Below are 576,716 nucleotides of genomic sequence, written 5' to 3' on the forward strand. Positions count from 1 at the left end.
TATATTTATACTAATATTTTTGTTTGATATGCTATATTAATTCTAAATTTTCGTGGCTGAACGAATGAAAAATATGTTTTTAAAGACGGTTTAACTAGGGATTAATTGCTTGCCCTCTAGAAAGATGTGTGCTTTGGTTACGACTGACAGGTTCATCTATATGAGTCGCGTGGAAATTCATAAACGTGGTTTGAGTTTTTCATCGCTCGACGTTTTTCTATACACAACATTTATTTAATAATACAGTGGTGGTACGATACTGTTTGTACGAGCTACGAAAACAGAGATATTGCTCGTAAGACGGCAAAGGAAGCGATTTACAATAAATAACTTTAATATTAGAGTTACTCCCCCATATTGATACCGATAGTAAGACGAACCCTACACGCCGCCGGCGAAAACAGACGTTGTGAACATTCGGATTTTCGTATGAAGATTCGTTGACAAAATCTTTGACATTTGTCATGTCAGCTGAGATGTATAATAGATAAACGCACCATAATTTCAATGTTTGTTATGACAAATCAGAAAACACATTAATACTTTACCCGGTACTGACATCAGATTGCGATAAACATTCAACATTCTCTACTAAAACACAATATTAATTAACAGATAAAGATAAATCCAGATAAAAAGAAATGCTCAACAAATCTTTGTTTTCACAGACAACAAATGGCAACAAAATTGTCTATAAAAAACAAAACAAATTGTTCTAATAGTGCACTCTTGGAGATGTTAAATAGCAAACAAAAAAAGCGTTCAGAAAGCAATCACGGAAGTAAGGCTATAGGTAATAAAAACTCTTCGAGTTCGAACCAACGGTTTGTGAGCCCTGATTTAGCGTAAAAACGGTAAAATAGTCGTAACACAGCAAACGAGCAACTATTAGTTTTCTTTACAACTTTTATTGACAATATAACACTAATATCTATTTGCAGTTATTCATATATGACATAATATGTAGACGTTCCGTGATTTGAATGCTGTATCTTACATTTTTGGCGTAACTTTTTATAGCCTTTGTTTGTTATAAGTCATACTCATAACGTTCATACCTATACTACTACATTGTCATACTTTTTCTGCACTCGTTGCAAATGCTGCAATAGGGTAGATGACTAATGTTTGTTTTACAGTCCGTCTGGTAGATTATTTTAAAATGTTAGGTACGTATTTTTTATTTTCTTACGGAAACAAGGACTTACGGCGATATATTGATTTGAATTTGAAATATCGCGCGTGTACGTTTTATTCTCAAAAGTGACGTAGTTAGCTCACACTCCAAAACTTTAATTCATTTTATGTAAGCATTGTTTTCATTTACGCCAAAATAAAGAAATACGTGCCTAATATTTTCGTTACGTAATTAACGGGCTAAACACATATTTAATTTTCATACCCCGTCATCATCCCTATAAATATCGATAATATTTCTAGAAATCATCGTCTAATTTATAGCTTCTTATTAATAATCTTCTTCTTAGTAGGTACATATTAAGAGTTGATAATACTCGTGCGCAAAACGTACCGTAATACAACACAATAAACAAAGTGTGATAAATGATACATGACAGATTTTAGAAAACATCAACCGTTTAATCATGAACAATATTTAATCCTTATCAACAAATCATTACATATTATATTATCTAAAAACCATCACTTCACACGACATAACCTACATCAAAACTTGTCCCACAAAGGGTAATAAATAAATAAAACAAAAAACAAAATCCTATGACACAAACCCAATAAAGGCTAATTCGATGTAACTTTTTATTATTCTTAATGTATCCTTTACGACAGGAAATACTAAATACTTATCTAGAATATTATTACCTCTAATATATTAGCGATATACCATAAGATACCAGGTGAATCCACAACAATCCAACAAAATTGAATTATCGAATGTATTTCTAAAGAATTATGAGTATAATATAAAAACCGCCTTCAACGGAATGTCGGTATTGAGGACAATTAAGATATAAATCATCGAGAGAGCGTCATTGTGTGTCGAGGACGTTATGACTGCACGGGTTCGATTCCGGGTCGAATCACTCATTGCCCAGCGCCATTAGAAATGGTCACCAATTTATCATTAGAGCAATTTTTGCAATAATTGTTTGCTTTTGTACCGCCGTGTTATGGTATGAAGTGTACTCTACTTCGTGAAAACCGATGTCTGTAGATTAGTGAAACGAATTTACTTGTAACACGAAATTAATTTTCTAAGTATATTGGCATCGAGAACTAAATAAAATTAGACCAACCAAGTTTTTGATAAAGAAACTAGATACTAATTCATATTAATTAAGTAAGACGTTTAATTAGTTTTACAATTAGTTAAAAACAATTGGTTTTTTGCTGTTTACATTAAACGAATGCAAATTGTAGACACAGGGATATAAAACAGCTATTGTATTGGTGTTACTATGTATGTAAACTATGTACATAGTTCACTATTTCAATGCTGCATATGCTAATCTAAAATGCAAATTTATTGCAATATCTAAGCAATTAATTACTTTGGCAGTACTAAATATTTGTAAATAGTTATAAAATTGTCTGTGTAAATACATTATCTACGTATATACTATATAATGCTACAAGTATTACCGAGAATCATGAAGATTGAAAACATAAGAACCATAAATGTAAATGTTGTCCGACCGAGGAATCGAACCCTTCCTTTTAATCCTTTATCCATTGGTCGCTTAAATACCAGTCAAACATGATAAGTAAATAAAGACAGAAAACGTAAAGAAATAGCCATTTTAGTAGCTCAACACTTAACTAGAACAAAATTAAAAAATGCAAAAACACGTACAAAAATTTTACTACAACAAAATGCAAAAATTCAAGTAGAGCCACTTCCATGTCATGCACGCACCGGTCATCGGTCCACCCACGCGCACAAAAGACGCGTGGGTGCAAAGATTATTCTCATTCAATTGAACCGCATTGTGCGCCGGCGCATGCCACTTCCAGCCACCTCTTAATTACCGCGCAGCTGCTGACCCGCGTCCATCTGGATCATCACCACCTACACCATTGACAGGGTACAGGCTGATCGGATATTGACCGGCGATAAATAGATCAAGGACACGGAATTAAAGAAAACTTTCGATTATTGAAAAAGAAAATTAAAAAAGGGTAAACTATATAAAATGTGCTTAAGATTGTGATTAAATAAATTGTAATTTGAATTTAATTTTCGATTTTAATAAAAAAATTCTTAAGTACTCACGTTCAGCTACCCAGCTTGACGTACTGTTTATTTTAACGATGTAAAAAATAAGAATGGTCAACGTCTTCAAACTTTGGAAGGTGAGTAGGTAGATCTTAGTTAGGAAGTTACCTATGGAAATTATAAACATGTCATATAAATCGAATTAGCATATGAAAATGGAAATGATTTACTACCAACATACTGTTTACGATCCCTAATAAACTTCATTAATAATTCAAATTGAGCACTTAATTTGTTGACGCAAAAAATAAATCATAGCATATCAGTGTCCCAAAAGGCAACATCCTGTATAGGCGAATGAACACGCCATATTTAGTGGATCTGTGTAATATAAGGTGAGAGTGTCCTGTAACAATAGCGCGACAGTTTAGAGTGGCCAGCGTCCGGCAAATCTCATTTGTGGATTTATCATTAACCGTATTTCATCCACCCTTCCCTCCGAAGCCTATTAAGGGTTATAAATTTTATATCCGTCCGACATGTCCAAAACTTTCCGTTGTTTATTCAACGTAATTTTATTTGTACACATTTATATTAGACAGACGAAGGAAAACTTCCAACAGACATTATAAATTTCATAAGTACGACTTTACGCGAAACGTACGAGCGAAGCAATCTCGTACTGAAGTCGTAAAAGTGGAAAAATATTGGCTGTATCAGTGCCGCATTCGTCAGAACAATGAGGCGTGCCCTAATCGTGCGCCTTATCGCCACTAGCTTTTGTCTTAATTCGATGAAGGGTAATTTATGGCAGACCACACTTGCCATAAATAATAGTATTTTAGTGTGAGCCTGCTGCCCTTAGAGTGGTGTTCTGTCAAAATTCACATAAATAATGACGACCCGACGAGACAGATCTTATCTCCGAATAGCGACAAGTCTACGACGCGGTTATAAACAAAAGACGCGCTCTAATGACTGAATGAGCCATCGTAAACCCTTAATATTTACGCACGAATCTTTCAGTTCACCTTTTGAGAGGTTTTATAACTCGGCGGGGAGATGTTCCCGCTCCGCACTCCGGGCAGGCGCCTACGCCAGTCTCGCTATATCTGATTTATTCATACCACCCGAAACACATGATCGGTTTTTCGGATATCCAGTTATTCTTTTTTTACAGTTGAGCTTTTAGTTAGGTTAAGGCCTATCTAACTTGTGTCATGTTGAAGAATTTATTTGAAATTGATTGACATTTCAGATTTGTTTTTCTCCTCTATGAGTTTGTGCGAGTCACATGATAGTACAGTTTCTCATTAGTGTCGCGATTGCCCGCTCTAATAGCAAATCTTTCCACTGTTTGCAATGACATAAAAGTGCAGATATCGGGTTGCAATTAAAACTATTCGACGACGCTCGTTAACTGCAGCGCGGCGCGTGGGTGGACAAACACGGCAGATGTGCGCGACCCTTACTGACCTCTGCACTCACCCCAATACTTGCAATTAGCCATCTAATGCCGTCACCCAGTTTCGTTACTGCGATACTTCGCTCAGCTACTTACGATACTGAAATCTGAAACATTTGTTGAACAAAACTACGGGATCCCACAGTTTGGGGGGTCTATTTTAGGATTTAAACCCAAGTGACGCAACCTCGGATAGGTGAGCGATAACGATTCAATATTTATTGTCACCCGACGTCCGTCATTAAGATAGTGTCAAAACTGACTGGCGCGCACACTGGCATTACCGGCCGGCCGGAGCACTCATAATTATTACTAATGCCTTAAATATGTCAAAACAGGAATCCAGGTAAAAAGGCGTAATTTACGCGCGTCCGATAGAGATTTGGCAGTTGGCGCCGTGGTGCGCACGCGCAGCCGGGCTGCTTCGCGAGGAGGCGCCCGCTTTTTGTTAACCATTGTCTTTTAATATAAATTTTAAATAGGAAATGTCCCTTTTTATGGAGATCTAGTTTACGGCCCTGACAATGAAGGCATAAATCTAACGAGTGCGTCACTCTGGTTCGTCGATGATCGATCGATAAACATTATTTATGTACTTCCGTTGGGTAACACACGATTGGAGCCGTGGACGTGAACAAATTCGTAGAAATACGCTTCGAATATGTTAGTAGCCATGTTGTAGGAACATGACTGCACCCTCTGATTTACGTTTCTAAATAATTTAACAATATAACGATTGTTTCCTACGTAATGCAGTCAAATATCAGATTCCTAGTAAAAGGTTTACACGTATCATATTCAATAATAAATAGTATCGCACTATTGTTAGCTTTAGTTTTGTTTTTAATTGTCATCAGGAATATAATACAAAATAATAGAAGGTTGAGCTTGAGACCATTTCAGACTATAACACTTGCGATCAAGTTCGGAACTGAAGTGATAAATATTTGAAGGGACAAAAGGTGCAAAGCGGCGCGTAAGTACAAAGAATGCCTCTATATGATCGGTATAATTAAGGCAAATGTTAATAAAGAGAACAATGCCGCTCATCCATACGCGCCGAACTGGGCTCCAATCAACATGCCTTCAGAAGAGGGGCTGATTAACGACAATAACTCAGCGACAACACCAACTTGACCACGTTTATTTTTATTTTAGGCCCTTTCCAGTCGATCTCTAATGAATACGGTTTATCTTCAAGTTTATATAAAAAATAAATCGCTTTTAACTGAAGAATCACGCCTTAAAAAAGAAACGCTTATTAAAATTTATTTCTTTCTCTCCTCTCGGCACTGTCGTGTACTTCGCTTCGAATAAAATTAAAAAGTCAAGAATTCTTATTTATTTTAATACAATAAACCGCAATCGCTGAATAAAGATAAATAAAAAGCAATAAAAAATAAAATCGCATTAGCAATAAACAAAATACTTCAGCGGATGTGGGCAGAGCGGAGAGCACGCACTCCGAGATGCGTAGAGTGGATGCTGTGCGGTGACTAACGTGTCAAGTAGCAGTTAGTGCAATTACGTGGCCAAATTTTCGAGACAAATACTCGACAAGTTCACGAACTGATAAAAAGAGTTCAAAAACAATTTCCTCGTTAACCAGAATGTAACTCAAAATTAAACTATAACATAGTATTAGAAATAGATTATGTATCTTAATCACACCAGACAATATAGAATATATTAAAAAAAAATCAAAGTAACGCTAAGATCAAATAAATCGAGATACAAAGGAGGCTCCACGGCACATTGTTAGTCGATTGTCACGAGTGCTACCCTCGTCGGCGTTTTCTTAATTGTGCCGAAATATTTATTTGATTGCGAACTTTGCAGCACAAGCGTGCAACCGAAATGGTCATCGGCATCCTGACCGCCGCCACAATAGCACCGCCACCTCACCTCGCCACATTAAGACTATGTTACCAATTCAAATCTATTTTTGCCAACTTTACCAGACCATACCCCAAGTTTCGCTTAAAACCAATATTGCCAAGAAGCAATACCTTGTCCAACGTGAATGTTGGTCGCTGCTCACATCTCTTTCCGCTAATGTATGCATTTTAAATCAATGAACAATTGGATAATGGGACAATTTGTTCCGTGCAATTGGAATAATTTCTTTCAACAAACTGCACTGACATTTAGTACTTACTCTTAAGTGCCCTTTCAAGTGAGGCATTTGGTCGGTTTAAGGTTTTCCGGAGTCAGATGTAAAAAAGAAAGATTCAGCTGCCAAGCAAAAACAGTTTCCAAAGTTGGGCGTGCGTGATAGAATTGAATAATGTTGAAACACAATCAATTTAGGACAATCAGCTGAGCGATCACGTTCAGTGCTCAAGACATTCCTGTCTTCAAGTTGGAGCGGGCAACGCGCGACTCCTGTCCGTCAGCAAATTGTAGTATCGTAGATCTAAATGGGCCACCGAGTCGATACTGGGTACATTCGGAGCAGTGCAGCCACGCATCGTGCACTGATCATGCGCCGTGAACAAGAGATGAAATAAAGTATGAAACTGGTCGCGCGTTCCGAACGCACAGACACAACTGTATGGTCCCAGAGCCAACAATCGAGATCTGAAGCGGCGATAACGATGTCAACTAGTGCAGCCTGTCCTCGCCGTTCCCATGATTTGCGATGCCGTTCTAATCGTAATAATTACGGCCTATCCATCAAACGGACGTATGATAAACATGCGTCTCGGGAATCTGACCAAGAAATGGTAATAGTTATCAATCTCCGCGTGCCGACTGTTCACAGTTTGAGAAATAGCAGAGATCATTTTTTGCGCGAGTGACGTGTTTATGAACGCTCCGTTATAAATTCTCTTTGATCTCATCTACCATGTCACATCGGTGTCTCGACGTAGTTTTCCTCGTACATTGGAACCGCAGATGGCGCTCGTATACATATTTTTATTGCTCTAATTTCTCTACGTAGCGTTGGTATCGGACATAACATTCGTCAACGGTCCTAACAAAGCTGACTAATTATCGTGGCGCGGCATGTCGTAAAACAGTGCATATTGACGGAATATAGAGAGGCCGGCACACAGTGCTTAATGACATTAATCACATTGATTTATTGTGGTTCCGAGTTATTACAGGCCGGCCGGCGCGTGTAGTGTGCGTGCATGCGTTAGTACCAACACGGAGCGCGCACCATGTGTGCGTGTGCTTCTTGTGTAAATGTAATACGCACACCATACAGGGTGATACAGTACACCTGTGCTTTTGCCAGTTCATATTGTTCAGTTTTTGAAATGTATCTATGTTTACCGTATTAAATGCCAACGGAAAATAAGTTACTCTAATAACAGTTGAAACTCATAAATCTCTTGTTAAACAGTGAAATAGGTGAACTAAATACGTCATACGTCTGAGTAGAGACACGCACATTATGAAATGGAAAATGTATTTTCCGAGTGCGTTTGGAAAGTGAGCACCCTGGCTAGTGTAGGCACTAGTTCACGGACGGGTCGTGTGTATGTGTGCGGGTATGGCATTAGGCAACAATTTACGCTGTTTGCGGCGTGTTAATATTGATTGGCTCGCTTTATTTCGACTCGCGCGAATCTATCCACGAAACTACGTCAATGTATGTGTAAGTAGATCATACACTTCTTCGTAACGTTCTAAATATACTTTATAATCGAAACTTTTCTTACATTTGTTGTGACTCTTCGACCTGATTATTCGACAGGGTGATACAATTCGTTAGTGTTTGACTGTTCATTACTCGTAAGTAGGTTAATATATTAGATTACATGTTTTTCTATCGATCGGTGTGAGTGCAGGTGTAAAAATATGCGGGTGTTTAGTAACCTGTCTGTTCACGGATGCAGTTGTGTTTGATGTGTGACGTAGTTTGGACTCGCAGGAATGTAAATATGGTTTATTTATGTGTAAATATGATTATAAAGCGATGGTATTTGGAGCGAGAGAATAATAAAGTTGGCAGTTATCTGAGGCCGGCGCTAGTGTCCATCGCTCAAGTATTTAGTACAATAAGGTACGTGTGGACATGGGCTCACACGTCCCACTGTCGCGGCCGAGCGCGTTCCCGCATATCAATCGCGGCATTATAATTTCATAATGCACGTTTGTCAACGTAAATAATACGCAAAATTTATGTTACGAGGTTCTCACCGTTCCATGGAGGCACAGCGAATACTTAATAAGTCGTCATTAAGTATAGAAAACATTGCGGGTAGAGTACTCATATTCATTTGAGGACGTGCCTATAAATTCAATTAAGTAAGTCGTATATAGACACACGTATGTAGATAGGTACGTAGGGCGCTCGGTGTAAACCGTGTTATGAACGCGAATATAAATTCATTTTGTTATTTGCATAAATTGTTATTTAAACTGTTTTATAGTTTGTTTGTTTCGCGCATGAGTTATGACAGTCACATATTTGAGTAAGCGTGGGATGGTAGCTTAATTGTATTCGCGGATTAAATGTTATAGCTATGATGTTATGACCATACTGATATACATTTTGCTGTATAATTAGTGATCTAATTAAGGCTCTGTATAGGTTTGGGTCGATTTTCAGGACGAATATATAGCAATGTTAGTAGATGGAATTTTCTTTTGTATTTAAGTTTCCCTTTAAAAGTACGTGACATAAAAGTGCCCTATGACCAGTTATGACGCAACTAAGTAGTAGTAGGAGTAGAGTTAATTATAATTCTACCGGTTCTTTCACTGAACAAATTATGACCAAAAATGTATTATTTAAGTTAAAGATATGTTTGACTGTTTTCAATTACAAGACAATATTTTTAAAAGTTAACGTCATATCAATGTCGCAAAATACGAATCATCATAAATTTAAGTCAAAGTCAACATTATTTATTTCAAATAGACCAGTAAGGAACTTTTGAATGTCAAAGTAAAAGTTCATAAGCTGAAATTAAAAATATTACTTCCCCAACACATCGTTAGCTACGTTACAGCCTATCCCAAAAGTTTATAGCAATCTCATGATAAGATCTGTAGGACTGTTATTTGAAGAAAACTGGTTTGTTTGGTAGTAAACGACGAGCGAGACAAACTATCTTTATGTTTATGTTACAATTTGTTAACACTTTTCATTCCATTTTATATGCACATACGTAATCGTAACGTCACGCCTTTTATCCCCGAAAGGGTACGCAGAGGTGCACATTACGGCACGTAATGCTGTTGTACAATGTACACCCACTTTTTACAATTTGTGTTATAAGTCCCATGTAATAGGGGGTGAGCCTATTGCCATATACTGGGCACAATTCCAAACTCCGTGCTACTACTGAGCAATTTTCGAAAATCCGAAAAAAACCCAGCAATACTTATATTCAATACTAATATTTACATTAAACACTAGAAACACTCCGATTACTATTGAGAGGTATTAAAAACTTTACGAGTATATGCTTTCATGTCAGGTCTTTTAATATATAATGTATTTCAGACTCACATAATTGTCGCGTCAATTCGTGTTAAAATAAGCATTAAGTACAAAGAACGTTGTTAAGTACAACATAAAAAAAACATCTTTTTCATGAAAAATAATCACAGATTTACTTAAATTCAGTATTTATAAATATTGGATTAAAGTAATCTAAACATTACATATACGAGAATAACAACTAACTGTCGATTCCAATAATCGATCTCAACCCAAAATCTTTAAATTAAGATCGACTTTTGACATTAGTTCTACTTATAGAGTTTCTATAACAAATGAAGATCGCTTCATAAATTTTGAATTAAGATCGGTTATAGAAATCAGCACTAACAGAACCGAGGAGAAAACAGTTAAAACAAAATTTTTATTTCAGTTCATCCGTGATCATGGCGCTTGCAACAGTGCCGAAATATCGGAAACTCATAGACATTAATAAACATGGTAAATATCCCGTCTTAAGTTCTAATGTTAGTTAAAACAAAAGACACCTACATAGGTATCAAGATGGAATATCTTCTAAACATTTCATAGAAAGTAGTATTGTGAGAATTAGTTGCATTGATAGACTCGCTCCACGTAAATCTCTGTCAGACTTTTATCAGCATTCATTCCCCGTATAATGTTGTCATGTTAAATAGGGAGAGGCCGTAATAAAGCAACCGTTTGCACTGTCCGTCACCATTAGCCGTGTTATCCGGCTATTTTTGCACTCGCGTTTATGTTCACAAAAATAACTCGCAACACTAATGAATTACACTTTATTCGATTGTTTATGCTTAAAATATCTAGCCAGTACTCCAGTCAGTTAAACAGATGGAAATATCGCACTCAGACTTATACTAGTAAAGAAATACTCCATTTGAATACGGTAACGTAGTCGTGCAATCCCTGAAAAATGTCTAAGTAAAACAGGCAAATATATCTTGTAGCACATTGAAATTAATGTTGATAAATATACAAAAGGAACGGCGGAAGTGCGGACGTCGCGGCCGGAAGTAGGTCCATCCATCATCCGCCCGCCCTGGATAAAAACGGTCGTTAGTGCCGCCCCCCGGCTCTACCTGCCTCTCTATTAATGTTACACTCAACCGCCTCTATTACTCCTGTCATTTGTTATATCCATTTTGGCAAATTGGCTGATCTCGCATAACGCTATCCTCTGCTCCTAATTAAGGGGCTTTTTGCACCCCTAATATCGGTAATACGATAAATGATACTTCAGATATTACAGCTAATATTTATTATTCGTAATTTTCTCACTACTTTACCTGTCTGTCGATATTCGGTACAATGTTAAACATTTAAATAGACCGTAAGCATCCCCCGAACGAAATAAAAATTACAGTAAATGTCACAAGAGAAATCTAATAAAGAGCATCTATTTAACAAATTAAATCTGTCTGTACAAACAACGTAAACAAGCCAAAACGTGGCAATAAACGTCAAAAGAAAAGTAAAAAGAATCCCGCGGGTGTATTCAGCGGCAGCTCGCGAGGTGGAGATTGAAGGCATGCACGCGAGGGTGACACCCGGCTCTTCGGGGAACCAAAACCGCTTATAAAAGTATGCGCCGGAAATCCGCGGGTTCCCGCCCGGAGTATTAAAATTATTATGAAACCGCCGCGCCGCGATAAGGCGGGATGATACCGGCTTAACACCACCTCCCCTCCACTCCCCCCTAGCCCGGGACCACCCACCCCCAGCACCCTCGGCGCACTATCGCACCATGCTCGAATGCCTTTTCACCGTACATCTATGCGAAAAGTTATACGACACTCTAGTTATGCATAAATGTTTATGTGAAGTTAACCAGGCAACACCTACTTGACACCGCACACTATGTGACCCCTGCTACACTATAAATCGACGCGAGTTTTAGCACTTTTTAACAGTTGAGTAACTGCACGTCTGTAATCGTTAGAAACATGAAAGTAAAGTCAAAATGGTAAACTAATAACGCTTCAATAAGCACCGTTAATCTAGCCGAGAGTTTGGAGTAAATCAAAGTGAGTAAACTTAAAACATTAACCAGATAAAGTTATTTGAACAATGTAAACGTCGCTGGGCAACTTTATGCAGAAGCTGCACTGGTATGTCGAACTACAATTATAACTTTGGCCCCGGACGCGACAGAACGTTGTGTTGCAACAAATAAAATATGTCCACGAAAACGCGCGAGGGGGACGGCGCAGCGAAATTTCGTACACGAGACAAAGATAAGCTTAACCAGCACGAAATTATGAGCGTTTAACTGTTTCTAGCTGTAGAATCTGGCACGGGTGCTTCGCCGGCTCGCCAGCGCGCGTTATTTACGAGGGGGTGGCCACCTCCCTGCTGCACCCGAGATAGTGCCTTCCCCGGAAGAGCGACGCCGCCGCCGCGCAGCGCCGTGCCGAGCGTCTCGTGCCGCGCCGAACGAGCCCTTGCGGCCGCGGCGCAGGGTGCACTATGCCGCGCCGCCGCGCGCCTCCACGGCACCTCGCTTACACCTCGCTGCTGCTTGTGCAGATTGCTGCCAACCCGCACTTGCTGCGAATATCACCTCTACGACAAACGCCATACGGTCACCGCTCGAGGACGCCTGCCCGCTTTCTGTTCACACGGCGCCCACCGCTTTCCTACATTACATTATACTGAAGATGTCTGTATTTCTTGTTTATGATAGCATAAAACTATGGTAGGTAAATTGACGGCGCTATGTCGGTGTAGCACGTTACCCGTCTACAGCAAGTTAGGCGGCACACCAGCACACCACCACGCCGCTCGATACACTTTGTTAACATTAATGTGTGCTTATACACCAATAAATCACACCGTGCTTTGTACATTGTATTTTTGAGACGGCACCTAAGGACTGAAACTATGTAAGTGAAGGTAATTAAATAAAATTATGTACGTATACAATGTATTAGGTGTTACCTAGCTGTGCCTTTATAAGGTGATTATCGCTCATGATCCTTTACGTGATAGGGAAGCAATAGCAGTGTTAATTCCAAGGGGTAAGTTTAACAAATTGAGCTGGTACTGCCGAGGCCACTACGAACACGTTAAATTATTTTAACATTATCAGTAAACGAAAACATTCTCTTGGCATTCCTGGAACCCTAGTAACTTATCAGTTTCCCGTTCCCATTAATAAAGTAAGCTGTCCTAATGAGCAATTGCTACTAAATTATGTAATTTTATTAAGCTCCCCATACATTAGGGTCGTTACATAAAGCACGTTACAAGCGAACAGCGGCGACGGTCACGTACCTACGTCATTTAAGTGAAAATATACGACACACAGAAAAGAGAAAAATGCGCAAAAACCATCTAGAGCATTATGGCTCGCGGCGAACCATTACTTTTAATATAAATAAAATAACAAAATATGAGCGTCCGGCCGCTGAGTGCCCCCGAACACTTTTATATTTCAGCAGAGACACCACCCGCGACCAACACCCCTACGCAAGATTTATATTTCAACTTGTGCACTACTTATCCCTTTAAACCGACGGACACATCCGACGCTGTGACTCGGGATGACTGATCCACTGCCACATATAGGTACATACATCATGCTACCCGCGCGTATATTTTGTGTTGATTTACTATTCAATAACAGACAAGTGGCGCTGCCGTATCAGCAGATCATACGACATTACGTATGTACTGTGTGTACATATTTACATAAGTAAACAATAAAGATTAATGTTTGTTGTGCGAGATCAATATCAGGACGACTAATACTTCCCATTAGAATATCATTAATTTCCGACAGCTAGGTAACAAGTTAATACAAAGAGAACAGAATGTACTAACATTGACACCATAATTCAGACATAATAAACGACCATGTAATCGTTGAGAACCGGTTTCCATGTACTTAGTCACCACACATACATACATACATATATCTGCATAAACAATAAACTACAATAATTAAATTCCTAGTTTTATAAGTTGGTTTAATTTTCGCATATTTGAAGGTTAACGTGTATTAAAATAAACTGATAAAGATGGAACTCGCGTTTACTAAAGCAACCATAATTACGGTGTTCAGGTAAATATGCCAAAGAGCATTTGAGGCAGCGAGCTGTTCTCATACAGCCATCATTTTGACAAGTTAAGTGTTGTTTGTAAACGAGCTACGTCGACAATATTTTTCTGTATAATTTAAGGTATTAAAATTTCATCTCAATGTCTGAGGGAGGGCATAATAATGACTTAACACGCACGTCGGTCTGCAACTTCTCAAACATATTGAAACAAGAAAATATTGAACTAAGCTGGTTATCTTCTGCGCAACATGCTCATAATTTCTTACTATATTACCCTCGCGTTCTGACTCACTTTATGTTTCAGTTGCGATTGCGAAATAACAAAAATAGAAATTATCTACAAACAAGATATAACCAAATTGAAATACGAGTTTTAGTTAATTAAAATGAAAATACCAAAACAGCAATTGAGAAGTAGTGTGTTTCAGGATTACATTAGGATTATGATATTGAAATAGAACAATTAACTAAATCACCGGCAGGTTTGAATAAAGGCGAGGGGTGCTGCAAAGCTCTTCATCCCCAGCCACTACAGATTGCTATCTCATTCACGCGTTTAGATGATTATCTGTGTAAAAGGAAATATGAGTTACGCTTCACTGGAGTGTAAACAAGTGAATGAACAAACTCAAGTGTTTCGACACAAGAGTTGCGTGCGTTTCCGCGATGCGTGCCCTTTGCACAAGCTCCAATCAATCAATGTCCACTTTAATGACTTAATACTGACATACCCGACTCGGTATTCCTCCAGAAATTTGCTTCATAAACGAGGAAATTTACATGATTACAGTACACTCTTATTATCGCCTCAATGAACGTTCCGACCGGTGCTAATTACACTCGATGCTCCCTCGAAACCTTACGAGGTTTCATCGACCGATATTGTCCATCGCAGCCGATCGTAAAGCGACCTAACAAAACAAAGAGCATAACACGACTATAGAGTTCGCAATAAAACCGCGTGAAAATGGCAATAGCTATTCAGAGGGAGATATTAAAATGCATGGAAATAAATTCGGCGTCGCATTCGGGCGTACGGCTCGGGGGGTGCAGTAAAAATAAACAGCGACACCATTAGAACTCACTTCCATATTCAAATTTATGAACGCGTCCGAACCGCGTCCCTAACTGGCGTCGCTCGTCCACCGTCACTCCACAACCAGTGGATAGTGCTACGCCACCGCCACACCATTGCTACATGTTAGCAACGCCACTGCTACATCATTGCTAAACCTTGCTACGCCGCCACTACGCCATTGCTACGTGTAAGCTACGCTACTGCTACATCTTACTACGCCACCGCTACGCCATAACTACGCTACCGCTACGCCACTGCTACGTATCAGCTACGCCACGGCTACGTGTCTGCTACAGTTTGCTACGCCATAATTACACGACGCAACTCACTCTCGCTGCTCATTCATACCGCCATTATTTTGACGGTCAATTTAAAAATTTCACCCCTGTTTTACCTAACATAAACCTACATTATACCGGTCTAACTAACATTTCTACACCCTCGACACCTGTTTGCTGTAAAAAGCTGGCTTAACGATAATGAACAGGTAGTGTGTGTTTGAACGTTATTTTTATGAATTTATAGTAATGTGTAACATGTTGTAACACTAACAGACCAAATAAACGTAAGACAAGAGCGGGCGGGAGGCGGGCGGCGGGCGGCGAGCGACGCGTGCTTTAGTTTAAATAAACAGACGGTTTTCAAAAATTTGTGTATTTAAATCGTATGTGACTTGTGTTACTGGTGCTATTTCTGTTTAACTGCCGCACTGATGGATCTGAAATAACACCTCCATAGTGCCGTTCAGGGAACTCACATTAAATTCATAAGGGATTAGGTGTCATCATAAACAGGAATTATTTAGTCGGCTGAGGTTAAAAACAACAACATAGCTCCCGGCTAATTATTTCTAATGGCAATTATAGTGCGGTTAATGTGCTCCTGAAATATCTATTTGTGCCCTTTATTATAACTTGGGATTTAGTAAGTCAAAAGGGGAGATGCCAAGTCGCTAATTTAATGCGGCTTCGAACAATCGCCGATTAATGGAACGAAATGCTTCTGTAACTTAACATTATTTTGAAAGCATTCTTTCATAAAACTGTGTGTATTTCAGATAAGTAACTTGTTTAAGTAAGTATGGTTATTTTAGATATTAAATATCTTTTGTCAATATACTTTAAAGGATTAAAAGGGATCTATTATCAAAAACTTAGTACATTATATAGGACAATAGTTAAAAAATGTATAAGGTCACTCAAGTTGGTCTTGTATGTTTTGTTAATGTTACTTCTTTGTTATTATTTAAACACATAAGTACCTAAGAGATACTATTACGATTTAAAACTAAGGTGTATGTGATACAACATTAATACAAAACTCAGAAACAGTGAATACTATTCCACTACTAACTACAATGTGTATCTCACAAAAAATGTCGATCACAACAATCAACTGAATCAAAGAGCAAATCAAATCAATGTAACAAACAAAAACCCAGTAGCATACCGGCAGCAAAATATCCGAACCCTAACAACATAGTTTCGTTAATTAAAAAAAAATATCCACCCCATCCAAGGCAAATGACATGAAGGAAATAGTATCGAGAATCGGCTTAGTCGATTCCGATCCGATGACTGGCAGAATCGACTAAATTGCTTCTATCACATTAATATCGGACGGTGGAGTTACAGTCACACGTTCGTTATATTTAATTTAAAGCACACAATGCGATTGACATGGCTCCCGGCATTCGCTTTTTCATAACAACTCCTCGTAAATTTGTTTCAGATATTAAAATGGAGCTCTGAATGGATCTTGTTATGTCGGTAGCAAGGATTTTACACGGTACCCAGTGTAAAGGTTTCTGTGCCTTCGATGTCCTGCTGCGATGCTCTTTAATTATAAACTATTTTTTACTAAGTATGTTTGTAAAGGAAGTAGGCTCCGATCCGATAATTTGGATCATGACGTTACAATAATTTCAACGTGATACTTGAAGTGAAGAATGCGTACTGGCTGATACAAAACTGACCTCGATTTGATATAATACAAACACTACCTACTTATACGTGCAGCTAATGTATGCACTAGTGCGTACTCACTTTTTGTAGGCACTTCATTCTTACCAAGGACTGTTATGTTTACTTATACAACTGTGTGCACTTATTGTTTTATGAGTTATTAATTAGATACCTAGGTAGATACTTTGCTAACACGTGTAACCTAACCAGTCAAAGTTGAATTGTTTTATTATTCATGAACATTTAATTATTCTTTAATCCCTGTGTAATTTATTGAAAATGCAAAAAAACGTAAATGCTAAAATACAAAATTGCAAACTTCATTAAAACAACAATAGCGAAATAAATATTTTATAAATGCAAATCGATTAGTAAGTTATTAACAAAGTTACACAACAAGTTTTCATGTTCGTAAATTACCGAGAACTTATCTCTGAGCAATTAAAAAAGCCATTTAATAATTATTGAATACAAACAAAAAGTTATGACGTGCAAGTTCAATTAGTGTGTGCGGTGTGGGAGGCTTCGCGGGGCGACGGCGGCCGCCATCTAGCGGGCGTCAGCGCCGCCCACCGCCGCCTCGCGCGCCTCCAACCTCCTCGCGGCCACATGTCGCTTATGAATATGAGGCGTTATGATTATGAAAATATGCCCCGCCCCGAATATGGAATATGGAGGAGGGGGGCCCGTGTAGCGCGTGCGAATGGGCGAAGTTTGATTTATGAGCCGGGCGCGGCCCCGCCTCCCTGTCATAACCGTATACCTGGTGCGCGCGCGCGCTGCCGCCCGCCGCCCGCCGCCGCCTCGCGCTCAGTCCCGCTTCAGATGGCGAGTGGTGCGCCCGGTCACACGCCGCGTCCGCTCCGCACCGAGTACTTCGTCCGAGCCGAGTAGCGGCGCCGCGAGTGCCCACAGTGCCAGCGAGCAGTGCCCCGCCTGCGCCTGCCATGCGCGCGCTCTGAGCTGCAGCGCCAGCGCTCACCATGCCGCGCGTCAAGCCCTCCTGCGTCCGCCGCGTCTCCATCGGTACTTAACCCTCCACTCCGACATCTCACCACATCACACACGCCGTCTGTGCCACATCTCACTCTGCCGGTTGTGACCCTCCCGAGGAATTATTGTGTTTTTGTCGATACGTTACTGTTGAATCCACGATTTGATATTCGTACCGATAAAATGATTCAGTTAGCGACGATAAAATTTGGCATACACCAGAAAGTGAGCACTAAAATCCGTCACCAACGGGGTGAGTAAACAGTGCAGTGAATTACACTTTACAGTAATGTTGTAGTTAGTTGAAGGAACCACTGTAGGGAGGTATGTAGCGCTTATATTTTTATTAAACTCCAAGTCTCGGTAAAACTTAAAAGCTTACAAGTGTTAAAGTTACATTTTATAAAAGTGCATCAAAAAATCCGGTTGTAAAGAAAATTTTATAAAATAATCTAAGTTGTAAATTGTGAAAACTTTAATTTAATTGAAAGCTTTAGCTGGAAATTATTACAATTTGCTCCCAGAAAGCTGTAGAAAAAGTTGTTAATTAGTGGAAAATATTTATCAGACCGGAACAGTTGACATTTTCCAGGAAGAGAAAGATGTAAAAATAAAATAGTTTGCGAGCTGTGTACGTGTAGCTACGTACAGCTACAGTGTAGCGAACTTGGCTATCGCAGTGGTGCGCGCTAAATATCTTAAATGGTCCAATTAAAAAACGGTTACGAGCAACCAATAGGTCGAATTTCAAAATGTTTATTACCACGGGTATAAATAGAAAGCTTATTGTGGCTTAGCATTTGTTCGTAGGCTATTCTGTTGCATTCAAACTATTAGCCACAGTGTCCGGCTTTATAGCCACAACTATTAATAATCCGGACAGATATCATTGAAGCGATATTTATAATTTAATTTATGATGTCATTTTTAGTGTTTCTTTACAAAATACTTTAGTTATGTTTATTGAAGGACCATTTTATGGGGCTCTACCGTGGTGTTTACTTATGTTTTATGACAGTTATGGATGTTTTACTAAGAGACTGGAGTTTAATAATTTAATAGATAGTTATTCGGTGATACACGTATAAATGAAAGTGCTATATTGTATAAATAATATTTAAAACAAATAGAACGCATGAATCACTCGTTGCGACGGCCCATGCAGGTCATATATCAGGACCCTTTCTATTGTTTACACAAAACACAGATTTATTAAATAATAAAATAGCATTGTTTTATTAATCAGCCATATTTTAAACATTATTATATGTATAAAATATTTCGTCTAATAAAAATCTGACGCAGATGGACACAAACAGTTATATATATTAGCTTATCATATACAGAAATATTCATAATTATAATAACGGCCATCTGTATATACTTATTAGGAAAAGATCTCTAAAATATGTGCCGTTTTATGGACAAAATTTAATTTCCTTTTAATGGGTATTCTGAATGTATCAAGGCTTTATTTTAAGATTGCGTAGGAGAGAGTTTTGGCTAGTCGAAACATCGGTAGTAAAACTTTATTTAAATCAGTCTAGATCATAATTTAGCTCATTTATGATAAACACACAAACTCGCTTACGCAGCTAACCGAACAGATGAAAAAAAATATATAATTTGTGTATCATAAACGTCGTATATTAGTCTAATATAGACACAACATATATTTGCATGTCTAATTCAAACTTTATAGCACATTATCGTGACGCCCCGCGGCGCTGCCCGTATATTAAATAATTTCACAGTTCATCATTCACTTTACCGCGATAATCTTAATATAACAACCTTGTAAATACTATTTATAGATCACCGTATAGTTTATAACTTATTTATAATACCAAACGTAGCATAGGGTCAATATAGCGATCATTTGAAATTTTTATGAGGTCTATTGATAATCAATTTATTCTAGTAGCGTTATCTTCAAAATAATATCACGTTCCTAGGGACGTGAATACACATGTAAATATTGCCAACGTAGGCCACGACTGAATTCTAATTCATTTTCTCAAACGCATTTCTTTTAACCGTGAGAAATTTATTATTTAACCGTTTTCTTAATTTTCCCCCTTTCTCCTCCCAACTTCCGGTGTGACTTCCTGATTTTACGAAATCTTTAATGGAGCCTTTGATTCTGCGGTTCAATTTAAAAGGTTTAACATTAATAATATAGATAACGATTATTTTTATTTAATGGCTACATTCATAATAAATAAAAAACAGTATCTAAACTTGTTCCATTTCAAACATAGGTACATTTGCTAAGAAATTGCACAATCATTTTCATTTGCTTGAAATTAATGAATTAATTCTATATTTGGATACTGTGCAAAGCAAACAGAGTCTTTTATATATTTTTTATCTTCCGAGGGTGTTTGAATGTCGGTCCTCACATTCCTTGCTTCCCCATTTTCATTCCTCGAATAGAACGCTTTTCATTTATCATTGCTTCTAATTTTTCTTGGCTCTGATTAGCATGAAATTAAATGGACTCTAAATGAAATGTCTGCAAGCTCCAAATTAGCAATATTTCGCTTTAACATCTATTTAATACGTAATATTAGTAGTTAATCGGCCATAACTGATTAAAAACAAATGTCTTCATAGAACAGAATGACACGTTGTCAGAGTTTATTGTAGCGGGCGGCAGTCCCCCGGTCGGTTATCTCAGTGCTGGTTTTACGATTGCTCTATAAAATATTTATTATACACATTCTATCTGCTAACGATTGAAATAACCAATTCATATTCTTATGAAATACTTATATTCTCTATTTGTTTGATCGGCTAATAAATTAAAAAACAAAACTCGTTAAATATCTAAGCCGGTTCTAATTCGGACTAAAATGAAAGATCACTATGCATAACGCCGTTCATTTACCTTGAATGATGAATAATAATTACTGTTGATGTATAAATTATAGACTTTCTGTCACTTGATTAATTAGCATCGACATATTTTAATGGCGATTGTAATAACATTAATGGCACCTATCTACTGGTCCATAAACGTTTAGGATGGGTGTAGAGCTGCGGCCAGAAGTGTTGTTGGTTGGATTGCTCTCAAAATAATTGTAAACATATTTGTTGGACATGAAAAGGGACGTTGATAGATAAGTTTGCTTTGTCACCGGCTCGGACAATGTCGGCCAATGAAAGCCAACGGCGTACCAAAGCCTTTTCGGATTTGTGCGTAGCGCGGCGGCACTTACAGTAAACGATAACACATTGCCGCAAAAAAATAAATAAATAAACAGTTTTTTTGGATGGAATTTCGCTTTAATGACGGAATGAATAGAAATGCAAAACATTTCTTCGTTATCAAAACTTACAACTTATATTCATAGGTATAGAAGTAATTTCCGTATTTAGAAATTTAGTTCAATAGGTACCTATCTATTTCTCTAAGGGAAAAAAACTATGGTTCAGTTTTCAGGTGAAAATATTATTTACTGAAATATCTACTATTGTGGTAGGTTGTAGCATGCATGTTGATGTTGCTTTCTTATTATTATTTTCTATTTAAAGATTTGGATAACTATTTTTAGATGGAGATTTCAATAGCTTTTTCAAAGCAGAGTTCGGCGAGTCCTAACCATAGAATTTAATTATCTTGAAAATTAATAATAAGGCAAGAATATCATGTTTAGGTAAGACTTACACCCGTACTCAGAGTCATTTAATAGTTACTTAACCCAGTCCTTAGCCATTGTTTTCGGAACAAAATTGTTACTAGGAATAGTGAAGTAATCATTAAATGTCTCTAAGTACGGCTGTTTAAGTAACAATCTTTCAACTATCTACAATATTTCAACCGTAGTATCTAATGTAAAATACCTGAAAAACGCTTTTGGTTAACTTGCGACATAAAAAAAAAACTGCATCAACTGAGCAACTCAATATAATTGATAACTGTGCCATCTTTTGAGCAACAGAGGAAGTATCATAAAGGATTTAACCGTAGATATTGGACAATTGTCGGCGTACACAAGATTTGTATGACAAAGATGAGAGAGCGGCGGCGCGCGTCGCAAGCCTTTGCAAGGTGCCGTTCTAACTAAACCGCACTGTCAAATACTACAAATAGCACAAATAGATACCACTAATCCTTCTCCTTCCAAACAAGTATTAAATACACCGGCATCTCGCTACAAATGAGTTATTTAAGCCCCCGCAACATTATCCCGGATTATATCATGTTTTGTCCCAATGCTCACTTATCCGGCAGCTTTTCAAAACATCACAAAAAATCCGCATTATGAACGAATATTGAAAAGTACACTTTATAACGCCCGACAACCAGGTAGTGTCTATAAAAAACTATATATTTATTTAAAATGGTGAAAGTTTTTGGTGATAAGCGTATTTGTGCACCAAATATGTATGTTTGTTTGGAAATCTTTAATTTAATAATAATTTTGGTAGGGCCGGTAAGTGGTAGGGCTGGTTAAGTTTACTTTGGAATTCCGATAAATTAATATAAGTACCTATATAGGTACTTAATTTTTATTGGTTTGTCTTGTAATTGCGTATTGACTGCACCTGTGTGCGTAGATGTTTGTTTAATGAAAATCTTGAACTGGATTTTGCTTCCGTACCTACAAAGAAGGTTCTACTGACCGCTTCTTGGTCGTTTACGATTTTAGAAGAAGACAGAACGATTGTTGAAGCTGTATGGTCGATTTCAATTCTTAATCAGAAATAGATTACCTATTTTTTTTTTAATTTAAGTTTAAAAGAATAATAAATAAGGACTAAGACAAGACGGAGTCTCATATCGGGTTTGATTCTTGGGATAAGACACATTGAATTAGTCATGAAAATATAACTAACTTTTGTTATGACGGAAGTTTATCTAATATTTCAAATCGATATATCTTCGAAAGTATTTGTTTCCGTAAGAAAATAAAAAATACATACGTGTCCTAATATTTTAAAACAATCTACAAGACGGACATTAAAATACAAATTAGTCATGTACGGTATTGATGAAAACATCTTCGTCCATAGAATCATCCTTGACCCGGCTCTGTAAAATGATGTTACTACAAATAGGTACTACAGAGGAATCTGTTTGTTGACTCGCCAGTTTAACTCTCAAGGGTCACTAGAACTCGAATTCTTTAAATACAGCGGATTTAAAGGTATTTTATTTAAACTAAATCGCTTTGAAACTCACTCAGTCAATTTTGAAAACTTTCTCGAATATTGTTTATTTGAATTTTGACTTAGAGTTTTAAATTATTATGTATAAATTTATAATATTCAAACATTATTCCATTATAATTAATTTATCAATTTCTTTTTTTTACTATTTACGTATAAGGGAAATAATTTATTATTCTTTTAAATATTTAACTGGCAGGTCTAAACTAACTAAATTAATGCGTTAATTATAAATTAATTAACAAAAATTATAAACTATTTTTTTTGAAATGACAGTAAATATTTAACTGGTAGGTTTAAACAATTAATGCGTTAATTATAAATTAATTAACAAAAATTATATACTATTTTTTTTAACTTAAATTATTTATTTTATTTAGGAATAACTAAAACTTATTTTATTTAACTTACTTTAGTTACTTATTCATGCACAAACATAAGTAGGTAGGTACCTACTTAGGCGAACTTAATGTCTTAGGCATTCTCTCCCAGTTTTCCTTAGGATTAATTAGATTTAGAATTGGGAAAATAGTACCTATCCAATTTCCATCTCTACTTATGAATATTTTATTTTCTACACTAATATATAAAGCTGAAGAGTTTATTTGTTTGTTTGAACGCGCTAATCTCTGGAACTACTGGTTCGAATTGAATAATTCTTTTTGCGTTGAGTACTCCATTATTCGAGGAAGGCTATATAACATCAAGCTGAGCACAGCGGGTGAAACTGCGTGGAAGTAGCTAGTATTTTATAAAACAAAATTGTTTTAAATACTTCTTCTCTATGCCATTTATAACGTGATAGTTTCATAAGCTCTACTTGTTTTTATCTTGGCACCATTTTCATAATATAATTAAAAGATATCAAGGAGCGTTCCGTTTACTCCACAATATATCCGTGAGGTTCTTCCAAAATCGAATAATAAAGAGAAAATAAAATAATAAAGATTAATAAGTGTTCAAGCAATAATAAATGGCTAGAATAGCCGTATCACAACTCATTATAATTATGTACGTAATATAATTATGTATGAAACTTAAATTTAAATGATTAAGTGTAACTTACCTGGGTCTGCCGTTAATCGCGTAGTTCAAATTTTATTATTATACTATTGTATAAAACTGAGAAGAGAAGAGTTTGTTTGAACGCGCTAATCTCCGTAACTACTGGACCGCTTTGCAAAAAAACTGTTTACATCACGCTACGGTCAAAAGGAGCCGAGCAGAGCGAGTGAAACTACGTGGAAATAATTAAATTATACTAGTTAGGTACTAGTCAAATTATATTATTTAAAATCCCATATACATACAATACAATAAAACCTAAACGCATAATAAAAAAGTATTGATTAAATTCACATATAATTGAAAAACTAATTAAAACTACTTTTTATTTCTCTTTTTAATTCAGTTACAGGCATAAATTACCTACTTTCATCGAAATACTAGTGTTAGGAACTAAAATCATTTATAAACCTATTCTATTGTATTCAATGCTACTTACATACTTATTAATATATAAACAGCTATGTTATTTAGAATATATTAACGGAACAACTGTAAATGTATGGAAGTCTCTAGTTTTGATTCCGGGTTCAAAGTTTCTACTGAAAAATAGAGGAACTGATCCCGTTACGGATTTCTATATTCAATTCAGTGTTTTAGCCAAAATATGGATTATGGCGGGGTATGAACATTAAAAATCTATTTAGTCCGTCAGTCATATAAGCTAACAATTCTTAGATACAAACAAATCAAAATTTAGGCATTTCTACGTACAAAATGTACCAAGAAGTGACGTCACGCGATATTTCAAATCAATATATCGTTAAAAGTATTTGTTTCCGTAAGAAAATAAAAAATACGTGTCTAATGTTTTAAAATAATCTACAAGACGGACATTACCTACAATAGAAATTAGTCATCTAAGCTATTATATGGTACTTAAAAACAAATTAAATGTTTAACTGAGAAATGTTAAAGGATAAATTGTTTACTAACACACCGGTCACTTTTGTCCCTCACAGCGCTTCAAGTGTTAAAGCGCACAGGTACCTACTTAGGACCGAACTTCAGACGTTTTTTCAAATATAAAATCATTCAATGCCTTCTCCCGCCTTGGGTGAGGCGAGCCGAAACCACCGAAACCACCGTTTGGGACTTTCCTCTCGAGGGAGGAGTATCATACTCTTACTGACTAAAATCTTCCCCTTAATACTTTGGTCTTCAGCCCTGATTTCCTCATGATATTGTGTGTCTAAATAATCTTACAAAGCTAACTCATGAATGAGAAGTCTCGTGTCTTAAGCTTACGGGCTACAACGACGTTCGACGACGATGACTTATCTAAATATATCTTCACGGCTATGTACCTATGTAGGTATTTCAAGAATAGATAAAACATAAATTGCCTACTTCACAAAAATCAATATCAAAAACTTTTCTAAAGTTCAAAACTAATAGAGACAAGACCAAACCTTTTTGCTCACAGTCCTGAGTCACACGAATTCTTTTTGGTCCACTCCAGACCTATTGTTGTTTCCGAGAAAAAAATAGCTTGTTATAAAAGAATGTCACCATCAACGCAGCTATATTGACAATAAAAAAAATAGAAGGTTAATTAATTTCATCTTTGTTCTGTTAGCTAGTGACGGGATATTAGTACATTCTTTGAAATAATTAATTCGTTCATAAATAGTAACATTTCCATGTCTGTGTATTTCATTTCACAATGGATATCGACTAGTATATAGCGATGTTAATAAAGAAACTAAATGAATCATGCATATTATAATACATACCTGTAATTAAAACTTTTAATAACGTTATTTGTATCCATGTAACTACGAAATTGAATTTAAATTCCAACGGAATACTTTGTTAATTAACTGTACGCATATTCCCGTAGCGAAACTTCGCTATAAAAGTTTGGCGTCGATGCGAATGTTCTATCGCGATATTTTTAGCTTTCCACCCTTCTCGTGTCTATTGTCACAAAGTTGCTACTAAACAACGGTTTCGGGCGCGGTAACATGTTACTACTAGCGACATCTGTTGCTGAGTAGCCGGCAACTAAAATGTATTCGTAAATGTTTGGTGCTCGGTAGATGAATTACTTAATAATTGTTTATTGTTAGATATTTATGAATTATGAAATGTATTGACTTATTTTAATAGGTTTGTGATTTTGATTTATAATTATTGTGTAGGCTTAGCTTATTACAGAGGAACTTTTGGCACACTGGGTACATTAGTAATTCAGGAGTGCCTCTGCCTACGATCTATCCTTACGATATTACATACCTGTATTATGTTACGTTAAATACAACTTTTATTGCAGTGTTTATAAACAAACTACCCTAAAACAAAGTATTGCCTATTCAATATACAAAAAAAGAAATCAAAGCCATAAAATATTTTCCGTATAAAATGACAATACCCATATCACGTCATTTTGTTTGGAAAGAAAATAATCCACTTCTTCCGCGCCGTAACATGACTATCCCGAATTTTATATTCTCGTGGGAATTCAGTAAAATCTTGTGACAGCAGTTTTCTACCTCGAAAAGGGACGTGCACATCAAACAAAACCACCGTTTGGGACTTTCCCCCTTGATACTGTATCATTCATCTTTTCCTTTTATATTTATAAAATAAGTTATGTCACTATGAATGTGAAAGCACTTTAACGTGTTTAGGGATCGGAGAATATACTTATAAAATCATTTTAGGTGTTGATAAAACGGGAAATGTTTATACGAATGACTGTATAGTGTATAGGCCTACTTGTAGATGCTTGCTCACATTGTTTGCGGTTAGAAATGGGTCATTTAAATAGTCGGTGTCTTACATTTAACTCTTATGTTACATTGGCACATCATAGCCCTTTTTTAAATTAAATTGTGTAGGTACACTTACCAATACACTGTTCATAACACTCATCATCACATCAAATCCTTGATTAACTTCTTGAATTCAACATTAACAAATTCTTGTTTTGTTCTAGGTGACAGTTCGGGATCGTGTTCCGAAGAAGAAATTAACCATGTATCTGATGAAGCGAGAGACCGGCCCGAAGCACACATGTGTCCTCGCTGCCAGGAACAGTTCGAGAACCTGCACGAGTTCCTGTACCACAAGCGACTGTGCGATGAGAAAGCGTTGCAAATGGGCGAGGAAAGAATGCACTCCGATCCGGAGGAAATGGTCGTTTCAGGCGACGAAGAAATGGATGGTCCTAACAAACGATTAGAACAAGTCCGACGGCATCGACAAGATGCGGAAAACAATAACAGCCTCGAAGATGGCGAGGCAGAAGTGCCTGAAGCCGACGTGCCACCGGTCGGGCTGCCCTTCCCGGTGGCCGGCCATGTCACGCTCGAAGCCTTGCAGAATACTAAAGTGGCCGTAGCACAATTCGCTGCGACTACAATGGCGAACAATGCCGACAATGAAGCGGCGTTACATGAACTAGCCGTGCTACAAAGTACGTTATTTACACTACAGCATCAACAAGTGTTTCAACTACAATTAATACGCCAATTACAAAACCAGCTGTCATTAACGCGACGGAAAGATGATCAGCTCCCGAGCCCGCCGCCGAGTGAACCAGAGCCAGTGCCGGTGCCTCCCGCTCGATCGCCGTCACCGCCTCGTCCGCCACGGGAGCCAACTCCTGTCGCACCCCCTCCTCCTACTAGTCAAAGTTTACCGTCAACCCATTCGCATCTTACACCTAAGACGGAACCTATATCCGTTCCTAAACTTCCAACCTCATCTCCACCGATGATGTCCCATCCACCGTATAGCTCCATTTCCTCGTCGTTAGCATCTTCGATAATCACAAACAACGACCCACCACCGTCTCTCAACGAACCCAATACGCTTGAAATGCTACAAAAGAGAGCACAAGAAGTGCTAGACAATGCATCACAAGGCCTACTAGCCAATAATCTTGCCGATGAACTTGCGTTCCGTAAATCGGGAAAAATGTCACCCTACGACGGAAAGTCTGGAGGAAGAAATGAACCGTTTTTCAAGCATCGCTGCCGTTATTGTGGAAAAGTGTTTGGAAGCGACTCTGCGCTGCAGATCCACATTCGATCGCACACAGGTGAAAGACCTTTTAAATGTAATGTATGTGGATCACGATTTACAACCAAAGGAAATCTTAAAGTACATTTCCAAAGACACACAGCAAAGTTTCCGCATGTCAAGATGAATCCCAATCCAGTACCAGAACATTTGGATAAATATCATCCCCCACTGTTAGCGCAGCTGTCGCCGGGACCAATTCCTGGCATGCCACCACATCCACTTCAATTCCCTCCGGGTGCGCCAGCTCCTTTTCCGCCAAGCTTGCCGTTGTACAGACCCCCACACCACGACTTATTACCGCCTCGTCCACTCGGAGACAAACCTCTACCGCCTCATCCACTATTTGCAATGCGAGAGGAACAGGACGCTCCGGCTGATCTCAGTAAACCATCCGCGCCGAGTCCTTCTCAATCAGCACCAGAGGTTAAGTCTGAGCCACAAGACGATGAATGTCATCGAGAATCCAGTTTTGAAGATGTTGACCGTGTATCTCCTAAGCGAGAACCTGACGAAAATGATGCCACGCAAGATCCAGAGCAAGACAGATACCCTTCAACTTCACCCTACGACGACTGCAGCATGGATTCCAAATATAGCAATGAAGAACAAATCGGCAGAGAGAGTCCTCATGTGAAGCCCGATCCAGATCAACCGGAAAATCTCTCAAGTAAGAATTCACCGATATCTGGGCCAATTTCAATAGCAACAGGACTGCGTACTTTTCCTTCGTTTCCTCTATTCCCACAGTCTCCACCCAGCAGTATGTCCTCTGGTAGTTTAACTCCTTTTCCGAACTCTGTTCAAAACGTCGTTGATGTAGATCTGGCACGTGATCCAATGTTTTATAATTCACTTTTGCCCCGACCGGGCAGTAATGATAACTCATGGGAAAGTTTGATAGAAATAACTAAGACATCTGAAACATCAAAACTTCAGCAGTTAGTCGACAATATTGACAATAAAGTGTCCGATCCCAACGAATGTATTGTATGCCACCGAGTTCTCTCTTGCAAAAGTGCTTTACAAATGCACTATCGTACTCATACCGGCGAGAGACCTTTCCGATGTAAATTGTGTGGCCGCTCTTTTACGACTAAAGGTAATTTGAAAACTCATATGGGCGTCCATCGCATTAAACCTCCAGTTCAAATGTTGCATCAATGTCCAGTTTGCCATAAGAAATTTTCGGATCCTACCATATTACACCAACATATACGACTTCACACGGGCGAACGCGCTCATATTCCTTACGACCAAATGAGAAGTATCGATATTGAAGGTTTTCCATCACTGAGTAACGGGTCAGACGTCAGCGACTATCAAACTCAGCGCCCCTTCCCGCGCCCAATGTTCCCCACTCCGACCACTCCCGGCGACCGACGGGCGGACTCCCGCGGGACCGACGATGAGAGCGGCCGGGACGACCGCGAGCCCGCAATTCGGGAGTTCGACGACGACTTAGATATGAAGGATCGTCGAACTTCGCCGCTCTCCGTCTGCGCCTCGGCGTCCGAAAGCGAAATAAAAACCATCACCACAACGGCTTCCCTCCCATCGGCGACAGGTTCGGAGAGCGGGCGGAGCGCGCGGGCCTCGCCACCATCGCCCACCATGTCGACGCTGTCGACGCCGCCGCGGCTGCCGCTGCACTCGCCGCTGCCATCGCCGCCCACACCTATCGCCGCGCTCGGCGCGCTCGGAGGATCGCCCTTCAGCCCGCTCGGACTCGCGTTCCCTCCCGCAGGTATGCGATAGCGGGATCTTATATTTTCGTCCGCCCCGGTCGCCCGCATTTCCATTTCCTTGTTTTGATCCTCGCCCACCACTAATAAATAAATCACCGGGCGCTCGAATACACGTCAAAGTCTACGACCAAAGCTAAAAGTGGAAGAAGTTTCAGTAATAGATAACAAAACAGTGTAATCGTGCGTTCCGACTGTTGTACAATTAGTGACAACTGACAACGAAACCGCATTGAACGATGGGTTTATTTGTGTACAGTGCGCGGCAACACGACCTGTAACCTCTGCTACAAGACGTTCGCCTGCAACTCCGCTCTGGAGATACATTACCGGAGCCACACCAAGGAGCGACCGTTTAAATGCACCGTCTGCGACCGCGGCTTCTCCACAAAGGTTTGTGTCTTCAAACACTTGTTATACCCAACACTTACTCCTTTGAAATTTATATCTCCACAATTCAACCAATTGAATAAGCTCAGGTACCAACAGTACATTATAATTCGAACCTACTCGCCGACTGACGTATCTATAACAATGCCGCGATATGACTACCATGTAGATAATAGTCACATACAAACTCGTAGCTCAGATCGAGTGACTTTGGCTGCTGGCCAGTTCATACTTTATTGTTACACAAATAGCGAGGCGTACATGTTTACGACATTTCCACTAATTTTCACTACATCTAAAGAAATTCATTGATAATAAAATCTTTTAAATATAAAATACTAACTCCGCTCCTTAATTCTATCTACGTACAAGTAGGTTAACAATTTCTTTAATTTTCCGCTTCCGGACAGCGTTAAGATTAAACATCTTAATTCCTTTCCTAGATGCTAAATGACACTTAAATACCTAATTTAAATGAAATGCATATTTCACTTGAACCGTCTAAAATAAGCGACTGACTTTACATTCTACAAGAGAGTCAAGTTTTCAATTACATAATGTTCTGAAATATTATCTATTTTTTTAATAATTAAAAGAGCGATTAGGAGTGTTTACCATATTAAAATGCATTCAATGACCTCTATTAACATACAAGTGGTAGGAAGTCATAAGTGATGTATTGGTCTGGCAGAGCACATATAGTTCGTGTTTGATAAATAACTCGATGCAAGCGGGGCATCGTATTCCAAGTTGAAGGCGAGACATCGACAAGCGACGTAGTGCGCGACTAACTTCATGCGCCGGTTTCATTTCATCCAAGTTTCAGTGCATTAATTTTGCAGGCAGTAATTACAAGTCGCTAGTCGGCGCCTCTAGTTCGCATTAGTTTTAGCTGTTGTCTTCCTCCGTCGCCTCGCATCCGAGCTGTTGCCGGCTCGCCGAGTAATTGACGACTAACTGCGCAAACTTGTAGGCTCGTTTGTTCCGATTTAATCAAAACTATGTACTGCCTTATTGATCGCGTTCCAACTTTTATGAATGGCTTATAATTAAAACGAGTACTTTTGTTATTGATGGCACAGACAGTGAGTTAATGCGTCTCATATCTGCACAAAATGCAACCACTTGTTAGCCGTGTGCCGGTCACATTTAACATCGTTTCCATCTACAGATAATAATTAAACTTTGTTTATTATCCAACTCGTTGCCTTATAGATAATCGCAAATTGAACTGTACGTCATGTCATTAATTTATTACTTCGCGATAAAAGTTATTTTGCATATCATACGGGCACCAAGTACATTAATCGATGTAAAACGTGTGTTAGTGTACCTGCCCACATATTTCCCGGAGTAACGTGCCTTTTCCTGTACGTTGTCTTTTCTTTTTATAGTTAAACCACAGTTAACATCTCAATTAGTAAGTTGAAGCTTAAGAGGGGCTCAAGTAACCGACTTTTGTATAAGACGCACGGACCGCAAGATGCACGCAAACCGCAAAGGATTCTGAATAGGCTTCCGTTAAAATGCACATGTCTAGAAAATAAACTCACCTCACACGTCTTGTATTTACGCTTGTAAAAAATACTCTAAAGTTTGATAAGCATCAATATCAATCCAAATACTTTCTTAATGTGTGTTGCTGAATATCAAAGACATGTGCCGTATATGAACCAGTTTCAAACGTTGATAGGACGGGGACGGGGTAAAATGCAATATACTTAACACAATCATTCGAATGTATGATTATTAATGACACTTCGTTATCTCCATCACCGCTAATTCGCTACTTAAATACCGGCCATTACCAAATAATATGCAAACGGTTCACGGTTCAGCTCATTTTATTATTCCCACCATATTAATATCACCTTATCATTATAAAAGATTATTGCAACTGCATCATTGCACTTAACTAATCTGAATGTTCGCACTTAAAACTTACTAATGAACATCGGAGAAAAAAACTGCCTTATAGATAATTATGAAACTTATTACACAAACAACGAAATAATGTGAAACATTTATTAGCAGGTAGATACGAACAAAATGAATTAATTCAATATTTTAGATAATAAATAAAGGCTGTTAAAAGCATTTTTATGATGATACAAGTTTTATACTCGGTTCAGCCAATATTTCAAGCGAGTAGTGTAAAGCTGCGCTTGCGACGCTCCATCGCGTCGCGCCACAAAAATGATAAGTCATAAAAACAACGTCACGGAAAACGATCGGAATATTAATTCATGTCGTAAAATATTTATTGCTTATAAATCCTTGAGCCTTTACCTACGCTTCTCGTCATAAAAAGATTATTTATGCTTGACAAAGTAACATTTTTCGTATGTTACCGAAAGTGACCAAGGGTCTTATCAATAAAATATAGGTTATTTACGATGGCGCCGGGGTTAAAAGTTTCAAACATTACAAAGGCACCTTGCATACCTTCGTTGGCTTAATTAAGTTCTTCAAATATATGTAGCAGTGCTTGTCTACGTAAGTATCTATGATTTACGTGACTAGTGACACACAAGCCCAGATGACTTATAATGAATTTCTATTAAACATACATGATGCACGAATGACATTTTCATACAAGATGATACATTTTATTTCACTTGTTACTTTTCCTGAACATTCTCGAACATATCTACGAGGTTATGAATCGAAATTTCTCCTTCTGACGTCTATTTTGACATTATTTTTCTAGCTAACTTTTGAAACGTGATAAAGTATAGATGCCATACTAGTTAATATACAATATTAATACATCTTGTTAAGTTTTTGCTCCAAAAAACAGATTTCCAAATATTTTAATTAATATTAATTTGCGATTATAAATCTAAAATGATAAAATCGCCGCTACGATTTAATTATGTGAGTATATCGTCAGATATTCTGATATGGCTTTTGTAATTGTCAATTTTCCGAATAAATGATTGGTTAAGTATGACATTGTTGGTCATTAAATACCTAACAATCGCCATTGGTCACAATCTGAGTGATGTTACTCCCAATGACCACTCCTAACTGTGACTCATAATACCATGTAGCCGATGACAAGTTGACGGGTTGACATTAAGTATTAGCGTGCAATACAATAAATTATCATTATACTTAATTGACAATTTAGCCAAACTAGATTTGTATTGAGTTACGTTTTGATTAGAATTTCTCATGAACGATTGTCGGCAACGAGACGTCATTTGATTTAATCAACCCTAGATTATACATAACTACGTAGGTACTTGTAACTATAAAATTGCTAAATGAAATTCTGTTAAGTATTCCCAACCTATTGATGCAAATCGAAAACTTTGCTATCGGTATTTCCTTTCCATCTAGGAGGTACTAGGTGCCTAACACTGAAGTTAAAAACAAACTTTAAGAAGTAAAGACGGATGAGCACAATCTTTCTTGAAATTCTGAAATATATACCAATAATAGTCACATTCCTGTATTTTATATCTTCCATAAATATTGGGAGGCTGTCACCAAATTCCTTAAAATTTCCTCCATTGGTAATCAATGAGAAAATCCGATGCCATTTCGAACGCATATCTTTCAATTACATAAAAAAATGCTTTAAAAATTAAAATATTCACGCATCTGTAGTTGTCATCATGCTACCGACGGCACCGAGGGCCGCAACTACAACGTCTACTTAACATTTATTTATACTTTAAAAGAAAATTAGGGCCTAAATCGAATTTTTAATCATTAGAATGCTTAGGAATGTACGAGTAAGATGCGATAAAATGTAAGTGTATCAGTTGGTATGCTATACGATTGGACTGTTAGGAACTGGTTAATGTGATGGTAGTGAGAGACAAGCCAGCAACCTGTCACGGCCTACGCATAGTTGCAAACGCCGTATAGTTGCTGCGGGGTTCTGTACGCGAAGGACCGACGCAGTTGTCCGTACACCGCGTTAAACAACAGACATTACCTATGCTAACAATTTTAAACACGCGTTCCAACCGGTAAAAATTAGCAAATACGTTTCGGTTCGGTTCAGCTACAACCGCCAGCCTACCCTTTTAACAAAACACGACGTAAATATAGCCCCTAAATTGGCTAACGTGGAAAAACGAGGTGCTTGCACTTCTATTCTAAAACGATATATCCCAAATCTGACGGGACCTTGACCGACTTTTTACGTTTAGTCCTCATATCGACCGTAGTCGAGTTATTCTGGGGGTGCACTCAATGACCGCTCCGAATCCAGGGGGCGAAGCTTTTTATTATAAATACGGCACGATAATAAAAAACGTGTCAATCATCCGAACAATGCCCAGGAAACCAGGCCTTGAACGAATATAGAGTCGACAGGACTCATTTTAGATATTAAAGACCCCTTTTCGCGTCCAACCGAGTTCGGAATTAAAAATAACTTTTATGAAAAAGAAAATGGCTAAATATTCATGAAAACAGAGGACAAAATTAAAATTTCGTATAATTTACACGTTCAGTTTTCTATTAAAACCAGTGTGCACATCTCATTGTCCCGGGTTAGTGATTTTAAAGATGGCGGCACTAGGCGGTAACCGCTAGTGGCTGAACCAACTGCTTACAATCACATTTAAAATTACAATAAGTGTCGGGGACACTGCACCGACGAAAGTTCACGCGCCAAACTATTTATCGATTATTCCAATCTCCTTGTACTTACACGTAGACATTAGGCATATGTACCTACTACTACGATCGTCCACAGTTTATTGACTCGATTAACGTCCCAACAATAACTATTGCTTCTGGATTATAAATAAAAACAACCATATTTCATACCCTGTTGTATTTATGCGTATAAAACTGAATTTATAACCGATACCCACTGTAAACTTCAAGTTTTTAACAATTTAAAGTTATGCCCTATAAATCGGGCAATTGGAATGCCGCCATAGATTGTTTAAAAGCTGTAAATCCTGTAGATTGAAAATTAAACAGCTATAAATTAATAAACATAATAGAAATTATTATTTTAATGTATATAATTGATTATTATACGGTTCCAAAGTTGGTAGGCAGATAATTAGGTCTTAACTTAGTGTATAGACACGATCTATTGCCTGATACAAGCAACCCGTAGCGATTATATGTCCTGGGAGTTAGATCAGCAATTAAATAAATCCATATTCCCAAGTTTGTTCGAGAGGCTTAATAAATTCAGTAGCAATTTAGCGATTTATAACTTGTAAGCTAATGTAGGTACAGGCAAAGTTATTAACCGCGGTGCTACAGAAATATGACCCAGATGCGAAGAATGCGTAGTCATATATAACATAGTTACTGAATTTACGCCGACTAGAACCATATTTAATTGAAACTCGAAGTAGTACAATACTATCATACTTATACGTAACGGTTTACTAAAATCGGTATATAAACTTATTTTAAAATTCACATTTGTGCTAAAAGATACCAATTTGAAGAACATTCTTAATAATAAAATTTTATAAAAGCGATATGTTTTTCAAAATATCTTGTTTTTTTTCTAAAAATTTTCGGTAGTTCTTAAATACATACGATTTAGTTATGTATCTATGTTATATAATGGATAGACGATGGATACCAACAATAATTATATACATGACACGATAAATTTGCAAATCAATAAAATTAACCTTTATTGAAAGCATTTAAAAAATTAGCCGTCATTTCGTAGGTACCTACACTCTTTTTAACAATGTAAATGTTACCTACTACATACACAATATGTACATACACACATACATACATACATACATACCTAAATAGATATAGCCTGACTATTTGAAACTAATCGGCGACTATCTACATACCTACTTAACTAAAACATGGCTTTAGTAAATAAAACAATGTAGGTATGTATATGGTTACTTTACATGTCATCAATATTAATAAAAAATACAGTTTAAAAGCATAAAAAATGACACGTGGATATAAAAGAAAACGTCACCAAATACATAATATATTTATTAGGTATTTATCTAACTTAAATGTCGAATGTAAAACGTCGCGGCATAAAAAGTTAAAATATAAAAATATCATCGGTGAATAATAATTAGCTGCTTAAATAATATTTAATAGACTTAGTGGTCTCATAATTTAATACAAATCACCACCTTTTGTACCATGAGCGACAATCTTAATTAATTTATGTTATTTATTTCGTTATTAAACAAATAACACCGTTTGTATTTATTACTTAAACCATTTTACTGTGACATTGATTTAATTATTTGTCAAAAGTTCACGCTACTTAATTGAATTTCAAGATTAAATGTAAATCGCTACCGAATTAGTTAAAATTGTTATGACGGACAGTTCAATTCTTATACTAGGTTATAATAATATGTAACCTCGTAAATACATTAAATAATAAACTACTTACAATTTATTGTTTATTAATACGTAGTTAACATTCCCAAATCTATTATTTATTTGTCCGGGTATCGTATTTCGTTGGTTTTAATTGTATTTATACATCGTACGATAGGGTCACGAAATATCAATACATAATAACGCAACGTCATGTCATAATATTTTATATATTAGGTATTCTACCTACACACATGATGTATTTCTTTTTTCATATTTTTTTCATACTTTTACATAATAATATAGTTAGTGTAGTATAGTTCCTTTTAGTAGTTAGAATTATGACTGTTGGTATCTTTGTGTTGTCGTGTTATACCTACACTTTTTTCATGATTTTCTTTTTGAATGCAACCGTTTATTTTTGAAAATGTCTGACAAGTTTTCCCCCCCTATATGTTGTAAAAGAAAATTGTGAAAAGCAAGTGGTGTGTACCTTACCTACTAGCATATAACAGTGTGTATTTGTCCCACGGTGCTGAGTGCGTGTGGTGCGTGTGTAACGCCTGTGTATTTGTGGTTCCAGAGCAGTGGCGGCGGTTGCCGGTGCGGTAGGCGCGCGCGCGCACCCCGCCCCCCGCACGCCACTGCTTTGGACCTGTGGAACGCCTTCGTTTACCCGGTATGCGAGAGTGACGCCTGGCCGAGGAGCGACCAAATATCACGAGCGTTTCTTGTCTACCACCCCACAGATCTGCACGATCCTTTTTTTTTTTCTTTTTAATTCAATTCAAATGACCCCCTTTAATCACCTTCAAACGCTCCTGATACACAGTCCGTTCTTTTGTTCAGTTCTCATAATTTTAAGACCTGTAAAAGCCGCGTACCTGCTTACTGTCCCGTTTTTATGACGCATTTGACATTGAATTTATATAAGTAAACTTAATTTACAACAGATTTAAATAAATAAAAAATATATACCTAATTAACAATTACGCAACGCTTGATTGAGTATCATTAATCGATTTAATATTTTTTTGTTCGGCTTTTGGCTAATAATGTAATTAAACACTTAGTTCACGCTTACGTTAAGATATAATAAGTTGAGAGTTTGATGTAAATTACAATGATGAATGTTTATTTCGTCCACAGGGCAACATGAAGCAGCACATGCTAACGCACAAGATCCGTGACGTGCCTCCTGGCTTCGACAAGAGCTCCAGTGGAGCTGATGACACCAGAGACGGGAGCCCCGACCGTCGGTCGTCGCCTGATAAGCTCGACCTAAAACGCTCGCCTCCTGCGCACCCGCCGCCACAAATGACGCATCCCCCACCTATTGATATGCCGCCAATGCCCAAACGGCCTAGTGGTAAGTCAACGAAACATAGTAACTTACATTTCAATAATTTTAATATAATATTTATATCAAATCTCATCATCCAATCTCCTCCCCAGTACCTAGCGGACCGACGCACCCCCCACCGCCCACATCGTCCAAGCACCTGTGCGGAGTTTGCCGCAAGAACTTCTCCTCGTCGTCTGCGCTGCAGATCCACATGCGCACGCACACCGGCGACAAACCATTCCGATGTGCCGTGTGCCAGAAGGCCTTCACCACGAAGGGTAACCTCAAGGTAAACAGCAATTACCTGATAAACCGGTTTATCTTTTGAGAAGCCTTATTAAGGACTTAGCCTGGAGTTATGTGTGCCATTACTACCCTAACAGCCATTAGTTTCAACTTATCGTACTTGTCTATCGTATCGTGGCTAGAGATGGGCATTTTTTCGGATAAATACTCGATATTTTTAAAGTAAATAAATATGCATTCTCTAATCGTATATATTTTCATAAATAGATAGTTTAGATTTCGTGTCTAATGGTTTCATTTTCTCTCAGGTGCACATGGGCACCCACATGTGGAGTGGCGGCGCGTCCCGGCGCGGCCGGCGCATGTCCCTGGAGCTACCGCCGCGGCCCCTGCACGAGCCGCACGACCTGCTCAGACGCCCAGACCTCTTCTACCCGTACCTACCCGCGCCATTCCTTAACGGCATGCAGCAAAAGGTAATACAGATTAAATATTGAGAAATAATTCACTTTGAAAAGCAGTCGTTTTCCAATAAGTTCTATAACATATTTTTATTTGTCAACAGCTGAATGAAATATCAGTAATACAGCAGAGCGCGGGTCAGAATGGTGTAGCTGGGAAATTCCCCGGACTCCTTGGTTTTGGAGCATTCGGAGGCGCACGACCTGGTGCAGCATCACCCCTAGAACGGCCGCCGTCTCTGGAAGGCGGCGATGAGAGGCAGGCCGCCATGCGCGAGCTGGCCGAGCGTGGGCGCGAGCTGGCGGAGCGCAGCCGGCAGCTGCGCGAGGAGGAGTACCGCGGGGCGCCGGCGCACGGCTCGCACGCGGCGGGCGCGGCCGCGGGCTCCCCGCCGGCGCCGCACCACCCGCACCCGCTGGCGCCCCTGGCGCCCCCCGCGCGCACCGAGGGGCTGACCGTCTAGTGGCGCGGGAGCGGCGCCCCACTACATTCCACGAGTCCGGCCGGAGAGCTGCGGGGCAGCGCGGGCCCCGGCGACGTCGAGTCTCATTGTACAAAGAGTTAGTCTAGTGTGAGAGTGCGGACCGTTGGTCGCGGTTGCGACGAGGCGAGCTGTTGTAGCGTAATTATGTGCGAGGTGTAGCGCTATGTACCGTTGTTATTCCACGTGTTATTACGCCTAGTATTACTATAAGTAACTTATTATGCACGAGTACGGGCCTGGGGCAATCGGAGGCTCGTCGCGAGCTCCACGTTTATGTCATTACTCTGTGATAGTGCACATTTGGAGGCTGTGTCCGACGTACCGAGGGAGTTCGCCGGAACCGATGTCGTCGCATTGATACAGTCTGATGTGCTATGACATCATAAATTAAATATAAATTATCCCAAAAATTAAATAATTTTCATAAAACTATATCTTTTTAAATTAAATGTACATAATTTGTAAAATAGTACTGTAATGAATGAGTAGATATAAACTTGAATTTAATAAAATATTATATTATTATTATATTGTACAACTGGAGTGCAATATGCATGATTTTGTCTTTGCCACATTCCAAATAATTGATGTTACTAAGACAGCAGTTCTGTAACGACTCATAGTTTCCTTTGAAAACACAACAATGCCATATTTCCGTCAGTTAAATATAATAATAATTCAAATTAATGTATGGAGTAAGTCCATATGAACGTATACATAATATTGCATATTGTACCTATGAAAATACCGAAAAAATAATTCTTGAAATTCTATTACCTACGCATCTATTGTCTTAAGGTATTCAATATTGTATTACAATACACTTAATTGTAACAGAGGTTAATGACATATTCATATCATGTAAATTAAAAGTATTTGCATTTGAGGTCTATAGTTATAAGTATTTAGAGTCATAGCTATTATATTGCTTTAGAATACTTCAACATATCTTTGTAAAAATGTGAGCGACTGGTGTTTCGACGAGACGTTGACTAGTACTTTACGGTTACATACTATGTATTGGGTAGTATCGCCGGCACTGTACGCAGACTGACCACGACTATGTACACACATTTATATTACATTTCTTTCCAAATATGCATTTTCTCAATGCTTCTTAGACGCCGTAGTCCAGTTGCTAATAAATTTAATTATTTTTTAAACAATTATGTATGTATTTTATACTTTCGACACTAGTTATCTGTGTATAAATGTCCTACTAAATTATTTATAAATTATAAATCATGCATACACTCTTAGTATTAAATGAACGCTTGCGGGGCGATAGGCCTCGCGTGCCAGTTTAGTTGTCTAGAATAAATTCTCATAGCACCTACGAGCTAATTATTATATCAAGTTGCAAATAGAACTTAGAGCGTAGTATTAGTCATGAATATGAAGTGTCATGTCATGTCAGTATAAATAATCATTGTAAATTATTAAATGTTTATGTAAATGTCCAAAAAGTATTCAAATTATTTAAAAAATCAATTATTATACTAATAATTATTTTCTTTTTTGTTTCTCCTTCAATACCCTCACCTTCCCTTTTACGTTTTTACTGATTTATAATTATCAATCAACTCAGTAAGAGATGAGACAACTCTTGCCTCGAACCAAAGTACACCAATCAAATTATCTTTAAGTTAACCAAAACTTTCTTTAACTCACATTGAAAAAATAACGTTAAATTAATTAAATTAATTAATGATCAGAAAGTGATAATCGCAAGTCATAACTATATCGGGCAAAGGTAATGTTTGAATATAAAAACACTGAACGCGCGTCTGCTCGTGAATGGATTGTGAGTGACGCATCGCTTTGGGCGCATCATAACAGATACAACTACAATATAACGCATAAGTCGAAATAAACTTTATTTTATGCTCTACAGAGCTCTCTAAGATGGTGTTCATAAACATAAGAAATACCGCCAAGCTATTTTCAATTGTACCCTATTCACCATTATAACTTCTTTTGTTCAAACAATACTTAGTCGATAGATTTCTCAATACAACTAGCTACATAGGTAACATTACAACTAAAAGGACTACTAATTCTAATAAAACAACTGCAATAATTACTTAAAATGTTATAATTAATATAATAATGTTACCAAGCACACATGAACACTAGAAGTTGATGACACTGGCTAGTTTCTTGACGCGATTGAGGAGTAGATCCCCCTCGCGTATGGTCGCCTGGTACAGCTGGGAGCGGTCGGCGTCGGCGCCGCGACCCGCGCCCGTTACTACGCAACCCGCGACCGCATCAATGCGACATTGCAAGCGACCCGCTGCTGTGAAGCTGGAAATTAAGATAGAGATAGAGATTACATTTTTTGTATACTAAAACTAAAATGGGTGGAATATCGTCGTTCATGGTGACGTAAGTAGAAATAAGAGGTGTTTTATATCACAAAGTATAAGATAATTATATATGATCCTATACTATACCATTAGTGTTACTGTCGTAATTGTATTCAATCTTCTACCTCACTTACTGGTGCAATAACTAATTTAGACGTCGAGTTCTTTGACCAGCTTTTTTCAGATAACCACTGGCAAGCATTACTGGACCTCGAATCTGAATGTCGTCACTTAACCCTAAGTAGGTTACGTTAATATTGAAACGTGTCAAAAGCAGTAGCACTCAGTTACCAATAGTCTTAACAGACATACCAAACTATGTCCAAGTAACCAACGCCAATAATACTTACTTCGAGATCTCTTCCTCGACGAACTCACGGGAGACGCCGAATGTATCAGCAATGTTGTCCAGACTGAGCGAGCGGTAGGCGCGCAGCAGTTGGACGTACGCCTTGATGCGAGCCTCGCGCACGTAGTGCTGGTAGTGGGGCCTAAATACTGGGTCTACACAGATTTGGGTCTCCACCTGTTCAATAAATAGAAGAAAAGAATATAATTAATGATCCTGCAAATTGTTATCAGGGCCAACTTCAATCTGCTTTTACAGAAGGCAGTAATGACAGCCTTTCTAGCAAAGGTTTTGAGTGCTTTCCAAGACATGACTATCGGCATAGGACTCCATCATACTTCCAGACACCATTATAAGAGAGATAGTTTATTTATTAGTACGGTTTTCCAGCATTAATGCATTAGTCTTTGTCTAACCAGACAAAATACAAAGACTAATTAAGACCTTGGCTCAATCATTTAACCACTACTCGAAAAATACTTTAAGAAAACAAAAATTATATACCCAGGCAAGACTCTTCAAGAAATCAGCATAACGGCATTCATGGAGTGATTCAACCAGTTCCCTCAGCTCTGGGAACCGCGAGCGCAGGGCCTGTACAGCGGCACCCTGGCGCCTCAGAGCTGACTGAAGAGCGTGACGTTCCAGCGCCAGTGCACAAGCCAACACGCAATATTGGATAATTGTACCTGAAACATTTTAAAACTATTTGTTAGAAATTTGTTGTAATGCGGATAATTCAACATCTGATATTTTTTTGTGAAAATTTGCGTGAGGGAACACCACAAAGATGGTTTCAAGATTCTTGACCATTATTGGTATTTTATTATACACTTTATCATAAAAGTTAATTCAGACTTCTCTAAGACTAGTTGCCTGACACAAAAGAAAGAATTTCTTCAACCAGACTGGCATTTCTTAAGATTTGGGTGCTTATTCTTGAAACCAATCTTAATGTCAATATGATTTCAATCCAATAAAATCTTAATAATTATTCAATGTCAAAACTATTCAACTGCAATGGTAAGTGTTAAAAATAGCAGAGTATGGTATATAAAGCCAACCTCAATACTATTTAGTTCATTCGATATCCCTGCAATACAGTTGCGAATGTTGCAACTCAAGAGTATGATTTGACAATATCAATATTGATTGATCGGAATTGGATTCAAGAGTCAGCTCCCTGATCATCTAAACATACTCTAGTTTGTAATATTACTTCAAATAACTATGAAAATACAAATCCTTACCAAAATCAACAAGTTCGTAAGATTCAAATGTTGATACACAATCAATGAACAAATCTGCAGCCTTGCTGTAGTCTCTGACTGCGAGGCAATAGATTGCTTCGTATGCCTTCAGCTTATTCCTGGAACGCCAGTCTCCACCTTTATCTACCAGCTCATGTGCCTGAAAGAAAAATATTGTTTTATAAGAATTTTTATGACTTATGTGAATGATTTGTATTGGAACAATGCCCAGTACTAAAACCATAGTATAAGCAAAAAATTGTTTGGTGGTACTATTTCAGATTTCACTTACATCTTCAAGTTATTGTATTATATCCAATAAGGACATTAACCTTTTGACAATTAATAACACACTGGTTTTTTGCTGCATGTTATTTTTTTGTGGCACAAAATATGATATTCCAAAATATAACATTTTACTACATGCATAGATACATAACTCACACCTGTCTCCCATGGGGTTAGGCAGAGACAATGGAACACCAATTTTACTATTTGGAGTATTTATATGTAAACAAACTAATAAACATGATTTTTAACCTAAAATAATAACCATACAAGTTGTTTATACCTTATTTATGTTTTTGCCCATTTCTTTAACATTACAACCATGGAAATAGGCAATTCTGAACAAAGCAAAGACTGCATCCAGGCGTCTGTTTGTGGTTAGTGTAGAATCTTCGTATTTGGAGACAGCCAGAGCAGTTGCACCTTCTTTGTCACCAATAGAACAGAGGTAGTCCAGCCTGGAATGAATAACATTAACATCAGACCAAAAAGTTTTGAGTTTCTACCAAACTGGTAGTGATGTATGAACTATAGTTCATAACAACAATGGATGGTAGAAAACAATAACATAAAATAATCTAAAATAGTGTATTTGATATCTAGGAACAAAAGATTCGTCCTCTTACCTGTCCTGCCACACTGGAGTCTCTGAATCATCCTCTTGAAACTTGGATAACCTGTCCTGGTTCTCTTTTGCCATCTCATCATACAACTTCTGGTCGAACTTCCATCCAAGGTCGGTGCAGACCTCTTTATAGTAAGGAGCCATATGTCCACTCTTGATTCCTTGGAAGAGCTGCTCTTTCAGCTGCTGATCATCTTTCAAGTGAGGCAAACTAAGCTTGAACTTGATTCCGGCCAATGCCATGTATTCAGGGGTTTTACCTTCAGCTGAGAGCTCCATCTTTGATTATGACTTGTAGTAATTAGTAATACTATTGTAATAAAGACGAAATATAATCAACACAACTCGAATCACAATAAATTTCTCGTCTCATTCAACTTCTACAACTTGCAAAAACAAAAGTCACTGTGTACAGCAATGTTGCCACTATGAAATTCTTTAAAACTACTTTCTTTCTATAATTTCTACTACTTTCTACTTATTATTATCAAGACGTGGAAACCTTGTTTAATGTCTTGATTACTGAACGACCTTAAGACTGGAAATAATATGTCTTTAATTAAAACCTAGTAAATATTTACTGTTCTATGCGACCGCAGTTCTGCACCCAATTTAATCTTAATCTGCAATAACGTGCCAGGTTGTTGCAAAGTATTAGGTAAGGGTATTTAAAATTATTTAAAATTTAGTAGATTTATCTTAGAAAATTAAAGAATGATTTTGATATTTTTTTCTACTATACTACAATGCGTTAACTCTGGTAACCCTCAGCTTAGTGTTGGGGTCATAATTAATTATTATAACAGGTAGAGTTACAACATTTTTATTGTCTAAATATAATTTTTCTTTTCAAACGTGATCTAAAAAAGAAGGGCGCTTAATAAAATGTTTATTGTTTCAAAAACAAAGAAACTGTTTTTTTTACATACATTGATCTTATTTTAAACTTGACATAGGTAATATAATGCACATCTAAGACTGTGATATTATTTCATTTAGCTTTGTGAAAATTATATGAGAAGTGGTTAGTAAAATGCAAAAATATCTGAATTAAGATTTCATCAATGTCATTGATCTTCAAAATATTTGAATTATGCAAAGGGCGTACGGAAATATAATATTTATGCGTACATTAAATTAAAGTAAGCACATACAACCAGTATAAAATTAATGTATTTGAATTTAGGCTTATTACTTATTACTATTGAATCACATTCTATTTCCTTAAATTTTAAGATTACACATTATTTATAACTTAAAAAGGAATAAAAACTTTTTGCGTACTATATGATTCTTGTGATTTTACCTGTTGTCATTTTAGTTTGAGCGTACAGTAGATGGAGTAGATGTTTGTTATTTTTAAGAACAGTTATAACATTATGTTACCTGTAGGAACAACTATTATCAGTGTGATACTAATATAACTTATACCTGTGAATTGTTACGATAAACATGCCCCATGCCTAATTGACATTTGACAGTATGACATTACGTTACGTCACGTCACAATGACAGACTAGACAAAACATTGTATTACCCATAAAAATACAAAATAAAGAGAATAATGTACCTTCATTATTTATTGTAGGTTCGAGTAAATTACATAAATCATAGTTAAGATTGTGCTACCAGTAGTTGTGTTCAATAGCATAGGATAAAGTTTTGTTTTACGAACTATTCTAATTTCCCATGTCATGAAGATTGACTCAAGTTGAAATCAAGAATTGCGAAAAGTAATAAGATCGAGGCAGCAACAATAATGGATATTAATAAACTAGTCAGTAAGAACCAATCCATCAAAATAGTTCCCTCCGTAGAAGATTCATTGAAGTCCATAGGCCTGAATGTTGATCTTGATGACAATTCCAAAATATGGCTGGAACAACTAAGACTTACTTGGAAGACATGGAAAAAGAGTCCAGCAATCGCATCTCACATCGAAACATTTCTTCAGTGTTCACCAGAACCCTACAGAATAGCTTTAGTTTTTGTGATTAAATGTGACGATTACAAAGATTGCAAGCCAAAAACTTTACCATACTTCATTGTTGAAACTTTATTGAAATGGTCAGAGACAAATGGTACTGTACCTGATGACAATTTGAAATTGCCTGCCTTCCATATAGCTGTCCAACAGAGGAATAACCATTTCCTTGGTCTGATGGTGAAAACATACAAACTGACTACAATTAAAGAACAAATTCTACCTTTTGTGAAAGATATGGTTAGTAAAGATAATTGCAAGCAAGCTTCTCAAATAGTAATATGCATGAATTTATTTGACGATATACCTGTGGAAGACCTGATATTTCCCCTGATACTGCAAGATAAATCAAATTTGATTGATGAATATCTAAATGAATGCCCCAATCAGGTGAAACCTCTGTTAATATTTCTAGATAAATTGTTAGACAAATCAATTAATATTCGAGATTATGTACAGAATTATACTATGGATAATAAGATTTCTCATGTTAGATATGATAAACTCCACTACAAGCCACTTGGAAAACTAGTAGCCCGCCTATGTAATAAGTTTAACATTCCTATAGAAACATGTAAGAATCTCAGTAAGAATCGAACAACTGGTGGTTTGAGGTACTTGATACATCAAAAATATCAAGAACACAATGTGAGTTCATCAGTGTGGGAGGATTTAGTGAAAGACTCACTGAAACAAAATGCTGGCTCTGGCCAAGAATTCATTGAAATGTTGGTTGAGTATGACCGGAATGAAGCTTTAAAGTGGGCTTCATATTTGAATATGGCGGAGAGTGATTTACCTCTTGCACTGAAAGAATTGTCTTTAAACGAAGATTTTGTAGAAGAGAATTGGGACACCACTGATAATGCTTCACAAACTCCTCAAGAGTATTACAAATTGGGTTTACAGGATGATCAGATAACAATCATAGATACAGGAGAAAAGTTCTATGATCTAATGATATCAGACATTGTCAAGAGCAGTATTGTAAGCATTGATTGTGAATGGAAGCCATCATTTGGTGCTACACAATCCCAAGTAGCATTAATCCAAATTGCCACTACCAACAAAGTTCATCTCATTGATACTCTACAGTTGAACAAACCAGAATATATAAGTTTCTGGTACACTTTTCATAAATCTTTTCTGGATAATGCAGAGATAATTAAAGTAGGATTTGGACTAGAACAAGATCTGAAAGAAATAAAATCATGTGTGGTTGGATTGGGAAATATTAAAGTACAAGGTGAAGGACTGTTGGATCTAGGAACACTGTGGAGGAGTCTGCTTAACAATGGACTTTCATTACCTGGTACCAGTGCCACTGCAGGGAATAGCCTCAGTTGCTTAGTACAAATATGCTTTGGATTACCTCTTGAAAAATCGGAACAGTGTTCTAATTGGGAACTGAGGCCATTGAGAAGTACTCAAATTCAATATGCAGCCCTTGATGCTTATGTGCTTATACAATTGTATGAATACCTTCAAAAACTTTGCTTAGAGCAACAAATAAATTTTGAGGAAATATGCAATGATGTAATGTTAGAAAGTAAGAAGAAATGCACAAAGAAAGCTAAAGTGGTAGACAGGCTGCAGTCTAGTATACCAGTGATACAATCAAGATCTGTTCATGAGGTAAAATTCTTAGTGGAACCCTTGTTATCTTATTTAATGCCTCATCTAAGGTATTGTGGAATAGACACCATGGGGATGCCATCAACAATGTTATGGCATGATGTGATAAATCTGGCGTCAACAGAAGAACGCCTTGTCCTGTTATGTAAATTAAAACATACACCTTCTGCTAATTTCCCACAAAGTTCTATTTTAGAAGTGGGCAAGGATACCATTATACAACAGTTAAGAAAAATATTTAATAGTTACAATATAAAAGTTGAACAAGAGAATCTTTTCACCATTTGTATAAATTGCAACAGTAAAGATTTGAAGAAGTTAAATGTAGATGATGTTGTAAAAATGTGTACTGAATACCAAAGAGTGATGGTAGCTAACAATGTGAATAATGCGGACAGGTATGGTGATGAAGAAGATGACATGGCATATTTGGACAATTTTCTTAGTGATTCCGATTGTGATGACTTAGATTTATATCAACCAGTGGTTAATTCCAAACCGAATTTAACGACAAGTAAAGGTGTTACAATTGAAATACATAATGCAAATGAACTATCTGCTTCAAACAAAGCTGCGGTTTTATGTGAAGAATGTGGTAAGCTATTTTGGGACGAAGATAAACACCTAAAACCAGTAGCAGAGGTAGTTGAAAATTTTAAAAAGCTTAAAATATGGTAAGTTTAATAAGGGTACAAAATTTAAAAGAGTTACTCTTTTCATAATAATTTATTCTCATGTAAATAGCATTCAATTCAATATGATAATAAAATCATATAAATAAATTAATGTTAAATAACTGAAATTAAAGCTGTTGTCTTATTATTATTTGGAAATGTCACAGCATTGTAATATTTTTTTTATCATATCAATAAATTGTTGGGACTTTTTGTAAGTTAATTTGACCATAAATTACTCATCTAATTGGTACCATTGATACTGTTCAGTTACAGCATACCACAATTTAAGTTTAATTAGATTAAATATGCTTCCTAGCTATGTTATCTGTTATTTACATAAAATCATAGGTACTGCACATTACTAAAAGTCCCTTACAATTAATACATATATACAGCTGTATATGACAACAATTTATTATTAGAAAGTAAGTCTATATTAGGCATGCTGTAAACCATAACAGATATATTTTTATAATACATTAAAATACCTAGGTAATGACGAATATGATATGAAATAAACAATACTAAATTATAGAACAAAATGTATTTTGAAAATAATCAACGGCGCTAAGTTTTTGAACTTACATACAAATAAAATCGAAGCAATAATTACATCATAGTAGCATATTACACAAAAGCTTTTTGTAATGTGTAAAGCAAGCTGAGCCTTTAGTGTTACCAGTAAAGAATATTTTTGCAGTAAATAATTATAAGGACATACTCTATACAGTTAAAGCCTGATTCACAATGTCTGATTATGTTTTTGTCTAGATATTTAATTTAATTTGAAATATATCAAAATGTGTCTCAGGTTTACAGTAACTTTATCAGTACTCTTAGTACGAGTTTGCTTTACGTTGAACGAAAATGAAACGAGAGCGCATTCGGCGCTCTGATTGGCCGGTGCGAATGAACCAACCAATCACAGCGCCGAACGCGCTCTCGTTTCTATCTCGCTAAACGTAAGATAAACTCGTACTAAGCCCTTACGTATTGTGAAATCCTTATTGCTATAAAGCAGACAATACTTCTCAGGGTTACTTTGTAAGTATATTATTGTTCATTTATTAAACTCAGTCTATACAACATGATCACAAAATGTTATGTACTTACATAAAACAATAATGTAGAAAGTGATTATATAGTACTTATAGCTTGAACTATGTATTAGCATTAATATAAAATTACAAACTAAGAATAAAAAAATGACATGAAAACGTTTGTTAGCTGGAAGCTATTTAGGTTTAAAAAAATATTGCTTTATCATATTTTTATCTGTTGTTTTATTTATGTTGAACACATTTTTTCGATAATTCATTATATTTTTCTAATAAATGTAAGTGTGTTATGTGACCTTGTCGCCTGGTGAACCTATCAGTGACATTATCACTATTTAGTATATTTTTGTTATTGTTGGTATAATTAGATGTAGGCACTTATGTCTGTCCAAAGGAGTAGCAATTAAATTAATTGTTATGTGGACATTTTGGTCAAAGAAGACCTTACTACATAGAACGCAATCAAGGAGTTGAACATCATGCTGAAAGGGAATTATGTGGTAAAGAAGTACAGAAATATAATCTTTAAAAGTGCAGTGAAATGTATAATGCTATAAGCTTTCTTGAATTGCTCTTCTAGACAAATAACATGTAAACGCATGTAGAACAAGTGTATAGACACTTGATGTGTGATTTGACATGTTCTATTTCTATATATTTATTCTACTAGTGTTTAAATGCCTTCGCCTTTGGGCACTCAGTAAAGCTTTACACCTCCTAATTGCGTTCTGTGTTGCAAAGTACGCTTAGTATGTAACCTGTTCATTTTATGACTAACAATGTAATATAAGATTTAGATTATTTTAAAATATCATAATGTATAAATGTATTATATTTACCACCGAGAGGTGTCAACATATACTTCAGAATATAACGGAATAGTTGCAGTTTTTCTTGAATACTTCCAACTCCTCTTGATCTAAATCATTGTTTCCTGTTAAATTTAATTCCTCTAGATTTAAATTAGGGAATCTCTGTAAAGTTGTCAGTTGATTGTTTGCTAATGAAAGTTTCTGAAAACAAAATACAGATTTATTTATTAATCGAAGTCATTCCAATCAAATTGCATGTTTTTTTTTTGCTGGTCAGTTATAAATCGAATAATGTTAACCAGTTCATGATACTCGTATCATTTTGAGTAATAACTATTGTGAGACATACTAAATTAATTTAAATATACATCTAAAACAGTTGGCATAACGACGATGCCACTTTGAGCACACTGCTAATGAATATGAGCCCCGATATAACTTGATATTGGTAGAGTTCTTCTCCACTAGCAGCAGTATATTTCAATTTATACTCACTACTTACCTATAATAAATCACTTTCAAAATCATAGTGACTAGTCTATTCAATACTAAAATGGTAGATCATTCTTACCTTGCAATTTTGTAGCAATTCTAACGAAGCTAACACATTAGACGATAAGTTCTGATTAGATAAATCAACATTCTCACAGTGACTGTAGTACTGCAAGTGAGGTAAACTTGTGATTTTATCATCGAACTTGATTTTGAAATCTATAGAATCACTTTTGTAATCAATTGCAAGTTGATCTTCTAAACTCCATTTCGTAATCAAATCATCGTAGTAACCGGCTCTCCAGCTATCTATAGTTTTCAATGTATGCAAGTTTTCTATAATCTCCTTGTGATATTGCTTTGCATCAATACAATGTAGAAAAACTGTAGTTGTAAGAAGAGTCCCTGAAATGCAACAAAAAAGTGTTATTTGACCAGACAAATTGAAATAAACAATTGACAAGACTGCAAAATGTAACAAAATACGAATCTAACTGGGTGGCGACATATTTAGCAACTGTAGTTATATGCCTAATATAAGTTCAGCCAGTATATGACCTGACTAGTATACTTAGAATAACAAGCTGACCCATGTACCAATTTATTAGTGCTCTTAAAACGAAAACTGCCAAATGGAATCTTAATTGGAGTCCCATAGATTAGCTAACAGTATTGTAACAATTTTTATTATCTATGTTCATATTTTAATAAACTTTTAACACAGTAAAGTTTTCTTTTTCTTTACATTGAAGTAAGAAGAATGGATTATGTGCAACCATGCATGAACTTTTTATTACCGCTAAATAATTGTGATAATTAGGATTATTATCTTACATTTATTATCAGGCTCCATAGCCAACAATTGACGACAAGAATCCAGTTGATTAATTAGTTCTTCAATTACTGGTTTTGAATATTTTCTCTGGAAATCGATTTCTCCTTTACCAACATAGGTATTGCCATTTTGTTTAACACCAGGAATTTTCTGAACATCCCCATTTTCATTGTCATACTCCATCTGCAAAATTGAGAAATATTCAAAACCTGTAGGTACCAGGTAGTAAAAACCAGCATTGTTAAGAATAGAGAAGTTCGTTGTTTTTCTTAAAATCATCGTCACGCCTTTTATTCCTGAAGCCCCTTCAGGAATAGGTGCACATTATGGCACATTTGGGTGAGCCTATTGCCATATACTAGACATATTTCCAGAGTCCATGCTACTAGTGAGAAATTTTCGTAAAAACCGAAAAAAGCCCAGTGATACTTTGCCCGACCCGGGAATCGAATTCAAGACCCTTGCTCGGCATTCGCACTTGCGACCACTCGGCAAACGAGGCAGTTTTTTTTTCTCAAATGGTACCAAGTTTATAGATAAGTTATAGTTACCATGCAACAAAAACATTTGCTTACCTTCACGTCTAAACTGTCAGTAACATCAGTATTATGTTTGAAAATCCACAGAACATCATATTGGTTTCCTGAACAAGACTGCCATTCACCATTTACTAGATCGTTGTTAATAAATAACCTAATCTTAGAAGCTACATAGGTTTGGTTCACTGGTTTACTAAATGCTACTGTAGTTTTCAATGGTGATACTGTATAAACTGCCACCTCTATGTTTGTTTTGACTGCGCCTGTAAATAATCATTTTGATCTAATTAGAATTTACAAAATACCGATTTAAAATATCTAGTATCTCTGATAACCAGAGGCTTAGTACGAGTACGTTCTGATTGCTGCAATGAACCAACCAATCAGTACCTTTAGTATGAGTTTGCTTTACGCTCGGATTGATTGGTTTATTCGAGCTAGCCAATCAGAGCGCCGAACGCGCTCTCGTTTCGATTACTTTAAATGTAAAGCAAAGTCATCCTAAGGGTTCATAGCACCGAATGTGGTAATGTTGCTTTAACTTAGTCTTCTGAACCTTCTAAACTACAATCTCCAATCACCAACCAAGTATGGAGATTATAAAATCTTTGTAGAAGATGTTCATAGTTTTGTAATGAGTTCTAGATGTAAACAATCTACTTACCTAGAAGCCATCTTTGATAAAACCATGCACTGGTGTCATCGGGATCAGTAAAAGCTGCACTTTGGACCATTTTCAACTCATGCTTGTGATGACTATCTTCAATTGGGCGTCCACCTGGAAACAAAAAAATGGATTAGGTTCTTTCTTTACAGTGTCTTTATCCATACTTAAGGTCAACTTACATGTTATTTAAAATTTTGTATAATAGTTTGGCCATTACAAATGTCCAAATTGTAATGTCAAAAGAATGTGACTATCCTGCACAAATGGCATAAGTGTGAGCGAGAGATCTGATAAAAATGACTTATTTACAGATCAGTAATGGCCCAACTATAAATGACATTGTAGCATTAATAATATAAACAAACCTTCAACATCAGGATAGAGTTCCACAAGCATTTTACTTCTGTAATGCCAGGCAGAATAATTGGAGAAATTGTCCATTAGTTTATCAGTAGTAAAGTCAAACTCATCTTTCAGTGGCGGCTTGCATTGACTGACAACAAATCTTCTGTAGTCCCATGTATGGACTGAAAAAGAACAACATGACAGAATTAATTATTGATTATACTTTTAGACAGCTTAAACAATTTCTTTACACACTTTACAATATTAGTTGATTGTTATTAGTTACTGGAAGAAAAACAGTACTTATAATAGACTAGCTACTTCTACACTGTTTCATGCACTCTGCTTGTCTCTTTTTATTATAGCATGATTTTTTATACCCTATAACCTTCCTCAATAAATGGACTATCCAACACAAAAAGAATTATTCAAATTGGACTAGTATTTCTAGAGATTTGTGCATTCAACCGAAAAAAGTGGCAGACAAACTTATTTTGTCCTCAGGCATAATGAAAATGTTTATTGAATGTAAAGATTTTACTCACAATTTCTTTCATCAAACTTCAGGTACATATTGCACAGGGACAATTCCTTCTCCCAGTTGGGATTAGCTCTAGTTGTTAGCACCCATTCTCTTTGATGCCATGCGCAGTAAGACTTAGGGTTTATTTTCAAACAATATTCAGTTAATTGCAACTCAGCATCATACAATTGAGACATTTCTTCTTCACTTTCATCAGCTTTTCTGAAAATTATTTATCAAAATTTTTAGTATAGGTAATGTAGGAAAAATAATGATGCAATCATACCAATTATGAATGCTTATCTATGATAGATGAATAGAAGCAATTACTTATAATGTAAAGAAATATCTTAAGAACACAATGATGGCTTCAAAATATAGAATAATAATTATGATAATAAATGTTATTACTTCAAAATTATAAGTATTTCCCTTCTGATGTTCCAGAGAGTATAAATATCGGGATTTGATGACAAAACCTTTCCAGTCAGTTCTAGGAGGTTCTTATCCAGTTCACCTTCTTTTCTCTGTAAACGAAGGGCACGTTAGGACGACTTAAAACAGTTAATACATATTAGAAGAATGTTTTCTTCAACAACAGACCTTATGAAATATTTGTTGCATAGCATGTTTGTAAATTTTAAGCTTTTCTTGGCGTTCCTTCTCTTTTCTCGCCCGTTCTTCCTCTGTAGTACGTACTTTTACTCGACCGTGCTATAACACAATAAAATTAAATTATATTCATTGATAGGCAACTGTAACCTTAACTTATCTTGTAAACTGATTTCAATTCTCTTACCATTTTGTTTTGTATCAGATATTTTAAAGTTAGTTATTTGGCTGGTATTACAATAATACTTGTAACTTTAAGCCCAAAAATGCAATGAAAATTGTTTTAAAAATTACTAAAACCAATAAGTCACTCATTCAAATAATCACTGACGTGAATATGACTGACGTTTAATAATAAAAGTGACATTGACATGTATCCGCTCAATAGGGATGGTACGCACTACACTACAATCGATTTATTATCGATTATATTCGAAGTATAAAACTCAAATCGATCTATATACTGTATAAATTTTCATCTGAAAGTTCATTTATACGAAGTTTAGTAATTAAAATTAAAAAGGCATATTAAATTATAAGTAAGAATATAGATAACGACATTAGAAATAATAAAATTAATCTTTATTTCTTACAAATACAATTAACATAAATATTTAAGGATAAAACGAAGTGCGTAACTGCATTTTATGATATTCTACTTGACCTATACATAATACAATATTTTTATAATTTGTATTGATATTTAAATTATAAACAAACAAATATCAAATTAGTAGGCGCACAGTCCAAAGTATAACTTGTCCATAGTATACAAACTACGAACAATATTTTTATAACAAAAGCTATATTTATTTCAACCTCAGTTGAACTAATACTTATTACTAGTTATTACCATAAATGAATCGATTATCTCGATATATATCTACACTATCTATCCGAATGATATAGAAACTTGCATCCCTTTAATTATTTATCATTGAGATGTTGCCTTTTAAGTTTTTAGAAAACTAAAATTTTTGGCACTAATTATGAAAAGGTTTTTATCTTTTTCCTCTAAAAGGGGATAACTAGAAAGTTAGAATATAACTTATTTTATTTCTAGTTCAATATCGATCCTATCCTGTTATCTTAATTTGTTTTTTTATTCAATAGATTCTATTGTTTATTTACCTGTGGCTACAGGTTAGTTGACATTTCAAGTATTGACAACTTTGACAAATTATTTTACTTCTTTGGTGTAAATGAAAGAGAAACTTAAACTTTTCACACGGAAAACATAAAAATAATCCGTGCTTTATCAAATCCGGTCGATTATCTCAGTAAAGTGATAAACTCGTTACTAGATTAAGTGTTTTCAATATTTCAATAGTTGGTTTGTTGAAAAGCATTATAGAATGAATAATGCACCGCAGTTCTCTTTACGCTGGAATAATTACGTTTCTCACGTAACAGAAGCGTTCAATGTCCTCCGTTTTGAAAACGATCTAGTGGATGTGACACTCTGTTGTGATGGAGGTAAAATCAAAGCGCATAAAATGTTGTTGTCCGCCTGTAGTAGTTACTTTAAACAGATATTCAAAGAGAACCCGTGTCAACACCCTGTAATAATATTCAGGAACTTCAAATTCGAGGACCTCAATGCAATTATCAACTTTATGTACCATGGTGAAGTGAACATATTTCAAGAACAGTTGGAATCATTCCTTATTACTGCTGAGCTTCTAGAGGTTAAGGGTTTGACTGATAACTTGGAGGATGAATCATCTAAAGCACAACTGCGAATCACAGACAACACCTCTTTAGATTTAAGTTCCAAATCAAGCAGAATGACTGATGATATTGTGCCTGTTTTATCTGATGAACCAATTAACTTAGCTACTATGCAGACTACTAGGGAAGAGTACAACATTCCACAACCTGCGACAATGGCCAGCAATCCAACTAGAAGTATTCCAGAACAAGAGAATAGCAATGTTGAAATGCAACCGGAACCTTCAAAGTCTGACGATAATGTTAAATTGAAAACAACACCATCTAGTGGTGAAGAAATGCAAATTGATACACAATCTACTTCTGTTGAGGATTTATCAGAGAAAAATAATTCTGGTTGGTATTTATTTTGAAATAACTAATTTACACACATGTTTTAAGTAATACATATTGTTAAACATTTATTCTGTGTTAAAGAAACATTCTGAAATATGAACATTGTGTTTTTATGAATGAATGGGCTTGCCTTATGTGTAGTTTGTATTATCTTTAATCCTTATCACTGTGATATTTCATGGAAAATCTATAATCAACATTGCTCTCCAAATAGTATTATAGATTTCAGAGAAATATCTAATTATCATATTAACTATAGAATGTAAATTCAAAACCTTTCTTTTTATTGAATAATGAAATCTATATTATGATAAAAAACTATTCAATAAGTAATAAAATTATTTTGATGTTACAGAATCAGAACTTGCGAAATTCCGATGCCAACTATGTCCAAAAGGCTTCAAGCATCCTACATCACTGACTTTGCACAAGGACTCACATGCTGGAAAAACACAATGCCCTGTCTGTCATCGATCATTTTCACGTTCATACGATATGAGGAGCCATCTGCAAAGAATACACCAAGGGAAACAATTGACAATTAAAGAAATCAGATACAAGAATACAAACGATAGCGTTGCTCCCAAGCAATTCACTCATCATATTTAGTTCTAATTTTAAGCCTTATGGTAACTAAGTTACCAGTTCTTAAGCACAGAGTGCAAACGCCTAGAACTGTCTTATAGAATTTATATGTATTACAGCTATTACTTATATTGATACAAATGAAATATTATTTACTATTTTTATTATTAAAAGTCACAAATGATATTGCTCAGTGCTAGCTTTGGCTATTTTTTATACTAGTCTGTAAATTACTGTTTTAATATAATAATTGTTTCTATTATTTACTTTGTTTTATTTTTTGAGTGTGTATATTTTCGTGGGTGATATGCATTAGAAACACTCCTAAAATAAGTAATTCTTCACCAGTGCTTGCAATTTTTCAACAAAAGTATTTAAAAACATTTTGTTACCTAGTGGTACCACTTGTGACTTCTAACTTCGAATGCCTGCGGTAACTGTAAATAGGTATGATTTAAAACTATCAGTGCTGTGTTAATACGAAAAGTAAAATAAATACATACCTTCATTGTCCTGTTAGGTCATCCCATTGAAGACAACCAAATTGAGATTTGTCAGCAAATTCAGATTGTGACAAAGAGTTTCAACTCGAAATGTAGAGTGGTCTGAAAATCTTAAATACGATTGCCTAGCACGGGATCTCATAATCGATTCCAGAGTCGTGCAAAGTAATATTATAATATTTTTCGGTTGTTCGAAAATTCATCGTAGATGACATCTCTATCCCACTTACCTAATTAGGTAATTGATATAAAGTCGGTATTTTGTTAGTTGTGTTCAGCTCAGTCGAAGAATATGAGTTGTGTGACTAAGCTCAAGTACTGGATGTTCAATCATCATATAATCTAAAGGCTGTGGCAACGCACTTGTTTATTTATACCACCTATTCTGGTGTTGCAAGAGTCCATGAGGTGGCGCTGATAGTTTAACATCAGGTGATCCGTCTGCTCGCTTACCGCGCTGTGCACAAAATACCTCGTCAAACTCCTTTTGGAAAATGAATGGCTAAAAAAAACTGCGTTGACGGTAATAATCCGCCCCTAAAACGACCCACTGACTGTTCTTTTCGCTTGACTCTTAAATCTAATATTCTTTAGAAAAAGAATGTAGCAATTTAGATGCTATTTCGATTATAATAGTGTAACCCTAGCGGGTTTACCGGGGCTCCTGCCCTGCTCGACAAGCAGGAGTATGAACGGGGTGGTATTTAGTCAGTAAGAGTCTAACACTCCCTTTCGCCTGCCCAGGGCAGGAGAAGTCACTGGATGATTTCCCCCCTCAAAAAACCTATGTAACGTTTGTAGTTGTAAGCTACATACCTACGTATAAAATAAAGGGAGGAAGTACATACCTACCTTTTTTTTTTTTGAGGAGGGAAAATCACAAATAAGTACATACCTACCTTGTAATGTTTTATAGCATAGCGGTGTAAAACGAGCAGATGGATCGCTTGATGGTAAGCGATCAACGTCATCTATTGATACTCGCAATCGAAACACCAGGGCAGTTACAAGTGCGTTGCCAACCTTCTAAAAATGGTTCAGTGACCGGTTCTCACAAATAATTGTTCCGGGTCTGAGACTCTGGGTGTGATGTGTATGAGTATGTGAATTCGTATATTTGTAGGTACACGTATTCACGAGCTCACGATATATGAGAAAATCAAAATCGGACGAGTTTAAAAAAAAAAAATAGCAAATACCTCTGTTAAAATTAAACCTTTGATTTAAAATTGGCAGGTAGGTAGGCACTACATATAAAACCTTCAGTTTATTTTATTTATCCCCTAGTACCCTAATCATTATTTTGTTTGATACGCACCGCCTGGAAGTAGTACAAACCCATTGGGAGTTCGCGGACTTCGTGGGCCGAAGATGTGTAAATTTGGTAAGTAAACATTTTTCGAAAATCTAACCCAGAATTAGGTAATTTTATACTTAAATAGGTATTTATCTACCTTTAATTATTTTAGCGAACACCTACCTATTTGATTTCAAAATGTAAATAAATGTTAATTCTACGCAAATCTGTGTTTTAGTGTACCTAATCATATCGTGTAATTAATTAGGCTTCCCAGCCTACTTCATACTAGAAACCTAATTATTGTGGTTAGGTATCAGTATCTGGAGGTATTAAAATATACATAATTTAATTTTAGGTATCTACCTGAGCTAACTGTAACTAGGCATCTAAACTAAACCTACCTATGTCTACCTAATCTGACAGGAGCTTTAGCTATACCTACCTGTCTAGTACCTACATATTCTAGTTAGAAATTAAATGATTTAAAATTTAGACATGACCCTGAAAAAGGACTAAATGAAAGGAATTAATAAATTAGCACAGAATATGCAAATGTACAAATATTAAAAGATTTCAATTCATTAAAAATATTTTTTAAACCCGCTGGACCCAACTAACCTTTGAGTTGCAAATTGAACTCGTAATAATAAAAGAATTCAAGAGGAATTAACCGCGTTAGTGCATGCAGTAATGGTCGTAATAGCGAGCGAGCCACGCGGAGCTGGCGAGGGGTAAAAGCTAAGAACCAAAAAGCTTCAGTAGCCGGGCGGGACAATCAGGGGTTGTAGAAGCGAGGGTGGCGGGGTCGGGCGGAGGGCGCTCGATACGCGCGCGCGCCGAGCTCCGCCATCAACCAGTCGCATTTCGACGTCGTTGCGCTCGGTCTGTGTCTCGTTTATCGGCGCGCATCTGTCAAACGCTACGATATCGATATAAAAGTCTCACGTTATTCATAAAGTACGTATATTATTTCGTAGAATTACCCAGAATTATTAATTAATATTAGTTTAATTGTGAATCGGGAGTGATATTGTTGTATTTTATAGTTTTAATATAATTGTTTACATTCAAACCACATGTTTACACGATACGTTAAGTTGGTTTCTGATAAGCGCCGTATATTTGTATTGATAGTTATCAATTAAAAAGTGCAGTGTTTTTCTTAATTAGCAAAAATATTATAGAATTGACGGACTACAGTCACTCATACATCGGAATCTGAATACTTGGTGCATTGATGTGATGTTTTCAGCGTTCTTTTCATAAATCGTTTGGGAGATTTGTGAAGTTTCGTGAAAATAGTGGATGCTTTTATTCAGTAAAATGAGTGTGTGAATTTTTGATGGTGTGTCGTGAACGGGAGCGCGTGTAGAGTTGAGATTCGCTCGGTGAGCGTCGCGCGACGGCGCAGCGAGGGTATTGATCGGCGGCGGCGGTGGGTCGCGAGACGCCGGCGTTCGCCCGCCGCCTAAATAAAGCTCCGCATGTGTGCGCCCCGCCTCGCCGCCCTACGTCGATGCCGCCCGCCGTCGCCGCCGACGGCGACGTCTTCGTACCGTCGTCGCGTACATGCACTAGCCCGATAGCCTAACAACACACTATCACATGATTCATGCATTCAACTCAGATTCGAATGCGAAAAATCTGCATCGTATTAGTGACAGAGCCATAAAAGCAATTTAAAGGGCGAATGTAGATAAATAATTTAATTTATTTATGAGTGCGTACTTACCTTGTCAAGTATTCTAAGGTAGAGGTGAATTGAACCATCAAATGCTCTTCTTGATATCGATCAAACAGTAAAAGCAGAATCAAATAAGAAATTTTTAGATTATGATAAACATTCTACCCAATTTGTGCATTATTATCATTCTGTTTATAGAAAAATGTGTAGAATCTATAGCTAAAGTTATCGATCCATAAAATTTTAAGTTAACCTCAAGTTACTCACCAACCTACCTTAATATACCTACCTATTTTAGTAATTGACATTTTGTGTGTAAATTCAATTGGGAGGTAGGTGTTAGGTACCTAATCTAGGACCTACCTTCTAATTTATTGAATTAGATACCTAAGTGATCCGATTTGATGAGAGACTTGAGGTGTTTACTGCCAATACGTAAAAACATTAACATCACCTAAGTATCAGGTTAATGAATGTCTATAGCCATCAAGATTAAGAATAGTTGTAGGGATGCTTTTTTATTTGTTATTTTAACGATTAACTCTGAAAATTAATAAACCGAAACATCTGGATCGATTTAACTACCTGTTTTTGACGTAAATACCATAACTAGGTCAGAAATCGATGATAATTTCGGCCCTAGGTAGCAGTGGAACTGTGGTTTGAATCTACTAGATTAGAGAACTCGTCTTTTACTTTCTTATATTGTTTAATTGTGTACTTATCAAAAATACAATTCGTTGTTGATCTTTCACAACCAAAATTTTGTTATTAAAATGACAAGCTAAATGTACAAACAAATCCCCCATGTTGTTATAATCATGCCGACCAAAATCAAATATCCTCTACCAGATGGATGATTACAGACTTTACTGATGTGTAATTGATAAATCAAATATTTGTTGTAGGTGTGAAATGTTGGGATAGTTGACGGTAACACCCGTGAGAGCTATGGCGCGCACAGTGCTGGGAGGCGGCGTGCTGCTTTGCGCGCTCAGCGTCGTGCTACAGACGCGCGCGCTTACCTTATTGCCGCACGACGTGCGTCCCGGCCATGCCGTCAGACATTTTGTGGGCAACCACTCAAGATACACGCTTCTAGATCCTGAGTACGCGCCCTATTTTACACTCCTCGATGACGGCCTACTTATGACTACAGCTGATCTAACACCGCTACTCAATCAACCTGTCAATTTGGCCATACTTGAGCAAACTCCTTATAGTAGTGCAGCTCATGCCATTCATCTCCTAGTTATGGACCGACGTCAAATGTTGCAGTTCACGTCGGGATTATTAATAGGAGGAATCTATGAAAACAATCCACCAGGCACTACAGTTGACCTTCCACCCATTAGGGCTACGGCTCTTATCGATGTGGGTCCACTAGCATATAAAATCATCAAAGGAAATGAAAATTCTGTATTTTCCCTAAGACAGAAAGGAAAAACAGACACGAATCCCGAAGTAAAGTCAGTTGTAACGGATGGTGACGTGGAAATCGTAGCTAATAAACCATTAGATACTGAGACGAAAAGCTGGTATGAACTTGTCATTCAAGCTACTGACCTTCATGGAGTGAATAAAGCTAGTCTTCCAGTAAGGGTAGACGTAGGTAATGAAAATGACCATGAACCACGTTTTGAGCAAGATGTTTATTACTTTATTGTGAATGGAACTACTGATGAAAATGGTCCAAATGGAACTGCACACTGGCCGAGATTTTCAAATATTGGTCAAGTTCAAGCTACCGATGCTGATAATGATCGAGTGTACTATTCATTACAAACACCTAGTAATTTGGTAGTAATAGTTCCTCAGACTGGAGAACTTATATTGGCAGGCGAACCAGATACCCGTGAAGCGGAGTTGAGTGTGATTGCTCATGACACAGGCTTCCCACAGCTTAAAAGTCGCCCTGCAAAAGTTTACCTTGGGTTTATAGTTCGCGACCAAAGAGATTTACCAGTTCTGCATCGTGAAAAGCGTCGTGTGACAAGAGCTGTTAGACCGACGAAGAGGATTGAATTTACTGAGGCCGATGGTGAAGTAGAGGGACGTGCTGTTTTTACGTTAGAAAAAGAAACTGACCGCGAGACTTTCAAAATTAGGGACGAAAATCCGTGGGTTACCGTGGAACCAAGTGGTGTAGTGAAAGTTAAAAAGAAGTGGGACTATGAGGAACTCGGACCTGAGAAGACCATCGATTTTTGGGTGACCATCACCAACGCAGGAAATGGAGGTAAGTTTCAAAAAGTACATAACTAACTAACACTTTAGGAATCTCTAATACATCTGCTCTCCTCTCTGTAGACTCGTGAGTACTGTTTTTTTTTTTAATTTTTAGGTAACTTTCAAAATCTATTATCTTAATAAAATCGGCAAACAAATTAATCGTCTGCTAAATCACCATGTCGTATTAACTTGTTACGCGAATTCACAAGGTGTGGTCTCTACGACAACATGTCTATAGCAGTTACTTCATATTTATTCTAACCCACAAATTCACTCAACGTCATTGTCACAGACAATATAAAATTATTACTGTGAGCATCTTTCACCTTGGAATCAGAAAAAAGTGCCACCAAAAATGTTATTGAACAATTTTCAAACCTAATCTAATCGTCTTCAAAAAGAAAAAAGTGTAAGGCAATTTAATATTTTTTCGTCCCAAGTCCTTCATTTTTTACTCATCCATCCATCTCTTCAATGTCTCTATCAAGGGCAAATTGAGATAATGATAGGGAAAGAATGGGGTGGGCTGAGTACGGGATGTGTTTCCAAGTTACACGGTCTGCAACACGATTTCTAAGTCGTGTTAATGTTCACGTTCATCTACTAATGGCGATGTTTAATTACATGTTACTTATCTTGTTAGTTTGACAAAGCTTTTGTTTCTGATGTTGTCTCGTTGATTAATTTTAGTCTTCAAATATCACGTGACGAAATAAATTAGCATCCAACAACTTTTATAAAAGCAGGCTTTAGAAAATTTGTTTGACAAGATGTAACGGACTGTTAGGGAGGCTATAAAATGTGTAAAGATGAAGTTATAATTAATGATGACACTGTATTATTGCTATATTCGATCGATAATGTAGTAAATATGGTGTACGTGCCGCATGCACCTGTCGGATCGAATGGCGCAGCGGAGCATGACGTCGTGGTCAGGTCCCGCGGTCCAACCCGGTCACGAGCACTCACGAGCCACCGCCAGCCTCCGACGCTCCCATCACGACTAACTAATTGTTTACTCTGCCGAAACGTGTCTATCCTCAGGAAATGCCGTTTTATCTAATTGTTGCTACTCAGTAATAAGCGATTTCAATTCAATTGCTGCTCCTAAAGCTTTTCAATTTTGATGTCCCATTGTATTGAATTCATTCCAACTTTGCATACGTATTATTATTTTCCGGCTTGTCTTAAAGCTAAGCAGCATAAGTTGGGACTTGATGTTTTGTTGCCTCCGTTTTAATGAAGAAATACGTAGCTCCGAGTTTGTATTGTTTGTTTTATGACGCTGCACATGTTCAAGGAGAAGAGAACAAATAAAATCTTTGACAAATGAGGATTTCTGGGAATATTTTGTTTAGTAATAAAGTCAAAGAAAATTGTTCAAATTGTGAATGGTCTCTATTATTCTCAATAATTTATTTAATGAAGTTGATGCAATGTTGCCAATGAAAAGCGTAACGCTAGCTTACACGTAATAGGCCTCTGGTATTCTAGATAGATTAGATTTTATAAATAAAGTACCAGCGTGCTTCATCACTCGTAAATTAGCGATGGCACGAGTGTCCGGAGCGCGTGGAATTCCCATTAGGCACAATGGTTGTCAGGTGGATTGGTAGCAGGTTGCATTGTGACCACGGGAGCTACCGTGCTGAATGCGTGGATAATCGGAGACCTGTCGCACGGCCCCACCGCTCCGCTCCGCTTCAAGCCTCCAATTCTACGCATCGTAATTCGTGACAATTACCTGAGATGTGGAATCCACTATTAATGTGTTTTGTTTTTATAATTTGTAGGGTAAACAAAATACGTTTTAAAAATCCCTACATAATATTAACAAAAGGCAGTGTGGACTGTATTTGTATAAATGATCTTTGAGCGTAACATAAATAATTAACTACAACGAAAACCTAAAAATTTGTTTCGTCTAATTGTAACAAACTTAAATCAAAATCATCATTAGGCTACACAGGAAAAAATAACTTACAATAAATCAATCTTCTGATACAAATCAAAGTGGAACATCAAACCATAAAATCTGGCACAAATGTTATCGGGCGTTATTGAAATACATCGGAAAGGGTTTTGTTTAATTACAACATGAGGCGCATCCTAGGTGGGTGGCCGATCCAAGCCGCGGGCACCGAATCACCCCGAACCCGGACCTCGCCAGGGATCTAATCATTATCATTATTACGTGGATAGTTGTTTCAATTATATAATCGTGAGCATGCAGGATTTCTTTGCTTAGAATAGACCCTCATATTTACGACACCAGTTTTACAATATTATCGTATCCTTTATAATGTACGTGGTTTTAGTTAATGGATTTATTATAACTATTTAAAGCTTGGCACTATACGGTAAACTAAATAAAGGCTTCGGTGAAACAATTTCGTGCAACTCACACCACAAGTCGGTTCGTGACGAAGTACTCGAGGGAGCCTCGTCAAAGCACCTTTGTCTACTGAAAAGCGTGCTCTATTGGCAAATTAATTCTACTCTCACCCAACAGCAACGCTTCTCTTTGAACCAGCAATCGACAAACACTTTGAAGTGTTTTCAGAACCCTCATTCACTTTTACCTTGGAGAGCCCTGCATTGATTTTGCGAAAATAATTCAAGTGAAAAATATGACTGACCCCTTTATTGGAAGAATGTTTTCCGATATAAGTAGGTATGTAGAATATTGTGGGAGTTGTTTTACTTGTACGGTTATTATGAATCGGTGAAATATTTTTCAAGTAATAAAACGGCACGGCCGCGCAGGTGCGCCACGAGCTGGGGTGGCATTTTAATCCTGCATGAGAGATGACAGACTGCAACGGAGAAGGAACGTTCAGTCCCAAGAGTTATCAATTACCAGGACGCACCTAGGCAACCTGTAAAATTCTATTAAAATAACAATACCATGAGCTTTAAGAAATAATGCAGCGACTTTATCATCAGTACCAACTTACTTACAGAACTTCTCTAAGCTAAGTCTATAAATTAAAGCATTTATTTCAGTTAAACCTTAACTTTTGAAATGTCAAAACTGAATTGTCCGTCTGTCTGCCTGTCTGTCTGTCAGTGAGTAGAGTATATCTATCATAACCTCTGCTCTCGTATATGCCTAAAATTGTAGCCGATTTTTATTTTACCTTTTTTTTTAAAACGATCACTTTCATAGAACATGGTTTATCAAAAAGCCTGTCCGCGCGGTCGCTCACTTTTATTTGTACTCAGTTCATTTCGGTTTGGTCTACCGACGCGATGCCGTCATTTTAGTCATTCACAAAACACAATGTTACGGATTCTGACATCTACAGTGAGACATAATGTAATCTATGGCGTTCCAAATTCGTTTTCAGATGTTCAATTATAGTGAGAATAGTATTATTGTCATTGAAGATTATTTTGTTACGGGTTTCAATAGCTTTCATCAGAGTTTGCCAAATAACGAATATAACAAAATAATTGCATAGCTTTGATAACTTATTCCGGTGCCGCGTCGTTCCTCAAAATATGGCTCCAACTTCCAAGAATAGCTGCATGCACCGGTTATATCGGATATCGGGTTTAAGTTGGGGGTGTACGGTAGTGCAATACTGTGTCAAGTCGAATCGATAATTGAATATGATAGCTGGTGTGACGTACGTCAGGCGCGCCGTCGTCGGCGTCGGTTAGAAATTGGCACATCCGGACAGGGGTCTGGGCGTCGGGAGACGATTTAGACCGGCCTAGTCTGATTCAGATCTTACGTACTTGCCATAATATGTTCCGCTCCAAAATTGCATCAAAATATCAGTTCAAAATGTGCAGTACGTTTCTGGGTGAACCGGAATCAAGAAGTACTTTGATGATCAGTGTTGAATGGATAGCAATAGCAATATAGTTAGCGGGCCGGTTACGGACCGTTTGAGATGTGTTGTTTGTGAAATTCAGTCGTCATTCAATCAATGGGATGGGTGCGGGCGTCGCTCGCACAACAATCACACTGGCTATTACTGGCCAATTCCCCTCATTGTGACCACTCGCCGCAATTACGTATGCGCACTTCCTATGGTCGACCCCAAAGCCATGATCACCACATCTGCTCTCATATTTTTTTGCTTTCCACGGTCCTTTTATGAGGATGCATCTCGGATGTTAATAAGCGCTAACTGTTTTAATAAGAACAATGCACAAACAGTAGCTAAGGTCATGTGAAAGGGATTCTGTTTTTTTGTTTGCTTTTGTACAAAATATTTCCTTTTGTTTGAGAGTAATACTTTTGTGTTCACAAGAATGCATAACGTTGTATGTGTGTATATTTACATTGTGAATCTAATAAAATCGTGTGTTCCATTCGCAATTTTCTTTTTCTTCGAAGGGTCTAGGGCTAGGGCCTGCGCGTGAGTTAATAAAATTTGCTCTCCCCTCTCATTTATTTTCATCAAAATACGTCTCAGTGGTGTATTGTGGACGCTGTGGTCGGGGTTCCATAATTATTGTTTGTTAAAGTCTCAACTATTCGCCGGGTAGGGTAGGTATACTAAAGCGAGGTCAGAATATACCTACTATTCAACAGTTTTTGCATGCTTAGGTACTAAAATATTTGTTTAATAGCTCTTTCTTTTGAAGGCTTTTGTTATAACTAAGAACCTTGATGTGTAATGTAAGAAAGTATGTTTATGGCTAGTGTCGGCACATTTGACGTTTTAACACATCAATGGGTTTGATGCACGTACTTATTGGTGCAGCGGTACGGTGTACGGCGAGTCGTGATCGTGAGTGATGCGCACACATCTCTCCTATAATTACATCTAACGCATTTGTAAACAGCAGAGGCGTCGGTGCGGGAGTGCTGCGATCTCAACCTGCCCATTTATAGGCTTTCACTCTGATTGTGATTTGATTGCGGTCATTTGCTCGTCTTCATAAACGGCGAGTGACCACTATGCGTTTACGCGCTCAACCAACGTTATATTACCACAATTTGTTAACCGAATAATAAATTGCTTATCGCGTTTTACTTTAACGTTAACTGACACGTTTGCGTAAGATCTCTTTTACATAAAGCTACAAAGGCTACCCATCTGTTTGTGAAGTGAAACAATATGACCTTTTACAATCCTTTCTAGTTTCTAATCTTATCACTAAACGACCCCTAATCCGTCCTTCAACTAAAGCGCCTTCAAATTTGTCTCGTGATATCGATTAAACGTAAACGTGCTCGTAAATCAAAGGTTAGTAACACGCAGAGTTTTGGTGTTCGATGCTCTCAACTGACGATTATAGTTGATTAATGTCGCAATGGATCTCCGTCAATCGGATCTCGGCCTGTGATGTTAGGCTATCAATTGTAGGAATACAGCGAGGTGCCTCGGTCTACTCGCAGCGTGAAGGTATAATAGGCGTGTCATTTTACGTTGTTCGATGGTCGTGCTTATTACATACAAACTATGACTGTTCACATGACCTCGGCACCTTCAAATGTCATTCTAGGAATGTTTGTTTATTTGGCTGGGATGAATTTCAGTTTGTTAAAGCTTTTGTCTAAATTAGAAGCATTAGTTATTTTTGTTTTTTATGCGTATTTAACGAGTCGCATAAGCATAACTTTTGTTTTATTTGGTAATTAAATCTCTAATTACAAGTTCACACGAATAAATTAATAAGCCATAATATAGGTAATCAGTGTTTAAAGTCGGTAATGTTTTTCGACGAACGTTAAACTCGTTCATTACCAACCGACAAAAATATTTTTAACTTCCATATTTCGCAGCGGCTCCTGCGGAAACAATATTTTGTTAACATTTTTTGCCCTGCGCGCCGTGCAAAGTTAGTTTAGTGCACATGCGGCACGCCTGCAGCTAAAAGAGCTTGTTTAAAAGTTTTATTTCTGCTTATAAAACACACATTGGTTATATATAAGTTAACTATGAAGCTGTGCGGTACTGGGGTGTGGCAGGAGGCGCGCGAGGATTGCACTCGGAGCGCGGCGTGCTATGCGGTCGTGCATGCACTTCATTCCGCATTGTTCGGTTTCGCAATGCCCGCTCTCGAGACCTCTCCAAACACATCCACGATTGACATTCACAGTTTGCAGCAGACGGCTTAAAGTTCACCCCCCTACAAGAATGGGGTGGACTAGCAAGACGCTTACAACTTCAAAGTTCGAATCCTGTGCTACTATACCTACCTATGTATGAAGAACTTTATGTGCGAACATGCATGGGGTTGAAAAACTCCCAGGTACTCTTATAAAAATACTTGCATTATGTTGTAAGAACATTTTGTTGTCAGAATAATCGACACACGGTACTCGAGACGAACGGGAAGTGTTTACTCAAGCGACGAAAGTGTTTTAAACTTAATATCAAACCATATCAAAACATCTACGAAACTGAGCTAATGTGACGTGTCCAGTGAAAAGATGGTCATTTACCAAAACATACTGTTAGTCGCTCGAGTAGGTACTTGCTTGAATGTTTGTGTGGCTGTGGTTTTTAATGCGCTTGACATAAACTTATCCGTAAGTTGTCACATCAGTGTGCGGTGTGATATCAAGTGTGCGTCAAGTAGGACATCCCTAGTAACAGAGGTGTGGCCGGTTCACGCCCAGGGTTCATCGTCTGATTCAAACAAAACGTCCGATACACGGTGCAGTTGCTTCTAATTATAGCAAACGGTGGCCATATGGGGATCTTTATTATATCACGACGTGCGCTTTGTTTCTACCACATAATTAGGCCGCTATCTCGGTTTCGTAAAACTACGTTTGTTTTGTTAACGCGCCAAAAACAGTAAAACTGAGATAGCCACTTTACCTAAATATCGGCTCTTCTTCATAAACACGAGCATTTTTAGTACATAACGTAAGTGGGTTAAAGTCATTCATAGATTCCATAGTTTCGCGATAGATGGGAGACGGTGGGAGCGAGCGTTTAAATTATTAAGGATAGCCGGCAGAATGGGGTCTACGTTTGGTGGGCTTATTAAGATTTACGGCACCTCTGGGATCTCGGTGCAATTATCAGTAGACTTTGACACTCATGGGAAATATCGTAGGGGGCATAACATGATTCTGACCCTCGCAGAAGCCACCATCGATCCACAAACTGCATTTAACAAAGTGGATTAAATTAAATGTCGTTGGTTTGTTTAGTCTGTGCTGTGGTTCACAAATATGTGAAATTTCCTGACGGAAATAGTCGTGAGAAAGCACCTTCGCCGGCTACCAGTTTCTTAGCTCGGCGTTAAAAAAATAATAACCGCTATCCGTTCTTATAATGTCCACGTCTAATTACTGTCCATTTAAATCTTTGGATGTTAGTAGCGTGTACATGCTTTTTAATTAGTTGTACTTACCACATTCCATCAAGTGGTTTGAAATAATTGTTTATCGTGTTTTCATAGAAATAATGCCTAAAGTTATCTTAGTTTTAACACAACTTAAACAAAACAAGTTTTCTACAAAACCATCGGTTGCTGGAAAATCCCATAAAAGTTTAACGCGGTATGTTCAAAAACCTCTGATTTCAATCTTATCATGACTAATTCTAGGAACGGCCATATGGGCAGAAGCGGTCCATTCATCATCTTGAATGATTATGGAACATGTTTCCCCTTTTAATTTGCATTCGGTGCGATATAAACCTCTTGATTAATAGTGTGGAGTGCGACATGTCGGCTCGCACTGTTCCTGGGATTACCGTCCGCTTAATTGGCGTAATCATTGTTTTACCAAATGTCGACTTACAACAGTTTATAATCTCGTTCGTTTGTTAAATCGCGAGTTAAATGCAGAACTCGGAGGTGATGCTTAAAATTAACGGGTTTCCGCTGCTGTCGTGCACATACTATTTGGCTGATTCGTAGCCGATTATAATAAACCTCAATTGCTAACTTGGTGTGAGGTTCTGGTTTCGACACGGGCAGCGGTCGTCACGAAACATTACGAACATTCTAAAATTTGTTTTGGTTATGTAGATACGCTGGATGGCATGCATCTCTCAGGGTCTTTCGAATCGAATCCAAGCGAGTTATCGAGTTAAAGACGTTTTGATTTATTAATATTATGCTAAGCTTTACTATTTTATCTGTTAAAATGCATTCCGAAACATTATTCTAACACGCGATCGAAATTCAGAATCCGCAGGGGTCCTGACACCTACTGTTACGGGCTGGTTAGATGCTTCGTTATTTTTAGTATTGGTTTATGATATCGAAGTTCGAATCGGTGAATGTTTATTGCTTATTACTTCCTTATCTTCATGCTCTCGTACACTCAGGGCGCGTCAGTTCTGATCGCGGTTGTGAATAAGCTGTGACAGGTTAATAGCCCATTGTATCACTTACGATACAACTATTTACTAAAATATTGCTAAGTATGAAACAAAGAAAAAAGTAAAGCTTATCTCTATTAATTGTTATTTCGCAAACCGTAAAGTAAAACGATTATAAATCTTATAATTACTATTGCATAACGCGTATGTCCGTTTTTGTAAAGGATTCTTAAGAAACATTCGAGTAGCGCGGTAAGTGGCCACTAGAAAAGACAAGAACTTTAACTACCGGTCTACAGAATAGATTCCCACACCACTTCAAACTAGTGCATTACATAGTTCATGACAAATATGGATTGTAGATTGTAGGTTTTCTAACTTTGGACGTCTGGGTAACTAGTGGTAACATTCTGCAATAACAAATCATAGATTTCGTTTTTATAACGACAGGAAACATTTCTAATCCAATGATAGGAAAGGAATAATAACTGTAGTACGGGCGACCTTTGGCCCGACACGTTACACAGATATTCTCGATTGATGATGCTCTCGAAGTAATGCACGCGATGGTTTTAATCTTTAAATTGTAACGTAACGCTTTCTAATTCTAGTTTACAGTAAAACATTGAATTGCAAGTAGAGAAAAACTTCCTGCAATTTCCTCTTATTGCACCCCCAGCGTTGCAAGTGTTGATTAATTGGGTTAAATTGAAACAGTATTTAGTTTAACAAGAGAAAACGACTGGCAATTGTTCAAGAGTGCAGCAGCGTATCTACCCACATTGTTCAGTGTCTTGGATGGTACTTAGCAGCTTTCCTGCTGTAACTACATCTGTACAAGTCAGCGTTACTTTGTAGAGCACGTATTTGAGGGCGCTATTAGAGTACCTAATGAAATTATCTGCAACAATGCAATTCGTGACTGAAGCTCGGCTCCGCACCGCCATCGCCAGCCGGGCCACTCAGCGTTCGCGAGCATCTCAGCCGCAATCCCTCAGGCAAAATTGCACTTCATTTGCGTGCACGGCGGCTTATGAACCCGACCGGGCGTTCTCACGCCCTTCACTGAACCAAACCTTTGAAGATATTGAGACGCATCATCACGTGCATGCCGAACATTACCGCGCCTGCTAATAGACCGCTGACACACCCGTCCATATTATTTAGAAATCCGCTTTATACGTTTATAATTACATCTTTTAGATTTATATCGGTAGAGGTTTTGCCGCATCATTCCGTTGCCCTCTCACGGCTTATCAGACTCGAGTTGTAATGCAGGCGGGCTCGTTTAGTGTTCTGTTGTTCTGTAAGGATCTGGTATTCTATGGCCGTTACATAAAATACGAGACCGCGCATAGAAACGTGTTTAATCGTCAATGCTGGCGATGCAATGTGGGCCGGGCTCATCCTGCGTTTGAAGCGAGAGGGAGATACGTCCCGTGCACGTGTTAGACAAAGCTGACGATGCAACTTTTGATATCATAATTAAGCCGGGACGAGCGGCGGCGTGTAAATAAAAAATGTTTATCTTATAAGCTTAAATGAAGATGATTTTTAATAACTCGACACGTTTGGTCATTAAATCGAAGCTCGTCGGTGTTAAGGTCGTTTAGTCACGCTTCTAAGTCACACGTGGTGTGGAGCCGTCGAACTGTCTATTAACTGTTTGAGACTTGGTGAAGTATTGTAATTAAATAAGTAGTTGAGTACATTTCACCAATTGGTTTAATGCCTAACGGAGGTTTGCCACAGTTACAATTGTTTGGTAGATTTTTATCGGTAAATCTTCGATAATTCACAGAATCATTTTGGTTTGGATTGCCTCACTTTGCGATACAGCTAAATGCTTGGTACAGGAAAAAGTAAACGAAGTATAGCGAGTAATGTGCTCTTCATCACGTTTTTCATTTCCTATTGAAGCCGCTATTAAGGAAATAATTATTTGTGCTGAATCTTTATAAGAAGTCCATGATTGTATCCGTAAACAAACTGGGAAATAAACTTATTAAACAGGCTGTTACTATATTTTTATAATAACTATCGTGAGACATACTAAATTAACTAAACATCACTGTTTACTCACGTATTATTAATGAGTGCTCTACTAGCACTACTAGCAGACGTCTGCGCACGCTGCTCACGATGAAGAGTCCCTCTGTGACTCGAAACTAGTAGAGCTTTTCTCCATTAATATAATACGCGAGTAAACCGTATTTTTTAGTTAATTTAGGCTGTTAGTATGACGCACGGTAAGTTATATATCTATAAATACCACACAATATTTAATGTGCAGGCACTTAACGATAGTCGTAAAAATCCTCTTACAATTAGTCACTTACTACTTTTAAAGAGCTGGTTCTTGGCGAATAAATTACATAGTTACTTTAATAGCCTAACCTTTATTGTAAAGAAGAAGTTCCACTTTAATAAACATTGAAATTGAATGAGATTAGTAAGAAATATTGCTGTCTAAACATACCTATCGTTACGTTAATCCCTAGACCATGATGTGTATTGTGCGTCCAAGGCTGCAAGACTAAATGTTACCCCAATTTGTGAATTTTTTTATTACATTTTCATTCTTAATCTTTTGAAATAAAGTCGAAAATGTTATTCAATCTTTTGGGTATAACTTGACGTGCTGACGTCTGTTCCTAATTATAAACTTCGCAAAAGCGAAACGGATGCACGTGTGAGATGCCCTCTAAGACTTTTTATTGCGCTGCGTTTTGTCGCACCGACGAACGACGCGACGCGACGGCTGCAGGCCCGCCCCTGCTGCTGCGTCATTGCACCCGCAGATTCCATAATGTTAAGTACAAACACGACTTTGGCGGTTCCATTGGACGCTTTGCTTTGTTTTAATTTTACATTATTTCTTATTTATTTTACATTTCAATGTGTAACTGGATTGTTTTATTTGGTTTTGTTACTGTTAATGTAAGTTTAAGCTTTTTCTAGTTTTTTAATGTTTACATTTTTCTCATTTACAGCTCTACTTATTATATTAATATAATATAATAACTAAATAAAAAAAGTTTGTTGTCATAACATAATAAACATCAATTTGCTCCCGTTGTTCGCACAACGGATATCGGTTCTTGTTCTTTTATAGACGCTCCCTTATAGAGGTTTGTCGAAATATTTACGCCCCATATTGTATGAAATTCCAAACAATGCGATCGGCCGCGCGCCGCGTTTCTCCGCGCCACACGTGCGCGCTTACGCTCATAGATTAGTCAGCCCGTTGAATAAACAGAACCGACTCGTAGGCAGTATTAGCGTAATGTTTTTTGAACACGCGCATAAGAATTTTATATGAGTTTATATTATCTTACAATGTAACGATATAATTTATCCTTTTTATTGCCAATGTGCTCGTATTTTACAAAAGGTATAAGGTGTAATTCGTACCGCGATAAGTATCGAAAGTAATTTGTATTGTAACCTGAGCATTATATGATTACTTAAACACACATTCATCAGAATGTAAGGTAGAAAAATAAAAATCTTTATTTTATTCAGCTATTCCATAAGCTCCCGCTTTATTATAGAAGTAATTTTAATAATACACAAATATTCAATTGAAAATATGACTTGCAAGTGTTTTTAATCAAAACTACATGTAATTTATTACTCACGCATGCATGGGATGGGACAAATCCATTGGCTTTATCTCGTGAACATTATCCTCTTGAACAATACCGTGAGAGCACAAGCCTATTACGTATTCATCGACCAATGAGCTTTAGTTTATTTTTTCTAAGAAGACTTGGTGTGGATGGATGAGCGGCTGTTAGTAGGCGAGAAACGGATATGGAACTTGAATAAATTGAATTGTGTGTCTATGATTGCTTCAATATGGAAATGTACAGAGAGATAAGATGTTTTATATTCGTCAATCAATTTTATATGAAATTAGATTAGAAGATTGTAGATTCTCACCATGACAACATGAAGTGATTATGTGGCTGTCGCAGCTACGCAATGTGTCGCATCAAGAAATTATTGTACGGAACAAATATTTGATGAATGTTTATTTGGTTTTTGTTACCCCATTAACACATTTTTAATGAAGTAGTTATGAAAATATCTAGTTATTAAAATCATAGAAATATCAGGTATTAAACGAGAGTGAAGAATCCTTTGACCCGTCTAAAGAGGTGGTGATAAAGACGAAAGCGACATAGCACGGGGTCAGAATCGATCGGGGCGGCGAGCGGCACATGTAGACACAAGAGAACAATTGCTACAAGCCGACACCACTTTCCTACGAGCACTATCACGTACCGTATACAGACACATTTAAAAATCATATTCCATAACAAATTAATATTGTCGGTGGAATGCAAAATGGCGTAAACCGCGAATAGAATAATTGGACGTGGTCATCATGCATTTATGAGCCACAATACTATGACTAAGGTTGTCGAACTTCATTCTACGCACCACCGCAATAAGCAATGTATTTTTATAAAATGTACAAAAGACCAAAAGCAAATCCTTAGACAAAAAGTCTTGCAAAATTATAATGAAACGGTTCATAAATTACATTCAGTAAAATCGTGTCTCATGCAAATACAAATCAGATAATGCCTTGGTACATATAGACACCGTCTAAGAATAAACTAAAGTATGAATCGATCCAGACAGACAGTCATGCAAAACACCTTTACGTAGTTTGTATAGCTCGGCGAGACTGCGACACAGTCTAACTGTTACTATTTTGATCGTCGACTAAGCTGTTGCAGCAGTTCAAACGATCTGGGCAAATACCGCTTGGAATCCGATAGAACTGAACAAGCCCGCAGTGAATGCGGATGTATATCTACCAAATGTATTTAATCCTGTACTAATTCGGTCCACTAACGTGTTCATTGCCCTATAATGTGATTAATACTGTACACAATAAGACATAAGCTTCTCTACTACAATACGATCGAGGGACTTACGAATTTTGGAGCAGATTTATTACACTTCTGTAACTCTGTTATTTAAAAGAACAATTTTTGTATATATAAATTATGTAGACTGGGATTTGGGATCCTTCTGAGACTGGTACAAGCTTTTATATCTTTATTGCGAATCCATGACACGTCACGGGACGTTAGTTCCTTAGGGTGCCTTTTATCTTTCTCTAGTTACGTTTACCGAACGTTGCGAAGGTGATATGGTCAGTATTTTAGGTAAAATACTTACTGAATATGTATAGTGAGGATCTAGCGTTTTATTATAACGCTTACAAAGCATAACTGTATGCTTAATATGGGCCTGTGTAGGTAATACTTATGTACATATTTATATAGCTTTATTGATGATTATGATTCAATAGCTTTATTTAATTCTGGCTTGCAAATAATGATATTATGATTCGCACCGGCAAATAAACTAAACATTCACGGACTTCGTACTTGCCTACAAATAAATTAAATACGTAATAAAAGTTCGCGTTAGCGCACATAAACAGTAAACGAAACACCAAAACTCCATTTAGTAGCCATAAATTGCAAAGTACAAAAATGTTTGTTTATAAATTCCCGTTTTGTGCGTATCAATGGTCATCAGAGCGGGCAGGTCTCCGGAAGGAAGTGAGCGGCTCAATTACCATGCGCGGCCGGGCGTGTGTAACGGTGTGGTCACATGGAAACTCACAGCGATCGATATTAACTGTTTTGGTGATTTACACGTCGCAAATTCTCTCCTAAACGGACAATCGAGAAAGGGAAACATCGATTACATTCCTTGACTTCTTGACTTACACCACCGTTCAGGGCGATGCTGAAAAGTTGGTATTTAATGGTGTGAGCTGACGTGTAATAAATCACAATATTCACAACACTTAATGGAAAGGCCATAGAAATAGGTTACGGCCACATCAGTTTGAAAAGATTTAGTTCGAAAGGTAGAGAATCAGAATCCTTTTACGTAGTAAATCACTTGATTCAAGTGCGGGTGTTTTACTGTTTTCCAAGTAAAAGAAACGTATTTTCGTGACGTATTAGGCTGGATGTTGTTTAGTTCCCACAATAGTTAGGTCGTGACTGCCTAGACGATCAGGAGCGATGATAACTCGCCACTCCGCTTTGTTCAGAATTAAGTCTTACATCGTGAGGGCATTTAATTGTAAATTGTACCCGAGATGATCTATCTGTGAATCTTAAACTGTTACTTCTATTTTATGTTGACACACTTTCATGTGTTGTGACGCCATGTTGTCGTGGTGGTTAAGTGATTTGCTTGCTTTTGTTTTCTTTACTCACCCTGATATATGTACCTTTTACCTTGAAGAAATGTTACACTTTTTTATAAATCTGTCAATCTATTTCGTATAAGTGCTCATACAAATGTAGTACGTGTATTATAACAGATATTCTTTATTGTCATAAATTCGACATAGCAGTGTTAAACTTTTACTTTTGATATCATTTGTCTGAAATGTAGATGAATATTGTATGTACCTTTGTTTGAGTTGGATACCTCACACCTAGACGAATCAACGTTCCCTGTACATGTACTATGAAGAAGTTGTATTGCACCTGTGTCTACAGTCTATTCATATTCATGAAGTGGATGAATTATCTATGCTATGCCTTTTGATGAGGACGGCATGATGAACAGTTATTGTATACCGAGATTTAGAATACACAAAATCAAATAAAGATCTAAGGAAATAAAGACTTTATTTCAACTTCAAATCTATCTTTGTCTTGTAAGACTAAGAAATAAAAATTTCGTTTTAACGACGAAAAAATTAAAAACGCGAAACAATGGATTACAATTTCACAAATGAAAACAAAGCAGATCGTCGACAAGAGAACTTAACAAAAGGACTTGAATTAAAAAAAAAGAAAAGAAAACTCAACGACGTCCTTTATATCTAGTCCTTATTTATTAACTGAGTGTGTTAATTGAAAAGGATTCCATTCCATACACTTGTGTAAAGCCAAAGTTTTAGTCGAAGTATAATTTTCGCTCTGAAGTGAGCGTTGTTATGTAGTAGAACCTGATGTATAATGGATATACGTGTACAATGGCGTTATAGATAATTAAACATGAATGACACCCAAGGAAGGGTGGCGGTTGGAAACTTAGAACTTCTCTGTATCAAGTTGCCACACAATGGCTCAAGATGCGTGGGCAAAGTGTACTAGGTAACGTGGGTACTCTATTCAGAAGCTTTCATGAGCCTTAACAAATAAACTGTTGTGTGTTTACACTCCAGCACCTATTGCTCATTTCACTGCGAATATTATTATTAGAGACAATAAATAACCCAAATAGGCAGAATGATGATGACTGTTCTGTGACGTCCATTTTATTTGGTCGTCCTGTGTCCCGTGCCTACGTTGATTATACAATTCAATTGGTTAATTCTCGGTAATTGAAAAGAGTAACAATTTTTCTGGGTAACTCTTATAGAGGCTAATTCGTTTATTACTTTTTACAAGTAAATTTTAGTATATTTACATTCCATTTGACGAATAGAACGTCTGTAAAACCTATTTTTTGATCTTTGTAAAAGTTGAAAAATACAGATATTTTTTTAGCAAACCAACGCAGGGGTGCGGCCTGTTGGTTTTCGGATAACTTTTTAAACGGAAAATTTAATAAAAGGTGAAAATAAAGTAATGTTGACAATTTGAGTGTTGCACGCGATATGCGGGTCGACAGTTCGACACCCACGTTGAGACCAAAAAGAATTAGGCTAGTAATTTTTAAGTGACCTAGATCTCCAATGAGATTGGATTGTTACGGTCCATTCGTATCGCGGTGATAGAATCTTATGTACTCGTTCATACCTGAGTTTCGTAACAATAACAAGTTATGTGAAGATACCTACCGGAGATTGCCTATAGGCCATGTTTACACAAATGGTGTCACGCAAATGATAACTACGAATTAAGGTCAGGAACTTGAACTCGACACTCATTATTATCCTGTAGGTATTAAATAAGTATAATTACATTTGGTACTGTTAAGACTATAGATGTTACTTAAGTATCGTATGGTGAACCTGATTGAAAAAGAGTAAACCTATGGAGTGTTTTGCTCGTTCTTCTCTATAGGAATCTACACTTTGAACGAACAAATAGCTTCACTTGAGGACTGACGATAGACAGATTTTTAATATTGTGATATATGCTTTGACGTTCAAAAATGCCTTCTCGGTCTATTTAAAATCAATAAACTTGACCTTGAAATTCTCTAACATGTAATTCAAAATCAATATCTTAGAAACAAAAATTACGCATCTTTCGCTCGTGTTACTTTTACGCAACCACACCATCAAAACACTTTCCTTCTACAGAGCTTTAAAAATCTATTTGTGGAACTCAAAACCAAACATACGCCTGGTGTTAATTAGCTTTAACCTTTAAAGTTGTTATACATAAACGATAATTTCACGATAACTCACAATTCTTGGTATTATTATAGTCATAACAGAAGTGCCATTTATTGCGCGATGATTAAAAATAAACAACGTCAGATGAATACAGACTACAAACTCGACACATCGGACTGACGTCGGCAACGTCGGACAAACTCGACATGATACCTACTCCAACGCTTTTGATGTTATTAACTTATCATAATAATAGCTTCCACTGAATAGTTATAAGTTGACAACTTTGTACAAGACGAGCTTAATGCGCTTACGTAAGCTGCTACGGTTAATTTAATTTTCTTAATGTTTGTATTTATCTTCTCTAACGTATTTTAACGCTCGTTTACTCTCAGTGTGTTTTGGTACGTAGGCAGTAAACTACTTTCCCATGAATGTCGTATCTGCTTAATTATGCATTATGTTTATTTATGTGTGTTATAATAATAATTTGTTTTAAAAATGTAAATGCAATTGAAAATTAGTACCAAACCAACAACTTAAGTAAGATACATACGGAAAATAAAATCCTTTAGGTAGAAGGCTACGACCATATGAATCTTTTCGATAATGTTGTATTGTTGCTACATAAAAATAAATAACTAAAAAAGACTTTTATAATAACATTAACGTCCGTTTTACGACCTCTAGTATCCCCGATAGCCTCTAAATAACTTTATTAATGACGATCTCCCATTATCCTGCATTCTTAACCGCATAAAAAAGCAACCATACAATTAGAGCGCTGCGTCCAATTCGATAGGTTTGTTTGTGTTCAAATCCAAAAACAAAACGGTCCATTCGTGAGCAGCCGTTCACGGTAAACGCGTAGGGAAAAAATCCAATGGGATACATAAACATAGTGCGGGAGATTCGTGTCAACGGCCGCGGCTTTGTGCCCCTACCCCGCACCCCACCTCCCCTCCGCCGACCGTCCACGCGACGGGGAAGCGATTTCAAGGGTGGCTTGGCTGGATACAATATTTCCTCCTCCATCGATAGAGTATCGAAGCCCTCTGAGACACATCAACGCCAGTATCTTCTATCACGTTCCGCTTTCATTAACGTCTTACGACGACTTTATTAAGTAACTTGATTGCTTTTGTACATTTTTGAATGCAAAATTTATGGACGCCCTAATTGACGTTGGCTTCGAATTCAATGAACAGCGCCCCTCGTAAATGTTTTGTTGACGAAAAAATCAAATTCATTCTGTTTGATTCAGTAACACCTTTTAAGGTTTCAAAATAATTCTGTATGTACAAAACAATGTTAATAATGAAAGAGTTAGTGCCTACCTAAGTACCTTCACATTTTCAAAGACTTTATTTTATCGGATTCGGTTTATGAGCGGTAGACCGAAGAAACCAAAGCACATTTGGCCATTGAAAAGGATCCTTTCAGGCGAACCATAACTTGGACGTAAATGGACCCATCAAAACGTAACGTACGGAGATAGTAAGTCTTAATATAAGTTTTATCTCGAATCGCGAATGTGGCGCACCGCTCCGCTCGTGACGGGAATCGAATAAGACATAACCGCCTTTAGGGTGTCTCCACATCAAAGCGAAGACGAATTGAGAGGCGCTGTGTAAATATCCGCCAATGAGATTGCTTTATGTTTACATCTTTATTAGATTAGCGGCTTATTGGTTGATTGATACAGTTCCTTTTTGCTTCGAGCGTCTGCCGGAGGAGAGGAGCCCTCGGGTCTCTCAGACGCTAAGAGATCGATCTTGCAGTTACGATACCAAGTCTATTAACTTATTGCTTCTACATTTCTTCTTATTGTACGGTTTATCTTATCGAAGTAAACATCATTTTGCTGTAACGCTAGACCCGAATATATTTTGCCCAGCCAACCGTTAAAATAATTTCAATGAGTATTATGAATAGTTATTCTAGATACCCTTAATCCTTAAAGTGATTAAGGGCGCAATTTTGAGACTCATTGTTGTTAATTCTCTTAGAATATTCTGATCAATATCTTTACTAAGGGTGACATTTCGTGTCTAAAAATATTTTTGACGAAATGATAATTTTAAATCGTTTCAAATTGTTCATTGTATAATTAATCAAAGTGTTATGATGTGGTTGTTTTTATCAATGGATAATAAACCTAAAAGTAGCATAAATATGCTTGAGTAAAGGAATGGAAACGTAATAAGTTTTTCCGCATAATCATCAAAGTGAAATGCGTTCGCCCCTTAGAGAACAGAGAGAAGTAATTTCGCAGGAAACTACTGCTGCAGAGATTCAATAACTTATGTCCACACAATCTAACTAGGTAGTGCCGAATCCCATGCATAGAGATGGTTAATTTAGCACGAGGATTTACAGAATGTTCCCGTTGCACGGCACCGGATCCCTTTTAATGGTACTTGATTTGGATAGGATAGCTTAGATGGCCTATCGGCAGATCTAGATGACGTCTCCATCCGGATATATTACCTAAAGCCTTTTGGCTTTGTTGGCTTCCTGCTTTCTTTCAACTTAGATTGAACTTATTTTGAAACATTAATGAAATAAGTTTGAATATACATAAATTTCTCAAACTGCTTTATACTGGTTTTGCAATTGCCCAAGTTTCGACGTTAAAAATTTGCAATGTTTTCAGGAAATGAGAGATTTTTTCCCCTTCGACAAAGTTGTTGAGAAACGATTGAGAGTTACCGACTGGGTTTTAAATAGCCGTTTGAATCTTAGCTCACTTCTGACGAATCAAAAGTTGACAAAATCTCGCTAAAATATAAAGCAAATGTGGTGACTGCGATGATTGGGGCTTGGGGTGATTCGAATCAAAAAGGGGTATGATTTACGGAGAGGGGGACATCGGATCTCGTTTCTCAGCGGTCGCAATCGGAAACTAACTTATGTTTATAATGTTTACTTCATCATTTGCGTGTGTTATAGCAATAACGCTATAGATAACTACTTTTCTTTAGATGAAAAAGCTTATCTTGGAAAACTAACATTTTGATGTATCAAAGTCCGTCAGGCGTACTGCCAAGTCGAAGTTCTTGTAGACGAATGTTCTAAGATGTTAACCCCTGTTTCGTCCATTCAGCGGAAACTAGGAGGCACGTTATCGAGGGGCGGCCCGTAGTGATATATCGACGCATTCCTCAAGAAATATTGTCGAACGCACGCGATATAAGTAGCGTATCTTGTATGCGAGCGGTGGTGAGGCCGCGAGGGCGGACTTTTATATTCCGAAAGCCTTCAAGGAAACTCATCCGGTTTAATAACATAAAAGAACAGCAATAATACGTATTACGTTTACTTTTATTCCAACATATGGCAATGTGTTAAGCAATTTGAACGTTATAAGTTTATAGCACCATTTGTCATCGTGTAGTAGGTTAGGTTAGAAACATTTTGATATGTTTTGGTTTTAAAAGCGAATTGAATAATAATTTTATTAGACTAACCCTTTTGAATTTTAAAAATAATCTGCTTTGCATAATCTTACCGGTTTTGGTATCAAACCTCTTTAATCTCTCATTTACTTTCGAGGAATCGGCTAATATACGACATCACGCTTCGTTAAGCTTGTCATAAAATACTATTTTAACAATAGGAGCGATTTAATGCGACCGTTTCGCGTTCTAAAAATGAAATATAGTTCTGGTTCCGCATTGCAGTCCTTGCATGGGGTAGCCCGGCGTAGCAGTGCTGGTTGCTGCCACGCTAGGGAGGCGACACATCGAAATAGTTTCTCTAGAATAGAGAGCGTGCTTTACCGTACATAATTTTCTAAAATCTGCTCCGCGATCTAAGCATACTGCCGTGTTGTTAGCCTGTTAACACACAGCAAAGAAAAATATAATCTATTTGCAAATCCAAATAAACAAAGAATAAGTATAAGAGAAACAGGTTTACAGCAGCTTTAATTAATGTTGGCTCAGGAGTTTTGGGGATTATCGTGGCTGTACCGGCTCGCATCTTTATTAGTATAGATAGTGCGGGGAGACGGGCGGATACTGTCGATTTAGCCGTGACGGCGGCACGGTTTACGAATTGATTGTTCTCGACAGTAAAATCAATAATAACGATTTTATTATTGGCGGTCGCGACCCTCGTTTTGTTATCCTCCGCTTGCGCTCGGGGCAGGTTGTATTGTGAGGGGAATAGGGTCACCAAATGGTAGTGGCACATTAACAATATCACGCTGGTACGGAACACTAGGGAACCCATTATGCACGTTATCTATTGATAAGTAGGTATGACAGACAAAGCAAAATATCTCCCGTAGAGTATCAGTCTTAGATGATTTCTACCAGTTCTACCTATGAATGAAGATATTCCAAATGGTACATTAGCAGACGTAGAGATACATCTGAATTATTGAAAGCAAGCAGATAGATCTGTATAGTAAAGTGGGACTGAATGGATAATTTACCGCAGCACCAGTGTAACCATTTTAAAGTCAACTTATATGTTGATAAAATTATTGAATTCGACATCTAAATGGGTTCAAAAGGGGAAGAAATAAGAGAAGGCAAAAAAGGAATATAATATTCCATTGAATTGCAAAAGGAACATTTTGTCCGTCCATAAGGGGCTTAGGAATGGCTAGAAAATATTTGTCCTAAGTACTCACTTATGTAGTTTTGTAATAAAATATTTAAGTATCACAATGAAACCTTTATACAGTCGTCCGAATGTTTATCTTTATCTTATTCTTGTTTGATAGTTTGTTTGTAGTCGCTTGTTATTTTGCTCATTTGTGAAACTTTATGGCGGTAAGTTAAAATTTTGTTAACGTTTTACAAGTGGAGGAGTTTTGATTGTCGACCATTGTTTTGTTATTGGATTTGTTTCGTAGTTTGCTGGATAGTATGTAGGTATTATATGATTTATTGGATAGTAGTAAGATGCAACAAAATATAGTTTACATTATATCTCTCTATACTCGTATATGTACATGAAAGCGATCATGGTGCGTCACTGTATTCCGAATATTACCCTCTTGTAGTGTTTCGTTAAACAGCATTTTCGCAAAATCTATTTAAAACACGATATACCTAATGTAACGACCCTACTTTGCTTGCGCCATGTTATTAACAAAACCTTGTTATTCTTTTGTTGCATAATTGCCTTTCCGTTTTCCAGAAATTGTTCCTACGTTTATAAAATTCGAAATGACCGCATAATAAAAGTTCAGCTATAATACTTTGAAACTGGGTTTTCGTAATAAAGTTTGGTAGCCGTGATAAGAGCCATAGTAAACTTAATACTATACTTCGTGGCACCGTCTCTGGCGTCCCTGGGCGGATTCAGCTGCAATTTGTATCTCATACAATTCTCATGCAATACCTACTTACGACTGGAACATAATTTAATATTCTTTTGTGCGAAAAGCACCTTTTAGATGGTCGGGTCGTAAAAACAAATGGACGACTTAGAGTATCTTGTAGAGTACCTTTATATGAAATGTTATAGTTAAAATATATCAGCTTTTTTATTCGTACCCTTTCACGTAGGTATACTTCTCGGCGATATTTCTGAAAGGATACATCGATTCGAAATTGAAAGCTTCCACACGTTCACTTACACTTTAGTATCGTGATTCCAACAGTTTGAAATAACCTGTCGATACTTCAGCTGTGTATCAATACACAGTACATTTATAGCCTCTGTTTAACACTAACTTTGTGCGCGTGTCTGTTCAACTTACATAAGTAAAGGTTTGTTTATATTTTCGTTCCGTGAACAAGGTTTATTACCTCCGCTTTGTCCTCGGCCGTGCTTTGCTCCATGTAAAATCCTTTCCAAGTAAATTGCCTCCATCTCACCGGGAAAGTGGGTGAAAATGCACCTTTATTTTGCTGCCCTCATTTTTCGTTATTAAACAAATTATGTTGATAACGTCTTACTATATTGAGGCCACGATGTTCTAAAGACTGAACATGTTTTTACGTATCTCTTTGACGGTTTGTACATTCATGTTAATATTTGAAAGTGGAGAGTTTGTACCTGAAAGGGTACGGTTACGGGTGTATGAAAATGGGGAGTGATTTTGTAGTGTAGATGGTGGAACGGTATCCCTCGGCGTCAGTGCACGCATTCTTTTAAAACACCCTTTTGAGACGTCTCGCCGTGAGGGACGGGGCTCGACATAAGTACCTATGTGCGCGACATAGACGTGCAAGGTACACATTTATATAGGTATAGGAACGCACGTTTATAATGTTTGCATTATATCTCGTGCGTATTTGTTCAGTTTTTGAAATATGCTGACAAAGCATAATTTATGAGATTTATTCTGTTATGAAAACACGGAAGCGAAAACGTTTGAACTAAATTTATGTTTGTTGGTGCAGATTTCAAGTGGTAGGTAAAACTGTTTCTTGTTCAAATAGACGGTACAAGCAGTAGAAGCCCGAAACTCTGGCTATGATAGGTACAGAGGCAAGTTGGTGCAATATAAGAAAGTTTTCTCACAAGTAAAGCTAGCGCGCGTGCTCCGGGGGCCATTTGATGAGTTTACTAAGTTTCTCGTTGGTCGTATGTTTTGTTACCAGTTGCGGGCGTGTTCCGAACGCTAAATGCTACGTGTGACGCCGATACAGACACTCTAAATTTATGATTGGTACCTAGTTCATAGTTTTTGCTGTAGTAAATTTGTAGGTGTTTGATAAGGGAACACTATGAAGGTGTTTTACTAAATTGCTCGATACAAAGTAATAAAAATCTTTATATCTTAGTCTTATTTATTACATAAAAGCTGGTTGCGAATACGCAGGACCAATGAAAATTTTGAATATTTATTAGAATAAAAATTGTTTGCCTAGCTAGATCTGGGTCTAGATGCGTTATGAGCTCATTGTCCCACAAACTAGGAAGATGAGGTCTTTAAGTTTTTAAAATATCTAATGTTAGATAGAGGAAACAGTTTAAATGTTAGATAACATAAAAATGTCTACTAATTCTCTTTGGTTTTCTTTTGGCTTTGTGCCTTTGTGTTCGTTAAAGAAAAGAGAAAAATTGTTGTCACAGTGTATGAAAAAAAATATCAAAAGAAACTCCTCAGTATAGGTACGTATACTTACCTAGGTGTGTTTGTATAAACTTTATAAGTATACATTTACACATATATTTTGCAATGTAATTTCGCAACTTAAAATTTTGTATAATAAAATAACAATTGATAATAAGTATAAAACCAATTATGGAAATTGATTTAGCCATTACCATATTTTAGGCTTAGAACACACCTTTTACTTTTTATCAATACAAATCAAACACTTAAGTTAAAGCCGCAATAGGTTGCCTTAATCTATCAACCGTTATTTTCAAACACAGAAAATCTATATTTGTTCAGCCGCTTAGATATGACAAACAAACAACAATATAAACTCAGAGATTTCATCTTTTGATTATTTCGTTTGATTTCTTCTGTCTCGTTACGTAATGTATTGGAAGTGTTTGATCGCTTGTCGCATCAATCAGAAATAAAGCATAAACGAATAACGGTTTGAGAACTTTTTTGACGAACCTGTCGCTTTGCGATTAACAAAAACTGTTCGATTATGTTTATACTTATAGAAATGTCGACTGTCAGGTAATCCGATGTGATTGATATTATAATATAGATGTATGCCTGTTTGTTAGCCTTTTACTCAAAAACTACTGTTCGGATTTAGGTGAAACTTGGCACAGAGATACATTATTTTGGAATGAAACGTAGGCTACTTTTTAACTTCACATATTTCATGCGAATTCAAGGTTCTTTTGCAGATCAATGCACAATTTGTCATCAGCACTTAAATTTATAAAATATTAAATTAATGTTTTATTAGAAATCGTTTATGTACAAATTAGATTTCCAAGAAAAACTGAAGTGTGCTCTGTGAGAGCGATCCGAGGGCGCGGAGACAAAATTATTGATTTGAGCGAGGCGCGGATGGGGGCGAACTTTTGCATTCGCTTCCCTTACTAGACAAATTGCTTATCTTACACTATTATTTACGCTCTCATAACTTCTCCTTATATCCTCAAATTAAATTGTAGAATACATTAATCATCATACAGCGGAACATTTTAGAATTGAAAACGCGAAGTTTGTCGTCGATTGTGATACCAACGATAAAACGCTTCGAATAAAAATACGTAGGAGTGTAAATGGAAGCAGGCTTCTAAAAATATTTTTATATAAAAATTTATGACAAAATTGGTCAGTACCTAAGTGATTTACGTTTTTGCCCTTAATCTATTTATTGACAGGCTACAAGCTGTACTGGCTACAGACAATACAGGGTTATTTAGAATAAATTTACAACCTTTTTAGGGTCTAAAGTACGATCTAAAATTAAAAATAGATTCAAGCGAAGGGGTCTGGAAAGCCTTTCGATGTTAGTGATCGTTTCGTTTCGCTAATCAAAATGTATTAGATAACATTAGCGTTTGAAATATCTTGCGGTAAACTGAGGCTGAATTCAAAGTTCGATCATTAATTTTGCAAATAGGATTACACTGGAGTTGTTACTGACCTACCTGGTGGTATATCTGAATCTACACTACGAAATTCCACTCGTCTGCTAAGTAAGGACATTAGGGAGATCCTCTATTCTTTTTTTTTTATTTACGGGGAGAAAATTATCCAATGACTTTTTCCGCCTTTTTCCGCCGGGCGAGGCAAGAGGGAGTGTCAGACTTTTACTGACTAAAATCCACCCCGTTCCTACTCCTGCTTTTCGAGCCCGATCCCGGTAGTCCGAAGCTCCGGACCATGCGTCAGCACTACTAGGTCCCATCAGTGGTGATCTCATGACTCTTTGAGGCGCGAGTACGCACGGGTCTGATTCTGGTTGGGCGGCGAGCTACCCTTGCTCGCCGTCCGCAGACCCGCACATACTCTAGCAGTGACGGGCTGTTTTTGTTGAACATGAGTTCCATAGAAGATGTGCTAATAACCATTAACTCATCTATACAGAGAATCACACACAATGCTTATGACCCACCTACAAACCATCCAACACATCTCTATATAGTTCCCATTTTACCTGTTAATCAAACAATAATACAGGCAGGCAGGGAAATATAGCGAACAATTCACTACGAACAATGTAGGATAATGCTATAATCGGCTCGTTAGGTACCTAAGTAGATTGTTGATCAGTGCGGCGTGTGTACCTTTTGTCCCACAGCGCAGGCCCACAGGTAAACCTTACTTAACCTGGTGGCAATAATCCCTTAGTTGACTCTTATGACATGTGGCCACAATAATTAATTAATTTTACACCTCACAATAATTTTACTGCAATAAATCAGGATTAAGGGATTGTGCCTGTTTTACGGATGGCTCGGTCGTTGTGGGATAGGATGCGTGGTGATATCAACGTCATAATGATGATATTTAAGTTTGTTGGTGATTGCACTGAATGGATGAAATAATCCGAGTTGGATGCGGTTTTCACGAATATATTGTGGGATGCTTAAATTTACATTTAGTGTTTGTTTATCAATCGGTTCATAAATAAAAAAGTTATGTCAAATTAAAGAATCACGTCGAACATTCTATGCTTATACCATTAATCTCCGCAACTATTTGACGGATTTGGTTGAAATTTTTAAGTTTAGAACCTTAGAAAGGACATATGTAGATGTATTTTTATTTCAAAAATCAAAAAATAAAAATAAGAAATAAATTATTTATAAATAATTCTATGTCGATCGTTACACGACTTCGGTTCATGTTATTGTTTTAATTCATCGAAAAAAAGTAAATAAATAGTAATATAATTAAACTTTTAGTACAAAGAAAATGCCCGAACGGAGTATAAATAAATAATCCAAGTTGTCTTTATCCTCGATAGATAGTTGGGATCGAAATAGATCGCGCTAGTTTCGTTACATTCATTTGGTTGGGTATCAGTAAGTAAAAATACACTCTAAATTGATGTCGTATATTCTAAATTGGTTTCGTTGTATTTGTCAATTAATAAGTTTATTTGTTGGGTTTTCCTGGTTTTTTGGTTAAACTATTTAACGTAGGTTTAGTTTGATATCGATTATTAGTAGTTACTGTAGTTAGTTTATTTCACTAAAATTGTAATCTAATTTTTATATAGCATTATCAAAGCAAGAACTTCTAATCTCCAATATCTTGAACGCTAAGTTTACTATTAAGTTTTTATTTCGTGTATCTAGTGTAAACTGGGGTTTATCATTTTAACCTGATATTAGTCAGCAGTACCTTCTATTCACTAAGTAATCTAATTTTTATATAGCACATCAAAGCAAGCACTCCTAATCTCCAATATCTTAAACGCTAAGTTTCACTAATAAGGTTTTATTTCGTGTATCTAGTGTACACAGGGGTTTATCTCTTTATCTTTTGTAAACACTATGATTTTGTAATCGAATGACTTAAAAAGAATTAAAGTTAAGTACTCGTTAGTGCGCTTTTCTCGTGCAGTGCAGTAACTTTAACGTGAAAGAGAATAGAAAAGTTTAAAGACGTATTAGGTACATTTTCATGATGAACTTAAGCTTAACTGGCAGCTCCAGGGCGTGTGGGGTGTGTACTTGTGTAGCGAGCTTCTTACTAATGACTTGAATGGCTTCATTAACAGAGTTACTCCGATACGTGACTGCAAATGCTAATTGAGTTTAGCTACGGACGGCATCGTACGAATCGTGTTTTTTCGCGTAAATGTACTTAGTCGCGAGATTTTCTTCTCTCGAAAGGTCAGAGTGTACAGAATATCGGTATCAGCGAGCGCATTGTTACGTACACATGTGCAGTACGGCGAACGTCCAGCTAGGGTAGGGTGTGTTAAAAATAGAGTGGACCGGACATTGAACCGGTGGCCCCGGACATCGGAGTAATGAAAGTGTCCCATCGTGTTCGGCACGAGTTTTCGCGAGTGAACCAATTTCCCGCAGCTCGAAATAATTCACGTTCTGCTATCCTAGCTATTTACCAATATTGAATGAGTTTCGAATTTTCACGTTTCGCTCCATGATTTTACTTATATGAGGGTTGTATTCAATTTATGCGGAACCTAGATGGTGCTGATTTTAATAAAACTCATCCGCGATTCATTGAAATTAATGCCTTTTATTAAGTTAAGTTAAAAGTTTATTTAAGTTGAATGAGTGGAATAAATGTACTACAAATACGTTCGTGCGTTAACAAGAGAATTTCATCATCCGACATATCAACAAGGTGCGGTCTACAGTTTGCGCAGTGAAGTGAATATTCCTAGCATAATAATTTAGGACTATTAAGTCTGGAGTAGCGGGTGCACTTCCCAGAAGACCGTTATTACAGTCATATCGTACTGGTGGCTAATAAACGGCTGCTGGTATTAGACCGGTGTGTGTCATTAGTCGCGCGCTGTCGGCACGTGCTGTCACGTCAACGACGAACGTCCCTTCGCATTATGCGATCCTGGTACTCGACTTATCGGAACACTTTATTCTTAACTTAGAATAAAGTACTACTTAACGAAAATATGGTAGATGACTAATTTGTATTTTTAAGTCTGTCTTGTATATTATTCTAAATTATTAGATACTTTTTAATTTACATTCGGAAACAAATACGTATTGATTTGAAATGTTGCGTGACGTCATTTCTAGGTACAGTTTATACGTAGTATTTAATGACGTATCTACTCCCATTCTTAACTTACTTAACTTATGATTCGTTTTATCTAAGTACTGTTATCTTGTATGACAAAATAAAAAACAAAATATTACCTAATTGACTTGACTAAATAGGTTTTTAATTATCATACCCTGTCATCACCCTTCTTTTCAGTTTCTGAGTTGAACAGTGTAATATGAAAGGCCATTAAACTATTAAACGTGGTAAACAATGTATTTTTGGAAGTATAAATTGATGGAAATTTGTTTGGTGCCGGATAAAGACTTCAAAATAAATGTTTAAACTCTTTATCTGATACCAAACAAAATTGAGCCAGTTCAATTTGTTCGAAGTTCTCGCTTAGTCTTACAATTTCTCAGATATTCTCGAATGAAATCGAATTACGTAAATTATTATTACTTTTTCAGACTTTTCAGAAAATGTGATGAAAGTTCTTTCATTATGTTTCCAAATAAAAGTGAATTATCTGCAGAGATTGGTCTGGTGCAGTTGTGCGCTATGAAACCGCGTGTCAGTTCCCACATAGTGCTGATATTGCTCTCTCGATACATTCATACTACACCCGATACTATTGTAACTGAAATATTGTATTGCACACCACATATCGATAGTTCTCGGTAGCACTATGAACGTTCTTCTCCCATTGTCTCTTGACGACGTATCGATATCGATGTAATAGTGTGCTCGAAGCCCTATCGCACTGATCGCCACAAAGTTTGTCAACACTAAGTGGTGGCAAATGGAAAGCGTTAGTTTCCCCAGCTATGCCATCGTAATTTCACCCTTATTACTTTATATTACCCGTATGATGATAGCGGTTACGCTCCTGCGGTAACAAAATTTTATTTAGGGTATATTTTAGGATAAATTTTATCTACCTAGCTTTCGTGCTAAGCCGTGGGAGAAAGATGTCGGTAAAGGCCGCTTTGAAAAGGTCATGTCCAATAAAAAATACTTAGTTATCCTTTAGTTTGTCTAGCCTAAAACCATTAGGTTTAAACCACGTCCATTGTTATGATAGGCATTTCTATTGGAATAGAAAGTACGAAAATATGTTAAGTTTATTGAGAATGAGATTGCTGAAATTTAAATGAGGTGTAGGCACTTATTGTAGTCTTGGATCAAAAATTAGGTCGTTTCTGAGGATAATTTTCAAGTTGCCCTACTTATGTTCTGTTTGGGCTTAGGAGTACGAAGAAACCAATTACAAAAAGTTATGAAGAATTTTCTTCTGTCTGCGACCTGAGATGGTAGACACATCATACACAGATATATCGATTAATGGTAAGCTTTCATTAATAGCAGACGGTGAGTTGTCGGCGTATTTATACACAGTGTACTCATTACTCCGCTACATAGGTTTTTACGATAGCTCATCTCGAACTAATGTACTCTTTGTTGTACATCGCCACACAATGTGTAACTCTTCTGTAAATATTTTCTACGGGAACCTTTTTGTTTGATGTGACGTGCGTGGGTCTGGCCATTGTCCGGAATCGCTGTTATGCGCCCTTTCACATAATGGTGTGTTTCAGTCCTAACTGACGTTTCACACTTAAATTTTTCCATTATGACACCGTTTGTTTATTTAGAAAACATGCCTGTCTGGATAAAGAAGGTATGTTGACTGGACATTATTGTGGTATGCCGTAAACGAAATGAATTAGTTTTAATTCAGTAAGCAACGTTAACATTTTCTACAAAGTTCAGTCCAATTTCAACAGTTATAATTTCGTTTTTACGCGTTCGGATGGATGTAGCGTAATACGGTAGATAAAAAGATCTGTATGCATGATCCGTTCATCCTTTGGCTGCTTTGGCGCGCTCTCACAATGTAGCTCTGCCGTGGAAAACATTACTTTTTGTGGCTAGTACTAGCTGTAAAGGTCGTTCGCCCCTGAAAGTGAGTCAGGTTGCTACAATTTTAGTTACATTTAGGAATATAGAAACAAAGTTATAGCTGCTCTAATAACTAAAGCGGTGCAGGTCCCTCGGTACCCCGCGATACGATTGTATTTCGATTCGACTTTGGTCTCAATTGGCATGTCAATTACATGTCGTTTAGCGAATAAATAAGATCTCAGTCCTCGATCTTTCATTTGGGGGATGTGTACCGACTCCCTTCGCTTCATTTTCGCAAAATTGGGTGCGCGGACCTCTCGACTCGCTCATAGCCTTTGGCAACAACCTCGGCTATTTTCTCGTTTATTCTCAATAAGGCTTTAATTTCAGCGAAGGTTTGAACGGAGATTCCATGAAGATTTATTTTGGCTTGTATTATAAATGACGAGTTTTATTAAATTTTTATTAACTAAACGAAAGTTGATTAAGGTTGCTTTAAGGGTTGGGAATATGAAATAAAGGATTCACACCTAAGGGTTAAGTTTATGAGGAGTAGGTACTAGTAGCTTTATTCGATCGATTATTACTTTTATTCGATATGATTCCTTCCTACAATAACACTCGGAATGGGAAGGCACCATCGTTTTCATTTAATCTTCCGACTGGAAGCTTTCAATTCCGAACCAATGATTGCTTATTTAATGCGAATCTTATTACTACGTTGATGTGAATATTGCATTTATTGAGAAAACAAAATAAATCTACTTGAAACTTTTCGATAAGATTAAACGTAATTCAATTAAGTATTAACCGGTAAAGCTTGTTGTGGATTTGTATTTTTCCTCGGTTTCGCAATTTTAATTATTTTGCCACGCCTTTTTTTTGTTTAAATGCTATCAGATATTTTGTCTAGTAGTCTTTAAAACTTAAAAAAAAGTAAATCTGTTATTTTTTAAAACCAAGATCTATTTTCAATCGAACTTTATGGATCAATATCCACATAGGTACATAGACAAGGCATACTCTATGTATAACGAAGCACTATTATTTGATATTCCCCGATACTATTATCTCAAACAGTTCTGTGTGGGTCGTTAGTAAGCCTGTAAACCAAACCGAATAATGACGATTTGGAATAACGTAGAACTGTAATACAGATAGCCATCGCATTAATACTGACAAATACCAATCAGTAAGAAATCAATCGCTGTCATTAAGATAACATTCGATAGCAGTAAGGTGACCGGCCCTCTAGGACTTATTAGCGGTCAAATAACTAGACAGAACACAGCTGAGACGAACATTTATTTGTTTTATGAAGGTCGAAAATGTTTCAAATAACAGTTTAGAAGCATCTTGGAAAGTTGAAACTTCTAATTGATTGCGTTGTTTATGTATTCTATATGGAAATTAGACAAGTTGATGAGCCAGCCATTCGACCGTTATTGTTTGAAAAATGAATTATTATATTATACCTCTAAAACTTTTCGAATGAACCGATAATTATGAAAAGTGAGCGCACGAATTTTGTAGCATAAGTGTATCACGAATATAATAATCGTCATTTTTGAAAGCCATCGTGGCTCGTAACGTGTTTAATGAAGCCCTACAAAGCAGTTTTAATTGCCCTTATAGTTAGCCCGTATTCTACACTGGCGCCCTCGAATGACCCAACAAATTGACCGGCTCACGCAAAGCTTTACTTATATTATAGGCATTTTCAATAATGACTGTACAATTTAGGAATTTTTATTCGTTGGTCAATAGAAAAGGTACACAAATATTGTTTTAGCACTGATTTATTTTATGGTGTGTAGTAAGGTGCGTTGTTTATGGGTACATTTTCATTATAAGTTTCATTAGGTACTTTATTACCCTTAATACAATGAATTTAAAAGAACAAAAAAGGAACAAAGTTACTGCTAAAAATCTGGATTCCGCTTACGATGAAATTTCGCAATTTTCTTAAAAACTTTGTTGTGATTCTCTGTAAGAAAACTCTTATGAGATTAGTTTCCGATATCTTCAAACTAGTTTCACACTCCTTGCGTACAGTTCAGGCTAGATTGGCTGTAAATCCGCATACTATGAAACTGCTATTGGAGTTTTATATTCATAGTTTGCATAGTACGTCACCTGAAGGCGCCTAGTCTAGAATAACTCGATCTCCGATCACTCACATTTGCCATAAACTAAACGCTAATTAGCCGCGCTGTCGACAGTGCCAATTTTAGCGTCGATTCCGTTCATAGCTCGAGTGTGGCATGTGCTACATTAATAATTGTGGATGGAACGACCACTCGTTTGTACAATGTTTTAGTTCAGTGACCGTGCAATGTGCAATTTAACAGCGGTTGCGACACACACCATAATTTTTAACCTATTAGCACAATTGCAGTTGCACAATATCATAGCTTTGGCTATAAATACATCGACATTTGTAAGGAATGTGCATTAATATGTCGTTACTTCCTTTAGATTTGTCTTCCAGAAATGTCACACCTTGCATTTTATCAGGCCGGAAAAGTTATAGTGTAAGGGTTCCTCTGTACCAGGATATTACAATAGGGAGCCGGTTATGAGGGCCCGCTGCTGGCACACACAATAAAAGGCGAATATCCTTGAATATTCATCAGTCACTACGTCGAATGCAATATACTTTCTTACCAGTCTTTGACACGAGTGAAAATTTTAAAACTTACTACGATAGAAAGGAAGGCGGAATGTTAAATAGCATCGCGCCATTATTTCGGGTTCTCTGTTAATAATGAATGAACACTCTCCGGCCGGCAAATTGACGGAGGACATAACATTCTCGTGAAACAAAACCGTGTCACCTCTATATTAGTTAAATGAGACGTGTAGCGCAATTATGACAGATGGCACAAATATGTCCGCCGGCCGGACATAGTATAAATAATGTTATAGCTTTCAGAGCGTTGATATGTGAGCGTAAAATACCATTAATGCTCAATTACTCAATCATCAGTCCGAAATAAAATGATCTTACTAGTGTTTTTGTCTCTACAATACATAAAAAAAGAACGTAGACTTAGAGTAACTGAAAATTGTGTGTGCCATCTATTGAATGCTTTCACATAAGTTTAAAAGTAACAAAGCCTCCTTTACAGAATAAAATAAACTCGGAATTAGTTTTTAACCCTTTAAGGGCCCGGTTAAATATCAATTAGCGCGCCCCTAGCGCGCGGGTACTAATCGAAAAAAATATATCTACACTACGTAAAGAGAAGTAATCGTGTGAATAGAACGAAAAAATCTTGTATGTTTTTTGTCACAACAATAGGACACGAGCCGTAGGGATACGGAAATATGTTACAGTTAAAGGGTTAATAAGTTTTTGTTACCTATCAGGAGAAAATTAAACATTCAACTCAAATCGCTACTAGGAAACGTGGATAATTTTACTAACTTAAATCGTGCTTAATACCTACGTAATCTAGATATCGAATTAAGCAGGTCTTAACTTTAAGTAGCGCTAGCATCTTCTTGTTATCTTGTATATCCGAATTACTAGATAACAACAAAAACTACGGAACCGACGTGATACCAGCGAGCGGCCATTTTGACAGAGTAATCCTTAGACGGGAGCCTAAAGCTCTATTGTAGTAAATTCTGTTGCGGCTTAGGCATTGAAGTCAGTATTTGTACTCCGTATACTTACATAGGTAAGTATATAGCATATACATATATACATGAGTTCTTTATGAACGAATTCCATGACAGTTTTCCTCAAATGGATGTGTTTTTCGTAACTTCTGAGGTAGGTAGATAATGTCATATGCATTTATTTTCAAGTTCAAACTGTGTGTGATGTAGACTACGGTGATCTCCAGTCATCCTTGCGATGGTACTTAACTGCAATGAGCATCTAATGCTGTTCAAGCATTTAGCAAAAATACTTAAAAAAGGTCGTTTTAATAATTAATCGATCGATCGATCAGTTACGACTGCCTCGTTGGTCGAGTGGTCGCAAGTGCAACTGTTCGGCCAAAATACATTTGAGCTTTTGTCAACTGTTCGAAAAATTTCTCAGTAGTAGCACGACGTCTGGAATGGTGCCCAGTACATGGAATTAGACTCACCCCCTACTACATGAGACTTATAACACAAATGGTGAAAAGTGGGTACATTGTACAGCGGCATTATCTATCCCTACAAGGTAAAAAGGCGTGACGATAGACCATCGTTATTAAAAGTATTCCTTTTCATTTCGTATTCGGTTCTAGGAAATTACAGAGATAGCCAGTAATTCACCCGTAGTCAAGTTGACATAGAGATGCTGATTTAAATAATGCCAACGTTGCGACCTATTACGTAAATATACAGAAATGTTTGTTTGTTATTCAGTCCCCGTAGAAAACGGGGAAAATTATTATCTTATATTTTACCTTTGTTTGTCCTAATTATTTTAATAAATTGTTAGAGTTATAATTATATTATTCGGGTTAAACCCCTGTAGGATATGATTAGGTTTGTTGTTTTAATAATAGATACATATTTATTTGGTTTAAAAGCATTTAAAAGTACTCTTAATTGACGAGCATGCATGAAGAGACTGATGACTGTTGATGAAACGAAAGAGGTATGTAAGATTCGTAGCAATTGGCGTTCCATTGTCTCTGCCTACCTACATGGGAGACAGGCGTGATATTATCTATGTATATTATATATGAGTAGAAGTGCGACAGTCGCTGCGTCGTGTGTCGCGGAATGCTACTCATGAATATAAACCTCTAGCATGGCTTGAAACTAGTCGAGTTCCTCGTCAAATAGTTACGTAAGCCGAAAAACATAATAATTAATAATAAACATTTCTTTGTAATTGCAATTCTAATATTCTTATTTTTCTTTTTACAGGTAAACAACGGAATAAGTTACCTAACATAAATCTTCGATTGGTAACGTATGAATAAAATAACTGAGCAATCGCCACTTCCAAATTGACAGAGCCTATCTACCTATATATTTTTGTTTTTTTTTTCATAAAACATATTACAAATGCATTGCTTTTCCGACGTGAAACGTACGTGACATGTTATTCGTTTACGATAGATATAAAAATTGCTAGAATTTAATATTTAAAACTGTCGTGTGAAATGATATGAATAACAAAACGTTTTGTTCCACGAAGGTAGGCCAAGGTGCATGTATGTATTTTAAATGTAGCGTGTATTTTTCCCTAGTTGTGATATGTCGAACATATTACTATAGATTGGGTATCAAGCTAAAATCTCAGAAAATGACTCTTTAATATTTATTTAATTTTCATCCCATTCTCCAATTCTTTTAATATTTTAAGGCATAACAGTCTGAGTTAGAATTGGAACTGAAAACTCCTTGGTCCGTCTTCATATTTGTGACCGCGTATCTATTCTAAAAAATAAAAATTCTCGGTCATTCTTTGCTAAACACAGGAATTGAACCTGAGACTCCTTACTCAGTTATCGCACTTGCGTCTACGCAACCAAATCAGATCAGTTACCAGTATAATCATTGCAAGATACATTGCCGTACTCAGAATCATTTAATGATTACTTAACCCAGTCTTTAGCAATTGTTTTCAATAAAATATCATTACTACGGAATAGTTTAAGTAATTATTAAATGTCTCTGAGTACGGTAGTTAAACTTAATGTCTGTACTACCTCATGTGACAAATTGCTAACATGATTGCAGCGTGAAACAGCTTCAGTAAAATGTAAAACACAATTTCAGGAAATATTGAATAATGTGCTTTAAAATGTTAATATTTTTGAAACATGCTCATAGTGTGGTCGCAGTTTGTAATAAAGAACTTAATTTATATGACAGCATGTAACATCACGGCTTATATCCCCTGGGAGTATAGGTAGACATGTTTTTTTATTGCGCCTGTGAGTTAAACTTGATAGTCTAGTTATTACAAGTTTAAATTGTTCTTTCTTTTAGTTTGATTGCAAAAGTATTGTTTTTATAAATATTTATGAGAAGAAAAGTGAGTATTAAGATTAGAATAGAAAATACTGATTTTAAATATTTTTACCGACTTCCAAAAAGAGGAGTTTTATATTTTGGTACCCGTGCACGTACTAATAATAGTAATATCTTGCATTTTATTTTTAACTTTGGTTTTTTGAACGAGTTTAAACGCAGTTTTTTTATTTAAATGTGTCAATTATCTGACCCAGGAATAAAACTCCAAACCTTTCGTTCAGTAGTCGCATTAAAACAACAAGGCAATCACATCACTCAATTAACTTCGATGTGAAATTTTCGAAATATGAAACAATGGGTGTCCATGTCCATTAAGTCATTACGAAGTCAAATTATTGTAATATCCACCTTATCACCATTGATAAATCGCCGCATAAATTATGCGTAGGAAAGTATTATGATAGGGGTGCACTTAAAGTCTAATTTTCAACAATTGGAGCTATTTACTGTTGCTAGGTAGAAATTACGTACATCTGAACAATGAGTCCCTATTTTCAAAGATATTATGGAACGTTAAGCCAGTTATGTTTTAGTTATACTTATATATTATTTAAGAACTTTAATTAGAGATAATGTACTTTAGTGACCGTGTAATAAGGCGTAAAATTAATTGCTCTACATCTGCACACTTAGCTGTAAGCGAATAGTACTTTATACCTACCTATTCATTCTGAGACTTTAATGACGATGATGATTCATTATGTTTTTGCCAACCACCCCTAAAGATATTTTTTAACTTGGAGTACCTTATCGTGACGTAGAACTTAAACTAATCCCTTACTTGTATGGTTAGGTGTCACTTAAAGGGTAATAAAATGTCTTTGAACACTTATGTTACCTTAAAGTTAAGGTTTCCCTAAAATTAAGCAGAATTTGGCAAAATCAGATTTCTTTTTTTTAAAACATAAATCGATTTTTGGCTTCTTGTAATACAATTTGAAACGTCAATGAATCTTGTATTCTTAGTACGAGTTTGCTTTACGAGAAACGATTGCGCGTTCGGCGTTCTGATTGGCCGGCTCGAAAAAACCAACCAATCAGAGCGCCGAACGCGAAGCAAACTCATACTACGAGTACTGAATTCAGTCAATGTGAACAGAGCGATATTTCTATTAATTAATAAGGCTTAACTAGACCGTCAAACAACAAATTACAATTATTCATCAACCCTCAAATGTTTGCTTTACATTTATAAATGTTATTGCGGTATTCAGGCTTTTGGCTTTTATAAATCTCTGCCTAAGCCAAACTGAACCTGCTATAATTATGCCGATTGATGAGCGGAATTTGATGTTTAATATAAACGTCACTTTTTGATTTAAATTATGAAGTGAATTCAAGTAGGAAGTCTTAATTAAAGTTGTTTATTTGGTTCTTTATCGAAGTGAAGTAATTTCCAGGAAAAGTATACCTACTTACGTACATAGCGGCTACGCATCTTACCATTTAACTGTACAGTTAAATCATAAGGTGTGTAGGCTGTATGGATACGGCCATGAGACATGGAGGGTGTGTAGAAAAAAAAGTTGAATATTACAGTTTTAACTGATTTGAATCTAGAATAGATAAAACTGTACAGTTTAATCATACGATGTGTCAGTCACTGTCACTGTACAGTTTAATCTATACAGTTAAAATGTACTGTACAGTCCGACTGTACAGTTAAAATCTAAAGGGTGTAACGTGAATTTGTTAATTGAACCATTTTCGTCTTTGAATTACTTTAGTTGGTAGTCATAATTTATACTTAGAATGAATAAATTGGTCGAAACAACTATGCGTTAGTCTTTTGTTTTATCTTGCATTTTTCTGAAGGCGGCAATAATTTGGATTTAGAAAGAGACGATATGTTTCTGGCCTTGTCATTTTGGGTCTGACGTCATTGACATGTCATTTGTTTTTTTTTCATTGTTCTGAAGGCGGCAATAATTTGGATTTAGAAAGAGAAAATGGTATATTTCTGGCCTTATCTATCATTTTTAGTATGACTTTTTTTTCATTGATCTGAAGGCGCCAATAATTTGAATTTAGAAGGAAAACACGATATATTTCTGCCCTTGTAATTTTTGGTCTGCTTTCATTGACGTGTCATTTGTTTTTATTTTGCGAACAATTTCATTATGAAAAGCCAATTTACATTGTCACATGTCAAATTTAATGGTAACTCTAGAACAGTTTGTATGGAAAAGACAAATTAATAATTTCTTTGAATTTCCTTTTGATCTGTTGACCCTTTATATCTATTAGCTTTCCTGAACTTCAAGATCATGAAATTTCAAGATCAAAATTTAGCAAATCGAACTGACATTCAACGTTTTCGAGACTTACGAACAGCAATTGATTTTTTGGGATGCAGTCAGTTCATATAATCTATGTTCTAGTCTGACATCCAAAAGAGATTCCTTAGATAATATACATATTATTAAAAATGTGAGATTATAATCATAGCGTCCCATATACGAACAATAAACTGCTTATCACAACGTTAAAGGAGAATATACCAAAAATATTACACATAAGGTTGCTTATGAAAATCCTTTTATTGTTACATATTATTTTTTATACGGTTTTTGCATTTTATAAAGATTTGCAGTCACATAATTTGAGGAGCCTCTTTTCTTTGCTATTTCTTTGATAACGTTTCAGAACTGAAGTAAAGCCTTGAGTTTTAGGATATTTTGTCACCAGAGAAGTGCTATGCTACGTTGCTGTAGATGCGTTTGGCTTCCACCAATTATATTCATTGGTACACATGTGATTTATTTTTATATGGAAGATGCGTGCACTGGGTAAACCATCTATAGCACGCATCACCACCACTATATACATTGCCTACTCAAACTACGCATCTTCCTCGTGCTGCTTTGCGGCGGCAAATCTTCATAGCACATCTTTCTCGCAGCGTATGTAGCGCTTAGTACAGTGGAAACGGTCACACAGTTTCATAGCTTAGCTATTGTATCCTCGCATCATAGCTATGGTGAAATACTCCCTTAAAGTCACAATAATTTGATGAGCACGCCTCTTTTCTCTCCTTTTTCTTTGATAACTTTTCAGAACTGAAATGAAGCCTTGCGTTTTATCGTCCGAAAGAAAATAATATTTCCTGTTTTTTAAAGGTTTTTGTGATATGACATTTTGTGGTTATAATGTAGGTGCCTTTGGTGTAATTTCGCATTATTCAAAACATTTTTAGGTTAGTCCTTTCTGCAGGATAATGTTTCACTGTGTTCTGCTATTTGCGGGTGTCTTGTTGCTTTTAATAGCATTACCTAATGTGTTTCTCTACATTCGTGTGCTATTTCGGTCTTTGTATTAAAATTGTCTGTTATTTTGTTAGTACAATATTATTTCCTTGTTATACCTAATTTAAAGTTAGCTGAAGTTCATCTCGGTATGAGATTCTTTATTCTTTAATGTTTGATTTATGTTTATTTTGTTATGATTGGTTATTGTCTTCACCAGTTTTAAAGACATTATTTTTTTATTGGTTGTTAGCCTAGATTTACCTTTCAATCCTTTTTTAAACGGCCAATAACGTGTTTAAAAGCACTACAACGTTTTCTTAAATATGTCTATCTCTTCCAAGTATTATTGACAAGAGTTGTGCTATTCCAGCTATCTAAAACTAGTGGCTGGTATTTCTCAATTGACTGGTCAGTATCGTACTCTCAATTGGCTAAAGTATTGTCTCGATTTGGTATTGAAGCTTTAACTCAATCGCCGTCTGGTTGTAACTGGTATGGGCGATGCAGTCAATTCACGGAACGGGATTTTCACAAGCCAAATAATTTACAAACAATAACTTGTTCACGTTTGTTACATATTTGATGAACAAATTCACCAATTTAGCCCAGAGACAATCTGTGTTATCGCATTTCAATTATACCACACATTACAATATTTAATCCCTACACACAAATCCAGTTTTAAGCTTCGCTGACACGTATTTTGCTAGCACAAAAACGTGAAACTGTGTTTTTAATAGAAAAAGCGACATTTCCATTTTGCATATCAATTTAAAGTTGGGAGCGGAACGGTGAATAGTGCTGTCAAAAAATGTTAGTCATCATATAAAGTTTTTAGTGGGCTGTCACTACAGACCATGAATTACTAATGGACGCAGATCAAGGTTGCCATTACTACGTTGTAGCACCTCGTACAACTTGTTAAAGTTTCAGCGCTCACACAGCCCTACTCATTGTCTGGTTCGCCTAGCGCAGTGCTCATATTGAGCGCTTTACAAGTAATACCCACTTTGCATGCACATTTCCACTCAGACTGAATAAATTCTGTTTGTATAGTGCACACCGATTCAAAGCTTCGATAAAACTGTACTTAGTATATTAAATCGATCCAAATATTAGTCATGAATCTGCCATTTCCATTAAAGTCGGTAATATCGTTATGGATCGTATCGTATAATGTTTTAAAAATTATTTGCTAGTCTGTCGCCATGGGAACGTAATGGGTAATGGCTGGGCTGCGTTCCGAGTCCTAATTTACGTTCCAGTAGTAGCAGTTGCGGGCTGCGGGCTATAGTTATGAAAGAAGTTCACCGTTACAAAGTAGTGTCGACTGAGAGTTGAGTTGTAGCCGAGTTGTGCATGGTCACGAGGAAAACACGCCGGCGTAGTGTACGCCTGCGCAGTGCGCGGCCGGCGGGCGCCGGGGATGGGGCGCCAGCCGCCTCCCGCCTGCCACCTGCTCGCTCGCTCCTGCCCCACACCTGCACGCCGTCGTGTTAAAACCCGCTATATTTCACGGTTCCCAACGAGTGTCATTTATGCCTCTGTTCTCTCAACAATCAAGAAATGAAAATTGAATGTTCGATATTATTTCAGCCGTGACTAACCAGAAGTGCAATTGAAAGCTTTATTGACTGCCGATTGTCTTTAAGCGTTGTATTGTAACGTTTTCGTAGTTTAAGCAAATTGCTTCCAAGTTGACAAAACTGTCTTTTGAATAGTGGTTTTTATCTTGGCATGGACTGTTATTATCAGATGTTGGCGAGCCGCCAGGCTGGCGCAGGGGTCGGGTTGGGTCAAAGGAGTTTGATTCCAAATTTCGGGCACTTAGTGTCAAGCCGTCTTCGATTACTTCTGTTTGTAATTTGGTCAATGAGAAATGGTATCAAGTTAATGCTGAATTGATTGTTTTTCTTATTTAATTAACTAAGGCTTTGTTTATTCGGTGAGCGTAGATGTAGCGGCGAACGGATGGAATTATGGTATTAGGCTGTTCGAAGTCGCACGTTTGGAGAGTAAATAAAAATGGAATAGATTTGAGGTGGCACACATTCAAAACAAATACCACTGCGCTATATATCAATACATTTGTGTACTACATATGCTTGATATATTTGGCATGGCTCCAGTGTTTGTGGGGGACTCCACAAACGTTCCTCTAGTTGGTTATTCCCTCCTGTTGTTGTCAAGAGTTATTTAAATTATGTGATGCTGTCTTGTTTTGCGTGTGGTCGTGTAAAAGGTGGCTTTTAGGGGTATTTTGTTTGTAAGAACTATTCATCTTCATCGCCATTTTTGTTGAATTGAATATACCTAGATGGTTTCAGGAATGAAGTTTCGTTGTCAATTGGTCGGTTTATATTTGCAACTAGCTTTTGCCCGCGACTTCGTTCGCGTGGAATAGTGACTTCCGGCAAATTTTTGGTTTTAACCACATAGTTCCCGATCTCGCGGGATCTCTTCAAAAATGAGATGTGGAAGATATTCCAGGGAACTCTTCAAAAATCAACATAATGAGCTCTGCGTTTGAATTTAATAGATGTATACTCACTTAGGGCATTGAAAAAATAGTTTAAAAACGGACTTAAACTAACTTAAAACTAAAGAAAGCTACGAATTACGAATTTATAACAATTAAAAAAGAAACTATATTACAACCTATCCTCTATGCTATAATAACCAAGCTTAAACTAAATAATTTAAAAGAAACGACTTAAATCTAATCTAATTAATTTATAAATTAGACTTACAATTTTATTAAAAAAACTAACTACAGTAACTACTAATAATCGATATCAAACTAAACCTACGTTAAATAGTTTAACCAAAAAACCAGGAAAACCCAACAAATAAACTTATTAATTGACAAATACAACGAAACCAATTTAGAATATACGAAACAGCAGGACCACTACAGACAAATAATCATACGACTGATAATACACTTTTTCTACGATAGTACCGAAGCGCTCGGCCGATACCCAACCAAATTAATGTAACGAAACCATAGCGCGATCTATTTCGATCCCAACGCCATCTATCGAGGATAAAGACAACTTGGATTATTTATTTATACTCCGTTCGGGCATTTTCTTTGTACTAAAAGTTTAATTATATTGATATTATTTTTTTCATACCTTTTTACTATTTATTTACTTTTTTCGATGAATTAAAACAATAACATGAACCGAAGTCGTGTAACGATCGACATAGAATTATCTATACTCCGTTAGAGCATTTTCTTTGTACTAAATGTTTTATTATATTGATATTATTTTTTTCATACCTTTTTACTATTTATTTACTTTTTTTCGATGAATTAAAACAATGACATGAACCGAAGTCGTGTAACGATCGACATAGAATTATTTATAATTTATTTCTTATTTTTATTTTTTGATTTTTGAAATAAAAATATATCTATGTCCTTTCTAAGGTTCTAAACTATATCTGTACCAAATTTCAACCAAATCCGTCAAATAGTTGCGGAGATTAATGGTATAAGCATAGAATGTTCGACGTGATTCTTTAATTTGACATAACTTTTTTATTTATGAACCGATTGACATGAAACAAACACTAAATGTAAATTTAAGCATCCCACAATATATTCGTGAAAACCGCATCCAACTCGGATCAGCCGTTTCTGAGATTAGCGTGCACAGACGTTACAGACAAACAGACAAACAGACAAACAGACAAACAGACAAAAAAAGGTTAATTACATTTTTGGGTTGACATCGACATAACAATAACCCCTGCTATTTTTTTTATTTTTATTTTCAATGTACAGACAGCACTTTTCTACGATTTTATTATATGTATAGATAACGATTAACTCAATCTATTAAAGTGGGCGCCATTTTTTGCATATGACGAGTTACTTTAACATGATTCATATTCTAAATCTACTCTAGAGAGTAAAGTGAAGAAATACAGTTTAATTGAACGTCGTCTAAGCTGATGTTTCGTTCTGGTCACTGAATATTTTTGTAACAATAAAAATTTTAGTAGTTAATCTTGTTATTGAGTCCAGTAAACTATGAAATTTAAATTTAATATTATCATCGTGATTTAGCTTAAATCTAAGGGTTCAGCCCTAAAAATTAATCCGACCGAATTAGGTAGACCTGTCCAGAATAAATTCCAGATAACAAAGCCTAACTTTTTAAAGACCATTTACGTCATAATGAAATATATGTTTTGAAATAAGTACTTATTACAATTATGGAAATGTAATACATTAAAGATACACGTTCCTTATGTAATTACAAAAGTGAGCACGGACTTTCAGATATTGAGATCGTTTTCCTAATCCTATACGAAAATACAGTCACCTACTCAATATTTAAAGGTCACGGCGTAGGTGGGACACCCTGTATATTTTATTATAAAACAACAGTTCTATATTTCATTTAAGTTGAACTTAAAATAATTTTGGGGAATTTTGGTAAAAGATAATAGTCGGTATTGGTAAGATTGGTCGTTTCTTTGACCTTAGGGTAACTTTGACTTTTTGAAAAACGAGTAGGTTTACGCTAGTTTAGGTCAAAGTTACCCTCTAGGGTCAAAGAAAGACGGTCTTACGGTACATAGTTCGTAGATTATTGACTTGGCTTGGTACGTGTTAGTATTGAGAAAGAGATCCTTAATGTATTAATTGTGGATTTCAATAATTTTAGATGAATGTGATTTGAATGTGATTTGTATGTTTGCGGACGGGTTGAGGTTGGTTATAATCTGTTAAGAGACCCTTGTTGGTGATGTCAATAGAACTGTTTAAAAGACTAAAAACACCTCTACATTAAAAAAGAAATAATCAGATTGACTTTATCCATTTCTCTTTTGGACGACGATACTTAAAAAATCGTTTTATATGTAGTTTGGAATAACTCGCGCGCTCCTCAATAAGCTATCAGACAATCACAGATGGGGCCCAGAAGATGAGCTGATGACGACCAGGACCTGCGAACTGCCTAGCGGGTTATCGGGGCTCCAGCTCGAAAAGCATAAGTAGAAACAGGGAGGTTTTTAGTCAGTATGAGTCTGACACTCTCGCTTCGCCCAAGGTCAAAGTTATTGGATGACTATCCCCTCCTCGAAAAAAAGCTCCAAACTATCGAATGATTCCACGTATCCGCCCACGTGTGAATGTCAAGGACAAGACGTAGTGTAGTAACTGGTGACGTAGGCAAGTAATAAACTCGTCAAAATAAAATGTTAACAAGACATAGCTGAGGTCAATGTATTGTCATGTTCACTCGGGTGTGAAACTACCCCTAAGTGTAACCGCAGAATGAGATTACACCAAACTGCCGATTTATACAAAGGATTTAGGGGGGATCTTATTGGACAAAAAGGATAGCTAACCATACATAGCTGTATTAGTGGTCATGTTATGATACGAGTTATTTGTATTCTGATGTCCGAAGCTTTTTTTTTATTACTGTTATGGTTATGGGTTGAGGCTGGTGTTTTACTGGCTTGATAAGTGGTTCTAGTACAGGGGCTCTCAAACATTTTCTGGTTCACTTTTATAATTCTTGTTAAGTTAGGGACCACTATTACTTTTACTTTTTTCATGTGGTCCCACATTCACTTTCTCTTTCACTCACAAAAATAGTGACTTTTGCTAGGAAAACATGGTATTACTTTTTTTTTTAAACTAAACATAAACAATCCCTTAAAAACTGGAATTGTGCCCGTATATGGCTAGACTTTTGAGCTCGACGATAACTTAAAAGTGGAAGTGACATTGTAAAGTATTTATTCCTCTGTCTAAAGAAGTGACGCTGAGTTAATCTTAACTTATAGTTTTTAATAAACTGCACAAACCTTTAATTTAATTATTTAATTTACAGTTTATAAATTAATTCCCTTGTATTTGGTACGAAGTGGCGATTCTCAATAATTGTTGTTTTCTACTAACCGAATGACTGATTAATATTAATGATCCTTTTAAGGGCGCTTTTTCACCAGAGATATGCTTAGCTATACTATGTTATTTATGAAAAGATGCATGCTATGGATGCTTGCTATGGATGTGTGCTATGTATGACTTCCCTACTCCATCCATTCCATACTTGAGCTGCGCATTTCCCCGCATAGCTACATAGCACATCTCTGGTGAAAAAGCATTCTAACTGTTTATATTTAAAGGTGATGGTAACTTACAATACTAATCATATTTGTGTATTTATTTTTCACGCTAACCCACCAGTTGCGCTCAAATGTAAGTATAATTTGTATCAATTTTATTGTACTTTTATCTTATGTAATTTATTTGATGGCTTTGTATTAACACAATCATAATATTACCGCTGTGAAGTCTCACAATTATGAGCATAATAAATTATCTTAAGGTAGCGAAATGTACGTAGCGTAGTACTTACTTCTGTAAGATTTAACTATGTATGAAGATGTGCCTTTTAAACTGAGTAAACTTTGCTTGAACATTTTACTAAACTTACCCGCAATTTACGACCCTCTAGTCAGACGTGGGTACTACAGAATGCAGTGCAGTGCGCTCCTGTACAGTGCATACTATAAAATATTTATCCGCTGCTCTAGTCGACGCCGCTATAAAATCACAACGTAAAACTTGCCTCGAACCGCATAAAACTGTTCCTACCGCGTGATAAGCGGATTCTCTGTCGTGTATACTGAATGCTACACGAGAGAAAAAGGGTGCACTGTTGTTTACATATAGTCGCACATACAGCTGCAGTTCTGCACCACTGCTCGCTCCCCACTGTTAGTGTCACCGTATATCAAGCGGTTTTTCACAAAACTTAACAATACTCTAAACTTTTCTCAAAATGAAAGCGGCCATGTTGATTCATGCATTTAATATTACCCACACAGCCCGTGTTTTAACAGGATTATCCAAGATGTCTGAATTATACGTGAAAATTTATGATGATTTCAGAGCGAGTCCGAAATTTGGGTTGAACTAACACCCATTTCACATTTGCGTGCCTAATTAATTTCAGTAGTTTAATACCCCTCAAGTACACTTCGGATCGCTTAATAATTTGATAGTTTTGCCAAGAGCTCTACAAACAAACACCCCTTGACTTGAATGCGTGTTTGTGAGAGCCCCTTTGACATTGACATTGTGGCTTTGCAGATACGGACAACCAGCGAGTGATAATCCACGTGAAGGACGTGAACGATGAGCCTCCTTACTTCATCAACCGGCCGTTGCCGATGCAGACTGTCGTGCAGCTCAATGCTGCTCCTAACACCCCTGTCTTCACTCTACAAGCTCGGGACCCTGATACCGACCACAACATCCATTACTTCATCGTTAGAGACAGAACTGGAGGACGATTCGAGGTCGATGAGCGGTCAGGTGTAGTGAGGACACGAGGAACCGATCCCTTCCAACTGGACATGGAATACGTACTGTACGTCAAGGCTGAAGATCAGGTCAGTGCTCAGATATTTCATACAACTAATTATAGACCCCACATCGTTCCATTAATTAAAACGTATTGGTGAAACATCTGTAATTCCGTAAAAACCAATTAATATTCGCACGATGCTGAACTAATTAAAGTTAAAATTGTGATATTTTTTATGTATCAGACAAAAATAGCTTTGTATTTCAAAGTTATAGTCGTGTTTGTCTTCTTTCTTATTGTATTAAGTCTATCGTTTTATATTTATCTCGTACTAAATTAATTAAGTTCTTCGTTCCTTTGGTTTCCAAGAATTAAAATAGAAAAGATAGCGTCTTAGTAAATGTTGCAATGTGCTGTCAGACATTGTTGCTGCTTCTTCGCAGAAAGAAACCACGCTTGACCTAATTAGGTAATTTAATATTTTATGCACATGACACAACATTTTATGAGTCATACACTCGCATTTTATGGTGTGCCGCGGCTTACCCTTTGGCTGGATGGCCGTTCCTTTTGCCATAAAATGGTAGTTACAGTTTTTTAGTAACAGCTAAAGATTTTGTTTATATCTTTACTTTGAACTTTTAGGTTGGGCAGAATTCTAAGTATTGCTAAAAGCTATATAAGTATCTTTCCCAGTAACATAAATTGATAGATAAATATTTTAAGACAAAAGTAATCAGTATGAAACGACGTCTAGACATTTTTAATTTACCTTACGTCCTTACTTAGTTCTTCATGTGCTTATGACTTACTTACTCATTACACTGATTAGTCATATTCGAACCCAAAATAAATTCAGTCTACCTATATAACAGAGTAACATGACTGCGTAGGTAATTGAACATGTAGTCTAGGTAAATGGGGTCGCCCGCCATTATTTACTCGCCGCTGTAATCTATCAATAATGGAGATTTATTTGCTTATGTAGAACAAATTCATTACTCACTGTGTATATCAGTAAGTGAGGAAACTACATGATTTAAGTGAATGTTCTATCAGCAAGACTTTTGAGATTAATTCCTCTCTCCTGTGTTGTATCCTCTCTCCTGGCTCTTATGATTACGACCTGTTTCTATGGTTATTTGGGGGTAAAATTTGTCTATGAGAATTATAATATAGTCTTTCTTTCAAAATATTTCTAAATTGTGAAACTATAATACTCTAGTAACTACTCAAAAATAGGTTATTAACTTGCCGGTATAGGTATTGTTTTTTATATTACCTAGGGGGTTTACCGGGACTCCGTCTCGAAAAGCAATAATAGAAACGGTTTAGTCAGTAAGAATCTGACACTCTATCTCGCCTCTCCTAAGGCGGTGGAAGACATTGGATGATTTTTCCTCTAAAAATGTCTACATATCCTTCGTTGATGCTAATGTGTAATTGTTGTCGTAATATTACAGAATGGTCGTGTCGATGAGCGAAGATTCCAGTCAACTCCTGAGGAGCGGCTCAGCATTGTGGGTGGCAAACGAGCTCCTCAGTTCTACCTGCCTAGCTACGAAGCTGAAATCGCTGAAAACCAGAAGAAGGATTCAGAGTAAGTCATTTTTTTAACACATTAAACGCCATGGTGGTTACCGGTGACCGACGTTAGCGGAGGATTTGCCTTCAACAGTATTCTATTGGCAGTCAAAGACTTAATATTTACCTACATAATACATAGATAGGCTTTCGTCACTCACTTACTCACTTACTCACTCACTCACTTTCTTGCCCGGTGTTAAGCGATGATGTGACTAAAGACAGAACACGCTTGCTCTAAGTTCCACTAAATAACTAGGTACTTGATACTTACTCCTTGGTGCTTAGAAATGTGTGACGTAGTTGGATAGTGTGTCCATCCGTCTATACGGCCGTCGTTGAGTCAGTCTTCCCTATTAATCTGAGGTCGCTTGTGTGTCATGTATAGGTAGGTATACCTTGATACTTTTAAACTCGTGTGTTTGAGTCCTATCTTGTAGGAAAAGTTTCTAAATAATGTCTTATCAAGTAAAACTTACCTGGTTAAATAAATCTATTCATTAATTAAAATTATGAATAGATCCGCAAACTAACAAAAGTCAATTATTATGTTTTCGACTTAGTTTCAATACTTGACTGTGGATATTTTACATGAAATAGAGATTTATATTTGACAGATAGCTTCATAGAAAAAAGTGTCGAAATTCTCTAGTAGACTAATCCACTGAATAGGTTACTGAGAATGGCCGACACCCAATAACATATCTCACGGACTTTATTCGAGTGCAAAAATGGAAAGAGAAAACATTAGCGTTTCTATTCGGTGTTACCAATAAATAATATCAGTTTTTCTGACCGAACGGCTGAGGAAAATAAATAAGAATATTAAGAACAAATTTATTGGTGTTGGTAGATTTCCTCTATGTCATACTAGAACGATAACAAATCACTTGTATTTGTATATTTTCGTGAGAAAACGTGAATCGAGAGTAATGGAAGACTTGACCTTGCTCGGAGTGGGTTGGGAGTTTTCTTTTAACGTAAATATTGTTACTCTCAATACAAAAACAAATTTCCGTTGGTACTTACATGATTATAGGGACCTACTTTTATTTTATTGTAGGTTGTATCTATCAATCAAAGTATGTTTTTTTGTCTCGTTAGAACTGTTTATGCTGTGTCGTTGTTAAATACTTTCAATATAACATTTTGTAGATGTTTTATAAACTAAAGGGATTGAAAGTAAAATTACTAGGGAAGTAGTATAATTAAATTGTACGTGTTGAGAAATTACTAGGGACTAATATGTACTGAATAATGACTAAGAGGGAAACCTTTGTTCATCAGTAGACGTATTCGGGCTGATGATGAGGATAATATAAATGATAGTCTTTTATCATAAATAAATGATGAAGGCATCTTAATAGAAAAAGGGTCAATTTACTTACCTAGAATAAAAGCAGGCACAACATAAAACCTAGGTAATAGACTTTCCAGATAGTTTTACTACAACCATGTAACACAGGGTCCCTATGTTTTGGGTACTAAACACTCTTTTATGAGTTATATACTAACTTTTATGACCCTTTACAAGTCTGTAAAAGTTTACGTCTGAACTGTTACACTTATTTACGTAAATAGTTGGTTCTGACACTTTCATCAAGTTTCTGTGTGTATTTTTTATGGTATACTAGCGCCCCAGCTTCGCATGGGTGCAATGGTGATATATTATGCATGTATTATACATATAAACCTAACTCTTGAATCACTATATCTGTTAAAAAACCGCATCAAAATCCGTTGCGTTGTTTTAAAGATTTAAGCATACAAAGGGACTTTGTTTTATACTATGTAGTGAACCGGTAAACGAGAATATGGGTTACCTGATGGTAAGCAATCACCGCCCCTAGACACCTGAAACACCAGAGGCGTTACAAGTGCAAGTACTGAAGATTTTCTCCAGTGCTTTTTAGGTTTATTGTAAAATCAGACATGTAACAACTATTGGAAATTAGGTACTAACCCCAATTCTAGACAGTGTGCTATAAACGAGACTATAAAATCCTAATAATAGGTACACACTTCGATCGGCTCAAAACTAGACACTTCAACATCACGCCTAACGTCTCTAGACAAGACGGTCTTCATAAAACAATCATTCCATATATTATTCATAACTAACTGACCCGGCAAACTTCGTAACATTTTGTTCTCACCTTTTAAACCTTCCAAGGACTTCCACCACAAATAATTCAAGACCAAAATTAGCCAAATAGAAGAAGAATGAAAGAAAAACAGTTTATTTGTACCGATTAAAAAATAATAAATATAAATATGATAATATTAATATGAAAAAAAAAAAGTATACACGGCGCAAAAAGGCCAGTACTCAGCTAAAATTAAAGTATTAAATCGGTCCAGCCGTTCTCGAGTTTTAGCGAGACTGACGAGCAGCAATTGATTGATACGTAGAGCGTTTACAAGTAATAAACAATATTTAGATAGTTAATATTGCTCTTTGAATCGATCTAAATTGAAACAAAGACTGTTGACGCGTCCAATTGTTAAAATTTCACCAACAAGCAACAGCCATGCGTCCGTTTAACACATAACTGGGTCACCCATTAACGATGTCTCTCACAATATCACTGAAATAAACAAACTTGGTGTTTTATTACCCAATTGTTCAGTAATTTTATGTTAATAGCTTGTTTAATTTGGCCTGTAATTATGTTTTTCGGTGACCTGCTATTTAATATTGCGATATCGAGTAGTGAAGTTAATCAGGGGTTAACCTTTGATGTAACTTTGTCACATTGTGATTAAATGGTCGCGTTTTGTTAGTGCCTGATTTATTGCGTCTATAATATTATTAGTGCTATTGTGTCTAATTTATAACATGCTTTTGTTTGATAGATGTTGATATATTTTAGTATGGAATACTTACTGTTCTATAGGCAAGCAATCTTCACAAGACTATGCTAATATTTGTATACCAATTTACCACTATCGACATACCTAATTAATAAAAAGAAACTTTGCCACACACTAGGACTTTCTTCTGTATCGTGGGTGTGTTTACCTAAAAACATACAAGTTTAGTACACAATATATACTTCGACATACCTAATTATATACCTACTATTGTTCACACTAGGACTTATCTCCTGTATCGTGGGTGTGTGTACAACATTTGACAATTATATTTTTATGTACAATTGTTCATTTTTCCCCATCGATTGTGGCCTGTTTGAAATTCGAAATTTTATCTCTGTAACATTATATTTTTCTTACTAATAACACTATCTTCTTTCTCTTTCCAGTATCATCTCGGTAAAAGCCAAGTCTTTCGCTGACCGCGAGATTCGCTACACGTTGAAGGCTCAAGGCCAGGGCGCTGGTACCTTCAACATTGGACCCACATCAGGAATCGTGAAGCTGGCTAAGGAACTGGACTTTGAAGACTTGAGACAACCACACGTGTACTCCCTGGTGGTGACTGCTACCGAAGATTCTGGTGGATTCTCTACTTCTGTTGAGGTGTGTAGTTAAATATGAACCTACCTATATTGTGTTAAGTTTGCTGTGTAGGGATAGGTCAACTTCTGTATACCACCGTTCAATAACCTGATGAGGATAATTTTATTATTAACGATGTGTAATGGTTGTGGTGAATCTCTCGATGTGGCAATAGCATTATGATTTTCAATGCACAATATGTTGATAAAAACTAAAAAAAGAGACATTCCAAAAATATTTCTAACAGAATATTTTTACAAATGATTGCGGAAACGCAGTGTGATCATTTTATTTTTAACTTTCCACAGCTAACGATTCGCGTGACAGACGTAAACGATAACGCGCCAAAGTTCGAGTTACCCGACTACCAGGCGCACAACGTCGACGAAGACATTCCATTAGGCACCAGCATACTCAAAGTCAAGGCAATGGATGCTGACTCCGGGAAAAATGCCGAAATCGAGTATTTAGTTTCAGGTAAATAACTCATTCTACTACGCGCTACGCTGTTACCACTAGCGCCATCTAGTACGTTGTTATAGAAACTGTAGTGTCAGGAAAGTCCCTAGATGGCGCTGTTCGTTTAGGTTGTTGACCTTTTTACGCTACGCGCGAAGGTGAAACTAATGATTTATACCTACAGCTTTCGTGAAATTCTATTGTTACCCGTTTCATGAAAGGCGCAGCTATGCATGAATAAATCAAATACCTTTTTGAGTTTTTCGGAATGTAAAATATCGTGAAGTCTTGCTTGCTCTTTTATTTTTTGTCTGGAAGTTGGAACTTGTAGATGTCTACTTACTTAGCCATAAAATATTAGCTTACTACCGAAAACTTCAAACCCTACTTACTTGGCTCAGGTTCATACCTAATAGTTTCTAATCTAGATACAGCCAGAATGTTAGATATTGATTGATGTTACTTTTGAGTGAGAGCAGTTGAACTTAATTCAATTATATTATCAATTTAATCATAATACTATTTACTAACAAAATAAATTATTCACCATTCCAGACGATCACTTCAGCGTGGATTCGAACGGCATCATCACAAACAACAAGCAACTGGACGCGGATAACAACAACGCTTACTATGAGTTTGTAGTCACAGCTAAGGATAAAGGTGAACCAGCTAAGACCGGAACAGCAACCGTCCGAGTTTATACCAAGAACAAGAACGATGAGGAACCTAAATTCTCTCAGCAAGTGTACACTCCCAATGTCGATGAAAACGCTGGACCTAACACCCTGGTCACGACTGTAGTAGCTTCTGACAAAGATGGTGACAACGTACGCTTCGGCTTCGTCGGCGGCGGCACCAGCTCCGGCCAATTCGTAATCGAAGAAATCACCGGTGTCATCCGACTACACAATAAGGCCATATCACTTGACAGAGACAAATACGAACTCAATGTAACCGCTATGGATGACGGCGCGTGCTGCGTTAACGGCGATGCTACAATCCACACCTCCACAGCTGTCGTAGTCGTATTCATCACTGACGTAAACGATAACAAACCAATATTCAAAGACTGTCCTACTTACTTCCCTAAAGTGGAAGAAGGCGCTCCAAACGGTAGTCCTGTTATCAAAGTCCACGCCACAGACGAAGATAAAGGCGTCAACGGTCAAGTCAAATATTCAATCGTACAACAACCAAATCAGAAAGGCACCAAATTCACAGTCGACGAAGAAACTGGTGAAGTATCGACTAACAAAGTGTTCGACCGAGAAGGCGACGATGGTAAATTCGTATCAGTGACGGTAAAGGCAACGGATCAGGGAGAACCTTCCCTAGAAGGTGTTTGCTCATTCACCGTTGAGATCACCGATGTTAACGACAACCCACCACTGTTTGACAGACAAGTAAGCGCAATAGTGTACATAAACAGTAGCATTAAGCACATAATTGCATGAAATCACACCTAGATTTTTGTTTGCATGAATTTCAGCGATCCATCGTGATTGTTGACTGTGATTATAATGTGTCTTGCAGAAATATGTGGAGAACGTAAAACAAGACGCCAGTATTGGCACGAACATATTGCGAGTGTCCGCATCTGACGAGGACGCCGACAATAACGGCGCCATTGTTTATACTTTGAGCGCGCCCTATAACCCTGCTGATATTGAGTATTTTGAGATCCAGCCCGAATCGGGTTGGATCGTTTTAAAGAAGCCTCTCGACGTAAGTATGCTTAACGTATATAAATTCACACTGATCACATGGTGAGGGTATTAACAAGCGTGACGAATGAAAGGGATCAACTTTACTACAAAGTTTGGTGGATGAGTGCTACCTACAGGCCTTAGGATTCAATTGGCACATACTTTAAGTTGATTTAACTGTAAATAGTTCTAAATTAACCGCTGCTGTAAATTGCTGTGGAGAGGGGTAAATCCTGGCTGTGAGGAGTAGTTGTCCATTGAACGGCAACGTGGGGCTGCGGGCCCCGCGGCCGTCGGGGGCTTGTTCTTCTTGCAGCACTATTAGTTTGAGTTGCCGCCAGCGTCGGCTCCGCACTGAATCTTCGTTAAGATTTATTTCCGCAGCACCGTCTTGCATTAACTATCTTACAGATGAATACGACTTGTGTATAATACTAACCTTGTACCAGAAATTATACTGCTGTAAATATTTCACCGTTGAACCTATGTTTAGTTCTAAAACATGTACAGTTTCTGTAACAGCACTTCTGTATATTTCGCACAAACTAGTTTCAAAGTTTATTTTATTGTAATTAATCGATTAATTGATTTGGGAAGCTTACGCTTTTAACATACCTATCAGTATTATATGTATTATGTACATGTTTTGTTACTAATCTCTGATTTTATTTTGCGGAGCAATAGTTCCCGCCGCGCGCCGGTTCGACTCTGGCCGCGCCCATGCTGTGTTGTAGACGACTACTCATGCAATATGACATCGTGTGCAATAGTAATACCATGATAATTGTGATTTTTTCCAGGGCAGCAGTGCTATTAATATAATTTGTATAATATTAGTATTAGTATTTGAGATGGTCAGATTGCCCACAAGGCAGTTTGGCCATCTGTCCAGTTGTGACATATTCCTTCTGTGAAAGGGGCAACGTTCGCGAATCAAAATTTTGTACAGTTTAACGTAACGTCCATCGTTTGTAATATATTCATTTCAATGAGTGTCGTTTCGTTGTAGTAACTAAGAGGTCACCAAACCATTCATATGACAACCTGACCTTTCCGCCATGTCTTGTATGCAGAGCTGCATGCATTGCCTGCTTTTCTTTGAGTTTTTTTATTTTAATTTTTAAGATTAGTTTAGTTTGATTACTGTAAAAAGTACCTAATACCCATAATGTACAGTTTGTCTTTCTCCTTATTGTACAGACGAAACTTGTAAAATATGGTAAATATTTTATTTCCAATTTATTTCTTGCACCATCTAATATTGGCTACAACAGTACGGAATGTTCTACTGTAAGAACGACAGAGCCTGTGCTGTGAGTGGGAGCAGACGACGTGAGCGAACGTAATCTAATTACAACTATTGTATTCTCCTTAGATCCTTATTCTTCTATATTTTTATTTGGCTTACTGGATGTGAGAAGATGAGTGCAAGCTTTTACTTTATTAGCACATTATACTGTGAAATAAAACATTTGCAAACAGCATATAATGTGGAAGTGAATCGTTCTTCAGTTTGTTTTGTTTAATTATTTTAATTGTTTCTTAGCGAAGAGTACTTGTGTTTATATTTTAGTTGTGTTCTGTTTTGTTTCTCCCCGCTGACCTCTGACCCGTGTATCTGTAGCGGGACAGGTACCGACTGCGCGTGCGCGCCTCCGACAGAGGCGACCCGCCCTCCTCCGCAGACGTGGACGTTGAATTAGACGTGGTAGACAGGAACAATAAGCCCCCCATCTGGGACATGACCACGTATGGCCCCGTTCACATCAAAGAGAATGTCACAGTGGGTACCGTAGTGACCAGTGTGAAAGCCAGGTTGGTATAAGGCGCAGCGGGCCTCCGGGCCCGCCGCACCTCCACTCCTTAACACTACTAACGACGTGGTTTTGTCTGTTTCCATCGACTCTTTCCCCGATAGCGAGAAACGTACAAGTTGGAGGCTATGGCTCAAGACAAGGGTTTCCCGCCCTTGTCCAGAACCGTGGAGGTCCAGATAGACGTAGTGGATCGCGCGAACAATCCCCCCGTGTGGGACCACACGGTGTATGGCCCGATCTACATTCGAGAGAATTTACCCGTGGGTGCCAAAGTGGTGTCCGTGAAAGCAAGGTGCGTGGGTAACTGTTCGGCACGGGCACCGCACGCAGCCCCGTCACCTGCACGCCCAGTGCGACGTCGCGCGCCCGTCATGCTACGTCGCGCTCGCTCGTCGCCTGGTGCTCGCTTGTTGCTGCGACTGCTGAAAGCTGGCAAGATATTCAGCTCTCTGCAGTCGTAATAACAGGTGGAGTACATAAGTGACTTGTAGAGTGTGACGGTACCATCTGAAAGGACGATGTTTGTTGGCACAGGCTCTTTTGGTTTCAAACGTGAAAAGACCCATTCAAACAACGTATGAAACTTTAGAGAACGTGCCAAAGAACTCGTCTTATTCTGCGGTGAGTCCTCTGACTTGCTGTACGAGTTAAACTTGTTTGAGGTGCTGTGTTGTCATCTACAAAGAGGTTTTTCACACATGGCAAGTTAAGAGGGTTTTCCTTGAGCAGTATGGCGGTGCGTCGCGTGCGTCTCCAGTATCGTTTGCCTCTCACTTGGTGATCAGAATACGATGTTACTGTCATTGTCCGTGAAACATCAAATGCATCGTTATGGCACACGCGGACTGTCGTGATTCACCAGCGTGCATTTAGAAGGGCTCACTGCTTACGTGGAACGGGGAACACTGTGTTTTATTTAGTCCAAGAGCATCTATTTGTACATAAAACCAATTTGAATGTTATTTAGTATTTTTATCTTCTAGACTTCGTAGTTGTATGGTGATGTGAAATAGATGTTGTTGGACAACTGTGAGAGGTATCGAATGGGTATCTAATATTGAAGTCTGTGTATCGTATTGCATGTAGGCTGAGGCATCAGTGCATTATGAGTTACCTATATCAAAGTTTTAACTAAAATGTATTCGAAATTTATTGTACGGGTCAAATTAGCATGTTAAATAATACCTTAAAATTGTTTTAGTTAGTAGATTTATGTAGGTAAATGTTCATCCGTTTATTTATTTTTCTTTGTCCGAAAAGTTCGTTTCAATTTATTGAAATAGTGCTTGACGATTTTGTTTTTTGATGTTGTTCAATTAGGGTTTCATTTGAGTACCAACTATTTTGTAGAACCCTCATTTTCAATTTGCTGAACAGAATGGAAAATACATATAAAAAGTTAAGTCAATTTGGATTCATTAAAATATTTATTAACTTTTCTAAATTGTTCTGAAGTGAAAAGTAAAATTTAGCGAATTCGTTATCAAATTGTTAATTGCCGAAGTTCATAAATATCCAATTAAGTTTTATTCAAAAGTTTAAAACTTGAAAAAATGTTTTGATTGCGTTTAAAGGACCTCATTTTAAATTAAAGTTTTTAGTAGATCCTTTCATAATGCTCGTAGTAATTATAAATCAATAATTACTGACGACTACAGAAATAAAAAAAAAAGATATGCAGAGTAGATAGGTAACCTAAAAAAGTTTTGTAAGTCAGTGATGTGAAACAGTAAGTATATTGGGTCGAACCCTAATTTATAAAACTAAATAAATGTATGTGCATCACTTATGTGCCACGGGCTCTTGATTTTAATGTAACTGTTATGCAATATTAGTTAAAAAATCATAGTGCATCTATCACAGAGTGCTGGTCGATGGCAAGTTTGGTTCACACCTCTATGGTCTATCTGTTCGTCCTAAACAACACACATTTCAAAACTCACATTAAAATTAATACACGAAGACGAAACCATTACTAACTCACCTTACTAATAATTAAATTCGCCTCAAATTCAGGCAATTTCGAGTTTTCCAGTAAGCGCCTTGAATTGAGCGCGCGAATACCAAATTGCACCTCACATTGAGGCATGAATGGGAACCATTCTAATTTTAAAAACATTTGGAACTGTCATTTTACTTGACAGTATCAAAATAGTGACAGCTTGAGTATTCTAAATACACGCGTGATTTTTTTTAAATATCTTAGAATACAGATTAAAAAAGATTTTCTTTTTTACAATGTCGCATTGTTTTATTTCGAATGCTATCTATTACACACCGTATCTATGACGTTTGATGCTGATTTATTATTAATCGATTGTTTTAGGATATAATTAAAACTCACGCGTGTAATATAATTACAGTTTGGTAAAACTGAATGCACTAATAAAGTTTACAATCAATTTTTATATAAACATCAATATAGATTTTACAGAACAAAGAGCAATTCGCGCCTCGTTTTAATAAATTAGATATGGGCGCGGTATTTAGTTTAGCTCGCTTCGTTAAAATAGTTCAATTTTGTTTTAATACAAATAACGTTCATTTCGGAAACAATATGTATTGCTCTTTTATTTGCAAATATCGGAGCACGAATATTTGACTACTGATTTTAATCACGCTTTTCATCAATTAGCGTGGCAATTTAATGCCTTTTGTTAATTGATTGGAACTGTATGTACTATACAGTTGTTTGGAATAAGCCAACTTAGTTAGCTTGGAGGTAAAACTAATTAGGTACCTGCTATTTGTTACTCATATTCATTGTTTTAGATATAGTACCTACTGAATATGGGATTGTATTTGTGACGTGTAATTTATTACCATATGAAAAGTCCAAGAAGGAAGAAAATAGGTTTCTTAAGGGTCGGCAGAGCGCAAGTAATGCCCCAAGTGAGGCAAGCGTTCATAGGCCACGGTAACCACTTACCATCAGGTGGGCCGTGTGCTTTCTTGCCAACGTTGAGTTATAAAAAAAGCCAAACGTTCTACTACGAACAGTATGTTGCTGTAAAATATAAAGTACTTATTTTTAATAGTTTTTACTTCAGTATACCTAAATATATGGTCGACGTAGTATTTAAATTTTCACAGTTTTCCACTCGTCACTTCAAAAATTTAATCTCGTAGGAATTTCCGAAAATGAAAAAAAAAGAAATAACCAAAATGAACGACGCAACTACGAAATACGCAACGCGGTAAAATACTATCTCGCTATGGAAAATATTCCAGCAATCTTTTAACTGGGTACACGCATACACTGCTCAAACAATTTGAAGGCAAGCCTGTTATTCAACTATTTACCGACCGATCGAGTAAAGAGTTTACAAAGTTCATATACCAACTCCTAGGTTATTTATTAAGCCTTTGAGGTTCACTCAGGTTTACTTTAGAACATTCAAATTTACCAAACTGTAAGATTTACCGTGATTATGTTACTAGCTGGTAATTTTTAATTTTTGTTTTCCCTAGTTCATCGATTCTTACTTACCTTTAATAGTCCTTTGTTTTGATTGATGCCCCTAAAGTCTTTGAATATTTATCATTAGAATTTGCAACGGGATATTTACCATGTTTATTAATATCTTTGAGTTTACGATATTTCGGCACTGTTGCAAGCGCCATGATCACGGATGAACTGGAGTATATGCGGGTGGATGTTTATAAGGAGACAAATAGGTTTAATGTCTTTGTTGTTCATTTTTACCAACGTAAATATCCCGTTGCAAGTTCTAATGATATTGTTAGTGACCATATCAGTTTCAAAAAATTAAATATTTAGTTTTTCTTTGCAAATCAATAAAGTATCAATCTTATTTTTTGCCATAAATGTCGTCATGTGCATTAAGTAGCTGTTTTTGTTCGTAATTTTACTTTTAATGGTGTAGGAAATTGTTGTTACAGCGTGTTTTGTATTTTCAGTTCGGGCATTGAGAACAACCCGACCGTGTTTTATCGGCTCATGCCCGGCTCCACGGCCCAGACCAACAAATTCCACACATTCTATTTACAACAAAGGGCAGACAACGGATTTACATGGGCCGATATAAAAGTTAACCACCCACTCGACTACGAGAGTATCAAGGAGTACAATCTTACCATCCGAGTGGAGGTGAGTAAAGCTTTAATACAATATTAAGTTAAGGTATTAAAAACGTAGGTATTGCGAGTCCGAATAATGAAACTGCCTACGTTAACGGTGTCATGAAATTGTTTTATAGTCTTTGTCACATTTAATTTACCGTTCGCTAGCATTGTGAACAATATTTCGGATTGTTATTCAAATATTTGTTTTGTTTACATGCGTCCGGATTGTTTATGTATTGTTCGTGTGCACTGGCACAATATAACTCTGTGGTCGGAAGTAGTATCGCGTTTGGAACATATTAAATCCAATTAATTTTAGGAACAGTTCAACTAGTTCGTGTTGGCGTTACCTAATTGATGAACTGTGCGATATAAATAGCCTTTATTAGTGATGGATTTGCTGATAAAGTATTAATAGCATATCATGTGTCGGAATTTGATTTTAAAATCGGACATCGAAAACGAGAATTTTGATATCGCACCACTTTTAATACGTCTCTAATATATTTTTATAATAAATATCACTAGACAGTCACGGCTTTTTCACGTAAATTAATTGAAAAAGCTCTACTAGTTTCTAATGAAAAGCTCTTCCTACCTAAGTAGTGCTGCGCGACGTTTCGACGTCGAGCAGCGCTACTCACCAGTTTTACTAGAGTCCCTCTGTGACTTCGTATAACTACGTGAGTGAACAGTTATCTAAGTATATTTATTTTTGTCGTTGCTGACCGGCAGTGTCCTCATAATTTCCAATTAGACTTGCGATCATGTATTGCGAAAGTAGGATAACGTAGGAACATACCGAGATTGAAAACATAGAAACGCATTGAAAAATACCAATAAAAAACCAAATTCCATTCCCTTAGAACAACGGCGCCCAGCAACTGGCTTCCGAAGCGACGGTGTACATCATGCTCGAAGATGTGAACGACGAGATCCCGCTGTTCACTGAGCGGGAACAAGAGACGGTGTTGGAGGGCGAGCCCATCGGGACCAAGGTGACGCAGGTCAACGCCATCGACAAGGACGGCACATTCCCTAACAACCAGGTAAGGATCCTTGAAATTTCGTCGAAACCACAAAAATATTAAGATTCAGCTCAGTTTTTAGGCTGTTCGTCAGTTTACAAATAGGTACTATGTGCTGTTCAGGGGATTTTTATCGAGTTTGAAAGCAAAGTGAATGGATTATGGTCGCTTTTGCTCTGGCGTTTCGTATTATGAATTTTAATGCCAGGTTTGGTACCTACATTTTTCCTTAGCGACCAAGATAGAAATTATCAGAGTAATTTAATTCTAATTTCCACGTGCACAACAATCGCGGCGGGTTTATTAAAAATGGCGCTCGTTCGAACGTTACACGTTTTTCGTATCTGTCATGTCAGAAGTTCAGAAACGTCGTCAATATTTAAACGATGTAAAAGGGAAGTTTGTTAGAATGTTTAAATATGTTTTTGAACGTGTTCAATCTTTACATTTGATATACATTTTTGTATGTACATACATAAATGCGTAAAAGTTTAGATATTTCAAATCGGAGCCTCTAATTGTTACCAGTTTATGGAAAATACTCGCCCTTAAATTATAGGAATCCACTTTAATGGCGAAAAAGTATGCTACATCTAAAATATGCTCCTATACTTACGCTCAACGGGTTCCTAACAAAAAAATCAATGATCATGAATAGAAAATGACAGTTCAATACTAAGTACCATCGCTGCAATCAAGCTTCAAGCCGGCAGCCATCGGCATCAGGCACGAATAAAAAGTTAAATCCTATTTTATAGACAATCGAATGAATCCAATGTCAATTTATTTCGAATCTCGAACTCAGCTCTCTAGAATCCATAGCTTAAAATAGGTTTTTTATGACTAAAACCTTTTTTTACTTTATTCTACTTAATTAACCGTTCAACACTAATGAGTTGTTTAGATAGTGGCTTAAGCAAATTATGGAATTCGCTACCTCGTGTTTAACCTCCATTTCCAGCTTTTTCTTGCAGAATATAAAGCTTTATATATTTTTAACAATGAAATTCCTACCGTATGAAGGTAAATATAACATATTTTCATACTTTTCTCTCCTTTGAGAAGGAAAGCCACGTGTTGGTGAGGTTGAATACTGTTGACGCTTGTAAGGTTTGCTGTGTATTGTCACGTTTCTATTTATCGGATTTTGTGATAAATATTTATATTTATGATCTCCTGGAATCGACATGATAATCTTTGTTAGTATTTAAATCTTTTGTATCGTTCCGCAATAAGCCACTCAGAAAGATTATATTCTCTTAAGGTACGCGTCCACAGGCCCGCATCGTACGCATCGCACGCAGCGGATTTTAGTTTGTCTTGTATAGAAACTCATACAACTGCGTCCACTGATCCGCATCGTACGGACCGCATCATCGGCAATGCTTACATGCGATGCGTACCGATGACGTCATACGGAATGCGTACGATGCGGGCCTGTGGACGCTTACCTTTAGACAGCACCAGTCAAGTATACGACCAAAATAACTACTTAAATAGAAACTCGTAAGGTTCTCTACACTCTCAAACTTTGCAGGTACCACGTCTACCAGAAAGTTTGCGTAGGTACATAGGTACATTGACCCTCAAAATTATAACTGCGAACCTCTATTAACAGCACAAGTTTCTAACGCTAAAGTTATTTCAAATAAAGGTGGAAAACGGAATATCGTGGTTATCTCTTTTCCCAAGGTAAAAATTAACCAAAACCATTTCGTTGTTTGTTTATTATTCATTAAACTCCTTTTTTATAGCCCCATTAACCTCACAGTTAAAGTCTTGTACACAAAGGAGCGGTCTCGTTGTTTTTGGATTGGGGATTTCAAAAACAATTTCCCGATAAACGTTTTTCTCTGATGTGTGACGGGCCTTAAAAAGAGGGGATTTATTAACGTTCTAATTAGCGATTTTTCCTGTTTGTTGTAACTTTCTGAAACCTAATATGGGACTGATATGGACAGACAGGACATACGTCCAATTTGTCATAAGTGTATTTTCGTGATACATTGGTACATTCGGCAAATATGTCAAATCTTATATCAATAAGGCCAGCAACGCACCTGTGACTCCTCTAGTGTTGCGGGTGTTTAGGGATTGCAATCCGGTATCATTTTCAATCCGGCCGGATTTTACCGGATTGATGCTAATCCGGCCGGATCCGTCCGGATCCGGCCGGATTTTAAATTTACTTAGAACCTAGTATTTGGTGGTTTTTAGTTTTGATAATAATGTATAAAAAGAAAATAAAATACCTTTTTTTATATTTTTTGGTATTAATTGTAATTTTTGGTACTATTTGTTTAATACAAATTAAAATTTATTTTAATTAAAAAAAATAGTTTCATAATTTTAAATTATTCAAATTTTAAATTATGAAACTATTTTTAATAATAAAGTAATCAGTCTGACTCTCACTTATTGCTGTACCTATTTATGTAAGTATCTGAAAGTACTAAAAAAAGTAATAATAATACTATTAAACTCTTATTAATAATCTACACAGTTATATAACAAAACAGTCTTTTAAATTTGTACTTATAAAATCAACAACTTCAGTTCATAATACTAAGAAACAAAACAAGAAGCATTTATTTTTTGCAATGCAAAATTCAAATGAAAATTATTTCTGTGCCTGAAAAAACGATCTAATAAAATAAATAGTGTATATTGTACTGTCTCCTAGTCTGCTTCTGATGGCACTACAAATATAACCTGCGGCAGAAAAGGCCCTTTCTGCCTCAACACTGGTTGGCCTAATCGCCATCAAGTAACTGTAGATCAGCAAAATGTGTTTTCCTTTTACTCCTTCTACTTCATACGCAGTCATTTCTTTTTTAAGTATTTTCTCTCGGCATTAATGACATGGAATCAGAATCGGAATTGGAATCTATATTTTCGTCTGCTGTTTCTGTCACATTTTCATCGCGTTCGCGTATTTTTTGCTTTACCGGATCCGCCACCGGATCCGGCGCCGACTCACCGGATCCGGTAGGTCCAAAAACACGCCGGATCCGCCGGATTACCGGATCCGCCGGACCGGATTGCAATCCCTACGGGTGTTATCAGGTGACTCGTCTGCTCGTTTCCCACCTATTCCATAAAATAAAAAAAACTATAAATTAACTATTCGCTCATTCGAATTGCATGATAATGCCACTTTTTAGAAGGCTGTTCTGTGCCACTAGTGTTAATGGAGGGCAGTTCAGATTCTGGTGAATATTTTACTCGTAGTCAGACTATTACTCTTCGGGGAGCTGAGGTCTCTGGATTCTGGAGTAGCAGTTTAGAATGGTTACATATTTAAACACAGTTTCAAGTTAAGCAAAGCTTAGCCTTAACGGGTGGTCCGCGGGGCTATAATTTAGTCAAAAGTCGGTTCTTACATCTGTACTTATTTACCTACTCACGCAATTTTTTTAAAAACGTTGCTCCACATTAGTTTTTTCTCCTGTGTCGTGGGTGTGTCTATAAACATACAAATTCACATACATATTTAACCAGAACCAAAACAACAATTTATGGATCACACAAAGCGGTGCTCCATGCGGGATTCAAACCCGCTATGCGTTGCGCGGCAGCCGGGTACCCAGGCACCGCTTCAACCGTATAATCTGTACCTTCTACTTGTTTCTGATGTTGATCATTATTTTTTGACATAAATAAGTTGTTTTGACACAAGTGCGCAATCTTCTATGATTTTATTTACTAGACCTTAGATTTATGAAAGTTATAGTCTTATAGGATCAGTGTAATCCCTTACACTCTTTTATGCTGGTATAAGAGACACAATAGAAAACTCATTATGTATAGCGTAGATCTGCACTCCAGCATACTATGAGTTAATATTATATGTAACTAAATCTGTAAATGTAAACCATACATACACACACACACACACATGCATAGATACAAGATGTACTGTGGCATTAGTTGACTAGAGCGTAATCAATTTGCTTGTTAAATCGGTTTAGGAATAGCTCCTTTAGCCTCCTATATTCGGCGAGCAGTAACCAAAAGGCAGATATTATACATTATGTATGGGTAGTTTAACTTTGGCAGATGCGCCCTGGAATTAATTCCAGACGAGAAACACGGTGATAAGAATAATAATACTTTACTGTGTTATGGTGGTATGCTTATAAAAAGAATGGTAAATGAAATGTTACTGGTTACCACCACTAATTACTATAGCACTGTATAGTGTATGTTTCACTCAGTCGCCAGTCTGGTCGCACGTGTTATCTTTTAGAGGTCCATTTTGATACTGTCGCATTGTGGTATGGCGACTCTCGCATCTATATGATGTGTAGTTTTGGTACCTTACGGACACCGTACGGTGAAAATATAACCCTAAGAGACGAGGTGGTGAGAAACCTATTTTACTCTTCTGTCTCCATACGGCAGTATCTAATAGAAATCTAAATAAAACTTAGTTTTATTTCAAAAGGAAATAAAACCCAAGTCTATTCACAAGATCATGAAAGCCATTAAAACACTATGCATTATTAATTCATATTTTGTGAAACAATCAAGTTGTTTTAAAATAACACAACAAATGGAAACTTTAATTAGAACAAACAACTGTAAAATTAATTTATAATTCTGATGTTTCAATAATAACTTTTGATTGGGATTGTTGTAATAATGTTGAACTCTAAACGTTTTGCGTAGTACGTTGTGATGTCAGGTACACTTGAAGGCTTTCGATACAAAAATATTTACTTGGATCCCATGTCCATATATTATAAAGTGAGTGGCGAAAGTGCTCTCAATATTCACCTCACTAATACGAACACGAAACGTACATTTTCTACACATTTAATGGAAGCGACTCGCTACAGAATACACGCAAGGGCTATTTATGTACTTCTACATACTTACTGATGCGTGACTTGTTATGTATCATAAAATCCGTGTTGACCTTTCGTCCTAACAACACCGATAAGGCAGGGTTTGGGTACTTGTAACTTTAATGTCAAATGTACTATGTAAACTAAAGCGGGTTTGATATCAGCATTCAAGCCCCGTGATACTTACTTTCATACGTTTTATATTTTATGGCCTTTTGTGTTTCGTCTCCTACACAAATCCTTTAAATCCTCGTACTACATACATATAATTACGCGATAATAAAACGTCTTATTGTTGGTTGCTGCGGCTGCCACCCCTTTGCCATAAACGTCCAGTCCTTCAGAATGGCTACGAGCGGTGCTCACTTTTATAATATTAATTCATCGTTGTACGTGCTCCACGGGCGTATATTCGTTGCGTGAACCATTTCTGTATATTTAAACCTACAATTTTAATTAATCCACGATAACATGCAGAGACACGACGCGACCGTTCGGCGCGTATATATTTTTGTACAAATATGCAACTGTTACAATTTACTGTGCCTATAATTTTCGGTAGCGCGAGGGAATAAAAATGCAATTTTCAACCGTTGTGATTGCGCTTTGGATTGGTGCGCAATCGTGAATAATTAAATACATGGCCTTCGTTTAGTATGTGGACTTTTGAACTTCACTGTATGTGTATAGAGAAATATATTATTCGTATTGTTTCTTCTTGCTATCTAAGTATCTCAGCAGCCATCTTTGTAACAACTACTTAATCAGCATTTATTCATAGTGTCACAAAGAAATAAAATATTGAAGAAAAAAATGTCGTCATTTCTTCGTTTTTTCCTTTACACTCTAGTAACTGTTAGTGAATATAACTCTTGAAGACTATTCCGTTTGCTACAGTGCGTATAGAGCTGTAATAAATCTCGGTTATAATATTCTAACAACATCTCCGACCGAGAAAATTGTAACGCAGTTTGTTTAAGTACGTAAGTCTGATGGAAGACCTATTTGTCGCGTAAAGTGCTAGGTTTCAGATGAGTAAAAGAGATGGTTTTACTCGTACCTAAGATTTTTCCTATTTTATTTTTACTACTGAGGGACGAAAATGGATACGTAGTAAATGTTTTTCTGCATAAAGAAGAAGGTTTATTTGTATATTGCATGACTTTTTATTCTCTAGAGGTGAAAGCAGAGTTGTGTTACACTGAGTACACTCTTTGTTAGTTATGTTTAGAGTGTCATACTCATTATCATAGAGAAAATATCGATAAAATCTTACTAATATTATTTTTGTTTATATGTTTGCTTGTTAGTCTTTCACGTCAAAATGGCTGAAGGGATTTAGATGAAATTTAGAACAGGGGAAGATTATATTCTGCAATAAAATATAGGCTACATTTTATCCTACGGGAACGCGGGCGAAGCCGCTGCCAGAAGATAACCTAGTCTAGAAAAATCTTAGTCTAGGTAGGTAGTTAGTCTTGTGTTTTACTGAAAATTAGGTACCATACCATAAAACCTAATAACAGTACTTTACCAAGGACTAACCTGAAAACCTGAAACTTCTTGTATGTGTACCTTATTAATATTAAAGTTTGTTTGTACATATTTGAAATTGCTGAATAGATTGGATAGACAACATTTGGTACACAGTTCATGGCCTAGGTAGACAGAGAGAACATGTTTATCGGTAACACGAACAGTACCCTTAGTATGAGTTTGCTTTACCTCCAACGAAAACGAAACGAAGGCGCGTACGGCGCTCTGATTGGCCGACGCGAATAAATCAACCAATGAGAGAGCCGAACGCGCTCTCATTTCGTTTTCATTCGACGTAGAGCCAACTCGCACTAAGGGTACTGATTGGCCGGCTCGAATAAACCAACCAATCAGCGCATACTAAGGTATTGAGCAGCGTGTAGAGAGCTAGCCTCATCTAATTTACTTTCTAACTGTATCTGACACTGAATTCCAATATTCATAATCAAAATGCCATTTAAAATACCTTGCTCAGTAAATATTCACGAATTTCCAATTAATCCAGAGGAAGTGGAGATAATGACAAGAAAATGAAATTTGTTTGTTATTGCCATAATTCTCGCTCTATTGTAAATAGTAATTACTTTCTTAATGGAGGTTTACGGTTAACCTATTTGCTAAGCCATAAATTAAGGTGTTTTTACTATGTCTTAGTAAATAAATTACTTAGTAGATTGTTCATAGACTGGCTCGTTAGTTTATTAGTCGGAAACACGATTGATGAGTCAGTTGTTTCTTTGTTCTATTTGTGGATTAGGCAGTATTATGGAGGTTTTATTATATTACGTAATAATACTGGTAATAACCTCGAAGAAACGAGCGTATTTTCAAAGGGCAGGCAAAACACCTGTGTCTCCTCTGGTGTTGCGGGTGTCTATTGGCTGTGTCGATCGCTTACTATGAGGTGATCCGTCTGCTCGTTTGCCTCCTATCCCATTTTTGATGCCTTTCTATGATTTTTAAAGATGATGGATTAAAATTATATTGTAAGATATTGAACTTATGATAAAAAAGTTCTTAAATGACTCTCATTCGTGTATTGATTGAAGAAAGAAAATCTACTTATAAGCAATTTCTTTAGAAAGAAACGTTATGTAAATTATTTTTTATGAAGCCAAATGTCTAAAGAGATCTTTAAATGGCCGTCAGTAAGAAGTAAGAAGGCGACTGGCCATTTCAGATAGTGGGCGGTAATGGACATGAAACGTTTACTATCTTTTTTGCTGTCCAGCGCTGATATTGTACCCGATTGTCATTGGACAATTTGAACGTAGAACTGGTTAGCCCACGCCCAGTCTAATCGCCGTACTCCGAGTCCTTTAATGGTTATTTAACTCAGTCCTTGACAATTGTTTTTGGAATGAAATGGTCACTAAAGAATTGTTCAAAACATTATGTCTCTGAATACGGCAGTAAGTCAATAATCAAGATATTAGTAATCCAAACAATGTTAAGGTCTAGGTTTATTGGATCTTTTTTTCGCAGTCGCAAACGTACCTATGCATCAGTTAGTGTGATTGAATAGGGGTATGAAAATTAAACATCTATTTAGTCCGTAAGCTAGGCAAAAACGAATTAAAGTTTAGAAGCGGGAGCTAACTACGTCACTTTTGCGATATTTTAAATCAATATATCGTCGAAAGTACTTGTTTCCGTAAGAAAATAAAAAAACTAATGTATCTAACGTTTTAAACGTTTTTAATTAATGTATTTAACGTAAGTAATCTACTAGACGGACATTAAAATAAAATTTAGTCAATTTACCCTATTATAACTCTTTCTACTGAACTTTCCACGAGTTACCAAATGCTCCGGATTTGTGTTCGGGAAAATGACTTTCGATTTATCTATTAATAACTTAGCTATATTCAATGTATCTGCCTACAGCTTCTGGGAAAAGCAGTCACTATATTATGAGTTATTTAACGTCTTTGTATCAAATTCGATTGCTCCACATCAATTGGCTTAACTTTAAAGGTCACAGAAGCAATTAAGATAATCATTTTGAAGATTTACGTCCATTATAAAATTGTATTTGTGATTGACAGTCTTGTTGTCCCGTAGTATTTTCGAAAACAATACATCTATGGATGCTAATTATATAAACATATTTTGTTAACACGTGGATTGCTGAGTTTAAAAATAGCGAAAGTAACACCTCTACTAAAATCTGTCTTAAGATTGAAGTCACCGGTGACATGGCATTCTAAATTCCTGAGAGAACACTAGTGTTTTCTCTCACTCACTCATTCTTATAATCACGGAATAGAAAACTTATAATAGACCTTATTTCTGATGCTTACATACTACTTTTGTATGAACAAACTTTGTTATAAACATGATCAAGGGGTAAGAGGTTTTCAGAACTCCTTGTTATTATCAAAATTATTCTTAGAATCATTGGATATCGATTGCAACCCTGACCTTTGAAATAGGAAAATCAATTATTGTTTTTATCTCATTGAAGAAAATATCTAATCCACGCTACACAGTGTGTATAGCCTACACACCATACTATTTAACTGTGCGGTTTTAACTGTACAGTTTTATCTATTCTTGATTCGATTCAATTTAAACTGTACAGTTTAACTGTTTGCTTTTTACACCTTATCATACAGCTTACACGCCATACACACATACACAACCTACACACCATACGATTTAACTGTACAGTTAAAACTGCACGCCACTATTATGCAGGTCATTTCTAACTGTCCGATCTAGAAGTCATTAGTTGAGACCTATGTTCAGCAGAGGACATCTTGTGATCGATATGATGATGACGATATAAAAAGGAGGATGATATATACAACGTGTAACAAAAAGGGGGTATACATATCAATTGCACGGCTTCTAGATAACATAACAAACGATACGGGAAGGGTTTTTAAACTCATGTTTTCATGGTACCAAGTTATGAATTTTTCAAATCGCGCCGCCGCGTGATTCAAAATTAGGTAGACAGGTAGTAGGCGATCAGATTGACAGAAGAAATGTTCCGTAGTATTCGCGAGTGATCCCTGTAGTGTTGTGACATGTTTGTATGATTTAAAATCAAGAACCATGCGATACCAAGTATTTGGTACAAAATTTTTTAAATCGTATTATCAGCTGAAACTTCGTGTAGAGACTCTATTCAACCTGTATTCATCAGCGCTTCTTGATGTATATGGGTATTTTGTTACACGTTGTATAGAGTACATTATATTCACAGTTATTAAAATCCACATAATATACGAAAGTTTCCCAGTATTCTGTTATTGGATTGTAATTGGGTCGGAGCTGTTATTTCCAAGTTTCAGGTAGTGTTCGCTAGACGTTTCATCTTTCAGTTACCGTGGAACATCTGTCTGGGTTCGGCTAAAGCAAGATTTACTTAACCTCCGACGTAAAGCGAACAGAGTAGTACTCAACACTAACTTCTAGAATTTAGAGGTTCCTTTAAGAGCTTTTGAATATTAAATATTTGCGTGTCAACTTAGTTGAAAGTTTTTACTTTAGTGTAAGTAAAGGTGGGATTTTTTGCTTATTATTATAGAGTAGGATTTCGTTAGAATTCTTTAAAATGCGTGATTTTTGAAAGCTTGTAGCTGTATCTTGTCAAAGGGCTGTAGCCCTTTAAGGGATTTTGTTAATTCTATGAATTTGCGCGTCTAAATAGATTTAATAGCTTTATTTTACTTAAGAAGATAAGGAGTTTATTTATATTTCTGTCTTTATTTCATCTCTCTTTTTCTGTATCGGTGTCATAATAATAACTGGATGGAGTAACTAGCACGTACTCAATTAGTACACTTATATTCTATTGATAAATCTAAAGGTACAAGTACTTGCAGTTGTGTTCAGAAGTCAGTAGCTACTCATAAAAATTTAATGCTTTAAAGCAAACTAAGATATATGCATCAAGCAATAAAGTTAATTTTCCAAAACCACTCGAGTCTTGTAAACTGGAAACAGCAAAGTTTTATGCATAGGTACTTGTATACTTGCTAATAATATTCGCTTATTACGAACGCCATTCGCCCGAAATGCGACATTCAAAGTGAAATAACTTGTTTCGTTATAGTTCCGAGTTCCGTACGTTACAGCTGTCATTAGGGTGCCTAAAGTGTGCGTTTAACATCTAGGTACATTGCACCACGGAGCCTAGGTAGCTAGTGCACACACATAATAGCTTGTTCGCTAGTTTCCTTGCTGAACTGAAACCTATCTATTATTTAAACTGATGCGTTTAGTAAAGGAGTTCCAGGTCGGTAAGACGTCTTTAGTACCGTTTAGTTAAGTTTATTACTGTCTGCTTTGAAAGCGGTGTTGTAACTTAGATTCGATTCGAGAACCATTTTGTTAAATCTTACTTTGTTCAAACTTGCATGATGCAACATTTCGGCTCCAATTCTATTAATTATTCAAACTGTTCGCAATTGCAAATAACTTTAAAAAAACAAAACAAGCGTGAACATAAATCCACTAAACAAAACAGTCGAATATTTCCAGCCATTTCTATGTTTCGAATCAACTGATATCAACACCCGTTTCCGCATTTATTTTTTCGTTTGACATCATTCCACCTGTTTTTTGTGTGAATAAAATTTCGGAAAATCTAATTGGACGCGTGTCAGATATAACGTTGACAGGCTTCGCTACCAAAGAAATCTATACGTTGACGACAGTCATATTTATACGATACGACGTTCTATGGTGTCACTCCGCTTCAATTCCACAGTATTCATATAATTTTTTCTCAAATCTTCCCAAGTAATGTAAGTACATGACAGGGAATTTGTTGAAACCCTTGAGGGCAGTTTATTACATTTGCGGGTATTGAAACGCCACATTACAGAGTTTAAGTGTAATTCCAGGAATTTACATCTCAACCCCGTGAGTGTAATATTACTATATGAGCTCGGTGACATGACATCGCCACGTTTTATTACCAACGTATGTTGAAAGAACGGATTCTCAAATTTGCTTGTACGAACATATTTTATGAAAGGTTCCCCAGTTTTGTTTCCGAAAGTAAACAAAGGATCCGGAAATATTAAGATATGCAGAACATGTATCGGACTTTATGAATAAATCACCCGTTCTTTCTAGGTGTACTACTACATAGTGGATTCTCCGCGGAACGAAGGCAAGGACTTCTTCGAGATCAGCATGCAGACTGGGGAAATCTTCACGAAGGTGGTGTTCGACAGAGAGAAGCAGGGGGCGTACGCGCTGGAGGTGGAGGCCCGCGACGGAGCACCCTCGGCGCGGCCCAACTCCGACAACCAACACAACTCAGGTATGTTTTGTCATTATTAAATAACGACTTATTATATTAACTTCGAGCGTACGTAATATCGCAGCCCTATATTAAATTGAAGTTAATAAGAGCGGAATTGGGTACAATTAGGGTGCCTACGATGAGGAGCCCGAATAAGGTTTCGGAATGACGGAGAAAAGTGATAAGTATCTGTTTTATGTGAGTTATATTAACTAAGACTTGAGACTACGCTAATGTATTCCATTACCTAGAATCTTTAGAAATGGATAAAGATTTTTCTGAGTATCCAATTTAAAAATCATACTTTTACTTAACCGATTAAATGCTAAGCGCGCACAAATGAACGTCTTTCATTTTATTAAATGAAATGGGCCCATTTATGTCAAAAGATCTCAGTTAAAACCATGATTTACAAGTGGCGCGATGTTTTCAATCGCAGCCGGGGGTTGGGCGATGATCACTCGGGGGACTGTGACCATAGATATACTGGAAGTGCTGCATTTAAATGAAATCGGATTGTCTGAAAAAACGGATTGCTGTAAATTTTCGGAGGAATTATTAACCTATCGGTGTGCCTTTGGTTCATCTGTCGAATAATACTCACCGTCAATTAAGACAGTAAAAATAGGTTATTTAGGTTTCGTTAGATAATTCTTCTCCTGTTTTTATAAACAACATCACTACATAAACAAGTAGAAAAATATCCCTGGATTTTAAAAAAACACGCCTAAATAAACCCTCTGGTTTTTCTCAAGATTTAAACGAAACGATTTTTATTTATTCTGACAAACCGAGGGGAAAAAGTTTAAGGATTATAATGAGACGGAGGAAGCTATCTCGATTTATTTTAAGCGCAAAGAAAAAGAATATTTTTCATGGTACCCAAAAAGGAAAATAATTTGTTGATCTGAAGGATCGGTCAACGGTCTTAAGGGTGATTATTTATGGAACGAAATCAGTTTATTTATCTGGGTGGGTAAACTAATGACTGTTCTATGAATAACTTCTAGAAAACGAAGGAAAATAGCTGTTATTTCAATGAACCTATTTGGCGTACACACCTATTTATCTATCGGTATTCATGTAGGTTCCCCATGTACTAATGTTTGATCTGACTGTAAGCAACGACATCTCTCGAGACAGGTCAATACACGTGTGCTTCACATAGGGAACATGTCTTTGTTCGGAATCCTTAAGGCCTATACTAACGTGAGTCACAAATGAAGCAAAACATCCGTACCTGCTTTGAACCTGAGGCGAAAGGTTGACAGGATATTACAGTATAAAAATTTTATACGTGGACGCAGCGGGTCGACGACATAAAAATATAGGCTTTAAAACTTTATTAATGGCGTTGACTTAACAATGCATATGCGATAAATGCGTAAGCGTTTATGGCTCGAAACGTATCATGAATATACCTGTCAACCGACCATGTACCATAAAACATTATGTAGATTTGAAATGGATCCCAGGCTTATATCGAGGTAAAAGCCTCGGAAGTTATTTTATTAGCCTAAACGACTTAGAAAAAAGGCACATACTGTGAAAACGTCGGCAGCTGAAGGAATCGTTCAATTCACGTGCGCAGATGTAGGGTCGTAGGGTGGCAGGCGATCCGGTCCTTGGGCTAATCACAGCCACGACCCGCATTTAAATGTCTTTTTCTCTCTTGTAAATATACGTAATGTGGAAAGTTCGCCTCCTGCCGGATGTACGTCCTTGCGGAGTGTTGTGTTCGTGGTGCCGGCGGACCGGCGACGACCCTACTCGGAGTACACGCTGACACGTGGCTCTCATATTTCACAATGTTGCCTCGTCCCCGGCGCCGGGATTTGTTGGATATTGATTGTACAGACGCGCGGCACGCTATAAATTGTCCATTTTGAGTGAGCTGCGTCTATCAAGGTAAGGAGGTCGGCGTCGCGTTTCCGTATCGCGTCACCGTAAATCAAGCAGTAGAATAATCAGACGTCGCCTGGGACCATAATCCGTTTAAGCTACTCATCCCTATCTCCGTCTTACGGAGACAATAGATAGCTTTAGTTCTAGCATTACCGCTATAATCCGTAATGGAATTCATAGTATGCAATAAATGTTAAAGTAACCGGCTCTCAATCGCAGTGCTGTGTTAGTTCACACGCTCGGAATACTAATTCGCGGTATTTATGTTCACTGAAACTGTGCGTGGTGTAACTGCTGAAATGTGAGATGGATTGTATTATCATTAATGATAAAACGTGAGGTCGATATTTAGGAATGAGCTCGAATATTGTGTCTCCGGGCCACGTACCAATTTCAGCATATTGCAGCTGGTGGTGAGGAGACGTGGCGCGGTATTTGCACGCGTGATGCGCATACTGATCGCCGGGACCACGTGGTCCGCGGCTGCTCCCATCTTATTCGACATATATTACAACCAATTAATCACGAAAAACTCCAACTAGAGTGCATTGACTTTCAACTATTGCGTTCGTTTGCGTGAATTCATATCAGTTTTATATTTATGTTGAAAAAACATTGCTTTTTCATATCTCTGAATCACTGATACCGAATGACGATTGATGGGGTTGCGTGGAACTTTTGAACGTTTGAAACCATCGTTTGGATTTTTGTATATGTTCGTTTGTCTAACACCAACTAAAAATATTTTTGTATAGTTCTTTGACGATTTTAAGGGTGAAGCTTTGTAGCTTAATAAATACAAACTATTTTAAAAACAAAGGTAAACCTACAATCGAGCGATTTTATACGTTTTCATTTGTATATTTATTTATTCAAAGCTTAATACTTTCATTTTTGCAGTGTTGCGTCCGCTTTATTATTTATTTACAATTCTACTATAAAATATTGTGTGCTGCCCACTTGGTTTTTAATGACTTTTAAATTAAATTTTAGGTATTTTACCAGTTTGTGGATTTGTCTGCCATTCTGTGTATGAAAATACTCATTTACATGAGAGAAGCACTATCTAGACTTGCTAAAGATATCCAATACGTAATCATCTATCCGCATTCTAAATTCTATTCTAGAGATACTAAAATCTTACGATTGTAGTATAATTCGTATGAATCAAACGATATACTAAAAACTAAATATTATACTAAAACAATGTATGCAGCAATATGATAAAATGCTTTATCGTGAAAATTGCAAATACAATACATATTGACACAAAAATGAAATTGTATGCAAATCCATACAGAGGCGGTTCTAATTTTGTCGAGCGGGGGCCGGGGCCGTGCTTGGTCAAAAGTCATGATCAATTTTGTCACGCATAATGGGCTTTTGTCGTAGTCGAAACCGTCGATATTGCTGTAAACGTGTATTTCCATATTATCCTCTACTGCGGTAGTCAGAATAGCAATTTTCAACGGACCTTTCAGGCTGCATTTAGCTAAAACGTGTTCACCGTTCGGAATAACGATGTCGTATTAAATTAGTGTCACTTTTGTCACGAAAAGTACACGTTTGTGGTCGTGTTTTCACTAATATTCTCCTGAAGATTTGAATTTTCCGACAAAAATATAGTTACCGTGCTCGTTTTAACGCAAATTGCTAAATAAAACTTTCGAATTAATTTTTTAAGAGGTCTATTTTCAGATTATTATATTATATTTTCGCGGTTTCGCGGTACAACCACTTATAGCATCAAAATATTGTTTTAAATATCTGTTGTATGAAAAAATAATATTCAAGTACATATTAACACAAGCTGCCAAGCACGACCACTCGCTAGTATAGATAACATAAATATCACATAATCTGAACCGTTTTAATCAACATTACCTGTGATGGGTCTTAATTGTGACCCTGAAGTTGCGGTAACGATTCCACTTGCTTGAATCTCGAGTAATATCACGTAATATTAAGGCATATCTAACAAGAGTAGAACATTTAACATATTACCATCACGGCCAAATTGATTCTAGAGCTCTCATGGACGACGTCGAGAAGTAATCATCTAGAATATTCTAATAGGCTATTATCCACTATCTACTGTCTTCTGCTATCCTGGTACCTCGGACCGCGGTACGCTGAGATATTCTTTTAAAATACGATACAGTTGTACCATAATCGTTCAGATATTTTCTTTATTTTTATTGAAATCGTCTCTCTAGACTCTAGTCTTAAAAACTATAGAATTCTTGGTACATTTCAATAATGTTTTAGTTGAGTGGGTAAGTGGGTCATAATCATAATTATTATGAGATATTGTGAGACAGTTTAATACCTATGAAAATTAACGAAAACTAAGTATTAAAATAAATTTGGCAACGATTATATTTTTTTACTTATTAAGATTACAATTTAAAGTACTTTAAAATGTAATTTATGATGATCTTAATGATATTTTTACTCATCTAATGGCAAAAATGTAGTATTTACGAGTGTACCAAGACTCTTTAGTCATTAACTTCTCTTAAGAAGTTTATACAACATTAAAAACTAATATTTTCATACAAAATCGAACAAAAACACAGTAGGAACCAGTTAAGAGTCCACATATGTATAAGTAATATTACTACTACACTAATACAGAAAGAAAGTTAGCCGAGAAAATATCAGGCCATTCTCAATAAATCAATTAGCTGAGTCTGGTGCCGTACTAAAATATAACGTGAGTACACGAAACGTAATTACATCGGTTTTAGTTCGCGAGTAATTGATTGGTTGGTGGTGGAGTAAGCTTGGTATCAATCAACACCAGACACTTGATGCTGCGATCCTAATCTCATTATTATGCAATACATTGTAATCATAGGCTAATGTTATTAACATATACTAATAGATAAAGCTGACGTAATTTGTAAGCTTATATAATTCTCTATACATAGTACATAGAATGCAGTGCAAATGTCGGAGAAAATTCGTGAAAATCTAGTTGATTTAAACAAAGAAAGTTATGGGACTTTCGATTTAGAATTTCTCAGTAATGGTATGGAATGTAATTGTTCGTGCTTCCAGTATATGGTAATAGGCTCTTCCTCCATTACATGGGATTAATAACATAATACCGAATACTACCTCCGACCGCAGCTATTGCGAGACCACATCTATGAGAGGTATTCTGCACCTCTCCGTATCTTCTTTGGTAAACATGGGCACGATTTTGAATTTGTGACGTCACGTAAACTATTCTTATCAGCAATTTTAAAATATTGAAAGTCTCCCAGAATGATTTTCTCAGGTTTTTCTGTGAACATATTTTATGCTTTACCAATTTCGATGGGACACGTTTTAAACCTTTACCTTATTCGGCAAAGCTGCTATGTTACGATCGATATAAAATTTTATTTTTTAAACGAACAAACCAACCACCATCAAATTTTATTTTTTTTGACCCGACCGGTATTTCGTGTTCTTCGTGACCGTGTTTTGCGGTTTTCCCATTCAACCCTAGTTCCCTAGGTGAGGGTTATGGTTTATTTATGCGACTGTTTTAATTACACTTCCTGATTGTTTGTTTACTGTTATATTCGCAGTTAAGAATCCGAGTCTTAATTAAATAAAGTCTGTGTTTTTTGCTGAAAAAAGTTTTTGTGGAATACGACGCTCGTTAGTTTCGGCGTAACATCACGGAGACATAAATTGCCATCGCGGAGTTTAGTTAGTGGCGACAATACGAGCCCGGGACTGAGACGTTCGAGCCAGTGCCGGTGCTGGGCGGAGCTTTGTTGCTATAAGTCGTCTATTTCAACTATTTCCAATTACTTGGGCTTAGAGAAGCTGTGCGATGTCGCCAAGTGACAAAGCAATATTCCGCTTGGCGGGCGGCGGGAACTTGGTGGCCTACATTTAACGTTGCGCCCTCGGGAATTCGTGATGAGGACGCGCCCGAGTGCACTGCCTGCCGAGGATTACTGTCAGCTTCTATTAAATATTGCCCTTTACTAAACAATCTGTGCCGAGTGCTACGCTCTGATTGCATTTCACTTGTTCTTAATTAGCTGCAAATTTGCTCCAACTAGATGTAATTGAACCAAAAGTTACATTTTGTTATTCTACAAGATTAGTCATATAACATTTGCGTTACTACATCATTAAATCCGAACTCAAATGAAAGCACAAACCATTTGAAAAAAGTCCAATAATACTTCTTGTCCGTTCCCTGTGACTTTTATTTAGACGAATTGCAAACGATCGAAGACTAAATTGACCCTCAATAAAGTTTTATTGTCGTCGTTATTATTAATTCTAACTGTGCTTGGGAAATTCTATAAAACTTCTAGTTATTGCAGTCTCGTTATATTTGTAATGTCACAACGTTTCTACTACATTTTCCTTGTCGTTTACAGCTATTCACGAGACGAATTCGGGTAATTTGAAAGATTTCCACAGACGATGCGGCGACGCGGGACGAGAAGCGAAATTTTTGCTAAATCGTCAAGTCGACACGAGCGGGTTTATAGGGGCCATAAGTTCCAGAAATCACTCGCCACGGCCCTCATAAAAATCACTTCACCACATCTCGTTTGTGTATATTAAGCTCGCTTGCTCTTAACGCGTGTGGTTACGTTCGTTACTCGACTGATTACATTCTAATGATTTTTTGATTGTGCTGAAATATTCGAGTTGAAATTGTAGGCTATAAAAGGGAGATACAGAAAGCTATCGTCGACCGGGCGTAAGTTTAATTAAAACAGAGCATCGCTCGCCAGGCCGAGCGGTCTGAGCGGACGGTACTGCCTAGCGAGGGGCGCTTCTGTAGACTAATTAAAAACACCATAATAATTAAAGACACATTAACAGCAACGATAACAACACCTTGTTAATCGTTATGTCGTCACCTCTCGCAGCCAACGTTCACGGAATCAATATCTGGAGCACGGATATTATGTCGTTGAGTGGAATAAATAATATCTTGAACTACTGCCAAACGAACCAAGTTTAATAGTTGTTTCGAATTTAGTGCAAATCCTTTAAAAGTTAAAAGGTTTAACTTTTCCGCAGTTATCGAGCACTTGTTTCAAGGAAGTTGTGTGAACTGATCGCATCGTTTTATACAGATAGGTGAGTTCCGAACTTAACTAAGCAAAAGATGTACAAAAAGGCGCTCGTAAAGTACTTACTTAGAACGAACGAGTTGAAAATTAGAAGCGTTAAAGTTTACTCTGTGGGCATCATTAGTTGTTTTAATTGCCGTTTTAAATGCCTATTCAAAACTAAGCAGACAGGTGATAAATTAAGAATTTCGAAAGTTACTTTTCAAATGGCAATCATTAAAGAGTTTTGTTTAAAGAAATAAAAGTACGATGCTGGTACTTGAGTAAGTACTAGGTCGTAACTAGATTCAGCTGAGTGATTGAATTCAGATATTCGGCAAACTATCACATAGGGCGCTCTCGATGTTTCTTTGTCTGAGCTCGCACTAAGTAACGGTTTCACTGGGTTATTGTCAGACGGCTGGAGGATAGCGTATCAGTATTGGGCGTGGCGCCATGAGTAATGGAACTTTGAGCTCGCATGAGGAGGGTCCACTTATGTCAAGAGAAATGCTATGATTGATAATACTACCTCCAGTAAAAACACTGCTCTTTTGTAGCGTAACGATGCCATTCATACAATATATAGACAAATATTTATACAATAACAAGTCCTATTATGGTCTCTGTGTGACGTATTTGGTTTGGAAATAATAGACAGTAAGTTTCCAATATGCGAATAATGGGTAGGCCGGGTTGTAATTTTCCGATATGTGGTACTGAAAAGCGAAATGCGGTATTCGAATTTAATGTGGGTAAAGGTTTTACGTGTGAAGGCAATAAGCAGAGCCGCGGTCCCGTCGGGTAAATTAGCTAATGTTTAAAGTTTTCAAGGCTCAGTTAATTAGTGTGGGTGTGAGGGGGCAGCAGTGCGCTCCGATGAGCGGCTGGCTACGTAATGGCTTGTGAAGAAAGCCGTGTAAGACGCCGCCGTACACAAGTTGCCGCCAGTAAATACGACTTTTCAACTAATGCAGCGTTTCGTCAACTTGAAAGGCGAAAGTTATTGTTGTACCATTTGGGACGAACTTCTCCGTGTTGTGTTCGTCGCGAAAATAAACTTGGCGGAAGTACTTTTATTGTTTCAAAATTGAGTTTGTCAAAACGACCGCGCTGCAAATTCTTCGAGTTTATTGCGTTGAGTTCATCCATAATTTAAAGCTCAAACTTAGATTTAATAGTTTTACATTCAACTTGAAATTTTGAAGGAATTCTCCAGTATTGTTAAGAGGAGCAGAATTTGTGGTAGTTACGGTTTTATTTGCGTATGAATAAATCATTGGTTAGGTGGATAAAATATGACTGTGTAGCGGAGATGGGAACGTTGAGATGGATGTGTGGTGTAACGGGGATGAACAAAGTAAGGTATGAATATGTTAGAGTAAGCAAGTTGCGCCAGTAACCGAGAAGCTGAAAGGTAACCGCCTCTCTTGATATGGACGAGCAGAACGGATTTAAGCCGCGTGATTAAGTTTGTGATTATTTTAAATTTTTGATGTATCAAGGAAGAAAGAAAAAGGAGAATTTAACTTCTACACAACGGAGGGGAATATTTTAATAAGGAGACAGCGTTAATTCTGTAATTACTCCTAAATAACTTGAGTAAAAGCTGTGTATGGTATAAGAGGTGGTTCCTCTTGTGAACATATGTATTTATTATTCAAAATTATACCATATACAAATATAATCCTCCCGGAATTACCGCGTGCGCACTGCGTGCCGCCAAAATATGAATTTCGTTTCATTTTCAGGTGTTAGGTAAATAGCAGCGAGGCTACCTACACCTACATTTTAGTGTGTGATAAAAATATATTTTTAATAAAGTTTTACGAGCAGCCGCAAGTAGCATTTCCTTCTTTATTATTTTAAATTATTCATATTGTCTGACGGGTACTGTCCGTTTTGGCAAATGTTCGCACATTCTTTGATGTATTTATAAATTTACGTCCAACTTGTTCGCGAGTTGGTTTGTGAGATTTACAGAAGTGAAATTAGGGGAATGTTTAAATTCTTCAACGTGAACGCGGAGCTGAAGTGGTGAAGCTTCGCTAATTAATGAAGCAGCTTCGCACGGCTGCGTCGGTAGCGTCGTGAATACTAATAATGACGATATTATTGTTTTACACAGTTTTACGTCTTAATTCCAAAACTTTTAACATCAGATATCACAATAAATTACAGTCATTTTAATATAATAGAAATATTAAATCTTTGCGTAAACCAAACGGTCCAAAATGGCGGTAATTGAATAAGATAAGATTAATATAAAGCCCTGTGTCTGAGTTTTCAATTCATAAAGTGGCACACTACGCCAGCGACAGAGCCCTTGCAAAGGACATCTCGTAGATTCATTATTAAAACCTGTGAATGAAATAAGAGCAGTCCGGCTGCTGAATCAGTGTGGCCATTCACAGTCTGCGAAACCACTTAAAATTAAATTTAAAAAGGAATGTTTGTGTCGACGGAATTGTTCATTAATTTATACGGAACGTAAAATTTTAACAGCTCGCAATCTCTTGGAGATTTCAGTTAATTCTGTTGAAATCCGCAGTTTCCACACCACACCAGCAGGTGTTAAAATATAGGAAGCAACAAGGATATCTTAAATTTCCTCAGTTCCCCGCTACCATTTTCCGCTCACGTGCAATTGTAATGTACTATGTAACTGATATGGACTAAGTTAAAACTATTTCCGACCAACAGCGAATTCTGTGCTCCACTCCGTAATAACAAAACGAGAATAAGGCCATAACGAAATAATATTTTTGATACAATAACAATACTTTGTTTAGAAATCTCCCCTACTAAAACACTCTTATGGAGGGGTATTTTGGCCACACTAGTGCCTTGAAAAAGATGGATAATTATTGTTGTTTCTCAATATCTTTTACGACGAAATAAAATACATACTTTGTTTATTATACCCACAAGAGATCGGTCGGAGAAAAAGAGTCCTTGTTGTTTATTGGTTATGATTTATTATTGCTGTTATGGGATACTGTGTTGCAATTTTAAATACAGTTGTAATAAATTCTATAGCGCTGCGACGACTCGCGGTGCAAATGAAAAACCGTAAGATATATGTAATGCACGAATGTCATACATTATTCTACTTAAATGCTATATATCATATCCGCGTAAACAAGGTACATTCTGTGTGCTATAAATTTCTCGTACTTTTTTAAGAAAATGTATTTTGAATTTCATTTAGAGGTGTATAAGTTATATTTAGCTGGCGAAGTATTCTCTTTGTGTTGAACTTTATAAAATAGTTCATAGAATACAAAGTACTGTTAAATTAGAATTTTGAACATTTCGAAAACTTTTCACTGTTTTAGGTGGACTGAAACGTACAAACATCTTGTACATTTGGAGTGAAATAAACACTTACGTTGCTAGCTGTCGGATTTTATTAGAATTTTCTGTTCCTGGGTGAATAATAAAACCCGGAACACTATCGGCAGCCAGTCTGTGTGACATATGTTTGACCGATGTGAAGCAAAAAATATCTATGAAAAGCTCACGAACAGTTATATCCATTAAAGTTTTTCAATCGACAGGTTTTCAAAAAGTGAACTAGCTACCAGATATAAAAATGTAGTTGTGTAACCTCCTGACTAGTACATACTTTAGTGTACCCTTAAATACAAGTCACTTGGCACTTGACAACCTTTTTAAAACACTTGGTGAAATGTTAGCTTTAAGCAGGTGTACCAATAAACGATGTCTTGGAAAGCATTTCAGCTCACGTTCCCGGCAAGTCGTAACACCGCGGCACTTCGCTTATATGAAATACCGCCTTTATGGTTACTTATTGCTACGAATATGATCGCCATGCTGAGCATTTATATATTTTTTTTCTACGATTTTCTGTTGCCAAGACGGGTTTTATCGTGTTGTAACCATAAAATACATTGTAACTACGCATGTAATGTAGCATATAGTAAACATATATTCGTGGTCATCTTGTTAGGTAAACACGTTCTTGTCATAGCAATATAGTACTTCGATTCCTGTTTATAAAGAAGCTTTTTAGTAATTCGGTCAAGTACTTTGATGTGTTCGGAAGGTCAATTTACAACTAAAACGTTTCCCTTTTACTGGGATCATGTAGGTGTTCTTTCTATCCTGTCTACTTTATATAAGTAATATAGAGTTAGGTCAGTCACTAACTAAAGTGGATAGGTCGCTGTACCTAATGCGGTTGTTACGCTCGGATATATTGGGGATTCGTTAGATTAATAGAAGTATTTAAAACGTGCTCTCCTTTTACGAAGTCGAGGCTTCAGAATACGGAATTAATGTTGACTAAATGCGCTTTCAGCTCGGCTCACATACATCGAGCGTGACTCCTCGAGCCGCTGATACAATTCTAACTTCTCTACCGAGCCAGAGAGCTTAGACATGTAAAATATGAGCGTTTTGTATATGTTATTGCGCGTGGAAATTGCTAAAATTTTTGCAAGTGAACAAGTCGTTGTATGATTCCTAAATCTGTTTGCCTTATCTAGAAGTTTCCCGATTTATGTCCTTGGGTGTTGTTGCATTTGTTTTACTATAGTCTCAGGATCCGTATTTTATCCTTCGCCCATAAAACGTACATATCGTTGCAAGAAGCCTTAAATTTTCAGAGTTTATGTGGCAACAAATACTACTAAAGTTTTGTTACATATTTCTATAAAGCCAACCACTTGCATAGATTTGTAAGTTGAACAGCATAAATTTTGAATCAGATTTTGCGTTTTATCAAACTTGTGTGTTTAATCGCCGTACACAGAGCCATTTAATGGTTACTTAATTCAGTCCTTAGCATTGTTTTTCAAACAAAATTGTTACTAAGGAATCGTTTAATTAAATATCAAATATCTCTGCAAGTAATCTCAGTACACAATTTATTCGTAACAATGATAAATACCAGTGAAAATCTTGTCCATGTCATAATTTCACAAGATACTTTTTATCTTACTCCATAAAGTAGCTCTCTACAAAAGTACCCGTTGTACTTGTGTAATGTGCACATACTCCGCTGTAAAAGCAGCCGGTAACATGTTTTGTTCTTCTCTCCATTCTTTGAACATGTACTTGTCTGGAACTCTTCCGTCCAAGTTTATTCTTGTGTGAGAAAGCAACATAAACAACTTTGAAGAATCGTTATTAAAACACATGAAAATAGTTGTTTTCGAGCCCAAACGCAGGTCATAGGTGATTTATACGCAGGCGTCCAGATGATAAATAGGTACACAATGTAAGTGGTAATTTATAGATATGTGATAAATCAATGCGAGTCTCTGAGGCACAAGCACACGAAGGTGAACGAATCAATCATGATAAATTATGCCGTGTGCTGGCGTCCAAACGCTCATTCCACTACGGATTCAACGCTCGGACATAAATGCAAAAAATACTCTACCACAAAAAATATCTTTCATGTTTAGCTAAAAAATCAATGTAACTTTTTATGTAGCGTGACACGAATGTTTTCGATATAAATATAAAAATCTTTAATAATTCGCGGCTTAGTTTTTGCGGATGAAAGATTTTTCTTTTACAAGCATACATTTTTTATGACTAGGCGATTTCGGACAAATGAGATACGTTTTGCACTATTGGTGCCTAGAGGAGAATGAAATAAAGTTGTTGAGGAGAGAAACACAAAGAAATAGTTAGTAGGGTGCTCCCTCGCGGCAAATGCCGTCGACAGGTGTGGAGCGCGGCTAATGTGCGCGTGACTACTCAACAATGACTTGGGGGAAGTGATATAACTTTATTCCGTGCTGTTTTCCGAACCAACTCCGTTTTTATAAAAATATATTCATATAAATTATTTATGAATTGAACATTATCAAGCTGACACTTATTTTCCTGCGTAGATTTCAGAAAAATTGGGTTGAAACGATTTTATCCGGAGAATGTCTTGCAATATGTTACAGTTTATACACAGTTGCACTCTTTAATCTGGTTACTTTAGTGTGCATTTCGGCTTGAGCTCACGGTGAAATCAATTCCAGGTGTGCTGGTAAAACGGTGCTCTTTCCGCACAAAATGAAAATTCACGCAAACGAAACACGTCCTTATTGTTTATAGGAGACACGTACCTTATTTGGTGCAAAGCGTTGTTCATGATGACTTGAATGTGTTTACGTATTACAAACTTGATAGCGTATCTACTTTAACAAATCTAGTTTTCGTCCAATACACGAGGGTTTATGTACGAGACAAGGTTTTTGTAAATAAATAGTTGTTAGCTGTAGGTCCCGATTCGTCGTTCAATCAAATTTGTATTCTACAAACATGATTACAGAATAGGGATCACATTAAACCTCAGTACTTTCGTTTTGTTTACCTGCCTACCTCTTGTTGTTTATAAATACATAGATACATAAGTAGGTTAACTTGGCGCAGTAACAATGTAAGCTGTCTACTAAACTTAAACTAACGCCTCGGTACATATGACTTGATATATTTCTTAAATATATTTCTCGCGAATATCAACAAAGGGGAACTCGTATTACTGAACGTTCAGGGAGCCGGCGTGACTGACGGCGCTTGACGTAAACTGTAGTACCCCGAGATTGCTACAAATCGCTTCCTGTTATATTGACATTGTTCTTGTGTCAATGTATTTCGTTTACACACTAAAATACCTTCATATATGTCTAAAAAGCAATATTGGGAGCGTTCTGTGTGACGTTCGGTGATGTGGTTGTATGTCAAAGTTGCGTTTATTAAGGATTTTTTTTCGTTCCATAGTGCCGAATAGAAAATATTTCAGCTTTCGGCAGAGTAGAGTAATATTTATCGTTATTGTTCGTACCGCATGTAAGTGATTAATGTTTTAGTTTTTCTTATTTTGCGCGGCGTACTCTGCGGCTCTACTGGCCTGGCGGACTAATTACAAAGAAACGTTGTTCCAAATAAAAGAACAATTTTTAATATGTTGCCACGGTTTGAAAGTTTTTGAGTGAAATTTGATTTTGTAGGCTTCCGTTCTCTCTTCTTTTGACAAACCAAAGAGTGTGTGATGTGTAACTCTATTGATAGGTTGCCAGGCGAGGCGACGTTTCCCGAACAGAATATAAACGTTGCTTTTTCGGATATTGCGTGATGTCCGACCGATAGAAGTGTCTTTGTTTCATTCCGAACACAACGTGGTAATCAAAACAATCGTGTTTCGTTCTATCTTTCCACCCATCTTTCACTTTTTTGCGGACAGGCTTAGTACAGTTTTTTGTTCAGATTCGTCGCTGTTTTTGTGACGACACATTTGGGTCTTTTGCGTAACCATATGTAACAGTCGAGGCTTAGATATTCTTTCCTTATGGTTTGTATAAAAGAGTGATTTACACGTATGTTTTACCACAATCCTACGCCCAGGTGGCTTACTTACTCGCTATTACGAAGGGATTTTCCCCTAAACCCACAATTTTATTCATGGTCATGAATAATTACAAGACTATGAATGCGTAGGCATCTATACCGACGATAAAGCGGTTGGAAACAGTTTGTCGCGTCGGTGAATGCACGCTACATCGAAGCTGCGGTGCAGACGATTATTTGAGGAGATAAAAAAAGTCGATGGCGAGATTGCATTTATATAAAGTCCGTTGCAATTGCGTCGCAACGAGCGGTTATTTTCTTAGGCAATTCCGATTATCTTTCCGCGGCGAATCATTAGGGGCCATCCGGGGCTTAGCGCGACATTGCGGATTATGCTCCCATCTACTAGTAGATAGTTTTTAGCTCGCTTCTCTTCTAGATTATTTCTTTTATTAGGTCTGTGTTTTTCTTCAGCAATGTTTTATTATTTCAAAACGTCAGCTATAACGTAGGTAAGTGGTCCGAGGCGCCACGTTATGACTGTCCCGTGGAGATATTGTTCGGCATTGAACTCAGATCTATTTGTGATGGAATGAGGGTTTTCGTACTTGTTTCCGTTCCCTTTTTTATTGGGAGGTCTCTGTTTTGGTTATATACACACGATTCCATCGGGATTTTATTTTGATGTGATTTTTCGTGGAAACGCGGTCACTTCGGCGATAGCAAAACGATTTATAAAAAATACTGGAACATATGTAGTAACATTTTATTTTTGTTAGAATGCAATTTTGCGTCCATGTATAAACTAGACGTGCTATTCAGGGTTGCCAAGAATCGTGGATACATTTATGTGATAAATTATTTAGATTTGTAACGTGAAATGACAAGCCCAAATTAAATGCAAAACCATTGCACATGTTTAAGCAGAAAATATGAAGCCTATTTATAGGCGACAGGTTTCGACAGTGTGATGAGCGCAGTGGTTGAATGTGTGTATTATAGTATTTTGAACGAGTAACAATGGGAATTAAAATAGCATCGTTCATGGATCTAGGCGGTGACGATGTGTTGGTTCAAAAGCTTTCACCGCACGTAATTTATTACCATGTTTTGCTGCTAGATCCATAAATAAAGAGTAACCACTTAAAAGCTATGTACAATGTTTGAATAATAGTATTACAAGGAGGCTCTTAAAACAACCTCTTATTTCGAGTCCCCTAACAATTATTGGTTTAACAGAAAATATCGAATCGAAGCTTAGTTTTATTTTCCAAGTTTTTTTATGTTGTTATTTGAAACGATGGACGATACGATGTTTCGTCGAATGTTAATGTTTTCGCTATGAACAGCGAAATATATTTGTGTAACGTTATAGGAAAATTGTATATTTTCGAAGCTATGGCTATTACACTTATCGTTTTAAGGCACATCAAACATAAACAACATAGTAGCTGTTTATGATTTTGAAAACCAACCAGATACCAACAGATAACATATAGGTACTTTAGGATATAAATAAGTCACCAATGTTAACTTCTTGACCAATAAAGCACTCTTGTTTGCAAACAATGTTTAAAATAAATATTATTAAGTTAAAGTTGCTGTATGTTCCCGAAAAAAGATAAAAGGCCAATATTTTCCAAAACCTAACTTATCTGTTATTCATAAATTTCATGATATTAGTGGGAGGTGTACAGTGTACAATAAATATCTCCATTGTGTACGTAAAGTACCTACAAAGATCCAAATATTCTGGTCGACATATTCCATAACTCCAATATCTTCCTTTTACTAACCCTAAACATTCGTAAAGTGCCTTCCTAAACATCTTTTGTCCATAAAAAATGTATTATTAAAGGCCTCTCTTTGTATACAAGCCAACGGTAGCCAATCGGCCGAGGTATTCGTAAGCCAACATTCCTTACTACACATTATACCTATGTACCTATACAATTTCTAAGTTCCTGGATAATATTGCACTTGCATACTATGTACTGTATACTCGTATAACTATTGTATAAGTAGGACGGTTTATGTTAGGGTTTATAGCTGTTCTCGGGAGGCCTCAGGATACAACAGCCAAATCCTTTCCTCGGTTGAAAATTTTTGTATAAAATCATCATATACTATGTACCCTAAGAGACTCGTATCTCCAAAACCCTTCTTAAGCCCGCTGAGCACTTATGTGGTTTACTCCGAAACTTATTTACATTGAATAATACGTATTATCTGCTGTATGAACGAAATTACAAGTGTTTTGAAGAACTGGCTTTAGTTAGAGCTGGGCCTTACTCAGACGTAAAGGTGACCCCAGTCAATGAGACGGCTGCTAAAGGGGATACGGGCTGTCTACAATCTACAGCGGCCAGCTTCTAGTTTAGGTTTTTCTTTCAAGTGTATTTGTACGTTAGATCAGTAACTGCCTTTGCTCTTATTTACGTAGGCATTGAATACAAAATGCCTTGTTTATTTTTCTTCTTACACAAGGCCTCGTCTGTGAAAACTGTTGTATAGTTTCCACTCATTACGCGCTGTTCATTTGTTCTAGCTCTATTGATTTTGCACAATTTAACCGAGTTTGCAGTTAAGTCGTGACTTAATTTTAAAGATTTGGGAATCAAATTCTGTCCCTTTTTAATCGGCTTTCGTATTTCTGTGAAGATATTGAACGATGATTTTCCTATATATTATATAGATAGGATTATGTTCTCTTTTGTTACAAATTTTCATTGTATTTTCTTTCCTTTCAGGTAAGCTTGGATTGACTCGTGCCTCAGCTTGAGTGAGTACGTTTAGTATTCTATGTATACCGAAACATTACGTTGAACAAAATGAGATGGTCTGTAAATAAGGCACCTACCTACTATGTGTCTTCGTTTTGGAACGAAAACACGTATCATATTATGTTATAGTTGAGGATTTGATACCGAAATATTTTTCTACGTTTAATCTTGGTTTTCTTCGAAGAATAAAACTCACATAAAAAGTATTTTTCTCACAGCCTGTTCGAGCAATTTAATCATCACTTAGTACATTGTGTACACTACCGCCACAAATCACTGTTTTTCTACCGCCGGTTCTCGTCGTCTTTGTCACCGACAAAAAATAGGTTTGACATTCGACATGATAACTCGCTTAGGGCGTGAGGGCTTATTACGTTCCGTGCTAAATATCATGGTAGAATACTGATCTTGTTTGTCTTACGCGACGTCGGAGCTGCTAACGCAATTAAACATGGTAGCTGGCAAGCTATGAAATGAATAATTCTGCCTTTGATATCTATGACATCACAGGTCGTATATTTAGTATAGCCGGGAGATAGCGACGATCGATCTGCGCTGTCCCTGTCGCCTTCTCGGACAGAATTCCGCCTAGTAAGCAGTAAAAATAAATGACGGCAAACAGGGTTGGGTAGGTACTGGGTAGTATGTACGACGAAACGTTAACAGGTCGATTATACGAGGCCATCGAGCGCGTAGCTACTTGAGTGATCCCGGAGCACTCCGGTCGCGTGCCTAATGACGGGTCACGCATTTAAACAGCCGCTCTGTTCCCAGCCAATCGGTTATTCCAATAAAATAGCTACACTCATATGGAATTCATTTGAATATAGTGTTTTTCATTGGTTTTCCTTATCTAGTAAAAGTAGAAATAATAAGGAAATGTGTACGTAATTAAAAATTCCAAATGAACGCAATGGCCCGTGCCCGCGGTGCAGTAGTTAGCGCGGGAGAGAACATATGCACGTGAGGCTCTAACTATCACTTTGTTTCAGCTTATGAAGTTATTTTTATTTTATTATTCACTTTTACACCTGCATTGGCTATATGCAGTAGTGTATGTTTGCGTACGCGATACATTACTGTAAGGTTAGAGCTGATTTATTCTGGGCATGAATAACAGCATTCGTGGCAGTATTGCAGCTGTACACACCTACATAGTACATAGTATTTTATGTCGGCACACCTTTACCTATACCAGTTTCCAATTGTGCACGGCTAGGTGATGTGAATAAGTAAGCGTGTTGCTTACATTTGTGGCCGTAAAGGTAGCACTTTCATACATAGTGTTTTATTGTACACTTGTACCGCGGACACACCAACGCCATGTTATGAGAAACCATTTGTTAATGTCGAATAGAGATGTTTAATATGTTTTGCAAATAGCTTAGGCGTGTTGCCAAAATGTTAACAGAATAGAAAACTTATTCGTACCAAGCGGACGCACAACTTCTAAGTACTTACAGTAAATAAGTGCACTCACTTTGTGCTCTCTTATTTAACCAGAATGTGGTACAGTTTCATTTCCTTATTGCACTTCTAATAAAATATCTCCTCTATAAGGTACATCTTAGCGTCCTTCTTCTAACAATGTCGCCTTACAAACGACTAAATAACAAGCCCCGTATCTCCTCAAGATCAGCTGAAAATCAAAATGCCGAAAAAAATGTCGATTCATTTCAAGATAATGAATGGAGTTCAGCAATTCATTGTCCGTGGGAAATAATTAACTGGCTGACTCGACATAAATCGAAGCATCCCCAACTGGAAGTCCGAAGATTATGCAAAGTTATAATCCTCCTGTTGCCTACAACCTTTGTGTCAACGGCATTAAGAATAAATCTTAAACCATTTAGCCTGCGGAGTGGTTTACTTCAAGATATAATTTTTAAAGTAGAGAGCACTTCTCTTAATTTGTTGTAGTCGCTTGAGATAATTTATATAAAGCTAACAATCCTTTTAGTGTGTACATTATAATTTGGGCGGTGCAAGCGGGCAGCGCGAGTTTAGCGCGGTCGTCATTGTTTTCAGGCGGTAATTTATATTGTGCTTTAGGAAATTAGCGAGGCGGCCGCCACAGGCTCAGGTGCCACCGCGCGCCATTACCGACCAGATTTACTCCACAGATCTCGCTCTGCTGAGACAAGTAATTTGTTGTGTAATTATTACAGCTCATTAAAAATGTATTAACTACGATCCCTTTATTTAATTTTAGAAACAGATGGACTCGTCGGGACTTGTTTCGTGGCACAGATTTAGTCTGTGTATTCTTACTTCGCAATTTCAGAGAAGTGTTGTTTGAAAATTAAAAGTTAAATCAATTATTCGGTCTGTTGAGTAATTACTCATTAATTAGCGATTCTGGCGTGATCGTGTTCTCTGTTATTAACTGTTTAATGTTGATATCAATTAACCAATATTAAAAACTATCTGCAAACCGTCCATTGTCGAAATGAACACAATTTACTTTTGTGTTGTGTTCGGTGTGAATGGTAAGGCATATAATTATGTTCGCAATTCCAGTAAATCGCGAAGCATCATTGAGTATAATTAGGTGTTATTGAAAAGTGTGAAGGGAAATTAGTCTCTGGTAAGTGGTACTCGTGAATTTCATAAATGAATTTCCGAGATTATTGAATTTGATCCCCGGAGGTGGAACGAGCCCGGAGGGATGTTAGGTTACACAATGTTTGTAAGACTCAAAGACCACAAAGACTAGCGGTTCGTAAACGGGGTATAAAAACTTCATAAAATAATATGTCCGCCAGTTGTTTTTGTCGTGTATGAGCGCGCCGGCGTTTTGCAAAATTTCAGTGCGTTTTAATACGAATCTCTTTTTCCTCTTTTTAGCGGTAATGGTGACAGCCTCCGAGTTTTCCCCGACGACCATTTATAACGAGTTTTAATCGCGACACGGAAATTAGTTATATTACGCGTCTATCCGGGCTGCCGACTATATTATATGGTTATTAACTCCGACGCGAGTCACGAGCCCGGGGGTGCACCGCGGCCTAAATGAAACACGATAATTATGCCTCTTGAATGAAACGACTACCAACTTTCACGGCCCATCCAATTAATACACCTCATAACTGAATATAGCCTTATTATTTGGTGATATAACGGAGCTGTGATGTTCCTATAGAAAATATATGCGTATGACTGGCGCAGATTTTTCCATCGAATATTCTGGTGTCCCGGCGGATGAAACTAGGTTGGTACCTAGGTTTAGGAAAACTAGTGCAAAGAATACGAGAATTTTTGATCTGTACTTCAGTGTTTAATGCGTTCAAAAACTAGTCAATGTTGGGGTTGGGATGTAATAAAACTAGGATAGTCGAAATAGTATTTTAATCTGCTTTCTTGATGTTAAGTAATGTATACACACAGAAGAAGTTATTTATTTTATTAAAAGACATGGTCTTGAACGCGTAGCGGCCATAAAAGAAACTTGTTCCCAAAAATACCTTGGTTTTCCCTAAAAAGTCGAGGTGTATCTCGTACTGGCCCTGTGCATAAAATGACGTTTAATTTTATGTTCGCTACCTTTCTCTGAAATTAGTTGATACTTATCTGAATATCTTACCTTGTTAACTTTGCAATTCTTAGTCAAATTGAACGAATCAACGAGAACGGGCCCCATAACAAAATGTTCGCAGGGCTTGTTCAAAGCATAGTTCCACAACTTTTTTGTGACGTTGTTGGTTATCGTGCTAACCACAATTTTTGCCTGTTTGAAATGGAAATTAGTTACTAAAATATGTGATAGACTAGATAGTTTTTTTAATGAAACATTTTTAATTAAACCACCTACCGAGGTAGCCGGGCAGTCCTTGGGAAAATCCAACGAGAACACTACGTCGGATTTATTTTGTGAACTCTTGATTTCAAACTTGCCGCACTCGCCCTGTTTGGGACCTTTACATTCTTCAAACTTTTCCCATTCTATTTGGTATGGACCCTAGAATTTAACACAAGGGTGTAATTAAAATTATCCACTCGTTCTCTAGTTACATTTTCTTTATTGGCCATCTCGTGAATTTGGAAGATAATTTAAATTGTTTCGGTGTGTCGCAAGTGGGGTTTGATTTACTTTCAAGTTGTAATAATAGACGAAGAGTATTTTGCGAGACTGGTATTTAAATATATTCAAATGGATTAGTTCTTAATAAATTCCATTTGTTAGTTGAGTAGACCAAAGGGAAAGAAATCAACAGGAGTTCTGATTTAGACACGTAATTAGGTGTGAATAGATATACCTACACCATTGATAGATCAGTGAGGTGAGCAAATGTTCGGGATGGCGGATATTCCTTTGTCAAAACTAGAGACACGCTTGACTGAATCAATGATATCTATCCGTATTTTGGTACTGAAGTTTGATAACGTATTAATTAAATGGCGTTATAGGGCAAAATGAACGGTCATTGTATGGGTTTATGAATTTGAACTCTAAACTTAAACCAATAAAGTGGCTTGTTTGATGCCCCAGGAATCCCAATACCTTTGATCTACAAATACGCTCAACGGATATTATCACTCTAGGTACCTATAGAAGACTTTATTGAGTTTGCAGTTGAAGAAGAAGAGCGGTTACGAAGCGAATATTCAGAATTTTATAAATACCACTTGTAGTGAAACTAAGTAATTGATTTCTAGAAATGCTTACCTACGTGACTTGTAATACAAATTCCAAGCGTAGTTGAAATAGACTTAGTTCTATGAATTAAATAAAAATAGCTAGACAAGTAAAGAGCGAGAATTTGTGTTTTATCTGAAAAAATACACCTGCGCGTCGGTATATTGGTATCGTATCTTCTGAATTGCTTTATACACAGTTAACGCACCGTCGGCTTAACGCGCTCCTGCGCTGTCAAGAAAAATAAATTATTGGTGTACCGGGAGCCTCGCGGTTAGCTCGGGGACGGCACACGCCGAGAGCCACGGCGCTGCGCCGCGAGGTAAACGTGCCGATGTGTTAATGGCAAACCGTTCCCCAGCCTGAACTAAATGTCCGAGAACATTCCCCGTGCACATATCTTACCCGGCTAATACGAACCTCTGACTCGGTAATAAGCCGTGCTATATCTACTTACATAGTTGTTGGAATCCATTTGGCCTATTCCTTTAATTATTAACGAGAAGAATATAAGGATGTGCACTAACAACCGCATTGCCTCTTGCGGCACGGACAGTACCGACGTACTCCACACATTATACATATTGTACTTTTGATATTTTTGGTAACAGTAGCTACTGCATGGATGTTTTCATTTTTTTTTCTAGTAATTATTGTAATTGCAGTGACAAAAGTTGTCATTAAAAATGTAATTTCCGGAGATTTGAATGATTGTAGATAATTGCGTTTGCGCGGATATTGAATATCGAAGGAGAGATGTTATCTCCGTAATGTTTGATCATTACTCGCGTCTCATTTTCTTTGTCCCACAAGATGGGTTACAGTCGAGCATGTTATGCTAATATTTAGTGCGCATCAAGGAATCATACCCGTATAATAGAATTAATAACGCGGGGTCGTTACGGGCCGCGCGTTGCTCCGGCAATCATTAGTGCATTTTATTTCACGAGCCGCGCAGCGCTGCTCAACTTCGTAGGTGGCTTAATGCGTTTTCCCATTACCTGTCACCTCTACCATATACAATCCTTTTAAGCTTAACCCATTGTTTTCATATCGGAGTGTTTCATTATTCAAATACATACATGTCAATATGTTACATATTACGTTTCGTGCAGAGATTACAATTTGTACTGAATTTCAATATTCGGGAACTAATGAAATTATTTTGCACCTGTCGCTATTCCATCGGATACAAAATACTCGTATGATTGTTATTGAATAAATTAGTATTTCAAATATTTGATTGTAATCTTTTGTATCGATAGCGGGGAGCTTAAATAGGATAATCGCTTCGATGGACTGAAGCAATCAAAGTCTGTATGTCAAGTACGTTTAAGCGGCGGTAGTGGTGGTCGACATCGTCGAACTGTTCTTGTGCAGCGAGCACTGGCTTAGTTGAGTGGTTTGCTCCGCCATTTGTTATACGAAACTAGATACCAGTGAGTGCACTCGGTTCGGCGGCTATATCTGAGTCTTCCGCAGACCCTCGACCTCTCTGTTTGCCAGCTTATGTGGCGATCGCTGGGCTTAGTCTAAATTGCAATTAAACGAACTTGCGCTTTTGCCCGTTCCCCGCACGGCTATTGAACTGTTTCTGGGTTAGGGGCGTGTGAAAATAATTTTGAAACAGAGAAAGCGAATTCTCTCACTTGGTGAAATCTATAAAAGCCTCGCCGCTCCGTCAGCAGTTTGAGAGATATTATGTTTTCATGGATACTTTCGGCGCTCAATCTTTTGAAATGGCTCTCACGATAAAGTGTTGGAACGTCCCTCTGACCTATTCAGGGGTTCGCTAAGAAATCGTATCGTCATCTTGCGAGTTAAGTATCTGTGACGAGGTGGACACGGAGTGCGTGCGGAATCTATATGTCCTGAGGTAATTTAGTCAAATCGATTCACCGGCTTACGTATTCTAGGGGCGGCAGGTTTAATAACGTCTTTGATAAAGACGTGTATTCGGGGCGGGTTGGATGAATGTGAGGCCCTAATATGCTTCGCCTTCGTCGCGCCGACGTCGACCGCTGTCGGCTCCAAATATGGGTTCCATCGTCATATTCGTAGCCGCAGCTCACGCCCATTCATATGGATAGTGCGGCATAGTTTACATATTTTGATGCGCGGCCGCTTTAATAAAGCCATTAATTTTAATAATGCTACGCTCACACGTTTAACATTCGCGGTCGCGTTTAATAGTTTCTCCTTTACCTACATCTAGTTACGAGAGTAAGTTATTAGATAGCTGTTTAATTAATGTCGTGTAAATATTTACGTTACATCAGACGTTAATTTGAGGGTAGACGAAGAAATTTTCATGTTAAAAACTTTGTCTAATATGTCTGCGTAGAAATCAAATAAATGTTTTAATTTAGAAACTAATTAGCTCTTGCTAACTTTGAATTGGATTGCTGCGTATTAATAGTATTATATAAATGTGCCTATTATACAGCTGTATGTTTGTTTAAATCGGTTAGGCTACTGGGTGCGTCTTTGCTTCGATTATGTGTCAATAACATACTTGGTGGATTCGTACATACGTATGCAAATTCTTTAATTTTCCTGTCTGTACCACACTTTCTAACGATCTCCTAAGTGGAACTCCTTACCTAATCTTTTTAAGCATGACGAATGACATTTTCCTTGTTCTACCCACATGATTATGGATAAGAGTTTTAACGACCTCAGTTCGGTCGTAACGAAAAATGTTTACGATCATAAAAATTCATGTGTTTTACTTTGCCAGCGAATATTTTGCACTCAATGCATACATTTGCTATTGAAATAATACATAGTTTAGTCGATTGAATATAAATTTAGTTACTTATAAATATTAAACTTGTTTATAAAAAATGTAACCCCAATTTCGATATACAATTTAGGGTAATTGATGAAAAGTAAAAGTTATTAAAATGTATATTAAAATTTGTTGGTAACTTAATTTCTCTGAAGTGACGCAGGGTTTGCATTCACTCCTGCCTTTTGATGTCACGTTGGAAACTGATTTTAAACACTCCTTTCGTAAACATCGCTTTCGTGGAATCGACGCTGCGGTAAATATATGAACCTTAAGTGATCAATTTGCGCAGTTTATGTTCGGAGTTCATGTACCTACTAATTATGATGATGCAGAGTATACTTAACAAAATGCCGATATAAGGAGTTGATTATAGTGCACTAAAGCACTTAAGAGAGCTCGAAGTGTGATGAATGATCGTCTCCAGGCGTCGGCAGCAGTGGCAGCGGTGTGGAACAGTGCGCGCGCCGCCGCTCACAATATGATTGATAGTACTTTATGTTACATCAAATTACTCCAACCATATTCTATATATTGATATTCAATCTCAGACTCTAATACCTAAGCCCGATCTAACGATATTGAATCTGGAAAGAAATGAACGAGGTTCAATTTAAAGTTATTTAATCGCTTTGCATTATCTCGCAAAAAATATACGTAAAGCGGAGACTAAACGCCCGCCGCCCTAACTTATCTCGTACTTGACCTGACTTCAGGGTATAACTCGATTGTCTGATAAAAGTCAACTTGAGTTTCGTTAGTACTTTATTCCCAGGCGATAACGCTGGTAAGACCTTTGTCGTCTCAGAGAAAATAAGTTTATTAGCACACACAGTCGCGGGAAATATATCTAACACGTTAGAGATACAGGCTGGGGCAAGATGTTAAGCGTAGCTCAGTCACCTAGACGGCGGTACTCGAGCGAGCAAGCAACAAACGAACGATGCGTAAAATGGACTTGATGCGTTGAATCGCACCTATTTGTCTTACTTTATTTTCTTCGCATAGACCTCGTTCTATTTTGATTAACTCATTTATTTTCGAAATGGAAGTGTGCGAGGAGTGGACCCTCTTGTGACTTTCCCGTTGAGCGAAATTACCCAAGTCGGTGATGTTTGCAGTGCGAACGTGTTGAGTGTTTGGCTCCCTCACGACTATTAAGTTTTTGTTGCTGGCGGCTCGCGCGTACGGCCATTCAACACCTTTCTACGGAATTACGCGCCAATACAATATCGGGCCGGTTTTATTCGAGTATTTTCGGGGCTTGTACATTTAATAAGCATAAAATCTATACGTATTGGTATGCGAAATGTTTTTGGAATTCCAAATTAGATATGTGATCAGGTTAGGAGCACCGGAGTAAGACAGAAGTCGAATTAGTTGTCGAGATGCGCGGGGATATTTTTGGAGTCGGGTGATTTATGCGTGTCACACACATTTATCTGGTGTCTATAGCTTTGTGATGTAGTTATTGAATTTGAGTAATGGAATTGTAACAATAGAGCATCGACATATTCGTATTACAAAGCCTTAGTAGTAGTTATGGCGTCATGCACAGCCACTTTAGTAACAGTTACGTATCTCGTTAATTCCGGAGCCCACGTACAGACACGGCACATCTAAGCGGCTGCTGATTGGTCACCTCTATTTAGTACCTCCGCATTCCGGTGTTAACCTCGGGAATATCGGAATAGTTCCCATTCCCTTAGCAATGTGCTAACTCTATATTGAATAGACCCTTATAGACATTGATATGTATGTGCCTACAAGGTACACGTAACGTGGGTGAGGTTTTGCTCATGTTCATGTTATATACAGGGTGTTGTATGTACACGTGTGATTAGGTACTACACTAATCCATGCGTAAAACCTGATCAAGCAACTTAACTAGTAAATATACGGTGGATATGTCATATACAGTGTGTGTGACATTATGGCTAGTTTCTATACATTAAATAGCTTTTTGCTCATAATTTTGAGAATCAACGCACCGGAAAAGTTAGTACACAATAATCGTATTTTGAGATGAGAGACGGGGTGCGTGACTAGTATGGAATGTTAAGAACATTTCCCTTACCTGTTGAATTCACAGTAAAATTGGTTCTAGGAATGGACAAATGATTTAATTTCTGGTTACCTTTCATGGTTTAACCATTCTTGGTAAATGCTAACTACTAGGTATTCCATTTAACTATATTTTCATTTAATATTAATGTAATATTTGTCTGTATATTAGTTGAAGTGTTTATTGTATAAATACCTGTATCTATGAAATTTGTGTTATTGATACCTTGAAATCTATTTCACTTTGCCTGTAGACAAGATACACTATTCAGATACGGTGCATAAATTCAAACTTCGAATATGGAAACTAAATAACGCCGAAAACATAGGTGCAGCGTGACTCTGCTTGACAAAACACAACGCCTATTGGTTGGTCAGTTTTTGAGATAATACGATTTGATTGTTAGTAATAGTACGTAAATTTTAACCAACCAATGAACACGTGACTTGATTGACGTTTTGAGATTGTGATTGGTATTAAGTACTGGTATAATATAACTCTTTAATCGGTTATTAAATATTGAAGTGCGTATGTACATACTCAACAGGTAACCTATACATATAATTGAAACTCGAATAGGGACTCCGTTTATTGAATGTTAAAGTCAAAGTCAAAGCATTTATTTCAATTAATCCTAAATTAGGCACTTTTGAAATGTCAAATTGAATTGTCCGTCAGTCAGTCTGTCTGCGAAGATACTCCATCGTTACTCTTTAAAAAAATGATTTCTTTTTACGATCTCTCTGATGAAATAAAATATCCCCGAAAACTATAAATTCTATTTTTAGAAATAACCTTTAGAAACTCTTTTACACTGATTAGCATCTTAGTTGTTATTACGAGAACATAGAAATAAGCGCAAATACAATAACGGTTGATGGGACCCCAAAAACGAAAGCGTGCAAGCATAAATCCGTATACGACTGTCAAGCGTATAAAAAATAAAACATGCGTCTTTTATACCACATGACAATCTTTTTAGGAGCTTATTGTACGACGTATGTAAGACTTATGAAGGAATGTAATTGTAAATATAAGAATACAATGTTTTAAACGATTGTCTTTAGCTTTGTGGTTATAGGAGTAAATTCTGAGCTGAAAGAAATATAAGTCTTTGATTCTATTCTATACTTGAAGTAACGAACGTCGGTTCGTCACTTCAAGTATATCATACATCATACATTTAGACCCTTTTCACACGATTTGGTTTTCACTAGCTAGTGTCGATAGCCATCCATGGATGGCCCCAGTATTACTGATGGCCTATCCGGAGCTGCGGACAACGTAACAGGTTACCGGAGCTCCAGCTCAAAGCAGGAGAAGGAACGGGGTGGTTTTTAGTCAATAAGAGTTTGACACTTCTTCTCGCTGCACCCTAGGCGGGAAAAGATTTATTAGATTAGATGTTTCCCTCCCCCTCCCCACAAAGATGCCGATAACCGCCGACTGGACTTTCAGAACCATTTAACAAATAAAACATGCTAAATCAAAAAATGAATAGCGTAAATATCACTCACTTACTTGATATAATTAATGTACCTTGCTATAAATATTGTGATAAAAAAACGTTGTCTTTATTGAACAAAAATATAGTTGCATAACATTTTTGTATAACCCTAAGATCTTGTATTTCAATTTACCTCTGTACGATTGTAGGTCTTAAAATAGTCTCCATAGGCGACATAGTTCCATATACATATAACATAAATCTATTATATACAGTCAAAAGACCCAACGTGGTCATACTATATGTTTTCAGTCTGTTATTCTAACCGACAGGCGTCGTCTGTTATCTAGGCACAGTGTGTGGACTGTATTCTCGTGAATCTTGTTAGCCAAAGCAAAGCTTTAAAATATGGCACTACAAACTCAGACCATTGGCTTTGTAACTATGTGTAAAGTTATGAGAATGTGTATAGTATTGTTTGCTAATTCGTCTGTATTTTAAACAGCATGGAGATCACTCATATGATTTAAATGAAACTACAATTAGTAGTCGTCCACAGAATCATCCACCTAAATATTTTACCGAAAACCGAAAATTGGAAACTTGTATCGCTCATTGTTCATATATTGTCAGCCAAGATGATTACAAATATGTGGATTAAATTAAGTTATAAGAGGTTTCTCCGTACAAGTAAAGTCAAAAGTCGATCTTAATCTACAAATTTTGCATTGAGATCGGCTAATGAATTCGGCTGCAAGTCGGAAACAAAATGCTTCGAATTTTTAATGAATAGATACAATAATAATAAATATCCCACTATTCCAAAACAATCACACTTTTATCAACGATATTTTATTGAAGATATATTTAGTTCTTTATACAGCGTTTTAAGAAATACATGTGCGTTTTAACGCATAGAAGTATGATGTTATAATGCACAAAATTCATAGAAATCTATACCTACTAGCTTTAAACATTTCGAAATAAGTATTGTATTTGACTATTTGGTTAGAAAGTATCCAATTGTGATACGTTCGAATACAAAAACTACCACAGAGCTGAAATTGAGGCAAGGAGTGCCTTTTAAAAGAAAAACCTTTAATCTACTCCAAGTTTAGAATTCACGTTTTTAATCACTAGAACAAAAGTCTAAGAAAGAAAAGTCTTTTGTTGAATTAAATTAGCGATTTCTTTATACAAAACAACACTCTAATAGTTTAGTAGATGAGTCCCAAATGAGAATTCCTAATTAAATCTCCTTTGAAGTAGAGTTGTAACCTTTATAAAATAGATTATTTATAATTTCATTAGGAACTTAATACTAATGCAATTTGCATGTTTAATTAATTTGGTGTTCGTTAATACGTATTGACGTTAATGTTTTTAGTTTATATGTCGTAATAGTTTAATTTATAGAATAAAGAATACTCAAGGCATAATGATGGCCTTTTCCTGCCAGTCATTTAAGTCTTAAACGGAATCCAAGAAAATAACGTGGTTTAACAGAAATTCTAGCGAAGTCATTCCTTATTGGGATTATTATGAAAATAACATTGAGGGCTTAGTTGAAATTTACAAACTTCCAAAGAGTTTTCGTAGTTTACTAAGCTGGCGTTCTATTTGAAATTTTAATGAATGCTCTCGCTGGATTTTGTCAATGGACAAAAAATTGCGGCAGCTTACTTAGCTTACAGCGTAACCTCTTTCGCAGACCTAGAAATTCTACTAGCACAGTAACTTCACGTATTCAAATAGTTTAGTTAAACTTACTTTATTAAGAATAACTTGTTTACTTGGTAAAATACTTTAACAAAAATTTAGTACAGGTAAGAAATCGTAACATATATCACATATTTCTGTAAGACGAAAAGCAAAGAATGCGTCTTAAAAACTTTGCTATAACTCGCACCAGGCACCAGAGATGTGATATTTCCAAGATCCCTTTGTAGACGTTAAAGAAAATAGGTAACATTTTTCTTTTTATGTCATGCGTATTATTTTTCTGTTTCTCGCCACTATTGTCTTAGTACATTCACAATTTCATGTACCTATACTGTGTACTGTACCTACATTGTTGTGGTACCTAACTAAATGTGAAAACGAATTCGGAAACTTGACTCGAAACATTTCATCAACTGTTTGGTGGAAGTGAGTGAAGCTGTTTGTATATTTTTAGTCTAATTTTGAACCATTCCTCGGTTTCGTTTCATCTTTATCCGGATTTGCGGCTCCTTGTTGAGCCAAGTTGATCCATTGCGCAAATTGTGTGAATCATGCCGCCTGATAATGGGCCTCGGATTGATCGTGGGTCTATTGAAGGCGAAACGAAGTTTTGAGAGTGGTACTAATTCGCGATGTGGCGGCGGGCGGTACGTTTTGTAAGGGAACCTTTCTCTATCGGCATCTGCAGCCCAAACTTCATTTACATAATTAATCTGTGTCCGACGACCGTGTCCTCGGCGGGCCTCCATTAAATAACGTTATTACAGACAGCGTTTGTTCACATGTTCCTTACCAAATTATATTATTTTTTTGCTAAAAATTATTAAAATTGTTCAAATTACATCCACATTTCGTTTGCTTTTGTTGAAATTGCAAAACCATGTTACCACAATGTACATACAGTCAACATATTAGTTTCAATTAAAATTTCAAAAACTTCCATCTAACTTTTTGTAGCGAAAACGAGAAACAAAGTTACTATTTGTTTTAACATACTGTTTGCTTTTAGGCAACATGCCTACAGAATGGAGTTAAAGAAAGCTTCGAGATAAACTCTCTTTATGAATCTATAAACGCACTACAGAACTGAATTTAATTTAGGTAATGGAAAACACAAGACGCCACAAGGATACGGGAACAAGTTTATTTAGAGAAGGTAGTGAGCGTAGCTATAGTGTTGCGCTCGTAACCGCCCACACAGAGAGGAAGGCAGGCATGCCTCGGCCCGGTCCATGACGAGGGCGCTTCAATTAAAACTGTTCAAGTTTGTTTAAATGTTTCTGTCAGCCCATCGTCGACTAAGAGTTACAACGCTACAGATTTCACTGTAAATTAACAGCCAAATACTTGGACCATTCTCGGGAAATGTTACCACCTTCTACCGAGTTATTTTGCTTCAATAAAAAGTTCTACTGCAATGAACATGAACACGGGTATTTCGCGAAGTATCCATGTTCATGTAAACATCTGACGTTAAACTTTGAACTGGATGAGAGTTTATTTTCGATGGAGTTTCACATCGTCGAATACGGCGAATAACGCGATTGTCGATACTTTAATACTATTACGTTGTGGTTGTGGAGAGATTTAGATTTTACCTCCGGTCGGGTAAAGTCCGAGCCGGTTTCAGTCGAACTTACTTCGTCGTTTCATTCGGACTAGAACTCAACTCGGATTAACCCTTGATGCCAACCAGGCTGACTTTGTTGTTCAACTAATTAGTTGAGCCCCTTCCATTCCGTTATAAATATCGCTATTGTATTTTCCTTACCTAGGTTTCCCTTTACACAAAAAGATTTTGGGTCGCGATGAACTTAAAGATCTTGTCGCCCCCGTGAAGATCGCGCCGATAGGACCTACCCAAATTAAGCCTACTCGTCGTAGAATTAAAACCTTTTTCTTATTTGCATGTAAATTCTCTTTGAATATTTATTTCTTCCGTTTCAAGAGGATTTGCAATTTGAGAGTTCAGCGTAGCAAACAAAATCTCTTTTAAGAATTAGTCATAATCCGAATATGGTTAGGTAGTCAGCGGGACGTCTGTGATATTTATGTAATTCTCAAGTAAGCCGTTTAATCGTCCATCGCGTACTTAATGTTTGAGCTTCTAAGAAATGTAGGGGGTGGGAAGGGCGGGAGGGGTGCGGGGATGAGGGATCCCAAGGGTTGGCCTCGTTCTAGCTAACAAATCGCTCGCCGCACCACGCACAGGTAGTGTCACGCCTCATTACTCCAACTTTATGTTCGCCGAATCACTCTAACGTCATGAATAAACAAGATTTAGGCTTATGACCTTCAACAGCACCCTTCACTATTCAATACGGTTTACTACAGTAGTCGGGTATAAGAAGAGCATTCTTTGAAATGATATCGATTCCAGTAACGGTCCGGTTTATCTGGATATAAACCTTCGGGAAGCCGGTGCTAAAGTTAAAAGCTAAAATGAATTCCGAAGCCATTTCAGTGTTGCGTAATAGAAATGGCACAGCATAAATATTAATTAACGAGCATAATACTGTTAGCATCTAGATGCTTTTGTAACTTACGGTTATCATTTAAGTGCTATTAGATTACAACAACGGGTTCACGACTCTAGTTTTGAATTACAACATAACCCAATTAAGTTTTTACTCAGGTTTCATAGAAAAACGGTTCTTAAAGAAAAGTCATACGATGCGAAAAATATAACAGTTCTTTGAAGGGGAACCCCCATTAAAATGTTCGTGTTATAAAGATTTCATGTTTTGCTTTTGAGGCACGGAACTCTATAATAATGGTGTATAACTAGATTAATATATTCTTTGCAGACAAACTTTTATGGAACAAGCAATGTTGAGGATTCTTCGAGTTTTGTTTTTAAAACTCTTTGCTGTTCCCGGCTTCTATTCCCGGTGTCTTCAGGAATTTAAAATTAAAAAGCCTGTCATGCTATGCAAACAATAGAATTTTCAAATTAAAAGCATTGTTTACGTTCCATTTTCTCAGTAGGTAACCGTTTTATGTTATAACTAACGGGATCGAAATACAATGAGACTACTTGATTTTGTTAAATGAATTATGAAATGTAATACTGCAATCATGGTCGTATTATGGACAGTTTGTATGACAATGTACAAAAACAATGATTGCCAAAACGGCCCATGATGGACGCGTCACGTGCATCAGCGCCAATAATTATGCAAATTGATGCGCGGATATCGGGTAAATAGAATGTGTCGTCTAATTTAATAGGCTTAATCGAACCGACAGTTTTAGTACGACAAAACTACACTAAAATAAAGCTTAATAGACGACATATGTTCTGCAAAATGGATGCGCGTAAAACAGTTTGCGAACGTGCTACATAGCAAAAACGTTATGTCCTTTTACAACTGTGCGATGTAATTATGCGGAACACTCGACAAAACTTTCTAATGGTCATAAACTTTACTATGTTTGTGTTCACACACGCAAAATATTAACGAACTCTAAATTAATTTGACCGCAGCTGTGTCCTCGGATATTTTTTACGGTTAACCGAAATTGTGACAAACGTTTCGGACATTCACGGCCCACTATATTAAAACACTTTTTGTGCACTCCATTTTTTTAATTGTTTATTTCCACTTGTTTACGTATGCAAATTTAAAAAGAAATAGTTGCTGTAATAAAGAATTAACGAAGGTCATGAAAAATAGCTGTAAAGTATAAATACGTAACTTAATTAAATATTCTAGATATAAACCTCTTTAAATTAAAACAGCTCGCTTTTCTCTAGAAAAGGAAAGCTTATTTGTTGCTGGAACGTTGCCTTGAAGTTTATTTAAAAATATACCTAACTACTTCTTATAATTAATGTCAGATTATTGAAGATTTTAAATATGTAGTAATTAAACGATCGATGTAATATAAAAAAAAAACGAATAAGTTCTTTTGTAATGATATGAAAGTCACGTAATTAATAAAAAACCAAAGAAAGCCAGTACGTGTTTTATTTTTGCTAACTATTATTTCGATGAAAGCAACCAGAACAGAAGTAAAAGAAACGATTGCAAAAATGTAAAAGGGAAACGCAAAACATCGTGAGCTTCATAAAAAGAATATTCGTCGGCTGGCTATTTGAATAAAATATCAAGAGAGGGAACCATTTTTCAACGAGTTGGTGATAATAATGACCCTATTTATCAACCACTCGAAAGGGTGGTAATTATTAACGTTATATTTCGGTTTCGTTTGTTTACTTACATACATTTTGTGCGATATTTTTCACAGTTAGCGACATAACAGTAAGGTCATTTCGGTTGGCTGTGAGGGGATGGCTCCAATGATTTATTGTTGCGTTGAATATGCATGTCGAGATGAAAAATGACGACGAACGTGCGAGTGGTTAGTGTGTGAGGATCGAGCGGCCGGCGAGCGTGGCGGCGGCGGCTGCGGGACGTGTACGCTGCGTGGCACTCGCGCCCGCCAGCCGTCGCGCACGCCACCGAACGCGTCACATTGCGGAAGTCGTTAAGAAGATAAATCGCGAACCACACAAGACCCCATAATCCTTTTTAAATATCTGAGTGTAACCTTTTTTCACTATTCGCCTTTAGGAAACGTTGAATATTTCCGCAACTAATCCACTTTTACAAGATTAACTTTCGGTATTTCGTTTTTTTGTAAACTAGAACGAACGACTAGTATATTTCTTCCCTATAGAGTACCTTTATTTTCATTCTACCGAGGAAAATCTGAAAGTTTCGATACAAGTTTCCACCAGACAAAATTTTCAAAGTGTGAGACATTCGCAAAGTGCATCCAAGAGCGAACTTAGAGGTATGGGTACCAGTTTTAATAGTTGCCGAAACAATAGCGGAGAAGTTTTACTTGCCGCTCGCTCCGGTTCCGTGCCCGTCCCCGTTCATTAATACGGAGCGGGGATGGCACCATGGTACGTTAACTCGTTCAGTTTTCGACTACACCACTCCATGTTTTTTTTTCTAAAATACTATATCCATCAGGATCGAGAAAAGCTTCGCTTTAATTTCCGCCTCGATAACACATCGCATCGAATTAAGAAGATAAAATAACGTTGTGGCCTTAAAAAGCGAAAATTTATTTTATGGCCACTTTCTTCAATAGTTTATTGCTTTAGGTTACTGTTTCACTTGCTTTTTCTATTTACCTTCATTTCTCTGGGAATTTTATTGCTAGAGAGAAAGCGATCTTGAAAAAAGAAATGTTACATTTAATGTTAGTAAATATTTTTGGAAATAAAAGTGCAAATAAATCTGAGCCTTATTACTTATATACGTTGGTGTTTATTTAGTGGAACCGTAGGTAGCATTGAACACCATGGCAAACATGAATCGGCTGTAGCAGCGGTTCGTTTCTCATGTCAAACTCGACGGGCAGCGCGATTCCTTTCAATGCTGGCAACGCAAACAAACTAAACGTACAAACAATTTTACTCCAATTAATGACGACTGTATTTGCGGGACCGACGTCGCCATCAATTTTGTTTTATATCTGCATCTTATCAAATAATGAACAGGGCTATGTCAGATTTGTTTCATAGAAATCTCGCTTTGTTATCCCACTGGGAATTATGTTTTGTATTTCATAATAGCTTTGTCAAAGATTTTGTTTGTTGAATTCTTGTTTTTCCTATTCTTCTAATTCTGTGTTTGGGATTCTTTACAGAAGCATGATTGGGTATTTGTGATTTATGTGTAATATCCAAATCAATATCTTTTCAGTATTTAATCAATTTTATTGACTACGTGGTGAAGTGAAATTGAGGTATATTTTAAGGCACATATTCTCTTGTAATAAATTGGAATTCCCAAAAAACTCAATCATAAAATATTAAAAATGTAAAAGCAGTTGATTTTATATTTTTCTGTAGGTATCACAAAGTAAAATTCCAGCGCATATTTTTAATATAACACATACATTTTAAAAATGTTCTTATTATATTTTAACAGCAAACATGATTTAAAAATCTTTGGTTACGATCTATCAATGCGAGGACATTTTTTAATCATAAGTTGGCAATACAAAACGGACGTTAAGCCCAATAACAGAAAATGGGACAGTCCCCCCTGCGTGGGTAGGGAGTCGAATGTTTCACGTCACCTTTCGAGTGGGGAGCACTCGAACCGAGTCTCTTGAAATGCAATTCGATTGTCATGATTATTTTCTCCTTTACATTTTAGCCCGATATGAGTCGACTTGTTCGCATAAAAATGTATGTGCGAAACTGAAATTGGCAAATTTACTTTCTAAAATTCTGAGAAGGACAATAATGATAAGGACTAGGACAAAAAAATATTTTTAGAGTAAACTAGTAGTAGGTAGTAGTAGCTTCTATCAACACTATATAGGTATATCTTGATTTGTACTTAGGTCCGGAGCCTTAAAAGCGGACACTTTGCGCTACATCTGGGTCATCAACGTCGACGTCATTCATTTCAACTGGTTGCTGGTTGGTTAAAAGCCATAATTAGTGGTGAACATTATGCAGAGAAATATTTTCTTTCAGTCAGTTTTCCATCTGATTTTTATTTTTCAGTTTCGTATTTTAAGTTGCCAATCTGCAAAAGGGGAAAGGCTTTGTAATTAGGGAGTTGACTCGACAGCAGCTTAATAACACTCGGGCCCAGTTCAAAGCCTTTCCGAAATGTATTCTAAACTACAACTAGTACGGCTTTAGGATATTGTGCTTGAAACGGGTTGAAGTATTTTAAATATTTCCATTACGGAAGGATCGTGTCATAACTCCGTGTATGTGTGTGTGCATGTGTGTGCGCGCAAAATATATCCAATCCTTTCAGTCGTGTTCACATTTCAAATCTTATTTGCATTTAATAGTCCCGGAATAGTTTGTGCTATGTATTTTTGGAACTCCGCTTAAGTAAAAACTTTAAACATTTAAAGTAAATTCTGATAATAGAACAAATATTTAAATATTATAAAATATTAAAGTTAACGTCTAGTTTTAGTCTCACGTGAACAAAAATATTAAGATATTTTCAAACTTTTGAAGAATCCCTCCGAACCGACAGCTCTCAATATCTAATTTTTGATATGGGAAAACTTTCGACTTTGAAAACTACCGATGCAGTGCTCGAGATACGTGCTCTTTCATAGTTACTTGTGAAGCGCAATAGTAAACAACGTTCTAGTCTAGTTGTGGACTTACGTTTGTAAACACTATGATACTCGTATTTATTTAATAAATGTACTAGACAAACAATCAGGACTCACTAACGGGGCTTCACGGATATAACCGTAACTGGAAGCTTCAAAGAAAATCGGGATAATCCGTTCATCGATGGAACATAGTTCGACAGTAGTTGTAGTTAGCTATAAGTGCAATCAAACAGCCCTCAATAAACGGCGGTATTGTTTTGCCGGTTATTGCGATTCCGTTGCCGAGACACGTCCGGAATAAATTAAACTGCAATTTGGGGCCTTTAATATGGAGTGTTGTTCGCGCTATTGGCCCATAGTGGCGTGTGGCAGCGTGGCGATATGAGCGGCATTCGAATGAGTACACAAAGGGGTTCGGCGCCATGCTGCCCATCGGTAATGCAGCCAGGCACATGATTGCTGCAGCGCGACTCTCCAGGGACACCGTTTTGTTACCTACCTGCGTAGCCACGCATCATCGATTTACTGTCAAATTTTCGTTGTACATTTAGAATTTGCCAGAATGCTGTCCTGTAATAGTAGTGAGCTCTGAATGTAATGCTCGCGGTAATTGCGCCGAAATGGGTCCGTTTAGCGATCCTCAGATGCAGACATAGTTTACATTGCACTGCAACAAATTCGAGTTCTAGTTATAACCGAAGGCATTGGCAACTGTACATTTCAGTGTATACAGGGTGGAAGGGATTGTATGGAACAAAGTCAAACCATAGTAACAGTACACAGTCCGTACTGTGTACACACAGTACACGGTGTTTCAGTTTTAAATTGGTTTTCTATGAATTTTTGTATTTATTCGACGATTTTTTCCTGACTGACATAAAGTCAATTACTGTTACACGTTTTAACGGAATTTTTATTTCATTTTTGATTGACTTATTTTTAATACAAAACAAGGTTGACTTACGGTATGCCGATTTTAAATGTATGATAAAGATCAAAAAATAATAAATAATCTCACGGAGGTAATTAAACTCTTGGTTACCTGGCCAACCAAAACATGTATACAATACCTATCTATACTGTGCAACCAAACTTTAGTAATTTAAGTTGTATGTATCTGGCCAATGAACACTTCACTCCACAAATTGTAATTAAATTAAAGTCAACAGGAGCCACTTAAGACGATGGCGTGAGTAATACAAATTGGCGCATAAGCAGAAGCATCACGGCGCAGTGTTTATTGCGTGCGCAGAGGATTCTATGGCGCCATTAATGCACGTAGCGAGGCGTAAGGTCGAGCTGCTCGCTCAATTTGCGGTATTGCCCTGAGCTACCGTCACATAAACAGAGTCAGGCGCACCTACAGATCTACAATCGTCCCGTTGTTTGTCCGCCCACATTCCTGGGCGGAACACGTAACGGCTCGCAGAACGCATTAGTACTTCCATAAACACCACATCCATTGTGTGCACACGCTCCGAGTTGCAGCCATTTTCAATAGCATTTATACATTCACTTGAACGACGTACACCAGATACCTGGAACTCGTTCGGCTGATAGCTCCAGTCAATGCTTTGAGGCGTAAGCGTATGGCATTTATAAAGTCGCTCCCCCGGCGACACTACACTTCAGACGAGCTTCTGTTTTTGCTCCCGTGGGGAAACGCGATCAGAATTAACGAGACTTTTACCTACATGTTCGCAGGTTGGTCTTTAACGCAAACGTAGGCAATTCTTGATTTATACAAACGCCGTTTCACAGTGTAGCTCCTGATTTAGATAAAGAATATAGCGCTACTTCCATTTAATGTGATGTATTCAGATTAAAGACAGCTTGGAGTTACAAAGTCTCTCTGTTAAAATGTATATTTAAATTAGATAGGGCTCTTAATTTCAAGGCCCAAGAATTACAATTAATGGTATTACCCATTTGCCTTAATGCTTAGATCTACGACAGTTTGCTTTTTGTTTGGAACTGATCCAAATATATATCTATCAGCGGCAGTTTTATTATCTTTAATGCATTCAAAGTGCATTTGTATACTTAACCCCGTTTCTATGAATGGATTTTATTGCATATTAAAAAGTACAAAAAGCTATTCGATCGCAAAATCAAATAGTACTGATACTACTATTCATGGATACAGGCTCAGCGATTACACAGCTCTCGTCAAATAGCTAATGAAGCATCTGATGTTTCGATCATTAATAAACTTCTTCGGCGGTATGTCCCGCTTTAAATGATTAATATCGGCGTCTGCAGACGACCTATACCTATCAGACGGAGCTAGTTTAGCATGTAGTCTCTAGTCCAACTATGGCCGCTCACTGTGTACTTCCCTAATGAGATTCTATCTTAATTATTTTTCAGTGTTCATCGTAAATTTCCCTCTCGAGACTTGCTGAGCCATTCCGTGGCGGAAACATCCTTTTCGAGCTTAATTATTTCCTTTTTTTACGGTGTTCAATATTCATTCCGATTTTCGTCGAGCAGACATTAAAATTCATAACTCAGCTATTACACTCGTCAACAGCTGGCGCCACTTGAACGTTATTATCTTTAACTCTTAGAAAAGCATTAATTAAGAAGTTACTTTTTATGTCACTTGGAAATATAATCATTTTTATGCGAGTTTATCAAGCATGGCGCTGGCAGGTGTGGTGCAGCATTCGCAGTGACATTAATGTGTACTATATGTATATTAACTGTGTATTAGTTTATGCAATATCCCAAGTGGTTTCTCGAGTACGGTAATTTTACGAGTTTCACTCCATAACACTTGAGAGCTGGTTGCTATTGTTCTATTCATCGAAGAGACATTTTATGACGCGGACACTCGTAACGGTCCGTCGCCGTCGTCTCGAGTTCCTTGTATGGGTGCAGAAGATAAATTTAAGTGAACGGTTCACGCCCACGAGCGTCGCCAACTCGTAAAGCAGTTGACGGCGCGGTGGGGACCATAAATAAGGTCCGGCGACCCGCCCCCAGCACCCACGCACGCTTGCATGCTTCTGGATTGCAAGTGCACATGCGCTCATGCACCTACTTATCTGTCCCTGCAAAGTGACAGCGATATGAATGGCCAGCAGCTATGACTACGCCAGAAATATGGCTCCCAGCCACTCCAGTTTATTATTTTTAAAACAAAAATAAATGTCTTCCCATTTAGTTGTAAATGAACAATTTTATACTCTTGTATAATGCAAGCATATTTTAAGTGTACTTTGAGCAGAACTCTTTCAGAAATATTTAATAATAATAGTTATTGAGAGAAAATTGAACGCGTTGTAGTGCCTTTGTCTGAATAATTCTCAGAGATTACTATAACAATGGTAATCAGTGAATTGCACGATGTTTATTGGTCAATATGACTGTAAATTTTAATTACTTGCATTGATCAATTCGGATTGTATGTGGAATTCTTCGATAATTATCAATTAACAATTTACGTCGCGATTATTGTGGTGTAAACTTGTTTATTTATATGGTTAAAGCGATATGTGTGGTAGCTGTACGTATGTAGGTATATAGCAGCCAGTGAGCGCAGCACACGGACGGTGAGTTTCCCAGGAAAGACGTCAGCGGAACACTTCGATACTAAATTTCATTTTGTGAAGCGACCGATCCTCAATAGCTGCGCGTCACTTTACGGAAATTCTCTCTACAATCCTCACCTGTTTTCTAGCGTCCTCTTCAAAATGATAAACTGAATGTTCATCGTATTGTTCTACCGGAGTCAATTAAATGGAACCCTATTAACTTTGAATAGAAAATAAATGAACGTATTTCATAAACGCTTTATTATTCAACACGGAATAAAATATAATGCTGTGTAGTTGCAGTTAGCAATAACAATGAAATAGAAGTTGAATGCTGTTGTAGAGAATTCCACAAAAATGTTATTTTTGTAAAGAATTGTATTATACGGAACACTAATCGTGGCCTCCTACTGACTCGAACTCGATTTTTTCTCGTTCGCCTCGACTTGAATCCGTTTTACATTTTTATTTTACTCCTTTCAGTCTAATTTAATATGCGGCCTCGTAGAAGAAATTGCGAAGATATATTTTTGCATTTGTTAACTCCACCTTGAATAAAATCAGATTTTACCGGTAAAATTTATGTTGGGTTGCAAGAGACAGGTATGGCAAGGCTTTGGTTTCCCATTACGCGTATTTAAATCACGTACGGAGTCTGTTATTTGGGTTGCAATATCGAGTTGATGTTGTTAGAGTACCACACAGTAACGTAGTACGATCAGCTCAACAGCTGCTTAAATAATTTCCCTGCACAATACCAACGGATTGAGTCGCTAAATCCGAAGAGATTTACGCAAAAAATGTATCAATGCAGGCTACCTAAATGAAATAGGATTTAATTTAAACCTCTTTTGTAAAAAGAAAAAATCTCAACGTTGCTTGGAATTTAGACAACCGTCTATTGCAAGATTTTTAATTAAATCGACTTTGATCACAGGACTGGAATGTCTCTGGTAAAACGATTAAAACCGGTATGAAACAGTTGCTGTGTAATCTTTCCGCGTTACATCCCACGTAACAATTTAATCTAATGCTTTCATCATTTTTTGTTACTTTTAAAGATTTGCCCTTGTTGTTCTGTTTTGTTTATGTCTAAGTTTGTGCTGAGCTCATACATTGCAGACTTAGATAGGTAATACAAAGTAGAACAAAGTGGAACCCGCTAACCTCAATCCGCAGCTGTTGGTTTACACCAGCCATTCTTCTTTTGTGGGGACCTCGTCGCTTGAAATACAGAATTTATTAAGATTACTAACTAAAGTTACGTGTTCGTTAGAGTAAATATCAATTAAAGACTACGTGTTGGCAATAGACGGCGGGAGCGTGACGAAGCGTGTGATTTGACCATTTTGCTCGACCGCTACCGTAGCCAAAACCGACCTACGCGACGGACCGTAGCCGTGCCCGTAGCGGCGTAGCTCTGCGTAGCCGATCGTAACGCGTAGTAGTTCGTAGTAACGCGTAGCTCTCGTAGCGGTTAACATCTTACTGCTATAAGCAGTATATGCATACAAACTTCAACTTCAAATTTCAAAACGTGCTATTGCTTAAACAGCCACTTAGTGTAACTAAGTCCCACTCTGTAACTCGACCTGCTGTTTACTTATTTATTAATTAAGATTACGTAGGTGGGTGCCATTAGAAATGTACCCAGCGAGACCCCTTTCAGCTACTATGTTTTGCACATCGTATTTGTGGCGGTATAATAACATGGTAACCATGACGCTGCTACTCTTGGAACAAATAATTTCCTGTAATGCATGTTACGTAACTTCGCTTGTTCTCTGAATGTTTTTAATAATGGCGTCGATGCGAAATCGGGGACTGAATTAAAACTTTTTGAACGTAAATACATCACGATTCTAATTAAATTCCAGTACATAATACGAATCTTCTGTAAGTTGTACGTAATTTGAAGTTTTAATTTAGAAAAGTTCTTGATAAGTATAATTATAATTCTAATTTTACACTTGTCGTACTTTAACCTTATAGTTATTTTAAAAAATGCATATTTAGGTAACCTTTTAAAGTAAGTACGTAAAGTTGTTTATCGAAAAATTACACCGTAACAGAATCGCCGAAAGTCAATAATTTTCCGCGAAACAATAAAAGTAGCTGAAACAATATAATAAATGAACCTTTTTCGCTATTTAATATTCTGTTATACAAGTCAAAGTAACTTTCAAGGTTTCATAAAATGTTTGAACTGTAATTTTATAAAATTATATCGTGATCTTTGATAACAAAAGCGTCTCGTCTCGTAGGACGTGTCCGGGCAGTCTACCTGGTACCCGGGGGACCAATTAAAGACTTTAATTAATCTAAGCAAGGGCCCCGGTTGTTGTAAACTCTTAAATGACAGGAGCGCATGTTCTTGCAACCGTTTTGAAACTTGACTAATGGTCGACAACTCTTCGAAAGACGAAAACAAATTTTATTTTCGATATTAAGTTCTGCCTAAGTCCCGAAACTTCTTTGAAAGATAAACGATTCTGTTTAAATCTTCAGTGTCATCCGACTATAGTACGGATTATAATGAGATACAAAATTGTTAGTAATGTTAGACGCCTTAGTTGACGCCTATCGCGTTTTACAATTTCGCAGCTTTATATTTTTCAAGATACTTTTTTTTTTGTCATTGAGTGACAAATAAGAAGGCAGCCCACCTGGTAATAAATGTTCACCATTATGACACAGATTACGGCTCGAGAAGATAAACTGAAAAAGAAAACTTTTCCAAGAAAGAAAAGTCGTGTAATACAGTAATACCTGCCTTCACGAATATTCCTTATTAATAACTAATAAAATTTCTTTTTTTCGTATTACGATTCTAGTAGAAATAGATTAAAACGCAAATTGAATAATAGTCTACTTTGATAGCGGAGTCACATAAATCTGGCTGGTTTAAATTGTGTTTATTTTATGCCTGTTTCTGTTTCGTATTTCGAATTCTGTCGGACTGCTTTACTTTATTAGTTTAGTATTATTTTGCTACTACGTTTTATGAGGCTTTTTTAATTCGCTTTTATGGAATTACCCTCGGCAAGGCCGTGTATCATTGTTTTTATAAGCTGTAATCGTTTTCGCTTCAAACTTTTCTCGAGATGTCTCTCAACGTTCAGAGTTAGATAATTTATATTTGCTTCAAGATTTACTCTTATCGTCTTTGTTTTGCTCGCTCTTCTCTTCATCTTATGAGCTCTATAGATTTCAAAACATAATAACCAAGTATTGATTTTATAGATTGTTAGTTCAACACAATTTCTCACTCAGAAGAATTTACATTGTATTTAATTTAGCAGCACATTCCGTGGCCCTGAAAGTTAAATCCCTATGGTTTTCTTTAAATATTTATGAAGGCTCCGAACGTCCAACGACTTTTAATACTTTGAAAATATTATCATATCCTTGTCATAAGCTTTTCTAGATAAATATTTGCTTTTGGACATCTGTTGTCATGAATAAAGTGAGGGGTTTTATTGTGATATAAAATAAAATTGATAGTTGTTTTTATTTGATAGTATCAGACGTTCTCATATAAGACTAAAATTTCAATAATGTCAAGGAAATCGTACATTTCGATGAGAGATAAATTCATTTGAAGCTCGATGATTTATCAGGCAGCAGCGGGAGGTCGCGTGCGACGTCATTGTGCCGGCTTCCTCACACAGACATATCTTTTTGATAAATTGCAAAGAATCTCTGAACGAGGTGAAATTCAAAAGTAAAATGATATTATTTTTGCGAAGATTATATATTACTTTATACGTATATTATATGTTAAGCTTCACACGTAAAGTTTACGCAGGAAAGTTGCAGATACTTAAGTAGTTTCAAGTTTAATGTTGTTTTGCATAGGCGAGCAGTCGGATCGTGCTCCAGAAGATCCTCGAGCGGTTAGCGGCTGTTTAAGATATTTTTGTCGAATGTGAGGAGTCGTGTCAGAGTTGGGGCGTGCGCCAGCTGCCGATGACGTGGCTCAAGCGCCTATTATGCCGTTCGCCTTTTATTTATGATCGGGTTGAGCGGTGCTTATTACAACTGCGGGTGCGGGACATGTTTCATATGCCAGCCTTGTTTCTACGCTAACTCCCTCCTTGACGGTTATTGAGCCGTTTGCCTGCAATCATCTCGTTCTTCTACTGTTACAAATTACTAATATTGTGTTTATTTACAGCGCCTGGCTGCGCTAGACACAATTTTTCATTTTGAGATTTCCACTGTTGCGGCACGTGCGTCGACTAATTACTCTCGCTCTTACAACATGGATTAATTTGTACCATTTCAAAGTTTATCTATACAATAAATCAAATGTCAAGTTTTGATGATATCTGCCTCTAGGGTTGCACGAGTTAAGGAATACTTATTGTTATTCACGGCGTATCTCGAAACTCTGCAGTGATATGTGTGTTCACTAAGCCCCAACATACATTTCGCCGTTTTTGTCTATCACTTGGCAGCAACTTCTCCAATGTTTTCTCATTCGCCCGCAGTCTTCCCCAAAAGTTAGCTCATTCCTGTCTCGGTGGGTGCCTCAACGAATTACGAACTCGGCACTCAGCCGCCGATGCGTGTAAAATGTCTTTACGACCTCGGTAAATCCCGTGATGTGTGTCACCGGCCGTGTCGCCTACTCACTCTCTACCATTTTTTAATCAATTAGTTGTTAATTGATAAACTTCTGAGTGCTTAGTCTCACCTACATCAATCTGGTGATCTACTTAAAGTTACTGCAAATGTAAACCACAAAGTCTAGGTACGTACTAATGATAGTAACCGCTTACATTTAGGTATCTGTTCATTTTGGTTCTAATGGAAATTGCGTACGTAATAATTATTTTATTTTATACAATAGTAATATCGCCTTGTTTTAGGGGCAAATTGCAGTGATTGAACGTACTCAATCGAGCGTATTTAGATTTAAACTGAACTGCGTTTCGATGGGTTTGGTATTCTATGAACCTGATATTAGATTTCCAGACTATTGTTATAACAAGAGTCTATGCATACAATATTAATGAATTCTGATACGTTGTGGTTGCTGTTGTACGTAAGAGGTTGAATCCGTTTATACATTTAATCAAAATGCTTTTTTGCTCGAATTTCAATTGTGCATCAGAATAGAAGTAACGGAACAAACATGTTGGACACAACATGCCTGCGTCGGACTATCGGTTTTTTGTTCGCCATAGTTCGTTTTCGCTCCGATATAAAATATTCAAAGTTACAGTGTTACTGTGTCCTTATAAAATGTAGAATAAAAATTAAAAGGATTTTCGTTACGGCATTTTGTATACTTTCAAAAAACGTACAGCATACAAAGATATACTTTTAATTAAGACGTGTTGTTGCCTTGCTAAACAAAGCATTTGTCTAACACTAAGTTTAGATTTTTAAGACCTAGGATAGCATAAGCAACTAGTACCCCTATGACCTGCAGTGTACTGCATTTTCCCATTGACACTACTCATTAGTGTTAAAATTATATAATTATTAAATTCAAAACATAAAATAAATATCAACTAAAATGTTTTAAACTAAAAAAGTTTAAGAAACCGAAATAGAAAAGGGTCTTTTTGATTCTTACCTAAGAAGACTAGGATCGGGTCGCTCTTTGTTTATCCTGTGTGTTTACGCGATGACCCTTAAACAACCGCGATAGGATAGGACTTGACCTTAACGAAAACATCAATAAATTACTTTAGAACCTTGAAGAAAATGTATGGAAATACAGACTCCTTTTTAAATGGGACTCATAACGCAACTGGTTAAAGATCAGTTCATATCTGATGTAAAATACGTCGAGCGTATCATCGATCGCACTATCATGGGTTGAGTGTGAACAGTCAAATGTTTTTCTATACATTTAACTGTTCTGGCGTCACGTGACGCATAATCCGTAAGAGAATTATGAACCGACCCTAAAAGTATGTTGTGAATCATATTATGTACCTTTGTCTACCCTCTCATTGAAAGAAGGACGACATTGAGTAAAGAATAATTTGTAATTTTAATAAAGGATAAATACCTAAGTGCACTGAACACCACTTATAGTAAATAAACACTATAAAGCACTTAAATACACATTTTTAGAAATACATTTAAGAAATGTTTATCTTTATACATAAACAATTTATTTAAATATTCAAATAATAGCGAAGCCGTTTAGTTTTCATGATTCAAACCGATATTTATGCGAGGATCGTTTCTAATTTTCTTATTGTATTATTTTCGAGCTCCGTTGTTTATGAACTATGAGATTTTAGATGGAATTCTTGGGTTGAGAAAAATGTTAATGTTTTAGTTTCAACTTTGGTATTTTCAATAAAATTTTACGATAACGTGTTAGGATTCACTTCTATAATAATTCTTAAGACAAAGTAATTGAACACATTTTTGCTAAATTAAACGTTATTCCCTATGTGTTATTTCCGACTATGTCTACTCCATTTGTCATTCAAATCTGTTTACTAGTTTTTGCGTAAAAAAGTAAAAACTTCCATACATATTTCAATCTTCACGAAATTCGCTTTATAATATTAGTATGTCAGTCTCCGACATGCAATCTTGCATCGCTTCACTTTGAACATCACGTATTTATGGTTCATCTTACCAATATTTACCAGAGAGTGACGCGAGTGAAACAAATTACTTCAAGGATTCCTCCCAACTTTTCATCTCAGTGAGGGGTAGATGTTCACTGCAGCTTCTATTAGACATCGAGATGGTACTGACTGGCGACAGGAAAAGGCCGTCGACGGCATAACAAGGTTACCATCTTGCAATTCTATCAAAGTCTTATATAATGACGTTATCAAGCGACTTCCGTTCTCCGCCCGCTACTAATAAGGCACATTTAACTTTGCATGTAAACACTAATTAAAGTTTTTGGTATCCGATTCCATGTCACAGAAAAACTTTACAAACTGTCTGCGAAGATAACGTGAAACTTAATTACTTTTGTTAGTTTTATGATATCGTTCTATACTCGCAGCAAAGAATTTTTGTCTATTTTTGTTTGACATTTGTGTTTTCAGCGACACGAATGAGTGGGTTCTCCTACTAAAGTTTTACAAGAACAAACATTGCTGTTGTATATAACTTGCTATCTTCCTAGTAGATGAGCGTGATGATAATTAGGCCAAGTATTCACAACGCGTGTACACAAACGAATGTTCATTATATTATTTTCCTTTTTCCTGTTTATCCAGGATCAAATACGATCTAATTAATTTTACTTTACACAAGATCTCTCCTAAAAACAACGTTTTAAGTGTATCCACGTTCTATATCCTCTTTATGTTTAGTCTATAACGGGAACAATGTGTTGTTTTCGTATTTAATACCGTTTGTATTAATTAATCACTATAAGAACCGTGTTATCTGATATTCCCATGACCTTGAAGTAAGTTAATAACCCAAGTGCTTTAAAATGTTAATTTGAATTGTTTTCATGCACTTGAACATACACCTGTAAACATAGCAGGTATATTCAGAGAAATGTAAGGTAAAATCAACATTATTATAACCGTCTTAAATTCTATTTTGTCTGATTTGCATATGCTCGCTATTTGCCAGAGGTATCTAGTACGTTCATCTTGCGAGCGTCTAGCGACACAGTAATGCTTGCTTTAGTTCCACGTTAGTGGGACTGTGTTCACGGATGACGAAATTATTATCTCAGCGCCATGCTGATTGAATAGCACCGCACGACGCAAGACGTACGTTATGATAACATGTATAGTCATTTAAAAAAGGGGTTAAGATGTATCAGCTGAAATATAACGGGTAGATGAGTCAGTAGTTCCGGCGCGCGTCGAGCGGGCATCGAGCCACGGATCCGGCAGCGTTTCTTTCGAGCTCGTTAACGAAACAATAAATAATGATTTGGACGTCTCCACCATTGCAGGCTATTGTGCGGCCATCATATTTTCCGTCGGGCCGCCGGCGTCAGGTCGTTGACGTGACGTCACGGCTTCCTAGCCGTCGATTTGTCCACGCTACATCCGAGCGGCGGTGTGTTTCCGCCTTCTATTGTTACATTTAATCATGCCTCCCAACTTAAACATAAAGTAATCGACGAAACTTGTTTCATTTTCATTTGTTTGTTGTTACAGGTAAGTAAGCTGAATATTTTTCCAACTTTGATTATATTTTCACCGTGTTACGAGTTACGAGGTAAGTGCTAGTTAAATAGTATTCACATAAATTTTAATTTTGTACGAAAAGTACATCAATTTGATGTATTTAAATGTAAGTGGAATAAAATTGGGCGTTATTTTAGAAAATAAATGAGGTCCCTTAAGGAAAATTTAGGGGACAAATGTCAGCTGAACGTTCTAACCTAGCCTTAATTTAGAATAACATCAGTATTTTAACAGAGAATGTTAAAAATAGCGTAGTATTTTTAGATTGCTGCAAAGTTTAGTGTAGGTCTGTAGGTATCATGAGGATAATGTATTTATGAGTCGAGGTAGACTGTTCGTTAGCACACTTGTTAGGGTAGCAAGTCGTAAAAAATGATGAATGTATCAAAATAACCATAAAAATTCAATAAACGTGTAAAAATTGGGTGCGACGCGACCGGAAGATTGTTGCCAATTTATTTCTTACAATAGACGTGTAGACGATTTTCCGCAAACCCGTCACCGCGGACGGTGACAAGTGACTGAATAACATTACTTGTTGTTTAATGTCTTCTTCATTGAAAATATTCCTCTTTATTGCCATAAAATGAGCTGACGCGGTTGTTTATCGTTTACGCTCTTATTTATTCCGTTGTCTGCCATATTTAACTTTAAATGAGTTGCTAAACCTCAAGTACCTGTGTAAATGTATTTGTAAAGTAATGTTGCACTCGTGGCTCTAGGCCGTGTTTTAAACTTAAACCTGCATTGATTAGGTAGTACTTGACAGCATAAATAACTAGTTTACGGGTTTGTTTACATCAGAAGTCAGCCCCACGGTACTTCATAGTAGAAGCAAATGTTAGTTGCTTATAATATGAAGTTTGGAAACTTGTCAAATTGAATTACTCAAACCGAATCGAAATTAATTTACTTACCCGTTAACAGTACAATAGTAAGAGAACTCTATTCTTTGCAAACTTTATTTATTAACTAATAAATATATAGCGCCCGCACCTACCTACCTTAGCTCATAAGAATTTCCCGTGAAACGTTATAAATGTTCCAAACTTTGAGGAAATTCTCCAATACGTGCGAAGATTTTAGCTTCAAGATATAATCTAATTAAAAACTCTGTGAAATGTGATGAAATATTTGTACGTTTTTTCATTGAAACTTGAGATATAAAGCTTTAGTTGTGCGAAGTTTATTTATCTGGTAGACATAAAATAAAGAGATTTCAGAATGGTGGAAACAATTGTTTTTGTTTAGAGTTTGTGTAGGCCTCGGATTGGATATCGCATTGTGTTCTTTATACAAACAAGACACCTGAGGCAACGGATGGAGCATATCGGAGCGTATCATTCTACGTTTGAAAGCGCTGCAAGGAGCGTCCGGCGCTGCAAAAAGCGTAAAGCGCATTGTTTTCGTCGGTGGAGGAAACGTCCAGAGCTGTCAGGCGACGGCCGGGTCTAATGGACCGCTATTTACTTTGACTGGAGGCTTTCACGATGAAAACAATACAACATTTGGACTACACACGCTCTGTTTACTAATTTGTGCTGCGAAAATACTTACACAGATACCGACTCTTGTGTTCCTTTAAACTATTTGGAACACGAAACCCCTTTCAGTTAAATACTTTTGCTTTGAAGTCCTATCCTGAAACGTTATCAGATTTTTACTTTTTTCTCAATACAAATTGAAAAGTATCTTTTTTACGGTCTAACAAATGACAACTCTATGATAGTATCATTAAAATTGATTTCTTAATAATAAGTAGTAGCTAGCAACAACGGGAAGATCATAAAATATTTCATGCTCAGTGAAAACTAAATTTTATGAGCGAGCAATAAAGTTTGTTTTCTATAATTTCTTGATAAGAGGCGAATAGATGCGATGTTTTATCACTGTTCATTGTTTTTGACTTTACATAGATTTGAAAGACTTTACAACGTTTGGTATGTAATGAAAGAGTACTGCGCTTCGGATAATAACAGAGAATGATGAGAGAAGCATTATTAGTTTATTCCCTTACTTTTATACGGGGTATTCTAAAGGTAAATAATAAAGCCTTTACAAGACTTCGCCGTGTTATATTTAAACTACATTTTCCAAGTAGGTCTGTAGTTAGCTTTGTGTACGTAGCATTCTGTGTACTATAGTGTGGATTTAAATCATAATATTGCACGGAACAACACGCTCGCATTTTGCTTATTCAGAACTTAGTTCTATCAAAATGCATAGGATATGTGCCAGGAAGTCGGCGGTAAAACTTTGATATCTAATACTGAATAGGTTTTACTTGCCAGAACTTATGTTGTCTTTGTAGACGCGAAGACTTTGTACACCTCAGCTTTTCCGTCACGATATTTCTTTATAATATTTTTTACTATAAACGTCTACTCCACTCCAGGCATAGTTCTCAGACTATGTATCAAAAATCCAATCAAAAATATCCAATAAAAGCTATTGGATTTTTTTCGATTTTAACAGACATGAAAACTGGAATATTTATACAGTAAAAAATTTACACGAGCTCTCATTATTGACTGTCTCAAATACATACAAAACATATGTTCTTAGACATTTTGTATACACATACTTATTGTAATGTAATTTTAGGGTTATTGAAATTATTATAACTGGGTACATTTGGTAACAGAGCACGTTTTTAACACTGTAGCGTTCATCTTGTGCCAAGATCTAGTTAGTTAGAAAGTAATTGGTCGGCCACTATCAGAGCTCGCTCATGTTATGCAGACTATCTAATTTTATTCAAGTCACACCAACGAGCTGCAACTATAGAAAAATGTTTTTAAGCTCCCTTAGTTCCGTAATACCTCACTGTACATACATACATACATACGTGTGCTTATGTTCACCACGAATGAGTAGGTAATCCTGCGCAGAGCCGGGGATTATTATTATTATCATATGTAGCATCTTACGACCCCACGCACTAGATAGGGACCTTCCTTAAGCCCCGCACACGGATAAAGTCACAAACTACTTACTCAACACAAATAAATTACTTAGGTATAAGTTACTAGTATCTATGGCCAAATAACTACCGACACCCCTTGCATACGTATTAGTAGCACCTGGCTTCAAACTTTACCCTACAACTTTACATATAAAAAGGCAAGTTGTAGTTTTTGTTTTATTCATATATGTTGGTAAATTGACTTACATAGCCCCGAACGTGAGGTCGACTTCTTTAAAAAACTTACTACGTGGGTTTATAGGGACGGGTCTCAACCCGTTGGCCGCAGCTGACTTAATCCGGGTTGCGGACAATCCATCCATCCTTGGTCGTCCATAGACGACACGTGACGTATGTAGTAAATACATCGCAATCACAGTTGCCGGCGGTATAATTAAACTCTAAATAATTGCAAGCTGTCGTTCATTGTAATGCTTGGACTAGCGCTCGTTAATTTTACATATTGGCATAATGCATTTACACGCATTTAAAAACAAATTACCGCCCCGTTTATCTCAAAACTTTCTACTCGTGTCACCGACAAAATAAACTCCCGTGCCTCTTTAAAGACTTAACGTATAAAACTTTGTTAATTTTGAGTAAATTTTGCTTAAATTATGCGAGTTTTAGGACAAAAATGCAATTAGGCTCGTAACCGACTGTCACAGAATAAAGACATTCTAAAATGTGGAAGCTAGTTCCCCGCCGCGAGTGCTGGCATGATCATTTGTTGTAAGCGTAATTTAAATATTAAGTACATACTCAAAAATTTTAATTAAAAACGTGAGAGTTTAGTGCGTAGGGCAGCGCGTGTGGCGTTTTATGCGCGTGGCGCTGGCGTGGCGGGCGTGCGCGCGGAGCGGCCGGGCGGGTAGCGACCAGTGGCAGTGGAGCCCGCGCCGCGACCACGCGTCTCGCCAGCCCGCGTCGCTTCCCACAACTTTCAGCCGCCCGCCTAATACCGCGAGTTTCAATCGCAACACGCATGGAAACTGGATTCATGAGGATCGTTCAGTGAAATATCCCAGTGACACTTGTGATTGTTGTGTGTGATTTAATACTTTAAAAAGTAGGTAATAAGTAGCAATTAACTGCTACAAGTTACCTTAAGTTCAACTTTTTATAAAATTTTGTAAATACGACAAAAGTTATTTATTCTGTTCAAAATAATTTTACTTGTAACTCAATTGTTGATTTACAACTAAAACAACTGTATAAAAATGTTTAGACCCAGCAAAACCCATTTCTTATCGTAAAAGAACAAAGACATTTTCGAACTATTATTTTTATAAAAGCAATATTAGAGGCGGCAGAAAACCACGGAAGTGGAAACCCAATAAATCCGGTGTTAGGTACCTACATAGTTTGCAGTAGTAGCTATCTATAAAATTTCTTTGAAGTAGTGGGAGCGGGGCATTAAGACATTAGTCGTACAAAAACCCGTGCTCCGGTGCGGTGGCGCGGCGCTGCCTTAATCTCTGCCATGTCTTATATCAGCCGCGTGATACATGTGTTGCGGCTATTTGGATAGTGTACAATGCATATCTCTTACCTAAACCTGAGCTTAAGACATTCGCTCCCGAGACAGGTGATTGGCACGCCCGCCTCACTTACCGCAATCCTTGTTTATTGTTCCTGACCTACATACTAAACACTCTGATTAAGAACTTGCCGAAGCTATAATTTTGTCAAGGAAACTGGGTCGTGGAGCATACAAATGTATGTATCGCGGGAAATATATGATTCTCGTAAAAGACGTCTTGTGGCCACTTAATAGTTGCCAAAACAAAGAGAGCCTTTCGGCAAAGTAGAGGAAAACTTAACAGTGAGCTTACAGGTCCAAGTTAATGGCTGTACGAACAACGCGGCCCATTAAATGGGTGAATTCAAAGAAGATTTATATACGTCTGACAATATTGTACTCGCTTTGTTGTTATCTCAGTACTGCACAGTTCTTACCATTGATACCTAATACATATGTGCACTAGTTAATACCTATTAAGTTCCATTATATGCTGCACATTGTTAAATATATAATCACTAGTGTATTATCCCCAATAATCTACATTGATTAGATACTCTAAACACAGTGGTCTAATTTAATGCCATACTGTAAATTCCGCTGTTTAGTAGCATTTACTTTAGCGTAAATTGAAATGTTTCGACCGAAGTGTTCAGTCCGCAAATTGTTATTTAATAAAGAAATCCCAAAATAAGATACTAATTTGAATAAAGCGGCGAAGAACAAGAAATTACCATTTTCAACTTTAATTCGTAAAGGAACGCCAAGAAATGTCCGCAAATGATTGTCCGAGTTGTACAAGTTTCGCGTTCTTTGTTATAGCTCCCAAATAGTGAACCAGTAAACCTACATTTTCTTTATCCAATGAAAAATACTTTTCAAAAGTAACTAATTTAAAAAAAAGCGTAGAAAAGTATTTTCATGCGAATGTCGTTCCAGTAAAATTCTTTCGCTTCTAAACATTCCTTAGGTATAAAGATTATTCCGCGTGAATGAATAGCTATTGGAAGTAGAATTTTAACAGTCTCTCGGTTTTTCGCGAAACGTGTTCATAGAAAACAAATCAGCTTCGTTCAGGTGTATCGGCATAAATTCGTCAGCGCAGCGGAACAATGCTACGTCTTGTTACGTCGGTACGAGCTGCTTAATTTATTTAAACTTAGGTACAATTGGATTCCGGGCTTTGTACCTTGTTGCATTTGTACTCCTTAGTCTGGGAGCACACACTGCGGTACATAGTTTACAATACGTGTTCAATTCCACAAACATGGTTCACAAGAGCAATAGTCGTATTCTAGGAACATCTCTCACCACGCGAAACATGTTTAACCTGACTCCAATTTGGGGACACCTGAACCGTATTCTGGATCCCGTCGTCGGTAACCATTTATTGTCCTTATGTCCGTTCACTTTCAAACTCGATTAGTATTCTTTCTTCGTAGCACACGGCTAAACTTGTGTCCCTAAACGTCAAACATTGAGGTAAAATACAATTTTAGAGGGATTACTACTATTCTGGACAAGTTACCTGACTCTATTCAAAGGTTTTTTGCTGTCAGCATACATTTGGAGGTCTGGACAGGAGTTGACGGTAGGCATATTGTTTAGTTCGTGCGTGCACGACATTCTAATGTACCCGCACCCGCTTCACTAATAGTTATGTGGTTATATACATTCTGTGCAACTAAGCACGTCTTAAATGGAATTACGTCACACTAACTTATTAAGAAGTTTCCTAAAGTTCCAACATAGTTTTAGGTTACGATTGGTTGCTCCCTCACAATTTAATGTCGAATTGTTGTAAAATGTTGCGAACAATATTGCGTTTCGTTTTCCTTTTAGTTAATAGACAAAATGAACCAGTTCATTAAACAAATATGTATGGTATCTGAAAGAGCTTTGATTACGCGGAATACAAATAGGTATAATGATAAATACGGGCAGCGAAAGTATCATATGTTTTCATTTTGTGGAATCAGTCGTCTGGTGGTTAAATTATTTTTTCATTTTCCCTATATACATCCTTCTGTACTTAATGATATAAATATGGTTTATTATTTAAAAATTTAATGAATTAATGAATTTGTTTTTCTTGGAAAAGTACAAATGTATCTATGTAGGTACATCAGCTTGCGATCAAAACAAATACACATGAAAACAATAACAATAGCAATATGTAATATTGAATATTGTACATGTACATATTGTATGAATGATACGTTTATTCCATCAACCATTCATTTAAGTTCTCGGGACGACACAAAGAATACCACATCGAAATAGAAATTACAATTTACTGAGGCTGACGTCGACTGATGTCGAGTTTAAATATTACCTTAATTATAATGAATTCCGCAAAATCGTTTCTAGTTTTGAGGTTGTTGCCATATAACATACAATATTTTCAATTAAACTACCTTTATATAAATAACAAAGTTTTAATAGTTTCAAAATTCTGGAATTGGGTTATTCATTATTAAATGTTGTAAGAGCAAAAACGAGTTAATGTAAATAATTAATAAATGGTACGTACGTAGTGAGTGCCTGTTCAGGTTTGGGAGCTAATGTCGGAATTATGTCTACAACAAGAATAAACACGCTATGTTTGTGTGGCAGGAACCTTAATAACTCGTTTATAATTCACAAGAAACACGTACAAACATTAGCGAAGAAACCTCTTTTCCTGACGGTTAATTAAAAGTATCGACAAGGATCAGTGTTCAGTTGATTGGTAGTTTGTTTGACTTGGGAAACTGATTGATTGGTTCGCTAATAAAGCTATTGAGAGTACATTTATGTGCCGCACTCGTATCCCGCGCGACAGATAATAGGATTCGCTGGCGACATTAATGGCTATTTGTCATCCGTCACACGAGTCACACGTGATTACTTAATTACGTATTTATTAATTACATTCCGATACGGATCGGCTATCGTCGATTGAAATGGGTTTTATATTAATAACGTCGATGGTCCCAAGTATGTGGCCGGTTAACCTTTGTAATATTTGAGAAGCGATTTATTAAGATATTTCGATCGTATCTGCCTTTATGAAATCGCGATCTGCCTGTGGCTGTGCAGCGGATACCTTCAAAGAGAGGAACGCGAATGTTCGCTACAATGGCCCGGTTAAAACAACGCTCGTTTTTGTATTCTCTGTTGTACCGTTTTTGTTATCAATACTGTTTTTCTGAAGACTCAGTTTGCATGCAAATGAATAAATACCAACAGCATTTTGTTTCTAAAAATTGCTTCCTCCATTTTTCAAACGGTTTTATGTTAGTGTCGTTTCTATTGTCCATGATTTTTCTCTTCATATATCATATCCTTCAAACACAACTATAAAAATAAATCAAGCGGTAACAACAAAACGCTTGATATACGTACTTGAGGTAACAAAAACATTTTGAAATTGATCCTACACAAAAAATATTTGATTTGTGCGCGGTATGTATACGTACACCGGTGCGTATCTTGTTAGGATAATTGGTTTCTATATATAAATATACACGCGTGCCTACAGCTGACAGGTATGCTTATATTTTGTACAAACATTTCTCATGTTCGTGGATTTTGAAACTGACGTTGGATTAGCGGCTCGTTGAGCTGTCAGTCAATCGAGAAAAATGCAAAATGTCCGCGGCGGGTCAGCTGGCGCCGTATAGCTTATGTGCTTTAAATGCAATCACGTGCAAGCCCTGGAAACGTCGCAATATATAAATATATGGGTGCCGCCGTGACGTGGAAAATATATGGCTAATAAATAACATTCGCGAACGAAAACTCGTCTAATCCAAATTAACTGATGAAAACTTAAATTGAGAATTAAGATATACTGCTTTGTATATTCATGTGTACGTTGTTAATATATTAAACAAAAGTTGTTCAAAACAATTTTTAAAGTACGTAGGTAGACAACAAGCTTTTAACTTTTGAGTAATTTCTCCCCTTTTTAAAAGTATGGGAATACAAAGTTGGAAGTCTACTTCACTAAGTTTAAAAAACATGTACCTAACTAAACTTGGATCATTAGTTGCTACATGAAGGGTAAATATCTTATAATATTCAGGGGAATTTTCTTTAATACCGTCTCGTCTTTGATTACGTACACTTTAATCAGGAGATAAATCCGAAAATACCTTAAATAAAAAGTATCAGTATCTTTTATCCGATTTATTTTACCATGGATGTCCTTAATTCCGAAAATGACGTTTATATAAAGAAGATCTCCATTTAGGTATATTCTCCCAGGGGAATGTTGGATATAAATGGATTACGGTTCTTCCAAATTACGGTGTTGTGTGCTACGTGGATGAATCTGGCCCCACGATAATACTTCATGCCTGTTTTTTGGACTATTTTCTTTATTCACTTTAACAACGAATGTTTTCCGAAGTCGCTGTTGGTATTTTAACTTTATTATACTTATCTTTCTATTTATAAACTTCACGAAGGTTCTTAGTACAATATTTTTTTAATACAGTCTGATTTCGGCTTGGTTACTATTCAAATCTTATCTATTCACAGATTATTTTCTTAAAAAGTAAATTCCTTTACCGTTTTGTTTTCAAAATAAAATGGAGGAATGTTAATTATTTAAGTAGACTTTTGCGACTATTTATATAATACGTTGACATTCGTAGTCTCGAATAAATCAATCGACCTTTTACAACTTAGTTCAATTGAGATGTTTTAACGAGGTAAATTAAAACAATTTTTATCGTTCTTAAATCTTATCTGGAACATTTGGCGTCCAAGTTGTAACTGCTTGCAGCTTCATAAGCGTATCTAAAGATTTACTAACTTTAAATCACTCGCAGACATTTTATCATACCCGTCCGTGAACAGAAGAGAAATAAAATTAAAATAAATATAGCGAAAACTTACTTCGAAAGTATTCGAGTGTACAGGAATAAGACGTTTTATTATGTTTCGATACTGAATTATTGAATACAAGAGTATTCCTTCATAGCTATTTTTGATTCGTGTTATTCAATATTCATATCTACAGAACAAAATATTGAACCTAAAAAGACGGTCAAAAGGAACAAATGGTTCGGTTATCTTTCATAAATGAGGCTTCGTCCATACGAAATATATTTTTTATTCTTGTGAATAAAAGTAGATTCGTTGTTTTCTTCATTTTACTGTTTAACCGAAACAGGTAGTTATTTTTCACGTTTCACGAACCCTTTGATAAAAATCCTTTGTTTCTTTTTTGATAAAAATGTTACTTATTTGTAAAATGTGTCTAAAGCTCGACAAATCTTGTGGTGGGATCAATCCAGTCTTAGGTATGAATACATAAACAAACATTAGATAACATAAATGAACATTCGTTATCATTTCGCATCATGTACCTAAAAACTGAGTTACTTAAAACCTAAATAACACAGAAATTTTTATTTTGGTAAGCGAAGCGATAGAAACAAATGTACAGTAATATTAAATGTCGGTGTACGGAGCTCTTAGTAGATACAGGACAGCGACTGCAGGCAAAGTGGGGTTTTACGTTTGATCCAGAGCAAATTGGAAAAATAAGGTACTACCTTTTTCCTCCACTTCCTTTTTAATACAAAACCGTCGTGGATACTGCAGAATTCAAAAATTACAACCTATACAATATAGTAAATAATAAAGCGGAACGTCTTCGGGATTGAGATAGTAAAAAATACAAACGACGTACGTGCTCATGGCTATAATTGAAGGTCGTTGGCAAAGTTTACAATGATGGCAGGAACATAATAATACAAGTTCGGTCGTAAAGTGTAACAGCTGCATGGGATGTAATGATACTTACACTCGAACCGCGCCCAAATGGGATATTGAAGAGGCCATGATATGGAAAAAACGAAGCAAGTACAGAGTAGACGGTAACCCCAGATACAAAGAAAACTCGACAAGTCGGTACGTCAATGAAGCTCCTCTGAAAAGGCCCTCCGTGGCTAACAAAGCGTTATTATCATTTAATACACACTAAATAAAACGACTTCCTCGTTGTAATCGAGTAATCACCTTTTGTGCCGTTATTTTAACTAAGCGCTTTTATTAAAGGAACTACTAAATGTTTGTGTTGATTAAACGCTCGTTTGCTACCCAGCCTTCAAAGAGTCGGTTAAATAGAGTTGTGCTTTGGCGGCTCGTCATTAGGTATCTACTGTCCTTTATAATAATAGTCACTTCAGAATAACGAGGAACTAGTTGTTTGCGTTGGTTTAATTAAGTGTAGAACTATTCTGTCGCAAATACATTTACGTTAGTTGGTCGGTACCAACATGGTACGCATGTGTGTAGTCATGAGATATTTGCTGTTCCACGGCAAAGTTTATCTTGTTTCCATGGAAACAATAGGTACGTGTGAGACATTTTCATAGTTTTAATTACTCCCGTGTATAGGACAATTGGCACGGAGGGGCTGGAGAGCGGTGTGTGTGACAGACAGGTGCCATGAAGATGACGTTAGAACGGCCCCTGGGGCGCGGAACGAGTGCGCGCCTCTACTTGTACCTGTCAGTAGGAAAAGCGCTCCAATTCACTGCCTGTTAACCGATATATTACTGAGAGAGTTTCACGTCAGACCGTCATCCCTTAATTTTCACGTTTTGTTTTTTGAATCCCTGGAATTACTCGCAATTTATAAACTTGTTACTTAACATTATTTAATTTAAGAACCCATTTTGTTTACATTGTATTACGTCGACGGTACGAACCTTCGAGTAAAAAGAGTTTACAAATTAACAATAATAAGCGAGTGTTAATGTTTAGTTTTGTTGTTGCTTCTAACAACAGCCATAATATAATTCACGGTACAGACATTCTGCAGAACGTTTTATGGGTCTTCTGGGGAGGATCACGAAACTTTTGGATTTCTTATAGTTGGTCCAGGTCGGTCAATAGTCACATAAAATGCGAGTTATAGCAAAGAATACAACAGTTAATGTAACAGTGCGAATACGTTCGTTTACATTCAATTATTGTATTTTATTTTATTAGCAACAGTATTCAATTAGTTGCTTACACTTTACGCGAAAGAGAGTCGTATGCACATGTAGTAGTAAAAAGTGCAGTGGGAATTCAACTTAGTAGATTTGTCGACACCGGGCGTCGCGTCTGTTTGCTGGCCTCACAGCGCGACATGATTCACTGAACAAATTTGTGAAAATCGCGTTTGAACGCGTCATACATTTGTGTTTGTGTATTTTATTTTATCATGAGCCCGATCGGAACCGGTGACATTTTTACGGGCCGTGAGCTACGTACACAGGTAGCGTATACATCTAAAGCAAAAGGGTTAACATGAACAAAGTAGCTTTTTGTATCTGTGACCGACTTTGGAACTTATTTAACTGTAGGATAACTTGTTAAGCGGATGTCGTTGGCGGTGAACTTGAACGTTAAGAGGCTTCTGGTTAATTAGCATGCGAGCCTCCCAGGAACCGTAATGACCACCGCCGTATTTGTTGTTAGTACGCCGAAATGAGAGGTTCCCTTACATGTATCTACTTACGCGACTTTCGCGTCCTTAGATTGTGTAAGGGACTTTATGTTGGTGATTAATTTAAAAGACTTTTTATGCCTACCGACGCAACAAATAAACATCAAATATACTACTTGTGAGGGAGACATTACTTCGTTGATAAAAAAGTCGTAAATGGTTTGTTGTACTGACTCGATGTCGTTTTGCAGCCTCTTTTATTGTCACAAAATGTATTACAATTCCCTTAATCTGTTGATTGCTCGAGACTTTAATATACTGCCATTTTATACCGTCTTCACGACGTACCTATAGACAAGAGTTACACGGCTCCTTTTAGTTAGAATTAAATTTAAATATTTTCTCACGCGAAACGCAATGGTATTTTCTGCCACTGGGATTTCTCGTCTTACAAATTCTATTTCTCCTAGCCTTACGGAGTTTATGCACGTACTGCAATTAGGTACCTATACGGAGTTAAGATTACCTTTTGTGTCGTTACGAGCCTGTGTACTGTGCACTTTCCGTCTGCGTTTGAGTATTCCCTGTAGAAGCACGCTCTGCCCAATCTAATTAGGCTGCAAGTACGGAGATAGCAGCGATCGAAACTTGTGGCTTATGAGGACGGCAGCACGACTGACAAGATTACCAAACTTTTAGCCACAACGTACCCGTCCGCTCAAGCGTGCCGACCTCCCATTTACACTCATCGCTTCTTACCTTCGTCTGCGTCAACTACGATGCCACTTCTCAAAGCATTTTTCTAAATTGCTTATTTAGAATCTACGCGACTTACGCTATAATCACGGAGGAACCTCGAGATAAAATCTTTTTGTTGTGTACATTACACAAAAGACTGAAATTGCTTTACAATTGCGGTGAATGACTTATCACAAAACGTTCTCCTAAAAATCTTGAAGCAAAATTAAGATCGCCGAGCAAAATGTGCACTTACTATTCTTAAAGAATTCATCGTAAAATGTTATTTGTGTCATAAAACTGTAGAGCTGGTCCGGTTAAATGCGGATATAAATTTAATCTATATTACCGTAGGCCGTTAAATGGTGTTTTCATAACAATTTTTAATTATGAAACGTGGTACGAATTGGTTCATTTCGGTAGTACTCATATTTAACAAAGGGTCGGTTATGACGTACACGTACATAACTATGTACCGCATAGCAGTTACCGTGGTTCGGCTAAAGATAAATGTGAAAAATTCATTGAAACGCAAACGCACTGATACCGACTACCACTGGACGTTGTGTAGCTACGATATATTATTACAGGAACGTTTGTAAACCTTGTTACAATCACGTAAAGGCTATAAACTAAAACGATTATTAGAAATGGTATAGTACCAATACTGTTGGAAAATAAATGTGATTCACATTAAATATGGCGTTTACAACCATAGATTTAGTAATAATAAAGACTGTAGTTAGTTTTAACTATCTGCTGTATTTCTTTGTTCGAAGATAATTTCAGTGCACGTTGCAATACAATTTCGGCACGGCTTTGTTTCACCTAGACAATGAAGACAACGTGTGGGGACTCACTATTGATTGGGTTATTGCGACAGGAAAAGTAAATCAAAAGTTTGTCAGATATGGAACAAAACATGTGATTTATACTGCCAATCACGGACGTTTCTGTCAAAAGAAAAACGTGACTTATACGTGTGTCGCAGTGTGAGGACCAAAAGGCATTTATAAATAGCTTGATTGTGTTTACATGAGCCACTATTTACTTATCCTCGCGCTAATTATTACCGAGTGAGCCTTTTGTGAAGCTGTGTGCGTACGAGGATATGTAGAGCCGACAGTTTGCATTAAGTTGTTACTCGCTCCTTATAACAAATGACACGAATTTGTTCAAGTTGAGCGGAGAGCGGCGCGGTGCGGTGTGCGGAGCGCCGTTGCTCTGTTGCTCCGTAACTACATGTTTATCGCAGCTCCAGTTACAAATCGAACTTGTATATTGTGTGAACGGAGAATTATTACGTCGTATTCACGAGTTCACGATGCCTTGCTCACTCGAGCTGCCCGGGATTGATACATTTCAATAAGGCCTACTTTGAATTTTCGTTCAATATACTCGTGCAGAAATACCCGTCTCTATAACTTTCTGTGATCTGTTGTTCTAGTTGTGAAACAATTTCAGTCAATCAGTCAACACTTCAACAGATACAAAAGAAAAATGTGGCTGTAACAAAGTATTACGCAGACACAGATTAATAATGTAGTTGTAAAACAATTTGAGTAAAAGCCGTGCAAACAAGTGTGAACGTAAAAAAAATCTCTACGGTTGAGCGGTACAATTTGTTTAATGCCTAAGCTAACAGCGGCGATATGAAACACCTTAATTTGTAGATCCCTCGTAATATTTTAAATATTTCTTAAACCGGGGTCTTTGTTTAACGGTCTCGAAAATTCAAACAAATTACGTTTGATCGGTTAAATTAAACGCTACGTAGCAGTGTTCTCGGCGGAACGATTTACTTTTAGAGCCTTTTGATGAGAGAAATATTCGCCTAATAAAAAATAGAATGGGGAATTTGTTATCATTTGCCTCGTTTGAGCTTTTAGCTACCAATTAAATTATTTTGTCACTAAACGAGTAAATAATTGTCACTTTTGTTTAGATTACTAAACATTTTGACGCGACGTTAAACAATCTAAGATTTTAATGGAGAAATAATAACTTTTATTATGTACTTTATTATTCTAAAACGTGGTTATAAGGGACCAATATTTTAGTTATTTTACATTCACATTTCAATTTCGTTTTCCATCCATTAGGTACCAAGACTCTCTGAATATCAGATTGTATCTGAACAAACGTATTGTAACAAAGCAAATACTTCGATATTTATATTTTTTTCGATAAAAATGAGGATGAATGAAGCTGTTTATTTTGTTTCCAACCAAAGTCTGTTCTTTAAAACGTTGAACGTATCTACTGAGTATTTGTTTTTCATTTCGTTAGAGCTTATTTGCTTTCTTGGAGGTCGCCGGAGCGCGAGTGCGGGTGCGCGGACGAGCGCGGGAGCGGGCGCGGGCGCGGGTGCGGGTGCGGGTGCGGGAGCGGGCGCGCCGCGTGTCGCGCCCGGATGTTTTTCCGACCGATGTTTCCGACATTATATCAACCCTGTTCTTGACGCACTTGCCATTTTCCTGTAACTCGTTCCCAAACAGACAAGGAATTGTTTATGTCGTGTCTTTTTAAAAACAATGCTATCAGCACAGTTTCAAAAACCTCTCGTGACTACGTTAAAAATAAATGACAGTGCCGATAGAGGCGTACTTTTATTGTGTCGGATTTATACGAGCGGTAGGTAACTTAGTTTCCATGTTTTCATCGGTCTTTTTCGATTTGTGTCTTTCTGCGCTCTAGGCGTTGAAAGCTACCTACTGTGTTATTCGGCCATTGAAAATCAAAGCGATTTAGATTTGTAGCTCGGAACTTAGATTTATATTTATCGGCGCCGAACGTTATTGCGTTTACTGAAGCTGGTTCAAAAATATTGGTTTAGTGAATATGAAATTGCTGCACGGCCACTGCACATATGTTGCAATTGATTGTAAATAAGCCGAGGTTACCGAAATTGTGATTTATTGGCTCGGTTCATTTCATTGATAGTTTATCTATTACAGTTGCTGTCAATTCGTTACCGCGATATAGATTGTCTAATTAATGGATGGTAAATGACAAACTTGAAATATAATTAATTTGTTGTAAATGATATTCGTTGGATGCTCACTGTGCTTAGTGATGCAGATACATTTCATTCTGAGAGCCGTCGATGTCACGGCTGAGACGCGGTGCTCGGGGACAGATTAAGCGCAAGAATTATGCGAGAGATTGCGTTGCTAAGCGCTCACAGATTGAGTGAGCACAATGCATAAAATGATTTCGTCTCAGCACTTGTCTGCGCTCGAACACACTCGGAACTATGATTGCCGTCCCACTTGTTACTCTCATATACCGACTCGAAAGTTTTCTACGACTCACTTCAAGTGACGTTACATAAAAGAGCTCATGAATCCGACTCGGATGTCGACTTTCCATATTATGACGCATGCCACTGACGTTTATGACTACTTCGTTAGATTTGCATTACTGAATATTAAATTGATATCCCTTTGCGTCGTCGGAATATCATTTTCAATGATTTATATTGCACGAAATTGGTTTATTGAACTATACAATGATTGCATCCAACAATCCAGTTTATTGGACTGTTCAAAATTGAAAAGTTTGCAGTCGATTCAATATTTTCGCGTTTCCATGTTAGTGATCAGGTTGTATCTAACTATATCTATTAGAAAGTGCTCGCTGCTCACTGGACTGTTTTCTGTTAGTAAAATATTGATGAGCGTATTTCTCACCTGTTAATTGTGGTCTTGAAGCTGCAATTTAAAATGTTTTATGCCTGGCTGCCTGTAGTCTGACAATATTAATCCTGTTCAAGTAGGTAGCTAGTGGCAATTTACGCAGCGCTATATCTTTCAAGTCCGCTTAGTAGATTTCTCTTTTAGCTAGAATTTGCGCGTTCCATCTCGGCCGGTTTAATGGGCAGCCGGTGGGGCCGCACACAGCGGATGTTCCGCTGTTTTCCATCTCCTTGCTTACTCGCCTTCTTTCATTTGTTCATTGTCGACCACTAAAATGCCCTCATAAATTTTACAAACAGTTATTTCTTACCTGTAGTAAATATCGTTTTTGCTTCTTCCATGGAACTTCCATGTTAATCGTAATATCTCAGGCAAACATCTATTCCGAAGTAGATGAAATGAAATATTTCCGGTAAACAAGTCGTCGCGTTCACTGAAACTTAAGTTTTCCATTCGCTTAGCTTTGTAAGCGTTGTAGGTTTAAATTACAAGTACGTGGTGAGTGTTATTCGTCGAAGTTGTGAATTAAGGCCGAGTACACAGTGCTCACTCTGGTAGATGTGTGTGTGCGCGGAAGTTTTGCGCACCGGCACGCGTCTTGCGTCTCGCTAACGACTCTCCGGCACCTGAACGCGCATCATACTTGACAAATTAAATTCCACACTAATGCTGGTGCGGAGGAAGAGCAGAACGTTGAATACAGTCGCAGATTTCTACATCGTTCCAAATTCGATTTAGGACAACTGCACAATTTCAAGGAATGCGCTGTTTCAAAAGGGAGTGACGGACAATTCGATTGAATGTTACAGTACTTTTATTGCGTCTTTATTTTATCACGTTATTGACAGCGCCGTCGGTGCCTACACGCTGGTATTTTCGTACAAATGAATTGAATGTTGCACGCTACCATGACAGATGTTCCGCTGTCGAGACCGCGCGTTGTTTGCTCTCAGTTACAGTGTCAGGGAAATGCATTTGATTCGTATGCGGACGTGACGCCAGTTCCTATTTTACTGTTTGCTCGACCAAAGTTGCGCTGGAAACGAAGTCTAAAAAATTGGTAAAGAAAAGTCTGCGCAACCGTCAACACGTTTGTTTTTAAGGATATCTATCTAGTATGCAAATATAATTTTAATCTAAACTTTATATCTTGTAATAGATTATTAGTAGTTGTCGTTATCAAAATCCTTGAGCGCAACTAAACGTCAAATGCACCTAAGTCGATTACTCAGAAAAGCAGTTCGGTCATAACTTTCAGTTTTGCCTCATAAATCGCGATAATATCGCAATTCCCTATAGTCTGCATAGTCGGCAGCAAACTTTGCATGAACAACATATCTCGCAAGCCCTTCTAAGATCAGAATCTTGACAGTAACGCACATGCATCAAATTATAGCTATCTTCCGTCCATTAGTAGTTAATATTTCGTGTGAATAGACATGGAGTGTCGGATATGCGTAGTAAATGTATACAATATTTAGTGCTCCGAAATCCGGTGGCATTCAGGCTGGCCACGGGGCGACTATTAATAACGTGTCCATGTGTGCCTGTACTCCCCCGATTCGGACGACCTCTCGACCCTCCGGCCTTCTATTGATCACACTCTTGTCATAAACACATTTCCTCTAATGGACTCCGGCTCCGTCTTTGAGACACTATTGTTTTTGTTCATAATCAAGGGTACGCTCCGGAGCCATTCGCCATGTATCATCCCGGTTCCTGTTATGAATCATTACTAACGTTACGGGAGTTTCTTAACGAACATGACAAAAGAACTTGTACGCACGTAAAGGACAACATTCAATAAGTTTCCACTGAACGTTAATGTCAGTCCGGAATCGTTCACAAGAAAGCAGATAAAAATATTGAAAGCACAATAACGATTTCCATTTTATTGTAGACTCAGATCGCGATTAATATTTCAATTCTGCCTTTAATATTAAAACATGGAATAAAATAGTATCTTTTGTATACCCACATTAATATGGATAAGACACTAGGTTCAGAAATCAAATAAATTGGTAACTTTTGTTGCCAAAATTCCAACGTCTAGTTTCGTAAATTGGTTTGACTTCCCTTTCATCGGTAAACAGAGCGGCTTTTATCGTCGACAAAGATTACTTTATCCCAACGGAAGCGACGAGATTGAACTCCTTACACGTTGAAACCAATATCCTGGGGTATTTCCTCGACGTGGAGAGCGCTAGGTCCGACAACCTTGAGGCGTCACCTCACCTCTCGCTTGACTCTCCTCTAATCAAATTATGATCAGACGCAGCGCACTTTTGCTTCAACGAACAGAGAATAGACATTGGCCTAATTTTGTTTAATACATGAACACTATTTTTAATGAAATAGCTCACGGTTTATTCGTAATTCGTACTGGAACAGAGAGTGCTTATTACGGACCAAGTAAGTTCAATCTCTTTTATCGCGGCATTATAGCGGGGAGAATTGAACGCCGCCTCGTATCCCAACAGTTCCTATAGCGAGCGCCCACTCTCCCGTAAAATTATGTTAAACTTGTTCTTTGTTTTTTATATAGCTATCATTCTTATAAAATTCTAGTTGATAGTCCTTTCTATGAGAGAACGTTGATAACATGACAAGAAAATGATGCTGGGAAGGTCTCATCCTGATCGATTGTGCGGCAAATATTCCTCTCGAAATACGTACAATATGTAGTGACTGCTGAGACCGTAGCCAGATCACTCGTTTATCACTTTATGTCAGGCACAGGTTTCTGTGGGGAGCATTCGCATCCGCTACGTAGATGTTTCTAATATTATGGTTATATTTTTTCTTTATGACACCGAATTTCCGAGATGTCAGACACATGCGCTTGATTTCCGCAGTTATTATGAGTATCGCGTGTAGCCGAACGGCCGAATTTAAAAAATAGCTTGCCGATTATGCGGCGAGCCGCGCGGCGCGGTGTCGTAATTACGGCGTCACTCGGCTAAAACGACGAAATAAATTGAAAAGCGAGCTTCGGTGAAAATGCGAGCCGGAAAAATATATCTCCACGGCACTTGGGCATCCACTGACACGGACGCAGATAATGTATTTGTTTTTGCTAAAATCTCATTGTTATGCGGGAATAATAAATTATTCCTTCGTGACAATAATTGCATTGTACTTTTACTGAATAATTGCTTCATTAATGTTAATGAAGCGATGTACAGTTCGCAGCAAACTGTCTATTAGATTATTCATCAATCTTTATTTAAAAGAGCTCATCTTACTGTTGGCAACTATTAGACACGCTCGAATAACATTGGATATTAGTAATTGTTAGTCTAAAGCTCTAATTTATAAATTACTAAATACATATTATCGCCGCTATAATTACAAAAAGGGTATCCAGGGTTGCATTTGTTTAAATCAGTTAAAATGTTGTTATTGAAAATTATTTTCCCGGGCAAGCAAGTTGTGTCGTCCGATGAGGGTCGGTCGGACTTAATAATGAAAAAGGTTTCGTGATTTAATGCGTTCCTAGATTAATTACATTTCTATATCGATCCGAAACTCTTTTAGTGATTGCCAAATATCGTTCGTTACATTACGGACATTCAGTTTAAGTAATTATCACAAGTGGATTGGAAACATCAATCGTGTAAGTAAATGGAAATCTCGTCACATGTTGACACTGATATACTTTCACTGATCGGTAGTAGTGGTCGGCTAGTGGTCTACCAGTGGTCGAAATTCAGCCGCAATTAATTTAAAACATTTGTAACACTCATTCACTGATTTTGTTGATCGCCTACAGCTTACTTTATGTCTAAATATGACTTTGGATTGTCCCAAATCTCACATTGAATGTTTAGTATATTTTTAAAAGTCAATACAGTCTGTTTTATGTTTATTTTTATATACACATGTCTAGTATCTAGCTTATTTTATACATATGGCAACTAGCTACGAAAATACAAATGGATTAAGCTACCCTCGTCAAAGTGAAAAATTGAAGTTTGTTTATGCTGTATCAAATACATGTGTTGGGTTAATGTTACTTAATTTAATACATAATTCTATATGTTTTTTTTTATTTAGAAGTTACTTAGTATGAGCACTTGAATTAGATAGTCTAGAAAAGTATAGTTTATATTTTTCTCAAGTATAAATTAATTATTATATTTTTCTGTTTACACACGTAATATATGACGACGTATTGTTTGACGGAGGAACTCGACTAGTTTCAAGCCATGCTAGAGGCTATATTCAAGAGCAGCATTCCGCCGCGTCGTTGTGTCGCGCTACTACCTAGCAGGTTTAGTATGTCTCACAAACTTATAATATAAGTATAAACTAATTAAAAAACGGACCTCCAACATCACATTACCTATTCTTCTTACTCAAAACCAGTTCATTATTATTTAGTTCGTTTCGGCTCCCGATAATGGAAAAAGTTGAAACTTTGTTCTTGAAGAACTGCTCTCATAATTAAGTTTAATATTATATGGACATCGCTGTTGAATATTTTTGCGTATTTCATACCTATAGGCACTTTATGTGATTTTATTAACGTTGTTTGAAAACATCGATATTTGTACGAATGAATCTTACTAATATTATTGATGCGGAAGTTTTTGTTTGTGTTTGTTACACAATCACGTCAAATAGCTGAAGGGGAAATATGGAACAGGGGTGGATCATGGGCTGAATTATAACACATGCGCCAATTTTTGTCACACGGAAACACGGGTGAAACTGCGGACAGAAACTAGTTTTTACTTAAATAATAATAGGTAAGTAAGTTGATGAACATGTTATGATATTACTATGCAAACTTTATATGAACGACTAAACAAATTTGGACAGTTTCTTATCTAAATAATCACTTGACAGGATAGAAATCGAAAGAATAATTTTGATATGTTTGACAAAATCTATATTGACACGAAGGAAGTCAGGGGCGAAAGCTAGTTCCCGTATATATGTAGAATCCGGGAGGTTGAACGTGACTTAAATACACTCAGGTTGCCTTTGGACTATAAAAAACAGGATTTCCTTGTAGTCGGAGGTTATCTACGATTCTATTCGCGGATTGCTTTCAATGCTGTCGCGGAGAACAATCGGAGATGATACAGAGAAGTCGAAATGCTATTAGATACAATCGAAGCAAATAAATTGTGGGATATAAACCTAACATTTTCGTTGATTTATCTTCAAAAGTGTAGTGGCTACTATTATTTTTCTTACGCGTGGATCGGTGCTTTTAATGCGAATTATAGAACTAGAAATAAACCGGTAGGTGATGACAGAGTATTAGCAATTTATTACTTTCCATTCCTACTCTTCCCGCGATTGTTTCTGCCTGAGGGAGTACAACAGAACTACTATTTCCAATCCGCCTGCCTAACGGAGTGTTTATAACAAATCCTTTTATGTAAAGGTCTATAGTCCAGCACTAAAATGTCACAGCCTATTGATGAATACAACTAAAACTATAAACTCGAAATCAAACTATTAACTTCACTAAACTGAACACTGAAAACTTCAAAGCTGAAAATCTCAATAACACTTTCCCTTGAGATTACTAAACCAACAAGACAATCGTGCTTCAGGCAGTAGGCATGATTCGTGATACTTCAATCTGATATAGAGTCCGATTTAGTTATAGCATAGTTTATGACAGCTTTGTGTCTCCTTTAATTCTAGTTAACGATCTAACTTCGAGACGAAGGAACCGTGAATTTATGGCAAACATATATTTGTGTTAGAATAACCTCTAATGTATTACTCCGCTCATGTGTGGTATAATTGCCGATTGTAGAACAGAGAGGCCCCTCGAATCACAATTTTGTTCAACATTACGAATTTTATAAGAAGGCTTTATGTTGATACTGTATCGCGAAACGGTCGCACGTCCCGGTCAAAAGCGACATGCTCCGTGTTATCGGCAAAATAAATGTGTACCCACGTAAAATATTAAGTTTTAATGTGGAATAATAAGTGCTGTGAATTTTTCTTTCAACAAATGTTTTACGCATTTGGTGTTTAGATAAATGAAAGTATGTCCAAATAAATTAGGGTCGGATTGACCATTAGGTCAGCGTCACTCACAAGTCGAGGCCTTTTACAAAATGTGCGACAAATTCGAAGGATTGATCTCGACGCCATTAAAGCAATGAGAGACATCCTTTATCCCACAAGACAAAGGTGTATTTGAACGAAAACCGTCATTGTCTTAATTCCTGACAATCCGAATTCCTATTATAATAAGCTGTAGTAGATAAAGACAATTCTAAGGGGGCGCTCTGCGCTATTTAGACACCAAATAAATTATGTGACGATTTCCTCATTGGTTTAGGATACAAGCACAATGGTATTGATATAATAATGACTTTGTGTTTTTATTCGAGCATAAAAGGCCGTCTATCTAATAAAATGTTTGGGAACAGTTGAAAACAGATATTATCTTAGCTTGACGTAGGTACGTCTAAGAATTATGGGACATAATGTACACACTACGAGTCCTAATTTCTACTAAGCCTGTAAATTACTGACCTCAGACTTGCCTCTTACGTCGTGACCTTATAAAGTAACTTTTAAAAGGATAAGTAGTCCTATTTTTACCCAGCTTCCTTGCAAAAACCATTTAATACATTTAACAATTTTTCGTAGACGAAACTTTTTCATTACGATTAATGGAACAAAATAAATAATTTACTTAGGCATAATCAAAAGTAGATTGGTTTCATGGAAACAAAATATTCAAAAGAAACCGAAGAAAAATTGAAGATATTAAGTCTCCACAGATTCATTCAGTGTTAATATCTCTTAGCAGAAGTTTGTTTCGTTTTATTTATTTAAGTGAAATAAACATAAAATGTGACTTTCCGGGCCAAAGGACAGCTTGAGATTTCTGTAAAGAAGTGAGTGCTAATTTAGCAGAACGAATTGTAAAAGAGAAAGATGAATCCGGCTGGAAATTAAGCTTGGCGTGCAGAAACCTTTACGATACAGTTTCCACTTAGTGTAATTGCTAGTTTTTATCTGAATTGTTCAGCATAAAATTAATTTCAGTTAAATTTTTTGATTGATGCTAATGTTTTTTCTAATGTAGCCATTAAAAAGTTTGTTGAAAACAAACCAGCTCGTTGGTTTAATAATTTTCCTCTTCGCCTTATTGCTATGAGAAGATGATGATAATGGAAGGTTCAACTCTGAACTTATAGTACATTTCAGAGCGAAATGACTCACGTCCTTAAGGAATGGAAGTAGTTATGGCCCCCTGAAGATAGATACCTACGTTTTTATTTTACGCAGAACGGCATGCCTGAGCCGACCACGATAAATTATCTATTGTTGGGCTCTGAATTCAACAAGAGCCGTTTTTGTTCAATTCTTCGTCTCGTCGTCAATGGGAAATTTATTACCTCCTCTCCGCATTTAAATACGGCCGATTATATCAGCAAAGAACTTAAAATGTTGTGAGCACTCAAGTGAGGATGGCAATTTTCCCATTTTATTTCTCACCTTTATTGGGGTGCGAAAATTTTTATGCCATTAGCTGCAATATATTTTTTTGTTTACTTTCTTTTTCAGTTATTCTCTTAAAAGCTGTCGAGTACTCGGAAATTTACAGACGTCTAAAACTCTTTAGGTTTACTTCATAAAACTAACACTTCATTTCTAGAAATGTTTATTAGGTTCGAAGATAGGGAGGTGTCTGGGATGTACTCTTAATAATTCTAATAAATTGCACTTGTTAACTTCTTACTGTTTTCAACAGTGCTGTAACAGTGATATACGGCAGATTTGTTATACCTGAGCAACGTGTCAAAGTTCGAAGATTTGTGGCACAAACTTATCGGTTTCTTTACATTTCCATACTTAGTAGTTTGATACCAAAAATTCGATAGAACTTTTAATTAGAACATTTACCAAAGTAGGTACTCTCTTTGCCTTGAAGATTAAAGAAACTTCTCAGTTACCCCGGAGTGCTCTTATAATGGCGCGCGGATCCTGGACCTCAATCGTCCAGCGCTCATTTGAAATCAAAGCAGTTTTTTTATTGATCTTCTGAATGGGCCCGGCGCAGGTTGAATAAAGTTGTAAGCGGTGACCGTAATCTATTTTGTGCTCGATCCCAACAACGTGTGACCGACGTCAGTCGGTTGACCTAACATATTTCTTCTATTCGCCGGTGCTCGTTACTTTTGTGAACACCGGGATTCCATCTATCATTTTCCTCTCACACCGATGACCTTTAACTTGACGTCTGTGAGTTTTCCCGTAAAGAGTCTTCGTTCATTTTTTTGTTACAAAGGCTGTTCAACAATCTATTGTCAATTCCAATATGTCAAACAGCTGCCGACAAAATCCACCATGATAATGAAAAGATCGAAAAATAGATGAGATGAATTATTTTAATAAGGGGCGGGTATCCGTCCGGCCTTCCAAGTTAGGAGAGCCTAATTTTTCACTCCTACACACTCTTGATTAACCGTTTTCTGTTGTATGAGAATCGTTTATCCGTTAATCATTATTGTTACACAAGGACTTTGTGTCGATGTATTCTTATTACGTAGTAGTTAATACACCTCGATGTATTAGAAGTAGCTTTATATCATACGAGAACTAATGGGATGGTCGTGCCTACTATTCCTATTGTCAATGTTTAATCACAATATACTAAATTATGATCAATTTCATTCTTGTTTCGCTGGCAATACTGTTCTCTAAATCTCTTAATTTAGTCTTGATCCCCAAACACGTTTGAACAATTAAATCGATTCGTTGTTGCGAAGCTTTCAGTTGTGCTTGTGCTGAATCCTTTAATGTCATTCCAACTGTTCCACAGTTAAATGGACGTCGTTTCATTAGCTATCCCGCTGATAAAACTGGACAGTTAAATTCTTTTCTGCGCTAACCTTTCTTTTGTTTAACGTGATTCAAGATTAGCGAATAAACTTTGGATTTATTGTTTCTTTTGTCATGAGTTCTAAGACTACTTCATCATCACATCGCACCGTATTCTATTCATTTTCCTAAGTGTCGTCTAGGACCACTAAGGGACTTTAACAGTCTGTTCATTTAAGACGTATCTGCTAGATATTACTGTCATCTACAAGATTACCACTGGATGAAACTGTCATTTATTAAAGTGTAATAAGGCATAATATTGTATGTCTCAACATATTTATTATTATTTGTTTAGGTACGTAGTGCCTACATTTCAAAGGTTGTTTATGTTTGTTATGAAAATACACATCACATCTAGTTAGTAGTAGTACAAATATAAAAGTCAGTTAGTTTGTCCCACGTTCGCTACTCGCTCGGTTTGCATACATAAAGTTGATGTCACAGAAGGTAGATACTTTGATCTCTGCAGATCAAGTTCGCTAGAGATGTTCAAAAAGCTTATGTTGTGTGGTTAGAGCTGCGCGAACCTGATATCATACTTATTCCGTAGAGCGGCTTCAGGAATTCTCCTCCAAAATATACTTTAACGTGGCAATTGAGGTATAAGATTCTCAAAATGGTTTCCTTAAATTCTGTGTTGAATTATTGAGTGTTGATTTTATTAACATACTTTTGTTTATTTATTATCTCAGGTCCAAGTTGCTTTTAATATTTTTTGTTCGTACCTAACCCACAAGAACATGAAATATGTGAAAATTATACGGAAACTCGGCATTAGTATAAAACATAGAATAACAATGATGAATTAATGTGTATTGATTTACTGAATAACTGCGTCAGCGCTATCCCAAAAACTGTTTAATTATGAACACTTTTATTTGTTTTCACATCGTATTGTTTGACTTAAAGTTACTGATTAGTTGTGGGTGTTTTGTTACCAGTATAAATCCTTTGCAAACGAAGCCTACTAATTACTCTATTAAATCACTTTAGTATTTGTTTGTGTGCGTTATCGTTGGATTAAAATAATTTGTCACCACCTCTGCTCTTTCCGCGGGTGCCGTAGGAAACTTAGGGACTATACATTTAACAGCCTAAACAAAGGGCTTAGTACGGGTTTCTTTTACGTTTAACGAGATCAAAACGAGACTGCCTTTGGCGCTGTGATTGGCCGGCTGCAATGAACCAACCAACAAGAACCCTTAGTACGAGTTTGTTTTACGTTGAATGAAAATGAAACGAGAGCGCGTTAGGCGGTGTGATTGGCTAGCTCCAATAAACCAACCAATCAATGCGCTCTCGTTTCAATCTTGTTAAATAAAAAGCAAACTCGTACTAAGGCACAGAGACTAGCAGCTAGTAACGCTCTCTGGTAAACCTGAACTTTTTAAACTACGATCTTCAACCTGCTTTGCGTAAAGATAATGGCAAACCAATACTGATAGGTAGAGAAGGTCCATAGTTTAATAGCGGAATATTACAGGTGATGACTGTATTAGCCAGATTGAAAGTTTTGTCTTTATGTATGACTGAAATAGAAAGCAAGGTAATTAATTAAATACAAATTGTTCATGGTACATTAGTTTTCTTGTTGCCCTTGAACCATCAGTACCAGGAAGCAAACATGATGGAAATTAATCGACGTTTTATAGGAATTGGACATTTCATTGAGCACGATCTTTCACGTGATTATCGAGTCGAGCAAAGTATTATTGTGTTTTGAAAAAAAAAATTGCTTGAAATTGCGCTTGGTAAGGTTAAAGATCCCCTTTTTATCACTTGGAACTAATAACTTAACTTAATTGGATGTTATATTTAACGTGTATACTTCTGCTTACCCCTTAGACTTTAGCGAATAGATGGTGTGATGATATGTTGTTCCACAATTTTATTGTGAAAATGTCCTTTAGTCCTTCTACCAGTTATTTTTCAATCAACTCTGAGAAATGTTTGTATTGTTAGAAGCTTAGTATACCAAATATAATTATTTGTTAAAATTATATTTATTTGTATCAATAAAATAAATTACTGTGTCTCTCATTTGTCTAAACTATTGTATTGAAATTCATTCTACGCGTGCTCTTAGAAAATGAAATTTTATATTTTAAATAGTATAATAAACCTAAATCACTATTGTTCTAAAATAAACATAATATTTTAGGTAATTCTAGGTACCTAAGGTATCCTATAAAAGATTTTCTAGTGCTGAATTTTCTAGTATTCCATTACGTTATTACATTTAAGTAACATTTATTAGTTTTTCATAGAAACAGTTTTAGTATAAATTATTTGATTCTATTAAATGAAATTGAATGAAACGAAATCGTTGGGAGAATCGGTGTTATATCAATTAGCGAAGTTGATTTTAATTTAGCCCAGGAAGCTGACCTACCCTTTGAAATATTCATCGGTTTCACCCCTCGTTCAGAAACTTATCAATGATTTTCGTTATTGGTATTTAAGCCCGCGTAATCCACAATTCCGGAGTCTATTTACTTGATCCTTTGAGTTCGGTAAACATTTTATTAATAGATGTAGCAAAAATCTCATAAAATTCACTCAAACTATTTATAGTAAATTATTACATTTTATCTTTATGCACTATTTTTTTTCGATAGCATGCTATACCTATCACTACCCACAATCTGATCATGCAGACTAGTGCTTGTAATATACGCATTTTTGTAACTTTTTTTAATTCAGCACACCGTTACTATTACTGAGAATTTCTTAGTAAAATAATCCAATAATAACATCTAAACCATCCAACAATGGCGTACGTTCCACAAACCATTGATCATATTACAGATACACGTGTTTCTTCCCTTCGCGAAATAACACAAAACCATAGTTTTCCTTCATCGTTGAATATTTATAACTATGTTTATTCATCGCAGAAAATAACACTACAGCTTATTTAGAAAAGCAATAATAAGACATTAGTTGCCTTCCTTAGCCCTGAAAGTAAATAAATCACGTAAATACTTATTTGAACTAAAACCATCAGCGATTTCTGAGAATTCTGTACCACCTCCATTCCAGTTACTCGTCGTGTATAAAGTCTTACATTTAAACTAATTTATTTATTTTAGCGAGTAAATCCACAGCTAAAACCTAGTTCTATAATATTTTATTACTTTAATCACGAACTCGGTGAATTCCTTATCCACTCGACAACAGTTCTTTCAATTGCTACTCAGGAATTCCTTTGTCGAAAGTAGCTATCCTCAGACATAAATTTACTGAATACCTATTAATTACATTCTTTCGTATGTTTGATAGTTATTCCGTAGTGCTACACTTTGCTTGGCTAACTTTGAGCCTATATTTTAGGTACAAGAATGAAGTACGACATCCCTTTGTGTTGAAAGAATATATCGTAAAAAGGAATTTTCTCTAGCACTGAGTCCATCTACATCTTACTTAGAAAAAAAAAAACTCAAAGCTATGTTTTATTCTAAAGGAATAGGGATTGGTCTGAACTTTGAAATCCTTCGTCTTATCCTGGCTAAGATAACAGAGTGTGCGTTTTACCAATATCGGCTGAGAGATAGGAATCAGAACAGCAGCCTGTTGGCGACGATCACTGAATAAAGGTCTTCTTTTCCATACATATAAATAGTTTCTACGTATTTACTTGATTTATCGGCGAGAACTTCCTGTTTATTGTCTCTAACTAATTCCTTCTACTCATTTATATTCTTCTAGGTAATGTATTCTGAGTTAGTGTTCCCACCCTGCTTCTTCATCGTAGAACAGAACCTTTTGATCCACTGTGTAATAGTGTGATTTCAATGGTAATCCAAAACGATCGTATCCAACGTTTTTAGTTGCAAATGAAAGCAATTTCGGTTTGCATCGGACATGATTAGGTTGTGTTCAAATCCTAGTTCGGTGGTTATTAATTCTGTGTTTGTGGATTAATCCTGAGTGTTACATTCTGATTTTACTTCTACTACTCGCGTATCTCAGTGTACGCAACATTAATTTGTGTTCATTAATTAATTTACTGAACTTTAATTGCTTTGTGTAGTCGGCTGTGTATGGCAAACATCTAATCCAAGTTTTTTGGCAGAAACTTTGCATTAATTAGTACAACGCGTAGTATAAACTTTGCCCGATATTAAGTTTCCGGAGCCGCCATTAAGACGCGTTCCACAATTTTCTCAGTTACCATCTCGGCTACCATCGTGAATATAAACGTGAGTAGTCTTTCGTTTCAATTCGATATTCCCGTTCGCATCACTTCACTCACCTACAGAGTATCCTCCCTCGATTAGGTAGCGTTATTAAACTGCGATCAGTATTCTGTGAATGGCACCAATCAGACAAGGCCAACCTCACGCTGCGGTAATGGACGTAAAACGATAATTTTACGATCCTTATAAAACTCTTACAGGATTATTGCCATCGTGCATGTAATATTCATGATCAGAATTTATATGCGGTAATTCCTTTATGGGATATTTAGATTTTGCTGTTCGATTCGCCTAGCAGATATTTATATTCAGAATATCGTGTGGGTAAAAGCAAGACTTCAATAAGCATATTTTCCGTGAGCATATTTTCTCTAAAATTCATCGAATATCGCTGGTGTGCCATCGTCTGATATGAGTAAGATGCGTGCTGCATCCCTTTGATATTTTTAGACATTATTAGAATTCCGATGAAGTACGGCTTCCGGGAATGCCATGATTCGTAGATTGCATTTTTCGACATGCATTTTTTATGGTATATCGGTAAACGAGCAAACGGATCATCTGATGATCAGCAATCGCCACCGCCCATGGATACCGGAAACACCAGTGGCGTTACAAGTGTGTTGCCGACCTTTTGGGATTTAGGAATTTAAGGCTTGTTGGGGAATTGAGGATTGGAAAGGGAGGTAATTGGGCCTCCGGTAATCTCATTGACGAAAACTAACTAGCGTTGTTTCACGTCAGTTTTCTGTGAGGCCGTGGTATCACTCCAGTCGAGCCAGCCTATTCGTGCCGAAGTATGGCACTCCCACACTTAAATCATTGTCGAAAAGGCTCAGCTCTGCAGCATATGCCGTTAAAAAAATTAGAAATTTAACCGATGTAAATACAGCGCGATTAGTATACTTTAGTTATTTTCATAGTATCATGTCATATGGTATCCTCCTGTGGGGAAATGCTGCTGACATTCAGTCTGTCTTTGTGCTGCAGAAAAGAGCCATTCGATCAATTTATAATCTTAGTCCGAGGCACTCTCTTAGGGAACTATTTAAAGAAATTAATATATTGACTGTTGCTTCTCAATACATTTATGAAAATGTAGTGTATGCTCACAAAAACATTAATTTATTCAAAAAGTATTGTGATATACATAATATAAACACTAGAAGTAAAAACAAATATATTGTTCCCACTACTAGACTTAAGAAAATAAGTGGTTCGTTCAGATGTCAATGCATACGCTTTTACAATAAAATTCCCAGCGATATTCAAAGTTTGAGCCTGAATAAATTTAAAAATGTTATTAAAGAAAAACTGAATAGTAAAGCTTTTTATAAATTTAAAGACTACTTAGATGATAGTCAGGCTTGGGAGTGAGCCGCTATAATGTCCACACAGGTCATGTTGACATGTTTGTAACACAAGTTACATTTTTATACAATTTGACATGATATACATTAATATCATTCGATATTTTTTTTTTTTTTTTACATATTGTTTTTAAAATTGTTAGTTTGAGGACCGTGCGAGAGTTTGCCTAGTCATTTCACTTTTAGTTAATTATATTCTGACAGTGTGAGCATTTGTGTGGCCTACCCAAATGTTCTTTTGGTTAGTATTGTTCGTCGGATCATTCAGCAACAGCCGTCAGCTGAGCTAATTGTAAACTGACACATGCGTGCTGCCATCTGAACAGGTCCGCTCAAACTGCTGTGGCTCTTTCCTCAAAAGACCACTACAGAATAAACTTGCACGGTTCTCCGACATCTCTAATTGATTTTGTCTGGACTTTAAAAGAGACTATGACCTCTGAGTTTGTTTCGGCATTTCTTCTCAGAGTAGTCAGATAGGAAATGCCGGCCTCATCTAGCTATTTGAAATATTGACGTGTAAAAGTGTTATTTTATAATCTATTTACAGAAATAAATATCATTTATCATTTATCATTTATCATTTATCATTTATCATTTATCATTTATCATTTATTGATTTCAATTTCTTTGCCATACCCAGCGGAATATTTAGTTTAGGCGAATTTGGTAAACAATATTTTAATGCATCAAATCCAAACAAAACGTAATTTAGTTAACAGTAACTGATTAAATGTTTCTTTTACAAAATTACCCAAAAATATACAATTTGCATCCATTCGTTACCCGACTCGGTAATTAGGTACGTAAATTACTGAAGCCGCATGCACTGTGTTGACCAATTGGTAAATTATGTGTAATACGAATTGCAAACATAATCTATAAACTTTGGCTGACATTATTTATATCAGGGTAATGTTGAGAATGTTCTAGGGATATTTAGAAAGATTATTCGTAAAATGGAGGCCAGGGGTTGAAGTAATCTGTGAGGGTTATAGAGTTAAGATGATACTCGGTTCGCAAGAAACCGCAATTTTGCCATATCAAGATTGAAGAAACTTGTCTTACGGTTGCTAATGAGGGCACGACACTTCCTTAAAACAAAGAGGAGGCTGGCAATAGGAAACCGTTAAAATGAAGAAGAAGGGTCGGGGAAGCAATCTGGTATTCATTGAAGCCGCATTTCTACAGTCAAGTTGGCAAGCCATTTTGTCTGAGTAAGACAATAATAAAATTCTTAGAAATAAATACTTACAGCTTAAATCCTCAACAAGTATATAAAAATATATTTCCATATTATTCCGGGAATTTAATAACATTGTCGTACTGTAGTATCTTTACATCAATTCCACCCACTAGTAGTGACATTGTTGCTAGTTGGTTGCACACGATTTCGATATCAGCCGTTTCCACTAATTGATCCTCATAACATAAGAGGTTAGATAAGCGTCGTATTATAAGCCAAAGGTCATCTTTTATATAACTTACCAAAATATGGGTGCGTAATATATTTATCGTACAGTATATGAGTTTGATTAATACACAAAGGTTGGGTAGCCCTAATGAAACCCAGCAGATAATATAATACTCGCCGGAATGAGCCAAAAGAAAAAAATAAATCAGACGGAGTCGAGATAGACTTTGGCAGCTCGGGGAGTAATTAATCTGCTCCTTCACCGCGGCCTTAGCATTTAGCGCGTCGAGTAACGAGCGCTGGGCCTCACGAGCCTGATTGGCATCTTTTATATGCAAAGACACGTGATTGTGACCCGGCCGCACTCCCCACGTCTCCCAAGATGGCAACCTTTAAACTTTTCCCTTTAATTGCCGATATAAACAAGCCCGAAACTTTATACTAGTACCCACTGTACTGTTAGTTTAGTGAAACATCTAATTAATACTAATTTCCCAACGACGCGCCTTTATGTACGTAGGGACGTGAAACGAGCTCCATTTTGAATCACTCGCTGTAAATATTATCCCTTTTAAGTAGAGATAAAATGTAAGTATTGTGAGTGGTGCCGACCTCAGGGAGGATTACCAACGCAAGTTTGTCCTTTATACGCGACTATACGTGTATTACGATTAAGTGAATGTCAAACGTCGACTATTCTTGTTGCTATATTTGGTCTCAGTATCCGGTTCTATATTTTTGTTACAATGATAAAATCTCACAATGGCCCTGATATTATTTACGGGTGGGATTAGGAGTGTAGACAAGAGCTTAGTAAGTTAACGGCGACTTTCTGACACTATTCATTGGCACTTGAACTTCTTAATGGCCGTAATATTTCATTGAAGCCTGTGAGTAATAAAATTATCTTTTTATTTATTGTCTAATTAGCAGCGGAGCAATTAGAGTCGAAATTACTTTGGATGAAGTTGTTTTTAATATTATTTTAGTCCATAGTAGTGTTCCATTTTAATGTAATCAAATAAATATACGTGCTACCTATACGTGTTTATACAAACACTAAATTCGCGCGGCACCAAAAATCTGTCAAGATCGAAATGTTATTGGCAACAGTGTGAATTGACCCGAAATAGCTTGTCAGTTCCATGAATAATAAGGTTCATGTGACCTATAAGTATAATGTGCTAATATCAATGTAAATGTCTGCGAGATGGCTGTGGAGCACTCAATGTAATTGTTATGTTGCGACATTGTACGTCCTGAATGTTAACTGTTACTCGACACTTAATAGACCGTCTAGTATTACAACTAATTTACGTTAACTGACTACAGATTTACCGGGAAATGGCGTTGGCTTTAACAAAAAATCACTTTAGCGTGCCACACAAAAACTATTAGGTAGTTAGCATTTATTGCTTGTAACATCCTGACGGCAGCACACGGTCGGGCCATTGGCTACAGCTGGATATTCAGTAAACATGCCTAAAACAAGCCTTAAAGACAAAAACATTTGCCAGTATAATTTTATAAGTACAGCATTTAAAGTTCTTAATATTTTTTCGAAGTACGAAAGTTTGTGTAACATCACATTTTTAAATTTAGCCGGCGTTAAATCGCCACGTCCGCGTGGACCACATTCAAAGCGTAAAGCTTTGTTGTTTTTATAAAAAGAGGCAGAAAGTCGACGTACCATATTTCTAGCTAGTGTGTGCGGTCCCCACGAAAACTTTATTACAGACATAGCATGATAAACATGTGGCTGGCTCGGTTAAAACACTGTATGAATACCGACAGTCTGTATACAGTCTATAGTTATGCACGGCGCAGCTTTCTTCCTCGACTCTCGAGGAATCTTTGAGCCTTCTCACTCTTTGGTAAATGTTCCAAATTCTTTTCCTCCAGTTTCATATTTCTTTTCGTATTTGGAATTATTACTTTGTTTACTACCGTAACTTAGGTACGTCTAAATACTCAGACATGTAAATAACCCGACGATGGATATTGTTCCGAAATTGTTCAGTTTCTCCAGAGATAAATTGTTTTTGAAACAAGGATTTGTTAAACTGTGAAATAAACATTGGTCGCGGCTCGGACTGAATTCAATAGATCACAATGAAAGGAATTGGGAAAATATGATTTTTGTATTTGGATACCGAAGCAAAGGGGTCAATATTTGTAAATCATTTGATTACGATTATGGAAATACGTGCGTCCCTTTCAACAAAATTCCGTAATATTATGTAGGCGTGCCCACTCGAGTATACACCTGACCTGTTTATGTTTAATGGTTGGTCCCCTCATTTGGTAAGCATTATCGCTGTAATTTTCTCTTTTAGGTGTTAACAGTTTAATGCGATTGTTGAACAATATTGCATTGTTTAATGTTTGAAGTGGGTTGCTTTTTTCATGTCTTCGTGATGGTAGCGTGGCGGTGAAACGTAGCTCGAGCAGCATTTTTTTATCTTGTCGGTGCAGGCGGGGCGCAGTGGGCGGCGGTGGCGGCGGTGGCGGCGTGTCCCTGTCCCAGTGTATACTGTAGCGCTGCCCGCCATCCCGCGTCACGGCTCACCACACAAATCACTACGACGCACCCCTTTTAAACACTTTTTAAACCGTGATTTATTTTGCGACAGCATTATCCACACTGCTAATCCTCTTGTGAATTATTGTCCTGAAACTTTGTTGTGGCCGCGGTTCAAGTAATCTAAAAGCTTCTAGTTTTTATACCGTTTAGGGAAAATTCCTCTAATCTATTTTAATCTGAAATGTATATTATTTACATTACGCCCCTTCGCGTGCCGATTGCTGTTAAAAGGGATGTGGGTACGCTTCATCGAATAATAACATGAATTTATTTAATATCATTTGAATCCTGTTGGAGCCGGCCATTGTTTCGAGGAAATTGTTTTAATTACGTTAATATTCATTTGAAGTTTGTAATCCGATTTTCACTGTTATGTAATAGAGGTCGAAATTAATAGAGGTTGTGTGTAATGGCTGAAGTAAAATCAAAAGTAGGTCCTCGTAATGTAAGGTTCGCATGAGGTGCCCTCGGTCGCTTTGTTCGGGTCCTTTCATGCTGTGCCAGTGGCACTCCACCGACCCGCGCCTGTTTGTATTCCGTTCACGAACTTTCCGAATATATTATTTTGTAGGGGTAAGTACAGACGTGGAGGAAACTGATTTAAGAGTTCCCATTCAATAGGGCTCTAAAAGTGCTCGGATAAATTCTCTCCCGCCTACATGCGTGTCCTTCCAATCGGGCACGAGTGCTGTAACTATTGTGCGATTGTTTATACATTTACTGACCAACGTTGTTTTATTTTATTCGTGGGATTACACATATAAAATTGTGAGCCTTAATTTACTTTTAAACTAAAAACAACCAGGTCAACAAACACTATTCAGTTTATTTAAAAATAGTGTTCTTATGAAATAGTAAAATTTACATTTTTTACGCAGATAAAAGTTTTAACAATCACGTGAACGTGAAAGTTCTACTAAAATCGAAAACAAATTATTTGGTGTATGTAGGTATTTCACTGTGTTATCCAACTTTTATTCCCAGAACTTGGTCTGTTCGATACCAAATATCATGCAATGGGACCCGTGGTAAGTAGGTATTGTTCATAAATACATTTCTAGTGGAAAATGTAAAGTAGACGAAACTTAAGTAATTCACCGAGTTTATTCAGGTTTGGATAAGACGTTTTTTGGACATTTTGCAGAAGATTGTACCTACATCGGCATTAGAGCGGCTATCCTAAAGTGAAAACAGTGTCACTGAATAGTTTCTTTGAAATCCTGTTAAAGCGGTGAAAGGGGATATGTCTGCGTCGCCTATAAATGAGTGTTTAGCATTTTTGCCATGTTTTTGTTTAGCGCCGGCGAGCACGCTGTCGATCGGCTCTGCCAAACAAAAGAGAACAATTTGCATTTTAACCAACTGATAACTGGACCAGCTCGACGTCGCGCCCTCTAATTTCCTCTGGACCCACCGGAGACAACGTAATTTTCTTTTTTGCACAGACTTAAAGATAAAGAAATAATATTATCTTTTCCCATGGCGACGAGATAAAACTTTTCCCCATTTTTAACTTAATTTCGGAGGCCCGATTCATTATAGCTGTTTCATTAAAACCGGACACCTGTAAAACCACGGTAACTGCTTCAATGCTTATTGTTTTGACCGTTCCCTGTTCGCCTGCGGCATATTCATGAGTGGAGAATACACGGTACAATGGCTCCGATGCCGTCCGAGCTTTGTAATATAATATCGTGAAATATTGATTGATCTAGATTCAAAGGCCGACTCTGACAACTTAGTCAAAGTCAAGCTCTCTACAATAAGTTACGTTCTGCGAATAAAACTATCTAAATCTCGCTTTAACATGTGCTGATAACTTTGACAATAGTAGCTTTCGCTGCTTGCGAGACTTATGATAGTATCTAGTGCGGGAGGCGGGGCGGGCGCGAGACTCGCTTGAGGAATTTTGTAGGATTAGTTTGAATATCGTAGATCCAAGCCTTGTTCAGTAATCTGATACGAGGGGTGGCTTTGTTATTTTGTTGTTGCATATTTCATTGTTTAATTTACATTACATTTTTTCGTCCCGACGGATATGAAAGGCCTTGGAGCTAGGAGAACAAAGCCTTTTATTCTGATATCCTGTAAAATTAAAATAAACCTTGGACAATACGCACGCATTGCGTATTCTCTTCGAACAGGAAAAAAATACGAATTACCAACCCTACTTAAATTCTATAATGGCAATATATTTTTGTTGGATTCCTAAAGTGATTACGTTTAAAAAGATAGCGTTAGGGCGATAACGTCCTCTTACTTTTCTGATTAAAATATTACAAACAGTGGCCCGCAATAAATCACGGAGGAGCGTGCGTTTATTCAGAATCGTAAATTAAAAAAGTTACCTTCGCCAATTGTGAATGAGTTATTGTGCAATATTCAGTTCTGGTTCCTAGTACGAGTGGCGTGAAACCTTCAATATTATGTGAGTCAGGAGATAATTGTGCTAGCACCGTTGTAACCAAAAAGAACCACACAACATTAATAACAGCACTTAATTATATATTCGTACAAAGTAAATGGGCCCCAATAAATGTATTTGTACCCATTGAGGTTTCTGCTCCATAGTTATTAAAATGAAACTTCATTGGCTGTGTATGTTAATTAAAACCGTTGTTATGTACGTATAACAACGAAATATAACGGTTAACGGTTGCTGTAAATAAAGTTAACGTTATTGACAAACCGCGTATTAATTATGGAGCATAGATAATCTGTTAGAGTCGGTCACATTTGTTGATCTATGTAGCAAATATATTGTCATTGGTTATCCCAATATCGGTGGTCTCTTGATAACGTAAATAATGGCACAGTTGACTAAAAAAAGGAAATTTTGTTGCCCAAATCAATATATACTTTAAAGTTAACTCTAGTGTGTCAATGACTGAAACTTAGAAAACGTTTGAGAAGATTTATTTACAAAAATCCCGTCTATATACTTTACCACACAACTGTTGTTTATTTCCGCGTCCAAATGTTAAACTGTCTTTAATTTCGGACTACAATACAAATGGGCCCACAAGTGCGGGAAACTCGCGTCGCCATTTGTTTCACACTGCTTACAGAAGAAATGAAAGATACTGAGATTGTACAAATAAATGTGACATTCATACATTTGGGGGCGTCGTCTGAACTAAATAAAGCCTTAATCTTGTGCTAAGTGTACTCACACGTTTACTTAAATTTAATATATTTGTTCAAGTCGTTTCATATCATTATTTATTTTATTTAACAAAGGTACAATTTTATTGTATGTTCGGAATTATTGATATTACATTTTATTATGCTCGTATAATACAGGTTGAATAAATAGGGCATTCATTGTCTGTTCACGGTAGTAATCTGATTTTACTATAATATAATGGCAAGTTTCTGCTCCATTTGTTTCTCAGCATTGTGAAATGACAATACTATTAATTAAACTTTCGTGTTGCATTACTCCAACATGGATACTCCAATGGACGATGTCATTCGTTTAAAAACACATATTATTAACGTGGCATTCATTATTAACCATTATTTTCTTATATTCACGTCCAATTTGATTTATGACTGCGACAAGAGCCGAAACTTTAAATAAAACACAGTTTCGAGAAAATTTATTTACTTTTTTATATCTGAAACAGTACTGACACTGCCAAACCTGAATATTTAAAAATGTTTGTCTATTTTTATATTCATCACTTAATTCATCTCGCATTTTATAGTTTTGATGAAACAAAATACAACGTATTACGAAATACAGCCGGCGAAATAACATTGTTGGACATTTTTTCTCATTTTACGTTCCATTTTTAATATTGAGTTAGCGTTTCGAATTTAAATTTGAAATTGGAAAACAATCTAATCACGTGGGCCATGGACTAAACATTTGTAGTTATGACACATTTCTGGTGACATTTAAAGTGGCCTGTGGGTGGCAAATATGAGTGATGTTAAACTGTGATTGGCGAGGTGTGATGTGATACACACATTGGCGAGGTGTGGTGTGATATCGGCGGTCGATGTGATGGCTCGGATTCGTGTCGGTAGTGTGCGTGCGAGAGAGACCCATGGCTAACTCTCCAGACGTGGGCCTGCTCGCCGCCAGCCTGCTTCGGCTTATCATAGGTAAGTTGCCTAGTCATATAATTAATTGGAGATAAGGTATACAAGATTTCTCTTTGAGTAATGTCTGACTCTTAAATCCGAAACAATTACTGGAATGTACTACTATAAATCCAACTACAAGCTTCTCTGTATAAACTATTAAAGCAAGAATGCCAGGTATTCACTATTACTTCCACTATAATTGAATCTTATTACAATTCTATGTACGCGTACTACACGGGTAAATAAAAGAATACAACAGTGGAATTTCGATTTCAATTTACGAGTCTTGTACAGCCGTAGAGGAGAATGTGAGAAATGTTTTTTACCTTAGACCTAAAAGGTACGACATGAGAATCAACTTAGTCGTAAGAAAAATATACTATCCGTCTTTCATTACTCGCTTTGAAACTATTTCTAGACGAGTATATGTGGCTCCTTTGTCTTCATTGATCAACATTAAACTGTCATGGATCTCATTACTTTAATGTATCATGATCCCGTGTTTCGTAAATTAAATACTTATTACAGTAACGTTTCTTTTTATACCTAGAGGAAAATCTTTATTCAAATCAAGTACTATCTTTCGGGGAACATCACGAAAAATGGCCGCTTTCTGGGAACAAGTTTCATCAGTAACATGATCTAAATATTTCCATGAAGTTCGCTTCAAGCATAGATCCTCATCGCACATGTCGTCACAAAATGAGACTTTCCGCTTCATTTTACCTTATGTGCGGATGCTACGCGATGGATGCGGATATTACAGGGTATATCGCGTCTTCTAACCAGGAACACAACAAACGGTATTTTGTTAAATTCGCACGCCACATACCTTAAGAAATGATGCGAAAAACTAACGCCGACGCATATAGATGAGGGCTATAAACATTCCGGAGTTCACAATCTGATAAATAAGGGCGGATTCAATCAATATACTCGCTATAAATTCCATCGAACATCGTGCCAGCTCATGTTTCTATGTATTCGAATGAATGTTGGGATTTGATAACGCACCGCACATAATACTCATTACCGCACAATACAATACCATACCATCAACTGCGCTTTACCAAACAACCGAATGAAGTCTGGTTAGCGAACTATGCATTGTAGGTCATTTTCAAATGGAGTACGTGTCGTGTGTGTGTAGTATACTTATAACAGAAAATAAACAATGTTCCGCTCTAATGTACCCATGTATCTACTAAGGTAGCCGTATCCAGCCTTTTGTATCCTCAAAATGTGAGCGGGAATTGGTAGCGACGAGTATAAATCTTGCCCATAGCGATGTCTCTGTCACATTTGTGATAATAAATGAGACAAAAGTATCAACATTTAAAATAGTGTTTTTCCTCCGTTTTTGTGTTAGTTGCTTATACTCGTAGTCGGGTCCGTGGTAGTTGCCACGTGTCCTAACAAAGCGTATACAACGGTCATTATGAACTTCTTCTGTTCAACCTTTTGTTTTTACATTTACATGGTGGAAAGAAATGAACATGGAGAAAAGATTGCTTTTCTGTCTCGGTTTTTATATAGAAAAGTATTAAGCGTAGAATGAAGATATATTTCAATTTAATTTCCGTTTAGACGTAGGAAGTTTACCCGCAGACTTTATACGTATTGCGTCATACATGTTATGCTTTATTTTCAATGTCTATACGATATTAATACAATGTGATATCTAAATTATTCGAATAACAAACAGGTGATTTAACATACGACAAATTGATGAAAATCAGGCGAATAGTTTACTTGGTGCACACGATACGATATCTTCGTTTGGCTCCAGTTAATTTGATAAAGCTATTGAATACATATCTAGCATACCTAATTGTATTTAGCATACACGAGCCGGGACGTGTTCCTATTTACGTAGCGTGTGTAGTTGGTGACAGTGCAGAGAGACAGTTGCTTCGCTTCTTTGCTTTTACAAGTTTTAATCTTCCTAATGCGTTCGTCTGGTGCGCACACTTCACAAAACGCTCGCCTCCGCTTATGTTAACCGGCTCACAGCTTATGTTTAATACTTGTTTGAACATTACGCTTGTATGCTACTAACAATCTTCTATTTAAACTGCCACTACTTCTTACAATACTTTTTGGTAATAACATAAGGAAGTTTGGAAATAATACCAGTAACGGGAAAGCTAAGAGGAAACCGTTTGTCGTGGTATGGTTATTTTATGAGAAGGAATGAAAGGCGTCTGACAAAGAGAGTGATGGATACTTTGGAAGGGGGAAATAGAAGAGTTGGCATTTTTTGTGTGAGGGTTGGAGTAGGATAGGGACGAACGTGGAGATACTAACATACATAATGTACCCATGTAAACGGCGAGTCGAAGGTTGTAGGCTTTTATTCCACCCACGACTTTTAAAAATAGAAACAAGTTAAAAATCAAAATTGACTGCCTTTGGATACAGGTCGAAAAGTTGTTTGTTTTAAAAATATACGGCCATAAAAGTTTTATAAACGGTGGAACTCGTTGTTGAGACTAAACAGGGTGCAGGCTGGCTGCAGTCGCCCTGCGGCACTTGTACAGCTGTTGCCAGCAGCGTGACTAATTCCCTTGCATCTACTGCCATTGTTGTCGCCGTCTAGGTGACAAAAACAACTGTTTCGCCTCATATCGCGGCTTACAATTTGACGTGGAACGTTTTATTCAGCCAACGGCATTTGTTCGCGTTTTTCAACCCACCGTTATTTTATTCATGTTCTTTTCAAGTTTACCTTTGCCTCGAGTGACACAAAAAGCTGTATCGCTGTTTTTTTCTCACAGTACATTTTTATCGTTATCCTAAGGATAGGATTATGTGTATATCTATAATTTACACGTTGCGGTGCTGAAGGGATTTACAAATTCTGCTCGAATCCGTCTTACCCAATAAATCCATTCGATTTCGTGGGGAACAGCGCTTACATTGGTACGCCCACTGCCGCGCAGAACATTGACTACTTACAACTTTGCATGTTTCAAACACTTGTAGCTTTAATTGGTCTAGATTTAGTTCGAACTCGCTTTGTGACATTACATGTACATTCCCTTATAACTATATGTGATACTGCAAAGAGACGTATGTTCGCTAAACTTTAACAAGTACCGTATCTGTTCTGTTTAACAATGTCTAAGAAATGAGAGTACCTCCTTTGATTGTTTTCTTTTCATTATTTTATTAGAGAAGTAGATCTCAAAAACGATATAAAAGAATTCTTTTAATGATAATAGCCTCAAAACTCCCAAGTGGAGCAAATAATTTATTCTCTTAAAAGAAAAAGAATAGTATATATGTGTGATTTTTCTTTATATATTTTTTATTTAATTGCACATGACAATGGTATATTGAAAATTGTTCTATATTTTTAACCTATTTAATATTGAAGCTGCTCTTAATGGAATTTTAAGGTTTTATTTTTCATGCTTTAATTAAATGTGAATAAATATTAGGTCGTGTCGACTAATTCTCCACACACCGTTTTCGTTGAATAATTCTGAGACTGACGTGATGAACCCAAATACCAATAACATGCGATTAAATATGTAGTACCTACTAGCACATTTAGAACGTTATTCGTGTGTATGTTTTAAATTCGTGGAAGGGATGTGGTAGGCTAATGTTCAATATAGATGTATGTATAATATATATGTTTAATATGTACATGGTGTATCAGTTGTGTAATTCATTTGTATATTTTTGAATTCATAGAAGGGATGTGGCTGGCAAATGTTCAATGTACATAGGTGTATGTTATCAGTCGATATCGAATATAACCATTAATTTATCGCGTTCCCGTGTAATATTATTCAATGTTACGATACGGTAATAAAACTTTGCGGCTACTCAACATTTTAGATACATAATTGCAACAGTAAATTTACTTCATACAACGTCGAACAAAGTGCCAAACTCAGCGTGGGAGGAACTTTAAAGTTAATTATTAACTTCTGAAGATAATTAATATCTGTGCCGTTGTTTGTGACAGGTTCACATGTCGAGGAAACAGTACTGATATATAAACTAACACTGGACTCAAGTGGACACAAGTTTCGTTCAAATACTTCATATTTATTCTAAGTTAAACGGTAGTTTGTTATCCAGCGAACAAATTCAACGTGAGACTGTATTTACCGTGACTTTGTACCACCATTATTGAGTAGTATAAAGGGTAAACGTGATCGTAATAAAAGTGATGTATTTGTGGTTTTATTACCTTTGGAAGAAATTGACAAAATGGCCGCGTAGCTATCGGGATGACTGGTTTATTGGTATATGTATGAAGAATAGTTTGTTCCAATTTCTAGGTTATAGGTACAAAGTTTCTTTGAATATTCAGATAAAAGGATGAAGACGATTTGAATTTTCGAATTGGAACTGTATAGTAAATAACATAAAGCATGATTTTGAATACTTCTACTTAGTTTGGCGGGGATATAGTAATATTATGTCAATACTCTGAGTGAAATATTAAATGTCGATTATAGGTGAGGACCTCTGCGGTGAACACTAACGGACTAGCGGTTGGTAACACTCGGCTGTAGTGGTTTCCATTGATGGATTATTGGTGACCGCATTGATAGACTAATCTGAAGCCAATAAAATTTATTGTGGCCGCCCGCCATTTGTTTTCACGGTTTACCTACTATTGTGTTTTTCGAAAAAAGAAAAACACATTACTCGTATGCTTCATAACATTCTATGAGCTTTTAATTCATGATTTATAACTAGGCAGTTCTAAATTGTTTCTGAACTTAAAAAAGGTCCCTAAATCTTCAACAATTAGTTTTCGATTAAGGCACAGTAATAGGAAAATATCTTCCCCTCCACCCAGGAAATGGGACCCCATGCCTCAGTTTTCTTTAGCCATCCTTTTACGAAGAATGATGACAAAACTTTTGGAATTAAGAACCGTCGGCGTGACTATGTTTTAAAATGTCATATTTTAGCTCGATTCAATAAATTTTTCCAATTCTTTAAATATTCTTTCGGTAAGGGACGAGTTGGAACAGAACTACTTTATTCTCTTTAATTGAAACTTGGCGATATCTCAGTAGAGAGAGACTTTCCTTTCTGCATTATTAGTTTCTTAATAACACAGTGTTATTCTATTGTAAGGAGTATAATTATTAAGGCTGACGTTATTAATCGAGCGGATTAGTTTATTGTTGTTTACCGTAGACTTAATGCTGTATAATTTTAGATCAGCTTTATTATGTGACGTCACATTACTGTGTGGCGTCTCTATTCTGACTATTAGGCATAGGCATTATTATTTCGTAAATCATCCAGTAATAATAATTTAAACAGTATTACTAAGAGAAGATTAGAGTCTTAAACGCTTTATATATAAGATTAATGTCTGTTGCTAAGGGTAGACTTTATACATAATCTATTGCCTATCATAAGCTAATCATTTCACCTCTAACGCTTGTATCTACACAATATTCCATATGTACATAGGCATAAAGTTCAAATTGTAAAGGAAAAAATGTAAAACATAAAATAATTGAAATATTTAGACAGAGTGGGCGGCGCGGGCGCGTGTCGCGTCTTGTAGGGTGGGTCAAGAGGCTATGACGGCCACTCGACCTGTACCACCTCAACACGGCTTTTAAACTTTTTCGAAACCCTACAGAGGCTTTCATTAAGCCACGAATACTGCCTCCAGTCTAGAATGTGGTTTTCCTTAAAACATGTATTTAAACCACAAATGTATGTTGATATTACTTTAGTTTTTCGTGTGTAGATGAAACAATGAGCCATATTATACATATTTGCCCATTTTTTGTCATATATATAATATATATATATTTGAATATAGCGCGCAAATACATCTGCTTAGTGTTTAGTGAATTGATTCAAATTACATTAGTGAAATGACGAACATATCTTCTAAACACTGATCAATTTTGCTATTTACATAATTACATTGTGTAGTACATAGATACTGTTATATAATTGAGTCTATTCATCTGCACATTAGTAACTTCATCAATAAACACACGTAAACTAGTTCAATTACTATTTGTGTTTCACGTGCAGTCTAACCAACAGCTGTATCAGATTTTAACTCGGAGCCTGTTGCGAATTGATTTCCCATAGCTACCTGATTCGCTTAACCAACAATATTTTGAGGAACACTTGATACCATCCATACAGAATTCGTATAATTCTGTTTCTGCAGATTTTTTTTTATATTTGTTTGGATAACAAAGTTTACTAGTCGCATAATGAAAAGCAGCCACAGTAGAAGCGAGGTGGTTGTTAGTCAGTAAGAGTCTGACTCTCTCTCTCGCGTCGCCCAAGTCATTAGATGATTTCCCCTTCTCAAAAAGTAAAGTTATACTAGTACATCACAATCATGTAGGAAACTGTTTAGTTGTACTATCATTTTGCTTTGGTGTACCTTTATTTCATTGAACGCCCAAAAGCTATGGTCCTCACAGTCCTATGTAAACATTTGCTAAATATTTAGTTACTTATCGTGTCACGGTATCAAACCTTCAACCCTACGGTATGGGCGGTCGAGCGTTCTTAATAGTAACGTTTTACTGGTAACATTTAAGTAAAATTTCATATATTTTATCTTTTATATACTTACTTAGTTTTATTTATTAATGCGTGGTAAGATAGACTGTGCGGTCAAGAGATAGTGACGGTGGGTATTGTTCCTTTTAGTATATTTAAACTATAATGTTCACATTTGAAATAAGAATGCTAATTTGAATTCCATCAAGAATTTTACATATACCTACTCTAGTGAATAACGAGATAATTTCCGTCGAATATAGGACCTATATTCGTACCTTTTATGTACAGTACCTTTATTTTCCTAGTAAGCTCTGAATTCTAATAATATTAAGTTAATTGTGGATGGCCAATAATTGGTATATTGAGTCTCAATTAATCATGTGTACCAGTCCATATCAGCAACATTGCAAGCAGGCACGGATGCCTAATTAACTGTATACTAGAAATCGATTAACTCATAGTTATCCCATTAACACAACCCAATAAATATAACAATAGACATCTACAATGGACATGTGAATCTCGGCAGAAGATGGGTTTTAATAATTAACCTCTCCTTAGGCCCGGTAACGAGGTAAGATCCAGTGATATGACGTCACAGCATACAAGCTAACTTAATTACCTACAAGCCAGCGATGACCGGTGAATTTCAACAGATTTGTGTAACCTTGTCTATCACTCAGGTAGTTGGGTGGGACGGCGAAATAAGACCTGTCTAGTCACGTAAACTAGTCAAATTATGTATAGGTAGAACGTCAAGCGTGACACCCACATTTGTGTCAAACGTGTTTGCCGTGAGTTTGCACAAAATACTCGATGAATTCAAAAATATGTTCTGCCGATATTTTTTTCTACACATCTACCTATTTGTAAACCTTTCACATGTTTCTGTATCAGATTTTTTCATGACCTCACGTTCGAATAACCTTAAGGTTTCATTCCAATAGGTAAAAACATTTTCTTTTATAGATAGGTATTTTTCGGATGCCCCGCAATTGAATTTCAATATTTTTCCATAATGGACATGGATGGGGTCCCCTATTGTGTGTAACTTTATACTGTCACCATAATGCTGTATTGTCAAATATGGGACCACCATACCGTTGCCAATAAAACCCGTAGCTGTTACCGCAGGGACAAACAGTTTTAGACGTTGTTGTATAGATATAAGACTGGAAATTGACCTACATAATAATAATGGAAAATTGTAAATGAGAAAAGGTTGTGTCTGTCTAACATGAATAGCAATAGTTCCGTGAATGACTGTTGTATTTGTGACTCGTATAATAATAGTTTTAGCTTTCTGTTCGTATTACCAAAAGGCTCATACGCAAAATATGTTTTCAAACTTATTTTTTTTACGTTTTCAAATCGAATACTACTTAAGGTTCAAAATTTATTAGTAGGTACAAATGTGTATAGTAATGTTCGGAATAGTTATCAACATTTGTTTACTCATAATTATGTTTACTTTTTATTGTGCACTAATCTTTTTGAATGATGTTTTAAATACTCTGAACACATGATCTCTCTCATTAAACACAATATAGTCTATTTGTATTTGTAGAATTTCAGTCTGCCGTGATAAAAATAGCAAATAAAGTAAATCCACAAAAGTATTTATGTCTGCAAACTGGAGTTTTTTAATTTGCCGTTCAGCACGGCATGGCGGTGGTTTGTACAATCTCATTTGTTCTTTGTTCTTTTTTCAAAATGGGTCAATCTGGCAACGTCTTACTTAGGTAGATGTTCATTAAATATGTATTACTTGTTTTTTATGTACTCAACATATTTCTACGTAAAAAGTTGTATTAGTATTTATTTTTATTGTCCATCACATTACGTTTTATGGGATATCTTACAGTTAAAGTGTACAGACGGTCTTACCATACTAGGCTATTTCCTAGACATTTTTTTTTATTTAAATTAAGATTTAGGGAGGATTTCAAACAGGGAATCTTAAGTCTAAGTTAAGTACATTAAGTGTGGGAGACCCATGCTTCGGTACGAATGGGCCGGCTCGACCGAAGTGATTCCACGGCCTCACAGAAAACCGACGTGAAACAGCATTTGTAACGCCTCTGGTCTTTCGAGTGTCCATGGGCGGCGGCGATTGCTTACCATCAGGTGTACCGTCTGCTCGTTTACCGGCTTATACCATAAAAAGTATCGTAGTCTAATAACATAACATGTCTGATGACACACATAGAGCTATAGGCAAAGAATATAATTTTTCAAACCTATCCACACTGTCATGAACTTTTTTCAAGATATTTAAATCCTATTATTGTAAGAAGCGAGTCTTAAACACAGGTCCGAACCAAACTCTACTCTTTTTAAATTCTTTCATATTATCTTGTCACAAAAACAAAGGATTCCTGGAAAAAAATATCAGAACGTACCTTTGTATCATATTAAAAACTTCTAAAGACCTACGTCACGTCACTGCCGCAGGTCATAGGGACCTCTGTATGTAAACTTTGATCTTTTTGCTTGTTCTGCGGTATATTGATTGACAAACATTTTCTAAAAACACATATACACATTTATTAAATAGATTAACTACACTCATATGAAGGTGAAATAGGATACCTGTTCCACCTGTTAGTGTTCCGTAAAAATCACAACTGTACCCAATAATTATAATTAAATAACAGGTATTGAGAATATTTAATAACAGTTCACTGTTTAGTATTATATCTCTTAATTCTAGTTGCAGACAATAACATTACAGGTTGTTATTTGAGCTGTGACTGTGATTTGAAATTTGATTGTGATTTACCCGGAATAACAAATGGTATTATTGGTATTACCTTTTACTTAGAGAGAGAACAACTGTTACCTATTATCTGTGCAATACCTGTTATTTATACCTGTTATAATATACAAATATATCTTACGTATCACACACATGGATACAAAATCTCAGTACTGATTACTAGATATTATGTACGTGACGCTTCACTAACGGATTCCCGGTTATCATTCTGTAGCGTCTATAATATGTATTACCAAGGATTTTGTGTGACATGCTTATGAATAATCGCGCGGTCTGTAAGTACATGTCTCTCTGCTACTATCGTTAATTAGGCGACGTGCTACGTCCCTAGTGAGATTGCGATTATGTTCATACATGTTTTAGTTCACTTTGATTGTAATTATAAACATAGATGAATTAATAATACTATGAAGAATGTTTTTCGAAATATATTTTGATACGTGCCAGCTAAGTGAGAACGGCATGCGCCACTTATTCTCATTGCAAAAAAAAAACAAATGACATGTCAGCGATGTCACGCTCGAAATAATAAAGACAGACACATATCGTGTTCTCTTTCTAAAATGTGTAACTTGAATAACTATTAAAAACAAAACAAAATCGATATAAGTCCACCATTTTTAAATTCGGAATGACTGGCGACTGAGTTGCAAACTAGTTTAGTAACTACGTTAATAAAACTTGCGATTTCTTAATGTTATTTTTTTTATAAATGTTGGCAATCTTTTCAAGTGTCCTGTCTCGACAGCTCATTACTGATAGACTCTTAACAAGCTCTATTTGGCTGTCTCGCACATGACTAGCCAATTACAATAAACCTTCACAACTCGATTGAAGAGATCCACTGTCTGATACTCAAGACCCAAGTTCTGCGAATTCATATAACACATCTCTATGAGGGTTCATACCTATATACAATTGTAAAAATATCCATCCAAATATTTCGGAAGAACGTCAGAACGTCCGTGAAATAACAGGACTGCATTCACTAGAGGTAAAAACGAACAGAAAATGTTCGGTTTGTTCCAAACAAGTTCATTTTAAAAGTAAAATTCTTTAAAAACACCAGCCACAACTGTAATGTTCGTTTCCATTCGTAAACTAATTATATTCAATGACTCCACTACTAAGCACTGCAGCTTAACGCTGCATCTCTGCGGCGGTCGGGAAAAATATAATTGAGTTTTTCTATCGTGAAAATGTTCTGTTATTCCCTCAAATAACGACTGTTTCACCAAATGCGCTGCCTTTATACAATTACATTTTAACACTTTATACATAAAATGTATTTATACTTATAGAGGTTCACGGTAACATTTGCCCTTTGAAATTACAGGAATAGGGACAGACATAACCACTTAATTAAATTTCATCAAATTGTATCCGTTTCCTAGTTAAAATTAAATAAATGTTGATTGTTTAGTAAAGGGTTCGTGAATATCTTTGTGGAACAGCGTGGATTTTGACGTAACATACCTAAATGTAGAGGCGGACCGAGACAACAGAGTTTGATCAGCACAATACTGCCGGATACACAAAGGGCACGGGCGCGGGCTAACCGAGTGGCTGTAATTTGGACCCTTTGTGAGTCGACGAGAGCGACCCTGAGTGTGTATGTGGCAATCGTCATCGAGCCGAAGATGTGCGCGCTCTCTATTGCCTACATAATGTAAGATTTAATAAGTGCTGGCCGCACGCCTCTGCTCCGAGTCACTCTCACGCATACAAAATATTGACGCCCTTTGTGCTCACCACTCTCTAACTTTATTCCCCGGGATAATTCTTTCATGAAGAATTGTCTGCATAACTTGTTTTCATACATTTATTGGTAACCTCCCGGGAACTATCCCAGTTATCTGTGTGGACGTACCTACTACTGTCTTTGGATTGCTCCATTCCTATATTTTATCACTTCATAAAATATATTTTCCTGTCGCATTTTATAGAGTACAGGTAATTTATTCCCTCGGCTCCATTGAAATGGCAACGTGCATTCATGGAAATACTTTATAGTTCTGTCAGTTAAATCTGGTGTGCTTTTTTATATGAACCTGTCAGTCACGTGGGAAGTAACCTAAAAAACGAAATACAACGAGTTCCGTCCTGTAACAGGAAATATTTTTAATACAAGTTTGTAACGAAGCACGTGTGTGTGTTTCAAGAGTACATATTTGCTTGAGATTAATATACAGGTGTACAAGGGATCCCTCTCCTATTTACGGTTACGTTCAGGTCATGTAGGCAAATTGCGGCATTAAGCGTGGTTGTTCGGGCGCGCGCGTGACATTGCCGAAGAGCAGTGTGTAGCATTTAAGTGGCGCCTAAAGCTGGTATGCGTTTGGAATTAATTAGCAAATCTGGGCGCGAGATGCGACCACAGCCGGCGTCCGGCCGTCCGGCGCAGTGCGGTCAGGCTGCGCGCGCCCGTCCACCTGTCCGGCCCAAGCTTTCGCGTTCGCTGTAATCCGATTATCATTTCTCTGTTTCCGACACAGAAAATAACGTTAATTGGCGTTCCGTAACATACCCTGATGCGGCGGGATGCAATGTGCATTTTATCTCAAACTGCGTAATAGTAGAGTAGCCTCAAAGCCTGCGCCGGCGGCTTTATGAACAAAATGAATGCGCTACGTTTCGCGAATGGTAATGCGATAATATACGAACTGGTTTGCCTACCGTACACGGATTACATTTTACTGTTGGAATGTGCATTTAAAAAGAAATAGCATAAATTGATAACGTCAGTGTGAAATGATTACATTCAGCTTGATTTTAGATCATTCAATTTAACAATTTTCAGTATTTACACGAAATTTAGGGAAAATGGTGAATTTATTTGTCATTTAACATCTGTTTTACTACACATAGGTAACATGTTGTATCACAATTTTAGAACAGAACACGTGCAGCTTTTACAAACTGACGCGCGGTGAACTAAAAATGTGGTTGAAATCCTTTTTGACGGATGCAATACGACAACTAAGTTCTTGAATGTCCTCCGTCTGCCAGTTTTGTTTCATATTTTATGGACCTTTATTTATACTAGGATACTATATAGTACGTACTCACTGTCTACGTATTTATATGTCTTACTATAGGTATAGTTAGTTATAAAGTCTAAAATGATGACTTTCTCAGTAGTAACACGGAGTTTTGAATTGTGCACAGTATATGGCAATAGGCTCACCCCCTATTACATGGGGCTTGGCTTAACACAAATGGTGCAAATTGGGTGTACATTGTATAGCGGCATTACGTGCCTTAATGTGTACCTCTGCCTACCCCTTTGGGGATACAAGGCGTGACGTATATCTAAAATTACATAGATAAACAGTGAGGTCGTAATTTGACGGACGGTCGAACAACCAAAACACTAATCTAATTCATTATGATAGTAAAATAAACCCCTTTCTAAATTTAAATATTAAATTACTTCTTGTTCTTTTAAATTCAAAACACATTCTTAACATTTTTCTACGTTCGTTGTAATTAATATTTTCTAGAACGTTCTATTTTTCTTTTAAACTTGACTTTTATATCTTTACAAAGTGCCTTGCCTTGTACGGGCTGCAGTTTTTGGAACTTATACTAGTCTGAGCAAAAAGTTTTTGTCGTGAATCGTGAAGATAGATTTACGAGGTTAAAGTAAATTGCCAAATTGACTAATGTTCCCGGAACAAATTCTACTTGATTGTACTCGTTTATTTTTTAGACTTTTCCCCTTTTTCTTCTATTTTGTTAGTGAACTGTGATTTACGATTAGTTAATTGAACGACTTTGCACAAAGAAGTGTTTATTTAACTTGGGATTTTGATGTTTATTGTTGGTTTCTGAACTACCTATGCGTACCATATTAAATGATGATCGATGTGTTGCTTAAAGAGGATATTTTTTTTATTGAGTAGTTCCATATTATTGCAAAATCTAGCATAAATCTCTATTCATATTACCCAGTAACGCCAGGAAAGGCAAATGCTACGTTATTGTATAAGTGAGTGAGACTAGAATACAAAAATCTTATCCAAAATTATGTTACAGACAGTTTTTTTCCTTTTCTCGACAGAAACGTGATAAAAACCACTTCAGTGAAATATGTTACAAGAAAGTGTCCCAATAGTTTCTCTTACAACAAAAAGGTTTACGACGAATTCATAGTTATTAGCATACAACGAGATGTGACGGCCATTTTTTATCCTGTTTGGCTCACAATAATTACATTGAACTCGTAATTCCATTTCCCGAGAACTTGATAATTAAATCATTTGGCAAACAAAAATACGGGTCGACCGGTCTAATGCAGGCTAAAATTAAGTCACCTTTACCATCACCCACGTCTTTTCGGTAACTGTGAGTAAACATGAAAAGGTATTTTTCGGCTTCATAGCCATTGCTTTAAAAGTATGAATTTTTAACCAATTTCTGGCTACATACATATTGGGAAAAGTCTACAATTTTTGCGATAGCGATATCGCATAATGCTAGTGCGGCGCGTCTAGACATGTAATTTATAGCCTATGATAACATAAAAGTGCACCATTCCAATGCTATATATTTTTCTGCCATTCATCTAGAAATTCTTTCCATTTTAGGTTCTAATAACGCAATAAAATAACTAAACTACGTAACTGTTTCTAGCGCTGCGGTAAATATTATTTACACCTAACATTTCTTACGCTTTCAACGTCTGAAAGCAATAAAAGTTTCGTTTATTTCTCGCCACGTAATAGCTATTTATAACCGTTTCACGTATTTACTTGCTCGTTATCACGGTTGTCAACACATCAATCATTCATGTGACGTGTGAAAATATATGATTATGCCTTTGGTAAAAGGTTTCTCACTAGTTTGTGGTCGCGACATCTGTTGAAGGGGTGTGGAGACTGTCAGGATCGATCGTAGCGCCATCTGTGCAAAATGTTTTCGCAACCACGTTGTTTCGTAGTGCTTCACCCACCCGCTAGATGGCTCTGTATGCTGCCTTTAACATAAGCCACTCTGTAGCGTTACTCGGCTAAACGATTCCCCTATCCTGCCACAGATGGCAGCAGTAAAGGGAAAATAGAAAATGTTTTTCCTTGAATTCAGTAGGTGGCGTTTTACAGAACCAACGTAACTTACTGAAACGAAACATAGATGGCTTTCGGTATCAAATTCAGTAAACATTATCTTTGCTCTCAACTCTCAACAATAACACGACGTTTGTTTCTTTAAACTTAACCAGCAAAAACTTCTTATCTCAGTTGAAAAAGAAACGGTTTCATAAGAAACGTTTTAAAAGTTACAAGCTCAAAGCACTGTTAAATTAATTTATGGGTACAAATTACCAACAATTCAATCTTCTCCGCACAAAAGTCCTAATGGAATAAATCATTATTATTTAAGTGAAATTAATTAAACCGCTTTGGAGTCACCATTCTAATTGGCAATTCATTAAAACTTAGGTTTCTGTTAAAAGCCACACCCTGCTTCCTTGATTGACGATTCTCGAGAGAATACTCCGAATGGATTATATTAGAGGGTGGGCAGGGCAGTAGTATCCTCCTAGGCCGGGACCTATTCATTGGTTAACGTTTTGTACGCAAGATAAGGAGTCCCTGATAGCTATTGTTTGAGGTGAAATGTCTGTTTACCTATGATCCTACAAATGTAAGTTCAACATTGGATATTTTGGGCCCAAAAGGGAATAGAAACGTGTACATATAATATGTATACACAGACGATCTATATTATATCTGTTTATATAAATAGGACGTAGTTAAAAAGGTTCACCTCTCAAGCTTAAGAATTTAATAAGCGATACTATAAAATTTCCCTAACATTTATTAATATTTGTTGTATAAATATTATTCCATAATTTAATTATCGTAAATGTTTCGTCTAGTAATTTTAATTAATTTATGAAGATCCCCGTATTTATAGCCGAAACGTTTGAACAAATAGCGTTGCGTAATTTTCTATCGAAAAAGTTGTGTTTGCCTTAAGTAGATTATTATTTTATACTTACCATTAATGTACGTATCTTTACATAATTATTGTGATTGGAGTTTTTTAATTATAAAAGTAAGAAGCGACTCGTCTCATTTCCGCACGAGTGCTTTTTCCGACTTTTGTGCTAAATTTTTCATTGTTTTTCTTTCGTATAAATCTTATTATGCTGTAATAAAAAAATCCAATTTGGTGCATTTATGTATTTTACCGCGACCGTGAGAATCTAATGCTGTTTGATATCTAATTTGTAAGATAAAAAACGAATTGAAGATTTTTGTAACGTGGAAAAGTTATTTGTCAAAATCCAATCATTTCTATAGTTGTTAGAAATTATCACGTCATTGGTGAAGATAAACATTGTGGACCAATAAACATTCTTTATATTCAACTGAATTGTCCACTGGTAGCCATTTGTTTTTATTTGAATTAAGAATGCCAGAATCTCATTGGAGCAGAAAGAGAACGCATTATCTTTATGTCCTTGTCATTTTGTGCATGACGTCACTGACGTGTCATTTGTTTTTTCTTTTTAGGAACACTCTTATTCTGGTAGAACGAGAAAGCATTATGTTGATGTCCTTGTAATTTTGAGCGTGACGTCACTGACGTGTCATTTGTTTTTTATTGCTTTCATTCGTATTGCGAACTATCAGTCTCTATGAACGTCATATCAACTTTGGTGACATGGTATATGAGAAAAGTAATAAGTTTTCTAAGAAATTGTTTTTAATTATTTTCTTGAATTCAAAATTAAATTACTTATCTGATCTGAGAATCAGCCACAGATATTATTAATCTTAAAGATAATTAAATTACGTAGAATAATATTCTATCAAAACACAGTTAGGTAAACCTTATTAAAATGCTAACACATACCTACCAACTTTTTAAATATAATAGGTTAAAACAAAGTGAGTAAACTGTAGCGAAATATTTACTGACTTATTCATGAGAGCAACTAATCAATTATTATCGTTCTTTGTTTCAGGTAAGGAAACCTTTCAGCTTTCAGCGAGTTGCACGCGGCACAACCGATAAGTATAAATACCTAAACCCGTATGTTATTATACTGTAAGTTTCAGAAGAACTCTGTAGAGAAGGCTTAAATAGTAAATACTATTTTAGGAACTCTTTTCAAAAAGTACCTCATAAGTAGTTATGTGGTTTTCTTAGTAATAATTGATTGGTGTAAAGTACACATTACTGGCTGAAATTCTTATCCTTCTGTTTAGGGACGGGTGCGCTCTTTTTTCAGTAGATAGTTATTGTCGCATAAAAGGTTTAGTTGTAGGCTACTTCAAACATTTACAATTCACGTAGATTTTCACCAATTTCGACTTCGACAGAATACCGTTCAGAACAAATTTTCAAGATATCCGTACTTTTTAAAAAATACCCGTATCTAAAATCTAGTCCATTTCGAACCACCGATAGCGCAGATATTTGAATAAATTAAAAAGAAAACTGCCAGTCGGCGGCCAATTTAAACTGCAGAACTCACTAACCGATGAAAGCCTTTTCATTCTTAATAACCTGCTATTCGAATATCCCTGCTCAAAATACGATGAAATTCTTAAGAGCTTACTATCAATGTCGGTAACCATAAAACAGCATTTTACCACAAAGGTGTCGAACAAAAAATAAACATAACTAAACAATTTCACGCACCGAATAAAACAGATACTTTTTGGTGCCGACAACCAAAATGGCGGGTCCAATAAATAAATAATGTATATTACCTTATGGCGACTATTCGGAGGAGGAAGTGGCCTACATACTCCACCACAAATATTAGGAGAGGATAAGGCGATAGTGGCAAACACCGAAACCGGTTTCAATAAAACAATGTAGGTTACTGAATACCTAGCCAAAGTCTGGCCTCCACGAATTTTACTATCTCGTCATCATAATTCTTATTAAACTATGCAAATGTTCCATCGTAAAATATTTCTATGCGAAGCCAAAATTGAAATAAGAGAATTTTGAATTAAATTTTGTAAACCAAAGTACGATTTAAAAGTATTAATATTAGCCACATAAATCAAGTGACTTTGTGTTGATATATAAGAAGATTACACAGTCGTTATTCAGTCGTACTTTGATAAATGTCAGCAATTTCCAAATACTGTCTGACTGTTACACATCGGCGCGCAAAAGTTCTAGTAATTTGTTCATATTGTTAAATAGAAGATTAATGTCACTCTAAGTGTATACTTAGACTGTTTTTCTTAATGGAAACGAATCATTTAGGAGTTTTTTATGTTGGAATATTACGTAACATGGTAGTTTAGTTGTTTTGGCTACAAAATACTGGTAACTACACCTAAATATAATTGAAATGTCGGAAGCAGAGGTGGTAAATGGTATTGTTAATAATTAGGGGCTACAATCAGTAAACTGTCACCCTTTATTGTCATGCAAATCCCCATTGTAAAGCTGGGAGTTAATTTGCAGTAAATACCTCTATAAAGTTCGCGATTACATTAATGGAACAAATTGTTAAGCTGAACACCCCGTCCATTATGACGCGGCCATTATGTTTTTAGAATGTGATTTACTTATTCAAGTCTTAACTCTTTGATAACTGTATCTATAGCGTCACGTATAAGCTTTGAATAAATATTCAATGCTGCCTCCATATATTTTATCTCATGCAAATAAAATTGTCTTTTTGTCACGCATCACACGTTGTAGTTATAACGAAAAATTCGATTTTATTATCAAACAAATCTATTCCAGCATATAACGTTTTTTTCATATCGTACGTAACGCCAACGACAGTTTTAGTTCTTTTTGTACAAAACTTTGATCCTCGTTCGTAGTCGAAATATGTCAAAGCAAATATAGATTGTAAGAGAACACATTCGTGCATGAAACATATATCTTACGTATGGCACCTGATAGCTACAGTTGTCACTAACTAGGTCACGTAAACATGTATTTGCGTAAATACTAAAAATATTCATTAAAATAAACATGTAAACAATAACACCAATTATTACCATTCAACGCTTAAAATAAGCTTTTATTTGAGGCTACAGAATTCTTAGAAATGGTTTTCGCATTGTTTAAATTTTCTTTTAACACAAAGGAATACCTATAGAAGGTACAAATAGAAAACAACCCAAAAATCGTCCGTATAATAACTTACCGAAAATTGTAAGGCTTACCGAAGAGCCTTGGACTGTTCTAGAATCGGACATGTTCCATATTTCCATCGTTAATATTCTGCATGGCACAACGAAAAGTTTCACTTTTCAACATTGTGCGACCTTTACATTTTCCTGTTTAATTTCCAAAGTACACAAACCGCGCGCCGCAATCGTGTTTACCTCACAATATTAAAACATTATTCTCCTTTAAAAGCATTTTCTAAATCGGGCACCGCGGCCCATTTGGCAGAAGTTGCATTTAAGATTAAATTTTCCATTACATGTGCTTCCTACGTACACAGCAATAAAAATCACGTATTTGTAATTCCTCTTACACGTAGTAGCGAAATAAAACAGTTTCTGGAACAACTCGGAGCAATTTCTATTTGGTGTGCGCGACTTTTTGTGGGATGTATCGACATGTACGGTAATAGAGTAGCAGCCCTGGCCGTGTTGTGCTTACACTGCGAGTGGCTGACGGACGGGAACGGCGATTGTTGCGGCCGGATGCTGCTACCATTTCCGTGTCCAATGCCCACCATTCACCCACTGAACGTTTAACGTTGAACGCGACTCGTTATCGACCACCTACCTCGGTAATTACCGTACAGGACATCATTATTTTCAGCTCCTTTCAGTGCTGTTGTACAACCATTAGCGGTAATGCTAAAACCGAAAAAGATTTTCTTCTAAAATAAGAGACGTCGGTTTTACTTTTTGTTCTTGTTTTCTTTCCTTATTTATTACAAAGACAATATTATGGTAATTAATAACGTTATTCGTTTCGTTGGCCGAGCCGAAACATAGCATTATCATTTTATGGTACTAAGAATCTGAGAATTCTCCCGCAAATAATATTTCTACGAAGCGTCTCTGATATTTTGACGTGCGACGTTAGTTAAAAATGAGTTTTGGCTTTGTGTGAGGATTGCGGGCGGAATAATTATTTTTTGCGAAGCTCGAGGGCGCCGTCCGCGTCCGTGTTCCCATTTATCTAGAGCTAAATGCTTGCATTCAAGCGTCCGTTTCGCCGTGTTTGGTTTTAGGTTGCGGTACCGAGTCGACACAGCGGACTGTACGTGCGCGGTACACACCCAGCTATGTTGAATTATTTGTAATGACGTAAAGCGCTGTCGAGTTAATTAGCAGACAAAGCCGATTGTTAGTAACATGACTCTAACATTTCAACTTGTCTTTGAATTTAAATGTTCAACGTTTTCAGTTGTATTATTTTGGCGTTGATTAAAACATTTAATATTCAAAATAGGTGCTTAAGGAATGACAATTGTTATTTCGTACAATTGATTAAAGAAGACGAAGGCGAAACCATAGTGCTGAACGTCAGCGTCAGCATCTAATCCCCCCTAATGTTCCACTTTGCCGTTCGTTTTGTTTTCGTTCCTGTATGGTACCTTTACACAAAGCTTTGTAGAACATTTTTAGCCTGCCCTATACTGATGACCTGTAACTCCTGGTGAACTCGGCATGCCTCTGTTTCAGTGTTGGCAGCCTTTCTGGCATAATTACCGGAATGCATTGTGCGCTCGCGGCCGCAGTACGTGGCCCGTTTAGCGCTGTAAATTGCTCAAAACTAGTGAACTATAAAAGCGGTGCATATAACGTTTATGTCCGAAATTGGCCTTCTCTAATGTATGTAGTATTCATCACGTGTCACCACCGTTTAAACCCCCGACGAGAAAGCGTAAACACATTGCGGTTTTCCCTTTGCTGACTGTAGTACTTACATTATATTGTCTATCTTAATAATTTATTTAAATGAGTTCGTCAACATTTTCATCAAAAATGTTCACAGTGAGTAATTATTGTAACAATTACTCGCTTCATATTAATTTGTCGGCGTTCGTGTTATGATAACAATGTTACGTGTACATACACAAATTGATTCAGGGATGTCACGCGAGCCTTGGCCTCGAGTTCATCTCCTCGTAAAATGGGAACAAAAATAAATGAAAGTCTTGACTTGACATTAAAACGACGTGTATTATAAAGTCGACAGTCGTCTCAGCCACCCATAATTGCTACGTTCTTGTACTGTGTGAAGTAGTCTAACGACGCGCGTGTTTTTAATTGTATACTAACTATAAAGAACCTAACGTTGTGGTTGTTTCTAGGTGGTGGCACCACTCTTGAAAGCCCGCCATTCATAGACATACAAGTTTAAAGTAAAGTTTCGAAGACAATCGGTAGTACTAGACAATAAAATGCCGTGTAAAAATCCTTCTTCAGTGCACAACAGACTTGTTTGTATCTTATCTACATACATTAGACTAACGAGTTGTTTTTCTATTCTTGAGAACGTAATTTCAAAACAGCGGTAGCAGCATCAGTTTGACGCGGTTCAGACGGTACCTAGGTATAAATTCAGTGCACCGCGGCTCCGTTGGCGCGCAGAGAACAGCCTCGGTTTGTGAGATGCGCTGAATAGTACCGACCGCAAGCGTAATTTCGCTCGTCGAAATAGCGTTATTTCGCAGCATCATAAACCGTCACACGATTTCGGATAGATTTGCGGCGAACGCGTATCGATCGAGCCGTCCGCGGAGTTATGAGCGTGTCTGGCTTGTCTCAGATAACACCAGTCGTCAGCTGTTTATGACACAACATAACTGTCTAGTCTGAATATAATAGTACTTATTTTTGCATACAATAATAATATTTATGTCTTTTTACAACCAAGGTGACCGCGTGGCACTAGTTTGTTTACCCATTGTCATAACTAAAATTATTATTTTTCTCTTGAGTGTTATGCCTCGAAATGATATGGGTGTTTCGAAACCTGTCTCATTATATGTTAATGCCTCTGCCCTACTCGCGAGTATTTAACTTTAAATATTGTGGGAGCATTTTCTGGTTAAACTTTATAATGAGAGCCTACCTGCAATGAACCTACTGTATTTACAACGTAGGTATGATTATGATAACAGTTTAACGCGAATGAATGAGTTTGAAGTTCATATTATCCTCATGGGAGAATAGGAATAGCTAAATAGGAAATATGTTATTAATTGTAGTGACAATGGAAACACATTCAGATTCTGTGCTAGTATCCTCTGGGTAGAACTTGGTAACTATATTATTGCAGCTAGTCGATCGATGTGAAAGCCATGTAGGTGCGAGATTCAATTAGGTTTTGTTAACACTAAAGTTAGGAATGTAGAGAAGTGAGATTGGGAACTGTCAGAAAGTCTGTTGACATGGTTCCCCCCTCAGCTAGTTGTACAACGCAAACCTACCTCGTTCATTTATGCAACTCAAATAAAACTAAGTTTCGTTGACGCTCCTGTACGCGACTTTATCTGCATAGTTCAGACTACGGCGGTGCATGTCCAAGTTCTACAGACAAATTGAACTTGCTACGCGTTCTCAAGATTTATTTTCAAAGTTATTTGTTGAATTCATATGAAGTAGGTATTTTTTTTAAGAATTCCTTTTGATCATAAGCAAGATGGTCTCGTAAGCACTCTAATCAGACGTAACATACGAGTTTAAAATAACATAATCATATATTCTTATTCGACGATCCCTTGGGGCCGTACAGCACATGGCGACGGGTGGGTGAAACATTTGCATATTAAATCGAGTGTATCATTTTTAAGTACGCCACTTAAGACTAATTGCTAACGTGGGGTTAAATACGTAAAATATAAATACTGGTAGAAGGCGAGTGGTCGTAATGGTGGACAGTTTACAAGTACGGTCGGGAGCGGTCGGCTCACAGCTCCATTATTATGAGTTACTGTGCTTATCAGTGACAGTTTTAAATTCCGTCTCAGTCAACGTTATTACTAACGCTATGCTTGTTACGTTGTTATGCTAAACTAAAATAGGTGTGCGCTATCACAGAACTAAGTCAATAGCCTGCTTGTACTAGTTGGGTACGGTTCCTTCAAATGTGTAATTATGTGTTTATAGAAGTCGTTATTTAGTGAATAGGGAATTATCGAGGTAATCGGTTGCAATTTAGGCAATAATAATATAGCGTTAAAGTAACGTACGGTCACGAAACAAGTTTGATACCCTATCCAAGTAAAAGTTGAAGCAGTATCGACGTCGGTATTTCTGCGATTCTCGCCAGAACAATTCTTGCTACAGTTTCGTTCCCTTTCTTTTCCATTTTCCACATTTTTGTTTTGTATTCAGCGGTTTTATGAGTTATGGGTTAAAATGTAGTTAAAAGTCAGCTCTCGCCGGCTATTTTCCGAAATGTCTGTGAATGTTCTGCCAGATTTATTTGGACTTTTGGGTGTGCTATTTAAAAATATTTAAAATGCTTTGCCGAATTTGAACTTTATGCAAATTCTTGAAATTATAGACGGAGTACGGTTTTACGGGTTTAATTTTCTTGAATTCCAGATTATTTTCTTAAGCGTATAACATTTTTAGAATTGTCTGTGCGCTAAATGGTATCAATTATCCAGTATTTGTTTGTAAAAATCATAGATTTAATTACTGAATTGTAGTGTAAGTGTAGAAATTCCCAATTATAACACGATGTCTGGCTTTGTACGCAGTATACCTAGGAGAATAGACCCATCTAAACATTGACCAATATTACTGGCCAAAACTTTCTATGTAACTGAAAATTATACATGTGAATAATTCAACTTTATGTCATAACTTCAATGTGTTACATAAAGTAAAAAAGCAACATCATCCCAAACGGGGTGCGCATCCTAATTGATTCAGTTTGATCTGAGATTGGCAATCTCTTCCCAAAAAGGAAGTGTAAATTGTATCATTCTGTCTCATACAATTGCAATATTGTTCGACTGATGCTGTTAACGTGGTACTTGGCCCGCAATTTCAACGTCTCGGGGAAACGCTGCAATTTCCCTCTCGGAACATTTTATCCTTATACTGTGTATGTCGTGTTGTCCTGTCGGATTAATCACGTTACAGCTTTTCTCGACATTTATCCCGCTACGCTTAATATACATAATTGCGACGACTATTTTTCTGTTCACAATAATTGCCACGTCAGATTTATGACTGAATCCCGTCATAGAGCGAAAATGATTAAGTCGTACAACGTCGACGTTGAGTCATTGAGTGCCAGTTTATAAATGGAAAGAATGAGAGCTTCCATTCTGCCAAGTCAAGACGGTTGCAACGAGAAAACTGAAAACATATTCAAGAAGTTTGATCTGCCTTGTGATTGCATTTAGAATATAGGGATTCGATTTTACGAGAAGCGTCTCAATTTCCCGGCAGAAGAGAGCAATTTCCTTGCGTTTGTCGGTGTGTGCGGGTGCGACCCGTCGCGACGTCGTCGATTACCGACTGCGCTACGGATCCAGCTCCCAGCTTGTCGAGTCCCGCGGATCCCACGATGGACAAGCTAGCTTACGTTCTTTATATTTTCTATACCATTTGTAGAGCACACACGGGCTCAAGCACTTCTTGTTATCTCAACATTTTATTTGTACGAAATATCGTCGTAAACCGTAATCCAAATGCAGTTTGTTTGCTCCGAGTAACGTTACTTTAACTCGTTTTTAATTTATTTGTTGTGGACATATATGTATTTGCTCCAAATACGGTAAATATACTTTTATGTTTACGCAATCATCTGCTTGATGAAATGATGAGGTCTGGCGGCGAGGAGATAAAATTCCCGTTTTAATAAATAACGCATGACTTTTTGCGGCTGTCGTCTTAACTCTATTTATGATGATCCTTTTTGAAATGCAGGGGCTCGTTTAAAGCTAGCTATATTTGAGCGCAGCTGTTCTGATCTCGGCACATAGTTTCCGAATGTCTCCGTAAGTCGTGTGATGATACCAGTAGGGTGGAAATTCGGTCACTCGAGCACGTCCTGTGCTACTAAGCTGGAATCCTAAGCATAGTTTGTATGCACGTTTCCAGTATTTGTTACGTTTGAAATATCTTGAAACTTTTCGATTTAAGCGGCGACGATAGATATGGAATTTAAATACCCGGCGTTTGTGTGCATTGCAGGCTGTCCCGACTAGTTTGAAGAAGTAAGGATTTACTTTTATAAGAATCAGTTTAGTTTCATGCTCCTGTAGTAGTAAATAAATGGTGATTTGGGGCTAAAGTCAACAGAATGGATCGTATGAGTTAATAACAACATGTTAGTAATCCCAGTGTGTTTACCAAACGTGGTGTACGTGTCGAATGTAGTACGGTAGTAATATTAACACGGATGTTTATTGTTCCGATACGTTGTGTCGAGCTCCCCAAGATGCAGACGTTGTTTCATTAATTATAACAGACTACGGCGTATATTTTTTAAGCTTTACATACAGTTATAATCATTTTTTATTAAAAGAAGAATGAAATAATTATTAAGAACTATTCATTAACCACATGAAACTTGCGTATTACATTACAGAAAAAAATTTATAACTTTTATACACTTCTTATTGACTACTAACTGTCATATTATGGTGAAACTGCTGACCACAAGATAATTAGCAGAAATGGTAAGAGGAATAAAATCCATAAATATAGGTATTGATTACCCACTAAGTACTAGTCGGAATGGGATAGTATAGATGTTCGTATGATAAGGTGGATCATTTTATCCTGTTACCTTTCTGTTAGTGGGGCGTCCTTTGCTCAAAAGGATTAGTCTTGTGGAAGCGGTCATTAGCAAGCGAGCGACTGCAGAGTTTAACCGTGACATAGTGGCGCCCCCTGCCCTCACAGAACTCGTTTCATGTTATGATATTATCTACCTAGTTAATGCTCGTTTATCATCCGATCTTATATTTTTGTTATCGTAAGTTCAGACTGTATGTGTAGTCGGTATACGGTTATTACATATTAGTTCGTATTATTAGCATTTTGAAGTCAACATTTGCATAAGATTTAAAAAACAAATATCGTTGGCCTAAATCCATTCGACTGTCATTTTTGTTAACGTTTATACCAAGTTCGCCCTAGATACTCCCTTTGAATATTATTTAATAAATTAGTACTAGCTCAGCAGATTTTAAGTGTATGTGGCAAATCTGACGTGCTTTACATCATAAACATTGTGTCGGCGCACACGTTACTTTTATGGAGATTGCTCTCGAGAAAAGAAATTTAGGAGATATACATTGTGAGCATGGAATAGAACGTTCATTTTAATATTGAAGTATACGTTAAACTTACGCGCCAAGGTTAAATCTCTGCAAATAACGACGTCATAAATACTGACAGGAATGAAACGACCATATTTGTATACCTACTTACACTGTAGCCTGTACAACCGTTCGATACATAAATATTTCCCTTAGAGAGCTTTCAATCCCGGTTTACTTTTAGTAATACCCTAAATTGCCCATAAAGCACAAATAAGACAGATAACAGCAATAAAAAACATATGAACCGTAATCTTATTTTATTGTGCACTGAGGTATGTAGAGGAACACAAGCAAAATAAAGTATTTCAAGTAAACTGATTTATCAAAACTTTTTTCTCATCAGGTTTTACTCAGAAATGCTTTTAGCTACGCGCTACGAATTTTGAATGGCCACATTTAAATAAAAATAAGAGAAAGGGAACATGGTAGAAAAGAAAAATTAAACAGAAGTTGACGACACGGAAACTCGCATTAAATGTGTCGGCAGGTTTCATTACGGTTTGTGTAATACATGCCGTTATATTTGAATGAGTCTGATTTTGTTTTGTGCTTAAATACAAGTGAGTATCAAGCAGACATTTCCAGCTGGGGCTTTGTATTTTAGCCGTTGACGTTCTTTCAGTTTGAAAATAAACGAAAAAGAGTGGAAATGGTGGCAGAAGTGCGATGCTGCGGGCAACACAGCGCGCCCCGCTAATGTGTCAGAAATACCAGCTTTGGACAACGTGTTACATTGAAAAATCGCAGTCGTACCAACATTTTTTATTTTATTTACCGTGTTTTGTGGAGCACTCGGCTAAATAAAACTGAAATGACTGATAGTTCGTCATTCATGCCGTTTTATTCTTTACAATGCGCCTTGTAAAGTTCTAACTTATTTCCATTGTGATAAATAAATACGATTTACAGCTGTATATTATTTATTGATATTGATATAATAATTACTATGTAATCAGATATAAGTACTCGAAAGCTGATACAGTGGAAAAAGTAGGTATATTTAATTGAAATGAAACCTATCCTTTTTACCAAAAAATAAAAGCATTGCAATAATAATATTTGCATAGTATTTTCCGATTTACTTCATATATTTTCAAACTAGCGGTTTATATCCGATATAACACGCAGCGTATGTATATTTTAACGGGCAGTTTTGTGTAATAATTTATGAAATTGTTAACCAGTAAGTAACGCGAACGTTACGCACATAAAACAGAGGGAAAATGTAAAAGAAAATTGTTTAAAACAACGACAGCTGGGACTCGGGACGTAATTTCGCGAACTTAGGTCACAAAAACAACTTTGGAGATAGAAATTAATGTATGATGCGAGCCGGACTGTTCTACTTGAATTTAGATAATGTGATTATGATTTTATTTCTCCTAATTCACCTTCTTCGCTTTCCCCATACATACGTAGTTAGTTACAACAGCTACGATAAAATAATAACCAATTAATGCAATGAACGTGTTGTAATTTGATTTCACATGTACTGATATAAATAATTACCGTAAAATTACTGTGACATACATGATAATTTTAACTTCTACGTTTATTTGCGAGCGTGCAGAACATATAATTGGGTCGTTGTTCTTTGCTTGTTGAATATCCTACTTATATTCAGATGGCTGATTGTGATGGAACACAGCATTATTCACGGTTTGTGGTTTTTATGGCTCGTCGGCATCCGTCGCTGCTGTTTTATGAAGTCCTAGTACCTAATTTTTATATAGGTAGTTCCTTAGAGACGTCTTTTACTGGAAATTGCGACGGTGACTTGATTTTGATCGAGATTACACCGAGTAAGTGGGCTATGAACATAAAAACTATTTCTTGTTAAAACGACTTGAATGTTAAAGCTGTTTAAATGGCCACTTAAGTTAGAGTTCAGAGAAATATTTGTAGTCGTAAATAATAAACAACCTTAACATAACAATGGAATATTTTGCTTTCGAATTAAGTTTACATTAAGAAATCAAAACATCCTGTGATTGTAAACGTAACAAGCAACGTGGCCTAAAATAACGTTTCCACATTTTTTAAACAACCAACACAATTATCTAACCCAACCTTGACCATCAAATTTATCACATCACAAGAAACAAAACAGACAAAAGAATCAGAAAAGAATTCCAAAAAAAAGTAACATAAAAACTCAAACTGCAGCGAGCAGTTAATCTTCTTAATAATTAGATAGTACGGTAGATTAAACTTATTAGAAACTAGATAAGTTGGCATGTTTACCTGAAGCTGCAAGTCTGCCCGTCTCTCAACTTTGTAAGAGTTCTACGAAAACTAGGTCGTGCAGGAAGGTGGACTAACAATCCCTCAGCTATTCTATGACCTATGTATATTCTGCTATCTGACACTGAACCGTATTCACACAAAAATAGGCTTCCATTTCAAACTACAATATCCGTCGCATCTCGTGTCACATTACCGAATTTAAATTATAGATTGCAAATAAGTGTATTGTTGGATTCGTTTCGTTCTATTAAGAGTTTTAAACTGTTTATTAATTTACTTTGGCATTTTCTAAAAGAATCGTGTTGTGTTTTGTGTTATCTATCTAAAAACTATGCCAAACCACTCTGACCCAAAAATACGCAACAAAAATATTGTCGATTCACTGCTCCGTTGGTTTTGTAAAAGGCCGACCGAAAGCAACATACCTACTCTACTATACACGCTTGTTTTTCGTAGAAAGGACACTTTATACGTATGTATCTGGTTTGTGCCAGAAATATCCGATTTGTCATACATACAGTAGAAACCCAGGTTACGAATCTATTAATAGAAAACAATCACAACACGTGGTCTGAGAACCCTTTTTTTGTGAAATCGGTTGAGAAAAAAACATATTATAAATAACACCTTCACGATTCTAACATCAAACCGCCTTAAGTTTAATAAACGTTTGCCTTCTAGTAGACTATAAACACCACTAATATCGAAAATGTTACAGATTAAAATGATCATATGATTTGCTCCTCGTAACCAAATTGGTCTCTAACACGGACTAATGGGAAAGTAATTAGTACCGGGAAACGGATTGGCGACCGGATCGACTAAATTATTAAACTTTTACAGTAATTTATACTCATCAACGTGGAGTTTAATACCATCAGTGGGTTCCTTTCTTGGAAGCTGTAATGAAATTTGGTTACTATGTTCAATAAACGCTGATTTAGTGGTTAGAAGTTGATTAATATGGATCAATATACTTATGAAGAGTAACCCTTTAACCACCCAATTAAATATTAATTACCGTGCCGATAGCATTCGACTACGAAAACAAAAGAATATACAGTATGTTAACTAAAAGAGGGCGTTCCTGTTAACCCGCAATACATGTCAAAAAAATATTACCATTCAAAAACAAAACATTTTTTTTAAATATTAAAATATTCACCAAAAATTTTAAATCGATACGTAAAAGAAACACTCTGTACACGCGTAATTGAAGGAAGGCAACATTGCAATTTATTGCTTATTTTTTTATGCTATTATTTATTTAATCTATTAATGATATAGATTAACGAGTTTAAAGGAACGCCCTCTGTTAGTTAACATATTATATATCTCTACTAAATAAGGAGCAGCAATCGAAAATATCATGCATATTCTCTGTCGCAGCAACATGACATGAGTGACAGGGACACGGAAATGTGTGTCGCATATATGCCACACAGGCGGTTAAAGGGTTAAACTGAGATACAGTTATCGTTAAGTTCATTAATACCTTTAACATAATTTAGGTTTAGTAAATACTAGTTTCGACAAAACGAATAGTATTTGAATCCTCGGTTTACGATTCACTTTATCCTCACATTGACATTAAAAGAATTGGGCAACTACACTATAATATAAACTTTGATAGTGAGATATCTCTGTATCACTCTGTATAAACAACAACATAATTATATACACCAACAAACAGATTATACACGCGATTACCAATCAAAACTACTTTCTTAATAGTTTGATACAACGTAAAGATAACAAAAGTTAAACTAACATAGTTAAAACGTTCGCAAAAACACGCAAACTATTTAGTTCGATGTTCCAAGGTCGTCAGATCGATGCCTGGGACACGAAGCTCATTATTACTTTCATCAACATAGATTAATGTCTCCCTCTTAACGGTAATGAGGCACAGCCTGTGCCATTTGCCTCCCAGCTTCCTCAGTTTCAATCGCTATAGACACCTGTATAATTATATACCACACATGTATACCTCTGTGTACTATTAAAGCAACGTTGCCATAGAAACTCCTATGTATGAGCACTTACGCGCTAATGATATTGTATAATTGCTCCACAAGTATTCAGCCGTTTAATTGTAATTAAATATTTTAAGCCACATACTATTATTTACTATGCGAACTCTATAAACTGTTCATCTCGTGCCTGCAATGAAATTGCCCGTCCACCTCACATTGTTGTGCGTCAAAGCATACGTGATTGACGGCCATACTCCAATTCAATTCTGCCGAAACCAGCAATATCCTACTTGCTTTATCCGATCCGAAACATTAAACCTCCACGCAGGAATACAGAATACTCCTCTGAAATTAATAAAAGTTGTCAATAAAAAATAAATGACGATTCATAAAATTCTATATTCAAATATAATAGACGTTGAACTCCAGTTAGGTACAATATCAATATTCAAACAGTCACTTTGTATTTTATTAATGGAATTTGTGGCAATAAAACTTTATTAATATCATCCACTAAAGTGAAAGCAGACTGAGAACAAGGAGGCAGCCTCTCTCCCCTCCCTAATATAGGCAATAGGTTCACTACCCAAGTTTATCCCTCTATTCTCTTATTATAAACTTAGACATCCAACTTAAATTGGTTAAAGATGAAACTGCTTTTAAGTAAACAAGCACCAAGAATTTTGTTTCTGTTTTTCAAATATCCTAACGAAGACATAACAATATCAACTCTTCTAGCTAGCCTCTCAAATTACGGCAGTAAAACCTAATGTAAATTTTGTTCCCTTTGCATGATTGACCTAAAAAAAGAAAATACCAGTACCCCTTTTAATTTCTCTGTACATTTTAGGTACGTACTAAAAGTCTCTTGAATTAATTTAAAATTGTAATCTATAGCGTGCTCCCCTTTTTATTATTTGTACATAGATATGGGGTTATTACTCAGTATAATCCGTGAGCGCGGTGAAACTGCCGGCTCTTGGCCGCGAGCCTATTTGGTTAACTAATTTGTGGTATTATAAATTACAAATTGTAAGTAACTAAACCTTGGAAAGGCGTCCTAATATAATGTTTAATGTTGCGAAAATTAGGAAAATGCTAAAGTTTCAGCAGTTTACGCACACTACGTTCTGGTTTTTTCTCCTTTGTCGTGTCACGCAGGGAAAGTAGGTAAAGGTGCGTTGCTATGGCACTGTAGAGGTATGTTATGTAGGTTGCCTTGTATTACGAGCCCGTCGACATGAGATGATACTTGAAAAATGGCTGCTTTGTTTAGTTCTAGAATTTAGACGTCGATATAAAGAAAATATAATATTTTTCAGTGAAAGAATAGAGAAGATTAATGACGTTCCGTTTACTGGTCGCCGCCCTCCTGCTCTCTGATTATTATTTATACTATTTGTATTAAAGCCAGTCTAAGCTTACGATAGTAATGATCTATTTGTTATTACTACGTTCATTGTTTTTGCTTGAGTTATTGTTTGACGGCAGATATATCGGTGTTTCGTTAGTGCTGGCTAGATAAAAGAAATAATTAATGGTCGCTTCAAACAAAACAGTGCGCTATAGTGCAATATTATGTTGTTAGTTCGAAGTTGGGACCAAAAGTTTTCTTTGTTTTGGAAAATGTTCTAATTGAATCAGCATATTTAATGTGTTCACTGAGACGCGCTCCGTTGCCCTTAATACGTCTAGACTTTAAACTTACAGCCAAGGTAATAGGCCACGTAGCGTACATTTTTCAGACAAAAGTGCCGATGCGTGCGTGTCGTAATATCCTCACATTAGGGTGCTCGCGGCCTATCGCGCCACTTTCTTCCGTCATATTAAATTATCGCCAAATGTTGCGTCCCTGATTTATTCCTAGTATGTACGCACGTATGTACAGTACGATCTCACTCTTTTCAAACTACCGTATATCCCTTAAAGTAGACGCTCATCATAGGTAATCTAACCGTCGATAAAAAAACTTGGCAGGCGTGTTACTTTTGGCACATAAAAAGAAAATTGAACATTTGTTATAAGCTGCCTCGTTTATTTGGTGATTGAAAGATCTATTCTTAAGATAAGATGTATCGCGATAAAAGCAATAGGTAAACCTTAGAACAAACAAGTCAAAATTACTGTTAGACAGATATACTTTCCTGCTATACTACTACTCCACATTGCGTTTTTTTACGAATACATGCATCCTTCATAAACAAGAGGCGGCCTACAAATGAATGCATCATGCTTAGAAACAAAACTGTCAACGAAGCGGCAACGTTAGATCCTCCTATTGCCTGTGAAGGATCCATGCATTTGTCAAATGACGCAACGAGGACAGTAAACTCTAATTGTTTCTCAAATAACACAATAGCTCTCAGTTTCAGTGCCAGTGCCCGTAACATTAGCATACCTGTCGAACTGAAACAAGTATTGTTGATTTATCTAAGGCATTGGTAAATAAATAAACATCTTCGGTGTCTGCAATGTATACTCAAGCCCGATTTATGCACACTACTATAGTACGAAGATACGATGAAATAGAATACACCGCATTGTGTGATTTCAAAGAAAACTTTAATTTTAAACGTTTACATTGCGAGGGAAAACACTTAATATAATTTGTAAGAGCTTTTACTTAGATAAATTTAATGAAGGAAAATTCGACGCTAGCTCTGTTTGATCTTGTCTAATGAGAGCGGTTTCGAGTATGTAGCATACTTAGCCCAAGAAAGCCACTCGGTGTCATGTAAACCCTTGTACTTATTTGTTATTTAACATCATAAGAATGCGTATTTAAGCTAATATAGCTATTCAACTAATTCCCGACAGCGAGTTAGTGGTCGTTTTGTGAGTCTACCACAAAATTACGTTACATTTTCTTTATCATGTTTTAGTGTTGTCTTCAAATATTAAAACAACAATGAAACATTACAAATGCGTGGTACTTTGGTACCCAGCCTGAGGTATTTTAATATCCCTTCCTTTTATGTTTGTATTTCTGTCGATTTTGGGGTCCCACATTCACATTATAACCGAGTAATTTGTTTTCGACCCGCTAACACATTATTTTATATACCTATATGTACACATCGAAGTTTTTCTGCTTACGTAATGCCGGTTGTTGCCTGCGGATTCACTCGCGATCGAGAACAAACTCCAAACTGTCATAAACGCGAAAGTTTGCGCTGATAGATGAAATGTTTGTCACGATTGCACGTAAAAGCAACTGGACTATTATGAATTTGGCCGTATAAAATGGGGATAGAGAAACGGTCAGTCGTTTCTGTATAAACTTAATTGAACTGTTGACAAAACTACGTATAAAAAACTTTTAATTCTATACAATAAACAATCTCTCTTTATTAGTTATGAAAAATACGTTACATCTACAAATAATATAAAAAAATGTAAACGTAACAACAACATTTCAAAACAATATTTTATCAAAGATCCCGTGTGTACGCACGTAGCATTATCAAACGTTACAAATACCTTGTGTATTCGGTAAGATTGAAGCAATATAAAAATATTTTCTCAAGGTAAAATTTGCTGATGCTCATGAAAACATAATTTACATGCTCGGAATTTATGGCCTGAGAATCGGTGAAGGTAAATAAATCTGTAATAAGACTTTGAAGGTATCAAAGAAAAATATACTGTATTGATGAGATTATATTCAAGACTAGCTTTTGCCCGCGACTTCGTTCGCGTGGAATAGTGACTTCCGGCAAATTTTTGGTTTTAACCACATAGTTCCCGATCTCGCGGAATCTCTTCAAAAATGAGATGTAGAAGATATTCCAGGAAACTCTTCAAAAATCAACATAATGAGCTCTGCGTTTGAATTTAATAGATGTATACTCACTTAAGGCATTGAAAAAAATAGTTTAAAAACGGACTTAAACTAAAGAAATATTATAATCTTTCCGTACTTAAGATGAAAACTAACTTAAAACTAAAGAAAGCTACGAATTACGAATTTATAACAATTAAAACCGACCAAGTGCGAGTCGGACTCGCCCATGAAGGGTTCCGTAGCAGCAAGTAGATGACATAATATAAAAGTTGTAAAATAACTTGGTTTTACATAGTGTTTGTATGAACGACAAAGTTATATTTGCGGTTTTTGAAAATGTTTTATTTCTTAAAAACTAATAATGATATCTTGTTCAAACCAATTTTCGTTGTTAGTTTCTATTGAAATCTACAGCATATATATTTTTTTAGTTTTCTCACTCTCTTATTTTAAAAGTTAGAGGGGGGGGACACTCATTTTTCCACTTTGGAAGCGTCTAACTTTCCAACGATTGATTTTTACGAAAAGTGGTTTTAGGAACCTTAATGTCTTTTTTAAAGAACTATCCATAGACACCCATCACGGATATGTTAGCAGAAAATTATTATTTTTGAATCAGTTCCATGTATGCTGTTTCCCTTTAATTTTTAAATTCATTAATTTTTATTCAAAATTCGAATAGCGGTTTCTAGAATACATCAACCTACAAAGTTTCAACTATGTAGGCCCAACAGTTTCGGAAATAAATGGCTGTGACATACGGACGCACGGACAGACAGACATGAGGGATCTATAAGGGTTCCGTTTTTTGCCATTTGGCTACGGAAAAAAAAGAAATTATATTACAACCTATCCTCTAATAATAACCAAGCTTAAACTAAATAATTTAAAAGAAACGACTTAAATCTAATCTATCTAATTAATTAATTTTGACGTTCAAAAGTGCTTTCCTGGTCTATTTGAAATAAATGATTTTGATTTTGATTTTTGATTTTGAAAATAAATTAGACTTACAATTTTATTAAAAAAACTAACTACAGTAACTACTAATAATCGATATCAAACTAAACCTACGTTAAATAATTTAACCAGAAAACCAGGAAAACCCAACAAATAAACTTATTAATTGACAAATACAACGAAACAAATTTATTTAGAACTAGCTTCCGCCCGCGACTCCGTCCGCGCGGATGTCGGTCTTCGCGTGGAAGTTTTATTTCTCCATTTTGAGTAACTCTGACATTGACATCTTATAAATATCTATTGGACCCAAATACGGCGAGGCCCATAATAATTAGGGAGATTCCTCTATTGAGCTACTGTTGAGCTCGCGTTCTGTAGAATAAAACTGAAAAATAAAGATTTTTTCTACGTATTTTTCCAGGATAAAAAGTATCCTACCCAGGATAATAAGGTATAATTATACCAAGTTTCATCGAAATCGAACCGTTAGTTTTCACGTGATGCCAGAACATACAGACAGACAGACAAAAAAAACCGATCCAGTAACACCCCCTGCTATTTATTTTTTCAATATTTTCAATGTACAGAATTGACCCTTCTACAGATTTATTATAATATAGCTTTTGCCCGCGACTTCGTTCGCGTGGAATAGTGACTTCCGGCAAATTTTTGGTTTTAACCACATAGTTCCCGATCTCGCGGGATCTCTTCAAAAATGAGATGTGGAAGATATTCCAGGGAACTCTTCAAAAATCAACATAATGAGCTCTGCGTTTGAATTTAATAGATGTATACTCACTTAGGGCATTGAAAAAATAGTTTAAAAACGGACTTAAACTAACTTAAAACTAAAGAAAGCTACGAATTACGAATTTATAACAATTAAAAAAGAAACTATATTACAACCTATCCTCTATGTCTATGCTATAATAACCAAGCTTAAACTAAATAATTTAAAAGAAACGACTTAAATCTAATCTAATTAAAAAAAAATTAGACTTACAATTTTATTAAAAAAACTAACTACAGTAACTACTAATAATCGATATCAAACTAAACCTACGTTAAATAGTTTAACCAAAAAACCAGGAAAACCCAACAAATAAACTTATTAATTGACAAATACAACGAAACCAATTTAGAATATACGAAACAGCAGGACCACTACAGACAAATAATCATACGACTGATAATACACTTTTTCTACGATAGTACCGAAGCGCTCGGCCGATACCCAACCAAATGAATGTAACGAAACCATAGCGCGATCTATTTCGATCCCAACGCTATCTATCGAGGATAAAGACAACTTGGATTATTTATTTATACTCCGTTCGGGCATTTTCTTTGTACTAAAAGTTTAATTATATTGATATTATTTTTTTCATACCTTTTTACTATTTATTTACTTTTTTTCGATGAATTAAAACAATAACATGAACCGAAGTCGTGTAACGATCGACATAGAATTATCTATACTCCGTTAGAGCATTTTCTTTGTACTAAATGTTTTATTATATTGATATTATTTTTTTCATACCTTTTTACTATTTATTTACTTTTTTTCGATGAATTAAAACAATAACATGAACCGAAGTCGTGTAACGATCGACATAGAATTATTTATAAATAATTTATTTCTTATTTTTATTTTTTGATTTTTGAAATAAAAATATATCTATGTCCTTTCTAAGGTTCTAAACTATATCTGTACCAAATTTCAACCAAATCCGTCAAATAGTTGCGGAGATTAATGGTATAAGCATAGAATGTTCGACGTGATTCTTTAATTTGACATAACTTTTTTATTTATGAACCGATTGACATGAAACAAACACTAAATGTAAATTTAAGCATTCCACAATATATTCGTGAAAACCGCATCCAACTCGGATCAGCCGTTTCTGAGATTAGCGCGCACAGACGAACAGACAAACAGACAAACAGACAAACAGACAAACAGACAAAAAAAAAGTTAATTACATTTTTGGGTTCGACATCGACATAACAATAACCCCTGCTATTTTTTTTATTTTTATTTTCAATGTACAGACAGCACTTTTCTACGATTTTATTATATGTATAGATTCAACGAAATACATATATTGCAAAAATACATTTTTTTCACAAAGTTTCAGAAACGTAGATGCCTAATTAATGTAGGTAATAATCTGTATTTTACTTGATTGTTTTTTTTTGCAAAGCCCATTTTTAATACGAATACCGATTAAAATAGCTGTCTAAATAACATACTCCGATTTCAAAATACATCATCCCACTCGTAATTCTGGTTAAAAACTAAATTTGGTAGATTCAATAAAAATTATATGCTACGTGTTCTCATATTTTTATGTTATTGGCTCTGGAATCGTATGTTGTATGTAATGACATATTTATTCATGCAATACTGGATAGTAGTAACGTGCCTACTACATCCTTATGTTTCCACACAATGTTTCTCGCACTGACTTGATAAAATTGCACGAAATAAATCAAAGTAAGTAGTTAGTTTGATATACTCGAACATAAAAGTAAAGGGAATTTGCAATAAAAAGGTAGAAAGGTAGGTAATATTTTTCTCGTAGCGGTGGCCACAACTCTTAATAAGTGCCTATTCACTAACGAAATGATTAGAGTACGAGTATGACCTTTATAAAATAATCATATTCCACAACAGACCAACTTCGTATTAATTATTCAAAGGATACTTTTCTATCTTTATTCAAAAAACCTTTAATTATACTCAGTTTCACTGAAATCATTCAAATAAGTAAGTTATTCAAACTTTATGAATAAGTTGTTATTAAAAGGATTGAACTATTTATAGATCAGTCCATTTCAGTAAAGTTGTTCCATCGCTCGATAAGGTAAAGAAATTAATGGCAAGCGATTATTCTACAGAAACACGAGTATTTCATTTAAGTTTGGCTGCGCTCAGGACCACTGACACAATTAAGTACTTAGCGACGATGCGGGGAATGTCTGGCAAACGAGGTCCACAGAGGGCCTGCCTGCACGCGACTAAGTGCTCCCCTATACTATACACAAAACGTTTACAATTCTGTGGCGAGCTGCGATGCACGCGCAAACAAACAGTTCTATTAACGAGTAGCCGCCGCGCGCCGCTCTCTACACAGTCTCCCTAAACTTTTAGTTTTAAGTTTTAATTAAAGGCATAAGCAGACGAAAGCTTTTTGCTCATTAATCAAAAAGTTTTCACCTCCAACATTCAAGGAGGGCACGAGGAGTACTTTGGAATTTCACAATTCGTAACCCTTAGCCAGAGCGTCGCCCGGCCGTTGTTGTCGATTGCGTTTTATCCGATAGACGTCTTACGGCTAAGACAGTGTTGTTGATGTAAATGTGTGTGTATTGTGCGGAGTTCCAGCATAGGGTATGTTCGTAGTTTCAACAGCACAACAACATTGTTTATAACATGCGGTGTTTGTTACAATATATGTTGACGCAGTATATTGAAACATAGACTCCATAAGTCGTTGAGAATAAGTTTCATGCCAAACTCCTGGCAGTGTTTCACCGCGACCGATACGAGCCAATCCAATTTTCTATCCCCAACCGAAAATCCCGAGTGCGCTGCACAAGGACCATTTTGCCCGTCGTCGCCCGACTGACACAAGCAACATAGCCGACATGCATTGTGCCCTCCATTCTCGCCTGACATTATACTGACAACACTACCGCCGCGTACCGCTATAGACTTGTTGCTCTGTTATTTGACTTGTTCGCGCCCGTCCAATACATGCCATGTTTAGGTAACGTACCTGACCGCCGGTAATGACATAATATCCTACCACAGCAACTTTTGTAAAAACTTTACCTGCGCTATCTTTACACTAGAATGTCCTCACCTTTAGAACTTAGGTACTAGGTAAGAATGTCAGATAAGCACCTTTTAAGTTAGTTTCGCAAGTACGTAAACGTATCGTTTCTTTATTCAACAAACGGATACCTTTAAGAAGGGTACAAATCTTATTATCATGTCACACGTTAAAAATCCCTTCACGTTAGTCCGGTCGCCGGTTGCCATTCGCCGGTCGCTGGGCGGGATGTATCGGCGAGACGGTCCCATACATCACGTTTTATGTGTGACAAATAGTCTCGAGTTAGGCGAAATTGCTTTCCGATCCACTCTGACAAATAATGTCAGCCCACTGACGCGTGACCTTAGTCGTTCTCGTGACGATCACAATTTGCCTATACTCTGATTCGGGATACGAAGGGTCCGTATTTTGTGTATGCGGATAGCGGATGTGTCCGGCCCTTTATTTGCCGTAGGATCGCCCAACTACTTAAAAAGTAGAACTCGGAAATACATTTTTTTCTCCCAAAGCGTTGAAGTTTAGCAACTTGTAAATAGCAAAAAGTTTTCTTATAGACTTAACTTTTTCCTTGATATTGTTATGTCACAACTTAAATTAAAATATCGATGTATTTTGACACTTTGTTTATATTTACTCGCTCGAAAATTGAGTTTGCGAACGCTGCCGTCCCTGGAAACGTAGATATGTGGTACTGTACGTTGTGGTTTATAAAATTTGGAATTCATAGATATTTGGGTGTGCAATAGTGAACATGGGTGTGGCAATGGTCCTGTTCACCTTTAAATTAGATTGTCGGTAGCGATCCAACTATATAATAATACAATGCGGTCGCTAGGCTGAACTGAATTACAGTGGGTGCGTTGTCGCTGTCCTATTGTACCGGGGCCGAGCCCGGGATAATATACGAATCTTTTATTCAAGTGCCCTGGCCCCCGAACGCAACAAGAAAATAACACAAAGATGAAGTCAACATTCATTGTGTTGCTCTCAATAGGATTTTGACGGATTTGAAGAGGTCCAGAAACATTTAACGACTACAATACTTTCCTTATTGCTATTTCTATTAAGAATTTTAAACAATGTTTCTGCTGCTGTACAGAAAATGCTATCTGCAATTTTTCTTTTTTATCGAAGTGACGTTTCTCGTTTCTATGATAACGGATTTCAGAAGAGAAATTCAAAATTCGATTTGTTTTCTTTTACGAACGTTTAATCAATACATGGGGCCACCCCGGTAGCTACGGAACTCGGTAGTTGTGTTTCACTAACAGCAATATAGCTGATAATAGATTTCGGTCAATTGTTTTTGTTGTCCTGATCAACATTTATTGCCTTATTCGTATGCGGGACCAAATCTAAAAAGGTTCGGAAACGTACAATAAAATTTTATTTCGTTTTAAGATGTACGAGCTGGTATACAGATTTCTAAGCTTGTTACTATCAACAATATTAAGGGCGGTGTGCCTTTGCAGCTCCGGTACAATGGGAGAACAAATTGATGGCCGCTTCCGAGGTCACTTGTACAGCTAGTAATCTTAGTTTCATTACAATAGTTACGATGGTGCCGCTGGAATGTTACAGTTAGTCTTACGATTGGTACAGTCACTCTGGGTTTATAGCGTTTCATAAACATGAACCGCCTTCGCCTTTTGACCGGGTTATGACCAACGGAGACAGGGGCTCGAGCCTTCGCACGTAATTTACATTTAAATCGAGACTAAGCCACGAAAGCTTTGCGTTTTATTATTTTTATAATGAAGGGAGAATCACGTCATTAATATTACTTACTCGTTACATGTATTAAACTGTTTAGGATTTGTATTTTGCGTAGGGTCTGTCAGTTGGGATTGGCCATGTTAATTGCGTAGTATTAATATTAATTGGAAAGGCTCTTATTAAAGTCATACATCAAAAATTTTTTTGCTAATAATATACAAGTATTTTTGTAATTTCCATAGAAAGAAATGATAACATTGGTCAACTTTTATCAGATGAAAAATAGTATCCACATTATTCATGACTGATTACAAGTAGGTGACTACTCAGCACTTGGCATATAAATTGGTCGTAGTACAAAGTAGACAACAATATTATGGTAGTTTCTTTCTTACACGGCTCCTGTCGGAAGTGGGTTGAGTACGTACGACTTAAAAGGTCGACGATAAAACGAACAAGTGTCATTGCGTTTGTCGAGAACCTTCTGAATCCAGACGTAAGCAAATGTGGATAGCTGAAGTTTAATGAGCCGTGTGCTTACCCCGCATCTAACTTCGTACAAACTCCTATTTAGCTATCGATTTTTCCTTTACTTTAGAATTAAATAAGTGAAACGTCATTTAAACTTCGTAAGTGTTCAATCTTTAAACGAGCTATTTATTATTTTCATTCTTTTGTGTACTAGTCGTAGTCGTGTTCGTTCTCGTCGGTCGCCTGCGGTGATTACGTATGCAACTGAGCTTTAATTATCTGTTTGAGGGGATAGCGGATTCCTTTAGTGGCAAGGGATAAGGGGAGTTCTTTATCTTTCAAAGACAATAGTTCCTAGTACTATCTTGTAATCGAACAGAAAATGTTAAATTGATTTCCAATTGTGCTTTCAAACTTTTTGTTGGAAAGGAGTCTGTGTAGTTTCTTTTAGTTTTACATTAATAATAAAATTGAGCTTTTACTTTAAAAGTCCTCTTCAGGTAACCGAAAGGTCACCCGGTCCACAGACCACAACGGTATTTGCACCTTTTTAAATAACTTTCTGAACATCGCTTTGCGGCAAAACTTTGCCAGGATTTTATTTGGTATTTGGCGCGCTCCGGCTTTTAATTTTAGATCTATATAGTAAAACTGAACGTGCCCGCATACCCAGGTTATCTCTATACCTAGTCAGTCAAAGATTCCCAAGTTGATCTAAGAATTATATTATTATATGAATATGTGGAAAGGTTTTCACCCGCATCTTAGAAGGTAATTTGTATGTTGTGAATGAGATCACATTTGCCAGTAGAAAGTTATCGAAATATCCGCGAGTGTTGGTAAGTTTGTGTGGCAACCATTAATCATATCGGTACCATCTATCAGTGATGTGCTGTGTGTCTAACGCGGCACGCCTACTGAGTACGCAATCAACCCGCATACACATTTAGCAAACTCATGTATGCCATAATTTGCATTCACTGTATTGAATAATTTACTTATGATATGGTATGCTAGTACAAAATCACATGTACATTGGTAATTCTATGAAAGCATACGTGTGTGCGGTTTTAGTTTGTACCTAATGACACCAAATGGTAGAATAACGATTAATAATTTTGCATTTCTGTCATTTGTAACGTTTGCATGAATAAGTTTAATATGGATAGGTATTATGTGTGTACTTAGTCGTATTTTGAATCCCTGAGCAAAGCTAACATTTTCGGTGCATTGTCAACATTGAAAGCTTTGTTATCGGGAGGTGCAGGCAAAGATTCAAGCGCACACACACTGTTGGCTGGTGGCTTATCTCCCAGCACACTCTTATAATACCGTTATCCGCTTCGTCTATTAATTATCGTTACGGTAAAGTGAAGTGTAAACTGAAATAAATTTGGTCGTTAGTTATAATATATAGGGAGTGGTGAGAGGAGAAAGTGGCGCGCCTACTGCCACGTAGAAGCGTTGCGAAGATAAAATGTATGGTCGGAGATATTAGATTGATACCGCCTAGTCAGCCGACCCACGTTCGTGTACATACTACACGCTACATACGCTGCATAGGCACAAAGTCACCCTCTATGTGCCCGCACAGAATATATTGTTATCAGCATATCAGCACAACTGCAGTATACATGTCGGTTTATATTAGTACATCCGCGTCCCACTCGCTACATTGATAACTGACGCGCGCCCTATTACGTGTTACTTGCTTTGATTTACAACCTCTGTGACAGCCACACAGTGACTAGTCGCTTGCTGAAAACTACGAACAAATATAAGGTTTTTTTGTTTTGTATTTAGGTCACAGAATTTGTAGGTTAATCTTCAGTATCGTTTCAACCGCTGTTATTTCCATCGCTCTGTGTACGTACGCATGTGTAAGGTATGTAGGTACGAGTATGTAGATGATCACTCACGCGAAGTAGCTGCATACTATATGGCATACATTTACGCTTACTTCACGGCAACAAAAAACAACTTTGTTTCCTTGATGGAGCCCATCGTTTTTGTTCTTACCGTTACTTTAACATTCCACATAGCAGCACTTATCTAATAAGCAGTACTTAGTAGTTTCCGCTTCCAAAATCGCACAAATTAATTAAAAAGGAGGATTTGATTTATTTAATTAATTACAACCATATCTTTCGTTTCGCCAACTTTTTTTACTGCCGGAAAGTTTCGGGCGGGCCAAGATATTATTCTTGGAAACAGAGTCTATGAATACTTTATACTAAAGTACCTACAGCTTAAAAAATACAAAAGAATGTTGTATTTCTTAAAATGTAAAGTACTATTCACTTAATCTTTGGTGCCGTTGAGAGCCTGTTTTTTCCTTTTAACGGGTTACAAAGAGTTGGCTATTTGAAAAGTTAATTTTAAAACTTAATTTAATGCCGTAGGATCCCATTAGGCGGTCTGTTTGCAGAGTACTGTGGCGCGGGCTGGTCGCGGCCCGCCAGCGTCTACCTCGCGACCAAGCTTATTATCCAGTAATGAAATTACTATTCATGGCACGTCTCAACAATTATCCCGTACTTGTCAACGTCATCAATATTTCATAAAGGCCGCGGACTTATCCCCTTCTTAGGCTTCAAACAGGCACTGGGTACTTTCGCCATCTAGGTTTTATTTATTTCTTTTAGGGCGTGCTGTTAAAAGGGGTTAAGTTGTGATTGTACGTCTTCAATATAACTGATTACGAATCGTGGTTCTGTTATTGTGAGCTATCAAAATTATGTAATCTGGCGGCACAATGACGTATGTAATAACATTTCCGTTCAAATGTGGTTGTTATGTCAGTAAACGAGCAACTAAATTAAACTAGGATTTCTAGTGACGCTCCATTGTTTGTGGGTTTTAGGCTATGATTGATTATACAGCTGCATTGTGATTATCTAGAGATAATAGTTAAACTTATTCTAAGTAATTAATGTGTTTGGACTTGAAATTAAAGGTGAAATTGTTTATTGGTATTTGTCGAGTGACGATGGAGTTTCTTGCTCGTTCTTCTTCTTCATCTTGGAACCAGTATCTAGCTTCACTGACAGATAGACTGACGGACAATTCAATTTAACGTGTCAAAAGTGCCTAATTAAGGATTGATTGAAATAAATGCTTTGACTTTGACTTGGTCTATGAAGTTATTCAACTGATTTCATGCATGACTGCTATCTATCACATTTTTATTACTTCGTATTGGTAACTGAAAACAGTGCCGTATATGAAATTTTTTATTACTTGTTTCATGTAACGTATTCATATAATGAAATATTATTTACTTACATGTACATTGGTACAAATAAAAGGAATAAAAATAAAGATAAAACCGTAACAGTAATTACTGTTGATCGACATAAAGCCTAAGTATAACCATAACATTTATATTTACACTAACATAAATAACATTTCCTTTTATATGAGTAACAACATTATAATTCTGATGAAATACTCCTTATTCAAATATAATATTTCATCTTTGCAATAAAACATCGTTTTCACGACAATATACCAGTAAATCCTATCACGTTTTATCAACGACAATCCTATTACCCGGGCGGTATATAAAGCAACTTATATAAGGTTATCGACCCCTGTGATAACAATGGGAAACAAAATAATCCGCCAACAAATAATAATAATAATCTCTGCTAGTTATATTGATTCCATGTTTATAAAAACCACAACCGCTACGAACGCTACGAGCGCTACGAGCTCACTACGCGACTACGCCGTAGCCGATACTCACAAATAAGTAGTACTCGTATGTTACCGAATCCAATAATCGTTTTACCTACCAATTCTCTTAGTACCTACTTTATCTATTCAATATCTATACATATAATAAAATCGTAGAAAAGTGCTGTCTGTACATTGAAAATAAAAATAAAAAAAATAGCAGGGGTTATTGTTATGTCGATGTCGAACCCAAAAATGTAATTAACTTTTTTTTTGTCTGTTTGTCTGTTTGTCTGTTTGTCTGTTTGTCTGTTTGTCTGTTTGTCTGTTTGTCTGTTCGTCTGTGCGCGCTAATCTCAGAAACGGCTGATCCGAGTTGGATGCGGTTTTCACGAATATATTGTGGGATGCTTAAATTTACATTTAGTGTTTGTTTCATGTCAATCGGTTCATAAATAAAAAAGTTATGTCAAATTAAAGAATCACGTCGAACATTCTATGCTTATACCATTAATCTCCGCAACTATTTGACGGATTTGGTTGAAATTTGGTACAGATATAGTTTAGAACCTTAGAAAGGACATAGATATATTTTTATTTCAAAAATCAAAAAATAAAAATAAGAAATAAATTATTTATAAATAATTCTATGTCGATCGTTACACGACTTCGGTTCATGTTATTGTTTTAATTTATCGAAAAAAAGTAAATAAATAGTAAAAAGGTATGAAAAATTAATATCAATATAATAAAACATTTAGTACAAAGAAAATGCTCTAACGGAGTATAGATAATTCTATGTCGATCGTTACACGACTTCGGTTCATGTTATTGTTTTAATTCATCGAAAAAAAGTAAATAAATAGTAAAAAGGTATGAAAAAAATAATGAAAAAATAATATCAATATAATTAAACTTTTAGTACAAAGAAAATGCCCGAACGGAGTATAAATAAATAATCCAAGTTGTCTTTATCCTCGATAGATGGCGTTGGGATCGAAATAGATCGCGCTATGGTTTCGTTACATTCATTTCGTATCGTAGAAAAAGTGTATTATCAGTCGTATGATTATTTGTCTGTAGTGGTCCTGCTGTTTCGTATATTCTAAATTGGTTTCGTTGTATTTGTCAATTAATAAGTTTATTTGTTGGGTTTTCCTGGTTATTTGGTTTTAACTATTTAACGTAGGTTTAGTTTGATATCGATTATTAGTAGTTACTGTAGTTAGTTTTTTAAATAAAATTGTAAGTCTAATTTTTTTTTAATTAGATTAGATTTAAGTCGTTTCTTTTAAATTATTTAGTTTAAGCTTGGTTATTATAGCATAGAGGATAGGTTGTAATATAGTTTCTTTTTTAATTGTTATAAATTCGTAATTCGTAGCTTTCTTTAGTTTTAAGTTAGTTTAAGTCCGTTTTTTAAATATTTTTTCAATGCCCTAAGTGAGTATACATCTATTAAATTCAAACGCAGAGCTCATTATGTTGATTTTTGAAGACCTGGAATATCTTCCACATCTCATTTTTGAAGAGATCCCGCGAGATCGGGAACTATGTGGTTAAAACCAAAAATTTGCCGGAAGTCACTATTCCACGCGAACGAAGTCGCGGGCAAAAATATTGTAAATATAATACCTATTTGTGATATTGTAGTATAGAAATTGTTAGTAATCTACTTACCTGAGAGAATGGCTAGTGTGAGACAAATTAATTATGTAATAGTTATCGTTATTCACCTTAGTTGGTTATTGCTGTCTCTCATATATCTGAATAAATCCTGAGTAAGTCTTTACTAGATTGTGTTTTCTGAGAAGCAGAAAAACAGGCGTTCATACTTATAATGAGTTCTTCGTATTATTCTTTTATATTAAAACTTACTATTTTGTATTGTCGTCACATAACTCTTCGGAGTTCTCAGTAAGAACTCAGTACACACTTGGATTTCAGAGAACTTGTAAAATCTGGAACAGTGACAGAAATGTGCGGATAACGTTATTAATTCCAAGAGAAGCAAGATTTTTGAGCTACTTCAACTGAATCCGCAATGTTCCAAAGATATCGCTAAAATAGTGCAAAGATAATGGGGCGAATAAATTAACGACGTATGCTTAATGGGGGAGGCTACGTTTGCGCATCTAGGTTAAATCTGCAGCCTAAATACTGCGCTAGTAGACAGTACGGGCACGTCGCACAATATTCTGTTCAGCTCCGACATTGGCTCACAGCGTCCAAACTACTTTGAGGTCATACACAAAATAGTTATCAGGCCAGCCCGGCCAAAGCGGTATTCAGTGCCATAGAAATTTATATACTAGGATAATAGTGGCAGTCCCGTGTGAGAGAATCTATTCCGATGTTCCGATGTTCGCACGCCGCCGCCGGCCGACGCTGTCTTTGTATTCAGTCTTGGTCCAACCGATGCAAGGTTCATCGGAGTGTCGCTTCACAATTAAGGAGCGTCTCTAATAAATGTGAACACACTATTATTGCAGTGATATGATGCAGTTTCAATTGAACTGTGAAACTCATAATACAAATGTTATATAACCGTGTCGCTTTTCAATTCCCTATTATTGATAGATAGATTTCCAAATTCACATACAATAATATTAAATGTTAGTTCATTTACTAACGCGGTACCTTTGTATGTCAGTTTCTACTTTGCTCAGCTTTTATAGTCGTCTAATCACCTATATTTAGTAGTATACAAAGTAGGTTTACGACGCGAACGCAAGACGGAGCATAAGCCAAGTATCGGCCGTCAGCCAGGTCCTTGTATTAACGACCTGGTTCGCTGCTTACCCACTTGGCTCCCCTCACACCGCAAAGCTCGTGTGATTTCTCTTTGTTTTCACAAGAATATTCGCACCAACCCAGGGGACGGAGAACGACTCACTGCTAAATTAGCTGCTAACTTTTTTTATTTATACAATATACAGGGCCGTGTTCTGCAAATATTCTTTAAGATTTTCATTATACAGGATATTTGGTACGCGCACATATTCTCGATGTTATGAAGGTAAAAGCCAAAACACATTTGTGTGGTTAACTTGGACATATGATATTACTTTTGCGACCACAGTTTTGGCTAGCTAATTTACTTACATTGAACCTGTAGTAATATGGTGGTTTCATTATTTTAATCAGATTAGTAAATGGGTTTAGAAATGAAACCTTTTAGTATAAATAGGGTAATAGTTATTATTTATTACAAAACACAAGGTCAACAAAATCCTGTTATGAAAATATTTCGAGAACATTGAAATTAGTTTCTATTATTCCCCGTTTCTGTAACTTTAATATTACATTGTACACATAATTGTTTGTGAAAATTTTGAATTTCTTGTTATTAATTCAACTAATAAGATAAAGGAAACGAATACCGCATTGTGTTATCTTTTAGTCATTAATGAAAAACACGGTCGTTTCTTTCAATGTTGCAAAAAATGTAAGAAGACAGTGGGGTAACTCGTAACGGCGCCATACAATAGCGCCGGCTTAAGTCAATATAACAACGTTTTTTATTTACACAACACGGAAAAAGGCTTATACAAATATGGGAAAATTTTCAGTAAATATGTTTGCCATCTCAAGTTAGGCTCACTAAAGAAAATATACAAGAGTTGCTAAAAGGTTCTTGTTGCTATATTTCGTATTGAAAATTATTGACCTGTTATTTTCTATAAGGATACAGCAATACTAAAAAATAGCTTATAAACATAACCTTCAATTGTATCATTCGTGATACATGCAGAAATTACTAGAAACGAACTAATTAAAGCAATTTTATCTCTAATCTAGTCCTAGATCATAGACTCAGACTTCCTAATCAAGTCTAACAGACTAAAATTCTTTCGTCCACATCATTAGTGATTACACAGCAATCAATCACCACAGTCTGTCACTGGACGAAAATTGTGGCCCGAGCAAAGTTATGATAAAAAATACTAAGTATCAAATACGATCTCATATTTATTGAAACGGACCAACATGGGACAACCCTCGTCAACCGTTATGGTACACATGAATTAGCCATTTTGTCCAAGTAAGCTCAACACTTTCACTTACCATAACAAAAAATTCATCTGCTCCCAAAAATACATTATTAATATTCTTCCATCTTCATTTTACGCCAGAATTAAAAATGGGATGCTTATTTACAATTTCATTGACACAAGCTTTGATCATTGCTTTCACAAATATTTTTCTTTGCACCGACGGGAATTAGGGACCGAGCCGGGCGAAACTTAGAAAAAGATCTACAGTATGAGAGTTGTAAAAGTGTTTAGATTTATTTGTTATCCTATGCGTGTTCCACTTGGAAACACTCATTTAAAACTGACTTTACTAACTTTTCAATTTACTCTGTTGTACTTTATAGTTGTTGTTGCGGTGAGTGTTTCAACGATTTGGCTTTACTGATGTATGCTGTATTTATAGATTATTTATTCTTCCAAGTACATTACACTGCAGCAGTTTGTAACAAGCTACTTGCACTTAATCTTACTCTCCAAGGTTAATGTTCTTGGCACCGCCATCGTGAATTTAAAGAATGTTCTTAAATTGTTGCCGTTTTCGTACTTTTGCTACGGCGCTTAATAAAATGAATTAGCACATTTCCTTAAACAGGCTACGTATCTCTAGATCCGCGATGTAACTAACTCGTTTACAAGTACCATAAATACAGAAACTTTTGTGATTACTTAGGTTTGTAATCTAGGCGTGGTTGAATATTTTGATTATAGCTACGATACCCAAAATAAAAGCTCCACCCAGTTTGAGGGTTCCAAGTATTATAATATTAAATTTTAACCACAATAATGAACACGATTCCATTTCGGACCTAGCAATGTTATCTTTCTGTTTATACTCTTGGAGTTTGTTGTTTGTAGTCTCTGTTTTCACGAAAATTTGTTGACCTTGTTAATTAATCGTTTTGTATGCAGACGACACGGAGCTATGCTTGAGGCGATTGTAATTCGACTGTACTGCGAGTATTTGAATCCGACTCGGACAATTTATCACGTGGCAGCGTCGCCAGTGTACCGAGATACAAAGTAGAAAGGCTATTGGGCATCGTAAGTACGTCCGGCGATGCGCGAGATGTTTGACATGTCTGTTTATACACGTGGCTCGGCGACTCACTTCCTGACTAACGGAACATCGCACTCGCCGGAACTGGGCGGAACTGCTTCTGTGATTAATGGCAATCTTATCAGATTCCAACACTATACATTTAACGGGCCGATCACAACCGGCTTAATCTGCAGGCCGTCCGAAAGGTGCAAATTAATTACTGAGATAGCTTTAGCTCTCCGATACATTAATTTGTACCTAATTGATTATTTGTAGGGATCCTTTGATTAAACCTCCTATAAAACATAATTAATTTCGTGATCAGAATTTATACGCCAGCCGCCAGGAGTCGAGGCTAAGTAAATCTCAAAGATTAATCTATAATTTATTTTGCATATTCAAAACGGCTGGCACAAGATTTGAAGCACAAAGAGTGATCTTGCTTCGGTAAAAAATCTAGACAGAGAAAATGATAATGTTCCGTATTTTAGTAGTAGTTATTTGGCAACTAGTTATTTTTATAGTTATCGTGTCATCGTTAATGAAGATTTGGTGTCCATTAATACTATCAAGGGGGGTTTTTATCATTGAAAAATATGTTGGTTGAGGTCGCGTCGGCCAGGCGGGGTACACGCCGGGGCGGGCTCGCGTCAGTTCGGCTTGGGCAACTCGCCGTCCGCCCGCCTCGCGCGACGCTACCTCTCGCACCCACACTTCAATGATAATTAATTCCGTTCACTCGGAGTCGGGAATAAGACCGCATGTGATCAGTGATTTAATATTATGAATAATAGTTGTTTACATGTGCCAACGACTGTGTTTGTGTGTGATAATAATCAACGTTGACAGTTAAAGTGCGCCATGCGGTGAAGCGCCGTCGGTGCTATATGCACGCGCGGATATGGTGGACCCGCTGAAAATATTTTGGGTTCTAACAAATAGCACTTACTTGGGTATGCCACTATTTTCTTCCATTACTTCCAGCTATCGACACGAGTCAAGTAAAATCAGAGCGTACCACATCAACTCTTTAGTTTACTGCCAAAATTACTACGACTATCATATAAAACCAGTGGCATGGTTTTTCCAATAATCTTATTTAGTTTCTTATCCATGGAGTAGGTAGGTCATTTATGACATTTTTATGGTCCATTTGGCATTCGGTTCGGTGGCGAGTTTACGCACGACTCTTCATGAATGCTACAATTTGAAAAAGTACCTGTAAACTAACAAGAAACCTTTCTTACCTGTCTATACGGTTGATAATACCAAATAGCTTTATAGTAAATCATAACGGGAAATTTCCCTCGTCATTTTCTTATTTCATTTTACGAAATATGTTTAGCAAAGAATATAACAATAATTCTTTACTCCATAATGGTACCATTATAATTTTGTCATACGGCGCTGACATCCAAGATGTATGGTTGTTACGTTTAATAAAATTAATGTTATGTTTACTTTATGCGTGCTCCGTATACTTTATGCGACATCGGATGATGCTAATTGATATGTAACAATTAACTCCCATGATGCGTAGCTCTATTGTTTTAGAGGTACTCCGTCATTAAGCCCATTGTCGGCATTATACTTTGCATTTACCCAACAGGGCCTCATTGTGGCGAAATTTATTAAAGTCGAGTTCCTTCGGCCTTCCTGTATAAAACAGCTAACTAATAAGGAAAAAATACACCAGATTTATTGCATAAATTATCGGTGTCTACGTTTTGATCCAATAAAAACTCACGTCGTAATATTTTGTTAAATTGTCCAAGTTTCAGATGTGAGATTTAATAAAAGAGCGCATTTTATATAATGAATTGATTCAGATCTCCAAGTAAGGTTACAGTGACAAGAGCACTGAAGTCCAACAGCTTAATTAAATTTTAAAGTTGACTGTTTGTCGCTCACAGTACCTAGGCACTACATAGAATAATATAAATTATACGCGACGACTGCACTGCTTCGCTTCGTATTTTTGATTGAGTTCATTTGTAAGTTTGTGCAAAGTACCTGTGAGTTCGATAACAATGTTCTGCTAGTTAGTTACACAAGATGAAAATATTTGAAATTTCATTTAACGCAATCTCTGTAAGAGACAAGTTGACGAAGTTTACTGGATGTTACTAGCGCCGTGTAATGTATGTACTTGTTGCCATTGAAACTTCGCGTGTGTATCGCTATAAGTATATTATTAAATGAAGGCGTACTTTGTGTACAGTATGAGAAAATATCGTGTCGGAGAAAAGTAAACGCAGACGGTACATGTTTTCTTAATTCGCTGTGGCAACATCCATTGTAGATATATTGGCTGTAGAAAAGCGCATGACATTTGAGTTGACTGAGTAAAAAGGTCGGTCCACAAACATGTACAATAAAGACAAACAGTAATTAGTGAGGCGTATTCTTTACGTGCCTTTGCTATCTTAGGCCAAGATAATCAGCCAATACTGACACTGTTTTTATTTCATTTGGCCGTCAGAAATTAATTGCCAGGTTCCAATTTATTACGTGACCTCATTTGTTGAATCAATCCACTTATTGTTTTAGGCGACTTTTGCTTAATTTGTTAATGAGAACAATTAACTACCGTCACTGTTTATTTATATCGCTTATTAAATGTAATGTATTAGTGGGCTTTCGTTTGATCTTCCAGGATTTCATTTTGGTTTCCCACATGTAAACGATACGTCTAAATATTATATTAAAAGTTCTGGGAATGGCTCCATACTCCGAACACAAATATTGGCCGAATAATAAACTGTGGAAGTGGCTCTTAAACCTTGATATACTGTAAACATGATTTCTAACTTATTTCGTTACTGGGCACACACAATATTGTTGCATTCTGACGCCTTCAACTTTCGGTAAAGAAGTTATTGACTGTGGTCACGTAAGCTTGAAGAATAGTGGGTGTCGACCGACATCTTGAATGGGTTGCTTCGAACCCGCATGTACTTGTGAAATAACTGTCTATATTTCTTCTTCTTTCCCAACTTACCTATTTTTACCCGAGGACAGTTCGTGCGTCACCAAATAACAACAAAATTACGACGGTCGTGTCAGCAACATCGCGATTATATCTCTTATTTAATCAATATTTAAGATCTAGATTAAAATGTTTAGTTTTCGTTTTGTAAACAGATTGTTAGATAAGAACTGGTGAATAAATTAGGAACTATTCTATAGATAACACACAATGGACTCACTCTAACTTCGAATACAATTAGTAGGGCTCGATTTTATGAATAGTCACTATAAAATAGTTTGTCGTCATAGAATTTTATGACGAGTTTGGGACTAGTTTTGACATACACATTCGTTTCGACGAGAAGTTGGTACATTGTCGCACACGTGACGTGATGCTTTTATTTTTTCATATATTACAGGGAGACCGTAAAAAATTCTATGTTTTATATGTAAGACAATGACATTGTCAAAATAGTTTTCTTAGATCCTACAACTCAAGTTGAACACAATTTTTGTTAATAGATACATATATCTTAAGTACTTTTTTGAGTTGATACACTCATTCATAACTGACTATGACTGATGGGAGTAAACTTTTTTTTTACATATTACAAAGCAAAATGAACAAACATAATTCAGGAGTAACCATTGCGTCGTAATGTGTACCCTTATCAATCACCAAAACCTTAAGGATTAGGTGTACCTAACATAAAATCCATTAAAATACGGCAAGCCCTTTTAGGTATGCGTAGTTAAAGGAAAATGTTCTTAATAATAATCTCTTTAATATAAAAGTCGGCAGCACACTGATTTTCCTCAGATTTATCTTTCAATCGTTTCCTTCTATCCATTTTTGAACTGTTAAAATAAAATATAGAAACTTTCAGTACAAAGAAACTATATATTTATTGTAGTAGAAATTCTTATCAACACAATTAAGTTTTATAGCGATACTTAGGCATTTATATTATGATTAAAATTAACAGCCAAGCACTTAAAATAAGTACTCCTACAGCCTTGATACTTATTCAAGACGGCAAATGCTTCTAAAATTCATGAAAGACACGGAAATCTTCAACGTTTACAACTGAAATTGGCTTAAACCTTTCGAAAATACCATTTAGCTATCAGCAGAGTGACGCTCTTGATAATTTAACGACCTAATTTCAAGTACCTTTTAAGATAGAATTTGTTCCAAATAATTATAAGCCGTACAAAGTAAATTATACGTAGTTTGGTTTTTCACCTGTAAAAGGTTTAACGCCATCTTAATTTAGTCGTGTTTTATTGAGATTTTAAACAGCTATTGACGTCGAATCCTGTAAATGACGGATATTAATTACTTATACACCAAAGTGAAACTCCAAGATCGAGGAGCGAGTAACTTGTGCAGTTTATAATTATTATTCCGACTACATACGTGCTCGCTAATTCCCAACTAGATACACATTAATGTGTGGTTCTCCTAATTGGTATCTCAGAATGTACAAACTTTGGTGCATATCACGTATCAAACCAATTTATTATTAATTACCGTCTTGTCTCTAATTCGTTATGAAATCATACCAAGTCTAAAACGTGTTAACACGAATCTGTTGTATAACAAAGTAAAACAACAATCTCATAACCATCTTAAATACATTTTCTAATCACCTTGTTTTTATACCAGGAAAGCACAAAGCAACTTAACTTTGTCTAGAGTATTTTATCTAGTTTAATAATGTGTGAGATAGCAACACAAACAGACGTAAACAAAGTAATAACATTGCGACAAACAGCTTAGCCACATGCAAATAGGATTATATTAGAAAAAGGGGCATTAGCGATGCACCTGAGCGCAGACTGGGCGTCGGCGTCGGAAGGCCAGCCGGCGCCTTCGCCGAGACAATAACTCAATCCGAGGGGACCGGTGTGTGCGCGAATGTAATCGACACAATCCAGCACAATGGCCAATCCACGGCCATCCGAACCCACTTATACTAATGCCTCCTATTGAAAACCACTGTACACTCGCTAACGAGAAGGATCCGGCCTGCGTGCGAGTTAGTTATTACTTGTTCAACCTGATTTATCCATATTTTTATGAAAAAACTTATAGGTATACGTATAATAGGTACACATCCATCCAATAATATCTTAATGAAAAATTCTCTTTGAATAATAATATCGTTTCATTTTGGCTTACCGTCCTAATATTCATCTTCAGTGTGGATACAAAATTAGGTACCGACGAATATTATGAAGCATTGATTTGAAATTTAAATTTGAAATCATCATGGATTTACATTGAGTAATATTACTTTTTGTAATAAGTAATTTATCAAAATGTTAAGTTAGATAGATTATAGCAGTGTTATTAAAGTTCTGTGCGATGTCCAATTTGAAGTTGTGAAATGTAGGCAAGGCCCTGAGACATATTATGTGCTCAACTCGTGTGTATATAGTTCTTGTAGTTGAATTAACAGAATTTATAACCGAATAATTACAGCTACAAATTGAAAGCCCAGGGGTTCAGACCGCGTGATGTAAAATATAAACTGAGTACTTAGTTACCTTTGAATTCCCACGTGTCACAAGACCCAGCTTAACTCCAGACAAAGAACCTCATTCCATTTAGGTATGTGGGTAACCATATGTTCATCCAGATTATCCCCATGTACAAACAATAAAACTAGGCCATAAAACAGGGAGAGCTATAAAAAATGCAATATGAATCGAGCAGGACGCGTCCCCACATACATATTGTTTGTTTGTTACGAAAATTCATTCGTTGTGCGTTTGCACAGAAATCTATGAAATATCAATTAACATTCAGACACAAAGGCTGGCATTGTTAACTCGTTTTGTTTACAGAAAGCCCTTGTATCTCTTAATTGCTAAAAAACACGACAGTAACAGGCTCCGAGTTCCAATCCTCCCATTGAAACCAATATATCGGTGTACACGTGCGTGCGGGTACCAAGTTACGAAACACTGATAAAAATATACCAACTTGCAATAACCGAGAGAGTTCACAGTTATAGCTGCGTAAGACATACCGATATATCACAAATACGTATACGTAGTATCCAAACGATTCGCACATTTCTTAGGAATGCCACTGCCGCGCCCTCTTGCCAAGCAAACACGCGAAATTAGTTTTCTTACTGTAGTGATGCGAAAATATGCCTTTGGGGAAGTAACGGCTTGTAACACCGTCACAAATACACGAAATACTTCCGATACCCCGGCGTCACACCTTCCTGCCTGCCCTTTGACATATTAAAGTAATTGAATATTCCGGCCGGGCTTACAAATAAAATAAAATTCGTTAATAAAATAACATTACGCGACGTAATGGTTTATAACAATGCACGTTCACGCAATTAATTCATTTAAATGCGCTAATAAACGCAATCTAGTGAATCATCATTATGAAAACGTGTCAAGAGGCCGGCAGGCGGCGGTGGCACGCGCCCCTACATGCTAGGTTTTTATGCGGTCCGGTCTCCGTGCTCGCCCGCACCGGTCGCGGTGCCGGCACGCTGCAATAACGACACCTTGTTTATTTAATTCGTCCGCGCGAACAATGTTTGCTGCCGCCGCGCGCCCACTACATGCCTTCCGAATGCTACGCCTTACTCGCCCAGTATCCTCACGTCACAAATTCTATTTGTACGAAATATACTCGCCGTGTGTACCCGCAAACAACGCTAGCTACCTATCAATAGGTAATTCGATATATCGGTTTCCTTGAACTTAGGATGTTTGTCTTAAACTTGAACGTCTTGATGGCTATTCTGCGGCGCGAATTGTTGCAGCTCAGTAAACTTCCGCGCACATTAATATCATGCTGGTAGATTGATATTTTGCTCTAGTAACTAATAATATTTGTAGGAAGTTTCCAATATTCGAAAAGTTTCACGAGTTTACCCAATTTAGATGTCTATGTTAAACCCTTGTTTATTTTAGTGTTTAGTGTATGTACACATGTTGACAGTTTCGGTGAATCGGTGTTGTGTAGTGTTGTGCTGTGCCTATACGGAAATTAATATTTTATATTTACTCTATCACAATATTTGCACAACCCGTGTAGAAGGTTAGAAAACGATTTTGTTTGTATACGCAAAACAAGAATTGTTTATCTTAGAAAAAGGCCAGTTCGATCCTTTATTTCTTCAACTGTAAATCGAATACACCTACGTTCCTAAACGTCCTTCGATTTACTGTTTCTTTGTTTAAAATCTGTCCAGGTTTGGGTCATCACTTTCTCTCCCTAAAACAAACAGCCCATGGGACAAGTAAGAGCTTTTTCGGACAACTTGCGGAGCCTCAATTTATTCGGAGAGCTAAGACTAGTTTCGAAACATGTGCAAAGTAAACGCTCGTATACGTTCAAACCGAAAGCCATTGCGTTGGTTTTGTTTATAAAGCTCGGATTTCTGACGCTAGCACGGTGTGTTTTCAGAACATACACAGCATTAAGTTCAAACATTGATGAGTATGTAAATATTGCTCTTTTGATCTACTACACATACATATGTGTCACTATAAATACACGTCTGACGTTTCGAACATTATTAATCAAGAACAGCATATCCCAATGTCTATTATTTTACATACAATGCCCAGTCTAACCAAACCAATAGTTGATATGATAACCACGGATAGTTTGGTATGCTAAAGTCAAACGCATTTGTATTATCATAATAACTCTTTGCTGCCCACGACACAGCGCTGCTTTGCAAATAAATCTATAACATTTTTCATATCCTCGCATCCTCATCTGAATATTATTCGATTGCTTGCCGCTTCCTTGAGGAAATTGTTTTTTCTCCACGTCAGAAATATTGAACTTTCCAGCTACAACTTTGATATTTTAAGACATTTTAAAATCATTCGCTTCACCGTTACTCTACGCGAGTAAGTTTATTGTTGAAGTTCGCCGATTTATTTGAAGTTATATCGACCTGAATCGAATATTGCGTCGTCGGAGCAGTTTGGGTTTATCGCGTACCTTCGTCGTGAGAGTGAGACTACGGTCCCTCGTAAATATGTCTTGTTTTTTTTCCATTTAGGGTAAACTACCCAATTATCAGCACTTTAAGAGTTAGTCCTAATTTAAGTCAATTTATTATTGTGAAAAAAAGGCTTTCACCCGTTAAGGTAAATTTTATAGTTATAATATTTAATAAGGAAGACAATAATAAAAGAAAAACATGATTGACCTCTCTCCAAGATTATTTAGACAAGTAAGAATAAAAAATGGGTCTGTCACCATTTACTGGCACCATCTCCACCAATTACTAGCATAGAGCAACCCAATTATCAGCACCTCACTATCACTGTTAGGAATTGCATTAAAAAAATTAGTTACATTATTAAAACCTGTTTTAATTTATTTTTTACATAGTTAGTAAGTAGGTAACAAAATAATTACTTATAATCTAATAATACTTTTATCTGTATAAGTCGAGCAAAAAAAGCGTCTCGGCCGTACCATCCTTTTCTCGAAGCCATTCAGGCCAATTTCGACCGCCTATAACTTCATTGTGGATAAAACAAGAAGCCTGAATTTTCAAATCCTAAGCAGGCATTATACAAACATGGTATATTTGAATTTTCATTAAATTTTAACCATTACTTTAAGAATTATAACATGTTAAAGTTTCGAAATTTTGTCACTGACTGACAGATCATCAAAAGTAAAAAGCACTTTTAACAGACATAGAAGCTTAAAATTTTTGCATAAAATTAGTATTTAGTACCTAAATCAGGGGAAAAATCAAATATTTTGTAAATTCAGTCCAGTTTTTTGATACATCAACTGCATCAATAACTTTGTAATCCTATAAAAATGTATGGGGTTACAAAGTTATTGATACAGTTACAATTTCATCACACCAATAACTTTGTAAACCCATATAAATGTATGAGATTACAAAGTTATTGATGCAGTTACATTTTACTGTTTAATGAAATAATTGAATCTACAAAAAGAAGTGAGATACCATCAAAAACATTCTGTAAAAAAATCCAAGTCGCGCACCTCATCATATTATGTACCGTAAAAAAATGTGAGATCCATGTAAGTAATACCAAGTCGGTTATTTTATTTAGTCCCTACTTAAGAGACCTTCTGTCTTAAGTTATAATGTAAATTGTTATCATATCAATATTACATTAATTTTACGTTTTAAATAAAATAGATTGACTTGGCCATCGCATGAAAACACAAGTATACCTACTTTTGTTGACATTTCTCGTATTAAATTGTTTAGTCTATTTCATGATAACGAATTACGATGGTCTATTGCACGATTACGTACGATGGCCAAGTAAATCTCTTTTTTTTAACACCTTTCCGTTCAGGTGGTTTTTCAGTAATCAAAATGTCCTGTAATCTGACTGGTGTTAGTAAATATTGTTGATTATCAAGACATACCAATTGCGCACTACTAAAATAATCTCTAAAGTTGTCGTAGCTTGCATACCATCTACAAAATCTCTGCTAATAATACTGGTAATAAAACAAAAAATAAGAAGAGAAAAAATAAATAGAAAGAAATAAGAAGAGATGATGAAATTCTAGGGAAACCAATTTATCAGCATGCTTCTGATCCAATTATCAGCACCATGCTAACATTTGGATTTTGATGGTATAAACTAGTTTTACAAAGCAAAATCAATTCTTTGCATAAAATAAACATAATTTACATTAAAAAATATGAAATTAGTATTTATGTACTTTTTTCCATTTATCATCACCAGTGCTGATAATTTAGAATTTACAAAATATTCGATCCATTTATCAGCACTACCTATTTTACCAATTAATCACCAAAACCTCAAATTCTACTCTTCAGATTATCATCAAAAATTATCTCAAATATCAGAGAAATCAATAGTTTCAATATTAAATTTGTAAATGATACGATATATCATAAAATGTAAACACGTGACCTTAACGGCGATCACAAGAAACAGGCAAAAACAGAAGAAACTGCAAGACACAAATGTTTGTTTACATAATTTCCATCAATTTGAGGTCTCAAAGTATGATTTTCCCAATAGCAGGATTCCAAAAACATACATTTATTTATTTATAAGTGTGGAAACCCAAATTAGTAAGTGAAAACCTTAGAATTGGTCGATTTATTCAGAGTGCTGATAATTTGGTGCAGTGCTAGCAATTGGGTAGTTGCCCCTACCTATGTATCGGCCAATCTACAGATAGAGACCCGCGTCACGCTTCTGCCGAGACTCTCAGAACGATCTCGTAGCGTATCAGGAATGACCGCGATCATACACATACGACCGGCAGCATTCCTCGGGGAAATCAAAACCCGATTTGTGATATTCATCTACTTTTTTTGTTATAAGGACATGTATACCTTTTCCACACGTATATATGTATGTGTGTGTATGTGATAGGATAATTTCCAAGAAAGAAATAGCAATATACCTACACGAAAGTGTTGAGGCATAGATAATTAAACTTCGGAAAGGTAATTCATGGCTTCCATTTGAAGTTGTAAACTAATATATCTTGAAGGCTGTCCCAACTCTTAGCTTTTAAACAGTTTGTCTACTTGGGGAAGTTCGGTTAACCGGTAGTTCAGCTCAAAGACAATGACAAACTGTCGTGGCACACCTCGTCAATGAATCCAATTAAGGAATTTTACACTCATCCATTAAACTTGGCTGACCCGTTTTGAGTTGTAAAGCGTTAAATGTTGCGGTGTGGGGATAAATGGGGACAGTGAGGCGGTGGTCTCCCTCTCATCCGAACTAAATAAAAATACATATGGACGCCGTGGCCAACTTTAATAGTTTGTTTGCGTCCAAGCCACCAATTACTTTAGCCAAAGATTGATTTATTGTACGCCATTTTGCCAATTCTGTGAGCGTATCTGTCTATACGTATGCTCGCGTGGACATAGCTTTATGTTATGTGTAAAATCGCAAAGCTATACCGTTCGTAGTTTATTGTTTCCGAGACCATTACGATACACACCGTTTAACGCAAAAAGCGAACCGCTGAAACGATCGAAAGCTTCGCAAAAATCCCGTTCCTACTAATAATTGAAACTGGAATCGGAGTAATGAACGCCATGCATGTGCACGGAGTAAAACAAAGAAAAACGTACTACCCCTTTTTATTCCTAGAAAAATGAAGGACCTAGTCCGGGGTTTTATTCAAGAGAGTTCAACGTTCAGGTTATTAATGTGGAGTTAAATCTACTGAAAGATTCACCTGTTTCGATACTCGAAAAATCTTTATAAGTGTATAAAATCTGTTCTCACTACTGCGTTTACTTTCAACATAAATCTCTATAAAATACCAGAATATTTATTAAAGCTATTCTTTTTTGAAGATCCCAAAAATACCCTGAATTTATCGCACCAAAGAATAGATTTTAAAATTTAGCACTGGTTTTCAATCGGTTTCACTGAAAGAGAACAATCCCCATTTATCTTCCAAAGTAGTTCGGGCAGATCAGATAAGACGATTGCAGAAGGGACGTTGGATTTTTACGGATTCGAGGCGCGACTCGGGGCCCCGTTGTTCTAGTCAGTAATCGGACAAGACGGACGGTCCGAACTCGTATTTGTTACGGCTGGCGACGGCTAAATACAAATCTTACCTTTGTTTTGCTTATTACAAAGAGAACTTTGTTTTAAAACTACTTAGACAAAGGACTGTTTCTTGTAGTTCGCGAACACAATTTCTTACGGATCAAAACTCTATTAACCCTCCCTTGGTCAGTAAGTGGATCTAACCCGCAGCGCTCTCGTTCCTTATAGTATAGCTACATACTTGCTATAAACGAAATGCGTTTAATAAGGCATTCATTGTAACAGGTTGCTAGTCCACTGCTCACAGTTTTCGTATTAACCTTTTTTCTCCAACCCATTCTCGTAGCCATATAAGTGAAGTTTATGTTCTTGAAGGGATTCCAAAGGTCGTACATGACCAAAAATTGGAAGGACTGCCGATACTGAGCGTCGTATCTACTTTGTTTCCATAATCCGGCACTCGACCTTCCGCCAGCCCCGACGGCGCGGCGTAAAGGCACGTCCCGCCACTCCGTGCACCTCTTGATAAAGAATTTCATTATCAGCACACCGCTGTATGAATGTGTCCTGCAGATAAGCTCCTCGGACAACGGTGGCCGGCTATTTTTAATGAACCAGCCCGGTTCATACAATATTCAAATCGTTATCTTAGGACCGGTGAAATAGTATGCTAACCTAAATGCACACACCTACTTACCCCACCTAATTAGAAAATGGCCAGTAAGTAGATTTAGGGTGCGGTCTGTTACAGCGTAACCAGAACCGTCTTTGTAATCATGTTTTAAAGTATAAACTAAATATGTTAATGTAAAATAGAGTGATATTTGATTTATGTGTTATTGAGCCTATGAAGTTACAAAAATCCCAACTTATTTGTAGTCGAGTCCCCTTCTGTTTTGCGTGAACTTTCGAGATTATGCAAATGTATTTGCAGCTTAGTTTTAGTAAATACAGTTTGATGTATATCCTTTTTGGGCACTAGAACTTTGAAATTGTAATTGCGAAACTCCTAACAACTATTATCCAGTAATATTTAAATGATTCGCGTACAAAGCCACAAGTTGTAAATACGCCATGTTTTTGTTGGTGTTGATCCTTTGTTACATAAATATCAGCACACGGACCACTTCTCATTTGTAATGATTATTGTTAGCAACATAATGCGTGTTTCTTCGACATAGCATTAAGTGGTTATTGCTTATTGCCCTAATTTATGTTGAGACGCTGAATGTCAGAGGGTTGTTACAGTGGGCGGCTCGTAGCGCCCCGTTCGCGTCACTCCGACAAGGGCTTGCGGCTGTTTGTCATTACACAGAATGAAGATGAGAACAGGTTCATAAACACTCACTAGTGTACACTAGTCAAAAACTTGACATGTATAACACGTGTTTAGCTTGTGTGAATGTGCCCTTAGGGCACGCTGTATGAATGCGGCCGCTGATGCCGCGGTACTTGTAGGTAACTGGATATAGTTTGTAGGAAGCTCGTTACGCCGCTGTACCGCTGCGTTTGATTGCTGTGCAAGGGGAATACTAATGTTGGAACCTATGCGATTGATCAAACGGATTGCCAATCGAAAGGCAAAGCTTATCCAGAGTGTACCATTTTAAGATTTATAAACTATCTCGGAATTGTATGTACCCAATCAAATCAATTTCACAAACTGTTCAGAGTACCTATATAATATAATCGATATTGTAATTTCCATGTTTATTTGGGAACGATAGAAAAACAAGGGAGTTCCCACGGATGTTGTAAATCAACATGCGGAAGCAGTGTAATGTGTTCCTCACAAGAGATGTTCCCCGCTCTACATTATTTACGTTGGCACAGCTTCGCTATCATAACAGTGTAAAGTCAATTAGTCCTCACTTAATTCAAAATTAAGTTCCCACATTTATTATGTTATTGAAACTTCAATTTCGCTATCTAGAAGCTTCCTCGCGCAAACACAAACAAGACAGTAAAACTCAATTTCAAATAAAACGTACACTGAAGAGTAAAAAGTATATTGATTTTATCGAGTCGACGTTATTTAATTATAACTGGATGATTTCGGTTTCGTTTTATGCGACCGTTGACAGAAAAGTTCGCTAACAAAATTGTCCCGCCGAAGTTTGGCGCAGACCGCCCCTCGCGTGTTTGTCAAAAAGTCGCTTTCGGCATCGTTAGACCGCTCTTAGTGTCCCTGATTAGTTTTTATAGCAGTCTAATTCAACTCCGCTTTAACAGGAAGAGAGAGCGGTGCGGTGTTTCATGGTCATCCGCTAAGCGGTAGTAAGGGATTACGCTCCGAGCACACCGCCGCTTTGACGTAACGACTCTTCGACAAACTTCCCGAACATTCTAATTTAGTATTCAATTCAAAATTTAACGTCATGTCCTTTAACTACGGCATACGGCACTTTGTCAAATTATAATAAAGTAACTGCTTTAAATGACATAAAATTCTAAGATTTATTACAGACAAAATCGGACTTAAGTACCTTCTCAATATGAAAACGAAACGATTTTAATGTCAATACACTATAATATCTTAGGCACTTTCAAAATCAAAAAGATAAACAAAGGAACTATAAATTACACAAAGTTTTGTTAATTTAAACTTCTAGATTTTACATAAATGTTTATAAAAGGGCTTCGGCTTGATCAAATCGAAATTATATTGAAGAAGACGTACAAATAGACTGACCTAATAACAAAGTTTATCGTTGAACTAACATTAACACAAGTTGTGAGTTCAAACAATATTTGTAGTTACATAATGTAATTTGATTTGTAATTTTGCATTAGTTGGGTGCCTTCGAGGCTTTGTCACCAATTCGTAACAGATGAAGTCGGAGTAAGCGGCAGGTCGGTAGGCACCTCCATTGTTTTCCATGTCACCAGCGGCTTTACGTCACTGGAGATAAAGACTAGATTACTGTAGCTTGGCTTAAAAGCCTCCGTATGTTTGCTAATAAAGCCGCCGGACATTTTGCCCGGAGGGGTCCTAATTTATCATTGTTAGAGTGCGCCTCAAACGAAAGCAATTTCCGTCTAGAATTCGTTTTTTTTAGATACGATTTCTCCCGAGTACTCGCTTAGAGTTCATTTGATGTCGTCCAATTAGGATTCTATTACAGAAGCTTTCAAAAAGAACAAGATCAAATTCATTTATACTAATACATCTAGATGTTTTAATTGCATAAGTACTTAATCTGATTTATTCTAATGTCCTCCTGAACAAAGACATTCCAACTTTGTTCGAGAGTTCGATATTTATCTATTTATGTACTTCGTTGTCAGAACTTTGTACAGTAACTAATAGAAATATTTGTTTTAAGTGTACACAAGACTGACTGTCAAAACGGAAATGAACGAAGCGGAGAGGAGTTGAAAAATATACCGATATCATCTCGGGGCTGGGAATCGTGGAAATTAAAGGATTCTATTGTTTGACTCTGTACAGTTATTCTCTCTTATACCCGTCCCCATTTCTGTAGATAAGATAAGAATTCAGACTTTATTGTAAGAAGGGGTAGGTACTAATTCGAACAAGCTTTGTACGAACGTCAAACGTGAAAGCTATTGCCGATGTTCCGTTTCTGTTTTTAATAAACAGTCAGTTGTAAATGCACCTCTATTGCCTGCAAACGAAACTCGTCTAACATTCAACGACTGGCAAATTTGAAAGCGGCTTCAGATCGCGAGTCTATCGAGTATATAAACACGTTTCATACACGTAGGCCCACAAATTCATAGAGCTGTGCATAATTCACGTTGACGTACTGATTTCAGAACATATAACTCGGAAAGAGTCACATGCCGTTCGTAGTATTCTAACAAAAAAAATAAAAATCACACTTTATATAAAAAGTATTTTTTTATTACAGTCGTATGTTACAAAAAATAGAAAATAAAACTGAACATTAAACAAAGTTACTTCCCTTCAGATGGTGGCCAATATTACATAACGTTATTAGGTATTTCTGCCTGCACAATCTGGAAATGTAACTGATTATTTATAGTCAAAAATTGCGCATTTTTTTTCGGTTATACTCATAATATAATATCTTGTTGTACAACATGGTCCAAACAAATTGTCCTAGTTAGTGGCAGGAAACCAATTTTGTCTTCCAGTCATCTCGATCATTTTCCTTTTATTTCTGGATCCTTCGGAAATCTAAAACAACATAATTAATGATTAATAGTTACTTATTATCCATTTTTTTTTGTATTTATCTGTATTCGTAATAAAAAGTTTTAATTTTACTTATCTATTGAAGCGAGAGACCTCAGATGATAACCAGTGATTCGTGAACAAGTTCTTGTTCGCTGTTTGCCATTTCTTTTGCCATTACACGAAATTATTTGTGCGTAATAATGGTAAATTTTTGGACAAATTGCTTTTACGGCAAAAGTAACGTAATAAAATCCCTGAAAAATAAACTCTTGATTGACTGATTATTGATGTTAAATTGTATTTCATAAAATGTTTCAATAGTTTTGTATTCAGAGCGCACCCGCCCTATACGTAATGTCAGTTTCGCACTGAAAGGTTTCCTCTGTTCTCGCGCAATACATCATTTTATTTTATAGCCAAACAAGCGAGCTCCGATATTTCTACCTACATATAGATACGAGTGCCTTCTCTATAGTGTTGTCGCGATGAGTGTCCCCCAATATGTACAGTGTACCTGACGTCGGCTTCTTTTTTCCAGTGACTAAATTCATCCGCATCGGGATCGCTGACAAGAATGACAACCCACCGTATTTCGACAAAGAGCTGTACGAGGCGGAGGTCGACGAAAATGAAGACATCCAACACACCGTACTCACCGTCACCGCCAAAGATCACGATGAATGTAAGTACATAGCTGTTACATAAATCTTGTATGAAGTTATAAACAAACGTTTCACAAAACGTACACACAACCCTTCTCCCACGATAACCAATATAGCGAGTGGCGTGTTTATATAATAAATATAGGAGACGACCCTAATACGAGACTACACTGCAACAAGGAAAGAACATCGAAAAGAAAACAAAAAGTCCCGCACATGGCCGCTATATTTTATGCCATCGGATCAAGTTCCGCTTAACTTTGTACAAAGAAAATCATTCGCTGTGTCCCAAAGATATTCCGCCTTACACATGGATTGTAATCGAATGGTATTAGCTACGAGAAGAATAAAATAACTCGGTAAAGGAGATATTGCGTACGAACGTCTTCATAATACACCTCACCTGAGCGCTGCGCCGTATACATAGAGGGTTTCAATCTTGTACCATTTATTGAAATCGAACCGAGACGTTGATTGTCCCGTAACTGCTTAATACCAGATTCTCATCAATGTAATAAAGTTGTAAGAGCTTCATTTATTCACGGGAATAATGCTCGGAACGTGCACCGATAAAATCAATAAAAATGACATTTCAATCATGCTCGCTATGTTCACAACTTACTTCCACAATATTCGGATTCTCTCTCAAAATATAAAAACAGAATTTTGTCGGGTTTTATGAATGCAATTTCGGGGTTTTTGTAAATAAATTATCAGTTGTAGTCCCGTATCAAGAGAATGGCGATGTATCACCCGTGACTCGGAAAGTACGTAAAACCGTCGATCTCGGTTCGTAAAATACTGACATCAGGCTGAATCTAGTTCAGGCTCAGTGCCGACCTCGAGCTACTTGGAAAAAGGTCATGAGAAGGAAGAAGTTTTGAATAATGATATTGAAAGGGGTTTTTTAATTTAGGCAAGCTTATGAAACCTCTAAAGCAAGTGGCTGGCCGTCGATAATAAATCTTTAACATAATTGAAATGAGAGTCAATCTTTTTGAATGAATTTCGCTAAAAGCTGGATTGACAAAGCATTTTGTACTTGGTATGTATTTTTCTTTAGCCATTGTTCACACGCTTTGTTCCGCTGACGCTTTGTCCGCATTCTTTTAAGTCGATCTAAGAAATTGATGTAGTTATTATTGTTATTAAAAAGTAAGCATTGTTGTAGTTTCCGGACTGAAATTACCTCGTAATAACCTATTTTTTGACTGTTGAGGGTTTTTCGGGTCATAATCCCGAATTAGATGACTATTTGTGTTTCAATTTGTAAGACTTATAGATACGCATAAGAAGACTTGTGTGTGGACATTTTGTTTTCATTTTTGACTGTATTAATTTTATTAGAAATATAATTTTATAGTGGGTGTATGGCAAACCAAAGACTCAATGGCCACGAACCCAGATTTATTTTTATCTCCGTAGAAACTCTAACATAAATCGATCACATTTCCGACCAGGAAGTTTTTTATTGACAATAACTATAAATATCATTTCACGATCAAATGGATTAAAAGAGGAAATAAAAATCGTGGCTACAAACACACCAGCGTACAAATCTGTGTATTTTATATCTCACGACGACATTTTCAAGATATTAAAGACATAAATTTTACATTGGGATAAGCCGCATAAGCATTTTCTTTTGTAAATAAAGCCGAGAAGGACATTCGTTTGGAAATATAATACTGCGTACATTCAGTAAGCTTTACGTGTTACTTAATTATAAATTTATTTAACGGCCCGGGGACGTGGCCGTGATTTAATCCGTTTTGAAATTTCTCTTTGCGTATAATGAATACACTATTTTTATAAGCTTTTACTCACCAAATTAGAGAGGGGACACATTATACTGATACTGATATTTTGTGAAAGGATAATGTAACGTAAACATTATCAAAGTACCGGCTTTGTAAAAGTAAAGCAAATATTTTATTGGCTCACTTTGAAAATGGAAGAGCTTGTAAAGCCTCTGTTTATCAATGTTCTAATTAATCGTAAATAGATACTTTCCCATTAGTATATTGATTCTTAATTAATGCAAAACTATTCCGGAACGTGTTATGAGAAAATATGATGTTACTCATGGCACTGCACGTATATTGGTTATCCAAGTTGTGACGGTTTATAGCTACCGTTATTATTTCGTAGTGCCAAGTAGACTCAACGTTATGAATATTGCTAGCATCGACAGTGTCATCGGGCTGTGGAGAACCAGTTTCGAACGCTGAACACGAAAGTTTCACACGAGAAGCGAGAAGTGTGCCTACGTACGACGTCACAGGCTAACAACTGTAGCGCTTTCGTTTGATCGATGAGTTCGCACAGTTGCTGCGATACATTATATCAGAGAATTTTGCCTTCGCTCAGCGCTGTTACACGGCGCCGCGCCATTCCTGTGTCGCCCCTCTAATACGGTCCTTATTAAACTCACAACCTTTCCCTACCTTTTCATAATGACATTACTGACGCAAATTGTCTGACTTGATAATATAATTAACTCAAGATGGGTAATGCTCTATATTACTGCCAATCTGGCCGTGATGAAAATACTACGCAGGTAGAGCTAGTTCGGCCGTAGTATTTTATATCACCCGGTAGACTATTTTGTAGGTTGGTACGAATTGAAAGTATAATAAAATTTTCTCTTGCTACATCGTAAATCTTTTGGGGTCGCTGATGTCCAGTCGTTTGTTTTCACCAAGTGCTACTCAATAATGAAATTGAATTTTATTTTTTGTGTCGTCGGCGCACAGAAAACCGTTTTTGAAACAGATTTATCTCGGCGGCCATTTTTTTAATTAAATTGAGTCACTCTGGCTTGGAAACTATCCCTGATGGTGTACAGTTAAATAAAAGACAAATAGTATTATAGAATTGCGGTTCCAAGTTTAAAACCTAAAACTCTGGCCACCGTTTCTTTATTAAAATGATTCTGGAGCAGTTGTTTGAATTACTTGAGCTGGTAGGTATAATTGATGATAGAGCAAGATCTCGTTCTCTAGAAGTTATAAATTCTTTTCGTCGCTAGAAAACTTACGTAGCCGTAGGTCCTACAAACGTTTAAGAGCTCTCTAATATTCAGTCGAAAGTGTTTTCAATCTTTTATTATTACTTCTGTCTACTTTTATTAAGTATTTTCCTTTTGTTATGCTATTACCATCAATTGAATAATTTACTTTATTCTAAACAGCAAATACATTTACATCTAATTGTTATAAACCTAAAAAAAAATGTTAGGCTGTTATGAAAAAATATATTTATTCTTATTTTCATCTCGTATTTAATGATGATATTTTATAAGATTATAGTATCGAAGATATGAACTGAATAGGATAATATGAGGGTGCCTATGTATCTAGATTATCTCCGTGTAGGGACAAAAGTAACAAAGAGCTTATATATACACTGAGCCCAGCGGCTGAATCCATATTAGATTTTGAACAAATAAAAGAAAAATCTTATTGTTATTTTCTTTCCGAAATTAACTTTGGCGAGAAAGGCAGATAAACGTATGTGCTCAAACAAAAGTGTAACTAAGCGTGTCTTTGGTACACAAACTCACAAGTAGTTATTGTGTAGCTGTATTGTGAAGTGTTAGAACGTTTCCAAGTGTGGCGCAACTCCGCAACTCCGCATATTACCAAGAATAAATGACACCCGCTAAGCTAGTGATGTCATTGGACAATAAACAAAGTTGCAGTTGCATATGGCGCGACGCTCGTACAATACGAATCTTGTATCAACTTGCAAGTTATCTCGTGACGTCAGTAAGGTAACTATTTAGAAATGGATCCTCGTGCAAACCAACCGGCTTTGTATTGTGCCGTATCGTAAACATCGCGGTCGTTCTGTCGTAAAGACAAAGGGAAAATGTAACATAACATCTCATCCCACTGGCTTACTTGTTACAGCTAAATAAAAAAACATTGAGAACATCGAGATCCACTCAATTTCACGAGTACCAATTTCATGAATTTAATTTCGTGAAATCGTTCAAGTTAGTAGTGTCAAAGTTTAAGTAATGACCTCGGTCGCACTTGAATAGAATTTCAATGTTTCAAAGGTCAATACGGCTGGTTTATTGAGCTACTTTATAAAGGCAAAGTAAAGAGACGTAATATTATTATATTCGAATCGGGTTTTGTTGTAATCGCGTCGCATAGTGCCGTTTAGTATTGCCGCGGGCGCTTACTGCTGCATTCTTTCGTATTAAAATCTCCGTCCCCAACAGATGCCGCCGAGACGTACCGATTCAATCTTGCTTTCAAACTGCCTCCGTTTCTTTCCTCGGAAAATTAAGCGAGAACTGTTGGTAGATAGAGATACCTCACTACATTTTCATAACAAATTAGAATTTTATCTGGCATTGTAACCGGACCAGTGTAATCGTTCTGCATACACTCCGGGCTGAAATATGGTTTCATTTTAAATAATGACTCTATTTGCGCCAAGGAACAGTAAATATATTTTTAAAGATAACGCGCAGGTTTATTGCGTGTGTACGTGCGGCAGCAGGGTTGTTCTAGCGCCAACGTGTAAAAATATTTTTGTTTGCGAAACGGTCGTTTGCCGTCTTTTAATATAGCGGCAACGTAGCAAAACATAAATAGCTTACGCTCGACTTGTTTCTTTGTGATCCAACTAATAGTTTCTAATAATGTCTATAGATCTAGGTTTAGATTGATTTAGGTGGCAGCTACTCTAAAGAACTTCGGCTCGTTAATCAAGTGAACCGTATCTGAGAAATGTTTCCAAGTAACGACTCATAAGTTAGTTGAAGTGGTTCTCTAAAATAGTTTTCATGAAGCGAATTTGATACAATACATGTCGCGCGGCTCAACGTGAGTTATTAATTTGAATGCCAAAAAAGGTCCGGCCGAAAAATTAAATCGAAAGTTATTTTTCTTTTGAGTTAATGGATTTTTTGCGGTAAGTAGAATGTCACGGACAAAGCTGGCATCGGTCGTTTACAATAAAAAGTTATTTTGACGATATTTTTGTTCACGACAGATTAAGCAACAGATGTTGAATAATCAGTTAATAAGTGTCGTGGGTAGATCAATTAGCCGCGTCATTACACTGGGAGTCTGGGAATAAGTGCCGTTGTCTAGGCTGAGATGTTGTCCGTAACTTCGAGCCATTACGCTTAAGGATGATTACATCCGCCATACAATTGATTGACCACGCTTAGTAGTTTGTGTAAATCGACTGAAACTAGTCCAGATCTGTGTTATATAGTTTTCTAAGTCCATGCAGGCTTCAAGCTATATTTAAACTTTATGTACATTTATTATAACACACTTAAATACGGTTTAATACTTCTAACGACTGTTTGCGCAACCCAATGTGAATTTAGTCTTTGTAGTATCTATAAATGTGCAGTTCTTTACCAAATTGTATCCAACACGAGTAAAGTCAATGGCTTCATAAAATTTCGCAATAAAAAGACGGTTTCAAGCTTTCCTTACAACAGTACACTCAGGCTGATCGTCAAACCGCTAGGGTACTTTGAAATGACCTATAATCTTAGAATTTGGCACAAACTGGGGTCTCTTGGCACAAGTGTGGCAATAAATCCGAAAATCATGAATTTCAAATCATGTTACAAATTATTGCGAGACAAACTTACGTTTGGGGGCAATTTCATACAATGTGCTGCGCAAGCTACCAGAAAATAAGAGTTTGGCACTTGAACACGTACGTTCAACGTGTACTCTCAGACAAACTAAACTACGTTCGACTATTGAAAGGTAAATTAAGAACAAAAAACATTTAAAGGCTTATCTCCGTTATCAATGAAAACCCTATTTTCATAAATTTTGATAAACTCGACACAAACCTATTTCAGTATCTTTTGAAATATAAAGGGAAAGTAAATAATGTTAAAAAAAGCCTAAAATAGGTCTACAAGGCTAGGCTAGACCCTACAAAATTAACTACCCCAATTTGGGGGTCCTTTCTATTATATTCTCACAATGCCATCTAAACTGCTTAATAATAGTAAAGGTCTTTGTAAAGTATTCTACCCAACAACCATACTCATTTCTGGCGCCCGACAACTTTGCTGAGTCCGTAATCTAAGTTACTGGCACTTGAGACATAATTAAAGTTGTACACTGAAAGCGTTAACAATCGTCAATTTACTCGAGAATAATTAAGAAAACTAGAATACAGTTGGAATGTTTTTTACTAACTACCATGAAACTAGCAAATCATAGATGTCATCCGTTTGTTTTGTGACAGCTCTATACGAGACGGCGCCATCTTCATTATTGATTTACCATAATGAATGTCGAAGCTTAACAATGCGCTGCTAGCTCATAGTAACTTGACTGATGACGCTAGTTATCGCCCCTCTCAGAACATTACACACAGATTTAAGATTTATACGAACATATGGACTTCCTCATGCTTCCATAAATCTTCTAATTGTTCTAACACACGGTCGGTTTAATGTCTTAAAGTTTCATGCCAACTTTATCACTCACACACCTCGATATTAAGCAATATTACGAGTTTATTGTTCGTACAGATAAACACAATTTGGCCAATGTACAATCAGTAGTTCATCAAGAAGTTACAACAACTGTCGTAAAAGAATTATCATTTTACTGCGTGGGACTTTAACTACGCAAAATTTACCACATAAAATTTCCTCGCCGCTCAAGGTTTACAGCACGAATCGTCATGTTTTATTTTTATTGCCGAAATACATTCGAGCGTAGTTTGTAAATGCCAGCGATCAATTATTATTATGTTAAAGAATATAGAAAGCACAAACGTGGAAGAATATTTTCATTTCTCCGACGTAGCAGACGCTTGTAATAAAGCAATCACGACGAGGCGGCGAGAGAACACAATGACTAATTAGATGTCATTCCCAAACTCATATAACCGCACACGTTATTATTCGCGAGCACTACAGACGGTAATGAGAAGCTCGCCGTCTGAGCTCTTCGCCCCGTCCACCGTGCACAAGTATTTATATTAAATATAAACGTCAGGAAACATGGTGCGCTCCTCGCGGTGCGCCCTCACCGCTGCACGCGAGCTGCTTGTCACAGGTAATGAGTTATGAGACATACAAACACTATTCCGGCCTCTAATTCGCAGATTGAACTAACCATATGCGGGTAATTATGCACGCTTAACAATTACAGTGCTACGTGAGAATATTCATTTAACCTACGTCCTTAACCTGCTAAATAAATTATGAGGTTGACTAAATTAAAATCTAGGCCTCGAACCTCAGTATTATAAATAATGATGCGATCGTTAATTCGTCGTTTATTATCACATTGCGTACTCTGGGGTCCGTCTATAAATTACGTATTTTACGAGCTAACCTAACCTCAATTACGTCAATCTGATATTAAATTATAGATTTGTTGTATTTCCCAATTCTCATATTTTATGAATGGATCACTCTGATCAAACTAGACTATTCATTACTGGCTATTAATACGAATGAGATGAAATTATGTTTGAATATTATATTATGCCTTTATAGTTAACTTCGTTCCCTCCCCACAACCTGCGGCTGACCACTCTATTAATGTAAAAAACTTAATGTAAGAGATGAAGTAACAGTTCGCGTGCTTGTTAGTACGTGCAACCTCTAAGAACTGTTGACAGGCAACACAGTAACTCATTTCTGCTGCACCTCGCTATTTTTATTCATTACCTGGAATATAAATCTTTATAATTGTTAAGAATAGAGGTAAGTTAGAATGCGAGCTCATTCCTTTGTGCTAGCAGTATTATTTTGAACGTCGTAAATCATAAGGTTACTTTATCTTGAGTTAACTCGATCCTCGGATCTGTATCTTTTCGAATAAACGTCATAAATCATCCAGCTGCGCACTATCGGGCGCTTTGCTCTAATTAATTCTGCAGCCGAAGCATTAATAACATGCTTTAATTGTAGACGTCTTTTGCTTCTCTCATCTTTAACTTGCGCGATTACATTCAGCAGAGCAGCGCACTCCGAGCGCCACCGCTAATGGAAGATAAAACCAACGTCAACGCGGCTAACAACGGAATAAATTAAGGAACCCTCTGAAATGCTTGATAAATTACTACGTGCCTCTAACCACTCGTGTGTTTAAATAGTCGCTCGTTAAAAGCCCTACATATACAGTTTCGGATATAGTTCATATGTTAAAGTTCTTAATTCCTATTCGCAGCATAGAAAATTACACAGCTTTTCAAAATTTAATAAATGAAGACCTCGGCGCGTTCTGAATCATTGTAATGAGCATAGAGTGCCTTGCAAGAACTAAATAAATAGTAATCTGCCGAGTGTCGACTTGGCTAATTGATGAGCTGTAATTGTGGAGCCAGATATCGCTAACTGGTAGCGTTTGCCAGATGACACAGGCGTCGGTGTCGGTCAGGACACATTTGGGTCAACCTTAGCTGGAGGGTCACTCGTCTGGAGTGTAGTCCTCCATTTGCGTCCGCAGGGCCGCTCGAGCCACAGCGTCACGTTGAGTGATTGTCTCGCTAATTCGCCGTGACGTAAACGATCAGAGTCCGACACACCGACGCCCCGCACTCCCCGCACACCCTCGCTTGTCCTACATGCTTATTGCTCGAGACCGGCCAACGACGTCTCGTAATAATGGAAAATCTCTATCTACATAGTACACTACACACACTACAGAATAATATTTACAAAGCCTATAACAACTTGTTAACGGCACTTGTAAAATAATAACAATAATAATTTCATGAACAAGTTGTAACAACACAGCGGTAGAGGATAGGTACTCTCAACTTCATCTGTGTAAAAGTTTAAACATTCCAGTAACTAGACATAACAAATTGTAATTACCCTTCACAAACTACAAAACAAATATTAAAACTGTGGAAAGTCATCTTATATCAGAATAACCAACAAATCTACATAAGGCTGTTATTTATATTTAAATTACGTATGAATATTTAAAAATTCCAAAGTTTCTCATCTCAGTCGCAAAGAGACATTTGCAAGTTTAAGGTGGGAAGGTATTATATTTTTAGTAAAATTAATTGGTCTCTCCTCTGTATAGATTGTTCTTTAAGAATATTAAGTCGTTAAAATGTTTAGGAACGACTTAAAAGATATTTATAGTGGATTATTTTAAAAGGTACACCGTGTCCTGAATATAAAGTAGATTAAATGTAATAAGACAATGAAGGTAAATTTCGTTAGCTGAATCAGGCCAATTTCGTAGAACCGATATCATCAATATGAGCCTGAATCATAGCCTCTGCCATAATCCTCGAGTGGTTATTCCCTCGCGAGGTGTACGCGTTCCCGTGACACTTGACAAATTACATTATGATTTTGTTATGGAGTCAGCTCAACACAGTTCCAACCTAATTTTCAAGTTGCGCGTGTTGTTACTGAACGGGGAGCTTATTTTTTTCGTATCAACGTGAATGAGTGCCGGTGGGGTGTACAGGGTGCTGGGTGCCCGGGTCGCCACAACTTGTGCTGGGAACTCGGCAGAGTGCGGGCCGCCGCGCGCCGTTTGCCGCTCGCCTTGTCAAACTGTCCCAACTTGGTGCTACTTTATTTCTTACGCCTCTTATATTTCCCACTGATTAACTCTCGCGCTCTCTCTCCCTCTCTTATTTAAACATTCCCAGACTCCTGAACTCTGCGTGTTTATTACTAATGATAAATTAATTTCCATCTTTTCGAGTGTACCACTCAATAAAACAGCGGTTTCAGCAAAATTAATGTTAACTCACGATGGTATTAAAAACAAATTTTGAACGTCGTTTAGATAATCATCGTTTCAAATCGGTATTATGTTCATTTCCGAATATTATGGAATGAAAGAGAGCTATTGATATAAGTTAAAAGCCGTTACGTATGATCGAAATAAATTAAAGTGCTTTTAAAGTGAAATGGGCACTTAACAGTGACGTTCGCTTACGTAACATTATTTCCCTTTCATATATTTTCATATGGCCTTACTTTTTGTTGAATTAATAATAACAGTTTGAGATTGACTTCATCACTTTAGCAATTTTTGTACACGCACAACTAGCGATCTGTAATAAAATTTGTAGCTACATCGTAGCACGCATGCTACGAACTACGACTGCGCTACGTTTATGGCTACAAGATTGCTACGCGTATCGCTACAACTTTGCTACGCCAGATGGTAACGAATATACTACGCGTGCGATTATTCTTTTTAACACATATATGCAGGAATAATTTCAGTAATCATGAAAAAATACATTTTTAAATGCTTCTAATATAATTGCGTAAAAGTTATCGTAAAGTTTTTGTGAAAAATATTTACAATTTATTTAAACGGGTCCTCTCAACCATCATTGAAATGTTTTTAATGTTAGCACATTCTTCTTCGCGCATTGTACTCGTGATATTTGAGCGCGTTATCCTCGGCTGTGGTGTGTACCCACGCGTTACTCATTGAGGGCTAGGCTTAAACGCCTCTTTGACAATGTGTGCTGATAACAATGTACCTCACGTAAATGGCTCCACGAGCTTTTCCAGTAAAAAATGTAATGAAAAGAGTTCCCGACTGACACTTTATTATCCGCAGATATAACAAGTTGTGTTATTCTAACATTATACGGAGTTATACGGAATATTATGTTATTTATACAAACTGGAGACCACGTAATCAGCTTACACGCGAGTATTTCTTATTGTTTCGGAGTTCTCCTGTTTGAATGCACTGACGCGTGCATGCTCGTGTTACTTTGTTATTCATACGTATTATACGTTAGCCTTATATTTAAATTATGTCGTGCGTACTAAAGTAAATATTACGTTTTCAAATAAATTGTATTTATATGTTTATTACTCAGAACTGTACGTTTCTAGGAACGAAAGTAACGTGTGTATGTATTTTCAATTAATTGACGTCTACCGAACAACATTTGGATTTAAAGCTAACGGTAGATTTATAATACTAACGTGTTGTAATAGCCTCAAGCATTCTCAGTATATAAAAAAGGAAAAAAGCCTGAAAACTAATAACGCCACTTCTGAATAACTCTTATAAAATAATTATGTTTGCGTAGTTTATGTAGAGGATAAACTTAAAGTTGAATTTCCTAGTATAACCTAAGCCTGGATTAAAGAGTAAGAGCACTTAACTACAATACATAGATAACTGTAAGTCTTAAGGGCAGGCGGGTTCAAACGTTAGCGGTTCCACACAATCCAGCAAGTAAGTAGCCATAATACACACAGTGGGATGAATATGTTTCGAGCTACGGGGCGGGCCGACCACTTCGAGACTAATTGGACGCTAATCATGGTTGCTTCGAGAGCCGACTTCAATAGAAACATCGAGTAATAATATTCGTTCGAAATTAACAACTTTACATCTGACATCCATCTATACAACGCAAACTTAATTAAACAGCCACTAGCCAATTATTCAGTACAACCACGCTCTGATTCCTTTTTCCCAGTAACACAACCGACGAACAACCGTAGATATAACACATTGTTTTGTAACATACTGTATATTCAATCAAAACAAATGAATCTCTTTTCAACAGAATTTCATATTTTGCCGGTTTTATGTTAAAATCGGGCACCGAATATTGTTTCTCGGCGGTTTCTATCACGACAGCCATTAATCTCTGTGGCGACCACAAAAATAAAGGGAAATACGAACGTTCCGCAACCACGGACACCCCGGAATTCGGTGGAAAAATATCACAGAAGTAATATGATGCCCGGCTGTTTTTCTAGTAATTTCCTCAGACTTAATTCACCCCTCTCTTGGAATTAAAAACGACACAAACTATTAATCATTTCGCTGCAATTTGTTATAATTAAGTGAAGTAAACAAATTGCTAAAGTACACGCCGTTGATGGACTGGCAACCTACTCCACTATTCATGCTACCCAAGCGAAAGTTTTGGGTAAACAAAAAGAAATCTTCTTTGGACACGCAATCCTTCTTCGGCGGCTTTGTGTACTCTTATGTACTTACGTAACTATAGCCAACTGTGGGCAATATTACTTTACCGCCCTAAGGTTGAATGTCAGTTAAACGTCATACCAACAACGTATACGTATTGTTATGTCATACAACGTATAGACGTGGAGTCGGTTACCTGCAAGGTATGCATTACCTACATAGGTTATGTTTTTATTTATTAAAAGTCTTATAAAACAAACATACGAACACATAAAACTTATTTTAAAACATCGTTCCAACAATGCAATGTGTTCAATGCTTTAAAAACCCGACCGTACAAAGTAATAAATATTACTTTTAAAATTATTTCAATACAAAAACGAGTCTCTATCTGCGAAACGATCGCAAAGAAAAACCACAAATCGATAGCAGTTAATACCTCATATTTATACAAAATAATTTACAGATAGAATATTTAATACCGATCGTTGGAACCGCCCAAGGAATAATAGTGAAACGGAGCACTTCCAATCATTTCGCTTGTAATGACATCCCTCTGATTTTTTAACCTCCAGGGAGGAATCCTATTAATCTGTAATCTGGATTATCTTGAACACAATCACGCTCGAGACAAATACGTCATTAAAGGAGTCTTATGCTTATTTCAGTTTGGGGTAGAGTAATCCTCTTAGTGTGGTATGTAAACGTAGAGTGCGGTTATTCAATACCGCTGTAAAAATACAAAGGAAATACGAATTGTGACTTAGTCATGATTTCTTATGCCGAGCTACTGAATAGTAATGTCACCTGCGTTACAATCCAGCTTTTGTCGTTCATGAATAGGTAAGATCCGATTGATATGTGCGATAAGCTTATAACGTATGTACGTGGGTACCTACTGCTGCTTTTTTATTCATTGGTAATTTCGTGTTACTGTTTTATTTTCTGCAAATTGATATTCCAATTCTCCTTGACACTTTTGGTGAATTTAGACAACGAAATGCATTATGTATTATTTGTAGTTTAATTACTTAATCATTATAGAACTGTAGTATCCTTCTCGTTACTCAAATAATTTGTAATTTAAGCAGATTCTGGAGTAATCTTTATTTATGTGATTAGGCAATGTACTGAATAAAACATCAACCTGTTTATCATTTGACGAGGATTGGCATAAATGTTTAATTGAAATATTCTCATATACTGGATTGACGGCTTTTGGTAATCCCGGCGGTATGTGAAATGTAAACAAACGTCAGTTTCGATATTTTGTGAAACTAACTTGCGCTGTTATACCGCTCTAGTTCTACGTCGAACCTTAATTGGTCTGCCTGTAAAACTAAGCTATTATGGATATAAAAAAGTTATCGTATATCCCTCAGTCCGAATGTTTGAGCTCTGTGCCAAATTCCGTCGATATCGGTTCACTAGTTAAGTAAACGCACATATAAACTAACTAGCCAACGAGTGCAGAGATACTCGACAAGTTTTGTTTATCTAAAAATTAGATAAACGAGAACAGACTGCCTTTGTTTAAATACATAAGAAACTACAGTTTCAATGTGTACTTTGGAAACAACTTTCAGAGTAAATCTAGTCATATCTTGTGATATTATTTATATAGGAGCCCCAGTGTTAACGCTTATCAGTGTGGTCCTTATTCAAGGATAGTGTTCTCTGTGTATTTATTATCGAGATGTTGAAACCTCAGAACCATTATCTCGGTAATTAGAGTCATGGAACAGTCGATTAATTCAGGGCCCAAGATTTAAAGACCCCCAGTTCGCCGAAAACTAATCGGATATTCCGGATTAAAAGCCGTCTGTGACTTATTGGAATTCTTTGTCGAAAGGAAATATACAAATGTGCTTTCAATGTTCATTAGTTGGCAGATAGGCGCAGTACGATGCCGTTATCGAGGTTTTTATGTTCGTGAAAAGTTTATGACGCCGTACCGATGTAAAATATTTTTAGAAAATTCCTTGGGTCGGTATGGCTGGCTGGTTGTAATTTGCATAAAAATACAACCATGTCTTGGGAAAATATGGTATGGCCGACATGACTTACAAACAGCACTTAGACAGTAGTCTGCGGGCGATCTTCGTAGCGCGATAATTAGTCGCGTCAATATGCGCTGTGAGCACTCTCCCTTCTCTCGTCCAGCATTTGAATATTTCCCCGCGGGCGAAGTTTGTGGCATGCTCGTTAGAAATGCCGGATAGAGTTTTATTAATGTCCGACATGATAACGACATGTTGTGCGGTTGTGCTCATCCGCGGCCGCACCTCTCATGGTCAGCTGAATGAATAACTTGCTTAATACGCAACGCTCGTCATAATACACATTTCAAATCCAATGTTAATTTAACAAGGGTTGCACTGGGTTTTGTGTGAAAAGTTCCTAATTTTAATAGTTACTGGTTAGCAAAGTTTGGACAGTAGTTTATAGCTGTGTATGTGTATGTATGTATATGTTAAGTGATTCATAAAGCTCTCTCGTGAAACGTAAATATAATTCCCTAAAGTAAGCATAGACGTCTGAGCATAGAAAGGAGAAGAAATAGGAATATTTACGATATGAGGAATGTTAATGTAGAAATTATTAATACATGTGATTGTAATATGAGGGTCGGGAAGCAAAAACGGACGCAAAAAGCACATTGTCGCGCGGTTACGACTCCATGTCACTTCCATCTCTCGTTGGCCCGAAGATTTATGTCGTTGCAATAAAATCTCCTCGTTTGAATAAACATCTCCACAGTTGTGGGCTGTGACAAATTACTAGCCGGGCCCGCCAACCGTCGAGACGAACATTAGCCGAAATAATTCTTTTTAACGGCGGCGAATGGGCCCGACTTGCCGCCTAATTATTCATGTGCGACCGGTCCGATACGCCTTGCCAACTTGCCGCCATTGCTGCCGCCATGTTAGTCCTGTCGTGACGTCACTTTATTAATTAACTCATCGATTTACTATGAGGTCATTAAGCGAAAGCTGTAGGTGATGTGCAAAAATAAATTAACTTATCTATTATATGTAGGAAACTGCTTTCTTTACTACCTTTCAAAACATTGTAGAAGTTCAAGAAAAAACTAACGAAACTTTTTCTGGAAAAACTTTGCATATTGTAATAAAACTGTGATTACCTATCACCGAATGGAATTCCAGCAGTTATGTTTGTGTGAAATGTTATTACATCGGTGTTAAACAATAAATCACTGTAGGAGCGCCGAGCGCGACGCGCGGCGCCATGTTTGTTTTCTACGCGCATCTCACCGTTTTACATATTTTTTCCCACAAACTCCTCTTCCTATTTTTCGTAATAAATATAAAATCTTATGCCTGCTTTTATTGCTTTCAATTCCTAAAGTTATGTTCGAATTTATCGTTCTACCTTTAATTCCTATTATGATTATCAAAAAAAGTTGAAGTCTGTTCGATGAATTGTTTTCTTATTCAATATCGGTGAATAATAATTTGAAAGAATATAAAAAGTTTGAATAAGAAATCGGTTGATTTGGCTTTGGCGAAGTTTGCGACTGCTAAATTTCCCGTTCCTTTAAAGGCGGGTAGATCGCTGATCGTCGAACAAAAACTAATTAAACCGAACATCGGCATGTGTAGAGTCGAAGAGTAATGAATACTGAAGGCAGATAGAGCTCACCTCCGGCGCGCCACGCTCTCTGAAAAAAGAACTTTTATTGAAGCAGTGCGCTTTTACGACAAATTAATTGAAATCTTATCGTTAACTATCTCTATTTCATACCTCGATTATATAAAATTTAGATCGTTATTTAACCCGGGATTTGATAACCTTATCTCATGTCTAATTAATGTCATTGTATTTGTAGTTAGTGCGTAGTTTAATTAGTTAGGTTCGACTAGTGGAGTTAACGGCAGGTGATAGAGATTAGCGAGTCGGCCGGGATATGAGTAATTCTACCGGTGTCGGTACCGTAAAACATGGCAACTTTACCATATTTTGGAACAAAAATCGAAATATATTTTTAACCATAAGACGCATAGAAACCAAAACTATATATTTAGAATTGTAGTCTATCTGGCTCACTTTACTGTAATCGTCATTATATACAAACGCTTACTTTAGCCGTAGTAAAGAAAAAACAACATGGGTAAAGATACCAAATTTTTGGCAACTTTACCTACGCGCCGTATTCATCGTGTATTGCATATTAAAGAGTTGTTGAGGTACAAAGGGCTTCATCTAGGACCTCTTCGTATTATAATGCAAACAATATGAGGAAATCTATAAAGATAACGGCTACACAGACAGTAGGTATAGTTGCCACGGGTTTCATCGTAATTTACATACAAATAATTTGTTACGCTCGGGGTTGTCAAAAAATGAGAATTTTTTTTATGACATGTATATTTAAAAAAAAAATTATAAACCTTAAACCTAAAGTAAAAAAAAAGCATAAATATCTGACAAAAATATTGTTCCCTTTTAAACTAAATTAAGTTCTAAAATTTTAAGTATTTATGTTTAAAATTGTAAAAAAGGCTACAAAATAATGTTTAATCTTTTGACTTTTTAATTTTTTGGCTTCTCTATCTCCATAGCTAATTTTAACATTACTTTCGTATACTTTTTATATTGTCTAGCTCCGAGTTTTCTGCGGTTTTGTTTCATGTGAGCCATTTTGGCTCTAAAACAAAAGGTATTATTAAATACATTATAACTTATCATCCAGGATATTCACTATTATACTGGGAAATTTAGGTATTCGAAAATGGTTACATACACACAAACAAGGAAAAAAACATTTATTGCCAACCCTAACTGTAGGTAAAGTTGCCACAAAGCAGGCCGTGGCAACTTTACCTAACCTGTGTCAACATTACCGAAGCGATTATTTATCAATAAATTTAAGAAAAAGCAATTGCTGACATTACAACAGTAATCCCAACTATATTATACATACAAGATCAAAATTTCACTCACCTGTGACAAATAATTTAGGCTCTGTGAGCACAATTTAGGAACTACTAACTTTTAGCACATTTTCACGCACTACACTGTGACGGCCATTACTGGCATAATAGCAGTCTTACGTCTACGCAAAATATAGTAAATATTTCCTTTTAAAGTCTAAAAAATACTACTATTACAAAACAGAATTCTAGTGGGTAGATTTTTAGATAAATGAGTTTATACCGAATACCTATAGTATGGTAAAGTTGCCAAGGATCTGGTAAAGTTGCCATAGTTTACCGGTAATTGAGTCGGCGACGTCAAATCGTTCATTTCCGCCGACGGCCACACGATCCCGCCGGACTAATCATACACCTCACCGTCCTGTCGATCCAGTTAATTGAAATATGAAACTTTTACCTGTCACCACGAATAATTCATTTCACTTTTTATACCACATTGGTTATGCATACCTACACAAGAACTGAAGACATGTATTTATGTTGATGTTTACTTGACACAAGAGCTTACAGCTGGTCATTAATTCTGGCATTTCCTGCACACCGTTTATCTAACTTAATAGTGCATTCAACAGACATTAGACGAGCACGAAAACAATAAAACAGAGTTGCTACGTTAACCGCAGTGTTGTCGCAAAAACCATTCCGAGTACACCGTCAGTGTAAGTAATGAATGGTGTAAACTGCTATAAAGTACAACACCTGTTCTGCGGCGGGGGAGCGCCGAGCAGTCGCGCGGGGAATGCCGAGCAAATCGTGACACGGTGGAATGCCGGCGCCGCAGTTACACGACGTGATAACAGCCGAGATGGCATATTCGCTGACGCTGGCGGGCCGCCACGCGACCCACGCCGCACCTCTTAATCATCCTGGTTCCGCGGACTCAGCGCACGATGTACTATCACGTCTCAACCCCAATTAACTCCCAATGCCCAAACTTGTTCACTCGTTATATCCATGAATTTTAATAACGTCTCAGAAAATAAGCTTTACTTTTTTTGGCACACCATACTTTCCCTAAATTGTTATTACTTACAATTGTACCACGCAGCAATATTTAGGTAAAGTGGAAAGATGCCAAGTTTCAATAATAAGTACACTTTTAAGAGTATCTACGTCTGAATGCGTTTGAGCTGTTTCAAAGTGAATGCTGAAAATCCTAAAAACAGGAAGTTATCTTCTTTTACGAGCATTATGCCCTGCCTGCCGTCAACACGCGCACGCTTATATTTTACAGAAATACGTTTTCCGATATTAATAAAATTTATTATAATTTAAGCTCAGTAATAGAGAGATAGCTTAGTGCAGTTATTGTGTCGGTGACTGCGTGGACTTTGTAGAGACCACAAAATATTGCACAGTATTAACATAAGCACGCGCTTCTATTTTCCATAGCGCAATACCGCTCATGATTTATATTATGACGTTGGCCTGCAGGACAAAAGACTTTAATAGATACTAATAATTATATTGTTGTTATAGCGTGCTACGATATTGTATCGCAGTGTCGTGATTCGGCGATCCTTAGTTTGAACATTGCTTCGGTAATTTGATGGTGTTGGGGTAATCTGCATGGCTGTGGCTCGCGGCGGGGCGGCGGGGCGGGGCGGGCGCGCGGTGTCCGGCGCGGGCGGCGCGCGCGTCGGACCCTGTCCCGGCCACTCGGATATTATTCCGGAACGAGCGGACCATCCATGCATATTCATGTGCTCGATCCAGAGGCGCGTATTAATTTGCATCCCGATCCGACACCGGCCTCGTTACATTGTCCATTTTCGTTTCTTTGCCATAAACCCTAGAACGTCCCGACTGTCTCGGCAGTGGCTCAATGGATCGTGAAATCGGAACGGTCATACCGTCCGCTTTGAGTAATTTGTAAAACTCGATTTTAAATTCATTGCCCACAAAACGGTTCTCGTTTATACACGGAAATACTGTTATGAAAGCTTTTAAAGAGATTGAATAATTCTTAGACAAAATTACTTTCTCACTGATTTCCTATTGAATTAAAGGAGGCTATAGGGTAGGTTGCACGTCACCATTCATATTGAAAGTGCCGATCATGGGATAGCAAGTATTTATGGGTACGTTTCATAATAAATCAGATAAATTGTTTGTACGCTTCGCTTTAAAATACTTGAGTTGTACGAGGGACATTGGTTTAAGTGTCCAATAAATCAGCGAACGTGGTGGTTTATGTGAGTCAGGAGATCGTGCGGATTTGGAATTAAAACCGATTCGGTTACGTTGAAAATAACCATATTACTTACGTATTTTGTGCGATTGGAAATAGGAAAGCTCTATTCCAGTACGATTCTTTATTATGTTTGTGGATACACAAACATCAAACACATTCGTATATTTTTTCGCCTAAAATATTTTTCTAAAAAATTGTTATTTATATTTATGAGAAAGAAATGGTTTCTTTCCCCGTAAAAAAATAAGGCATCGTTGTAGGTCTGAGAATTTTACTCCTTATTATCTATCGATACGGTCGGATCGTATTCTTTTACAAGAGTTACCGTATAATTATGGACGTATAATTCTCCTTTCAATTACCTATTGAAGATATTGTAATTTTATATCTAAATACAATTATTATTACTCTTGTACTCCAGCGGTTCTACGACAAATACCGCAAAATTTTGTACTAAATAAAATTCAAATATAGAAAATAAAATAATAATTCCTTTTCTGTCGGAATGAAACGACACGGAGCGTATGAATATAAAATGTTTCCATTTGAAACTTTGAAATCATGATTCAATATTTATTTTGTGCTCGTGTATAAACCACCAAATTCTTTTTGCGGATAAAACTATATAATTTACGTCGCGTCATTAAGCCTGACGATAATCAAAATAGATATCTCAATAAAGCACCGAGGGAACGCATTAAATTATGTATTTTACTGGACATTTTATATCCATAATTATGGTTTTAGATATTAAACGAGGACAACTGCCGCCGCCACGTCGCATTTTATGTACTTTTTAACATTGTAATTTGGCAAAATTCATAGAAATGTTCATGTTTTTGGGTTATTTTAAAACGGTGGACAGATTTATCGTGAGTGTGCGCGAGTGGAGCACGTGGCGCAAATTGTCCTGCTACTGCTTATTGCCGCAGCACTAACACCCGGGCAGCCCGGTATATTGTCCTGCACATTCATAACGCACCCAGCCTTTATTCTACGCAAAGCATTTACACAGCTCTTACCTATTTCCCCATTTATACTGTCACTGGCCGACACAATCGCGAATTTTACAGTTCTGGACGGCAGCAGTGTCCAATTAATCTCTTTTTATGTTCCCATTCCAAATTATCATAGTAATGAGTTGCTTTAGTATTAACGTATTCGTGGTAATAACTTATGTATTAATAATTGGGAGTATGCTTAATGGTTTAATTCGCGTATATGCCTACATTAATACATAGGTACCTACAAAAGTCGATACGTACGAGTATATGCCTCCGCTGTGAGTTTTATCCAACCTGTCAAAACTTAAGCTTCAATATCATCAAACATGTTCAAATAAGACACGGCGTATGGGTTTTGACACCACGTCACAAGTCACTCTTCATCGATCAAAGCTTCCTTGACACCGTCAAGATCAAATAGACTACATAATTTATCAACGGTTTCCTACATACAACCTCAATCTTCGTATGCAGTACAATCAAATTAAGTCACTATCAATACTTATTAAGCGTGGAGTACCCGGACGCACATCTAGAGTGTAAAAGGGCCGAGTAGATGTGACATTTGAGCCACAGTATCTACACTCCAAACAGATAAGCGGCCGCGTCAACCACAACCGTGTAATCAAGATCACACTACGGCATATAATGTCATTTGTAGTGTACACTGTACACTGCATTTACACGTTTCATGTTCAATGAGTTCGAATTATCATTTCGGACGTTAACAAACTGTAATTTCATTTGGAGCGACAATTTAATCCAAGCTATAATTTTTGCAATTTAAATAAAAACAATGCTTGCAATCACGATACGTCGCCATGCATGTGATAATAACACTTAATTGTTACAAAAATGTAAGTACTAGGCAATACTAGAAACATCAACTCAGCAAGGATAAGTCACGGAGTATATTTCTCAGATTATTTGTTCCAATGGCTTCCGTACCTTGAGAGGAAATTTGAATATTGACCGCCCCGCCGTGTCAGCCAGACTCGCAACCGGCATTAATCCAATTCCTTGTGATTTGTTCCAGAAAATACTTAGATATTTGCCGTTTCACCGACCCAAAGACTAACGCGGATGTAATCCAATATAGAACCTCTACGTGTTGAAAATTAGTTTTACTTTGTTGGGCACTTGTGATAATAAAATCACGTAGTTGGTAAATGCAACGAAACATGTTTGTTTTTGTTGCTAATTGCCTTGTTTGAAGCAAGAGCAGGTACCTAATAGAGTTTCTCGATGTTGTCTGAATGCGACGAAAACTTGCAAGTAGACAACGGTAGATACTTGACTACTCAGTTTTTCTCCTTTGTGAGCTATTTTTCCTAGTGAGGCTCAATAGTCCGCTCCGATGCTCGGTAATTTCTTTGAGAGGCGCTGCGCTAGCATCGAATAGACTTCGACAGAAACTAATTAAAAGCGAACATCGCGCAATCTGGCGAACTCGCACAGACATTAATACGATTTTCGATAGCAGTTCACGAAATGCATAAATAAAGAACAAGAGCTATCTTGTAAACTGCAATGTATGCAGGTCACGTTTTAAATGCAATTATCCTTTGATCAAAGAGAAGTGCAGTACATATATACACATATTTGAATAGTATGATGCTTGATCAGGATCGGTTTATGTAAACTAGTCAAATTTTTGCCACACCATGTAACACATTCAATTAGATTTGAATATTTATTGTACGCGGACTACTTTTTAAACGAATATTTTTATGCACACCGAAACGATTCAACTCCAATAGTTATTGCCTAAAATAGATGAAACATACCATTGTAAAGTATGAATGTATGCAAATAAACTTCCTTTGTTGAAATGTTAACACGCAGAACAGATTTTTCGATTCTCTGCTGAATAGAGACAATAGATTTTATAAAATATTCTCTTTTATTTTATATTTTATAGTTCGCGTTAATCTTACTGATATATGTGTGTATTTATTAAAGCAGTTGAATACAACACCTTTACACATTTTAAAAAATGTTATGAATACAATTGGTTTACTTTTGTACACGGTCCGCCAATGAGTTATAGTTCAATGTTTAAACACGGTCGGACGTAGCTCGATACCGATTATTCAGTTTAATTAATATTAATCACAACCCATTAAACCCATAACAGTCTTTGGAAATAAAGTATTGATCATTTTAGAATAATTATAATAAAATACCAGTTTTCGTAAAATAAATTATGAGATTAACAGTTGAAGTCGCCCGGAGGTGAGAACAAAAACATCTTAAATACGACCAATTATTTGCTCATAAAATATAAAGCGCTGAAAGATTGCTTGCTTCCAAGTTGCCATCGTTTACTTATTAAACAAAGTTTCGGCAGAGTTTCCTGTTTCACATCCTAAATTAATTATGAAGTAAAATATTTGAAGGAATTGAAATAATAAATCGGTTTAAGTTGGCAAGTATGGGATGTGCTGAGCGAGCTCGAGGAGTGCTCGTACAAAGTACGTAGCGATGCGTTCCTGCGGTCGCACGGGGAACTTACTCTCGTTAACAACTTAAGACCAACGTTCATTACGTGTGCAGGAACATCCACCCGGCACCCAGCCACTCCGCACGCCGCGCTTTCAACGTAAACAAACGTTTAAACTCGAGTATCCGTAGCATACCATATTATTCCTCGCACTCTTCAAAAGAAAAGTAACGAATGTTTACCCAGTCTTTAAAAATATTCAACAGCGGAGCTCTTTCCATGCATTTCGTGTTACTTTGCGTTCCATTCGGAATGCAAAACTACTCGATACACGTAATTTTCGAATCTTGTTTGCTTATAAATTCATATCCATTCACTCAAGAAATATGTATGTGTGTTGATACTGCTGCTGTCCCTGCCCTGAATGTAAAATTTCTATTCTTGCGTGCCTAAAATGCGAATTTTGCAGAAAAGTATAGTAGGGGTAGTTATACCCAAGTGGGAAATCAGGTAGAATGGGTTACTTTGGCTAAATGAAAATACAAAGTAGATAAGGGAGACCGCGACCGAACTCTTGTATATTTTTACACAAAAAGTGGGAACAAAAAAGTTGTTGGATCTGTCTGAAATGTTTCTGGTGGCGCAATCAAGCCCGCGAGAGGCTTGCTTAGCGAGTCACATTGTTTCAGAAGACCTTTGCTTCGCCCTCTTACAAATTCACCGCTGTTTTTATCGTTTTATTAGCTTTGTTTTGGAAGTTTTCTTTTCGCATTCTCTTTAGATTTTTGTTGTCTTTGATGTGCGGCCGCTTCGCCATTTTGCAACCACCTCTGTGCATAAAACAATGGATAGAAATTGTTAGCTTCTTATAAAAGATTTCTGTTTTGTTCTTAGCCTATTTTCTTAATGAACAGGTTTACACAACAAACAACTTGTTTATTGAATAATTTCTTAGGAGTGAAATGAAACACAATCTTTTATTTTAAGATAAATTGTTGTTCCACTGTAGGCAACATAATTTTTGTTATAAATTGATATATTAAATTAAGGAACGGAGTTTTTTAAAAGTTTTGCCCCATTAATTGAGTTTGTAGTTTGGGTTTTTAGAAGGTAACACGAAACTCGTTAATGTAGACGCGAGCCTACTTTCTGCTCGTGTATTAACTTCAGCATCTTATAATATTAGTGTACGGCGCTAAATTCATCACTCGGCGAGGACACCTGTCCGAACAGATTAAATTGATGGATGAAACCGTGCGGAGCGCGCTGATGACAGTATTAATACCGATAACATACATTATTATATGCATATTTGATGGCGCTCTCGTGCTTTGGGGATTCGGTGTCGCTCACCGAGATAATTCGTATGAGGCCGAACGATTGTATCCGCATTCAGATTCCAGGCCGATAGGCGTAATGTGCACGGCCGAGTCACAGCGCTCACACATTGTTTCATGCCAACAATTTATAACCGCATAAATTCGGACAGGCCGTACTGAGCAAGATATTTTGTAAGTCCCGCGCATAATCCCGCCGTGCCCAACGTGCCACAGTGCCGCGATAAAAAGTGTGACGACATTTCGCCGCTACACTTGTTTTGAAAAGAATAATGCTGTATAATTTAGGACGAGAGGGGTAGATAAATGGCCAGCTTTATGAACTTTCTCATTCATCCTTTACATTTAACCAGCGTTTGTTTAGGTGTGAGTTATACGTACACGGCTCTTAAGGTTTTTATCGTCATACTTGTATGTTGGAACAAAATAGTTACAGCTGCACAAACCCACTAAAACACTGACACAAATACACTATGAGTACATAAACACAAAGTACACACATAGTGACAGGCTTTGCACGTTTCCCTTTGTTGTTTGCCAGTGAAGCGGCCGCAGCCCAACGTTGGTTTCATTCACGATCAGCAAGTCATGTAAATCTAACCTGTTGTAGTATTGTAATTAAAACAGTACAATCAATTTGATAAATTCAATATTCAATTTATACCAAAATGAAATAATTCTTCGTAAAGAAAATGATACACGCAAAAAAATTGATACAATTACTTTATTTTTCGGCTAAGACGAAACGCAATTACGTATGTTAGGAGTAAATATAAAATAAAAACAAGCATAAAAACAGGTTACTCGAATAAAACTCACAATAGAAAACAAAAAGTAATCCGTTTCTTATCTGTTTACGTTTTACACGAGTGTTAGTTTATTACTGCGAGGGAGTGTATTGTATTGTAATCAGTGCTTGTTTACCGCCGCGACGAGAGAAACAATATCTCGTGATACCACAGGACTGTACTGCGAGTGCGACAATAATATTAATGTTAAATGAATACAACGGTGTTTGCGCACACGCCTAAACACTTCAATGGTCGTGAATTATTCAGTGGCGATGTGGCACTCGCGCCTCGCGCCGACCACCGCCCGGCGCCGCGGCCCGCCTTGCCTCTCAAATGTACCTACGGAAGCCAATTGTTATTCCACCGTGGATATTGCCCTCAATTGAATTCCATGGGACTGTAAATGATTCATGTATGTATAAACTATCTTTATACATTATAGCCGGATTAGGCACTTCACGGAACATAAAAATGTCATGGAAAAGTTTGTAAGTAAAGATTTATTTAGGTAAAACTCGCAATATTATATTGGCATGTTGGATTTTGATGAATATTACAATGGCATTAATATTCGATGTGTTGGTTCCTGATGAATAGTTGACTAGGCACATATGACCGGGTGTCGAGGGTGCGGATTACCATCGCGTCAGATGGTTCCAAAGTTAAATGGAGTCACGTCGTCGGCGCGGGCGACGCGCGTCGTGGCGGGCACGCGTTAGCTGCTGATAACGCGGCCGTCACGGCCAGCAGACGCCGCTGTTGGCCCGCACATATTTAAACTTTTACAATAGCACCGCCCCGAAGCCTACATAAATCACGCAAGCTTTCCTTCACACATCTCGCCTGAATTTAAATAGCTCCCTACACGCGATCTTTTATGATTTAGGTTTTAGTTTCCATTCTTTGGCACTAGGTACTAACTTCAATGGCCGTAGGTATCTGATTTATCAGAACTATATTCGTTTCCGCTGACCCGCTGGCACGTTGTTATGTCATAAAAACTTACGAGAAATTTAATGAAGCGGCACTAGCTTATGTTAACGAACCGAGAAAACTTGGATAAATATTATGTAAATATATTTTCATCGAAATTTGCCTTCCGGAGTAAAAAAGCACCCTTTTTGTTTTTCTTTGTGAATATATTTTTCATCCTTTCATTACTTAATATTTCAACGTTAACATTAACGTAGAGGAACGCGACATAAAAACATAAGCCGCAGCGGCAGCGCACCCTTCTGGCCTACTCCGCGATCCGACGAATAGGGAGAAAACGAGTACTAATGCTTCGGCTTAGGTACATTATTTAAGAATGTAAATGTAAACGTACGGTTATTTCAAGTAGGCATATTTTCCGAAGTGGAGCTAGCGAGCAAATTACAAGACTGTTCCGGGCGCCTACCTCGGCTCCGAGGTATTTAGAGGACTATTAAAACTCCGCCGGGAGTCCTTCTGAGATTTACATGGGGAACGTGAATTATACGCACACAAAGTTCAGTTACTGCCTTATTAGTATTTCACGTAATTACTCGTTAAGGGAACCCCGTAACAAAGCCAAACGTAGTATTACCTAAACTTTACGATATTTGTATTATAGTTCGTTCAGGTACAACCCGCCATTTTTATATCCTACGAGTTAACGTCTTTCCTTTACTGCGGAGATTTAGTTTTCCTCAAACAAAAAACAAGTATTACAATTTCCATAAAGTAGTTGCACTTAAATATGGGTTGCGATCTATTGTTTTATTCCATATCTTTTTGGTCGGGGCCTTGATCCCTGAAAACGGTAAGTTTTAACAATATATGCCTTTTGTATCGGGTAGCGAAGACAATACTTATGAATAATGTATGAAATGGTCCCGCAAGCGAACCATCTGATCATCCGATAACATTGCCGTTGTTTACATGGGACTGGCTAATCCAGTCTTCCGAATTTTAACAGGATTTGAGCGATGTTTCGAACCTCCCCCAAATTTGCGGGGCGCCCCACAAAGCTTCCCGATATTACGAAGATATATTGGCTCAATCTTTCTCAACAGTCAACAGACGCGTGTCTGCGATACTTTCCGAGATAAAGTCATCCATTTAATCAACGTCGGCTATATTTAAGATATACGAAAACAGATCACGAAAAGTTAATTGTCTGAGTTTCAAAATGCACGTACACATATGTATGTAATCAGTAATGTACTGTATACATCATACATTGTATACTTGTAAAACATTCAAGTATTTGACTGATATTGGGATGTAAAGTAAATAAAGTCGGTACACAACACAAATCAAGTTGTAGACTGTAAGTCTGTACGGGGATTAAGACAGATTGGACAATACAAAGTGACTTTAATCAAAAGTTAAACGCTGCAGGGATAATTGTGCCTTAGGGCATAGGTACTAAGGTACCTTATGCTTGTCAACGTAATGGCAGAGATGGGTAACAGTGGCCAAACTGCTCATTGTACATACAACTTTCATACTACTCGTGCAAATAAAAGTTGCCATTATCGTTTTATTGTTATTGTGATGTGATGTATGAAAAATGTAATTCGCCTTTTTCGCACGAAATTGTACCTATGAGAGTATGAAGGCATTTTTATTATATGTTCTTCTAAGGACATTATTATTTTCTTTTTCTTTGTAGTACAGTTTACAATTTACGCGACAAATGTAATCAAAAACGTGGCAAGCTACTAACTACTAAAAATAACAAACTATATGTTAAGCAGCGAAAAGTTTTTCTGGTTTTTAAATAAAGTTGTTTATGTGAAACCCATTTCTTCGTTATATATTGCAGTGCGGATCTGCAAACATTGGTTTAGCTTTATACACCGGTACTAGCTGGCGGACTTCCAACGAATTATGTTCAATATACACCAACTAACTTGAAAACTTAATTAAATACCGTTTTACTAGTGGACTATCGATACTCTTTCACAGCAAATAGCGTTTAATGATATTACACCCATTTTTTTAACGTTACTCCACACTATGGCTTTCTTCTATATCGTGGGTGCGTTTAAAAAACTTATAAACTCACATACACATGACACCCAGAGCCGAAACAACAGTTTGTAGATCACACAAAAATTGTTCCGTGCGGATCTCGAACCGACTACGCGTTGCACGGCAGCCAGTTGCCTAATCACCACGCCAACCGTGCAGTAAAGGCAATAACTTGAAGAGTTTCATATTAAAGTCATGCTTGACAAAATAGTAGGTAAACCTACGTACCTACCTAATTTAATTTTGGGTCAAACAGGGAGTTTCATCACAATCGCTACCCCAATGCCTGTATGTATACCAATTACACTTAAAACTAGGAGCGCAGCTGCGCAAAATAATTGACGGTTTTGAAAAAAGTGGGCAGATTGAATTTGGCTGAAAAATGTTTATTCAAATAGTAAATTCACTGGAAAAGCTAGAGTCGAAGCGTGTGCCTACTTTTTTAACGGCTAGTTAACAAACCATAATCTTTTCGGGCCGCCCCTCTCGGATACTGCCATAATGAGCCCGAGACAATCTTTTATTGTCTGTTTGGACTGGGATAAATTGTGATAGATGATCTTCTGCGTCTCCCAGATTTGGAGCTAGATCTATCCGTCTTCCAATTTATATCGAGGGTTTTGTTGTGAAGCTTATCCTCCGCATACATTGAGCGTTTATTACACCGGCTCGTTTTATACTGCAGAAAAATGTCGCCGTTTTCCGCATTCATTTCTCGCCTAATGAAATGCGAGCATCAAGCTCGAAAGCTGAAACTTTTTATTGTAAACCCGGGCCGACAGGCTTTTTCTTCTGTCCTCACGTCGCACTTATGAAAAATAGTGCGCAATACAACGCTACTCTGTAAAGAAAACAGAACCCCATGTGCGCTTAATGGGAGCTCGTAATTTTATTTATATAAAATCTAGAAATATCTAAACATACAACCGTACGTACAGTAAATACAGCTGTGGCTTTCAACGACACTCGAAATTACATAATAATTTTAAACTAAACTCTTTATTGTTATTTAAGGCACATATAATTGCTTCACTTGTAACGTAAGTGATATAAAGGCGCACAATGTGTGTGCTGTGCGATGATAACGGCCGTAAACTGTAACTGCCTGTAAATAATTCGCTTACAGCGTTACACATGTAAACACATCAGGCCGTTATTAGACACATTAGTAATCACATTAGTCACGCACTTAATAATGGAGCTAGTTGCGGAACATTAGTAATTGCTAAAGCTACGCGGCCTATTTACGTGCGTTTCACCGAGGCTCATAACTCAGGAATAAATAGCAACCATATTCTTATTAGTACGGCGGCGTGTGACAAAAGGACCGACACGAATACTTTGTCCGTGTCTGGGTGAATGATCGTCGGCGGAGGCGAGCGTGTCGGAGCGGCGCGGCGTAGCGCCTCGTGTGCACACGCACTAAAGCTGATCATGAAACTGTTTCAGCGTCTTCTTTAGACAAATGAGTGGACCCGAGGGAGGTAGCGAGGTCACGTTGCTCATTGCCGGTGACATTTGACCGAAGCCTCACTTTCACTAAAACACCTCACGCCGGCCGTCTCCCTGCAATTTCCGCCCTCCAAATGACACCCTTGGTCCTTTAGTCCCGTCCGTGAAACTGAAAACACGCCGAGAAATCCCGACGTTTTACTTTTTTTATATCCCTGCTTATCTCGCTATATAATATAACAATGTTGTCGGGCGCATACCTAAATCTCGCTTGTATGGAGGTAAAATTATTCTCTTGTATTCGTAATTGCAGGTACCTGTTGTCTTATGCAAATGAGGGCCAAGTAAAAAATCATCGTTAAAGTAAATTGTTCTTCATAAAGAACTTAATTCTTTTTGTCTTTTTACTTTTTAACATTTTAGAACCTCATAGTCTTACTTTCTTAATTACGGCCATCATTCTTCTGGAGAATTTATGATAATTAAACACAAGTAAGTATAATTATTTTCATGGATGCCCAAGCGTACCCATAAGCACTTCGGCATCACATACCCGAGGCATTATTAAAAAATCCAAACATACTTCCCTTGATCCCTTGTTTTAACCCTAAATATTATGAGGAAAATACTAAAACTCAACCATTATTATGTTACCTTGGTTATCTCGTACCCGCGTAAGATCTGGCAGCTTGCTCCAACTTGATAATGCTATAACTCATAGTTGCTTTGGGATTTATTATCAATTGTAAACCGCATAATGTCTCCGAACTATAATTTATGGCTTTTGTAGTAATAATTATGCAAATGAACGCTCCGAGCCGTATCTACGATGATCAATAAGCTTTCGGTTTCACCTTGAAAATCTCGTGCGGAAAGCTAATATTTTTTATTCTCCTAGGAATGTGTACGTTATACGAAGTTAAGAAAAAGACGGTAAGCCAAGAAGTAGCTTTTCCCGACCAAAATTCTTATAAGGACGTCCGAGGCGGGGGTGATTTACCGCGCGGCGACCGCCGTACTCGCCTTATTGAATGCTATGTTCTATGAAAGAAAATCGTATATTTTGACATGGCACAAGCCAAATTTATGACTTTCATTTATTCGTCGTGACAAATGACAATTAAAAGTGGTTGGTCTCCTGACCGTTTGCCGAACCATGACGTTTTTATGTCCAACTCTAATCTGTTCTCTTTGAAAAGTTACGCTCGAACAATGTCCCTTCTTTCCATTTGTAGGCGTAATTAATACGATTTAAAAAATTCTTCAGGGCGAAATATTTCAATCAATTTTGTTTATAAAATTAATTGCGTTTGCGTCAAACACTTTATTCCACATCAATCAACTAATTAATATTTTGTACCTATCAAAAATATCAGATACCTCTTGGGCAATATTTCAGCGGAACTATTTTTTTATTCAATTAAAGATGACTTTGTAGCTATCTGTTTTACTAAGCAAAAAAGTTGGACAGCTACGTTGAAAAATAAATTTTCTTTGGCCTCGGGTTTCTCCGTTGAAATGGAATAAAATAAATAAAATCACTGAGAAAAAAATGCAACATTTTTGTGAACATTACAACTTTATAATAATACTTTGGTGTCTTTGGTGGAAATCTGAGATAGTATTTATTTTAAGTTTCTATTTTCATTCCGCGGTTTGACGCAGTCTCTGCTTACAGTGAAATTAATGAAAGTAGTAATCTAAAAATAGAAGTTGGTCGTTAAGGGGCGCGATGTTTGTAAGGAAAACGAAAATCTCGTGCAAAGGCAGGAAAAGGGGTGTTACTTTATAGGCCAATTAGTCTGAGAATACAGTATGCGTTCATTACTCGTGTACGGCGAGGTTTAGGTGGCGACATAATGAGTAGGTACCGCGCGAATGGCGCACGCGGTGCCAACAGCCAGCATCGTCGCCGCCCGCCTAATCGCACGCACGTCTGCCATAACGCACACTTAATTATATTAACTTTATTACACACATTATGGCTTGTGTTGCTCGTGATACGACTTTCTCATTAACAAATAATAATGTTAACACACAGAAACGCAACCTATTGCAGCCATAATATCCAAAAATGTGCAATTATCGGATTATTTATTAATGCCGGGACTACAGTCGGCTTATAGTCTGCAAGGGATGGCAAATTGCATAATAACTACCTCGTCCCGTTCACTTCGATTATGTACTCTATAATAGTATAGTTATGTTTTAATCTTAATCTGGTAAAGTTAACTGGAATACCCATAAAAACGTTAATGGTCTATATTTATTTATTTACAACTCGTTCAACCGCTTTGTATATTTTAAAAGCAAAGTTTTTAGCTTCATACGAGTTTTTATTTATTTGGTATGCATTTCAGTACTCGGTCTTTTCCAAAACTTTTCCTTTGGCGTTCAATTTTATTTATTTAAATATACGTACATTTGTTCATAAATTATGATAGTAGCTCGGGATGTGTTTCTATTAAATAATGAATTGTTATTGTATCCATTACCTTCTTGTATCCCAGTTAAATAAAACAATAGTGTTGTTTTAGTTTAGTGATAATATCAAAGGCTGATTTATCAATCAACAGATAAATCTTAACTGTAGAATAAACATAACATTTGACAGATTTTAGAAGGTATAGAAGAATAAGAAAGAAAGAAGAAGAATTGTCAAATATTCAAAGTTATTCCTCCGATAATATTTATCTGGCGTTGGAAAAATCGGCCCTACGTCATATAAATGTCTATACCATCTACCTATGTATATCTGGAACAAAATCGCATGACGTCATTATATAATTTTTGTTCGAAACGGTGCCAAAACATGGTATCATTTATAAAGAAAATGTAATTAACTTGACAATTAAGAGGAAAGATCGTGTATCCCTGAAACGGTAAAATTTTCCTCAGGGGAGATATATCGATGTCCTTAAGTCAATTCTCTGCCCCATTAATTCGAGAAACCCGACATAATCCTGCTCCACTTCTCTGTGTAACTTTTGTTTAAATGCATCGCTGAGGTTGGCTCATAGGCACATAAATATACGTACCTTTGTAGGACCTGTATGTGGAGGTTTATGTATACGAGTATACAGAGGTGAATTCTAAAGGAAACTCTTACTTACTACCTTACTACCTACGTATACCCAAACCCTTTTACATAAAAGATTTGTATGAGGAAGTAAACTTGAGATTTTGCAAGCTAGCATACGCCTCGAGCACGATGCTCGATCACAAGAGATTTGACCCAGTCACTACTGCCTTCGTAGAAAACTTCGTGAGTTTTCGCAGTTCTCAAAAGCTACGTTACTTACACACACTACTTACATTGCCTTTGCGGTCGTAATGAGATAATACGCATCATCCGACCGACTGACCGCCAACCCGACATACCATACAAAAATACTCCCAAATTACAGCCAGACCCGAAATGAAGGCAATCTTCTGACAATCATGGCCGACCCAGACCTTTCCGAGTTCTACAACCGCTTATCTACCAACCCTGACCATTACTAGTAATGGAAATCGAATTACTATTTAAGCAAGATAAACGGAAAACGTGCGGTTTGAGCGGTCATCGTACTAACTTACAAAGTTACATACGGATGCCTCGACTTTACGGGCAATAAACAAAGGGAATGCCGCCGCCGCGGCAATAAGCGCTGAGGTGGGCCTTTTGAGCGATACACTTCTCTAATGACAAATGCCACTTCGGCTATATAACACAGTTACGCCGTGACATTAAAATTTCCGTCCCACAACAAATTTACGACGTCTTGTCGATCTTGATTGAGGGTAATTGCACCCTTATGAATACATATCGATATCAACCACGCAAATGTTTATAAGCAATCGTGTAACATTATCCAAAGCAAAATTTCCTGTTTCTCGCAAGTACTTAGTATAATGAGCTGTTGTTGATACCGAAAAATGAATAACAAATATCTTATAAAACCGAGCGAAAAGAATCTCCGTCAAGTCAAGGGGCGAACCCGTAAATCTGTTAAGATCTTCAGATATTATTTTTTTATTTCCACCCAATTTATGGAGTACCGACCCGTTCTCGAGAAAGAGCTATGATATTTCATGCTGTCATTGTGAGGCCGACCGTGAAGTTCTAGCTTTATTAAAAGTTACAGTTCAACTTGCCACTTGACAATTAAACATATATAAGTAAAATGTCTATGCGGTGAATGTTATCCACCACAGTGATGATAAGCCTTCACTATTGTAGCATAAAATACAAAACACTCGAAGCTAGCGTAGTTATATATTACTTATAATATATATTGTACGAATATACTTCGCCGACAGCTCTAGGAATTGCCTGAAATTGGTGTTCTAACTTGGAAGTGTCTGTAGAGATAAGTTTCCTCGTGTTTCAGTATTTATTCTCTTTGCGGCGGAATATCGTGCAAGCATTATATATCGCCTCTACTTGACTGACATTATTTATTTTTTCCTTAACATATCTGACAGTAAAAAAGCGAGAATTCAAGCTGACGAATTATTGATCACTGTGAACTATAAATACGTAGTATACATAAGTACCGCTGTGCGTACGTAATCCTGAAGGGGTGAGAGTGAGGCGCTTGCATGTAAATATATAATGGTGTTTATTTTGTTGCAGCGTCGCGTATTCGATACGAGATCACGAGCGGGAACATAGGCGGCGCGTTCGCCGTCAAGAACATGACTGGCGCCATCTACGTGGCAGGCGCGCTCGACTACGAAACTAGGAAACGGGTAAGCTTTCCACTGCGTTTTGCATTTTAAAATATTATATCAATACCCTGCCAACATACACGACATGAAGTAAGCCCCAATGAGTGAAAAAAACCTTTATTCAACTTCACGTTTTCACAGAATGGTATTAACATCGGTTCAATGGCTCTTGTTTAAAGAACCGTGACTCATTCATTTAAATGGGCTACCTTTTAATAAAATATAAATATTGAAAAATATGTAAGAGCTTCACACTGGACGTGCTCTATTTTAGATTAATTACAGTTTGTTGTTAATTCTGATTAAATTAAGGTCCACTCGTACTAAGTATTTAGGGTTGATGGGCGCTGGATATATAAGTTGGATTAATGGTTCAACCCCAATAAAAGCCGAATAACGTTTAACACGGAATGTTTGAAAGTTAATTTAGTCACCTCGGATTACGTGTCCGTGTCGGAATAGATAAAAATGCGTTTGAATTTGTGAAAAATAACATAGATTAATATTCATAAAGGGTGATAATAAAGCTTTGGAATGTGGGTGTTTTAAAACAATTGCGCGGTTTTATAGTGATGGATGGGCCCCGGGAGGCGCCGTAACCACGATAAAGTGGAAAATAAATAAATCGATATCTGAACGATTTTGTTGAGTCGTGATATGGGGAATTTATTTCATGTGTCACTGATACTATGTACGAAAACAAATAGCGGAATTGTGTACATTTTCTGATAGCAAATTGTTTTATATTAAGACAACACTCTTCATGTGTAGATAAGGATTAAAAAGGCGTCATGTTAAAGAGCACTTACTTGTTTCGTGTTACCATCCAATAATCCTTTTAAAACTGTCTGGAATTACGTGAACTAGATACCAAGCCCCACTCGGAGACACTTGTTTCTACATAACATCTATTATGTATGCTGAGTAGTTAGTAGTCTACAAACGTATATCTCATACTAATGAAATATGAAACTGATTTCATCCGTTCAAGTCTGCTTCGTTATCAGCCACGATTTGAATAATCCGCGTTAAAGTTAACAAAGGTTTTTATTAAACTTATTCACCAAACTAATTAGGGCGAGTTTAACTTACGCGACAAGTAGGACCTAAGTTCATCATCAACAATTATGTCACGTGTCAGCAAAATCCCAAATTAAACAAGTGAGGGATAACTAAGTGAGCCAACATAATTAAAGATAAACCAGTTGTACAAACACGCAAGTGTAAAGTATGTAATAATATGTACCTGCGCGCCCCGAGGGCCTGCTTACTTACCTACACAAAACCAAATAAAGACGCACAGCTTATTTACGAGATCAAATGAAAATTTGTATTCCACCACTATAGATATACATTTTTTAAGGTCCAACATAAACATTGTTGGGTTGTGTACTAATGAAAATAGAGGTGAGTTAGATCAAAAGAGAATTAATCGCCTTTGAACATAATTTTGTGCTAAAATAAACGGCGGCGTTGAACGGTAACAGTGTCTCGCTTACTTTTTGCCCCTTGGCGAGTTTCAATTTTAAAACATCGCGTCGCGGAGGCGGTCGCCGCTCGCCTATCAGAACGCCCTCTTTGTTACAGCCTCGAGAAACTTTCCACCAACTTTTCACGAGATAAATAATTTAATCTTTAATACCCATTTAAGCGAGCCGGCGTAGTTGTTACCAAAGACTGTATTGCTATCAAACTGCAGATTCTCACGGAGCTTTTATGGATGTAAACCAGTTTACTCTCTACACTCCTTTTGCTTTTAAACGTTCCAGACTTCGCTTAAATGTTCAAGAAGTACATTTTATTGTTATTTATTTAAAAGGAAATAACGCTTCACTCCTGAATGAAAGCGATGGAAAAAGCTCGTGGGAAAATTGTATTTGCGAGTCGTGTTACGCTCTTACGCGACATTGTCTCAGCGGACGGGAGAAAGTTTGTAGAGAACAGTCTGACCAGCGCGGTACGTACGTAGCCATCAACTGGGTTAATAAAAGAGAAAATACAGTGGCCGGAGTCTGGTGGCTGGAGTAGGTGTGTATAAGCTGGTTCAGGCGTAGCTGTGTGAGCTGTGAAATAGGGAAACGTACGAGGATTTCACTGAAAGCATTAGTCGAACCGAACGTAGTAGTGCTCACCTGCGCCGAGATTAGTTCCGTTATTAATAGTCACGAAATCATAACATAGGTCTACGCCTAAACCGAGATTACGTTCAATAAAGCTTTCGGAGTTTTAACGAATCAAAATTAATATGAGGTGAATGAAGTACTCCAACTTGTATAAAGTGTGTGAGATGACTTTTGAAACAAACATTTCCCTCCCGAGTGAGGAAATTACTGAACGACACTGACAGATGACACCAATAACTCCCTCGGGTCGCAAACACGCTCACTCTATTTTCGAAGCCAAGTGTGGACTCGGTAAATTTTTGGTTACAAATTTATATACCCCGAGGCATTCGTTAACAGTTTATTCGTTAAAACTTGTACGAAGATTCCTCTGATTCTTAGCGTAATTTGTCACAATAAGTAGAGCTGTCAAACAATTTTCAGACGAAATAATTATTATCATTAAGAAAATGTTTCCTTCATTCCGTTATTACAAAGACCCAAATAAAGTTAATTATAACTGGTTTTAAATTACTTTTTCCAACTTTCTATTAAACTTTTTAAATTACCTTGTTAAATTGTAATTACAGAAGTCAAAGGAGTTTCAGTAAATCAGCGAATTAAAAAAAAACGATGACTTAATTTAAAATGATAGCGACGTTTGAAATCAGTTATCGCTGACGAATAATAATTAGATAAAAAAAAATCAATTGAGTAGAAACTTTAACTTTTTTAATGAATTAGGAAGATTAGGAAGATTTCTAAAGTGTAATTGTAAGAATGAAGAGTAATTTATGATTGACCGGCAACAGTACGAGCTGAAGTTGGCGGCGTCTGACAATCTGAAGGAGAACTACACGACCGTGGTGATCCACGTGAAGGATGTGAACGACAATCCGCCCGTGTTCGAGCGGCCCACCTATCGCACGCAGATCACTGAAGAAGACGACCGCAATCTGCCGAAACGAGTGCTTCAGGTCCGACTCGAGATCACTACCGCTGAATTTGATTCTTTATTGAACGAATTCAAGCGCTTGTTTCAAAAGAGAATCGAATGAGGCTCCACGGTCCCCGGATTGACCCTTACAGTCACCATTAGCTTGCATGGCATGGGGGTTTCATTTGCGACACTGTTTTACTTCGTAGTTTTTGGATTTTTTTTTATTTTTTGCTAGTGTCCTTGTTGTTTTTGTTTTTATGCATCCAACTTGTTTATTGCGACGGGCAGCAGTTCCAGAACAAAGTGGTGAATACTCGTTGCGTAATTGAACATTTCTTTCAGATGTCTGTTTTGTTTTCGTTTTTTTTTTCTCTAGACTTATTAGACTTGCAAAGTACTTAGCTGTTTTCCTATTTATTTATACAATGTTTTAATGACAAAATGAACGCAAAATTCTGTAGAATCTTTTTCTCAAGTTACAGTTCTCAAGGAGTGTGATTTAGTTTTGGATAACATACAAGCTTGGAACGGAGAAATATCAGCACTAGCAACTTATTCATGTCGCTAGTAATACTCTTAAATCCGCACTTCGATAGATATTGAAATCAACGATTGAACGTCACTCGAAGTGAGGCTTCGCACTGAAACGACTGAAACTCAATGAGTCGCGTAATACCTCGACCGGCGCCAACCTAAAACAACCACTCTGCGGCTATTAATATTTATTTACTTTACTCGCTTCCATAGAAAAGTAAACATTTTTTAAATATAATTTTATAGTCAAAGTCGACTTTTCCCATTTTTATAACGATAACGACGCGAAGTTCGGCAGCTGGGCGCGAGCTGCCGCCGAGAGAGGGCGTTTGAAATTTGTACTTTTCAATTATTGCACGAAACCCGAAAGCAAAGTTCTTCGCGCGGCATAAATTAACTTCTTCATTGCGATTAATTCGCGGTGGCTTTTGGCGAACATTTTCTCTGACGAATTTATTTAGTCGAGAATAAATATTTTACTGCACAAGGTCTAAAAGCAATGCGCAATACATATAAATCACGCTATATCGATATGATATATAGTAACGTACTCGCGGCATCCGTTAAAACTGCGGCCGCGGAATTGTACCGTAGCTTATCTGCAACAAAATGGACTTTTATGAAAGGGATCAAAAGTAATAAATCATAAACCACCGCGTATTTACATATTGTGTGTGCTCAAAAGTTTCGTGAATAATTGACTTTCGTACCGACTATTGGAGAGCGTAGCTAGATTTTTTAGAATTAGAAAAAATATTTTTTTGTTGGAATCTTATTTTTACATCGTTTGTTTACTACCCACTGTAGTAAAACATTATATCTATGAAGCTGGAAGGATGTAGAAGTAGAGTGTGGTGCATGAGCATGGTGAGTGTATGTGTGCGTGTCGCAGTACGAGCTGACGCTGGTGGCGTCGGACGGGCGCAACGAGAACTCGACGCGCGTCGTGGTGCGCGTGCTCGACGTCAACGACCTGCCGCCCAAGTTCACGCGCAGCGCATATGTCACCCAAGCACTCGAGGAGACCGGCCCCTTCCCACACCCCCTTATACAGGTTTTTTAAGTTGTTTTTTTTTTTGTTCTTTTCTGTTTCTTCTTCTTCTTCTTCCAAACGTGGTACAGGTTTCGCTTTCTTTGTCTATTAAAACAAACTTGAATTGACAATATATGCAACTAACAATCTCCTAAGAAGCGTCTCCAAGTAACCCATTGAACGTGGCATTCTTTCTCTTTTATAAAATTAAATTCTTCCTCGCATATATTACAACATTTCCAGCCAGCAGCTGCAAATACATTTCAAATATTGACATGCAAATTTAAAAGGATCCCGGCTAGAGACAGCAAGCGGTACTTAAAGCGATTTTATTTTTGTGTATAACTCAGTATCAGGGTCCCACTCATAAGCATAAAAAAACTCCATTTCATAGATAAAACGTGCCAACGCAGCATGTTAATACGGTGCGTGTAATTTGTGCGAACCACCTCTCTTCACTTCGAAAACCATTAGGAAAGGTCGTTCCGATTGTAATGAAGCGATAAAAATGCCAGCTTTACATACTAACTTATACAAACCGTCACAATTTGTTACCTCCGCATACAATTTATCCGCTTTTTAAATTATTTTATTCATTTATCGTATATTTATTTTGGGGTGCAGGGTCTCCTATCGTAAATAGACTAACGGCCACGATTACATTTTGATGTTAACACAAATTTGAATCCACAGGTTTCGGAGGTAAGTAATTATGTACGTAGATTTAGCAGGGAGCTTTTAGTGAAAGCTCACGCATCACTGGAGTTGATTCGCAGTAGTGTAGTCGCTGCACGTGTAGTATATAGACAGTACATAAATGTGCAAGATGCTTTTACTAGTTTGCAACTTGGAGTTCTGTCAATAACATAATATGGGAACCGTATGAACAACGGGCGATATTTTGTAAAATATTTGAAATTGCTTTCGCTCGACTTCGCCTCTGTGTTGTGTCTGAAGTCAAGTTTCATATAATATTACCTGCCTGTACTGCTGCCAATTTTGATATTCAGATAGTAAATTAAATCAACTTGTCAACAATCAATAAACAAAACCTTTACGTTCAATTTCGAGGTAAATTAATTTGTTTTGACTAGTTTGTCGGTGATATTGACAAATTAGTCTGACAATGGATAATTTATAATTGTTATCTAAAAGGGTCTTAAAAAATTGTCGATGTTGTACTACGTAACAGTTTCGGAGACCCCGACCAGATCCAGACCCGTGCGTGCGGCGCGTCGCGTTCCGCGCGCGCCTCAAAGAGCCATCAGACCACCACAGATGGGGCCCAGTAGGGCTGATGCCTGATCCGGAGCTGCGGACTACCTAGCGGGTTTACCGGGGCTTCGGGTCGAAAAGCAGGAGAAGGAACGGGGTGGTTTTTAGTCAGTAAGAGTCTGACACTCCCTTTCGCCTTGCCCAAGGCGGGAGAAGTCATTGGATGATTTTCCCCCCTAAAAAAAAAAAAAAAACAGTTTCGGAGACAGGCTGCCTTGACTTATACTCAATCATGAAAATTTGCCGCTCTCCAAGAGTGAAGCCCTCGTCCCAAGTCGCTTGTAGTGACAAGCTTTTTTTATAATTGGAGTGAGATTCGCAAATGATCCGAGTAATTACGCAAACGTCGACCCTCTTCATTTCAGGCGCTCCCGCCAGTCTGACGTAATTGGACATTCCAGTTGCCATAAGTTTACGTATCCTAATTTTAAAGGGATCAATTCCTCCATTATACACTTGATAAACAGCTTTGTCTTGAGTTTGATACACATACTCAGTTGCTACACGTCTAAGTGCTCGTTTCCGTGTAACATTATATCGAACTCGGTTCCGTTTCGCCTTTAACATTTCTTTCACCTTGAGCCATTCAAGTAGTGATAAAAATCCGTCGGCTCTCTCGCCGTTGTCCTTAAAAAGAACAAAGTTTGCGATGCTTCCGCTGCTGGGGGCGGGCGACTGATGCAAACAATCCGGGGTGTTGGGGTTCATAAACTTCTGAGAACTTCCGTGGCGCATCGCCACTATAAAATACATAGTAATTCACATTCAGCCTGAGATTAAAGTTTGGACTGTTTATGGCAACGTTATAAGGAAAATTCTAAGAATTGTCAAGTCGACGTATTATTACTTTGCAATGTAATGTAATGGAAAAGCTTTGTAGGGCCGGAAATATTGGTAACTTCATAAAAATATAGAGGAACTTCCACTATAAACGGAAATAAGCAGCTTATTTTAACATTCTATAAAGTATAAGAGCCCTGGACAACCTTTTTACTTACGACGTCGATCGGCGGTCGTAATTGAGATCAAATCTTATTTTCTTCCTCTTGAATGGGATAATTGTTCGAGCACAATAGGCCTAGGGTTCAAGAAACGGGAGGGACCACTAATACAAGCCACATTGTCGGTGGCTTCTAGCAATTAATCTTCATTAAGTTTTATTTATTACTAGTTTGAGGATTTTCCAAAGTAAAATAAATATCATACTTAAGTTAATGTTTTTAATTTGTGACTATAATTAAACTAGCCTTGAGACATTTTGATCTGGTAAAACAATACGTTTGTTTGAGTATTGTTATATGATTCGATGTAATCAAACACAACACAGAGCCTGAGGTACTACTTGTAAGATTGTACTAACTTCACTAACTGCCGTGACATTATGTACTCGTATGCCTGTACTTGATTGCTTTCTTGGTATTCTGGCTTTATTAAACCAATCCAATTTCTAAGGTAAGTGGAATACTTTTTTGTTTTATTTTCCTTGTTCTACATACTTGCACACATTCGGATTCGACAACTATGTCGGATAGAGAGAAATCTAATTTTTCTGTATCTAAATTATCAGTATTAAACTGTAAGGTCTCACTTGTCTAAATAAAGTTGTAATTACTTTGGAAATGGGTGTATTCCAAGCCTACGCAACTGTACCCTTCGTCTAGGGACGGGCGCTAGGCGGTGTAAAGTTATGTTATGGTCATGTTTTGGTTGACAAGATAGACAATGTGCCCAATATTTGACAATATCATAGAGATGCTTAGGGAATATTAAAATCAAATTTTAATCATGAAGATTGAAATATTACATGCATGAGTATAACGCTAATTTCTGTTACTTTTCTTCAAACAGGTCACAGCCACGGATGGCGACAAAGACCGACAGCAAAATATTGTATATTTCCTCACCGGTCAGGGCATCGACCCCGACAATCCTGCCAATAGCAAATTCGACATAAATCGTACAACAGGCGAAATATTCGTCCTGAAAGTAAGTATAGAATTACATATGAAAATAACGTTATTTCTATAAAAGTCGCGTCTTGTAATAGGGTGTAGGTACCTACTGGCACACCTGATGCCGGTGCCATCGGAATGAGAGTAGCGAACTCGTGAACAGCGATGGCCATCCGTACGACGCACGCTTTGCATGCACAATGCAATCACACATTTATTACGTTCCATTTGCTCCGAAGTCGGACACAGATATTTCTGAAATGAGAAAAACCGAATGTTTCCTGAATGTTAATTATCTACTCTTTAGAAAATTGGAATACTTTTTGGTCGCCTCGCTACTAAAAGGCGAAAGATACTTGCGACTTTAACTTTACTGTGAGTTTAGGATTGGTTTGTTTGAAGATCACCAAACAAACACTATCTTTGTATTTACCAAACCCTTTTAACGGCATTTATATAGGTATCACAAATGTGTGTCGCTGTGCCTACAGTATAAAGGGATTGTAATCATAATAAAAAGTAGGCATTGTTGTTTGCCGTACTAATTTAATTGGTTCAATTAACAGATGGAAATTAATATCCGATATTAACATAGAAAATTAGATAGAAAACGATAGTGTGTGTTTAACCACATACATGTTGTATTATCATGTTTTGTTAATGTGGTCGATAACTAGTGATTTTTCCACAGCCTTTGGATCGCGACCAGCCTAATGGACGACCGCAATGGCGATTCACAGTATTTGCGCAAGACGAAGGAGGCGAGGGTCTCGTGGGATACGCAGATGTTCAAGTCAATCTTAAAGACATTAATGATAATGCTCCAATTTTCCCTCAAGGCGTATATTTCGGTAATGTCACAGAAAATGGCACAGCTGGTATGGTCGTTATGACTATGACAGCCATCGACTATGATGATCCGGCAGAAAGTAATAACGCGAAACTTTGGTATTCTATTGAGAAAAATGTCATTGAGGAAGAAACCGGCTCACCTATATTTGAAATTGAACCTGAAACTGGTGTTATAAAAACTGCAGTATGTTGTCTCGACCGAGAAAGGACGCCGGATTATTCGATACAGATAGTAGCATCCGATGGTGGGGGGTTGAAAGGAACCGGTACAGCATCCATTAGAGTAAAGGACATCAACGATATGCCACCGCAGTTCACCAAAGATGAATGGTTCACTGAGGTCGATGAAACCGATGGAACTAATTTACCTGAAATGCCCATCTTGACAGTAACTGTTCATGATGAGGACGAAACTAATAAATTTCAATATAAAGTTATTGAAAATAGTGGATATGGTGCTGATAAGTTTACTATGGTTAGAAATAATGACGGCACTGGTTCGTTAAAAATTGTACAGCCTTTAGATTATGAAGACCAATTACAAAGTAATGGCTTCAGATTTAGGATACAAGTTAATGATAAAGGAGAAGACAATGACAACGATAAATATCACGTAGCTTATTCGTGGGTAGTTGTTAAGCTTAGAGATATTAATGACAATAAACCTCAATTTGAAAGAGCTAACATAGAAGTATCAGTATATGAAAATGCTGAAGTTGGAAAGAGCTTAGAAACATTTAAAGCAACTGATCCAGATCAAGGAGGAAAGAGCAAGGTATCGTATGCTATTGATAGGTCCTCAGATAGAAAGCGTCAGTTTTCGATTAACCAAGAAGGAACTGTAAGCATACAACGGTCGTTAGATCGAGAAGACACTCCTAGACATCAAGTTAAGATTTTGGCAATTGATGATGGAGTACCACCAAGGACTGCAACAGCTACTCTGACAGTAATTGTTCAAGATATAAACGACAACGCACCAACATTCTTAAAAGACTATAGACCTGTTTTGACAGAGCATATAACACCTAAAAAGGTGGCTGAAATCTTAGCTACTGATGATGATGACCGATCTAAAAGTAATGGACCGCCATTCCAGTTCAGACTTGACCCTGGTGCAGATGACATCATTCGTGCTTCTTTCAAAGTGGAACAAGACCAGAAAGGTGCTAATGGTGATGGTATGGCTATAGTTTCATCGTTACGATCCTTTGATAGAGAACAACAAAAGGAATATCTTATTCCTATCATTATTAAAGATCATGGAAACCCTGCAATGACTGGAACAAGCACCTTGACTGTTGTAATTGGCGATGTTAACGATAATAAGATGCAACAAGGATCCAAAGAAATTCTTGTTTACAGCTACCAAGGTCAAGCACCAGATACGGAAATAGGTCGAGTTTACGTTTATGATCTTGATGACTGGGATCTTCCTGATAAAAAGTTCTTCTGGGAAAGTTCAGAACATCCAAACTTCACATTAAACGAAGAAACTGGAATGATACAAATGAGACACAAAACTAGGGAAGGTAGATACCATCTTAAATTCAAAGTATATGATCGGAAACATACACAAACAGATGTACCTGCAAATGTTACAGTGTATGTAAAAGAAATATCTCATGACGCCATTATAAATTCGGGTTCCATCCGAATATCCGGAATATCTGATGAAGATTTCATCAGAGTATGGAATTATAAGACGCTCAGTGTGTCAAGGAGCAAATTAGACATTTTCAAAGACAAATTGGCTGACTTGCTCAATACCGAACGTGAAAACATTGATATCTTCAGCGTTCAGCTCAGGAAGAAGCACCCTCCAGTCACAGATATTCGCTTTTCTGCGCACGGAGCTCATTACTATAAGCCTATCCGATTAAACGGCATTGTGTTAATGCATCGTGAAGAAATTGAGCGCGCCGTGGGAATTAACATCACAATGGTCGGTATCGATGAATGTTTGTATGAAAATCAGATGTGCGAAGGGTCTTGTACTAACGTTTTGGATATCAGTAATTTACCTTATATGGTTAATGCAAACAAAACAGCTCTCGTTGGTGTCAGAGTTGACGTGATCGCTGAGTGCACTTGTGGTGCCCGAAACTTCACGCAAGCAGAAACTTGCCGTAATTCTCCTTGTTACAACGGAGGCAGGTGTATAGAAGGTAAATATGGATTGACCTGTTCTTGTCCTCCTGGGTACACAGGACCAAGGTGTCAACAAACATCTAGGAGCTTTAGAGGCACTGGCTGGGCTTGGTACCCTGCCCTGGAAATGTGTGACAGTTCACATTTGAGCTTCGAGTTCATCACGAGAAAGTCGGAGGGTGTCCTACTATACAATGGACCAATTGTACCACCCGAGCCTGAAGAAATAATGGTATCTGATTTCATTTCGGTGGAATTAGAAAGGGGTAATCCAAGACTTCTCATTGATTTTGGATCCGGTACCTTGGAATTGAGAGTCAAAACTAAGAAATCACTGGATGATGGTGAATGGCATAGAATAGACATATTCTGGGATACAGAGAACGTCAGAATGATCGTAGATTTCTGTAAATCTGCTGACATTCAAGAAATGGAAGATGGAACTCCACCAGAATTCGATGACTCCACCTGCCAAGCTTCTGGAACCATCCCTCCGTTCAACGAATATCTAAATGTAAATGCACCACTCCAAATTGGCGGTTTGTACATAGAGCACTTTGACCCGACCCACTACCACTGGCAATACATGCCTATTGGCAAAGGTTTTGACGGATGCATACGTAACTTAATCCACAATAGCAAGCTGTACGATTTGGCGCATCCAGGCTTATCTCGAAACTCCGTGGCCGGTTGTCCCCAAACTGACGAAATATGTAATCAAGCAGACACGACTTCACGGTGCTGGGAGCATGGCACCTGTGTCGGAAGTTTCTCCGAAGCCCGGTGTCAGTGCCAGCCTGGTTGGACGGGACCGTCATGTAACTTACCAACTACGCCTACCAGCTTCCGGCCTCAGAGTTATGTGAAATTCGCTCTAAGTTTCGAACCAGACAGGTTTAGCACACAAATTCAACTGCGGTTTAGAACTCGCGAACCTCACGGCGAACTTTTTAGAGTTAGTGACCAACACAATAGAGAATACGGTATACTTGAAGTGAAAGAGTCACGATTACATTTCCGTTACAACCTGAATTCACTTCGTACTGAGGAGCGAGACGTGTGGCTTAACTCTGTGGCGGTAGATGATGGCCAATGGCACATTGCGCGTGTAAGCCGATACGGAAGCGCTGCGATGCTTGAAATAGATGGTGGCGAGGGAAGAAGGTATAACGAGACATTCTACTTTGAGGGCCACCAGTGGTTGTTGGTAGATAAGCAGGAAGGAGTGTATGCTGGAGGCAAAGCCGAATATACCGGTGTTAGGACTTTTGAAGTGTATGCCGACTTCCAGAAGGGTTGTCTGGATGACATTAGGTTGGAAGGCAAGCACTTGCCGCTGCCGCCGGCGATGAATGGCACGCAGTGGGGCCAGGCGACGATGGCCAGGAACCTGGACCGAAACTGCCCGTCCAACAGCCCGTGCATCAACGTGCACTGCACCGAGCCCTTCGTGTGCGTCGACCTCTGGAACGAATACGAATGCACGTGAGTATATCATCCTATTCACTTATTCTTTTTTGTTAAACCCTCATAAACAGTAGATGTTTTAATCAATCATTTTTATTTTACCACTTATCCACATGAAATCCACATATTTTTTAAAGGATTTTTCAGTAATTATAGTAATGATCTATAAAAAAATTATGGTTAAAGCCCTGTGATAAAGTAAAGCAAAAATACAGATATTGTAGCTGAAAAATATTTAATGTTTTTCCCTAATGTTATCTCTACCACTGAATTGCCTTTGTGATAGATTTGGTGCCTAATTATGCATAATGTAAAGGGAACAAGTATGCTACAATTAATTATGTAACAGAACAACAATAACGCTCTGTTTAACCTCAGACATTTTGTATGTTCTACCTAATTGATATCATCCAATCGAAGATGATTTTTTCCTTTTGATAAAAGTGATTTAAGCACAAATTTGCCCCCTGAACATTTAACCTGTTTTATTTTGTACCATTTATTTTGAAGCGCGCACTGAGTTTCGACATCATATTAATTTATTTTATTTGAATATAATTTATTTATATAATTATTGCCTTTGTTTATTTTAATATACTTACTAACATATTTTTGAGTTGGTATTTTATGAACTAATATACATTAATATATATAATCATATTTTATATACATACTTATATTTTTTTCATATGTCTAATATAATAATTGTTTTATTTGCATATATTATCATTTGTTATAACTATATGACATGTAATATTATGTACTGATACTAATGCTTAGCAATATTATATTGGAATGGTGTTCAGTTGCGGTGAGGGTTTGGTATTGTCTCCGGACGGCAAGGGATGTGTAGACAAGAACGAGTGTCTGTACTTCCCGTGCCGCAATGGCGGCTCGTGCGTGAACCGCGAGCCTGGCTACCGCTGCCACTGCCCCGAAGGGTTCTGGGGCGAGAACTGCGAACTCGTACAAGAAGGCCGCACGCTCAAGCTCAGCATGGGCGCGCTCGCGGCGATCCTCGTCTGCCTCCTCATTATTATGAGTGAGCACTAACGTAGTCACGCTTGCCGTGTCCCACTAGACGATCATCCCGACACTCTATCACTAACGCACTCACATCATCCTCACTGTATCTGTGTATATGTAGCCGTGTTCCTAGTCAGTGTTATACGGTAGTGCATGCTATATATGGGCGGGGCTCAGTGCGCGCGCGGCGGTGTCGCGAGACGGAGAGTACAGCGCACGGTGTGTAGGTGTCCCGCCGGCTCGGTGCGCGCCGCCGGTACTTGTGTCAACGTGAACGAGTGCGAGGGCAGCCCGTGCCGGAACGGCGGCACGTGCGTGGACCGGGAGCCGGCGCGCCGCTACGACTGTGTGTGCGCGTTCGGCTACGCCGGCCACGACTGCGAGCTCGAGCTGCTCGCCTCCGGCATCATCACACCCTCCAGAGATTTCATTATAGCTATCATTGTTTGTTTGTTCATGCTTTTAGGTGAGCACCACATTTCTATGTTTACTTGCATGCTATTACAGTCCTTAAATGTGTCATTAATCAACATTTCGCATAACATAACATCAAAATTTCACAATATTTTTTATCACGTTCGTTTCAATAATTCCATGTGAATTTTTATCATACTTCACATGAATTATAACTTGAATTCATATTAATTTAAAAATAGAATTTAATTATAACCTTTGTGATATAAAATTAATTTATCTGACACTTATAAATATTTATCTGTTTGAATAATTACCTAGTCGACACTGTTTTATTCACGCAAATTAGTTTACATATTCAATTTAGTATGTATTTGCCTAAATTAATTTCGCTATGAAATTACTTACCTATTATTTGAAATGATGATATATGGGGCCTTTGTGTTGTTCAGTAACGCGTTGGAATAGGATTAAAAGTAATTGAGTTAATATAAGTAGACGTCTGGCTGTCTACTGAGTTCAGAAATCATCCGTCCCGGGTCCCTTCCTTTATTAAATACCTATCTTACGGAAATTGAAATAACTGAAACAGTCCCAAACGTTAGGGCCCATTATGATCAATTTCCGAGTAACAGATCGTAGCGCGCCTTGCAGACAATTGTCCTCGTGACGTAATTAACACATTGCGACTACAAACATTTACCTAAGTAGACATACTAATATTATGTTAATCCAACGTAAACTTACATGCTCAGATTCATTTTCAAGTTCTTGTAATTCCTCGTAACTGCTTTTCTTCTATGAATCTTGATAATATATCAACATTACGTGAATATTTAATTAAGCGAAACTTGAATGATAATGTTGATTAATGATAACGATTTGCAGCTAAGTGTTCTGAGATTTTATGAAAATATTCTATGCTAAAGTTTTTCGACTTGTTCAAAAGATACTTAAATGCCTAACTTTCTTGTAAACAAAATAACTTCACATCAAAGAATATTACATTCTAGAGAGTCATTCATTTTAAAAACGTTTTATTATTTGCCAACTTTACCTCTTTATATGCAGACCTTCAGTACATTCAATCTGATTCGGTTGGCAGAAAGAAAAAAGTTACTTTATCTTAATATTTTGTGAATATAAAACTTAAACTTTGTAATGTATGTAAATAATAAAGAAATCACAAACTTGCTGCTTGTCGAGAACTTAAAAGAGTGAATATAATTTCGGTGTTTAGCTAAGCAAAAGTAGAATTGTATTAAAAAAGGTTTTATCGTGATTAAAAACGAGATCAAAGTAAGTGAGTAAAAAGTAAATGGTAGAAATTATTCATCTAGAAAGAGCAGGTACTCGTAACAAGAAGCAAACGGAATAGCACGTTCACAAAAGGAACGCGAGTGATGCGACAGATCTGCGCGACCGTGGCGGGGCGGCCGCGGCCACGAGGCTGCGAGGTCACTCCTCCCCAAACTAACTAAACTAGAAAAATGCACATAACTTTGTGTAACTCATTTTCGTTTTTCACATCATATTCTCCTTCGTCGTGATTCATAACACATGAGTTTCATGCTTTTGCGTTGTTCACAATTATTCTAATTTCATGTTGACTTTGACCATCCCTAACACGATGTTCTCTGGTCACCAGTCCTGGTGTTAGTGTTCGTGGTATACAACCGACGCCGGGAGGCACACATCAAGTACCCCGGCCCCGACGATGACGTCCGCGAGAATATCATCAACTACGACGATGAAGGCGGCGGTGAAGACGACATGACAGCCTTCGACATCACTCCACTACAGATACCCATCGGCGGACCACTTCCTGATCATGCGCCTACTAAGTTGCCTTGTAAGTAACTTGCTTCTTTATTTATCTTAGACTAATAAAATGCTATCTTAACTCAATGTTTTGTAGAAATATCAACAGGTGAATCTAGTCATATTTTTTCCTTCCATTATTCTCTCTCCGTAATACAACAAATCTCGCGCGCACTTGAATTCTTGATTTAAGGTTAGGCTGCCACATATCTCCAAGATTAACCATTGTTCCTTCAGCACCCCTTCATCACATTTGCATAATATGTTGTGCAATGGTTACAAATAAACGCCCTGTCATTTTACCCGGCTGGCGTAAGAGACGATAAAGGGATTATGGCGTTACATCCGAGACCATATTTTGTTCTAAATGTCTACGGAGAGATGACTGTTTTATAGGAGACGTTTGCGATTTATAACGCTGGCGTGAGTAAATTATCCGTACGTCGCCATGCATTTTATTCAATAATTCTATTAAAACACTTTAAAAACAAATGTTAGCTATTAAAAGTATTTTTCATTTCCTGTGTTTTTTTCGATTAGATCCTGTAATGGGTCTGGGCTTGGGAGTTGGTCCGATGGGCGTGGGCGTGGGCGTCCCACCGGGTGTAGGCGTGGGCGTACCGCTTCCGGGGGAGACCAACGTGGGCATGTTCATCGAGGAGCACAAGCGGCGCGCTGACAGCGACCCCAACGCGCCGCCCTTCGACGACCTGCGCAACTACGCGTACGAGGGCGGCGGCAGCACCGCCGGATCTCTCTCCTCGCTCGCATCCGGTGAGTTTTCCAATCCCATGCATCAGCACCTTTCGTAAAATTAGTTCCTCCAATCCCACTTTAAAATTTATGACGGTGCCTTGCGGCGATTCATTCACAATGTATGAAGCGAAAAATTGAGGCACCTCCAGTCTTCGTGCTCGAATAAATTATTCATATGAAATCCTAATGCGGAATGCTTACATGCCAGGTACCGACGACGAGACGCACGAGTACGACTACCTGGGCGCGTGGGGGCCGCGGTTCAACAAGCTGGCCGACCTGTACGGGCCGGACCTGGACGAGCAGCTGTAAGCGCCGAGCACCCGCCGCTAATTTAGTCAATTGTCTCCCAGTATCGTACCACTAAGCCACTGTACCCCGCTGTATCGGGCGCGACACTCGCTCACTCGCCCACTTTCGTTTTGTAAATACACAAGCGCGGCCACGGCGCCGTGAGCGCGAGCCGCGGCGTGCGCCTCCACCCGCGCCTCAACTAACTCTTATCAATTTTATACGACTTTATTTATTGTGGTAGACATGTTAAGCTTAAGTAATCGTTTAAGAAACCTATTTAATTGCGTAATTTTTATAAAGTTTAAACTACATCTTCACCAAATATTTGATATAAGTTTTTATTCGAATTAGCCATATTATGAGTCAGTATTTTATTGGAAGTTACGGAGTTGAAGAGATTTCTGCGGCAGGGCCAGACGTGAATCTGAACAGTGGGTGTTTGTAGATAGTGTGCTATAAATGTGAATAATTTATACGAGTATTTTGTAAGTCCACAGCTTTACGTGATATCACTTAATATGGCGGCCCTCTCGTAGAAATCGTTAGAGAATAAAAGAATATGTTATATTTTAATAATGGTAGGTAACATAATACTTGAGGTGGTCCACTCGGACGTCGAGTTACATAATGCTCATTCGATATTATGGCAAGTTTAAACATTGGGGTTGTAAATACAATAACACTCTAGAAACAACTGCCCCCGATTTTAATTAAACGTGAAACTATTAATTTAACTTTAACGTGTAAGCGAACTGTACAGTAACCGGTGTTCCTCTCCTAATGTCTCCGTGTAGTGCTAGTTAAATAGTATTTGGAAACGACTACGGTCTACTCGTAACATTAGGTAACTAATAGTAGTCATGGTCGCGGGAGTTTTCGTTTGCGTGTGAGCGTGAGTGTATTTATGAGTGTGTGAAAGCTGTAGGTATGTATGAGAGTGCGTGCAAGCGACATATGTCGAGCGTGGCTGAGCGTGTGTGTCGAGGAGCGCGCCGCGTGAAGCCGGGCGTGCAGTGAGCGTGAAGCGAGCGTGCAAGCTGCGTACACGCCGCGCCTGGCTCCCGCCGCGCGCGGATATGAGTGGGACTGTGCCAATTTCTTAGCATTATCGATGCAGCTAATGACGGTAGAGTTAAGTGTTTGCACTTTATTTATTCGTATGATTACATATAAATTTAGTCGCACCTAGGAAAATATCAATAACTTATTAAGAGTGTTGTGCTAGAATACTATTTCCATCGGTCTTGATGTGAGATAGTTGTTGAAACCTGTAGAAGTCATTAATTTATAAATTAATTTTTAAGAATTTATAGTAAAATATAATAATAATAAAAATGGTTTTAGAAACTGTCTCACTTCGACATCGAGTTATAATCAGTGTAAATTTTAGAATAATACTGAATTATGTTAAAATGACTGATTTTATTATGTGTTTGGAGCCTAAGATTTTGTAGACTCGGTTTAAATAGACTTCTAATAACTTACCTAATGTAAGTTCACCCTCTAGTTTGCACTAAAGACAAATAAATAATTAATATTCAAGTACCTACATCAATATTAAAGCAATTCTCGTTAATTACTATTCATGTAAGTAGGAGGTCATAGTTATTGTTTGATTGATATCATTACACTGCCAGTATCATACATATAGTCGAGTTACGATAGCGATTTGGGTCCGATTTTATATTTCTGTCTTATACAAGGGTATTTGTAAGTTTTTGAACTATTTTATATGCAGCGTTTAGTTCCCCGGCGATGCGCGTGCGCGTCACTCGGTTCAGTTTCCTCGTCCAAGCTCTGCGCGTCTCCCAGTTATTGTTAGTCGAGCATTTATTATTGTAAGACCACGTCGACAGGTCTCGTTACTGTATTCAATTACGTACTTCTAGGTAGAGAAAGGAAAGCTACGAAGGAAGGTAATTTGTTTAGTTCTAACTGAATTGAATGAGTTTGGAAAGGATAGATTTGATACAGTTGGTTAGTTCTAGCTTGAAATTGAGTACTTATTGCTTTAGTCTGAACAAGTCAATGACCTCGTCGATGGCACCCCGCACTACGCATCTCAATGCTCATCCCGCGTTCACTAGGACTGCAGAGCACACAATCCCAGTACAAAAAAATACTAAATTGCGATAACTCGCTAACGAACACCGATTTTCGTTTTATGTTAGACATTAATTATTAATTATACGTAATATTATACCTACACATATAGTATGTTTTGTTTCAACTGTGATTAATTAGTTGTACAACTCTGACAATTATAAAAGAATGAATAAAATAATAATTGAAAAATATTTTTGGTGTTTGCTTTCATTATTCGACCCTTTTATGACCTTTAATTTAAGACTAGTAACATTATTTGTTTGTACAAGTGAAACAATCGTATTACTGGTCCATTGGGATACAACAAAGTTACAGGTTCGACCCCTAAGACTTAATTAAGTTGGAAAGTAAGGTTAATAAACTTCTGTAAAAAAAAACAATAAAATAAGAATTTACCAGTAGAAAAAAGTAACAATAAATCTATTACCATAACTTACAAGATTTAGACAAGATTACACAACAACAATAACAAAATTACATACGTACAAAATTACACATGCCCGAAAAATATTTTGATCTATGTTCTTAATGATATTGAAAATAAGCAACTACCTATAAAAAGCAATTAAACTATATAAAACAACATATTTTCAGTGAAAAAGTCAATGAATGATATTGTTAACAGTGGTAACTCTACACCTGGATCGAAAGGTAAGTCCAAGTTACCATTTTATTTATGGTATAAGCTTGTAAACAAGAGACTTGGTGGTAAGCAATCGCCGCCACCTATGGACACCCGAAACACCAGAAAGTATATACGAAACACCACAAGTGCTTTACCGGCCTTTTGGGGGTTAGGAATTGAAAGGTTGTTGGGGAATTGGGGATTGGAAAGATTGGGACGGGGGGTAATTGGGCCTCTGGTAACCTCACTCACACAACGCAAGCGTTGTTTCGCATCGGTTTTCTGCGCGGTCGAACCGAAGCATGACTCTCCCACGTTTACCTTATATAGCTACTAACAAAATATAATGCATATTCGTTGTGGCACATTGAACAATCTTCCAATATAAGTTTTTAAACATGGTCACTAACACTAGTATTAGAACTCGAAACAGGATATTTACCATGTTTTTCTATTTCTATGAGTTTCCGATATTTCGGCACTGTTGCAAGCGCCATGATCACGGATGAACATCAGTTCGGGTTGGATACTCATACAAATCTTCCAATACTCTAACAAAGTACCTATATATTCATAGTGGTACTAAGAACAACCTTCACAAACTCCTTAGCTACACCAATTTAAACATGGCGCACCTTCCATACTAAATACCAAACTTGTACGACATGTAACAAACAGGTGTTCGCTAATTAATTTAACTGACAACTTAATCGGTAATTAAGTTATACCTTTAAAGCAATTAGTATTCTATACGCGACTGCAAATCAAATTCAGTGGTGTCTTGAAATCCAATCAAATATCGTACGCATATATAAGTTAGTACATATGTATACTAATCTCAGAAACCAAGCGCAACCTGAACTAATACCTAGTAATCTAAATTAAACACTGGCCTAAGCCTAGGGTACACTGAATTTGTACACGATACTGTGTATATTTAGGACTTGTACATATTTCGAAAGGATTTGTATTAGGTATTAGGTACATTAACGATAGAATCACTAAGATCAATCGATGGTCAACAGAGAAACTGGTCAGTAGGTCATTTAAGGCGCTGATTTTTTTATTGATTAAAATGTCTATCTTAGAAAGATTTTACTCATAAGACTAATATTTTCAAGCGAAGATTTCGTTTTTGTAGGCACATATTTCGTCCATAGTAGGACTCAATTTTGACCTTTAGGTCCTACGTGATACAAGAACATTGTAAGTGTAGTAGTTACAGAAAAGGGGAAAAAATAAAAGTAACAACTAAAATAATGTCTCGCTTTTCTTGTAGAGGTTGGTACCTATGTAGGAAAGTAAGTAGATATGTACCTACATTACATTAAGATACATTATACTTGGGAGTTCTCCGCTCGTTTTTCTTTTTCTTGGAGCGAAAGACAAAGGTGGTTCTACATTTCCATAAGACAGCATTTGCATTAAACAGTAGCTGGTTGCTATAGTAGGTAAGTAGATACACTTTGAACGTCAAACACAGCCACATCTTGACGGGCGGCCCCACCGCAGACCTGCGGCGCTACAGGCCGCGCACCCACAAAACTATCGCTTTGTTCAACTAATATCCCAAGCTCGTTGACATGGCAAAATTAATTGGAACGACTTTTCCATCAATTCCAGTTAATTACTGTCGATACAGAACTACAGTAGCTAACCACCCGCAACCGACATTATTTGCGCAGACTGCTCATTATGCAGCGATCACTGTGAATACCTTCGTGGTTAATGTTCTAGGCGGAATTTAAATTTAACCAAAACACATTCGTAACTCGCTGAGGCTAGTTACTAAAATTATGCAAACGTGTATTATTATAACGAGATTTACAGAATTATGTAAATACACACCTACTTTTATGCGAGGGTTCAAATGTAACAGTCATAAACTTAGAAATATCAAACCCAACCCCGATATATAAACAAGTGGAGCTCCAGTTTTATGATCTCGGGGATTACGATCATGGCGAACGTATTCAACCCGGCCTAACAACCTAAGCAATTATCATGTGCGGCCTCCGGACTCAGGAGGTGTCAATAGGCGAACACGAGCTCGGTTAATGTACTTGTTGTGGTACACAGCACACACACGCGGCTGCGATGTACATATTGTTGGCCGAGACAATTGAGCCGCAAGCCGTCGCACCAGGACGTTTATGTCCCTCTATTGTTGTATCTGGATAGATTTACCGGACACTTCCAAGGGCGGACTGGCTTCTGAAACTTCCTACGACACCTTGTTATACCTAGGCAGGGTAGGTACCGCATATACAGCACCGCTAGGCGTTCTACGGTATATTTGAGAAAGATAAATTTACGTTTTTGGTAAATGCCTGTTTCGTCCTACCCAGAGTGACGGTGTCGTAAAATAAAGTAGTTTTTTGTCTGAGGAAAAATAGCTCAATTTACAAATACGTCTCGCTTGGCTGTTTGTATTGGTAGCGAGCCTAAAATGTCGTAAATGGCAGACAGTCAAGCCGGTCAAATGACACAATACAACTCTTAACTCTGAACATGTTTTTGGCAAACGTAAATTCAAAAGGTTTGGCACCGGACCCTACTTCCTTACAAAGATAATGATACCTACACATTACATGAGACGATTCACTGTACAGCACTGAAAGAAATATTTCGTGAAATAAAACCCAGAACATACGACTAACCCCGTATTTTGAAAATACCTAAATATTTCATTTCAGCGCGACACGACGCAAACATAGCTTAATATCGTGTATGTTTTCTAGTGAGGGATTAGCAGGCACTACCCTAATCTTGCCAGTTATGTAACACAAACACTGAAAATTCAGGAAATTGGCAAAACCAAACACTTCCTAAATTATTCCATCATGGATCTTTGAAATGAGCATTAAATTTTAATTTTATCTGGTAGATAAATACATTAAAACATAGTGTAGATACCTATGTATACAATTGTATGTCACACATATATTCTAAACAATAGTCCTATCGTGTACCTACCCACGTACACTCGTACAGTCGACGGTAACCATCATCAGTCACCCGGGTCGGGCGGTACAAACATTAAGTAATCGAAGTTTACGGTAAACGGGACGTTAGTAAGGCAATTAAGATAAACGGGTTAGCATTGTGCTCTCAAGCGATCCACTAACCACTACTCCACGGCCAAGCTATCAATTACTGCCTGCAATTTAAACAACTTTAAACCTAGTTTATAAGAACTTAAAATAGAAAATACATAAACGCTACGTCCTAGAAAGAATAAAGGCATTATTACCTAAGAATACAAATACTAACTTCTCCCACAGTTTACCTTTACTTCGCTTATCAATTTGCTCACTGAAATACGTTTTATTTTTGCTAAAAGGTTAGCAAAATTAATTTAGGTAGACATTCTTTTGTGAAATCGATATCCTTAAATAGCCAGAGTACACAGCTAAAATTCGTGGAAAAGTAATAAATAAGTAGATGCTTCAAACAGTTTAGCCAATTTAATATTGAATCTATTGTTTAATATTGAGGATTTATGAGTATACTTCTCATTTTCAGATTAAAGACAGATGAACTGTAGGAATTTGGGAATAACATTAAATAATCTTCAGTTAAAATCTATAGATTTGTATGTACACTATCCTACGTACCTATATACACATCGGTCGGTCAATAGTATCGATACTTTTTTTTTAAGGGTGGAAAACCATCCAATGACTTCTTTCGCATTGGGCGAGGCGAGAGGTATTGTTAGACTCTTACTGACTAAAAACCATTCCTACTCCTACTTTTCGAGCCAGAGACCCGGTAGGTAGTCCGCAGCTCCGGATCAGGCATCAGCCCTACTGGGCCCCATCTGTGGTGGTCTGACGGCTCATTAAGGCACGCGCGAAACGCGACGTACCGAAAATAGTATCGATACTGGCACTAAAGACATAAAGAGTATAAACATACATACATATGTATCGACAGAACAATTTTTGTTATAGTTATTCATGGAATAACGTCAAAGGGAGAGCTGCGGAAGGCAGCTACAAAGAGCATTAAAGTCACGTGTTGGCTATCAAAACATGTTAACTGTGTACTCGTATACCGACTGTACGCCGCTGTACGCCGCTATACGCCACTGTACGGCAACGAAATAACTTTTATTTTTTTACTTTAATACAAAAGAATACTAAAGTTTTTTTCAAATCCAAAAACAAAAGGTAAAGGCACTCAATTCGTCGGAATATTTAATTACATTGTGGAACTTTTGGAAATCGATTGGAGAAAATAAAAAGCAAGGAAAGGGAAAAGAAAGCTGCTTGTATTGTATCTACGCAGGTGTACCTACTTTTATATTTTTTGTTTTTCAACATTAGACCTTATTTACAAGTATTAACCGACTTTATTTATTTAGTAGCTGTTGCCGTCGACTTCGCCCGCGTAGAATAATGACTTTCGACAGAATTTGGGATTTTGTATTTCTTTTCTAAAATAAAATATTGTTTCTAAAATAGTAGGTAGTCTAAGTTACTCCTTAGTGCATCAGCTATCCGCTAATAAGTCATATATAGAAGATGCCCACTACAGAAAAAACCCATTTAAAGATGCTTATAATCCTCATTGACATATTGAAGATTACATGTTGTCACACTTCTGACTTTGACTATTTTTTTGACACTTTTTAGCAGCTTCAATACATTTAATTTGCACCAACAGTCAGTAGGCTGCGCGACGTCGCCGCGTCTGTGCACGCTGCTCATGATGAAGAGTCCATCTGTGACTCGAAACTAGTAGAACTTTTCTCCATTAATTTACGTGAGTTAACAGTGATTTTTACTTAATATAGTATAGTTATTATAAAAATACATTTACTAAAATTGACTTATGGACACACCTTTCCTAAGTAAAAGTATACCTATAAAAACATTAAACTCGACCTTAGCTCACGTCTGAGATGTTTCTCTACCAAATTTCAAGTACTTACGTGTCGTTATTAAAAGTATTACTTCAGCAAATATTGTGTAAAATATTTAAGGATTCCTTAGGGATCGAAGTTTCTCGGAATCGTAAATATTGGTATGTAATACTCCAATAAGTAGGTACCTATGTAGCTATGGTAGCTATGTACTTGTTCGCTTGTTCTTAACGATGGAACTAACTTGTCTCGTTACCAGTGCGGAACTGGATCGACTTCGTTCTACGTGGTAAAATGTGGTTAAATACTTGTTTAAATTTACTTAAAATTAAATGACACTAATATTCTAAATGTGAAGGTTTATTTGTTTGTTTGGATTTTTGTCCGTCAAACACGCTGAAACTGCTGAACAGATTTTGATAAAATTTGGTATACAGACAGGGTATGAGCTGGCTTGGGTGATAGTATACTTCTATCGCGAAAACACAGGCGAAACCATTAGCAAAAGCTAGTTTTATATAATTATTATGGTGTTTTATATTATTTTAACAAATGTTACGTAATGCGTTTTTTTTATATATTAACCCGTTCCTCTTTTGTCACGAGACCGCGAGTCCCAACGTGTAGGGATCCTTGCTTTTTCGAAACATACGTATTCACTTAGTTTTTTCATATAAAAAACTAACATTAATCGTCGGCAATCACCGCTGGCCTCATTAAAATTAATCGAATCGCAACTTTAAGCGAAACATGTTTATAAAAATCTAGTTAATATCTCGTCTAGCTACAATTTCCTAGATTATGTCGCGCAGTATCGACTTCCTCTATTTCATCGCACATTTACAGCTTCCAAGAAACCTCTAGTCTTTGATATTGAAGTAGGGGATTAAATTAATTTCGATAGATAACTAGTAAATCATTAATTAGTACCTACTTGTAACATCTTGAATCGTGTACTTAGTAATATTTTATTAATATTGTCGATAGATACATACTATGACATAAATCATATGTAATAGTGTGATTTCTGCTCGGTACATGTTTTGAAACATCTTTTTGGCTAGTATTAAGTGACGTCACCGTGTCACGCACGCTCCTCATAAATGAGAATTCCGTTATGACTTAAAACTAGTAGAGCTTTTCTCAAATAGTTCACGTGAGTAAGCTGTAATTTTTAATTAATATAGATATAATATAGAGTTATAATTAAACCGAGATTTACCAGGAAATTTTAAACAAAACTTAAGTACATAATATTTCTCTTGATGAATTAATGATGATGATGTTTACAAAGATATCAGCTACGATTTTTTTCTGATAATGCCGAAAAACATATTTTTGAGTACACGGAACTTTATTGGTACCTAGAATTGATTAAATCTGAACAAAAGCCTGTATGTCGGTTATGTATCGGTTATGTACAACAACAAAAAATCCGAGCTATTTTATTATTTATCTGAAAAAATCTGACTTGTTTTAAAGTAAATCGATTAATTGAAAAGGGCTTTGGTGGCATACAAATTGAAACAGCCTATTAATCCCTTAGATAGGATTGTTCCAACATCTTAAACACGTGTTTAATTATTTTCCTCAAAGACTATTTATACTGAGTTTGAAGTAATCAGTGTCTTATATTTTGTACAACATTTTACATAAAGGTTGTTATAAAATGTTATACTTATTAAGGAAGAGAAATACAGAATTATAATGGTGCTACATTTATAGCGCTAAGTGGGATTAAGGACGTAACTAGCTAAAATACGGGAACTCTCACGTAAAGCCTGGGGGAAAAAACAGACGGAGGTAATATTTTTCTATTTCATATACTAGACATTTAATTAAAAATAGGAATGACATAACCAATCTAAGTTTTGACAAACATCATAAATTGTAAGAAACATTATTGTGTTTACATAATAATAAAATGAAAATGACAAAAAGACACGAATTTATTAGTGAACGAGCCTAAAATTTGTCACGTCGGTGATTGTAAATTACCAATTTTAGTGAAAATTATATTGTTTCGAGCTAAACAATGAGTTATTTGTAACTACTGAGTTCAGGGTCAGGCTGACACTTGGGAGGTAGCTATCTGTTGAGCCACGAACTCATTTACAATACGATGTTTGAGACAAAAGTTAACAAACGCGGGGAGGTAATTGGTAAATTCTTGTTCCACGATTGGCTTGCTCCAGTAATCACCGCTCAGACAAAAAGTTTTATTGACAAAGCTGTATTGTATCCACACCCATCTATAAATAAGCGCTTCTTCGCAGAAGTTGAATGTCAAAGTGTACCTATTGATGGGTACAATCGAATACAGAAGTATGTGTTTATTGAATTTAACGTACGCATACAAAACATGGTGTCATGTCGTGGTGGCTCGGAGGTTTGCGCCCGTTTCCCATGCATGAGGAAGCGGGTTCAAAACCTACCATTTACTCTTGGTACCACATATATGACGTTTTCTGAGTTAACGTACTTTCTAAGATTACTTAGACACCAATTTGGGCTAATAATTTTCGATTATAAGTTTAAATCGTCAACCCGCATTGTGCAAGGATGGTGATTAATGCTCCAACCTTCCCTAGTATTGAGATAGATTCAAGATAATATCTAGCACAAAAAAACTTGTTTAAAATAAATTCCTGTATTATTTTTAAAAAGTTATACGTACTACCTCTAACTCGATTTTCTGTACCTGTGTTTATATGCAACATGCCTCGATCTCTGTATTGGTAGAACATTATTTGGCTTTTCCATTTCGAAATAAACAGGTGTAGTGTAGAGTCTAGAATTGTGCACCGTATTTGGCAAATGCACCACTTTTTTCATCATTTAGTAGTGTTTGTTTTAGACCTTTAGATTTTTATAAAATAATGTTGTGTTACTAATATCATAAATAGCTTGTGTTGGATATTTATGGCTCTTTAACGTAAAACCTGCTGAATAGTTAGGTATTAAATTGAGTATAGAGACAGAATACAGCCTGGAATAAAATGTTTTTATTGTAGGCTGCAATAACTTCTGCCAGCGGCTTTGCCCGCCTTTCATTGGATTAAAATGAATAATCTACCCCTGTTCCAAGTTTCATCCCAATCCTTTTAGCCGTCTTGACATGATTGAGTGACAGACCTACAAACTCACAAACTATCACATTTATAATATTAGAAAGATTTAAACTATGCTGCCTCTTAGACAGACAAAGAAACATTTCCTTGATTTACATAAATAAAAGGGAAGTTCTTATTCCAGTAGCGTGGGTGAACCCACACGCAGAAGTTAGTATCGTATATTTTCGTAATATAAATCGTATATCGTTTTCGCTACACATGACTGTATCATTATTTGGAAAACTACTAAACTTGAGCAATTTTACAAAGTTAAGTTATAAAATGTTGTTTATTATGTAGGTGTCGAAGAAGAAAGTTTTACGGCGCAGTTATGTTTAACTATTTATTTTTACTGCGAACCCGTGATTTATTTTTATATAAAGATTTACTCGTTTATTGCCCTTATTGTATGGTATTAACGACTTAAGTGGTGAAAACTGATCATTTTTTCATGTTTAGCTTTTATTATGGGATCAACCAATAGGAAACGTACCATCGGGAATTCTTGGAGATAAGTAGAGATGCTAAATATGTCATTGTACTTTTTATTGTACTTTTCTAATAGTTCTGCAGTGCACTGTCACGTTGATGATTATAGTCCAGCTGTGGTGATAATCATCAAAGTGACAATCCACTGCTGGACTATGGGCCTCCTCTACATAGAGGGTTTACTATAAACTTCACGCTTGATGGGTTGGGGCAGTATTCAGGTTTGTCAGAGAACACTGCTGCCCGGTTTCTGTCAAGTCTGTAGTCCTTTTGCTACTTTTCACGGCACTTGCAAGAGAAGCATAGGTTGTGACAAACGTTTACTTTGTTTACAGTAAAACTTAATATTACCTGCGTAAGATATAAAAGAGTTTGATAATAGGTACCTACACTATATGATTTTATAATCCGTTCTTCAGAATACCTATTATTTTGATAGCCAATCTCTCTCAAGAATGAGACTCTCAGATACAAACAATTATTCAAATCAAAACTGTCACATCCAAAGATTAGTATAAATATCAAGCGAATATATAGACGAAAATATCTAACTTATAATATAATATAGGTAGCGTACCTACCTGTAATACATAAATGGTAAATTTTACTCTATTCCAAGTCTTTAAGGCACTACCTTTTGTTAGGAATCGTGTGTTGAATATATGTATAACACAATGTAGTCTTCATTTGGTAAATATCCGATAGTTTATGCGTTGGAGGAACAGATCAATATTCGTGCACGCTGCTTGAATGACGATCAAGTAATCTCGTTTACCCACCAATACCCTGGGACTACAGGTACGGGACTTTTCTTTAGCCAATCATGTTAGTTTTGTATTCCTAATACGACCAATCAGCCTTTTGATGTTAGGTTCGTTAAAATATTTGATGAAAATTGTTCTATGGGTTGGCTAAAAGCGTGACTGATGAATACTAGAATATAACGTTACATGGAAAAATATGTAATTATTAAACTTTAACATATTACTTAACCTTTGCAAATAAAAACAGATACACACGTCAATAACATCACACACGAAATCACAAGCAGGAAAATATATCGTTGTCCTTTTGTTAATTTTAATATAAAATATGTCATGTCTTGTTTTAAGCAACAGTTAAACGTCTTTTTACATAATAAACAAACGCCTTTGAGAAAATGCAGTCATAACCAAATTCGGTAAGAGTCCCACACTCCCTCATCTCATCCAAGGCGGGAGAAATCATTTTCCCCCCTCAATAAAAAAGCCAGGTTTGGCACCAAAAACATTGAAAAATAGCTGCTAGTCTTACCTACTTTTACTAATTAACATTTCAAAATATCATTACGTTTATATATTTTTATCACGCGTAAATTATCTAAAAAAAACATCAAAAGTTATGAATGATGCAAAGTTCTTGGCAGCTCCGGAACAAAGTTGCAACGTCTTTCCATAAGAAAAATGACTAAAACAGCTCGATATAGATTCTTTACTTCTTCGTAGAGTTTCCCTGCATTTGTACTTGATATTTACACTGAATAACTGAACAAATATGCTTGAGAAACGGTTATGTTATACGAAGAAATCGTTTATGGGAACGACCATAGAAAATGTGTTCCACGGAACCAGTCGTGCCCACTCAGTTCTATTTCATTAAGGTTGAATTCAAATTCCATGAATTCCCCCATGAAATGTTTACGCTAACGTCAGTGAAATGTTAAATTGTAACGATCTCTAATATTAATGAAATCTGGTCTGTCTATCACCAGATTCTGGGTAACAGAAAATGGTACACAGACTTAGAGATAATTAATAAAATTAAATATTTTATATCAAAACGTTTCTTTCCTTTCTCTGGCGTTCTTCTCCTTTAGACATAGAACAATAATTTCTGGATCATACAAATAATAGTTTCGTGCTGGAATTAAATCTGCAACACGCTGTACAGCAGCCGATCTCCCAGATTCTTTTAGATTGATTAAATCGATCAAAAAAACAAAAGTGAATGAAAACATTTGGGCCGTACTAAAAACTAATAGCAATAGAATGGTAAAACATACTCGTATATCAAAATGCACTACATATTGACCGCCAGTTTTTGCTGACCATTTTATTACACCCACTATTAGATAAAACTATAAAACTAACATATAATACCTTTACTATCTAACCCTGACCTCAGCGCCTTTTTGACATACGGCATCTAATATCTACCTATACTAAATTCACACAGACGTATGTAGGTGTACGTCTACACACGCAGAGGTCAAGCACATAACATAAAGAAACAACGCGCCCAAAAACTTGGCTTCTAAGTATAAAACCTCCAATTTATGTTTTAGAGACAAAACAACCTCATGAAACATTTATTGACGCACGTACAGAAAAGGTGTAGGCAGGTCTATCGATTGAGAGTATCAGAGAAATAGGTACGAGTCGAAATCCATACCGTACCTATATCTTGTTAGACAGTTTCACTGTAGATAACTTTGCTAAGCATAAACAAGTTTACCAAGTTTGTAGCTAGCGTGTAAATATTTATCTCTAGTTCGAAGAATAAGATATATTTATTAGCTACATGATATATGTGTGAACTATAAAAAGTAAGGTACGGGATTGTCATCAACCTTATGTAGCAATCTTATTACCTTACTCCAGCCTCAAACGCCAATAAAGCTTTGCATAACCGTAAAATCGAGCCTAGGATCCCATGCTCAGCAGTCACTGAACCGACAAGGCAGTCACGAAGTCGCTTAATCAGCTTTAAAAGTTCAATGATCACTTGACAATAAAAAAACCTACGTAAGTACTTAGTTCATTTTAATAAGAAAGATCTCGTCTCTCTTGACATCTGCTGAATTCACTGAACAAGAAAAAGTTAAAAACAGTTTGCGGACCTGCGCAGGTAATCTTAATGTGCGGACAAAAGAAGGCAATGTAGCCTAACTGCTCGCTGACGTAATGTTCTTATATTCTTTGCGTAATAGAAATATACATTAAAACGCAATAACAGGGCGATGACACAAAAACCCGCCCTATACTGGTATTGCAATAAAAATTCATTATATAGGCCGATTCCATTCACGCACGCCTACCGAACCCGTTTGCTGTCAAAATTGCATTTTTCCATTGAATAATGTAATCTCAGTTACCCACGATAAAACGGATTGGAATAGCTTTGCACCACAGCACGAAAACAATAGACTCACTAACTGTGCGGCTCCCGACACACGATCGATGATACCTGTGATTTGACTTCGATTGCCCTCATACATAAAATAAATATCATCAACTCTTTCACACGATATACTTGATAGATATTTTACTGTCCCGCCAAACCTATTGATAGCAGAAATATTTTTGTGCAACGTTTACCTGCGTTCCATTTTCGATAAATTTTCGTTTTAATGAAACAAAAAAATAAAATGTTTTCTGTATACATCTGCAGCTTTTCATCGGCCCGTGTAGGCATCTATTACGTACAATTTTATTAAAACCTTGTATTTTTATGAATACTTTTATGAATACGTTTTTCGGTTTCCATTAATCGAAAAACCAAATGATTTCAATACGTCCTCGGTTTGCGTCATTCCTACTTCATTCTACGCGTTTTCCACCTCAGAATATTATTTAATTATTTACAAAGTCTCTGTTTCTACTTCATGTAACATTGTTATTGTTTCCGACTGTACATTCATTCATATAATTTCTTTTATTTCAATATTCCCCAAGTAAATGGATAACATTGTTGGCTTCCTACCTTGAATAAGTTACGAATTGAGTTCTTTTATGTTTCAACAATTCCGATGAATAATTTAGAAATCTAAAAGAACTTTTGAACAGTAACTTTCAATGAAATCTTGAAAGAACATTGTTGTGAAATTTTTACTTTTGATTTATAAATAAATAGAAACAGGATAACTGTTTAGCATTTTTTATAGGGAAGGTGTGTATTGTATAGCATTATGCAAACATGGTGTGAGTAGCTTTGCAAGTGAGATGACGCGCACGGTGCACAAACAGCTTCAGGAGGACGTGAGACGGGGCGCCGCTCCGATACGCCACGAATCTACACTTACGCCAATATTTATCTTGAATTTATTAATCAAATTCCAAAGTCCCACTACAGAGGTTGACAAAAACCTTTTAGATTTAACGTGGCACTATATTACAATGTTTTGGGGGTGGAAAGCTTTGTAGTCTACCCAAAAAGGACCTTGTAAACATGACGCGGACATTGGGTTGGTGACCGCAGAGCGCTCTCGCACCGCTGACGTTGAACAGAGAGTACTAGTCAAAGCACTAGTTCATACGCCCGACGTTTGATGGACTCCAAACTTTATAACACCGTACAGTTGAATGGGAAAGGTAAAACGCTCTTATTTACCCGACATTGACAGGCCTGACCTATTGTTGTAAGAGTTTAATGAATTTCATTGTGTGTATTTCCCATGAAGTAAATACAAAGAGGATATGTCATTACTGGATTTCCCTTTAACATAATGCGTGACGCGAGTAGTTACAAACCACGCCTATATCTATTTTCCATCTAGCGGTCCTATACAACAGAAACGTTGCCAATTGTCCACATTTTTATGCGCCACTTTCTGAGCGCTCATAACCTATATCTACACTTTTTTACTTATTACTTATAATATTATTGGGCAGGACTTATCGTTTTTTGTGTCACATAGTACACAATCACTTTATAGCATCTCCTCTCTTGTACTCTTTGTACTTGCTTCATGGTATTTCCTGATTTTGATGGTTTATTATCTCTCATCAAGTAGAACACATAACATTTGTTGCTGTGTTGATTGATAAAAATAATAAACATACTAATCTGACTACGAGAAATGTTTCGTAGTAATAGAGATGATGAGGTACACAATTAAAAACCTAATAAGTTTGTCAGTTAATAATGTAAAAATATTATTTTCACTTTATTTTTTTCTAAAGAAAAATACTTAAATGAAACTAAGAAAAGATTACGAGTGGGAGCTAGATACGTCATACCTACCTAGGTACTCGTATTAAATGTAGATAAGCATGACGTCACGCAACATTTTATATAGGTCAATATATTTTCTTAAGGTTTTTATTTCATAAAAGAATAAAAATACAATACCTTATTAGATACCTATTATAAAATCCAATTATATCATACGGACATTTAAAAAAATAGCCTTTATCCGAATTGATCTAGAATTTCTATAGCAAAATTAATTCAGAATGTTCACAATAGCACTTTAAACTTTAGTTTATTATATTACCTAATTATTGTTCTATACAAAACACATTAATACGTTTTTAATAGGCCATTATTTTCATTACAATTTTTATTTTGATAACGAGCAACTTTGTACTTACCTAAAGGTTATTTATTAAAATAACAAGTTGTTTCTGCGGTCTGAAAATTTTATATGTTTTTATACGAAAAGTACAGTAGGTAGGTTTTATTTTTGAGAGGCAGTAAGGTAGCAGCTAAACTGTGGTTACATGTTTTTTTATTGTAATTAGGAAAATAGTTTTGGTTTTCGTATTCTTTAGATTTGAATTTGAATTATGAAATGGTTACAACAAAAGTACCGTACAATAAGTTCTTAGCTTATGTTACGTTTAAGTCTCATAAATGGAAAAGAGGAACGTAAATATATTATCTACTTAGGTACCTGGCTCAATGAGGTATCCGGGCGTCAGCGTAATATCAACCCTAGGCGTAAGTTAAGTCAACAGGCAGTTGAGCGTAAAGATAAATGTAATGCCTGATTGTGGTGCCCATACTTAGCACATTCTACACAATTGTATATTATTGTATCGAAAAACAATAAGCATATTACCTTTTGATACTTTACAACATCTGTGCCAAAGAAATACCTTCCTGTAAACGTTTTCAACTGCTAAAAGGTCGCGTCTAAGATATTTTGGTCTGATAGTTCCCGTTATCACGTTGTTCGCACTCGTTTGATATCACGCTCCACAGATGAAAAGAAACGCTTCAAGCACATTTCATCTCTATTTTTATCCCTCCAGAAATGTACGTACCTGTGCGAATACACACAAAAATTATATTTCTCTTTACTCTCGCCTAGATTAGAACGAGAGAAATCTGTACAAATCCCATGTACGAACGAACTGAGCGCTTACTGTGAGCGCTCCGCGACGAAAAGTACGGGCACACGTACCTACGTACGCCGGCACATATTTGTTACACATGTAGCTACGTATAGAGTACCCACTCTCCGAAAAGAACCTTAAATGCAATTTATAAATATAGCTGCAGATTCAGGGAAACGGAAGAAACGAATGCCGAGCGAAATGGACTGTAGGATTTCGCTAAATAAAGCCCGTCTCATCAAACAAAACGATATGGGACTCATGGCTCGAGGAATTGATACGGTTAAGAAATAGAAGCTTTCTGTTCTTGAGTACGACAACTCGACGTTATTACCACTTAACCTAGTGATGTGAAAAAGTCACAGCAGACCAAAATATTAAGAAAATCTAGGACAATTTCATCCTACCAACTTAACCATAAACCAACTACGAAATGGAAGGTATGCATCCCTCGAGGCTAGTCGAAGTTTCGAGAATCTTACTGACATGTTTCGCCCAATAAGCCGTCGCGTATTTGTCTTTAACCCCATGTAAGTTATTAGTGTAAATAGGGACCGAAGTAGCTTACAGTTTACAGTACATCAGCGGAACTTGAAATTGTTTACTTAAGATACCTGACTAATATGTAAAGCCAGTTTGCAATACAAATCGCAAATTACAATGTCAAATAGTAGCGGGATCAGAGGAAATCAAATGAATGGTTATCATTGGTACGCAATTACGTCATGTACACAGTACACAGTATGGACGGGCCGCAGTGATACCCGTCAGTTCCAGTGAAATCGAGTCGTAGTGAATGTCATAGGTACGTTTGCCGTCATCGAACCAGTCGCACATACTTTTATGTTTTAGGAGCTACGGGCAGATCCCTGCATGGTTTCAATTCAACAAAGGATTCTCGATTCCATGTATCTGTGTCGTATACTAAAGTACTGTACTGGACTATTGTGCACGACGTACTTTCATTGAATGCCCGCGAGAGCTACATACCTAGACTTGTACCTATGTATTGATAAGTCCCTTTACGTCGCTAACGATACATCGAAAATGTTGTACATGTTGGTATCGTTGAAGTGGAAACGAAGATTGATTGCATCGGTTTGTGTAATGGTTATATGATATCTTATTGAAAATGTCTCTCGGGACGTGTAATATATCTGTGCTTTCGACTAGGAATTATTGTCCAATGTACACTAAAATGGTCTCAAAAATACTTAACCTGAACCGAGGGATATTTTATGAGATTGGTGGAATATTTTTGATTTATTTTCTGTAATAATCACATAGCAAATGTGGGAGAGCCACGCCCGGGTCGATTGGGTCGGTTCGACCGGAGTGATACCACGGCCTCATAGAATACCGACGTGGAACAACGCTGGCGTTGTATTTAATTGTATGAGTGAGGTTAACGGAGGCCCAATTACTCGCTTTCCCAATCTCTAATTCTCCAATTACCCTAAAATTCCTAATCCTAAAGGCCGGCAACACACTTGAAACGTCTCTGGTGTTTTGGGAATCCATGGGTAGCGGCGATTGCTTACCTTCAGGTGATCCGTCTGCTCGTTTACCAGCTTATACCATAAAAAGCGTTTCATTATGACCGTTCAGCTTGGAATGAACACTCTTAAAGTCAAAAGTAAATACATTCTTTAAATATATGTATACGTATTTGCCAGATATTGATTTATACATTTATATTTAATATTTTTATATTCTACGATACTCAACGTGAAATATTAAACTTTGCACTCGTTGTTCCGCGTAATTTCGTTTGCATACGAACTTGGAAGCTTCGATTGACCCCTCAGGAAATGAATTTCTGAAGAACACTGACTGATGCCAACTTCGTTTATGGAAACTATGTTCTATTCTAACTTTATTGGCGAATGTTCGTAACATTCTTAGTCTAGAAACTTCGCATGTATGTAAAATACCTAGGACAATACAAAAGACCTTAGAGAGCATTTATTTTCTTAGGACCGTCAAAAGGCCCAGTATTTGTGAAACATGACCCCATGTTGAACAGAATCGTCAAGCGTGTTAGTCTATATTAATATTTATGACAGGACTCCAGGTAGTCGGTGTGAACTGTGAAGGCTCAGTCTAAAAAATACATTAAATCAAGTAGGAAAGTAGACTCTTTCATAGGATAAAAATGTCATAAAAAGGTAGATACTTTCTGTGAGATATAAATGTAAGTACACATAGAGTGGTCGTTTCATTACATCGTCTTGGTGATGTGTGACAAATACAATAACTGAGTAATAGATTTCAGATTAGATTACAACATCGTACACAAAACAACATTAAGCATTTTATTTCAGTAAAATCACAATTTAATAATAAATATTCTAAACTTAAGCCGTAGATATAGCTCGACCTATATAACGTTGTATTAATGACTCATAACATAACTGAATATATGTTCTGTGATGTTACATCGTGAATGAAATCATCATCATGAACAGCCTATAAGGGGCCACTGCTCACCAAAGACATCACGCTTGCTCAATACGGGTTGGGGATTTCAAACTTATAATCAGAAATTATAAGCCCAGGTTTCCTCACGATGTTTTCCTTCACTGTTAGGCAGTGGTGGTACAAGAACCTAAAACTCAGAAAAATTCATTGGTACTTTGCCGTTGGTAGGTTTCGAACCCGCACGCTCATGCATGAGAAGCGTCTTAAACCTCCGGGCCACCACGACATTACATTGTGAAATCATTTGTAATCAATTGTCAATAAGACAAGGTGGGATTTAATTGAAGGTATGTTATACGCATTAATGTATCCTCGCAGTCAGTTTGTAGTAATTGACGATCGACAATTAGGCTAATGAATGGGAATTTATCTGTGCAATTTGTCGAGCTACGTTCACGGTTAAATAGATCTCAATAAGACTGACTGTCCACCGTAGCGGAGTGAGGTAGCGGAGCGGAGAAACGGGTTTGTGGCCAAATGCAGACTTATCAATGCAAAAAAAAATCAACCAATAGGATTGCACAAAATCTGTCCACTAATTAAGAGGAACGGACATTTTGTGAAATTCAATTGGTTAATATTTCTCCGTTTCTTTGCTCCACTCTGGTGGACATGCAGCTTAAAGACGAGCGAAGATTTTGTACAAAGTCAAAGTAATTTATTCTAATTAAACCATAAATACTCAGGTACTTTTGAAACGTCGTCAAAAAAAAAATATAGTCTGTCTGTTAGTGAAGTTGCTCGTTCCAAAGTGTAGCTTCGAATGGAGAAGAAGAAAGAAGACGTGCAATACTATTGGTTAATATTTCTCTGTTTCTCCGCTCCGCTACCTCGCTCCGCTCCGATGGACAGGCAGCCTAAGACTGTTTTGTGAAATACTAGCTTTGTTTACACAGAACTAATTTATTTAGCTATACCAGCTGTTGAATATAAAACCCTAACAATATTGGAAATTCAATATTTACTATAAACTGAATAGTGAATAGGTTTTAAAAACAAACTCTCGCAACCAAAAAATAAATATAATTTGTACGTTATACCTACAAACATTTCAAAAAAAGAACGTAAAAAACATAACTGACAGATTGTCTAAAATAGCTGGCACGAGTTTTGACGTTTACGTTTCGTTTTAGAAAAAAAAATCGGTGAAAATTTGTTAGTTACAAATCCCGTACGAATGCAGTTTTCATTTAAGTTTAGCAAAAAGTCACAGTATTTACTGTAACTTGTGAAGTATGGCTCTGCGAATTGTATTTATTTGAATTACAAATCCATTTAAAATATTATTCATAAACGGGTTTAATTACTTGTTTATAGTACCCGTACTTCATTCTTTTCATATGTTATGTTATTAACTGCAATAAACCTTAACAGTTACGAGATTTTATAGACACATTAAATTGAAATCGAATACAAGATCTCATGCTGAACAAAGAATCAGACGTGTACTTTAATTACACTTGAAAACGTATGCAAATAAACAACAGTAAATATTAAAAGCAAATGAGTATTTAAGTTTACATTAAAGTGATTCAAATTATTCTTATACAACCTCATTTTAATCAAGGTCTTACTTAGCGTTAAGCAACACATAATATGCGTCACATATACGTATACACAGTATGGAGATCAGTCATATACATAAGTTAAATTTACAAGTAGTTCTCGTCCATAGAAGCATGATACAACCAAAACGTTTCAACAAAAAACGAAATAAAAAAAATGTTTTCAATCAATAAAAGGAATAATTTAATAAATCAAGTTTTAAAATCTGTGTGAACAGCTCCATGTACCATGTTGTAGTTTGTCTAGGAATGTTATGGATATGCGGTGTGGCTGTTGCAATTCGGTATTTGTCAAGAGTGTTCAAATTACTTGAAAAATGCCTATTTCGTTTATTTTTGGTCTATACGGTATATATTTGTAGTATTCGGAGTAGGGTGTAAAGACCTGTCTGCCTTCATTTATATACCATCTCAGTTTATAATATAACTGACTGTTTAATTTATTATTCCTACATCAAACAGGAAGCTGTTTATAGATATAGCTATGTATAGCGTTTTGTAGTGCTATGAGAGTCGAGTTCTGTTATCAGTCCTATTGTAATTGGGGCCAAACCTATTGCTAAACATCGGGCACAGTTATATACTACTAGGTGTTGCCCGCGACTTCGTCCGCGTAGGATAATTACTTCTACCAGTATTTGGATACTGTTTTTTTTGTATAATGAAATAGTTTCTAAAATAAAAGTAGCTTAAGTTACCTTACTATACAACCTGCCAATAAAAGTCCCAATAAAAGTCCCATCAAAATCGGTCCCACTGTTTCAGTGATTAGCCAGAACAAACAGACAAACAAAATTTGTAAAAAATTATATATATTGGTGTAGGTATCGTATCTATGTATATTCATATGCATGTAGCAATGGTTATTTCAATGTTACAAACAGACACTCAAATATTATTAGTGTATATTAACAAGTTCTCTTTAATAGTATGTGTATCTAATTGTTCTGGTCACTTGGGTACCGTAATTGAAGTTTCTTCTTTAGCTTTTATTTTCTCTATTGCTGAGGGCTAACATTGATCTTTTGAGCAACCTTGACCGCTACCACTAGAAACCCGTGTGGGAGACTTTAACTACTCCTAACCACTGCCATAAATATTCAATGACAACCGATAGCGAAGTTTAAACACGCTCTCGATATAAAAGGAATGACCAGCCATCCACTAAACGTACGCGACAACTTGGAGCAGGATCGATCGAGCCCGCCACTGTAACTGAGTGACGAGCACTAAAGTATTACGAGAAAGATATAAAAGTGCTTACATCAACACTAAAATATTGAGTTCGGAAGTCTCCCAACGAAAAAGTACGTTATTACGTGCTCAGGGATTTTATTGTATCTTTTCCCGAATTGATACCGACGTCGCCATCAAATACTTATTACATACCTGAGCTCACGTAACCTGCCCGCCCTACAAAATATCATAACTCAAGTTCCCAACTTTCGGTAAAACAGTGCACTAAACTCTTTCAGCTGAATGTTCGTTCCGCATGAGTGACCTAATGCGGCGTCACACGCAGCTATTGCACTAAATCGGGATATCGGCGCGCAACAAATCAGACAAACGTTCATTCTACATGGCACAGTTTTCAGAACTTAGTTTGTGTTATTCCAGGAAAGGAGATGCGAAGTTTAACGGTAAATCATACTTAGTTGAGACAACAAGCATCCGAGGAGGTTGCGAGTGCCGGCAGCCGTCCCACACGCCCACACCACATCAACACTCGGCCAGGCATTGAACTGAAGTATGCACACGGAAACTTTGCACCTACTTCCTTAACTGTTCAGAATATTCCAAGTCATACATAAAAGGCGACTTGAAAGGCTGGATTTAGTTAGGTACTCTTTGTTCACTGAAACTCTAGTAAACTCAACTCATGGTGAGTAAATACTGAGTTTTTACTGAGAGAAACCTAGTTGGGAATTGGGGATACAAATTGAGTTACATAGTTTTGCACCCCATTCGTAAATTACTATCATAACTTTCGTGTTTAATTCTCAACACTCGCAGTACGATGTTTACATTAATATGTTGAATGCAACAGCACCCTTTGACTCCGAGAGTTTACTTTTTACACGTATTTCGTGGAATACACAAGTTTACACACAAACACCTGTTAATGTGAGTAAATATTAATATGGACTTGCCACGTGTAAGCTAGGTGAAGAACCGATGAATACGCATACATATTTATAGTTACTTTATGGTTTCCTGTTCTACTTCATTGTTATTGTTTCTTTTGTAAGCGCGGCCTAAATGTAGGACAAATAAAGACCCCAAAAGTATACAATGCCCATCTAAAAATAATACCAATTAGGTTTCTATTATATAGGAATAGGAATACCTCAAATTATACGTAGGTTAGAGTCACTTAAAAAAACCAAGCATTATTTTTCAAGGAAGGAAAATCACCCAATGATTTCTCCCGCCTTGGGCGAGGTGAGTCAAACTGTTACTCACTAAAAACCACCCCGTTCCTTCTCCATTTTGAGCCGGAGCCCCGGTAACCCATTAGGCAGCGACTGTTGTTTACAAACCGCCTAGAGATACTTTACGTATGTTGTCATCATAGATATGAAGGAAAAAGTAATATAGAAATGCGGGTTACTATGTAACTCGTAGTAACAGTAATTTGATGCTTAGACATCAACGAGAAAATAAACAAAAACTTACACAAAATCACTGAAGGGAATGAAATGGGGTTTGGGAAGTTTTACCTACATTTATGTATGGAAGTTCAGAGTCAATAAGACAAAGTAATATACTCAACAACAACAGATCGTGGATAACAGCGAATCTTCTATTTACTCATGCTAGATAGAGTTTTCTGAGTTTTTGACACTCTAGGGACTTTCGGTTCATGTGTCCTGCATATTGTTACTATGATCGATTTAATCATTCTATCACATCGTTCGTCATTTATGATTATGGATTACGTATGATACTTACGTGTTACGTTTCCGAATAACTCCAATTTGATCACCTACACATCCATATTTATAGACCAAGAACATTCAAAGACGTAAGTTTCAGAAAATTATTGTCGACAAAGTAAAAGCAAAGTGATATAAAAAGTAACACGAACACGACCATTTTACTCATTCAGAGAGTTGGCCTACAAACAACATTCAATCCAGTAAGCTAGCTTGTACTTATTACGAGTCTTAACTGGCGATAAAGGGTCAGCCACAGATTACAAACTAGATAAAAATATAAGTCCGCCACAGATACAGATGGGACATAGAATCTGAATAACTAGAAACGGCTATGGCTCTGTACAAAATAACCGCTGCAGCGCTACGGAGAAATACCCGAACTAGCGCACCACAATTTGCCGAGCGGCAGCAGTAAAGTCATTGAAGAGGCACAGTGAATTAAATGCACCGCAGAAATAAGATAGATGCCTGCACCCAGGCACGTGTTCTGTTTATCGAGCTCCGCGCAACGTATGGCCGTAGCTAAACGTAAACTTTGTGTGTTACCACTTTAAATCATTAGGAATTTTAGCCTAAACGTTTCAAACATGGAACATAATTTGGTAGCATGCAGTTCTGTTAGTTTCACACTTGTGTAGCTACAATATAAATCCCTACATATTATGAAACAGTGAATATGTGATGTATCGCTTTTAATGTAGTTCAAAGGTTATGAGATATTTCAAGGATGGACCCTTAAAAGAGAGGGATCAAGCCAATTCAACTCAATATTCGGACCAACAGGCTTTGCAGTGCGGACCAGCGAGTTTTCAATAGACATTATAATACTAATTAGACCCCCCGACTCGTATGGTATGTTAGAGGATCCAAAATGATTTATAGATAACCAACTATCGTATGAGACGCGCCGTTACGTTATAAGACAAAAATATTCTCCACATTTTTTCGGAACATCGACACTATTTCCCATTAATATATTCTTTGTAATATACGTGGGTATCTACTTCCGAAAAATAATAGGACCTTTAAAAAGGTCATTGCCTGCGGGCCACGTGACATTCCACTTTATATATTATGCGGTCCAAGAAAAAGGGTTGAAAAACGCTCCAGCAAATACGTTTGTCATCAAAATTCACATGAATCATGCGAAACTACTGGACAGATTTTAATCACGTTTCCACTGATGTATGGCCGAATGCCCCGACTGAGAATCGTGTGTTTTATTAGAGGGTAGCATCTCTTTATTATGCCGTATATCACTAATATTGCTACTTTTTTATGATAGACTCCCAAAACTGAATATTTTATATGCTTTTCATAAAACGCGACCACGTAAGCAACTGTTGTATTTGGGTAAAGAGGCAAAAGTTCCATCTTCTCAAGACTATAATAAGTAAGTAACACTGATTTATTTTTAGCTTAACAACAAATAATGTAAGGTAGATATTAACGAGATCAGTACCTACATAACTAAAACAAATAATACCTATAAAAGAGCAAATAAAAATAAATATCAGAGATTTTCTAAGGAAAAACTTATACTTAGGGCTTATTTGGTGGAAACCCTTATAATGTCGGATAAAACAAGGTCTACTTAGGTACAGGAACCTTAAATATTTGCAATATACTTATATGGCTTAGATACGAGTACCTGTAGGTGAAATAATACAGAATACCTACATAATATGTATAGATGTATTGTCTACCATGTATTATTAACACTTTTATTTAATAGAAATATCTGCAAAACATTAGAAAATGCAGGGAAGAAATAAGGTATGCTTTTAATTATGTATCTAACTTCAAACTATCTATAATCTAAATTAACTAAAATAACGGTTTACTACCGTAAATATACTGAGGAAAGCTCGACTCGACTAGTTTCGAGTCACAGCGAAACTCATCTAGTAGCTTATTGGATTTTTTGCAGTTATTTTTAGTTAATTTAGTATGTCTCACTATAGTTATTATAAAATTATCTACTTAATTATTATCTAGTTTGAAGTTAGAGCGAGACGTGTTGGTGAAAATAAATTCCAAAACTATTCGTTTGTTCAAAACTTAAATTTCGCCAGCTAATCTTAAGTTTATTTTCACGAAGAGGTTAATGTTCGGCTATTCCAATTCGGCTAATGTGCAATTAAGTTCAAAATGAACTATTTATGAAAATTGACTAAAGCTTTTTCTTGAAAATAAAACCTATTTCATCTATTATTAAGTCTGGGCCAGAATACTGCTCTTGCACAAATATCTACGTTATTTATCTTGTATCTTAATCTCAATAAATAATTATCAAAGAAAACCAATTACAAAAAGAAATAATCATGACCATTTAGATAAATTAAGATTCTATTTTAGTCTTGCAATTAGATAAGTAAGATGTATGTAGTGACTTACCTTCAGGACAGTGGTGGGAGCCACCACATAATGTTGCTGTCCGAAGATATAGAGGGTCAGCTTACAACGCCCACGGGATCCAGCGACGACCTATTTTTAGCCAACGAAACAAGCGTCCGACAAAAACTAGTTAAAACTTCATTTAAAACATGTAGGCATGTTGTTAATAATTTGGGGAAACAATAAATAAAGTTCGTGTTTGTAATAGACGCGGAATACAACGCAGAAACACCAATACACGTTGAACCTAATAGATTAATGCTAACAGAATTATGAGAACAATTTCAATCAACCAGCTCATGAATTAGATATCGATTTTCGTCCTATTATTAATATCACCAGTTTGTGCAGATACATTTGTTGTGTATATTAGACTAGAATATAGGTCAGAGGCGATGATAAACATCACATAACCACAGATAACACGTCGTAACAAACAGATTGCCTACAGAATACCTGAACAGAGAGCTAATAATACTGAAATAACGTTATTCTCTCGTGTCTATTTTTCCCTGAACATTTATTCCAACAATCTTGTAGGCAAGCCATCTCCACTTAATAAAAAAGTCCAAATTAAAAGCCCCTAGTTTTGGCTGATAAAAGAACTCGGCGGCAGTCGCTACAATAAGCAGGAGATTAATAAGGCAGTCGGCTCTCAAATAATGCGCCTATAATTTATTAAACACGGCCGTTATGTACTAAAAATGATAAACACACTTGTAAATGACGCTTCCATTGTATAATGAACGGTCGCCAAGTAAGTAAAAAGCGTTTATCAAGCAGTTGCGACCACTCGGTAGTTTAATTAAATTTTTAATTTATTGTGAAGGAGGCCGCGTGTGGCGCCCGCCGCTCGCAATTTGTTCCCCATCTTTATCTAATGTAAGTACAACATAGATGTGTACTTACAAATAAAATATGTGTTTTAAGAATACTTATTTTACCCGGTGCGAGGCCCTCATACAAATGGATTTGAAAGTTTATAATGGCGTAAGTTTCAACGTGCTTACGGAATATCTTTGCTCACGGTGAAGTAAATTATTGTTCCTACTTACAATAATTCTGGAATAAGTCGCTTTTAATAAGTAAATATATTCTGGGTCAATGCTAATACTAAAACTCGTAACATGTTAGACTTGTAATGAAAAATATGTAAATGTAGGTTATGTTTCTACTGGCTCTAGGCAATGTCTAGGTACCTAATTAAATTAAAACCGAATACATAAGTGGTAATTAACATACAGTTTGTGTGGGAGTGTGGGAGAGCCATACTTCGGCACGAATGGGCCGGCTCGACCGGAGTGATACCCAGGCCTCACCGAAAACCGACGTGAAACAACGCTTGCGTTGTGTTTCGTTCCCCCTTCCCAATCTTCCCAATCTCCGATTCCCCAACAACCTTTAATTTAACCTAACCCCCAAAAGACCAGGAACGCACTTGTAACGCCTCTGGTGTTTCAAGTGTCCATGGGCGGAGGCGATTGCTTACCATCAGGTGATACGTCTGCTCGTTTAAGTTCGTTTCGTGTTCCATAAATAAAAAAAAGTTTGGACTGCACTGTGGGTGCGGCGGCTGGGCTACGTGTGGCAGTTTCGATTCCCGCACGGAACAACTCTTAATGTGCTTCACAAATTGTTGTTTCAGGTCTATGTGTCATTCATGTGCATGTGAAATTGTATGTTTATAAACGCACCCACGATACAAGAGAAACGTTTTAAATTAAGAGGAAGTTTGGTATAAAATCCCATTTGTATATTTATCTGAGATATTTACATAATTATGTACAATTCTGCATCGTATTACATCGCTAGTTTCTCTGCTAAAACAGTGAATAGTTAACATTTTCGACATTTTCGTTAATCACAGAGCCATAAGCTCGAATCTTAAGTCACTCGTAATAAAACCTACAAAATATGCTGCATGTTTTAAACATTCTTCGGTCAGTAAAATATTAATTCACATTAACAAACATCTTTGTAGCTTACACGAAAATATATAAATTTTATGACAATGTTATAAACTGGACTGGAATACCAAAATATCTCGGAGCTCTTGCACAATATCATTATGCCGACGACCAAGCAACATTGTAAATACATATGCCAGCAGGTCATACTACCCAACCTGTCAACTTTTTCAAAGGATTTTCAACCTTATAATATAACTACAATTAAGTTGAAAATCTAGTTAAAGAATAGAAAGATGTAGAAAAAAAATTAAGATCTGCTAGAGTCACAACATTGTTAAAATAAAACATATACCAGGTCATCCTACACCAACCTGTGAACTTTTTCAGAGGATATTCAACCTTATAATCAAAATACAATTAAGTTCGAAAATGTTATTAAAGAACAGAAAGATGTAGGTGCAGCTGCTATCGTCAATACCAACACCTATGTACCTATAACGAAAGACGAAAAATGTCTCATGAAAACTACTTTCTTGCTAAAGGGTTGGAATAGTGATGACCACAGCATACAGTTACCTAATATCAGAAAGGAGAGCTTACTAACCTGTAAACTATTAAGTTAAGGGGATGGGGATGGGCCATGGATGGGCAGCCTTTGGGAATCGTAATAGGCGTCTCGGGGATTACCCCAGATACTATTACGGCTAGTACCTACGGTTACCTCCTCCGGTCTCCTCTTCATTTCCTCTAGTTACCTCAAAGGAAATAAACTGTCACTTTTCATTAATTGGGTGAAAACTATCGGTCGATTCATAATACATAACAAGAAGTATCAAGTTTTTGTTTACAATATAATACCCAGTGTAATAAATAAGATAGTAAGTTGGTTTTCTTATTTGTTTCTTATCTACACAGCCAATCTTTTCTAGACTTTGCATAGGCCTTTTACGGTTAATTTATGCCGCCAAAACCGCTGCTAAAACCTAGATCTTATTAATGTTAATTAAAATATAAAGGTTTTCTAGGTTATATCGCATACGAGTTATATAGCTACAATAATCATTACTTAAATCTAAATGATTTAGGTATATGGAAAGCTCTCAAGAAGCTTATAAATATCTAAATAGCACAGCTAATCCATAATTAGGACAGATTTACGTGACCTTTCAGTAATTAACCTTTCATTAATTTTGGTAGCTTAATGCACGTAGGTAAAGTGCTTTAATTTTGTTGAGAAAAAAATACAAGGTGTTCTAAAAGGATCTGCCACGGCTTTAATGGGAGGTAGTGTTGTGTTTTGAAGATTACAATAGTGAAGAAAAGTCTTACCGATTAATTCAATTTGAGAACAAAAAGAAGTTAAATAAATATTGACTCAATTCTGCTTAAAGTGGTTCACAAATATGCACGATGCGTCAATAAAATTGATAGTAATTGTTTTCATTGACGAAGCGACAGTAAAAGAGATATCTCTTTCATACGTAGATTTTATGTATGAAAATAAATTACTCATAATCAATAGTTTATATTTACTACTATAATCTTCAAACATAGCACTACCTCCCATTAAGGCCGTGGCAGGTACTTTTAGAAAACCTTATATATTACCATTATTACAGACGAAGTTCTTAAACAGCGACGTCAGCTCCCTATTATCAAGAATCGATAGACAAATAATAGCCGCATTAAATCATAATTATTTTTCATAATTTTCTCCCTTCATTTCGCGGTCGTTTGCTTTGTGATTGGTACTTACTTCAATTTGAACTTTATGGTTGTATGGTAAAGGTTTAAATTGATGCAAATTAAATATTTGTTTAAGTACTTACTGAAATTTTATTTTAATTATTTCAGGTTACTGTTGTTTAATGGGCAGACGGGCAAAATATTGAGATCCTTTATGCTTAAAATATTTTTTATATAGGTATTTAATTATATTCTATTGATGGCACTAAGAATTATATTCTGTTGATGGTCAATCCAGATTGGTGTAGGACATGTAGGTATTGTTTTATAAAAACATCAGTAGGTATTTATAGGTCTTGTAAAAATACTAGACAAACAAGTAGGTAATTTGTGTATCTAAAACAAAATGTATGTCAAGCATACTGTTCATAAAAGTAACAAAGATCAAATTGAATAGATTTCCGGCACGACTGTAGCACGTAGTGACCATGAGCTGCCGCCGTCTAACGAGGGTCGGGAGACGAATTTTTGGGCTCTCGAATCGACGACGTGCTATTTGTCGTTGTTCGGAAAATGCTCCGCTAAATAGAATAAAAATGGCGATTTAACAATGGAGATAAAAGACGTTATTGATGCAAAATTTACAACCGTTTCTGATTTATGTGTTTGGCACTGCCTATAGCCTACTTTTTATTGATTTCGTATGCGTTGATATTTATGTATTTTATGAATTACTAGCTTCTGTCAGCGGCTTCGTCTGCGGTCCGTGGAGTAAAAAGTGTCCTAGTATTATTCCGGGCCATAATTTACCCCGGTTCCAAACTTCATCCCGATCCCTTCAACCAATTTGTCGTGATTGAGTAACCAACATACACACAAACTCACAAACATTTGCATATATGATTTAAGTAAGATCCCCGGCGCTACGTACCATAACATTCGACAAACATATTATTCGCGTTTGATACAGTAATCCTGACTAGGGATCGAGCCGCACAATACAATTTATTTTTTATTAGGACATTAAAGTACAAATTATACCAATTATCATCGTAATCGAACTAGTAGTGGTAGTCTTTGCGTGATAGTTTAACATACTGATGGACAGACAAACAGACGAAAATTCTTTTATTAATATTTTGGGTCCGGATTCTATCTAGTAACACCCCTTACTAAGTATATTTTTTTACTATTTTAAATTATCGTCATTTTACACTTCTAAAGTGTTATTATAATTATGCATAGAATTATATCATGCATGCATCATAGAAACCTTGTAATATTAAATACTCAGAATACTATTTTATTGTATGCTGTCAGCAGAGTGGAATAATTTTGTCAGCGTCGCCGCGATATCCAAAATGTCTGTTGAAGCGTGAAGAATGAATCATTGTATTTAAAGAAAGCCCATATAGTCCAGTAGTGGCAGTAGACTCTCACGGGTTGTTGAAGAAATAATTAGAAGCAGTGGTTCCTTTGCTCTGCAGGCTAGTGCTACCCAGCCAGTTTAAACCAAACCAAAGCATGATAACATAACACTAGTTTAACATCGAATGACTAAACAGTATCACACAGTCATACACCACATCAATCACTTTACCTAGAATATCGTAATAAAATACCTAATTCACTCTTAACCCAAACAAGAATTGAATTCTGACTCACTCATTCACGCTCGAGATGATTCTACCAACATAACAGTCAAAAGCAAAAAAAGATCTGACGAAAGTAACGAAACATTTGTTGGATAAGGGTGATAGTATTATCCAATTTCACGTAAGCCTACATCAAGTAACGTGGAAATAAAAAGTATATTGGGTAGATAAACATGGCCAAAGTAAGTGGGAAAGTACCTATATATTATTTCTTTCTTACATCTTATGGCACGTGCCCTATAACTGAACACAGAACTTTTGATTTAAACATAAAGTTTGTCTGTTCATTGTGTTACGCTATAATTCAGTGTTACAAGTATTCCTCGAAGTATTGCGCGATTCGCTCCGGTATTTGTTTATCTGTAGTGGTAAATGGTTTAGTACTTAGGTTTGCTAAATCTTGCGACTTAAAATGTAAGATAAGTACTAAAACGATGTTTGTGCCTTAGTTTGAATACTTAAAGCCTAATTTACTTTACGAAAAGTTTCATACATGATTTTATGACTCTACTTTATATGCCTATATTTTATTAAAACTGGGTAAAATATTAATGCACTGATTTTATTTTTTATGGTAAACGAGCATACGGATCACCTGATGGTAAGCAATCGCCGCCGCTCATGGACACCTAAAACACCAGAGGGGTTACAAGTGCGTTGCCGGCCTTTTAGGGGTTAGGAATTTAAGAGTTGCTAGGGAACTAGGGATTGGCAAGATTTGGCCGTAGTATCACTCCAGTTGAGTCAGCCCATTTGGGATTAGGTATATTTAAACAGCAAGAAGTAATTTTATGTCTCCCTAACTACAATTAACTCCCAACCAAGTTGTAACAAAATAAATGTCACAACAATTTTAATTTGTAAAGCTAGCAACAGAACATGTAATTAAAACAGCAACGTTTGCAACGGGAGTAGTAAAGTGAGGTAAAAATGCAACTTTTTACGCAAGTAAGAATGTCGTCAGGTAAGTAAAAGGCGTTCCGTGTACCAAGACTTGTAATCGGTACGGAAATCTCTCGCTTTTTTTAAATATTTAAGTGAGAAAAGCTATTATACCATTTTGTAGAAAATGCTCGCACTTTTACTGTATAAAGCGCCCGTTACGGCAAACAAAGTACCAAGCTACTTTCACCCGAGTGTAATTCCAGGGTTACTAACACTTTTCACTAAGTACTATTTTACAATCTGTAATATTTTTCAATGGCACATTCAACGCTACCTATCCGGATGCTACTCTCTTTATTATCAAACTCTGAGAGGTTAATCTCGATTATATAAAAGCGAACAAAAATTGTACGCTAAACAAATCCGCATGTATATTTTTTTAAGGGTCTCACATTAGTATTTTCTCATGTGTCGTTTACAACCATACACATGACATCTAGAACCGAAACAACAATTTGTGGATGACACAAAGAGTTGCTCCGTGCGGGAATCGACTCCGCTACACGTGGCGCGGTAGCTGATTGCGACCGCCTCCGCACCAACTCCACCAATCGCAAAGTCCTACACAGATAAAACCTGTCTTGTTGATTTATACTTTCCAAACAAAATGTAACTAATTAATTTACAAAATGATATAGCATTTTTTGTTAGATAGGATATACTCAACGTTACGCAGCCATTAACGTAACTACATATAGAACTTAAAAATAAGTATTTACTTCGAAGTCTTAATTATTACAATAGTGTAATATTTTATTCTATAAACATGGACTACTAAAACCCGACACATCATAATTTCTATTAAAACCATTTTTTACGCAAAACTAAAAAAGATAAAGAACATTCAAATTGAATAAAACGTACTAAGTAACTCGGAAAAAAGTAAAGGGCATCTTTCTCGTAGAACTTCTCAATGTAATTTAACTGACTAATGCTTAACAGTTATGTTCCTTATTCCAGTAAATATTATAACTTGTACATCAAAAATTAGAATCAACAAAATGCATAATCATTTTTAACAGGTCCGTAGCAAAACGGCTACGTCGTAGCACCGGTGTAGCTCCTCGTAGTACCGGGTCTACGCACGTCCTGCATTCCTAATGCGTTTTTGACAAAACTGAATTTTCCCTACTTGCCTCTGAAGTCACGTTTCTCATTTTGAAAGTAACTTGTGACTTTAAGGAGTCTTAATTTCGTTTTGCTAATAGTTCGAAGGCAGTAATTGAAAATTCGGAAATCATGTGATTACCGAAACGGCAAAATCAGATCCGAGTGTCAAATTATGTGTGGGTATAACGCTAAAAGAATATTAGATTTTTAAATCGTCAGTAATTTTTTGATTTACTTATGACTTTATGGTTATGAACTAAAAAACTTTTACTTAATTAATAAATCATTTTTCACATACTTATTTACCTAATTAAACTAACTTGTAATTGACTAGCTAAATACACAGAATGGGTATTTAAAAACCAAACCTTCCCACACTATTTGGACAAGTGCCTAAGTAAATAGGATTTAGATTAGAAAACGAACCTACTTTCATATATGTAACTCAATGTGAGCGTTAAAAAAATTGAATGTTTGCTTAACCTTTTTAAAACTACTATACCTTGGTTCAAAATAATACTTTTGTTTAATATTACTTTTGAAACTTACAGCGCCACCTATCGCCCCACGCTTGGACTACAACAGTGGCCAGAATACTTTGGCAACCGAGAAGCAAGTTCGTGTTTTCCGAAACCAAGAAAAAGGAAAAAATTCAACAGCGGCGCCACTAGTGAATATTTGTTAATGAAGAAAGAACCGTTTTTTATTTACTTCTTTATTTAGTCATTTCTATATATTTTTATGGGTTATTAGATATTAACTGTATTCAATTTCTGTTCTCAGTTTATATGCCTTATTTAGGTACTTAGGTAAGGTATTACATTTAACTCATACATAAAAGTCACTTAAAAATATAACACAAATGTATCCTTTTTACATCTTATTGTTTAATTACGACGAAGACGCGATGTAGTTGTATATTTGTGTATTCAATATTTATTTAGGCTTGTAGCTTCAAGGGTAATTGTTTAAAAACAAGCTAGAATTTACTTAGGTTCTAGTTGTAGAAGCTAAAGACTAAATTACAAATTATATTAACTCTATATTGTACTAGCTCCTGCCAACGGCTCACCCGCGGTCCCGACGTCTCGTGGGTTAAAAGTGGCCTATGTGTTATTTCATACCATATTCTACCCCTGTTCCAAATTTCATCTCGATCCCTTCAGCCGTTTTGACATGAAGGAGTCACAAACAAACCAACAAAATTTCACCTTGTACTTATTATTCTGTGCTTTCGCGTTTATGATATTAGTAGGATCCCATCAAATTAGACTACATATTTTCAAGACCCAGTTTTGCTAAGGTCACTCCCACCTTTCCTATCTATTTACTAGTAATAAACAATTAATAGACGGGAGATGAATAAAAGGGGGTTTTGAGAATATCGTTATTTTTTATACATATTTAAATTTTAACACATAGGTAGGTACAAGATTTTCAAACTAGCTAGGATCAGTCCTATGCCGTCTATCTCCTCTAGAAAAGTCCTAAGATGACTTCGAAAATATTAAAAGTGGGTGTTAGTAAAATATGTTCGGAGTGATCTAGGCTTTAATAGAAGGTCTCTCCTGACTTAATTAAGAAATGTCTAGTCCACATTTTCTTAAACTTTAATAATAATCTTTGTACTAGACTCGACTCTACTTCCAAATAATATACATGTAATTATACGCAGTAGGTAACCGGGATACTGACTATGATTGATAGGGCATCGTGTAGCTGTATACTTGCGTGTGACGTCATAACTAATTAATTGCTATTAATGAGATGGATGCAGATTAGATCCGGCGTGTGCTAATCGATCGTTTTGTTGTTCCTCTTAAACATTTGGCAATTATGTATGTAATTTACAATGAGTTCATTAGTTGAATTGATTACTCGGCTAATTACTCGATTTTATGCATTAAATGTAGGTAGGTACTTCCACAGATTTTGAAGTCTGATCGAATTAATGTTTCGCTATAGTGAGTTAGAGCTGTGTGGGTCTTGTTCCCAGACCCCCTCAGTCATGGCGATGCAAGTGTAAGTACTCCTGGACTTTTTCCAGGCAGTGGGTATACCGTCCCCAACTGGACAACGATACATAAAGTATTTTTTCCAGGGCCAAAAAATAACGGGGTGGGTATTGTAGGCCTTTCCCTTATGGGCTTCACGAAGAGTCGCGATCGCGAGGCTTCTTTAGAACAATGCACCTTGCTAATGCGACTTTATACCGTATAACCCGTTTTTAAATGTTTGCTACACCACCGTTTTTACTTTGGAAAATATCAATTTGTAAACATTTGTAGACCTTGTAACCTAGACTAGCCTTGATCCACCCCACAGAAAATAAGAAATAACAACATTTTCAGCATAAATCAGTCAAATTTTGCAGACTGATGAATGCTATGGGAGTAATCTTGGTTGGAAATGGATCCATTTACAAACATAACAATTCATATATTTTATTGTGTCTGAATTTCTGATTGATTGTGAGCTTTTAGCTTTTTCTCCGCACACATCTAGCTTTAAATGAGCACTCTCACTTATGAAATGAGCACTATCACTCTTACCACTGTGGCTTATGGAGAATTCTATTTTGTTTCTTTGTATTAAAATAGCAGATTTTTTATTTCTTTTAAAAAAATACGTCGTCCCACAATAGAATTTCCTCATGTGCGTTGACAATAATTTTGTCAAATTCACATATACATGACACCCAGACCCGAAACAACAATTTGTTGCACGTGCACGGCGGCCTGTTGCTCAGCCTCCGCACCAACCATGCAGTATGTTTTTGAAGATATTCATCATTTGATAATGTGTTCTGTATGAACCTGATAGAGCTAAGTTGTTCAAAGCTTTGAAATTGAATAAGATAACGAAGGTGTTGTTCATTTTTATGAACCTGATACATTGATCTCTTGTGTGTTTACTTTATATTAGGGTACGATGGGACTGACATACGCTGTGCGTTATAAGTTAAAAGGTAATATTATTAACAGGTACAGTATAAGCAATGAAAACACGGAATTGTAGATTTTGGTTGTTTATTTCTCAGGAAGCAAATGATTCACAGCATTGGTGGGATACAGAGGTCTGACAATACCGGGCCGAAACATTCAATTTCCTGAAATTTAATTTTACTAGCAATAGGTACAACAGCTTAGAATATATAAGTACCCAAATATAAAAACGTGGGAAAACAACGTTACATAGCTGTAGAATAGTATCATTTATTTAGTAAAGCGAGTTTTTTTTATATTTTTTTATAAACTACACACCTTACTAAATCACAATTTCTAATTATGTCAAAAATTATGTATCACATTTATAACATTCTGTACAAAGTAAAAAAATATTTTCATACTCCACTAGACAAAGTAAAGCTGCATAGACATATCGACCATTATAATAATATTGTTGCCTATGTAGAAAACAAACTTTTAGTTTACACATTTACCGATTTCACTGAAAATGTACTTTGTTGAAAACAATTGAGCAGACACAAACAGTAAGACCATCCACTTGAATATCACACTCAATTGAACCTTATAACATGATATGCAGTAGTAATGCTTCCATCTTATTGCATCAACAGTACCACATCGGGGCTAGGCTACAGGCGTACTTACAAAGTTACAAATATTAAGTTACTCTTTCTATGTTTAATCTATACTTCAACTTGTTTTAAATATCATAATAAAATTGTTAAGATATAAATAACACAAAAGTTACGTTATGTGGACTTACAACCTTCATAAGGAGTGACATATCATGTTTCTTACAAAATAATAGTCCCTTACGGTTCTGTTAACAGTTACACTATAAATAGTCACTTACAACACACAAATATATTCTCTTCTATCATTAAATTGTCGGTGCGTTGAAGGCACAAAGCTCTACAAACATAGTCAGTGTATACATACAAGAGAATACATCGTCCAAGTGATGAACAACATCAACAATCGTCAGCAAGCTGCATGTATCAGGCCACAGCCACACCTCCCAGCACCCACCCATGCGTCACTCATCTGACTCGATTAAAAAAACATTACTTTTATAATTATGCAAAAACAATTATACAACCCTTCTAATTTGAACTTTTTTCAAAACTGGGACTTTCAAATGCAAATTGTGATTTGTGACAGTGATCATAGAGAAACAATCGAATATACTCTATAGGGACACTCAAATTATTACAACGTAATTTACAAATATAGTCAATCTCTAAATATTAACTAATTTATATAAACTGAATTATTTACAAAATATGAACACATCGGATGCGACGTGCCATCTCTCTTACATATTTGTAACTATTTACAATGACTATTATTATAAACATTAATTAAGAGCATTGCATTTTCGTGAGCTTGATCAAAATAATCCCTTGTTCAACTCATATGTATAAAATGGTACACTACTAGGTACATTCACATGAATATGTGGCCAGTCGCAGTACTCAGCTCCTCTACCATAGACAAACAGTCCCGATCATAAAGTGGCAGATGCTCGACTTGCAGTCAACATCGTTACTATTAGCTTTTAGAAGTCGAATAATTAGCTAGTATTAGAGATCAGTCTTCGGACAAAGGAAACAAATTCAGTACTTTAGTATATAAATCTTCACAATTCGACTTTCAACTGTATATTAAATATTTTAGAAGTTAACATCATATTTACAAATTCTGATGATTTGGACAATAACATGTGTTACATAAAAAGTTGTAGAAGAAATAGTCAAGGCAGAGCTAAGAATTTTAGGGAACTCCATAACACATCAACTTGTATGACATGCAGTCGGCAGCACTATTATGTTAAAATTGAAGATAGATTTGGTTTATCCTAAATATTATTCACACTTGCTTTTGATTATATTATTAACAATTAAAACAAACACTAGAATATTTCTATCATTATGTTAATACACTATCTTATAAACCATGTCGCCTAATGAAATCTCTTAACTAATCGACTTAATTCAAAATTTTCAACTCATACCAATTTCAATTTGTACTAATGTAGATGTACTAACTTGTCATGTGCATTATTGTATAACATAAACAGTTTTATGTAGTAAAACTTTCACTTAAAATACATATTTATGTTTTATAACAATTCCAAAAACAACCTTTTTAATCATGTGGCAAGAACTATTTCGTTTTGAAATTCATTTGTGATGATTTCATACCTATCTAGAGCTATACTCTCATCGTATAGACTCGCGTGAAACTGGTTTAGAAAAACTATAAATAAGTATTGATGGGACTTAATTCACTGTATCACGCTACCACTTAAATTAATTTTAAAACTCCGTACTGACTAAACATGAAAATTATATTATACACCAATTTATGGCACTCATTTTTAATGACATGTTAACTATTTGTAAGATAATAAAATTGATCAAATTATGTGTTTGTACCAATTATTTTTATCAACTTTTTTACTTTACCATAGAAAACCTTAATTTTAAATTCTTTGAAGCTGCCAATTAAATAAAACTATTATTACAGGTGCTGCTGTTATAATTGGAATTCCCTGAAAATTCTATACAAGAACTGTTTGCTTAGTGTTTGTTTATAAATAATTGCACTTTCAATTTCGGATTGTTTAACGATTGCTGACAGTTGATCTGTAGGATTTGTCAATTCGCCGTATTTTATTTTAGGAAACTATTTTGCGTCGCAATTAGTGTCTCTCCTCGTTACCGCATTAAAACGACTAGAATTCAGGAAAAAAGTCAACTACAACAGATAAGGCGAGGCTAAATGTATGCAGAAATGTTCATAGTTACTTTTTTCCAGTCAAGTTTAGGAAATCGTCATCCAGCAATTTTCCTATAATTACATTTGCATAAATTGCGTATTTTTTAAATAATAACAAAATACAAATCCACACAGAAAAATAACATTTTAACCTCTGCATTTTAAATCACTCAATTTACATTTTATGAGTTTTAAAATATTACATGTATAAGCCCTTAGGCAAGTATGTTGCACTCAACCAAATAGATGCAGCAAGCTAGTAGAGGCTGTCTAGCTTTAACCTTTTTATAATACAGTGAAACTTGGTTAAGTGGGACCTGGATAAGTGAGAAACCTCCACAAATGGAACTCATACTGAGGTCCCTACCCATTGGCACTGAATTACCTCTATTAGTGGGACAAACAACCCTCTATATCTGGGATTCGTTCTTTCGATTTATCACCTTAGTTACCTCTATAACTGAGACAGCAAGTGAATTTTAATGCATAAACCTCAGTAACTGAGACAACATCATTTTGTTTGTTGATTTACTTATTCCCATTCATTTATAATGTGCACATAACACATTGTTTTATTTAAGAATCACACCTCTTTATGTGAAATAACCCATGTTCACCTCCATTAATGGAACCCTCTGTAAATGAGACAAATATTCATTTATACCTGGTTATCTGAGACACTGGGTTAGTGGAATACCTCTATAAGTGATACCAATTTGAAGGTCCCTTGGCTGTCTCACTTAACGAGGTTTCACTGTATATTCTACACTGTAACTACTTGCTTCAAAAACATGATTTTTATACTAAACAATTATAACATGTTTTATGTGAAATATCTGTTACTAGTGTAATGTCTATGTGCAACGAAATTATGAAATTTTCAGTCACCAGAACACCAGGTCAGGTCACCAGTATACAAAACATCTGTTTATGCTAATGATAATTTTACCAGATGTTCTGTAAGGAAATTAAATAATTGGAATGTCATCAAATTCTAAATACATCGAAAGTGCAATTACTCTTAAACATTACAGATAAAAGTTCATCACCCTAATAAATTAGTCCGATAAGCGCTCGTAATATTAACATCATAGATCTACCTAATATCTCATACTACGTCAAAAGAAATCCTTCGGGTTTCACGTTCCAAGGGTTCATATCACGCCGGGTACCGATAGCAGCCGTACGGGCCGACCGGGTCGATATTTACAATTTTTGACCTCACACTTTGGTACTAATCTGGACAGATCACACAAGGACGTCGCGAAGAGTTCCCTTCGGCTCGGCGGCGCCCCTACTTGTCGCTCGGCTCGGGCGGCGCGCCGCCAAAGTCCAGCTGGTAGCCGCCCGCGCGCGTCATCTCCTCCATGCTCGGCTCCTTGCACTCGTGGCCCGCGTGCCCCGCCGCGCCGCAGTTCCAGCACGACAGCTTCGGCGGCGCGTACAGCACCGACACGAAGCCGGCGTACGGCGCCGCCGCCGGGTACGGTGGCGGCTCCCCGTTAGCGAACGGCGGCGGTGGCTGGCGATATGTGGGCGGCGGCGTCGGGTACCCGAAGGGCCGCGGGTACTGTAGGAACGGCACGGGTGGCGGCGCGGACGGCGTGGCGCGGCGCTGCGGTGGCGCCGGCGTGTCGGGCGGTGACGACGCGGCGCTCGACCCGCTGTCGGACGACGAGCGCGTCGCCGCGCAGTACGGACCAGTCAGTCGTCGCACGCCGTTTAGCTTCTCCAATGATCTATATTGCTGCTGATGTACCACCATGTTCAGTTCTCTTAATCGTTCGTCACCAATATTATGACGGATCTGGGAATAAAATAAAAATTATTAACAATTTTAAATGTTTACAGATTTCTTTCTTAATATCCTCTCGGTTATTATAAACATCTTTTTGCTATTAAATATTATTAAACGACACTAAAATGAAAAATCCCAATGCTGTTAGTAGTTTTTATATCTGTAAATATATTACGTATATAGCCATATTATTAGTAGAGAACAACACCAAAGTTGAATTAAATCTTGATGAAAAAAATCACTGTGCGGCTAGACTCGCCTCATTTGAAAACCGCGTTAATGCAGAAGGCTGTCTGTGTCGAAGAAGTCCTGCAGCAAACACGGTGAATGGACCGCGATGCTGCGGAGAGTGACCCACCTCGGCGACAGACATGTTTTCGAAGTTGGCGGCAAGTTGGTGCGGCAGTGGAGGCTGGTCGGGCGGCCCGACTGGCGGGGGAGGCGGCGAGCGGTCCCGCGACAGTCGGCGGCGCGAGCGCGGCGACGCGGCGCGACTGTCGCCCGGCGACGACACTAGGGGCGACGTCGGCGCACCACTAGCAGCGGTGTAATTTATTACCTGCAAATAATTCAACTGGTATAACATACTTTAATTACAAGAAAAACAAAACCAAATACAAGACAAACACAGCAGACTATAAACTTTTTCATCCTCGTGAACGTGACAACATGCCGCATACAAGCAAATAAACGTCACACCTAATTTATGCAATAATACATCACTTTACAATGCAACAATAGTGGTAAAGTGGTTATTATTGCCCAATTTAGCAGAGCTTAACCATACACTTGAAATAACAACTGTTAACCACTTGTCATGAAGTGTTCAAAAGACTGTTTGAGCAAAAAAATATACCTGCTCCAGATTATTTGTATTTTTATTTTCTTTTTTTAATAATAATTCGTGAATTATTATCATTTACATTAACAATAGACCAAAACATTCATTTGAAAGATATTTGATGTTATTTTGGTTGTAACCCTTACCTCCTATCAATCGGAATACTTAGCTCTGGTACATAGAATTATGGATCAAAAGAATAACCAGGTATTGCGGGTTTAATAGTTAGTTTTTGATATAGTCGCTGATCCTATAATCATTACTACATTAATAGATTACAGCCAAAAAGTCAGCAATTATGGTGACAATTTGATGGTCCACTGCATCAAACATTTGCTGGTAATCAGGTAGTATAAATATACTGTTTAGTATAAAGCTGCTGGAAAACATAGGGCCAATATTAGTAAATTGTTACCAAATCACAATCATTTTAACAGTTTCATGTAAACAGGTGTAATTAAACAAGAGCATTTACAAATTTTACTGTATTAAAACATGTTTGTTGTTCTATTATCTAAATTGACATTGACATATTTGTGCAAATATTTAATGAGGCCCTGAAAATGAGTGTGCTTCGTTAATAAAGGCCAAGAATAATAGAAAAAAAACTTTTTTCTTAAAAAAATAATGTTTACTTACCTCAAGTGGTTGATTTATAGGTACTATGATATTTGCAGGCCATGCATTGTGTCCTATGTAGTCTCCCATATTATACTGAGGCATTGGTAGACCAGGAGGTGGGTGAGGGACTTCACCCAACATTTGCACTACTCCCCCAGCTCCTGTCAGAACTGGCGGAGAGCTGAGTTCAGGCACTGTGTCTGTACTAGGCGGCTGGAACATTACATACTTTGTATAAACTTGACTTATAATCTTAATAACATCATGTATATCCATTTTATTATTTTCATTATCACAATACAGGTAAACAATCTGTTTCATCATGCAACATGTTGATATGAAAACATAACCTAAAAAGTTGTGTTGACATTAATGTTGGGTGATAATGTAATGGATGCATGAACCAGTTACAATTTTACTCACAAATGCCATGACACCAAGTAAAATGATCATAATCTATTTACAGTGCAATGTTTTAATGGAAATGAATTTATAATTAGATGATTGTCGACTGAAGAAGATTGCTTTTACATTGCAGAGAAGTTAAATAATGCCTATGCTGATAATGATAACTCTGTCAAGATGATTGTTTTGTGTTTTTTCCTGCAGATGTAGATGATAATGTGTTGTAATAGAAATTTGTCTAACTTATTACAAATCTTTAAAAGGAATAATTTAAGATAACAATGAAAATAAACACATGTAACAACATGCCAATGTCATTCAAGTGCCAATTACTAGATTTCATGTAATATACCTGAATAGAAACAATATAGGAAAAATCTATAAGTTAATAAATAGTATAACATGAAAAACAAGTTTTATCAGTTGATATCTAGTTTAAATCTTTTAATTATTAGCTATAAGTATCTTTTAGATCAAAATTCAGGGTATGATACAATTTATTTTCATTGTACCCACTAACTAGACTACCTTTAGCCATGAGCTTTCATTTAAATACCAAAGTTGAACATAATTTCATACTTATTCTTATTCAATCAACAACCTTGACTATAAAAATATTTCTTATTTATATATTTACATAAATCAAAACTAAATAAAACATGTAACTTATAAATGATCAATGAGGTTGCAATAATGATGAGCGACCCATGTATACAAAGGGAGAGAGCAATACAATGGTAATGTAAGGTATGACAACACTGACCTGCACCCCAGGTGTTTTGACAAACACAATACCAGGCGGTGGCCCCAAGCTAGACAAGTTAGGTGGTGGGATTGTCATGTTGCCTGTGATATTAGATTGTGTATGGCATGCACTCACTGGTACTACGTTTATATGATCTTGTGGCTCTGGAAATTGTATCCTCTGGTCTTCCATTTTTAATTTCTCTAGTATTTCACCAAAATGCGACTTTTGATCAAATGTAAACGCCGGATGATGTAACGCCATTGTGTACAGAAGTAAAATTTCTTCGAGGAGATCACCGTACAAGCCTTTCAACAAACCACTCTGCTCCAAACTGACCATGGCATTGTACAATGTGGTAGCACACGCGAAATTACACGAACGCAGCAACGACACATACAAGGCCATTTTCCGCCGCGTCCTGGGGTCTGTGTTGGCGCCTCCAATGTCCGCAGCCAGGTCTGTGGGGTTGTTGGCTCTCAGTTCAGCACCACGCAACTCCTGAAAGTCCCGCTTACCCAGCTCCTCTAGGTATGTGCCAATGAAACGTAGTTCAAATGGCAAACACATATTTAATAACGTACACATCGCGTCTATGCGTTTATAGCTTTCCAATTCTTTAAACCATGATACCACGTCCTCTTTGCAAACCATTTCCAGAACACATTGAAATTTTATGTAAAGAATCAACCGGTCCCCTGCAGCCGAAGCGCGTCCGTTGCTTATAATTTTTGGCACACGGAATTACCGTAACAATGTGATGGTTGTAATCCAAGAATTTTCGATTGTAACATTAGTAATTATAAGCTTTTTATCCGTATTTTACAAGTACAGTATATTGGTTAAGCAACTACAGGCAATGCTAGTAGTTTTGTCTCGTCTATAGTCTATGAAATAGAGAACCCAAAGACAAAAGCATGCTTATAGACAAAGGTGCTACGTATAGAAGATTAAGCTAGTTATTTGAAAATTATGCTGTCTTTGTATGAACATAGGGTTGAAAATTGAACTCTTTACAATCTTTCTATCTACTATGACAGCTGCCTTTCCCGTTTATGGAAGTTGTTTCTGTAATCAACTCATACTTCCTTTTTTTGAAATAAAACTAATAAAGATATTTTTATGTTTTAGGTTATTTTAATTTAACATATTTTAACAAATATAACATAATTATGATTTAGCTTTCAAGCTTAATATAACCCGGACCCAGGTATATTCTAAAGCTGAGACTAGACATCCGGATGTGAGAAGAGCGCCAACTAGTGTTGGGTAAAAGCAACTTATAAATTAATGACATGCCTAACTGTAATCCCAAAGTGAAAGTAACAACACAATATTATAGTTGGATCTCATGGATGCTATGCTTAAATTAATTTAATACGATGTTTGGTTTTTTTGACCATAGACTATAGTTTTGTTATTTTCATAAGATATCCGAGCGTGTTCCAGATACCTTTTATTTTGTTGCCACTGCTACAAAATTTCTACATGTGTAAAACAGAGATGCAAGATATATATTTCACGTGAAAGAAAGAGAAACAGTCAGAGAATTTGTAGAATGATATAGATTCGAAAACGCTTGTCTTGGAACGTTTTGTAGTTACTCGGCATTTTTTGACAAAAGGATCGAAAAATATTGCAGTCACTATTTTAACTAAGATTGTTGGTGTAAATTTGGAAAATTATTAAAGAAATTTTGAAATGGCTCCCGCCGAAGATGTAGAAATGAAAAATGTGGAAAGTCCTGCAGCAGCTAGTGATGCAGAAACCCCGGAGGTCAAAAAAGATGCTGATGTGCTTGCAGTTCAAGATTTGAGGGAACATGTAAGACAAATAGATAAAGCTGTTGCTTCCAAAGAGCCCAGATTTGCTATGAGAGTTTTGAGGTCGCTTCCTAGCACCAGAAGGAAGCTGAACGGTAACGTTTTGCGTGCTATTTTCAACCAACTTTATCCGTCTAATGCTGACAAAGAAAGTTTAATTGCATTTGTGGAAAGCCCTCTGCCTGGCGCAGTGGAGATAGAACCACCCCGCTCTCGCAGTGCACCCAAACAACCAGTGCCTGAAGTGGATGTTTACTTGCACCTGTTGGTACTGCTGCGCCTGCTCGACACTAACAGGTTGGAAGAAGCTACTGAGTGCTCACAGCAGTTGATGAATAAAGTTCTAGCACAGAACAGAAGAACCCTTGATTTGATTGCTGCCAAGTGCTACTTTTACCACTCAAGAGTCTTTGAATTGACAAACAAGTTGGATCTTATTAGAGGACTACTTCATGCAAGACTCCGCACTTCTACCCTGCGAAATGATTATGAAGGCCAAGCAGTACTCATTAATTGTCTCTTGCGCAACTATTTGCATTACTCTTTGTATGACCAGGCAGACAAACTGGTCAGTAAGTCAGTTTTCCCAGAAAATGCAAGTAATAATGAGTGGGCAAGATTCTTGTATTATCTTGGAAGGATCAAGGCTGCCCGTCTAGAGTACAGTGATGCTCACAAACACCTAGTGCAAGCTTTGAGGAAGGCTCCTCAGACTGCTGCTGTTGGTTTCCGTCAAACTGTTCAGAAGTTGGCAATTGTTGTTGAGTTACTATTGGGAGATATACCAGAAAGGGCCATATTTAGACAAGCACCTCTACGTAAGGCTTTGGCACCTTATTTCCAACTAACTCAGGCAGTGAGGCTTGGAAACTTGCAGAGATTTGGTGAGGTACTTGAGAATTTTGGCCCTCAGTTCCGTAATGATCACACTTTCACATTGATTCTTCGTCTCCGCCAGAATGTAATTAAAACTGCCATCCGTTCGATTGGACTCTCATACTCCCGTATTTCACCTAAAGATATTGCCAGGAAATTGGGTCTGGACTCTGCTGAAGATGCAGAGTTTATTGTCGCCAAAGCTATCAGGGATGGAGTTATTGAGGCTACCCTTGATCCTGAAAAGGGATACATGAGTAACAAGGAAAGCTCTGACATCTATTGCACGAGGGAGCCACAGTTGGCATTCCACCAGCGCATATCATTCTGTCTGGACCTGCATAACCAGAGTGTGAAGGCTATGAGATACCCACCAAAATCTTATGGCAAGGAATTGGAGAGTGCTGAAGAGAGACGTGAGAGAGAGCAACAGGATTTGGAACTGGCCAAGGAAATGGCTGAGGAAGATGATGATGGTTTCCCTTAAATCTCCTTTATTAAAGTTAAATTAATAACTGATTCATTAGATATGTAATTTGTGCATTAACCATAATGTAATAAAATATAACTAAATGTTTTTGATTATTCCTTTATTTGTCTTATCCAAATTACCTAATTCGGTTCATGTTAATGTGAGATCAATTAATGAAACAAAATTACACTAATTACCTTTTACTTTCTATTTGATTGTTTTTTTATGCTCAGTTAGTGAGACCTACTTAGATTTCAGTATTATCTATTTAATTATAGTTTTATAATTTACCACATGAATCATCAATCCGGATTTGTAATTTAATAAATGAAAGATATGGAATTAAAGCCTCTATGGAAATCCGGTGGTGGTATGTCGGTTGTGCGTCTACTACACAGCGTTTCGCAGGTTCGACATCGCATAGCATCTCAAGCTAAATTAGCGCCACCTGGCGAGTAAAAAAGACATCAAGATGCCCTGGCAACCTCATACTGTTTTAAAAACATTTAATGTATCCCGGCAACCACATTGATTACATCTGCTGATAGTTTGCATTTGCAAATAACTTTAATTTGTGAAAAGAATACAATTAACATAAAAAAGCCATCAAAATGGAGTTCTCCGTGGAACATATGGAGAAGCTCGTGGATCTGCTGAGACCACCGGAACCTGAAGTGCTGCAAGGAGACGATTTACCTGCTACTGGTTTGTACCTTCACATTTATTGATATTGAGTCTGCAGTGTTGGTCGCTGAAGACAAACAGTAGAAAGTTTTAGGCATAGGAGCTATAAGCTATAATTAGACTTTAATTATGTAGGATACCTATTTCGTTTGTACACGTAGGTCTATCACCTACATTTAGGTCAATCTTACATTATTTAGAGTTAAAGCATCATACAGGTTGTTGACCGCAGAGTCAATGCCATCTATCGGCATTAGTTGGCAAAGCACCAAATAGCTACCGTCGATAGGCAGAGCTGTTGGAAGAAGTAGATTTCCTAAAAAATTATCACAGTCATAATTTTTTTTTCTGTGTGCTCCTTCCATATTTATTTTCAAACTTTAATTAGAAACAGAGAAGTAGGTAGCTACAGCCTACATATGTAGGAAGGCACTCTCCTGTTAAAAAGGACTTAAAAAATTCAATGGGTAGGTAGTTAAGTAATACTTCCATTTACCCTATAATATTTTTTCAGAGTTTGAAATAAGTTCAACAAGAGGTAAAATTCCTCCTCCCGAAGAAAAAAAGACTCCAAAAACTATCGAAGAGTTTGAGGAACAAGAGGCTAAGGAGATCGAAAACTTGGGGAAAGCTGGTGTTGGTTTAGGAGATCTGAAAACTCCTGAATATACTATGAACTATCAGCAGTCTGTGTCTGCTGAAGATGTCTACCTTCAGGTAACTTTTACATTTTAATCTAGTAAAAGAGAGAGAGACAGGGATCAAGTAGGTCCCTACTTAGATATGTGCATCTTCCTGAGAGTCTAGAAGTGTCTATATAAAAACAGTTAACGACCTCATTAAATAATTTCTTTCTAAAAAAAACTCATATCTAGTTAAGATATGAGTTAACTTATTAGAGAGACGGCTTCACGACCGATCTGGATCAGAGGCCTGTGGGGTCCAGGGCCATATAAAAATGTAAACTGAAGTTATTGATGATAAACTCATTTTTTAAATTTTTATTCATTTATTGTTTGCTATAAAATTAAATCCAGAACGTGTGTTGTGTTAGATTATAACACAAACTTTATAACATTACCACCATTGAAGCTTCCTACTTTGTTATATTTCAAAAGGTAAAGAACTATGTCTTGAAAAAAAAAATCACGTTCCAGATTGGCCCAAAGACCCCATCATCAGCAAGTTGCGAAAATCTCATCGTTCGCATCAAGATGCCGGGAGATAAGAAAGAAAACGTGGATTTAACAGTCGACACCAACAGCGTGGCAGTGATGTCCTCCCAGTATTCACTAAAACTTCCTTTGCCACATGGCATCGACCCTGATCGGTCTAAGGCTAGCTGGGAGTCCGACCAGGAAACATTGGTGCTGACCCTCAAGCTAGATAGAGAATTTGATTTTGTTAATTTTTAAAATATAGATACACTACATTGTAACTTTATCTTGGTTTTATTTTTATTCTTTTTATACCACGATAGTGGCCAGAATGTACACGACCCACCTGATAATAAGTAATGGTTACTGTGGCCTATGAACACTAAGCAACACTTGGGGTATTACATGTGCTTTGCTGACTCTAACTCTCAAAAAGGTCTAAGCGCGTTATAAAATAGTGAGACACAGAAATATAGGTAGATTTTTAATAAATGTAGTTGCTCCATCGTTTGTCGGCCGCATCATCATTTACCACCAGGTGAGATTGTGGCAAAACGCATGTGAGATTAAGTATAAAAAAATGTAAACATAGAAAATGCATTATGTGATGCATGACCATCTGTGGTCCATCAACTTTTTAAGAGATGGACACAAGCAGGCAATAGCGTTAGATAGTAGACCACGGCCATTTATTCACCTACCTATTTAACTAATGTAGATGTAAAATATTGAATGAAATAAACATCTGAATACATAACTGGAATCGTAGATCATAATCAAGCTACGCTTGAAGGCAGGCCGTAATGTACGAGTGTCCTCATCAATAATTAATATTAAATGTGATGTGTTTGAAATGAAATTGGCATTCAGAAGATTTGAATCACAATGTGTTTGATAGCCTACGATGAGTGAAGTGGCCTAGATATTTAAATGTATATTTTAATTGAAGTAATTTTCTTACCTTCGATGAACCTTAATAGATTCAAGGGTGTGTTGGTGTTACAATATTATGTATAGGTAATCTATACTAATGAAATTGGGGAAGATATCAATTTGTAATATTAAAATAACTGTTTTTTACGACATGCATGCATACACTTACGATACGTATATTCTATATTCATATATATAGAATATACCTACGTATGTATCGTAAGTCTTTCTGTTTGTTCCGGCTAATCCCTCAAATGACTGGACCGATTTTAACGGGAATTTTATTGGCAGATAGCTGATGTACTAAGAAGTAACTAACGCTACCTGTATTTTAGAAAATTTTATAAAAAAGTTATGTCCTAATATTAATATTCTATGCTGACGAAATTTCGGAAAAAATGCATTATTTATTTTGGAATTATTTTTAGTCACAAAGTCCGTATTCCACGTGAGCGAAGCCGCGGGCATCAGCTAGTATGAACAAAAGGAAAGATTTGTTGTTTACATTGACTCAGAAACTAACTGCAGTTTATAAAAAAAAAACTCAATAAAATTAAAAAAGAATTCCAGGTAGGGCAAGTGACCCGGTTGTGGCCATCGACCCCTTTGTGGCCATTTGGGCCTTCAAATATTTATAACTAAGGAATGGACAAATAAATTACTCTGTGATGTACAGTATTTAAAATATTGAATATTGTAGACACTGATACCGTTGGCAGCTTTGATGTGTCAAACTTCACTTCGATGCAACAAGTCATTCTTTTTAGTTGAGGGTGAAATTGTTAAGATCTTAACAAAAAGGCTAAGGCGAGTGGGTGAGGATTTGGTTTTTATTTTTGAAATCTGTGCTTATTGTTTGGATGTTTATGTTAATACTACATGAAGAATATATTGTCTAAGTGGAACTAAAGTTATTTTGTCGCCATATGTTTCTGAAGTGAGGTTTTTAGAAGGTGGCCACTAATGGAGACAAAATTATGAATTTCTCCATCTTTGGCCACATGGCTGGCCAAAACTTTTGTACATAGACGCCCAACTTCTAGTCATTTATCGTAATTTATTTATTATTTTTCTTTGACTTTACATATCAACAAATACATATTTTTCATTTTCAGAGATGCAATAAATTGCCTTCACACAAAGGGGAGGTCAGTTTACTTTGCAGCTTTTACCAACGTCATATAAATGTTGATTTCTTTATTTGTAAGTTAAATTCAAGTGAAGTAATAATATTTCATATTTTCCAAACTAAATAAAAACCATTGTTTCTAAAATGTCAAATTTAATTAATAAATTTTAATTACTTTTATTGTATTTTTTGATGGCCAGAACTGGCACACGACCGTGGCCAGAAATGGCACGAATCTGGCCAAAAATGGCACAAACTCCCTTTATTTTTTCTTTTTTATACAGTTATTTTTCTATTGGACGTTCTTTAAAAAAAAGGGTTTTCTTAGGCAAGGTTAATACATGTTAAATGACTTTTTTCAAGAAATATGTTCGTGATAACAAAAACTGAAAGTTAAGAAAGCCTCAAAGTCGACAAAATTCTTAAAGTGGCCACAACCGGGTCACTTACGATACCGTTCGATGCTACACGTGTAAAGGTACTGGCTGGTAACTCCTATAAAAAGATTGGCAGGTGTACAAACAAGAAAAGAATAACAAATAAATATGATTAGGTACCCACAACTATTATAATAATAATACATAACTTCCACGTACACAGGTGTATTACAGTAGGTCACGATACTAACCACACACATGATTCTGACACGAGATTAATTGGAGACCCTGACCTGTGGTCACTCTACTCAAATAGTTAAAATTTACTTAGACAGGTAGGTACCTAACTAGGTACAGTAGGTACCTAACTACGTACAGTAGGTACCTATATTTAACACATGCTACTTCCGACTTGAGAGTAATTCATAAATTTTTCTCGTTCCCATGGGATGGGATAAAAATCCTATCACCCTAGTCAGGTCATACCCTGTCTGTATATCAAATTTCATCAAAATCCGTTCAGTATCCTTTTTCTCGTTTCGCCAGGGCGAGGCAAGAGGGAGTGTCAAACTCTTACTGACTTAAAACCACCCCGTTCCTACTCCTGCCTGTCGAGCCAGAGCCCCGGTAAGCCCGCTAGGTAGTCCGCAGCTCCGGCCTTTAAATATCCTGCTGTTCTAATCAAATACCTATACAATACTGTAGTTCCAATAGCTCTTTCTCTTTTAAATAATTTAATAACCTCAATAATTAAGCAACTAAGCAAATCGCAAAGACTGGAGAGTGCATACTTGCACAGTCCTACAGCATTCACGAAATTCTAAAAGTAATTTACACCCACGCAGTGCATTTGATGTAAAGTATTTATTACAAATTGATACATGACGCATGACTTTTAATATTTCACATTATCGTTCATTATGCCCGTTACATATTGAATTATATACAAATATTTACATGCGCATGATTCGTTTCGATTTCTACCACATTGCAACTCATGCTTCGTTAAATGTAATAACTAAAGTACCTACTCAATATTTGCATAGTGCAGTCTTCTTGATTCGCCTGCGTTTACTGTACCTACCCTTAATTTTCATTACCTAGGTACCCATATTCAAATTCAGTAGGTACATCTTTTTAATTAATCATTTTTTTTTTCGTAAATAAGTTACTTTTTAACTGCAATTAGGAGCTAGTAGATCATAATTGCTACATAAGAAAACTCACATGTTTCTTGAAATACATAGAATCACAAATGGCCTGTGACAATCCACTGCCAATTTCCACAGTCGAGTTGAAATTCACAGTTAAACAAAACAGTTTCAGATTAATAAAAGAGCGACAGTTTCTGTGAAATGTATAACCTAATCCCGTAGTCCGTTTATCACTAATATTGGCCATACATATGTAAAATTGTGCATGCAAATTCTAGCGTGGATGGGGGAAAACTGTTCAAGTCGTTAAGTCAAGTTCATCAAATTGTTAGTCGATTATGGCTGTACAGTTTTGGGAACAGGGGAAAAACCAATAACGGGAAGGGTAGAGTCTAGAGGATAAACTACAACAACAAGTTTGTAACTCTGCTATCACCACAGTTTTAAAAAACACAAAAAGAATTGTTCTTTCTGTTACTATATTTTAGATTCAGCCTTCACTTCAGATAGGTATTATTAGATCTATTCTAAGGTTGTCCAAGCAAAGGTCAGGTTTCTGTTTATTCCTAAAGGTAAAGAGGACACACACGCATACACATAAATACACATAGTTTGAGCAAAGTTAAATAATCGATAATAATTTGTAAGGTCATTGATACTCGTATTGCTTGAAAATTCACAGCTATTGAGTTCCGCACTTCCGTAGATGCAAGAACGGAATATGATTTATTTATATGAAGCATTTTAACAATCATATACAAATTGGTAATACTAATAAGGTTATTGAAAAAGTCGGTTAGAGTTCCTTGAATAAATAAACATACAATTCTAATTCAAGTGCGAAACAATGTGTATAATGTTGATGCAGGTGTGAACAGCAAGGATGCTGGCCCAATTTGTGATAGGACAAAGATGAATAAATAAGATAAATTGATATTTAGACCATTAGTAGGTAATTTTTTTTCACAAGCTTGTATGATTCTGATGGCACTAGGCGATGTGGTCTCTCAGCGAAAAAATAAAGAATAAACGTTGATGAAAGTACTTTTGAAATAGCTAAATTCACGGTGTGTTTAACTTTTACAGTTGATCGATCGAATATTACCTAATGTATTAAATATACCTATATATAACTGTTTAATACGTACCTATTCATTGAAAATAAATAATCACAATGCAGTTACCAACATAGGTACCTACTTTAATAAACCATACTTCACACTGAAAATGCATTCGCTAAAGCAATAAACTTTAATATGAAAGTAGACAAATGAAATTTATTAAATATGCATACGTTTTATACAGATTGGTAGGTACATAGCTACGATCTCGACCTTAGGTAGTCCGTTTACTCAATTACATACAATTTTCAATAACTTACTGTATGTAATTAGTGTTTAAACTTAATTACATCTAAATATTTAATCAAAAGAACACTGTTGAACATATTCTGCAATCGTGCATGCCTTGTCAGTTGTTTTTTGTATTAAGTAGCTGCGAAACATTTATCAAGGATCGTTTTGTAGTGGTTCGCGTGTTTAGTATGGAGGAGAAGTCTGTTGCTTATTTCAATTGAAGCGTTCGCGACGCGCGGCTGTGATTGGCGCCCGTCTATTAAATCATCAAAATTCTTAAGGCACCGCAATCAATAAACCCATTTGGTCGTGAGGATGGTTTCTGTGATATTTGTTCAAACAACCGCTCTTTTGTGATCAACCGCTACAGTGTGATGTAGGACGAATCTGAATTTAAGAAATTTTCCTACTAACTGCGGTTTTTAACTTCCAAAATGTAAGTACTTGACTTAAGCCCTTAACTTATTTTGTGTCTTATAATCAACGCTATAAAGGGTACATTTTTGTGTTATTAAATTGAAATTTCTACATAATAATATTAGGTATTGTGTATGGTTATTGGAAACAATAGAGCTACAGTTGATTTGATTACTTTTACAGTTGACTTCGCATATTATATTTCACCTGATTCTATATAATATCAAACGTTGTAGAAATTATTGAGTGATATGCAGACTTAGGTACTTACGAATCATTTTGATAACCGCGCATGGTCATCACAATTAGTCGGCGGTTAGTGTTCCACATTCGTAATAGCAAAATCGCTCACTCGACCTAATTTAAATAGGCAATTTATTAGTATTAGGTTGCAGTTCTTGCCTGAAAACTGTAGAATTTAGCGGCTTGTCCGGACTTAGAATGAGTATAGTCTACCCATGCAAAGTCGACTTGCGGGTGGAATATTTTTTAATTATTTCCATTCTTCCAATCTTTAAGGAGAATCAATCAATCAGAAAGATACATATTGCTTACACGCGTGCGACATTACTACTCGTGTTGCACATTTTTAGATGAAACGAAGTTATTGTGGTATAACTAATAGATAAAGATTACACCTGATGTCACGGACTTTTACATTCATATGAATGCCTTTTATAAGGCTCTAGTACATCACTTTGCTCTTTTGTCTTTAATTTCCGCACCGCAAGCAATTTAAGGAGTATTTTGGTACTTTTTTACACATCGAGTTACATTATCGAAATTTTCATACGGTACCCTTTTTTCTCACTTGTTTATTTAGCTTAAGTATGTTCTTCAGGGATTATAAATTCCAATGGTAATAGAATCAAATCGGTTCAGTAATTTCGGTGCCCATTAAAACTAAACGCAAAACAAACAAAAAGTTAATTAAAATTTCCTCTTTATAATATGAATTAGTGTAGAATATATAGATGAGTAGATGTAGACGTAGAAATGTGGATGTTAATGTAGACTATCAATTTGATCATTATTCTAATAGTTCATGAAAGTCACGGTGAATTTATTGATGTAGGAATGCAGAATACTGTTTATTAAATTGATACGATCGTTGGTAATAACCATAACTTATTTCTTTTATAGCATGTTCGTTCGGGGCGCTCTATTGGTTCAACTTTTGTTCCTATTAAATGTAATAGTCGAACTAGACACAGCTAGACCTTGGGGTAACAAACGTGAGTATTGTTTTCTTACTTTATTTAACCCTTAATTTGATTCTGTCGTAAGTAGGTATACTTAACATCACGCATCACAACAGCCTATAAGTGGCCACTGCTGACTAAAAACTTCATCAGACCACCAAAGATGGGGCCCAGTAGGGCTGATGCCTGATCAGTGGCGTGGCGTGACTCCCTCTCGCCTCGCCCTAGGGGCGACGGCCCAGGGCGACAAATTCTGGGGGGCGCCAAGGTCTGAAGTTGGAGTCTCTTGCCTCTCCTGGTGCAAACCCTCAGAACTGTGCTCTACGCTCTGTGCATATGCATATTTTTTATTGAGATTTTTTTAGATGGATTTTTTGAGGGTTTGTGGTTTCTCTACTCGAGACTCTACACGTATATCGTTAGAGGCGACATCTGGGTAACGTTAAAGGAAAGATGAAATTTTTAATATACCTACTTATGATATTGCTTTCCTCAAGTGGGCGCCAAAATATTTTCGTCCGGGGTATCAGTGGCCCTTACGCCGACACTGACGATGTTTTCCTTCACCGTTTGTCAGTGGTGTCTAATTAGAGTGTACATATAAGTCGTAAAATGTCACATTGGTACTTACCGTTAACCGCCTTTTAGGGTTAGGAATTTAACGTTGTTGTGGAATCGAGGCTTGAAAAAATTGTCTTTTGGGAGAGAGGTAATTGGGCCTCAAAACAAACACAATCTAGATTATTATTGCCATACAAGCGATGTTTAACGTTGGTTTCATGTGCGGTACATAATAAGTATACATTGTACAGTTACAATGTACATGTGTGTGTGCGATTCAATATTATTGTACTCATCCGTGTGCAATTCAATAATTGCACTCATTGGGTACATTGTAAGTAGTATATTAATTTATTTCTAAATTAATTCGTAACACTTGTTTTGTATTCATGAATGTACCTACACATTGTTTAAAAATTGATACTACTTTCAATATGTGTATGTGAAATAGTATGTTTGTAAACGCACCCACGACCCAAGAGAAAATCCTATTGTGGGGCAGCGTGTAAATTAAATATATTTATATATCATCGAGTGACTGGGACTACTTTGCGATACTGGAGACTTTGAAAAATATTTAGCATTAATTATTATGTTATCGGCTTACTCCCGTAACTGTTTGACGAGGAACTCGACTAGTTTCAAGCCATGCTTGGGGCTCATATTTAGCGTAGAACAGGCTAGTAGCAGCGCGAAAATATGAGTCAAAGCCGATAACATAATAATTAATTTAGTATGTCTCACAAAAGTTATAATAAAATATATCAACACATAAGTTTGTTTTATACACCCAGCCACGTACCTATCTACTCACAATTTTGTACCAGTCTATGATTCTACAGCATGTTTATAAATTAACCTTAGTTACTTTAATGTGTTTAATTATGTTTTTGTATTATTTCAGAATTGTTTCCTCCACATTTAATACCAGATAATGCATTACATCCTCGAAGGTCGGTGGTGCGAAGGAAAATAGTTCTTTATCACAATTTCTTCCGTACTAAAGTACGGCCCAGTGCCGCTAACATGCTGCTAATGGTAAGTTCGATTTATGATTAGAATTCTTGGTACGTTTAGCTGCAATAATTTCGAATAAATACATTGCATTAGTGAAGTGAATATAGCCCAAAGTTGAGCGATCGATAATATGTAGTAAAGATGGTCTATCGACACAATAAGTAGGTATTCTACAAATGAAGTTTTCTTTTAAAATAGCAAATTAGGTAATAGATAATAGATGGTAGATTTTAGGTCTTCGGCTTACTCACGTAACTGTTTCACGAGGAACTCGACTAGTTTCAAGCCATGCTAGAGGCTCATATTCTTGAGCAGCATTCCGCGACACACGACGCGGCGATTGTCGCGCTGCTAGATCATTTTGATCACTTTTTGTTAAAATTTTCATTAACCGACTTGTTAACCGTGTTCTTTTCTTATACAGGGTCTATCTAATTTAGTGGTCCACACTTTTAATTACTGTTTTAGTATTGGATTTTCGACTAATTGAGTATTGATGTAAAGAATGACAAAACAACTTTTTTCAGATAACATAAAATAACAAATACAACGAATATTACGAGTATGAAACAAACGTGTTTATAACGTCCATCCGCTTACAGCGTCAAATAAACTAAGAAAATACTAACAAGTAGCTGACTAGTCGGTGATTTTGGCTGACTATTCACCAACGAACCAGTGATCCCAAAAGTGGCCGACTGGAAAGCATTACCAACTAGTCTAAAGGTGCTTTTCCCCCAGGGACTTGCTACTTTTATAGCTGTGCGTGGACGATACGCAGCTCGAGTATACGATGTATCGATAGTAGGGAATCCATTGTACGCATCGTTCAATATAAAAAAAAAATACATAGCTTAGCTGAGTCCGTTTCCACGAGTGCTACACATAATACCAATGAATATGATTGGTGGAAGCCAAAGGCTTTCACAACAACGTATCATAGCACATCTTTGGACTACTAATTACATCTCTACTGGTGTTTATTTTTTTAATAGGTAGGTACCTATAATTAATTTACTTTAAAATTCTTATGGATAGTCGTGCCGCAGCTCGGTAGTATAGAACAGAATTGTTTCATAATATCTGAGAATACAGTCGACGTAATATAGTCGATAAGTGTACCTGCCTATCATGCTTATTTAAAAGGTCTTCTCTCAAATAGATTCATTTAACCCTGTAACCAGCTCGTTTCACTAACAAATTGGCGCTATGTATGGCGCCTCTTTGATTTCTATTTGTGATGAAACAAATCAGTGTATTTGTTACAATATGTATGTAAATTATTAGTTACACTTTGAACATTAACATTTTGGTATTTACGGAGCAAATTTTGTGTTATTGTTTACATATCGGGTTTACTTTCATTCTCGTATTTACCTTTAGTATGAGTTTGATTTACGTTCAAAGTACTCGAAACGAGAGCGTTCGACGCTGCCAAATGTCAGTGATTGGTTGGTATATTCGAGCCGGCGTGTTGTAGTCGCAATGTCCTTCACATTCTGAAGGACAAACTACTTGGATAACGCTATAACTGCTCTATATTTGTATTGTAAATCACTTTCAGACCTGGCACGCCGGAGCAGCGCGACAAGCACAGGAATACGCAGAAAAATGCTTGTTCTTAAAACACAATGACGTCAGAGAAAACCAAGTCCCACATCTCGGTACTTGCGGCCAGAATCTGTTCGTAGCCGCACAGAAAACCCCGTGGTAAGTGCTATTTTGTGGTTAATTACCTCCGCGGTTATCAACATTTTTTCCAAACCAAATTAAATACAATTATATTCCTAAAATCTTAAGCCGGTTTCCTGATTTTTTTTTCTAAAGTAAAAACTAACAAAGAACGTTGTTTACATTCCTTAGAATACGCTCAGGTACGTAACTCATAAGCCTTTGTTTCAATATACGTTATGGTTATATAATATTTGTTATTTGCATTTAATTCACTTAGTTCCATTTTTATGGATCTTGTAATATTTTTTGTTTTATTATGATTACTTGCAATCACAGCTAATGATTAGCTTTAATCACTACATAGTATGAAACCAAATCGTTTTCCAGCATCTATATTATATCTGGATGCTTAGATCTTTAAAATTACGCATCAGATTTTGATAGGGTTTTTTGGATAGGTAGAGTGGTTTAAGAGGAAGGTTTATATGCGTAATAATCCCGAATTTAACGCGTGTGAAGCTGTGAAAAAGCTTGTTAATTATATCCTAGAAAACAAATGACACTGGTGGAGGCTGTAGGTGAAATTATTTCTAGACTGTACTACTATTATAACTGCCCCGTTGATCGAGTGATCGCAAGTACGACTACGTACGACCGGACAAGGGATCTCGGGTTCGATTCCGGGGTCGGGCAAACTATCACTAGGTTTTTTTCGGTATTTCGAAAATTTCTCAGTAATAGCACGGAGTCTGGAATTGTGCCCAGTATATGGCAATAGGCTCACCCCCTATTACATGGGACTTATAACACAAATGGTGAAAATAGGGCGTACATTGTATAGCGTGTACGTGCCGTTATGTGCACCTCTGCCAACCCCTTTGGGGATAAAACGCGGGACGTTGCAAAAAACTGTAATACTACTACTACTAGGTACTTGAGCCTGTCCTTCAGGAGATAGTAGCCTTGTTACATATAGTAGGTATTATGTAATAATGTTTTACTATTCTCACACATAACTGAATGACTAGTAATAATGACGGAAGCTCTATTGTTGTAAAGACAATGTTTATTAATATGATCATCCGCATAACTTTTTATACTATTGAAATCCTTCTCAGATATATAAACAATTCCATAATAGATACTCTAGTAGCGTAGAACGTAAGCCGTGTAATACTAGTAGAGTAAAGTCCTAATATTTTAAATTTTGGTATTAAAAGTCTAAACCCCTGCCTAGCGAAGAGATAACGGCAAACCCTCTTATGTTGAGGTGGCCTATACCTATAAAAATCTAGTAAATCTCCTGATCGATATCTATGATGGTGCTGCGTCGTCCGCAGCTCCGAAAATAGGATGACAATGATGAAAAAATATGATTATATTTTATTATTTGGCAACCTTAAGTCTTTGTTTGCCAATAGAAAACTGTTGAAGGCAAATCCTCCGCTAACGTCCGTCACCGGTGACCACCACGGCGTTCAATGTGTTAAGTAACTTAGGATATCAGGATAAGGGATAGAAAGTCTTCTTCATCTACAATTGGATGGATTTATCAGTCGAATGATCAAAAATCAGAGACGGGGTTTTAATTTCGGATCTTATTCCACACCCGATGTTTATCTTCAAAATCTTGCAACCATTCACCAGTTGAATTAAATAGGAACACGTGCTTGTATTTACTAAAACGTGAACCACGCATTAACTATATGTAATGTTGGTAATTACCGAGCAGCTAAGCTTTGATTTCATCAGTTTCGGTCACTTTACACTAATTAATTTTACGTGTTAAGAAGTAATAAATAATTTTGTGTCAATTCTTCCTTTATCTTAAAAACAATTAGAAAACTCGTATAAAGTACTTACTCAGTAAGTACTTAATCTCCAAATTATTTCTTAGTCATACTTGCATGAGCACGGTTGTACCGGTGGCTGCCGCGCAACGTGGAACACACATTGTTTCACGGAACAAACTCTTTGTGTGATCAACTTTGACACCTAACGTTCTGGTTCTGGGTGTCATGTGTGTGGTGAACTCCTATGTTTGTAAACGAAACAACGACACAGGAGAAAACCCAAGGGTACTACAACGTTTTAAAATAATGCTTATCTATGTATAATGTTTATTTTAATTCCATTCTACAATATAAAATAAATATAAACACCAAATAAAATACTGAATAAAAACCAACAAATTAACAACCAATGTAAAATATTTACGAGTAATATTAGTAAGTGCAGCTTTGCCTATCCGTTCCAGGAACAACAAAGTCAACAAGCGTGATTTACCCATATATTTTTTTGTAAATTCCAAGGATTTACAAGACAACACATTACTTACTATACACAAAAGATAAATTACACCTTTTTTTATTCGTATTGAATAAAAACTATTTGATTTCCTTGTGGTGCAACCTCATCACGATTGTCCTTGTACCTCCTGTGCCGTAATAGTTAATTCGTGAACCAATGATTACACATAATTATTGTAGGTTGTAGGATTGCCCTTTACAACTGCCGCACGTGTACATAGGTTGGTTTTAAGGCTATTATTGCGAACAAAAGAATATAGCTTACCTATACCTGTACAATATAAGTACATACACAATGTCACGATTTTAATCCTTGAAAGACCAAGAAGAAAAACCTACCCTAGGTTTTTCACTTGAGAGTGAAAACTTACTCAATCATTTTTCCCGCCTTGGATGATGCGAGAGGGAGTGTCAGACGCTTACTGACTGAAAACCACCCCGTTCCTACTCCTGCTCTTCGAGCCGAAGCCCCAGCAATCCGTTAGGTCTTCCGCGGCTCCGTATGGAGAGGTAGCTAGAGGCGCATATTATGATGATATAACAGCATGTATTGTGATCTCTATATACAGGGTGTCCCTGAAATCGACGTCCAACGGGCACTAGATGATCAGCAAGGTTCCAACTGTTATCAGAAAAATATAAAAAAAATTCTAAGTCCTACAGTTTTTAAATTACAGTGACTTATGTGTTATCCACGAAAAAGTACACCCTGTGCCAGTCTTTTGACTCTTGTTGCTACAAATCTTAATTTTTTCGCCTGCAGTCTTCCTTACATTATCCTGAAAGTGCTCCAGTAATATGGAATCATAAATTCTTAGCCAACTGCTTTAATTGAAAAACATTGTTAGTTTTAGAGGAACCAAATACTCTGAATAAAATTTTACCTTACTTTAAGTGACTGTACTGAATAAATTATGTATGACGCTAGAGTAAATTTCATCAAAGTTGGCGCATTTAATAAGGATTTAAAATGGTATAGCACTTTGCAAATTATTTCCTAAATTCGGCACAAAAAAAGATAACGAAACTCCGTTTCGATGAATTTATTTGAACTTACTAATATTTCTTCTAGTGTACTCAAATCATACGTTACAACCTCGTATGCACTAGACAACACTTTGCACGCGGTTTGTTATCATCATGTTGAAAATCAGCGAGGATCTCTTGTCAAACAACATTGTCTGTCTACTCATGATTTCGCTTGCAGCTTTCGTCGGCAATATTACTAGACTTACTAGAGGAACTGATGTTGTGTATCATGTTTCACTAAATAATATTGAATGATTGCAATATGATGTTCATAGTGCATCAAACACATTATCAAATGTGTAGGAAAATCAAAAGGAACGGACGCGGCATTCATGTACACAGCATATTTACGCGGTTAGTGGTGTGGTGTACATGAGCCCTTACGCACTTTACTCGTCATAAAAAAAAAAAATGGGTGAATGCTCCGATTAAGTTACGTGTTCATGCCTTGTGATCAAACGGGATGAAGCATCAAATATTCTTTAGTTTGTCGAGAAAGAGTTATTTGCACCGTTACAAGGAATTAAGGTAAAGCAAAAAATAATTTAAAAAACAAATAAGCTAAAATGCCGAAGCCCTGTACGATGGAAGATGCACAAACCAGTTCGTCTAGCGATAATATTGCCGACGAATGCTGCAAGCGAAACACGGGTAAACAGACAATGTTGTTTGACAAGAGATCCTCGCTGATTTTCAACATGATGATAACAAATCGTGTGCAATGTGTTGTCTAGTGCATACGATGTTGTATCGTATGATTTGAGTACACTAGAAGAAATATTAGTAAGTTGAAATAAACCTCATCGAAACGGAGTTTCGTTGAAAAATCTTTTTTTGTGCCGAATTTAAGAAATAATTTGCAAAGCTATACCATTTTATAATCCTTATTAAATGCGCCAACTTTGATGAAATTTGCCACTACTAGCGTCATACATAATTTATTCAGTACAGTCACTTAAAGTAAGGTGAAAATTTTATTCAGAGTATTTGGTTCCTCTAAAACTAACAATGTTTTTCAATCTAAAGCAGTTGGCTAAGAATTTATGATTCCATATTACTGGAGCACTATTCAGGATAATGTAAGGAAGACTGCAGGCGAAAAAATTAAGATTTGTAGCAACAAGAGTCAAAAGACTGGCACAGGGTGTACTTTTTCGTGGATAACACATAAGTCACTGTAATTTAAAAACTGTAGGACTTAGATTTTTTTTTATATTTTTCTGATAACAGTTGGAACCTTGCTGATCATCTAGTGCCCGTTGGACGTCGACTTCAGGGACACCCTGTATAAAAATCAATTGCATTAGTCTCGCTAAAACTCGAGAATGGTTGGACCGATTTGGCAAATTTTGACCATGCACATATTCCTTAAAGAGCCATCAGACCACCACAAATGGCGCCCAGTAGGGCTGATGCCTGATCCGGAGCTGCAGACTACCTAGCGGGTTTACCGAGGTTCCGGCTCGAAAAGCAGGAGTAGGAACGGGGTGGTTTTTAGTTAGTAAGAGTCTGACACTCCGTCTCGCCTCGGCCAAGGCAAGAGTAGATTGGATGATTTTCCTCTTTCAAGTAAAAAAGGATGCACATGTTGTTTTTATAGCTTATCAACAGATACTATTTTAATTTATAAGAAAAGGTCGTACAAACTTATCCACCTGTTAGAGTAATCGTGATATAGATACACTTCAACTTTGAAGACGTGTTTACGACCTGATCATGTAGGTATGTAAGTATAGACAACAAGCACATGAAGATACTCCGAACTGTCACAATACTACAACAGATTTTTGACTCTATACGAAAATAACAAGGTTGAAAATGTAATGAACAATTCTGACTGATTGAGGTATTTTAACGTGCGGGCCGTCTATTTCTAGTTTTAGTTTTATTAGGAGATTCTTATGTAAATAATGAACACGACTAGACGTAATATATGGAGGACGTGATTCAAATTAACAAACTATGTACAAAAAATATAGCAAAAACTGTATTTATTTACCGTCACTTTATTTTAAAGCTAGAGCGTAGAGCTAACTGCTAGATTATTTGTTAAAGAACTAAAATAAAACTAAAAATATCTGAATCTCCGTTTATTCTGATAGTAAATAAACTGAAGAGCAAAGTTCTTGGGTTCTTCATTATAGGGGAACGCTTAATTTTATCATGTTATAATAACGTAATCAGCCAATAAATTAGATATGATTTTTATGTATAATCAATCCTGTTTGAAAATTATCTAGAAACCGTTTTTATTGTTTTTTATGCTAATAGCCGGTAAACGAGCAGACGGATCACCTGATGGTAAGCAATCGTCGATTCGTGCATGGCTCTCCCACACCTTTTATAACTAAAGATTAAATATCCACGTTTTAGCTAAACCCAAACCTATCATTAGTAGCATTGAAACAATATTTATTGGATCCTTGATATTAACGAAGTTTTTTATTAGCGAAAAATAAAACGGAATTAACAGTCCAGTCAAGTAACAGCGAGTGATGTCAGGTTAGATCAAGCTCGAAAATGATAAAATAGATATTGATATTGCGATCTACAAACTGTATTTCAATAATGTTTTTTGTTAGATTACTTTTGTTTTATTACATCCATTCTACGAAAAGGTACACAAGGCAAACTGTATTAAAGACGATTTCCTAACAGCAATAAAAAAAATAGATAATTTGGACCTGAAATATTAAAAATTCCTACCCAATTAATAATAATTGTTACCATCTTTCATTACAGGTTCTTCGCAATTAAGACATGGTACCTGGAATACCAGAATTTCACCTATGGCAATCCTGTTTACAACCTGAAGACCATCGGGCATTACACACAGATGGTGTGGGCCACCAGTCACAAGGTGGGCTGTGGCGTGGCTCACTGCAGAGGTGGACCATGGGGACAGTTCTATAATTACGTGTGCCATTACTGTCCAGGGTGAGTGGAGTCATAACCTGTTTATTAAAAGGAAAGTATGGAATACTAGCTTCTGCGGTTTCGCCTGCAATCCCGGATAAAAGTATTCTATGTGTTATTCCAGACTACTACTATGACTATAGTACAAGATTATTAATTATAGTACAAGATAAACTTATTAGTAACTACAGGAATAATATTTTCGACTTTGACAACTAGGATTTTGGAACGAAATTACTACTATTACCCAATATTTTGAAATGTATCAAGTACTCGTATAATCTCGACCAGTCTATGTAGAAAAAAAAATCAGCTGTAACTGGTTATGTAATAACTGTTTTGTGATCGTCATATACCGTCTATATTTCTTCCCTTTGGTGCCATTGTGTATGTACATACAAGAAAAATGCAAGAAAATATTACGTTACCTCATCGTTGTCGACTCCATTACATTCCTCTTCCTTGCGTCGTCGTTTGTCATCAACCCCCATCAACACTATTATTATTTATTCTTTAAACAATTTATATTATCTACTTTTGTTAAACAAGTTTTATAATGATAACCGTAGCTTTTAAAAAAATGTTCTGTTTCACATCGTCAGTCTAATTGAAGTGTATTTAATCAAACACAATTCATCGATGGACCAAATTAATAATTTTCTATATACCAATTACATATTCGACTTTGATCATTATTAACTAGTTTTCGTCTACATAAACACTTAAATCTTTACACTCATGATAAGAATGTATGAATTTAAAAACCTAAATCATTTTCCTTTCCAGTGGCAACTACCACAGCATAACGCAGTACCCTTACAAGATTGGAGAGCCGTGTGAAGAGTGTCCCAACCACTGCTTATCAGGATCCTTATGCACCAACGCTTGCCACAAGATGGACTACTACTCCAACTGCCCAGAGCTGGTGTCCCTCACAAATGAAGTCTGCCAACGAGGCGTTTGCAACGCCACCTGTAACTGTGCTCAAGATAAAATACACAGAAACTATCCTTGGACATAAAAAACCTCTTTTTAATTTCCTCAACATCATCAAAGACGTGCCTTCAATGTCATACAGTGACGCACACATCCAAAATTCTTTACTTAGTACATAATACGTTTGTGTACATGTGTGCATATTAGTTTTAATTCACTGCCAGTGTTTTGACACAAGACAATTAGTTTAATCGTACAAATATTGTTTGTAAATAAATATATAAATTATGGTTAAGTTTTCTTTCTCCCTCTAGAACTAGATAATCCTGTATATATACAGTAGCATTATAGATAGCATGGAAAGACACATTTTTTCAGGGATTTGGTAGGTCTCAAGGTAGCTCCGACCCATAAAAACTTCGTCCCAAATGTTGCTTTATGGGTAAAAACTTGCTCAGATACGTCTTTAATCGCTGAAAAAAATGTGTCGGTCCATGCGTCAAACGCCATATAAAAATACTAGCGGACCCGACAGACGTTGTCCTGTCTACACGTTAATTTGAAAATTTAAAACTTTTTCATCCTGGACCTTTTTGATGAAAATTATTATTCAAATGTTATGACAATATCTAACGTCATTAATATTTGACACTGCGATGGTAGCGCCGTCCGTCGGATCCGATGTAAAACATTCCAAAATCAACAACTACTAATAAATTAAAAATTAATTAAAATACATTGTCCAGCGGACAAAATTGTGAATCTAAACCATTCTCAGATCCTCTTGAACACACACAAAAAGTTTCATCAAAATCCGTCTAGTCGTTTAACCTTTAGCTACCGACGTGGTTTTTTTGTCACACTAGTACCGACGTAGGGCCTGAGAGGCCGCATAAATAACACTGAGTTTTGTAAAAAATATGTATAATAATACATCAAATTATAGGTCAAACTGTTAATTTGGGATTTACAAATAAAAGAAATGACATTTTTAGTAATAATTCTTAATAAACTTTGAAATTATAACATTTTCAATCTTTGGTCCCATTTTTAACTCAAAAATTACAAGTCTACAAAAAAAAATCTAAAATAACAATATATGACTTCTTAGGAACCGTAAATTATATTTTTCTTAAATTTATGGGTTATTAGATATATAAAAAAAAACAAAAAGTACTTGGTATTCCAGAAATAAAAAAAATGTCCAATATCAAAGTTAACACTTGTTTGTCGCACTGTAAACAAACATGTTTCTTGCATGAGTAACATTGATATGTGAAGTTTTTATTTCGTTTAGGTGAACAAGATGCACCTCAAAAATCAAAATAGAAAAGTATGTACTTTTCTTATTTTTTCTTCGTTTGCCTCATACTGAACTAAATCTGGCATATCTGAACCGAGTATTCTATTTATTTGAATTTATATGAAAATGAGGTCTTTTAATAGTGTTGTATATCATAAACTATGTTTACCCCTCGATGTCCCAGGTACATCTATTATTCTTATTAGCAGTTTGACTTCTGAAATTGCACTTTATTTTGATCATAGCTCAAACACTAACGTTAGTACCGACGTTGGGCCTGAGAGGCCGCGTCGTTATTTTAAATCGACATAATACAAAAACAGTATTCCCCGGTACTTTTACCACACTCGAACTGGTGCAACTCAACTCACAGCTACTGATGAGCACGGGTCTCTCCTCTGGGAGGGGTAAAACTAACAACTTGTCTATCCGCCACGGCCTCACAGGCCCCACGTCGGTACTTAAAGGTTAAGAGGAGCTCAGTGACATACACACGTACAGAAGAATTTATATATAAAGATTAGTTTCCGTATATGAAGTGGGTATAAGCTTAAATGAACGTTTTACTATAAAACGTATTAAATACGCATGAAAATAAATAGGAAAGTAACTACGCATGTAAATTGACATCATCGACCCATTTCCATCCACTGCTGGACATAGTAGATGCCTCTGAAATTGCAACTACTGAGCTCAAACTTCAGTTTTTCGTAATATTTATTTAAGAAATGAAGTTAACAATATAATTATAATTTTTCATCTATGTGATAAAATATAAGAAAAACTACTTAAATTAGATAGCGTAGTATATTTGAAAATAAACCAAATATACGTAAGTCATTTAATTTCGGTAATTCATATTGATTCCTATTTTCCGGTGTTTTGTTTAGTACGGAGGGTTCTTGAGCAGCAGGTGAGTCAACAGGTGGGGTGGCTGTCGGTGCGGAACCAACCACGATGCCCCGACGTCCCTGTCTTTCGAATAGTCAATGTTTTGGTTATTATCGCATAACGCTACAGGATCTTCTATTCGCCTTTTTGGTTATTTTTGACTGGGTATTGTATTTTTTAGTATTGTTGAAGTCCTGAAAAATATTTACTGGTTTCTTACTTAGCTTTGGTAATTTCATAAATCTTACAACCGTCATAAAAGTCAACATTATGTTATATTTCAACGTTGATCCTTTTTCAAAAAAAAGACATGTCCGTACCTTGTTGTAGACGAGCAGCTATCGTGAATTTTATTGGCATTAATTTGTATTCAGTCATGTTCCCGAGTGACCGAGCAACATGTTTCCCACCCCCACCACGAGTCCGACCCAATTGTAATGCAACGGCGGCCGGGTCCGGCGCGCGGGCATTGTGCGCGCACCCGCTCCCGCCGCCACCTGCCGCGCCGGCCGCGCACCATGGTCGCGCAACAGGCGCAACACGCCTCATCGCCTGCCGCGCCGCGCAAGTCACTGCGCCGGCTCGCATCCACGCGAGGTTTCAAACCCCGCGCAGCCAACGAATATGGCTGGATTCGTGTATTTGAAGGCCTCGAACCGTTCGTCATCGATGCGCCCAGTAAACTTATCAAGGTTACACTTAATACCACAGTGGAAGAAGTGAATAAAAATCTTGGTTTCAGTGATGAGCTATCACTTTGGTTACAAACTGGTGGTGCGAATTCGCGACGACTGGAGCACGACGAGTATCCTTTAAGAATCCAAGAACAATACTTAGCAACATGTGGTTGGAGATCGCAGGCTCGAAGGATGCGGCTGGCAGTAGACCCGGAGTTAGGACATTCGTTGCGGTGGTGTGCAGGACCTGCTCCGCGCACTGGAGGAGTGCTCAAATCCGGGACAGTTTACGTGCTGAAAGGACATGTATTTCCACAGTGGAAACCCAGACCGGCGTACGTGATAGGATCGAGGCTACTTTCTTACGGTACTCGTAGCAATTACATTTTATTCGATTATTATAAAATATTTTTCTACGTGGAAAGCATACTTACCCTGATATTAAAAATTTTCAGGTACAACTTGGGAAATGTTAGAACTGAGTGGCGGTAGTATTGAGTTATGTCCACCCAAGGCTCACAGATTGGTGCTCTGCGTTAAGCCGCGTTGTCCAGGGAACATCACATCCGCAGACAACAGCATGAATCACCTCTTCCTCGGATTTAGTACCATTTGGGAGAGAAACATGTGGTTCTGCTGGTTGAAGGAGGTGAGTTAATCGACTTCGAAGACGTGAGCATATGAATACAACCACAACTAATCTGTTTCTAAAGTTAAACAAGTATAAGCAAATTGGTTTAGTACGGTTGGCAGGTAAGCACGAGTTTTAGCAGTGTAATTGGAGCAAATCTGATGTAGTTTTATGTTTAGTTCCGTCGCGCGCTCCACAGCGTGCAGATATGAGCTCTTAGCAGATGATTGGGAATTTGATTCCGGTACACTTCTCAAACTAACGAACCGTCAAGCTAACAGCGGTAAATTGTTAGAAATTCCTAAAGCTTATCAAGTTTTTGACGTTTCAATGTACAATTTGACGTCAATCACAATAGGGTTGTATAACCATGACATTTGTATGGTGCTATAATATCACAACAGGTATTATTTTCATCACAAACCATATTTACGACGCTCTCTTATTCATAGCCATAAGTCATAACCATCGGTAGATAACAATGGCCAGAAAAATTGTAAACAAGAAATTGTTTTTCATTGCAAATGACTTCGATAAGTTGAAATTGCGATCTTATATGAAATTATTCATGAACATGCTCGTGAATTATTTATGTTGTTGTGCGACGAATTAAGTGTTATTGTTTGATTATTTCTCAAGATAAGGTATGCATACTAAAGAGAGTTATAATGGAACACACGAAAAGTGTGTTAATTAAAAATAGTGTGCACTACACCCTGAAAGAAATGTCACGGTCGAGATGTGCAGAGTATGATGGTTGCGTCTGCGCCGGTGATAGTGGCCCGCGCGCACGCTGCCACTTCACAAGTAAAAAGTCACTCGCAGTGGTCGCACTGAGCTCACCCTCAGTGCACAATTCGCTTTCGTTAACTGTGCTACGTAACTTATTTGTAAACAATACCGGTTGTGTTTCACCTTTTCAAAATAAATCGAACTCAAGTCAAAAACCACAAGTCACATGAAAATCCACTTTTAGCATTTCTGGCAAATCATTGAATGATGGTTACAAGAAATCAGTATTAATCAAGGACAAACGCCATTTATGCAAGCTACAGCGACGTGAATGGAATAATGAACTGTACAGGAGTTACTCCGTAGTCTTTGGGAATAACAATGCTCGAAGGAGTTCGTCGGCCCCATTGTGGTTACACACCGAGACAGACGAACACTGTTTTACTGCAGTTGCTGTTAAAATGTCATTTGATGTAAAGACAAAGATACGTTTGCCATTAAACTCTTTAGTTTTATTGTTTGTGTTGTGCCAGTGTTAGTTCAGTGTGATGGTAGAAAGAAATACAATGAAGTGTGAAGAAGAGGCGGTCGACAGTCTCGATGTGTTCACACAGCCCAACTCTGAAGACGTTTTCCTCGACAGTTTGGAACCTAACACGTTCAGAGAAAAATGCGAACTTTCGGTTGGTCAACGTTCATGCTTCTTAAACATAAACTTTCTCATTAGTCATTAGTTGCTTTGTAATAAACTCATTATAATTATTCTTATTCTTACCGCTACCTTAGTGGTCAAATTTCTCCACACCTTGAATACGATAATGGAAAATTGGGAAAACCAAATGGAATCATTCTAAGAAATCAAACGTTTAAGACGTCATGTTGTATTTGTATACTAAAATGTCATGTTAAACATATTCCAACGGTCACTCGCTATTGATGATGAACTCAATCATAAAATACTGTAACTATTGACATTGTTCTAGGGAACACAAAGTACGCAGCCGCCCAATGTTCTGGACCTCAGTAGTGGTGGGCGAGCGTCGCTGGGCGCGGCGCTGGCGCAGCATGCAACAGGGGCCTTCACTGTGAGAGTCCTCAAACTAAGAAGCAATGCCTTATCGAGTCTACCAGCTCAAGTTTGGACCCTGCAAGCTCTCACACACCTCGACATCAGCGACAACAGGATCACAGAACTGCCACCAGAAATATGCCAACTTACACAGTAAGTCATTTATCAATTGAGTTACAAATTCGAAGATGGAAATGAATACCAGTTTTTGACGTTGACTCTTGTGCTATAGACAGTCAATCAGTCAGTTATTTATTTTATATTTTGGATTTGTTTCCTTATTCCAAACTGAGGCTTAACAAATATTAGAATCTATGAAGTATTGCTGAACTCCATAGCCTTTGGATGACGATAACAACAATGGCTGAATATGGACAGGAAAAAGCTCTGTTAAAACCTTGTTGAAATTATACTCTATAAAGTAAAGTTACGCTTCACTACGTGATCGTAATCAGATATTAGCTAAGATTTCATTTAGTTGGTAATTAATATTTTTTCGACATCATACCACAAAACAAATAGTCGTTAGTCAGTCAAATCGATCAACCGTGACTACGTTTGGTATTGCGAAGGTGTTTAAGCAAAACGGACATTATTCTATTTACACATTGAATCTATGTTTGGTCTGAACTGAACTGGAAGTTTATCATCAGCTCGTTTCAGTCTATAGCTGGACTGTCCAATCTCCTGAGGGCGATCCTTCGTATCCAACCACTACTTACGCTACTTTACTCATAACAAATAATATGTCAATAGTCAAACCTTATCTCAAAAGACACTCTAATCTCTATAAATAATTTGAGTCAGTGTTATTACAGCTCATCATTCTTCTTTGAAAAAAAAAATACTAAGTACTTTATTTTTATAATAACTGTTCATAAAAAAACTATCGGTTTACTCACGTAAATTAATGGAGAAATGTTCTACTAGTTTCGAGTCACAGAGGGCCTCTTCATCATGAGCAGCGTGCGCAGACGCAGCGACGTCGCGCTGTTTACTCATTTCTACAGATTTTTAATTGATTAACTAAGTACTTTCATAAATATGTATAAAGTTTTGATTCGAGTTGCAATAAGTGTAATTCCAATTGAATTCCAAATACCACGAATCTTAAAAGTAGCTCGTCGAGTTTTATGCTCTCTATGATTTAAACGAATCAAATCAAATCACTTTAATTGAATGCATATATGTATATATGCATACATGTACAACTGTAAAGGGTGGAATTAAACATGTTACTCATCTCTTCATGCAAACTACAGAAAATAAGACATTTCAGCAGTTATTATAAAAAAAATGCATTTAATTTTTCAGCTAGTTTAGGATATCTTGCACAATAGGTAGAACTGTATTTCATATTGCGAGAGGGTTTTGAAATTTTTATAGCACGTTAATTAAAATAAATTGAAGCTTAAAGGAAGCATTCTAAATAAAAGATTCTAATGAAAACAAAACTGTTAATAAACAGTTCGAATCTTAAACTCCAGTATATTTTAAATTAAATTAAATACGTATTCTGTCCTGGAAAATCCTCATCGAAGATTATTATGCATTTTTTATGGTCGGTAAACGAGCAGATGAATCATCAGATGGTAAGCAATCGCCACCGCTCATGGACACCCGAAATACCGCAGGCCTAACAAGTGCGTTGCCGGTCTTTTGAGGGATTTGGAATTTAAGGGTTATGGGAGAATCAAGGATTAGGATTGGGCAATTTAACGCAAGCGTTGTTTCACGTCGATTTTCTGTGAGGCCGTGGTATCACTCCGGTCAAGCCGACCCATTCTTATAAATATAACTACTGATACTTGTTGTGGTTGTTATTATAACGCTAATTATTATTATTTTCGAGGTTAGTGAAGAAGCATAGTGTTTCACAGTTCACGTATGGGTATGCGATCATTACTAGTTCTACTCAGTAACGCTCGGCTGACGAAGCGTGGCATTCGCGGCGCCTCTCGCATCAATCTTAGCCTTCGGCCTTTTGTTTCGATATTTACGTACTTAGTTTCAAAAGGGAACAACATTCACTAGAAGAAAATTGTTCTAAACAGTTCCTTGTATTCAATGAGTTTGTGGTTTGAAAAGAAATGGTTTTTCGTTTGTTCTGTAGAATATTCGAGAATGAACTCGGCAGTGTTACTGTAGCAGTTCTGCAAAATGGTAGCGTTTAACGTTTCTAATTAGTTTTGCTTTAGTATCTTGTAACTTTTATTTGAATATTCCTTCCTGTTTATAATCCATGGATGATGTCACTGGAACTGTGCACAATGCACATATCACATTATCACATTTTATATTTTACTTTTTTTATTATTTATTTATTATATAAAAGTTTACAGTAGTTTAGCTTTGGATCTGAACTCGCCTAAGTGTTACGTTCAATGGCGAGTGAATTTTTGTTTGATTGGATGTTTTGTCCGTCAATCACGCTGAAACTAATGAACGGTGTTTGATGAAATTTGGTATATAGAGAGAGTATGGGGGCCGCTAGTATAAAATAAGAACAGACATGTACTTACAATTTTTAGATTTGCAAAAGGCTAGGCCTCCAAAATTCTGTAAGTTTTCTCAAGTCTATGTAAATATCGTCAATGTCAATAAATAATAACAACAACCAACGATAAGTATGTCCAAGTTAGCAGTCATATGTTGGTATAAGACACGGAGTTTCCGTTGTGTGCTAATTTTTTTAAAGTGAGTGCTTGCGTACGCGCCGCGGGGCGGGGCTATCTACATCTGCTCGCCGGACCGTGCGCGTTACGTTCACTTTACTTCGCCGTACGCGCAACCCCTGTTAGCTAATCTACATGGCATGCTCCTTTAAACTACTTATTGATACTATTATACCTTTCTGGGATTATAAAACATATAAAGATATAAAAATGTGCTTGTGGCACCGACTTATATCTCTCTACTGATACTACTTCATCATCACTCTCCAAAGACAATCACACACCATCTGTCTCTCGGCTCCAGATCGACTCTAGACCTTTATAAAATGGTAGTGGTTTTAAATACTTAATCAAAAGAAAACCAAACGCACTAGCTGCCTTTACAATTTTTAAATGGTCCAGTTTCCCTGGGATCCCATCATCACATCCAGACCTGGTGGAAATAGGAGTAAATAGAAAATATGACCTTACCAACAATAAAAGAGTCATCAAAAACCGTCCACAAACGCTGAAATAATCGTATAACATATTATATTTAAAAAAAACATACAGTCCAATTGAGAACCTCGTCCTTTTTGGGGAAGTCGGTTAATAATTTTCTTTCACTCCCTAAAACAATATTATGAACTAATCTAAAAATCGAAAATATGCCAAAGATATTCGAAGGCAAGGCAAGTGCTTAGTTTCATCTTCGCTTCATGGTAGATATCCCACCCACTCGCACGAAGCGCTTAGCTTCAAGCTTCCTTGTGCGAATTGCTGAAAACTGAAAAGCCCGAGTGAATAGGTTGCTTATAGGCAGACGTGCTCCATCGTAGGTCGCATCATCACTTAAGATAGCGGCCATACGGCGACCCATCAAATATAAAAAAATCTAAACAGGGAATGTCGAGGTAAAACTAATAAAACAGGCGTTTAATAACAATCCTACGATCGTATCAACAAGCATTCGTGAGTCATTATTTAAAGTATTTATTCGTCCTCTACCATTTCCGTACATTCTACTGCTGGTTATAAAGATTCCGTTTATTTATCGTTTCTTGTATACGCAATTAAACTTCTTTGTAGGACGACAATAGAACCTAATAGGCAGTTAAAGTCGTGATAAGTCGCATAAACATGTATGTATTGAGTTAATTTTGCAGCTATTGGCTACTTGTGGTTTGAAAATGGCTTGTAAATTGTCTTAAGTGGAGTAAAAGTGACGTCAATTTTTCTTTGACGCTTAAAGGAAATTTTTGTGAAATATATTGACAGTACATACATATGTACATAACCTCACGCCTGTCTCCCATGGGAGTAGGCAGGGACAACGGAATTACTAGGAATCTTACATACTTCTTTCGATTCATCAGTCTTTTCATGCATGCTCCGTTGACCGTCTCAATATTTCTTGATCTGAAGCATAATATTAGGAGAAACACTATGCAAAAATACTACGAAAGGAAATCTGTATGTGTAACATGATAAATGTTTTGTAGTTAAGAGGATTGCATAGATTCATTGATAGATAGAGGCACAACAATGCTTGCTTGTAACATCGATGGCGGCTTGTTGCTTCAGCCGCGGCCGCGTGGTCAGCGGGGCGGCGCCGGCGCACTCACCGCGGTCAGTCTGCGCACACGCTCACCTTACGTTAGCAGCATTATTTGTTTTTGTTATTTTAAAGAATAATTACAAATTTTTCATTGCAACACGAACTATTAACGGTGTAACGTACATTTTATAATGTATTGGTGGATCAGTGAACGTGTTTTAGCTTGGTTCTCTATTCAGTTCTATAGTTGCGATAGTTCTTTATAGTTTGTTTATATTTATTTATATCGGTGAGTTTCTATTTTCTCTATTCCTACTCTTCTTGTCTTCTAGCACTACACGACACATGTAAAACAATAACAACATAGAACAAGCGTTTCTTCACACATAGACACTCCCAAAACTGCAGTTCACCAACAACTTGCCCCATCTGTTAAACATCCTCACTATCATTATAATAACATCAGTTTCGTGACGGACATTCTCAGTATCGTTACTTATCAGTTTAGTTACAAATTTAAAATGTACACTTTTTCACATAAGCCGCAATATGTCCATAGCTGACATATACTTTCCCTAATGACTCTCAGATAGACCAAAGAAGAATTTTTGTTTTTTTTTTACATTTTCCTCTCGATTATATGGCCGTTATACAGTTACAGTCCTCTCTATGTCGGCCAACAGTTATGAACTTGTACATAATAATTGTTTACTCCAGTAATCAGCTACGTGTCGCTCTCGTTACTCTCAAGTCCACATGTCACGTCGCCGGCGCAGGCGCAGCTAGATGACAATCACAGCGTGGTAATCAGTTAATAAAGAATGCATTAAAAAAGTTAAAAGCCATGTAACATTGTGACTATGTTAATTATGGTTTATGAAATAATTTAGATATGAAGGTATTAATTATTAGTTTTAATTAAAACAGCCTTGTCTTATATTTGCAACTGTGCAATGCAACTAAAACTATATTTCCTGTGTTATGTAAAAACTATTCGCACTTAAACTTGACATAAATATCTATAAATGCTACTGAAACTTGTTCTATGAAAGAATCGAACCCATACGTCACATGTTAAGTGACAGTCTTGCCCTTACTAGATTATCTTTATCCTATGTCTGACTTCAAGGCGATTTATTCGAAAATCCATTAACAGCTATGTCTATTCTATAAATGACAATCCGAACTTTCGAAGTAGCTCGATCGCATTCTCGCTCGCTATTGGTCGAGATTATTTTCACAACCAATAAAATGGCGGGCTGCAATCAAATTCACTTAGATCTTTCGAATTGAAAGTTACCTACTGAATAGCTAAGAAGTATCTAAATAACGAAACAACGACAAACACAACTAACTATCATCTGTGAAGATATTTGTTACACGGTAAACAATAATTTTAAAGATACTTTACTTAAACGGTTAAAATATCGAAATAATCATTATTTATTTATCCACAAGTGTACCTTTAAACGTCGCTCATCATTGGTCTAGATTATTCTCACAAACTCAAAATCAATGGCATGATGAACCGCGATCGAGCACACTTCGAATATTCCGAATTGATAGTTACAGAATATAGCCTAGCTACATTGGAACATTCTAAATCTAGATCGCAATATTTTCGAGCTCAATAACTTAGATCTAAGAGATATTGTACACGAATAAATTTTACTTTACTTTCCTAAATTAAAACCAACAACACTAGTATTAAAAAAGTAGATTTATGTATTTTTACGCAATGGACAGCTAGATAAAGATCTCTATAATGAAGGTATTGTTTATTCTAGTTTATAGCCTCAATCAGGAAGAGTGATCGCGATTGTTTCTTGATAAATCGTCTATTTCATGTGAGCATAGGCTGTGTATCTACGTGTAATTGGGTGTTTGTAAATGTAAGTAACACCTAAAGAACTCTGAGTATTATATACTTTTAAGATAAGTTTTAAAATAACTGATAGAAACACGATACAAGACAATTTTATCGAAATAATACGATGTATGACTATACATCGATACTACAAGATTTCATTTTGTGTATGACTAAAATCACACTATTATTATAAATGTGAAAGTTTGTTAGTTTGGATGTTTGGATATTTGTCCGTCAATCACGCTGAAACTACTGAACGAATTTTGATGAAATTCGGTATACAGACAGAGTATGAGCTGATTTGGGTGATAAGATACTTTTTATGCCAAAGGAATGTGCACGAAGCCGTTGACAGAAGCTATTTATAAATGAAATCATGTCTATAAACATTTTACGACTATCTAGACAGTGAAACGAAATGCTTTTCAACAATAAATCAATATTAAACACACAATACACTAGACTTTTAATGACGAAAAGAACAGACAACTTATTATCTACTAATTAGAAACAGTCAAAAACTTTCCTCGTCTCTATATAGTGGCTTATGAGTCAAAATACTTAAAGAATGATTAATAAAAAAAGCTTCTAATTGCATCGGTCACGGTGTCCGAACTAGTGGGCCACGCATTAACATGTACGGTCTAAAGAGGTACCTACGAAGTAGTGAAAATCTATTGTTGAATCAAAATTACGCAATCTCATTACTGTTCTAAGAATAACCATATATTTGTATTGTTAAGTAATTGATAAGGATAAAAATAACTATGAGTATTAAGGATTATAAATCTGACTCTTGAACTTTCCTGCTTTGCGGTAATTGTGGTTACTTATACAGAAACTTCTTATGTCGATATACGAGTAGTTTATTTATGGCGATGAAGTAAACTTAGCCACTATTCTTATTATCTAAAAAATATAATGAATAAATACAATGATACCGAAAGAAATTGTGAAGGATTTTTTAAGGGAGGAAAATGCGAGGCGGCTTTAAACCACCCCGTTCCTACTTACTTACTACGCATTTAGAGCCGGAGCTCCGGGTAAACCCTTCTGGGCCCTAATAGTAAAGGCATAGATAGTTTCAACGTTCTTTTAATAACATATGCATAAGTATTGAAACTACCAAAATACACACCACACATTGACCTATGTCTTAATTAAAAACTGAACAATGCTTTCAAGATCGTCAGCTAACACAATCAAAATGTTGTTCGTTTTCTACATATAAATAAGCATGGTAATTAACTAATTTACTTTCTAATAGAAGTTTTAATGTTTTCGTTTAATTCTCACCTGTGTACAGTCTATCTACAATGCTGCAAATAATCTTTGAAGTTGGATAACAAATTGGCTAGCGTCCGGATCTCAGATAGATTTGCATTCTAATTTGTGGGTATATTCAACTCTGTCTATATGCATGTGTGTGTAATTATATACACTATGCATGTATGTGTTAATTATATACACTAGTGGTTGCATCATGAATATTGTATATTTATTTATTCATTTGATAAATACTAATCTCTTCCATTACTGACTGACTGACTAATTGACTGACTACTAGACAACGCACAGTCATACTGGAGCAAGGAAGATGAAATTTGGCATGCATATTTCTTAGAAACTTGTAGAAACATCTCACCCCTATTACATGGGACTTATAACACAAATGGTGAAAAGTGGGTGTAGGTACATTGTACATTGGCATTGCTTACCGTAATGTATACCTCTGCCTACCCTTCGGCGATAAAAAGGCGTGACGTTGTTGTATGTTTCTTAGAACTGCGTAGCGAACATGAAGAACATAAATTACCTTTATGTGCGTATGAAAGAGCTAGTTTATATTAATTTTATATTTATTCTCGTTTCTAGATTGGAAGAGCTCCAAGTGAGCGACAACGAACTACGATCCATAGACTGCGTGCTGCGGCTACCGCGGCTCAGGACTCTGGTGGCGACCAGAAATCTGATCACCAGTTTTGGGGTAGGTTTATCTCATGCAATACTTCAGATTTAGAAGAGCTCCATCTGTATCTGTACCTATTCAAAGAATAATCTGAACAAAATAGTTATAGTTTTTCGTATCAATGTCCCCATTACATAATATTTAAATTACCTACCTTTTTTTTACCACGACGATGGCAAGAAAGCACAGGGCCCACCTGATGTTAAATGGTTACCGTGACCTATAAGCGTTAAGAAATCTATTACTTTCTTCTTGAAGTAAATAGAATTCCTACCTAAGACATCTATGTCTTAGATGAACACAGAAGACAGAACCTACTTGAGATACATTGTAGCAATTTTTGATTGTTGTTTTATAACATTTTTAGGTTGTAACGTCATCCATGTTTTACATTTCAGCCCAAACCACAAATGGCGCCAGAAGATGAAAATAAATCAGAATATCGAGCTCCCCTTACCACCGTCGACCTGAGGCATAACAAACTAAAAGGGAGCATCATACTTGGAAACTATGAGGTACATAGTTTTGTCTACTCTAATTCCTTTTAGTGTATGTAAGTAAATAACCGTAAAGTACCTATGTAATTTTTTCTTATTGGTTGTTGGTTGTTAATGTGGAGTGTCCTTCTCGTGTCCTCTGTGTCTTGGAGTGTACCTACTTACCACTAAAGTTCTGTTTCTCCTAGAAATTTCTGACTCTAAACAAACTTTAGTATACAAATGACGACACACACTAATCGTAGAAACGCGATTTACTATTTAGTCCCATATATGTATAAAATAAACAAAAGATTTAAAGTTGTAAGTAGTATCGGAAAAATGTTGTAAATAAATTAAAATTCTGAATTATCTTTAGTCTTCAGTCTTCATCCTTTTATTAATCTATCGAAACATGTAGCTGTAACGACTTAATAATCTTCAGTTAACTGCACTGGTTACTAATTAACAGTACAATATCCAAATTTAATTACTTCGGATGTCCGTTCGTTGTTGAGGCCATTACCAGCATGCCACAGATTATATCAGATTTTTTTACTTGACCTAGAGGAAAATTTTTACCACGCATTTAATAATGTTATTAAACATACGATGGAGTTTCTAGCTCGTTCTTCTCCATTCGATGCTACACTTTGGAATGAGCACCTAACTTCACTGACAGACAGACTGACGGAAAATTCAATTTGACGTTTCTAAAGTGCCTAATTGAGGATCAATTGAAATAAATGCTTTGATTTTGACTTCGAAACAATTTAAAGTTGACCAGTCCGTTCTGATACCGAGAATATTCATATAAGAAATTTCAATAACATATTGATATCTTTCAAAGTTAGTTAATCAAGGTCAAGTAATAAGGTTTCGCTTCCACTCAGCCGATCTGGAATTCATAAGGGGAAGGCCTATGTTCTACAATGTACGTCTTGTCGTTGAAATGTTGATATGACCATCTTAATCTGAGACTCGAACTCAGAAGTATTTATTCAGCAGTTACTTAGTTTAGCAGTCATTCTAATGTTATATTATTTTCTCAAATTCCAGCACCTAGTGTCTTTAGACCTGTCTCACAACAGCGTGGAGGTGTTGGTGGTGTCAGCATTGCGCGGCCTGCGGGAACTGTACGCGGCACACAACACACTGCAGCACCTCGCCCTGCATGGCGCCATGCTGAGGATCTTACGAGCTCCTTATAATCGTAAGTTTAATGATTTTACTTACCTTCTTCGTATAGTCATACACATACATATGTGGGTCATTGTCCTCATTGATTTTCGCCACTCAACATTCCTAAAACATTTGCTATAACACTTCCAAAATTAACGTAATATAAATCATACAATATTTTATGAAACAATAGGTACGTCAACTCAAACCATTCATCGTTTCAGAACTAGAAACCCTAACAACAACAGTACCACCGATCAACCTAGTCGAAATCGACGTGTCGCACAACAAGCTGACATCCCTACCGCAGTGGCTCAGCGGGTGTTCCGACCTCACCACGCTACACGCCAGCAATAACCAGCTCAACTCCCTGCCAGAGCATCTGTTCTGCAGCGAACTCTCCAGTCTAACCAGCCTACATCTAGCACACAACAAAATATCCAGCATACCTTCTATGCCAAGACTAAGATCACCACTCCGAGAGTTACTCCTGCATGACAACTGTATTCAATCCCTACCAGAGAACTTCTTCTCAACCTGTGATCGTCTGTGTGTTTTAAATCTCACTAACAACAGGCTTAGTCGACTGCCACACACCAGAGGTCCCTCATCGCACTGTCTTGAAAGACTCTACCTTACTGCCAACTGCCTAACTGATGAAGTAGCAGATGTTATAATAGCCTTCAGAGGATTGAAGATATTACACATCGCGTATAACTGCCTCACTAATCTACCAGAAACATGTATCAACTTCTGGCCAGATATTGAAGAACTCGTATTGTCTGGAAACTGCCTTTCAAGACTTCCAGAAAATTTGCCCCAGTTGAATAATATTAAAATAGTAAGAGCTCATTCTAATAGATTACGCTCTGTTCCAATGTTTGCGTGCAGTGCCTCTGTTAAAATACTAGATTTCGCGCATAATGAATTAGATAGTATAGACTTACGACTTCTTGCACCAAAACAGTTGAAGTTTTTAGATATATCGTGTAACAAAAAGTTGCAAGTGGATCCTTCGCAATTTAGCGCGTACAGATGTCAACGCCCGCTTAGTTTGGTCGATGTCACCGGACGACATTCCTTACCTTGGACACAAAAAAGTGTTTATCACGAAGAACTGAACGGCTCGACGCCTTGGACCACAGGATTTTCTGAATGCCCAAATAAATCGTTACAGTTATGTTGTGCACAAATACGCTTGCCGTCCTTTTGCAATAGGGAAGGTTTATTTGCAATCATTGACGGTGAAACTGATATTGAAGTGCCAAAAATTTTACAAACCTCTATACCTGGACTTGTACTCGAAGAGAAATCTATCAAAGAAACAGTTAATGAGTATATGAAATATGTTGTCCTATCTGCGCATAGAGAACTCAAGGAAAAAGGGCAGAAAAAAGGTGCTTGTTTAATTTTGTGTCATTTATCGCCCATAACTGCACAAGAAAATGGTTTTGGCCACTCGGCTCGGAAGTATAGCTTGAAGCTTGCCAATGTAGGAGATACAAAAGCAGTTCTAAGTAGACGGAATGGACCTCTAAGTTTGGGAATAGAAAATAACAAAAGATTAGGATATTCGACAAACTATCCTAATACTGTGCCAGATCCTGACGTCATACAAACAATTATTAAAGAAGATGATGAGTTTTTAATCTTAGGGAATGGACATTTTTGGAACGCTGTTAGCATGGAGACTGCTGTGTCAGAAGTCAGAGCTGAACGAAATCCAGTTCTAGCAGCCAAAAGGTTACAAGACCTAGCACAAAGCTACGGCGTAGAAGAATGTATATCAGTGTTAATTGTTCGTTTTGATGCGGCTCGATCTGATGTGGATCTGTTAATGCGTGAGTTACGGCAAACTATAAACAGTAATAAATCGGTATGCCGATCGGATTGTTGCTGTTCACGTTTAGAGCCATGTTGTCATTCGGTGACGCCTCCAAAGCCGTGCAGCGATCGATCATCTCCAAGTGGGCAGAGTGACCGGCCACCAAGTGAAGCCGTCAGTCACCAACATTATGCTAGCGTGCGGTCACAAGCTAAAGCATCGGAACGCAGGAGTTGTCGAGGCGGCGTGGCCCGCGCCATCCGTGTCCGAGTCGAAGAAGATAAGGAGGATGATCACAGACATGAAGAAGTATCTAATCCTGAAGAACAGTTCAAATGTTGGGAGTACATGCTCGAACAAAACACTCAAATGTTATTTGATAAAGAATTAGATAATTTGTCGAAAGGCATCAAGTCGAATGTTAGCAGCTTAAGAAATCTTAAAGGTCTATCAGGCAGTAGTCCGCAGTTACACTTGACAGGCAAACAATCGAAAGGAATGCCGTTCCTCTCAAAACATTTTGGAAGTGCGAGGTCGTTTGGCAGTGCTTTGAAACCTGACTTTAGATTCGGTTCTGGTAGGTTACCCAATGGTGGTCCAAATGCAGCGTACTTTGGATCATTGCAGCGGCTCATGCCCTATCATCTGGAATACGATTTTGCTGTGATACAAGAGAAATCCACCCAAGACTCCTTAGACCTTGAAGGTCGCATGCAACAGTACTGGGGTGTAGCGACGACGGAACTGTAAAATATAATATTGTTTAGGTACTGATAGCTTGTAAGTTGTAAATAAAACTTTATTGTAATTACATATAAGTACAATTATTTATAATATAGATACCATTCATCTGTCGACTAGATTTTTTGCACAAAGTATTATAATCACTATGGACTTGCCTATATCAGCTATTATTACTTATATTACATTAATTCTATGTACAATATTGTGATAATGTTTGTCGAATGTTAAATAAATATGGGGTTACATCTATTCCAATTATATTTTTCTTTTGTATCGTTTCATAATAATGTACATAATATGTTTACGACGTCTTGTACGAAACATTACGTCTTACAATTTTATGAATTTCTCTACAATCATAATTTATTTACAACAGTGTACCTTGCTAGTAAGGCGTTAATCTTTATTCTCTGCTAGTGCTATGTACAAATATTTATATTCTTATGTTACAAATCTAAACGAACGGCACAATCACAAATATACACTCAACAAAACATTGATGCAAATTCAGCACAATTGTTTATTTCAACTTGGTAGTTAAGTACGAGTTTTGAATGACAAACCAAAATTGAGGGTTTATTGTATGCAGTGTCAATGCCTATGATATAAAACATTTATTTACATTAATTTCAAGTCTTGTGAACATTTAACAACGACGACAACACTCACATCCCTGTGCACCCAGCAGCCACCACACCACACATAGTAATAATTATTGTTTCAAGTTTAGTGCTTTACGTTGCTTGCTGAAACAGTAGCACTTTAGCAAGCTTCAGTCCCTTATAACATTGACGTGTGAGATTGCTCTTTGGCGTGGCATCAGTGGTATATATCAAACAGTGTCAAAAGTGCGGCACACCAAACTTCCACTGACTTCGTCGAACGTCCTGAGCGTGGCAATGTTTGTAGTGGAGTTACAGCATTTATAGCTCACGCTTGACGACGAGCTCGAGGGGTTGTGGCGCGAGCACGTGCGGGTAGGGGGGCCGCGGGACGGGGGGCGGCGGGGGCGCGGGCTGCGCGTGCGCCGGCGGTGGCCGCCGCTAGGGGAAGGCGCGCGGCGAGTAGTGGTGCGCCTCGCCCAGCCAAGAGTCCGGCGAGGGTGGGAAGTCGGGATACCCACCCGCAGCCGGGGACGATGAACTGCTTAAATCTGATGCACCTCCCGCCCCGCCTGCTCCTCCAATACCAGCGCCGCTCATTGCTTGACCTGTTGAGGGAATAACTTAGCTGATTAAGTCGGAAGGTTATTAGATTTCTAATTATATAAACTAACAGGGGCTCAAATACAGGTCTCCTCCTCTAAAAATAGTGATACTGCTATAATTTATACTATTTGGCATTTGATATGTAGAGATCATCAGGATCTACTGACCTTTGTTCGCATTTAAATTAATTACATCCATTTCCAAAATATCGCTAAGCTACAAATTATGAAGACTAAAATTTAATTTTATACTGATAGTAATATTGGATATCAAATCTTACCTATGTTAGTATAGACAAGATGGTCTGGTGGGTAGTGGTAGTGCGGATGTGGCGGTGAGTGCGCGCGCAGGTACGGCGGCGTGGCGGCGTAGCGCGCGCCCCCTGCCGCCGCGCCGCCGCCCGCCGGCGAACCTTCCTCGCCCCCTAGTGCCACCGTGCTGTAGCTGTCGTTGCTAAGCTCTGTAAGGACAGATGGCGTTGGTTGTAGTTAAGAATGTTAAAAGTCAAATGGGCTGAATTCAAAATGGTATTTAAAAGATTTTTTTTTAATTAATGAATAACTTATGTAGTTTCTTGCTCGTTCTTCTCTATAGGAATCTACACTTTGGAACGAGCAAATAGCTTTACTAGAGGACTGACCGACAGACACATTTTTTTATGTTGTAATCACAGGTTGTTTAGTGCCTTAAAGTAATAGAAATAAAGGCTTACTTTTTGTAAAAGTTCACTTTATTTGACAATTCACTTCACTTGAAGTTCACTTTATTTCCAAAAGAAAATGGAAAAATTCAAAACACGCTACGTGAATTTATATTACCATAATAGTAAAGCAAAATGACTTTTTTAAATGAAAATTAATTAGAAACCAGATGGATACTAGATAGACAAGATAAAGGGAAAATATAAACATTTACCGTGATGGCTAAAGGAATCCAGGTCGATCTTGAGCTCATCCTTGTCCAGCAGCCTGTCGTGCCGCGGCGAGCCGCTCCCACTCTTCATAGACCTAAAGTATTGAGACCAGCGCGTGCGACCAGCATCTTTCTTTAACCGCTTCTCTTTCGCTCGTCTGGTGAACAAGAATTGAAATTAGTGAAAAAGGTTTCTAGAAACGAATTATTGATTTTCCTACAGATATCTTGAAGCCTCAATCAATCTAACCTAACTAATTTTGACCAGTGTGACTTGTGACTTGACTTCGATTATTGAGAGCAAGACAACTACAATGTTTCTAATAGGTAGCACACCCTTTTTTTGATGACTACTTCAAAAGGTGCCTAAAAGAGAAAGACTAGGCATTAATTTTAACCTCACTAAAACCTGGCCACCTTCAGCACCGATAAAGGAATAGGTAGCACACCTACATACTCAAAAGAATGAATAATCTGAAAACCTACTACATAATACTGCATAAACGCTTTTTTAAGCTTTCCAAGTGTTAGTTACCGAACTGTGTCATTAAATGGAATCGCAAAACAAAGTTTAATTACGAAAGTTTACACAAACAGTTTTTGCGGCAACTTATTACAGTAACCAGTAACCCCGTTTCATTAAGCGATGGGCACTTCGAATAATGACTGAACTTTGATTTAATAACGCAAACTCGTTATAACGCTTCGATTACTTTCGATTTAAACAAATAATCGTGTATTCGATGTATAAACAAAACACCCCCGTCGCATGTTTTGCGTGTGTTGTTATTAGTGGAGCGACGGGGTGCCCGCGCGGGCTTTCAACAAAGAGGTTGATTAATTAAAGTGCCTCCGCCCAGTCCGCTGGGAGCGAAGCGCGTGCTGCCATCTACCTCATGCGGATTATATTATTGATACATTGTCCCGAATTACCTTCTTCGTACTTATAAAGTTAATAGCCCCAATCTAAATAAGTGTTACAAACATAATATGAGTATTTAAGTTATCACGAAGTTAAATTTCTGTTGTTGTTCTAAATAAAAAAAAAAAACGTTGTCTTATAAAAACGTCGCCAATATGTAGCTACTAGTAAAATGGTTATTTTAAAATTTAAGATAAAAACCTTATTTTCCAAAGACTCTTTAGTAAACAAAATTCAAATCGAGAAACTGGCTGATTTCCTCGAAAAAATATGACAAACGCCATATACCCAAATAAAAAAGTAAACAAAAGAAAAAACTTTTATGGCTGCAATAATTATTTTCTTGTAAAACGGCCAGTATTTCATTACGTTGGCACTTAGAACCTTAAAGTTGGAAACTTTTTTTTATATGTCAGACATTTTCAAGAAAACGTTTTGCTCAATTCATACTCATACGTGTTTTTTTTTTATTATTTGTATTTTTGCCATTTAACGTGGCAATGCTCCCAGTCTTTTGGGCAACATACCTAACGACTCCGATAAGGACAATTTCTTTGACGCTTTACGTTATTATTGTTTTGTCATAGAAACTAATTAACCGACTGCAAACTAGACATGTTTTATGTTCTACGAGTTTAATTTTCGCATCATTAATTAACAGCCTGCAAACAAGACAGAATGTAAATACAAAATAAACCTAATCAATATGAAACGCTAACAACACGTTTAACACGACTACTATTGTGTATACAGGTACATAATATACATAGCATAGTTATATCGAGCACATAAAGTAAAGAAGTCGAGCATTGTGATATCGCGTTCAGGTTTACGAGGCGAGGCCGATGTGCAGGGCGTGACCGCTGGCGTGACTGTGTCCACTCGCGCGCAACACAACATAGTTCCGCGACTATGCTCCCAAACACCAACAAACATTCGCTACCATAGATGCACAATGTGCAAATATCGAAGGCCGGCCTTTTGTAAGAAAACCTTTATGATGTGATGTGACATGGTTGTATGGCACTTTGGCCTAGAAGGTCATGAGAATTGGTTGCTATCGATATGTTCTGAGGGAACTTATAACTGCTGTGATAACAAAATATTACTTAATTATCTAATTAAAATTGATAGAGATTTATCAACATCATCGGCCCCTAAGTGTCTACTGCTAAACAAATACCTCTTCTGACACGAAGGAGGTTTGAGAATTAATCATAGAGGTTTTCGGTATAATATTAATGATTAAGACGTAGTTTGTTCAGAATGATTTTAAATTTTAATATTTTATACTAAAAAATACATTTTGTGTGGATTTTTAGAATAATATTCTTATGCACTAATTAGAAATACCTTTTTTGAAATTACTGCACAATGGAGGTTGAACTCATTTGACATTAAGAAAAAAATAAATATTTAATGACGACCAATTTTTTTTCTGTAAAATTGCTAGTAACATAATTTGAATTATAGTTTACAACCTTATTTAATTTCACCCTTTTTATTTAGTAGAATAACTTTATTGTAATTTATTTGAATTTCTCATCGTATTTTATTTATGTATTTTTTATTTCGATTTGTATCACAGTTATCTGACTTCATTTTAAAGAATTTTCCTCAACAACAACGACTCACAACAAACTTTCTTTAAAATAATGAACTAAAACAAGATTAATTTATTCAAGGCACTTTAAGAATTTATTTTCCTTAGTAGCAATACCAACTAATAAACCGACGCAGTTGCACGTCACATTAATTTTACTGAACATTTTAATGTTTAGCTCTTTGAGACCATAAACCTCTAATCTCTCTTTACGTCTTGTTATTTCACTTGACCATTTCAAAATCATTTCGTTAACTGAAGTAGTTTAAAGGTGCTTCAAGTAGCATTGATTGTAGATATCGTTTGATTTAGTACTTATTCGGTAGATATGCTTAAAAACGTTCCTTAGGCGTGCTTGTCCAATTATTCAACGCTATAAAGAAATCAATGTCGGTTTGGACATGTTTAACGTCATCGTGAGTTTGGTTTGGTTGTTCATTAGTAGATTTATAATGTCTAGCTTATTTTGCAAAGAAACCTTTATCTGTAGATCCCATAGAGACCAGAACTTGGTTTTTAAATAGAGAACAACTGAAAATGTTCAGTTACCTATTGAAGTGGGTCATTAATAACGCAATTAATTAATAATTAACGCAAAATCTACTTAAAGAGAATAGAAACCTTCACTTAAGACTTATTCGACTTAGAAAGGCTTTTCAGAAATAAATAGATTTATTAGCTGTCACACTAAACAAATCATTCCAGAACTTATATATGAAGAAACATCCACTGACCTATTTTGAAACCAGACTTGCACGACCCTCATGTCGAGCCCGGTATCATGCGCCAGCTGTTCCCGCACGTGGCGCGCTGGCTTCGGACTACTGCTGTACGCGTTCTTCAAGGTCTCCAGCTGCTTCGCCGTGATCGTGGTCCGCGGCCTCTTGCTCGCAGCGTCACCGTCTAACGAACCCTCGCCGCCTGGACATTGCACATTACAACTGATTTTGATGTAGATTTTGCCATTTTCTTTTCCTATGGAGTGAATAATTGTTGCATAAAATGTTGTCATTTTTTCTAAATGTTGTTCCGCTTTTGGATTTTCTCCTGTATCGTGGGTGCGTTTACGAATATACAAGTTCACATACATATATGACACCCAGACCCGAAACAACATTTATAAAGAGTTGCTCAGTACAGGACGTTGAGTGGCACCCGGTTGCCCAGCCACCGCACCAACCATGCAGTTATTGATTGGTTTAAGACCGCCATGTAAGAGAGCGGAATCTAACAGTTTGTCCTATCTGGAAATCGGGCATAAAAACAATTACAACAAAAAGGAAAACGTACCTTTCGCTCTAGCAGCTTCATAGTCAGGTTTACACACGAGCTTCCCGTCTTCCATGAGATAGAACTCGTCGCCGGTATTAAGGGTCCTTGCGCAGGCGGCGCAGGCGAAGCAGCGCAGGTGGTAGACGTGAGACTGCGCGCGCCGCACCACCTGCGTGGGGGGGATGCCCTGCCCGCAGCCAGCGCACTTCGTGCCGAACCGCCTAGGACAACAGCCACAATCACAACAACATTATCAACGTGATAGACACTATTACATACGTGGCGGTAAAAAAGAAATATTGCAGAAGTGAGAATAGTTTTTAGACCATTAGGAATCAAATCGGTCCAGCTTGAAGCGATGACCAAGAGAAATTAGTATTCATTTTTTTATATATAAAACTAGCAAACTTCTCCGTTTTGGGAATCAGATGGGCTTTTCTCAAGATTTTTTTCAGATATAGATATCTAGATTTTTTTGCTATAAACCTCACTGTGGAAATCAGTTTGTGCTTTCTGCAGTTATAGCGTCAGGAAGGAAAACCCGATTTATTTTTATATAATAGAAGATAGATAAGTATAAAGAGGCTTACTTGAAGAAATCATCGGTGCAGTAAAGCTGGTTGTTTCTGGCGAAGCACTTCCCGGAGAGCATGGCGCGGCACTCGACGCAGCGCAGACAGCCGGCGTGCCACGTGCGGTCCGACACCTTCAGCACGTAGCGGTCCACGATCATCTCGTGACACCCGCCGCATTTCGGGATACTGGCTGCAACACACGCATAGGTGTAAGGATGGAACTACTGGCTAAATTGTAACCGGGTGGTACAAAATCGGACTACTATGTAAAATGTTATACACGGACTTCTTCATCATTTTGTCTGATCGCAATTACAGTGTCATTAAAGCTTACTTATTTTAAATTGCATTCTTACTTGTTTTTATTAAATTACTTATTTAATAGGATAACATTTGGCTACCATTTCGCCTGTTGGTAAGCGATTTTTAAGAATAGGCAAAATAGGAATTTAAAAATATTTATGAAGCAATTCATGAAAATATGGTTATATCTCAATATTTTATGTATAGAAAACTTAAAATTACTGAGGACCAACCAATAGCTACAATATTTTTTGGTTGTTGGAACCTTCTAATACGTAGATCGACAGAGGAAAAAATATTAATAAATTAGGAGTGCATTAAAAAAGTACAATTCGCCATTTTATTCTATTGCAGGCCCAACGGTTCTTGCGCATATTGCTTTCATCTTTATTACACTTTACTTAACTTCACTTAGCTTCACTTTACTTTATTTAATTCTAATTAATCAACAATAATATTGCGACATTTCGTATTCTTGAGTTGCAACACTAGACCCACTGCATCTGTAGCACAATTGCGTGGTATTGAGTTTGGCTTTATATTTCGAACTCTGAATGCTACGAGTATTTTAACAGCTACGATTGGGGTTGTATAATTTTGACATTGAAAAATGTTTCAGATATTATTGGATTCAATTTGTATTGATATTATGATTGGTTTCAGGAGTAAATGATAGCATTTACAGGCATTGCCTAGTTCAGGAATCAAAGCTTAATGTTAACTCTAAAGTGAATAGTAATCATAAATAATACTAATAAGTAGAAATTGAGACATTGCGAAATGTATTATAACTTTCTTGAGATATACTAAATTAATTATTATGTTTTTCAGCTTACTCGCGTAACTGTTTAATGAGAAACTCGACTAGTTTAGGAGTGCTGCTCATAAATGCCTCTACAATGGCTTGGAACTAGTAAAAACATAATATTGAATATGTATGTAAATGTGATAAAATAAGAAACTTTGTAACTTATTTATGTATGTTAGTTTAATAATTAACATATAGGTCCAGAAAACAATTATTAATGATGCTTTTGTAAAGTAGACAACGAAGCCGATTTGAAAACCCAACCAAATAACAATCAAAATCAAAATCCCTCTTTTTTTTTATGATATTTATTTAATACTCCCTAAATATTGTTCTAAAATTAAAAAAGGTTTAAGAAATTGGCTAAATCCACTATCACATGAACTATATTTCGATAGTAACTAAAGTATGTAATTATATAACTTTCTAACATAGTATAAGCATATATGTATTAGGTATATATGTATGTTGTACACAGCATAGTTACTTACACGGGGTTTATTTACGATGGATATTATTCTGGTACATTATACACGCTTGTTTTTTATGCCTTAATGATTTCAAATAATTCGTTACAGATTCGTATGTTTTCCGATAAAATTATATTAAGCGAAACTATCTGATGTGTTAGTACCTGTCTACTTACTTAAAGCACTATATACCTAGCACCTACGTAAGAACCTAGGTTCTACGTACTATTGTATAATCGAGGAATTGTTTTTAACCCGTCGTATGTTGGAGTGCAGACCTACGTGAGACACTATGTTTTTTATTGTGTCTCATATACCCGCAGACGAAAGCATAAGCGATGGGTTCTTAAGAATTTCGTTTTATTATTTATATCATCAATCATCATAGTACCTCAGAATGAATTAAAATATAAAATCTTCAAAAATCCTTTTATCACATCCAAAAAGAGAATATTGCAAGGAATTTAAAGTTTAAGTTAAAGTAAAAATATAATTAAAAATCATACAAGATCGTTGAAAGCTGGTAAATTCAAGGGATAGATTTTTTTACAAGCTCTTATTTAATTTGCAATATATGTATGTCTGTCTGTTAACTGTGGAATCTTTGTAACTAAATTTTGAAGCAAACATCTCAAAACGATTGAACTGATATTTTATATACACGTTTAGTTTGTATAACCATAAATCACAAGCTATATAGAAGCTTGTTTTTAAAAAAGTTTTGATATAAATTTATTAAAAGATGGTGTTCAAGCATAGTTCTCAAAAGAATGAGGAATATTGTGTAATGTACTGATTTTTTGCATTAATTTATGTATTTTAATTATATTATTTGATATGATTGTGTGATATAATAACGTTTTTTTAATGAAATAGTTTGGATAGAGGATGATAAGTGATTAGGTTCTAAATATCTATTGCAAGTAGTGCAACCAATTTTACTAAACAGCTGTTGTCAGTAAAATTAATGAAGAATTTTTAGCCAAATTGCTTAGAACTATCTCCACTAAAACGTAAATATATCAGTAATACATTACAAGATGATATTGCCTACAATTAATCAAAATTTTGAACCATGTTGTCGGTCAATCAATCTGAGAATAATAAATAACATGGACTTTTACCTCGATAAGAAGGAATATATTGATTAAAAAATATTGTAAAACAAACGAACTACGTTTTTTGGAATTGTTTAGACCAGATTTTGTGTTAATAAATACACAATAATGTAGGAAGTAAAATAACTAATTATGATATTAGAGAATTCCTTCATGAGAAGAGTATAAGACCTCAAGGAAGAACACAGAAACATACCATAATCAAACAGCTGAACCATTATAGTCACTGTGCAACTGGGATAGTGTCTAGCAACAAGATTGTTTAGAAATGGTAATGAAATATTGATCAAGGTATAAATAGAAAACAAATGAATAATTACATGATAATCAGCAATGTCAAGTGAAAACAAAAACAAGAAGAAAAGTAATAAGTATTGAAAAACAATGAATAATTTCAACACTAGTAGGAAAATGACTTTCACAGATTCAGATGAATAAATAATGATATTTTCAAAACATCACAGATCCTATTTAGAGCACGTTTAACGTTTACAAACGCAACACAGAAAATAGCACAGCACACGGAACACTGGCACTCAAAAACACAACATTACGTACATAGGAATACTTCGGGCAAGTGTTCGAGTTGGATCGGCGGCACTCGCATGTCCTCGAGGTCGGCATCCTCAGCGCCCGGGTACATCATGGCCCCTAGCATGGTGCACGGCCGCCCCGGACCGCTCCGTCCGGCGCACTGCCGCCACCCCGCCGCGCAACCCCCAACCCTCTTATCACCAACTCGTCGCTATTGGCCGCCGATAACAACCACCACGCCCACCGACCAATCCACACGTACTCGGGATACACCCACCGATCGATTGTAAAAAGAATTTTCGCAGTATTTCCCACCGATATTGAACACTTTACATCGTTCAAGTGTTTACAGATGAGTGCCGCTACACCGCTTTACTTTTTATGCACCATTCTTTTGCATCAATAAAGGATTAAAGGTAAATCGAAATGTAGCCATAAATGTTCATAAATCGTAGCTTTAGTTTGTATACCTGCACGTATGCTACAAATATTGTGAATAGGGTGTTGGTAAAGCTCGCTCTACGTGCTACGCTGTAGGTGACAAAGATATTTGGGCGGCGCGTCGCGTAGCATCTTCGTAGCATCTCAAGAAACACGTAACCGTCTCGTAGCAGCTTGGCGCACATTTTTATTTATAAATGAAAATGAAATTAAATAACGAATGTTCCTCCAAATTAAAATAAAGTACACAGGTAAAACCTAAGTAATTGATAGCTTCCAAGAGTAATTAAATAACGAATGTTCCTCCAAATTAAAATAAAGTACACAGGTAAAACCTAAGTAATTGATAGCTTACAAGAGGAGTTTTTGACACTCATCAGCGAAGGATGTATAATTATTTTATGTTAGTTCCTGGATATGCAGACTTAACTGTAAAAATAGCATTGGCTATGACATAATTGCTGATGTGCCTACTGACATACATAGATACATAGTTACTTACTTTGTTTATACGTTAGCAATTATGTCATAGACAACGCTATTTTTACAGTTAATTTCGTCCATTTCCAGGAACTAAACATAATAGTTTTACATCTTTCGTTGATATAACATTTTATTATTGTATTATAATAGACTAACATAATTACACCTACACCTGTATACACATACAAGTTCCAATTAATATCTAAAGCTAACAGTTGCATAATCCATATTTACAGTACAGAACTTGGAACGGTTTATAACAACCGAAGTTAGAACTAATTAACAAGACCATATGCAAATCTGACTCCCTCTGTCAGCGTTATTTCGAACTACATATGTATTCGTTTCTATACACTATAGAGACTATAATACAGCTACATAGGTACATGTACTAGTACAAAGCATTCGGCTATTTTATGGTGGAGCGATACTATAAATACTCAATATGAATCGTCGGCTCAATCCGGCTAGGCCGTGGTCAACCGTGCAGCGTGGTTGCTACGATAAATTATCCAAGTGAGCGCCGGCCAGCCGTGTGCAACTTTACGACGACATAAATCACGCTTAGCGTCACTGGAACCACCCTAAACGCGTGCGCAGACCAGGTTACAAGGTTATACATTATGAAACGTGAGCGAGCCTTGATTCGGTGTGAGCCGCGGATGTTGCACCGTGCGGACGCGGACTGGCCCACTGGGTCAACACGATGTTTTATTAATAGATCGCTTTCTTAGTCCCGTTGTTAGAACATCTACTTTCAGCTATAAGTACGGCAATTGTATCTATATGGTCATTAATAGGTCTGGCAGTGGTAGATAATATCAATAAGAAAAGTGAAAAATATATGTGTTATAAAATGGTACTACAAGGCATCAAACTCTATGTGGTGTATTACTCCTCCAAAACACAAAATGAAAAATGATAAAACGTTTTCTTCTTGGTAAACAAATAAAAACTCTGTAGTAAAACCTTCTCATAGCATTTACCGAATAGCAGTAAACACTGGCACAATATAAAATTATGATTCAAAACAACGGAACGCATTCGAAAATATTTTTTATGAATTTTAAACGCAGAACCGGGACGTAATACTTTGTTCCATAAATTGTGTGGGGCGGTCGTGTGCCACCGGTCCCAAGGGCACCGGCGCGTGCGCGGCCCGACGTAATTGACGGTTGCGAAGCACTCCTGGAGCTTCTTTCCCTTCAAATCTGCACATCGGATGCGACAGCAACCAACTCGCTCGGAAACACTAGGGAAGCATTAGTGCTTCTTCAAACCAACCCCTTGCTATAAAAATGTATACAAAGTATAAGGAGAACTTTGCAAAAACTTTATGGTGATAATAACTTCTGTGAAACTTTGATATAGCACATTGGGGACTTTATGACTACTGACAAGTTTACTGTGTTGTAGTACTAACAAACATTACTTTTCAGACTTAACTAAAGTTTCACATTGTACTAGAAATACATAAAATACCTTGATTAATTTTTTTTTGTTGCAATTCTTGTGTACCGCACACTAAACGATTGGCAAACTGATGAGATCAGTTTGGATAGAAATTTGTCCCCATTCGTGTGCGATGCATCACACGCGTGCCTGTGGGCTGCGGTGTCCAATTTCTGTGGGAAACCAGCCCGTGTTGGACCTCATCTAGTTCCCATGATCATTTCACAAATATTGACAAGGTGATGTAATATTGATTGTCGTCCTCTTGTTTTGCTTAAATTAGTAATCACATAATTATTGCTTACTAGCTGACCCGGCAAACTTCGTACTGCGTCAAACATTTTGTTCTCACCTTTTAAACCTTCCCTGGACTTCTACAAATAATTCAAGACCAAAATTAGCGAAGTCGGTCCAGCCGTTCTCGAGTTTTAGCGAGACTTACGAACAGACGAGAGAACGAAAAAAATATCTCAAATAACTCCAAAATGTTTCATAATTCCTCTCAAAATTCTATCAGATTTATAATTGTTTAAAACATGTAGATATAAATAAAATATGTGTTTTTAACCGAATTATTTTAGCATCAACGCGATAGTGAGGTCGCGATCCCGCCCGTTGTAAAGCGCTTTAATTTCATAACGTCTGCTTGATTTGATTATAACGGAACCGAAAAATTATATCGTTCCGTAATTAGGTTAAAATGCAATTTAGAGATGCGCCGCGGGCGGCACGCGCCGGCGGCGGCCGAACACTTTTATGGTACTTTACCAGTTGGGGGTTAGTGTAGCAACCCTACCCTGCATCTGATCATACGATGATAACTAGAGATGTGAGTGATTGCTTATTGTTCTTTTGAGCGCCACTCTGCCTATTTTTATTGCTTAATTATTTATGAGATACGTTTTTGTATACCTTCTCTTGAGTTACGCATATCGTCGTCGTAGTAACAGATTGTGAGCAGGCGCTTAAGAATTTATTGTTTATCTTCGTGTTGTTTAACGTGTTTGTGATAATTTTTACATAAGTACTTACTTTTCCTTGTGAGTTTTGAACGTATTCTATTTTAAGGAACCTAATATTGTAATCTTAGATAACGACGATTAAATATCTTGGCAGCAGTCTCCTAGAGCCTAGATTCAAACAATTTCTAATATAGTCTAGACAGCCTAATCAATGGTGAATGAAATAAAGTGAAACCTAAATTATTCTCTACCAAGATTGAACACTATAAGACGGCTTAAATTATTTATTTACAATAACCATAAACCACAAGCGAAGTGCACTAACAGAGCCCATAAAATCAAACCTAACAAAATAAACCTGACGGGCTGTCGTCGCCCCTTCAAAACGCGACGAACCCCACTTATTAAAATTAATAAGTGGGCCCTTGCCTGCATTAATGATCGGCTTGTGTCAATAGAGATGTAATATATTTGACAAACAAACGTAAAACCAGATCGTGGCTAACATGCGTCGCGCACCGCCCGCGCTGGTGCTGGCTAGCGGGTGTTTGTTCCACAACGACCACTGGCTACGTAACACTTTATTTACGGGGTATAAATAAAATTGCAATGTCATTTTGATTGTTTATCATGTTTTTTTTATTTGCAATGTGTTTTTTTATAACTGGTTTCTTTGCTGTTTTAACATTATGCGAGGTTACAAATACAAGTGTATACTAACTATATCACCTATTTCTTCTTCGAATAAAGAGTTACTTAACTAAGTCATTACTTAAATGTAACGTGAATTTTAACTATGAAAATAAAACTAAGTATGTAACCATTTTATCCAGTTTTGTACCTAATGCATTTGGTTGCAGTCACCTCTCTTTAATTACTAAATTTGACTACATGGTTGGCGCGGCGACAACTATAGCTACCGCGCAACGTATATCGGGTTCAATTCCCGCACGGAGCAACTCTTAGTGTGATTCACAAATTGTTGTTTTGAGTTTGGGTGTCGTGTGCATGTGAAATTGTTTGATTGTAAACGCACCCACGACAAAGAAGAAAATATTAGAGCGTTTTCCTTTAATAAAAAATAAATAAATCCGAAATTGTATTGGCTTGTCACTACCAGTAAGTATCCTTTACATAAATACAATCTTCCCTCCCTTGCAGGAACTGTAGGTCCTATAAGAATGAATACCAAACACAGAAACACGACTTCTGCATGATGACTCTCTTTTTGTCCCATTTGTGAGTATCAAAATGTACGCATTAGTGACTCTTCAGTTTGAATTGAAGTGCACACTTTGAGTCTTTGATCTTTGTTTGCTCCTCCTCTGCCGACCCCCCTGGGGTAAGCATGGTACTGGTGGTAAAGGAAGGGGCATAATGTTTACCAAACAAATATTTTTAATAAACGCACTTCTTGCATTATTTGTATAATAATTCATTATGACAGGATACGAGTTTGGCTAGTTGTGATTTCGTCAGAACAAATAATTAATTATTTATCTTTATTAATAACAAATACAAGGGTATAAATAAATAGACACGCACTTGTGGATACTATGGAAGTTGACTAATTTTTATTTTAATGTTCTTCTTGTAGATTATTTTAAAATATTAGACACGTATTTTTATTTTCTTTCGGAAACAAATTCTTTCGAAGATAATTATGTCGCTTTGAAATATAACGAGACGTCACTTCTAGGTACGTTTTAAACGTAGAAATGACATATTTGCTGATTGCTCCCACTCCTAAACTTTTGATTTGTTATGTCTACGTATTGTTATATTTTATGATAAAATTAGAAATATGTGTCTAATATTTATCATTACCTAACTGACGTTCTAAATAGATGTTTCATTTTCATACCCCGTCATCATCCCTGTTGTACCTATATCAGTATTTACTTATACTTATAAAGAAATAACGTAACTGTAAGCAACTATTGTTGCACTAAGATCATTGTAACCGGTGACATCATTGCGTGGGGATCTAATGATAAGATTTCCCGCAAATTGAATGAAACTAAGCAACGGTTATTTGAGTAAACACAAGAATATTAATGTTGTAATTTTACCTAAATTGCCAGAATAATCCACGCATTATTTTCCCATGCAACGTTTAATTGTTATAAAACTAGCCAAGTTAAATTGTTACTTGGTTCGTAGTTCACAGTGCTAAAACGTAAGTACCTATTCTGTTAAGCATTGGGAATCAAGTTGCAAGTAGGAACACGATGCGACGTTATTGTTTACTTGGTTTTGTCGGTTAATGAGGTCGGATTAAAAAAGAAAGCATTATTTTTAACGCTACCTCATTAACCCACAATGCGAGCGTGGCGAAGTCGCCGCAGCCCGGGGCTCCGGTGGCAGAAATTGAATCGCGCGCATGCTCACTGCGACGGTTCGCGTTTAGTTATGCTTCCATGCAATGCCTTCCACAACAAGACTAGTTTAAAACGGCTTTATTTCTCATAGGAATTAACGACGTAATCTATAGTTCTTCGGTATTTGTCAAACTGATTATAATTAGTGTTTAGGTGTTTACAAAGTATCTGATAAAATTCCCACCGAGAAAATCATCATGAAGCCATTACAACGCCTTTAATTAACAAGTTTAAACCTTTAAACACGAATGCTCTCGTTTCGATGATAACAAGAGCATTTTACTGTCACTTTGATTTTGATACAATTTAAAATTTATTTTTTTCATAGTAAGTGGTTAGAAACGGTTTCGTGTCTCATTTAATGCGCGGATAATTGTAACAATGCCGTTACCCACCAATTAATCACAAAACTTCTACTTATTATTCTAACCCTTTGTGTAAAAAAACTAAAAAAAATAGATTGGGCTTTTTCTCAATTAACCAGTCAATTTTAAAAAGGTACTCGAGGTAATTATTTGTCTTTTTGCTGTTTCTGTTTAAAATAGTTTGTCATTGTTACGTTTTCATCACATTCTTTCACGATAGCGTTCCTTAAGCAATATTTCTTTGGGTTCTTCATATTGACCGAATATTCGTTTGTGGGTTAAATGCCGAACACCAGAACGTTACATCTTATTGGGTGGAAGCGAAAAGTTCATTCATATCTTATAAGTAGATGCATCTACGTCTAAGTACTTACTTAATTAATAAAACCTACAAATAACACGTCTGTCGAGTTCTTCATGAGAGACTGTAGAAGAGACGTCAAATTAATTAAGCGACTTTATATTTGATGTGGATGATGAATACTGGTACATCGTTCTCTACAATCCTTTTTCCTTACAAAATTTCGCACACGATGAAACTGATTAATTCCCTTGGTAAACAATTACTATTTAACCAATTATTTCCTTGTTTTTTGTCAATGAACTTGACAAATAATGGCCGTAACAAAACATTCGCTTCAGCGTAAAAACCTGGTGTTTTTTGTTAACCCGTAACTTGTGCGTTCTGTACCGGGCACCGTTTGCGTTGTGCAAAAAATGTAAACAAAACTTTTATAAGTAGAACTTTCGTGAACGAGGTGACAATGTGGAGTTGACCAATTTGTGTTTACGTAACTTGTTTTGTTTCAGTTTGTTTAAGAGGATTTTATTACGTTTTGATTAATTGTATCGTAGAAACTGGTTGACTTTGTGTCTATATATAAATTCTAGCGTCTACCTATAGGATAGAATGTAGCCTATATGTTTTTCCAGACTACAATATATCCCTATTCCAAATTTCATCCCGATCCTTCCAGCCGTTTTGACATGATTGAGTAACAAATATACATACAATCTCACAAACTTTCGCATTTATAATATTAGTAAGATAATAAGATTACAAATGTGCACGTGGACCTTTACATGCTCTAAGTATTCATTTTTAATTTTCAAAAAAGTATGTTTTGGGATTTAAAGCCAAAGATCGTTCATCTCCATAGCTAGCTCAGAATCCTCCCATAATGGCATCCTTGACGCAAAGGGGCCAATCACATTTAAGCACCACAATTAATTATGAGCCAAAGAAGTCTTCGAGCAAGATAGCATTTAGTTATTTAGTGTGTAAACATATCTAAGTAGCTATTTACCTCAAATCATTAATCACAGCAAAAAACTAAAAATACGAAACATCCGACCAGTAATTTAAAGTACAATTGTCCTTATTACGTATATCTTAGCCTTCCGTTACTAAACAGTTTCCGTTAAACGAAGACTAAAAAAAAATTTGAATCATCTTGTACTTGGTGCCGTATCGTACCGTCCACGGCTACGGATATCTGTGGTCAACGATGACCGACTCATTTACTAGACAGATTCAGTTCCAATACAGTGATTTTAAGTACTGACTTTGAATTATTAAATTATATAATTAGTCGTTAAAAGCGAATCTGTTGTTATATTTAGATAGATACTTCTTTTTAAACGTTGCCCCACACTATGATTCCCTCCTGTTTCTTTGTCTCTGTGGGTTTCAATCGTTTACAAACATACAAATTCACATTCACATGACGTCCAGTTCTGGAACAACAACTTGTGGATCACGCAGAGTTGCTCCGTGTCGGAATCGAACCCGCTACACGTTGCGCGGCAGCCGGTTGCCCAGCCACCACGTCAACCGAGTAGTCAAATTACACAGTGCAGTTATATTTCGGACGATATTGTGTTTGTTCTGCTGAAAATGTGGAAATTAAATTCAAGAAATCTTGCTTGGCACTCATTCTTATGACCACCTCATCAAAGAAACAGTTTTTTTTAGTACTAAAGACTAAACTTTACGTTTGCCTTGCTTTCTCGTCTAAAACAGCTGAACCTATTTTAAGACATTTTGATTGCACCTTGGAAACATTTTAAGGTTACTTTTTGCGTGAACAAGATTACTGTTATCTCGGAATGATTGAACTTTTTTCACTTTTACTACGAATCTGTCACTAATTGTAAGTAAAAAAGTACTAAGTAGATTAAATGGGACAGTTTAAATATCTCCTATTTCAGTTGTAGTACTTAGGAATACACAATAGAAATAAATAAATTATTGAAAAAATAAATGAAATCGAAGTACGCTGGGCCTTTTTCGGTTTTTTATAATTTCTCTGTAGTAGCACGGAGTCTGGAAATGTGCGCGTTATATGGCAATAGCCTCTCCATCTATTACATGGATGCAACATGAATTGTGAATAGTGGTACACATTGTACCCTTTCGGGGATAAAAGGCGTATAAATATGAAAAAAAAATTAAGATAATCTTGTACTTAAGGATCGTAATTCTTATATCCGAAATTCCTTAAAAAACCATGAGACAAAATCACGTTCATCAACTAGTTTATGCTATACCTATACTAGCCTCAGAAGTACACAAACACCGTACCAATAAGGACATAGTAACATAGTACAGTAAACATGACCTAAAGTGGTGACTACGTCCTCGATGGGTCACAATTACTGTGATCGTCCTGCCCTTGTGCCTGTTGCGAGCGTCGCGTGTTGCCCACCAGAGCGAGCCATTACTTCTAAGGTTAACGCTTCAGATACATGCTCTAAGATAACGACGTGTAAGAATAACATTAATGTAATCATGTAGTAATCAACGCCTTTGTATTGCCTGACCCTAATTTACTTAGTCTCAGTCGAAGAGCTGATGGTTTGTGATTTATGACTTTTGTTTGGTTATAACTTATTGTACGATAGATCTGCTAGTAATTAGTTTGTATGGTTAGGTTGAGTTAGTATGGCATTGTTGTGTCCGTAGTAATAAGTAAAGATCAAGTTTTTAAACTGACATGGTCACCAACACTATCATTAGGACTTGAGGCGGGATGTGGAGTTCATCCGTGATCATGGTGCTTGCAACAGTGCCGAAATATCGGAAACTTATAGACATAAATAAACATGGTAAATATCCCGTCTCAAGTTCTAATGATAGTACAGATCATACCTTAAAGACTTTTTAAAACTTATAATGTGGACATTTCTTTCATATATGATTGTTGGATAACGTAGATAGTTTATAATGTATTCAGAAAAGTTCTCAAAATTATTTTTTCCTTTATGCAATATTCCTTTGAAGAGTTTATTCTTTATATTTAGTTTTTGTTCTTGTTCGTTCCAGGTAAGACGCGACGTCGTCATTGATGTGTCATTTGATCTTTTTTTTGTGTGTTAATAAGGAATTCATTGGAAAAAGAAAAGTTTAAGCTTATAAGGAGAAAGCGATATAAGTTTTTCCTTGTCATTTCGGGTCTGACATCATTAACGTGTCTTTTTTTGTGCTGGCAACGTAGCAGAAGAAATATAGTTACCGGTATACTATGGCAACTTTACCAAACCTTTGGCAACTTTACCATATTATAGGTATTCGGCATAAACTCATTTATCTGAAAAATCTACCCACTAGAATTCTGTTTTGTTATAGTAGTAAGAGAGAAATCATACCTAGGTATACGAGTTCGGACTCGCCCAAGGCGGGAGAAGTAATAGGATGGTTTTTTTTAAAAAGCCGTAGGACTAGTACGTTTTCCTTTTTGTAAATACCAACTACAAAGAATTCCTAAACGAAAAACTATTGGACCTTTAAGCAACAAATCAATTAACTGCTTCCATTGTTATCCTGATTGTGATCGATAATTTGCCATCGATTACATACTTACTGTCGGATATTTAATTATGGACTGGTATCAGGGACAAGGCCGAATCTCAGTAAACGTTTTGGCAGTGAATTTTCTTCTGCGTTACCTTCTGTAAATGTAATTTATGTAAAGTACTGAAAGATTGTTTGTTTTTATAATATAGGGTATTTAGTTTACAAAATGCTAATACGAAAATTTTTATGAGTTTCCGATATTTCGGCACTGTTGCAAGCGCCATGATCACGGATTAACTGTCATCATTGTTCATCGAAGTGAATAAACATGGTAAATATCCCGTCATAAGTTCTAATAATAGTGTTAGTGACCATGTCAGTTTAAAAACTTATAATACGAAAATGTTAAAAAGGAGTATTGTGAATACCATTATTCATTAGCGGTCTTTCCGAAGCTGCGGACTACCTAGCGGGTTTACCGGGACTCCGGCTCGAAAAGCAGGAGTAGGAACAGGGTGGTTTTTAGTCAGTAAGAGTCTGACAGTCCCTCTCGCCTTAAACGAGGCGAGAGATTGAATGATTTTCCCCCCTCAAAAAAAAGCGATCTTTATATTATAACAAGCACGTTCTGAAAATACTTTTTAATAAAACACTGTTCTTGCAGGTATATACCTAACTCTAATTTTGTTATAAAATATAACATATTAATAAAGGCCACCCACATATTCTTGGAACTATAGGTTTACAGGCGAATAGTAGGTGTAAGCGTAGGTGCTCAGCCTGCTTACAAACTGTATCTAATAATTGTATTTATGTAGATTCATCTTAATAATTGTCACTTAGTTATAACCCAGGGAATCCTAATTGACGTGGTGATGATTTTTTTTACCTTCCTATTTTAATAAAAATAATGTCCCAATTATAAATCTAACGACTTTTGCAGTTACTACCTAATAAACGGTATACGTCAGTAAATCAGTACGGGAGTACGGGTCAGCTGTTGCGGGGAGATGTGGCGCGTGCGCGTGCCATCGTCCGAAGCCCCGCTGCCTGCGGCGTGGGCGCGGGGCTTCGCGTGACGTCAGCGCATCTGCCCGCCAGATGGCGCACCCTCGCCACAGATAATATCGCACGCTGCACGCACCAACACTTTTCACAAAATCACAATCAGGTAGTACTTTGTAATTAGGTATAGGTAGAGTTAAAATGTTTATGTTGTATACTGATCCTGTAAAGACTATGCCACATTGAAATGATAAAATATTTAGCTATGTTTATTTCATCATTTCGTGTCTACCAAAAACCATTATTAGTGCAATTGTTTACATTTAATTTTAGCATTAAATAAGTAGCACAGTTGTAGAATGATTAGTAGGTATGAAATAATTTTATCGCCTAAGCACCCAAAATTCGTAGCCACTTTGTCTATTTTCAAAATATCTACTTTATTAGATACACATTTGAAATGCCTTATAAGCACACCAAACTGATAGGGAGTACGCATTTACGCACTACATACATGCGTGTATCAACCCCATTGTTTTTATGGCGGAGTAAAACGGTAATTACCGTGGCATCATCATAATAGTAAGTGATTTGACGTTGTGTAGGGCCGCCGTGCGCCATATGCCGCAACACACCAGATCCATTACTATATTTATGTAACTCGCTAATTAAGTGCTTGCTCATTTCATCATGAATTTATTATCATTACACCACATCACACGTACATTTAGGTAAATTCTAATTGAGCACATCAGTATGCAGATTGGCCAATAATAATCCTCTCAAGGATCTTATTAAAAATTTTCGACTATAAATAATTTCCATGTCGAAGAAATATTACTGCTTTGTCCTTTTGAGGATGTTCACATTAGCATTAAGTACTTACCGAATTATTATTATCTCAATTAGTTTGACATCGTTTTATTTATAAACTTACTATAAATAGCAATAAAATATTGTTTGTGTAATCATATTTTAGTGAATAATACGCAAATTAAAAGGCATTAATAAAGTGTTATGTATATCTTGAGTTGTTTAAGACGTTGCCCCACATTAGTATTTTCTCCTGTGTCGTGGTTGCGTTTACAAACATACAGTTTCGAGTTCGGGTGTAACCCCGAAGCAATAATTTGTGTATCACACAAAGAATTGCTCTGTGCGGGAATCGAACCCGCTATACGTTGCACAGCAGCCAATTGCCCAGCCATCGCACCTACCGTGCAGATTGAATCTGAATCTCAGTAGTTTATGCATAAAAGAATAACGTAAATCAGTCCAGACAAACCACGGCGTAATCAGTGTACATACATAGACAAATAGCATACTATCCAAATTGAGAATCTCCTTTTTGGGAAGTCGGTTAAATATTTTCTTTTGCATCTCGTTTGACTTATCATTATCTAAGGTTGCCAACCATACTGTTGATAACAGTATTATACTGTTTTCACTACATTATATTTTTAATTTTGAATATAAATAAATAAAGTACAAACATAATATTGTTTTCAATATCAACACATCTAACAAACACTAAGTTTGAAGAATAGTTTTTCAGTTATGAATGCAAAGTGACGAGAATACAAAAATAGAGCATCAAAAAATTTAATAAAAAAAAATGAGCTCCTTATTTATTTTAATTACAATTTTGATTATGGTGAGTCTTATGAATTTTAATATGAAACAATTAAATGTATCGGGAACAGTAAGAAATTTTACTCTTTTTATCCTTTTTTTATGACAGGGATCTTCCTACCTTTATGAGGAGAAAACTAAGCAGTGTGAGATTATATTACCTCACTAAAACCACCTCGGAGGCTACTAGGAGACTCTTTCTGTACTGACTTAAGATGCTCAATATGGACTCAAATTAAGCTATAATTCTGCTATTACTAAGCAAACACTGCATTTCATTAATTCAGCAATTATCTACTAACAATCTAGGTATTGTGATAATTAATTAATTAATTGAATCGTCAAGAAAAAAACGTACTCCTTTTGGTTAAGAGTTAAGAGGCAACTGTACACTTAGTATGAGTTTGCTTTACGTTTAAAGTAATAGAAATGAGAGCGTTCGGTGCTCTGATTGGTTACTTCATTCGCGCTGGCCAATCAGAACGTCAAACGCGCTCTCGTTTCGTTTTTGTTCAACTTATTGTATTTAGTTATTTAAAACATTTAATACTGACAAGTACTTCTTTTGCTTTACCTACAGCATGCCTCGTGCAAAGCGCATGCTACACTTAGTCCTTGAAACATGCGCCTGTTGTTATTGAACGGACTGTTAAACTGATATTCATTCTAATTGCAAAATTAAGTTATATAACTATAATAGGATATTATTATTTTATTATGATCAACAAAGAATAACGTAGATCTAGGAAATAGAGTTTACAACGGCTACCTTAATTAGATACGTGCCCAATGATCAACGCTGGCGATTTCCTTATTAGTTGAACATGCCTAAATTTTGCAAAAAAATGTTAGTGTATCTATTATATGTAGATAATAATGCTATCTAGAAGTTTCTTTAATGGTTACAGGATAGATGCCAAAACGTAAATGGTCAGTATAACGAATTGAAAATGTTTAAGTGCTGGAGAGCCATACTTCGGCACGAATGGCCGGCTTGATTGGATTGATACGCAGAAAACCAACGTGACACAACGCTTGCGTTGTGAGTGAGGCTACCGGAGACCCAGTTACAACAAACACTTGACTTAACAACCTTTAAATTCCTAACCCCCAAAAGGCCGGCAACGCACTTGCAACGCCTCTGGTGTTTCGGGTGTCCATGGGCAGCGGCGATAGCTTACCATCAGGTGATCCGTGTGCTCGTTTACCGGCTTATACCATAAAAAAAAATGTTAAGAGCGGTGGCACCATCGACGACTTTGCGAACATATAGAGGTACCGTTATTGATTATAGTGGCACGAATTGATTTCACGCAATACACGAAGACGTCCGATTGATTCCTTAATTGATCATCTTGTACAGGTTTGGCTTCTGCAATCTGCGTCTACTTGGACATCGATGTAAAATATATATGTTTATAGCAACTCTTTGTGTGATCCACAAATTGTTGTTTTGGGTCTGGGTGTCATGTGCATGTGAACTTGTATGATTGTAAACGCACCCACGACACAGGAGAAAATCCTAGTGTGGGGCAACGTTTTTGAAGGGAAAAAAATAGTCCTTACTCCAATCATTTTAGATGTATTGTATGTACACTGTACTGTACATAACTAGGTATGTTATTACATATAATATTAATTTACGCCATTGATGATGACTTGAAACGTCATTCATGTTGTACTTAATACTTGTCTATTTATAGTGCTAATACCTAATTAATTATTGTTCTTAAGTTTAGGATTATAATAAATAATAATATATCTACATGCATTTTGGTGTTGCACCTACGTATGTAAGTACGAAACTCGTTAATAAATTCAATATAAATCAAATTACTTTAATGCATCCATAATGTAGAGTGTAGTCTATTTAATACAGTAATATGTCCCAACTATTGCTAATATATTCAAGGTCGTAATGAAAAAGTTTATTATTATTGTCAACATTCAAATACCTAAGTGTTTTATACAAATAACCTATTAGTGCTGTTTCCGTATTATATATGAATATAACCAATAAAAACTTTATGTAATTTTAAACGAATGACCACACCTGGGTTACTTCTTAGATCTCTTACCGCCGTATCCAGAATCATTTATTTGTTACTTAACCCTTCGTATAACGCCGGAACGCAGATCTACGTGAGACACAATGTGTTTTCTATTGTTGTCTTATATACGAGAGGTTAAACCAGTTCTTTGCAATTATTTTTAACACAAAATCGTTACTAAGGAATAGTTCAAGTAACCATTAAACTCTGAAGTTATATCGCTGATGTTTCTTTTCAATCTAGTCCGATAAGTCGCTGACCTAATCTAGCTTTACCTAAGTTATTATCAGAATAAATCTTATTTTACCGTCAATAACCTAATATTAACTGATTTATCGGATACTTGCACAGTAATTAACAGTTTAAATATTCATTTAAGCGTAGTTATATTTTAGTAATAAAAACCTAGGTTACGTAAACCAATTAGTGGTTCAACTATGAATGAATAAGTAAATTAAGTTGCCGGTCGAGGCTAATCCTTTTGTCTTTTGTCGACCTGGCTGGGGAGCGTGCGGTCACAACAATAGGTTGGTTGCTACATTAGTACTTTGTTTATACCTAAGATCTAGAAACAGGATAAATACTACATTTTTGTTTATGTACCCATTATATATTGGACATACTATTACATAATATGTATGGCAATAGGCTCAGTATATGACAATAGGATCACCATTTATTACACGGGACTTGGACTTATACATTGTACAGGGGCATTAAATGCCATAATGCGCACCTCTGCCTACCCCTTCGGGAATAAATGGTGTGGCGATATAAAAGCATATATTTACATTATATCACAACAATACGTACCTACTTACCTAATTACTTAGATGTTTCTGAAATCCCGTTTCTAAGTCGAATGTCGAACCGATTACCTTTTGGGGTAGCCGTGTTCTACAGACACGTCTAATCAAACGTGATGTAGAGTGTCCTCCAGCTTGCTGAGGGCAGGGATAGGAAACGAAGTTTCCGAAAATGTCCTTAAAACATGGTAATTTTTTTAGTGCACACATCAACACACAACTTATCAATTTCGAGTCATTTTTAACACAAAAGTTGGTAACTTTTTCCTATAAAAATAAATATGAAAATATATTTTTATTTGCTTGCGATGGAAATACTCGTTGATTGCTCTATATGTCAATATAGACAGACATACAGACAGAGTCGTACTAAGAAGGTATGATTGGCACTTGGTGTAATAGAAGCAAATAGTCTCCCCTTGCGGTATTACAAGTAGCGCGTCTCTTGAACTGGTATCAGAGCGATTTATATGCAACAGTAAAATAAAATAATGAGGCGAGAATTCTTTTGAGTAAATTGAAAACATTTTTTTTATTAAAACAGTGTCCTACATTAGGATTTTCTTCTGTGTCGTGGGTGCGTTTACAAACATACAAGTTCACATACAGACCACCCAGACCCGAAACAACAATATTAGTGAATTATACACAAAAAGTTGCTCCGTGCGGGAATAGAACCCGGTACACGTTGAGCGGCAGCCCAGTCGCCGCACCAACCGTGCAGTCAATAAAATATGGTACAGTTAAATCAATTCCTAATTTCCATGTTTATTTATCTACGTCTATTTTAAATAAATAAATAAAGCTGGGTATTTATATACATCAAACCATTGTTTAAAAATTAAGACTTTAGTACAAACAATACTTTCCTATCTCTAATCCTTTCATGGCAACATCAATCTTCAGCTTCATATTTAAACACGTGCAATGGCTCAACATTAAAATATACAATTTTAGATATCTAATACTCTACGAGATACATCTCTGGTGAAAAACCACTCTCCATAGCTACAGCTATGCTGCGAAGAAGAAATAGCTAAGCTGTGAAACTATGTGACCATTTCCTCTGATACTAAGCTATGTAGAAGTGAGAGGGAGAGGCGCAGCTCGAGAATACGATATATCGATACTAGGGAAGCCATCCAGAACACGCATTTTTCCATATAAAAACACAGCATAGCTCAGTCCGTTTCCGGAGCTGCGGACTACCTAGCGGGTTTACCGGGGCTCCGGCTCGAAAAGCAGGGGAAGGAACGGGGTGGTTTTTAGTCAGTAAGAGTCTGACACTCCCTCTCGCCTCGCCCAAGGCGGGAGATGGTGATTATCCCCCTCAAAACCAAGTCCGTTTTCGCCAATGCTAATTTATGTGTACCAATGAATATGATTGGTGGAAGTTAAACGCATCCACAGCAACGTAGCATAGCACATCTCTAGTAGTAAAGCACTCTAACACTGCCAGTTGTACACAGAGTATATTACACAATAACGTGTCAACAAGCCCCTCATATTTCCACACAGGCTAACTCTAACACGCGTTACATTCGATCGATCGCAACAACAGACACCCATCCATTACTTAATTGCCAAAAGTCATTGGATCGTATTAACTGCGCCTGGATAAAAATACTTTTTTTTTCTATTTCTTCTTTGTTTTCACTTTAGAGGCTTTCCATTTTGCATCTTTAAAGGGAAATAAAGTGTCTTTGCCTTTGTGGGTTGTGCTTCGTTTATCCTTTTGTCGTCTGTTCTTAATAAAATTCTCTGTAACTATTTGTATATTATGTAAAATATAATTTAGTACCTATGTACCAAAATTACCAGAGGTAAATCTTTTTTTTACTTTCATAATCTTGCTTTTAATTATAATTGAGTATTTTAGGAATATAAGCCAATTTGTTGTGACTATTTTAATATTTGTCTACTGTCTTCTAAATACTCAGTCTACATACGTACCTGTCCTTTTATCTATAAGACCTTTGGGACAAAAAAATCCATGAGTATAACAGAATATAATTTTAAGCACTGGGTTTGGGAACATTTAGTAATAACCTTTAATTGTATCTTCGCCGTTTCCCAACTAGTTTACTATAATAATATTCTCTAATTTTATTATTTTAATTAAACTGAAATTAATTTAATTTATTTTCTGCCCACTTCCTTCGACTGATACTTATTCTAATGTATAGTCCAATATTATTGTAATATTTTAATTTGTTTAATTACCTATCCTTATACGAAAATTTTACCCAAAAGGAGCTGCTGTAATGGACTAAACTCCTTATCACAAGCTTTCAGTTATGAAAATACATGTCCACCATACCTAACGAACTGACAAGGAAATTCAATTTAAGCGTTAACATAAATCTCGATTATCGTTGCTCATAAAAACCGCAAACATATTCCTCACACGCCAAAGTAAGTAACCGCACACACAAACAAACATATAAAAATGTATCAGAGTATCAACCTAAATGTAATGTTGTAGGGAAACATCTTCCACTATGTTACTCCATATTAGAAATGGAAGAAAAATGTATGTGGTTTCACGTAAAAACAATGAACTTTCACACGCGTAGAAACCACGTTGATTTAGTATAGTTTACTGCAGAATCAAAGCCGAGAAGTCGGCTTGCGGTGGCGTTGTAATTGAATTTGGAGAACAATCAGTTTCCCGCGCCACGTTCGGATACATTCGCAACACGCACACCCAGCACGCACCTGTTCACTATTTTATTAGATAAAAGAAACCCAAATATATTTATGGGCCGGGTAAACATATAATGAACTCCCCTTTTCACTTCTTTTGGCTTACAAATAAGGGTTATAATGAAACGTTTCTTAGAAAGATTATAAGCAATTTACTTAGCTACTAAATATAACTTGATGTCTAGACTAGTGTCTAGAAGGGTTATAAATAAAAACTTAATTACATTAGTTATTAAAATAACTTTACTATAAATTATTTGCCAGTATGATGGAAATATTCTTCGAAAACATACCCGTAAGTCAACCACCGTCCTTGTCAAAACGGGGGCACGTGTCTATACTTTTTAATCACGAGAAAAAACAATAAAGCAATCTCTCACAAGTATCGTTTTCACCCGACAATAGAATGTAAGCCCCGCGCGATAATTGAATCGAGAGGGTCTGCCGACCCCACGGCTCGCATTAGTGTTACATTTGATTCGTATGTGACCCATGCCAGAGACAGTGTCTTTATCTGTTACAAGCTCTTCCTACCGTATTTTTCGTACCGACTTTAACAAGACTATGTATTCTCATACATCGTCTTGCACATTTTGTTTCATTAAAAAAACATTCTATTAATTCATGTTATGCGCTAAAATCAAATAAAAGATTTATTTTGATTGGCCTCATCTAGTTATTTTAGAGATTGACATGTAAAAGTGTTATCTTGTAACCTATTTGCAAAAATAAATATCATTTATTGCATCTGAACAATCTATCTACGTTCAAATTAAGAATTAAGCATCAAATTAAGAACTTCATTCGTGTTAAGAACGAGACACCAGTTAGTAAAAGATAGAATGGCGATGTGAGTGCGTATTGACACGAAACAAGAAGAAACAAACGGCAGCATCACAGCGGGTACCAGTTTGTTTGTGCTCCTGTGGGAGGGGGTCATTACTAAACTCCATTACACTTTTTGTGCCAAGTGTTTTGGTGGTATAACAAGGGTGAAAACGACCCTACAAAACGAATGACATGCTCTCACTGTTTTTATCGTCGGTTGTGAGAAAGGAAAATATTTTTAGTGACTTTTTGTTTAGATACACTCCATGTATGTACTTGGGGCGATTATAAAGAAGTGTGTAAATAAATCTTGTGTTTTGTTATGTTTTAATTTTGATATTAAACACGTTTATCAACTATCAAAAAGATAAGTAAGTATTGACGTGCCTACACGTCTTTTTTTATTTTTTTTTAAATTGTATGTTTTTCAACAAAGGGCTAAAAGAAAATAATTAGGTGGATCTTTTACATTACATTAATTTATTCTTATGAAAATATAATTAAAAAAAACTAGAATAATAGTAGATCGGATCTATATTCCCATATTTTTGGCAAACTTTCTATAGATTTAGGTTAGGGTTGACATAGACTTTCGTCTTAAGTATGTACACAAATAAAAATAACAGCCAGTTATCATACACAATCTACTTATTTAATCAAAATTTGTCTTTGTTTTTGTTTGTAAGTAAGTAATTACCTACATTTGTTTCCAGAAACGTTTAACTTAAATAATTTATTGGTGGACGAGACAATTTGGTCGGTAAGTAAGCTAATGAAGTGAAGTGAAAACCAAATGGGGGTTCGATGACCCGACAACGATCTCCACTTTAATGATTAAGTCGGTGAGAATTATTTAATGAGCCTTTGTGGGACACAGGCGGACCTAACGGGTGAACTTGCGAACTCACAACACTTTACGTAAAATGCATTGTTTTTTTTTTTATTTAAGAACAAAAACTAAATTTTTTTTCAGTACCTATTATCTAATTTGTAGTTATAGGTATTATATACGTAACATAAGCAGGTTTAAATACCTGCTTATGGTATGTATTTAGGTATCTAAGTGAGGAAGTAAAATCAATATCGGTATTGGCAGGAATATAAAAATAATAATATTAAACAACTCAACACAGTAAAACGTTTGAAAAGAATTTCGCAAGCTATTACACTAAGTGATCGCATAACATTTACATGCCCTAATACGTTTGAATACAGCAAAGAGAGAATTGTCATCAATCTTGAAGGGGTGTGGAGCGCCATAATGCGCGGCGCATATGGCGTCATTGGCGCTAGGCGTTCCGCTCCGACGGGCACCATAGACCCACATCGGGTCGAAGTGACCCGCAGCGACCTTAGACCATATCACAGATCTCACACAAGTGGACACTAGTCTCTAAAGCACCTATTGTGTGAACCCCTTTGTAAGCACACGTCAATGACAAATGTTACATTGCCGACGATTTCAATACACGTTACACATCCATTTGCAAATTACCCGCATTTAATCTGTGTAATCTTTTTTGTGTGATACTCTAAACAACAACAAACAAGTGTATCATTGTATGCGCTTTTTGTACGGCATTTGTATGCAGCATATATTTTTTATTGACGGATTTACTATCAATAAAAAATATCTCACTGAGCTCCAAATAATGTTTTAATTGTACAAGTAACTCAAGAACGATTTCCTTCAGTCAGTAAATGCTGCCTAGGTAAAAAAAATAATAATTTGCTTCAGAAGTGTTTAGTGGTTCAATGTCAACTTAATTATTTTTTATTTATTTTGATCTGACGTTACATGGAGCTTTAGTATTTCGTAGCAAAGATGATGAAACTTATGCAAGAGATAACTAGATACTACATTTTCTACGTCTAGTAGTGTAGACAAACTTTGTATTTTTTCTGATATGCCTATATATTAAAACCGATGCATCGTTAGTTGACGTGTGGTGCATAAAATCGTCTTCGATTAACTTTGCGTAATGTTCGCAATAAATATTTATGGGTTCGGATTTAGTGCGCAGTGTATCATAGGTGTAGTACACACGGGCGCGGGGAGGGAGTGCTAAGTGCCGGGAGGCCACATGTCACTCTCGTCGTGCTAATCTCCAGGATTTGCCATCCAGTGTCCCTCGCCATCCCCATCTCCCTCACACCAGTGACAAAACGATACGTCTATTTCACGCAGCTCATTGAATATTATTGCTCCATGGGGATTTTGAAAATATGGAGCCGTTTAGCGAAAGCCGTACATTGTATCCATCCAGTGGAATTATTCATACGCGACTCGTTGCATTTATCACTTAATGGTATTAGCTATTAGACCGTTTAATCGCTCGATTTGCGACTTTATGGCCGAATTGAAGTTTTACTATTCATATTACTGGTATTATATTGAGTTCTTTGAACAGATATTATGAGTGTGTTACTTAACAAGATAACGGTTATTGCATGAATTATAGAATATTGTCAAACAGGTTGGCAACATTGATTACTCGTACTTCTTTATAATCTCAATCCTCAGTATTAGCAACAGTACTTGTATTTCAGAACGCTCACAGGTGTGCTATTGTTCGGTGTCATTGCACTTAATTAATTAAAGTTTTGTCACGGCACTTGGCCGACATTGAAATCTATTGAAATAAATCAGTAAGTCAATGTCTGCGAGCATAATGATCGCATGGTGCTGTCAGCGCGCCATGCGGCACGGGAAGCACATGGCGGATTTTGTTCAAACAAGCCACTGCAAGACTTAAACAAGAAATGCAAATCGGCCTTGAAAGTATGAGTATAGGGTTGTAATTTGCGTGTAGTTTGGTTTAGTAGGCGCAGTGACGTGCTGGTTTTATTGAGTGCATTGCGGGCCCCGGCTTGTCATTGCTTCCCTCCAACCCTAAAATGATTCCATTCTGCCGCCGGACGAGCCGACAGGTTAACTTTTGTTATTCTACAAAAGCCGCGCATTACAGTCCGATTGTTGGCACAAATGTCGGATATTATAAAGCATTTCGTGTTCCCTAACGATTATTTCAAGTGTAAAGTGAATAAGCGAATGAGTCCACATTTTAGGGTAATCTTCGATCAATAGGTAGCTTCTGATTTCGCTTCATTACCTCGCAACTTATTTATCGTTTTGTTTAAATCGGTGAGTTTTATTTAAACACAATTTTATCTATATTTAATTTCAATTACAATATTAAAAAAAATACACTTCTTCAAAAACAGGGTCATCTTAACTTTTAATGGCAAAGAACTGACATTTCAGAAATACGGTAGATACCTGCGTGTGAATAATTATCGTAAGTAGGTAGGTAAGTACTTAAAATGTGCGACATAAGTAGTTAACTTTATTCTAACGTGTACCGGGTTCGATTTCCGTACGGAGCAACTCTTTATGATTCACAAATTGTTGTTTCTGGTCTGGGTGTCATGTGTAACGTGTATGTGAACTTGTATGTTTGTAAACGCAACCACGATACAGGAGAAAATCCTAGTGTGGGGCAACGTTTTCTAATCATTAGATAACTAAACTCAGTAATTTATACTGAAGAGTGAAAAAAGTTTGAAAACAGAAACCATAAACACGCCTCCCAGTATGCACAAAAGACAAAGTAACAAGATGCATAATATACATAAAGCCTCACTGGATACATTTTCCCTCTTTTATAAAAGCTCTGTCTGGGGGTATTGACTTTTCATATCAACAAAGAAAACGTGAAAATATTTCTTTACCAAACGGTAAGTCAATAGAGGTTTGAGGCATTGCCCTCGAGGTGGTTAGAGAGGCGCGAGACGGGACGGGCGGGACGCGGGGTGCGGGGGCGCGGGGGGTACAGTGCGCAGCCTGCGCCAGGGGACGGGGGTACTCTTCTTGATTACAGCGCTCCCCAAGCCTCCCCTCCATCCCCCACACCCCGCCTTGCTGCAATACACATAAGCCTACACAATGACAGTCGTGTATAACTTTCATTGTTCAGGTTACAGAAAATATTTAATTTTAACTTACACGCTTCTGGCCTAGCGCTGTATGTGAATCTCGTATGTAGGTCAGCGAGATTAAATTCTGAACTAGAATACACGAAATTGTGTAACATTTTGGTTGAATGACAACAAAATGCACAGTTTCTATTGCTTATGATACAACTCGTGTAAAGCTTGAAATCCTGCTCCGAATATAATCAAAGGCCACCAAAAAGCTTGGCAGAAGTTGGAAGTTGTAAAACAAATCTAGTGAAATACGTGAAGGTTCAGGTAGGGTCGCAGGTGGGTGCGGGCGCCGAGATTGTCCGCATCAAACATGCACGAGCTCCGCAACCATCGCCCTGCTCGCTCGTAAAAATGCATATTGAAGCGGAAGGGCGGATGCTTTTAATACAGCGCCGTAATGAGCAGCCGAGGTCGGCAGTCTCCTTAATTTTCTCTTTACTGGCCTATTCAGGTAAATTGTTAGCCCTTATTAATTGCTTTACAACGGGAAGGAGGGCCCAAATAAAACTTTATCGTCGGGGTATCTACTTCAAACGACGTGTCTACTCTACCCGACTCTTACATGGTTAACTTTATTAAATTGCCAATTAAAATTGTATACAGTTGGAGCGAAACGTAAATACTAATGAATGAAATGCATTGGATTGATTGTTTATTAATTAACAAGAATTTACTTTATTGCGCAAACTGTTTTCATGATTCACTTATCGATAAATCCATTTCAAAAGTTCATGCGATCCGCCCTAATTTATTAAAGCACGATATTTTATTGGCCTACTTCCAATTTACGATAAATGGGAATCAAAAAGCCGGCTACCTCATAATTAGCCACGCGAACCATAAGCCCCTTTCCCGGTATGCTACGTAAGCGGATAGGCCACATGCTGCGCCCATTTTGTTTTCATTATTATGGATGGTAGGAAAATATTTACTTAGATATAGATCAGTTCATATTGTTGTTGTGGCTTTAAAATAATAATTATGTTTAATTACTTGCAATGTTAACTTCATCCGACTGACTGTATACAATTTATCAGCTTAAACTGAAACTACAAAACTGTCGTCTTATTCTAAAAGGTTAGGCTGAGAGTGCAGAACGCATACAAATTAAATGTAAATCTAAAATTAGAATACAACTTTATTAGGTAGTCACTTTTTGATACATATGGACATTAGAATATTGCAAAAAAAGTTAAAGCTTTGACAATCGGAGTTATATAGGTTAAAACAAAACTCCTATAAATACTAATAGCAATAGTATATTCAATGTTCTTAACCGATAGCAATACGTTCGCTAAGCCCTCGGCTCGAGCAGGCGTACCGTGCCATTCCTCTGATTGATTAAAACGCTAACAAAGGGATAATGCTGATCACAGAGCTTTGTGCAGAAGCCCTTTATGTACTGACTCGGAGACCAAGAGTAATCAAACCAGCCCTCTATAAAAATCACCCACGGAAATTATAACCTTCCTCCACTCTCCCTTTTGTAAAATATTGTGAGATGGAAAACCATTCAGATTATTTTGAATCAACAAAAATGATTCTTGTTTGATGTTTGACATACTTCCACGTTGTGTCTCGTTTGTAAAGTTTCAATTAATTTGTCTTTTCTTTTTTTTTTTATTAATTATGTGTTTGTTTACAGTGGTCGAGCGGTCGCAAATGTGACTGATTAAAATGAATATTGTTTTTATTATTATAAATGTACCAATAGTTAAATATTATAATAACTACCGTGAGTAATATCGGTCTATTCAATAACAACAGTGTCAATAAGTGTTTCCTGTATCCGAAGTAAAGGCAATTAAAGTTTTTAATTCAGGTTTAAGTCTACCCTTACTTGGCAAAAAAGTTTAAACAATTAGATATATATTTTTTATTCTTGCGCCTGATACTAGTACCTAAGTACCAAACCAATAGATATTCAAATATAGATTTAAACTTTTAAACTAAACGAGTTCATAGTCATCACTACAAGTATAAATATAAATATGTATTAGAAATATCAAATTGAATGTTACAAAAAATATCGTATCTAAATCCCCAAGAGCCAAGCCCAAGCCCGTTGCATCCCGTAGCAAAGTAATCATAGCTGATCCAAATCAGGTGAGTCAAGGTGGGCAGTTACCGAGGGGTGCCGAGCGATGCCCGATGCCGGGTCCCGATGACCCGAGACCCGACAGATGTCGTCCCCCGCAGCGCGCATGATCATCGGGCCCCTACTAAAGTACGCACCATAAACTTTGTTGTTGTGAATTATTTTATATCTGAGACGCTAATTATTTATGTTTGTGATATGATATGTCGTGGTGGCCTGGAGATTTAAGACACCAGTTCCTCATGTATGAGGGTTCGGACTTGAAAACGTGACTTTTTCCGAGTTATATGTACTTTCTAAGATTATTCAGACACCACTGACGAACGGTTAAGGAAAACATCGTGAGGAAACTAGAAATTATAAGTTGCCAACCCGTATTGAGCAGTGTGGTGATTATATAGTCAAACCTTCTTTGTTTGAGAAGAGGCCTTTGGTCAGCAGTAGATGATGATAATGATATGATATTTTGGTTCCTTGTTCTACAAAAACTGTTTCAGTCAAAAAATTGTTGCAGAAGTGTAGTCTTTTATAAATCTTCACATTTTTTCAGATTTCCTAGAGGCTAAAAAATCTCATTGCATCGGTACATGACAGGGTCATTTTTTAAGAGGGAAAATAATCCAATGTCTTCTCCCGTCTTGGGCGACGCCAGGAGTGTCAGACTCATAATGACTAGAAACCACCTCGTTCCTACTCCTGTTTTTCGAGCCGAAAACCCGCTAGGCATTCCGCAGCTCCAGACAAAACAGGGTCATAAGGCGAGATCATAACGAATTGGACAGGATCCTTTCCGTGCACATTATATAACAAAACATCTTCATAACACAATAGGTCTTTAAATAACAATATAAATAACTTGAAATGTACCGTAATGGTTAAGTTAAGAATTTGCATCTAAAATTACGTCATGTCGAGTGATCCTACATATTACATACAGATATACAGACATATCAAAACGTTATCATAATAATTTCATCTTAATTTCAAGTATTTAGCAAAAATACACTGTAACTAAATTCCAACTGTAAAATAAGTTCTCACAAAGATATTACATACATATATGCAGTAGATAACTATACGTAATTACTATTTCATTCAAATTTTCAGTAAGAAGACTCGTAAAGAGATAAATATATTTTTTACTAAGAAAAAAGATGTTAGAAACGAAATGCGTGGAAAAATTATTTTCGTGTCTTTTTTTTAAGTTTTAACAGCATTTTAATTATTGAATGAATAAACGTACAGTAGTCGTCCTTGAATTATCTAGACTTTGTATCTTAAAATATACCTAAGATTAATTTTATTGCCTATACATAATTTATTTATTGTATTTTACATATTTTTTACAAATTTGTATATCAAAACGAAGTATTTTACAGGTAACGTTTAACCAGAAATATCCCACATACAATAGGTGTTGTGGAAACCGGAAGAGACGATTCGCCGCGCACGCGCCGCCACGTGCTCACTTCCGGTTTTAATGCGATGATATAATAGGAGACATCTCCTCCTCGTTTAGTCAAAATACTTTGTAAATATTTACCACGATATTTTCTCACGCGTTTTTATAAATTGTTGATTCATCGAAAAAAGTAGGTGATGATTATTCACACGATTTTAAAAATGCTCGTATGTTTTAAAACTATAGATGAAAATGTTGAAGAGTAAGTAAAATATGTCGCTAGTGCGGACTGCATAACGGGTTACCGGGGCTCCGGCTCCGGTAGGACTACTCTCCAGCGTTCCTACTAACGAGTGGTTTTAATCAGTAAGAGTCACCTCTCTCACCCAAGGCGGGAGGAATCTTGAATGATTTCCCCCCATCAAAAAAAGCGAATAAGCATGTTCTGTCTAGCTTTTCGGGCATCTCCGTGATAAGCTAAACGCTAGCAAATTCAAGAAACTTTACTATAGGTAAACTAAATCGCTTCTAGAAAATATTCCCACGTACTCAACTTGAAAAGGTTTCAGATACTCGCATTATTTTCTTAATAATAAAGCAATATTTATAATAATGGGAGATTAGTTAAGTTATAATAACTGTGGCGACCGGCTGTACCGACGGTTGCCGTCCCCGCCGGCGGCACGGCAACCGTTCCGGCTCCCTAGCATATAATCAAAGCTTCGATGTATTATAGAGATTTAGTACAACTTTAGTACAACAGTAATTATTCGTAAACAATTGTTGAGTAATATCGAATAGTTATACAAAAAAATATATAATATGTTAAGAAAAGTTTTTGGCGTGTCATCATTTAGATTTTCAGTTGTCTGGAAACTCATTTTCGTGATATGGTATTAAATCATAATCAAAAATAACAATATAGGCGTATGGTAGTCAGATTTAACGCCTGTTTCACCGGATTGTAAAAATATCCGGTAAACATACAAATTACGTTCTTAATTCAAATTTATCTGGGACATTGCAGCTATCCAGATATTGTGAAACAGCCCTTAAATTGATTTTGGCAATCTATTCGGAATAAGAAAATAATGATTCAATTCGAAACTGGCACATATTAAGTAAATTAACCACGTAAACGTATTATAACTAAATTAACCACGTACCTAATTATTAATTGGTTATTTTAGATATAATATAAAAAAAGAACTACGCAATTTTCGACAAACTACAACGTTTTATTACTTTTAATCCGCACATATCCATGTTAAAAATAACTTACACTACAACCAAGAACTAACTGACACTCGTTCATTAAAAAAAAAAAACAACAAAACAGTAAAATACAAACAGTCTTCCGTCAATTTACTAATTGACGCGTTATCAGCGTACTCAGCGAAGTAGTTAGAGTACAATGTACTACACTCTTGTCTGGTGTTAAAATCAAAAAAAGTCCATCGCCACTCCTGTGTGGAGCACTTAACTTGATTATTCGAAGTCATATGGTGTGCGTGGGTGAAAACCCATAGGAAGGAAGGCCGCCCCTGCGCGTGCCACGTCCTCCAGTAAAACCCTAACACGTGCCGATAGCCTCATAATTATAGGACTGAACGTAAAGTATGAGTACTTTTATTTTTACAAATCTTTTGCATTACTTATATCCTTATTTGTTGCTTTTTTCGTATCGATGTATAATATCAATTGATGCTCTTACGATGAAAATAGTTGTACTTTGTTTTGCACACATAAAGCATTTTGGAACTTTAAAGGCTTTGGATATGTTGGTAGAACAAAATCTAAATAATTTGATTACATGTAGTAAGTTTTTTCTAAGTTTTTTCAGTAACAATATTTTGTAAATAGGAAAAGAAGAAAAGAAATAGCTGTTTATGGCACCAAAAATCGGTCTTTATATTTAAGAATTGTAGCAAACCCCACAATTTCGCGTGTGTAAAGTAACATTAATTAAGGGTTCCCTAAAGAGAACCAAATTAAATAAACCTTTTAATTTCACAGACTGTTGTTTGTACAACATAATATTATATTAAAAAAAACAAAAGCTTTATGCACATGAAGCTGTTACGTTTAGTGTAATATGCACATGCAACATACTGCATTATAAAAAAGGAGAAAACAGATAAGAAGATAAGCTATAAAGAAGAGATAATTATTATTATCTATGGCTAGATCAAAAGCAATCGATATGTGTATTTACTAAAATCCGGAAATATTAAACTAACAGCTTGTTAAAGGTTGTCCTGATACAAAGTACAGTACAAAGTGGCTCAATTGATTGTCATAAGCCTTATGAAGAAATGCAATTGGACACTTCCATATCTTCAGCTTCTTATTTTGAAACTGATTACGTACGTACGTAGTTACGGTATACGGTTCCATTCGAAGCTACACTTCGGAACGAGCACCTAGACAAACTGACGGACAATTCAGTTTGACATTTCAAAAGTGCTTCAGTATTAATTGACATAAATGATTTGACTTTGACTTGACCTTCTTTCCATTACTTCTTTAAAATATGATTTACAATCTAGACAATTAAATATTATAGGTATTTTCATTAAGACTAAGTAGATTATTTAAATGTTGATATGTATAATGTAAATTCTTTCTAATTATTTTAATTACAATTTCAATAATAAATCTTTTTGACATAACGCATCTTACGAGTATACTTAATATTAAAATGTAATTGCATTTCATAATTTAGGTATAAACAAATCGTATTTATAGTAATTAAGTTTTTGCTTAATTACTTAAATTATTATTTCCTTATTGTCTGTCGTTAAGACTATTGGTAATAAAATATTTTTAACTTTGATTAATACCTAGCACTTGCGTAGTACGTTACCTACCTTTTTTTTCTTTCTTTTTTTAAAAAACGTTGCCCCACATTAGGATTTTCTCCTGTGTCGTGGGTGCGTTTACAAACTACAATTTTGCACATGACACCCAGACCCGAAACAACAATTTGTGGATCACACAAAGATTGCTCCGTGAATCGAAGCTATCCGTTGCACGGCAGCCAGTTGCCCAGCCACCGTGCCAACCGTGCAGTCAAACCTACTATGTTTAATACAAATTGTCGTAGGTTAACTGCCTACGTACCTAACTCAAGTAAACATCGGCGTTCAGGTTTAGGTTTACCTACGTGATTAATTGAATGGAGAGCAGGTGGAACCTTCCACTTCTTTAAAACAGCTAACATTCAAGTATAATATTTATGAAGCGGTCAATACTTATTAAATCGTCCACACAAATTATGAAGTGAAATTGCTGCCCTCTGCTAATCCAGATTCTAACATTAATCATTTGAAGCTGCAACTTGTACATAGATATAGGTAAGAGATAGAAATCAAGTTATTAGGACAGTTCAACAGTGAGGTCTACCTTCAAGCGCCTTGTTCCTGGCGAGCAGAGCCAGCAGGACGTCGGGCGGCGGCGGGTCCAGCGGGTGCATGGTGTCGAGCGTGGCGTCCATGGGAGCGTCGCGCCGCGCCTCGCAACTCGCGACCACCTCGCTGTACTCAGCCTCCATCAACCCCTCACTATGTCCCATAAACACACTGTAAACATCCAACGCCTTCACGACTTAGCATCCCGAGTCGCGTAAACAACACACTCAGACGAACACCTGTGCATGGTCCCGGGCTCCCGAACGCGTGCAAGAGCGGCTGCAGCGGGCGTCGCGACGCGGCCGAAAGCCGGAGCCACGTGGCGGCGCCGCCCACGCCCGCCCCTCGCCGCCGCACTCTCGCGCCGCGCCGCCCTCCTGCCTCCCATTGAGAAGTCATTTTTTACCCCCTGAATCTGATAAACCCTGGGGCGAGCGGGGAGGCGCGGCGGCGAGCGCGGCTCCCCCGCCCCGAACTAATTTGCTGAAGTCGTACGACACACCCCGGGTACTTACATCCATCTACAATATTACTCTAGCACGTTATCCCGTTCGCGGGGCACTTCGTTTCTAGTCATCTAGTCATTGTGATGAAAGAAATTCTGAATCCGTAACAATATTTTCCTTTTTACTTTTTCATATTTGGATTGAGACTGAATCTGGAATATAAAAAATCCGTAGCTTTACAGCTCACCACTTTAGAATACAAACAATTGCTAATTAGATAGACCTGGATAGACCGTACCATAGCAACTACAACTATTTACATATTTTATATCTAAAACAGTAGCCTCCGCTCCAATTTCACACAACCTTATAGAGTAACCTACGACTGTAAGAGTCAAGATTTAACCTAAGAAATCGCTAAAAAACTTCTTTCTTAATTCTCATAAGATCTCGTTTTAACAGGAGCTTCATGGTAAGTTACCCGCTCCTTAAAAAGCATACATGACAACACTTCAAAGTCAAATGATGTAAATATTTGTCAACAAAAAGTTGACAGTTGCTATATTTTTAATATTTTTATTTATTTTTCATTGTAACGCTACTAGTTAGTGCTAAAATCATGCCGAAATGTCCTGGTTACGATCCAGACAAAGTGTTCCAAAGATTCAAGGTATTGGAGTTCCCGCCTTCATTTGTTGGACTGTCCACTGTACAGTTTCTGGATGTGGAAGTAGATCTTAAAAAATCGGCATACCTCAAAACAATGTGCGAAGGACACCTGGTGGTAGGTCATAGTTAGCTAACAGAACAATTTCAACCTACAATAATTAAGAAAAAAACTACGAAATTTCATAGGTACCAATCTATTCTTGTATTACAATATTATATCTTATTTCAGAAATTTGATGATGCTCGCGAATTATCTGCCAATCATAGAGCCTACAATATAGAGTTTGAAAATGGAACAACTATAAAAGTTACATTTCTGCCCAAAAATGAGTGTATTGCCAAAGCAAAACATCAAACGCAATTAGGCAATAGATTTGTTTTCGACCTACGTTTAATACAAGTGGACGCAGTGAGATGTTGCAACCTTGAACACCACTCAGAAATTGGAAGATATTATATTAGCGGACATTACGAGATATGTAAAATATCACATTCTCCAAAAGTTGTGGACTTTGGTGACATTCCAGTTAACAATAAAGTTACTAGACACTTGCGTATACGGAACGAGTCTCAATTAATTGCTGCAAAAATGTGGATTGAGAGATTAACGTGTTATGAATTCCACCCTATGAAATTCACGATACCCCCTAATTCATCTATAAAAATAACGATATCATTAAAACCTGCAAGTTTTAATATTGCAAAGTCATTTACGTTCAAAATAAGAAATCCTCACGATGAACTATTTGATACTTATTGTGAAACTTCATCCCCTGATGAAAATTATATAACTTATCGAATTAATAATTACAGCAACATTTCATTCCCTAAACCATCTAAGGTAGTAATGCCCGAATCGTTACATAAATTGATCGAACAAAATCCTTGTTATACGTATATAAACGAAGAACTGAAAATACACAATGAAAGAAAAAATATAGCAGATAAACACTTAGACTTCTGCCGGCCAAAAGGTCCGAAAAAAAAGGTAGTAGAGAAACATATTACTGGAAAGGAACGCTGCAACTCAGATTTATTAAAACAGATTCAAAAATACGACAAAAACTTCTGTAAAACGACAGTACCCAAAGTATCAGCGTATGACTTGTTTCATATATTGTTCTTTCCAAACTTTATAGATTTTGGGAAAGTGGCCATTTTGACTTACGGAGAAAGTGAGTTAATTATCAAAAACAAAACTAAATATACCATAACCGTAAAAATGATCGCCGATGATTGTATTTTATACACTAAAAATCGACATCCGGAGACGGTAATGAGAATAAAACCACTTAATGATATTAAACTAGTAATTTTTTGTCAAGGTCTTACTGCAGGAATACATAAGAGTACTATTAGTTATATCATTGATGGTTTTTATACTGGTAAACATCCATATACTATGGAAGTTGGAAATCCTGAACTCACATTACATGACAAGTGTATCAAGTTTGGTATGGTTACAACAGATAGTTTCATTACCTCAGTTCCTGTGCGTATATATAATCATTATAATGTTGCGGTGAATTTCCAATGGGCAGAATTACAGCCTGATACTCCATTTGAAATATTGCCAACCTCTGGCTGCGTACCAAGTAACAGCTGTAAGATATGTGCTATTACATACATTTCCAAACCAACCAAAAGTAAAGTTCACGAAGTTTATTTGATTTCTGATAGCATAACCACTGAAAAAATTATGGTGGAACTAACTGTGGTTACACGAAAACTTTCTGTTAAATTTCTGCAACAAATGGTAATGTTTAAAGACATTCCTTTAAATCTGGAAGTTGAAGAAAAAGTGAAACTAGAAAATGCCTCGAGAGAAGTTGCGTTCTTTCACGTAGTGGAACCGTTAGTTCCTGGTATAAGAATAGAACCGATGTCTGGTACAATTCGACAAAAAACTGTACAGACTCTAATTATAATAGTCAAAATACCATGTGTTATGGAATTTGCAATTGATATCTTTGTTAGAATAAATAACAAAGAAAATGTAACGATGGCAATAAGTGGAAACGTTATTGAACCAAAAGTTACGATACATCCAAAGATTATTTACATGTCTCGTATACCTTGCTACTTGATCACTTATGTCCCTATCACGTTTCAGAACTTTGGGTCAGTAAGATCTGACGTCCAAGTTTTAGATACAGGTGATGACAACATGTTTAACATTTACGTCGCACATGGAAATGAAAAACAAAGAATTACTGAATTTAGCCTTCAAGCGGGACATTCAAAAGTAGTTTACATAAAAGTATGTGATATATTTCGTAGAGAATATGAGATGTACATTCCATTCAAAATTAACGGTTTATTAGGGCCTCCTAATGAAAATAACTGGTCCACAGAATTCAATTATTATGTTGGCGAATATGAACAGTGAGTACCTGACTTTAAAATAGCCCGTAGAGATGCCTTGATACATATAACATACGCATTTGTGATTAATTATGGCCTTCTTTACCCTAAATACTTTTTAGTTAGACCAATAAAATTAGAAAACAATATAATTTCTATTTACTTTTAGATACTATCAACATAACCCAAAATTAAAAGTGAAGAGTGTGAACAAAGATATTTGTTATTGTCGTATTGCTGGAGTGATTACCCTGCCCTGGATTGAATTCTCTACTGAAAAGTTTGAAATTGATTACATTCCCCATGGAGCAAATAAAATGGATTTTACGATAACAAATATTTCTAAACACCAGTTAAATGGGACAGTTATAACATCAAAAATAGAGCCTGTTTTCTCTTTACATGTGAAAGAACAAGAAGGAGAAACTGCGCTTGTGACGGAACATAACATAAAGTTTGTCCTTGGTCCCCAAAAAGGAATCGAGCTCACTTTACAATTCCATCCCAAATGTCATGGGAAATTCACGACAACAGCCTTATTATATTTAGATAAACACATGACTATACCTTACTACAATTTGACATTTACTGGTAAAAGAGAAAATCCAACAATGACACCCAGTACCTACAGAGTAATATTTCCACCTTGTCACGTTGGATCAGAAATATCTGAAATAATTACTATTGATTTGGCCGCAGAATCTGATTTAGATGCATTCAGATGTTCTATTAATGAGGACTCTAATCTCATCATAACATTCATTGAACACAACTTCGAAGAAGAAAATGAAGAAATTCATACAATTGTTACGGTTAAATTGGAAATCAGAACCGATTTACCTTATTTAGATAATATCTTGGTTACTTTTTACCATGACAGCGGGTCTTCTTGTGAAGTAGAAGTTGCTTTTTGTGTCACATTTTGCATAATTACTTTACATGCTGATCATCTCGTTAAAACAGAAGAGAATCCATATCCTTATTATCCTTTAAGTGAGCAGACCGATCTTTACAATTACCTCCAAAAGTGCTCTACATTTTTAGAGAAATGGATGTTCCAACAAGGATTCCGTAGAGATTTATATCCTACTATTCCTGATACGTTCCATGCTCTGGCGTCTGCAATGATAGTTCAGCCGGCAACCAAGACTAAAGGAATTAATGCTTCATATTTGAATTTTGTTAAAAGGATTGCTGGACCACTTATGAAGCATATCCGAAAAATAGTGTAAGAAAAAATTGTAAATGTATTAAAGTAGTATAGGTGTAGTTCTGATCAGACTATTTATCTGTGTTTAAAAACTATGTGTGAAAATATATTGTTTTTATGTATATTGAAATCTATTTCAGAGTGCAAGGTGACGAGCCATTTAAACATGTTAAAGAAATTCATGACACATACAAAGAAATTATCAATTTATTAAAATCACGTGGTGCTAATTTATGGTTCTTACAAGCTATGTACCTGCTAAGTCATGAACAATTTGTTATTTATTGTCATAACACTGAAATAAAGTCCCATGCTGATAAGCTGCTTACTAAACAATTACTCTCAGATGTAAATTTATTCAACAGATTAAATAAACAAAGTTGGATCGACTTCATTTTACAAAGCTACAAAGTCTTCGTTATGGACAGTTGCTTCTTTGATTGTGTTTGTGTTACCACTATACCTAGGGACACACTCAAAGTACTGCTCGACTGGTATAATGAACAGATTATGTTTGAACAACAACAGCTTATTGGGAAAAGCCAACCAGTTAAACAAATTGCCAATCTAACAACAGATTTATCCGATGGAATCGCTCTAGCGTCAGCGATAACACATTTTTGTCCATTTCTGAGTGATCATTTTACAGCATTTTGTGAAATAAACGAGGCCAGTAGAGAAGGCGACATCATCAATAACGCTAGCATTATTATTGAGGCAATCAACGTACTTAAACTTTATTTTCCACTATCAACTAAAGACTTCTTTGAACCAAATTTTTTACAGATGTTGTTCTTATCTATACATCTGTTTGTCGTTTTACCTACGTTTAAAATAAAACAAGTCATCGATTTCCGACCACCACTACTAAGAAGTTCATCGCGACAAGTTGTAATAAATCCAACCAGTCAAGAATCACTTACATTTAGCTTTATATTGCTAAACAATATTGGAAATAACTTTTACGTTGAAAAATCTCCAGCTGACAATGGAAAAAAAATGTTGTTAACTGTTAAATATACTGCGAACTTTGTGTCTGATAAAAGTTGTATCCTTATAGTACATGGTTACAATAAGACACGAATCTTCGACACATATATTGTGTTTAAGCTACACGGACAAGTTGGATTACTAACCCCTGCAAAAAAGTGTAAAGTGTCTGGACCACTATACCGACCAATAAAGGTGGATGTATCGGCCTCTTCGCCATTTTTAGGTTCACATTTATTTAAGCTGTATATCACAGATGTGGAACCAACAATTCCAGTAAATTTTGAAGAACCCTATGAACCAAAATTTTTCATACGTCGACTAAACCTAATTGAAAAAGAGGTAACATTGACTGGTTCACCAAAGGAGCAAGGGCTAGATACGCCTGATCACAAATTATATTTGCAAATGACATGTCTCAGTGTCCAGGTGGAAAACACATGGATTTGGTTCTTGAGCGACGTGGGACAGTTTTTCATAAGAGTAATGACACAACCTCGCTGGGATATACCTATTGACAGCCTGCAAACTAAAGTACACTCGTGGCCGATGGATCCCTGCAGCTGCGGAGAGGCATGCGAGTGCTATAGAACTACCATCGTAATGATACCGCATCGTGTCGACCTCATGATAAGGTCTATGCGGTATGCTTTACTAGAGCATGCCTCCAGCACTATGATTCAAATCTTTGATCGCTTGATCGGTATGTGTACTTTTTTTATACCCTTACTTATCTTTATAAAATAAAATGCTGATTGTTTATTATTTTTAGATTCGGCAACTGGTAAAATAGTTCTATCGATGCTGTTGGAGGAGGGTGGAACTAACATGAGTGATGTGAATCATATTCTTCGTAGTAGCAATACTTACAGGATCACGTCGCGGGCTCTGATACCGCGCATAGAACGCGCCACATTGTATCATCACACGAATGCCATACTTGCATTACCGGTCACTATTCCAGCTAAAGATAAGTCTGAGAAATATTCCATTACGTTAACTTCAACCTGTGGCTTAGATATTCGCACATATAGAATATTCTTTGTCGAATCTGGAGAATTGAACGAATGATATGCAGAACTATTTACACCTCACACAATCTCATGTTGATTAGAAACCTCAATAACATAATTATTTATGAACAACGCACTTCTTTCTACATCTTTCTTTAAACTACGTCGATCGAATGTGATGCTAAAGTGACCACCACGGCGGACAGTGTACATATCAGAATAAAATTGAATATGCCAATATCAATAATTTAAAGGATGCTCCAGGTATTTCAACCCTTGTAACCTATCCTACACACACCACACACGTTAATAATACGTCCACAGGATTCAAAATATTCCAGTATCAGTTAGTTAGTAGTAGTGTATACGAGTACAAAACCGCAATTCATTAATATCAAAACCAGTTCAAATTTCTTTTTTTTTCAGTAAGCTTTATGTTGTAGGTACTTTATGACGTATGTACCTATATTTTTATTGCAGCCAGAAACCAGTACAAAGGTACCGAGCAAATTAGTGGTTAAATGTTCATACATTCGTCTTTTTACTTTACTTGAAACTAGCTACTTCCGCGCGGATTCACCCGCTCTGCTCGGTTCCTATTGATCATAGCGTGATGATTTATAGCCTATAACCTTCCTCGGTAAATGCGCTATCCAACACAAAAAGAATTATTCAAATCGGATCAGTAGTTCCTGAGATTAGCGCGTTCAAACAAACAAACAAACAAACTCTTCAGCTTTATAATATTAGTATAGATTTTGACAGATATAATAGCTATTTCTCAGTCAACTCGAGATATTATTTTGCGTTCAATAGTAAAAGTACTTTAGTTGTTTGTTGTACGTAAGTACAGGTTTCTGGGAAATCAAATATTCTAAAACTCAGAAACATATTGTACTTATAATCAAATAAATAGTATTTATTTGACTTTTAGCCAATCTGAATTAACTAGAATTACTTCTCGTTATAGATTTATTGGGAACTGCCTCGTAGCTTGTAATATTACAAATACGGCTTATTTATATTTAATATTTTATAAATCAATTTCATTATAATCTTTAATTTATTGTCCATTTATATAACATTTAGTTTAATTAATTTTATTCTGTACCTATTTATAATTTTATATACGTGATAAGTAGGTAAGTATCATTCTGGGAGCTTAGTACAAGTTTGTTTTACGTTGAACGAAAATGAAACGACAGCGCATTCGGCGCTGATTGGCCCGCTGCAATGAGCCAACCAATTGTGTTGCTGCCTGTGCTATATTTATTTTGGTTACTTTTTTTTCTATGAAACTTAACAAGTTTTCTATTTCTTCATGTTACCTGTTTTGTAATATATAATTATTATATTTTTAGAAACTTAATGTTTAAAATCGTAATAAAATATTTTAGTTTACACATACTTACTTTCATTTGTGTTTACCGTTTTAATCACCAATCTCAAAAACCTAACTAGGTATAGTAAACCTACTCAACAAAAGAATTCATTCAATTTTCACACGAACCATCCGTATTTGACGGAAGTTTTAGTGGAGGCACTCGTTCAATGATGCGCAAGCGCATCGGAAGCGTGCAGCAGTGATGCGCGCGCGCCGCCTCGCCTGCCGCCTTGACCGCGCCACTCAGCCGGCACGCCGACTGATGACCGGTCATGGCAGACGCCATAATACACGGAAACCTATACTTTGTAAAAACTGGGTCATACCATTGTTCCTCAATGCTTGCATAGACATAGTGGGTACATAAAAACATGGAGTTTGTTTACCAACTCTAATTATCTGACTCATAAAAAAAAATACCTGGCATTTTCCCAGGTCTGTAAGTAAGTATATGTACATAGGTAGGCCACATGGGTGCCGAAGTGAATCCTCGGTGCCAATCTCAGAAATCTATCGTCTATACATCGATACCGGAAATATAAAATAACGTAAGGGACATTTGGTCGAAAATGAGTTCGGATATATCGTTAGATTCCGATTTTTTTCTCTATGTCATATTATGTCGAAGTAATAAATTATAATAAAACAGTAAAACAACACTAAACAGGTTAACCTCCGGAACTAATAAACGGATTTGATTGGCTTATAAGTCTGGCCAACAATATGTTTTTGAAATTGGTCAAAAAATGTCAATAGTTCCTGCCTAGTTCTCAATATAATCAGAAAACAGATTTGCTCATTTGCCACCAATTCCTTAAAAAACTCCTCCACACCAGCCTGTCCTAAACTGCAGAATTCCTAGATCGATTTTTTTCTTTTCATAAATCTTTTTATAAGAAGGGAAAGATCCAATGACTTCACCGCCCTGCGGTCGCGCAGAGCGGGAGAAGAGGGATCGTCAGACTCTTTAACTAAAAACCACCCCGTTCCTATACCTGCTTTTCGGGCCGGAGCCCGGTAACCCACTAGACAGCCTGTCACTCCTTTTACTAAAATTTAACCACAGAAATATGTACGTAACTAACAGAGTTATCTGAAAAAACGGACTGTGTAGTAACTGCAACCCTGACAGTGCCAAACTCTTAGATTAAACATAAATGTTATGTCATATTACGTTTTATTAACATTTAATACCTCATCTATCCATTAGTAATCGACCATAACACTCAAGTTTAAAGCACTAAATTAACATTAAATTTAATGTATCTGCGTAAAATAAAGTATATCTTTGAACTTGAACGAACAAATCTAACCGGCCGGTTAAATTAGCCAAGTGCAGTAAAACGCGTGCATAGTGGCCTTCACCTTTTACAATAATTCTGCTCGCATGCGTCTATAAGGAAGAAAAAATACAAATACATTCACTATTTCGCTTTATAAATCAAGTTGTGTTAACAAAATGGTTGAAATCCATTTATTTTTAAATTCAAAACCGGCCGTCAGAGACGTTACCAGCCAGTGTGTGTAAGAGGCCCGCGAATTGTTTTAAAAAATATAACAAAAGCAATTTTATCTTCATACACATAAAGCTGAAATCCCGGAAAGTAATTAACAATCTTCGAAACATAAGTCCAAACAAATCGGTATAATCATCGGATCAACATTGTAATTGTTGTTCCTTTAATTTACAAAACAGGTTTTGCTTTAATTCGATCAATCAGCGCTTTAAAGGAGAAATTCCAGTCACGACTTTCGACTAAAATGTTGGCGTAAAAACACAGAAACACGTTTTTATTTAGTTTAAGAAAATGTGTTAGCAAAGGAATTTACTCCCTTTAATACTTCACTGACACCAAAGAGTGTATAAATAGAACATAAGTATTTTTTACTTTCTAAATAAACACCTTACCTATCTAATATTTATTTGGTAACTTAATTATGTCATAAGTAGTTTAAACTAAAACTTTCTGCCTTGTTTATTATCAACACTTTCTGTTTAATTTATTTAAATAATAGACACAATTTACTTGCTTCTTATATTGTTAGAAGTAAACTCTGAGAAAACATGTTATTGTCATTTCCACAGCAAGCAACAAGCGTTCATATACCGTTGAGAACTTTAACACTGAATTTCTAACACAGTTTTGGAAACAATTAAATAACAGACTTATTATTTTAGGAAAAAAAATAGGTTTTAAAATATAGTTCAGCGTCAAACGTCCTATATTTTGTAAATATCACTTCATACACAATTCTTCCAAAGCATTCACACAGTACAAAATATATGTAGGTAAATAATGTCGGTGTCGTTTAAAAGACTGGACCGGTCCTGCTAAAATTTTCGCGCATCTCAGACGGTAGTGAGCACGACTCCGTGTCTTGTGATTCCCAGTATTATTACCGAGACCGCGAGTACCTCGGCTCGCTGCTGTAGAAAGCTGATCTGCGCCTATAAATCCACCTCACGCCACTCGCTACTACCATTGTCTCGCTGATCGTCCTCTCTACTTCAAGTGTCATTTCATCTCCTCCATTCACATTGTTTATACAAATTATCTTAAACTTTAAACACAAGTTCAAACAAACCTTTGAAATTAACCCTTAAAAAAGTTTAATTTTTATGAATTAGAAAAGTGCCAGTGGTGTATAAATATGGACGCGCAACAATTTCGGGAATTTGGCAGAGCGGCCATCGACCTCATGGCCGATTATGTCGAAAATATCAGAGACCAGTAAGTACCTACCATATTTTTCTTGCAAAATTAAAAAGATATAGCGATATGTTTACTTCAATTAAGAGCCAGTCTAGGAACCAGTACCTATAGTAGGAGTCCAGTACCTATGTCTATATATCTTAAGAATACGCCCTTCAAATTAAAATAAAATAATCAATGTCTATATTAAAATGTATTTTTTCATCTTTTATTTACCTAACAAAAATCTTGACTATCCAAAGAATACTCTAAGAACAATTTTTTATTACTTAATTGGAATTTATTTGATCAAACAATTTCTAAGATCTGTACCAAGAATTAATAACTGAAATAAATTGAATAAGTGGCTGAGTTCATCAATATCTGATAGTCCATCAATATTGGAGTTCCATGTAAATTCAATTGAAAGTTTTGCAATCATATAAATATTATATCATAGATTCTTACTTTATATTATTTTAGATAGGATAGATAGATATTTATGAAAAACAATCCTAAATGCCTAATAAAAAGTTAATACTAAGGACTTGTTTCACAACGTCTCGATAACTATGTTTCAGATAATTTTGAATTAAGAACGTAATTTGTATGCGCTATCTGTCACATAAGTTTATTGGACACTTATATGAAGGTGGTGAAACAGGATTTGTATACCACAAATCCTACTATACTATAAATTAAAATCTACTATGGTATTCATAATTCCACTCAAACTCTGTGATTAAATATTATCTAATAGGTGTTGAAAGTGTCAAATTATCTTTAATAATTTATGACGAAAGATTCTGCAAATACAATAATAATCCTAATTATTTTAATTTTAAATAATCACAAGCAACGAAATTATATAATATTCAAGATAATACTATTAAGCACAATGAAACGGTGAGATTTGAATAAATACCTAAATATAAACAATTTCTTTCTGTACATACCTAACGTACTTATGTATCTTTACGGTTATCGTAAAAGTTATCTCTTCTCAAACAATATTATGAAATAAATAATTTATGCACTTTAACAGAAGAAATCTAAAAATACTTAATTTGAATTAAATATCTAGATACTCTTATCAAACTTAAAACAAAGCTTTAACATTTTAACATTCATAAACAAAATATCTCGTAAAGTAGCTATTTCTTACTGTGATAACATCACACTTGGTAATACGAACTTAGCTTGACCTGGAAATCGAACCCCACAATGTGCTTAAGACAGCCCGCACTACTAATGCACTAAATCACCATAGACAGGTGCATAATACTTAATTATAAAAAAAATAAGTGCCTATAGTATTACAAACTCCTACGTGATAAAGCAGATTACGCAAATAGTGAATAGAATATTTTTCTTTCAGACTTTATTGTGTATTTAGTAATAGCAATTAAGTTTAATTAATACGACGCACACCGCCATGCCTAGTCATCGGTTGATTCTGCAAGATAATCGCAAAAAATACTATGGACACGCGAAACATTCCGTCATTAATCAAAACAATTATTCCATAGACATAAAAACACCAACGAGTAGGAGCGTTTCCATAGATTTTTCCTTCCATTGTTCGACCAAATAAACCTTTGCATCTGCTTTGAATATTTCAAATTAGGACTTTACTTAACTGCACGAAATAAAACTAAATGATCATTTAGCGTGATTTATCATTTTAGTATAAAATCGATTGTTTTAATTGTTAGAATTATAAATACCAATTATAAAATGTAATTAAACTTTAAGAATCGAAGTGATTTATAAACCTTATAAATATAATATTTTCGCCTTAATAATAATATTGTTTGTAGTATGTAGTGACTTCAATTTAATATGAACCACATTAAAAAAAAACTAATAATTCAGTTCAGTTTAATACATATACGAGTACTTAGTTACGCACTAATGGCTTACCCGATATTTCTATTTGGTTTGATTAACTTAACTACTTTGAAATTGGCAAGCATTATTGTTAAATGACGAGATGCCAAGGCCTACGAGATATCTCTCTTTATTCGATGACATGTGATTCGGTCATCGTTGCACGAAAGTAATCTCATTTTCGTAGTAAACCACGAAAGTGAGATTACATGGACCTAACCTACCTATCTTTACGATGCTCTTAACTCTTTAGTGTGACTTAAACTTCTTAAGCAACAGCTTCGTAGTTTCAGGGATATGTATAAAGTCTCCTCAATGGCCCATTCATGTATACTTGATTGACCGCGTGTCTAGATTTCGATAGTTATAAAACCCTGTTACAACCTCTAATAAAAATGTTTCACTTTTACTTGCAGCGATGTCCTACCATCAGTGGAGCCTGGTTACCTAATAAATGCGTTACCTCAAGATGCTCCCGAACAACCAGAGCCCTGGCAAGATATCCTGAAAGACTTCAACCAAACTATTATGCCTGGCGTAAGTATACAATAAAAAACATATTCAAAATGACTGCCATAGATTGTACTCAAGTATAGTTAAGGTCAATATGAAAAGATAATTGAATAATGCCTAACGTAAAATTGTTCCTAAAACTATGTTATGTATGATCAATAAACATAGAAAATAGTTGCTGTAATACAATATCTTAATTTATACATTTAAATATATCCTTTTTACCGACTTAATTTAACGCAACATTAAACTCTTTAATAGCAATCAGCCGAAATTAAAAGGCGCAAAAAATTCTTCAGCGTTATCAGAATGACAATAGAATAAATTAGTATACTATTGTCATTCGCCTTTGCAACATGCAACTGCAACAATGTTTCATAATAATATTCTTCTAGATTACGCACTGGCAGTCTCCGCAGTTCCACGCTTTTTACCCGACCGGCTCATCTTATGCAAGCATCGTAGGAAACATACTATCTGATGGCCTGTCTGTCATCGGACTGAGTTGGGTAAGCTATAAATCATGCCTTTCATCTGTGATAGTAAACACGACAAATACAAAGTAACATAGTTTTATTCAAAGTAACAAAATGCAGACGTTATCAATATTTATCACTTGTTTTATGAAATAGATTTCATTGATTGTCTTTCTTTTAGTTGTCAAGTCCAGCGTGTACTGAACTCGAAGTTCTAACTCTGAATTGGCTGGGAAAACTGCTTGGACTACCCGAAGAATTCCTGCACTGTTCCAGTGGGCCTGGTGGGGGTATCATTCAGGTAAATTTAAATTGTTTTATAGTAGTATTCAGTATAAAATAATAATAAATAAAAAGTGTAACAACTAAAAGTTCTTGATTGCATTTGATGTTGTATGTGGATTAATTTTATTAATGTGTAGAATAAAAATTAACTCCAATCTCTAAACTCGATCGATGTGTGTTGTAATAACATATTTCTTTCCTAATCTCACAGGGCTCCGCAAGTGAAGCGACACTAGTGGCACTCCTAGCAGCTAAAGATAAAACTGTACGTAGGATCACCAAAAGTGATCCAACACAGGATGAAGACTACATCAAACCAAAATTAGTAGCTTATACATCCGACCAATGTAACTCTTCAGTGGAGAAAGGCGGCTTATTGGCCTCTATGAAAATGCGCCTACTAAAGACGGACAACGAAGGCAGACTCCGCGGAGAAACACTTAAACATGCATTTGAAGAAGACAGAGCTCAAGGTCTAATCCCTTGTTGTGTCATCGCAAACCTTGGTACCACCGGAACCTGCGCGTTTGACCCATTATACGAACTAGGACCCGTGTGCAATGAAGCAGACGTGTGGCTCCACGTGGATGCCGCCTACGCAGGAGCAGCATTCTTGTGTCCCGAGTACAGGCACTTGATGAGGGGCATCGAATTGTCCGATTCCATTGACGTAAACGCGCACAAATGGATGCCTGTTACTTTTGATTGTTCTGCAATGTGGCTCAAAAATGGATATGACCTTGTAAGGGCGTTTAACGTTCAGAGAATTTATTTGGACGATATCAAGACAGAAAACAAGATTCCTGACTATAGACACTGGCAGATACCCCTTGGTCGTAGATTCAGAGCCCTAAAGTTATGGACCGCCATGAGGATTTATGGTGCGGAAGGTCTTAGGAAACACGTAAGGGATCAAATAACGCTGGCTCAATATTTTGCTAAATTGGTCCGCACTGACGACAGGTTTTTGGTTGAACCAGAGCAATCTATGGGATTAGTATGCTTTAGATTAAAGGAAGGAGATATTATGACGAAAAAATTACTAGAGAATATAACCGAAAAGAAAAAGCTTTATATGGTAGCTGGTAGCTACAATGGCAGGTACATGATTAGATTTGTAATCTGTTCACGTTTAACGAAGAAGGAAGATGTGGACTTTGCTTGGAATTATATCAGAGATGAAGCAAATTTGCTTTGCTCAGACAAAGTACACACGAAAGCACAAATACCAGCCATCGATCAAATAGTGGCGAGAGAGATATGTGAGAAGTCAAAATAGAACAAAGATTTTACCTGTAGTGAAGGGAGACCTATAGTGGGGGATATTGTATACGAAATACTTGGTTGAGTTGATTGTTAATGTACTTATTTGGTGTATAGTATTCGGAGGGAAACGTTTAGTTTAATGTGATATAGGGGATTGACGTTGAATCAAGTCGTAGTTTTAGGAATTAGTTACGTTTGTACTTAGGATAGAATAAGGTTAACTATTAATGAAACGCTTGTGATCTGACCTTTGAAATGGCATTCAAGATCTATTAGACTTAGAAAAATAAAAAACTGTGTGACAACTATATGTTTTATTACGAACTTAAAAATCTATCATTGGCGTCATGTGTATTTGTGTACCATTTAATTAATTCTACTATTTAAATGCAGCTACATGTGTGACTAACGCAGATGCCGTATGTGTAACCTTTTGGTAGACAATGCTCCTGACACACCGCGTCCTCGTTGGCTTCCTCGAAATCGCACGACACTCGCCCCGGAATCCTTGGCTCTGAAATTTCAAATAAACATTCATTAGGGATTGCAACGTAAGGCTTCAATAGATATATGGACAGAGAACATAAATCCATTTGAACATGTTTGCTATTACCCAAAATATTTACTGATTCCGTCACTCTAATTGTCAAATCCAATCACAAAATGCAAGTCATTGTTATTTCACAAAGATATTTTGTTTAAAAAATGGACTGCATTTACTAAAAACCTGATTGCCCATATTTCTATACTTAGGTAGGTAGTTGATACCTAAGTGGGTGCGTTTTTATAAAGACACTCATTTATTATAATTAAAATACAGTTACACAAACGGTAACCATGAAAACTTCCGGGTAAGAGGTTTATCGCAGCCGCTACTTCTTTGTTTTTGATTATTACAAAATATGCGTTGCGTATCTACGAGTAACATCTCCTACCTTTGTGTATTAATCTCAGTACTTTTCACAGAAAACAATTCGCATTTAGTATCTGAGTACAAAGTACAAAACCTCACAATTCGCTAATCGCCTGGTTCACTCGTAACAAATTTGAACACCATTTATACCCGATAAACCGATAAACGAATAAATTTAACGCGTAAAATAATTGCATACCTGGCGTTGTGGTGGTTTCTGGTTTCACTTTTACTTCCAAGTCTTCATTGTGGATGGGTTCCAGGCTCTGCTCCTCCACAACAGAACTGTCCCTTGGATTCGGCTTCCCAGCAACGGCGTGTATCAGACAGGCCGACACCGCAATCAGCAGAAACACATTTATTACCTTTACACCCATTATTTCTTCGTGCGCCAATTATTGATACAAGGAAATGAACGTGGTTATTGTTAAACAGCTAATTAACGAATAGCCGACGTATTACGGCACAAAAATAGACGAACACAATGTGATGAAAGGTCAACAGAAGCGGCCTTATATATTGTGCATTCAAGCTGTCAGTGGACAAGTCAATATGAACGTAGGTACACACACTACGACCCACTCGGCACTGCAATGACTAATGCATTGATTACTACAGTACTGTCGTCACATTGTTTCGAGGAAATTAATCATAGGTACAAGTCTGTTTCTACTTATTTAGAAACTATTTATACTGTCTCGTTTAAACAATAACAAATTTTACATGCTTATGGTTGATCAACAGGAAAGTAAGCGACATATTTACCAAAATAAGAATTGCTTGATATTATTAATTTGGATTCCAACTAAACCTACCAACATGAATATTAATTTACGTGCAAATATAAACGTACCTATTTGCTTGTATTTAATTAGGTCTAAAGGTACATACAAACCTTACTTAACTAGAACAATGCATGTTGACACAACAACATTAATTAACAAAGCATTAATTAAAGAAACAGTGCACGAATTCGATATTTTTTTTTAATAATGTGAAAAATATTTGAACGGTGTTAAGAGAATTCGAGGGGTGAATAAAATTTGGAAAAATAACCTAACATAAATTCACCACATTCCTGTATATATTCACCCTTTGAATTCTATTCTCCCCCCATCCCCGTTTTACCCTACCCTGTTTTACCGTTACTTAGGTTTTTTACTTTACTTAGATTTTCTACCGTGATATGGATAGGCATAATACCTTAGTCAGTTTTTAAATTATCTACTCTATGGCAAGACTGCATCGCCCTCCACACGATCGGCGCACAATGGCAAAGAATTGCATTTAATATTTCAATTCCCGGGCCATTATTCAATTACCAGCAATCTATACGAGGCAGGAATTCAATCTGAGATGTGATAGGTGTTCATCTAGTGCGCGTTAGTGTACTACAAAGTTGCAAATACTAGTACCTAACTAGACCATTCGTAAGAACTTTCAGTCTTTTCAAACTTATATAAGTAGGTAGGTAGTCTAGGTACCTATTTCTTGTCTTTTCGTATAGTCAATAATACTTACTGAGAGTTTCTAAATTGAAATAGGTACCTACCGAGGTACCCATGGGTACATACATACTACAAATATGTAGATAGATACATACCTATAGGTATATCTATAGGTACCTACATATCTATTTGTAGTATATCCACATTTTTTGCGAGCGACACGTGAATGATAACAATTTTATTCTTCTTAATATTTATGGTTTTCGAGATGAGTTCATCGACCTTTATAACTCGCCATGAAACCAGTTTCATAAAAATAGTAGACAAGTAAGTACCTATAACTAATTTTTAAAAGGTATTATTTTTAATAACTGTCATAAAACATTGGTAGGTATTGATAAACTATTGGCTTAATTGAATATTGTTATTTACAGCTTTCTCACTTCTAGAATATTTAGTACCTATTCATAATTCCTAGCTGATAAATATTAGCTAGCTTACCTACTTAGGTAAGCAGCAGTAGGGGCATATCAATATTTTATAGTTATCCAATTTAGTTAATTACAATTTGATAATTGAAATATTTTTTGGTGTTTAATATTATGCAGGTACTAGCACAGGTAAACAAACATTAATAAAAATACTTTTGCTTTGGCCACCTACGCTTAGCCTTGCGTTATTGTTTTTTAAAAACGTTGCCCTACAATAGGATTTATTTCTCCTGTATCGTGGGTGCGTTTACTAACACACAATTTCACATACACATGAAACCCAAACCTGGAATAACAATCTGTGAATCACACAAAGAGTTTTTCCGTGCGGGAATCGAACCCGCGACACGTTGCACTGACAGGACAATATTAGCCTGTGCATTGTATCTGTGTAATAAATACTTGGTGAGCCAAATAAATAAAATATTTAAAAACTGCCTCGTTATTCGAGTGGTTGCAAGTGCGACTGCCGGGCTAGGGGTCTCGGGTTAGATTCGGGTCGGGCAAAGTATTACTAGACATTTTTCGACTTTCGAAAATTCTCATAAGTAGCACGGAGTCTGGAAATGTACTCAGTATATGACAATAAGCTCACCCCCTATTACATGGGACTTATAACACAAATGGTGAAGAGTGGGTGTACGTGTACAGTGGCGTTACGTACCGTAATGTGCACTGCCTACTCCTTCAGGGATAAAAGGCGTGACGATTATGTAAAAATAAAAAACAAATCATGAACTATGAGTAATTTCCATGTATAACCTAAGTAACCGCAATAAATTAATTGTAAATAAGTAGACGTAGTTATTATTTACTGAACTGTTGACACATGACTAGGTATAGGTATTGATGTTTAGAAAACTCTTCAGACGCAATGTTCCCAGATACGATTACGATGAAACTTGGTACAATTATATAGACCTATCTGACTTTTAAATATTAATATTACAAATATTAGGTTAATACCATGAGATCATGTTTACAGTAAATAAATAGGTACCTACCTACATACTGTCCCATATTAAGTCATTATTTTGCATTTAGGTCCGTTATGGTATTATTTTAATAAATAAAGCATAATATCTAATTAGGTATAATGTACTTTCCTTGTATAATGTACAAACACTGTAAATAGACCTTTCAAACAATTTATATTAGTGTTGTGACTTTTCTGACAAATACATAAAATACGTACCTACTTAGGTGCTTTCTCACTAAGGATTTATGAGCTTAACATCAAGCATATTAACTTGATCGTTTTTTTTGGGGGGGGGGGTCGTCATATGACTTCTCAGGCCTTGGGCGAGGCGAGAGGGAGAGTCAGACTTACTGACTAAAAACTAGGCCCCGATAAACCCGCTAGGTAGTCTGCAGGATCAGTAACTTGATCGTTAGGTTTATTCTTAAAGGTAAGTGCCCACAGCCCCGCATCGTACGCATCGCACGCATTCCGTATGACGTCATCGGTACGCAGCACATGTAGGCATTACAGATGATGCGGATCAGTGGACACAGTTGTATGAGTTTCTATACAAAACAAACTAAAATCCGTTGCGTGCGATGCGGACCTGTGGACGCTTACCTTAAACCGCTGGAAACAAATACAGATCATCTACCCAATAGAAATAAATGCGCCATTAATTTTACCCCTAAAAAATCCGAGCCGTGGCTCTTTGTCGTGTCCTATAGTAATTATACACGTCATTAAAATAACTATGTCAGTTAAATAGCACACCTAGGCGTTAATTGTTTACCTATCGCTGTGACCTCAACCTCCAATGACCAAGGTCGCATTATTAATTCTCATATCGTTATCGTAGTAAAAATATTGGTCAGTAGCACTTTATCAACCTGATAAATGAATATACAAGGTGGATATCTAACCACCTTGCATATGGGCCAGGCAACCGGCTGAGCAGCGTTTCACGGGTTCAATTTCCGTATGTATAAATTCTTTGTGTACGCATCACACGCAACGGGTTTTAGTTTGTCTTGTATTTACTCTTGTATTGTATTGTACTCATACAACTGCGTCCACTGATCCGCATCATCAGCAATGCCTACATGCGATGCGTACTGATGACGTCATACGGAATGCGTACGATGCGGGCCTGTGGACGCTTACCTTAAGATGTGTGTAGTTATCCTAAAGAACAAAAGAAAACGCAAAAATACTTTCAATTCCCTTTAATCTAAAAATAACTTAATAACTAGACATTTACATTAACAAAACGATTAATAACTTAATCAAAGATATCGTCGTATGTGAGGAGAGTCCGCTTCGCGTCTTTAGGTGCTGCTGGTGGGTTACGAGGTGAGGGAGAAGGTGTCCAACCCGGCGCCTGCGTCGGTGGTCGGCCGCGCGCTATTGAGATACGCCATCCGTCCTCCAAACCATCCAATGACGTCAGAGCTTGAGATGCGATCTCTGGTGTTTCAAATGATAGGAATGCTCTGGAAAGTGTGTACAAGGTGTTATTCATCATGGAGATTTGTCTTTGACATCAAGAAAATTTAGATTTTCTCAGTAACAGCTTATTTATAGCATAGAATGGAATCTGCACTTAAATGAGTCCATTCCATGAAATAAATTGATCTATGACTCTTATGTTCTTGTCTTATCTATATTCTGATGTTGTTTATGAAATCATGCCTGAAATATTACTGACTACTTGCCTCCATTACATGTGCCTAACACTGAAAACAACTAGGCTATTCTGTAACTGTCAATTCGAACTTTCAAAATTGATCTCTATCACATTGTCACCCATTATTGGTAGTGATTATCCTCACAACCGATAATATGGCAGACCGGGATTGAGTTTACTTCGATCTTTCTTATTGGATGTTACAGAATAGCCTAGCTGGATATTACTTTTTTCCCAATTTGCTTAAAGCATTAAAGACAGTTCAGACAAAGACAATTCTTTCTTACAAAATATCTTTTAACACTTACTTGTCATCGTCAGGTTCTTGTGTGAATGAGAAAGGTTCGTAAGTGGCCAGCCTCCTTCTGATGGTCTCCTCTGAGATGCGAGCACCTACCACCAGGAGTACTGAACTCCTGCTTCCAGAAGGTGGTGGGGGACCTGGTGTCTCACTGCCGGCTGGCTGAGGTGTGCGAGGGGACTTCTCATCTCGAGGACTGAAATTGAATATCGAAAATTTTATAGTTACCATCTTGTTTAAATTGCAAAGGGATAGAAAATAAAAATAATGGAAAAATTTCTAATATTTGTTTTGAGTAAAAATTTATACTTTTTGACACATTTTGTATGGAGCTTATGTCAAAATTCTACGGCTCGTAAGCAAATTTACCGATCGGTAGTTTATTGGAATGCGCCGTAAGTAAATAATTTGTGTTACTATTATTAGATATTTTAATAGGATTCTTAGTAGATTTTTTTCATCCAGCAAAACTATTGTTTCTCTGTTGTTACTGTTGAAACTGACTGATACAGTTAATACTATTTTTAAATACAAAAAACTTACTTCTCTCTTGCAGTCACAAATGAGTCATAAAGGTACTTGACACGGGGAGACTGCTTTTCTTCAGGAGGTGGGGGTTCCTGAGAGGCACTGAATGGTTGGTAGGATGCAACACCTCCTGCAGCACTAGCAGAGCCACTCAGCTTCCTCTCCCTGCCTGAAATAGTTTATTAACACCCAGTATTTATTATGAATTTATTAATAACTTGTTGCTATAATAAGTTTCTGATGATTCCGGAGATACACAAACAAATTATACGCACTGAACGCACCTGCCCTCGGGCGCTTGAACGTAGCGTTCTGTGGCTGAGGTGGTGGACTCTTGATAGCTTGAATAGCTCCACTCTTTATTAACTTGCGTGCAATTTCACGAGCATCCCGCGCTTCGGTTGGCCTCTTTGGTAAAATAGGCTTTTCGGGTTCTTGTTTCGGCGCTTTTAATGCTTGCAAAGCCTTCTTTTTCTTTTTCAGCTTTTGATATTTAGCTTGTAGCATCAACTCTTCTTCAGTTAAATTAGAAGGGAAATGTAAATAAACCATTTTAAATCACAAACAATTATTTTTCATGAAATGTTGTGTTCATAAAAATGTCAAAGAACGAAATTTGACACTGACAGTTGACAGTACCGATGACATTAATCAATTGCACAGACAATGATAAAAATGCAATAGACGATAAGTATTGCTAGTTATTACAGTGATAATTAATTCTTGATTCATTTAAAAAGCTTTCAAAACGTTTAAATTATTATATTATTTATTTCAAGTATTTCTAGTAACATTTCATAACACAAAACTATTAATATAAATAAACTGAAAGGGCGAATGTCAACGAATGTTGCCATGCTATGTGAACATTACACCTCGTTATGTCATGTGTTTGTGACGGCATGATTTGTGTGACAGTACCAGTAGTCAAATATCTGACATTTGTTTTGTCAGTTGTCAGTATAAAGTTATAAAATCGATCAAAAAATTGCAAAATGATTCGTTTATCTAAAAATATAATACCTGCGGTAACGAAAACGTTATTAAAAAGAACTAATCAATCCCAAAATCCAAGTATATTAGTTTTTTTCCATGGACAAAGGTTACTTTCAGATACAAGTAAGTAAACAAAACAAAAAGTTTTCCGACAATCTAATTGGAATTTTGCACTCAGCACCGCTTAATTGAAATATAATTATATATAGGTAATAGTTTTTTTGTTGAAAACATCTATCACAGTAAACTATATTAGTTAAACAGATAATTTCATAACAATAAAACAATTTTACTAATACCGACACTATCATATTGGTCTCCATTAAACCGAAACGATCGCGTGGTATCGTAATTGTTATGCACATACCACTAACCAATAAGATAAAAGTACGTAAACACTGTTGTAGTGAGAGTTTAAATACGCTAATTTAATTCAAGGATTTTTATAACCTCTGTTTTGTATTGTTGTTACAGCTGCATCAGGCAAATTTTCTGTTCAACATGAAGACTTTGGGCGACCGTTATATTTCGATGCTCAAGCCACAACACCTATTGTAAGTTACTATAACAAATTACTGAATAGACAGTGAATAGGGATGATTTGGCAGTCATTGATGTCTAATATGAATGTTTTTTTTAAGGATCCAAGAGTGCTTGACGCCATGTTACCATATCTCGTAAGTTATCATGGTAACCCACACTCCAGGACTCATGCTTATGGGTGGGAGAGTGAGGCTGCTGTTGAGAAAGCCAGAGAACAAGTGGCAGATTTAATTGGAGCTGATCCAAAAGAAATAATATTCACTTCAGGAGCAACAGAATCAAATAACATATCAGTCAAAGGAGTGGCTAGGTTTTATGGATCACGGAAGAAGCATGTTATCACCACACAAATTGTAAGCATGTATTTTAATTTGAGCAACTGCTAGAGCACCAATATTCTAGTAAATCAGCTTGAAAAAAGTTATATTTAAAATACAATATGAATTTCAGGAACATAAATGTGTGTTGGATTCGTGCAGAGCACTTGAAGGTGAAGGCTTCAAAATCACATATTTGCCAGTAAAGGAAAATGGAATCATAGACATGAATGAATTGGAAAAAGCACTCACGCCAGAAACTAGTTTGGTTTCCATTATGACGGTTAACAATGAAATAGGTAAGAGCATAGCAGTATTTTATTTATTTTACTCTAAGTATTTGGTTTGGTTTTCTCTAAAATTTAATTTGGCATAAGCACAAAATTAATATGATCCAGAATGTTAAAAATTCAAAATGTGAATTGTATGTAAATAAAATATGCATATTCATTTGTAGATAAATATGTGTGGGATAGGATTTTTAAATAAAGAATAATAACTTTTCTTCTATATTTTATTTTCCGTCTTAACGTCTTCGTGACAAATCTTATAATAATTCGTATAACGTCTTTTCTTCCATTCCTCGTCTATATCCCTCTCTTTCACACATAACACTCTCTCTTACACTTCCTCTTGCGTTCCGTTTCCCACATATGCATATTTATTATAGTTAGACCATTACAAACATGCAAACTATCATAAGTAATTTTTATTGCATCTCTCGCTTGTGTGGAACATCATTTGTAATAGCCAAACTGTAGTATCAATATGGTTTTTATTTTTACAATCTTATCACCTAATGATTTTTTTCCAGGTGTTATGCAACCTATTGCTGATATAGGTGCATTGTGCAAGAGCAAAAAAGTTTATTTTCATACGGATGCAGCCCAAGCATTAGGAAAGGTACCCATTGATGTAAATAAAATGAACATTGACTTAATGTCTATTTCTGGACATAAAGTTTATGGGCCGAAGGGTGTTGGCGCATTGTACATACGGCGGAGGCCTAGAGTGCGAGTTGAGCCCATTCAAAGTGGAGGTGGACAAGAGAGAGGAATGCGCAGTGGAACAGTTCCAACCCCACTTGTTGTAGGACTCGGTAATACATTAAAATATATTTAAATATTTTCAGTACACTGTCTAAAACATGTGCTTTAACTAATGTGCAAATAATCTTGTATGTACAGGTGCAGCATGTGATATAGCAAAGCGAGAAATGGCGTATGATCATGCATGGATGGAAAAGTTGTCACAGAGATTTTTAGACAAGATCTATTCAAAGCTAACACATGTCATTAGGAATGGAGATGCAGAAAAGACATACCCTGGCTGTATCAATTTGTCTTTCGCTTACGTAGAAGGTAATAAAGATAAGATTATTTATATTGGTTCAACTGTAGTAGCAATTAAAAAGTAATAAATAAAATTGTTATCAGTAATGTTTATAAAAATGTGTGCACAGAATAAGGTCAACTGTTCATGTTGTTTTTACTTTTAGGTGAATCTTTGCTAATGGCGCTAAAGGATATTGCATTATCGAGTGGCTCTGCTTGTACTTCGGCTTCACTAGAACCATCATACGTATTGCGCGCGATTGGAACAGATGAAGATTTGGCACACAGTTCTATTAGGTAAATAATACTTTTGTTTATTTTTTTATATTGATTCCTTTCATATCATAATAGTTCAAATAATATTAGGAAGTTTTAATCTTCGAAATACCCAATAGAGACCATGGTGGATTAATATGTGAATATTCAACAAGATGACAATTTATTTATAAGCACATTCCTTTCCTGATATTATATTTATTGATAAATGAAAATATGTATTTCCAGATTTGGATTTGGAAGATTTACAACAGTAGAAGAAGTAGATTACACAGCTGAGAAAACAATCAAACATGTAGAACGCCTAAGAGAAATGAGCCCACTGTGGGAGATGGTGCAAGAGGGTGTAGACATCAAAACTATTCAATGGTCGCAGCATTAAAACGTCATTTAGTATTTGTATTAAAGTTTCTATTCCGTGATTAGAGTTAGGTGATATTATGACAGGAAGTAAGGAAAAGATCTGGTGATTATAATGAAATGTTGGTTAATTTTATGTGTGGAAAGTAAATGTAAATGTTTCAGTGACTGTCTTGGAAAGAAATGCATCAATATTGCAATCCTTATGTTATATTCTTAGCCTGTTGTATTAAATACTATTTACACATACATAAACATAGAGAGTAACTATATCACAAACAGCTTTGTTTCTTTGACCTCAATTAACAGTAATAAAATTAAGTTTAAAATATTAGATATTGTGTTATCACTTGTTTTTTGTTTCTGTAATTAGTTATGTGTAAGATCATGTATACGAAGTAAGTTTTGCAACTAGATTGCAATAAGTAATAATACTCTTTGACCTTGACTTTCAAAACAAGTTTACTGATTGCACAATATCATAAAATAATACTAATGGAGGTGTGATATACTGATAAACGAGTTTCCTTGACTGTTCCATCTTAAAAAATATTGCATATGGTCTAAAATGTAAAAAAAAGAAAATATGATATTATTATGTTATAAATGCACATTGTATTAAAATAAAAACAGTTTAGATTTTATGAAGTCAATGTTTAATTCCAATATAGTGTTATACATAGAAAACTGCTTATTTTTGTTAAATGTTAATAAAGTACATTAAAAATTCAGATTTTATTATTATTTTCCAAAGTCTTTGCAGGAATAATGAGCAATAATACAAATTGAATAGGCCAAAATAAGTATAATGATTTAACCTTTCAATTATGATTGAAATCAGTGGATAAATAACACAGTACACTTACTCAAAATAAACACACATACCTACATACTTATTTTTGAAAATATTCACTTGGCTCGGAATGATCAACCTAATACTGTTAGGCCATTTCACTTTAATACTGTGGAGTAATTAATAAATATGCAACAATACAAATATTAGCTAAGTCAACAAATCATCAAAATTGTATAAATTATTGTAGAAACCAACAGATGTTTTATAGATCAATTAAAAATTATAATAATTGTCATCAATAGAGAGATTCCGTAAACAAAAACTTCATTCTAATTCTAATCCTATAAACACATATTAAAGCATAATTTCCGAATTCTATTATGCAAATAACTATAATACACTTATGTTATAACACAAATTAAATTAATTAAAGCAACAAATTAAATGGTTCAACAACTACATGATGGCTCATCTACTGGGTCAGGATTTGATATCTTGAAACTGTTGTGGTCCAAGGTTTGCAGTTCAATTCTTGATCTATTTGATTCTACCAGTTGCATTGCAATATCTGTGAACATTTCTTCAATGCCTGTTCCATTTTTACATGAAGTTTTATATGTGGTGCTGATGAGATTGTGGCACTGTTCACTGCAATAAAAAGCAATGATGTTGTTTATGCACACCAACAAAATTAAAATTATACTTAGAATCTAAGACTCAATACCTACCAAAAAGTTTCAATGTCAGCATCAGTAACTTGTGGAGAAGAACCTTCCAAATCTGATTTATTTCCACAAAGGAATATTTTAGCATTCTCTGCATATGTCACAATATCTAATAAATGTTGGCTCAGAACATGAAATGAGGATGCATTGTCAAGAGAAAACACAAGAATTGCTGCCTCAGCAAACTTGTAATAGCTTGAGGTGACTGAAGCAATCCTTTCCATGCCCCCAGTATCCCAAAGTTGTAACTGAAATCAAATTACCATTAATTATTATTACTACATAAACAATAACAAAGAAAACAAAAACAAATAATTTATTAGGAAGACTATAAGGAATATAAACAACATAATTACCTTAACAGTCTTGTCTGTAAGTTGATATGGCTTTTCAAAGTGATCCAATCCTAAAGTTGAACGTCTATCCGAGTTAGGAACAAATGTATTGTTAATAAATCGACGAAAAATCGAACTTTTTCCGACACCATATTCACCACACAATATCACTTTCAGTACAGGGGTTTTAACCATAGCCATTTTTGAATTATTAAACAAAGAAAATAATTCTTCAAGGCCAGAGGTAACTAAATCCTAAATCTTGCTGTGTTTTATCAAGCAGAACTAATTAATTAATTCATTTATAATACGCAGCTGCACAATATTCCGTTCACACCCATTTTGGTTGACATAACATTTAGGAATGTGAAAAAAAAATCGATTATGAAAATAATCGATTAAAAATCGATTGTTTTGAAGTAAAAATCGATTTTATTTCGTGATTTTTTTTTTATTAATAATCGATTAATAATCGATTTTTTATAATCATGCAATCAATGCACCCCGACATTACGTTTAGTCTTCTGGCTTGGTGCCCGGAACGCGATCCCGCGAACTCCCAAAGAATACTATCATATCTCCTATCGCTTTAGGATCCCAAACTCACACATTTGGCGTGTAAGCACCTATTGGTACCGGCTTCTTCGGCTCCAGCAGAGAGATTATTCTCGAAAGCTGGCGCCATATTAACAAAGACCAGGAGCCGAATATTATCCAAACGCTTACCTAAACTTTTATTTCTGAACTCATTGCCTACGGATTTCTAGTTTTTTTTTTTATTTAAATAATTTATTTTAATTTGAACCTTTTGTAATTTGATTATTCAAAAATTTTAATTTCCGTTGATTTTATAAGAACTTACTATTTCGGTACGAATATCTAGTTTTTTTTATTTGAATAATTTAATTTTGTTGATTTAAGTATGTGAAAAAAAAATTAATTCTTTTAAAACTTTAATTTGTGTTAATTATATAAGAACTTACTGTTTCTGTTGTTTATTAATTTTATTGTTTATTGAATATGGCGTTTATTTTGAAATCAACTGAAAAATTAAGAAAAAATCGATTTATACAACAAAATCGATTATTTTCTTAAGAAAAGTCGATTATTTATTAATCGATTTTACATACTTAAAAAAAAATCGATTAATTAAAAATCGATTTTTAATCAACAATGTCACATCCCTAATAACATTTAATAGATAATAGAGGTGAGGCAAACTCGACAAATTCTATTTGTTTGGTAGGTATCGATAGTTCAATACCTACAATTTCTAAATTTCTACAATGTGATAGGGGTGGGACTTCTAACCCGTTAAGGCTGAGTACTACATCTAATTTTATCGACAAAAATAATAATATGGGGGTTGAACCCCTAATTGAAAATATTGAAAAATAGTGATATTTTCGGTAAAAATAATTCACAAATGATTTTTTTTCTCACCAAAACATTATCAAACATATAAAAAAGTAATGAATTAGTAGCCAAGATTATTAGACTGACGCATACAACCTTTGATATCAAAAAAAGTAAAACAATATTAAAATAGCCATAATTTTTAGGGGGAGGGGATTCGACCCCTTCGACCCCCGACTTTTGTCGATAAAATTAGATGTAGAACTCAGCCTTAACGGGTTAGAAGTCTCACCCCTATCACATTGTATAATAAAAAGTTACACTTCAATATTCAATTTTGTTATTTTATTGATTTTTTTGTTTGAACGCAATCGTGGTAGCTTATCATGATAAATTACGTACGTTCATTATGTTATCATACATAATACAATATTTTTTACGTAACTTCAATATTTGTAGATCAACGAATCACATTTACTAATCATAAATAATGAAGCAAAATATTTATAAAACCCAAATAAAAACTTAAAAATTAAACATCAACAGAGTTAACAACTTTTAACAGTTAATAGAGTTTGGTATCGAATGTTGTAAGGGCACCTCTAAACGATATCAAGTTCTCAATCTTGTACCGGTTGTCTGTCCAATCTAAAACAAGAAACCTTACAAAAGTAATAAAACCAATTTTGTTAATTATAATTAAGTTAATTCCACCTGTGTAATTCATTTGATCATAAAGACCTCTCAGCTCTCAAGCCTCTCTTTTCCAAGAAGAGGTATTTCTTCTGCAAAAAAGTTGGCTTTAAGGAGAGTAGAGAGACTGGTAGATAGATATGATAAATACCGTATCTACTGTAAAATGTCATTATGTCCCCGATTCTCCGTCTCTTATTTTTGATGTATCTCGTGAGTCGTGAGAGAGATCTATAAAAGGATTCTATTCTGGTGATATTCTGTTAGCCTTATTTTATATTGAAATTCGAGTGTATTTGACAAAATAAGATTTTACTCTGCACACTCAAAATTTTCGGTGAACAAAGTCACCGAGCCAATTACTAATCGCGGGGATACATAAATATTTATGTATCCTTGTATACTTATTTTTTTATGAATATGTCAAATACCTACGTGTTTATTCAATTTATTATGTATATGGGTTTAAACGGTATTAGATATGAAGGGTTTTCGATTTATTCAACGGACCCCTAATTTTTTTGTATGAAATGTCATTAAAATGTTACCATACTAATTTCTCCATTGTCAGGATAAATTAAAGATCCTTTTTAAAATATTTTGAAATCATATTTATGTGTGTTAGCATTAAATCAATAATTATTAACGTTTTTACGTATTGCAATTTGCATTTCATGGTTAAAAGGTATACCACAGTTTTCCAGTGGAAGTTATTCTACCAGTTTTATTGGCAACACATATTAATTATGTCATTTTAGACTTGGATGTCATGTAAACGCATCCTATTGTTGTATTTATTTATTGTTGAAATAAGAGAATTGCTGAATAACTATTTATGATAATTATTTAAAATCGCGATGGTTGCTGAATTTAAATGAACTTGAGGCTTATAAACGATAAGTTATTAAGTTTTTATTTTATAATTTGCCCATTATGGATCTTCAAACATCTCATTTGGCCGCGGCGTTGATGTCGGGTCCATCGTTACCTGTGTATAATAACACGTCGGCTGAGGCTACAGCGACTGTTACTGCCCCACCTAATAATCCGAATGAAGAAGTTAAAAATGAGAAACCCAATGAACCACCGAAAGACCCGCCAGAAGAAGATAAAGAAGAATTAGCAAGTGGAGAGGAGTACTCTGATGAAGTAAGAGTTAATTTAAGTACTTATAATTATTGTAACAGTTTCACTGCCACTGGGTTTCCCCATACTGACAAGTTAGTTTCTGCATAAACGGCTAAACTTTCAGAAATCCAACATAGTACTCATCTAATCTTGAAAAAGCTTACATTCTCCTTTTACTTTGACTACTTGGTAATGTGAAATGACACTAAGAATCCTGCCCTATGGACAGTTTTAGTCTTGTTACATAGAACTTTTTAGATAAACAGTAGAAAAGAAAATTGCATATTTTATCAGTGTCTTTCATAGACTGTTTTCAATGATTTCAGGAAATGGAAGCACAATCAGGCAGTAAGTCGATGCCAGGTAGAGGAGTTACTTTACAAATGCTGCTAGAAGAGAAAATGCTTGAGCCAGGCACTGCAGCTATGACAATAGAATATCTAGTAAGTATGCAAAAATAAGCCAATGGCTTCAAACTAACTTGAAGACAAATATGACTAGAATAATAAGTCTAAGAATATTTAAAGTACAAACTTTTACAAGTTAGAGTAACCAAAAGAAATGTTGATTGAGAGTAAAATAATTTTAGTAGGCCTTTGTTCTATACTTTATGTTTTTGTTTTCAGGGACAAAAATTTGTTGGAGATTTGCAGCCTGATGGTAAGATAAAGTCTCATGAGACTGAAACCATATTTTGTTCACCATCAGCTTGGGCAATACACTGCAAGCGCATTATAAACCCAGACAAGAGGTCTGGCTGTGGCTGGGCATCTGTCAAATATAGAGGGAAGAAACTAGATACAATTAAAGCCACATATTTACGCAAGAAACAGCTGCAAAGAGAGAATATGCACACTGATGGTAAGGTTTTTTGTAAAGTTGATTAAGAAAATAGGATATTTTGCTAGAAATAGTAAAAATTTTTGTGTATACTTGTTATAATTACTGTAGAAAAGTGTTTGTACACTTATTTTGGTCAATGATATTTCTCATGTAATTTTTTGTTAACATGATTTAAGTGGCCTTTGTCCAGTGATAGATATCTTCTGGCTGATGATTGAATTGCTTGTTTATTAATAAAATATTTGTTATTTTGCAGAGGAAGTAGAAATGGAAGTGGAGAACCCTCCTGAGCCCCCGCCACAGAGGGTAGTAATGAAACACAACACTGTGCCAAATAGAATGATGCAACAGTTAGTACTCATTCACATTCTTATTCTCATTTTAGAACTTTAGATATTTAAACTATGCATGTCTGAATAGTTTTAACATCCTTTTAGTGGTTGTAATTAAAGCTGTATGTAGACACTAAAAAGTTCCCACCCTGCAATTTATCTCTGGTGTCTGGATGGTCCAATTAACACAATAGAGGCCATGTCTGACACTGCTGATTGGCCAGGTGAAGGCTTAAATAAAACTTAGTTACATGTAAAAGAAATCAATGTGTGGGACTTGTAATAAAATTTAAAACTTAAAACATCTTAGAAAGCAAATATTAATGAGTTTAATTTTAAATTTCAGTGATGCCAACATGTTAATAGAAGCAGTATCATTTTCATCAGCCGGGAAGGTGCAGCCTTTCCTGGTGTCAGTCAGTTCCAATGCCAGCCTTGTGCTAGACATCCACTGTCATTTGAAGAAGGAAGAGGTCTATGGATACTTAGCTGGCACTTGGGATTTGAATAGTCATAGTGAGTACATTTTTTCATATCTGTCACCCGATCATAGGAATGTCCTAACAAGGTATGGATGGGATTTTCGTGACAAGACAATGCTAAATAGCATGATTGTAATAAAAATCTTTAGTCTCATTAATTCATCAATCACAGAATAAACTACAAATACATAAACATGGTGAGACTTTTGAATTTTTTTACTTTTATTAATTTACACCTTGTGTTTCCAGATGTCATGATAACACACACATTCCCTTGTCTGATTAGTAAGAACGACAACCGACCTCGAGTTCTAGTCGAGCTGGAGATTCAAATGGAAATAGAGAAGTTGGGTCTGACATTATTGGGATGGTACCACTCTCACCCAACCAACCCTGCGATGCCAAGTTTGAGGGATTGTGACAACCAACTAGAATATCAAATCAAAATGCGAGGACCTAGTGAAATATCGTACATTCCGTGCATTGGAGTCATTTGTTGTAAGTAGATTACTATTAAGATGTTTTTTCAATTTTATTGTGCATTTTTAACTCTTTATTTTTTAATTTTTTCAGCTCCATACAACCCCGAAAGCCCGGTTTTGGAATCGTCACTGACGTTCTTCTGGGTGATGCCTCCACCAGAACAAAGGCCCACCGAGTACCCGCGGCCTCTCCTCCTTCAATACAACATGGTGCATGACAGCCATCTATCACCACACGCCATGGAACAAATTAGGAAGAGTATCAAGTACTATTTTTCATTCTCTGATGACACATTTGTTAATTTTAAAGACAATTTTAAACCTGATATCACATACTTGGACAAATTGAAATGCACTTTAACTGCTAAGTTTCCTAGAGAACAAAGTGATGGTCTGTTGTGGCATTTCATACGCGACGAGTTAGGTTGTTCTTCCGAAAATGATGATAAAATGGACCTTGATGCGTTATTGGCGGTTCCTCAACCTATACCGGTGTCCAAGCCAAGTCAGATTACATCTGTCCCCAATTTCCCGTCTGTGAGTACGTTACAGCAGATGGTGAGCCGACCAGCGGGGGTTCCTCCTATAAATGTGTCTTCGTCAATAGGTTCAGGTTCTCCCCACAAGTTCGAAACGCCCCAACTGAACATTCCAGTACTACCAACATCTTCTAAATCATCCTCAAAGTCCGCGACGCCGACACTCCCGTCACCATATCCTACAGGATTGGATATGTTAACGAGCATGGCTTTAGGATTAGGTTCTCCCAACATGCCTCTACCTATGGGTGCATCTAGTCTGGAGAGTTTAGCTGCTGCTAACAGCATGCTGACTGGTCTCACCCCTGGCATGTCCTCGAGTCTAGCAGCTAGTTTGTCGGGTAGCAAACTTCCAGATCCACCATCCTACGCTGCATCTTTGCAGAATTTAACCAGCAGTATCGGGAGTTATGACAAAACACCGAGCAGCACATCGACGAGCACCACCGCTACAGGCACTATCCCCGCTAGTCTTGCTTCCAATCTCATGATGAGTTCTGCCGATATTGCGAATGCGTTATTCTCGGCCAGCAAATACTCCAGCGCTGGAATTCTGGGGATTCCAGATCCAATGTCAAAATCGACGTTAGCTGCAAATAATATGTTTTTATCACCATCGTTGATGAAAATGCAGGAATCTCTTCTGAAACCACTTTCGACGAGTAGTCCGATATCCACAAAGGCTGGTTTGGATCAAAGCATGTTGATGAAATCACCCCACGATTTATTGAAAGGTAATAAAGATTACTTGCCTCCTGATTTTGGAAGTATTGGAAAAGGTAAATCGGATTCATTAGAAGGTATGAAGTTGAACGAAACTGCAACTTCTTCGAAAATGGAAACGGCTAAATCTGATAGTATGGACGCTCAGGCCACTGACTTTAGTATGCCTTCACGGGTCGGTGGGGAGTCGTTTTTGAATCAAATGTTAGAATTAACAAAAAAGACCACCATGCCGGATTATTTATCGGATTACAACCAACCCCTAAAGTTAACAAAGCCAGAAGATTTATCCACTTCTGTGCCATCTAGTCATCACCCCTATATGGGTTCTTCAAGTATCGTAGATACTATAGCGCAGGTCGCCATGGGAAACTTTGCAAAACATGACGAACCCAAGGACTATGCTAAAGAGACGGATTACAGTACCAATAAGGTCAGTAGTAATGAAAACGAAAATCTATAAACTTCTACATATTCAACTTATTGCAGATTATAGTGTAGCTAATAAATAAGCCAAATTTAACCGTGACAAGATTGTCTCTATTAATTGCGAATGTACCGACTAGTTCACTCGATAACAGCTAAATATTTTCTAAATCTCAAAATGTATCTCTATAGATCTCTCTGTGAATTTTAACAAATGTGTATTACTTTAACAGCAACAGTGTCTGTATACATTCAGGTTAGTTCTCAAAAGTGTTTTTGCATCCATTTTGAGTCTGATAGTAACTTAAGAAGCATTATATTTTTTGTGATGTAAACATAATTCGTTCCAAACAAAGTGAATCGCAGCATAATAACCCTGTTTTCCTGCCATAGTTTAGATCGGATTATAGCTAATCGATAATCAGTCTTAAAGTATTATTTTGTATAATCTTTGCACTCGAATTCGTGTCGTTTGTGTTAAGTATAAATGCTAGAGTGTATTAATAGATTAGATTCTCCATATATTTAATGTTTTGTACGTATCATATACAATATTTATTTTACATTAAGATTACGATAATAAACTCTTGATTGTGACGTATTTGATATTGTTTCCTTTGACTCCTCGCAAAAGTACAAATATTATTGAAATCGTTGACTTCCTTATCACTACTTTTGTCTTACAAATAATTATTAGTTGGGTTCTTGTAAATAGTAAGTGGCGGCACTTTAGGCACGCCGTAATAGCATAGATAGAGCATTCATTCAAGTGGCATTTGGCCAAGTGGAAAAACGAGATACTGCTTTAGTTGCCACCAAGTAATGGGTAAAAGTGACAGCGTGGCCATTTGGCCAAACGTTCAAAATTATTGTACTGAAATATGGATGACCTCACATAGCCGTCATTGGTAAATAATGTAGAGGATGCGATCGTATAATGTGATAATAATTAAAATCAAAGCACGATTGATTTATACGATATTTGATAATGTACCTAATCAGCCAAGATATCGGTATGACGGGACTCGAGATATGAGGATTATGTTAACGCTGGCTGGTACCGAACTAGTGTTTTACCATATCCTCATTTGCTTCGTCAGGTTTCCGGTGACAACACGAACTCACTATTGTTGTTTATTTGAAGAAAAAAAGAAGTGTCGTTAATCCAAAAGTGATACAGTGACTGTGATAGTGAAAATATGACTTTCCTAAATTAAGGTAAGATTGTAATCTTAATGAATATGTAGTCATATTTTCCTATAGATATGATTTAATTATTTTAAACAAATTTAATAAAGAAAGAAATTAAATATGTTTATAGATCGGATGGTACTAAGTCTATGCATATAAAGTACACCTACCTAATAGAAGCAGAACAAATCAGAATAGTGAATAATTTTTGCAGAATTATCTCGAATGGCGAGACCAAGACCTTATGGTTTTAGGGCTTTAGATGAGGAGAGTGATGACAATTCGGAGTTGACTCCGTTGCACGATGATAATGATGACCTAGGGTATGTAATTTTTATTTTAAATTAAACAGGAAATATAATAAATTAAGGACTATTACATTTATTTACCCGACTATGGAAATATTGCTATTTTCTAATTTGATATCTTTAGAACCCTCTAGAAAATGCCTAGGTCCATACCAAATGCCTATATCGGTTTAAAAGATATTCAAAATGTTGATGACGTATGCCTTCCAAATGTTGACGCCATGCTGACGTTAACCATAACGAGTGTTAAACTCGAAATTAAGTGGTGCCTACAAAACCTTAATCCACCTTAATTCTACAACAATTCCGTTATACGCTGATTATAAATGGATTTTCAATGTATTGATTGATGATGTACGTATTTATATGGTATTATGATGTAATTTTCCTTGAAGATAGGTATAAAAATCTAGATTAAGCAGTGTAGGTATTTGTTGTCGTATGGACACAAAAATATAATTAAGTGAAACAATTTCTTCAGACAAAGAACAGCTCAAGAGGCAAAAGGATGGAATCTGTTTCGAGAGATTCCTGTGAAGAAGGAGAGTGGGTCTATGGCCTCCACTGCCGGAATAGACTTCAGTGTAAAGATCCTTAAAGTCCTGGCGTATATTTTTATATTTGGCATAGTGCTCGGATCTGCGGTTGTGTCTAAGGGCACTCTGCTTTTTATCACATCACAACTGAAAAAGGGCAAAGCAATCATTCATTGTAATAGACAGTTAGGTGAGTCGATATTTTTTTAATTTTTCTCCTATATCTTTTGTTGTTTTTTGTTGAGTCTCCAACTAAACTGGCAATTTCCTCCAGAACTGGACAAGCAGTTTATAACGATCCATTCGTTGGAAGAACGTGTGACGTGGCTATGGGCAGCCTTCATAGCATTCAGTATTCCAGAAGTTGGCGTTTTCTTGAGATCAGTCAGAATATGCTTCTTCAAAACAGCACCGAAGCCTTCTGTTTTACAGTTTTTGACGGTAAGTTCACCTCAAAATTATGAGACATTGTCGTGACGTCGGCCGTTAGATATGTGTACAGTGGATATCTATCATGTAAGGTAATTCCCCGTATTAGATCAAAATACTAGCAATCTTTACAACATGATTAGAACGAATTAGTATTTATAGAGTCACAACCGATTTAATTTATCAGTGCAATTTTAGGAATGTCACATTTTTTCTAGATAAACAAGGCTACCTGTTATCTACCTATATATTTATTTTAATGATGACTCAAAACAATTTAAAAATATTTTATCATCTATTAAGAAATAAGTTTCGATGTATGTCGAACAGGTTTCATAATTTTGGTGCAAACTATGACATCGCATGTACAGTTATTCTAATACATTAGTGCACTGGTTGCCAGTGCCATTGCTGAGACTCGAGTCTCAGGTTGGATTACCTGTCCCGGAAAAGTGTTATTGGACTAGGACTAAGAATAATAACTACAAAAACAGTATGCAATCTATAGGATAGCAACTGTAACTTATCTTTTCCTACACTTTTGAGGGAATACCAAAACTACATGCCTTTACAATTGCGTCACAGACATGTGATTAAACCAGCTAAATTGTTTCAGGCCTTCGTAGTAGACACCCTTCATACAATAGGTATTGGATTACTGGTGCTCTTCATCTTACCAGAATTAGACGTGGTTAAAGGAACAATGCTAATGAATGCTATGTGCTTCATGCCTGGAATACTAAACGCTGTGACCAGAGACCGTACGGACTCTCGATACATGTTGAAAATGGCACTAGATGTACTGGCTATCTCCGCTCAAGCCACCGCGTTCGTCGTCTGGCCTCTGCTAAAAGGCGTTAGTATGCTCTGGACGATTCCTGTCGCATGCATCTTCATCTCACTCGGATGGTGGGAAAATTTCGTCGGTGATATCGGAAAACAATGGCCAGGTAATTAAGTATTTTGGTTTCTACAATTGAAGAGACAAACGATTCGAAATGGTCCCAAGCCTTAAGTTAAATTGCAAAAAATGTGTAGGAACTTAAAATGATGGTACTTGGAAATGCGTGTGGAAGACAGGTATAGGGTCCTCTTACCTGAATCTAAAAATACCTATATTTGGCGAGAATTGGGTACCTAAACTTTTGTTTTGTCAAAATTAATTTACGTCATGTTATGCAAAACTACTTACTTTATTATAAAAGGTTTAATTATAAACAGTAGGTTGTTAGATAGATATCTAATTAGATACTTGATCTTACTTTTGATAACTATAATCTTCTAAGGGAGCCACTCAATTAGCTGTAATTATCAGTCAATGCCTACATATTAAATTCAAGTAGTAAACATAAGCCGGAACAATCAAAGTAAATCTCTTTGTTCTTGAAATTAGGTAATTCAATGTATTGAATCATTGATTTAATTGAACTTTGGTTTGTAGGTTGTAGTGTAGTGTAGTAGATAAGTTGGATTTACAAACAATAAATAACCAAATAAAAATATATCACGTGAAAATGTGTATCTACTTGCATATCTTTATAGGTGTATGCACCTACTTTTCGCTTAAATATATTCAACACAATGTATGGAGTTGTTTTAGATATGGGGCATTCCTCAGCTATAAAGCAAACTATCCAATAACTTTTCTTCATAATTGATCCTCGTTTAGTTTGTTGTGGCGATTTTAGGGTTCCATCATCTCTAAACTAAGTTTTATCAGAATTGTTTCATTATAATGTTTAGTTACATTAGCAATGGTGATGCAAATATGACATTTATATTATATTGTTACAGTCCTGGAACCTGTACAAGAACTTCGTGACAATTTAAAGAAGACTCGTTACTACACACAGAGGGTGTTGTCTTTGTGGAAGATATTCATATTCATGTGTTGCATCCTGATATCTTTGGCGGCACAAGATGACAGCCCGCTTTCTTTCTTCACGGAGTTTGCTACTGGATTTGGTGAGCGCTTCTACAAAGTTCATGAGGTAAGACATACAATGTATTTACTAATATTAAAATTGATTTAGTAAAGTACGATACCTAAATAAATGTAGAGGCCAGTTTAGATGATTTAAGTACGACATTGTTTTATTGTTTTGTTATTAGTTCGTATTACATCATGATGATAAAAGTCTCTTACAAGGCGATTCTGTCAGTTGCCTTTGAATAGCACCAAAGTCTTGTATTCTAAATTCTTTATCCCTGACTGTTGTTCAGAAAAGTATGGTAGAAGGGGAAATCGAGTAAATGTCGAGAATGGAAATCTAAAAATTTTTAGATTTCTATTCATTTCCATCCAGTCATTTACTTAGGAAAAGAAACATTTCAAAAGTCAGTCAGTCATCAGTGATGTTGTATGTAAACCACGATATGTTCTATTAATTTACTTCTACTTATTTATTTACCAACAGGTTCGAGCGATACAGGACGAATTTGAAGGTTTTCTGGGCTACAAAATTATGGACTTATACTTCGATCAAATGCCAGCGGCATGGGCCACCCCACTGTGGGTGGTGCTGATCCAGGTCCTGGCTTCTTTAGTCTGTTTTATGGCAAGTTTGTCTGCCTGCAAGATTCTGATACAAAACTTCAGCTTTACATTTGCGTTGAGTCTCGTTGGACCTGTCACCATCAACTTGCTGATTTGGCTTTGCGGCGAGAGGAACGCAGATCCCTGCGCATATAGTAATACGATACCAGATTATCTGTTCTTCGACATACCACCTGGTAAGTTTCATTTAATTACGTAACAATATGAATGTCGTTAGATTACAGATTAATAAATATTCTCTAAGATATCAAGATCACTAACTTATCAAGAGGTCGAAATACCTTCTTTATATTTATAGACGACCTTTCGCGAAATTTATAGAGTATTTGAAATATTAACTTTTATATTACTGGGCTTTTTCGGTTTTTCGAAAATTTCTCAGTGGTCGCACGGAGTCTGGAAATATGCCCGGTATATGGCAGTAGGCCTGGTTATGTGCCATAATGTGCACCTCTGCCTACTCCTTCGGGGATAAAAGGCGTGACGTTATAAAAAAAGATTACTTTTACACGTCGGTATTTCCTAACGGTCTATTCTGAGAAGAAATACAGAAACAAACTAAAGGTAAATAGATATGATAGTTTATCTTAGAAGTACAGATTTGAAATCTAACCGCTATCTAAAGATCTACCAATGCTCCAACCACGTATTTATAACTAAGTAATGAACAATATAATGTTGTCTCCAGTGTATTTCCTGAAGGAGTTTGTGGTGAAAGAGATGTCGTGGATTTGGTTGCTGTGGCTGGTGTCGCAGGCGTGGGTGACGGCCCACAACTGGCGCTCCCGGGCCGAGCGTCTCGCCGCCAGCGACAAACTCTTCAACAGGCCGTGGTACTGCAGCCCCGTCCTCGACGTATCCATGCTGTTGAACAGAACCAAGAATGAAGAAGCGGAAATAACGATAGAGGTAATGCTTATGAGCCATGTGAATCAATTATGTAGTTAAATCCTCAATTTGAGATTGCCTCGTTGGTCAAGTGGCCATGAGTGCCAAGTTAGCAGGTCTCGAGTTCGATTCTCGAAGGCAGCAACGCAACGTTGGGGTTTTCTCTAAAATTTCTCAAACATTTAGCAAATCGGTATGTAGATCTGAGTCCTACGAAATTTGCATAGTCGTCAATTGTTACATATTTTATTTTTCAATAGGATCTAAAAGAAACGGAGAGTGAGGGTGGGTCTATGATGAGCGGATTCGAAGCTAAGAAAGACATAAAGCCTTCTGACAACATTACGAGGTAAATAAATTTTCTTTGTTACTGTAAAACAAACTGTATTTCATTACTGTATAAGTACAAATTCCTAGAATGTCGATACTAATAAAACAATATAATTATATTTTAAAGAAATTAGGTTTACAACCAACGATTTGTAGAAAGGATTCTTTTCTTTCACTTATCTTGCCATTGTAATTTTCAATTGCATGACGTGTTTGACCTTAAAACCATTTCACTTGATGAGGATTAGCAGAATCAGACGATCGGTTATATCTAACTAGGGCAAGTATTCGATATATTTGTTTATATACATAATTACGTCACGTCATCAGGATATATGTCTGCGCTACGATGTGGCACGAAACGAAAGAAGAAATGATGGACTTCTTGAAGTCTATCCTGCGTTTCGATGAGGACCAAAGCGCGCGTCGTGTCGCACAGAAGTACTTGGGCATTGTAGATCCTGATTACTATGAACTCGAAGGTAAGTTACAACAGGGATGCTGAAGGGATATGAACATTAAAAATCTATATAGTCCGTCAGTTAGGTAATGAAAAAATATTAGACACGTATTTTATATTTTGTCATATAAGATCACAATACTTAAGTAAAATTAATGAAAGTTTAGGAGTGAGAGCATATACGTCATTTCTGCGTATAAAACGTACCTAGAAGTGACGTCACGCGATATTTCAAATCAATATATCTTTGAAAGTATTTGTTTCCGTAAGAAAATACAAAATACGTGTGTAATATGTTGTAACAATCTACAAGACGGACATTAAATTAAAAATCCTACTGTGGACGTCATAAAAAAATTCTTAGTAAGATTATAATATCAAGTCTTTGACGAACTTTGTCTGCTCAGATAACTTTTGTATTCCTACAATTTTCACTGATAAAGTATTGAATGGACGTCAGTGTTTGGCCTTTGTTTAATATTTTTATGTCCTACATTTTGCTCATGCAAGTGCCTATAGCAAACCGCTCATAACTGGAAACTTAATACACATACCTAGAATGCATTTCTTTTTATTTTTTCTTTTTTTTATTGTTATATGGGCCGACGTTTGGCCTCTATCTCACCAGATGGTAAGTGATGATGTGGCCTACGATGGAGCACGTCTGCCCATAAGCAACCTATTCACTCGGGCTTTGAAGACACCCAGGTTATACCCATTAGGAAACACAGACTCCGGCAAGGAGTTCCACTCCCTAGCAGTTCGCACAAGGAAGCTTGAAGCGAAGCGCTTCGTGCGTGTGGGTGGGATATCCACCATGAATCATGAAAATTTTAACCATGAATCATTAAAATCTGTTACAGTACACATCTTCATGGACGATGCTTTCGAAGTGTCGGACCACAGCGCGGACGACTCGAAAGTGAATCCCTTCGTGACGTGTCTCGTGGAGACCGTCGACGAGGCTGCTTCAGAGGTCCATCTCACCAACGTGAGGTTGAGGCCACCGAAGAAATTCCCTACACCGTACGGCGGCCGACTGGTCTGGACTCTCCCAGGAAAGAACAAAATGATATGCCACCTCAAAGACAAGTCCAAAATACGACACAGGAAAAGATGGTCTCAAGTAAGCGTTACATATTTGCGTTTCATTGTTCTTGTAATAAACCTTTTAATCAGAAATCATTAGGAAATGATAACTTATCGCCGAATTGCATTGCTTCGGCACGATATCTTTTGTTATTGATATCTTATTTATATAGAAGTTTTATCTTTCCATTAATATGAAAGCGGTAAATAGGGATTAGACAACAAATATTATGTATCTACCTAACAAAGTATTTTTCAATATAATAATATGGTCGATGACCTGTTTCTCTACATAATTTTGACTTTGAACTTAATTATTGTAAAATGACTTACACGAGAGGTGCGCTTTGGACTACACGTTTTTCAAATAATCCATATTTTAATGCTATTTTTGTTTGTGATATATCCTAAAATTTCTTTTTAGAAAAATACCTATTTTTTATGACCTGTACAGGTGATGTACATGTACTACCTACTGGGCCACCGCCTGATGGACGTGCCGATCTCAGTGGACCGCAAGGAAGTCATCGCAGGGAACACCTACTTACTGGCTTTGGACGGCGACATTGACTTCAAACCGACAGCAGTCACGTTACTAATCGATTTGATGAAGAAGGATAAGAATTTAGGAGCAGCGTGCGGACGCATCCATCCTGTGGGCTCAGGTAATATGTCACTTGTGTTCATTTTCTCCTGATTATACCTCCTGGTGACAGAAAATAGTTTAATAATGGTAGCAGTAACACTTTATTCTTACTCGCGGTTAACTTTAGATTCGACCAAGGGATTAGACTATTGACAGAGACCAGGAGGCAGCTCTTTCAATAGGTACCAAATTTTAGGGTTCCGTAGCCAAATGGCAAAAAACGGAACCCTTATAGATTCGTCATGTCTGTCTGTCTGTACGTCCGTCCGTATGTTAACATATCCGTGATGGGTGTCTATAGATAGGTCTTTAAAAAATACATTAAGGTTCCTAAAACCATTTTTCGTCAAAATCAACCGTTTGAAAGTTAGACGCTTCCTCTAACTTTTAAAATAAGAGAGTTAGAAAACTGAAAAAAATGTATGCTGTAGATTTCAATAGAAACTAACAACAAAAATTGGTTTGAACGAGATATCATTATTAGTTTTTGAGAAATTAAACATTTTCAAAAACCGCAAATATAACTTTGTCGTCCATACAAACACTATGTAAAACCAAGTTATTTTACAACTTTTATATTATGTCATCTACTTGCTGTTACGGAACCCTTCATGGGCGAGTCCGACTCGCACTTGGCCAGATCTTTTTTTAATGTTATGGCAAACCCCTGCGAGCACTGTACGGCTTGTTGGTGTTGTAGAGTAGCCGCTGTAGGCAATATTTTAGTGAACTGCATTTTGTGACCATCTTTCTTTCAACAATGTTTTAAAAATACGAATTTGTTGATTTTAATCGCTGTCAACATCGATTTTTCCAGGCTTCATGGCATGGTATCAAATGTTCGAGTACGCTATTGGTCATTGGCTGCAAAAGGCGACTGAACACATGATTGGCTGTGTACTCTGTAGCCCTGGATGCTTCTCCCTCTTCAGAGGAAAGGCTTTGATGGACGACAACGTTATGAAGAAATATACTTTGACTTCCCACGAGGCACGACATTATGTGCAATACGATCAAGGTAAGCAGTTCAAATCTTTTATAAAAATGTATTATTCTGTGGGTTTTAGACAGAAAACAGTATCTTAAAACCTTACAATGTTTTGCAGTGCTATGCTAAGTGATAATGAAAATGAGTTTTACCCTTGTTGTATACATAGCTCTGTTTTTCAAGGAGCGTCTCCTTAATAACCCACTGGGGCTATTACGTTTCTACTATTCTTAGATTTTTATACTACTGTTATCAACCAAATTCCTTTGTAAGTATAATGTAACTGTGCAGGCGAGGACCGTTGGCTATGCACTTTGCTGCTGCAGCGCGGGTACCGCGTGGAGTACAGCGCGGCGTCGGACGCGTACACGCACTGCCCCGAGCACTTCGACGAGTTCTTCAACCAGCGCCGCCGCTGGGTGCCCTCCACGCTCGCCAACATCTTCGACCTGCTCGCCAGCGCCAAGCTCACCGTCAAGTCCAACGACAACATCTCCACTCTCTATATAGTCTATCAGGTACTTATGTCTTAGATAATTAATCATTTGTATTTTTATTCATTCGGGGTTTTTTAATACCAGATACCTCATGTTCGCAAATAACATTATTTAATCTTAATGCTGGAAAATTTTCTTATCTGAATTCTGTTTTGATCGCTTACACGTGGTTGTTCATTTAGAAGTACTTATTAGGTTGAATTTTTGATTGAAAAATATAATGTGTATGGTTTTTATCAAAAGCTGTATAGTTGTTAGAAGACTGAATTTGTTCCTGAAATTATAAAAATATGTAGTATGTCGGTAAACATGGAGGTGATTCCCAATGAAATGTAGGTACTTTATATTTAATTACTTGTCCACATTAGCAATCAAACAATTTTATAAATTAATGTACCTATTTTCCAGTTCATGTTGATAGTGGGTACGGTGTTGGGTCCCGGTACGATCTTCCTGATGATGGTGGGAGCCATGAACGCCATCATTCAGATCAGCAACGCGTACGCGATGATGTTGAACCTCGTGCCACTCGTCATCTTCCTTATAGTCTGTATGACTTGTCAGTCAAAGACACAGGTACGTGTGTATTATGAATTTTTGTTTGTGTTGATATTTATGGTATATCCATTTTGAAAAGATTTTTAGGCCTTATTAATCAGGCAACATGTCGCGGTGTCCCTAACGTCACATTTCTTTATGTAGACTCTCCTCCGATACGGAAGATAAGTGTGAAGTTTCGTTTAAAGAAAAGTAAATCGTCGTAATTAAAATTTTCGGATATTCCAGTTTTCCAATTTTCAAATGTTTTCAAATTTTCAATAGGCAAACGAAATACCTATCATAATTTAATGCTTAGCTCTTTCGTATTAAATAATATCTACTAAAAATTTACTTTCCAGCTCTTCCTCGCTAACCTCATAACATGCGCATACGCAATGGTGATGATGATCGTGATAGTGGGGATAGTTCTGCAGATAGTGGAGGATGGATGGCTGGCTCCGTCCAGTATGTTCACAGCTTTAATATTTGGTACATTCTTCGTCACCGCGGCGCTACACCCGCAAGAGATCAAATGTTTGCTGTTCATAGCTGTGTACTATGTAACCATCCCTAGTATGTACATGTTGTTGATCATATACTCCATATGTAATCTCAACAACGTATCCTGGGGTACCAGGGAGACGCCGCAGAAGAAAACTGCTAAGGTATGTTATTTATTTGTACCTTTTTTGATATACTTACGCCCGAATACTCAAACGCTACTCAATTTTAAGTTGTACTTAAGTATCGTGCTATCTCAGTCATTTTATAAAGAATTGATAGTGTCATAACTACATTTGAGAGCGTCTTAAAATTGAGTAGCGTTTGAGTATTCGGGCATTAATCCTTTTACGGCCAGTCTCAATAACTAATGTAACAAAAAATAATATAGTTGAGATAGATCAATAGAATCTAAGAACTCTGCGAAGCATCTGACATTGTAGTCAGGTAACTCCAATGTGGATTAATTAAAAGCATATTTGAACAACATTTAGATGATAAAAATATTACAAGCAACTTTATATTGGCGTTCCGTAGTCTCTGAGGTTATGTATGTATATTGTATATACTTTATAGTAGAAACTAATTGTACCTTCTTTTACTAGGAAATGGAAATGGAACAGAAGGAAGCAGAAGAAGCGAAGAAGAAAATGGAGAGTCAGGGTTTGAAGAAGTTGTTTGGCAAGGGAGAAGAGAAGAGTGGTTCGTTAGAGTTCAGTGTGGCGGGCCTGTTCCGATGTATGTGCTGCACCAATCCAGAGGATCACAAGGACGATCTCAACATGATGCAGATCTCACACGCGTTGGAGAAGATAAATAAGAGATTGGATCAACTGTTAGTATTACATTTTGATTATTTGTGTGTGTGTTTGCTACTCAATCACGTCAAAACGGTTGAAGAGATCGGAATGAAATTTGAACAGAGTTAGATTATCGTCTGGAATAACACATAGGCTACTTTTAATCCTACGGAAATGCGGGCGAAGCCGCTGGCAGAAGCTAGTATTATATAAGTGGTATTTTTAGTGGATTTTTGTAACAACATTACACATTTTAATCTCTAAATGTAGTAATAATACCCACCAGTTATGTTATGAATTTTAAGGGAACAGTGAGTAAAGATCCCTAAGAATTGGTGCTGTCCATAGATACATACAACTCTAGGGGCATTATAAAAGCATTGCTGACCTTTAAAAGGCGGGATAACGTACCCAACGAAACAGAACACAAGCGTTATTTTACGTTGGTTGACTTTTGACGATTTTTTTAAATTTCTCTATGTTCTTGTAGCGATGTCCCACCTGAGCCGACCCACCAGCCCTCGCACCCACACACACACGTGGAGACGGTCGGTGTTCGTGATTACGAAGACAGCGAGATTTCCACTGAAATTCCTAAGGTAAGTACTAAAATATTTATTGTTAGTTATTTTATTCCATTAGATATATGGTTTAAAAGTACTACACGTTTAGTAGGCGGGTTGGAAACAGTAGTTTTAGTAGAGGGTTCAGGTTCATTAAGGAGCGCTGCTGCGCTTAGGCAACATTCGCGAGAAGATTAGGAGTGGGGCTCTGCCGTCACCACGCCGCAAGCTAAGACATAATTTTTTTATCTTTAAAAAAAACTTTTCCCACACTAGGATTTTCTTCTGTATCGTGGGTGCGTTTACAAATATATAATTTCACATACACATGACACCCAGACCCGAAACAACAATTTGTGGACCACACAAAGAAATGCTCCGTGTGGTGATTGAACCCGCTGCACGTTACGCGACAGCCGTGCAGTCAATTAAATTTTATTAAGATGAATATTAAAAACAGGAAGAACGAGACGACCTGATAAACCCCTACTGGATCGAGGACGTGGAACTCCAGAAGGGCGAGGTAGACTTCCTCACGACCGCTGAGACCAACTTCTGGAAGGATGTCATCGATGAATACTTACTGCCTATTGACGAGGACAAGCGTGAAATTGTAAGTAATTTTTTTAACCGATTCCTGCATTCAAAGCCAGGGTATGACGTGTTTTTGAGTGAAAGAAGATTATTTTTGTCGGAATGTTTGAAGTTTTGCGAAAGAGATGGATGTACGAATATTTAATATTTATATTAATTGTCTAAATGTATAGTTTGTAAGGTATTGAATAGTGCCATTGGTTTGTACCGTTCTATTTAAAATAAATAAATTATTTAATTAGAGCACTTTTACGTCTGTCTAAGTGATTATATCTTTAAACTTCTTGATCTTAAGTTTAAGTTTTACTCTGAAAGAATGTATCGTTGAGTTTTTCAATTCTTTCAAAGTTTATCATGAAAATGTAGTGTCCAAGTTAATCTTTGCCAAGACCTCTTCGAAATATTGAAAGACAGAATGCCCAAAACGAATCATATTTTTTTTGGTTCAATTTAATATACGATTGATTTTTAGTTAATGTAGTATGTCTCACGATAGTTATTAAAGTCAAAGTCTAAGTAAAATTATTTATTTCAAATAGACCGGGAAGGCACTTTTGAACGTCAACATTAAATTAGGCACTTTTGAATAGAATGCGCCTCAATATATTCTTCTTTCTCAGGAACGTATAAGAAAAGATTTGAAGAACTTGCGAGATAAGATGGTGTTTGCGTTCGTGATGTTGAACTCTCTGTTCGTGCTCGTCATCTTCCTGCTGCAGCTCAGCCAGGACCAGCTGCACTTCAAGTGGCCATTCGGACAGAAGTCCAGCATGGAGTACGACAATGATATGAATATGGTATGTTACTACTTATTATTTTACTGCCGTTTTTATCGAGAGAATATGAGTGTTATTATCGAGTATAAACTCTCTCTATCTCTCTGATTGTTCCCTCATGACTGAGGATCGTGGTCAACATCAGAGTTGCTTCTGGAGCGGATAATCTGCTCTTATCATCTGCTTATCAGAACCGTGTAAAATTTTGAGGACGAATGCTTCACCTGATTGTTCCATCTGGCTTTCCTCCGCGTGTTCCCAACCACAATCAGTTTTTCTAGGTTTTGACTTGTGACTGACGAAAGAATATGTTGCTTGCAAATGTGTGTGACAAATACTATTTGAAATTCAAAACCATATATTTTTTTAAACTATTTAACATAATACAAGTTTAAAAAAATTACCTTCCTTTTTTCCAGTTCATCATAACCCAAGACTACTTAACGCTGGAACCTATCGGTTTCGTGTTCCTCCTGTTCTTCGGCTCCATCATCATGATCCAGTTCACCGCCATGTTGTTCCATCGCCTGGACACGCTGGCCCATCTGCTGTCCACCACCAAACTGGATTGGTATTTCAGTAAGAAGGTGAGTTAACTATCTTGACTAGAGATTAGTAATTAGACTGTTATTTTGTAGCTCATGTGATTTCTATGCGATCTTAATCTCACTGAGGTTATGGTTAAAATTCTCACACATAGATAAAATCCAGCTTGTCACTACCACCCAAAAAACTTCAAGAAAAGTGGTGTACATTTTGTTAATAGCCTGTAATCCACGAGCAGCGCTCATCGCTTACTATGAGTATAAAGAATCCATGTGCTCGTTTACCCATACCTATCTCATAAATTAGGTCAGCCAGCATTAAATATCTTTAATTTCCTTTTCGCAGCCGGACGACCTATCAGACGATGCGCTAATAGACTCTTTGGCGTTGACAATAGCGAAGGATCTTCAACGTCTGAACACCGACGACTTGGATAAACGAAATAACAACGAACACGTGTCCAGGAGGAAGACCATATACAACTTGGAGAAAGGGAAGGAAACCAAACCGGCTGTTATCAACCTCGATGCCAACGCCAAGAGGAGATTGACTATCCTGCAGAATGGAGACTCCGGTGAGGATTTTTTCTATAATAAGTATGGGAGAGCCATGCTACGGCACGAATGGGCCGGCTCAGTCGGAGTAATACCACGGCCTCATAGAAAACCAATGTGAAACAATGTTAAAAATATTGTACATGAAAATTTCAAATTTTCTTATTGCAACATAAGAAAATTTGAAATTTTCATGTACAATATTTTTAACCTCATATTCTGATGTCTGACTCTTAGCTATAAGAGCGAGACAAGTGAACATGCAAATAATATGACAGTTTCCCGCTCCATCAGGCGCTAAATTATGTTCGTCTTAAAGCTCTTTTTTCCTTAGCATGCATTCTATATAGCATTTAGAATAGTGAGTTTAATGACAACATATTACTTTGTTACCTAGAATTGATCTCCCGCCTGCCATCTCTGGGACCTAACTTGGCAACTCGTCGTGCCACGGTGCGTGCAATAAACACTCGACGTGAATCTGTCATGGCGGAGCGACGCAGGTCTCAGTTCCAAGCGCGACCTTCCGGGGGATCATACATGTATAATAACCCTCAAAACACGGTAAGATTACAAAAAATACAGATATTAGTTTCGAGCTCAGACCGGGAATCATAATTATGAGCACGGTACTATGCGCAGTGACTGAAAGTGATGTCACTTAGTGAAGTCATCGGATAGCCGTGTATTGTTATAATCTAACGAGGTATTGTGAATAGAATACACTTACAGGTGTTTCGCTTTACAATATTGCTAAGATATTCCAGTAGGCGCTTTAAACACTAACTAAAATACTCACATTTTAATACAGTTTACATATTAACATCTAACACCTAATTTAACTAAACACATATAAGTAATATACACTACAACTATGTACAAACTAAGAACCAACACTACTAATAAATAAAGTCCATTTTTGCTTGAACAGATAGGTATTAAAAATCGGAATGGTACTAGTAAAATAAAGCGATTTCACTGTCGACTAAATATTTTGTTTCCAGGGAGATGTATTGACACCACAAAGACCGACCCAACGACTCAGTACATATCACTTTGACGGCCTCGTGGGTGCTTCCACACATTATCCCAATACCCAATCTTACGCGTGAAAAGTGAATCTCGATTGTTAATACTACGCATAAGGTTCGACAGATGAAATCACTTTATTATAAAACCATTTTCGTTATACTTAGTACATTTACATTGCTGGAAACACTTTCTCGTTCACATATTCTTAATTTTATCATTACATTTCCAAATTACACTGCACATCATTTTAGGTACACACGTATTTTGTAACAATTGACCAAAAATGCCTATAGAAGGCCTAAGCGCGCACTACGACTTTTTATCGCGCGATTAAGATTATCGCAAATTGCAACATACTGGTTCATGTATCAAACTCGATATAAAATTCATATATGTATATAAAAGCGGCTTTTTGTAGTGCGATAATTAATCTTAGTGCCACACTCAGAGACATTTAATGATTACTTAAACTATTCCTTAGTCACGATTTTGTTCCGAAAACAATTGCTAAGGACTGGGTTAAGTAACCATTAAATGACTTTGAGTACGGTGGTTAGTGCGCGTTCAGACCTAAGTTTAGAAAAAAACATGTAGGTATTTTTTTCCAAATCATGCCTTTTCATATCATCAGAATGTTTTAAAGAGATTTTTTTTTATTATGTTTGTAGATTCAGCTGGACGATATGGTCGGTGGGCCGTCGACGTCGGGGGTGTACGTGAACCGAGGGTACGAGCCCGCCCTGGACAGTGACATCGAGGACACGCCCGTGCCCACCAGACGATCCGTTGTACACTTCACCGACCATTTCGCGTGATAACCACAAAAATCTGACTAACATCTCCATATTACATTTTCTACTCTGTTACGAAACGATAAAGTTTAAAATGTATTAATGATATTGGTGTTAAAGATTTGAGTAGGTTTCACGTTTGTGTTTAAATAATTTATGAAAATAACATATTGCTTTATGACCGCTTTAATATTAAAAGAAACTCAATATATGCATTAAAAAATATTATTTGTTTTTTTTTTCTATTGATTACGCCCTAATAGCTACTTTAAGATGCACGAGATTAAACAGTTTTTAGTTTTCATCTCTAATTTCGTGTGCAATTAGCTAGTGTCACACCATTGGACGTTCAATATTTGTCAGCTGCAGTGATTGAACAAAAAACTTCTTGCTACATTTGCGACTGGTGACCAAAAAAAGGTGGTCATCGTTCGTGTGAGTAGTAGAGCGGTATTTGAATCCATTCTTGTTGTCATGGACATAAACCACATTAAATTGTTGGATAGTTTAGTTACTATGTATTTATAAAAAAATGAAATCAATTGCATGATATGAGGTAATAATACCTATCTACGTATAATAAAAAAATTGACTAAAATTGATAGTTTATACATAATTTTCTGTGGCGTGACTTTGTAATGTAAAAGATTACTGTCGGTTTGTTAGTGAAACAGAAACACGCAAACTGTAGCGCCTTGAACACTTACACGTTGTTTCGAATTACATGAACTATTGTGAAAGGTTTTTGAAAGCAATATAATTTAATAATGTGGCTGAAAGGATCTGTAATGAAGGATAGATCAAACTACACATCAACGTTTATATTAGTAGTGATTTCCATGAAACTAATTGTAATTAAAAACAACTTACAATATAATTTGTTCAATAATTCTACTATGGCATCTCTCCTTATGATACCCGAAGGGGCCTATGTATAATGTAAACACCCTATCATCTGTTTCGATATAAAAGACGTTTATTACGGAGTTTTGCCTTTTGCTATTTGTCGTTCATAATTCTGGGCTATTACAATTTTGAAAAGCCTAAAATAACACTTCGCCTCTTTAGGAATCGAACCCAACTCGAACTCTTACTTGGCAATCGACGCTTGCGACCATTCGACCAACAATGCAATAATTTTTTTTTATTTGTTACATTTTTTACGGTTCACCTCTATTCTTACATCTAGGCTAAGGACAAAAACAAAAAAGTATCAATCAATGGAAACTCTCATATTTTACAACATCAACACAATTATACTGAAAAACATTACTTAACTGACGCAATGAAAAATAACACCTAAAAAGTAATTTTAAAATTATAATGACGTAATAAGTAAATGATACAATTTTATTATTAATTTAAATATTTTATATTCATCAATTACTAAATTAGTTATTAATTAATTAATTAGGTGTCTTACGCAAATTGTATGAGACATCATCTACATTATATACTACTCATCATCCCTACATATATACTGATTGCGATGCCAGTATAGGTACTGGGATCATAATTAACTTAATAGGTATCCTAACAAAAGATTCTTGATCTTCCTGATAATAGTATTCCATATAGAATAAATCTTAATAAGATGTTTACACACATTGTAAACATTTGTTTTTAACTAAACAATTTCCTTCTACGCTCTTTCCCATCTTTTTATATACCTTTCATTAAGTTTAATAGTACCTCGTTTACTAATCACCACACGTCACACATCTATGTAATTTAGGTCTATGTCATAAAAATAATAATTTCCCATTAAAAATTGGGAAATCCGTCCAAAAGAGTTGTTGTACCAGGTGAGTCAGTAGAGGTTCAGCCTTTCGATTGTCAAAGTAAGGGGTCGTTAACAGCGGCAGTGAGCGCGCGGCCTACCGACCGAACGCACGCGCAAACCATGCGCAGCGACGCTGTCCCGCGAGTGCACTCCTCGTTACATTGTGAAGTGATATACAGTATAAACACGGATTACAACAACGATAATCTCCACAACATATACTGAACAGTAAGTTTACATCTTAACTTAATTACATTTAAGGCTTTGGAAGTCAACTCTCAGCCCTCGAGGCTGCTGTGTGCGATCAGCTGCGAATGTATGCGAGGGTGTCAATAAGGTTCCCTGCATATAAAGTGTTAGGATCTCACAAAATAACTAAATGCAATCGTCGAAAATATCTCAGTTATAAAGTTTGAAACAGCGCGAGAGTCTGCATTGGTTTCTCTTTCGAAAGTTTCGTAACATCATTTATGTAAAGTGAGACTGACCGCTCAAAGAACGTGTCTAATATGAAGCATAATGGGTTATTTATTCTAAATTTTGGCGAAACTGTGGACCGTATGGTGCCCGCAGCTTAGTTGTATCTCGTAAACAAAAGTGAATGTAGGCGGCATGGGAGAGAATGGGAAACAAAGACCGAGGTATTTCCTTAGCTGGTCGCTAAACGACCTCTAAATGCCAACTGTAATAGATAGGCTGAAGTGATACATAATTAAATTGCATAAAAAGGTTTAATACATTGTGTAAGGAATTTATTACGTAGATTACATAAGGCTACAGTATCGTATCCGCAGATCTTCACGTAATATCGCTGGGCAAAATGATATAAAAGTATGTCATACTGAAGTTTGGTAGGCGATAAAAGTCTTGTTTTTTATCCACATCGTTAGTACTACATTAATTTTCAATAAACTAATAGTAATTACAATTACAGTTTAATATAGGGCCCGTTATGTCATTTATGTATGTGATTTTTCACAATAAGCATTCCTAATAGAACTCTGTATTAAAACTATCAATATATTTGCTAAATCTCGATACCTAAAACTTGTACTCGTATTATGACGGCATCGTGAGAGTATCAGCAGGCAACGAGTTACCGCGGAGCTGCAGGCCTCGCTCACATCCGCAGCTAGAGGGTCGTTCTCACTGGAACAAGAACAATTTGGTTTCCGCAATAGTGGCCACTATTACGCTAGACAAGTGCAATTAACTAATTAATAATAATCTTCGTTGCGCAGGCGCTTGCAATACAAAGCGTAATTAAAATTGTATTCAAGGAATTTTCGTGTTTTGCTCCTACTAATTTGCGGTGAACATTTGGCAAACGTTTAGGTATGTATTGTTGGACTTTAGAGATGCATGAGAAAGTAGAAAGAGTTTTATGCACTGAGTGCTTCCTGATTTGACTTATAAATGAGGGCTTAAATACTATAGTAGGTACACAGCGTATCTAAGAGCAAACAACATACAAATGCAGTGTTTAATGTTGTTCAATTTTATCTCAAGGAAAGCTTTTTGCTACTTTCTTAATACAGAGAGTAAGTTTAACACTATTGACGCCTTGCATACAAGTCTAACCTTTATTATGCTCAAAAACATGGTCCTTTGTAATCTCTAGATCGAGTAGGAGTCTTCTATCAAAACGATTGCTTCAGTTTCCTACAACTCTTGCACTTTCAAATTCCTCACAGACCTTTATTTAGCTCGCAATAAAAACTCGTGCGTGACGCAAGACACAAGTCACGACTGTTTATATCCATTGCGCTTTTAACACTAGAAATGTCAGTATATAACTATACTGATACGTCAATGTATGTGAAACGGAACTCAACCACTTTCATGAACGATCCTTGAACTGGTTTCCGTGTTTACAATTTCGTTTTTTTTTTAAGTACTTACATATATCCGATGTTTGTATGTACTTCCTGGGAGCTAATGTTGGAATTAAATATACACTTATATATCCTACTAATATTATAAATGCCAAAGTTTGTGAGTACGAAACAATGAACTTATTTACGTAAATAGGCTACAAAAGACGACACATACACGTCAAAATATTTGGTACGCAAAACTACTGAAGGGATCGTTATTTGGAATAAGGACATATTATGGTTTGAAATGGTAGAAGCTATCCACCCAGTAATAATGATATCAAACAGACAATAAAGGCGTGCAATGGGTATGTTCTGTAAAGGCATTGTATTGGTATATTTACTTGCCAGTTAGATATTTATATAAACTTCGATTTACATCTTACTTTTTCTAAGTGTGATTGCTAAATTAGGGTTTAATACTAGGAGCAATAAGAATTGAAAAGTTATCGTGAGAAATACCAAATTAATTAAAAATCACGGTTTACTTAGGTAAACCTAGTAGGCTAGACTAAACTAGTAGAGCATTTCTCCAGTAATTTACGTGAGTAAACCGTTAAGTTAATTGAAAATCTCTACAAATATTTTGCCAATCACTACGATCGAATTTAAGGCAACCAGCATCATTTACAAACAATAACACCAAAGGTTAACACCACCTAAAACCTAACACACAAACCGTTACGAACCCTCCCATATAAATAACCAATTAAGAGTTAAACCCAACACTATCATTTATTCACATTCCAAATTATTTCACGGCCATTATCCATGCTTACTTTCATTGTTCATTAGTGAACTATTAAATAGTCAGTCAGTTAAATAGTCAGACCTTGACTGAGCCTCGACCGGAAGAAAGTGGGGTGTGATTAGCATGGCACTGACGTAGCTTGGCGGTTTATTTATATAGCTATGTCTGTATGTATGTAAGAATGTATGTATGTGTGTAACTGTTGTTTGATACGTGAGACTGATGCTGATAGGCATTGTTCTTGTAGTATAAAGAGAGAGATATAATGTAATTTAAAATGGTTTTTAATTCTTGGGGAATAAGGTATAATATATCAGTCAAATGTACGTGTCAAAGTACGTGAATCGTACTTACACATAACCATGTCAAAGTTAAAAATAATTAACAAAGTTTCGAAACTGGAATAAAAAAAACAGTTTGTCAAAGCTAATGTGATCGTAATCGCTCGGGAAATAACAAGTGTGTCATTTTTTCCACTTAATAATGTCTAATGTAACCTTTATGTCAATTAAAAAACTATATACAGTCATCTGATAAGTATTCATTACAGTAATCATGCAAGTATTTTGCAAAAGTATGCAATAATTGCGAAGTATAAAGTTGCTCTACAAAAGACATCAACGCACGCCCACTGTTATAAGTGGAAATGTCAACATCGTAGGTACGGCGCGAAGCATGTAGTTTAGTTGTTTATTTATATGAACTTATATGTAGTAAATACATTGGTATCGAAGTATACATTTTATGCCTCATGAAATTTAAATGTAGGTACTTGGAAAGGTACTTTAAATTGGCCATCTTTACGTTTTTCGGACAACAAGAATTTGTACGAATAGGTAGTGAGTGACATAAATTTTCTCTTATTTTATTTGTAATATTTTAATACACGGAAAAATCCTTAGGTATACTAAAATTAAAATAAACTTTAATATATTAAAAATAATAAGTATAAAACGTTTAACACGTGTTTTGAATGCGTAGTCACAGTCACCCAAACATTTGTATATGAATCGTGTTTCTAAATAGACAATGACGTCATGCATACATATACATAATATGTTATATATAGAGGCATTATGCGTAGAGTACAGCTTAAACCAAGGAATGTAGCGGCAAAGTTAGTAAATACTATTAAATACCATGTTTGTGTAATGTCAAAGTCAAAGTCAAAATTATTTATTTCAAACAGACCAGGAAGGCACTTTTGAACGTCAAAGCAATTATAATATTGTTAACAATGAGAATTTAATAGGTATTATATGTACTCATATTGTACTGTGTGTTCTTTTTCGATTTTATGAGACAGTTCACAAATTTCAAAAGTAATAAAACTACTCTCCTCTATTATTTCATTAGAAATTTGCATAAATCTCACATACCAGTAACACACAAAAAAGTAAAGAAATCTCACAAATATTTACATTTGCTTAACCTCCATTTGGAGTAACGTTGTCTAAAGCCTCGTTGCTACTTAGCAACATTTGACGCGCAACATGCTGCAAACAAAAATGTTGCTCAACATGTTTTGTTTCGCAACGTTATCTCTGTCAACACTGCGGTCGCAACATTTGTTGGCAACATGTCGCTAGAGTAACTTGTTTTTATTGGATGCCCCGCCTCTATTGGTAACTCAAAAACATGACATGTACTGAAACAAATGACATTTGGGAGTTGCCGCGTTAGGGTTTTTGCACCTCAATGGGATTGCAACATTGGGCCTGAACCGAAAACAACGAAGCATTTATTTCATTGATTTATAAAAAGAATGCCCGCCTCTATCTTATGAGCTTAAGCAATCATATTGCATACATTAGATGCCGCGTTAAATTAAAAACATTTATTAAAATCTTATATTAACCAGTACATATTAAGCACATACATATGTATAAAGCATTGGGTGACATTGTCCAACTTTGCTGACCACGTTGAGCGTCAAATGTTGCGTAGTAGATACGAGACTTAAGACAAAAAGACAACTTGTTCAGCCTAGCAAATGCTTACTACATAATAACAATTGCGCTAAAAACCCAACTTTCTCTTTTTTTGTGGAGAATTTCTCGCGTTTTCATCGTTTATTGATACTTCAGTACGTAACTAGCGTTTTTGTGCAGAGCTCATGTGATTCAATAATGTTGTTATGTGGAGTTACCTTCAGCCTCGGTTGTCGAATAACCTCTTTTTATGTTCAGAGAGAAAGTTTCAAAACAAGTCATAAGACTGAGTTTTAGATTAGTGTTTTAATAATATTATTATTTTATGTCCATTAGTGTGTAGATATATGTGTGTCAGTGTTATGTAGAAGTTAAAATCCTCGAGGCGTGGAGGTTAAAGTAAAACCTCTTATGTAGAGGAGACTAGTGCCTCCTCTCTAGTCTCTCTCTCTCTCTCTCTTTGTTGTACAACACTCTTCTCTCTCTCTCAACTCTCCTCTCGGATTTCGATTCTTCAATCCATCTACTTCTTGTCTTTACTACCCTCTCGTGAGTTTGGAATCTGTATTATATGTAGATATACAATAATTATATGGTATAGGCTACACTACATGCTTGAGGTAAATACTACCTACATCATAACTCTGAGAGAAGGTGTGGCGAGGAAGCATTTTTTCAATGTAATACATAACTAATACTCAATACAAACATTACGAAGGCAACCTAGTATGATGATAGTATGTAACATATAATTCCGGTGCAATTAAGTTCATACTATAATTGACAAAACCTGCCTTATATTTGACTCTATATAATCAATTCAATTTTGGTCAGTAATTGCTTCATTGATCATTGAGTAATAACCAAATAGACCAAACACAGATCGGTATCAGCTGTAATGTATTCTAGTCGAGACTGGCCGTGCGATACTTAAGTAGGACAGGTATATATAAGCTTAGTAGATGCAAACTGCAGCGATCTAGTCACTTGATGTCGTAACATTTCTGATACTATTTTCGTTTGTTGAACTAAGTTGTAACAACCTATATGTAAAGATCGAAATGTAAACAGAATCGAATTAAGAACTACTTTAATTCTGAGGACAAAGTTAATTTGAAACTTATCTCCTTTCGAATAAAGTTGATTTATTAGTTTGATTTAAATAAGCTCGTCTTTTCATGATTTATAGTAAAAGCTAAAGGTTAATTAAACGTCATGTTAAGACAACATAGAATAAGAGAAATAGGTTGCTCTCTCAAACGAATGTATTCTGTGATGTTACTGTACAATGTACACCCACTTTTCACCGTTTGTGTTATAAGTCCCATATGATAGGGTGTGAGCCTATAGCCTCGAAACTAAAGCACTCTGCATTCAAGCAACAGTACCTAGACTACATACTTCTCTGGACAGGACATGTATCTAAAATTAGAATGACTAAATTAGTACCTAAGATATAAGACTAGACTAGTAAGTACCTAAAGTTTCTGAAACACATAAAAAGATACGAGATATTTCATGCCGATAAGTAAATCGTTGAACAGAACTGAATGAAATCACAACTGAAATTCCAATATTACATAAAGTTCAAAATTACGTAGCTATACTCGTACATGGCTTTCAATATAAAGCCTCAGCAATCTGAGTCAGTATCTATAACCACATCCGGGTAACTTCGATTGCTTAAAATATTTCTCAGAACATGAGCTCCTTGTCTCAGTAGATGACAAGTCTCTGGGTGTAGACTGCTGCGCCTGCGCCGCTCGAGGTCACGCCGCCCCACTCCTCCACGCTCCGGTGATCCAGCGTGATACTTACTTACATTGAGATCGTTACGACTTGTTTATAGACTTTGTATAAGAACGATTAAATGCTAATTTTATAACTTCAAACATATTTGGATCGTAAAGCTTTTCCGTCGGTTGAATTAGGTTGAGGTTCCTGTTGATTTGGGTTGTTGATTAAATGTTTAGAAAAAACTATTGATAGTGCTGTTTCGAGGCCAGTAGCTATTTGGTAGTATTATATTATCTATCTACTGTGAGCTACTATATCTTTATTCTAGGTATAGTTAACATGGTACATCAGCATAACATACATATCAGACCACATCATCATTAAAAAAATGCGATTTAATAAATTAGTTTCTTAGAAAAACCAACAAAATCTTGGATTTCATAGCTCACTCGAATTCACAACGAAACATCTAAAAAACTGGTTTCATCAACTCGCGTAATTAACATCAGACGGCACTCCTTGGAACTTGCAGATTACTAAGTAGTATCCCATTGGGCTTGAGAATTAGGCTTTGGATTAGGCAAAGCATTCCTGATCGTTAACTCATCATCTTGTGCAAGGCGCTTGATAGCGACACTATGTAAAACTACGAAAGTACGAATATAAGGCAGTGTTGCGCAGCGCCTAGGAGCGCAGAGGGGCGGGGTGGCGCGGTGCGGGAGGGGGAGGGCTGCCAGCTGACGGCCTCTAACAGTGAAAGTAAACCTGCGGCCCTCGCCACCAGTCCGACCACATCGGTGCTTGTAATACGATTTAAATTATGATTTACTATTGCATTGCTGCTGCTTTGATGTCATTTACAATGTATGAATGTCCATTGTATTGTGTCACGACAATCAATCGATTGATCGTTTTTCTCGTTAGAGAGATAATCGAGATCTTTTTTGGTTTGGTTAGTATTCCCAGCCAAGTTACTCGTACAACTCTACCTTGCATTTTCGAAAGTTGATACCGCGTAAGTAACTGACAATGAAACCGCCTAATTATAAATTGACCTAAAAATATAAACTTCTAATAATATAATTTATTACCTTTTGTATACGACGTCTGGTAGTTAACCTTATTCCAACAGGTAGAATTAATATTACCTGCCTACATTCGACTGCACATAATGTTTGAATGTTTCCGCTAGTTACAAATTACGTCAGAGATATTAAAAACTAAATTAATTAAAGCGTGTTTAATGGTAAAACATTTTAATGCATTGTAACATTATGTTAAGTACGTACCAACCATCGTGTTGTATTGTAAACATATTACAGTTATTTCACGTGGCGTAATAATCAGTTACTTAATCATCGAGCAAATTACTTTCCTCCTGTGAATACTAACATTTTATTACTTTGTGTTTGTACTGAAATAAGAAAAGGTCCTTTTCCAGTCGATCCAGTACTAGTACACATAGGTATAATACAAATAAAATAAAGCACACAATACCGAGGCAGGCACTCAGTACGGATCGTGTTCCCTTCGCTCGCTATCTACATTGAGACCTATAAGTCTTGCACTACATAGGATTGCTATTTGCTCCGAGGTACTAGTGAGGGTGAGGTCCATTGTCCAGCTGAGGCGGAGTCGCTGACCTTGCGTCGGCGCGGGCGCAGCCTGGCGCCCACTAGCGCTGTGATCTGATACGATGGACATCGCCTGTTCAATGCAATAAGCCCAGCAATGTTTATGACTTCTTTGTGTTGGCACCTTGAGGCTGTTACATACACTATGTGTGCCAGGCTCCGCTTATTGTTATGTTATATAATCAAATATTTCAGTGTTGCGATATTAAACGAAACTCGTTACTAAAGACAATATAAAAAGCTTGCAGGGATTGTTATTTAGCGTAACACTGCTTAACAACAACGCATGTTGTTTCCTTGTGAAAGAGATGTGTTTTATCTTCGTTATGGCAACGCGAGCGGTTCGTGTGATGTAACAGGAAAATTATACCATATTGTTATTGGTAAAAGATACCTTCTTTATCGACACACGAAATCAAACAAAAAACCTTTCTTTAGAAATGTTGGAGTGAATATAAGTTTCGTGTGGTTAGGTGCATATGAATGAGCAATAAATCACTGGCGAAGGTCCATAACTCTGCGAGGGATGAATGACCGGCAAGGTCGAGGGCTCTCGCTGGAATGCGCGGTTCTGCTGGACACACAGTGACTCACTGGAGACGGACTTATTCTTCGAACAGGCCATGTGTTGAGTTGAGTGTGAAATAAAACTTCAAACGGTTTTGGCCTTAAACGGATAATATGTATACAGGTATTTTGATGCCCAAATGCTTCCAACAAACATGAAACCTTGACCGCCAACCAGCTAATTTATTACAACTGAGAAGGTGAAAATCCGCAGCCTCGATAGTTATCAGCGTGCAATGTTTATTGTCTTACAAGGACTTCCTACAATTTTACGAAGTATTCAAATAAATACATTGTAAGTTATATCAGGTGTATTAGCATACGAATCATACGTTATGAAATACTTCAATAGGACTTGCGGTTAAATAGTTAACCTTTAACTGAAAAGGTCAGCCGTGCGCTCACTTGTAGGGGTACCATAAATTAGGATCATATTATTGGATCGTTTAAAAGGTTGGGCATCAAAGTCTCGTGCCTTTACCGAAGCAGGTAAACTGGCTCTATCTGCATTAGTTAGGAATGCTCTAGGGCTAGGCATTTAGTACCTAGAAACGATTGCTAATAGTTTTGTGTTAGTAACAGTAAATGTTAAAGCATCAGTTTATATGAATTCAAACAGACTGTATATAACGGACGATGTAATGTAGACAGTGAAGATTATTACACAACTGTTTTGTATGATTGAATATGAAACATATAGGTAACATTCCATGCACTGTCTAACAAGCTTTAGTCTTGGTGCTATCAACGCCCACAGATAGGGCCTAGTAGGGCTGATGCCTGATCAGGTGTTGCGGACTACCTAGTTGGTTGCTCCGGCTCGAAAAACGAGTAGGAACGGGGTAATTTCTAGTCAGTAAGAGTCTGACACTCCCTCTCGCTTCGTCTAAAGCGGGAGAAGTCACTGGATGATTATCCCGCCTCAAATAAAAGAAATGTCTATAAACGGTCAATTTTCGAGTAGATTCATGATCTCAAGATTGTTGACATTCACAGTATAGCACAGTCAAATCACGAGTTATGGCCACGAGTCCGTAAAAGCGTGACAGTGGACACAGTTGGAGCCATCCAAAATGGAAAGTCGTGATGTCGACAATTTCTCCGTTAACTGTTCTAATAAGTCGGTACGAAGGCACCACGTATCAAGTAATTACGTTTTTCTACAATTATGAAAGTCACGTATTAAAATTACCTTAAGAAACTTTGAAGTTGCTTGTGCGCATAAACTTAATCTCGTGTAAGCGACATTATGTTGTGATTTCTCTACATTTTCCAATTCTTCGAATGGGGTTTCCATTACAATGCAATAAAATGTTTTCTTTGGGTGCTTTATTAAATGAAAGATGTTTTTGATGTCATATTAATTATTTATTTTTGTTTATTTCAGAATATTAATTAAAAATGGCGACGTCAGGAGGGAAACGGCGGGAAGAGGGCAGCGACAATTCCGATGACGAGCTTACACCGCTCGCCAACGACATCTATGGTGGAAGGTGTGTACTAAAATATTAATTATTTGTTTAGTTATAACTGCATTATTCTTTCAATATTATTATATAAGCAAAGGAATAAATAAGTTCGTTCTAATTACACTAGATAAGTATCTGCGTAGAATTTCATTCAATGAAACATTTTTAGTTTTTGACAAAAAATCATAGAATTCTTGCTCACGATCACATCATTAGTGCAGCATTAGCAAGCGACAATAACGAGATATTAAAAAAAAGAAACATAACTTAATCATCCTTTAACATCTGAAACACAAAAGTTCACTTGTACTTGTAAGTTGCGTTACGAGACGGAACAAGCCAAGCTCCTGCGCTCCGTACCGAATGATATCACTATCTCAATCGCATCTACACAAACATACGTCATCGTCGAGCCATCATTCGCCAGTGATTCTCATACAGATGTGAAGTACGCCTTACACTTTCACCTATGCTAACTGACTTGTAGGTAATAATAACATTCTTTATTTACTTTTACATTATATAAGTTATTTAAGAGTATATCCATACCACAGAAGGGTAGGCAGATGTGTCCACTTGTACACGACACCCACTTTTCGCTATTTACTTATGTAAGTGTTAGCTTAGAAGCTGTCACTCAAGTATTGTTTATGAATTAGATTTACGCGCTTAAGAGACCGCATAGTATCGTTTGTGAATACGGGTGTAAGCATTGTTCATCAGTTACTAAAAGTTTAGAAGTCGCTAAAAAGTTCAATAGGTAACAACTACATAGCTTTCCGCCCGCGGTTTAGCACGCGTTTTTTTAAGAAGTTAGAAATAGATTTCCAAAAACAAAAAGATGCAGATGCAAAATTTTTTTTTGTTTATCACAAATAGCCCACGGAACAATTTTAAGCTTTCTGTATTGAATATTGCGAAATGTTCCATACAAACTTCCACCTCTCATTTTAGGAAAGTAGGGGTTAAGAAGGAGACAAGAAGTATCTTATGTCAGAGACATAGATAGAGACTAGAGTTGAAGAGTGTTCCAGCTCCCAAATTAACTTTACCCAATAAAATCATGTCTTAAACTCCGTTACGTCTTGAAGAAAGGACCAACAAAAACACTTTCCCGTTTAATATTTGTTTGCCAAGGAATCAATAATGATTCTCAACCACAAGATAGGTGGGTTTTTACTAAACTAACGATAAAACGAGACTCACTCTCTATCTCAAGACTACATAAAGATTTCTCTTTAATCGCTGAAGAAACTGTTTGAAAATAAAACCTCCGTGGTGTGTAACGTATGAATATACTCGTTACTTTTAATTGGAAATCAGCTTATCCACTTAAAGTTTCAGCTTAGTCTTGGAGAGAATCATTGAATTTGCAAGCTCAGATATTTATAATCTCATATTTTACATCATTAGTATTTCCATGACAAAATACATCAATCTGATCTCAGACACAAGAAGATATTCAAAATAGTTTCCATATAGGTATACCTATGTTAAATAATTGCTATCTATCACGTGTTGAATGATTCACAGCATACATTTCAGCCGAAGGTTATATTATGAAGTGACATCTAACACTTCTTGTAAGGTCAAATGTGATGATAAAGTTAATAATTTTAGACAATATTTTCGCGATATTCAATTTGCTTTTAAATTATGCAAGTGATTGCTATAGGTAAATTGATTATTACATAATATGAGTAATATAGTATTGGTAATGTTAACTTAGTGAATGTGTAAATGTACAAAGATGACTCTATCATTAAAGCAATCTAACATTGTAAAGATGTTTTTCTAAAATATGTATTAGTCCGTCACGAAAGTGTATCTACTTTTTTAATCGCCATCTTATATTTTTTATATAAAACGTATTTGTTGTTATAACTGGGTCTTGTAACGTCTTTTTTATCAGACTTTTTTAAATGATATCGTTAAATTCTAATAAAACGAAATACGTGTTAAACAATTAAATCATGGAGAATGTCGTTAAAGGTCTTATTAATGACAAATGGTATTAATATGAAATTCATCACATAATAATGTGGTTAGATTATTATAGGCAGGTATATAAGCAACAAGGTCTAATATTATATTCCCATCGTAGCTATATTGAGTAATACAAAAGCAAATCTGATGAGTCAGATTAACTTGATAATTTTATTCTTACATTCAAACATTTCCCACAAAATATTGCAATTTTAATTTCTCAATCCAGATAATATTTTCGCAAGTGAAGTCCGGTTCCAGTAGCCGTTGCTATTGAAGCGGAGAATATGAATAAAAATAAGAATTTATTATCCAAGTCTTGAGACTGCGCAGTCACTCGCTCGTTGAATGATATAAATGGCATTATTATTAAAGAAATAGTTGATTTCTCAATCGTTGCATTCTTTAGACATTACCACTGCAAGTATGAAGTCACCTATGAATTTTACGCAAGTTATGGGACATGTGAAATACCTGCAGCATAGTCTAGGATAAACAGAAGCAGTATAATGTAAAAGATCATTGTTTAGTATAAAGCTTTATTTAGCCAGAGGTCGAGTTGTTCGCCGATCGGTCACCGCGGCCCGGAACCCGTTCAAATGCCAAGGTTGACAACTCTGACGACACAACTTTCGATCGATCGACTGCGCCACATTTTTGCGCCCCACTTCGCTCTTAGAGGCCTCTACGCGCCATAACATAGGGACTATTATAGCCGTATGTGACGGTTTACTTCTACCTTTTTGGCTCAAGTCTAGATTAAAAAAGGTATAACCTTGAGCAGATGATGTATCTCCTTTCAACATCCTGTATAGAGCTTTATGTCTCAATGTCAAAACTTTAAGTTTCTTTGTAGCGAGCATCGGAACGAGATTGTAACAAATCAGTCAGATTTTACGTTTTTTTTTGTCTCTCCTAGATTGTTTGATGTTTCGTTACGTTAGATCACGTTTATAAATAGTTTATCGACATTTCAATTGTTACCTTAGAATCAATTTTAAGTAAGAACTTTTCAAACAAAAAAGCAACAAAGAATGATGTTTATTCGAAGTAGACAAATAAATACATATACTTAGAACGGTGTCTAGCAGTCAGCGCTTTCGTAGGAGGCAGCTGAGACGAGCGGGGCCAAGCGTGATCCGCATACTAGATGGTGCCTTACCTACTAACTAAACTGACCAACGTGATATTGACCGACAGCTTTGTATTCTCTTAAAAAAAAACACTTTATAAGATCGTATAGCATTTTAATAAGATTCGGAATTAATATTTTTAATCTTATGCCATTGTGCAAGTATATAAAAGTGTGATGATGTAAAACGAAGTCATTAGATATTTTAAGGACATTTTGTTGAATATCTGAATTATTAATACATTTTGCTGGACCTAATTTCCATTCCGGTCTAAGCCACGTTGTGCAAATTTATTTTTATAACTTTTAATAGCACAAGCAAAATAATATGAATGTTCATTTGTAGGATCAATGTTTGCATTCAAAGATGGACAGTTATGATGGACAATTTACCTTGTCGTTTTGTTATTAAGACCATAAAGTTGTAATGACGTAAGTGACGCGACGAAGCTTAGGTTTATGACAAATATGGAAGTTAGCATATGTGTGCACAACATAATGCTCCCGTCCACACCATGGTCGATGACCTCCGGCGCTGGACATTGGGCATGGGAGTAGCGGCGCGCATATAAAACAAAACTTTAGGTACTTCATGACGGCCATGTAAATTAGAAAGTTTGACGTATTTCCATACTCAAAGAAACGCAAGGTTTATTTCAATTTGGTGCATAATGTAGTTACAGGACTTAAATATCTTGATCAGAAGCATTACTGCAATTTTTGGTTATTATTTTATCTTCACGTGCAGTAAAATTTATAAAACTTTAAAACAATTTTCCATGTCTGTTAAACTATTTCTCAACGGATTATAACAATCCACTTTATCTAACAACTTGGAACTTGCAGCTATTACTTTGTGAAATATAATAATCGCGGCCAAAGAAATAGTTGTTTTATTGTTATGGTATTACGAGTTACTGTTATGTTACCACACCGCGGCCGGTGCACGTGCACGCGAGCGGGCGAAGGCTTTCGTAAGTTTTCGTGAGGTAGAGCGACATTGAGCGATCTATTGTTCTGAGTATGAAGCTTCGTAGGCAGCGCGGGCGCAGTCGCGCGGACAAATGCCTAATCCATCTAGACGCGGCCGATATTAAAATCGCGTCGATAGTCTGGATCGTGTGTGGTGGAAGGTCACTGCATGAACATTTGATTTGAATTCCGACCTCGCGAGCAAATGTTAGTGACTGTGTCTGCCAGCTCAGGGTGAAGATACATATGAATATTTTGCATGTTGCAACTTATGACAAAGGTCTTTAAAATAAAATGTACATTAATTTTCGAATGAATGGCAACTTGTCATGTAAATTCTGATCACAATTTAATAGACATCGGTAGATTTTTAGACATGTAGAAATATTTATTTATCGATTACTATTTTCTGGTGATTCACGTTCATTAAATATGCCAAAACGATGAGCGTTTTGTGCGTAACTTACTTGCTTGCTTTATCTCTGAATGCGCAGTTTTGTATTTATATTAAAACTAAAGAACTGGTTTTATAGAGCGAAGCCTTGTATATTTTATTTTTGTATTGTTATTTGGATATACAAAGAAGTATGTGTATATGGAAATGTTTCTACTTCCTCGACTCCTCGTGTATATAACAAAAAATATTGCATTCGAGGACTTATTATTTATCTATTAACATCGGACATGGACAGGTATTAAATGGCAAGGGGCATGTGATGTGATTTGAAAAAAAAACACGTGATAATGAATTTATAATAAAGTTGAAAGTCTTGTCTTTTTTTGGTAGACTGCATGAATAGTATGCACGTTCTATTATGTATTTCTATTTAAAAGTAGTACAGCATACATGGAATTGAAACCTTTCGGGATAAACTTGTTAAGAATTATAAAGTTATTAATAAACCAAAAACCAAGTAACTTACCATAATTATTTTCTGTAGAAATTTAAGTTAGTTACCATTAAACAAAAAGTCGTTCCTCAGCTTTTTTAAAGAAAAGAGAACCTCAACCGCAACCCTTGTACACACAAGTTATATTTAAAAAACTTACGCAAATACAAAGTGATGACGAGATGGACAAATATTAGAGATAAACCACAGATACATTTAGACCTACCAGACTTAAAACAACACTACTGCCATCTATTGACAGATACGGTTATTAACAAAAATATTTACACCAAATAGATTTCGAAACGTCTTGTAATGTTTGTTATATTGGAAAGTGTTGAAACCAGTAGCTGCGTCACTCGTAGGTGGTGCGGTACCGATGCGATCATATCAATTAGTGAGCGGACGATATAATTTCACGTGCTCACCATAGCTGAACGAAGAACTCTCCGCACACTGGGCTGAATTGATGCAGCTGGACAAAACTAATACCGGACTTTTATTTTATGGTCGTTTTCACTAACCACCCCTAAATTATCTCTTAACTAAGAGTTACTTAGCGTGAAGCAGCACCTAAACTACCTTCTTGCTTGTACTGTTAGGTGTCGCTTATAGGTTGGTGAATTCCAAAATGTCGTTAAGTAAAACCTATCTTAGGCTTAAGAGTTTCTTAATATTTTCGTAAAACAGGCATTAGTTCCATATATCGGATACTTATTTCACGATGGTTCGTTAAAATTGGACTAGACAAGAAACAAATAACTTACTCTGGTTCTGCTTATGAGAATTTAATCTCATAATCCTACCATAGAAAAATCATCATCATCATAAATCTATTTCATCTCTCATCTGGATAAAAATCTAAATATTTTTTTATATTTTTACGTACCTAGAAATCTCTCAAAAAGTAGCTTCCTTCAGAGTGATCTTAATATATGAAACATGGGATTTGTATGTGCAAAAAGATAGCTTTAAATCTATTCGCTCCTTTGCGGAAATGCATCCAAGTCTAGATTCTGAAGTTTAAATTGTATCTTCTTCAAACTCCGTACCAAAATTGCAAACACGATCACAAAATTCATTCATGAATCGCATATTAGAAACAAATAAGTACCTAAAACGAGTCCACGAACTGGCAACTCTGCGTGAGTACGTATCCCGTATGAAAAATTAATATTCATACTTTGTCCAGTGCGAGACAATAGCGTATCACAGGGCGACGCGGTGCCCGAAGCAGTCGTTATTGCGATCGCACCGTTCGCCGTCCTCATAACTATCGATGAGTAGTACTAAACTATTCGTACAGGTTGGACACACCGTCAGTTACTTTCTTCCAATTTTTTCTAAAAAAGTGATGTGATTTTTTCCAAAAATGTTATCTCTGTGAGTGCTAATATGAGTGATAACGATCGTAAGAGTCATTATGAAAGGGACGATGCTGAGGAACCGCTTTATATCGCCAACAACAATAATTCGATTTACAGCAATGGGACCTTGCATTATTGTAGCATATACAGGTAATTGTTCTACAAGAGCTTTATGATATTTAAGCATGTTTAAAGTTATGTAAGTACGTGTAAATTAGAGCGTTTGAATATTTGAGTTAAAAATTCTGAAGAAATTTCCTGAAGTAAAGAAAATAAAAAAACAAGGATTTTTATCCTAGCTGGTGGTGGTAGATGCACTGTGGTGTGATACTAAAGGACTGAATATACGAATATAGTAACAGAACTTAGAGTTCAATTTAAAGTTCATACCTGCCTACCTATTAACTAACTCACATACATAGTAGTAACTACATATTATAGTACTAGTATGAGTTCAAGTTTTCTGAATTCTGAATAAGTTGACTGAATTATCAAATTGGTGAAATGATATAAGTTTGTATGACATCAAACAAAAGTTCCTCTCATTTTGAAGCATCAAAAAGATGCTATCTCTTAGAGGCATTGTATGTGTATGCACAAAAACTGGTACCTTTTCTTATAAACGATATAAATTATAAACACAACTAGTTGTCTCGTAAATCTACTTCTTATGTATTCCTTATATTGTGTGCGTAATGTCGGCGCTACGCATAATTAAACAGTGTTTAATCAACAACTTTCTAATACCTTACATGGATCACAGATCCGCTCAATCATTGATTGTCATTGAAAGCAAGTTTGCCGGGGGATACGAATTCTTTGCTTTCATGTGTGTTCAAGTAGAAAATTTCGTTTGATCGATTAAAAGATTTTTAAGACAAAGAAGAACACGAACATAATCTTTGTCACTGATACTTTCTTAATTACATATCTTGTTTTGAGTACCTACCTACAAGAATTCGTGTTACAAAAAGATCTATGTTCTGATACCGTGGTCGAGTAAGTCCGCTAAGTTATGCCAACTCGTCGAGCTAGAGCCGCAACGGTTAATTAGGTCACCTACCACCTTCGTTCGCCTTACGTAAACCCCACTGTCACAACCTGTACAGGTACTATGTGCATATGTGTTGCAATAATAAACGTTGTAATGTAACGGTTTTCTATCCGCATTAATATGCTGCACACGCGAAGGTCATATCGAAATATTGCATCGGAAGGAAGCTGCGTCTGCTTCTGTCGGAACGCAACATTGCTCGAGATTTCTCTCTCAACAGAATAGCGTGTGAAAGTTGTTTTTCTCGCTGCAGTCTCGAGCTGTGCGTTACCCAGCAGGTGTAGATAATGTGCACTGCGCGCACGTAAATAGTATGGTTCGTGTCATTGCTAGATGCATGTGAAATGTTTAGTAATAGAGAAATAAGAAATTGTTAAAAGAAAAAGCAGGATATGATCTTGTTATTTATTTAGTATTATGTAATAAATGTAGGAAGCTTTATGTGTAATGTTACTTGAAACAGATATTTTGTCGATTGATAAATGTTAATATCTACCTATTTTTTTCTATTTCAGCCAAAGGACAGTACAAGAAACGAAAGGATGGGACGTGTTCCGGGAGTTTCCACCGAAGCAGGACAGTGGGTCTATGGAGACCCAGAAATGTTTGGAGTTCACAGTGCGGTTGCTGAAGGTGACGGCATATCTAGTCGTCTTCATTGCGGTCCTCGGGTCCGGAGTCGTAGCAAAGGGCAGCACGCTCTTTATGACATCACAGCTAAAAAAGGACAGGCGGATTGCGTATTGTAATAGGAATTTAGGTACGTTGCACTTTACTTAGTATTTATCTTCCAAATAAAGCCAAACATGTGAGGCCTATCAAATAGTCAACTTTAAAGGTGGTCCGCACATTAAACGAGATCCGGTGAGGCAAAGGCGCGCGTTCCACATTCGTTTTAGATCAAGTTGTGGTACAAACGTGGTTTGATTACCAATATCGCTGGATTTAGTTCCAAATCAGAAATGTGTATTGCGAGAATTTAATAACGGTATGCAATTAAAGTAATGTTTTTATACTAGTTCGACCATTTATTGAGATATCCGAGGTTAGACTTTCACGTCCGTTATTCTTATTGCGAAATATTATGACATAGGCATTTTTGAATCAGTCTTCTTTTCTACTTATCATTATTATGCTATACCTATTACAGGCTTTTAAAATATACTTTCCAATGTTTCCAGGTAGGGATAAACAATTTATAGTAAGTCTTCCAGACGAAGAGCGAGTGGCTTGGATGTGGGCTATTTTGGCTGCGTTCGCCATACCAGAAATAGGAACACTCATTCGATCAGTGAGGATATGCTTCTTCAAAACATCTAGACGACCGACTAGCACACAATTCGCCGTGGTAAGTTTTAAATAATCGATTGTTTTAATCAGTCTATCCCGCTATCAGATTAATATCTAACTGCTTATTTTTACTGACAACCTTTATTGACACAATGACAATCACTTTATGAACAACAATAACTTAAAGGACCTATTAATATGCTTTTGTTTGAATAAAATTGTGTTTCAATACTATTTCGTAATGTTACAGATTTTCATAGCGGAGACGTTGCATACGATAGGAATGGGCCTCCTTTTCTTCATGATCCTACCAGAACTGGACGTGGTCAAAGGAGCTATGATAACCAACTGCCTTTGCATCATTCCTGCAGTCTTGGGCCTGCTGTCACGCAACTCCCGAGACTCGAAGCGGTTTATGAAAGTCATCGTGGACATGGCGGCGATAGTTGCACAAGTCACTGGGTTCATTGTATGGCCACTGTTGGAGAACAAGCCTGTGCTGTGGCTGATACCAGTTGCATCGTTATGTATATCTCTGGGATGGTGGGAGAACTATGTCACACGACAGAGCCCGATAGGTAAGACAAGAAATACTGAAATACATAATTAAGCATTTTCGACGATGCCAAAATTGCATTCTAACCCGATTTTTTTTTATCGACAGGTATAATTAAAAGTTTGGGCAGATTAAAGGATGAATTAACGTTCACCCGCTACTATACGTACCGTTTTATATCTGTATGGAAAATTCTGGTCTTCCTCATGTGCATTCTCTTCATGATCTGGGTTGACGGTGATGAGCCTGCCATGTTCTTCCAATTGTTCAATGCCGGTTTTGGGCCGCATAGTATCGTTGTTGAAGAGGTCTGTATAACCACATTGATTATAATATGTATTTAAATGTTATGAGCAGTATCTTATTGTCTGATTATTTTTCAGGTACAAATCCAATTGGGTGGAACCGTCATTCCTGATTTAGCTAATGTTACTCTAACCGGAGACTCAGTAGAGGTCGCAGCTGCATACAAATCCGCGTTCTACGTGTTGCTTATCCAAGTATTTGCAGCGTACATCTGCTACATATTTGGAAAGTTCGCTTGTAAGATCCTCATCCAAGGCTTCAGTTATGCGTTCCCCATCAACCTCGTCATTCCTTTGGTTGTCAACTTGTTGATTGCCGCGTGTGGTATCAGAAATGGTGACAATTGCTACTTCCATGGAACAGTTCCTGATTATCTTTACTTCGAGAGTCCACCAGGTAAGATTACGAGGCTTTAAAGTCAATACACACACATATCAACCACGGCTCCGGCACGGTGGTTTCGAATTGTGGCTACCGCTAGCTGCCAGCGTGTTTACGTTATGAAATATATCATACGACATACCATTTAAAGTTCTAATTTAAATGACAAGTTAATTGCTGTGTTGGAGCGGTGCTCGTTAAGTGTGTTCTGTCTTTAAGTCTACATTATAATGATACTGTAGCTCTTATGACACCAAATATAATTAACGTTTATTTTCTTCCAGTGTTTACGCTCAGTGATTTCATATCTCGTCAAATGGCATGGATTTGGCTACTATGGCTATTGTCACAAACGTGGATCACCATACACATCTGGACACCAAAAGCTGAACGTTTAGCTTCCACAGAGAAGTTATTCGTAATGCCAATGTATAATGGCTTACTTATAGATCAGAGTATGGCTCTCAATAGAAAGAGGAATGATCAGAGAGATGTTAAGACTGAGGTAAGATATCACTTAATCACTTCTCTTCTTAAATACTTAGGTAATGAATGATATTTATTGTTTTTTATTTCCTATTTCAGGACCTCGCAGAAATTGAAAAAGAAAAAGGCGATGAATACTATGAAACTATATCGGTTCACACGGATAACACTGGTTCTTCTCCGAAAGCTATTAAGTCATCAGATCAGATCACCAGGATATACGCATGCGCTACTATGTGGCACGAAACTAAAGACGAGATGATGGAGTTCTTGAAGTCTATTCTTCGGTTGGATGAGGATCAGTGCGCTCGGCGTGTGGCTCAAAAGTATTTACGAGTCGTTGACCCTGATTACTATGAATTCGAAAGTAAGTTTTACAACTATTTTAAATACTCACAAAAGTAACTAGAAAGTGAAACCACACTTTTGTATTTACCTAAGATTATTTTGTGTAAGATAAAAGTAGAACTAAGTAACACTAAATTGTCTGTCTGTTTCAGCACATATTTTCTTAGACGACGCCTTCGAAATATCAGATCATAGTGACGATGATGCTCAAGTGAATCGTTTCGTGAAACTGCTTGTGGACACTATCGATGAAGCAGCTTCCGAAGTACATCAGACGAACATTCGCATTCGACCGCCCAAGAAGTATCCGGCGCCTTACGGAGGACGTTTGACTTGGGTACTGCCAGGAAAGACAAAGATGATTTGTCATTTGAAGGATAAAGCAAAGATTCGTCACAGGAAACGTTGGTCTCAGGTAGAAACATTGTCAAAAACCCAAGAAACTTAGTGTAAACTAGCTCAATATACAGTAAAAAAATGTTTTAACCATCATAACATTACCTCATAAACTAACCAAGCATATTTTCCCCAGGTGATGTACATGTACTACCTACTCGGTCACCGACTAATGGAACTGCCGATATCTGTGGATCGTAAAGAAGTTATGGCTGAGAACACCTATCTGCTGACCCTGGACGGAGACATCGATTTCCAACCTCATGCTGTACGTTTGCTTATCGATTTGATGAAGAAGAACAAGAATCTAGGAGCTGCTTGCGGCCGTATTCATCCTGTTGGCTCTGGTAAGAGAAGCGAATTTATCTTTAAACCTTAATTATGATTTTTCATTAAATTTAATGATATGAACATACTAAGAAAATCCTTTTGCAACTCTATTACAGGCCCTATGGTGTGGTATCAAATGTTCGAGTACGCTATTGGTCATTGGCTGCAAAAGGCGACTGAACACATGATTGGCTGTGTACTCTGTAGCCCTGGATGCTTCTCCCTCTTCAGAGGAAAGGCTTTGATGGACGACAACGTTATGAAGAAATATACTTTGAGGTCTGATGAAGCTCGGCATTACGTACAGTACGATCAAGGTGAGAAAAATTACAAGTATAAAACAACCATTGGAGTTTTTGTTAGAGACACATTCTTATTGGAATTAAATTGGATTACAGGGGAAGATCGATGGTTATGTACGCTGTTACTTCAACGTGGTTACCGTGTAGAATACTCAGCTGCCTCCGACGCCTACACTCACTGTCCCGAAGGTTTCAACGAGTTCTACAATCAACGTCGTCGCTGGGTGCCTTCCACCATCGCTAACATTATGGACTTGCTTGCCGATTGTAAACACACTATCAAGATTAACGATAACATCTCCAGTCCTTATATCGCATACCAGGTACTTTTTTAAGATTGATTCAATTAATGAACTATTATGCTTCATAAATGAAACATTATTTTTGTGTTAAACTACAATGCTTATGAATGTTTGCAGTCTTATGAGGTAATTTGTTTACTAGATACATTATTTGCTTACAGATGATGTTGATGGGTGGTACGATCTTGGGTCCCGGAACTATATTCCTTATGTTGGTGGGTGCCTTCGTGGCTGCTTTCCGAATCGACAACTGGACTTCCTTCGAATACAACTTGTATCCCATTTTGATCTTCATGTTTGTTTGTTTTACGATGAAATCCGAAATTCAAGTGAGTTGTAGTTTCTCTTTACTTCTATGAAGGCTCATAGGTATTTACTTTGTATATTTAATGTTTTGTATTGTTTCTTTTCAGTTACTGGTGGCTCAGATATTATCGACGGCATATGCCATGATAATGATGGCTGTGATCGTCGGTACCGCGCTCCAGTTAGGCGAGGACGGTATCGGATCTCCTTCGGCTATATTCTTGATATCACTTTCGAGTTCGTTCTTCATAGCCGCTTGCTTGCATCCGCAGGAGTTCTGGTGTATCGTGCCAGGAATTATTTATCTTTTATCTATACCCTCTATGTACTTGCTTTTGATTTTATATTCGATTATAAATCTAAACGTAGTATCTTGGGGTACTCGAGAAGTGGCAGTTAAGAAGACGAAGAAGGTTGGTACAGAACTAGTTTATGTTTAATGTGAAAGCCAATCAAATACATATTAATATTTCATTTCTACTTTAGGAAATTGAAGCAGAAAAGAAAGAAGCTGAATTAGCAAAGAAATCGGCAAAACAGAAGTCACTGTTAGGTTTCCTTCAAGGAGTGAACAGCAATGAAGAAGAAGGGTCTATAGAGTTCTCGTTCGCCGGATTATTCAAGTGTCTGTTGTGTACGCATCCGAAAGGAAATGAAGAGAAAGTGCAACTTTTGCATATCGCATCTACTTTGGAGAAATTAGAAAAGAAACTAGAAACTGTTGAGAGGTAAGCAAACTTGAGTAATAAGGTGATAATTTAATTTAAAACCTAATCGGAGAATGACTTCAACGCAATTCCTTTGTTTTAGGGCTGTTGATCCTCATGGAATGAGCAGAGGACGTAAACTATCGGTTGGACCAAGAGGTAGCAATGCTGGAGATCATGGTTTGGATGCTCTAGCTGAAGGACCAGAAGAAGACGACGACTCCGATTCTGAAACCGACACTCTTTCTACTACGCCAAGAGTATGAGAACTTTTTATTCGAATTTCTATAACACCGCTTTTAAATTGCATATTTTTCGTATTATGTGAGGTTGACAATTGCGCTTGTTACAATATGATTATTTTTTGTGATTCCAGGAAAAGAGAGATGATCTCATAAACCCTTACTGGATTGAGGATCCTGAGTTGAAGAAGGGTGAAGTAGACTTTTTGAGCCCCGCTGAATTATCTTTCTGGAAAGATCTCATTGACAAATATTTATACCCCATCGATGAAAACAAGGAGGAGAAGGTAAAATGGAATGAATATCTGTCAAAACAAATTGAACAGATTCATTGTTTTCTTAGTAGTTCACTGAAATTGGTTAAAATTTTGACAAATTTGCTAAATCACTTAAGTAATTACATAAGTTTGAGAAATATGATTTGATTCAAATAGTAATATTGAGTAGTATGATGATTACCGTATTGATGTAACCAGGCTACAATTACCATTGGATTTTTTAATATCATTTTAATATCTGTGTGCAAATCTTAATAAGCTTTTATTTCAGATGCTTTATTCGATCTTACAATCATTACAATTTTTTCATTCTCATACAGCCTTCATAATAGATATATCATTCCCGAAGGGGTTGACAAAAATGATACATACGTACTAAATGTATCCACAAGACTTATATTTCGACAGTTATATTATAAGTCCCAATATAGTCCCATAGGGAGCGGAGCTTATATTGCCATACACCAGATATATTTCTCGATTCTCTTGTGTCATTGAGAATTTTTAAAGTCGAATACTCAATAATACTTTGCCTGCCCCGGGAACCGCACCCCTTGCTTAACAGTCGTGCTTGCCACCATTCACTCAACGCCCGAGTCATACTAAATATTCATGATGATAATCTTCCCCTAATTTTAGGCCCGTATATCCAGGGATCTGAAAGAATTGAGAGATTCGTCTGTTTTTTCTTTCTTTATGGTCAATGCCCTCTTTGTATTGATTGTATTCTTGCTACAACTGAACAAGGACAACCTTCACTTTAAATGGCCCTTCGGAGTTAAAACTAACATAACTTACGATGAGGTTACTCAAGAGGTAACGTGAGAGTCCACTACAACGCGATCGACATTCAACGATGACTCGGGGCTGCGAGCTGTGATCGAGATTTGGCATTTGAAAGTACTAAACCTTGGCCATGTCCCCCGTCACCCTTGAAAGTTGATTAGATTTATTTAAAATATTTGTTTTATGAATATTTACAGGCACGAATTGCAGGCGACTTGCTCGAACTTCGCAATAAGTCGGTTTTCGCATTTGTTATGTTCAATGCTTTATTCATATTGATAGTGTTTTTATTACAACTGAACAAAGATCAACTCCACGTGATTTGGCCTTTGGGAATTAAGACAAATATAACGTACATCGAGGAAACAGGCGAGGTATAGCCAAATGTTACCACTGAAGTGTGTCACTACACAATCCTAACGACCTTCTTCTAACCGGTCTGTCTGGGAGGGCACACCAGCATGGAGTCCCGGCGACACTGAAGACTAAATAACTCTGATGGTTTTACGTCTAATCAATATCCAACCTGGTGTCCTTATGATTTGGTTTTGTGGAAACCCCGCGTATTATCCGTAATAACAAGAGAATTCGACTACGGTGTTACTACAGAGCTGATTACATCTTGGCGTTGAAGCTCGAAAACCCAATGTTGGACACCTTATCCTGAACAGCCTTTAGACTGGACATTATGACCAATCCAGTATTTTCCTGATCTCCAATCCAGTTCCGAGCATATGACCTGCACCTTAAAATACAGTTTTCAATTCCGCCGTAGTCGAATCTGACCCAAAATATGGAGTTTTTAGATGTGACAACCATTCACTTTTCCAATATGTGCACCGTTTCCAATCCAATTCACCGAGGAGTAACTTAATGTTTCTGTCTGTCTATTAAGGTGGAGGACTTTCTTTTAATATTACTTGTAACAGGGACACTGGTTTCCTTTGTACATAAGTATTTGTACACCCTAAAGGATGTGGTGATTTGCTTAACACGATTTACAGTTCTCAGGATTATGTGGAAAATGTTTACTGGAGTTCTGTGTACCTAGCAACGGACTGTTTTGTGTGAACTATGTGTCTCATTATATCAATGTTCTATGTGGAGCGAGAACATTACAAATAAAAATCTAAATGTTTCACAGAAATAAAAAAAAATAACGCACTTGTATATAACAAAACGATTTGTTTCTGAAATTAACTATCGCAATTAAGTTTCTTTTTAATGTTTCATAGTCAGATGTGGACTTTTTGAATTTAATTACATCTATCGAGGGATTTATCGCTACTATATTTCGGTGTTTTCTTAATTAAAACAGTTTCAATTTTAAATAAAAAAGTGCACATTTGACTAGTTTGATATTAATGGTTAATTTTAACTAATTTTAATTATTTATTTGTTTTAACAAGAGAAGGGCAAGCCTAAAGCATATTTAACATTTTCAGGTGTTAATATCAAAAGAATATCTGCAGCTGGAGCCCATTGGTTTAGTGTTTGTGTTCTTCTTCGCCTTGATCTTGGTGATACAGTTCTCCGCCATGTTGTTCCATAGATTTGGAACCCTCTCACACATATTAGCGTCGACAGAACTGAACTGGTTCTGTTCTAAGAAGGTAAACAGAGACTTCCCTTGGATTTTTCTTCTATAATAGGTAATCTTTAAAATGTACCTATAATTCTCCCATTTCTTTTCAGTCCGACGACTTATCTCAAGACGCATTACTAGATAAGAATGCAATAGCAATAGTAAAAGACCTGCAGAAATTAAATGGTCTGGACGACGATTATGACAACGACTCGGGCTCGGGTCCTCATAACGTCGGCAGAAGAAAGACCATTCACAATTTGGAGAAGGCGAGACAGAAGAAGAGGAACATAGGCACACTCGACGTGGCCTTCAAGAAGAGATTCTTTAACATGAACGCGAATGATGGGCCAGGTAAATCCTTACTTACATAATCCTGACTACTCTAGACTAATAATTAAAATTATCTGCTTGTAATATTGAAATAACCGCTTTTAACTGGATACGATACATACATCAAAATATTTTTATTTTTGCCTGTCTACCGTTTGTTATGGGTAATCTCTGAAATGGCTGGACCTATATTGACGGATAGTAGATTTATTGGCAGGTAGCTGATGTACTAAGGAGTAACTTCGGCTACTTTTATTAGTCACAAAGTCCAAGCGGTTTCGCTTGCGTAGATGCGAGCGAAGCCGCGAGCATCAACTAGTTATAATAACGCGAGTGAAGCGAGAAGATAGTGCTGGAATATATTTGTGCACTGTGCTATTAACTAAAATTACGACGTTTTTTTTGTAAAGGTACACCAGTACTAAATCGCAAGATGACGTTGCGACGAGAAACGCTAAAGGCTTTAGAGACAAGAAGAAATTCAGTGATGGCTGAAAGAAGGAAGTCTCAGATGCAGACTCTTGGTGCCAATAACGAATATGGAGTGACAGGAATGGTAATATTACAATACTTTTCTTAAATATTTTTTTTACTGGACAATTTTGAATTGAAATCAGACCTTGGAACTAAAATTTTCAACTTAATGTTTTATTGTTACAGCTCAATAATAACTTAAATGTTGGGCCGCGGCACAGGACATCAAATGCCAACATTTCAGTGAAAGACGTTTTCGGCGAGCCAAACGGAGGTCAAGTGAACCGAGGCTACGAAACCACGCTGGGCGACGAAGACGACACCAACTCAATGAGATTACAACCTAGACAAAACCAAGTTTCCTTCCAGGGTAGATTCTAAAAGAGTTGCCAAACTAAGTGCCTAGGTTAAACAAATGTAGATACTAGAAATATAGACTGTAGAATTTTTTACAATGAACAAACTCAGCAAATGTTTGCGTGAGTCATGTATTGCTTGTGATATATACTTTTTTAGGTCGTGACAGCAATGTGCCGTCATTAAATACCAACATCGGACAATTTACAGCTTTATTGTAAGATAAAACATACGAATTTACACTGCCACTTAACTTTACATATTATATTGATCTTTTTATACCTATTAAAATAATATCTTTGTATTAAAGATTTTTGTTTTAGTTCTTATGAATGTAGACATCGAATTAGTGTTGTATGTATTAAATGAGATTAAATTAATAAGCTTTGCATTATTTACCCGCTGACTTATTTTCCAAATTACAAAAAGTTTTTATATTTAAATACACACCGTAATTTAGGAATTAATCTCTTGATGGAATAGAAAAACCGAGAGTAACTAAGATTATTAATAACTTACTTAATTTTCTAAGAAAGAAACAAATTCAGTTAACTTGAACAGCTGGTCTTCACTGGATGTGTGGAGTGGTGCGGGCTGGGTGGGTGGTGTGGGGCTGACGGTGACGCCATCTTCATTCAACATCCATTTGCGGTCTCTGCAGACATGTAGGACTGCGTCTTTGCTCAAGCCGGTCATGGAGACTACAGTGTCAATTGATATTGAGCTGTATGAGCGACCAATCAGGTTGAATGTGCGCTCCCTTATGTTATCTGGAATAGTATAAGTAAATTGTTTATAGTAAATCAATATAACTAAACAAATATTGTCAAGAACCATCTATTCTCATACCCCACAAACTTTGTTTATCATTGGTAATTTTTTCTTTCTCTCAACAATAATGACACCAATAAAAAATAATTAGTGAAATAGGTTTAGCTATTCTCACGAGTCTAAGTTTTAGACTTCAGCTTATGTTGTATTTTCAGTAATCATATTAACCATTGAAAAGCTAATTGATCTAAGCGAAGTTTTTTGCGACATAGCATCATTCAATGACGAAACTGTAGCTGATTTTGTTTAACTTAATATCACAAAAAACGTCACCTAGATCAATTAGCCTATCAACAGGGGTAATATGAAGTATAGCAATCTTGAAGGAAAATAATGGTTTGATAACCATTAGTTATTAAGTAGACTGTTACCTTCTAAAGCTCGGATGATATTAGCAACGGGTTCAGTCCAGTTGAAAGCTGCTAGAGCCTGGTAAGTACCAGGTAGGTCCTTTTTCCATAACTTCTGGCCCACCGCCCATATTGCGGATATTTCTGGGTTACTACTAGTTATGTTTTGGGGGATTCTCTTCCACAGGAATTTTGCATTACATCTGTAATCAAATAAACAAGTGTCTTGAGTTTCTTTCTGTACCCTTAGTACGAATTTGATTTATGTATAAAGTAATCAAAACGAGAGCATGTTCGGCGCTCTGATTGGTTGGTTTATTCGAGCCGGCCAATCAGAACACCAAACTCTTGTTTCGATTACTTTAAACGTAAAACAAACTTGTACTAAGTGTACTGGTTAGTTTTCGTTTAATATAAGCCAAAATTACTATCATTCATATTGAAATTATAAAACACAAAGTGTACCTTCAATTTTAACTTTTGTTTGTTACAAACTAGTGAATCATAAACAGAAATTACTAGTGTGGTTGTTTGAAATAACAATAGAAAGATTTTTATGCAATGTGATAAAACATAGGAACAGTTTCAAGACTTGAATTATTATGAATAGCTAATATAGTAACTTGGACCAACTTTACAGTTACAAAGCAAAATAGAACAAAATACTTACAAGTCGTTTTGGTATAAATATATTGCCAATAGTTGTGCATACGTAGAAGGAGATGCTATACCGGTAGGAGCCTGCAATAAGAACAATAAGATACCAATAAAATTGTACCTCTTTCTTTCTTATTTATTTCTAACCTATAAACATCAAATATAAGAACAAATTTAAGTTTATACCTCCAATTCTTGCTTTTCTAGATCTCCACAGAGTTTATCAAAGTTAGTAATCATTGTGTTAATCCTATTTTTACGGAAATAATGAATAATATTCGTGAACAATTATTTCGCACATCAATTCACTTTGACAACAAAACAAGCCGTCCAAAAACCGTTCTATGTAAATGACAATGACGTTGACATTTGTGACAGTTCAATTGTGACGCGTTCAATAAACGCAATGCCATCATTCACAGAACGTTCAATTTTAAAATATGTAATATGCTTAAAATGGAAATGTTATAGTTATTACAATATCTAGAGTGTACCTATAGGTGTCTATTTTCATTTGTATTCATGACTAAATAATAAAATTATTTAACAACTTTTAAATATTTTGTACATGTATTTTTATCTTCTTACAATTACCGGACTTACAAAAAGGCTTTTCAACTCGACCGTATGTTTAATTAATTTTCTAATAATGTAAGTGTAAAAATTAATATATTTATATAAGTAATTAGGAAGTTAATAAAAGTAAAAGTAATTGTAGAGAATATACACTTAGCCTAGAACATTGAGTACCTAGGTATTTATTTTGTACTTATTTAGTGTCTATTTCAATACATAAGTATTGACATGACATGTTAAAGTATTAAGTAAGTGGTTATTCGTCGAAGTGTTTAAAGGAGTACTTAGGTACATGTAACTCGCGTGGGTAGTTGGATTTTCTTACTGTCACCTCAATTTTATAAGCTTCATGGCCTCGATTTTTATAATCGAATTTCACGGCTATTGATCGAGGGCTTGGGCGGGCTTGCCAGTCGACATGTCTACTCGCCTTGCTATTACATTGCATCACAATAGGCCGGTGAGCACAACCGGAGCTGATGGGCTGACGCGCTGAGTCACCCTTCAATATTGTCGCTCATAATGCTAATTTTCTCGTTATGCTTGTATCAATTTGCATCTTAATGCTTTTTGTTGTACATATTTGATCTTATTTGTTCATAATAATAGCTTAAGGAAATAGGTTTCGTACATACTTCAAAAGTATGTGCCGGCGTTCGTTGACATTTGTAAGATATATGCAAATTGTAATTATCTTGTTGCTTATCAGAGTTAAGGCTTAAGGCTTATGTTAATGAGAACAGAACTAAAAGTTGGATTTGGCTGAGTTTAATAAATAGCTGCTAGGTAGGTACTATATTGCTATTTCGTTTATGAACCTGGAAAGTTTTAAGTAAGAATAGCTATATTTATTCAAGTACTATGATCTACACAATTAGCTACTAGGTTTCAGTTCTAGGATAACTGAAGTGGTTCTGTTAAAATTAAACAAATTTTCTTAATAAATTCCTGAGATCGGCGCGCGATGCAGTGCCGTGAAGTTAGTGAAACAGAGGTAGATACAGATGAAGCGTTGTTAATTAAGTAAGCCGATCCTGAGACCTACACCCTATAGATAACGTGAATTACTTAGGTACTTGTTATGGAAGTCTGATTAAGTATATAAAATGAGACGCTTTTAAGCTATAAAACCCAATAGCGTGTCGTATTTATTTACTTAATGTTAATTAAATAAAATGTGGACGCGTTCCTCATTTGAAAATAAAATTGCATCTATAAAACGACATTATTTTTACCATAATAGGTGGCCACTTACTTAACACGAGACGTTTATGTGTGTTCTATAACAATTAACTTGGATTAAGGCTTAATAATGACTAAGTAATTAAAGTAGTTAATTTTGCCCAAGGTGCTTCGCACAAGGAGCGTTTCGTCACTTTCACTGTTCGTTGGATTGTCCAATGAAACTTGTCACGCTCTGGCGACGGTAACCAATGGGTATGCTTACCGCCCCGCCTCGAAACAGAGGCGTGAGCTGTGGCCGCGGCCCAGATGCCCACAACAATGCCTTTGTCCCACGATGCTAGACAGCCACCTGAAACCACACGTAGGTACTACCTGATACCTACAACAAGTCGTTGAATAATCCATGTCCTCGCAATATTCAAATTTGCCATGGAAGTAGTAAAATACGTTTGAAGTCGATGCTTCTCTGCTCTCTGATGACCTGACCACAGTCCTGGCTATAAATATCGGTGTTATGTGTGTGCAATGAAGTTGTTTTATATTTATGCACTAGGTCGATTGGTAGTGCCCTCTCCCACGTTTAGCAAACCTAGGGCTGTCACGAGTATTAAATGTAGATGCTTTGAAAATGGTCATGTTCGTAGCTGGCCCAGATTTTGCAAGTTCCGGATTGGAAAATAGAAAAAGGAAGTTTCATCAATATAAGGATACATACCTACTATAATATGAACTTTTCAGTTGAGCTTTTTTTTGATGGTGTCTAGATATTGCATCTGTACTTACCTATAAAGTTGACACGTAGAGCTTACGTAAGGCTTCACTCCAGTATTGCAGCAAGTGGTGCAACATGGCCGGTTGGGCCCGCGGCCCGCATGACCCGGGCGCGGGGTCACCGGGCCCATCGCCGCCGCCTGCGCCCGCGCCGACAGCGCTGTGCAAAATCGCTAATTACGTTCAAGCTTGGTTCTTCACGCCGAGGAGCAAACACGTGCTCACACTATTTGAACTAACATGTAATAACTAACAATATAAAACATAGCGTGATTGTACTTTTTTAATAACTGAATAATGGTCTATTTTTCTAATCTAGTACTATTATCTTGTATTATTATCACGTTTTAGGTATTACTGTTAAACAATTTTTTATTAAAAAAATATTGGATGTTATAGGTATCACGCGTTGCTTAGTAGACAATATCTTGATACCCAAAAGTTTATTGTCGTAGAGTCGTAGGGGTGTCAGGGTAGAGCTTTTACTTGTTGGTACAATGCCTACTATAAAAATCAGTAGAATGGAGGATACTTCTAAAAAACTACTAGGTACGGCTTAATTATACTAAAGTTTTACTTTGGGATATACTTACATAGTAAATAGATAAAAAAATCCAGGTTTTGAAATTAACTTTCAGTATTTACACAACAGACGTAAATGTTCAATATTTTCACATTTATGGGCCTCGTAATTTGAAGGAATTTATTGACATAAACTTAGGTCTCTGCCAATAATATTTACTCTACTTAGTCCTACCTATATTTACTTAAAATAAAACAAGTAATTCATACAAATATTTTTATGTTTATTGAGCTCTATTCTACTAATCAATTCCTTTCGTCTGATATTAATAGTGCAGGTGATGAACAAAATAAATTGATTATAATATTGTATGGTTATCAAGGTTAAGAGTCGTCAGAAAGGGGATAAATTTCCAATTACTAAATTTGTCGAAACAAACAAGCAAACAGGTCAAGCTAAATAAAACAGTTTAAATACGTACTGAAACAAATATTTATTATAATATCTAAGTATCATTTTAGGGTTTCACATAAGTTGTAATGCAATATTTGTCTGAATGCAAAAGGCACGAGGTCAAAATTGAGAAAAGACAAAATGACAACAACTTCAACGCATCCAAAGTTAATGGGTATTAATTAATACAATTAGCCCACGGCAAATTGCACGTAAACACTGAAATAATGAGCGTAAATTGAGGCGACTTTACACTTCTGATTTATTGTCCTGCACTTGCACGATTTCGACGAAAGAGAAAACGGACCAGTTCCGTCGTATATTACGAACAGTACATAAAATTGATAATGAATATTTATAAAAAACTTAATCACCGCTTACTGCGTTTCCCAGAGGGGTCAACAGGAGAAACCATTAATCAGAACATTTCCACTTAATCATGTAAATGCACTTGTTTTCTCTCTACTTAGCCTGATGACTCTGGTGTAGGTGCTGGTGCACGTTATTAATTCTCACTTGTAATGTAATCTCTCATTTCTGTAATGCACTGACCAGCAAATTGTTGCATAATTTTAAACTGGGCTAACATCGACTATTCAAAAGTATGCTCATATTATATAAGAAGTAATCACAAAGTGCATGTCATTGTGTGACCAAATATGCATAGATGTGCAATATGAAATTGCAGGTTGAACATTTATGAATAAGTTGACCCGCTCATACATATATTAATCCGGTCTTAGAATTAGAAATAGAATAGTAGTAGTGCGACTGCTATTTTTGCATGTTTTATGCCGAATGTATCTGCTATTAATGCAAAATTCAAATGTGATAGTGTTTGGCGAAGGAGAGCTCCACGTTTTAGCGTATTTTGTAAACGCTTGTAGATTCAAGGCCTGCGACATCTCGTTTACCGAAAGTCGTTTAGCTTACATTGTAAAATACCCGTTTGCTCGGTGTTTGAATTTTGTAACTCTAATTTGGGAATTATTTTATAATTTTGTCATGAATAAGCTAATGAGAATGAATTGTCTACGGCCGCCATGTTTATCTGTTTATGTTCATTGCGGTTTTACTTACAAATACCTACAATGCTACTGAGGATTAAGATTAACATAAATGCCTACACTTACCTAATTATAGAAAAGCCATTTCTGAAATACAGCATTTAATTGGATTAGGTGGTAATTGTTCAAATAATTGATAATTAAATAAAATTAAGTTAATTAATAGAATTTATTGTAGATACACCACAACCATTCCTAAACATTATACGCAGTTTAAAATGAATACTGACTAACCAGTACTACTCACTTAACTTGCACCTGAAACCACGGCATTAACGTAGCAATGTAGCAGTGTCTATATACCACTGCTTTTTAGAAACTGATGGTGCGTAACCAGTAGGTTCTCTGGTCTGGTGCCTTTCGATATTCAATAGTTCAAAGTTAAAAAAATATAGGTCTAAATCTATTAGCTTCAAATTTGCATCTAGGGCATCCCTGTTTCATTTCAGTTAAAAAGCTGCTTTAAGCTTAACTTAGTTGGGACGTGTTTATAATAGAATTTTATTTTCAATGTTAGGTTTTTATTTTTCTTTAATAGGGGAAAATCATCTAATGACTTATCCTGCCTTGGGCGAGGCGAGAGAGAGTGTTAGACTTTTACTGACAAAATCCACCCCATTCCTACTTCTGCTTTTCGAACCGGAGTCCCGCTAGGTAGTCCGCAGCTCCGGGTCGGACAATCTTAGATTTAAGTTTTAATAAATAGCACAACATGAATATTGTTTGTAATTCAAGTCGCGTCGTTACCTATATCAGTTGAATACGATTGTTGTCTGCAATAACACATTACTATGATTGAGTATGTAACCATAAACGCAAAGCACGTTTAATATCATTATGTTAGAGTCTGTATTATGTGACAATCTTAACACCAAGCGTGATGTATGGCTGCACAATACTGCTGTAGCTATCAGTGTCTAACAAGAATGAATTTTCTGTTGCCATCAGTAAAACAAAACTGATTGATCATGCTAGGAGCTCGTTTAACACAATCAATGGTGGTGACAGTGAAACAGCTAAAACAGAAGCGCGTGTTTTAGAGTTAACAAAGTGTCGCAATGGTAGGCCGTCCGGCTATCGGCAAACATTTAATAAAATGAGTGTCGATGATGGAGTGGCTTCACTAAACGTGCCAAGGGTTCGGCCATTACCACGTGACAGGCGGTGAGCGATCGCCGCCGCGGCTTCCTTCACGCCGGCCCGCCATTGTCACAAAACAATGGGCGAAGCTATCTTTAATCACAACAAAATGGATTCTAATTGGATCCGCGAAACTCGGTACGCTTTTTTGTTGTTTTGTCATTGTACCGTATCCGTTTGAACGCTTAATTGAATTCGGCTACGGAGAACTGTACGTACCGCATTATGTAGAGGCTATGCGTGTTTACAGGTGTCGCAATAGTTCATAAGTTACACGTATGATACTGGTACATGCGAGTACCACGCTACTAACATTTAAGTAACAAGATTTTTGGGTATCTGGAACTGGCAACGCTTCGGGGGTAATGTTTATTTCTTGGTTAATTAAAACATACGATGTCTCAAATAACTAGCTATGTAGGTTGATATGCCGTATGCCATGATTTTGCTTCATTAACTTTATTTATGTGCATTCGGGTCAATTTATCGGTAAATGTCCCGGGACTGAAGAAAAAATGTGAATTAAGAATTTCACATTGATTACATCGCGTACTCGCGCGTACGTATAGGTTTGCGTGAATTTAATGATAACTTTAATTTAGTGGTGATTTAAGGAATGCCGTTCCAATCAGTTACATGGCCAGTGTAAATGTATTGTTAAAGTTATTTAAATTTGTTTCTGTGGCCTCAGTTTTAAATTTTTATGTGAACCGGAAAATAAATAAAATCATACAAACGATTTAAAGAAGCAGTCATATCAAAGCCCTACTTACCCAAGTAAGTAGTCGATATAAGAAACAAGAAGTAGGCAGGTAAATATTATAAAAATATTAAATTCTTAATTTACTCTGGACATATTCATGTAGGTAGGAAATACTTGTATAGAGCTAAAGTCATAGAAAAGTTCTTGGACACTTCTTAAACGGGGCTACCTATTAAAATTTATGGTTCCTTAGATCATGTTCCAATAAAGTGTTCCTATATCATCATCATCATCGTGCCCAAAGCAGACCTGCTTGTTAAGAAGGAAGCTGTACACTTCCATACAACACAGTAATTTAAAAAAAATGCTCACTTCTCTATCTCGTTTCTCAAAGCTCCAATATCTCGAATGTTCAGAACTTATTGCGTGTATGACATCGGCGGATTCAAAGCATGATCGATGAATGCCCCTGCGCACTTTCGCACATTGCCATCGACCCGGCTGTGAATACCTACCAGTGGTGAAATATTTTAATCTGTGACTTAAGTATAAACTTGTTGTAACAACTTGAGAGTGTATTCGTAAATAAAATATGGGAGTATAAAGTTAACATGACGGTGGAAACTTGGGTGTTCTGCGGGTTTCGCTTAAATTAACACACTGTTTTGGAAGTTGAAATATCGATATCATTTCTATTCTATGCTCTATTTGTCCTTTGCTATCCGATAGATTTTTCGTTAAGATTGTATGTATCTATTAGAGGTTTTCATTCACAGACTTTACAAGTTACAAGCATGTGCCATGCATATTTGGTTTACGTGTATTGCCTGATATTTAACCAATTTGATCGTAGGTCTTAGGTACTTCTTCAGAAGTCTGTAATTTTTTGTTGCTGAACGTTATCAAATATTTAATTGTATCTATATTTCGTGTATGTCAATCAGATTACAATTTTGTGATAGAAAATATATAATTATTTTGAGAAGGTTCTACAATTCCTGCTATATTATCGTCCTCTTAGAAATACAAATCTAGCTGTGTATTTCAAGAACTTAGGTAACGATTTGTAGAAACCGTTCGCAGATGGTTATCTTTTATTAATGTTAAGTGCAACGCTTGAAATATAGGATTTGTAAGGACATATTAGGTACAAATAATATTTTCATAGAGATAGTTGCGGCAAACGTGGCGTGAAATGGCCAGTTAGTGAGTAATATCATGTTATTTGGAGGCGACGAGGCGAGGGCGGTCGTGACGGTACGTCGGCGGCGCGCGGGCTTCGGTCACGAGTCGCTCTGCTGACCCTACAGCCTGGCTCTCCTATTGAGCCAAAACATACTCTATTTACATAAATGGCCGATCCGATGTATGTAGCGCCCGAACAGCCCGTGTTTATAGTTGTTCCTATCGCAATTAGTAAACTTCTTAATTTGTACGCAAGCGTTTTATGAAAATGTAAGTTTTACCAGAGACAGCCCTGGATATTACTAGACCGTTTATAAACAGGTGTCGCCAACGTAATGAAGACTCGGATGTCTTAATATCAGCTAGATATAAATTAAACGAAACATGAATGCATTAGACGAAACTGTGACTTCACCAGCTCTAACTGGGCGCATTAAGTATAATGTCCGTTGCATTCGACGGTAATTTTATTAACATTTTAGTGAGGGCAGCAATACCTGCGCGCGCGCTGCGAGCCTACAATCAGCAATCAGCCGGCAAGTAAATTGTATACCTGTAATGTGTTTAAATTACTGAAGTACCGAAAATATACACATTTTGTGATAGAAGGAACATTATCTTGATTTTGATAATTTGTTTAACTCACAACTTGCATGTTTTGGTTTAAGTCGTGGTCTTGTAGATAAGCTCGCCTCGACTGTACAAGCATATCGTTTATTTCAGGTAGTTTAGTGCGAGGCTGCGGTTAGACATTAGGCGATACTACCGTTAATCTCGCCGAGTAATCGGATGCAACAGAGGCGTTCTTGATGTATGGATCACTTAATAGGGGCAGGCTGCGCGCACGCTTTCTTTACTCCCTATAATAAATTATCACGAAGATCATGTTCCAATGTTGTACAGTCTTGTGCTGGCGTGTAAGTAGCATGGGAACTTAGCGGTCGATAAGTTAAGCTTTTGCAGTTAGACCTAAATATCTATTTTAAGTTTTACTAAAGTGTGAATAAAGATCAAATCTGAATGTTGCTCTAATTTATTTATGCCCGATAACCAACATAGTGTTGTTTTGGCTTTATGTAATGACATGGACATTATGCTTTGCTCTAATAATAATCTTAATGGCCGTTATAAGTAGTAATTAATTGCTAATAAATCTAGAATTAATGCATATAATTTCATGTGGCAGTAAAGTAGGTATGGCTCATATACCTACTCAAACTTGATATAGACTAATTCTAACACGAAAACACCTACTGCACATCTCTTTAAAATTCAGTTTTGGAGGTCGACTTCTACCTAAACGATGTAGTTATGCAAAAATATTAAAAGAAGCGCAATAAATAATATATTGCTGTATAATTTCCGAAACAAAATTGTATGTCATTCCAGGGCGTGGTAGAGGCATGCGTAATTATAATTTGGTGATTTATTATTTGATATTGCTGCAATTCATGCGCTTTCCTTGTCGAAAATCGGTGCACGTTGCGCAAGTCTCGAGAATTGGACGCGAGTCGTGCGGCTCTTAGCACCGTCACCCGAGTAATCTGTTCAGTGTACGCGCGAATCTTGAAAAGCTTTCAAGGGGCGTTATTTTGGAGCTTTGTAATGCATTTTTGCAAGCGGTCGCGGCCCGGGCGCTGAGCGCTGTTACGCAAGGATGCTCGTAGAACTGGTTCGACCGGCTCCAGATCTGGGCCAGAGCCATCTCTCCGCTAAGATATTACCGCTAATAGATATTGAACATCCAACCACTAGACCGCCGCCTTCTCAGCCACCGAACGATAGTTTCATTTTACTTTTATTTAATGGCCTCAAGCCCTTAAAAGGAGTTTCGTTTCAATTAAGATCGACGTCGATGGGCAGATCGAACATAAACTGAATTGTTGTTTCTCTTGTTGTGCCATCAACAACTAATGCGAGAATGTACCTCTACGCAAGCTGTTGGCTCATTTTCTCTTGATTCAAACGTAGGTACCATTTAACTCTCTGCCTTATTTCAACGTTAAAACAATTGCACGTGTTTGGTGCAACCAGTCCCATTGTTTTGTTTATTTCGTAAACAGATTAATTTTGGAGGGCAGGACGAGAACTCGGCTCACCTTGCACAATACAGATTTCACTAAGTGCTGACATTTCATTAAAATATATTGAAATCGTGAAATGGGGCTTGCATCCCATTGATTGGAAGCGGTGCGGCGGGCGGCGCGTGCGTCGGTCAATACCCGATATTGATTTGCTCCGTGTTTCGAAACAGATTATTATGTTTAATGGTTGTACGTGGTGCTATTGTGAGGAGTCAGGTTAGCAAGCACTGAAATTATGGCTTGCTACGAAAATCGCAAATGTACTAGCCACTATACTTTGTGTTTAGTGACGAAATAATTGGCGGCTTGAAGGGAGATTTGTGACGTAACTCAATATACTCGTATTAGCTACTTGTACTAATGATTTTCCATTAGCTTGCATTATGAACGTTATTAGTCGTTTTAAAATTTTGGACATGACCGAATAATGTCATCTTCGACACAGACATCGTAAAATCTATTTCAAAGAAAATAAGTAACTACGTAGGTAGCTGATAAATCTAATTTATTGGCAGCTCGTGCAATCATGCGCATGTACCCAGTAAACACAGAGTTTATCTCGGTAAATAACTAGACACCGGGGAGATTCATTAGGCGTCGATCCGTGTCGGGCTGTGCTGTAATCGAGCAATTGTTCTCGGGGAGAAATTCAATTATTAGTTGGTGGAAGCCCCGAGCGCGAAATATCGGCCATTGGGCAACCCGCTGCGTTGTTAGGAGTTAGAAATAATTGCTCGCGATTTATCTAGGTGGTTAGTGACTATAATTAAATGCTTAATAATTGAAGGAGCGCGTCGATGGTCCGGCCAATAAATCGCGAGGCTGGCCATCGCCGCGGTCCAGCGGCGGCGGCGCGGGCGCAGCGCGGTGCTCGGTGCGATACTGGCGCGGTCGTGCTTCGTGCTCGTTGTAATTTCGATTAGAGCGGTCGGCCGAGGGTAGTTCGCTCTCACGCTTCCAATGACTAGTGTAATCGTTTTATGTGACGTGTTGTTGAATTAGTTTAACTGTCTAATACTGTTATTAAACCTGTAATTACGTGTAAGTTAAGTACGAAGCCATTAACCTATTAATATTGTAATTTGTAACTGCTTTATTATTATACCAACGCTTTGCGTTCAAATATTTGTATTTGTAACAATGTAATACTTAGTTACTAACTAACCACGTTATAATTTTCACTATAAATATTGTGTTTCTAAATAATGTTTAGTGAATAGTGATCAACTACGGTAACTGACTAGTTAGTAGAGTGGTTGTAAGGACGATGGTCGAGTACGAGGGGTCATAAAACCGATTCCTCAGATGGGCAAACCATACATTTTTTATACTCAGTTGTTTATAGGCACCAAAATTCTCAGCAGTAACACGGAGCCTGTCTGGATTCGCCAGGTGTGGCTGCTACATATCCCTCTCCCATATCCTATCACATGGGGCTTATAGCACAAAAGTGCATACAGTTGTTCGCAAATAATGGTAGTAATTGTTCAAATTGCATGCAGACACCAGGTTTCAAGACTGTATTGAGTTAACCCTCTGTCTGCAAAATAGTATAAATACTAAAAAAACCTGTTGCATATAACAAACAGGTTTGAAATAACGAACTGAGTAACATTTGAAAGGGTTCTTTTCAAACAATATTAACGGTCAGATAATTGTTGTTCAATAAAAAAGACTATTGTGTTTTTCGCCACTTCTTAACCCCTTTATATGTGCAAATAAGTAGTCTGGTACTACTAAGTAATATAAAGCATCAAGGTCGAAGAGATACGGCAGTCGCAGACGCTTCATTGTAAAACCAGAAACATCCTCGTGTTCACATAAAAACCTGATACATTATGAATAGCCACTTCTTTAAAACGATCCTGCCTTTCTAAGATGGAAAGCATGATATTACTTTCAGAATAAACTAAACGATTATCTATAGGATGAAAGAGCCTATAAACATGCCTATCTGCCCATTTTCGGTGCGATATAATGCATATCAATGCATTGTTATCGAAATTATTCAAGAACGTATAACAATAAAGTGTAAGTATGTAGGTGTCATCTTGAGAACTGCCTCCATTGCTTCCATTCTCGAACTCGGTTAACAAGTACAATTGCATGAATTTTCTCGTTGAATTATTCGCCCTGCAAGCGTATAAGGTCATATATGGGCACACTATTTTGCTTATGCCGAGCATCCTACACCTTATTCCCCAATAAAGATCCTCTCGTGGAATACAAAAGAGCCCTAGACGACAGCCTTATTGTAAACAGCTAGCAATATGGTAAACGTGATGCTAACTGTAAAATTTATTTGTAACATGCGGAGTTAAACGGTGCGCCTTATAAATAAATTTCAATTGTCTGTTGTCATTAAATATTCGACGTTATAAATCAAAGCTTTATCGGCGCCGGTCGTCGTAACGGTTACATCGCACACGCTCCGGGAATATAATTCAATGATATCGATAGGGGTGTCTGCGCAGAACACGCGCCCGTCGATGCGTTAATGAAGTGTCGCTACACTAATCTACTCTCCGTAATTTATAGTAGTGCGCTTCTATACTACACTTGATAAACACGAGATACAACAAAAGATTCGGCTGCCATTTTACTATAGTGATAATAATTACGATGTGCGAATATTGCGGTTCCTTAGATTATGCTTTGACAAATCACGACTTTGCAATTCCAATGCAGCAGATTTAATGTATGGGCGGCAGTTTGCATTCTAACCGCGACCCGGCAGGCCACCTCTTTCCTAATGCACGCTTATTTGAGCTTTTTAACCTTTCATCTGTTGTTGGGTTTAAGCATTGAGGGACAATAAACACGATGCAGATACTTAATGTAGTTATTGTCCGCCATAATCGTAGAACACTGAACTGGGAACACATGGAGCCGTGCGCACCGAACATGTTCGCCAATTTGAGATCCCACTTTATATAACAGCGACCTAATAATGACCTATTTCAGAGTACAGCCCAGGAACTACAGTTTTGTACTGGAGGCGATGTATGTGTGATAAGATCAGTAGTATGTTAGATGGACAAATATCTTAAGAATAAAACCCACAACTAACAGTAGGTAAATGAGATATGTAAATTACACTCATTATACATTATACAAAATAGGCATAGTAAATAAAAATCTAGTAAGATCAGATTATACAATAATATCATTAGATCATTATGTTAATTGGAACACAAACATTTAAGTGTTTTATTATTTAAATGACCAGATAAACATTAAAAAAATCTAGACTATTTCTAGCCTTGGAATTACCTAAGAGCTGAAAACGATTTGTAATTTAAATTGATGAATTTTCAATTTGGGATACATTCCTGGCAAGTCACTTAAACATTTTACGATGAATAATTATTCATAGGTAAATGTTTATTCGTGTAATATTCCGAAGGATCAGCTTGTAGATTGAACATTTCCCGTTAGATTGTACGGATGTCATCATGAGCACCGTAACCATTTATTAATGATTTGCATCTCCTCAGGTGAGTATATAATTACTGACAAATAAGACGCCATTTAATTTAACTGCATCAATTTGCAGGTAATCTGAACCCACGGTCGGTAATGCAGCATTAACTTAGGGTTGAAATTGAAAGGTATGAAGTTAGCGATCGGTTGTTTTGTAACGTCGCGTCGTTTTCATTATGAGCCGATGGGGCAAGGCTCGAGGCGAGGCTCTATTCTGGGAACAGCGTGATGCAGTTGTGAAATATTGAGCGGCGTAGTGGTTGAGGGTAGGACGGCGGAAGGTTGGCGAGGCGGGGCGCCGCGGGCGGGCGGCGGTGAAAGGGCTGGGCGGAGCGGCGTGCCGGGCGCCGCCCACCGCACATTTCACCACCGGCGCGGCGACGCTGCTCGCCCTACTTCTCTCGACAGGTTCGCTCTTGGTGTTCCATTGTGTGCCAACTCTGTGAACAATACTATTGTGAAACGTTTAGATAACATCCCCGCGGCACGTAATTTAGACTGTTAATTCAATTCTAAGTAGAGATTAGGAGAACCAATTTTAATGTTCGATGTGGTTGTAACATAATTTGTTGTAAGTGTACATGTAAGTTGAGCTGACTCGAACTTGCCTGACTTATTGAAAAATAATTCAAGCGTAGTAGTTAGTAGTCCTATCGCGGTTCCGTTAATAATTAGGTTTTGTACGCAGATGTGTAGTATGCATAAAATAAATAAGCGTCTAAAACACAAATTACTAACATACAACTTAACTACCAACACACGTTGAGTTGATATTCACGTAGTTTTATTCCATTTCCTGTCTTTCATAGAACCTATGATAAGATAGGTTTGCTATTATACACATGTTTATACCACTAAATATTCAGTCAGGAACATAATCTATTACTACTACAAACTAAATTTTTCATTCAACATATTGCGGATAAACATGCAATAATGTCGAGTACACCTAACACCGTAGAAAGCCAAAATAAAACAATAACTCGCTAAATTCATAGATAATGAGGCTATGATTTGTGTAAACGGTACATTCGACGGCCATCAAGCCAGTTGTAGGTGCTATGTTAATGTGAGTAACTTACAGGTTTGTGCGAAAGGAAGTCCATACTTGATTTGATAGTCGGCTGCTAAACGCGCCGTTGCTCGCGGAGGTAATTGCGCTGAAAGGCTTCAATTTGAGCCGCGTTTGGCTCTAAATAAGACGTCTCTGTAGCGAGTGGTAAAGAGGCCGCATTACTCTTATTGAGGCCCGGAGCCTGCATTATCTGGTCGCCGAGGGCGGCCGCGCCGCGCCCGGTGCGCCGGTACCCGTGTGCACAGACTGCGCACTGTGCACGACGCACTAACTCGCCAAACTAAACTCCACTTACCTCTGCAATGTGTCTGTGCAATCTTATCTACGTACATGCACAACACGAAATCTGTAATGAACTATTGATGTAAAATGAAATGATAAATTGCTACGCGTTAGTAGAATGCAAGGATGACCTCTGAAAACGTACAAAGGTGAGACCCCGCCGCACTGATGTACATTTAAATGTGTTTAGACAAAATGCTATGAATATAAACTCTGATTTATATTTGTAGTTGAAGTTAAATTGTCCATAGGAATAATGTATAAATGGATTACTCTTCTACTTGTGTAGCTGCATGGACTAAGTACAATTCAACATTGAAGAGTGTAGCTTTCGCACTAAAAGTTCCAAATGAAATTTTTACAAATATTATCCCTAACCGGGAAGTCAATCAACCCAAGTTGTATCTTGTTCTATCTAAATATGCCATTACGACTTTCAGACAGTTTGTCTTGATCTAGTCACGTTCTCAATACCAAGAACTTTTCACGGTTCGGTTGTAAATCGCGGGTAAGCAGCTATTGTCGATGACTAATATTATAACGTCATTTCAATTTCACAAGTTGTTACTCTCATTAGAAATTCAACACTATTGCCCATTAATCTGAAGGGGCGTAGCATGGCACGAGCGGCGCGCGGCGCGCCAGTCCGCGTCATCAGCTGCGCGCGCTGCGGTGCCGGCGAGTACGCAATGTGCAAGCTGTGCTGTGCTGTGCTCATATTTTCGCGGCGATGTCACAGATCCCAAAAGGTCGGTGAACCGAAACCCCATTGTTTTGAGTTGCGTCAACGTATCGTCTGCCTCGAGCTACGATGAATTGAATTTGTACCGTACCTATTATTGTTACACCAATATGTTGCCAGACTCATAATGCTCACCATTATACTCAACGTGTAATTTTAGTTTTGTAAAACTAATGTGTATGAAAGCCTAGTTCGATTTCCAAAGGTGCATTTACATAATTATGTTTATGTGAGCCGTAAATGCCTAAGTCGTTGAATAATTAGTTTTCATAACCTTTACAGTCGGACAGTGACAGAAACAATAAAAACTTTATAGTCTTCTACCAATGTGAATGCTTCTGGTTCTAAACAATAAACATAGGTTCACCAATAGCGTTGAGGTTTATTAGAATAAATTAATTTTCAAATCGTTCGTAATGTTCTCTAGTGAACTAACTATTAAACAATTAAACACAAGCACAAGCCGTGAAATCTGATTAGTACCTTTCGTAAGTAAAACGACTATTATTTTATGACTTATTACTAGCTTTCTGCCAGCGGTTTTACCTGCATAGAATTTTATGTTATCCGATCGAAAAAAAGTTATAGGAATAATGAAACTAATACAAAACCCTGAAAACAAAATTTCTAATAGTGACTTGTGACTTTATTGAAAAGCAGCACATATTAGAATATGTCCTATTTTCCGACAATACCCAGAGTATAAGTAAAACTATAGTAAGTATAGCATGTATTTTATACGAAGAAAAATGACTACGATACGGAAAAATACTTTAAAGACAACGCTGCCCTTCTGGGTGAAACTTTGCAAGAGCAACCCGCTGACCTGGCCTGTCATAAACCAGCAATAGTGTAAATCATTGAAACAAAACATGGCTTATTGTTGCTTACCGATCTTAATGAGCCTTTCACTAATACAAACTTAAGGCCTCACCAACCGGATCAAACATGTACCTATGTAGAACATCATAATTGTAAATAGCGATTAACATTTTAATTTCATCTCAAAGGGCAAACCGCAACTAAAGTCGCGGTTACAGAGTAATTAAATTAATATCGTCAATATGTAATACTGGTATGCGTAATAATTTACCGGAAAAAATCACTTCAATTTATGACCTGAAATTAAAGTAATGTAGTATGTAAGTCTCGGTAACATACGAGCGCATGATGATATAAAAATTCTGAGAAACGCCGCCCCGTAATCAGTACTCACTGGTACCCATTGATCCATGATGATTGGCGCTGTACTTTTACTAAAATCACTTATTACGACCCAAGCCGTACTATGTTGTAGTAAGCCAACAGCAAACAAGCGAAATACGATATCTACAATCTCAGTGACAGCTAACATTATTTATTTCATAATTATAGTCAGATATTATTTATTTCTTTGTGTTTTACGCGAGCCAAGAATCTGTCGATTCACAAGAGGCTAGACAAAACAATATGATCCAACAAGCCGGATAGCATTGTTCCCGTGTCTCGTATTTCTCGAAAGCATCGTCCCGGCGACAATCACCCTTCGAACAAAGACGTTTATCTCTCGGAGACTTCTTAAATGGGTATAATGTTTAGGAGCGCGACGCACCGGTGAGCACGAATTGACAATAAGAGCAAAGTTCAGCGCGGTTCAGGACTCGAGAGGAATGTGGGGGCGCGGAGGAGCGGGGCGAACGCTTGCGAAGGTGCTACGGTACTAACCTCTCTACAAAATCACGATTAGGCACTATTTATATCGACATTTCTAAAATACCTATACCTGTATCAGACAATATTAAGCACCTAGTACACCAGTATTAGGCAACTTTGTACCTTTAGCTGAGCGAAAGATACACCTGTAGTATAGATCCTCACACGAACTTTACGACTAGACTACATTACATTAAGGCCTAAATAACGGTGTTTCGCTTCTTACACTTCTTCAAGTACATATTTTATAAGTAAACTACACTTAATAGCGCCATAAAAAGCGTATACACGAGCTGAAAGCCTACATTATAAATTCATTCAACATCGCGTTACCATCTTATTCAGCAGTTGGAGATACCGTTTTATAAATGACTGAGGTGTACATTTTGAAACGGGTAATGATCAAAATGATTGTCTGGCTCTCGGTTTAGACGTAATTGATAATAAATAAGGGATTTGTTGTTGGGTTAGTAGGCCGCCGCAGTACACTAAACGAGATCGTCTTCTACGAGGTAGTGCTGGCGAAAGTAACGGCGGAATGCTACAAACTATGTTCACGCATGACCCGCGGGTCAGCCGCACACATTCTGACACATGTCAATTAAGGGGCTCACCGCCTCGAGGCGCCGATTGAGTGCTTGGACATGTTTGTGGAAAACCTTCGTCAGCCAGATTGATTCATTACACCGTCTATTGAACAAAATTTACTGCTCGCTGAACATTGGGCATCTGCACACATCGACGAGCTCGTTCATTTTCTAATGAAGATTCATCGACTTTGGTAGTTGTTTGGTGGCAAATGTATGAATAAATAACAGAAGGGCCCGAACATAACTCGCCAATACCTACATGGAATAAAAACAGTCGACGCCGAGTGGTAATTTGCATTGACAAACTGACAATTACAGTGTTTGTCGTACAGGTACGTATGTTAGTGTTGTGTACAATGATATACAGCTGCTTCGTTATTTCCCAAGTGTGTCTGCAGTTGGCAATTTACCGCTCCGCAGATCGATCAGCTCCTATTATTGGAAGAGGTCGGACGTGTACAAACATCGATTTCGAGTCGTTAATGTGAGTCTGCGTCCCCGGCGAGGTGAGAGCCGACACTGATGGTTCACCTCACGTACCGCACTTAAGATAACGACACGTAATCATAATGATACACTCTAATCTGCAAAGATACGAGCACTACGCTCTGTGGAGCTCGCATCCTGAACCAATTGTTTACAATTATCTCGTTAAAGTATAGACCGAACGAAGAAATTAAGGTATTCTGTGTTTGTATTTTTATATCTTACTTTACAAAACAAATTAAGATGTCTATCACGCGCATACATTTGCTGTTGTACTTCCGTGCCAATATTTTAATTAATCTTAAATCTGAATGTCCAAATTTTAATTAAGTTGAGATAAAAAGCTGTCACCGTGTAGCTCTATAAAATAAGAATAATTGTGTGTTTCCGGCAACTGAACAAATATATGAAGTATATTTTTTATGAAACTATTCGTCCAGTACCACTAGTGTGTGTTGTAGTGTGGAATTACTAATTTGAATATTCAATTAGTTTAATTTGGTTTTTGTAAACGGAGTCAAGGATCGAAAAGTATTATTCCATTACATTATTATTACAAAAAAAAAACAAACACCTTGCCATTCCAAAATGCAAATGAAAAGTTGAACACCTAGTTGGTGTTCAACTTTTCATTTGGATGAATATTAAAATAGGACACCTAGGTCATACCAGTTTAATATAATCCCGTTTATCAGAAAATTAAATCATTAGATAGCGAAGAATTTGTAATTTAATGGTTATTATTCATTGCTTATAAAGTAAATTGAAAAATTCTAACTTGATATCCCCCTATCGGTATACTGTGATTATTTGATCGTTAATAAAAGTTACGATGTCCAACACAAAAATTAATATTCATAATGTATTATTGATTACTTGTAACAGTGCGGAATTAAAAACATAACTAATACTTTATTAGTAGCTATTTATCTTTTGTGACTGCCTCATTTATTTAGCGGTTAAATGGAACTAGTAAACATAAAAATCATCATCAGTTTCATTTCAGAATCTACTTGCAAGAAACTATAGCGTTGAATATGTTTAGTTTGGCTTTTAGTTGTAAGTTTAAGTATTGAAACTGTGTCAATACAATTACACATTGAATGTTTCCTTAGAGAAAATCATTATTGAAACGCCAGCGGCTCCGGAGTCCCGGCCAGGCTTCCTTGGAGCGCTCGCTTGTAGCAGCTATGCGCATGCGCTAGAGTGGTAACCGCCCCGGCACGTTCGCTCATAGCGCGTGATTGCGGCCAATTATTTTCTGTTTATCTCTAATTACGCATGCGCTGCCAACGTCGGCGGCTTATCGCTGATCTGCCCTTCGGCCCGAGATCCGATCGTTTTCTAATCAGCTCCCCATCCGCAATACGTGGAACATCACTAAAGAGAAGATAAATCGGGTCAAATCTGGCTTTGCAATGCAACCGTCGCCGAACTGTAGACTTTCACGAAAATATGAGAGATTCGTTCTGTTCATCATTTTGATTTAATCGAAGATAGCGTAGTCTGAGTTAAGTGAATTCCTGGTAGTAAGTTTTCGTCGAGAGCATGAAAGATTGCCGCTTTGCATCTGTCGCTCGGGTCTCGGCAGCCGACGACATGCCGCGCGACAGGATGTCTTGCGCGAGGATCGTGCGTGTCTTACTCGCGGGAGCACTCGGACAGTATTAATTTATCGACAAGTCGTGCAAACAGTATGACGTGCCAGTTTTTTGGTGCGCACTCACGGCGGGCTTGTGGTGAAATTAGGGTGCATTAACGCAACAAGGTCAGGTCGCCGTGTCCTGCCGTGCGGTCAGCCTGACTTTTTAGAAGTCGGTATGCGGTTTGTCATTTCCGCATTCAATTTAACAACAATACACGCCGCATTCACATCATAATAAACGTAATATTAATAATTACGTACTTAGTAAACTAAATAATACGACAGACTCCAATTAAGTACACATTACGATTTATGTTGTAATAATTATATCTTGTTAGTCATCGTCGCGAAGTTATCTGAGGCATTTATCTATTAGCTGTGTGAGAAAAAGCCAATCAAGTGAGCGACGCGACGCTGAGAGGGCAGTCATAATCCTTCAATGAACAGTCGGAGGTGACTAACACCGCAGCTATGAGCGACTGTTTAACCAGACGAAGCGTACTGATCCGAATGCTTATCTGACAGGCATCGATTACTTATCGTTACCCACTTCTAAAGTATAAACTCACGACAATGCGGTATTGTACCATCAGGTACTTTAATATTTCTATACAGCGGACAGTACGGGGTCTCATAGCTACTTAATTATATATTACTAGCTTTCCGCCCGCGGCTTCGCCCACGTGTAATTCGGTTATACATATATAGCGTTTTTTAATGATCTCGACAGGGCTTTTTCTTCCACAGGCTGAAATCTTGTTACAACTGGAATTAAATATAGCCTGTGTTATTCAGGGATCTTTTTTTGTTCGGTAGAGTATACTTTCAAGTTGGTCTCGTTGTTACCTAGTCAGGATCTGATGATGGTATTCCAGGGAAATCAAGGACAAACCTCAAATTTACAGGCAATTACGTTTTTGACAATTTCATAGATCTGTTTAAGTATTTGCGTCTGATAGTCATCATACCATGTGAATGAGCTGATGATGGAAGGTACAACTCCTCAACGGTTAGGAGTTGAAAGAAAATTCTTACGAAGTTATACGTACATGTGAGGCTATTAGGTTGACCTGATAATAAAAAGTAAATCTCATTAACGTTAAGAATTTAGGTGAAAATGGATGCGGACAAATTTCGTCTCTTCACTTGTTTCCTTTTAGCTGTTTGTATGGGTAGTGTTAACACAAAATAGGGATTTAAAGGCGTGATGTTATTAATGTTATGCATGTATGTACATAATTATGTATGTTATTATGTATGTTAAAGAGACGAATGAAAGTTGTCATACAAAGTCTTTTTTTAAGGATGGGAAATCATCAAATGACCTCTCCCGCTCTGGGTGGAACGGAAGGGAGTGTCAGACTTTTACTGACTAAAACCCACCTCGTTCCTTCAGTTGCCCTTTGCGTTTCGGGGCCACGGTATCTCGTTAGAACTTTCCCGCAGCCCCGGCTCAGTTTATCCCGTTTCCCCCCTTGGGGGTTGACATTTCAAAAATCCCTTCTTTGTGCACACTTATGTTACTAAAGGAACCTCTGTTCAAAATCTCAGACTCCTATACCGAGCGGTTTCGGCTGTGCGTTAATAAATCAGTCACCCAATCGCACCCCTAAATCACGATTGGAGGGTAGTTTGAAAAAACTTATAATGTCAAACATATTTACTTGCCTATGTACGTGTTCATGCCAAGTTTCAAGTTTATAAACCCAAGGAATAAGATTTTTCATAGAAACGTTTTTACCCCTTTTCCCCCCCTTGGGGGTTGAATTTCCAAAAATCCTTTCTTAGTGCTCCCCTACATACCCCAAGGAACCTACATTCCAAATTTTAGCTGTCTACGACCAGTAGTTTCGACTGTGCGTTGTCTGTCAGTCAGTCACTCAGTAACGGAAGAGTTTTATATATATAGATGATTAAACAGAGTAAAATAGTCGATTTGTAGGCATATGATGGTTTTAATTCTAAATTGTATTTTTATTTAAAGCAAAGCGCAATAACAATATATAAATTCTCTACAATTAGTTCAAACGGCGTAGTGCTACGTGGCGTTACGCCGCGCTAAGCTTAGCTACGCGACGCTACGAAAAGTCCTACGGCGTAGTACGCACCGCAGTATTATTTTGTTTAGATTTTCAAACTTTGGAATACTTTACCGTTATCGGTATAAAAATTTTCAGTCATAACACGGTAAATAATATAAACAATAAATAATTATAAAATTATTTATTTTTTTAATGGAAAAAAAGCAATATAACCATACATTGTAAAATATTATTGTAAATACTAGAATATAACTTAATGAATTTAGTTATTAATACCGTCATTTGATTCTTACAAACATATAATATCTATGAAGCCATTATACTAATGTTTTTTTATTTCAATTATGTAACGTAAGGTTTATTATTCTGACATTTAAAATCGATAGTAGTAGGTATGCACTATGCAGTTTTGAGACGGTCGTTTTATAGTCAGTAATAAAGTTGTATTATGATTTGGGTTTAATAAATTAATATTTTATAAAAAATACTAATGAAATATTAATGAAAGAGTTCACTCTAGCGATAGATTATGTTGGTTGTATTATACTAAAATGAAGGATTGTTATATTATGTAAAGAAGTCTGTGCATGTGATGAAATCAATGTATTAGTAGTATTAACGCTTCATCAAATAATAATTAATCATTTACTAAAAGCAAACGAGTTTTTTTTTTCAAATCATTTAAAAAAAAATTGTAGTTGTTGCAAACCTTTTTCGTTAATTTGATGTAAATTGAACCCTAATTATTAATAAGTTCATAGCACTGACCAGTCTAGAGAGTATCTAGGTCAAGTCAATACCTAATCCTCAGTCTAGACACGTATTAGTGCGGCGGTCGATAGATGAGATTAGTAAAATCAATTATTGAGTTCTCACGGCGCTGCCCAGGCGCACGGCGCGGCTACCGGCGGAGCTTCTCTGCCGCAGCTACTTTCAATATACACACATCACGCGACGTACATGTGACTCCTTTTATTACATACTCCTATTAAAAAAAACGCTATTTTTCTTCGGTTAGGTCATTTCGCCATTCGATAAAAGATTTCATTAATAGATAAAAATTAACCGATATTATTTTGTAGCCACGACAGAAGGCTTGCAGCTGTACTTAAATAAACATTCAGGCGCGAGTAGTGCTAGTAATCATGGATTACTGTACTTATCGCTGTCATTGGCACAGCAATACATCACTTTATGAAGTATACAACCTCTATCTTTTATACCCCGCCCGAGGGTCTGCGACAATATTGAGAAATAAAACACAATAACTTCCATTCAATAATTATACAAACAGCAAATAAATATTCAACTCCTATAAAAAGATTTGCTGCGCCGCAGTGATTAGGTAGACAAATCCGTGTCTCGCGTTCAGATGCGCTCATTACGAAAATTACTCATCGTTTATTACTAAAATCTTGTCTGCGAACATAGTAATCAAAGGAGGTATAAAATACGGCAATAGTATGAGGATGGCGTCACCTTCGTCGAGTTTGGGACGCACACTAACGCAGCGCGCGCGCTGTGCGCTCTGTATCGGGATTGTGCGCTCCCACGATACACAGATAAGATTGCGAATGACTGATGCGTAGGACAATATGTAATAGATCAGCTGCAGTTTAGAACGAAACTACTTGACTCGAATAATAGCTCATTTATAGAGATAAGTGTCAATGTTAACTCCATTTCGCTTCGGAGAAATGAGCCGCTCTAGTCCCCCTGAGAAAATATTAATGGAATAATGATGTTTGGAGGTAGCATTATCTTCGAACTGTATGACATGAGTCGACTGATCAATGCATGTGAAGTTGGACTGCATTTTAATAGGTGTTATTAAATAGTAATAGCATTGAAAAGAAAAATAAGTTGCGATTTTAATTAAAAACAAGTATCAATGTTCTGAGAGATTACGTGGAGGTTACATTAAGATGATGAATGATTTATAACAGAAACCACAATGCAATGCGCGCACGTTAGATGTATTAAATAAAAATATAGAATTACTAATTAGTAATAATATTCACTGGTTACGAATAGAGTGTAAATACATTATGTATTAAAACTGCATAATGAGTATTAAAAAGCTCTTCATAAAATGAAGTTAGAGCTCATAATATAAACATACAATGTAAACATACTTTAGATTAAGTTATTATAAAACTAGCATTTAAGCATTACATATACATAAAAGTGTTTAATCGTAAAATGTTACATTATCTATTCCGATATTACGTGTTTTATTATATTATCAGTACTTACGTTGTAAAATATTACGAGTCGTTAATGTATAGCACAATCATCATCAGCCGACTGTGCAAGGGATTAGTACTGCTATACAGATAAACACTAAATAAGGTCTTTTCATTAGTGATTTGAAACGCGAAGTTAATTGGTTTTGAAGAAATCGCTTTAGTACGTACGCATTGAAAGCGCAAGGTGTGGCTAAGTAGCTTCATAATACTTGGTCGGGACGTTAAGTATAAATGGTTATGTCTATTATAAAAGTTCGCATTAATAGCTCCGAGTGTGGAATTGTGGCTGGCGTAAAGCAATAGCTTTAACTCTCGTTGTAAAGGACTCATCAAACGAAGAGTGAGCAATTTCTACTTGACTATATTGAGAAAAAGATGTAACGCTGTGTTTAGTGACAAATATGATGGTTGTGAACAGTTCCGTCTATTAGGTACTTATCGAATTGACTTCATAGAGGTGACAGATGTAAGAGATTGTATGCATGAATCACACTAAAAAAATATAAATGTGAAAGTTTGTTTGTTCGTCAATCACGTTGAAACTACTGAACGGATTTTGATGAAATTTAGTATACAGACATAGTATGAATAGACTTGTGTGATAGGATACTTTTTATCCCACAGGTACGAGAGCAAAGCCGCTGGCAGAAGTTAGTTACGGCATAACGTCATGCCTTTTTATATTTGGTAAGGGTTTCTCGAAGGCACGTAATACACAATGTAATAAACAACACCCACTTTTCACTAGTTATGTTATAAGTACTACATTATAATAGGGGGTGATCCTGTTCACCAGGAAAAATAATACTTACATTCTTGCCTTCATGGTGAGTGAACTTAAGTCCATTCATACGAGCATCGAGGCAGTCATACTGCATAGCAGACAATTATCATTTAGTCTCTAGGGTGACCATGCACCTGCCCTGAGTCTGGTATTCTGGTATTTCGTGACCAATTACTATGACAACTTTCAGGTAAAAATAATAAATTTATCGGTACATTTCATGTCTTAGAAGCCACATTAATCAGAATAGCTTTCTTGATAGGAACATGCAACGGAAGAAGTTCGTGGAACTGTTATTTTTCTTTTTTTTTTTCAATTTCTAAATATTTTTTTCGTCACGAAATCAAATTAGACGTGTCTTATATTCTGGAAATCAGTGTTTTAGCATTTTTGAAATACTTCGTAGTTAGTTTGCTGTCAGTTGAAGTGTAGCAATCCCGGAGTAGCAGATTTGGACATACCACCTTGAGACCACTAACACTAATAAAAAAATGTAAATGTGTATAAAAATCCTGTAAAAAGACATACAAAATATTCCACACGTATACTTCTTGCACAATACACCACTGTGTCATGAGTTAAATCAGTAATCAGTTTAAAAATGTAATGGGAACTTTAAGATTTGGGCCGCTGTTTACCAATCTGATATGGTGTAGTTTGGTAAGCGTATTTAAAACTATCAGCTGATTAAGTGGAGGCGGCATTTCACGCGACATCAAAGCCGTCGGGTCACCGGTACCACTTACACGTGGTATTGGGTCAAAGTGAAAATATAAAAAGCGATCTGAACTCTTTAGACTTACATTTGCATTTTTTAAAAATTGTAGATATTTAGTGAAAGAAAGACAAGACTGGTATTTGACAGTGAGTCATTTGTTTTGAATAATGGGGTTTGTTTCTAGAGTAAATTTCCATATAACTAACATAAGTTTACTTTGTATAGTTTTCACAACATAGGACACATTATTGTGGACACACAATGTGTACTATATACATCTATATCATAAAAGTAAATATCACAATTGTCGTGGTGGCCCGGAGGTTTAAGAGGCACGCTTCTCATGCCTGAGTGTGGGTTCGCAACCTACTAACAGCTAATACCAATATGATTTTTTGTGAGTTATATGTACTTTCTAAGATTATTTAAACACCACTGACTAACGGTGAAAGAAAACACCATGAGAGATCCTGGGATTATATTTTTTTCTGCATTGAGCAAGCGTGGTGATTAATGATCAAACCTTCTCTATGCGAGAAGAGGCCTTTAGTCAGCCACTGCTGAATCAGAGGCCACTGCCACTTACAGGCTTTTGATGTGATGTGAAATATCACAAAGTAATTGAGAAAAACCTTTAGAGCGAGATAATAAATAGAAAACCTCGAAATGATCAACATGTTCATAATTAAGATGTTTTTTAAGATCGGCTGTTGTTTATTACTTTTTTTTTTTTTTCTATTTTTCTGCACTATGGCAATCTGTTTGAAAACAATAAACCACTTGTTTGGTTGGAGCTACGCGTCCTGATTATTTTATTGTTTTCTTCGAAGGCCAGTCAATTGCTGAACTATCCAGCAAACCCTCCTTTTGGCTCAGTTTACAAATCTTTGGGCGAGGCTGGGAACGCCTTGTCTCTTTAGTCGGCTATAATGTAGTCCACCCTCTCCACTTAAGGTCTGTGCGAGTTCGTTTGCATGGGTTGCTAATTTTTTTTGGTATTTTTGGCTTGCCTGGACTATTTCCTCACGAACAGTGTTTATGCCTAGGTCGAGATACATGTATTTGTTGCTAATACATTGGGGTATCCTGAATATCATTCTTAGCACTTTACTTTGGAATCTTTCCAGTATGTCGATGTTACTCCTACTAGCTGTTCCCCATAGCTGTATTCCATAAGTCCAGACAGGTTTCAAAATGGCTTTATATACCAAGATTTTGCTGGTGGTATTGAGTTGCGAGCTTCGTCCAATTAACCAGTGAAGACTACGAAGTTTCGTATCTAATTGTTTTCTTTTAGCCCAGATGTGCTTCTGCCATGTGAGCCTTCTATCCAGGTTCATTCCCAGGTACTTTGCATTATCTGTTTGAGGTATTTCTTTGTCATTGAGCTTAATCGGTGGACAAGTGCCTCTCCTAAGAGTAAAGGTAACATGGGCAGATTTGGTTTCGTTTGCTTTGATCCTCCATTGCTTAAGCCATGATTCTACTTTATTAAGATGACTTTGCAGGGTATGTGATGCAGTTACTGGGTCATTATCAGTAGACAGCAAGGCAGTGTCATCAGCATACGTCGCTGTAATCGTTTGATCATCGGTTGGAATATCTGCAGTGAAGATGAGGTATAGGATAGGTCCCAGTATGCTACCTTGGGGGACACCCGATTTGATTTCGTAGAGCTCAGAGCTGTCATCATTACATTTTACTTGGAAACTTCGCTTATCTAGGTAGGACTTTAGTATCTGAAGGAAACAGTGTGGCAGTGTCTTTTTGATTTTATAGATAAGGCCCTCATGCCAAACCTTGTCGAAAGCTTGGCTGATATCTAAGAACACTGCAGAGCAGTATAGTTTGTTTTCCAGACATCTACCAATAGTGTCGATGATACGGTGAACTTGTTCGATTGTTCCATGACTTTCACGAAATCCGAATTGATGCTGTGGTAATATGGTGTTTAAGTGTACTTTCATTCTATTAAGTAGTATCCGTTCAAACAGTTTTCCGATGACTGGGAGCAGGCTGATAGGTCTGTATGAGGTTGGTTGTTCCAGAGGTTTACCAGGTTTGGGAATCATTATTATCTGTGCTATCTTCCATTGTCCAGGAAAGAATTCAAATCTTAGGGAAGCATTGAATATGTGGACAAGTTTCATTACTGCCTTGTACGGTAATTTCTTTAAAAGTGTTGCATCTATGTAATCATACCCGGGCGCTTTCCCTTCCTTCAGCTTTTTTATTTCTTGGAAAATTTCCTTAGGGCTAGTACTTCGTAATGGTGAGCACATTTGATTTGGTGATTCCAAGTAGTTTATTACTTCTTCTGTATGTTTGTGACAGCTCTCTGGGTGTGGATTGAAAACATTGCTCAAGTGTTCGGCAAACGTTGTTGCTTTTTCTTGATCAGACCTAGCCCATCCTCCTTTATTATTGTTGACGGGAGGTATATGTGTTTTTGGGCGCTTCATGTTTTGGTGACCTTCCACAGCGAATAGTTTGTGTCTACTGTCGGATCTAGATTTGAAAGCTTGTTTTGGATTTTGTCGTTCTCTTCGTTGTTGATGAGTTTTTTAAGCTCATCAGAGAATTTATTAAATGCAGTTTATTACTAATGCGAGTTAAATGTCTCGATCACACCACCGATTACTCTATATTTCTTTGTTGTTACGACACCGCCTTTTACTAAAACATATATTACCACAAAAGATTAAATGATATACATTTTGACCTTAATACGACCATCTAGCTAATATATTCCCATCTATCATAAAATTCATTGACATAATCTTTATAATGACTTTTACCAGGTCAGTTTACAAAATGGTATCGCTTTCTGTCAAATTATATAAGAAAATAAAAAAAGCTATTAATAAATTAGAAGTAAATGCATGCATAGGCTAGGCACATGGTGATCGTGAGATTTGTGAGAGGAATTTTTAGATCACTGCACGTGGCTTACGTAATTTTATTTCGCAGATATATGAATAAATTTCGCAGATATTAATAAGTTTTGTGATATATATTTCAAGTTATTTGCATAAATGTATAATTAAGGACACGGTGTGAGTGATCTCATAACGATCCAAGTGAAATGTTGCATCCGAGCTAGATACGACATTACGACTGGCACCTTTCTAGTTTTCGGCCATTAGCGAGGAATATTGCCGCAGAAAGTTACTTAATGTGTACAAAGTGAGAGGTTATGAAATTATTATTAGCTCAAGCTGAAGTAATTAATAATAATCATTATTTTGATTAAAAGACATTATAAAAGAACCATTACATAGTAACGTTCAGGTGTTGATAAATAGATATCCATTTCACAATTTCCTGTTTTTGTTTACAGCACCACGTGTCAATGTAGTAACGATAAAAGGGCCAACAATAAAATTCCCACTTAATTGAAAGTGGATACCATAAGGAAGACATTGTCTAGAGCAAGATGTCGGAAACATTTGTCACGTAAAATAATAACAATAACAAGGATAAAAATAGTAGGTTTCAAGTTAAGCGTTTTATGACTTTGAAGTGGAATAAACCTCAGCTGATAGTAGTTCGTTGTCCGTTTTATGTGTAAGCTTGTGAGCCGTGTGGAGAACCTACGTATGTACACACATACATACATAGGTACTTGCACCGTTACTACAATGTTAACCTCGTGCATCGATGATGCAAATTTGGCCGAGAAATCGTCCCGAGTAGTCGTATCGCACACTTTCATAACAATCCGATGATTGATTATATAAATTTGAATACTGACGCCGTTAAAAGCAAATTAAAATCATCTGCGGCATCGGATAAAACACGTCGCAACTGACTGATAAATTACCGAAATGATGATTAAATGACTCTTCGTATGTTCACTTGCATGCGACCCCAAGTCACTGAGACTATCGTAATCTCATATGCACATTACATTACCAACGTATGTGACTGTAATTAATGTACGTACTATAATCTACAATCAACCAGACTTTAAAATTATTTGTACTGTATACTGTTTTAGTATAACATGACCAAATTACCGCGAATCGTTTAACAGGACATCACAAATTAGTGGAAAGCGGTGGAGCGTAGCACGTGGCCACAAAGGACCCCATATTTTGGTATGATTATAATAATTAACCGTATAAAACCGCCTCACAATTATTTTTTAATGCTTATTAAGCACGTGTGTTGGAGTGGAGCGTGAGTTTCGGTTAGTGTTCGTTTCTCGTGCAATTATCGCCATTGATTCTGCGGTTTGTCTGGACTGCAGTGTGGAAAGCTGGCAGGTGCAAGCTATGGACGCATAGAACCTCAAATGTTCCCATGATTTTATTAGAATAATCAATAAAGGGCGTTTCCGATTCCAATTTTTACAATCGTAATTATTTTGGAAACCATAATAACACCGTTTTACATAATGTTTTCCCTAAATTTTGGTAGCTTTCAATGCTTGTATAGAAGCTGCTGTATGTAATTCCACTTACTACTAAAAAAAAATCTGTTTTTGCAACAAAAGTTGTTCTTTAGGCCGCTTCTAAAATTTCAAAATACTGCTTTATAGTCTGTTATTTCCAATCACCAGCCGATCATTGAAATAAAATGTTCGAAATGGTCAATTCCGAGCATGAATACATCGTTAAAGTTTATGCACGTTACATTACGTATGCATGAAACTATATTTTGCATGAAAAAACTATTTCTATTTCATGTTAATTCAAAAAATCTATGGTTATATAGCTCTTTAGCTTAGTTAAAATATAGTCATGACTTACTTTTAGCACCTTTAGTAATAATATAAGAGTGTCGTTATAAATTTTATACAGTTTACTTTGAAATTGACGAGTATACGAGATCAGAGATTGGCGTGTTCATTAGCATTGGCACGAATAGCGCTATCGACACAAATAACCCGTGCGATGCGAGTGGCAGCTCGCGACCGATGCGCCCGCGCCGCCGCACTGCTCGACACGGGCCACGTATCTATGTTAATTAAACGCCTGTCATTTGCTACAATAATGGAGGCTTTGTGGAGCTTTATCACGTTTTAATGTTGTGTAAACTTTGTCTGCACCGACGTAGAACCTTCTTAATTAAGTAAAATGCTACATTTAGTAGCTACAAAGCGCAAGGCGAATGTGAATTAAAGAAATGTGTATTTATTCGATTGTAAGTTGGTTAAGCTAGTAGATAGAACATCAAACGAAACTGATTAGTGTGTTGATGTTATCACCTCAATGCAGGAGCAAGAATACGTTTATAGATGTAAAGGTGCACACAGTCCATTGAAGAGACAAAGAGTCTATTATTGCAACAATTATAGCCATAAACAAACAGCGCACACTCAATAGCTTTCCATTAGACATTTCATCACAAGGAAAAAGTTTTATTGACTAATCATGTGATAAATAATTATGTTCACTATTTTATAACGATTATAAACAATGCATGTACTTGTGCGCTCGAGTGGCGATAAATAAAGAAGTAAACCATTAGATACTGAGTCCAATATAATTGGCGCTATAAATAATAGCGTGGTGATAGATGGAATATGGATCATTGCGAAGGCGGGGGCGCACGCGCAGCCTCGCCATGATCGAGTGCTTCAGCTTGCTCTTAATATTTTGTTCCAATATTGTAGGCTTTATTAATTTAATTAAAGATCGTTCCATTTTCCTATTTTTTATACTTTTGTAATTTTTATGACATTGTTTTTTCTAAAACGGTATATATTTTTGTTTAATAGCACATGCAAAAGATGTACATCTTTATTTACTTGGATTAGAGAGAGTACTGGTAGAGTTACACAAATATGTATTTCGGAAATAGCCTGCAGTAAGGTTACATAACGTTTGCTCATCTATTATCGGAATTAATATCACATTACATCGTGAGAGTAAAATTGTTTTTTAATCTGCAAGTAATAAATAGGCATTATAATTATGTGTGCGTTATTATCGAATAATCAAAGGCGTCAAACTTGAGCAACGGCTCGGTAATGACGCTCGTCCATAAAGTGTTGTGAAACACCGCCTGAGGGCGCTGCGGGCCTGTCGTAAATAATTGGAAGCGCACTGTTTGTACTAATGTACTATCTAAACACATAATACCTCTTTTCGAATTGAGCCATAAATTAGTTTCAGATACAGCATAATTCGAAAACGTTTGCTTTGAACGTGGGCAGAATCGAATTCCAAAATTAACTTATAATGTATTTGTGATGTATATGGCATGTGTTGTGTACGTAAAATTGCATATTTGTGTTAGCGATGTTGCAGAATATTGTCTAATTCGATGCAGGCGTTTAGTTTAGCCATAAATGTTAGGATATAATCAAATAGAAGCGTGCCAATAGCCGTGTCGTCCGCCAACGCAATATCTTATATTTTGATATGGTTTTGAGCAATGCTGGCGTTTGTAGTTACATTGTTAACATCGATACTGTCGCTGTGAATTCATTATGTTGAAGTATTTGTTTGGCAATTGAAATAATAATGTTGTATAACTGATGGAAAGTGTATGTAGCGGGTATCAATAACAAGAACAGGCTCATCTCTATTGTTTTGGGAATACGTGTTATATAATTAGTGAAAGATAAATATTAACATAACATTCTATGTCAATATCTATTACATGCCGAAGAGAAAAGCAAATAAACTAATCGTAACATTGTAATCAATCTTCCTATTTTAAAAGTTACTGTATTATTTTCTTTAATAACTATCGTAAGATTGAATTAACAAAAAATCACGGTTTACTCACGTACATGATAGAGTCCCTCTATGACTCGAAACTAGTAGAGCTTTTTTCCATTAATTTACGTGAGTAAACCGTGATTTTTAGTTAAGCTACTGTATTGCTACCTAAAAAAAAACACGTGAGAAAATCGATAATATTGAATAATCACATTTCTCATTAGATTAAAATATTATTAGTTACTTATGTAAGTGTTGAGCAAGAAACTGTGGACGCAGCGATTAGCCGCCACTCATTTCTGTTAATTGATACTTCAAAGGAGTAATTAAATTATTAAACTGCATGCTATTTCATATTTTAATTGGTTACTGCTCACCCATAAATGCATCTGAGAAACAGGATACCGTATACTGTTAATAAAAAGTCAATATCCGTTAAAACTAGAAATAACGTTTGTTTGTAACACTTTACAGATGAAATCTCTAGATTTTTTACTTTAAAATTTTCAGTTCAGTAGGTAAGTACCTAGTAAATATTTTTTTGTAAAAATCTTTTGTTTTACAATTCATCATTCATTGAAAGACAAGTGAAGTATAATTTATATAATCACAATTCTATAAAGAGAAGTGCCTGTTTCAAATTCCAATCCAGGTATTTTAATGTCTCTAGATAGGTCGGTAAGGCTGTCAGTCAATTGGTCACATTTCGGTTCAGTTACAATTCAGTGCACCATTTGATTAGGTATTATTATACTTAAGTATAATCCATTAAAATATATTAGCGACGCCTGACGTTATTATCTCTTCTAAGTAAGTTATC

At 36.6% G+C, this 576,716-nt stretch overlaps 23 protein-coding genes across 47 annotated transcripts; 14 read left to right on the forward strand and 9 right to left on the reverse strand.

The window, feature by feature from the left end:
* The first annotated feature begins 17,979 nt into the window (after window positions 1–17,979).
* LOC118273182 (homeotic protein spalt-major) lies at window positions 17,980–40,957 on the forward strand. Of its 6 annotated transcripts, XM_035590010.2 has the most exons (9): window positions 18,254–18,453; window positions 27,382–29,139; window positions 30,037–30,216; window positions 30,474–30,607; window positions 37,491–37,586; window positions 38,057–38,276; window positions 38,363–38,541; window positions 38,807–38,974; window positions 39,064–40,957. In XM_035590010.2, exons 1-9 carry the CDS (start codon window positions 18,384–18,386, stop codon window positions 39,421–39,423), a joined length of 3,165 nt encoding a protein of 1,054 aa, XP_035445903.1. In that variant the 5' UTR covers window positions 18,254–18,383; the 3' UTR covers window positions 39,424–40,957. The 6 variants fall into 6 exon arrangements, with proteins under 6 accessions (XP_035445902.2, XP_035445901.2, XP_050552802.1 ...); XM_035590009.2 differs by lacking the exon at window positions 18,254–18,453 and adding an exon at window positions 17,980–18,233 and having other exon boundaries at window positions 27,382–30,216; XM_035590008.2 differs by having other exon boundaries at window positions 18,250–18,453; window positions 27,382–30,216.
* Window positions 40,958–41,521: 564 nt separating this feature from the next.
* Window positions 41,522–44,750, reverse strand: LOC118273557 (26S proteasome non-ATPase regulatory subunit 6). Its single transcript, XM_035590595.2, has 6 exons — window positions 44,327–44,750; window positions 43,984–44,158; window positions 43,413–43,572; window positions 42,667–42,851; window positions 42,164–42,339; window positions 41,522–41,751 (listed from the first exon to the last, which is right to left on the reverse strand). The coding sequence occupies exons 1-6, from the start codon at window positions 44,602–44,604 to the stop codon at window positions 41,577–41,579; spliced, it is 1,149 nt and encodes a 382-aa protein (XP_035446488.2). The 5' UTR covers window positions 44,605–44,750; the 3' UTR covers window positions 41,522–41,576.
* Window positions 44,751–45,744: 994 nt separating this feature from the next.
* Window positions 45,745–50,558, forward strand: LOC118273135 (exonuclease mut-7 homolog). The gene has a single exon (XM_035589933.2). It carries the CDS (start codon window positions 46,085–46,087, stop codon window positions 48,620–48,622), a length of 2,538 nt encoding a protein of 845 aa, XP_035445826.2. The 5' UTR covers window positions 45,745–46,084; the 3' UTR covers window positions 48,623–50,558.
* On the reverse strand, window positions 48,656–54,842 carry LOC118273136 (geranylgeranyl transferase type-2 subunit alpha). 2 transcript variants are annotated; one of them, XM_035589934.2, is made up of 10 exons: window positions 54,692–54,842; window positions 54,496–54,606; window positions 54,304–54,419; window positions 53,915–54,114; window positions 53,390–53,551; window positions 53,022–53,135; window positions 52,394–52,620; window positions 51,818–52,001; window positions 51,063–51,388; window positions 48,656–50,692 (listed from the first exon to the last, which is right to left on the reverse strand). In XM_035589934.2, the coding sequence occupies exons 1-10, from the start codon at window positions 54,692–54,694 to the stop codon at window positions 50,543–50,545; spliced, it is 1,593 nt and encodes a 530-aa protein (XP_035445827.2). In that variant the 5' UTR covers window positions 54,695–54,842; the 3' UTR covers window positions 48,656–50,542. The 2 variants fall into 2 exon arrangements, with proteins under 2 accessions (XP_035445827.2, XP_050552911.1); XM_050696954.1 differs by having other exon boundaries at window positions 50,550–50,692; window positions 51,140–51,388.
* An 834-nt stretch (window positions 54,843–55,676) lies between these two features.
* Window positions 55,677–57,418, forward strand: LOC118273137 (protein abrupt). The gene is made up of 2 exons (XM_035589935.2): window positions 55,677–56,571; window positions 56,927–57,418. Exons 1-2 carry the CDS (start codon window positions 55,860–55,862, stop codon window positions 57,178–57,180), a joined length of 966 nt encoding a protein of 321 aa, XP_035445828.1. The 5' UTR covers window positions 55,677–55,859; the 3' UTR covers window positions 57,181–57,418.
* A 2,366-nt stretch (window positions 57,419–59,784) lies between these two features.
* LOC118273138 (neural-cadherin) lies at window positions 59,785–341,180 on the forward strand. 9 transcript variants are annotated; one of them, XM_035589941.2, is made up of 21 exons: window positions 59,785–59,916; window positions 61,552–62,882; window positions 109,341–109,642; window positions 111,021–111,157; window positions 114,405–114,621; window positions 114,909–115,077; window positions 115,615–116,465; window positions 116,596–116,787; window positions 118,393–118,583; window positions 122,507–122,696; window positions 123,538–123,720; window positions 135,180–135,369; window positions 288,342–288,485; window positions 322,172–322,287; window positions 325,181–325,345; window positions 329,999–330,136; window positions 330,794–334,590; window positions 335,826–336,064; window positions 337,661–337,864; window positions 338,374–338,607; window positions 338,798–341,180. In XM_035589941.2, exons 2-21 carry the CDS (start codon window positions 61,595–61,597, stop codon window positions 338,899–338,901), a joined length of 9,051 nt encoding a protein of 3,016 aa, XP_035445834.1. In that variant the 5' UTR covers window positions 59,785–59,916; window positions 61,552–61,594; the 3' UTR covers window positions 338,902–341,180. The 9 variants fall into 9 exon arrangements, 8 of the variants coding, with proteins under 8 accessions (XP_035445834.1, XP_050552737.1, XP_050552731.1 ...); XM_050696780.1 differs by lacking the exons at window positions 118,393–118,583; window positions 335,826–336,064 and adding exons at window positions 118,687–118,877; window positions 335,379–335,614; XM_050696774.1 differs by lacking the exon at window positions 118,393–118,583 and adding an exon at window positions 118,687–118,877.
* LOC118273139 (uncharacterized) lies at window positions 155,785–158,124 on the reverse strand. Its single transcript, XM_050697072.1, has 4 exons — window positions 157,531–158,124; window positions 156,249–156,395; window positions 156,021–156,164; window positions 155,785–155,943 (listed from the first exon to the last, which is right to left on the reverse strand). The coding sequence occupies exons 1-4, from the start codon at window positions 157,654–157,656 to the stop codon at window positions 155,785–155,787; spliced, it is 576 nt and encodes a 191-aa protein (XP_050553029.1). The 5' UTR covers window positions 157,657–158,124.
* A 34,704-nt stretch (window positions 341,181–375,884) lies between the features above and the next one.
* Window positions 375,885–383,928, reverse strand: LOC118273194 (uncharacterized). 3 transcript variants are annotated; one of them, XM_035590030.2, is made up of 4 exons: window positions 383,168–383,928; window positions 381,901–382,095; window positions 380,680–380,979; window positions 375,885–380,429 (listed from the first exon to the last, which is right to left on the reverse strand). In XM_035590030.2, the coding sequence occupies exons 1-4, from the start codon at window positions 383,684–383,686 to the stop codon at window positions 379,917–379,919; spliced, it is 1,527 nt and encodes a 508-aa protein (XP_035445923.1). In that variant the 5' UTR covers window positions 383,687–383,928; the 3' UTR covers window positions 375,885–379,916. The 3 variants fall into 3 exon arrangements, with proteins under 3 accessions (XP_035445923.1, XP_035445921.1, XP_035445922.1); XM_035590028.2 differs by having other exon boundaries at window positions 383,051–383,927; XM_035590029.2 differs by having other exon boundaries at window positions 380,779–380,979; window positions 383,051–383,926.
* A 691-nt stretch (window positions 383,929–384,619) lies between these two features.
* LOC118273449 (probable 26S proteasome non-ATPase regulatory subunit 3) lies at window positions 384,620–386,316 on the forward strand. Its single transcript, XM_035590426.2, has one exon. It carries the CDS (start codon window positions 384,734–384,736, stop codon window positions 386,216–386,218), a length of 1,485 nt encoding a protein of 494 aa, XP_035446319.1. The 5' UTR covers window positions 384,620–384,733; the 3' UTR covers window positions 386,219–386,316.
* Window positions 386,317–386,666: 350 nt separating this feature from the next.
* On the forward strand, window positions 386,667–388,330 carry LOC118273513 (dynein axonemal assembly factor 6). The gene is made up of 3 exons (XM_050697084.1): window positions 386,667–386,908; window positions 387,402–387,604; window positions 388,045–388,330. Exons 1-3 carry the CDS (start codon window positions 386,815–386,817, stop codon window positions 388,300–388,302), a joined length of 555 nt encoding a protein of 184 aa, XP_050553041.1. The 5' UTR covers window positions 386,667–386,814; the 3' UTR covers window positions 388,303–388,330.
* A 4,677-nt stretch (window positions 388,331–393,007) lies between these two features.
* Window positions 393,008–405,343, forward strand: LOC118273659 (cysteine-rich venom protein DIS2). The gene is made up of 6 exons (XM_035590744.2): window positions 393,008–393,428; window positions 394,553–394,644; window positions 396,077–396,210; window positions 397,754–397,899; window positions 403,944–404,138; window positions 404,904–405,343. The coding sequence occupies exons 2-6, from the start codon at window positions 394,554–394,556 to the stop codon at window positions 405,136–405,138; spliced, it is 801 nt and encodes a 266-aa protein (XP_035446637.1). The 5' UTR covers window positions 393,008–393,428; window position 394,553; the 3' UTR covers window positions 405,139–405,343.
* Window positions 405,344–407,669: 2,326 nt separating this feature from the next.
* LOC118273515 (protein phosphatase PHLPP-like protein) lies at window positions 407,670–422,892 on the forward strand. Of its 2 annotated transcripts, XM_035590515.2 has the most exons (7): window positions 407,670–408,291; window positions 408,380–408,573; window positions 410,271–410,509; window positions 418,314–418,425; window positions 418,806–418,922; window positions 419,943–420,096; window positions 420,290–422,892. In XM_035590515.2, the coding sequence occupies exons 1-7, from the start codon at window positions 407,685–407,687 to the stop codon at window positions 422,638–422,640; spliced, it is 3,774 nt and encodes a 1,257-aa protein (XP_035446408.2). In that variant the 5' UTR covers window positions 407,670–407,684; the 3' UTR covers window positions 422,641–422,892. The 2 variants fall into 2 exon arrangements, with proteins under 2 accessions (XP_035446408.2, XP_035446409.2); XM_035590516.2 differs by lacking the exons at window positions 407,670–408,291; window positions 408,380–408,573 and adding an exon at window positions 408,602–409,970.
* On the reverse strand, window positions 422,676–462,493 carry LOC118273516 (LIM/homeobox protein Lhx3). Of its 3 annotated transcripts, none has more exons than XM_035590518.2 (7): window positions 462,160–462,493; window positions 429,142–429,316; window positions 428,570–428,772; window positions 428,014–428,254; window positions 424,758–424,912; window positions 424,123–424,302; window positions 422,676–423,844 (listed from the first exon to the last, which is right to left on the reverse strand). In XM_035590518.2, the coding sequence occupies exons 1-7, from the start codon at window positions 462,326–462,328 to the stop codon at window positions 423,678–423,680; spliced, it is 1,290 nt and encodes a 429-aa protein (XP_035446411.1). In that variant the 5' UTR covers window positions 462,329–462,493; the 3' UTR covers window positions 422,676–423,677. The 3 variants fall into 3 exon arrangements, with proteins under 3 accessions (XP_035446411.1, XP_035446413.1, XP_050552960.1); XM_035590520.2 differs by having other exon boundaries at window positions 428,014–428,200; window positions 462,160–462,491; XM_050697003.1 differs by lacking the exon at window positions 462,160–462,493 and adding an exon at window positions 432,384–432,536 and having other exon boundaries at window positions 428,014–428,200.
* Window positions 462,494–463,145: 652 nt separating this feature from the next.
* Window positions 463,146–468,990, forward strand: LOC118273715 (cilia- and flagella-associated protein 47-like). The gene is made up of 5 exons (XM_035590815.2): window positions 463,146–463,394; window positions 463,509–465,664; window positions 465,813–466,871; window positions 466,994–468,546; window positions 468,616–468,990. Exons 1-5 carry the CDS (start codon window positions 463,230–463,232, stop codon window positions 468,912–468,914), a joined length of 5,232 nt encoding a protein of 1,743 aa, XP_035446708.2. The 5' UTR covers window positions 463,146–463,229; the 3' UTR covers window positions 468,915–468,990.
* A 2,715-nt stretch (window positions 468,991–471,705) lies between these two features.
* On the forward strand, window positions 471,706–477,668 carry LOC118273406 (3,4-dihydroxyphenylacetaldehyde synthase). The gene is made up of 5 exons (XM_035590365.2): window positions 471,706–472,972; window positions 475,240–475,360; window positions 475,732–475,845; window positions 475,994–476,113; window positions 476,309–477,668. The coding sequence occupies exons 1-5, from the start codon at window positions 472,893–472,895 to the stop codon at window positions 477,374–477,376; spliced, it is 1,503 nt and encodes a 500-aa protein (XP_035446258.2). The 5' UTR covers window positions 471,706–472,892; the 3' UTR covers window positions 477,377–477,668.
* LOC118273430 (uncharacterized) lies at window positions 477,663–478,868 on the reverse strand. The gene is made up of 2 exons (XM_035590402.2): window positions 478,476–478,868; window positions 477,663–477,877 (listed from the first exon to the last, which is right to left on the reverse strand). The coding sequence occupies exons 1-2, from the start codon at window positions 478,651–478,653 to the stop codon at window positions 477,747–477,749; spliced, it is 309 nt and encodes a 102-aa protein (XP_035446295.1). The 5' UTR covers window positions 478,654–478,868; the 3' UTR covers window positions 477,663–477,746.
* Window positions 478,869–482,387: 3,519 nt separating this feature from the next.
* Window positions 482,388–484,313, reverse strand: LOC118273345 (negative elongation factor E). Of its 2 annotated transcripts, none has more exons than XM_035590249.2 (4): window positions 483,968–484,313; window positions 483,708–483,861; window positions 483,172–483,360; window positions 482,388–482,669 (listed from the first exon to the last, which is right to left on the reverse strand). In XM_035590249.2, the coding sequence occupies exons 1-4, from the start codon at window positions 484,242–484,244 to the stop codon at window positions 482,459–482,461; spliced, it is 831 nt and encodes a 276-aa protein (XP_035446142.1). In that variant the 5' UTR covers window positions 484,245–484,313; the 3' UTR covers window positions 482,388–482,458. The 2 variants fall into 2 exon arrangements, with proteins under 2 accessions (XP_035446142.1, XP_035446143.1); XM_035590250.2 differs by having other exon boundaries at window positions 483,977–484,311.
* A 297-nt stretch (window positions 484,314–484,610) lies between these two features.
* Window positions 484,611–488,249, forward strand: LOC118273453 (cysteine desulfurase, mitochondrial). The gene is made up of 8 exons (XM_035590431.2): window positions 484,611–484,811; window positions 485,163–485,242; window positions 485,330–485,584; window positions 485,682–485,847; window positions 486,363–486,647; window positions 486,736–486,909; window positions 487,047–487,179; window positions 487,387–488,249. The coding sequence occupies exons 1-8, from the start codon at window positions 484,688–484,690 to the stop codon at window positions 487,538–487,540; spliced, it is 1,371 nt and encodes a 456-aa protein (XP_035446324.2). The 5' UTR covers window positions 484,611–484,687; the 3' UTR covers window positions 487,541–488,249.
* Window positions 488,152–489,729, reverse strand: LOC118273454 (ras-related protein Rab-1A). The gene is made up of 3 exons (XM_035590432.2): window positions 489,396–489,729; window positions 489,043–489,287; window positions 488,152–488,962 (listed from the first exon to the last, which is right to left on the reverse strand). Exons 1-3 carry the CDS (start codon window positions 489,573–489,575, stop codon window positions 488,764–488,766), a joined length of 624 nt encoding a protein of 207 aa, XP_035446325.1. The 5' UTR covers window positions 489,576–489,729; the 3' UTR covers window positions 488,152–488,763.
* Window positions 489,730–492,164: 2,435 nt separating this feature from the next.
* LOC118273568 (MPN domain-containing protein CG4751) lies at window positions 492,165–496,979 on the forward strand. The gene is made up of 7 exons (XM_035590604.2): window positions 492,165–492,572; window positions 492,878–492,994; window positions 493,178–493,412; window positions 493,651–493,744; window positions 494,073–494,242; window positions 494,458–494,706; window positions 494,782–496,979. Exons 1-7 carry the CDS (start codon window positions 492,357–492,359, stop codon window positions 496,413–496,415), a joined length of 2,715 nt encoding a protein of 904 aa, XP_035446497.1. The 5' UTR covers window positions 492,165–492,356; the 3' UTR covers window positions 496,416–496,979.
* A 448-nt stretch (window positions 496,980–497,427) lies between these two features.
* Window positions 497,428–513,219, forward strand: LOC118273105 (chitin synthase chs-2-like). Of its 2 annotated transcripts, XM_050696840.1 has the most exons (25): window positions 497,428–497,596; window positions 497,784–497,892; window positions 498,359–498,603; window positions 498,688–498,854; window positions 499,459–499,792; window positions 500,637–500,833; window positions 501,260–501,575; window positions 502,088–502,308; window positions 502,548–502,636; window positions 502,948–503,099; window positions 503,941–504,203; window positions 504,621–504,831; window positions 505,630–505,830; window positions 506,092–506,318; window positions 506,706–506,873; window positions 507,197–507,502; window positions 507,944–508,173; window positions 508,629–508,737; window positions 509,162–509,314; window positions 509,916–510,092; window positions 510,491–510,658; window positions 510,963–511,191; window positions 511,569–511,735; window positions 512,176–512,317; window positions 512,872–513,088. In XM_050696840.1, exons 2-24 carry the CDS (start codon window positions 497,795–497,797, stop codon window positions 512,281–512,283), a joined length of 4,536 nt encoding a protein of 1,511 aa, XP_050552797.1. In that variant the 5' UTR covers window positions 497,428–497,596; window positions 497,784–497,794; the 3' UTR covers window positions 512,284–512,317; window positions 512,872–513,088. The 2 variants fall into 2 exon arrangements, with proteins under 2 accessions (XP_050552797.1, XP_050552796.1); XM_050696839.1 differs by lacking the exon at window positions 512,176–512,317 and having other exon boundaries at window positions 512,872–513,219.
* A 1,619-nt stretch (window positions 513,220–514,838) lies between these two features.
* On the forward strand, window positions 514,839–542,292 carry LOC118273150 (chitin synthase chs-2). Of its 4 annotated transcripts, none has more exons than XM_050696833.1 (23): window positions 514,839–515,005; window positions 524,662–524,767; window positions 532,660–532,904; window positions 533,326–533,492; window positions 533,685–534,012; window positions 534,099–534,298; window positions 534,374–534,692; window positions 534,962–535,182; window positions 535,263–535,530; window positions 535,664–535,926; window positions 536,044–536,254; window positions 536,354–536,554; window positions 536,636–536,862; window positions 537,003–537,170; window positions 537,255–537,560; window positions 537,634–537,875; window positions 537,958–538,114; window positions 538,231–538,383; window positions 539,014–539,190; window positions 540,606–540,773; window positions 540,856–541,099; window positions 541,489–541,634; window positions 541,739–542,292. In XM_050696833.1, the coding sequence occupies exons 2-23, from the start codon at window positions 524,676–524,678 to the stop codon at window positions 541,931–541,933; spliced, it is 4,698 nt and encodes a 1,565-aa protein (XP_050552790.1). In that variant the 5' UTR covers window positions 514,839–515,005; window positions 524,662–524,675; the 3' UTR covers window positions 541,934–542,292. The 4 variants fall into 4 exon arrangements, with proteins under 4 accessions (XP_050552790.1, XP_050552794.1, XP_050552787.1 ...); XM_050696837.1 differs by lacking the exon at window positions 539,014–539,190 and adding an exon at window positions 539,358–539,534; XM_050696830.1 differs by lacking the exons at window positions 514,839–515,005; window positions 524,662–524,767; window positions 539,014–539,190 and adding exons at window positions 531,000–531,240; window positions 539,358–539,534.
* LOC118273151 (COP9 signalosome complex subunit 8) lies at window positions 542,108–544,102 on the reverse strand. Its single transcript, XM_035589967.2, has 4 exons — window positions 543,934–544,102; window positions 543,761–543,831; window positions 543,112–543,293; window positions 542,108–542,679 (listed from the first exon to the last, which is right to left on the reverse strand). Exons 1-4 carry the CDS (start codon window positions 543,985–543,987, stop codon window positions 542,429–542,431), a joined length of 558 nt encoding a protein of 185 aa, XP_035445860.1. The 5' UTR covers window positions 543,988–544,102; the 3' UTR covers window positions 542,108–542,428.
* Window positions 544,103–576,716: the final 32,614 nt, after the last annotated feature.

Source organism: Spodoptera frugiperda, chromosome 1, assembly GCF_023101765.2.
Source record: "Spodoptera frugiperda isolate SF20-4 chromosome 1, AGI-APGP_CSIRO_Sfru_2.0, whole genome shotgun sequence".
Lineage (NCBI taxonomy): Eukaryota > Metazoa > Arthropoda > Insecta > Lepidoptera > Noctuidae > Spodoptera > Spodoptera frugiperda.

Bases quoted from the DNA above. Each gene is read 5' to 3' on its own strand.
- LOC118273715 (XM_035590815.2), top strand. From the start codon at position 463,230: ATGCCGAAATGTCCTGGTTACGATCCAGACAAAGTGTTCCAAAGATTC. The intron at 463,395-463,508 runs GTAGGTCATAGT...ATCTTATTTCAG, and splicing joins TGTGCGAAGGACACCTGGTG to AAATTTGATGATGCTCGCGA. The intron at 468,547-468,615 runs GTATGTGTACTT...TATTATTTTTAG, and splicing joins AATCTTTGATCGCTTGATCG to ATTCGGCAACTGGTAAAATA.
- LOC118273659 (XM_035590744.2), top strand. From the start codon at position 394,554: ATGTTCGTTCGGGGCGCTCTATTGGTTCAACTTTTGTTCCTATTAAAT. The intron at 396,211-397,753 runs GTAAGTTCGATT...AATCACTTTCAG, and splicing joins CCGCTAACATGCTGCTAATG to ACCTGGCACGCCGGAGCAGC. The intron at 404,139-404,903 runs GTGAGTGGAGTC...TTTCCTTTCCAG, and splicing joins GTGTGCCATTACTGTCCAGG to TGGCAACTACCACAGCATAA.
- LOC118273515 (XM_035590515.2), top strand. From the start codon at position 407,685: ATGCAACGGCGGCCGGGTCCGGCGCGCGGGCATTGTGCGCGCACCCGC. The intron at 418,426-418,805 runs GTAGGTTTATCT...TTTACATTTCAG, and splicing joins ATCTGATCACCAGTTTTGGG to CCCAAACCACAAATGGCGCC. The intron at 418,923-419,942 runs GTACATAGTTTT...CTCAAATTCCAG, and splicing joins TCATACTTGGAAACTATGAG to CACCTAGTGTCTTTAGACCT.
- LOC118273194 (XM_035590028.2), bottom strand. From the start codon at position 383,686: ATGGTTTGCAAAGAGGACGTGGTATCATGGTTTAAAGAATTGGAAAGC. The intron at 382,096-383,050 runs GTCAGTGTTGTC...GTAATGTTCCAG, and splicing joins TCAAAACACCTGGGGTGCAG to CCGCCTAGTACAGACACAGT. The intron at 380,980-381,900 runs GTAAGTAAACAT...AATTATTTGCAG, and splicing joins CTATAAATCAACCACTTGAG to GTAATAAATTACACCGCTGC.
- LOC118273345 (XM_035590249.2), bottom strand. From the start codon at position 484,244: ATGGTTTATTTACATTTCCCTTCTAATTTAACTGAAGAAGAGTTGATG. The intron at 483,361-483,707 runs GTAAGTTTTTTG...ATTCAATTTCAG, and splicing joins TTTGTGACTGCAAGAGAGAA to TCCTCGAGATGAGAAGTCCC. The intron at 482,670-483,171 runs GTAAGTGTTAAA...CACACTTTCCAG, and splicing joins CAAGAACCTGACGATGACAA to AGCATTCCTATCATTTGAAA.
- LOC118273139 (XM_050697072.1), bottom strand. From the start codon at position 157,656: ATGTATAATGTGTGGAGTACGTCGGTACTGTCCGTGCCGCAAGAGGCA. The intron at 156,396-157,530 runs GTAAGTAGATAT...GTTAAATTCTAG, and splicing joins AAATGGATTCCAACAACTAT to GGTCCATACCAAATAGAATG. The intron at 155,944-156,020 runs GTAAGATATTCA...TTTTATGCACAG, and splicing joins AGAATTGCAAAGTTAACAAG to GGCCAGTACGAGATACACCT.
- LOC118273151 (XM_035589967.2), bottom strand. From the start codon at position 543,987: ATGATTACTAACTTTGATAAACTCTGTGGAGATCTAGAAAAGCAAGAA. The intron at 543,832-543,933 runs GTATAAACTTAA...TTCTTATTGCAG, and splicing joins TAGAAAAGCAAGAATTGGAG to GCTCCTACCGGTATAGCATC. The intron at 543,294-543,760 runs GTAAGTATTTTG...ATTTGATTACAG, and splicing joins TATTTATACCAAAACGACTT to ATGTAATGCAAAATTCCTGT.
- LOC118273138 (XM_035589941.2), top strand. From the start codon at position 61,595: ATGGCGCGCACAGTGCTGGGAGGCGGCGTGCTGCTTTGCGCGCTCAGC. The intron at 330,137-330,793 runs GTAAGTATAGAA...ATTTTTCCACAG, and splicing joins GCGAAATATTCGTCCTGAAA to CCTTTGGATCGCGACCAGCC. The intron at 338,608-338,797 runs GTGAGTTTTCCA...CTTACATGCCAG, and splicing joins TCTCTCCTCGCTCGCATCCG to GTACCGACGACGAGACGCAC.
- LOC118273406 (XM_035590365.2), top strand. From the start codon at position 472,893: ATGGACGCGCAACAATTTCGGGAATTTGGCAGAGCGGCCATCGACCTC. The intron at 475,846-475,993 runs GTAAGCTATAAA...TCTTTCTTTTAG, and splicing joins CTGTCATCGGACTGAGTTGG to TTGTCAAGTCCAGCGTGTAC. The intron at 476,114-476,308 runs GTAAATTTAAAT...CTAATCTCACAG, and splicing joins CTGGTGGGGGTATCATTCAG to GGCTCCGCAAGTGAAGCGAC.
- LOC118273182 (XM_035590008.2), top strand. From the start codon at position 18,384: ATGATTCAGTTAGCGACGATAAAATTTGGCATACACCAGAAAGTGAGC. The intron at 18,454-27,381 runs GTGAGTAAACAG...GTTTTGTTCTAG, and splicing joins TAAAATCCGTCACCAACGGG to GTGACAGTTCGGGATCGTGT. The intron at 38,975-39,063 runs GTAATACAGATT...ATTTGTCAACAG, and splicing joins TTAACGGCATGCAGCAAAAG to CTGAATGAAATATCAGTAAT.
- LOC118273105 (XM_050696839.1), top strand. From the start codon at position 497,795: ATGGCGAGACCAAGACCTTATGGTTTTAGGGCTTTAGATGAGGAGAGT. The intron at 504,204-504,620 runs GTAAGCGTTACA...TGACCTGTACAG, and splicing joins ACAGGAAAAGATGGTCTCAA to GTGATGTACATGTACTACCT. The intron at 506,319-506,705 runs GTACTTATGTCT...CCTATTTTCCAG, and splicing joins CTCTCTATATAGTCTATCAG to TTCATGTTGATAGTGGGTAC.
- LOC118273516 (XM_035590518.2), bottom strand. From the start codon at position 462,328: ATGGGACATAGTGAGGGGTTGATGGAGGCTGAGTACAGCGAGGTGGTC. The intron at 428,773-429,141 runs GTAAGCCTCTTT...CTGTTGTCCTAG, and splicing joins TGCACCGATGATTTCTTCAA to GCGGTTCGGCACGAAGTGCG. The intron at 428,255-428,569 runs GTACGTTTTCCT...TTCACTCCATAG, and splicing joins TGAAGCTGCTAGAGCGAAAG to GAAAAGAAAATGGCAAAATC.
- LOC118273453 (XM_035590431.2), top strand. From the start codon at position 484,688: ATGATTCGTTTATCTAAAAATATAATACCTGCGGTAACGAAAACGTTA. The intron at 484,812-485,162 runs GTAAGTAAACAA...TTGTTGTTACAG, and splicing joins AAGGTTACTTTCAGATACAA to CTGCATCAGGCAAATTTTCT. The intron at 486,648-486,735 runs GTAATACATTAA...TTGTATGTACAG, and splicing joins CCCACTTGTTGTAGGACTCG to GTGCAGCATGTGATATAGCA.
- LOC118273150 (XM_050696830.1), top strand. From the start codon at position 531,119: ATGAGTGATAACGATCGTAAGAGTCATTATGAAAGGGACGATGCTGAG. The intron at 531,241-532,659 runs GTAATTGTTCTA...TTTCTATTTCAG, and splicing joins CATTATTGTAGCATATACAG to CCAAAGGACAGTACAAGAAA. The intron at 536,255-536,353 runs GTAAGAGAAGCG...ACTCTATTACAG, and splicing joins TATTCATCCTGTTGGCTCTG to GCCCTATGGTGTGGTATCAA.
- LOC118273135 (XM_035589933.2), top strand. From the start codon at position 46,085: ATGGATATTAATAAACTAGTCAGTAAGAACCAATCCATCAAAATAGTT.
- LOC118273449 (XM_035590426.2), top strand. From the start codon at position 384,734: ATGGCTCCCGCCGAAGATGTAGAAATGAAAAATGTGGAAAGTCCTGCA.
- LOC118273137 (XM_035589935.2), top strand. From the start codon at position 55,860: ATGAATAATGCACCGCAGTTCTCTTTACGCTGGAATAATTACGTTTCT. The intron at 56,572-56,926 runs GTTGGTATTTAT...TTGATGTTACAG, and splicing joins ATCAGAGAAAAATAATTCTG to AATCAGAACTTGCGAAATTC.
- LOC118273513 (XM_050697084.1), top strand. From the start codon at position 386,815: ATGGAGTTCTCCGTGGAACATATGGAGAAGCTCGTGGATCTGCTGAGA. The intron at 386,909-387,401 runs GTTTGTACCTTC...ATATTTTTTCAG, and splicing joins AGACGATTTACCTGCTACTG to AGTTTGAAATAAGTTCAACA. The intron at 387,605-388,044 runs GTAACTTTTACA...ATCACGTTCCAG, and splicing joins CTGAAGATGTCTACCTTCAG to ATTGGCCCAAAGACCCCATC.
- LOC118273568 (XM_035590604.2), top strand. From the start codon at position 492,357: ATGGATCTTCAAACATCTCATTTGGCCGCGGCGTTGATGTCGGGTCCA. The intron at 492,995-493,177 runs GTAAGTATGCAA...TTTTGTTTTCAG, and splicing joins CTATGACAATAGAATATCTA to GGACAAAAATTTGTTGGAGA. The intron at 494,243-494,457 runs GTGAGTACATTT...TTGTGTTTCCAG, and splicing joins TTGGGATTTGAATAGTCATA to ATGTCATGATAACACACACA.
- LOC118273454 (XM_035590432.2), bottom strand. From the start codon at position 489,575: ATGGCTATGGTTAAAACCCCTGTACTGAAAGTGATATTGTGTGGTGAA. The intron at 489,288-489,395 runs GTAATTATGTTG...ATTTGATTTCAG, and splicing joins TTACAGACAAGACTGTTAAG to TTACAACTTTGGGATACTGG. The intron at 488,963-489,042 runs GTAGGTATTGAG...TTTTTATTGCAG, and splicing joins GCTGACATTGAAACTTTTTG to TGAACAGTGCCACAATCTCA.
- LOC118273136 (XM_035589934.2), bottom strand. The intron at 53,136-53,389 runs GTTTGTTTATAT...TTTTGTTTCCAG, and splicing joins ACTCTATCCTGATGTTGAAG to GTGGACGCCCAATTGAAGAT. The intron at 51,389-51,817 runs GTAAGATAATAA...GTTGCATTTCAG, and splicing joins TATGGAGCCTGATAATAAAT to GGACTCTTCTTACAACTACA.
- LOC118273557 (XM_035590595.2), bottom strand. From the start codon at position 44,604: ATGGAGCTCTCAGCTGAAGGTAAAACCCCTGAATACATGGCATTGGCC. The intron at 43,573-43,983 runs GTATAAACAACT...TTTTTCTTTCAG, and splicing joins TGGGCAAAAACATAAATAAG to GCACATGAGCTGGTAGATAA. The intron at 42,852-43,412 runs GTAAGGATTTGT...AAAATGTTTCAG, and splicing joins TTACGAACTTGTTGATTTTG to GTACAATTATCCAATATTGC.
- LOC118273430 (XM_035590402.2), bottom strand. From the start codon at position 478,653: ATGGGTGTAAAGGTAATAAATGTGTTTCTGCTGATTGCGGTGTCGGCC. The intron at 477,878-478,475 runs GTATGCAATTAT...TTGAAATTTCAG, and splicing joins AGAAACCACCACAACGCCAG to AGCCAAGGATTCCGGGGCGA.